Below are 576,716 nucleotides of genomic sequence, written 5' to 3' on the forward strand. Positions count from 1 at the left end.
GTCTCATATTGGGAAGTTGTTTCAGCTGTAAAGTTAATATTCAAAATTGAATTATTGTTTTGTGGTCACTTATAACTAACCATAATGCATTTTATTACAGGCCTCCTGGGAAACCTGGACACCAAGACCATAATGAGAGCAGCATTTTGTAACCCAGTGGGAGAGGTTGTACATGTGGGTCCGCCAACTATCACCCAGTGGTGTAAAAAGAAAACACACGCTTCCTACGAACAGTAGAGATTGGTGTACTGTGGTTTTGGATCTGAAAGAGGTAAATTTATTAAGTGTTTGGACAATTACTTACCTGTAGAGTATTATTCATATGTAAGTCCACAAGGACAGATGTGTTATGAATTAGCCCAATTAAATACCTTGTTGGGGTGATGCATGCAGTCAAATTGTATTTCACATTTAGTTTCTAAAAACTAGTGTTTTAATTTTGTATTAGGGTGGCTTTCCATTTCTTCCTGTGTTTAATGCAAACAATAATTCACGATATGAAATTTTGGATTAACAGCCTAAGACTGGAGGCCACTGAATAAGTTTGTTACAGGCAGGTATTATGCAACCTGTCTTCAGTATGTTAGTGGTTTGGTGGGAGAGGTCATGTGCAGGAAGAGATTCTCACCAACATGTTAATGTGGAGAGGGCGTGAAAATGGAAAGTAGACCATCTGCTTCTTTGGCTTTTGTAAAGTTGTGAACCACATGGTATATACTGATAGGCATTAGTTGTTAGGCAAATAAAAGCAATCATTTCTTTACAGGATGTTCACCTCAGTTGACACATTTTTTAGCTTTTAGGAAGGAAGTTTAGTGGTATCTAGATGCTTATGATTGCTGCAGTTAGACAAAGGTATCTAAGTTACATCACAACATTCGAAATTCTTAAGGAATTGCAGAGATGGAAGAGAATGTCAAAACTCAACAGCCAGAGGTAATGGGGATAGATGGCAATTTGAAAGAACCCCATTTGTACACTAGAATGCCACAAAGCTTATTGAAACAAAGTCAATTATAACAGACTGTAACTCATTTCATTGCCTGAAAAGCTTTACAGATGAAATGAAGCAGAGAAGAAATACTGTAATTTTCATTGTTCAGATGTTTAAAGGTTATAACTGCATGGATGCAGGAGCCAATTTCAGGCAAAGGGGAAATTATAGCAGACTTGCATGAACTGCATTGCACTTAACTGCTAGTCCTGAGGGCTCCTGTATATTCCGGGAAATGCCATGCAGGTACCTATCAAGCTGGCTCTGATTTCAATCCATAGTAGCTGCACTGTCCATAATGTCTGAGTCATTCACTCCTGACTCATGGTGAGTCATTACAAATGGAAAAGGCATCGAAATAGCCTTAGTTTAGCCATAGAAAAGCTGGAGAGCGGACCTGTATTTTAGGTTGGTAACCATCTTGGCTGTAACTATTTCCTGAAGACCAGAATCAATATTTACAGCCTTATTCATAGTAAGACCATGCACCTTCATACCTTATTCACTAGCTACTGTAACATCACAAGCCAGTCATCAGGAAGCTTTTTGCAAAATGGAATTATGCACATATTATGAGGGCTCAAAACAAAATTCCCTTTACATAATGAGGTAAAATTTCCTTTTCCTATTCCATAACTCATAGCATCAGTACTTTTGCTGCAGTGCACCACCGCCAATTAACCCTTCTTCTCCTAGCAGAATGTTAAGACATATAGTTTTCACATTTGTCCTCAATTCTGGATCTCCCATTCTAATCAGGAAGTCTCCCTGTTCTCATTTTATTATATGACTGATGTTGATGTCATTTCTCACTCTCTAGACAACATTTGAACTAAACAACATTAATCAGGACATCTTGAAGGGAATCTGATATTCTTTTAGAAAGGTATAGAAAAGAGACCATTAAAAAAAAAAAAAGAAAAGAAAAAAAGACTCCAAAAAGTTTCTGAAGCTGTCGAATAGACAAAAAACAGTGACTGGACACTGCTCTTAGAGCTCTTCTGAAAAAGATCCAAGATCCTTCTGTCCCTTCAGTGGCAACTAAATGCTTTATTGACAGTCTGTATCTAGAAATCATGATCTATGAAAGACAGTAGGAGCTCAGTTTTCTTACCAGCACAAATAATTTTTTCTCTCTTTTTTGTTTGTTTATTTGGTCATAGCTTTCCATAAAGTTTTGTTAGGTATACCTTTGGATTTTGGAATAATTTATGGCAATAATCCTCTTACTTTCCAGCTACAGAGTTCTAGACTGCAGCACTTTGCTTTTGTCTCCTTGCAATCTATAGCCAAGTTAGATATTTAGGATTGAACTATGACAAGACACACTGTACTTTTTACTTTGCTCTTTTGACCACCTGAGATATTTAAAAATCTTCAAAACAAATCCAGTGATGCCCATTCGTGGTGTTTTACAGCAGTTAACTAAGAAAAATTTGCTACATAACTTCATTTTCCCTCTGTTTTGGAAACAACAGACAGTCTGCTGCTCTAATCATCTGGACTTCAGAAGAGTTGAACTAGCGGACAGTTGTTTCCAGTACTTGTTCTTCTGCATTCCAAGGTGAAATTCTTCTCTGAGAAATATCTGAAACTTTGCTGATGCAAATCATGATCTTCTCCTTCCTGTGATTTTAATCATTCTATCTATAAAAGTGATATTTTCAGTACAAATATAAAATGATAAAAATGTTAGCTTAATTTCAGTGTAAGTGTTTCTCAGGAAACTTAGTTCTACATCAGAACTAGTAAGGAAAAATGACTACATGAATTTGCAGCTACATCACAGTTAAATGTTTATCTTTGCTATGTTTTTAAGAGCTTTCTTGTATATGAGGATCTAGAACACTCATTACCATTCCATGCAGATACAGAGGTGGCTCTTCACTCACATACATTTGATATACTGATTCAAAGGCTGCATGACAAACTCCCATACAAAAAATTACAGTAAAATCTGAAGAGAGGGTGTAGGACAGTTTTTGGCTCAGGGTAGCTTTTTCTAGGTCCAGTCAACCCTATGCATCTAAGCTTAACATATTGCATTGCAGTAAAAAGGTCTAGAGTAGCTTAATTCCATAGTTACGTAAAGATTTTATTTATTTATTTATTGTGGTGAAGATAATTCTGCACGTTTGCACTGAGAGAGGAAATGCTGTTATCTGTTATATTTACCATCATCTTTGTACCAAAAATAGTAGAACAGAAAGCCTTGAAGAACCTCTTGGTGTATTTCTGGAGCAGTGAATTCAAGAAGATTAGATCCTTTCTGTAAAGATCTCCTGTGCTTAAGTGGAAACAGATTTTCCTTTTGAGAAGACTCAGTTTTAGTTTATTTTTTCCCTGCTTGACTTTTATTTGAACCATGCAGGTTTTGTCTACTTATGAAGATTCCTTGGTAATTTGAAAACGAGTGACATAACAGATTGCTAGAACTTGAAAGCTCGCTGATGACGAAGGGAAAGAGAATTTGGTCTTCTAAAGCTTGCAGCATGCATGCTAACAGTACGCTAAGAAGATATGTGCTAATGATGTGATTTCCATGACAGTGGGCATGACAGTGTGGTTATATTAGATAGTGAATTAACAAGCAGAGCTACAAACTGAAAAACTATGCCTCTTGGTTTAGCGATGACAAATAGGTAAACAGACAGACCAGACAAACAAGCTTGTTAAGGCCTTTCCATTCTCTTTAATCAAATCAGAAAATTTTCCTGAAGAATTGTACACCTCAGGCAATACATCATTATTTGGGGAACAATAAAGCATAGGTGGATTCATATTCATGAGCTCCTAGTTAGACCTAGCACACAGTAGGTTTTGCTGGCATTATTTAAAACAAGAGGTGTCATCTACCTTCAACTGGAATTTAGGAAAGATGGTACTGTCAGGAGGGAATGTGAAAAATTTGTTTAGCACATAAGAGGAGTGGGTATAAGGAACGGGCCTATCCTTGAAAAAGGTTCACCTTTTCAGTGCCTTTAAGGGACAGGTTTGGAAGAATATTTAGGTCCAATTGAATATTTTTCATCAGAGAACTTGTAAATGTCTGTCAAAGGTAGGCAAAACTCATAACTCCATTTTGCAATTGGAGAAAAGTTATGCTGTTGAGGAAAATAAAAGCAGCCCTCCTGACCCCATTCCTGAGGATGTATGACCAAGGTTGCTTCATTTCCATTCATAAGATGAACGCTTCTTCATGGTATTAGCTTTCTTATTAATTTTTTCTTACTTTAATTGTTAGGGGAAAAAAAGAGGAAGTTGACATTTAACTAGTCATTATATAATTTCAGTGTTAATATTCAGCTGCTGGGGAATGGATGGGAACATTAATACCTCCTAATGTTACTAATTTCAGCAGTAAATAGAAAGAATATACATATTAAGCATTAACTTAGTATCCAAAAGAGCTGGAAACTTTTTTTCCTTGAAAGTTTAGATTCAGTGTTACATGTAAACATCTGGGGACTGAGAAAGGCATCAGTTGTAGCCATGATACATGACGTGATACACTTGCAAATACTGTCTTCAGAAAGGTAGCAAGAATTTCAGGAAATGCAATTGAGCGTTTTTTTTTTTTTTTTTTTTCCCCAACCTGGAGAAATGTTAGTTCTCTGTGAAGGAAGAAGCACCTCCCTGAAACTGCCCCTGAGCACGTCCCAACAGTTAGGGCTGGGTTGGGAGCCCCAGTGCCGGGTCACTGGTTTGTGCTGACCTGCGTCACTGGGATCTCGCTCCTCCTAAAGCAGCGGCAGGAGACACCGTTTTCTGTGCCTACTCACTGACTACGCTCCTCTCAGTGAATGAAGAGAGCCTAAATTATTCACACTGTCATTTCAGCTGCCTGACAGCAGGGAAATACAATTTTCCCCCACTCTTTAAAGAAACTTCACAGGAGCAGAAGGCTGCAGTGTGTTTATTCGCTTCACTCGAGGTGCTGTGAGCGCACCCCTGCCCCTTCCTCTCCCCACCGCCCAGCTCCGTCCCCCAGCCGCTGCCCTGCCAGCCGGGCCCCCTGCCTCGGCACCGCGGCCTGCGGACGCCTCCCGGCAGCCGGTACGTGTCGGTGCGCACGTACCGGGGGCCGAGCACCCGGCCGCAGCCTCCCGAAGCAGAGAGCCGCGCCGCGGAGCGCAGCCCTTCCCCTCACGGAGCCCCAAGCCCCCGGCCGAGGCGCACCGGCGCCCTCCCAGCAGCGGGCCGCAGCCGGCCAGCGAGGAGGCGGCTCCCGCCCCGCGGCCCGGGCCGGGCCCCGCCGCCCGCCGTCCCCTCAGCACCGCGGCGGGGCCCGAGGCCGCACGGGGGCGGCTGCGGCGGGGCTCTGCGCCGCTCAACCAACCCCGGCGCCGCCGCCTCGGGCGTGCCCACCTCCCTCCCCGTGATTGACCCCGCCGGCAGCCAATCCCCCCGCGGGAATCTCCGTCGCCGCCCAATCGCCGCTGCGGGAGGCTGGAAGTGGGCGGGCCCTGGCGGACAGCGGGCTCGGTGGAGCGGCGGCCGAGGAAGGGCGGCGGTAGGCGGCGGCGCCGCGGGGATGGCGGCGGCGAGGGGGTTAACGCGGGGGGGGGCCGCGAGCCGCCCCGCAGCCCCCTGAGCGCCCCCCGCTCGGCGCTGAGCCCTCAGCCCTCCCCGCGGGCGGGCGGGCCGGCTCCGTCCCGGCCCCGCAGTCGCCATAGAGACCGCGCCGCACGCCATGGGGCGGAGGCTGGCCCGGGGGCCGCTGTAGCGCTGCCGTCCCCCCACCCCCGGCGCCTCGCAGCCCTTCCCCGGGGCTGCCGGGCTCCTCAGGGACCCGCCGCCGCCGCCACCACCGCCTGCCTCGGCGCCGTTCCAGGTGAGGCTGCGGGCGGGTTGCGGCGCTTCCCCCCCCCCCTTTCTCCCCCCGTCTCCCCTCAGCGCCGAGCCCCGGCACGCGCCTAACGGCCGCGTGTGGGCAGGGCCGTCCGCCCGTCCGTCCGTCCGTCTGTCAGGCCGCTGGTAGCATCGCTAGGCGAGGCCGGCTGCGCCCGGCTAGGCCGCGGAGGTCCTCGGCCCGGGGGGAAGCGGCCGGGCTGCGCTTCCAGGCCGTGTGCCCGCGGCCCGGGGGCGCCCAGCTCCCCGCACGGGGACACGCCGCGTCCCGGAGGGCTGCGGGGAGCGCTGGGGCTGCCCCCGCGTCCTTGTGCTCCTGCGGGAGGAACGGCGGCGGGAGGACAAAGGTTGGTGAGAGGTTGGTAAACCCCCAGGGAGCCGCGGCGGGGCTGGTGCGGGCAGGGGGAGCTGCGGGTGTAGGGATCGCCAATGTGCTGCCCCGCTGGGGGCACAGCAAACCCCCGGCCCTCCGCATCCCAGCAGGGTTCGTAATTCCCATCACAGGGGCCGTAGGAACCGGGTTATGAAATAGCTTGTCGTAGCTTTCTTCGGCTGCGTGTGCAGAACCAGTTGAATCTGAGATGAATTATTCACAACTAGTAAGATGTATCGATGGGAGGGCTGAGCGCCCTAAAATAAGGCGTGCTCTTGTTTGTCGTGAAATCTTGTTAGCCTTAAAGCGACCGATTGGTTTCCACACTGTGGTTCTGGAAAAAACAGCTAGAATTTTTATTTTTTCTGCATAGTTAATGCCCTGCGTCTCTTCAACACATGCTATACTTGTATAGATTGTTAGCTACTTTTTAGCTGCTGTTTCTGAGAAAACCAAAGGTTGGAGCTTACTTTGCTACTCATTTCATTCTGGATTTTTTGAGGGTGGCTCTTACGATATGAACTCTTGGAACAAGTGTGCCTAACGCTGTCATTCTGTGTTAATTTGCACTGAATGCTCCCTCACTGATGATTCCTTTGTTTTACAATGTGAATTACACATAAAAAAGTATTAAAACTTTCTTAACTTTATGAACAAGAGGTATGTTTATATCTTCTTACAAGCCATGCAAATACAAATGTAAGAAAGTCTGACTACAGCATGCATATATTAATTGGGGGAAAGTTACTTTGAAAACAATACATCAAGGCATTACAGTTTTAAAAAAAGCAAAGATGTAATCAGTTATCTCTGACAAATACTTTGTTCTTCTCTGGTATATTTCTGAAGTATCATTGTGCTGTTGAAATCCAGCATCTTTTTACACTAGTCATTTTGGAAATGTCAGGGGCTAGAATGAGAAGAGCAAATTGAGAGGATGAGGTATCAAGATGTTTGTTAGGTTTAGTATAGTCGTGGTATTATTTCTGCATGTTGCAGTTTGTCTTGCCTCTAACATGACAAATTTTAGCAAGGTTTTTCCACTGTGAGTGATTAAATCAAGAAAGCTTTCTGAGTGTGATAAAAGAGAGAGGTGGGTGAAGCTTTCACTGTTTGAAACTGATTTCTAAATGACCAGCTTCTACCAGTTCTTTATGTGTATATATGGTTAAACACTTGCTTGGCACGTGAATTTATGCTCTATGGTATATTGATACGCTACCGTGCTTTCTGTTTTAGCTAAGACTTGTTTATCTAGTGGGAATGAAGTGATACTCAACAACAGGAGATGTATAGTTAACTGTATTTTTCTGTGTTTTGTGTTGTGTCTTTCTCCTGCTGTGTTAAACCACCACACAAAGCCTTTGTGTTTGGCTAGAGGGGAGGAGAGCAGCTGCCTCTTCAACGTAAGATACCAGGATCCTCAGAGGTCTCACAGGGATGCGTCTGACATGGACCAGCCGCTGTCCTTCCTCCCCCTGCCTAACTCTTAAAGCACTCTCTTCCCGTGGAGGAGAAACCTGAGCTTTGCTTGATTGATCTCATGGATCAATGTATTGCACCGTGCATCTAGAAGGTCTGTCTGACAGGCTAATTGCTCAAGTAGAGATGTGCAAGAATTAAAATGAGCCAAATTGACTAAATGCAAGCTGTACCCTAAGGAATCCAAGAGCTACACATCAGGGTTTGTTTAAAAATTACTTAGCATCAACTTGATTTCTTGTCAGCGATGAAAGAAACTTGTTCAAATGCTTAAACTTTTATTTGTTTTTCTTCAATAGGCTTGTGTTTAGGCTACTTAAATGAGAATTAATACATTTAACTCGAAGAAGAGGAAATTATTTCAGTCAGTAGAGTACAAGTAAATGGGGCACTTTAATTTTCTGCTTTTCATACAGTAACAGAGCGCTTTAATGCTTGTCCTGTATTCCATGTCAGATAGTGCTGGAATAAAAGTTAACTTCCCTGCCTTTGTTGGGAAACACTAAATACTAGAATATAGTGTGGCTGGTAGTAACCATATCTTGTATGTTCCTTCAAAATTACTTTTTTGAAAATATCATCCAATCTTTTATTTAACCTTTTTAACTTTATTATATTTATTGAAATTTTAGAATTATAGTCTTTTTTCTTTCTTTCTTTTTTTTTTTCTCCTTCAGTGCTCGCTGCTAAGTAGTGTACTCTGGTGGGAATCAGGTATTTTTTTTTAAGCTGATTATGGAATTGAGATGCCTTTCTTGGCAGTTTCAATTTATAGTCTGTTTTTGTTGTTGTTGGTGGTGGTGTTTTTTTTTTTCTCCTCTCTATTAGCTTATACATCACTGATTTTTGAAACCTAAGTAGCGGAAAATTCAAACAATAAAATTTGACCTTGTGACCCTTCACCTCTTGATCTAGTTTAATATCTTTTCTCCACTTTTGAGAAGTCCTGTAAGTTATAACTTCAATAACTTACTCTTCAAACTTGTTTTTCAATTAATGGAGAAAAATCTTTGAAAACCTTAAGGAGTTTTTGGGGAGAAAGGAAGGATTGAATTTGAGAGGAGGGCGGACAAGGAGGGCAGACTGGGGGAGATTTAAGGTGTCATTAGCATTTCTAACAAAACCATATGTTGTTAAGACTTCAAAAATGTGTTCATCTTTATGTTCAGGTGTGTCTTTCTGTGCTTCTTGTACTGCATGGTTGATTCCATGGTTCTGTGATGGAAAACATCGCTCAAATGCTATTTCATGCTGTTGCTTTGTCTCTGAAGAGATTAATCAATTATCAAGAATTAGATTATTTGCACTGATGAGGAATTCATCCGGTAATTCTTCCTTTCAGAGAAATGTGTGTACGTGCATTTCTTGCTTAGCCTTGAGGCTGGTTACAGAGGAAGCTTTGGAAGTGCTGGAAGAGGCGAAGGCTGGATGCTTCCTCATGGGTGAAGTTCCCCAGCTCACTGATGGTCTTGGTGACAGCAGTCAGATTTTCCAATACAAAGCTGTCTCATGTATAAAGAAAGGGTAAAATATGCTGAACTCCCTTTGAGAGCTGGTAAAAGATGTGAAATACTTTTAATATGAGGCTACTTTCTTATTTCTGGATATCGTGAAGGGATTCATTAATTAGTGCAGAGAAGTTACTCTATGGAGCTGAAATGGGGTGAAACCAGTGGTCGAGGTGGATGTCCTCCCGATCTGTGTTAATGGAGATAACGTTAACACATTTTTGAAGCCCTTGTCTTGCAACTGGCATCACGCCATCACTGTGGCCTGTGTTAATGGGCTTGTTTCAGTGGACTGGTCCGCAGTTGGAATTGGTTTTGCCTCATGGATTTTGCCTGTTCCCAGTGCTTGGTAACTGTCTCCAGTCAGCAGCCACTTACTGATTGTGAAAGAGGGCTTTCTTTCAGCTCTCTGTCACTTCCCAAATATTTTTCAGATAAGGTTTGTTGCTTTTGTCATGCGGTCTCTCAGTATATTAATTTTTTGTGACATTTCTAGCGACAGTTATTTGATACAGTGTTCTTCAGAAATGTAGTAAGAATTGGATTGCTTTGTTTGGTGTACAGCAGGGTGTGTTTTGTTGCAACTGTTAAGTTTACTGCTACAGTAATGCTTCAAATATCGCTCTTGGCTAGCAGTGCTGCTTCTGAGCAAATTAAGCACGTCTGTTTAGCTTCAGTGTTGATTATTTAAAAAAGGGGTGGAAGGAATCTATAAATAGAGCTTGCTGCTTTTCAGCATCAAACTGGTGACTTTTTAGAACATTGGCATTGTTATTTTATTTTAAACACAGTATGTCCACTTATCTACTATCTTGAAATAGTTTATTTTCCTGTCTTTCCATTTGTCAGCATTCTGCATTAAATAGATCCAGAATGTGTGTTATCAAGTGATTGAAGATGTATTAAAAGAGGAATGCCTGTGCTACTTACTGAGTTTCATTGAATGCTCACCATTCGTATGTGACACTTTGACTTTCTGTTTCTGGTGGTCTAGAAAATCAAGGTATAATTCCCAAAGAAGAGTCGGCCTAGGACAAACTGATGTGTGGTACTCTGGGAGCTGAAGGAGTAGAATTGATATTGGATCAGGATTCTTTTTCTGTATAAATTTGATCTGCTGTGATGTAAGGCTCTAGGGATCGTTGTGATGATCATGATGATTTGGGTGAAGTGATACTTCTACAGTTTCGTGTAAGACAGTATGTCCATTGGGAAAGCTGTTGAACAGTTCATCTGGATGGAGAAAAGTGAAGAAAGAATCCCAAGATGGATCAGTGCGAAGAAAGTATTTATTGGTCTTGTGGGAGGTATGTGCTAACTAACCCAGTCATGTTTTGTCTTCACTAGGCAAGAACTTAGAAATTGATGCTGAAATTGAGGAGTAAATTTAAGCCTCCCACAGTAAAGCAGATATATACAGGAAAGAATCTCCATCATTGGCTGGTGTTTGTCATTTATTTATAGGCATGCAAACAAATAAACTTAGTTTTTGTGTGTTAGCTACTGCGGATGAAATTGCACGTTACTGCTGGACCAATCTAACAGCTGGCTGCTGTTTAAAAGTGGAAGATGATGTCCTCTGCTTTGCCTTTTCTAGTGCCTGTTGATCTCTGAGCTGTGTTGATTTAACTTAGAGACTTGACAGTGAATGATTTCAAGAAGGGGGTTGTTTATATTGCTATTTTCCTGAGATAGGCTTATAATTCTTACTGGGTCATGCTGTTACATGCAACCTCACTCTGAATGTCTAGCTGAGAGAAGTAGTCACAAGCAGATTCTCTCTGTTACAATAGCTTGGTTACTTGGTTGGTGTATCTTTCTGCCTTTTGTCAACTTGGGAAGAAGGCAAGAGAAGGAGGAATGTTTTACCTAATAGACTGCATTCAGGTCATGCTCTGCTCTCTTCCCTGTTGATTAGGAGAAGGAAATTTGGGCTGGATGCCATGTTCCGTCTGGACACTTGCCCTTGTTGTTCATATTGTTCTTATGTATTTCATTAGTTTTGAGCCTGGGATGCCTTGGCCATTTGGCCGTACTTCTGTAAGCACGCTATGCTCCAACCACTGGACTCACCTTTGAGTCAATTTTCTCTTGACCTCCCTCTGCAGGACAGTTCCATCAGGGAGCAGCTGTACATTGGCTGGCTGTTTGAGCTGGTAGGTAATACACCAATTCTGTTGTGAAGAACTGCATCGGCGTGTTGTAACAGCTTCCTGAAACATTTGTTTTTCCTAAAGTGAAGGTTTGGACAGAATTGATTTATGGTCTGCATCAGGACCAAGGCCTTCCACGCAAGTAGCCCTGTGGTAGATACTGCTCATATTCGATGCTGACAAATTGTAATAGGCTCTCATGTTCCTTGCTCTGAAAGAGGTAAGAGCTGGGATCAGAGGAAGCTATATTGTTCTTGGCCTTAAGAGTAGTAATAACTAGATTCTTATTTATTACCTGTATTATTACTTTTCTAGTTTCTAGTATCAATAATAAAAAGATGTACACAGATTTCATCCATGTTATTGTATGTTTCCTGTTTCTCAGTAGAAATCTCATATCCTTCCTTGCTATGTGATTTCATCTCCACCATGTTCTCTTCCAGAGTAGAAACTGATTTTTGTTTAAGTAGTAATTTCGTAATGAAGAAATAAATATCCCACCACAGTTTAGAGTAAATTTAATGCCTGTTAGTTTAAAATATAACAACAATAAAAAAGCTTCTAGCTTGTATGGATATGATGGTATTTTTTATGAGTAAATTCAAGAGCCTATAGAATGCTTTTATCATTTTAGTGTTATTACACTTTTGTTGTCAGGTGTTACTGTTTTCATATCTACAAAATTAAACCCGCACTCAATCAATCTGAAATAAAACTTCTAATTTTAGAGATTTTAGTTGTATAGATTAAGTGTTTAGACATTCAAAATATACAAATATGGCAGAAAATATGTCAGTAATACAACTGGAATTATTTTTCAAGTCCAAGCTTTAATTCTGAAAGATTTGGTGTCAATTGTCTTTTTTACATACAGACAATATTTATGAAAACATGCAATACTAGTATGTAATACTTTTCATTATTTAGCTGGGGATGAAATGAAAAGCTGTAATTTTTGGGGGGAAATTGCTGTTGTGTTCATAGGGATAGTTTTGCATTTGTTTGTCAGCTAGCTAAGCTAAAATCTGAGCTTGTACTGTAGCTTTTCTAATGTGTAAGAAATTGATACAACTTCTCAGTCTCTTGATCCACATGCGTATAATATGTAAACCGTAAACTTATTTTTGTGCCATATTCTGTGATACTTTTTTTTTTTTTAACTTGATTCCTGGACTTGTTAAAATATACTTTTCTGGACTTATGGCAGTCTTAGCATGCTAAAAATACATAAGATAATACATTTCCATAATGAAATATATTTCTGTAGTTTATTTTCCAAGATTAAAGACTTATTGCATGTCTCAGTCTGGCTGCTTTAAGACCAAGTGCTGTTGTAGTTATTGAGGCTAACTTCGTGCACAGCACCAACTTCTCTGTGACTTCTCTGAATCATGTTTGTTATCAGTAGTTGAATAGGAGCATATAATTTAGAAATTCATTCAGTTCCTTCTTTTCATCTTTTAAGAATTCTTTTTAAGAATTTCTGAAATTCATTGAAATCATTCATGGAGTGTTCTAGTAGTAGAATGTTCTTATTGACTAAAGTTAAAGACGACAGAGGTTTTTTTTTTTTTATCTTTGTAAGCGATCTAAATGTTCAGCTGTTGACTGTTATGATTTGTATGTTAGAATGTAGATTTCTTGTAATTACTTAAGCTAAAGAAATTTATCTTTGATAACTTAAAGGAATTGTGCTTCATGTTTTTGAAACTCAACGCATATTCTCCAATATTTTAATTTTTTTTTTTTTTGCATATTTTCTTGAAATGTGAAAACCAGAACTGGAAATAATACTTCAGCAGCAATCCTAACACTAGCAGAGAGGTTTTATGATCTCCCTTAATATTTATTTGCCTACTCATCCACAATTATCATAGCCTTAACAGTGAGTAGAAGTGTTTTATTAAGAATGACTGATGATCTGTATGTCATGTTAGATGGTGTTTCCATGTACAGCAGGGAGCAAAGAATGCAATGCCCTCCCTTATTGGAGTCGGACCCTGTGTCATTTGATTGCAGGACTTCGAACAACTGATGTAGTTTGTTCTGTACCACTTCCTAATCTAAGGATCAACAATACACCTTGTAAACTATTTTTCTTAAGCTGTTAATCAAAAATTGTGTGAATAAAGTGAAGAACCAATTCCTGTGGGACAAATTAGAAATGTATTAGTTTTGAGACCTATTATTTAATGTGTGATCTATCTATCTATATTTTTTTTCTGCCATTTTATTTTCATAAAACCAGGCTGCTGTGTGCTGCTTAGATGTCTTAGAGCAGAATAAGAGCCACAGCCTTGTCACCTTTACAGGCCAAGGATGTGGGGCTGGGGCTAGTCTGCTTGCTGCCGTGCCGGGCCGTGCGGAGCTGGCCAAGGTGCTGAGCCTCTGCCGCCAGCCCCTTGCCCGGCACCGGGAGGAGGCTCCCCTTCCCGTTCCTCTTCCTGTTCCCGCTCCCTTCGTGCCTGTGCTGGATGCAAACCCTCCTGCCGAAGATGTTTTCCCAGAGTCAGCGCCTCCGGCTTTGTCACAGCCCCTCTCGCATCATGTTCAGTGCCAGAAGTGTTCTCCTTGTGGCCCAAATTATGCCAAACGTATTTATTACCAACCTCGAGCAAGAGATACAAACCTTTCCAATGCGATTCTGTTAGTCCCACTGTAATGTGAAACTTGAGCAGTCACAGCACGTCAGAATGAACTTTCAGATGGTGTATAAAGGGCAAAAACATTAATCTGCCTGGAACTTAGCACTTGTCACAGAGCAGCTGTCTTGTGACCTCTCGGCCCTGGTCCTCAACAGCATCCTACAAAACAGACTCCAAAGATCAACCTGGAAAATAGCACTACTGTCTATAAACAGCTTTCAGGTTATTACAGATGTTTGGTTTATGTTCTTGTCCATTTCCCACAGTGTTCTCTCTTCTTCCCCACACCACTCTTTTCTTTCTCAATGCACTTCAAACATGATTAGTGATGGCGCCATTTTCAATAAATACTAAGTACATGGAATACTTCCCCCCCATTTTAGTAATTTACAGATATTCACTCCCCCCTCAATGGTTATCCATTTAGTAACCATTAGGACACATTCATTTGCATCTATATGTAGTTACAGTGCCAAATTTACTACCATTTTAGGTAGGCAGGTATGGTTAAAAACATGAAGGCTCATTGATACAGTTATGAAGCACTGCATTTCCATATAAGTTGTTTGCATGTAATACAATATGTATATGTAGTACACATAAGATGGATGTAATATATATAATATAAAATGATGTATGTATATGGATGTAATTCATACATATTCAGTGCTCTGCATTACAGAGTATGTTAGCGTAACAGTATTATAAAGAACACTACATGTCTGATTCCCTGCATTAATTTTTGCATTAATGCGATATGTATCAGAGACTTGATGCGGAGCAGAAACTACTAAGCTTGCTAGGCTTATTTATCAGCAGTTATGAGAAAGTAGCTACGTGAACTGGGATAGAAGCAAGACAAAGGAATACCACTAAACTAGATTTTTTGAACATCTGGCATCTTCTTCCTTCTCCCCTCTTCCCATCTGATTTATTTTCCTCAGGTCTTTTCTGGTGAGAGACTTGGATGCCTTTATGAGAATTCCATGGCTCCATGGTTCTTAGGCAAGAGCCTCATTTTCTTGGGGTGCAATTCCATGCAGTGTGACTAAACGAACTAACTGAACTGAAGGAAAGAAAAAATGCTTTTTACACTTCAGTACTGCATCCCTCAACACTGAAATAAAACTTCTAAAAATGCATCTGAGACTTGAATCTCTTCTTGTGTTTTTCCCATGTTGTGGTTTAGCCCAGCTGGCAGCCAAACACCACACAGCCGTTCGCTCACCCTCCCCCCTCCCTCTCCGGGATGGGGGAGAGAAACGGGAAAGTGAAGCCTGTGAGTTGAGATAAGGACAGTTTATTAAGACAGGGAAAATAATAACAATAATAATAATAATAATAATAATAATAGTAATAATGTGTACAAAGTGATGCACAATGCAATTGCTCACCACCCGTTGACCGATGCCCAGCCTATCCCCGAGCAGCCAGCCCCCCACCCCGGCTAGCCACCCCTATATATTGTTCAGCATGACGTCAGATGGTATGGAATACCCCTTTGGCCAGTTTGGGTCAGCTGTCCTGGGTCTGTCCCCTCCCAGCTCCTGCTGCACCCCCAGCCTGCTCGCTAGCAGGACAGAGCGAGAAGCTGAAAAGTCCTTGGCTTGGTGTAAGCATTGCTCTACAACAATTAAAACATCAGCATGTTATCAGCGCTCTTCTCATCCTAATCCAAAACATAGCACCCTGCCAGCTACTAGGAGGAAAATTAACTCTGTCCTACCTGAAACCAGGACATCCCATCACTAGCTGTCTCAGCTCAACAAACTTTCCCAGGGCAAGTTGTCCGTCGGTCAGACCTGACAGCTGATAATGACTGACAAATGGATTAAAGAAATGTACTTCTGCCCTGTTTCCTACCTACCCCCCTGCATGTTAGTCTTGTAGGGTTTTTAATATTTAATAAAGCAGTAAAAGCCTGTTCCTCTTAGGGGAAGAAATTCTATGTCAGCAAAACACCTGACTACTTCTCTAGAAAAGGATGTTAAAATCTCTCCATCATTCTGATTTGTAGGCAGGTGGTGCCCAACCAAAAGTAGGTGTATATGTCCCGAGTGTAATTAGGGGAAAAAGAGCTTAATCTAGTGTTAAGAACTGAATAATAAAAAAAAAGCCTTATGATAGTGCATTTATTCAGGATTTGCCTCTCTACTATGTTTCCTATGAGAAAGGTAGCAAAGTTAAGATTAAAATGTAGCTAAAATTCAGAGTTTCCATATGACATTATGTTAAGGAATATCCAACTGTGAAACTATTAGAAGAGTGAATCATATCAAATTACAACAGAATTACAGGAATTCTTGTTCCCCTTTTCATCAGTTTCATATTGTAAGGGCATTGTATGTCTTCCCAGTTGTTTTATGGCAGTTGTTTGTGGCTGTTCATGAGGTTTTTTTTTGTTTGTTTGTTTGTTTTTCCCGAAACGCATGATTGAAAGTTTCTTGAAGCAACCTAAAGTAAATACTGAAGTCAGGGTCAGGGACTTTTTATACTCTTGCTTCTCTTGATGCTCTGGTCTTCAGCAGCCTAAATTTTTTTAGTCATGTCACCTGTGTAAAAATCATTGTCATTTATGTAGGTGCTACCTGAGGTAACAACTGATTATGGAATAAAAGTTTTTATTTGAACTCAGAACATAGCATTGCTGTACCTGGCCTTCAGTGAGTTCAGATTCATTCCATGAATTTTCATTGCTAAAAATCTGACCCATGATGTCTGTACCAGCTGCATTAAGAGAAAGATAAATTTAAGTTAGGAGATGTGTCTTAATGTGTTATTTCTGTGCGTCCGACCTATAGAATTATTTGAATGTAATGATTAGAGGCATTTCCTAGTTGTATCTGAAGCCAGATACTGGAAGGAAAAAACATCCCTTGTCTATTCAATATCTTTGATCAATCAGCTACGGTCTGCTTTTATCATACTGAACTTCGTGTGTAACAGAGTTACATGATAACATGGTAGGCAAAGATGATTGTTGTCTTAGGGTTGGCATAGATTCACTTGGCCTGAATTCTTTGGCATCTGTGGGATAAAATAATGGGAAAATTGTAAGTAATGAATGAACTCATGGCTAAGACACATTTGCTGTTTTCAGCAGACTGATGTGTGGAAGCCATCCATGATCCTCACATTTGTGGAGCAGTCCATGATCACCACTGTTGAATCACACCATTCTTTAAAACTCTACTGGCTCAGTTCTGTGCATGTGTAATTTTCTCTACTGCCTGAGGAGTGTTTAGTCCTACTGAGGAGAATCATTGGCTGTGTGAGATGTAGGCAAGGCATTACAAAAATAAACATTGAAGGCTGATTGTGATGTGATTATGATTTAAAAGATGATGATGCCTATATGTTTTTGGCATGCTTTTGGTTTAAAATTAAATCAAATTGCAGATTCCACAAGTTTTTGTTGTTGTTAAGATGGTTCTAAGTAATCAAATTAATATTTTGGCATAATCTCTCCCTGTTTAGGATTTTTTTTTATTAGAGTGGAGGAGAAATGAATGCACTGTGTAAAGCAAGGCTTTTAGCTAGAAGAGAGAGGAAAAAATAAATTGTTGAAAGTGGCAATGTCCAGCTAATCTAACACCAGCTGTGCTTTATGTGTACACATAGATACTTTGAACTAGTACTGCTACCTTGAAAGCAATTCTACTCAAAGGGAAGTGGGGAAGATGACAAGCAGAATAGTGAGGTTAGACTCGAGGAGTATAATTCTATGGACCTATAGTAGTATCTGTATGTTTTGTGAAGCAAATCTCCAGTTTTAGGAATGTTTTAGCAAATTACTTGTCTGCTGCCAAAATTTGCAATCAGAATCTCTCTGTCATGTGGTGTAATTTTCAACTACGTACATAGGAAAAAATAGTACTTCCTAAACTGATCTTGTTTTTTTATTTATCTAAAGAGCTGTTGTAATTCAAGTGGCTGTAGTCAGCTGTGATATCATTTGAGTAAGATTACATGATGTTAAGTGGTTTTGATAGCACTGTACATTTTAACATTTGAGTCTTTTACTGTAATAGCGTATTCTGTGAATAGCTTAACTTTATAGCAGTAGGTATAATTTTAAACCTTACTACAAAGGATTTTAGCAAAAGCAGTATTATAAGAGAATATTTAATACTTATTTAAGAATATAAATATGGTCATAACCACATCAAGTAAGGAGATGAATGAATGAATGTAACCAAAAGCGAGATGCATTTAATAGCCTGTGAATGGTTTGATCACTGGTGTATTTGAAATTGCTTCAAACCCCACACTGATCTTGGACTGCTACAAACTATGCTTTCTTTAATCTCTCTTTTTTTTAATATAAGTTAACATTTAGTAAAAGATACATAGAAACTAATTTTTTAAGAGTTATTATTCTATATTTTCTGAATATATATATCGTAGTAGATTTTGATACTTCATCTGGAGAGAGCATTATTAATAGTAATGTTTGACAGAATCGCAAACTTGCTCTGTGTATGGGTACCAAATTTAAAAGGAAATATTCCACTTCAATTGTAATTAAAAAAACATGAGCAAATACGGAGAATTGTTGAAATTTACAGGGCTGTAGTATAGGTGAAAGTTATTAAATCAACATAATTTCATTGCTGTCTGCAGCATGGCTTGATGCACCTTGATTAGAGGTAGAATTTATGCTTATAATATTAGTGATTAGTATTAGTTTTTAATGTGCATGTGAAAATCTGAATTTGAATGAGAAGCCTGGTAATGGAGGGAGTGGGAAATGTGTCGGTTGATGGGAAGAGTACTATAAATAGATATGTTGAGACTATTATAAACTAAACCCAGCCCAAAAAGGGAGAGACAGAACTTGGAAAATAGAAGGTGAAATGATGGAACAAATTGTACTTGAAGATCTTGAATGTTTCTTGAATACAAGAGTTTATATACATTTTTTTTCCCCAAAATAACTGCCTTACAGGAGTCCCAGAAAAAAAAAAAAGTTTACCTGAGTTGAAATTTGTGTCATTGTTCCCACAATGGGTAGTTAGTCAACAGGTTTAGAGTCAGAGATTCTTTTAAGCAATTGACAAAAGGTTATGGACAAGAATTTAATTCAAATCATAACTTGCCAATTCAGATCATATGAACTTATGGTGTTACAAGGAGCAGAATTTCTCTTTCCGCTCTCCATCTTCCCAGACATGTGTAGATGGCCATTCTGGAGCAGACTAACGGTCTGTATTCACCAGTGGTCTTAAGTGGATGCCTAAGAGAAAAATATGAGAACAGAGTGCATGCATCCTCCTTTTACAAGCTCAATTTTCTATTCAGGGACTTCTGAGCTGGATATGGTTAATAAATATTTTCAGCAACCCATGAAAATTTTCTTTTCCATGGAGTTGTCTGATGTCCCTTTGAACCATTGTAAACCTTTATCGTTCACAGCATCTGTTGGCAAGAACTTGCCACGTTAGCTACTACTTCATGAAGAACTCCTTGCTTGTGTTCTGATCCTGGCTTCTGCTTACCTCTTCTGTTTTTTTTTTAATTTTCTTTATTGAATAAGATCACGGATAGATGGTTCCTAGCCAATGTCTCCATGCCCCTGATGATTTTGTAGACCTTTGTTGCATACCCCTCTATTTCCTATCATCTCATTTGAAAAAAATGTCATTCATTGCTTCATGTGGAAATTATCGTGTATCTCTGATTTTCTTGTTCCATTTTCTGAACTTTTTTATTTTAAGTTTTTAGATAGGAAGGACTTGAATTGCATACTGTACTCAAAGTATCGGTGAACCATAGATATATAAAACACAACGATTATCTTCATATTGTCTGTTTTGTCTGAATTGCTGACATTTCATTGTTTTTTGACTGCTATTTAGCATTATGTTGCAATCTCTTGTAACTGTACATCATAATAACTAAGATCTTATTTTTGATTGCAAATAATCCCTAATATATTTTAATGAGAAGTTAGGATTATTTTTCTGATGTACATGATTTTAGATTTATCTACACAGAACCTCACCTACCATTTCATTCCTCAGTTATTCAGTGCCATAAGGTCACTCAACAGTTCCTCACAGTTGTCCCTCATCTTTTTTTTTCCTTTCCTTTTTTTTTGTTGAACAAAAAAAACCCAACAAACTAAAAAGCCACTAAGTCAGATATTATTGCCAGCCAATTTTTGTTACCTTAGCTGACACCCTGTTTTCCAGGTTATGTATGAAAATACTGAACTGCACAGATCACAGCTTGCTCCTTGCAGAACTTCCTAGTGACCTCTTTCCATCACCTGAACCAACTGCTTAGTCCTGCTTCCTGCCTTTTAACCAACTATTTTGTGTGTGTGAGGACTTGTCCTTTCTTGCCATGTCTGTTTAGTTTCTTTAAAAGGATTTTGTCAAGTACTTTTTAGGAAGCCAAACAGACATTATTTAGATCATTCTTGCACACATGACTGTTACTGGAAGCTGCACACTGGGCACAGCGCGATGAACATAGGCTGGTGGTCTGCCAGCTGGGCAGAGCTTGAGTATTGCTTGAAGGCCATCGGTGCAGACAGTGGTTTGCTATTCACGTCACCTTGCTGATCAACTCACCAATGTACCTCTGCTGATTTTTATATTTTCAGAAAAGTTATTCCCATTTATATTTAGAGTTTACCATGAACTTTACTTGATTGGATTAAATATTCAGAAGTTAATAGCTATTAGTTGTATCTATCCCCTTTCTTGCCCAATCTTTAGCAGCAGCTTTTTTTCCTCTGTAAATTGCTATGTATCTACTGCCCTGCTGGCAGTAAGCTTTACCCTCTTGGGTAAGCTTTGGAAAAAGTTCTTCCAACCAGTGTGGTGTTTGCCTTCCTGCCTTCTGTAGTTGTGCTTTGTTTGCCTGTGTTTGGTGTTTTTTTCCTTACTGAGAAAGTTGATTTATCAAATAAAAGAAACTGATTGTACAAGTGGAAAGGGCAATTCTTTGGATCATTTTAAAAGATCATTTTATGTTATTCCTTAGTATATAAATTTTGTGATAGCGATGGTAATGTATTAATATTCTAAGTGTATTCTAAGAAGATAACTGACTATTCCAACGTTTCAAAACACTGTAAGTAAGAATTGTTATTTTGCAGATAAATCCAAACCATAAATAGGTTGATATTATATTACTATGTCACTATTTAAAATCATTGTTTGATTTCAAGCTGTCTTTGTATCAGTGTTCAAAACCACATGCGATATCACTTCACTCTTCTTCAATTTTACAAGGATTTTAAAAACAATTATTGTAATGCTGTATAATTTAGGTAATTGCAGAACTACCTTTCTATTTGTGTGTTTAAAAATTGTTTTACATCATGTAAGCGATCAGAGAAACAGTTTTTTTGAAGAAGGCTTTTATGACAGGTAAAATAAATTCTTGTCATAGAAAAAATACTATTCTAGTTCCATTTAGGTTTGTTGAAACTGTCAGTTATAGTGGATCGAAGACACAGAAATATGTATTTTTTAACAAATGACATTTATTTTTAATGGATTTTGGGGTAATTAATAAGGTTTCACGTCTTTTTTTTTTATTTGGAACTCACTCTTAACTTGTGAGGAAACTGAGAATAATATAATTGTAATGAAATTAACTTCTTCAAAAGTTTGTTTCCATTTCTTCAGTTTTAAAGGCTCTGCACCTGAGTCTGTAGTTCAACAACTGGTTTGAGTTGAAAGCACCACAAAAATAGTCCAGCCCTTCCCTCTCCCCACAGCTAACTTCCACTTTTTCCCTTGTTCTGACATAAGTCTTTGTGCAATTGTGTGACAAATCAAAGTAGGAAATTAACTCACTCAACTGAAAAATACCATGGCAAAACCACCATGGTTTGAATAGAGTTTTTGTTTTATGATACATCCTAGTTCTCCCTGACCAAAAATTTCCTATTTTCTGTAGGTATTAAATTACATCCTGCATTTCTCATAGGAGCAATAACCCTATAGTCTTTCCTTGTCACACACTTACCTCAATGTTTCCTTTTCATTATTGGAAGATCTCAAGTACCTTTCCTCTCAGTTGGTCTAATCAAGCAACATAATAAAGTTTATTTCAGTGCAATTGCTTTCATGTTAAACTTAATTTTGAAGTTTCTGCATTTATTTGGGCTTGAAAAGGGGTTTGTGTGCCTAGAACTTGTATATTTTTCCTGACTGTTTAGTAAAAGATAATATAAATATAGTCATTCCATAAACTTTGCCTTACTTTACTTTTTTGTAATTTTCTTGTGCTGGATTATTTTGAAACTGGAAATAGTGTGGTAGCTTGAAATATGTGTTTTTAAAATAAGGCTGTTATCTTGAAACTAAGTGTTATATATTTAACTTTGTCTTCAAACTGAGGAAAATATTGCCACTTTTGTAATAACAACATAGCTGAATGTGCAGAAGTTGCCAGAAGGGAATCTAGACTCTTTGGCAATAGATGACAAGACAGTTGGGAGCTTTTCACACCTGGAATCTGCAAGTGGTGATGAGAATTTTGGCACCCAAGAGCTTGAGATAGGAAAACATAAAATGGCATTGGTTATGTATAGTTTTTTTTTTTTTTTCTCTCTTCACAACCAGTACAGTTGGAAATTTAGGTCAAGGTCTTAAATTTAGCTTTCTCATTGACATGCTGGATAATGATTTTCAGTGATGTTCAAGAACCCCGCTTCTAATGAATGTATGCAGAAAATATTCTGTTTCTAAGTGTAAGACAGCTTTCTAGTTTGGGCATTCAAATAGATGCACTTAAGGCATTTTTGGGCTTAGAATTTACAAATTGAAAATGATTTTTAGCCTGTCTATGGAAGTAGACTTTACCGGAAATTCTATGGAGTTAGGACCTTTGAAAATTTCCTGCCTTGGTTTTCTGTTTATGCTGACTTTCCTTTCCTCCTTTAAATTCTTCTTCTGCTCAAAAGTAGAAAGCACAGAAATGGAAAGCAACTTTGGAGTGTTCCAGTTATTTAAATGAATGAAGGCAGCCAGATAGAAATAATAACACAGAGAGTTCCTCATAGCAAAGTATTGATATTATTCCTCAGGGGAGGCCACAGGACTTATATTTTTCCTTTTTGTGGAACAGAAGTAATCTTCTGTCCTTGTTTTGTCCTGAAATTTACAGTACCTGCCTTCAACCAAAATTGTCTGTGCTATTTTCTCAACCTTGGGTCTAGATTTAAACATTTATAAAGACTGGTAAACAGAGATTGGCTTCAGTTTAGGGTGATCTCTAAAGAAATTCTTATATACACAGGTACACATGTACATGCATCCAAATTACACAACATGATTGTCTTTGTGTGCTGGACTACAGTCAGCCCTTAGAAATGTGACTTTTTTAATCTGTAAATCTTGCACTGTTATCTGATAGTATATAATCTTTTAATATACTTGTTTGGGTTAAATTGCAGAAGTCTTTTGGGGAAGTGATATGTAGTTAAAAGCAGTTTAAGTGAGTACAAGAGTTCTGAATAATTAATGTTGTGTGTACAGTATTATATTTTGGACATAAGGACCAATTGTCCTTTAACTGTTTGTATTACACTGTGATCAGTTCCCAGGCAAAGGAAGGCTTATGTTATGGAAAAAAGTCTGTACTCATTTTGTTGTCCTAGTCATTCCATGAACTGTCACCTGGAAATAAATTTGCTTAAGGGCTAATTGTCTTTAATTGTGATAATTCTGTTATCCTCTCTGTTTCCTCTCTTGACATAAATTGGTCTGATAGGAAAACTGATGAATATATAATTTCATGAAATATGTTGCAATTAAAATGTTTTTTACTTGTTTAGGAGAGTAATAAAGAAAAATTCCTTGCGCAGAAAATGACCTTACTGCCACCTATAGAGCTGCACTGCTGAAGGATTCATCCCTTGAATGAGTAAGGGAAAGCTTGCACCTTAACTGTACGGTATTGACTATTCATTTGCTTCAGTGGGGTACAGAGCACGCTGCAACCTTCTTAAATTCTTTACCAGCATTATAAACTCTTCAGCTACTATGCTGAAAGCAACAGCTGGCTGTATTTCTGTAATATAAATGGGACTGAGTTTTTATGAACTTTTTATTCATCTGTGGAGTTGTGAATGGATCTAAACAATCTGAATTCAAGTCCTCCAGAATTCAGAGAAGTTTCAGTTTTGGTTTTGTTCTGAGTACCCCCTCTGTGAAATGTGTATATATGTCTGTCCAAAAAGTCCTTTTATCATAGAATCAGAGAACAGTAGAGTTGGCAGGGACCTTTAAAGGTTGCCCTCTGCAAAAATGTCATTTTATTCCATATGAATTTGAAGAAGGTAACCTAAACTGCACATACCAGAGCATGTTTTCTGTCAGTAGATAAGGAGTATTAAGATACTTATCCACTACTGTACATTAATAAGTCTTCACAATTTTTCAGTTTCACGGTGTTAAGGTCATTAGAGTACACATTAGAACAATGAAAAACAATCTATAACACACTGTGAATAAAAGCTTTAAGCACTGCATGACAGTAAACGTGCAGTTGTATAAGCATCTGATACAGTTGTGATTTAGCAGAAGCACAAATCAGCTTTAAACATAGGTTAGGGAAATAAGACTGTGAGCAGAAATAAATGGAAAATTCATCATTTGTCCTTATTAAGCATTGGTATGACTGAGTGTAATTCAGTGTTGGTGTCTCACTCAGGGTTGCAGCCCATACTGCAAGAAGAATGTGGAGCAAGGAGAGGTGTTTCAAAGGAGGACCACATAAAAGACCCATGGGATAGGAAGGAAGGCTTAATTTAGAGGAGGTTAAAATTATTTGATCCCTGTGTTTAGATGCTTAAATGAGGTAAAATTACCAGGAATGGAATTCAGTTTCAAAAAGTGTGACAATTCCTGTAGTAAGAAACTAAAATTAGACAGATTAAACCTTGAAACAAAACAAGTCCTGCTTGCTGTGAAGGAAAGGACTTGCTGGGACGTGTTATCAGGGAAGGCAGGGGACTCCTCATCATTTCAAGTCTCATGCATCAAGTACATCTGTGTATTCACTGAGGGGATCAAGGGTGGCCTGAAGAGGTAGAAGTTCAGGCTAATTTCAAGCTTCCTGGCCTTGAATTCTGAATACCTGAATACTCAGGCTCCTTTATCTGGGGTCTTGAAGAACCAGGTTGTCCAAATTAACCTCAACATGTTCATAAAATTTGTGTTTCTTAAGTAAAACAGTGCTTGCTATTCTACGTGCACTGTAATAGGGCTAGCTCCTTAAGCTTCAGGAGGTGTTTAGCACCTTGCCTTCAGGGCTCAGGAGAGAACTTTTGCTTCCTGTGTGTGGTTGTTTAATGCGTCATGGGATTTTGGTGTTTTGAATATCAGAGAATGATGATGTAAAATAGATTTTCTTGCTTTGTAATAATATTGGATGTCAAGAGATTTAACAAGGAATTAATGTACTGGAATAGGATTGAGGAATTGTGCATAGATGAAGATTTTGTGATCCTGGCCATGCAGATATTATCTACAGCAACAGTACTTTTACCATATTTCTTAAAATATGGTATGGTTCTGTGGGTGTACGTATTGTAACATTGCATTCTGGGCCAGTTACTGATGCTCCCTTAGCGTGCTCAAGACTCCATGAATCGATAGCTTTCAAAAATGTTTGTCAAAGCTGTGACTATAAATTGTCATTTGAAATGTATCCAAAAAAAATAAATAAATAAAAATCTGATCAGATACCAGATCAAGGCTGATAGCAATACTGATACAAAACTCTAAAACCATTGTTGTCATATCTTTGCTTTAGCAAAGCATTTACTTTTTCTGCAGGTGATGTTATTTCACTTGTTTGAAAGCTTTAGCAAAATTCATTGTTTCCAGTTTTAGATTTTGCTGCAGTGAAATGAATACTTTCTCCATTACTTTTTATAAACAAACACCAGGAAATAAAAAAAGAGTCAAAAAAAGATAAGAGAGTAAAAGTAGTACTTAGTGAAGACCACCCCATAATTGGAAGGTGTTGGAAGGATAAACAAAGGTTTGGGCAAATAGAAAAATCATTGAACGTGCTGTAAACGTGTAATTTTAGAAGTGTTTAATAGACCTTTGTCCCTTTGTTAGTGCTGTTTCATTTTCTCTTTGGCCTACTTAATTCTTGACTGTGTTATGATAACTCTGTTACAAAGGTCAGTAATTATGGTCAGTGGTTTGTAACGCTGAGAGTGTTAACATAAATCACCATGGCTTTCTTTCGAATTTTGACCTTGTCTACAGGGGAGAATTTACCAGCACCAGTACAATTGAAATTGGTTTAGTTCAAGTTGATTAAATTCCAGGGTGGACACTCTTACTCAGAATACACAATCTTAATTTGGTTTCCCTTCATTCATTTAAATTAAACCAATTCAGGCTGTGTATTCATAATGAACATGCTTTCGCAGGTATTTAATCCACTCTAAGTAATTAGGTATAAATTCAAATCTTCAACTAATTCAGATTAATTTTTCTCCAGAGGTTTCTGCTTTGTTTGGAGTTGGTTTGAATGTCAGAATTTACAATTAAAGCAAGAAAGGCTTAAATTAAATAGAAAAAATTAATATGGAAGAATATGAATATGAAAAAAAAATGAACCAAAACACAATCACTGTCACATTAAACCTCTGTCTTTAAAACTAAGGTTTATTAAATAGTGATTTTATTTTTATTTTATTTTATTTTATTTTATTTTATTTTTTGTTGTTGGTTGGTTGGTTTTTGGTTTTGTTTTAAGTATAATTTAACCACAGTAGTAAATTTGGCATTTCTATGTATAAAAATGTATCCTGTTAATTTAAACCAGAATGGTTGTATTGATGTTGTATACCATTGGTGTGCTGAATCAGGGGTAAGAGAATTTTCCACTTTTAGTTAATACTGTTTTGGCAGTGATTGAAATCACTGACGCAAATACACTTTTGAAGAGTCTTACATTGAATAAGAGAGCTTGTATCATTATATCCGTGTAACAAGCACAATTCTAGAAAAGCTCATAGCAAATGAAATAAGCTTTTTGACTGGTTGGAGTGGGTGCTGATGAGAGTCATTATGTATGGACTAAGCTCCAAAACAAAAACTTTTATACTGCTATATAAAATTTGTTTAGAGATTATCACCAAAATTGAAGAATTAAAGTGAATTACTCAACACAATTTTTTTTTCCTTCACCTTTTAGCTATTTGTACCCTGGCATATACTAGTGAAATTGCACTTTTAGACATATTTAATCATAAATAATACTAGCTATGTGAACTACATTGTAAAACATGAAGTAGTTGGTAGGCATTACAATAAATTAAATATAAATTAGAATTTCAATATAAGTATTTATTTCTGTAATTTTGATGTTAATATTTTTTCAAGCTTGTTATTATGTATTACTATTATTTAATCAATTATCTAGTAAGGTATTAATTATTTCATGGTTAGAAAGTTATTATTAAAATTGAAAAATGTAATTATGGTTTACAACAATTTGAAGCTGCCAGCATATTCTTATTCACAATATAAATTTGAAAATGTTTATATTCGCTGGTATTATTTTGAGGGTGAGCTTGGTAGTTTGAGTGTGAGCAGGTTAAAACAATTAAGGAACAATATACTTGGATTGCTTTCTGTACTGGAAGTTGGCTATAATTCTGACGTAAGTCACCATAGGATACAAAAAAGCTAGTTAACATGCTAGGTGAGAAGCACAACAATTTCTGTATTTTATGTCATTCTGTTAATCACTGATATCCTGTGTTCTGCTCTGTTTCTGCAGGCAGTGGTTAAATGGAAGCCACTCCTGGGATCTGGATGGTTTTTGCTGACCCAGACTTCGCATAGCAGTTCCCGCGCATCAGGAGGTTGCAATGAGTGGAGGAGGGGAGCAGCCTGACATCCTCAGTGTGGGAATCTTGGTCAAAGAAAGATGGAAGGTGGTGAGTATGCCTTTCTGCAATTCTTTTTCTCCTTTAAAAATATTCCTGTTAGGATATTGAATCCAATCACCTAGTGATTATCTCAGTCCATTTTGGAAATCGATCAGGCATCTTCTTGAAACTAGTCAGATTGTGAGACTTGTTACTTCTTATAGAATGCTCTTTCAGGACCTTGCTGCTCTTCCAAGTAGAAATGAATTTTGTTTGTTATATTGCAGCAAAGATTTATTCATGGCTGATTTATATCCATTTGATTGTGTGCCCATATTGGCTTTACTGTAAATAGCTCTGTTCCATTTTGGTGTTCATATCCTTTATTTACATCTGGAGAGTCGTAATATCTGTTCTAAACTATTTTTGCTGGGAAATCAAGCAGAGTTCTCATAGTTCCTTCTCCAGTCTCCTGAGCATTTTAGAATTTTGATGCATGTAGATTTTTTTTGAGATTGAAAACAAAACAAAGCAAAGAAAATAATGAAAAACCTAGCTTCATAATAGAATGTTTTTGGTACCTCAGGTCTCTGTGTGTTTAGTAGGCTGTGAATAGACACTGAATCACTATTTTTTGCATCGTCTTTGCTTTGTTATACTCCTATATTTCAATATTTTGTTTAAAATTGTGAAGCTGAACATAGAAGGCACAAATCCATCATTCATTTCAAGTTCATTTAAACAAAATATTTTCAACTATCTTGCGTTCTGTACTTCATTTAAAAATGCAGGAAGCTGATACTAGTTTTGTAGTTTTGTGTAAACAGAATCCAAACCACGTCTTTGGAGTTATAAGTATTTGTAATACACTCTCTCTTATTGTATCCCAATATTAGAGTGAAGTAAAAACTGAAACGATAGTCTCTAGGCAGATCAAATAGTTTAAGATAGGATTAAAAATAGAAAAGAGTATACTAATATGTCACCATCCACAAAACTACTCAGTTGTCTGATTATACGAAACAGTAGAGCTGTTTTCTTCAGGTTTATCTTCTTTCCTAGCTCATCTCATGTAATTATAAATTTTAACTTGTATGTTTTTCAAATCAAATATTACAGGTAGATGAATGCCAAACATTGTCTGTGAGTAACTCTTTAGTTTCTTAATTTCTGTAGTAAACAGTTAGGATTTCTTAATGGCATCTAAGGTGATACACTTTCTGAAATCAGGAATTCATAGGACAGGCTGCCAGGGGGAAAAAAAGGAGCATGGAAATATCAGAAATTCCATAGTGCTTAACATATATACTTAAACATAGTTAATATATTAATATTCTTCTGCTAGATTATGAAGTACTGATGGTTTTTGTTAGTGTTCTTGAAGCAGTAGAATACTTAACAAAAATTCCTTGTGTAGAAAGGTGAGGTGGTATAAGCCAATGGACTTCAAGTTTTAGTTGCAATGAGTACTGACCCCTGTGAGTTCTGTCTTTGTGATTCTTGTGGAGCTCTCTATTATCCTGCTTTATTTTTTTTTTCTCCCATTGAAGGGCACCAGCTCAGTAGTTTGATTATATGAGATTATTTTGTGGCAATCAGTTAAACAAAATATGTGCTCATTCTGGAAATTGTATATATATTTGCAATTGAAGTGTAATTTTCAGAATTTTTGCTGTTCAGGGCCTTGGTCTTTGTAATCATAAAAACATACCTGGAGTTTGTGGACATGAACATTTTAAAAAACTATGCTCAATTAAATTTAATTTTGATGTAGACATTCTTTATGGTAATTCTAGTTTGAAAAGTAGACACAGAAAAGATGTTCTATAAGTGGTTTTTTTCCTCTGTGTCACTCTCTCTTACCAGCTTCTGTGTCTATTAGTATTTGTTTTTTCCCTATGTCAATGTCTTTTCTAGTCCTTCTTTGCTTTTCAACCTAGAGAAACTTGAATGTAATGATAATTGTTTTTAGATGGGTTTAAAATCATCATTCAGTATGCAGTATAATGAAAAACACAAAGGAAAAAAATGTTGGAAATTATTTAGAGTTGAAGCATACAAAGAGAGGAGTGGAAAAGAGGATGGAGAGAATGAGTTTGGAGTGAGAGATGCTGAATGCAAAGATGAAAAGCATTGAACTCATGTACAGAGTGGAAGACCGTGGTGCAGGTGTAAAAGAGAGCAACATCATCCTTGTCAAGGTAGAAGACATTGAGCGGGTATGAGAGGAGACCAATATGAGTGAATAGGAAGATGCTGTTTGAACTCAAAAGCAAAATGGAAGTGACCAGAAGGTGGAAAAGGGGATGAGCTGTTTGAGAGGGAAATGGAGGCAATGCCTTTGTGTGTTGGGATGAGTATTTAGGAAAGCCAAAGCTCAGCATACAGTTGAAACTGGTGAGGGATATGAAAAGCAACAAGAAAAGCTTCTATTGGGACATTTGCAGCAAAAAGACAAAGGAGAGTGTGAGGTCATTGCTGAATGTCATGCATGACATAATGACTAAGGTGGAAAATTCTTTTTCTGCCATCAGAGGTTCATTTGTGCCTGGAATTATTCACTGCCATCATTCTTGGATGTATGTTAATGATTCTGGTGTATTTCATCTGAGGATAGAAATTGATCTGTTTATCAATGTGGTGGCTTGTTCATTTGTTATTTTAGTCCACAAGCACAAAACAAAACAAAACAAACTTTCAGAGGCAGTATTGCTCAGTCCGGCCATTTCTCAAAGCTGGTAAATTGAAGTTATATGATAAACTGTATTAAGTCTGTACAGTGAGTGGCAAGGATGGCTGTGTCATGTCTTTCCTTTTGCTCCTTCCCTTTTCTCACCGTGCTGTCCCCACTGTGCTTATACTAGTGCTTATGCTGAAAACCACAGTCAGATCAAGATCTATGTTTAGCTGTTTGAACCCAGACACTAGCTCAGGGCTCAGGAAGATATTGGTGTTACCAGACCAAGAGGTGGAACATTACCAGACCAAGAGGTGCAGGCCAAATGGCTTGTCAAGCGGACAAATTAGTCACAATACTACATCTTTGATAGATATATGTGCATACAGGCATACAAATACATATATATTGAATCCCATTAAAACCTGCTAGATTTTCCAATGTTTAGATGACTTCTCTTCCCTTTCTGTAAGGACTAATGGTCTGCATATGTTAAATACATCTGAATGTAACCATGTTGTACCGAGTATTTCATGGGACTTGAAAATACTCTATTTCTCATGGTTTGTTGTCATTTTAGCGTTAACACTAAATTCTTACCTGAATACTACCTAAAACAAGCCATGTCCAAAGATACTAACTTCTTATTCAGGGTTTGTGATATTCTGTACCTGAACTTGTTAGTTTTTTTAAATGTGCTGGTTAAGGAGTAGTAGCCTTAAGCCTGTGGTTGTGTTTTCATTACCCTGCTTCAGAGAACGTATACAGGCTGTCTGAGGGGAGATTGAATTTGTCAGCCGCTAGTGTGCTTTTTAGAAGGAAGTGATCATCTGAATTTTCAATCAACAGATGTTGCAATAGAAGCTGATAATTAGGTGAGTTAGTTAAGTTTTAACTTGATGTGGCGTCTATCCAATGCACCGTTTTAAAGTTGGCAATGTGAGGCCAGAGGAAGTGAAAAAACTATTTTGAACCCTATTTTCCTCATCTTAAGAATATTGGAATAAGACTTGCTTGCAATGGTAAAAGGTCTTCAGATCAGAAAATGCATGATGAAATACTGAGTATTGTTGCAATCTTACAGAATAAAAATTTCATGTGATATGACTTGGGTTTAAAAATGCAAGGAAAAAAAGTGAGTATACCTTATTTGATCTGTTTCCTTCTTCTTAGAGGTCTAGACTATTTTTAAAAATGTGTTTTGCTTCTCAGTCAGATGGCTGATTGTCTAGATTAGGAGACATTAGATTCATTTTCAGAATCTGAAGACAGGTCAGCATATTGCTGATCTCTATATCCTCAGAATGTTTCGACAACATCTAATATGGTGTAGGCTTTTTAAAGTGACATTTAGAAAATCATGTCAGTCATTTCAAGGTAAAATATAGTTAAAAATAAAAAAGAAAATAAAGTACTGTATGTTCCTTAGGTTATGTTCATTTTGTCTCTGTTTCTCTTTTATCAATGGTAGGTACAGGAGAGATCACCATATGAAAACATTATGAAATAACATTGACATTTTTGATGCTGAAAGAGACAGGTCATTGTCCCCTGTGAATATTTAAAGCAGAGTGAAAACACAACTATTAATATTTCCTCTGAGTATAGTGTAAACTAGTTAATATGCCAGGAGCATTCTTTTTACCTCCTCCTAAAACAGATGCATGTTGCAGTGGTGCCTGTTTCTTTGGAATGTCTGTTAATAAGAATAGTGTTAGTGAACCATAAGTAGATGAGTAACATTTAATATACATATTCAAAGGTAATCTTAGCCTTTTTTTTTTTCCATTTATGATTTAGCTTTTGTGTGAGTCACTGCACAGAATAGAAATCTCTGGCTTTTTGCACTAAGTACAAGAAGTTGCATACCTTTTTATTGTGTATTTCTGAGAAAAAAAGAAAAAGATGGCATATTTTTAAATGCACTGTGCGTTTGTATTTGAAGGTCTCTGGGTAGCATATGGCTATTTGAGGAAAGTATATATTCAGCATGCTGACTCTGGTCAGAATCATGCTGGGAATTGTACTCTTATAGTGTATTAAATGAAGGAATTTTAGCGCAGATGGACATCAGGTATATTAACTTGTTTTCCTTCCAAATTGTCTGTGGTTAACCATACCTTTTTAGAGTTTTCAGTAGCTCTTTTACTTACTCAAGGATACAATTATATTCGTTTAAAATCTGTTAGTAACACAACAGTGTTTTCAGTTTGAAAGACAGGGCAAAGAAGTATTGATGTTTTGTTCCCTTTTTTCTCCCAATTTTTTAATCTGTTTTTGTTTGTGTTTGTTTTTTTCAATGTAGTTAAGGAAAATAGGAGGTGGAGGATTCGGAGAAATTTACGATGCGCTGGACTTGCTTACTCGGGAAAATGTTGCGTTGAAGGTCGAGTCAGCTCAACAGCCAAAGCAAGTACTGAAAATGGAAGTAGCTGTGTTGAAGAAATTGCAAGGTAAGACTATACCCTGGATATGGAGGAGGTAGCATGTCAGTTTATACTTAAAAAAAAAATCACAATAATCTCTATTTAGTCATAGTTCAAGTTAATATTCCCCATATTTTCCAAATTTTTGATAAACGGTTGTTAAGAATGGAATAGATGCTCATTCAGCTTCTGAAAGTTTTGCTACAATGAACTTTTACTTTGAAACAGTATGACATGAAAATAAAAGGAACAATAAATAATTAAATCGCTTGCAAAACCTGTGCTCAACTGTAGTTTATTCTGGATCTATATACTCTCCTTAAGTTTTTTGCTCTAGACTTATTTGTTGGTAATACAAAGAAAGGAGACCATCTTAAAAAGAGAAAACAAAACAAAACTATCTAGCATTGAATATTTGAGTGTCCTTAACATACCAACAAGGATAAGAATATTTGTATTTCTTCTTTCTTGGCAATACTTGCAAAGGCTACTTTAAGGTTGAAATGGGAAGCATAATAAAACCAAAACAAACCCCACAATTTAAAAATCTTTTGTAGAAGAAATAATTATTAGTATGTAAAATCCTGAAATACTTTCAGGGTTCAGTTCGTTGACCATTCAGGATGATGGCTTTGAATAGTCACACTTGATGCACCTTTTAATACTTTAATGTCTGAAGCTATTAATACAGAGAAATATGCAGTGGCATCTCTTCACTGCTGTATGTATTATATATACGATATACAAGATTCAAAATAAAGTTTCAAAGGTGACTTTTTTCTTTAAACAATTTATGTTGAATCTGGAAGATTTGACTGATATATCAGTCCCTATCAGCAGCCAGATTTTTTTGCAACTCCGAGTTCGAATAAAACAAAATCTGCATTACATATGGTGCTGCCTAATCAGCTATAGAGGTTACATTGCAACAGAAATTGACAGCCTCTATAGATTTAAGAGGGCAAGCATGTCACATGTGATAGTGTTAACTGTTCCTACGTTCATGTCTTTTTAAAGACTTTCACAACAGCATCTAATATTATTTACATAGTTGAGCAAGAAGCTTCAGGGGGTTCTGTATTAGTTTTCTTTGAATTGTAGCTTTTCCAGTTCAGAGACACCAATCCTAAATTTAGAAACCATTGGCCAGGGTTGCTGAAATAAATTAGTTTAGAAATTGTGAGTTTTGAAGAAAAAAATACTTTGTAACTCCTAGGTTTTTAAATGCTCAGAATTAATTTTTCTACTTTTTTTCTGTATACATAGGTCTCATTCCATTATTAGTATAGATGAAACAGGAGAGAAATAATATCTGAAATAAAATTGTGGAATTTGCTTACTTTATGATGCCAATGTATTTGTAAAAATGTAGCCCGTATCCAACTGCGTAGCTGAAGTTCTATTTACTTATTTATGGCATTCATGTTGTTCAATTTGTATTTAAAATGTTGCATATAACCTTCTACTTTGAATTCAAGTGTAGTGAAGTGTGATTTCAAAGGTTGCAAAGTTTATTTTTCCTTAAAAACTTACAATTTTTTAACCTTTTGGCTGTGACAAGCATTTGTCAATATTGCTACAAGGCTTTACAGAAGCTATAATTTTCATATCGTTCTTCCTTTGGGAGTATAACTCTGAAGTTTTCCTGTGGAAAAGTCTCTAGTTCTGCTGAATCCTGGGAAATGCTGTCTACATGAAAAGAACGGAATAATGAGGCAAATAATCCAAATAATGTAAAATCCAAATAAAGAACTCTCACTTTTTGTTATTTATTTCCTCAATGTTATTTTTTTCAGAAAAAATAATAAATGGAAGTTTTCATATAACTTAAAACCTGATTTCTTTACAAGTTCTTTGGAAGGCGTTCTTTTGACAACCTTCCTTATGAGAAAACAATCTAGAGTATTCCTTAATTCTTCTCTCTAATCATTCTCTTACACATCTTAAAAATACCAAAAAAAAAAAAAAGGGGGTGGGGTTGAGAAGAAAAACCAACAAACAAAAAGAAAAAAACCTGTGCTTTTATGACAGTAATGCTAGCAGTGACTGTTAGTCAGTCATTGCTGTGCAAGTGTAACTGTTCTGCCTTTAGATAGGGAACATTGTGGATGATCAGGAAAGTGGCTTCAGTAACGAATGTGTAAACGGTAAACTTCGTGGGTGTATTAAGATCTATAGTTTGCACAGATAAGTAACTTAATTTTTGCATGTGTATATTTTTATACATGCTTGAAGGATTTTAATCAAATAGGATGTTGGATTATGGTAGAGAAAACTGGTTCACATAAAATCTTGGTTCCTAGAAGCCATTTCTATTAATTTATCTACCTTTGCACGTTTTTAGAGTGTAAGAGCTAAAAATTTATTGCAGAAGGAAGAAAAATGGACAAAGTGAGGAGTAGAAAAAAACTTTGTTCTTGCTTCTTGAAGAATATTTTTTATTAAATGCTTCATTTATTGCACAGATTTTTTTTTCTTACTTTTGATATACATATATATATTTTCTGGAGACTCACAGGTTCAGAGGAAGTGAAAATGTAGACAATTTTCTTAGGATATTTTTGTAACTACCTTCTAATAGTGCATGTCCTCTGATACCAATTTTTATCTTGTTCTATCCTTTTTTTGGTGTGTATGTATGTAACTATGTATGTATATATAGTTATTATTCTGTTCTCAAAGGGCTCATGTTCTCTTACTTTCAAGCTGTTCTAGTTATCTTGGACATAAATCAGAGGAATGAATGTAATTGTCATAAAAATCTTTTTTTTGCAAACATCGGGCAGGTTTGATCTGTGAATAGTATGTAATGAAAGATATGGTGTTTACCTCACTGCTGGCATGAACTGACAGTATTGTTCAGAATTCTCTTGATGTGTGGAGCTGACTTATTTAAATATATATATTTATTATCATATATAACTTCTGGGGAATTTGTGAAAAAACAGGCTTTTAGGGAGGAAATAAGCAGGTGTAATGTGTCCCAATAAAGCAAAACAGACCTTTCAGTCTTTCCTAGAACTATGCACATTCTCATGGTTATGATCATACTTCAGAGTGTTTCTGAATTAGAATCTTATTTCACATAAACTGTGAAACTGAAGTGAGCATAACTTTTGGCAGAATTGCAGGGATGTACTATTTTTTATTATTTTTGCTTCGAGAAATTTTGAAAATTTAAACAGTGTGGTCATTCATTGCAGGGTTGAAATGAGTCATAACTTTATAGGTATGCAGTGCAGTGAATAAAGAAAAACTTCAAAGAAGCTCTTTTAAGACCCTGATCTATGCTTAAATATGTGAGTAGCTGTATGACTTATCTGTTAATTATGAGGGAGGAGTGTGTTCACTGATATGACCATTTATTATAGTTCAGTCATTGATCGCATCCTTGATTTATTTATTTATTTTTTCTTGCCAGTGATGCTGTCTCCTAATTTTTGTTATCAGAATACCATTTAACTCTTTAAACACTGTTTTTAAGAGAAATCTTCTGCAACAGATGGTTATTTTATTTAATCATGTTGTTTGGCCATCTGTTCACAGAGTCAGATCAGAGAAGACAGATTTGTCAAATCTCACTCAGCGAGAGTGAGACTCCCTCAGTTGGTTTCTGTCTCACACAACCTCAACGACTTTTATCTCACTCATTTACAGCTCTGCAGCATAATTTAATGATGGGTTGCTTCTGGTGTGGGCCACAGAGCTATCTGTAGTGATACAGTGCAGCTCGAGGAATGGTCTTTAGTCCTCATGCTCTCCCTAGGAACCTTTTTAAGGGCACGGCCATTCACTGCAGCCTACTACTGTCTTTTTCTCCCCATGCTCTACAATCACAGGCTCACAGTTGTGTTACACACTGAGAGAAAAGGACCTCAAGGTATCTACAAAGTTGTAATAGGTATGTGTAGCCATACTAAAGTGGAAGAGAATTAGGTTATTTGAATAATGTGTACATTTTCTACTTTTGTCCTTTGCCATTTCATCAGTTCTTTATGAAAGTTAGTTTCCAAAGAATTTACTATACAACTGGAGTTGTTGCTTCAGTTAAAATGGGGTTTCCTTGAACAAACCAAGTTCTGGATGCTTACTGAATTTCTTAGATAAAAATCTGACCGCAAAAAAGTGGACTAATATGTGTTTCTCTGAGCATGTTCCTTCAGCATACCCACAGTGACTGTAAAATGAGTCATAAATATTTGAGATGAAACTTCATTAACTGGGAGCTGCAGCAATGAATATACAAAATTTCATCTTGAGAATTTTGCTGCAAATCCTTCATAAAATAATATTGCTCATCTACTTAAATTGGACTAGATGATCTTGGAGGTCTCTTCCAACCTAGACGATTCTGTGATTCTGTGATTACTTATAGCTTAGCACTTACATATTTGCAGAAATTGTAGAGGTTTCTTTTAAAAGAATGTTTTAAAATTATTGCAATTAATCCTTTTTTTTTTTTTTTTAAGAAGATAACCTTTTTAAATTGTGTGGCAGAGAGTTTCCTAAGGAGACAATAAACAGGCAACCATTCTTCTGTCAAGTGAAGTGAGAATATTTAGAAGCTATATGACTAAGTTCTAGGGTTTTGATGGAGATTTTCTTGTTGCTTGCTAGATATTTAAAGGAATAAAACCACAGATTGTCATTGTTGTTGCTGAATTTGTTTCTGTTTATTCCCTCAGGAAAAGATCATGTCTGTAGATTCATTGGATGTGGAAGGAATGACCGATTTAACTATGTGGTCATGCAGTTGCAGGTCAGTGCAACTTATTTTCATATGCTTGCTATAATTCTCTCAGAAAGGAGAAAGTTTGTATCCTTAGAAAGGCCTGACTATTGAAAGAAAGGTGTTTACTGAGATAATACACATTTCTTTGAAGGCTTCACTGGAAAATAATGTAAAACATAGCATGTTAGTCTGTTCATTTTGTTTACCTTTTTGCATGAAATTTAGAACAAACAAAAAACAAAACAAGGGGGGGGGGCAGGATAAAATCATAGAATCATAGAATATCTTGAGTTGGAAGGGACCCATACGGATGATTGAGTTCAACTCTTGGCTCAACATGGGACCACTGCAAAATCAGACCCTATGTCTGAGGGCATTGTTCAAATGCTTCTTGAACTCCAACAGGCTTGGTGCTGTGGCCGCTGCCCTGGGGAGCCTGTTCCAGTGCCCAACCACCTCCCAGTAAAGAACCTTTTTCTAGCACCCAGCCTGACCCTCCCATGTCCCAGCTCCATGCTGTTCCCTTGGGACCTGTTGCTGTCCCCAGTGAGCAGGGCTCAGCACCTGCCCCTCTGCTCCCCTTGTGAGGAAGCTGCAGGCCGCCATGAGGCCTCCCCTCTGCTCTGTGCTGAACAAACCAAGTGACTTCAGCTGCTCCTCATACATCTTGCCCTGTAGACCCTTTGCCATCTTTGTAGCCCTCCTTTGGATGCTCTTTAATGGTTTTATGTCCTTCTTATATTGTGGTGCCCAAAACTGCACACAGTGCTTGAGGTGAGGCTGCACCGGCACAGAGCAGAGTGGGACAATCCCTTCCCTCAACCAGCTAGCCATGCCATGCTTGCTGCACCCCAGGATACAGTTGGCCCTTTTGTCTGCCAGGGCACACTGGCGACTCATATTCAACTTGCCATTGACCATAAACCCCAGATCCCTTTCTGCAGGGCCTCTCATCCCCCAGACGGTGCATATTGCCAGGGTTGCCCCTTCGCAGGTGTAGAATCTGACACTTGCTCTTGTTAAACTTAATATTGTTGGTGATTGCCCAGATCTCTGTAGAATCACTGTATAATGGGTGATTAGAATCTAAGATTATGGTATTATTGTCCTTTATCGTCTTGGTGAATACAAATGCCGGATAAAGAAGGGGGCTCTAGTGAACATGCTGCTGAAGAAAGAAGTGAGCTCCATTTCATATTGTTTGTCATCTGTTAATTAGATAGACCAACAGTTCTGTGGTGTCATGGGAGCGTATTTCCTGAATTGTATGTATATATTTCATCTGTTTGGTTAAGTCATCTCAGTATAATTAAATAAATTACATACTTTTCCATAAAGAAGTGAGCGTAAAGAAGTCTTTATCTTCTCTCTGATCTTTCTTCAAGTGTGCCACAGATACGACATTATCTAGTGGAGAAATGCATTCGTTGTTAGTTTGGTCCATGTTATTTAGGCATAGAAAGATACTAAGTGCATGTTTTCAAAAATAGATTTTAAATTTAATGTTGGAGATCCTTAGGGACATGTGTTCATTAGTTGAGATGTGTTATCCCTGAATATGAAAGCAAGTAATAAGAGTATTTCAACCATTAACAGCTGAAGAAAGGATAGGAAAACTATGCTCTGTGGATGTTGGTATTAGTCTTTTTTGTTTTTGTTTCTTTCTTCTGAAAATATCCTTTTAATTTGACCAGGGTCGGAATTTGGCAGACCTGCGTCGGAGCCAGTCTCGAGGAACATTCACGATTAGTACTACTCTGCGGCTTGGGAAGCAGATTTTGGAATCTATTGAAAGTATTCACTCTGTGGGATTCCTGCACAGGGACATAAAGCCGGTAAGTCTGCTCATTACAACAAAACAGGCAAGTAATATGTGGGCATTAGATGGCAGCAGAAACAAGGATGGGTTATATACCAGATGATAAAATGAAAAAATGAGGAAGGATAGAAAACTGAATGTTTATTGATCAGGGCAGAATTTTCCTATTAATGCATTGAAATGCAACCATAATAACCTTGGTCTTTGTCACAATTGTCTTCAGTACTTAACCCTTCTTGCAATTTCATTAAGTTGGAAGCTGACATTTCCAACTCTTGTCTGTAGCATCATGCAAGCACAAGTGTTTGCATGTTGATCACACATATTTCAATTCATAGGTTCAATTGGTTTTTATCCTCAACCTTTGACATGAAGCAACTGCTCTAAATAAATCTAAGTACACACTTTGGTAGTTTTTAGGGGGAAAAACCAAAGCAGTTGAATTTACTCTTGCAGCTTTGTATTTCTACTGAAAGAGATTTTATATGCTTGAAACTTTGCTTCAAAATTTTTATCTTGCAGATTATTAAAACACTAGAGTTTTAGGAAATAGTGTATTATGTTTTTTGCATATTTCTAATGAGAAGCTGGAAACAGGCATTTTACCTTTCTGGGGTATTGCAGTGATGAATTTTCCAGTGTGGACCTTATCTACTGTAACCTTTGGAATCAGTCAAGCTGAAGCATAGACTATATTATATGTTAAAAGAAAAAACAAAAAAGCAACCCTCCCTCCTAAGAAATAACTGTTACATTGTTCAAAGGAATTCCTGAATGTTCCTTTTGTCTTCTTACGGCTCTTTCTGTGTAGCTTTTGGCTTAATTTCTGATGTATATTAGTAGTAACTAGTACTGTTGAAATGGAATCTATGCATTCTTCTTCAACAAGGTATTCTAGGCAGTCACTGATCTTCCTTGATGTATATTCCTCCCTACAATTTTTTACTGTAACCTGCTGGTCTTTATTGTTGATCCTTTTCTCGGTACATATTTATCATCTAGAATAGTCACATTTTTGAACACTAAATTTTAACCAGCTTGTGCTCATTATGTGTAGTGAGACACATGTCATTAAGTATTGTTTAGCACTTCTAGTTTGTCTCTGACTTCCCTTCACCTTCCTTGTACCTTCTCTGAACTGTTGCTGCTTCTGCTTACACAGCTCTTTAAGTTAATGTTCAGAGAAGTTTTTCTAAAAAACTGTATTAAAGGATATTTTATAAGTTGTTTTCAAACTTCTCTTAATATGTCCCCTACTAAATATGTCTGTGATTGTTTATCTAAATAAAAATAAGGTGTTTTGAAAAGAGCTCCCTTGTCCAAAGCCATATTTTTATTTCAATTTTTAAGTTCTGAATGATAATTCCAAAACCCAGATAATGTTTCCCGCTTGGTTTGTTGTCTTTCCTTAAGTAAGGAGATGCTTTGTAGCTAGTTAGCAGTTAAGAACCTGACAAAATGTGTATGGGAAAGTGGTATATCTGTCATTTATACACAGCAAGGAAATTATGGTCCACTGTGTAGCAATGCAATATGAAATAAAAGATTCCTGTAGAAGTGCATATTGCCTATTTGAGATTTTTTGAATTCTCTGAAGATGGTAAGGAATAAGGATACATATAATTTTTTTCTAAACTGACTAGTTTAGAAAAGCAGCCTTTTTCTTTTTGTCTTTCACAGAAGTGGTAGATTAAGTTTTGAGTATTTGCTGTTACCTTGTGATATTTTCCAGTGTATTGTGAAAAGTGAAATAACTTTCTTGTAAGAGCATAACTGAACTACTCCCATAGGTTTTTTTTTTAGTTGTTGTTTCTCTGGACCACATGTAAGTTTGTGGCCTCTTTCAGATATTATTCTTTTCAGACTTATCTGATGCATTGTTTCCCTAGGCTCTGATTTTCCCAAAGATGAGTGAAATCTTGTCTGAGTTATAGAGAACTTTGAGTACCACTGATTCCCTTAGCAGAAAAACAAAAGTGTTTTTTTCTGGAGTTAATTCTGTTAAGCTTCCAGCTTGCTCAGATGTGTAGTTTCAATTGCATTTCACAGAATCATTTTTTGCTTTCTCTTTTTTATATTTTGTGATCCATTTTGAGGAGATTTGGTTGGGGGGAGAAAATTGAGCTGATTCAACCAACACATTTAAAAATCATAGACTGGCAGTTTAAAAAAAATTATAGGGTTAATGTGGTATGTTAATGCACAGATGCAAATAAGAAAACTTATTGTGTGTTTTCAGAATAAATTACCCCCATAAGTCTTCATTGACTTTCCACCTCATACTGTGTTCCTTAAGTACTGTTTTTCCTCCACTCATGTAGGAAAAGAAAGTTTGCACCCCTTATTCTGTATTCTGTGTTTATGTTATTAGTGCATTTGTGTAGATGATCGTGTTAACTCCTAGGTCAGTAGTTTTTGGAAACACCAGAATCTAAAAATGTGAGCAGGTGAGACGTCAGGAAAATTCTTGCTAGAAATGAGTGGATTCTAAATCACAAAAGTTAGATGACAGTCTATTTGGACTATGTAGGCAGCAGTTCAGATATGGTAAGTTCGGTGTCTGATTTTCATAATGTTTTCTTCAAATTTATTGAGAGTTTAGTAGAACTGAAAATATGGAAGGAAAGATAGAGAAGCAGAACATGGGTTTTCTATGATTGTGTAACTGCATTAGTATGTACACAGATTGAAGCATATATCTATAAATATATAATACATCTGTATCTGTATTTGTTTTTCTTCCTAGTCTAACTTCGCTATGGGACGTTTTCCTAGCACCTGTAGGAAGTGTTATATGCTGGATTTTGGCTTGGCACGGCAATTTACCAACTCATGTGGGGATGTCAGACCAGTAAGATTTTTTCACAACTGTCAATGTGATTAATTGAATGCAGTAACACAGTTTTTTTTTTTTTTTTTTTTTTTTTTTCTGGAGAGGTATATAAGTCACATTGAACTAGTGATTGATCTAAACTTGACCAGCATCATACCAGATCAGAAAAGCCAGCTGATTTATTGATTAGATTAAAAGATTGGTAATTGGAAATGAATCTGGTTTCTGATTTCTGGCTTGAGGCACAGGTCTACTGTATGATTTTTTATGGATAATAGGTCTTTTAATTTGGAAAACTGAGTGAGAAATAGGTTTTCATTAAATATCAGAGTACTCTATTAGAGCTGATTTTCACTTGGTATTTTATACTGCAGAAAAAAATCTCTGCAGGAGAAAAAAATGAAACTGTAAACTTCATATAATCTTCTGGAAGAGAAAGCTTTAATAATTAAAACAGTGATAGGACACTGTAATTATATAACAGGACATAGCTTAGTGTAGTTGCTGTATGCCAATGTGATGCAGTCTGAAGAAAATAGTAGAGAACAACGTATCAGTGAGGACATTGCAATTCTAAGTACAGTAGAGCCTCCCTAATTCACTGGTGGGGAGTCCCTTTTTTAACTTCAAGTCAGTACCATGGTACATGGTGATGTCTAAAGAAATGTATTATCTTTATCAAACAAATTTAATTTACATTTTTATGGTAATAATGAATAGTGTATATTGAATGATTCATTGACTAATGAGCAGTTGATATTGTATAGCATATTTAGTAATGTGACGTGATTTGAGGTGTTGAAGCCATCTGTACAGGTTTTTCAATTAGATTTTTCCTAAGAAGTTGGGAAAGTGGCAAATTTTTCTGTGCAAATTATGAGGTGTGTGAATTAGTAAGGTAAATTAGCGAGGTTCTGCTATACTCTATTCCTTCAGCCATAATGCTGGACAATGCAATGAAAGCAAAGAGCAGGGGAGACCAACAGAGTGGCTGCTGCTGTTGGAAAGGTGAGCTAAACATTTTAAGTAGTTTAAAATTTTTATTATTTATCAATGCTTTTGTGTTCTGTATGTTTGGCTGCTTATAATGTTTTTCTAACAGACCTGTAATTTTGAAAAGAAAACAAATCCCAAGATTCTGTAATTTCAATATATATATATACGCACCCATATCCACACATTCCCAATGGTAGTATTTTCAGAAAGCATAGGTGATAACAACAGAGAATTTAATATTTCTGCTATTTTTTCTTTTATAACAACTCAGCTCTTGCCTTTTGTTTTTCATTGCAGTGCCCTACAATGTAATGAAAGTAATTCTTCAGTTTAATCGGTTTAGAATTTTCTGACAGTGTAATCCATATTAATAGAGTGGCAGTGAGAAGAAAAAAAGATACGAGTTTTATTTGTACTTAATAGTCAGATATGACTCTTCTATAGATAGTTAGCAGGGACAACAGTATGGTTGCTAATAAAATTTGTTAATATTTTCATGAAATGTCCTATGTGCTTCTCCTTTATACTATCATTCTTCTTTATTAGATTTCTTTAGCAGATAGTACAAATAACCTGGAATATGTTAAAAATAGTACTCCATTGGTTAAGGACTTGTTCCTTAGTTAAGGTTGATTATTAGATTTCTATGATAAGCCTAACTTTTAATGTAATAAACTTATGCAGAAAGAATTCAGTCCAATTAAAATTTTAGAGATCATCCCTGAATCCTTGAACTTCCATGACAAGTGTTCTAAAAGAACACTTGTTCTGCTAAGAAGATAAGCTTTGGAAACTCTGGTATCAGGTTTTAGTCCATTTTGCAGCTCTATATTTCACCCAACATTAAGGAATTCCTTGTGGCCATGTCTGTTTGTTCAGATCAGAAACATTTGTTGCGCAGTAAGACAAAATAGACAAACACAGTTTAAATCAGGAAAGTTTGACGGCATTTCCCTCCAGAAATCACTGGCCAGCACTGCACTGGCTAACATGTCAACCCTTCAGTTGTTCTACATTTTCAGTGCTTGCTGTATTTTTCATTACATTGGGGCGTCATATGTAGACTGTTTACAGAATTGAGGAATGAGCAATTTTCAGTCCATTTCACTATTTTATTCTCCAGTGGGATTTGCAATAGCATGATTTTCATCTTTGGATTAGATTACCTAAAATGACCTTCATTTGGTTTCCAGCAGCAGATGACAGTATGACTGATTTTTTGAAGGGAAAAATACAACTTGAAGGAGATTTATTGTGCTGTTTATCCACCAAGAATATTATGGAATCTAAGGATTTACTCCTTTAGTTCTTAACATCTTCTTTATTCTCACATTTTTTTATCCATCCAACCCCCTTTTTCTAGAATAGTGCAGAACAGTCACAAAGCTTAAGCTTTTGAAGTCAATAGACAGTGGTTTCCATATGAACTACTGCTACATAGTGTGCTGATTTCACATATCTGAAGGACAAATGCTTTACATAAGGTATCTGTTTCCCTTCTTAGTTATCAGTTAGGTTTTCCAGAGACCTACCAAAGATATTTTGCTTGGGTCATTCATTCCATCTATCCTAAGGTTTCAGTGCAAAGGATGACATGGCATTAAAATCAGAGGTGTTCCACTAGTTTCTAAAATTAGGAATAAATTGCTATAAACATGGAATGCCCACATGCAGTGTCTAAAAAGTAAAGTCTCTAGTATAGTCTGTTCTAAACAGTTAAAAATGTATATAAACAAGTTGCACATACACCATTTTTCTCTACAACTATGCAATTGTTTTCAGTGGCTTGAGTCCTGGCTCTTTGCCCATGTTATTTTTATTTGCCTGGATTGTATTTTGATTACATATACTTTTGAGATATGTGTGTAGCTGGGATTAGGATGAAGAATATGGAAATTCAGGAAGTAATCTATGTGTGTATAGGCTTCTGAAACAAAATTTTTCATGGTGGGAACAGTACTAGGATGCAGGTATTTTGGGTAGATGCAGGATGAAATGCTATAATGTAGGTTAATAAAGCAGTGCTGGGCTGATGGGAGGAGCCTTGTCTGGTTACTGAAAAGATCAGAAGTGAAAAAAATGGCGGGGGGGCAGAACAAGAGCTGCTGGAGGTGACGTAGCCTATCAAGGAAGGAGTAAAAAGGGGTGTAGGGGAATAAATTGCTAGAGAAAGAGAGGAAACCAAAAATTGAATCAATAGTATACATAAGAATTGATTACTGCAGAACAGGGTAATTACAATTTAATTGTGGGAAGGCTCTTTCTAATCATCAGGCAAATATATTTAACAGGATGCAAATTTAGTATGCTTATGAGAATTCATAGTCTACTGTTTATTGCTTTTGAGGGTGTTGTCAGGGCTGGTATTTTTCGCCACCACTTTGTTTCCTGTTTTCTTAATGATAGCTAAAATAAGTAGTAATTTTAAGCATCTGGTTTTTCTTGTGACAATGAGTACATGATTCTTTCTGAATATAAACTGAACTTCATACAGCCTTCAGTTTACATTTCTCTATTTACATGGTGATAATGGAAAGTGAAGGTGTCAGCTGTGGTGCAGAAATAGAAAACCTTGAGAGAAAAAATCTGAAGGACATTTGCCTTCTTAACATCTTTGAGCAACAGCAAGTGTTCTTTGAGGTACTATTAAAATTAATATGAAGAAAACAAAATGAAAGAAAAAAGAAATAACTAATCTTTGCTCTTAGACAGATTAACCTTTCTCCTATTGAGCACTTAAAAATGAATTTATGAGTTCATAATTCTTTTAAGATCTATAAATTCAACAATCATGTATTATCACAGACCTGATTTTTGTGTTCTTTTATTTATGCAAACCATAACTTACAAATAACTCCAAATAAACTGCATTCATTTTACAAAGAAGAGGGTGTAACAGGCATGCAAGCAGACTTGACAAATCTAGGGAAAAACAATTTGAAAAATATCCACGAGAAAGAGGTGTTTAGGATAAAACCTTTTCATCTCAAGCATCTGTGTTTTGTCTTCTCAGTATACATCTTACTGCCTGGCAGCATAAAGAATTATTTGAATTAACAGACAGTTCCTTGAGTCTGGTGATTTGAACTCAGCAAAGGTGAAAACTCCTTTTTGCCCAGTTCAGTACATAGTTGGGAGTGTGGGCTTCCTCTGGCTGCATCCAAACTAGCAGGTTAAAAGATATTCTGAGGTGACTCTGTTTTGCCCATGGAGGTCTTATATTTTCAATAAATAGGCTTTTTAGGCCAAAGAAAGAGTTACTCTATGACTGCTTTCTCCCTTTCCTCACCTTCCTCCTATCCTCCAGTAAACAGAATTCTCATCCTTGTAGGCTTATTTAGCAAGACCTTAATATCAAGTGTATAAACGTTCCTGTATTTATTAGAAAAATAATATATATTTAAAAATACATTATTTTAGCATACATTAAAGAGGTTTGCAGTATTTTACATCTAACTTGCTAGATTTTTATCAGGAAGTCTGAAATCTTAAACCTTACCAAGGTGGCAGTTGTGATTTTTAACAATTAGGAAATGTAGCTCTTTTTCTGATAGGCTTTGCATTAAAGGACTCACAAGACTCTTACTTTAAACACTAACGGAAGTATTAAAGTCCAAGGGGAATGAGTATCCACCAAAATTCTCTGAGGTGTTACTCATGTTCTTTACTGGTACTGTGAAGAGCTGTATAACCTGCCAGAAACAAAATTCTGACTCTTGCCAAAGCAGAAGATACAGAATTAGCTGTACAATCTGACCCACAGAAAAAGGCAATGAAGGCAGCTGTGAATGCAAATGCTTGGATCTTTTTATTCTCTGGGGAAACACTTACAAATCTGTTCACTTCAAATTATGAGCATGTTAATCTATTCAGGTGTTTATGTACAAAACCAGTTAAATGCTGATTGCCTTTCTTTAGCACTCTGAGGTTCTGAGGATTTTCCAGTGAGTGTTTATCTTCAAATTTCACTTTTGGACAATGACAGATGGTGTCCTGGAAATCGCTTCAAGAAGCTGATTTCTTAAAAAAAAAAAAAAAAAAGAAGAAGAAACAAAAGAAGAAAGAAAAGAAAAAGAACCAAACCAAACAAAAAAAAAAACTACTAAACAAACAAAAAAACCCTCCACGGAGTGCATACAGAAACGTGTTGGTAAACATCAAAGCCATCTATTAAATCCATTTTGAAAGCTTTCAAAGGCTATTGTAATTCAGTTAAATACAGAGATAGAAGGATAGAATAGGAATTGCTTTTATATGTTATCCTCTAATTTTGTGGGTGTTTGTTTTGTTTTATTTTCTACTTTATGAAGATTTGGGAATTGTTATGCATTTGAATTGCATGGTGTTTCTTGTAATATAATGGGTGATTTTGACTGCTGAGGAGGACTGTAGAGTACTTGCCTCTTATTCTACCTCATCTCCTTGTCTTGGCAGAAGACGACAAAGTTGTGGATTGTTTATTTCTGTGATTAGAAGATAACATATTTCTCATAGTACTGAAAGAGCAGATGCTATATGGGCAAGAAAATGGGGTAATTTTAAGAACTAAAGGAGGAATGGTAAAGTTATACTGTTGTAAGAAAAAAAGATTTCTGCATGTCTTTTTTGCTCCCTGAAGATAGTTTGGACCCACAGATTTGTATGAGCAAGGATAGATTGCTCATACATGCTTTTCAATATACTTTTCATATACTTTTCATGTAATGCTGTTATAGCATGATCTGCAAACAGTGTTATTTCTAAAAAAAAAAAAAAAAAAAAAAAAGAAGTTGTGCATGCCCCATCCCTGGAAGTGTTAACGGCCAGGTTGGATGGGGCATTGAGCAACCAGATCAAGTGGGAGGTGTCCCTGCCTATGGCAGGGTGTTGGAACCAAGTGATCTGTAAGGTCCCTTCCAACCCAATCTATTCTATGATTATATGAAAAAAAGTGTTGGAAGTGGTCCACAGACAATATCAGCTAAAACCGGTGATGTTTTCTTTATTTGCCCCAATGACACTGATGATTTAGAGTTTGTGTAAGTACTCCTGGGTAATAGCTTGACTGCATGCATAAATAAGAGACTACACACCTGAAGTTGTTCAAGAATAGTTATTGAAATTTGTATTAGAATGAAAATTCAGATTAAATTGAGAAACACACCTGCACGCACACACACACACACCATTAGATTTAAAGAATACGCAGTCAACTCATGAGAATTGTAAAATTTATCAGATTTCAGTTTTATTTAAAGAGCAAGAAAATACATCATATCTTCAGCAGTCCTTGATACATTATTTACATAGATTAAAGCAAAACTCAAGAACGACTGGGACATGTTTTAAGTACTAAATGGCAGTAGATTGTAAGGAAAATACATTAACTAATTCGAAAAAGTTCCAGGGAGCTTTTTCAGTTGATAGTACTCCATATTAAGCGTATAATAAATGGCTAAAATATGTTAACTGGTCTAAAGGACCATTCTTCGCAAACCTGACTGAAACTGTTGAAAGCCAGATGCTTCAGGGTAATGGTCCGTGTTATTTTGTTAAATGTACTGTTCAGTGGTTGTTTCATCCTATCAATAAGCATTTTGTTGCTGGCATTTACCTGATGCTATCTTTTTCCACTAATGTTGTCTCTCAGTCTCTAACAGTCCATTCATTATACAGCGATGTGACCAGTCGAAGATCGCATGTTTCATATTTATTTTTCCTCTTAAAATCTTCATATCTTCCTCAGCTCTACTGCCCATCTTTAACACGTGTTGTCACTTTAATTTGCAATAAACTTTTGAGTTTTTCTCCATTTCATTGTAACTTCAGGTTGTTAGCAAATCATATTATTTCCTCACTGAAACTTACATAGACTTCTCTAAATTTCATCTGCATGCCTTCTCCCTTCTGATAAAATTTTGGTTATTTCCTTATCATTTAGTGCAACTTCTTCTATTTTAGCCTCCTCTTTTCCCTGCCATTCTGCTGTGAGCAGGGGTTACTGGAGTCACGTCTCACTAATAATTGCACTGATGTATGGTAAGGCTGTTGTTATCCAGGCTGCAAGTGACAAAGGTGACAATTATGTGTTTCTGCAGTTGTAGGTGCTATGGTATTACACATGATATGTTACAAGGAGGAATTTGAACGTTAAGATAATCCTATTTTATCCTTCCAATTTTACTCTTTTCCTAGCTTGTTCATGAAAAGCACAAAAACTTGAATAGCTCTGTGTGTATTGTTGAGCTTAGCATGGAGGCAGCCTGTGGAATTGAGCATGAGCTACGTAGCCCTTCAGGCATGGCTCTCTGGGGTTTTCCAGTGCTCCCACAGAGCTGATTTGCTTAGGCTCAGCAAAGGTTCTGTTCATTACTGTTCATGTACCTGACTAATAATACCATTACCCACTCCTCCTTACTGTCATAGAAATATTCAACTTGTGGGAAGAATGATGGAAGAAACAAACTTTGTTAATAAGATCCTATCTGTATAATAGTCCTCTGAGGCTTTTATACATGGATATACTTCAGAGTAGTTCCTTCATAAGTTTTCCATCTGATTGAATAAGCCATTATCTCAAAACATTTTTTTTTGAGCAGAGAGGTGATAAAAGGTTATTTTTCCTCCTCAGCATTTGCATGAAAGCTGTCTACGATGAGCTGGACTCATCAGCGTTAATGGTTACAATGCTACTAATGTTACGTTGCTACTAAGGTTACAATGCTACTAAGTTACAAATCTACTGTGCATGTTAAAATTTGGCTTGAAAAATTCCCAGAATTAAATGTTCATAACTGGGCAATCCTAAAAACAGAACTCTCATTAGGTAGTTCTCCATTGTTTGTATAACAAAGATGGAAATTAATGTGAAGAAGGCAATGAAAACAGCAAAGCAATGTCAGGCATGAAAATGGTTGCATTGCTTACAGTGGTTTCTCCCTACCCAGCTCTTTAAACCTGTCTGACAAATACTTCTGTGGGTTCCTTTTATTCGTGACAGATTTCCCCTTATTCCTTCTCATGTCTGTGAATTAGGTTTCATGAAATAGAGGAGTGGAGTGTGTGAGGTATCAGGAAGTGTAAGGCAAAAACAGGAGGTGAGGGGGGTGAAAAAAGGGTGACTGGGAATGAATACTATTTTCCTGCTTCATTCCCTCTCTATTACAGAAGTGAAGATAGCAGCTGCTGAAACAAAGAACAAGAAATATTTGGTAATAATCTCAGAGGTGTCATGTAAATGCCTCAGTGAACTTTAAAACTGGAAGTAGTTTGATTGTACTCGTGTGATGCTTTGAGTGGGCTAACTAACCTGGGAAGACCACTGTGCTCTAACAGGACTGAAAGTTGTATGTGTCTCTATAGCATTGTGCTGAGTCAGCTGCTTCTTGAAACAGTTTCTAGAAATAGTTCTAATCTATATGAAGGGAGGAAGAAGACATGGTAGGGAGGTGGGATGTAATGCAACAAAGCTAAATTACATTCAGTTTTTCATTGTTGCATGTTTATAGAGGAGTTTGACATCATGGAATGAATTAGATGGCAAGTTGCAGTTTTAGCTCGAGCCATAGGATAGGTATCTTAACCCATGTAGTTTGAAATCAGCCTCCTTACAGCCACCTCTATTCACTGCCCTACAGCACTTCTTGGGAAGATTCAGAGCTGAGGCTCTAAAACATTAGAAATACATAATAGCTTTGTACGGAACTCTGATAGTCAGCAGACCTTTTTGCAAAGGGAGTCCTAGTGTGCAGTTTGAATAGCACAATACAATTATTTCATCATTTAATTCCTTGGTCTGTGTCTCCTGGATACCAAGGATGTGTGTTTTCAGTGTATTTGGAAACAATGGTAGCTTAAATTCAAAGGATATCTTGTTTATTGATATAGGCAATATGCACATACTAAGTCAGTCATATGCATCTTGTACCTTCACTTTATTCACTTTCTACTGAATAACTATTTGAGCTGTTTTTCAGGTAGCTGTTTTCTTTTCTTTAAAGCTGTTGCTGAAATATTTTCTAACTTCTTCAATTTTTATATATCTAACCAAAATCCGTCTAGAAAATATGATGTTCTGGGACAGCAATTGCTTTATTTTATTAAACATCAGAATGTCGTAACCTTCTGGTTTGTTTTACAATTTCTTATCTGCTATCTTTGCAGTATTAGGATGCTTGAATTAGAACTAGACATCTGCCTTCTCATTAAGGCCATGACTGGAGATTTAGATGAGCAGCCATGAGAAAACAATGCTACAATTATTTATTTAAAAATAAACATTTACTTTGAATAGTCTTTCCTAGGATTTTAAATATACATTATACCTTTTGAGACAGGGTCAAAACCCACTACCGTTATTAAACTCCAATAACATAAAACTAATTTTCTTTGTAAAATGTATTTTAAAAAAGATTTTTACCTTGTAATTTATGTGGAGAATATATTTAGGAAGTTGGATGGGTAAACCATTTTGGAAAAAACATATAGCAGAAAAGTATAGAGCAAAGAAGAGGTAACAAAATAGAGGAAAATTTAAAATCTGTAGTGTATAAATCTTGATTTCTTGGAATATTGTTGTGTCGATTGTGTGTCTCTACAGCAATTAGCAAAAATCTGTTCAGCACAAATAAAAATAAAAGAGCAATAGAGATTTACGTGATGTATTTCAGCTGCCAAATAGAATGCGGTAAGCTCCTGAAAATAGAGTTAACATTTTGTTACTGTAGAATGAAGAAAATGTTAAAAGAACAAATAATTAAAAGTACAATTTTGGATTTTCTTCACTAAATCTGCATCAGTCAGACTACATTATACAGATTTTTGGAAGTAGATGAGATTTGCAAGATTTGCTTCTAAATTTTGATCTAATCATTTAATAGTTGAGAACTACTTAAAAATTAACTACTTTAAAGAAAAGCTTTGTTTCAGTAAAATGGAGATGTGAGAGTCCAAGATGAATTATTACAGCTTTATATCTTCTTTATAGCTCAGTTCAGTTTATAATTCAGTTCTGTAGCAAAGGAATTATTACATAAAACCAGAGCCACTGAAAGCAAAGCGTTCTATTATTCTATGAAAGATGTGAACATACAGCTTCTTTTTTAATATCCTATACATACTCCTTAATTCTTTTACTCCTCATGTCATCTAAGCCAATAAAGACCTAGAGTCTAATTCATATATATTTTTTCTTATAGCTCAGGAGAAATGGATGAAGATTTAGATTTGTATGTCAAAATGTCCTACATGGAATTATTTTCTAATAGTCATTTGCTGGAGAGACTAAGCCAAGAGACTTCTTTTTTTTGTTTCTATAAGGAGGAATCTGCATAAGTTTTAAGAATCGTGACCTTAGTCATTTGAGGCTTCATGTCTGAATTAGTGATAACTTGACAGGGAAGACAAGGGATTTAGTTTGGAGAGTTTTGCACAGACATTGCTTTTTGTATAGAAGACATTAAATCAACTATTAGATTGTTAAGTTTCAAAAGTTTTTGAAGTAATGCATCAGATAAAGCTGTATTGTACCAACCAGTGTAACACTATTTATTGTGTTTGTCTGCCATAACCTCCTTCAAGGACATACAGGAAGATTATTTAAGGCACAATCTTATATTATATATATATGCATTTCTAGCATCCACTGAACATGATCCTTGCAAGTTTGATTGTATTACTGACAAAGAAGAAATGAAGGAAATCAGTGTTAGCCAGCCAGCTGGTGTTGTGTGTGATAGTACAATGTGAAAAAGGCAGGCAGTGAGTTAATGTAAAAAAAAGTGAAAAAAAAAAAAAAAAAAAGAGTACTGTGAATCAAATTAAAGAGTGACACAAATAGATTGAATATATGAATTTCATGCAGTGTGATATTATTTTGTAACATCTCTATGGAATATTCTTGCGGTAATTAAATAAAATGAGAACCATAAGAAAACCAGGTATAGGTATTTCCATGAGAGGAAGACTTTGTGATTTGGTGTTTGGATTTTTTGGGGGGTGAAAAATAAAAAGAACACACAATCTATTAATATCCTGCCCAAAGGAAAAGTTTGATGAATAGTTGAGATATGAAAAAGATTTAATTCTCATAATACAATGCTCTGTAATTTTTGGTGTATATATATATTTTTTTCTTTCTTTCCTGTAATGTGCGGAACACTGATAACATATCCAAGCAATCAAAACAATTTAAATTAGAAATTCAGATGTGTTGTATATCGTATATCTGTTCTTTATTCTGACATAGCAGTTCCTTTATTTCTATAGGATGGATAGGTGCTCAGGGCAGTGGGCTACAATTTTCCCACTAAGATTTTATTTGGTATTATATTTGTAAAAAATCCAAGTTATTCTATAAATGGTGACATTTACTACCTTCCTATGGTTTTGTATTCTACTTCCCTTATGCCCTCCAAATTTTAGTATTTTCAGTTCCATACTACACCCAACCTTTCTGACCAGGATCACAATAGTTCATCCTTGCAGTTTCAGGGCTAGGCATGTGCTAATGTTCCCCCTAAAATGTGTGCTGATTCACCAGCTGATTGTTGTCTGTTGAGGTGGATGTGAGCCATTTCTGTTGAATTTTAACTGTCTGTGTCTGTATCACAATACTTATTTAAGTTCTGTCTCTAATTACCAATTTTCATTAAACTTGAAGGAACTGAAAGTTTTTGAGAGCTGTCATATTTGCTTGAAATTAAAAGCTATTATAGTGGAAAGACAGATGGTTTCTAAAATTTGGTCAGTAAAATTTGTTTCACAGTGAAAGGAAAAGCAAACCAAAATGAAAACGTAATTTCTAGTTTCTAATTCTTTCTGAGCTATGGATTAACTTCTTTGCTGAGTTAAGAAAAAATATTTTGAATAGTTTAAAAAGAAAACAAGGAATGTCTTTTTTTTTTTGTTTTAATATAAATATCAGTTTCTCATCCTTATTTTAGCAGTCTTGAAATAACTATACTACTGGATTCATGAAACTTTGTAATGTGTGGTATTATCATTGTAAATACTAAATATAATAAGTACAAAGCAATGGAAAATTAATGTCTGAGTTCTCCAGTCTGCTAAGAACACGGGACTTCTGATAATGCAGAAAGACCATAACATTTTTGCTTGTGGGGATTAAGTAAAACAATATTTCTGCTGTCTGGGGAAATCCTCTGCCAGTGCATTAGCTGGCTAAAGTAACTAGTCTTTCTCTTAGAATAATCTCTGCTCCAGCTCCTGTTATAAGAGGAAGAAGAGAGATCAGACAAGGCAAAGCAAACACGCACATGGCAGATATGTTCTGTGGGATTTTTTACTGGAGTAAATTCAGGTTTGTGACACATACTGTAGGTTGTTACCACCTCCAGCCCACCAAACTTCTTGTCTGATCGTGAATCAGCTTTGAAAGCATTGCTGTTTTCAGCCAGTGCATCACATTGCCTAAGCAAACACTCCAGATTGAAAACTAAGCAGCTTGAAAACTGAGCAACTCAGGAGCTGGTTCGTGCATCAAATATCTCTCTCTTGGAGGCAGTGATGCCCTTTATAGCACAGTCAGTTGGTGCTAAATTTTGATTTGTCACCATGTCTGTTAGAATCCACAATAACGTAATTTAATTGTACTGTTAGATGTTAGCTCAGCTTATTACCCAGCTTCTGCTGGAACTGGGTAGAGTAGGATCAGACAGCTACAACCAGTTTTTGGAAATCACAGCTTCTGTTTATGTAGAACTGAGTCCAAGTAGTGTATTCTACTGACAGTAGGAGATGGTTCAATAATGACTTCTCAATGCAAGTATTCTGGTATTAGTGACTTAACGTGCTTTTTATAAAGAGCTGAAAGTGTGGCTTTGAAGAGCTGTATATACAGTGATAACTAATTGTGATGTACAATATATTGTAAAGGCAAATTTCAATTGACTGATCTTTCCTTACTGAGATGATCCCTGAATGTTTCATTTACTTTAAATGTGTGCTAATGCATACTAGACGTTAAATGAAATTGCAAATCCTATAGCCACAAAAAGGGGGATTGGGAATGCAAATTGTTGAAGCCATTTGGTGTAAAGAAAGGTAAATCCTGGAATTATATTCCCATTGGGTGAAAAAAAAAAAAAAAAAAAGATTAGCAGATTGACTTTTTTAAGGGAGAAGAAGGGAGGATTCTGTTTTTAACAAAGGGAAATAAAGCAGCTGCTTCTCAACCCACCCCCCTATTAGCTTTAGAATTCAGTTTTAGAGGCAGCATTGAGAAGGTGATATTCGCTGCTTGAGCTGGTTTCTCAATCTAAAAACCTAAAGATGCTTAAGAAGTATCAGTCATTGCCTGACTGGTGGGAATAACCTTGGTGTGTGTCAGATATAATATATGAAAGTCATTATTATTTTATTTTTTCATATTTATTATCTAGTTTCTATGACTGTAGTTAAAAGCTAACTTTTTGCTCTATGTAATCTTTTCAACATTACCCAGAGCAAAAAGCCCAGAGCATTTCTCTGAAGTTACTGAACTGAGATAAAGAAGTGTGATTTTCTTCTTCCACAGACCCTCCATAGACCCAGCAGTTGTGGACAGGTTTGTAAGGTTAGTGTTTCCCATGAATCCGCAAACCATTATGCTTAGAGGCAATAACTCACTTTTCTGGGAATTCCTAATTTCCTGCATGTAGTTTATCTAAGATATTGTCATATGTTCCCAGGGTGTGGCAACCTTCAAAGAAAACTGATGTTACATTAAAAAGTACCTTTACATGTAGCAAAATTATTCTTAGTCAGTGGAACTGCTTTGTAGGCATGTATTTTCAAAATAATTTCTTTTAAGTCGCAGTTGAAGAATTTAGTGATAGTATTCAAATCTCAGAGAGCTCTGACTTCCAAATCACTGCTTGAGCAGTTCACCAGAAACCCTTTTTTATATGAACTGATCCAAACAGATATGCTTTTATAGAAGATTTGCGAAGTATCCCACTGTTGCTTTTGAGATATTTAGTGTCAAATACATTACCAGTACAAAAGAACTGTATCCTTCTTAGAAATTATATCCCTTATTCTAATAAAGATCTAACTCATATGATCCATATACCCATTACCACTAATTTAGTTCCTGGGATTTGGGGTAAAATTTTGTAGGGATTCTTTTTCTTCAGAAAGTGTGACTCCAGAATCTAAAGACTCTTCCCTAATTTCCCAGTTGTCCATATGCCAATTTGAGATTTGCTTGCTTCAAAAGCTTTCTTACTCTATTTGAAGGAAAAAAAAACCCACACATGATAACAATAGTTGTCATAAATAAATAGAAATGAATGGAAGCTAAATAAAGCTGTTAAATTATGGGAGAACTGAAGAATAAAATTTGTTACTAGGTGTACTGAATCTTCTGAGAGCTGTTAATGGATCCCTGCAATTGAGGCAGCACCTGGATGTGATGGTTGCTCCTCCTATCTATCACTGATAAGAAAACAAAACAAAACCAAACTACACTAAATTTCAAGTAAAAAAAAACAACACACAAATGACAAGAAAGAGTTAATTGTTTCATTTGTCATAGAAAGTACGTAATGTGATCCATTTAAATCAAGGGAATTCATGGGTGTATTGAAATGTAGAATTCACCATATCTTTACCACAAATGCCTTCTGTATCTATATGTTCCAAAAATGCCCTAGATTTTGTTGGTTGTCTAAATAGGTCACCTTCAATGACCAATAAAATTGGACTTACTAAGCTTTTTTTTTTTTTTTTTTTCCTCAGCAAGTAAATGTACTTTGCTCTAAGAAAGCTCATTTGCTGTGGTAGCAGGTTTCTTAGATAAGGGATCTAGAAGACGAGATTATAAACAATGTTTCTGCAAGACTAACTTGTCTTCAGTTGATGGCACATGAGCTCAGATAGGAAAAAAAAGAGATGTCTAAAAAAAATTAACATGATCAGTAATAGCAGAGAGACAGGTTATTTGAAAAACTCAGTGAATCATTCAGGGAGTTTCAGTATTACTGCCTGTAATGTTTTTCTACATGAAATGTAAGGTGCATGAAGAGCTCTGCAACAGTTTCAGAAGTTTTGCAAATGCTCAGAAGTCTGTAAACACTGTACTGAATTAGGCAAACATGACTTGGGCTAGTAGAACCATCATTCATGTTAGTCACACAATATAATTAATTTATTGTTGTTGCATGCCCTTGTAATACCACTATTCTGTAGTAGTCAGCTGCATTACTAAAAGGTATTTAATTGTTTCTTAAAATGTAGCACAGTTACATATGCTCTTATATCGGATTTATACTACTACACTCTAAGGCAGTATCTCTTCAGACTGAAAAAGGATTTAGATATCCTCAAAGAAGTAAAGAAACCAGAATTCATTTCATGATAAACTAATATGTAGAAAGAGTATTCATGCATTTTTTTTCCTGCCAGGTGATTCTGAGATAATTGAAAACATTGGAACTCTCTCTTCCTAGGGCATATAATTTCGTAGGCATATCTAAGAATGGCAGTGACTTTAACATTCAAAAGCAGTTGAGTTAATACACAATGAAATCCTTCCTGTGGACTTTTATCTCCAAGATAGTGATGGAATAGGTCAGAGTATCAATTTCTGTAAACTGAATGGAGTCATTTAGATTCCATATGCCATTCCTTATTCTCTTTTATTTCCTTATCAAGCAACTGTTTTTTTTTTTTTTTCTTGCGGTTGTCAAGTAGAAATTAAAGTTGTCACTGTAAGAATATAGGTTTTAGTTCCATCCTACTATTCATATTTTTCATTATTCTTAGAATAATAGAAATACTTAGCTTGGTAATGGTGAATATAGTCCTTTCTTTTTAACATTCACATCAGAGGTTGAAGACAGTATGTGTGTGGTTTCATCTTCTGAAATTTTATCCTCTTGGGATTTACAGCATTTGTATTTATAGGTGTTTTAAAGTTATACTCTTGGTGCCCTTCTAAAAAAATGCTGTTCCTCAAGCTCTTTGTAAATGTACCTGTGTTCTGATTGGGTTGGCAGTGATGCTGTATTATTCACATTCGGATGACTTCTGATCTTCAAAACTATTCAGAAGGAGATTTTTTTTTTCTAAAAGGACTTTATTTTATCCTGAAATTTGGCAGAATCACAAAACATTTTGAGCTATTCTGTTTATTATTATGCTGTGCCATGAAGTTTCTGTGACTGCAGTGTTATGCTTTGTTTCTGGGTAATGTTCAGGGTGGAATGTGATGTACTCACAGGATTTAAGATAGTAACTCAATTGTCTGTCTTGCCTGGACACAAAATGTGTTCCAAGCAGCATTTAAACTTAATGAGAATGTGTGAAATCTGTGATAAATCTATATACAGAGCATTGTCTGAGAACCTGTTCATATTAAAAATGTACTAGAAAATACTCTCCACCTTACTGACACTGATTCAGCTCTCCTTGTACTTTTTTTTTTTTTTTTGTAAAAAACATTGATAATATGGGCTGTTGAATCCTTTTAAAACACCTTGCTGCATAATCTCGTTGGATTTAATTGATAGGGTTACTGACAGTAATGGCAGTTCCTGGCATACTTAAATGATAGCCGTCAGTGTTGCTTGTCTTGGTGGAAAAGACATTATACCTATATTGTGGGGAAAGACCGAAGGCTTTTTTTTTTAATAGGGTAATTATTTTGTATCGTGATTATCTTCATGTGTGTATCAAACCAGATTTTTCAATGTATTGTGCATTTCAATGTATTTCAATGTAATGTGCTTTTTTTTTAATATCTGAAGAATTATTATGGGTCTGGGTTGGGCAGACAGATCGCTGATACCCTCTTTAGGTATACGTCAGAGGTGACAAACATAATTTAAGTTTCTTGCATCCAGTGTTAGAGGAGACAAAAAAATTATCATTCATTGGGAAGAAAAGAGCGCAAAAGAAAGCAAACAGCAGTTCTGGCAAGTCTCTCTAGTATATATAGAATGACTGGTCAAGGAGGGCAGAATGGATTGGTTATCTGTCTTAGAAAAAGTAATAACACTTCTTTTTGAATTTTTTTAAATATACGTTATTATTATTAGTCATATAGTTCTTTTTGTAACATTTTACTTGAAGAAGGGAAGGCTGGGAAAATATATTCTGTGCTTATAAAACAGCAATTGACTTACATGCATACAATACCTAGAGTGTGAGGTAAGAAAAGCTGGTATTTGGAAACTAGAAAAGAAAGAAGTATTTTTAACTGGTGCCAGTAGTGCAACCCTTGCCATTTATTGTCCAGCCTCAGCTTTCCATGCTGTGGCTGAGAGACGTGCCTGTGGCTTTACTTGCTCTTGGAATTTTTCAAAAAGTGATTGGTTTGCAGATTCAGAAAATAATTTGTGAAAATGTTGCCAGTACATTTTGATAAATATCTGGTTGTCTGCTCGTACCATGTCATATAGGTGCATTTGAGCAAACTGGAAGTAATTGTTATGTTTAAGATCCTGTCAGAATTTTAAACCTCAGACTTCTACTAGTTAAAACCAAGAAATATTTCATTATTGGAGAAAAAAGAGGAATAGTTCTGGCATACAGGTTTTTTTTTTGTTTGTTTATTTTTTGAAGGATGAGGTAAACAGGACCTGATGCTTCTGGAGAATGAAAACTGACATAAATAGATGGTTTAAGAAACTACAACATATGTTGCTTTCTGATGCCTACGTAGATTTCCATTGATAACTTGTAGAAACACAATAAAGTGAAATAAAACCAAGTCTTAAAATGGTATTTGTTGTGGCTCTATAGCCACTCTGTAGATGCCTAGTTAAATAATCAGAGGGTTTATTTCTGACAAAATCTTTTTTTTTTTTTTTTTTTATTCTTTGACAGCCACGAGCTGTCGCTGGTTTTCGAGGAACAGTACGATATGCATCAATCAATGCTCATAGAAACAGAGTGAGTATCTGAATCTGTATCGTGTCTGAAATTTATCTTATAGCAGAAAGCAAAAAATACATTTGCTATCGATTTTGGGTTTTGTATTCTTATATGTCTTTCGTAGAAATTTATACATCTAAATTTTGGGACAGGGTAATATAATTTACAGTAGTTGAGAGTAAAAATGTTCTTGTTGTAGAAATAAGAGTGATTTTAAGAGTTACCTTTGTTCAGTAGCATTGCAAGTTAATAAATTAAAAGGTGTAATTACTGAGTTTTGTAAAATACATCATCTCTGCTACATCTTCTTAATATCAAACAGCTCTTCCAGTATAGAGATTGGCAAGGTTATTTTAACACACTTCAACTTTTGTTTTGTTTCTCTGTATCTTTTATGGAAATTTATTTGTCTTTCATACTTGAAATAGGTGCCTGATTTAATTATAAGAATTTGTTTTACAGTGTTGATTATATTAATTTTCATATATAGTAATGTAAGTATCCACAGCAGTGAAGCATCTATCTTCACTTTTGTCTTATAGATATTTGTAAGCTACATTAGAATAATATTTTTTTTTCACAGGAAATGGGCCGGCATGATGACCTCTGGTCCCTGTTTTACATGTTGGTGGAGTTTGTGGTTGGGCAACTGCCTTGGCGAAAAATAAAAGATAAGGTAAACGTGGAAGTAAAACCAAAGAGCACAAGGAATATTTACTTCTGAACTGCAAGCAAATGCTATGATAAAGATTCCACTAAGAATCACTGGTTCATTAATTTTAACATTACATTTTCTGGTGTTTTCTTTTTTTCTATTTTTTTCTATTACTTATCATTCCTAATGTCAAGGTATAAAATGCAGTTAAGTTTTATGAACTGTTTTTGTGGAAAAGTATATTGTTCTTCTGGTTTGAAAATGTTTTAAAAGGCAAAAGTAAGTGTATATATGTACCATTTACTTTGTAGGTCTGTTTTCACTTGAGTGTTTTTTGAGTTCAGCTATGGGACACTGAACATTTCTTATCTATTTTAATTATTTGTGAAATGGACATTTCTTATTTGCTGGTGAACAAAAGTTAATCAGTCAATGTGCAGTAGTGCTTTTAGGCACGTATCATAGGTGAGGTATACAAAGAAAACAGTATCTAATTAGCCTATTATTATTACTTCTTTCAGCTTCTTTTGAAATTACACTAAAACAAGGTTACTTGTGGTTTATGCATTAATAGATGACAATGTAGTGTGTAGGTTGCTTCTCTTTTTTCGGTTTTGATGTACTCATCTTACACAAAGCAAGATTTCCTAATCTTTCACAATGTACTGTGATGACCAAATATACACCAAAAAGTGACTGGACTTCAGATATTTTAATCTTTAAAGCATGCTCTTTAGAAGGGTTGGAGTGTCTAATGATAGTCTTTGGTATCAGACAGCATTCAAACACAGAAGGAAAGTAAATGGCTTTTCATATTCAATTTGAAGTTCATATATTATTTTTGCTTATGTACTGACAGCAATGATAGAATCTCTTATCTTGCTATGTGATGAAGAACTGCCTTCCTCAGTACTGTTCAGTGCAATATACGTACCCATCTTTCTGGTCAGTATTGTGTTGAATGGCTGTAGGATGCAACGTGAATATGCTGTAGCACAGAATGAAGGTGCTAATATTTGTTGTGTTATTTGCTCCTAGGAGCAAGTGGGCTCCATTAAAGAGAGGTATGAGCACAGACTTATGTTGAAACATCTTCCTCAAGAATTCAACGTCTTTCTGGACCACATTTCTAATTTAGATTACTTTACAAAACCTGATTACCAGGTAAATATTTTTTACGATTTTGTATCTCAGATTTTAAATAGCAGAATTGTATGCTGTTTTGTCTTCGATTTCCTTTGATTTCTTTGTGTAGTCTTGATAGTGATTATGGATTGTTCCACCACAACGTTATTTTAATGACCGTCTAGTACCATGGAAATTTTACAGTTCAAAGATGTCATTTTTTTCCCCTTTTGGGAACAGTAAGGTTTCTAAAAATTATTTTCAGTTGTTTTTCAGGCAGTAATCTGTTAGGATTGGGTGCTATGCTGGTATTATTCTAGGCTCCACTAAGTGCTCCTTCAGTTACGTTGATGAGATTGTTTTCTCAGTGATAGTCAGGCAGTTTTCCAAAATCTTGAGCTCAGCACCTGCAATATATACAGCTGGAGCACAACATGCAACCATGCTGGTTTTTCTTCATGCTGAAGTATTGCCTACAGAGATCACTAGAAAACTAAATAGTGATTTTTATTTTTGAAGAGAGTATTGCCTGCTGAAATGGACAGCCTCAGTTCAGTGATAAAGTGGTGGGTGCTGAGAGGACACGCTGTAGACTATGTGCTTTTATTCACCGAGGGTTGACTCATGTTTTAACAAAAAATAAACCTCAAAATGTTACTCTGATCTATGTAAGTATGTAAAAAGCAGCATTTGTGTTTGCGTCATAGCAGAAATTATAGGAAAGATTTAAAGAAGAATGATCTCAAAAATTACTTCAGAGAGAGTGCTGAAGGTGTAAAGGATGAGTAAGGGAGAATGGGACAGAGAGAATTATGGCTTTGTGCAGTTCAATAGGGTTTTAGAACTAAGATAGATAGCGTTTTGAGGGTTCTTGAAAGTAAGGATAAAATGGATACAATCATTTTGTGCAAGAAAAATGATCTAAACTTCCTATCATTTAAAGTTGCTAAAAGATATGTGTTTTTAAAGAAAGCCAGAGAAGACAAATTTGCAGCAGCATTCATTGGAAGAAAGAATGAAAACCAGTTTCAGCTTTTAGAAAAAAAAAAAAAAAGTAAAAAAAAAAGTATGAATTTTTGAAATGTTATGAAGTAAGACATGATGTGATAAAGACAGTCTTCCCACCAATTAATGGAACAAGACAAAGTTTTTCCAGAGCAAGAGGAATATAGATGCAATTTCTTTCTTTCTCGTGGACACAAGTTGGTCTAGATGATTTTTCATAGCATAAAATCTGAGTGTAAAGCTTCCTGTCTGAAATTCCTGTGGGACAGATGTCAGCATTAGATAACGTAAATTATACATGATTCTAAATGACATAAATATATAAATTAATGAATCAGTATCGTTCCATATACTCCTGATTCATTTCCTTGTTTTTAATGGTGTTACCGAATATATTCTTTCATTCTTCTCTCTTGTAGAGTCATTGGATGCTACTCTACAGCAACTTAGTCATGTTTGTGTGTGTGTGTTTCTGTCTTTTTTGTCTGTTTTCTGCTGGAAACACAGGGTTTATTTGTTTGCATGTTTGTTTGAAAAAACAACCAACAACACAAGTTAGCATATCTTGTCTTTGAAATATTGGAAAATGAGAAATGATAAACATAAATTACTGTGTCCTTTTCTTAGAAAATTGTTGTCAGTTGAAATCATGAAGAATAGGTATGCTAAATTATTACTGGAAGGTATTTCTAAATTACTTGTTCTCAGTGACAAAAATGAAGCTTATTAACTTTTTCCTTCATTTTTAGCTTCTCATGTCTGTGTTTGACAACAGCATGAAAACATTTGGGGTTATTGAAAGTGACCCTTTTGACTGGGAGAAGAGTGGAACTGATGGCTCTCTGACAACAACAACAACTTCAACCACACCTCAGTTACACACTCGTCTTACTCCAGCTGCAATTGGGTATGTATGCAAATTGTCTGTGGTCACTTAAAAAGCAGTCACAGAGCACCACAGGAAAATTATCTCAGTAATTTATTTATTTGTTTTTTATTTATTTTTTTTTTCTGTTGGATGCTGAATAAATAGAGGATTGGGCACATTTGAAGAATCTCCATTTTTCGGGTTCCTGTTTATACTATCCTGAAATATCAGCACTGTGGTTTGAAATTTAAAGCATAAAAAATGGTAGCTCAGGAAATTGTATGTAAATTTGATAGTCAATTCTTTGCTAAATCATATTTTCTAAAATTAAATGATGCATACAAAGTTTAACTGTGCGGGAACCCGTTGTCTTCTGCAAGCCTTGAATGGGCTATTACCTGCAATTTCCTTGTAACTTTGAAAAATGAGTGGATCGTTACAGGAAATTTTGAAATAGATTTTCCAAATGTATGTTTTTCATGTAACATTTAATGTGGTCTTTGAGACCTGTGATTAAGTAAGTTGGACGAGATATAATGCTTAATAAAACCCAAACTTATCTCGGGGGATTGGAGAACGTAACAGTTGTTTATGGATGAGGAGGAAGAGTTTGTGCCTGTTTTAGGCATTGAGTAGATCAATGTTTTATCTAAGACTCACAGAGCTCATGGTGAGGGAATTTTGACAGCATGGTGAGGCTGAGAAATGCCAGAATTTTGTGTAGAATGTATTGAATCCACAGTATTTCAAGGTGATTTTTTATATATTTTAAAGGGGTTTAAAATAAATGTCAGCTAAGACATTAATATGTTGTTATACAGGTATATGGTGTGCCCTGTTGAACATGCTGAAGTTGACGGGAATTTTGTGTATGATTCAGTCCCATTCAGTTTTGGTTACCATCAAGGAAATTGGCCTCCTGACCATTTACTTTTCAAGAATAACATTGCCTCATTTTCAGATACTGAGCTAACCCTCAGCCCTATTTAATCTGAAGTCACTGGGACTGTGTTGTTTTGTTTTTTTTATGAAGAGTTTTGTGTTCTTTTTGTGTTTTTACTTTCCGAATATGAAAAACTTTTACTTATTCCAAACATGTTCTTATGTGTCTTCTTCTCAGTGTTTGAATGATTACATGAAAAGAACTAAAAAGCTTTGCAAATAGTGCATTTGTAAATATTCTATAAGCAACAATATTCAAAGAGGCTAAAATTAATAGCTATGTAATAGTTGAAGAAAGTCAATTTTTCTCATTTAGATGCCAAGATCGTATAAGAGGAAAAACAGAATCCTGGAAAAACAAACAAACAAACAACAACAACAAAAAACACACTAAAACCAACCCACAATAGAATTCTATAGATTCAGTCTCTAATTTACTGTTTTAGGAGTCCATGTTTTAGATTTTCCTTCATAAGCTAATAGTGGTCCGGGCAGCTTAGAACGGTATTAAAGAAAGTAGGGCACTTTCTGCTTCAGCTGTGTGATTCCATCAGCAGTGAAGAAGCACAATCTCTGAGAGTAGATCTTGGAAACTAATTAAGGGAATGTAAACCTCAAATATTACTGTAAACCAGCAGCCTTCTAGCATAGACATTCATTTCTTAAATGCTTTATTAACTAAAAAGCTTTTGAGTTTATGTTTAAAATCTTCTTAAAAATCATTAATTTCTATTAATGACTTTTGATGAACAAGAATAATTTTAATCGTTTGAGTTGCATCATCTTCAAATGCATACCTGTTGCTTGTAAAATCAGCTCAGATTTCTCTTCTTCCCTGCAATATTAAGCCATTAATGAGATAATGTCCCCTTAATCCTACACAGATTAAAATGCTATAATTTTAGAAATAGATACCTTTTATGATGTGTGACACCAGAAACAATATTTTAGGCATTCATTGGATAATTTATTTATTTTTATTATCTTAGCCTTGAGATTTGGAATTTTTTAATATGAATAATCTGAAGTTAATACTGGTGGAATGGAAATGATTATCATTGAGTCTGAAATGAGACAAAAATTGTATCAATAGCCTTCTAGTAAAAAGATGAATTTTTCATATTTTTATATTCTATTAAACAAAGTTATTCTAGTTAAATAAACAAACACATGGATTTGCACTAGATGTGCAATCTCTTTATTTTTTTTGTAAATGTGCACTTATAAAAAGTTATTTGAATAGAATCATTAGAACCCACAGAGTATTGACTGGGCTGTGGCTAAAATTGTACTAGTTTGAGAGGGAATATATTACTTTCATACATATGAAGTATGTGTGTGTGTAAGATATTTTCAGACTTTACTACTATCTTTATTTTTATTTGAACAGTCATGAGTTTGTCAAACTGTGTTTAAACTTTCAATCCAATCCAAAGGTAGCCATCCTCTTAATAAAAAGAGAAACTGGAGGAAACAAGTAGAAAGATCAGATTATAGTAAATAGCATTTGCTAACACTTGTTTTTCCTCAGGACTAGTCGTTGAAGCCAGGTAGTATAGTTTCTGAAATGATAACACTAATTAATCACATTTTATATGCTATCATCCATTCATTGTATTTCTGTACAGTATAATAAGTAAGACATCACAACTCTGTAAAAACAGCCCAGGATATTTATCAATCAAAGAGCCTTTTTGATTTCAGGAGTACAACCTATATGAAGGTCTTTATAGTCCATTCCTATTCCAGAAAATATCAAGAGGAGAAAATTATTTCCAGTTACTATAATTTGTTATATACTGATACTAAGTGATTGATTAATTTCATTCTAAAAAATACAAACATTTCCAACTGAACAGTGTTTATTGAGAGTTTTCATCCAACAATGGAAGAAAACAGTATTTATCCAGTGCTTCATAATAGTTAGATATGATCTCTAACAAATTTACTCCAGAAATTGCTTTGAAAACATTCAGGAAGTAGTCTTTAAGTTATTGTTGTTATTTGTTGTTTTTTTTCTTTTGTTCTGTGCCTAAATTAAAGAAACAGAAATTGTGAAACCTCAGAATTAGCTTTTTTATATTGAATAAATTACAAGATTCAGTTTTCTACGGAAGCATGCTTTTGCTTGTAATTTATTTTTTACCTTCTATTTTAATAGGATAGAAAATCATTTAAACGAGCACATTAGAATTTCAAAATTTTCACCTTTTCAACGTTTTTTTTCTTACTACTTCTGTAGAATTGCCAATGCCACTCCTATCCCAGGAGACTTGCTGCGGGAAAACACAGATGAAGTGTTCCCTGATGAACAGCTTAGTGATGGAGAGAATGGTATTCCGGTTGGTGCCTCACCAGAGAAAATACCAGGGTCCCCTGGCCATCAACGTCCTCAGGAAAAAGATGTTTGGGAAGAAATGGATGCAAACAGAAACAAAATAAAACTGGGGATTTGTAAGGTATTTACAAATCTGTATTGTGAAGATCTTCTTCAGACAGTTTCCTGTCCTCATGATGCACATAAGATGTAATTAATAATGCAGTTATGCTAGTATGAATTAAATCTAAGAAAACTTGTCTAAGAAAACAAGATTTGTGGCAGATTTATGGTCATTATATTCATGTTCTTTAGACATGATCTCAATTTTTGCTCTCTGAGTGAAATCAAAGCAGATTTTTTGCATTTTGCATGTGTAAAAATTAGATACAGAATATACAAAAAACAGTTTAATGTTATTCTTCAATTGACAAATTAAGATTAAGTGTTATTAGTAGTATCCATTTAATTCATATGGTGTTTTTGTCTCCATAAGATATGATACCTTCCTACTGATCCAAAGAGATTCATGGCCTAATCTTTTGGAGAGAATGTTGCTTAAGTTTGAAAAGTGATCCTTTGAGAAGTGGTTCCTGTCTCTCTTGTTCACAATCACAGCATTTCATATTTGCAGACACAATCACTACACTTCACATTCAGAGAATGTAGTCCTTTTTCTTGATGATAAAAATATTTTGAATAGCTAAAGAGGGATGTGTTACTGAAACGTTCTTTAGATAGCTGTCTAGTTTTAAGGCTGTTATTTCCTGTTTGCTAGAAAAAATGTACTGTTTGAGAGAATAAGACACTGGTGCCAATTTTCAAAAGTGATTAACGTGTTTACTTTTTATTTTATTTTATTTCTACCAAAGAGGGAGAAAGCAGATTGCTCTGGTTTAAACAAATACAATTTTTATTAGTTGCACCTGCTGAAACTAAAGATGATCATGATTTCCTAGCTCTGGATCGTGCTAGTTACTATACAATATAGAACGTAGTTGGAAAAAAAGTAATTCTAAGTCACAAAAATATCTAGTAGATTTAGTGTATAACAGTGTTATATGCTCCAGAGGATCACAAAGCCAGCTTGGAAACTAACTTTTCTGTAGTAAGAGCTCTTGGCTCCAATGCAGACTGATGATGCTACTAAGTGACTGGTTTCAGACTACTATTGAGGAAAATTTTTGAGATGGGCATGAAAAAATCAGTGTATGTTTAAGCACAGTACTGAATTTTTGAGACTCCTGTTCTCAGACCTACACAGAGCTACTATATTGCTAGTAGTATGTTACTAGGCACTTTTTATCTTTTGTAGGTATGTCCTGAAGGACATACCTAAACTACCTTAAACATGACATAGACTTCAGGAACTTTCCAAATACGAATTGGCTTATCAGTGGATAAAAACCTGGATGGTATTCACCATACAATACCGTGTCTTCCTCTGTTTTGCCATTCCTAGTGAGTTACATTTTTACTTTACTTTCTGCACAGGCTGCCACAGAGGAAGAAAACAGCCATGGACCAGTGAATGGAATGCTTAATGCGCCAAGTCTCGGTTCTCCAATTCGTGTCCGCTCAGAGACTACCCAGCTAGACAGAGATGTCCCATTAGTTCGAAAGTTACGTTCAATTCACAGCTTTGAACTGGAGAAGCGTCTGATGTTGGAGTCAAAGCCAGACACTGATAAATTTCTTGAGACCTGGTAAAGAAATTATTTCTATTTTATTTTTATGCTTGGATCTTTTCAGAATATGCAGTTAAGATAGTATCATCTTTCCACTATTACTGTATCTATTAACAGTACTGTGTGAAAACCAAAACCGAAGTTGCCGAGCTGTGCTTATGCAAGCTACAGCAAACAGTATTCAGTATGTTCGTAGTATTGCTCAATTAATGGATTTTGCCACTAGGCTTCTGCTTTATTTAAGAAAAAAAAAATAGTGCTAGTCTACAGCTAAAGTCAGATTTATACTCTGGATATTTTTTTTATTTCAGGCCCTAATGGTGTAATGCTGGTGTTTTTTACATTTTTCTTTATTGGGATAGTCTTGACAGACAGTACAACTCATCCTAAATAAGAATGATGACATCAGGTACTCAATAGAGCTAACATGCAACTACTTTATATGAGATGAGAAGGACAGCTTACAAGAAAATTTTATATAAATCTAGTTTTCCTCTACTGAAGATAATCAAATGTAGCTTACATCATTCTTAACTAACTCAGATATTAATTTATTTTCTTAAGTTTGGAGAAGATGCAGAAAGGCTTGAATGCTGCGGCAGAGACTGCGGTTGCTGCTGTTCCTCCTCTTTCTCAGAAAACACCCAACCCTGCTCCTGTGACTGCACGCATGGACCATGTTTGGCACTATGATGAAGAATATCTTCCAGATGCTTCAAAGCCTGTGTCAGCTAGTTCTCCAGAACAGGCTGATGGTGTTGTTAGCAGTGGATTTGTAGCTGTCAACTTAAGCTCCTGCAGGCAGGAGGTTGATTCTAAAGAGTGGGTGATAATAGATAAGGAACGGGACTTACAGGATTTCAGGACAAATGAAGCTTTAGGGCACAAAACAACTGGAAGTCCCTCAGATGAAGAGCCAGAGGTACTACAAGTTCTAGAGGATTCTCCTCCTGAAGAGCAGCCCAGACAGGGTGGTTGGGCAGGAAACAGTGTCCATGCCAAGAACCAAACCTCAGGGGTGGAGTTTGTTCTAGCCATGGAGTGTCATCCTGCCGCTTCCGAACAGCTTACAGATAAATTGGAACTTCTGACCGGAGCTGCTGGACAGCTTCTTGCAGCCACCCCTACAAGTCCTATGGAAGCTCAAGCAGAAGGAGCGCTCACTCCGGTAAGAGAAACAGTCACTGTTTTATTAAATCTCTCTTTATTCAAAATTATATATGAGAAGATAGTAACATTTTATGAAAGTTACAGCCAACTCAGTAGAAAAAGAAAATTCTCACCGGCTACTCGCTGATTGTGAGGTATGGAATATCTGCTATGGTGAAAATAAGCTAGTCAATGTAATTAACTATAGCTGTACAATAAAACTTCAAATGCACTTATGTTCTCATGGAAAATGCAAGATAGTATGTTTCACCCAAGATTATATTTTGATATTATACATTGTGAATTTACTAGCTTACCGATTCATTTTGTGTTTTTCAAACTACAGAACGGTGTTGAACAGCAAGATTTTTGAGACTTATTTCAAAATATCAGTTGCACAAGTTTTTGATGTGTTAGAAACTTGTGAAGATGAAAATTTAATTTAAATTGTTCATTTGTTTTCAAAGGTTCAATTTCTACATTTTAATATTAGTTTTAGTAAAACAGACCAGGAGCAACATTTAATCCTGTACAAAATACATACTATCAGATGCTTGTCATTAAAAGCTAGCTTGCAGTTTTGTATATAAATGTAGTATCCCACTGTATACAAACTTGGCTCACTTTGGGGAAATGGCTACCTTACTTAAAACCGAAAGTAGAGGTGACGGAAATATCACGTACTACAGTGCGATTAATGTGCAATAAGGTTATCTGGAAAGGTAGAAAATTCTGTGCAGAAAGAAAATACAAATTCTTTGGCTGATTTAGAAATTGGAAACAGATTGTGTCTATCCAGTGTGTCTATTCTGACCGTGACTGCAGTTTGTGGTAGTCTTTCATCTACTTCATTAGCCCTTGAATTAAAGCCAAACAAAGCCCAGCAGGATATTTTGGGTGTCTTTCGTTGATGGTATTCCACTTCACAGAAAAGCTGGTTAAATATTCCTTGAGGTTGTTACTGGAACCTAGCTGTTCTTACAGGTGAGCGTCCTAGTCACTTTACAGGGAGACATTCACATATATGTGGCTTCACGTAGTAGTTCTCTCTATTCCAGAATCCTGGTGACCTTTTCTGGAGTCCTTTTTCTTCTTCCTCAAAGTGTTTACCCACCCAAAACTGTTCTTTGAATGTGATCCTTGATCATGGACTCTGAGATGACTGAAAGATTGTCTGCCAGAAGTTTTGTTTCCAGCAGAGCTTTGCCTAAACAATCAGATTCTTGTAGTTGTCAAATATTTATAGGTAAGTTGCAAATGATAGCTGAACTCTCTAAAATATCATCTGCTCAAGAAGTGAGACAAAGTGAAAGATCATGCTCTCCTCAAAGATCTCTACTTAATGTACATCTGTTTAGAGGTAGCATGAAAGGCCATTAAAACCAGACAGAATAGACTTCCCTAATCTTCAAAATATTTGTCATGTGAGGTTTGAAAGTCGCTATGAATTTTTTTTAAACAGTTTTGTTGTTGAACTAGTCTTATCTTTATTATATATTAGAAATCCATCTGACATCCCCTACAGAAGTAAATTAAAGTGTATTAAAGAAGGTACTTCATGCTAAATTTCATGTTGATGCTGTATTTCTTCTGCAACAGCATCAATTTTTTTTTCTTTACTACATACAAAAATGTCCACCATTAATCTCTTGGGGCTCAGAGAGGCTGTGCTCTGCCTGCTGGTTGGTTTTATTAGCACTCCTGATGTACAACAACTGCTGCCAAAGCCATAATATTTAGAGAAGAGAGTCTCCTGTGAATAGATACAAAGATAACTTTGACAGATACCACCAACCCTCAATAAAGCCTGATAGGCCCAGAAAAATTTATACTTCTAATACTGTATAATTTGGTTCTTCAGATGCTTCTTAACCACAGAACAGTTAGATCAGACTGGGGAGCAGAGTTTAAGTTACTCGATACCAGTGTGAAATGCCTAAGATGATATAATTCCTGTAATAAAGTTGCTTGGAAAGACTTTGCATAAATTGAATAGTGAAGTTAATCATAGAATCATCCAGGTTGGAAAACACCTCTAAGATCATTTAGCCTTTAGCCTAGTACTGACTAGTCCACCAGTAAACCATGCTACTAAGTTCTCCGTCTGCACGTTTCTTGGAGACCTCCAGGGGTGGTGACTCAACCACTTCCCTGGGCAGCCTATTGCAGTGCTGCACAATCCTTTCAGTAAAGAAATTTCTCCTAACATCCAACCTAAACCTCCCCTGGTGCAACTTAATGTCATAAGTGTTTACAAAACTGTAACAACCTTAACTACAATCAAATGGTTTTGTTCTTTAGTAGTATTATCTAGGTAGTACCTTCCTGACAAACAATACAAATAATGAGCAAAGGGTTGCATTTCACTTTTCTGCTGATTTTAATTATATTGCATCTGTTACTAAGAGCAAGCCTGGATCCAAGAGTGTAAGTTTGGGACCATACATCAAATGACATAAGTGTTGCTAAAAGGGTTTAAAAGTAGATATTGAAATTACAGTAGTACAGAATAGTAGCTTTATTTAATTTCTGAACAGTTTACTCATTTCCAATGGCTTGCAACTGTAGGACATGTCAGCATTCATAGTTATCATGCTTATGAATATACCTCCCATATGCGTTTCTAGTCACCTGCTACATTATCACTTAGTAGAAAGTAAAAATGAATTATTATGAAGTAGAAAGTAAAATGAATTATGTTCTTTGAGCTTATTGGGAGAACCTGAGAATTCTGATAGGTTTGTTAAATATGTAAACAATTAATTTAATGTTACAAAACATGAATGAATAAAATAATTTTCCTGTTGTAAATACTTTTTAACTTTTATTCTTCCTTTTATGGGAACAAGGCCTTATTGCTCACTAAGTAGTAGCAAGGATGTTTCTGTATGAGAAATTGAAGGTTCATATACTCACCCCTAATCTTATTTTGTCCTGAAGGAAAGATATTACTGGTCTTCAGTTCTTCCATTTGTAGATAAATATTCTTCTTGAAATCATGTGTGTATGTGGATTTCCTGTAATTGATGATAACATTTCTTACCTGTTTCAAACAGCATCAGCACCCCTAAGAATGTAAGGTTGTAGTAGTTCAGGAAGGTTGTAGTAGTTCAGGAAGGAAACCTGAACTCAAAAAAAAAGAGGAAAACGTGTTTTCCTCTTCCAAAAAGTTATTGGATTGGTGATGAGTAAGTTTTAAGCTTAAAAATTTACAGCAAATTGTGCTATCTTCTATGAAAAAAGCTGCCTGTAAGAGAACTAATTTTCATGTTATCGGTCACGGTTTTCCAGTTGTAATAACAGATTCTGTGTACTACAACCAGATTACCCAGCACATACCAGTTTGATCTGGCTCAGCCATGGGCTCCTGATCACATTTCTGTTGAATTACTCAGAGCATGTTAGCATGTATATGCTGACTGTATGCTTTCATGTTGGCTTTATGTAGACTTCGGCTGCAGAAGGACAGACAGTACTTGATTTGCTGTAACATCTTCTGGAGTGAAGTTAGTTTGACAAAAGAATTTGAACTGATCTAGACTGTTCAGGAATTTATATTGGGGCAGCACTTTGCATCATAGTGCTCTCTTTTTTTGCTTTCTTGATCTGGTTCTAAGAGCCTAGTGCTGGACTTGCTCTGTTGTTGAACTATGGCCTCATTAATGTAGTGTGTTTGGATTGAATTGTGATGACCTCTATATTGTGCATGCACAAAACTGTTTGCAGCATATGATATTTGTCAAGCAGATATTTTAACAAAGAAATAATAACAGTGTTAAAGTAATCCAATATATACCAACTAATGCCATTTTCAACTTCAGTTTAAATTCAACATCTGTTTGCTCTGCTCATGCTTGGTTGGCAACCTAATATAAAATATATATGCATGGTAATAGAAGTTGTTTGACTGTGGATCTACTTATTTTTTACTACTTAGTAATATTTCTGAAATTAGCATTTTATAGATTGAGGTGCTACTGTGTTGTATCAATGAAACTGCTCCTAAACTTCCATTTATTTCATAGTTCTTAGCTGTATAATTTTCATGTACCTTCTAACCTCAGTTGCTGCTTATGAGATGCTGGAAATTCTTTTTTTTTCTCTTTTCTAAATGCTTGAGTGATGGATGTAGTTCAAGATGAAGCAATTGTTGATGGATGCTCCAGGCCGGTGTCAGTATGTCCTGCAAGTTCTGTCCCACGTTTGGGAAATTTCATCAGAACTGTTTAGTGCTAATCTTACTGATTAATCCTGTAAGCTATGGTTCTTAATATACACTGCTATAGCTGTAGCTGTACAGTCCCATTTGTAAAGCATGCAATGGGTGCATATGCTAAAATTGTAGTCGTCACAGAAAACAACACTGCTGTATGGATGTGCTAAGCATTTGCAAGGACCAGCCAACAATCAGCCAGCTTCTGTACACAGTGTCCTTGGAACAGACCGTGTGAGTTTATTAACTGTGCCCTAGATTCTGACTGACTGACAGGAGCCAGCAAGAGAAAGGATGATTGCTTCTGACGTTGGGTTTTTCAAAGTTGGTGGGAAATCTGACATTTAGACTTAAGATACCTCTTAATTCATCAGCTCCAACCTGGGAGAGAGTTTTCAATGGGATCATCTAAGAAAATGCATGTATGCAGGACATAAACAAGAATTATTTAAAATACTGATTTTTGAACCTTATTTTTTCCCCACCATGTTGTTCTCACAGCTCAACTCATCTCACATGCTGCATTTCTCCACTCCAAGAATTTCAAGTCCCATCCTCCGCACCATGAGCCCTATAGCCTATCTATCCATCCACTCGGACCCTCTGAAAGAGGCTGGTTTACCAAGGAGTCAATCAGCTGAGAGCCACTCCTCTTCCTCACGCTCAACTGGTCGTAGGCAGCTTCCTGTCATTCCCTGTGGCAACAAGTTTCCCCCTGTCATTCGCATCTCAAAAGCACAACTTCAGCAGGTGAATAAGCCTCGTCTTCATAAAAGTGACTGCATTGTAGCAGTCATCTGCAAAGTTTAATTTTTTTAGTTGCTCTGCATACTTCGGTACTATGCATAGGCTAGTCATACTGCTGTACACAACATCTTACAAAATATTTTGAAAGATAAGGTCAAGTTAGGGAATCTCATTAAGGAATAGAGTCAGGGATACTTTTACAAGAATATATATCGTCCCATTTAGAGGAGGTAAAATTAGAGAGAAGAATATTTAAAGAGATGTTGTTTGGGTTATCATGATCTGGAGCACCGAACATTTCTGGATGTTCTGGAAGATAGATTCAGATTTTCTCCTGGAAAAGTTAGGATTAATAAATCCAGAAAACAAAGTTTTCTTTCTTTCAGAACTAAAAATAATTTTTAAGGTGTTCCTATAATCAGTACTAGTTAGATTTTTGAATTGGGAACACACATTAAAATTTGGAGTACTGTAAATGTTTTTAATGTGAGAAAATAGGATTTAGAGCTAGTCAAATGGCTACTTTGGCATCAAGAATTCATTGTTTACAGTATACAAAGCAAAGGTGGGAATTAACGGGGGTAATGGCTGATGGAAATGTCACTAGAGAAAGTAAAGTTTTCATAGTTTTGTATTCCCAGTTTATTTACACTATGAGAAAGATAAAGGCTTAGAATCAAATTGAAGTAAACCATAATTTCTATATTAGCCATAAAAATTTGCTAAGCAGTATCAGCTCACGTTGACTGGTAAAGCAGTATGATATAGCATCGATGCATAAGACCGTAACATATCATCATCATTTTACCATTAATATTTAATTTGGATTATATTTTATGTTGTCTTTTATTTCCAACCTATTTTTCAGTGTAACTATTTATACGTGAAAGACATATTTTTCTTCTATGAAGCATGCACAGGAGTATCGATTTTTAAAAAGTTATCCATCAACATTAGATTCTTTCAAACTTCAGTATGATCAGTGATAAGTGATAACAAGGTAAACAAAGTAGTGTATTTATGCCAGCATTTGGTCTTCCTACCCCAAAAGCAGTATTTTTTCCCCAACAACTCTAGGCTGCTTTCTATCTAAATACAAAATTGTAGTAGTTCTGCCCTCAATTTATGGAAATGGACAAACAGTAGCTCACAGAGGTTCATTATTGTGAACCTGATGGGATGCCAGAATACCACATTCTTCATGATGACTGAAATATTGACTAGGGAAAAGGACTTTGTAGAAATTAACTCATTAGAAATTAAGCTTCAGCATTTTCAGTATTTGTATTCCGGGATGCAAAATGACTTTTTTTTTTTTTTTTTGCCTGTATATCTATGATTTAATTTTTTTGATCCAAATGTATTGCAGGTGTCATTAGCAAGCTCCTCACAACACTCAAAGTAGGTTTTCATACAGAGTTTTCTCTGGCTTCCTTAGTACTCAACAGATGAATACAGCTGCAATATTAATGGGGGCTGCGAAGTGATATACTCTTTTGTCATGTGAAAAAGAATAGGTATTGTACCAGGTGCTGCTACTGAGCAGAGTGGAAAAGGGAAAGGGAGAAGATTATATACAACATTCAGAGCCTTCTCTTTCTTTTTACCCGGTAAGTCCCTGACTGCTGTGTTCCTTTTCAAGCTGTGATTTTTGACAGTCCGGACTCTACTGAGAATGTAACTTCCAGTGTTTCATTTGCTGTGGAAACTACAAGCACATGAATCTTTAGTTTATTCCAACAATGAAGGCCTTGCGTGCTTTTTGGCTCACTGAAGAACTGACATACTTTTACAAGTCCTTCTATTTTCTACGTCACAGTAATGTTAGGTACTTAGCAAGTATGAAAGATAAATATGCATGTTAATGACATGAAACACTTCTCCAATTAAATACTAAAAATAATTTGAATACTATTATGTATTATACTGTATAAATATTTGGTATTGAATATATTTTCCTGTATTTCCTACTGTTTTCCATTTTGTTCAACATTGATAATTAATGAATTACAGAGGTCAGGGATCTTTACTGTTGAATTTAGCTTCATGTGCTAAAAAGTAAATGATGATAACATTTGTTCCTGAAATCAGGCAAGGGAGTTTTCTTTCCTGATTGTTAATGAGTGAGGCTTCAGGAGCTGTAGCCCAGCCTTCTTTAGTTTGGCATCAGATAGGAGAGATCGTGAAATTTCTGTATATTCTTCATTCACTAGTGCACTGAAGGTTATAGGATGTAGGTCTACTTTAATTTCTTCTGTAAAGATAACTCCTCTCTTGCCATACATATATGATGTAAGAGAATTGGAGTGGTTTGTTTCACCTCTCCTTAGTTATTCAACTTGCAGCATTAGAGACAACAAAAGACAGAATGAATTCTTTGACAGTACTTGACTCTGAAAAGTGGGGTCACAGTGCTATTAGCATCCTTTTCTTAAATAGAGTGGTCAAATTGTAGAACAAATCCTCCTGAAACATGACATTTTTCTTTCCTTCTGTGAATTTTTCAGCCAGGTAACTTCTCTGAACTTTGCTCATCAGAGGAATGCATAGAGTGTTGAGTGAGATCCATGGAAAAGGTGATGTGAGTGCAGTAACAACAGGCCAGAGCTGTGTAGGAAAAGATTGCTTAGGTAGATGTTGTGCTAAATGTATAACTGTTTCTTGAGAAACAATCAGAATTAGTGACCTTGGATTTCAGTCTCTTAGTTTCTCAGATCTAGTTCTTTAGTAAGATATAAAAACCTTTTCTAGCTGTGGCAGCCATCTAGAATAAATCTAAATTGGCTGTCTGTTTCAGATTCAGCCCTGAAATAAGGGGATTCCAGATTTGTAAGTCTTTTTGACATGTCTTCATTTTTTTAAATACTTGATGAGACATGTACAAAAGAGATTAATTTTATTTTAATGATTTTGTAGTTGTTCCTTCTCAGGTAAAGCAATTAGAATTGGTTAGCACTTTCACAAATACTTTCTCTTAGGTCTTATTTTTTCCCAATAATCTACCTTACTGCAACAGTTTAAAAACTATTTTATTGGCATATAGTTATATTATTAGTTACAAAATGCTCTGAAATCTTTCCACACAAGATGCTGTGGAAATACAAGCCATCATGTACATATTCATATCGAAGATGAGAAGTAATATGCTGATCTGACTTGGAAAAATTACCTTAATTTTTAAGCATCTCATTAGAATTCAGGGGCCTATGGAAGAATAAGGTAAGACTAGTTGACATATTCAAGGGGTATTTAGAAAAGCAATATATATACCCCTTGTAATAGTCGTTCTTTTTTGGATATTGTAGGTTTTTCAGCCAGGAGTGCATATAAATGTAAAATTTTGCTGTTTTTCATGAACTAATTTTGGCAGGTATCACTAGTCTGCAATAGCAAGAGATGAATGTTTACATTGATTTCCACATTTAATAATTGCTTTGCTACCCACAAAAAAAAAAAAAAAAAATGCAAAATGCTCCTCTGTTGTTAGCCTGTTCTTTAAAATTATTTTTAGTTTATCAGTGGTGTTAATTTGTAGCTGTCATGTGCATTAGGATTGAATTAGAACTCAACTAGCTAAAGCATTGGTTTAGCATTCTACCTGTCTAGAAATGTCAGTAATGGATATATTTGTCTAATGTATATATATTACATTATCAAATAGTTTTGTTCTAGAATGAAAAGGGGGAAAGGCTTTTCTCTGCTCAATGAGTGATTTTTAATGCTGCCATCATGGAAGTTGAGTGTGGCAAAGAGGGTTTTGGTTTCAGGAACTACAGAGATGTCATGCCCTACCCTATCCTGATGGAAACTGTATTGAGTTGGCATGAAGTTTAAGTTGGCATTGAGTTGGCTGTATTGAGTTGGCATGAAGTTTAATAAGCAGTCAGTAGGAACCTGTTAAACTTTTTCAAATAGTGTGTTGCCTGTGGAGAACAGATCAATTTTTATTGACAAGATCCTCTTGGTCATTTCCCTTCTGCAAGTTTCTCTATCAGCAGCAGCAACAGCAAAGTTAAAGTGAAGGTCAGGGCAATAAATTAGCATTAGTAAAAGCATTCACATGCACTGTTAGAATTCTGCATTGAAGGATGGGCCAAAAATAAAATGAGAGGAAAAAACAGAAAGAAAATAAAACACTATAAAGGTTGCTTTTTTAAAGATTTGTGTTTTGTGGAATCTGCAGTACTTTTAAGATTCTCAAAATTCTTAACCACATGGTTCATCTATTCTTGTCTGTCCTTGACATGATCAATTTTTATTATATTTTTAAAAATTGCAATCTTATCCCAAACATATGTTGTTTAGTAAATTTTTTCGAACATCAAAATTTCATTAGCATAGGACAAGTGAAGAAGTTTCAGGAAAGCTAGATGATCTGCGATTTCACAGGGTGAGCTGATCAACTCTTATGTCAAAAATTGGCTGTTATCATTAAAACGAGGTCCAAATAGAATTACAGGGGAAAAAAACAATCTTTACTTGAAGATTGTGAATTTACCAGTATCCTAGCATTTCTCCTGATTAGGTAGATTTTTCATAGGGAAGAAAGAAAGAGAACTTTTTAGAAAAGGAAAATATGCAAACACAAAAACTAGAACAGGTGGTAAGAAGAAGTCTCTAATATTTCTAAGCTACAATTATATAATTTTTGAAAAGTGATTCATTTTCAAATTATTATTACAATTTCTAGATTTTGGTGATTCTACAATATTGCTCTACATAAACCACAGGTAGATGTGTTTACTTATTAGCTAGCTACTAAGCTGTAACTGCTCTGACTGCTTCTAGCAACAGTTTTTAATCTATGTTTTTTAACCATGAGAAAATAACCATGATAAAGTAGGAATTTGGTTTCTGTAAAGACAGAAATAAAAGCATGAGATAGAAATGTGAAATAGGCTTCAGTTACCAGGTTTTTACTCTGAACTCTGCATTAAGGCAAACTGATGCTTTGTTAGGAGAAGACTGTCTCTGTGGAACTCAAAAGTATTATGATACTGGCTCATTTTCAATTGCAATGTATGTCAGGAGTATTGTATGAGTGCTAGGAAGTAATTATCTGTAATTGCAGCTGCTTCCCAGTTCTCCAACAATTCCAACAGTTCTATACAACATAAGTAAATTTCAAGAATATTGTTCAATTGCTTTATATGTTGTATAGAAGAAGCTTCAAATTAAATGAGTATTTGTTTTAGTCAAATTATTAATAAACTAATTAGCAACTTATTTCAATGACAATCATTCTCTGAAAGCAATTAAAGTTACTGCTTTTAGAGTAGTTAATCTTTGCCCTGTTGGATGTTGGATATGGGTTTATGTTAGAATAAGATAAAATCTTCCTTCACCTGGCAAGTGGTGTAGGAATAACTGAAAAAGGGAAGATAATTAAAAAATACTGGAATAAAGCAATGATTAATAGATACACTTAAATAACGAGAGTCTGTACACACAAATATGCATGTTCTTTATCCTCAAAAGATATCTTTCAGCTTAGAGGGTATGAAAATACAGCTGTCTTGTACCTTCCTAACTCTGCATCTTTGTTTCCTCCTCTTCCTATTTCTTGCATCTCCCAGCATCAATGTAAGATTGATGCACAAATTATTGTTACAGAATAGTAGAAAGAATATATGTGAAAAGCTGTGGAAAGCAGCATGCTCCTCCTTTCGGATGGATATAACCAAGCCTTCATATGCTATTTTCTCCAGCTAAGGATTAGGGCTGTGTGTGATTTTTTTTAACAAGAGTGCATAGTATCCTGGGGACTGCCAGTTTCTACAAATGCCTGCAATGCTTGTGGTACTGTATGTATGTCAGAAGGGATTCATTATCAAGACTTACAGTCATCTCTGGTCTTACACTCCATAACTCCATGAATTACAGACATATACTTCTCCTGTTTATCCACATATTAGCTTATTTGTAGAAACAGCCAATGTAGTTTAGTAAATCTATAATTAATTTTGTTTATCTTTTCTGCTTGACTTTAATCTGGGAAGGAAATGTAAGGGATACAAAGGGTTAGACTGTAAAAGGTCAGAAGGAATGATAATAGTAGGGAGGGAGGATTTTGAGAGGAGGGCTGTTGAGAACAGTAAGCTGGGTAAGATATCTACAGAGTTTGAAGTGTAGCAGTGGTTTGTTCATGTGAGAGTAACAGTAGGTGTAAATTACAGGACAGTGTGCTAACATTCCCTTTACCCTTTGATACAAATTGCAGTTCAGCTTTTGTTCCAGATGTATATAGTTGTGCAAGGAAAATTAAGTGACTTAAGGAAAGAAAGAATCATGAAGAGGAAGCTGGTGAACTTGAAAGCCTAAGGGAGGTTGGTTGGTATTGATGAAGCTGTGGACTCATACTAACATTTGTCATATTGCTGCTAGGCTGTAGAGCTAACAGTGGATGAAAAGGAGAAGAAAGGAGAAGAAAAAATATACATGAGGTTTGTTCTCACAGATACATGAACTTTTCTAAGGTAGGAAAGAAGTTCTAAAGAATAAAATGATTAGGCTTAAGTGTCTTCAGAATGGTGAGTAATATGATTAAGGCATACTAATGTGAGAAGTTACAAACAATGGTGGGATTAGCATATCAACAGGTATGTACACCATGTTTTTAAGAGGCCTGGAGTCCTGATGGCACTTGACGTGCTCGTAGAAGTATCAGGCAGCATGAGCAGAGGGAAGAAACTATATCTGTGAGGTCACATGTTCACCTGCTTGTGTTTTACAGTAATCTGTATTCACACCTTTAGATCTTTCAGACTTAACAGCTTTGACAACCAAAACCAATATTTCATTCCTCTGCAATTTGCTGTATGTATTCATAGAGAATTTCATCCAAGCATATCACGTGCTATTGCAGCCTGTCAGAGGTTTAAGGAGAGGAAAGTTTGTCAGATGTCGTAAAAGATGTCTAGGAGATATTTATGTTATTGTTGTTTTGTTCTTTTTTCTTCTTAACATTCCACTCACCATACTGTAAAGCTACTTGAAGAAAATGCAGTCTCATTTATTGCCTCAGAAATCAGAAAAAAATTAAGAAATTACTTAGGAAAGACTAAAGGATTCAGGACTGTGGTGGTGGTAATTTCTTTTAAATATTTCAGAGTGAAAGGAGAACTTTGAAGTCATTGTTCCATATATTGTCTCAGTCCTTTTCAGTAATCTGCTGTATCATACCTTCTTTTGAAGTGCTGGAGTTGTGATAACCAGGTACATAATGTTATAAACTGGTTACCAGAGTACACTGTGGGTCAGCATTTTAAATCTATTCTCTGCAATTTTCTTCTTAGATGAGGTGTCCATGTCACATTATAATCTTTGTTCATCAGCTTCAGTATTGTGCAACATTGACGTAGTTAGCCACAGAAATCTTACAGTGTAAGATTTTAGTTCGTGGCACAAGAAAGGAAAGTGTGACAATTATTTATGATGATGTTGGGGTTTTAGTTTTTCATATTAGGTTATGTAGTGTTTGTTTTGTAACTAGATATGTATTGGACAATCTTGAGATTTCTGTCTCCCTGATTTAGACTAAATAATAACCATTTAAACTAGTATAAAATAACCATTTAAACTTGCAAAAGCAAGTGTCAGGATCAGTCCTCTTCAGACTCCTTGATTATGCCTTCTGTTTTGCAAGGTTTCACAAGGAAAATGAGTATTTATGGGATAATTAGGGTTACAAAACTGTATGATTTTTTTAAGCTGTTTTAAGGGATTTTATTTACTATTCTTTAAAGTGTCAGGAATAGTTGAGGCATGAAGCAAGTCTTTCATAATTAAAAGTTAGGATAGAATCTCCTTATCCTGCCACAGCTGCCAAAAAACAAAGGAACTGCTGCTGTGGTGTATATCTCATCCTCCTGGCCCCATCTCAGTGAACAGGCATCCACCCTCACAGAAATGAATCTCCATCCCTTCCAGGGATATTCCTATGAGCCTACAATATAAAAACACTAGCATTTGGTACATACATAACAATGTGTATCCCTTCATACTTTCAGCCAGTGAGATGTCAAATAAGATATCAGACACTGTTGATAAGCAGTGCCTTTTTAAATCCTGCTTGTTTCTTTTTGGTCTTGCTCTTTTATTTCTCTCTTGAAGCTGCACCTGAAGTTGTAACAACACTTGCATGAGAGGCAGTTCTGCACAAGTTAAATTTCTTGCACATATAGATGAAATGTCAAGCCTAATAGAGATATAATTTAATCTTTGTGCTTTGAGAATAATAATAAGAGGATTATTGACCATTTGAGAAAACTTCTGTTTGTTAGTGAACACAAATCAAGAAAGTGATATATGCATTCAATAAGCCATTTCTGAAAATCTGAGCTACTCAGCAGTACAGTCTTTGATGATACTTAGTCACCCCATATGCTTTACTTTCCTTCTCTTGTTCAATGTTTTTCTTCCTTCCACAAATAGCTCCTGCTTGCTCTATTGTGGATTCTTCAACAAGTTTACTTGTTTATTTCTTGGGTGTGAGGGTTAAATCTGGATTGGTCAAGAGAGACTGAAGGACTAGGAAGTTCTTTCTCCATTCATGGCAAAGGAAATGAAGTCTGTTGAAAACTGTAAACAGATTTCACATCATAGCTGGTTTCACTTCAAAAGGAATTGACATGTAAGAGACATGTCACTAGGAAAAGAGTTTCCATGTAAATATATTTATGCAAAAGATATTTTAAATGCAATTGCAGCCCTTCTGGAAAAGTATCAAGAAAAGAAATATCTTCTGAAAAGGAAGTAACTAAGGATATTTTACCTCTGAAAATTGAGAGAAGACACCAGAATCTATTCTATTCTAAGGAAAGCCATCCTTCTTTAGAGATGTGTGGTGTTTTTTTTTTTTTTTCATTCCGAAGGGATTTGAATTGGCAACCAGAGTAGCTGATCAAGTAAAAAGTTTCATTCCTCTGTTCTTTCTGTGGCTAACCTGGTGTGCATGGACTCTCTCATAAGAAAGCTTCTGCAGTAGGAAAGACTTCACTAACTCAAAAGGGAAGTAGTGTTTCTTTCAGAGGAAAGAGATGGACTTGGAATAAGATTAGATGAGGGTAACTGTTTTGCTGAAACTAAGTAACTTCAGTTTGTCAAGGTATTTTAATTCAGCAAGCATCGGCTCAAACTTAAAAATAAACTATTGAGAAGACAAAAATTAGTCTCTTGCTGCAGGTTTCTCTCTCTCTGTCTCTCTCTCTCCCTATTTCAATAAATTTAAATTTGGGGAAAATGCTAGAGACAGCTTAGGTCTACTTTGGAAAACAAGAGTTGAGTTATCTTATTCCTGCCTTTTTTTTTTCTTTTTGTGCTGTGAATATTCCACTTTCTGTAGCTTAACAACTCATCCTAATTATAAAAATACAAAAATCCTTTTTCTCCAACTTAAAAAAAAAAAAGCAAAGCACCATGTTTTTTAGGTTAAGGTCCACAAACTGCATTAGCTAAATTAAAGTAGGTTAAGAATACATTTTACAGCATAGAAATAATTTACAACCTAAAATAATTGTCTTCTCTTTAATTCAGCTTTATGCTGAACTGCGATGTATGTTTCATGTTCTATTCTAGTGAACTGTTTGCAAATCAGTTGAACATTTATGTTTCATGGAGGTAAATGTGCACAGTCATAATGATGGAAATGTTGTTATACAAGACTTTGAAGAAAATGGAAAAAAGAAAAGAAAAATCAGCAAGAATTTCAAAGAAGCTATTATATTCATATTCAGAAGTATATAATATTCCTTCATTGTTACTTGCCATTTCTTATTTTGGAGAATTCCACGTTTGTGAAGTTTGAGTACATGCTATAAATTGTTACAGGTCCTGACAGATGGGCTCAGCTTCTACCATCCAGAAGTACCAATATACTAAGTCTTTCAAAAACCTGTTGAGCTCAGCAGCCTGTCTAGATAATTTCTGCAACAAGTTCAAGTGAAATCTGTCTTCTGTACTACAGCAGAATCCTGCCAACATTGGAAATAGGTTATCACTAGTTGTCTCTTCTACCATCACTGAATCAAGAAAGTTATGTTCAAACCCAGTCTCCAGTCTTTTCCACTTCCTTCTGAATTCTAAAAATGCAAACTGTGTCAGATTCATGGGGCTAAAAATAAAAAAAGGAGCTGAACTCTATATTCGTATGGAGGAAGATGTAAGGGTAGCCCCTTGCTTTTGTTACAGGTTATACATTTTACCAAATGACTCAATCTGAAATATATAAACCAAAATGTAGGGCTCACCTTGTCATTGAGCATGCATTCCTCCCTTGGCCATAGAGGTAAAGCTCCTACCACTTGTGTGGGTTCTTGCCCTCTGACCTCATGACTTGCATTTCTTACTGTGCAGTGGCCTGACTTCATGGGAAAGTAAAGAAGCAGTCTCCTTCCGGTTCTGCCCATGCTTGATGGGAAGTGGGGGAAGAGGGCTGGTGTCTCTCAGAGTGGGGAGAGACACAAATACAGGTTTCTCATGTTAGGTTAGATATGCTCTGACAATTAAGCTACGTACTAGAGGCAGCAGTCACGGTAACCAACTGTTTTTTCACAGTGACTCTGACTCAATACTATATATAGGATTTAGGGGTGCCTTAAGCATATCTACTGGATTAGACCCATCAGGGGATTTAGGTGTGTGAATATTTAGTTTGTGAATCTCCTAATGACCTTAGGTAAGAAGTCCCGGCCTGCTTGCTTAATTAAAAATAATAAAAAAGGACAAAAGTTTCTATACGGAAAGAAGGTGCTAAAATTTGAGCACTCAGAAGTGTTTTCTGAATAAAAAGTAGGTATTGTGGGTACTGATATATTTAATTTGGCAGATAAGGTTTTTTATTAGTTGTTTTGTTAACAAAGTATCTACATTCTGCCTAAATTGAAATTCAACTCAGTTTCTGAATATGGACCTCACTGTTTTCTTTGTCTTCTGTACTTGTCTAAAACATATTGTTGTGTACTTGTTAAAGATTTTATATTTATATACAACTTATTCTAAAAGTATTCAAACTCATGTAAAATGGTAAAAAGCTTACCTCTTAGGCTCTATCTCTTTTCCAGGAGTTTCCTTGCTAACTGCAACATTATCCACTGAGATTATGTTTGTGTTACACATTTCTGTCCTGGAATGATAGAATATTTTATTTTCCTAATTAGCCAGATGTAATTCATGAAGTTTAGCTACTATTTGAACATCATGATTCCTAGGAATTATTATATAATGTATCTTGTAGACATGGAATAAAAAATGCAATATAAAGAATGTTATCTATAATATTCCTGAACTTTTCACCCTTTCCTTCTCTAATTTTCCAATGCAGGTAACAATACCCAGGCCCTCGGTGGCATCCACACAGTCTGCTTCAGAGAGTTTTCAGTATGGCCACCAGCTAGGGAAAAGAGAGCATGATGTGCAATCTATGGAACACACAGTGGAACTCCCGTCTCCAAAGGAAGGCTTGCCAGGTTTGGTTGTGACAGATGATGTACTTCCAGGTAGTACCAGCACACCAGATTTGGTACTTCATATCAGCCAAGAAGAGCTTGAAAGGGAAGGACATGTCAAAGAATATGTCAGTGTCCCGGACAGTGGCCAAAAGGACCTACCTGAACAACATAGCAGGAGACAGGAAGAGAAAGAACTTGAAAATCTTCCTGTAGAGACTGAGGAAGAACAGCTTCCAGTAGTTTCTGAGGATGTCATTGAAATGCAAAGCAAAGAACAGAATTCTTTGCCGGGAAATTCAAAATCTGCAGAGGAAGAACTTCTTACTAATACTGAAGCTGCTGAAGAATCAAAGCCAAGGCCTGTCTGCTTGGTGCCAAATCACGATGAAGTTCTGAAGTCAATAACACCTGAAACACCAGATTTTTCACCCTCAAGACTTATCAACTCACACAGTAATAGACAGGCAAGCAAAATAGCACCAGTTCAGGAAAATGGTTTTCGTTCTAATAAGGAAGAAGTCCATATCCAAGACTTGCAATGCCACCAAGTGGCCCTTACTACTTTTTTGCACCAGGAGGACAAGAAGGAGAAAAATACTCCCAGAAATGGAGAGTTATTCCACTGCATTTCAGCGAATGAGAATTCTCATCGATCTAAGAAGGACTTGGTTAAATCTCCTTTTGTATTCAGGCAGAGCCGAATCCCAGTTTTAGCACAAGAGATAGACTCAACGTCAGATTCCTCTTCTCCTGTTTCAGCAAAGGAAAAGCTTCTGCTAAAAAAGGCCCATCAGACAGACTTGGTCAGACTACTTGTGGAAAAGAGACAGCTCAAATCTTTCCTTGGTGACCTCTCAAGTGCCTCTGATAAGTCACTGGAGGAAAAAATGGTTGCTACTCCAGTACCATTTTCTGAGGATGATGTATTATCCTCATTTTCTAAATTGACACTGGACTCTCATTTCAGCAAGCAGACGGAAGATAGTTCTTTGTCTCCAAGTAGCCCTCAGTCCAGAAAAAGCAAGATACCCAGACCAGTGTCCTGGACTACCACTGATCAAGTCACCAGTTCAAGCTCAGCTCAGTTCTTTCCTCGGCCACCACCAGGAAAACCGCCTACTAGGCCTGGGGTAGAAGCTAGGTAATACAGAGAAAATAGAAGTTGGTTTTCAGGTTGAAAATGGATTTGAGCTAGACTGCAGTTACTGTACAGCTGTAATTGTGTAGATGTTCCATCCTTTGTTAACTCTCTTTTTTAATGCTGGTCTTGAATTTTCTGAGAAATCTTACATTGTTGGAAAATGAATGAGGAGAGGCTGCTGCAGAAGAATGAGTCTGCTTCACCTGTAATTCTTATATATCAAAAGATGTGTAGTCAAAACTGTGAAACCTGTCAATCCATAACTAAATCTTTTTTTCCAAGTGGGATCACTTTTTCAGAACTGTTGATTATTCACAAACCTGTAGAAATCAGTAGGATTTATCATATGCAGTCCCTTTGAAAATTAACTGTTCTTATTGCAGAAGCTTTAGGTATTCTGGTTACAGATTCCAGTCATCAATATTCAGTCAGTTAGCTATGCTCTGGTCATGGCTAAGAAAAAACAGTCAATTAATGGAGGGCAGAGTGAGCTCTAGAAACCTTCCTTTGCCAGTTCTGTGTATAGACAACCATTATCTAGTTTCTTCAGTGTCTAGATTACCAAGATAAAAGAAGTTATGATGTAATCAGTAGTGCAAAATCCTCTGAGGAAAGTTGTAGTGTGCCTTGTCATCCGTTATTTGTGTATAGGAGTGTACTGATGATGTACAGGAATGGATGTACTCCATCAAAACAGGTGGTAAGTACTGCACTTCAGTGCACTTCAGCACCACCAGGAAATTTCAGTTTTCTTGTAAACACTTAGACTGTTTATGTGAGTGAGTTTATGTGAATGTAATTATTGTGTTTTGAACAACACGAAGGCCAAAACCTAGATCCAAACACCTCTATCTTACAGGAAAGTTCAGATCCAGATATCTGTTCTGAAGTGTAAGCTTAACCTTAGTTTCCAGTGATACTGTGTTTCTATATGAATTTCGGTGAATAGATTGGAAAAAAAATAATTTTTCTTCATTTCTTCTTAAGGTTACGCAGATACAGAGTCCTAGGGAGTAGCAGCTCGGACTCAGATCTTATCTCTCGTCTGGCTCAAATCCTACAGAATGGATCTCAAAGACCAAGGAGTTCTACCCAGTGTAAGAGTCCAGGATCTCCACATAGTCCAAAAACACCACCCAAAAGCCCTGTCATCCCCCGCCGCAGTCCCAGTGCCTCCCCAAGGAGCTCTTCCTTACCCCGTACTGCCAGTTCTTCTCCATCACGGGCTGGGAGAACCCATCATGATCAGAGGAGTTCCTCCCCACATCTTGGGAGGAGTAAATCACCTCCTAGCCATTCAGGCTCCTCATCTTCTAGGAGATCCTGCCAACAAGAGCACTGCTACAGCAAACCAAGCAAGAATGGTCTGAAAGGATCTGGTAGTTCCTTCCACCATTCTCCAAACACTAAGACTCCCACAGGAAAAAGCAAATCAGCCACTAAGCTTAGCAGATAGGAACTGGGCCTTGACAGGTATAAAGCCGCCTCCTAAGTCTGATGCATGTTATGTCTGTGTACTGTGTATTTAAAAAAATAATCAAAAAAAAATATAAAAAAACAGTGTTGAATCTGCGCTTTTTAAAGAACGTAAGCATCATAAACTATTCATGAGAAAGCATACTGTGTAAATGAGTGGCCAGGCATTGCCTAGGAGCAGGCAGCAAGCAGGTCTAGGAAAGGGGAGGTAGATGCCAGAAAAAGAATGACTCGGTAGTCAAAGAGGTGCAATGTATTTAAAGTCAAAAATATCTCCAAGGTGAGTGTTTTTAAAAGGGTATTTATTTCTATGTTTTCAGTTTACCTAGCTTAGAAGATTAGGCCTAATCATTTAGGGCCTGTCTCAAGAAGTATGTAAGAAAAAGTGAAACCCATTATTCCCAAAATCATGTCACCACTTGGGAGATAAGTACTTCTCAAGCATGCCTCTGTTGATTTAAAAAAGCACACTGTTCAGAGGACAATGGTATTTCTACCTTATGAGTCTCTTCAATTTTGAGTTGCACACACCTGAGTCACTCAGTACTCATTTTGTTCCCTGTCTACCATACCACAGATTTGCTTACCTAAAGAAGTATCATGTAACTTGCCCCTTCTTGATTTTGATGACATTTTAAAAATGAATATTAACGGTTGCCAAGATGTTTTTGTAGTGGTATTCTGTAGAAATTTGTTTAGTACTAATTAGGATCCAAGAAGAATTCTTGGTTCCATTTTGTATACTTCTTCAGGAGACATAGGGGGTTCTTGAAACCTCATTATGTGGAATAGAAAACCATTCTCGTCTAGGAGATGAGAGAAAGGAGATGTCTGCAGTTCACCTAATGTCACAGATTTACAATAAATTGCAATGCATGATAGAAAAGTTAGAAAACAGGAGTACCTGTTTTTCCCTAACTGAACTGTAAAAAGAATCCTTTTTACTATTGGCTTTTTATTTATTTTATTTTATTTTTTTATTTTTTTTTTCCCATTGGTGATTTCCCATCACTGAAATCACTGATCTTACATTGAGGAAACAATTACCAACCAAGATTTTTTTTCGTGCTCGTTCTTTTTGTAAAAACATGGAAGGTGAACACCTTGGTAGCTTCTAGCTGACAGAAATACACTTAACACCCCTAACAAAGCCTTTGTAAGAGTATTAATCAGCAGAGCAAAATATACAGAAAGCAATCATATTTTTGATGTTGGGTTCTTGTCATTCTTTTGCACAAATGGTTCTTTGATAACCAAGCTTTGCTGTCTGCCAGTGAAGTCCATTGTGTCTAATTCCTCCTACTTTTTTTTAGTAGTTACTTAATAATCTCTTGTGGTCTACTGGATCTCTGTAAAAAACATAACGGTTCAGCACCTTTTGCTATATTCAGAAGAGAATAGTGGGTTAGAACAGTAACACACAAGAATGCAAGCTTAAAGAAGGTGCAGCCAGCTCTCCCTGGTTATACCTGTTGTGGGGATGCTGGATGTGCAGGAGACTTGTCAGTTGCTGATCTGCTTGCTGTAGTCATATGCCTCTCCAGCCAGCATCTGTGCTTTTTTATTTAACCTCTGCCAAAGTAATACCTTTGGATTAGAAGGGAATATTTTGTCTCTGAGTTAACACATTCTAATGCTGCATTAAAGCTGCCCTGGAGCTGCACTGAATTTTACTTGCTCTGTCTGACTATGTTGTTTTTTTTTTTCTTACTATGAATATGTGTATTGTTCATCATATGTAATGTAGCACAGTGTGGAACCTTAATTTCATTCAGGTTTCAAGCACTACAGATGAATGCAATAGGTAGGGTATACCTGCTTTTTCTGAAGAAACTGTACCATTGGAAAGTCTTACTCCTTTGTATTATATTGTATAATAGGCATTATAACAATAATTGCATGTCCTCATGGTAAATTATATAAATATTTATATATACATATATGTATATGCTTATATAAACTCACTCTCATTTTTCATTTGTAATTTATGGACCACAAATAATACAGTTCCCTTTCTGTTAGTTCCTGAATACTCCTGGCGTTGCATCTCCTATATCCCCCCTAAAAATTCTGGAATGCACAAAATCTAATAGCCTTTATACCTTGGTACAAGATTGAAGGACTGCTGATTTCTCAACCAGCCAATATTTTGTCTTGCAGCTTTCTTTCTTGCTTTAGAATTGTGAGTACATTTGCATATGAACAAGAACAGAGACTCAAAGGTATTTTTTTTATTACAAATAGGGCTTATTGATTACTTGTTTTTATTTCATAATGTGAGTTCTTAATTGTTATGAATGCTCATGATATAGGAGCAGTAACAGTCAATGAATGCCTAGTAGATGAATGTGACGGTAACAACTTCCATCTTTCCTTCCTGTTTTCCTCGTATGTTTCATTACGGTATACCAAAAGAAAAAAAAAAAGAGTATAAGAGCATATAGTCCCATTTGTACTATTTCTGCCTTGGGCACTGCTGGAATTATTTGTTAAGGTGGTGTGGCACCTTATAATTATTTTTCCTCCTCTCTCCCTTTTTTTCCCACTTTTTTAGGGTCTTTTGAGCTCATTCCTACATTAATATGGTCAGTTTTAGTAGATACCTACTTTATGCACCCTCCCTTGAAATGCTGAAGTTGAGGTGTTTGTATTTTCTCTGCAGTGTAGCAGGATCCAGAAACAGGTAATTGTTTTACAGGTGAGAAAGAATATAGCACCTAAGGTTTTTTGTGCTCTCTCCAAAAATACAGACTTATCCATTGTTGCACTTTACTATATATGGCAGGGGGGTTGGACGAGTTAGTCTTTAAAGGTCCCTTCCAACCCAAAACATTCTGTATAAAATAAATCAATGTGGTAGAAAATCACCTGTACTTGAACTACTTGCCAATTTAAAAATAGTAAGCTATGCCAAAATAGAGAAAGAGATGTCAATCATGATTGATGACCCAGGCTTCTTTCAGTGCAATAAGAGGTAAAAGGCCTGTGTATCACTGATTGCATTTTCCTGTGTATTCAACAGGAATTAGTGAGAAAATCATGAAAATACAAATGGGGGAGTGGTTGTAAATAATATGTCTTGAACTACTCACTCTTCTGGAGTTTTTTATTGCTTGATACCTTCCCTCCAAAACTTACAGAACTGCATACTGTAGACTAATGTAGCAATCAGTTATGTAGTTAGATAATGGCCAGCTGATCAACTAATATATAGATTTTACCTTAATATTTCTAGAGGGCCTGTATGATCATCGACAGCTCTGTAAGCTCCAATATTTGCATATGCAATTGACTGCATAAAACTGGCAAACATATATGTGTGTGGCCCTTGTGCAGAGGGGGAATGAATTGTTTATGGAGGGTATCTGCCCCAAATTTTCAGGGACGGGAAGGTTTTTCTTCATCATTTAGAACAGCTGTAGATGTTCTGCATAGCATTCAGCAGCTTATACTGTGATCTTTTAGCTGGGAAGCAATGTAATTCAAGGAGCTGTTGCTTTGTGCTCTTCAAGCCTCCATTTCTTTGGAGTGCAGTGCAATGGAGCCATGGCATGTTGTGGATGCAGATGCTGCATGTGTATTTCCTCTTTATGGTGTTTCCTGTGCTGCTTCCTCCAGCACTTTGAAGCATTTGTAGAGACATTGAGGCATGAGGCCTTTAAACTGAAATAGAACTTGGAAAGATTTCACACAGACTTTTGTGCTGCAACTTTTGCATGATATAATGAATTTGAGTGACAACCTCAAAAATCTATGTTACTATCAATAAAACTCATTATTAATTGCAAATGCCAATTACTATTTAAGTAAAACCCTGTTAAAAGTAATAGGTGTCATACAGTAGAACAACACTGGCAAGTTGTATGATGGTAGGCACCTATCTAGTACTTAAGCAGGATCAGTAAGCATAAAAAACATCAGTGCTCAAAGGCAGGAGCAATATGAGGTTTTAACTGCTAATATACACAATTATTCAGGAAGTGCAGACCCCTGGGGAGTGACATGGGACATTCATTACAGCCACCAGCCACATCCTATCTTGGGAAATCAGGACATATCCTTGCTTTGAAGTCTGCATGTTTGAGATCAAGATTTCTATCATATCCCGCTAAACAGTCTGGATGTGGAAGAGAGGATCTGGTCCTATATATTTAAAGTAGCTTGAGAGTTTTCATCTGAAAAGCCTTGTAAGAGCTCTACCACTTACAATTTGTGATTATTATGGCATTAACCATAGCTGGCAAAACACACAATTTTGATTTTATATATATATAAATATACATTTGTACATGTGTGTATATACACACTTATATAGATACTGTATATTATATAGAAACAGACATATATGTATATATATATACACACATACTTATGTGTGCATATATACATATAGGTAGCAACGGTCTCAGCTATTGCATCCTGTTTACTGAAGTTCATTTGCCAGAGTGAGCTGAGGCCTGTGGTGCTTTGAATTCGTCTGATCTCTTCTTTATTTACCATAGTTTTGCTATGCCCTAATTCTGATTCTGTGTCTCTTCTATTTTACAAGGCCTGATTGTACAGTCCTACTTTGGCAAAACTCCTTTAAGTCTTTCTTATCGCAGTAATATTTATGCAATGGTTGACTACAGTGCTCCTAAAAAACAGATTGTTTTTCCTCTTTGATGAGAATGTAGACAATGCCAGACATACAGTACAGACTTTCCTGTACACAGAATTTTTCCATAATGAAATAGACATTTGTGTAGAACACTAAGAGGTATACGTTCTGATAAGAAGGTGGTTATTTCAATGTTTTAAAAAGTTCTAATTGCAGATTAGGGATTCTTGCCTCCAATTTTTATATATATGTTAAATCAGAGAGAACTTGAATATTTTAGAAAGGAATAGCAAAATAGAAGAGAGCTCAAACTCATTAATTAGCTCAATAATTAACTCATAATATACTGGTCTTGGGTTTTTCATGCAGGGATGATCCCGTGAGGTGATCAGAGCCGTGCCTCTCTGTTCACTTCCAGTGAGGGAGGGGGTTTTCAGGTGTCTAGGTTAACACCATGATGCCATGCAGCACGTTCTCCATATGCTTTCTAATATAGAGAGTGGTTAGAGAACTGTCAGCTATAGAAAAAAATAATCTTGACAATTATCCTTTAGATGCTCATTCCTATTTCTGAAAGGTGGAATAGCAAAGAGTATTTTTATTCTACTTTTTTAGCTAACCAAGTAGGCAGTGAACTGAAGGTTTTTGTTTGCTGTTTTGCTTTTGGCTTAGCTGTCTTGCCGACAATTTGCAGTAAACAGTAACTTTGGTAAAAGGAAGCAAGGCTTGTTGTTTCGGCTACATGCGGTATGTAGGCGTGAGTCATACTGTTCTTAGCTAACACATGCAATCACATAAACACATGCACCTCACACAAGAATACCTCAGGTGTCCATTCGAAGCCGGTCTTCCTTTCCCCTACATATAACATTTGTAAAAGAGAAATTATATAACAGTCAGCCTAGACTGTGTAATAACTACCTGGAATTATGTTAAGATATTGTAAAATGGAGAAAAGTTTATTTAATCACAGTAACAACAAACCTCATTTGCCTGTGGCTTAAATAATTGGTTTAATATAATAATAATTGGTTTAAATAATAATAATAACCTCTGAGGCTTTTTGTTTTATTTTGTTTTTAAGGAAGAATTGAATAGGAATGTATTGTTTTAAAGTCTAATGTATTAACTTGGCAATTGTTCTAGCCATTCAGGTTTGAGTACGTAGGCTGATTTTACTCTCTGTTGTTGGTAACACATCCTCTCTTAACAGTAGCAGTGACAAACCCTCTAGTACTTTACATTGTTGTGGGATAATAGATACTGCTTTTTCCCAATTTCTAGCTTTCTGCAATGTTTGGCATTTATGCAGGCTGTCTACAGGAGTTACACATTTTCCTTTTGAAAGGCTTCTTCAGCATTATATTCAGAAGCAACCATATGACTGATGCAACAAATTTAGCACAGAGCAAATTATGACCTGCAGAGCTCAGCAGGGAACTAGAACTTGGTCTGCAGGGTACCCAGAGCTTCTGGGGACTGACCGGTCTTCTCCAGCCTTTTATAGCTGAGAGAGAGAAAATGTCTTTTGGAGAACAGGATTGTAATCACAGTGCTCTGAAACAAGCCCTGTGAATCCTGTTGTTCCTTCTTTACCACAGGAGAGGCCCAGCTGACCGCTTAATCTGCATGCCAAAAGTTTTGGTGAGAGTCTCTCTGGTTTTGCTTCAGGCATGTCAAGATTCTCATTAGTGTAGTGCAAAAGTAAACGCACAAAATTTTACATAACAATAATGAATGTGGATTTGAAGTTTCTGCTCTAGGCTTTGAGCAATGCCTTCAAATGTTAGCATATGTGATTTATGTATTTTGCTTCTGTTTCTCCTCTGTCCACACGAATAGCTTGGATCCTTGGGAATTCTTGCTGTTCTTGTGCACATGAAACTTTCAGTAAAGTCAGTATAAGGTCTTGTGATTTTTTTAGCTTTTCTTTTTCCCTGCATAGGGACTTAGTGAATAAATTCACTCTATAAATATTACATTTGCAGTTACTGTATTTTAAATTGGAAAATGCGTATTTTTAATTATCACTATGGCATTACAAGCCTTTTGATACCCCTTATCAGTAAGAATTACTGCTCAGAGTCATCTTTGGCCAAGAATCTGTGGTTTCTTCTAAAAACAATACCGCGGGTGGGCTGCTAATAGAGGTCTTGATCATCCTCAACTGCCTGTGAGAATTCAGCTGGAATTAATTTGTTACAGATGTTTTTTTTCCTTTTTAGATGACTTGATCTTTGACCCAACTCTTATGTAAGGGAGCTGTAATAGCAGCAGACCAGCTTGCTCCAAAAGGTACAGTATAATTAGCTTGGTCTGCCTGGCTCCAGATTCTTTTATACCCCCATCTGCTGTGTGGCAGGCAAGGTCATAAATGTTTAACACAAGGTGCGGTGGGTTTTGTTTTTGGTGTATTTCACATCTTTTCCTTCTGTCTGACTGGAGATCTGGATTGATTGCCCAGCAGCCTTCTCTGCATCCTCTTTGCTTTCTTTGGCTAGAAAGCAGAATTTGAAATTCTTCCTGAACTTCTAACTGTCTTTCTATAGAATCAACCCAGAGACAAGCTGCAGTGTGTGTGTGAACGATGTTAATTTTCAAATGCTTTCCTATGAATATCCAAACCAGTAAATTAAGGAAATCACCAACGATGCCTTCAGACAAGTACTGACTTCTTGAAGCTGTGAGCCAGTGTCCACTAATCTAAAATCTCTGGGCAATACCAAAGAATGAAATTGGTATGTTAACTAAAAATACAATGTTGTCACTCCATAATGAATTACGCACTCAATAACACAATCTGCAGCACAATTAAATCAAGTAGAAAGTGGTTCCGAGGTTCTTTGTTCCTATTGAGGAAGACAAGTGTTGAGTCCTTCAAATTCTCTTGCTCAATAATTGCAGTTCCCTTTCCCCTTCTTGGGAATCTTCTAAGCCATTCTTTTTCTTTTAAGTTTGCTCAGGCACCCAAGAACATAAAGAGTTGATGCCCTTGTAATGGTCATTTGTACATAAAGGTGTAATTATTTATTTTCTCATTTGTACCATATCAAGGCTTTGTACAATGTTTTAAGTTTTGTTTTCAAATTATTTTGTATTTTATTTTTATAAACTGGTTCTAAATAAAATATTCATTCAGCATGCAAAACTTCAACCCTTGAGTGTGTTTGTATGGTGATTTTACTACTTATAAAGTTGAATTTACTTATTTTTTTACTGCTGCACTGTAAACCCTGTACTTTAAACAGAGAAAAAGCTTTGATTTTGATTTTTTTTTCTGGTACAAGAAAGCAAAAAGCAAATGTCTGTTGGTACTACCACATCAAAAGTCAGACACTCATATTGCAAATCAGAATGATTGGATCAATGGGAGTTTTACTGATTTGGCTGGCTGGTGTGCTGTATAACAGTAAGACTAGAAAAAACTCAACCTTCCTCTTCAAAACCCTCCCTTTCTATTTGCTCTTGTTCTTATCCACACTCTGTATCGAATGATTGCCATGGTCAACTCAGATCAATTTTAATAACAATATGGTGGATTTCAGCCTTGTTATTCTGAAAGGCCAGCTACATTTTTTTAACAGACAAAACTGCAATTTCTTACTTAGTCTGAGGCCATGTTAAGCAATTACTTTGGAGGTGACTGGTGTCTGGACATAGTCACTCTGAGCTTTTACAGCCTCTTGTAAAATTACATCCTCTGTGCAATAGTGCAATACACTTTAGCTGCAGATAGCAGAGAAATTAATGAACTAAAATTGTTGCTGAATCTGAGCATTTATTCCATGTGGAGATGCAGTGTTAACCAGTTGCTCTAATTCCCTCCAAGATCCTTTCATTTCTCTTTCTAGTAATACTAGATAAAAGTAGTGTCATCATAATTTATATGTGGTTTATGTGCATGCATGTCTTAGTCCTTGTATGCTGTGGAAAATACTGCTTACTCTGCACAGCAGAACGAGGTTGTTAGTGAAGTCCAGAAGAACTGGAAGAAATTCCTTGGATCTCTTTCTTGGCATTATCACTGTTACGCCATGTACATGAAGCAAATTAAAGGCCAGCTCTGCCCTTGTTCTGTTAAGAGCAGCCAGAAATGTAATGGCATGCTTCTGGAGGGTGTGTGCTTTTGGCACTCTCAGCAAAACCATAATTTGATCACAGAAAAAAGCACATAAAGAAATAGAAAACCGGATGTATTAATTTGAAGGTGAAAATAACAAATTTACACGCTCTGTGCTAGAGACAGGTGAGACAGGAAGCTCACTGAGCTTTCATTATTTAAAATGAGCTTTCATAATTTAATATTTCATTATTTAATCTAAATAATCTTTCATTATTAAGAACACTATGTGAATGGTGATCATACCAGAAATGGAAGATTGGTCTTGACCTGGCTCCAGTATACCTTAGCAGTACAATTGACAGACTGTGGGAAAGATCCAAGACTGGAACAAAAACACTGCAGGAGATCGGTGTTGAGGTTTGGTTGTTGTTTGACTGTTGAAGTGTCTTTCAGCATTACCTGGCTTGCCATCTTCTCATTAACACAGGAGATCCAGTCCACTCACTCTGCTCTTGAGATCTCTGATCTTGAGATCATACTGCACTTCTCTGCCCTTGGACTGTAGCTTCCTCTCATTTAGACTTAAACATGAGAAAGCTGTGTAGTACACACAGGCTAGCTGTCCCTAGAAAGGCTGTAGTAAATGAAATGCAGGAATTAACAAATTGAGAAAGAATTGAAACACCAAAAGAATGTTGGACAGGAAAGAACTGGCTATTGCAACCCAGACAAGCTCAAACCACTGCCCAGAAATACCAGGTAAGCTTCAGATCACATCTTGCTAATCCAACCTGGAATGTCACATTATTAAGTGGCTGCTTTGTTCATGAGAACAAAACACACATGAAGGGTACGTGTTTCAGTTACAGAAAACACTGCTCCAGTGAACCCATCTGTACTAAAGGGAGAGAAATAAAACGGTTTCCAACAGGTTAACATGGAAAGCTTGTAACAATGCAGACTCAAAAATCACATTTGAAAGAATTCATTCTTTCCTGTTTTCAGAGCCAGCAATTTATGAATAAGTCATACCTGTCACCTACACCCTCACCTTTTGTTAGGGACACCTGAAAATGAGAACCTCCTCTTCTTCAAGGCATAGCCCCTGCATTAGTCACAAGTACTTCGTTGATCAGCGAAGTATTCTTGTCATTTTATAGCTGTAATTGAAACAGTACCTGGCTGAGCTTTGGGATTTGACATCCTCTTCCCTCATTTCTTTTTTAGATAGTTCTTTTGAGCCACCTTAAGAATTTTGTTTCCATTCTTCGCTCAGAAATGCCTCAGAAGAAACCTGTTAAAATTCAGCTGTCTTAAGCGTGATCAGACTCATGTACAGACTTGAGGTGAGATACCTTAATTTGAGGTAACTATTCTAAGTGTGTAACTGGGGGTGGGAGCATTCCTTGTATTATTCCTTCATGCTTGCAGCTAGTTACCTCCCAGGTTTATCACATTTTAAAGTAAATGGCCTGATACCCTAATAAATAAAGGAAGTGACCCTCTAGTTTTCTATGGTATAGTGCTCTGTCAAAGCTGACCACAAAAATGACATATCTTACCTAATGTTTTTGTGTTCTTACGCTTCTGGGAGAGTAGTAGTTGGGTTGCCATTCTGTCCATACATCACTTGTTTGCTATGTTCTTGTGGCAGGAACACTTGCACTAAGTCACTGGAAAACTAGAGACAGGTGGTCATTAGCATAGGCCAAATTTATCCATAGAACATAAATATTGGTGATAAATGCTTAAGAGGAGGACCTGAATGACTTTTCAGATGATAAAAGTGCAGGTGAGAGGGTTTCTGTTTTAAGTCCAGTAAGTACACTGCACATACAAACATAGCACCACTGGTAATTTCGAATTTTGCAAAGCAGAACCACTAATATACAAGATTTAAACACACAAGCCTTAAACACATTTTAAGAATAGCATCAGTGACAATAGTTTCCTCCTATTTAAGTATGAAAAGATGCTTCTTCGTCACATTAGGAAAAAATAATTCCTTTGTGCTTGTTTCAGGGTTGGCACCTAACAGGTTACTGTTTGCTCAGATTTTTCCTTTTCTTTCTTTTTCCTTGGATGCATAGTTAAGAGAATGGCAGTTTTTCCTAATCTCTTGGATAGGTAAAGATGAAAGCATCTCTTCATAAACTATGCAAGAGCATTTGTTCTATCTGAAGTCAGCCCCTGCTTCCTATAATTTGTTTAACAGCAAGTCTAAATTCCATTTCATGTAAAACAATATGGAAACTTTTTTTTGCTCAGTATTTCAATGGATGTGGTACTGATTCCAGAAAGCTTGCAAGATCTGGTGAAGACACAGCCTGCTTCTAAGCCATACCAGGAAAAGTTATTCTGTATCAAAAACAGGCATCACTCATCCATTATCGTTTTTGCTGTATTTCTCTATTTTAATCATGTGACAAGAAATAGCCTACTCTGCTAGTGAAGTAAGGCAAAACGCCTCTGAGAAGGTGCATTTGACAAGCTGGGTATGAACAATAGCCAGGTGGAGCAAAGCTGTGTGAATTCTGGGAAGTACATTCATGAATCAACAGCCCAATCCTAAACTATTCCTAGAGGAAGCAGGTATGCCTTCCTGATGCCTCGCACAGCTCAGACTTAACAAAACAAAAACACAAACAAAACAAAACCAACCAAACAGAAAAACATAACCAAGCAAACAGCCTCAACATTCTAATTGTTAGAAAAAGCAACTACTTTAAAACATTAGCTACTTTTGCCATTTGTTTAATAAAAAAACTAAGCAACTGTTGTAAGACAGCTCCTGCTGGTCAGTAACCTTAATGTTACTTTTTCACCCCACTCTCACGCCTTTTATTTTCCCAAAAGGTCACATTAAACAAAGGATAATTCAGACAAGAGTCTTAGTCAAAATAAATCTGTGTTTTTGTTTGTTTTTAAGAGAGTAAGAGGATAATGAGTACAGAAGAAAAACATTAGCCAACTGCAACAGAGTTAACAAACAGGTGATTGGTAATTAGTGTTTAATGCCACCTATAGTGAAATGTTTCCCACTGGGAAAAACGTGGGAGGCAAGTCCATTTTGCTCCTTCAAAGTCACAGGCTGGAGCAGAACATACAACAGCACCTAACACCACAGTCACTGTACATATATTCAAGTTTTTACACGTCTGCAAAGCAGAAGTAGTAGCAGCCATTTGGATGTTCTTTCTTAATGGTTCTCAGGGGGGGCCTAGGAAACTCCGAAGGACCTGGTTCTTGTGACATGGAACTGGAACTGCAGCTGCTGCTTCTGCTGCTGCTTCCCGCCACTTGCGCTCTGCCTCTGTCCTCAGTGGGGGAGACCTGGGGAGAACCCGGGCTCAGGTACCCAGCTGCGGTCTGAGTAGAGGTGGTGGCATACGTTGTCGGGCCAGTGTTGTTTTTCACATACACGTTTTTGATAGCAACAAGTGTCTGCGCCATGATGCTGAGGCTGTTGCTCAGATCTTGCATGCCTTGCTGCAGCAGCCGAAGATTGTGGTTGACACTGTCAAAGCCAGACTGGATCACCTGCATCTGGGTCTGCTGAATCTGCACTAGGTCCGCTTCAGTTATTTCATTTTGGTCTGCCTGGGGCCTGCCTTTTGCTTTGGCTTTTACTTTCCCAGAGGAACCACCACCCGATGTCCCCAGAAAAGGTAGTTGTTCTTGGCTAGGCGGAACCACTGCCATGTCCTCAGAGCTTTCTTCTGGCTCTACCACTTTCACTACTATTTCTTCTTTTAGGTTCATCTTCTCAAGACCAGGTTGATGAGATGGGCCAGGATCATCGTTAAATCCTAGAGGAGCTGGGGGGAGAGGAAAAGCAGAGGAGAGTCAGTGAGGAACCTCACGGTGAGATATGTTCTTATCCACTAAGCACAAACATTAGCCCTTGAACCGAGACTCCACAGCAGTGACTTGCACTGCATTACCTTTGACGTCTCTAGAATACACACTACCTCTATAGGTGGGGGAGAAAAGCGTAAAGATGCATTCCCCTGTTAACTGTATCTTTGTATCCTACAGTTCCCCTCACTGTCCCCACCATGGGGGGCCAAGTTCAAGGTTCCAAAAGACAAATTTCCACTGCAAGCTCACTTCATGCTCTATTGTGTGCCTGGTAACCCGTAACAGCGTGGACTAGGCACTGCTTGCAAGAAATCCCTCAGTTTGAAGGTGATTGTTTCAGTGCACTAAGGCCATGTCTCTTGTAGACATAAGAACTTATGTATTTGCAGGGCCTTGGACAGCCTAGCACTGTGGGCTGGCGTTTTATCTTTGCGTTTGCAAGGACAGAGCCTACAAGCGTGGACGCAAGCATCTGGGTCTAGCACCTCACGGCCACGGGGTCTACTCTCATGTGCTGCTTTGATGCGACTTGGACGGTGCGCAGCGTGCAGTCCGCCAGCCCCACGCACACACCGTGCGCTTTCAAGGGGCAAAGGCAGCGCCCCGCGGGGGCCCCGCACTCACCAATCTCCCCCACGGCAGCGCCGGGCAGCTCCAGCGTGTCGATGCCGCCCACGATGGGCACGGCCTCGGCGGGCAGCAGGGAGCCGTAGGCGCGGTGGTGGTGGTGGAGGCGGTGGAGGTGGTGGTGGTGGTGGTGGTGGCGGCCGGGCGGCGCGGCGGCGGCGGGCGGCATCTCCTCGGGGGCCAGCAGGAGGCCGAGGCCGAGCGCGGCGGCGGGGCCCGGCGGCCCGCAGCCCTGCGACAGGCGGCACAGCTTGCTGCGGTCGCGGCGCTTCAGGTCCCGCCAGCGCTTCTTCAGGTCCTCCACGTCGCGGGGGCAGGCGGCCACCGGGTTCACCTTGTGCCGGATCAACTCCCAGACCTTCCGCTTCTGGCCCGGCGACGCGCGGCCCGGCCCGGCGGCGAACAGCAGCTGCTCGTGCTTCAGCACCTGCTCGATCAGCACCTCCGTCTCCGCCTCGTTGAAATTGGCCTTGCGCCGCTTCGGCGAGTCCTCGGCCATCATCACCGGCCGCCGCCGCCGCCGCCCAGGGGGGCCGGGGCGGCCCGCAGGGGGCCCCCGCCCGGCGCCGGCGGGCGGGCGCGGAGCCGCGGGGGGCGCCGCTGCCCCTTCCCCCGCCCCGGCCCGCGGCTGCCGCCGCCGCCGCTAGGCCGGGCCCCGCGCCCTGCCGGGGAAGGGAGCACCGCGCATGAGAGGAAAGGACGCGGGCGGCCGGCGCAGGCGACCCGTGACCCGCGTGCTGACATGGGGAGGGGGCCCGGCCCCGGGCCCGGCCCGCTCCGCCCCCGCCCGCGGTCCCCGCCGCCGGCCCGCCCCTGCTGTTGCTCCTGCCCGCTACCGCCCGGCACGGCACGGCACGGCACGGCCCCGCCGCGCCTTGTGCGCCTGCTCGGCGGCGGCAGCGGCCGGGAATGGCGGCGGTTTTGGAGCTGCTGCTGCGCGAGGAGGTGGCGGTCGGCGCCGTGCTGCGCTGGCTCCGCCAGGGGCCCGGGCACCGCCCCGCTGAGGTAACCGGGGCCGGGGCCTGGGCGGAAAGTTTGCCCGCGGCGGGCCGAGGAGACCGTTAGGAGCCGCCGGGCCCGGGGCCTGCAGCTCCGGCCGAGGGCTCGGTGTGGGGCCCGGAGCGAGCTCCTGGCTCGGTGCTCGACCCGGCAGGGCCCGGAGAAGGGTCCGGTAGGACGGCGGGTGGGCTCCTGCTGGGCCCCGGCACACCGAGCTGTGCCGCGGACATGTGGGGGTTCGCGTGGTTCGTACCCACAGACGGGCTCTGGGCGCTGGTGTTTCGGTGATAACGTAGGGAAAGAGGACCTGTAGTTAAAGCACTTGACCAGAGCCCCTCGGAACGCACTGAGGTAAAATCAGAACCTGCTGCTGTCACCCCAAACTTGTGTGGGAAGAAGCACCGTGGGTCGTCCTGCGCTCCTTAAAGGGTGACTTGCAGAAGTGGCCCTGGTGGCTTGGGTAGCAGAGCACAGGGCTGCGGGGGCTCTGCTGACTGACTGAAAAGTTTGGCCTTGGTGGGGAATTGCTGCCTGCCTGTCACGGATGGGAGCAGCCCGGCTGCTCAGGCTGAGGGAGCAAGCGGCAGGCTTGCAGCTGGCAGCTGTTGACAGGTTGCCCTTGTCCCGCAGTGGAGGATCCGCACCTCTGTTAGTTTGCACAGAGAAAGATGAGTGGAAGCAGGTTGTGCTCAGAACAGGTTGAGAAACTGTCTGACCTTGTGCACAGACTGTAACCTTACCTGTCAGCCTCTACACTAAGCCCAGGTGGGCACCTGAGGAAATGACAGAACATGTCTTGCTCTAGCTTTCGTGGCAGTTTCTCTCTGGAGCTGGTGAGAAGCTGGGTCTTCGGCCACCTGATGGGGTTTGTATTCTGACCTGTTTTTCACAGAGCATGAGAGTGTCCCACTGACTGGGGCTGCCTGTCTGTTACTGGGTTGTGCCAGTCTCGTACTTCTCTAGGAAGCTGCACAGGTTCCATGCTTTCAAATCAGAACTTCACTGTTGGTGTCGAGGATGGCAGGAGACAAATCACGGCCCTGCTTTCACTGCCTCCTTTCATAGAAACAGTTCCTTCCAAAATAGTGTTTGTTCTCTTTTTGTATAGTGGAGATGTGAATGTGCCTGCAATTATTTTAATATTAGTAAGGAGTAAGTTGCTGTCTCCGAGAGCTTCTTCTGCTATTATTGCAAATGTTGCTGAATGAATGCCATTGAGAGGAAACAGAAAAGTATTAAGAATAAAATAAATATTACCCAGCATACAAAGCTTTGAACTGTGCATGTCATATGAGGTCTTTTTGACTAGTTTTACTCTGGTAAGATCACCATCTGTTTTGATTTTACATTTGTTGATTCTGTGGTGATTTTTTTGGTTTTGTTTAGGTTTCTTAAGTATGAACTTCATGTACCGTGAGGTTGCGTGGTCTCTGTTACAGCTCTGTGGGATCTCAAACAAGGAAATTATTTAACTGAAATGGAAGAGCAGTTTCGGTCTTGTATTTGGCACTGAAAGTGCTTAAATGTTTGTTATTACAGCACCCCTCTGTGGGAGCAGGGGGTATTTGTAGATGAGTAGGTAACGGATAAGTTGCAGATTTTATTTTTTTATGTTAGAATTATCTGTCTTACTTTGAAACATTGGACTTAAAGGTGCCAGTTGCTCCATATTCTTGCTGGCTGTAGCTTCGGTATTACGGGTGTCTCCAGGAGACAGTTCTGCTGATTCCCAGTTGGAGACCAAAGTGAATGACACCATCTGAAAACTCCTGCCAAAATGGCTTGTGTGGAGGGTGGGTTACAGATCTATGACTGGTGCTATGATCACTTGAATTTTAGTGGCCTGCTTTGACAAATCATGTTGGTTTTTATGGTGTATCGCAATCCCACAGTAACTACTAGATGAGTGAAAAGAAGGAATCAGGTAGCATCTTTATGTTAATGCTTTGTCCTCTTTCCTCGCAGGAGAACCACATCCATGACAAGCTGGTGTCTCTCAGTTTGCTTCAGAAAGACTTTGTGCCTTTTCTGCTGAACTTTTTAAGGGAGCAGACCAGCCAGATCCTGACTAATGGACCCTCTACTCCAGCTAAAACTCCCAATTCCAAGGCCCATGGGAGCCAAAGGACAGGATCAGAAAGGAGAGCAGGCCATGCGACTAGCAGCCGAGTGCAGCTGTTTTCCCAAAGGACTTCGGTGACCTCTTGCACCACAGATACCAGCTTTTCCCCCGCTGCTGCATCCAGTGGCTCTTCTTCCTTTTCAGGGTCAAACCTGTCAAGCCCTTGCAGCGACTTCCCTAGCATGGCCTCCAGTAGCAGCCCGAGCTTTGGGTACAGCCCTGTGCTTAACCACAGCGAGAGGCGCTCATCTCAGAAGGCCAGCCTGGGGAGCTTCCTGACAGCTACGCCTGAAGCCCTGCCAGCGAGGCGAGGCAGAAGGAAAGGCGGCAGCGCAGTCAGCGCTTCTGGCCGGCAGGTGCCTCGGGATCTGGGGCGTTCCCTTGCTGAAGAGGAAGATGGAAAGAATGACACTCCCTCGTGGAGTGGAGGGAGAAGAAAGCGGAGTGAAGTGCCTCTTGTTTCTGCTAGATCCCCACCCAGCCAGCTAAATCTTAACAACCTGGAGGAGTTTCCACCTATGGGTGCAGCCTCTGGCTGGACAAAGTAAGAGGGAGTCTACCTCACTGCCTCATTCGGGTTGTGCTGCAGGTTACTGTTCCTTGACTAGCTCATCCTGTTGTGCATGTCCAAATACAAAAGATGCTGTAATAAACAGTACCTGGGGGCTGGCTTCTTGTTCTCCTTGGCCAGGAGAGTCTTGTAGCAGTTGCCATATAGGGGAATATGGTCAGCTTTCCTCTCTGAACTCAACCTGGTTGCCTCTTCAGCCTTATGATGTGCCTGCAGCTTGCCATTTCACAGGCCAGCTGATATGAGAGTGACCACATCTTTCTCCTTGTGTGTTCTAACAAGTCAGCATTATCTTTGCTCTTCACATTTCTTTTTTAACACAATAGCAATTGCTAATGAAGAGCAGTCCTAGAAGGTTCTTCAGCTTTATTGATGCTGGGGAGAAAAGCTTTTTGATTGATGTTCTGTGAATTCTGGTAATGAACGTTAGTGTGCAGCTTCATTTGTGTAATGAAGTTATGGACAAAATAGCTGGCCAATGCCCATGTTCTCTTTGGTCTTCAGCAAACCCTGGCCTCCCTGGTGACTTTGTCTTTTCTTTTGGGTAGCTGTTTGTCTGGTGGTTGCCTCAATACTTTGAGATTTTACTCTTTAAAATCTTCATTACCAAATGTAATAGTTTCATATCAGCCTGTTTGCTCTGTAAACCAAGCAGTGGCCTCTGAAAGTGGGACTTTCTAGTTGGACAAGTAAAATTTCAGCTAAAAATCAGTAAGTCCATGGGTCTGTATGGGAGCTGTGTTTGTGGAGAACATCCTCAGGCTGGCTGTTTAGGGTGCAGCTGCCTGTATAATGCTCTAGATAATGCTTTGGCCAAGGGAGATAAGGTGTATTCCGAGAGTGGACAGTAAGTCTGTTTTCCTCGGTTGCACTACACCCAGCTGGGGAAAAAGGTCATGCAGTGTGTAGAAGCCAGCACTAGAGCAATTTTGAGAACCCTATAGCAATTAATGTGTAGCAACCAGCATTTCCTTGAGAAATGTAATGCTTTATGTTCCGTGTCTAATTTCCTCTTTCTCTTACTGTATTACAGAGCCTCTTCCTGAAGGACCAGTCTAGGTAGCTTGTACAGGAGGAATGGGTTTACCTAAACTTAAAGGGTAGCTCAGGAGCCTGGACAGGAGCCCGCACTGCTACTGATAGACAGCAGCAGCTTGTTTGTTTTTTCTTTATGGTTTTGTTAGAAACTGCTGGTGAATTTATTTTTTTGCTAAAATAATGCATACCCTGTCCTCTCAAACTAGAAATGTTTGGAGGAGTGCTGTGGCACTCTGTGTTACCTGCCCTGTGCCAGCAGCGGGCTGTTTTTCACCATCTGTAGCTCTGGGGCTGCTGGCAGTGACTAGAATCAAGTCAGCAACCATAGGTGAAGTTTAGAAATTCACTATCCTGACTTGATATCTGGTTTATTTCAGCATTAGGTTCTTCTGGAAGAGTTTAATGCCTATCAGTCTTGCGACCTAGTTTCTTCTGTTGTTTTGGTGATTTCAACAAAATCCCTTCTCAACTTTTTCAGCAAAAGTAAGCCGTCAAGGAGAATCAACCCCACTCCTGTAAGTGCCGAGCGCCCCCTTTCAAAGCCAAAGACGTGCTTCACTTCTACACCTGTCAGCCAGTCTCCAGCTGCTCGGTTTTCATCTGGGTCAAACCTTGAGGCCTTTAGTACTGTCCAGGAAGGAAACCTTACTTCTGTGATAAGCAGCAGCCTTCAAGAGGAGAGGGAGATGCTGAAGAAAGAACGGTACGGTCTGAGCATGATGGTGATGGGCTTGTATTGATTCTTAATTCTCTTGTCTTAAGATGGTACCAATGTGAGAGTGGAAATGAAGAATATCCAAAGAATATCTAAACCAGATATTGGTAACCTCAAACTATACTTTGCCTAAACATAACTGTGACTCTGGTATTAGACTACATATTAATGCAGTTAGCTCATGCTTGTTGTTTTGAAGGTGTGCTGACTCTGGAACAATGACCCTTATTTTATCTTCAGGAGTCTTTACAGCTTTCTTATGACTGCCTCTTCATGGGTTTGCACGTGTCATTATCTCCTGTGCAGCGTTCCTTAAGTTGCACAAGTGAACCAAGTGGGTTCAAGCTACAGTAACTGGGCTGTGTTTGAAGACTGCAGCTGTGGTGACAGGCACAGTTTAGTTTGAAGAAAATGAGTTAATGATGCAAACGTGAGGAAAGTGTTAATGATTTTGCAAGTTAGTTAGACAAACACTAGCTTGCAGTCAGAGAATATGGGACATGGGTAGCATGACGTTGTTTTTGAAGTTGCTACTGCAGCTATCTATTTAAAATAGTGTGTGCTGGGAGGTGAGGTGAATTCTAGCTTCAGGTTTTGTGCCTGATGTTCAATTACTGCGTGACTTTTGTTCTATGTAAAATAATCACCCTTAGACTGTGAGGATTCATGTATTGGGGGGAAAAACAAACAAAAACAAAGCGCAGTGGTATAGAAACTATTTTTTGTAATTGCTGACACGACTGTTAATATTCTTTGTAGCTTTTGTTCTTGGGGAAAGTATTGGGTACACATGGATGGAATTCTTTCCCTAGTAAGCCTTGCAGTTCACTCTAGCGGGACCAGAATTGGCTGAAACTGACCCACCAGATTCTCATGAATTACCATTTGTATGGGGCTTGTAACAGAACTACTCAAGTTCAAACCTGCCTCTGTGCACTTCTTCAGTGAAGCACGTATTCCAGTCTGAATTCTACCTGAAAGGTTCCAGTAATCTGTACAAACTAAAGCAGGTGAAATAGCAGTATGTGAGCTGGGTTTGGCCTGTGAGGTGATCTCTGACCCATCGTGCTTCCACTGAAATGGTGAGTGCTTGGAGCTGGGAGCTGCTGTTGTGTCCTCCGTAGCAGTGGGGAAGTGAGGTACAAAACTGACACAGCTTCCAGCCAACTGGGTCACACTGAGCAATGGCAAAGGATGAAATTCATGGTGAGGTAGATGATGACACTGAAGCAGAAGTGAAACAGTGTAACTGCATTGTTGGAGTCTTAGTGTGGTGGGTTTAAGAAGTGCTTAATATGAAATAATTTTCTTCAATCTGTCAATCGGGTGCTTATGTTCATTGCAAGACATACGTTACTAAATAACCTTTCTACTTCCATTTTGGGACTGACTTGTTCTTTATTGCAGCAGTTCACAGTTAGGCCAGCAGAAAAGTTCTTTGCTACAGCGAAAAATGTTTCTGTCTTCCTGACAGCCTTTAAAGTGACTCTTAAATTTTACTTTTAAGACAATTTGGGTGTAAGTGGGTGTGATGTTGCCAGCGTGGATGTTCCATAGGGATCTTTAATGGTCATTTGCTATTGCTATTAATGGCCTTTTTTCCTGCTTCTCATGTGTCTTACATATGCCACTCTGCTCCTGCATTTTGGATGACCTCTGAGGCATTTTTTTTTTTTAACAATGCCTATATTTAACTGAGTAATTGTTCCTGATTTAGAATCCCACAATTGAAGTGGTTTGTTCCTTCTGTTGTTTAACTTGTCAGTATGGGATTTCACGAGTTGTTGCATTGCCTTTCCATGTAGTGGTATTACATCTTCTCAGATAATCATTAATTTGTAAATATAGCTGAAAGTATGGATGTGAACCTTATTTTCATAGATTTTACAGTGTCTAGCTGTCAGAAATTGTACATGTAATATTTTTCTTTTTTTAGGATAGGTTCAATGTCCTTAGCAAATACCAGTTGAGGTGAGAAGAAGCAATAGCAAAGGTTAGTTAGATAATTTTGCCAAAGTGACATGGTGTGTCAGCAGAGTAGGAATTTGTGGTTCTTTTGATTGTTAGCCCTAGGATCCTGTCTCATTAAGAAAAATATGTGTTAAATTACTGTCATGCTATAAGCAGCCTTAGGCAGTATAAATGATGAGTTCAGTTATTGCAGGATTTCTTTCATGCTCTACTGCCAGGGAAAGGCCTCTTCTGATCACAGGGCTGCTGTGTATCATCTTCAGTCACGTGGCATGTTGCTGCTCTTGAATTTCAGATGCAAGTTGCTGCACCAGGCGTCTTCTCCTGCAGGGATATCTCTTGATCCTGGTACTCCTACTAAGCCTAGTTACACTCGCAGTGCAAGCCTTCCTGCTGAGAGCCATCTGGTGACCTGTGCGGATCCTGCTAAGGTTTCTTGCAAGAAGCAGTTGGAGTGTCTGGCACGGCTCTACTCATCATGCATAGCAGGTGAGGACTAAGATGTGAGACTGACCTTTCTGTGCACTTTGAACTTGCATGTGTGTTGCAAAGGGGAGATAGATGAGAAGTGAAAGTTGTGGGATAGTTACAGTGTACAAATAACATCTGGAAAAATAAACTAAATCGACACAGTTATTAAAACAGATGGATTCTAGGTAAAAGTTTAGGGAAGGAGATGAACCTGATGTAGTGCTCTGACCTGCAGGAGGCTAAAGTTGTATGATCCTATCTGATGAGGTAAATTTGAACAACCAGACCATTCCCTAACATGTCCTTCCTGTAATTCCCATGTTGATATATACTCTGGTTGTGTGTGGGGAGGGAGTTATTTACTGACTATGCCATAGAACAGTTTTCTATCTTTTTACCTTTATTTATTAAATCAGGTTAATACTGAATATTCATCTTTACTATCTAATTTCTTCTCTTCCAGAAAACCTGGTACCAAATATTTTTCTGGAGCTTTTTTTTGTTCTGCAGCTGTTAACATCTAAAGGCACTTCTACTGCAGAAGAAGAAGAGGAGACTGACCTTGAAGTTAATGAAAGAAGTAAAGGTAAGCAATAGAACTGAGTGGAAAGAATGTCCTTCATGGAATGATAATGTGGTATAGATAAGTTGACCTTAGCTTGGACAATTAGTCATAAATCCCATAAATAACACTGTGGGACTCATCTGAGATGCTGACAAAAAACATTCATGCATGGGCAGTGCTTCTGCAGCATGATAGAGCAGAGTTACTAGATAATGTTTGAATCTACTTTTCTGCTGTTGTGTGTGAATACCCATAGCTACTTGCTAAAAGAAACTTTCAGAGAGAAGGGTGGATATGGAAGGGTCTCTCTTCCATTTGTCCTTGCAACTCAAAAGTGCTGCTGACTTGAGAAGGCTGAGCAGGAATCTTTTCTTTCCCATACAGCATTAAACAATTTAGCTGCCGTTAGTATAGGAAAGATGGGGATTTGTCTATTGAGGTGCCAGGAAATATGAACTTCTGGAAACTGGATACTGGTCTGGAAGACTGTTTAGCTCTCTGGATATGGAGTTAGAATCATAGAATCATAGAATCATTAAGATTGAAAAAGACCTTCAAGATCATCTGGTCCAACCATCACCCTATTACCAATGTCACCCACTAAACCATGTCCCTAAGCGCCAGGTCCAACACATTCCTCAGGAGCTAATTGTTGATCATTTAGTTTATAAATGGCGACAGGTGCTGTTGTCTCACACTTATTTCTTCTCATTAGATGCATCGGGGAGACAGCATTTCCGAAGTGTGCACAATTGTGTTTACTTTGCTGTTCAAGTCTTGGATTATCAATATGAGTGAGTTGAGGCTTTTTTTCTCTGCTCATGTCTGCAGATGTGTGTGAGATGAAGCAAGTGTGCTTGGATTTTAGAGCTTTACTACTTCCAGGCATGGAGTTACTAATTTTCCCTAAAAATACACAACTCAGCCTGAATTTGGATGTGTCTTTGAATTTCCCTTATGCTGGTCTGTCTGCTGAACTTCAGTGTGATTGTGCAAGAATGGGAAAGTCATGAGATGAAAGCAATGAAAAAGTGTCCCTACAGATGCCAATGGGATTTGATCCTGAGTGCCTGGGGCTTAGAACTCTTTACCTGGTAGCTTTGTAAAAGATAATCAGACATAAAGAAATGATTATGCTTATGGTGTTGTTTATGTCTGTATGTCTGTGGGTTTTATGGATGTTGTCTTGGCAGAATTATTTCCCATTTAGAAAAGGGGACACTGAAGTTCTTGGCTGAAAATGAACGGATTGCATCTTTTTCTCCTACCTTGCATGAGAGGCTCAGGCAGGCTTATGAAAGCAGCACAGCCAAGGTGAGTATTGGCAGACCTCAACTGATGCTATCTCATACCTTCGTGGTAGTGTTCTTTTATTTATGTTGGCCTTAATGCTTATGCTCGTTCCTGCTACTGTGAGTATCTTGTCATGTCTTCTTTGGGAAGTGTCTGAAAGTGTACTTTTTTTTTTGGCTATGGGTGAGTGAATTGCAAGTTGTAGTGACTGCTAGCTGTGAATCGCTGCTGGCCGGCCATACATTGTTCTCCAGGTGCTGACTCAGCCAATGACTTTGACAGGGTCAAGTTTTGCTTTTGAGATTCATGTCTGCTAAACATGGATCCCAGAACAATGGCCAACTAGATGCAATGTCAGAATGTAGTTTGGGAGAGGTGGACTTTTTTAATAGCTACAGACTCCTTTTCAGAAAACAAAGTTTCAGAGGAAACAGTGTGGCCTGGGAAAACTGGTTTCCTGATATAATCACCTGAGTTAGGGAACTGAAAGCGGATGCTTGGAATACCCGCCTTAGTTTATTTTGTATTTAGTTTCGTCCGTCTTTTAAAAATGGGAATTGTTCTTGGCAAAGAAAATACAGTGTACTTTCTGAGAGTAGGGCCCATCAATAGCTGCGCAGTTCAGTTAAAGCTGTAGGTAAAGGTCTTCTGTTACCTGAAGGCATGTACTTTTTGAATAGGAGAAAGAATACAGAAATTGCCAGCTACTGTTCTGCATTCTCGTAAGCTCTATATCGAAGACACACTTTGGCTGTTTGCAAATCATTGTTTCCACATGGAAATGCTAGCTGCAGTCTAGTCTGCTGAGATTTCTTAGAGAGATGAGGTGTTTCCATTCATAATGAGTGATTCTGCCTCTGCAGTGTAATACCGGTTTTGTAGCCATTCGTGTTTACTAGCACTTAGCAAATGGAAGCAGTTAGGAAATGGCTACAGCCTGAACAGCTCAACTAGTGATACCTGTTTTCCTCATCACCTCTCTTCACTGCTTTCTCTAGGTGTCAAGTTGTTGGATAAATCAGAGACTTATGCTTTTATATTTTCAACAGGTCTCTCTTCTGCTGCCATGCTCTGTACAATCTGTTTCTTTCCAGCCAGAAACTGACAATCGCTCTAACTTTCCCAGTGACAGAGCATTTCACATATTTAAGAAACAAAGGTAAGTTTCTTTTGCTGTTGCCATATGGCTCTCAGGGTATAATCTTTCCATGATTGTAACAAAGGATATTAGGAATGTCTTGTGTATGCTATATACTCTAGAAAAAAATTGAGATTTTTACTCTTAATAAAAAAAAAAAGTGTTCATATTGACAGCAGGGGCTAAATGTTTAATGTCTTTAGAGAAGAACAGCCTAATTCTTCATGATTTATTGGCTTCTAGTAAATGCCAGTACAGTGCGTCACCCTTCTGGATTGCTCCTGCATATAGATCTGGTATGCTTTGTATTCTTCCTGACACCTCCCTCTGTGCTTGCAGCAACAGGGCGAGGGGAGAATGGCAAGTTGTCTTGGTCCTTGTTTTCTCCTCGTAGGTATTATTTCGTGTGGCTTATTCTTTCCCGCTTCTCAGTCTTCAGTATGTCTGGTAATGGGTGTTTTGGTCATTCCATCTGAGCTTGGGCATAACAAGCTTAAACACTTGCTGTCAAAGACATGGAGAATGGAAACTTGCTGAAGTACTGCTAACACTAATGAGTTTTGCAAAGGTATCTGAATGTGTAGAAGCTTGAGTTACTTAATCTGAGGTAGAGTTTCACTGGGAAACTTAAGAGCAATTGAATATTCAATTGTTTTTACTTCAAACTTGAAGAGGAATTCATACCCTTAAACATCTTGATTCACAGGGATATCTTTTACGAACTGCTGCGTGAATGGGAGGATAACCATGAAAAAACTGGCTGGGACTTTGAAAGAGTTCTGGGCAACAAGATAAGGTAGGAGTCTTGTGCAACTCCAGCTAGAACTGAAACTTCTGCTGCTTTAGTATAGGTGAATTACTGGTGCAGCGTACCAGAGTCAGCATCCTAATTTTTATGTTCTTTCTAATGGTCTTCTACGCTGACTTGTAGGGGGCTGTGCTTCTTGGGAGATACTGTCTGTGTAAAGTCACTTCTATATTTAACATTTTCAACTGTCATCGTAAAGAAACAAGGCAAAAGTGGCAGTAGCATAATTTGATTAGTCTTGGTCTAACTCTTACCCTGTTCCCAGTCACAGAAAGTGCCATTTTCACAACCTGTGCTGTGATCTGGACATTGCTATTGGATGCATTCCTCTGTGTGGTTTGTGTTTCCAATGCCCCACTCCTTTGAAGCACAGGGAAATGTGTTACATGTTCAGAAGCTCTTACCTCTTCCAACTATTTTAGGAGCTTCTGGTGTTTTAGCTCTGAAAACGAGACAAGTTTGGCTCTTCATATGGAAGGCAGACTTTTACGCTTATTGTTTTATCAAAATAGAATATATATATATAAAGAAATTTATGTTTTTGAAAGCAGTTGCCTTGTAGGTTTCTGTGTTAGTCTTAACCATGAGCCTACTCAAGGTACACATATGAAGGGGGCTTTTCACGTCTGGGGCAAAACAAGGCTGAGATTTAAACTGAGAATTTTTTTGTCCTCTTTGGGCGTCAGAAGTACTGCTATTGCTGTTTTCTTACTTGCATCCACGTGGGCTCTCAACACAGTGTTCTGCACAGGGGAGAATGGGAGATGAATGAGTTAATTGTCTTCCTAAATAACAGTGTTATTGCAGGAAAGGAAGAGAGTCTTTTTATCTCTAAAACTGTGCTCTGCAGGTGCTAAGGGAGAATCCAGGGAGAATTTTTGTTTCTATGATCAGCAGATCAGGCTCAGTGCTTGTGAAACTTGGTTATAAAGATGTTGCTTTTTGCAGTGGCCTTTGGAAAGCTCTGGAGATTGCTTTCTTAAAAGCAGTTATTTTGTGCTTTTGGTGTAATTTGAGGCTAAACCACTTTTTAATACTTCAGAGATCTAGTCAGCATTTTGTGATGTTTTCCTTCACAGGGCCATGATGGCTCACCTGTCTGCAACCTGCAACCACAGCCATTTTGCCAGGCTCTTTCAGAAACAGCTCATCCAGGTAAGTTAGTTGGTTTTGTTTTTGTTTTCTCGAATATACGCATCAAAAGTGATTTGATGCTTCCTCAGCCTGAGAAAACAAACTGTCTTGCAAGTTTGAGGTTTTCCTATTGAAACTTTTTTTTGGGAGAGACAAGTCTTTAGGAAGAGAATTTCCTGTCTTTTCTGGAAATACAAATCAGTGATAAATTATAGACAACCCCCTTATCCCTATCATATATAAGGCACACTGAGCACATCGTGAGCTGTAAGAATTCATTCTTCATGGTTATTTACTGTGAGCTTCTAATTTTAGAACAGTTAATTTTTAGAAGTGTTAACAATATATTTCGACATGTATAAAATGCAGAGGTTCCCAGTTCCATTCCTTAGCAACATGAGTATACTACCTGCAAAGAGTCTCAGGTTGTTCTGTGTAACAGCCCAACAGACTCTTTTTGATATAGTATTGCTGTTGTAGTTTACAGGAGTTTTTCCGACCAGTTTCAAGCATCATCTGACTTCACTGTAGCTGAAGGAATGAAGAAAGAAAGGATGCTTCTGATTGAAGTATAAATTTTCACTGTATTCTCTCTATAAGTGGCTGGCTTATTGGTAGGTTTCTTTTGGATAGCAAAATAGACATGAAAAAAAAACTTAAATGTTAGCCCACATGCATTTCCAGGAAGATGCAAGCTGTTGGAATGTTGAAAATTCCTCTCGTGTCCAGTCTGAATTTGCATCAGTGTCTGTAGTTCATGAAGACCGTACAAGTGATAGGCGTTCTCTCCACACATCCAGATGTTGGCTGCTAGATGTGCCTGAGTTAGTTGCATATCATCCATCTCTCAGAATCTCTAGGCTGTTTGTGGCCAAGGTGGGTAGCATGTTTTGTCATGAGGAGAAGAGACCTTTTTTATGTGGGCTGGCTGAAAAGGCCGTGCTTGGATTCCTCCTAAAACAAAGTCTCATGAGGAAGGGAGAACGTGTGGGGTAATGAAATGACATGATGCTTTGTTACAAATTGTTCATCTTCCTGCTCTTTCTGTCTCCTGAAGATGTGTAAAGGTCCTGTTGGTGGTGGCGCAAGCTGGGGAGACACCCCAGACCAGGATGTCCTTAACATGCTGGGTCCTGATAATCTGAGCCGTCTGAAGAGGTTGCAGGAAAGATTTGTAGTTCCCCAGAGCATCAGAGGACCTTGCCCACCCCCTTCATTCCCAGGGTGCCAGCAGTTCTTCAGGGACTTCATCCTCAGCGCAGGAAGGTTGGCTGCCCATGGTTACCGTTTCCTTGACAAAGCATGGGTGTGTGGGGGGCAAAACCAGCATGTCGCTCTTGTAGCGGGGGGTTAAGAGCCTGGGACATAGCAGTTACCCAGGCAGAGCATATCCGGAATGATTTAAAACTGCATAATACCACACTTAGTGTCCTTGGCCAGTAAACATGTTAATAGGTTCTGTCCGGGGCATAGAGTGCTACATCAGGCTAGATGGTAATAACCTTCCTTCTATAAAGCACAGTATCTTGTCACAGGCCACCAGCATTTCCCAGTGCCAAGGAGTACAGTGCTTTATAACAAGGGCACTGGACTGTCCAAACATTCCTTGTGCAGTAGTGCATGAAGCCAAGGAGTTAGAGGATGAAGCCAGTTTCATGTTTTTTTTCTGAATGAGTTTTTCCACAGTCCACAGCATGGATGCATTGTGATAGAGGGGAGGTTTGGATCTAAGTTATCTGAGTTGAGTTACTTTACAGCTTCCTGTTTGGACAGATCCATATCTTTAATATTTTGCTGTGACTTGCTAAATAGCATCTGTTCCAAGGAACACGAGTGGAAAAGGCGGTCAGCCACTACTAGTTTTGTCATTGTTTTCTTGCCAGTCAGTCAGTTACTTTGGTTGTCATCTGATGCTTGATAAACTCAAGACACCAGCTTGAAATTTTGTGGTGTGTTAGTTGAGGTTTTACTGCTGTTTTCAGCCCAATCTGACTCATCATCTTTTGCTGAAGTTATCAGTTCAATCAGCACCTGGTGGATAGCCTGTGCCTGAAGATACTTGAACTAGATGGCCTTACTCTGGTAGAGCATGAGCACAGTGATGGGGAAGCAGATATGGATGAACAGGTAAGCTTTTTTTTTTTTAACAGACATATCTGGCAGTTTCCCTGAACTGATATTGTACCCAAACAATTGTTTTGGTTGTGAGTAATTTGGAGCTTCTACCACTGTATTTATAGGACAAGAGCTTCTTCATTTGATTTTATCATGGCTCTGCGACACGTAGGGATGTCTGAGCCCCTTTCCATTTACTTGTGTGCTTCAGGATGCCTCATAGAACTGTGTCTGAAGAGATAATGCACCCTAGTTTGAAAAGTGATCTCCTGTGAGGGAGCCTTATTTTAGGTTGTTAGTACCCGTGCTAGATCTGTTTCATCAATGCAGTAACTGAGTTTAATTGTTGCATTCAATTGCAATAGATCCTTGTTACTATTCCACGCAGAAAGACTTTAGTTAGAACTAACTTGTAGTGATGCCTGTTCAGATGTTCCTTTATTCACCTGTACCTATCACAGGTGTCATAGTTTGTAGACTGTTAGCAAAGTAGCAGCGAAAGCTTCACGAAAACTCGCAGAGCAGTAATAGTATAAAAGAGGCATCACGAGGTCAGTTCTCTTTGTCCCCAAAGTTGTTAATATGAAGATGTGACTGAGCAGCTTCTTGTTCTAGAAAGCTCTTGTATTAATTTCTTACAGTAAGTGAAGCAGTGGAGGCAGAACCAATTTAAAATATGCCTGACAAATACGCATTTTGAAACCTTTATTAAAAGCACTGATGAAGCTATGTGGCCACCCTTTTTCCATGAAGGGATTGGAAGTTTAGTGTAGGTAATGGCTTTGCCAGTTTAGGATGACATTGCTTCAGCTTACTTTTTTCATTTCAGGATGAAAAGAAGCGTTTTACTGTGGTCTTACTAAGCCTGAGGCTCCTTGCCAAGTTCCTGGGGTTTCTTGTTTTCTTGCCATATCGCACTGTGGAACAGCCAACTAGAGACCTGCAAGACTCTGCAGTAGCATTAAGGAACCAAGTAAGAAACCAAACATTTAAAAAAAAGTCTAATGTGGACTATTGCTTGACAGTCAGGTTTCCTCACCCAAGGAGTCATGCCTGTTCAGAGCAAGCCAGTGATTCCTGGGAAGATGTTACACTGTTCTGTGCCCCTATCATATATTCTGAAGTTGGGAACAGAGGACAGAGGAGTTTGTATGATGTAGAAAAGAGGGAGCAATGCACTGATAGTGAGGTACTCAGTCTTCTGTTATTTCTGCTAATCTGGGACTGTCATAGCAGAACTCTGACCTAGCTAAGACTTGTCTTTGTAGTGTGAAATCCAGCTACCAGGAATGTTTTTGTTAGTTTCATGCCCACCTCCTGCCAGTGTGATGTACTGAATGCAAGGAGGCAGGGGTTAAACCTTGACTCCGCTTGCACATAGTCATGCTTATAGCCTTACAGCCTTCTCTTTGGAAGTCCCAGTAGGACCTCTGGTTGCCGTCATAGTGTGTTTTCTACCTCTGCTGGTGTGTAGAGAAATGTTTTCATTAGCCAGAAAGTCAGCTCCTATTTGTAGAGAAGATGAAATCCTAGAAGGAAAAGTCATGATATAGAAAAAGATTTTTCTGTAATTATCAAAAGGTAACTTCAAGCTGCTGTTTTAACTTGTCTTGTTCATTAAGACCCTGCCTGTACTGGATGTACTGAAGCTTCTGAGACGATCTATTCGGGATCACCGTTCTATCCTCACTGTTCCTTGGATTGTGGAGTTTCTTTCCCTTGCAGATCATATTGCTCCTTTCCTTGATTACTATAGGAAGGTATTTTGTCTCTTGCTGCAGGTATACAGGTAAGAGCCTGGGAAAGTATATCAGTTCAAGAACTCTTGTGTAAATGTTTTCTTGCTTAGTTCGGAAGTACCTAGTGTTTGAGAGTGCACGTTGGCCCTAGTTTGAGATTCTTAAGAAAATACCTTTTTTGGTGCAAATCATGAGCATTTTTTATCTTACATGAAGCTGCAAAAGGAGCACATTCTACACTTAGAGAATAATATTTGATTTAAATATGTTTTTTCATCAAGTAAACATTCTTTAAATCCCCATTCACCCACTCTACATCTGCAGTTGCAAATTTTAAACGTTGAATTTAAGCCTTAAGCCCACAGTGTCTCCCATGCCTAAATAATGCTCCACTTTTTTTGCTTATATACATGAGGAAAATTTGAAGCACATTCTAGAGAGTTACTTAGCAATGGCTTTGCCGGCATTAAAGTAGCATGTTATTCAGATGGGTACATGCAAAAGGGTAGAACTTGCTCTCCACTCTGTTGGTAGACGAGTAGGGAATGTGAACATGGTTACAAATAGTATTATCAGAAACTGAGTGGTTTGGGATTTTTTTTTGTTAATGAAAATTGTGCTAATGAAATCTAATAGTGTCTCTGCTTTTTCTGCATGGCAGGTTAATGGTCCTTTCTGAAGATAAGGAGATGAGTTTCCTGAACAAGCTGCTGATCCTTGCAGTTCTGGGATGGCTTTTTCAGGTAGAGTCTCCTGTGTGCACACAGCTCTTCCTTGAAGAAAAAGCAGAGTACAGAACTCAATAGAAGATAGTATTGAAATGAGTTAAAACACTTGAAAATACTAGGTTGTGGTGTTTTTGTTTTGTTTTGTTTATATTAGTTTGGGGTTCAAACCATCCTCTGTGTTCTAATGGAGAATTACTTTGCTGTAGTCAAATTGTGTGAAGTAACATTTTTTCCCAGTAGGAATTCTAATTGCTGCTGAAACACATTGTGTCCTTAAACCTGCATCGTTGTAAGCAAACTGACAGTAAATTCCTGTTAGAACTTGGAAGCTCTTGTCACAAAGGTAGAGCGTTAGCTGGCATCCTTGAATGAAAGGGGAAATTTTTGTCTGATAAAGAGATGGTATGCGATGAACTTTTAAAATCCTTTTGTTCCTTCCGTTGGAAGTAAGGTAATTTGTTAGCAGGAACTTGCTGGAATGGTGAAAGATACCATATGGGAACAGTTAGAAAGGTGGCATGTGATCAAACAAAATCTTTAATTTTATGGGGAAAAATCTCTTTATGTATCTCTCTATGATCTTTAGTATTTTTGTGGATGGAAGATTTTACTGTCTATCAGAAATGGTTCAAGTTATTGACTGCTGTTTGGGTTGTACCTACTGGAGTTTCTGTTTCAGGTTCCATCGGTCCCTGAAGAGTTGTTTTTTGCCACTGATGTCAGGCAGGAGGGAGTGATGGTGGATACTGTGACGTCTGCTCAGGCTTTGGTGAGTTAGTGCAGCAGCAGGCCCTCTGAATCCGTGGATGAGAGCAGGCTTACAATGGCCTCAGGAGTTTAAGATAATATCAAGAACTCAGCTTCAGTGCAACTGCATTGAGCAGCAAATATACAGGCCAATGGATACGATGCTCCAATTTATCCAAGTGGCTAGATTGCATTGCATTCTGGATTGTAAACTACGTGTGTTAAGAGCTCAGTGGCTTTTGTCAGGCAAAGGTCAACTGCAGCAAGAGCTTGCAGAGTAGGTGGCAAGTTTTGCGGGAGGATCAGATACTGTTTTCCTGCTCATTGATTATCCCAGTACAAGGTGAGCTGATAAAACTGCAGCTCTTCCCAAAGATGAGTTACAGTAATGATGAACACAACAGAAGTAATAAGATGGGTCTATAAAGGCAAGATGGCGATCTTTGCTGTCACCTGCTTACCAGTTGCATGATAAAGGGTAAATAAACTGAAAATAGTTTGAGCGATCAGAGAAGTAGCTGAGTTTGTGGCATGTGTGGTGTTTTAGGTCACTCCCAGATATGCAAGAGAATAGCTGGTATTCTGTGAAAAGTCAGCAGTATATTTGCGAAGACGTATGTGTATCTTTGTTCTCATTAGAAAATTCTGTTTAGCATTGTCTCTTCAGTGGCAGAGATGAGATGCAGAGCTGATTATTTTGCTGATGAGCACAGTATATACTGCCCATATGGATGGGGTTGAAAGTTGTTTCTCCTTCCATGCCTCTGGCTGCACTGTGTAATATTGGGATAACACTACTCCATAGTGCGGTGTTCTAGCAAGTCTGAGAGAAGATACCTGTGGAGTTGTAATGCTTAGCAGATGTTCCTTATTTATTCTCCTCCATGGGTAGGTTTCTCCTTTACAAATAGCAGCTGTGTCAACAGTCCTGGTTATATTCTCTAATCATCAAGGTTCAGTTGGGCTTTGACAGTGGTCAGAAGCAAGGATTGAGCTACACTAACTGAATGTAGAGCAGTTGATTGTGCATTACCGGGCTGGTCTGAACACTTGGACTGCCAAGTGTAGAATTTTACTGTGAATTTGGAATCCAGTTATTTCTGTTCTGAAACCTGCATGTGACCATGTGTATAGGATTTCCTTCCTGCTGTGTTGCTTCAGCTTTTCCTTCATTTTCTCACCAGGACTCTGTGCCCTTGGTGGATCAGCAGTTACTTTATACCTGCTGTCCCTACCTTGGTGAGTATTTTATTGATGTGTGTCCTAGCATTCTCTAGAACTGTGAGTCCTTGGATTGTCTTTCTTAGCCCTCCTCACAGCTTCAGGTCTCAGCTGTGTGTAAGTGAACCTTGATTAAAGAGCTCACAGCTGAGAATAGTTATCTGGTGAAGCTGGGGGAGGGAGGCTGCATAGTCAGGATAGCTCACCTACAGACATAGAATACAGAGGAAAAGGGGAGCTCATTCTTCACTGACTGGAAGGAAACACAATAAGGGGTAAATGTACAAATTTTCCATCCTAGGTATAGTGTAGTCTGTGTTGTGAGGAATGTCTTGATCCTTGAGCACATTTCTGCTGCCGAGGCAGAGGGGAAGAATCCTTTTTGTCTGATGCTTTGTCAGGTTGTTGTCCGAGGTATCTTCTTCCTGAGATCTGATTGTTGTTGGTGAAATCTTTATGTGTAGAGAACAGAGTGCCAGATGTTGGAGTGCTGTTCTGTTTCTTGGGACTTAGCTGCTAGGAAAACCGTATGTTAACCGAGATGTTCTTCCATCATCAAAGCTTTTAGGGGTTGTACTCATCTTCAGGCTTTTCCCCTGTTGTTTTCTTCTGATCCTGTTGAGATTTTGTGTGATTCTGCTTGTCTTATTGCCCTTGTATTTTTTTTTTATGGTTTCTGCTCCCTGTGTTAAAAAGGGATCCATAGCGATGGGTGCTCTGTGATCCTTCTGAACAAGCCCCAACATGCCAGGGAGCTTTTTGGAAGCCTGTTTTATCTTTGGAGCCTTGCCATGCTAGTTAGATGGGTGGGATGCCTGTTTGCTCTTTTGAAACTTCAGCTTTCACAGAAGCTGAGAGAATATGCTCTGGAAGCAGGATTGACAATGTGGAATTCTCTGAGTTTTTGATTTGTTCCGTTGCTTATGGGGATGGTGCATGTTTTTCTGTGCAGGTGAGCTGCGGAAACTACTTGCCTCTTTTGTGGCTGGTAGCGGAGCAAAAAATGGTGGCTTTATAAGGAAAATCACTCCAACAGCTGCAGAGTCTTTGGCACCCAAGACTTCTGTCACACAACGGAAACTGCAGGTAATGAAATTAGGGAGTCACAAGTGGAACCAGGGTGGGAGGAATTGCCTGCATGGGATACACAGCGGTATCCTGGTGTTTGCGAAAGAAAAGTATGGGCCTGGACAGCAGGTAAGTTGTGTTTGATAGTCAAGTATTCTTACTTCTCATTATTCTGGTTAAATCATGTGGCTGGATTACCATGTGAGTGTTGAGATCCAGAGAAATTCAGTCAGCATTCTTGCAATCAGAACAATTAGCCTCTCTCTCTCTTTTTTACATAAAATGTTAGTACGTTTCTCGTAGGCTGCTTTTAGTTAGATTTTAGCCATGCTTTCCACAGAAGATAAGAACTGCATAGGAGCTGCCAGAACTCTCCCATTCTTCTCTTTACTAGTCATTTGTTTTCGTAGTTTCATAAACACTGATGATGAGCTTCAGGTTAGAAAAAAAATAGGGAAAATGTATCCTATAGAGGTGCTGAATGTTACAGTAGCAGAATATTCTAGTATATGCAATTTGTCTGCCTTTTAGCTCAATTACATACTCTGTCCACTCTTGTGAAGAGAAGAGGAGGATCTGAGTGGAGCGTTCTAATCAATTGTGGCACTTTTCTCTTGAACAGGTGGAGTTGGAGCAGGCCTTCTTCCACAACCAGCCTCCCTCCCTGCGGAGAACAGTTGAATTTGTGGCAGAGAGGGTGGGATCCAACTGTGTTAAGCACATCAAGTAAGTACTGGTTATCTGTTCTGTGACTTAAGAACATATCCCTCTCTTCCCACTTCACCTTCTCTTCTCCAGGCTAAATGAAACCAGCTACCCAGTCTCTCCTTGTAGCCAGTGAGTTCTATCATCCCAGCTTAGTGCTGGTATCAGGTGCAGCTTCACAGTGGTGAGGGGAGCAGTAACTTTCCTTGACCTGCAGGCTGCACTGTTGGTAATGTCAGACCAGCATTAGGCTGCCCTTCTTGGGACTCTGCTGACTTGTTCAGCCTGTCTGCGTGGAACCCAGATCCTTTTCTGCAGAGCTGCTCCCTGGCCGATACACCCCAGCCTGTATGCCCATTACAGGCATACAGAGTCACCACCGTTGTCAGCCCATTTCTTCAGCTTGTGAGGGTCCTTCAGAAAGGTAGTCCTGGTCTCCAGCATGCCGTTCATTAACTTGCTGAGGATTGGCTCTGTCCCATGTCCAACTTGTCGAAGACATTAAATAGTATCAGCCTGTGAGGAACACTGGTTGTAGTGGGCTGCTGTTGACATCTTTGAATTTCTGACCACTAACCACTGAGTGTAAAAATACTGGTGCCACAGAAGTGACCTGTAACTATCTGTTTCTATTAATATTTAAAAGCTTTTGACTCTTGAGTCTTAGTACTATTCTGAGATCTCTGTTTGCTGTTTTTTTTTCCATGTCAGAAAGAGCAAGGAAATGGTGTAGTAGTGAATGCAGTGATTCTTTTTTTTTTTTTTTCTAGCTGAGTGGCTAGTTGCATCTCTCTCTGAGAAAGACAGACACCCTCCTGAAATGGGGCAAACAGCTGGTTTCAGTTAGTGTGCATTTTTTCTTGTATCAATTTCAGTGTGTCTGAATTTCTTTATTCTTTATTTTTACAGGGCAACACTGGTAGCAGAGTTGGTTCAAAGGGCTGAAGTCATGTTGCAGGATAAAGTGAAGGAGGAGGATGCTAATCACGACAAGCTGCTTGAAGAGGTGTGCGCTCATCTGTATGAGGAAGGGGCCCAGGCACTCATCAAAGGCAGAGAGTAAGGAGGAAAAGTTATTTAAACTTGCGCCTTCCTTTCTCTTCTTATTGTGGAATCTATAAGCCTCATTCGGCTTGGCCTGTCTTGCTCAGGTTCTGGTAATTATAAACCCTGACTTCTGCTCTTCTTAGGGTGACTGTCTGCTGTGCCTCCAGCCAGTTAATGGCGTATTTGTAGGAAGGAATAAAGGTGCTCTGTGTCCCTCTGCATCCAGCTCCAAACGGGCATCCACTGCAGTTATTGTATTTCCCTTCTTTGGAAACTGAACGTTGCAGCCTTGGGGCTTGTAACTGATTTTTCCTTATCTGGTTCTTTTGGTTTGACATACTTCACTGCAGTCTTCCAACTAGTTTTGACTGTAAGAGAGCATGTGAAAATTCCTACAGTAATGAACTTCTGACTATTGTCCAAGAACTTTGACTAATACTGAGGCACGTATTCTTTCTTTTCTTGCAGATTTTGCAAAAAAAAAGGTCCTGAGGCGGTAAGGGTGTTATTGCCAGAAGAAACATCTGCAGCAGTATGTATTTTCACTAAAACTCGCTAAAGACCTTGGCTGTGCATCTGGATTGTTACTGTTTTTCTGTTGCTGCTTCACTTGCTTCGCTTATCGCTTAATAGCTTAGGACAATGGAATCTGTCGATGCCCTGATGTAGAGGCTGACATCTAAGGAGAGTCACCTCTGCCAGGCTGTCTTGGATGTTCTCGTTAAAGCGATGCTCTAACCAATAGCTAATTGTTGAGACTAGAGTGGTAGGTAAATTACGTTCATCTTGCAAGGATAATGCTTTTGGTTTAGAATCAACTTCACAAAGAGTTGAGGGTATTTGTATGGGGCTGATGGGGTTTGGGAAGTCAAAATGGGTTTGTCCTAGTGCTCAGAGTAGCAGTTCCCCCAGAGATGGTGGTGCTCTGGTTAAATGTTGCATGCCCATATTAAGCCCTTTCCCTCTAGACTTCTGATTCCTCACTGATTATTAATGTTGTGACTGGCAGTATATCACTTGTTATCCTCCCTGCAAAGGTTTTAAATAGTGCGGAAGACATTGCAGTGGAACTAGCTACTGAGAAGGCCTGTGGCTGGCTTTCTGCCAACATTGCAGGTGAGTTTCCTTACCTGGAACTGGGCTTCTAACCTGTATATTGTACTCTTTCTGAGATCAAGGAGTAGAAGTTTATTCTAGCGTCATGAAGTACTCAAGGGTAAAGGAAAAGAAAAGGACTCTCACTTTTTTTTTTTTTTTTAGTGGGAAGCATGCAGTTGCTCTGTCCCTCCTTCTTTAGGAATAAGAGGAGTGATTTCCAGCTCCAAGAATCTTCTTCAGGTTTTTTCCAAGCTTGGCCCTTGTGATTTTTAGTTATGGAGACTGTTAGGATGGTGAGAATGAATGCTGTGGAAAGCTTCTGAAAATATCCCATCTGAAGTTGTCATAGCACTTCAGATATAGGATACAGTCAGCTTCTGTCAAGCCATGTTATGGTCCCCATGTACAGAGAACTTCTGAAAACTTCTTCAGAGCAAACACTTCTCTGACTGGGTATGTTTTCAGCAGGCTGCAGGTGACTGTATTCCTTTTAGTCTGTAGTAGTGCTCTGGCAACTCTTCAGAACCTCTCAAAACGCATTGTTTCAGGAGGTGATGCCAAGAATTTGGGAAGGAATATCCAGCACCATTTTCAGCAGCAGGAGTTCAGTGTTTTGGATGCTGCTCAAAATTTATTTTGGTACAAAACATATGTCTTTTGTGGGCACAGTGGTTCAACTGGTATGGTCATGCTGATTCGGCATTCTGCTTTGGCATTGCTTCCTGGTTTAGCTATTCTGATCATTAAAGCTACTGAAACATTTCTGATGGGAAATGAAATGGGTTGCCACTGGTACCTGGTGGTAATGGGTAGCCCCCCACCTGTGGCTCTGGCCGTTAATATGATGGGAGCGCAGAGTCAGGAGGGTTTGAAAGCATGAACTGGCCATTCCTCATTCACGGTGGCTCTCAGAATAGAAGGCTGGTAAGGGTAGCATTTGAAAACAGTTGTCTGCCTCCCTGGAGAGAAGAACTGAGGCAGACGGGATTTGTTCCCTTTTTTCCTTTGCAGCACTAATAAAAAGAGAAGTGAAGGCAACCTTCAACAGAATGCTGAAAGTCCCAGGGCTTCCCTTGCCCAGTGAGGATGCTCTGGAGTTGAGAAGGGACTGCCCACCAGGCTGTCAGCACCGTGCCCCATTTCCCTCCCAGATCATCAACGAGATTAAGGTACATAATGTTCGCTTCCTGGCTTGCTGTCTTTCCCTAGCTTCCTTTTAATTTTTCACCTCTGTCATAGGTCCAAAGATCCGTTCATGGAAGTGCAGACTTGGTAAGTGAATCCCTGTTGTCTCTTTCATCAAGGATGTGCTCTGTGTTGCTGTGGGCCCACGGGATGAAGGTGAAGTGATTGACCACGACCTGCTGGAGTGCCTGCTGGGAAGACTGAGTCAGACGCTTCGGTGCAGAAAGGTAGAAGTAAAAAAAAAGCAACAACAAAGTTGGACTGCTTCAAGCCATCTTCATACTTGTAAAATCTGTAGTTTGCTTTGTCTCACAGTTGAGTTCAGTTGAATGTTTTTTGTCTCAGCTCAAATGTGACAAAGTTGCATTGCATTTTTTAGACTCTAGATACACTTGGCACTTAAATCTAGCCTTTGTGGAGCCCTTTGTCATGCAGGATCTCTTCTTGTCTTTCAGACTTTCTCCTGATTACACCTGATTATATTGCTGTAGATTGTCTGCTCCTCTCTTTTATCCCTCGTGAAGCCCTGTTTTGTCCAGTTTGCAGGATGGGACAAAGATAAAACTTTTTCTGTGTTTTCTAGTTCATGTGTCCGACATCAGAACAGCAGCTGGCAAAGTGTACAGTTGAGTTGGCTTCTTTGCTGGGTGAGTCAGTCATGATAAGCTGTTTAAGACTAAAATGTGGTATGAAAGTTCTCTTAAATCCTTGGGATCAGATATTTCACTGTTTAGAGCTTGTGGATGTTTAGTTCTCTTTGTGCCTTTTAAGTCTAATTTTTCCCTCTTTGAGGCTTTTTTCTGTCAATTTGGAATGGTCACTCTTATTCTGTGAAGGACACTAACTGTCTTTCATATCTGGTGTTCTTGTTCACATCTTCATTATTTTTCCTTTATTGATATCTTCGTTTAAATGTCATACGTGTCTCAGTACCTCTGCCTCTGAAAAGTTGCAGCAGACTTTTTTCCCTGAATATAAATTATGCAATTATATTTCTTTGTCTCTTTTTAGAGAATGGGAGTAACTTGTTTTCTGTGTATTGTGACTTCTGTGAGCGCTTTCATTTTTTTTCTCTTGGTCTAATGTGTTAAATACAAGGCTTTCTCAGTGTGAGCTAGTGGTCTGCATGCAGATGCTTTCTCTGTGAGCACCCTTCTAATTTATTTTTTTTTTAAGAAGCTTCTTAAGGAGATTTTCTGTGGTTCACCCTGCAGTCCATGCCTGAATATTGTGAAATGTCATTCTGGGGGACAGCAGTGTAAATCTGCCCCTTTTTATTAAATTGTACCAAGGAAACATAATATCTTTCCTCTCTGTGTGTTTAGCTGCAGTTAAATGCTGTACAACTTCACTTTCACTTGCATAGAGATATGCAGCTCAAAGCTATGAACAATCATTTAATCTATTTGTAGATTCAGATGGTGTTTTACTGTGTTACTCTTCTTTCTCCGGAGTAACACCTACGTCCTCTTTTATTAAATGTTAGTCATTATTTCAATTTCTATTCAGTCAGTCTTCTGTCAGGACTTCAGGTTGCATGCCAACCAAGTGGCATTCTTTATCTTGGAGCAGTATAAGTATATTCCTGTAACGCTATACGAAGTATTATTATAAAACTCACGTTTTTGCCTGTTCCTAAACTCTAGTCCCCTTAAGTTCAGAGGTTTACACTTACTAAGTGTTTTTACTTCGGTGATTTAGTTATGAGCTATACAAAATGTGCTTTGGACCAGGCAGACGAATGTAAAAAGACAATTTTGCAGTATGGAAGTTCACCTTTCTTCCTTTTCTTAGTGTCAGATCGTGTTCCTCTGAGTCTTGGGATCAAGGCCCCAGAGAAGAGCTCTGAGAGGTTGCGAGTAAAGAGCAATCCCGCATACGGCCTTCTGAAACTGCTGCTTTCCGTCTGGAAGGAGGACTTCGGGATGCCTGTTCCTGTGCAGCTGATGTTCAGCAGGAAGAACATCGGTTACCTTTCGGAAGTCAAGCAGCGGGAGGTAGGGCTTGTTCAGCTCTGAGGGGCTGCCAGTTATCTGCTCCAGTCCCATACATTCATGTTAAGGGTTCCCTCGCCTGCCACGTTAACTGATGGCTTGTGTGAGTAAGGCCTGCAGCATTGGGTCTGCTGTCTAGCTGGCATTGTTTGAGTGGGGGTAGAGGGATACACACTTGTCAGTGTTTTGTGTTTCTCTTGGGGGCTGTTAGGGAGGCATAGATTAATTAAGGAACAACTGGCAAAATGGCCAGCTGGGCCTGGGAGATCATAGGACTGAACACACGATTTTGTAATTGATTGCCTTTGTATTTTCAGCTTTTGTTTTTGCACACATATGGGTGCTACTTACAAGATCCCCAACTACCAAGTTGAAAAGTGCCATATTTAGTTGCAGGCTAAAACCATAAATAAATAAGAGTTTTTCAAGCTGTTCCTGAGCACGCATGAATGAAATACTTGGTGGGTTTTGGACCTGAGGACTAGAAATTTTGAGATTTTTATGGTGGAGTACAGTCTATGAACTCGAGTAATTCTGTTCACTCATTTTGTATGTCACTCACTGTTTTTTGCTCCCGCTCCTTTCCTCTGTGTTCTGATCCAGGAAAGCAGGACACGAACTGTATAGGGATAGGGAAGCAATCACAAAATCCATTTCTTTTTGAGATGTTGATTTTTTTTTTTTTTTTTTCTTTTCTGCAGTGGGACTTGTTCCTTTTCATGCTTCATGGTCTTGTAGAACATGATCTTATGAGAACCAGTGAAATAGAGAGTTGTTTGCGTAGCCTTGGAGAGCTCCCTTGGCCCTCAGTAAGTAACCAGATGCGTGTGAATACCAAGTGAAATCATAGAATGGCCTGGGTTGTAAGGGACCTCAAAGATCATCTAGTTCCAACCCCCCTGCCATGGGCAGGGATGCAAAATAAGTAAAATAAGAAATAAAAAGTAAAGGTACAGAACAGTAAATCTCTTTCATGTAGATGAGGCCCATAACCCACCTGATTAATGCAGCAACAGGGCTGCGTGTCAACATCCTTGTTACTGTTACTAGTGCCTTGGTTGAAGTCTGTCCTGGTGTGAATGTCAGGATGTCCAGTGCAGTGGAAACACTTCCAAGAAAATTATAAAACAACTTGGAGACCAGCTGGCTCAGTTACCAGCTCTTGTTCCGGCTTGGATGTGTTTGCTGTGCTCTGACTGAGAATGACGTGTTGGGAACGGGCACAGCTGACCAGGGTTACCTTCAGACCTCTTTGCCTCCCACCGCCAGAAAGGGAGAGGAGTACTCTAGAAAAAGCCAAAATGCAGGAAACAACCCAAGCGCCTTGCTATGAAGTGGCTTGTATTTCGTGGGTGGTGAGTACTTGTATATTGGAGGTGTTTATCCATTTAAAGTGTGATGTGGTCTTTTTCTGAGAAGGGTGAGGGTCTGGGGGAAGAACTGAACTTGCTGGCCTACGGGCATTCATCGTACAGTCAGTGTTGTAGCCTCAGATTTTGCTCTAGACAACCATCAACATGTTTAACCTTGTAACCTTTTCTACTAAAAATAAGAAGCCTCTTTGACACTTGCCAATAAAGGTTCTCTGGTTTGTATCCATTTGTTTCAGGATTTCCTAAAAGAACTGGAAATGCTGTCCCGAGTATTTACATCAGAACATCATATAGAAGAGCCCAGGACTAACCCTCGTGAACTGACAAGACAATCACTAGGTACCGTGACAGCACAAAGTTAGCGGAGAAGGACTCTCTGAGGATTAAAAAAAGTACTAATGAAGATGCAAATAGATTTTTTTAGTGTTTCTGAATGCATTGTGAGGCCCTTGCTTGGGAGAATACTGCGTAGGAGAGATCTGTGCAAAAACTGCACTGGTCTTTCTGCTCACAGACACTTTGCAATGGTGACTATGCTGAAGGATTCACATCAAGTGGATCGCCGAGTCAGAAATCCCTTAAGCACCTTGATCATGGCTCAGAGCAGCCCTTTTTTAGACTCACCAACACTTTTGTATTTGTACTGTGGCCAAACCCAGGGCTCATTTCAAGTGGACAAGTTACTCTGTGACCAGAGCATGCCTGGTAGCTGGTTCTTCTCTTCGTGTCTTTTAATAGACTGTACTGTCAGGGGAGGGAAAAAGTAAACCCGTACGACATGGAGATGAGCCTATATTTATTTTTCACTGTAAGCTCAATTTCAGAGGTTTGATTTTAATTTTTTTAAGACTCATTTTAAAAGTAAAACCATATTAAATATATACACCAGAACATTGATGATACTATTCTTAAAGGATGTAGATGCTTAGGTTTTTTTCCATCTTTTGATGGAAATGGAACTTGTAATTTCCTGGGTTTTTTAATAGAAATAAGGGAGGAAATATCTGATTATATTTTTTACTGAAGGCAGATAGCAGTATTTTTAAGACTTTTTTAAAGTATGTGAACATAAATGAGGTGTAGCTGCTATTCACTGTTGCTTATAATCCTTGCCTTGAGTTTGAGTTTTATCAGACAGGAAATGCTTCAGCAAGAAAACTACAGCCTGGAAGACCAGACAAAAAATGTAGTGAAAAAGCAGCGTGACATCCTCTGGAGAGCTGGTTTGAGAGGCCTCCTTTCTGTGAAGGTCAGAGGGCACTTCCTGCCCTTTGCCAAGGGTGTGACTTCCGTGCACCCTCCAAGTATCTCTAAACTGGAGTTTGGGGTAGGGACTGCTGGTGGTTAGCAGAATATTAGTTACTCAGTAGATGTCTCTTGAGGATTTTGTTTTCTTCCTGTAACAGAATACTTTTTCCTCTAGCATGTCTAGGTGTGTGATGTTAATGCTGGTTTGTCAGAAGGAAATACTGTGTTTTGGACAAAGTGAAGTCCAGTGCTCTTTCTCTTGCTACTTTACTGCTTTCGTGTATAAAATGGGAAAAAGCATCTGAGTCAATTGAGGAAAAACACAACCAGGACTAATTAGGTAGAACTGTTACTTCTGTTAAACTGTGACATGGAGAGAGAAACCACAGAGGAAGGTCAGTCTGAACTGTACTGAGATTTTCTTGATTTGGTGACTAAGCATTGTATTGAAAGCTACAGCATGTGCCATCTCTGTGCCTTTTTTTAGGGATTTTTTTTTTAAATGACCTGAATGAAGCAGAGGTTTCCTAAAAGTAGGCATGCTGTGCATATGGTAAGGGCATGGTAATACAAATGGAAGTAGCAAATATACCATATCATTCCATACCTGCTCCCTGAGGCTATTATGTGACGTTTTGCTGCAGCCCTCACTTGAAGTTGTTGTTTGTCATAATAAACATGATTAAATGTCCTGTTTTGTGTCCAAGCTGGTGATATACAACCTCTTTGTACTGGGGTAAGGTACAGAAAGGTACGTTGCCACGAAGCATCGTGCAGAAAACATACAGTAACTTCTGTCCTGCGTGCTATCGCTTTGCTTATACTGGAATATAATACTTTGTTACATGGAGGGAGAAGGTTGAATCAATAATGATAAAAATGTGCTCTCGTCTCTGGAACTGACTTTATTTAGGTATTATATATAAAACTCTTTGCATAGATACCCTAGCCAGTACTGGTTTCATGACCGCGACATACCTGAATTATCCTTCTCTAACACTACGTGCCTGGAAATTGTCCTTTGAAAGGTGGCCAAGCCTGAGGACCAGTTTACTACTACCCGAGTGCACAGTTGTGCCCTGTTGGGCAGAATTCAGTTCTTCAGTGGGAAGCAGCAGGTAAGAAATATCTCTTTCTATTTTCTTGCAGCTTCGTGCAGTTAATACAGTTCCTGGGCATTCTGTGGTTACTATGTAAAGGCAGACACATGACTTTATAGCCAGCCTTAGAAACAATTGCATAGCACTGGAGGGACAGTAGGGACGAGTTCATGGCAGACTAGGTAAGAGTGTGCAGCCTTCCTTGGATCGGTCTTTCCTACTGCAGACTATTCGGCATTATCTTTTGAGAGATAAATGGAACTGTATTAACTCCCTTATGGATGTTCAGGTCGCAGGAGCTTTGTAACCAGCCTCAGTAAGACGCTTCAGTCAGTACCTTGTTTCAAAACAAAACAAAAAACCCTTTGCTTGGACTAGGCCTGGAGTCACAGAAACCAATTTAAGCAGTGATTAGCTGCTTGGCTTATGTGCCACAAATTTGTAGTTGGAGAAGTAGGATCCCTACAACATATATCACAAGCTAGCCTTTATGTTTTTTCCTTCATCCAGTGTAAATGTCCACTTTGGACAGCACCTCTTCCTGTGTAAGTACAGTTCCATAGGCAGGTATCTTAACTGGAGCAAAATACCACATGGTGCATGTTTTTTCTTGTGTAGAAAATACCATTTATTGTGGATATGAAAATAGCAATCTTGATTAAGAGCAGAGATGCAACAGTAGGTGGTACAATACACTTGGTCTGATCATCTACTGCTCAGCAGTAATTTACAGGAAGATGGGTTTTTCCCACTGTAGATTAACAGATTAGGTATCTGCTAGGTTTTTATTTCTTCCTTCCAAACAAACCAATGCCGTACATTAACAGGTACCATAAAATGTTATATTTGCAAATGAAAACATTCATATAAATAGGCTTTTTTAGTATCAATTGAAGATTGTAATAAAAAAAAGTTACATTAATACCGATAAAAATAAAAATTAGCTTTGATAGCATATAAAAACGTTTCAAAACAAGCATATATAAATAACTTAATTTGTAAACATAGAAAAAACAATCTTATGTATATATAAAAATAAACATCTGATGCACTGTACAATAAGACATTATCCTTCATAGGCACTGGTATCGTTGACCAACAGGAGTCCCCCTTGATGTTTTTCCTACAAAACTGCTTTAACACTAGTGCCGTGTCCAAAATAAAAGAAAAGAAGCGAAGCACTGAGCAAATCTCCTGTAGAGTGTATGAAGACCTCCCTCACCTCTGCCTGAAATCTGTTGGAAGCAGCACAGGGAACAAAGCCAATGCCCTGTGCTGCAGTTTCCACTCACTTTTTCTAGGGCTTTTATATATTGCCTTATGCAATCTTATTTTTTTTTATTTTTGCTTCCCACAAAAAGGTATGATAGGTTGCAAATGTGAAAAGCTGTCTTTTTGTGCAGCTGTTGGGGCCATGGAAGATGCATAAGGCTTGAAGCGAACCATGCCATGACTCACTTTGGCAGGTTTTTAAGAAAAGGCTGAGCCTCTTCAAAAGGGAATGGTAATATAGCAGTGGTAACTTTTAACCAGGACCACCTAAAGATGAAAGCAAAGCAAATTTATAAGTGAAACCTATTATCCTACCTGGTGTAGTCTGGGGAAGGGTGGGGGAAAGAGCCTTGTGCTGGTATGCCTCAAAACTGCTATTTTTTTTAAATATCAATTTAAAACAGCTACTATCTTCTCTTTTAGAACTTAATCTATTCATGACAGGAAGTAACATAGAAGCTGAGAGCCAAAATTACACCTGTGCAAAGATATAGTTAAAAGTAGATCTCAGCTTGTGACACAAAGGTGAGAAGCGCAACTAGCTTCATTGTCTGCTGGGAAAATAAGTCTCTTACTGAAAGTAAGTGTATTAAAGTAGCAGAGGCCAACTCTGGTAAGGTGGATGCTTGAATACACATTTCTCACTTAACAAATTTCAAGTGCAACAGCTTCTTGAACAATGTGGGCTTTTTTTCAGCTAAAGAAAGAATATTATAGCAGCTTTTATTGCTTAGATATCTAAATGCGTCTTTACTGTTGTGCTGAAGAACTAAATGAAGTTATTTAGATATTTGATTGTGGTTTTGTTTCATTTTTGGCATGTGTGACCAAGCATGTAAAGCCTAACAACAGGATTGTTGGACAAAGCTCAACAGAAATGAGGTAATGGAATGGGGAGACTCTGTATTCGCTGCTGTGAAGACAGCTGTTCATGTTGTAAACGGAAGCGTGATGGTAAGAATATGGTCTGCGCTAGATTTTCAATTCTTAATGCTTTTGGGTATGCTTAAGTATAGAAAGGCAGGTGGAAAAAGCCATTATGGAAAAGTGCTGGAGCTACTCTCATTTGTGGGATTGAAATTCTAGTAACAAGCTGATTACTCAGTACTATTCCCTATTAATGACAAAGTCTTATTGTTTACAACTGTCAGTTTGGTTTCTCTGTTTCAAAGCACCTAAATCTACAGTGCAGGAGAACTGTGTCCTGAGGTGTGGTGGTTTCGACTATTGCTGCATAGTGTAGTGGCAATCTGAAACACCTTACGCTGCCTACTGGAAGTAGTCAGCCAACTAGCTGAGAAAAATCTAACCAGGTTGTAGGGTGACTACTGGATATCGTGCTGCTTTTGACCTCCCTTCAAGGGGAAGTAAATCATTTAGCCTGGCAAGTGGTCTATATAATTACTGTTTGAGGAATTCTGCATTTGATACTTATCTCAGTATTAGGAAGTAGCCTTGCACTTCTGCTTAAGAACTTATAAAAGCTCTCAAGCCACGTGTGTACTGTTTGCAGTTTTTAGCGCGTTTCATTGTTTCCATTACTTTTTTCTCACCACTGCTTAAACTTTTTTGAAGAGAGAATGTTGATCTTTATAACAACTCCTCAAAAACTAAAACAAAGTAATACACTTCTGTATGTAAAATCCTGGATATTGTAAACAGAATTCTCTTCCTCTGCTGTGGGTAGAGGCAGCACACCTTCCTAACTGCTCCAAAGGGATTTCTTCCACATCTGTCTCCAGAAAGACAGGTTCCCCATTAAAAACTTGCTGGGTTTCTTCTAAGTAGCATTTGCTAAAATGATCCTTTTTTTTTTTTTTTTCAAACTGTACCTTTGTATAGTCCAAAGTTACCAACAAGACTCCTCAAGTAAGGTTTGACTGTGCCTGTCTTATAAGCCAGTATTTTACATTACCCTTACGGATGCTTGCGTCTCTTGATGATCTTTCACATGCTCTTAAATACTCTGGTTTCTTCTAAATGCTAACTAGCAAGAAAGTGTGCTAGTCGAGCAATGACCAGAGGCTGGCGCTTTGCAATGGAACTCAGGAGCCTTGCTGGGATAGCTGGAGCACCAAGATCCACCTGCAGAAAGTAGAAGAAAGGCATGTGGTTGTGGGCGTGTTGTACCCATTTTTGTACAAAACATTTATCCTGCCTGGAATAGCTCTGATGCTGCAATTTGCAAGGTGGTTTATATCTTTTTTTTTCTTCCCAATACCCTATAGACATTCAAAGCTTGGCATATTTGATATTGCTTTCCCACCCACACTGGTTTTGAGTTTGAGCTTAGATTAAGTATTGCTAGTTTGAAACAGTGTTGCTGAAAATGCATATACGTGTATTAATTAAAGAGCAATATAAAATTATATAACATTGTAAAATGCATATACATTACATATATGCCTTACAAAGGCATACACTAATAATTTAAAGCTAATATTTTAAAAATTGTATCCTAAAAACCTATAAATAGAATTAGTTCTTTAAAATTATCTCTAAGTTGAGCCCTTTAAAGTTAATAGTACAGCATGGTGTTCTGTTCTGCATGTTTCTAGGTGCTTGGAACTGCTGTCTCAAATGCAGCCTACTTCTCAGCTGACCATAATAAACGTATGGCAGTCTCTTCTAATTCTTAACTGGAATCCCTGTCTTGACTTCTCTTTTATACCTGTTAGGTGCACAGATTTAAAGACTTTTGTTGAAGAAAGTTAACAATAAGCATTGTCATGCATTTTGAAAATAACATAACCGAGGTGGACTTGTATGTCTATAACAAGACGAAAATGCAGACAGGACTCTCCAGTCTCTATCACTGGATGGATCAGTTACTGGCTCACAATATGAGAATGTAACATGCTAAAATTGCAAATAAGCACTTATAGAAGAGCCTTGGTGTCCAAGGATGCAGGTTGAGGTGCTGTAAAAACATGGGATGATGTGCTTAAAAGCACTGTCCTAAAACTGCTATCTAACACGATGTATGGTAATTCAGGGCATGAGGTGGACGTGAATTCTATGGTCACTTAATACAATTCTTATGCTATGCTCCAGGAAGTGTATATATACATATATATATGTATATATATACTCAATATATATCTTATATATATATTAATATATTTCTATTATATATAGCATAATCATATATATAATGTATTTTATATTATATAATGTATTTTATATATATTATAATGTGTGTGTGTGTATATATATATATATATATATATAAATAAAAATATCTTAGGTTACTTCCTACCTCTGAAGTGTAACAGCTTTTTACATCCAGAGTTGGACATACCGCAAAATCTTACCTGTGCCATATAAATAACTCTGGTGATCTCTCTTCCATTCACTACATCGGGTTCCAGTATCCAGGCGCTTGGCAGAATTTCCCCTCTCACCACGTCTTTACAAGGGTGAGGCATTGAAGCATCGTAGACAGACTGAATAGCCAAGACAGACAAGTTCTCCTGCATGTGAGAAAGTGTAAAGAAGACAACTTGAGTTTTTTTATGCATACGGTAATGTTTTGTTTACTGTGACACATATTTCTCATATTACTTATTAAATAAGCTCTTGTTTTTTGCTAGAATCCTGTTTGTTTGTGATCAGAATAAGCTGTAACAATTATGTTACTGCCTAATAGGGCTTAGTTCATGATTGTCACTTGCAAGTGGATTTTATACATAATTCACTTGTGTCATATCAGCATAGCTTTTCTTCCTCCGCTGCCATTTCTGGAATTATCAGCACTAACTTCTCTTCCTTCTGTCCTTGAACCATGAGTTTAGAAGAGTTACTCAGAGAAAACATGCATTTTACCTCTTTGGCTTCTACAGTGATGCAACAGAAGTCCCGGGGTTGCTTTAGGTAACACAGTGAGGTATCGGTCACTAAATATACTATGGAAAAAGCATCCAAGAAAGAAAGAAAGGAGGAATTAGGCTTGGACAACTTTAACTTGTCGCAACTTCCCCCAACCCCTAAACTGTACAAATGCATTTTAACTCTTTGTTGCAGCTGCTGTAGTTAATATGCTATAAACAACGTGTCATTAACATACTACTTTTTCAAGCCACTTAAGATTTATTCTGCTGTTCTTCTGACTTTCAAACCACTGCCTCTATGTGTACTGCTGCAGCATCTGTATAATACAAGCTGTACTTGGAACAAGTCTTGCAAAAAGGAAGTTCCCTTATTAAATAATGAAATTTGAGATAAGATGCCTCTAACTTTCTTCCTGGCTGACAGTCTGAGCTGAGAAAGTACCTAATGATAGTGCTGGTCAGTTGTTTGTGTTGGTACTCACCCAGCTGGATGTGGCTGGTTACCTTCTTGTGTATTCGAGCTGTGTTGATGGTTCTGTCATACAGATGCCTTTTGCCAGGATCTCTCACTAGTCCCCACACAGACGGGAGAGGTCTTTCTATCACTCCTGCTCCTAAGAATCCATGCTTTGTTGCCGAAGGGAAGACTTTGTAGTAAACCAGCACCTCTTTTTCTGTACACTGGTATCTGTCAAACACAAATGAAGAGTCTCGGCACAAAAAAGGGTAAATTGCATTAAAAATCTCCCATTATAAAGACCTGCCATAAACTTACTTCCAACCACCTGCTGCTTGGCACGTGTAGAGATTCCTCAGGTTCTGAGAACATGCTGCCATCACCTTAGAAAATAATGACAAATGTACAGGTAAGATAAAGTTGTATAAATTATACATTGTCTTCTACTCAAGCTACTCATTTGGTTTTACAATAAATACGTAGCTTTATAGTGCTAGTAATCCTTTGGGAGTGTTAACAGCCAGCCTTACTTCCATCTCATATTCTCTGCTGAAGGAGGATTTATATGAACCTAAACCAATACAATAGCCGAGGCTATTGTGAGAAAACGGAGAGTGGGGTAGCACACACCTCCAAATCAAGTGATTCTGTCTGATCTGAAACATGAAGTTTGTATGCTTTCCTTCTGGCTACACAGTCATACGTAGTCACACAGGTATATATAAAACCTGCACTGTACAAATCCTTGGGAACTAGAAGAGTTCAGTTCAGCACTTTCACCAGATTCACTCAAACATTTCAGCTAAGGTGCAACAGTCTCTTCTGAAATGGTCTTCCACTGGGGTAGCCGGCCTCACCTTCCCCCACATTTAAAACCGATCAGTGTCCCCCTCTGTACCTAATAAGTAGCTGCTGGGAGTGTAAAATAATAACGCTTTCAGTACAACTTCCAGTAGGAGATACAGGAAAAAGCAAAAAGTACTTATTTACTCACCTCAGTGGTAGCATTGGCCAAGATATGTTTGGCTAAATCTTGGTATCCTTTTGTTGAAGAGGAGCTGACTGAAATAGTTAATCCATGGGTGAACCTACAGCTGATGCTACTAGAAGGAAGGGGTGGCTGAATTCTGCTGGCTTCTGCAGGAGACAAAAAAAGTCATAAGTGGAAAATGTAAAGAGGAAAACAATCACTAAATCGGTGCAGAAGGTGTAATATTAAGCAGTTTACAGGGATTTAAACCCTCTATTACAGCAACTGATCCACACAATCCTGATGAACGACTGATAACATTATTATTGGTCTAGACAATCTGGGTGTTGGTAATTACACTGCGGTTATATTTTACATCACTCAACTTTAAAAGTTATTAACCACATACACGCTAACAATCTAAAGAAGAATAGACAACATGAATTTTGTGGATAAAAATAACAACTTGCATGTATGGTCCTATATTCTTTGCAGCCTTAGCCCCATGCTTTTTTGGTTTGCTCAAGAAATTCTCCTCCCACCCTCTCAAAAGCCTATACAATTATGTTACAACAACAAAAGAACCAAATCTCCATTGACTTTTCCAAACTCTAGCTACTGGGGGACAGTATTTTTCTGAATTCAGGTAATAGAAAGACAGCCTCAAAATACTAGAATCAAATTAGATTTGGATTTACATAAATAACAAGTATCATTTGGTTTTGGGATACAACTCAAACATAAGCAAATGTATGATTTACTTACCCAACGTTGAATCCTTCTGTAGTTGCTCTAACATATAAAGTTGACTGTTTCTAACAGCTGAACGACCTCGTGCATCTCTTGAAAGCAATGCATTTCCAGAAGAAACCTGGTTTAGGAAACAGCAGAAATGGGGGCTTTTGGTTTGAACCAGGAAAAATAAAATGTTACACAGCAAGTGGAATATTCCTAACAAACCTGCTTTACAAGATTGGAATTTTCTCTTTATCATAGGATAACTCCTTTGCCTTTCACTAGGTTAAGAAAGGGTAGCTCGACTCTGGAAGTTTAGCAAACCAAGTGTGACAAGCTAGCATAGGAGCCTACTCTAAAAAGTACTTTACAAGTTCATGTTTACACACACAAACTCTCAAATCAATCTGTGCATCTTTCTTCATTGAGGGAGGCACAGTGAAAATACCAGATTCTGGTTTACCACAAGCAAATGCTCTTTCTTTCTAAAACGTGACAGATAGTGGCATTGATGTCAACAGTACACACTGGCTCTTACATTTAAACAAACAAAAAAAAAAACGGAAAAATAAAAGAGTCACTGTACTCTGGCAATTACGTGGTAATACCCTACCCCATGTAACCTGTCTGTGCACTACTGACACAAACTTGCCCTGCTTGATAGCTGCGACAGAATATGACCCATCAGAAAAAAAGGTTTCTATCCTTGTTCTCTCTCTCTGTTACCGTGGAAGCATTAGGAGACATCAGTTTCACAAGGCAGTTCTTTCTCACCTGTCCATCCCAGCTGCTGAGTTTACTGGCAGCATACGCAGCAGTATTGCTACTGTTGTAACCAGACGTTGGGCCAGAGGAGAGGCTGAGGCTGGATTCTGTACATAAAGTGCTTGTACTTGCGAGAGTCTTCAGCCTTGCTTCTTCCTGTAATAGACGTCACAGTGTCACAAATCAAACTACACGAACTTACCTTGCACAACACCTAGTCAAATCAGTAACAGCACTAAAAAATGAAAGAGGAATAAGCTGGAGTCCGATTTCTTTCAAGGAGTATTGACAGGACAAAGGCTGTTGCTTTTTGCTTAACACAGAAGGTATTAAACAAGCAGGCTCATTTGAACCAGTAAGATCATATGAGCTACAGAGCAAACCACCCTGTAAAACCCACCAGTCTAGGAAAATCTGGATAATTCTACCATTGTTCTTCAGCTACAAGATTCCAAGCTATCAAACCAATTCTACGATGTTTAAGGAGAAAAGAATATTTTAGAAAGATCTTTTTTTTTCAGTCTCGTTACTTTTTGCCTGGCATAACATGCTGGTCAAATGTAGCTGATAAATACTGAAGGTTTTATTGCAACCAATGCAACCAGTCAATGCCAGCCCAAGAGATGAAGAACAAATTACTTAATAAGAAAATACTGAGAACTGCAAGAACATTTATACTTTCAAGGGTGGTTTTAAGTTTTGTTTTTTCAACTCAGTTGAAGTACTTTGATGTTTCATACAACAGATATGGAAGCAGATAAGATCTGGTCGTAAGTAAATAGCAAGATCCAGTCATCTACTGGTGGTGCCTGAATTCTAGGTACCTTAAAGGGTGGACAGCAATGAAATGAGTGTTCACCACATACGCACATTTGTAGAGGAATTTGGAGAGGAAGTCTGCAGCTATGACTAATGCTGCATTTTCAGGCAGTGACGAAGATTAAGGCATGAAAGTACAGTCAGTAACTGGACAGAAGAGGTACCTCCCAACAAGGTATTGTCCTTGAATAATGATGAAAAATTCACACACACAGACTGTGCAAGATGGGTAACAAAATGCAGAAATAAAAGTACCAGTTAAACATGCATACACAGAACAGTCTAAAAAGAGAAGAAAAACAAAAAAACAAAAAAAACACCACCAACAATTATGTCCTTTCTGTTTAAGTACATGCTGAAATAAACTCAGTTTACCTTTTCAAAGTTTTCCAAAGACTGGGCATGTGCCCAGAAGGATGACTCTGTAAGCTTGATCCAATGAGAAAACAAAAGTTTCTTGCAGAAAAATTGTGCTCAAGAAACAACAACTCCAGAAAGATGTACTTCAGAAGGATGAACAGTACATCAATTCAGTATTACTAAGATTTTTTTTAAGCACAAATTTCCATTTAATTATTTGGCTTTTCTATGCGTTATGTCAAACAGGAGAATTACTGAACCACAGAAGTTTCTTTAAAAAACATGCATCGATGTGTACAACGTGAAAAAATTTCCTCTGTAATGCTCACCTTCTGTAACTGAGAAAATATTTGCTCCCTTATACGTCTTTTTTCTTGCTCAGCTCTCTCCCGAAGTTTGTCCCTAGCTCGTGCAATCTCAGTTTTGGTTTCCTCTCGTGCCCTCTGATAGTCTCTGAGCATCAGTTCAATCTCTGAAGGGTGCTGAATGCTTCTTCTTTTTGGTTCTTGAACTCTGTAAGGATAGGTAAGTGGGAGAAAACACACATAATATAACAATATAACAGTGTACAATGAGCCAAGACTGAATCCCTGGCTTTCCTATATATTATATGCATTAATCAGGTTCTTGTTATAAACTGAAATAAACTTGATGGAAGATTTCAATAATGGCACGTGTTTCTCCTGAGAGACAACTGAGTATCCTGAGACAACTGCCACAGGAGTCTCATCAGTGCACACACACTGCGAGCACTGTTAATGTTTATCAAGTCAAAAGGGAGGTTTCTAATGCCCTACCTTGTATTTTCCACCACATCTCTTCTCAGCTGCTGCAGATATTCTCGGCGTCTGCTAGGGAGCTCTAGATCCCTGTGACTAGCATCCAGTGTTTGCAACAGACTGAAATGCTTTTGAGGACTCAGACTTCGGCTTCTGTGGTATCTTTGCATCCTTTTTTCTCTTTCCTTCCTCAGGGTTTCAATAGTCCTCATGTGTCTGTCAGAGAAACACAATTAGAGCAACAAAGTGCACCCTGCAAAGTTACAATTTCTGTTCGGTTGTTTTTTTAAAGCCTTAAATACTAGGTAGCTTTGTAATGTAAGAATTATAGGAATCTAATAACGTACACTCCCCCTGCAAGTACCCCCTTCAGTCACATGCTAAGAGACGCAGAAGTTCTAAAACTCCACTGCTTTTATAACAGTAGGAAATGCATACAAAGGTCTTGGTTAGGGCTTGTAATGTCTGAAAAGGAAATGTGAGGAAGAAGAATAGCGTAGCTCCTCCTGTTTTTTTTAGTTACGATTTCAAAACAATTCTATAATCCAATCACAATTTAGGAACTTATTTTTTTCATAATTCATTTTGTGTATTTATGGGTATTTAAATGTTAGTTTTGGATATTCACACAGCAACATTTATTTACAGAAGCATGAGATGCGTAAACACGATGCTTTGATTACTTTTACACTGCAATAAGTCAATGAAATACACTTGCACGGTCACCAGGTATGCATGATCACTCTTAGAGCTACAGGTAATTTTAAGAGTGGGGTGACGTTAGATTTGATTTACACTGAATCTTATACTTGTCCCTGTTTCCTTTAAGTAACCTCTAAATTTTCTTTTAAATGCATTATTTAACTCTATATAAAATAATTGCAATACTGTATCTCTTCACATACAGTTCACTCAGTGCAACCAAATGATTAAGTGCCCTTTACTGCGTGTTATTTATGCTGCATGAGGTTGTACGTGAAGTGAATTCAAAATACTTAATACAACTCTAATTAATTTACCTTTCATAAAGTTGTTGCTTTACTGGAATGGCCATCAGGTCATCTGCAGTTCCACTCTGCAGAACCCTCAGCAGCGCATCCGTTTCCCCAATGCCGTAATTCAGCTTTGCTTCGGTCAGTTCCACACTAAGGGGATGCTGATGCAGATCCAGGTGTATGCCAGACATAATCTGAGCACGTTCTCTCTGAAGCCTCTCAATCTCTCTGCTTCTGCTGTCACAAAGCTGGGATTTCCCTTCTATTTCCATTGCTTGTTTGCTTCCAGGTTTAGTTTCTGCCTGACTTTGTAAGTCAGTTGCACTGCCACTCAGGCTGAGTAACGAAGGAGGAGGACTGCCCTTCACACCACACCAGTTGCTGAATTTATTGTGTATGGGTAAGTCACGAAGACTGTAGCTCCGAGGCCTATAAGGCTTTACAAAAGTATTTTTGTTCGCAGGAATTTTGGTGTCACATTCAGTTTCAGTGACAGAACTTGTGTTGTCATCTTGTAAGGAAGTTTGCACATCACTCACATCAGAGAGGAGAGGGCAGCTGCTTTCATTTTTCCAGAAGTCACGAAATTGTAGAGAAGATGCTTCTACCAGAGGTTCTGAGGACTCGTTAATGCTTGCCTTACTTAAACACGTGGCACTACTTTTTTGATGAAAAAGTAAGTCAGATTTTGGAGGTGAGTAGTTGTGAATCAATGCAGAATCAGAATTACCAACATAATTTTCATGTCTAATTCCATCTAAAGAACCTCTTCCTCCCCCTGTGACGTACGTGCAATGAAGTGAACGCGCCGGTGGATTGCAGCCTCTAACATCACCTGTTAAAACCTCTGTATGGCCAGAGACCTCTAACATACTACTGGAGTGATATAGTCGTTTTGCACAAATTGTAGTGTGTGCGCCAACAGTGTATCTACGTTGGTGTTCCACATCTTCTGAACCATCCTTTCCTAAAAACTTTTTGGGTGCTTTCTTATCTGAGAAACCTCCAGATGTGTTTCTTATGCCCTTGCTGTCTCTAAAAGTGCTTGATTCACTATCTGTTTCAGTCTGTGAAAAATTGTCCACGTGAGGTTCCATGCCAGACTGCGGACCCGACCTTTTCTTTCTCTGACTGTGAAGGGGACTTAAAGTGTCACCGGAATATCCAAAAGGTTCCTTAATAGAGCAGGTAGGCTTACTGAAAGCATTCTGGCTTTTGGGGCTAGCACTAAGAGTAAGAATAGGAGAGGAGGCCCTATCCACTAACAGCGTATTTTTGTAACGAAGTTTTCTTTCTACTGGAAGCTCTGGTTCATTGACACTTCTTTTATCCTGAGTATAAGATGCTGGAGATTGAAAGGTGCTATTAGTAGGGCTGCTAACAACAGTGCATGAAGAATCATCTTTCCCTGAACTCAGTGAAGATGATGTGACAGAAGAAACTCTGGTACTAGCAAAAGCAGCATTCTGCTGTGTGTTTAATGATGTTTTTTGAAAATCTAAGGTCGGAGTAGAGGCTCTGGGTAAAAAAGGCAGACGCATAAAGGAATCTTCTAAAATGCTGTCAAGACTGTCATGGAAGTCAGGATTGTCCAGATTTCTCATCTCTGTTTGTTCTTGTGCTCTTTCTTCAAGAGCAAGAGTTTCCTCCTTCCTTTTGGGAACCTTACCTACATCTGCACCTACTCCTTCCAAATCACAGTTTACTGCTCGAGCTGCCCTCAGTTCATTTTCCATTTTTACCTGCACTTGTTTTTCTTCGTGTTTGCTTTTGTTCCTCATTTCTTCCAAAATCTCAGTTTGAGTGCCTATATCTGCTGTAGTTTGAGTGCAGCTATCCGATCTAGCAGCTTTTGCACCTTCTTCAGTTTTTCTTTGGCTTATTTTGGCATTTTGTTCATTATCTATAATATTTTGTTGGGAGAGGTTTCCCAACAGCTCAGAAGTGTTCTGGATAAGCTGTGACAGGTGCATGGACAGGTTCTGCATACTTGTCCAAGAAGAATGTTGCTGAAGTAAATCTCTGTTTGTTTCCTGCTTTCTGGCAGAAACGTCTGTGTAGCTTCTCTGGTGTCTTCTCTGCCTTTTATACCTTGCTGTAGCCACTGTTTGTGTTCCCTGCTCACATGTAATTCCTGGTGATTTTTTGGAAGACCTTTCTGACTCAGAAGGATATAATAGCACAATTTCATCAACCTGCATTGCAGAGTTACCAGGATGCGCAGAAGGGTTCTCAAATTCAGCAGTGTTATTTTCTGGATTAGTTTTCAGTGTTTCAATGGATACATTGCTATACTGCTTGGTACTGTCACTTGAGTAAGCAGATTCAAAGCCTTGTCTGACATCCCATCCTTGAAGACCTTCAATGCTGCTTAAAGTGCTCGACAAAACTTTCGCAGTAGCATATGAACTGAGATGAGAATGAAAAGGCGAATTCTGAGAATTCAATCCATTGTCCACACTGGAACATCTAGTAACTTTACGACTGTCCAGATTTAAAGGCATTTGATTGCAAGACACATCACTTGCACTTCCAAAAACATACTGCTTCCAACCAATCTTGCACAATTCATCTTGTTGCCACAGATGAATATATGGGTTGATATCACTTGAATTAAAATGCATTGCATCTTTATCGTCGTGTGAAAACTTATCTGTTCCCGGCTGGTATCCAGCTTCTTCAACTCTCCCTTCACTACACTGAGCTACAGAACTGCTCTTTGAATGGGTATTTTCTTCTGCACCCACAGAGCTGTAAGCTGTGTGCAGTAAAGATGGAGAATGAATAGTACTGTCTTTTAAAGACTGGCTGCTTTGGGTTCTTGCTGCATAATGTACATTTTTTAGATCACAGTTTGCAAGCTTCTTAGTCTGTGTCGTTCTTTGCTGAAATCTGGGCTTAGATTTAACCTGCAGAAAGTTCTTTGATTCCTGCTTTGAAAATCTTTCAATTCCGTGAAGATCATCTTCAGTTGGTGATGGAGGCTCTACACTCATATTTAAATCTTGTAACGATTTAGATGCAGAATATAACAAATGATCTACCTTAGATGAAGCTTCAGAAGTATAATCTAGATCAGAGAACACAGCAATAGCTGGGGCTGATAGTCTATGACTTTGTAGATAAGGTCTCTGTTCACTTTGTTTACAGCTGTTTGTATTCTGGGTAGTAGACCATGACCTTTTGCTCCTGAATTGTACCAATTTGGATTCTTGCGTAGGCAAATCATAGTCTTCTGTTAAAAATTTTAAGGGGTTCATTTCATTATTCATTAAAGAAAACTTGAGTCTTTCTGATTTCAGAGTCTCATTCTTCATTGTATCATCTCCTGTTGTTGAACAACTGTCTGCATCAGCATCAATACTTGAATCTGCATTATTTTTGCAAAGTGAAATCCGTTTTCTACCATCTGTATTTGTTTGACCTGAATTAGCACCACCTGTAGGCACGTAATGACAATTGCCTTGCAGATCTCCAGGACTTTTTTCAAAACCTAAAACAGTGTGATACAGTTGTCTGGGATCACTGCTTCTGCTCTTTGCTGGACCAAATGAATCGCACATGTGTTCAGGATCCACGTTAACATCTCCTGGAAAATATGTATCTGTTACATCTTGTGGGTCTATTAATTCACTTGTAGAATTTGAAGATACCCTAGTTTGCTTTTCAGCTTCCCTATTTACTGATTTTCTTTGCTTTTTCTTTACTACAGATTGTTCAGCCTCAGTACTTGAATGCAGTTGTTCCTCATTTCTGTTAAGTATTTTTCTCATTTGTCCCTCTTTAACCAGAATTGGCCTTCCAGTATCCCAAAGAGGTAATGATGATAATGACAGAGAATCAGCATCATCCGAAACTTTCTTCGTGTGTTCCGTGCAAGCTTTCTGTGCTAGAACTTTACCCCAGTGTTGCTGATCAACTTTGTTATCATTGTCAAATTGTTGACAATTACTTCCATATATAGGTTCCACATCTACAGTGGAACTTTCATACAAAGTAGAGTCTGTGTCTGATACTGGATAATGCCTGTTTTCTTTTGCAAGAGAAAGTAAAATACTTCCTGAAGCATGTACTGGCTCATCAAATACCACAGACTTATCAGACTGAGTGTCTTGCATTTGTAAAACAGCAAATGGAGGATGTTTTAATATACTGGTATGTGAAATACCACACGTGCCAGTTACACCATGGTCTGTATCTGCAGCTGAAGAAGATTCTGAAAATGCTGTTAAGGACGGGTAATTAACTTTTGCACATGTTTGGGGAAAATCTTCTTTCACAGACTGCACATCTGCAGAACCTGAGGATACTTGGTCGGTCAAAATGGTGTCCTGAAGTGAGTCCTCAAGATGACTAAATATTAGAGATTTTGAGTCATCAAGTAAACAAGTATTGAAAGCACTGAAATTTTTAGAGCTTTGAAACAGTTTATCTGTTGGAGCATCTTCTGCAAAGCAGGTTGGAAGACACTTTGATTCTTTACTGCCAACCTTCCCTAGGCTTTGAAAAGCAAGCATGCCTGATTCTGGTACAGTCATACTAGAAGTGTTACTGTAGTGCTCTAAGTACTCGTGCATTTTGTTTTCTTTAGTATCATTGCAATTCTGGAAAGAACCTTGAATTATTGTCCCATTTTGATCTGTTCCCACGGCTTCCTCAGGGAGTTTTTTATTCCGAGCATCTGTGGCCTCTGTTACTGCAGAATTATTATTCCTTTCATCTCCTTTTTGAGAAACATCAGGAAAAGTTACAGATATGCTTAAATCAGTTGATTCTCTTTCAAAGTATTTTGTTTCTTCAGACAGAACAGCATCATTTTTACATTTGTCTCCATTGCTGTCAAACAAAAAATCTGCAAAAGATACTGGGCTATGCATGAGACCAGGGTTGCTCTTGTAATTTAGAAGCTCTTTATTAGAATGTGGATTTTCCCACAGAAGCTTGTTCAGACTTTCTGAAAGGGTAGACATGTTCTCAGAAATGGGGCTCTCTGGACAGTCTACACAGCACTCTTCTGAAGTCCTGTGTCCCTCATTTTCTCTTGGCTCATGCTGATATCCAGATATACCAGGAAACCCCGCATTATCATTTTTACTGCTTGTTATACTACAACTTGTGTTTAAGCATTTCTCCTTGTCATCACATTGTGATAGACTCCCTGAGTGAAGTTCTGTCTCAGTCATATTAATATTGTGAAACATTTTTTGAGAAGAGATTTCCAGTGTAGAATGCTTTGCTTTTTCCCCTGCATCTTCCATCGCTTCTTTCTCTGAAGAAGAAAGCAGGTTTGAATTATCCAAATGCAGTGAATCAGGCATGATGGTATCCTTTTCCTCTTGATATTGTTCTTCTATGGAATTAAAGCAGTCTTTTGATATTTTGTTAACCATTAAATCCACACTGGGTTCTTCATGGGAGTTGCTAATATCCTGAATTATATCTTCAGACGAATCTATTTTTTCCAAGGAAAATGGATTTTCTTCTGCTCCTTGCTTAAGTGCAACAGTTTCAGATTCATCACCGCCCACACAATAGGGCACAGAAGGGCTGTTCTCACTGACGGGTTGCCCAGGTGCAGAATTGAGTGTATTGTTAAATACAAAGGGTTCTTCCTCCTGTCTGTCCAGTGTGGTCCTGTTTTGCAGGAAAGCTTCATTTCTACTTTGAATCTTATCAGAAATAGATGTGTCAGCTCCCACTTTGTTGACTGTTTTACCTGGAGTACTGACACAGACTTCATTCTCCACTAGTGTTTCATAGTAAGGAAGAACCGCTCCAGTTCCAGCACAGCTATTAGACTGTTTTGTATGCCCTTCTGATGCAGTGGGAACATCTGGAACAACATGGGAATTATCACTTACTCCAAGATAGAAAAGTTGATTTACAGACTGACACAGAGAGTCTTTATCTGAATCTTCATGGATGTTTTCGGTAGACTTCAGTGTTGCTGGTGGATTTTGCTGCTTGCTGGTTTCTTCATTGCTTCCAGAAAAGCTGGTAGACACCCACTGGCTTTCTCTTAAGATTTCATCTAGTCTACTGTCATTATGGCAACTGTCTTTATTTTCAGGGAATAGTTCACTGAGGTTTTGTAAAATGATCAGTTCTACCTCCTCTGTGTTTTCCAAAAACATCTGCCTTTCTCTGTCTGTTTTGTCCATTTGATTTAGATTCATCAAATGCACTTTCTCATCAACAACTCTGGAGCCTATGGAATCCAATCCACAAATTTCATGTTTTCTAATGATACTTTCATTCAATTTTTCTGAAGTACCATGCTCAGGATATTGTAAAGAGCAACTCATATACGTGTGGCTGTCCTCTTTAACGTGGAGACGTTTAGATTCTTGCCCAATTGTATATTTGTCAATATTAATACTATCATCAACTGAACATTCATATACATAGATATCTTTCATCACTGTGTTTCTTGTATCTGTAGCAGAGTCCACTGAGCCATGATCTTCACTCATTTCAATAGGATCACAGTATTGTGAATCATCTACTGACAGCATGTTCTGTTCTAGTCCTGAACCTGTAAGGTATCTTTCAGGGATCTCATACTGATTTAAAATTTCTTCATCATCTCTATCACAATTCACCTGATGCAGAGCTGGAAACTCTTCAGGAAATAAAACATTTTTGTCTGTACATATGTCTTCTTGCTTCATAATAATCAGTCCCTCAGTGTTTGTCATGATAATTTGTTCTTCGCTCTCAGTCACTTCACATCCACTAACCTTGTTTTCCTGGTCAAAGTTTTCATGGGGTAAGCAATTTGGTATAAAATGTTCAGTTAAATTGCTAGACTCTACTTGCTTTTCGTTTTCATTTTTTTCTAAAATATTTCCTTGCCTACCTGTGATTAGTACTGTTGCAGCTACGTCCTCCATATCAAACACATTTTCTATTGTTCTGTTTCTCTGTAAAAGCCCTTCACAGTCATCAAGGAAGCCTAACGTATCCTGTGTAACATCTGTTGTGTGGGAACACACAGCTGAAGGAGTGTTTTGGGGAGAAACAGAAAGCTCCGGTGAATAAACAGCAATTTCTATTTTCTCACTTTCCTTTTTTGGGCAAAAGCTGTTTGTTTTAAGACAGCTATCAGAACACATGAGTGCTTTTGATTCCTGAGTGTGTTCCACATCAGTGCTACCTACCTGTGATTCATCTTTCTCTGCCTCTTCATGTGTGAGGCACAGGTTTGTATAAACCTCACATTGAACTTCAGAAGCTACAATATCAATAGGTTTATTTGGATTTTGAGATAGATTGATGCTTGTAAAATTCTCTGCACTCCTATCGGCAGTTACACTTTGGGCTTTGGGTACTGGGTATTCAGGTAAACTTTCTACCTGTCCAGATTTAATTTCCAACATGTTTTTTTCTAAGTTGACTGCACTATTCATCAACTTTGTCTCTTCTTCATCAGTGTTGGCTTTTGTATTCTGATAAGGAACCATAGCTTCTTCTGGATCAGTTTCTGGGTTTCTTAAAAACTTGTATTCTTTATTTATATACAGACTCTCCTCTTGAGAAACAGTAGCCAACTTATTTGTGTTGTATTCAAATACTCTTCCCAATTCTGAGTTTACATGATCTTCAACAAGTAAAATGTCCTCCAGGCAATCACTTTCAAAACAGGCTTCTTTCTCTTCTCTTGATTCAAGTAAAGATTTATTCTTTGTTTTTGTTTCCAATGGAATGGTTGCATCAAATTCCACAGAAATGTCAGTCAGCTTATACATACTGTTCTTCTCCCCTGTTGATTTTGAAGAACATGTGGTACAAAGGCAGTTGGAATCTATGTCAGAACAACTTTTTGTGGTACTGACTTCCATAGTATGATTAGATGTAGCATCATAATCTCCTTTCACTATTGTGACATGCTCCAATAATTTATCACAATTTTCAGTCTCAGAAGCACTTTGAAAAAGATTAACTTTTGGTGAAGCTTGGTAAAATACACTTGAATTGGATTCTGGGAGCAAATTATTTATACTCTCACAAACAGCAGCAGGGAAGGACTCAGTGTCCTTCCCGTTTACATTCACCGTGAGATAACTTGCTTCATTTACCATTAGGTTTTTGTATTTGGGTACAAACTCCTTCTGAACTACAGCCTGAGAATTGCTTTCACTGCTTTCTGCTTTTATATTGTCAGCGCACAATGTAGGGTTTTCTGAAATATGTTGGGATAAGCAGCCTACAGGACCATCTGCTACCACACATTCAGGGGAGTAATTTTTTGGAACAGGTTTGCTTTTGAATTCGTAATGATTCGATGAAGACAACTCTGGATCCTTTGGTTCGTAGTCTTCATCATCCCTTAATGAAGGTGCTTCTGACACAATCTCTGCCAAGCTATCTGTGCTTGTTTCCATACAGATTTTCTCTTTTTGAGACAACTCTACTGGTGTTGCAGATTGGTCATAACTTGCACTGTAAGCAAGAACTAAAGGGTTACACTTATATGTTACCTTCTTTGAGGAAAAATCTGTGTCTACGGTTATTTCTTCTGCAGATATTTGTTCATAATCTGTATCTTGCATTGTTTCCAAATTACCCTCCCCAGACCTGAGGAGACCTAGTGTAACAGCTGATTCTGCTCCTTGTCTAGCCAATACCTGAAGCTCATAAATGCTTCCTAGAGAGCAGTTCTGATTTGTTAAGTTACTGAGAAAGAAACCTTCATCACAACATGTTGGTATTTCCCTTCTCGGAAAAAGCTGCACATGGTTTCCAAACTGAACTTGTTTTACTGCAGAACTTTGTGTTGAGGCCATGTTATAAGCAAGTCCTGTGTAAGATTCAGCAGCAGGTGAATTGACAGATGCACTTCCAGTGTTCAAATCTGTTATCTTTGATTCTGTCAAGTTATTGTAGTCATCATCTAGGTCATCTTTTTCAATATTTCTGAAGAAATCATCTTCTAAATCTGAATCTACATACCCATTCCTCTGCTCCAAAACATGCACAGGCAACACAGAAATAAAAGGTGCTTTTTCCAGATTGTGATCTTTTGGCAGCTCTGGATGAACTGTAGGGAGAGAATCCTCTTCTTTTCCAGGTACCAGTGACAAGCAGTCTGCAGTGGAGGTGCTTTCCAAACAGCCGAATGTTTGTGTGCATTCAGTGGTAGACCTGTAAGTAGATAATTCATTCAGTTGTTCTTGTTCAGGATGATTTGACATTGAATGTTCATAATAATCAGGTTTTGCTGAAATGCAAACAAACGAAGAGCTTGGTGCTACTGAACTAACAAATGAGGATGTTATGTCTTGAGATTCCAAGGGAGAATTTTCATTAGCATTTGTCCATTCTTCAGTAATCCTTTTTAATGATCCATTCTCAGAAACTCTGCTTGTAGCTGTTGTTGTTTCAGGTAAAGGTATTTCTGATGTGTCAGAGGAGAAAGCTGAGTTTATTTCCTTTATACTATGCGATAAATGAGTAATGCTGCGTATCTGCTTAGAGCCAGAAACAAAAGAAAATTCAGCAGCTGACTGTTTTAGGTCATCTTTCTTCAGCCAACCCTCTGGTTTGCTCAAAGAGTAGAGACGAGCATTTTGAAATTCCAGATTTTCATGGGAAGAAGGTACTGTTATTCTGGGGCTGCCGATTTCAACCTTTGAGTCACAGGAAGACTGAGCAGCCACAGGAAGACCATAATACAGTCTTCTATCGAGTGACCTTTCCTGTTGTACAAAAGAGACCGTTGCCTCGTTCAGAAACTGCTTGCATGCATTACTGGAAGCAGGCTGTGATTTAGTGTCCAAATAGAAGGAACTACTCAGCTTCAGGTCGTAATTTGTTCCTTCTGTATCTCTATCGCAGATCTTGGACTCACAGTCTTCCTCAGTCCGTATAGTTGGTAATGTTGGAGTTTGTAACTTCCAAAAAATCTCTGCTGGCACTTCATCAGATGAATCAGATTTGGATTCTTCTACTGGGTCTTCTGCTGGTACTTCTTCTCCATCACCCAAGCTGTCCAGAGAAAAGCTTCTTTCGGCCCTTCCCAGTCTCCTATGTGATGCGTAGGATGTCACCAAAGATGAAAGATGGTGTTCAGTTCTGCTTTTGTAAAGCCTAGCTGGCTGATGGGGGGCCTTTAACTTGTGAAACTGGCTTTTATTTCGCATTTTGACTTTATTTTCCTTTTCTACCAGAGAGTCTTGTGACATTTGACTGTCATCGCTCTCAGAATCTTCTGGGTTGGCAAAACATTTATTTCTGCTGAAATCTTCTTGTTTCAGTTTCTCTGCAAAAGCTTTTGCATAAGCACAGGAGAGTGAATCTACAGAATAGGAACTGTCAGTATCAGAAATCTCATTTTCATCATCTTCTTGCCAGTTCCCCAGCATATCTGTGGCTGTTTTGGACACTCCAGCACTTAACAGCTCAGCACTGTGCCATTTTTTTTCAGCGTAAGAGAGTGGTGCCTGTGTGTTCATCTTAGTGAGATTTCCAACTGATGTTGCTACCATCAGAAACTCCTGCTGTTCCACTGATGATTTCTCATGAAAGGCTGAGGTTGGCTCTCTCTTCAGATTCTTGGCTGTTTGGTTTAGATGTGCTGATGGCAGGTTTCCATACACTACTTCTTTCTTCATTTCTTTAGCAAAATTTTCTGGAGAAGAACTATGGTGCTTCCCATTGATATCCATTCTAGTCTTTTTATTGAATACCTGAGCTCTGTTTTGTTCTAGATAGCTATTTGCAGGCTGACTCAAATCTCCTGGCACCTTTGCTTTTGTCATTCTTGTCCCTGTAATGAAGGTTTGAGGCTCATCTTTCTCCTTAAAATGATCAGGAGAAGAGCCCTTAGAAGTCTGTTTTTGACATCCAGCTTGCCCTGTGCTATCATCCAGCTTTTCAATTTTTTGATAATTTTTATTGTTATGAGGCATGATAGCTGAATCATTAGAGTCCCTTTCTGCTCTTTTTTTACTTCTAAATGAGGATCCTTTTTGTTTTTCAGTTAGCTGCTTCTGTACTAAAAAGGAGATACCTTTTTCATCATTAAGGTCATCATCCCTGGAAACATCTTTAACTTTTCTGAAAGGATATCCTACAGATGACAACTTCTCAGATGCATTGCCTTCACAGCATTGATCGGTATTTGGTGAGGTAGATAACTGTGAGATAGTCTCCCCCTTCAACAAACAGCTGTGGGAATAAATAAGAAATATAGCCCAATACTTGCTTGAATAACATACTTTACATTTCGACATCAGTAACGCCTTGCATTTTAAGAGTAATGGCACATGAAGCAAGAACCTCAATGCCTTTCAAAATCAGTTTCTAGCAGAGAATTAAAAAAATTCATATTCTGTCAGTGACCATACAGTCCAGTTCCCTAGATATCCTGAAATAATTTCTACAACGGAAATGAATAGCTTGATGCTATGTTGTATAGCTTGGTATTTAGTCTCTGTAGTCTAAAGTAGCTGAAAATGTTAGTTAAAAATAAAGGATAGCTCTTAAGTCATAGTAATTCACTTAGCAGAGTTAAGCTAATTCCTGCCTTTGGGACCATACTGTGATAGTGACACCATCACCCCAATTTTTAGCATTGTGTAGAGATGTTTATTTAGCTTGAGAAAGGCTAGCCAACTTCAAAGTCCAAGCCAGAATCACCCTAATGATAAAAATGCTCAGAAGAAATACTTTGACTCTAATTACAATAAAATAATGGAGAAATTATTATTTAACAGCAATTTGAACAAGGTAAGAACTAAAAATTAAGACAGTTTTGGAAAGCATTTACAATGAAGTAAAAAATGCAGAAAGGCTTGAGAGAGGAAAGAAACAAAACACTGAGATAGACCGTGTCAGAGAGCTAAGCTAGGAATGCACTGTACAAATCTAAGGAAAAAGAACAAACAGCTCCAGTGTGGCATACGGTATAGTATATTCAGTGATATCACAAGTTTTAGGATTGTATCAATAAATTGAAAGGCATTCTGGATTACAGGTGGCCAGTGAAAATACCTTAATTTAAATTATTTTTGAGAGTGCAGAGGAATTGGTAGATGTTAACTTACCTGGGTACCTGGGGCAGATGGAAGTTACAGAATGAATGCTGCCTGTGTTGCAAGGAACTTGAACCCAATGACCTCCTCCTCTTTTGTAATGGGTGATCCCGAGAGGCCTGTACTGCAATATTTTGTTTTAGGACTCGGGGTTGTTTCACACACACTTCACTGAGCCAGCAGCTAGCTTCCAGCTGCTCTAGATTTTGTTTGGCTTCCAATAATTTCTGCTTCTTGACTATCCTTTCCAGCTGGAATTTGACCTTTTTCCGTCTGATGTTTCTTTCTGCCTTTTTTAAGGAGTACCTTCGCAAGAGCTCCAGCTGCACCAGTCTCTTCTTGTTCTGCTGTAGCAGGGAAGGGCAGATTTCCTGCCCAATGCTACTCTGCACCTCAGCCTCTGCATACAGTGCAGATTCTGTTTGCACTGCAAACTCCCTCTGTTGTTGCTGAAGGGCAGCTAGTCGGTTATTCTCATTTATAAGCCACTGCTGGTCTGTAAACAAAACAATGATTGAAAGAAAGTAAAAATCATAGGAGAAACATTATTCATTAAGTTAATTGGCCCTGAGAGCCCATTTCAGAACAGAATTCCTATGTACGTAGAGCAAAGCCTTGACAAGACATTTAGAGAAAAATGTATCATTACTATACAGAAAACCCATTGGGATAAGCGCTCAGGTAGCAACTAATACTGCAAGATATGAACAGGGGGGTTGGCTGACACAGCTAAGAAACTGGTGAATAAGACTTTGTAAGCAAAAAGTTTAACACTTTCCAAAAGGATACAGACTTAGATAGTCAATTTGTCAAAGATTACACTCAATTATCTCGATTTTTTTCTTAAAATACAGAGGAAATATTTCAGTGCCCGAGTTCCTTCCTGCACAATTTTCAGACATGAGGTAGGTATTTGCAGAGTGAACTATGACTTGATCAGCTTTTATAATGTGAAATACACTACTACTTTTGCCTTAACTACTCTGAAGTCACATCTTAAAGTTCAAATGCTTTACGTAGGGAATGAACATATGTGCACTGGGAGAGGAGTTAACACAGGAACAACTACGGCTGCTTCAGAAGCACTTGCAAAAATGCCTGATCAGAGCCCATACATCTTGCACATGAGCACTTTAGCATGCAATGTACTTGAAATGAATGAAAAATTCCTGCGGCAAGGACACGGGTGAAGGCAACGCAATCTTTAGTTATAAGATGAACACACCCAAAAAAGACATATCACCAGTCAATGCATGTTTTTCATAAAATCACCAGTCTACTCCATAAAGAGAGTTAGATTCTCTCTTTTTACGGATGTGCCCCATATTTCATAAATGCTAAACATGCTTCTCTCACAAACCAAGTGATTATCCTCATTTGATAACAGTATTTTACATCTGTTTAAATTCTTCATCTTTTCTAAACATTCAGAGAACCTGATCTTTGCAGTCAAAGGGGAAGCAGTAGAGGACACAGAACACCATGTTGATTTGTTTTTAACTCTTGAAGCAAGACCACTTTACTCCATGCAGGGGAAGTGCTTAGTGGTTTTTCAGTGTTTAGGCATGTTCTCTTTAAGAGTTTGTTCATTTTTAGGCTAGTATGAAAATATACATAATCAGCTGCACAGAGTTAACCAAAAAAATAAAATGCTTAGCTGAAAAAGCAACATACAAATCACAGGTAAAATTCCTTCATAAGTAGACCGTTTCTCAAAGGACAGAAGCTTTTCAAAGCACTTCCATCTTCCTAGCAGCAACACCTTTTTTGGATGGGTTTATCTTCAGTCTGCAGCCCCTTACTGAAGAACTACTTTTAGTTACTCATTCATGGGGTTAGGAAATCAGAGGTATTTAACTTTGATATGGTGAATGAGGGCTATCTGTAGCTCTTTGTAAGACAGGTGAGTGGCAAGAGGGGAATTTCAGGCTGTGGAAGTTTCCCTAATTTAAAAAATGTAGCCATCATTAGGCATAAGCATTGTAAGCATTACTTGCTTGGTGACTACAGATCTTGTTAAACATAATTCATTAGTGATCCCCACCTCTGTGATTCTCCTGTTCAGTTTATGTTGGCAGCTATGCACACAGTACATGCATAGGAGTATAGATACTCTACAGCTAAGTGCAGTTCCTTTATGGCTAAAAGGAAAGCATTTTAATCATAGTTTTAGTTATCTTTTTCTTAACAGCATCTTTAACTTTTACATAAAAAACAGTTTTCCCAACTCTTGATTTCCAGATCTGTCCTCTGCACTGTGTTTCTACCAAGGAGAATATTTGGCAGATGAGAGTGTCCCTGTAATAGAGCTGCAAGCCCTAAGATGCTAATTAATGTCTACTCACAAACTTGCCTCTGTCAGGAGCTGAGAAAAAGATAATGCAGAAAAGGCAAGAGAACTTTGGTGGGCTGCCAAGTGAAGAATTGTATTTGGCTGGCAAAAACTGCCTGTCTGGCTAAGCTTTGCATGAACACAGATAAACAGTGAAACTAGATTGGAGCACAGAACAAGTCTAGATTCAAGAAATTAAGATATTTTGGAGAAACTCTGCACTGTCTACATACCCTAAGTCTATCTACTTCCTATCTCCACAATTTTCCTTTTAGTCTCTTATTTATGGTTGGTGTAATTGAAAGATGGCAGACTGCATAAGTTTGGCTCTGAGAAACCTCAAAAAATTCAAAAATTATTCCTCTTCCAGGAACCAATAGCAGGCCTTGCCAAATGGAAATGGTGCCTTTGTTGTTCCTTATCAAGAAGCTTGGATCAAATCATTCATTAGAAGGTAACTAGAAGAACACAATAGCAACCCTATTTCAAAATGGTGTCAAAAAAAAAAAAGTGGTCAAAAGCTTCTCAAGGTTTAAAATGTTGCCAAATCAGTCTACAAAATCTTTAAGAGGCAGTCACCAAGAAAAACCTTGCTGAATATATCTGCATGCAAAGCAGCATCTCTAGGGGATGGGAGCCACTGATGCTAGCAAACACCTCTCCAAATACGCTTTTCATGGCATGGTTAGCGTAGAGCTGAAGTTTGTGCCAGACCAGTATCACCAGTATTTTATCCAGTTACTTTCAGTTCAGGACTACAATAGTATCTCTGCTGAATCTGGCCTATAGGATGTATATGCAATATAACACTGATCACTGTAGAGTTCCTGTTGAAGTTAATCACTATCTCAACAAAAACTAGAACTTCATCACTTCATTACACTTCCATCTGGAAAATGCAAGCAGACAAAACACCATAAAGCTTTAACCTGAAATTAATTATAATGTGTTTCAAAATCATCTGCTTAGAACTAAGCATGAAGTGAACTTCAATGTCCCACCTACTTCTCAGATGTGCACTGCTTAAAACTCACAAGGCAACCACAGTTTGAAGCATGGTCCTATGCCATGGGCCTTCACTAAAAGCACATGAATAAGGTCTGCACTGTGCTACTGGTGAGATCATTGACAAATGCATAGACAGAGCACCTTAACCAACATGTGTTGCAGTTCCAAGCATCAGCTCTCTCAGAACTGCTGGTTGGTTCCTATGTCATGCTGTTGTTAGAGCAGTTTCCCTTGAAAACTTACAGTATGAACTACCACGGCCATCTCAATTTCAATCTCTCGGAACAATGCAATGGATGAAGCACAGATAAATCAAAAGAAAAATGTAAAATACAGTAGAAAACTCAGTCTATGAGTCTCACATGGGAGAGTTGCACTACAGATACAGTCAGAGCAAAACTGCAGGGAAGCAGGATGGGGAGCAGCTGGGGAGACAAGAGGCTCAGGGCCACAGCAGGAGCAGCGTGTTGGTGCTGTCTCCCAGCAGTGACCTGCAAAGATAATTAGTGCTGCTGGTGCACTGCAAAGGAGCCCTGTTAGTCCTGTTAATCAAAGCTTGATAATTGTTCTCAAGGGAAAGGCAACTATAGGAGAAAACTAGTAATAAGCTGTAAAAATAAACTTCCACCCATAACACAAAGCATAACTAAGACAAAAAAACATAAAGAGGATGAAAGAATTCAGTAATGGAAGGGAAGTGAGAGAGGGCAGGAGGCGGGTACCTACTTTCTTGGATCTGCTGGTTGATGAGTGCTTGGTCATTTTCTAGTTCCCGCTCTGCTTTGATCTGTCCTCTGAGGATCTGCTGCTTTAAATCCTCAACATAGAGTTGCTGCCGTTGAATTTGTTTTCTGTGGAAAGCTTCCTGGTCTCTCAGTTTCTGCTGGTACTCTTCATGCACAGCATCTATCTCTCTGCTGTTAGAAATGCTGACAATGAATTTAAACCAGAAAAAAAAAACAAAAAACAAAAAAACATTTGTAACGAAACGAGTCATCTTACTAAAGACAGACAGACAACATTCAGGGGATTGTTTTGTTCAGTAAGGGTGCATTACACAAAAAACTCATGATGGTAAAGTAGCTGAGTACATGCATGTCACAGCAGGCCACAGTCCTGTAAGTATCAGAAATGCCAGCATTCCTGAAAGTTGACATGGTGAAGCAGAAAATTCCATCACCAGAAAGAAGGCAAAAAGAATTTAAAAAATATTGTCACTTGTCATTTTGTTGAAGATCTTCCACAAAGGAAATTGGAGGGAGAAGGGGGTGCTAATGTTTTATAAATTTATAACCCAGTATTATAGGATGTTTTTCATCTGAGTACTTCAAAGAGTTTTAAAGAAATGTAAAACATTTTATCGCTTCTTACAGATCAAAAATCTTCAACCTCGAAAGGGTTACAGGAATTACTGAGATTACAGTGAAAGTCTCTGAAAGTATCAAGGAAAGAACTCGATCATCCAATTCTCTCTTGGATGCAGCTTTTACATTAGGTTGCTACTTCTATACATGGAGCATGACTGTGATCAGGAAAGTGACTAACCTGTGAAAAACTCTACAGTCCCTCCAAGAGGCTTGTTTCCTGACTGTTTGCCAAAAATTTATATACACACACACTATCTAAATAATATCTATTCTTAGTACGAACCACAACAGTATTCAAGATCTAGTAACCCTATGGAAGAAAGGAATATACATTCTACCTGTCTGTACATCATCATCAGAAATTCTTAACATTAAAGATTTATTATGTACAAAGTAGATATATGATCTTTACCTGACATTTTGTTTCTAAACACCACATTATATACGCATCAGAAAATTAAATATTTAAGTCTTGAAAAATATGTGATTATATTTTACTAATGTATTAAATGATGTATTAAAATAAATTTATTACGCTTTTTAAAAAAAAGCAAAGATGTCAAAACTCTAAAGAGTCCTTGAAGGTCAAAAGAAAAGAAAAATATAGTATCAAAGGGAATGCTTTGGAAATGTCACGTTGTTTACAAAATCATTGCAAATACAAGGTCAGATGCGCATTTGCCCTTTGCTACATTTGAATTTATTTGAAATCTCTATCTAGGACCATAAGCATTTGTTTGAAACAGCCATTTCTACCGTAACAACTTTGACTGTATGCTAGATCAGCCAACAAAACAGATGAAACAATTAAGCAGCCAAAACCTACATGTCTTCTGGAACGCCTTTAGATGTAACATCCATTTTCACTTTCTTAAGAAGCAGCAGGAAATCCTGACTACACAAAGCCTTAAAATTCCCGATAATTTAAAATATTACTGACTCTTTTCCACTCACCTGAGGAAAACAGAATTTGTTTTTTAATGTTTATGTATACATAATGCTGGTGAGAATAACTGAAGAGGAGCATCTTCTATTCATATCTGTTATTGCATGGTGCAGTCAAAGTACAAACTTTGTCACTGCCATCTGCTAAATGGCTTGTGTGTATTTGAGACCTACAGAAACAAATCACAAGAATAGGCAGCTCCAAGATTCATTTGTCCTTGGCTTGACTGCTAAGAAGCCAACAGTCTGTGATTTGTATTTGTTTCTCTTGGATGAACAGTAATCGATGCCCAGGAAACAGGACTGGGACCCCTAGTTTCTTATTCACCTGAAGTAGGTTTGAATTGACATTTTACTGATGCACTGTAAGGCTCCTGTGGCTGTTTCATACCCAAGCTGTTCGGTTGTTTCTATTGACACCAACCACTGGGGAACAAACTTAGAGGTTAAAGGTGGTCTAGTTAACTAAAGAATCATCCCTTTTTGAATATAAAATGAAATCTGAAGAGTTTAATTTAGAAAAAGCTCCCATGTTTTTAATAAAAACCCTGAGGGAGGTTTTCCACAAATGAGGATGCAAGGTTATGTTCTATATTTTCCAATAAATATGCAGTAGCTAAACTACTAAATCAGTAGCTTAACTACTGATCTGAGACAGAAGACCCCTCTGATTCTGGAGCAGTTACATCACCTCTGTGCTTTCATGCACTTAGGTTGCAAGGTCTTCATGGCAAGGACTGCCTTTGAATACTTATGCACTACTTAACCTAAGAGAGCCTTGATGTCAGTTCTTGCCGATACATTAAAAGTAATAAACCTTAATAGCAATTGTACATGTTAAGTCTATGCACAATGCTGATGATGGGGTAGACTTCAGCCTCTTTTGCTGACATATAAAAGCTCTGATTCCTACGGTGGTAGGACAGCTGAAAAATCTGAATCTACATTTGTTACTGAACATTTGCATGACCTTGGGAAATCACTTAGTCTGAGACACATGTGAAAGAAGCAAAATACATTCATCCAAGAGAAGTGAGGAGAATCCATTAACCTTATCAAATATTAGAAAGCCGAGTATTAGAAGAGCTGATTTCTATTCATTTAACATTATCAGCAGCATTCTGTATGAGATTGAGGAAACAGAGTAAGTCGTTGCCAATAAGGCTGAAAAGCGGAGTTTGGTAACGAAACAGTAGACAAAGAATTCTTGTTCTGCATCTGTTTACTAAAACTACATAAAATTTCCTTTACAAAAACATCTTCTGTTCTTAACCTGAGTTTTTGCTTGCAGTCATCATATCATAATTCAAACTGCTTACAAATTGAAAAGCAGAACTTCTAAGTACGTGAAAGCTCAATGCTGCATTTCAATCATAAGACCTCAAAATGCTCGTGGGGGCAGTTAGGTAACACCTATTTACAGGTGGGAGAGAGTAACAAGCTCTTCCCATACTTTCCAACAATGTGGAAAACATCCCACAGCCATTATAATGAATCAGGGAATAAGCATTGCAAACAATGGACACAGAAGTGTGGTGTTTGCTGTTCTCAGCAGCACTAGTGTATTCCCTCATGTATGGGGTAATAGCTTTTTGCTGATCTGACGTGAAACTGTAAGATCCTTTCCAACAGGCATGTGTGTTTGCACATAGAGCAGACGCTGGCCAAACTAATGTTATTGCTGACAGCTCCATACTATGACTACACCCCATACAAGCCAAGAGTACAGAGGCATGGCCATACTTCACTTTAAATCTTGGAAAAGAAACACATCACAGCAACCATTACCATATTATTACTGCCATGTTTTGGTGAGGTAGCTGGATGGAACGATTCTCTCTCTAAGGTTGAAGTTTCTGTAATAAAAGGTAGGTGGATTGTCCCACTGCTGCTGAAGGTATATATACAAATTGCAGTTCTGCTGCTATTTCAGTGCCTCTTTGCCTCATCTCCTAATTTTTAATAGTACAAAACAACAGCCAGGCAGGGTGGTAGGGACAACTCTGAATACCTGAATACAGAGACTGAACATCCAACAGCTTTTTACAAAGTCGCTTCTTAAGATGGTTTTCTCAAGTGGAAGAAAAAGATAATGAAAATTGATGCACAGCCGCTTACATAATACAGGCATTATGGTACAAGATGGAATTTTTTCCCTCCGGTTGTGAGCTTACTGACTGGTTTGGGGTACAGATCTGTCTCTCACAGAAACTGCTGAAACCAAGAACATAAATTGAGAATGCTCCCTTTCTACCTTTGAACATGCTATGTCATGTCAACACATCCTTGCTACTTTGTAGAAATACCACCACAAATTAAACTCAAAAAGGAGGTGACAATGGCCCCCAAAAGAAAATAACATTCACACACACTTAGTGGCTAAATCACCTAGTAGGCAATGTAAAGAACAGTTTTTATAGCACATATTTGAATGATTAAACTAAAAACAAATATCAATTCAATTAACATAAGAATACAGCCACTCTGAAATAGGTGGACAAAATCACTCATTTCTTTCATCTAGAATGCCTTAAATAAGATGTACTATTAAATTAATATTTGAAATACAGAAATCCTATGATACAGGAATCAAGCACAGATCAATTTCTGCTATTGCGTATGTTCCTTCCTTCCCATAAAAGCAAACTGCGTTCAGTACAGTTATAGCAGGAAATAACATAACCTCGGGACAAATGTAAGACGAGCAGCTTCGTTTCTGTAGACATTGAGACATACATAAAATCTTGGTTTCACAGGACCGGTATACTCTGGCATACAGCATATGAAAAAAGCAACCCTGCATAAAATTTCATAAAAGCATGCAGATTTCTAGGTGTACCAAATGCAGCAAGAAGTGTCAACAGTTACCCCTCCTCCAAGTAAACCTTTTGAAATAGCAATTAAAATTACAACAGCAAGATAACAACCTGAAAATAAATATAACAAATTACTGAGAAAAAAATATTATACCAATATTGCTGGATTGTTTTTCCATCTCATTTTTCTCTCCACAAAGTTTGCATGACGCATGCTAAATGAACCATCTGTAAATCCACATTTTTTCCAGCCTGTTTTGTCGTCAGCTCTCCGGGATCCTATTGTGCAATTCTCCTCCCCTCTTCCCCAAACACTTCTACTGCTGATGCAGAGGCTGGCGGCTCCTACAGCATAATGCAGTTTTCAGTAACTATGGCAGCAATAGCTCTGTGGTGAGGCAGAATGCTTTCTGCAACAAAATCTTCAGGCTCAGACAGAGAAACTCAAGCAAAAAAAATAAAAAGCAAGGAACACTTCCTAAGAGCTGTGATTTGTCATTTTTCCCTAAAGAAAACATCAGTCAAGTTAGCATCCCAGTCCTTCTGTCTGCCTAGTATTGAAGTCCATTTTTCTTTTACTAATGATTTTTTTTTTTCCAGGGGAAGAAGAGTTAATAAAGCAGAGGGGAAAAGAAAAAAAAAAAAAAAAGATGTTGGCAAGACCTTTTGCATATTTGCAAATCCCAGCATTGTGAGCAATCACAAGTCAGGGTTACAAGCCTATCCACTGATATATATTCCCCCGCCTTGCTCCATCCTCCCCCTTTCCACATGCGTCTGATCCGGGGCCCTTCCCGCAGGGTCTCAGAGCATCACAGCACGCAGCTGCACGGGACCAGCAGAGGAGACTGAGTACATCTGCTTCTGCCTAGCACTGAGGCTCAAACCTCTCCCTTCTCTTCCCTAAAGCAAAGGGAAAAATGATGCAGGAGCTATGAAGCAATGCCACTCGCACAATTCAAAGCAAAATTTGGGGGGTGAGGGGCAGAAGTGGAAACCAGAAATCAGTAAAAACATTCAGCAGAGTCAGAAACCTTTGGACGTAAGGGACCTTCAGAAATACGTACACAGAAGAATCCCATTCAGGGCAGTCACCATCAGGCAAAATATCATTCAGATTTTTGATTAGCTCGTTTGCTTATGGGTTTTATTTGTTTGGTTTTTAGCTTTTCCACAAAAACAAAAATCAAAACTTCCTTTTTTCTTTGCTTAAACCCCAAAACAAAACAACAGTAAGGCAATGACTTGGTTAAGGCAGTCCTTTAAATACACTTCTAAAACAGACCTCTCTTTGGCAAGGAGTCACAGGCACAAGACACAGACGCACACTCCGGTAAAGGTCACTGCTGCATTGCTAAATTCCAGTTCAGCTGTAACTACAATCTATCACAGGCTACCCCTTACGATTTCAGTTATATATAGAATTAGTTAATGCCCCTGCTAAATCACCCTTTTGCTCTAAGTTCTGGAGCTGCTGTAATTGACATAGTGACATACTAATATGACAGTGTAATTGTTTAGTGAAATATTTGGGGGATCTTTCAAGGGTTGCAAAAGCCTTCTTTAACTTGTATTTGTACAGCACTTTGAAATTCTCAAGTGATAGCTGTTAGTAAGAACACAAAGTATTATTTTTACAAATACTAGTTGGACTAGCTGCACTGTACCACGTTAGCTGTTGTGTTCTCCAGTATCAGATGCCTTATCTATGGATACTTTTTCCTTTTTAATCCTGTAGAATTTCCTACATTCTTAAAAGACGTTTTGTTTTGGGTCTTGGTATTTTCAGGGAGAAACCTTAAACATGTTCCAAGCAGCTACAATTCATTCTGTGTGCTGCTCTATCCCTGGACTCTAATGGAACTACTCCTGTTGTATGTTTTTTTTAAAATCAGACTAGCAAGAGAACAGAAACAGAGTTTACAGTTATATGCAGTACGGTATTAAGGCAACAACAGGAGCAAGAACCTCATTATCTACTTATGTGTGGTGATGCTGTCATATGATTGTTGCCAGTCTCAAGCCTTCCATGTGTTTGCTGGCCTCCAATAAGCATCAGAAACGTGAAATGCTGGGCTCTTTTGTGTAGGGAATATGAGCAAGTAGCCAAGTAACAAGTACATTGACCTCTACCTCTTTTCAAATAAAGTTTCATGCTTACAGTTTTAATAATTGGGTTCAATGGTAAAAATGTGTTCCCTCTCTCATTTCTGAAAATATTTTAATATAAAATTAGAGCTTGAACAGGCAATTCAACCTAATGAAAGCAGATGAGAAAAATAATGTAATCATACTGACAGCACAAGAAATGAGATTATAACTAATGATTATGATAATGTATATGTCGATATGTTCTGAAATAAAAATTCCAGAAGAAAGCAAAATACCGTCAGTTCCTGATTAAAGAGTATTCAAATGCATGGAAGCCCAACAATTTCGGAATGATTTTTGTGTGCAGTTGCCATGCCTCTTTGCATAAATTGACCACATTCTGCACTAGGAATTTCTTGTTTGGACCCTTACATAAAGCTATTTTCTTCTCAACAGTAGAGAAACCAATTTGTCTAAGGAATTTGTGATATACTAATGGGTAAACACAATACTTACCACTGACATCAGATTTATAGTAAATCCCACTGCAGTTGTGATTTCAAAATACACATTACACGTGCAACAAACGTGCAAACTATTTGCACAAGATAGAGTATGAAAAAAGAACATGGTTGCAGAGACTTGCTTGTAATTCAGCTGCAAGTACAGATTCTTGTTTCAACATGATAAAGTCAAATTAAATTTTGGAGCCTAGTTTGCTTCTTCTGGAGGAAGCCAGTGTAGCACAGAAGAAAGGCAAAGCTAGAAGGGTGAAAAAAATCAGCATGATTTAGACACATCGCTTTAAATAGTTTTCTTACCTTATTTCAGGAGAACATTTGTTTTCTTTACAGTTTGTACATTTTTGACTGTAAAAATAAAAATAGGAAATTACAAAGAGATTCAAACAGAAGGCAAAAGAACTTCATTGAAGACTATTAAACACAGAGATGATGTTATATTTTTCAGTGGAGGAATGCTCTGAGATACAGGCTGCTAGCAGCTGGTAAAGCATATATGAAATACTAAATGTGCGGGTGCGTGCATGTGTGTGAAATACTAGGTGGAATTTTATTTATTTTTACTGTTTCAGCAAATAAGCACTCCTTGTAGTCCATTCAGTGCTATATTAGTGTTCAAAGTACCTCAGACACACCTTTTAGTACTTGATATTGACTCTTCTTTGCAAAACCTAGACATTTTAGGTGACCTCATTTGATTCTCATATTACAGATTTTAGGCTAGATGTCTTGCTCATAACTAGCTCCATAAGCAGAACTACCTGTCTGGACAGAAAGACAGGCTTACTGGTTATTGTAAGAGAAGAACGAGTAGATCAATTCTGTTTACATTTGCTAAAAAATTAGTCAAGGGAAAAAAAAGACCAATAGATTATATCAACTGAAAGACAACTATTTTTTAGACATTGTCTATAGCTTATTTCTCTAACAGATAGACATTTGTCAAAGTGATGTGAATGCAATACCATTATGCTTCTCATTTTCATTGAAGTAATCATTTGAAACACTCTGGCTAAGTCTGAGCATAGTGTTACATTACCTAATATTTTTAAGTCCTGACCAAATGATTAAAAAACTGATCAATACAATCTGAAATGTTCTTCAGTCCCATCAAGTTAAAAAAGGCAAAATCTAGTGCAATGCTATGCTAAACTGTTCACAACACTTTCGGATTTCTGCATGTTTTTCTAGGACCAAAGTTCTATAATAAATGCTCCACTTCTGATGTCTAAATTCATGTAATGAGCAATGTGGTATCTAATTCTGACAGTCATTAGAAAATGACTTAAATTCTTCATCATTTTTTCCAAAGAAAATAATAGCATTGATGTGTGTAAAATGTAAGTCAGTAAACAAATAAACTTCAAATACCATTTTCTAGAAAGGTACCACTGCAGCAAATCAAAAAACAAATGCAGAGATCAGGCACGTTAAAGAGAGCACATAGAAACACACTACCCAAGGTGGAAAGCAAGCCACTTGAACACTAGGGTGAAGAGATGTTCAAAAACAGGGAAAACATTTTATGCTTATAAAAATAACATGAGATTCTTCCCCCAGAAAGAGCAAGAAGATTCCCAGTATGTAACCACACCAAAACAGTCTAGCAAGAAGCAGAACTATCAACAGATATGAATGAGAAGATGGCTGTTTCTTGCCTTTGACAGGTCAATTGAATGTGCCAGGCTGAGAGGAATTAAAAGAGAAAAAGAACCCAATTACATTTAGTTCTCCTATATTCTGTTAATGTTACAAGCTGAAACACAGGAGGTATCTTAACTCATTTCCCTGATATACATTAATCACTGTCTTCTTTACACCAACCCTCACCTTTTTCAGGAAGCCTCTCTCATTAAAAGCATACATTAAACATTGCGGATATGAGCAGCTCTTCAACACTTTGGAAGCAGTCTATGCCTTATTTACTGCTCAGTTTTAAAAAACAAAAGAGAATCACAACGGCCCTCTGAGATGAAGGGCTCAATATGGATCTGAGCTGCAGGGAATTTACGAGCAAAAAGATCTTCTGATTTTCACAGCAGTTAGCAGGGAAACTGAATTGATAATTATGTTGGCTAAATCCTGATTCATAACTAGAGAAGTCCATTCTGTGCACTGAAGTAATAATATTGCAAAAGTTATAGATTAGCTTGTAAATCAAAACAGCTATAACGCAGATGTGGAAGTGTACTGAATTAAGGCTGCCTGACAGTCTTGACCAAGGCATTTTCTTGATTGAGCATCAATAAATAATTTTGAAGTTTATTGCTGGAATATCATAATATTTCAAAATTAATCAGTTGGCTAATGCCTTTTCCTGGACACTTTTATTTGATTTTGAACAGTTGGAAACGTGATGGGACTCATTTTAAATACAAATCAGTTTTGTCTAATTAAAGTCCTGTCCTCAGGCATTGTCCCACAAGAGAAAAACTTTTGTTCTTTTTCTTTTTCTTTTTTTTTTTTAAACTTACTTTTCAAGGGAAGAAAGGATATAATGAGGAGAATGGGTGCAACCTCCATCCAAGTTGAGCCAGTCCAAAGCTCTACAGCTCAGAATGGGTGGGATATCATTAATCTACAAAACACACAACACAAGAACAGGAAGAAAAAAATATCACAGCAGCCTAGGAACTTTCAACTTAGCAATAACACTGTTGCTGCTTACTGCTGTATGCAATGCTGTATAATATCCAGGATATGCATAATAATCTCTCTCACGTGAACTTACAATCACACGGTTCTGCTTAGTCTTTAGTAATTTGCAAAACTATTACTTTGTTACTGAGTACACTTCTTTTTGTAGCTCTGTTTTAATGTACTGCATGTTATATTAATCAAGAAATAAAGGATGAAAGCAAATGGAAAGTAAGCCCGTATTTCAACTACAAAGGTGAGTACAAAAGGACAGTTGAGCAGAAAGTACTAAATGTTACCATGTGAAAATCTGTTTTAAAAGGAAGTTTCTTGCCAATATCAGTTGTTAAAATGGTTATATCCTAAATCAGAAAGCATACATTCCTTAAGGTAGCTTTTTGAGCTATGTAGGACAGTCTTTTTAAGAACTATGTTTTATTTTTATTTTTTGAAACATTATTAAAATAGCTGACCAAATAACATCCTGCAGTAGTTAGTTCCTGTGATCAACGTATCAAGAAATATTTCATCTATTTCTGATGTATGTAACAATTAAAAGCTTTCAGGGCTAACAACACTCAAGCAGTTAATCCTGTAAATTTTCCATTTCTGATAGTAAACATCATTTAGGATGGTGAAATGACAGTATATAGAGGATAATTAAGAAAATTATCAAATGTGGAAAGACTCTTAATTGGTCTTTTCATTGCAGCCGTCTGCCCTTCTGTTTCAATCCCACTTTTCGTCATGACTAGAAATAGGAAACACTGAATTATTCAGGGGATCTGCATCACTGTTTGCTAAGCACATCTGAAAGAAGCAATAGTATCCTCCCACAAAAGGTTTAGTGTCATTACAGACCATTAGATGGAGGAAATGAAACAAGCAAATATGATGACATTAAGAAATATTATCTACCCCAGGCTGGCTTTTAAGATGGAAAATAACAGGGAAAATCAATAAAGAATTAGGACAGAGAAATACAAATCCTCAGAACTTACTGATCTTCTTTGCCTTAAGACAGCAGCTTCTGCTGGGTGATTGAATCTAAACTTATGAGACTTGCCAAGGACAACCAGGGCCCCTGTAAACAAAAATTAATTAGAAATCTACAGAGACACAATGCATGAAGCAGTTAGTGCCCTAAATGTATAGGTTTCTAAACTGCTGTGTACAAACTACTGTGTATTCAAACCACTATAGAATAGCCTGTTAAAGAAAAAAAAAAAAAAAAAAGATATTCTGACCAACCGCTTTCTGACAGTCACAGAGCAGAGGACTATTTTTAAAATTTGCCACTATGGAACATCACAGCTATCATTCTGTAATGACAGCATCCAAACAAACTAATCTTGGGGACCTCTGCAAATCCACATAACAGTAAATTCCCTGTTCATACTAAAGACCAGCATGACTTTGTACAAAAAACCTAATGAATACATTGCTGGAAACTTGTTTTGATACTAGCTCTTTAAGAATCCAGATCAATCCAAGATTTCAGTAACTAGCTTTTTTTTTTTTATTTTTTTAAACAACCAAAAAATATGGGAGCCTGATTTCAGCTGAGCTTATTCACCATATCCTATGACTCAATGGCTAGTTCTGGAGGTCATTTCAACCATATAACATAATTGCCCTAAAACCAGCCAGAGATCTGCTGGCTTGGAGCCAATCTCCACTACTTTCCACAGCACTACCTCTGACTACAGATCTTCACTTTTCAGAATGATACAGACTACTGCTGCCAAAAGGCATCTTAATATGCCTTCACCTTTGTCTTCATTTTTGCTTTCTGTGGGTAGGTTCATTTGCTTGTACCAGCCTGGAAGCTACAGCTATAGGTCAAACCTTGTGGTGCTAGGCAGCTGTAGGAAACTGAAAGATGCATTTCTCAGAGTTGAATAAGCTTGGTAAATTGTTATCTCTAAACGCCAGAAATAGGTTGATTACAATGCATCACTCACAGAAAAAGCAAGCCTTACCTTGTGATAGACGACATGATCCAGTGACTTCGCATCCGTTCACAGTGCAGTGTGCCCCCTGAACTGGTCGTAAGGTTACAATCCCACAGATGTTGTCTATCACACAATGGTCTTTTTCAATCCAACGCCCCTGCAAAACTACAATGTATAGTTCTTTTTATTTCATCTGTTGAAGGAGTTGGGTTCACACTGTTTTCCTCAGAATGCAGTACCACGCAGTTTTACCCTATGACTGCATACTTCATACCTCAAAGGACTATTTCACTTGCAGAACGAGAGCTGCAAATTGTTGTCTTTGTTAGCCCAGTACCAAATAACAGAAAAAAACTTGACTGAAACTGGAATTCTCTTTCAAAGTATTTCCAGTTCTGGAAAACTATAAGCTACTTTCTGACTTGTAAGCTGAAGCACAAATTCTTCTATTGTGCTGAATTTCCTTACTGCTATTATGGCATTCATCATTTATATTTTGGTAATCCATTGGAAGAAAATAATCAAACAGCCAAACTTAGTAGAATTAACCAATGCAGAGACTCCAGATTTTCCAATTTCTGTAGAAAGTTTCACACTCTAGTATCATTTGTAGCTCTTCAGATTCTGTTTAAATTAAGGCTAAAAATGAAATGAAATAATAAATATTCTGAATTGTTTAGATTTTATATGTAAAATAATCTGTGCCCAAGGAGAGTTAAAAACATTTTGAATGTACCCTGATGACCTGTGCCATTAGTTTATGACAGAACATACCAGGATTTGGATGTTGGACACCGACATTTCTAAACTCTAACACAGCATTTCACGAGCATAAATAAAATTCTACAGAGACTTCCATCCCATTCATTGATTTTTTTTTTACTTCAGACAGCAACTAAAAAATAACAAAGATTTTAGCCAACTTATGTAATTATTCTTCTCTCCTTACCTTCTTCTATAAAGACAGATGACAAAAAGAAACATTACCCAGCTATTACACAAACAAATGTAAACCACTTGCTTTGAACTGACCATATCATAAAATAATCTGTAATATCATTCTCTTACCAATGTCTTGATCTTGGTCTGAATCACTCCTTCCAATTTTGGTTGTTCCTTCCTAAAACAAGAAAACAACTAATATAAAAGTCAGTTACTGAAGACGAATTCTATATAGGGATTAAAAAAGCATATATATATATATAAAAATAAATAAATAAATAAAAGAATATATCCTTAATTCTATATGCGGATTAGATGTACAGAAACTTAGCAAATACTTGAAATATATCACTTCTGAATGTTTGGACTGTTTAGAGCAAACTGTAGAAACTACTTTGTAATACTTCATCCTACCGATCCCCATAGGAATGCAATTATTTCTTATCCTGCAGCTACGTCAGCTTCTGTTACTAATCCAGTAGATGGGGTAACCCTCAGAGGACGGTTTCTGGAATGTGCTCGTGACAAATATTTTGAATGTGAACACATGTCCTGATGCTTTGAGCTTTTACACTGAGATTTGTTGTTTGCAGAAATGAGATAATTCTTTTTAAAAATAAGTACTCATGCATGAAGAAAGAAGTCACAAAATGACTACTCAGTTAATTATTTTTTTTCATAATAAAAATCAAGATATAAAAGTAACTGAATTCCTATTTAACAAGGCAACCATGTCAGAGAATGTGAATTCTTCAAAGTAACTACCTAAAGGTGAACTTTTTTCCAACACATAAATGACATTTATAAAAAGTCTTCCTGGTGATTATGGCATATGGACATGTTCCTAAACTTGATCATTAAATAACTTCACAGAAAAGGACCACCCAGGAACAAAAATCTTAAGAACAAGCAGATCAAAACCACATTATCGGCCAGTGATGGGAGGGAGACAGTATTCTTAAGGTACAGTGCAAATATCAATAGAACAGTGTCATTTAATCAATTCTATGAGAACATACTACCAGTAAAGACAATGAATTTACCACTTGTCTATTATGTTACATTACTGGTTCTATCTTTCTCCTCAGGAAAACACAGCAAGACCATTTCCCAGGCCTGAAGAGATACTATACTCGATTGTTATAAACTGATTATTGTATGCACTCTGAAACAATTTTAGTGGCAACTCTGCAAGTAATATTACAATTAATTATGGTCATTAAGCTACTTGATTTTTATATTCTTATGAGAATAAACTGAATATGCTTTCTGCTCCAAGCATATTGTAGCCTAGATTTAAAAATAAGTAAGAAGTAATCATTGAAGCCTCAAGACTGGGAAAAGGGAGGATGATGCAGTTATAGGTAATTATGGGTAAATCATACTCATTTCTTGCATTTGAGGGGAAGGGAAGAATTACCTTTCAGCTCCTCACAGAGCTTGGGTCTCTAAACAGTGGGGAACTGAGCCAACTAACAGAGCCTTCTGCTGCAAACCCTGCTGAGACCTCCTCCCTTGCTGGAGAAGCTGAAGGCTGCATTGTGCCCAATGCCCCTGCTTTGGGGTAATTATCAAGATACATGTCAGCTTAACAGTCAGCGGACTGAACCACAAAATAGACACCTGCCTTGGCCACAACTTACAGAAAGCTTATGAACCATTTGGCTTTTGACTCACCTCACAAAACCAAGTGAGCTAGCACCACATATTTTACACAAAGAGAAGTAAATTAACTCCCAGAACACTTCTTCATCAATTATCTTATTGACTAAGGAAGGAGACAGTTATTATAACACCCTATAAAACTTTTTTCCAATATGCTGAAATAACCTTTTGGTAATTCAGAAAAGTATAATTATGGTTGCTCATGAAATTCACAATTCTTAAATGCATCCCAATTAGTGGAATGAATCTGGATGAGATTAGGTACAAATGAAAATTGCAGCTGAGAGCAAGGGTGAAGATAGCATGCAAGCAAACTAACTCGTTAAAGACAAAAACAAAGCAGAACTAGCCATACACAAGACCCATTTCAAGTTATTTTTTCAAATGCTATTATCTGAGCTAATAATTTAAATACTCATACTCTTTCCTAATTAATATCGAATATTCTACGTAAAAAATTGAAAGACAGACGTCAGAACAAATGACTGCATAACTTCACCTTAACATACTGAGGTACATCTTCATATCTGCAAGTAATTTTATGTTGTTTCTCTCTTCTGGCAGTGTTTCCTGACTAAGGGTGGAATTCCCAAAGCACATTAGAGAAGCATAAAGAGGGAGATTACTTCCCCCCTTCAGTTTTTGGAGTACTCTAATTTACAGAAAAGTTTGTGGAAAAAAGAGGAAATCATCTAAAACGATACCAACAAATCCTTATTATTAAGGTCAGCTGGCGACAGGAAAAATACTTATTTTTGTTAATGAAAGCCGGAAAAAAGAAATAGAAGCTAAGAAAGAAAGGTTCATTAAGCACCAGCACAGCATTGATTAATGGAATTAACATCATGGAATAACAAGAGAATAAAAGAGTAACACAATGTCTGCTTTACATGATCTGAAGGCTGCTTCTCTCTAGAAGTACAAAGTAAAGTGCTGTAATACATTAAAGTCCTAATATGTAAGGAACTGCTAGTGTTTTACCTTCTTGCTGATGCGACGAAGGTAATAGACACCAGAGTCTAAAAGATGCAAAGCACAAAGAAAAGAAAAGGCAGCATCTAGGAGCAAAGAAAGGAGACAAAGATGTTAGTCTGACAGAGACACTGGCTAATGACTTCGGAAGGTGACTCTTCAAACTAGGCTTATCCATTAAAATTAGTATCTTTAAATTACTTTAGGTGTTGTTAAAATTACTATGTGAAAATATTTACTGTTTCCACACTGACACATAATGGAAAAACATTTAAATTGTAGCCGTTACTTTAAACTAATATTTCATGTTAATGTAGGTAATGTAGGATGGAGTAGTAAATTTTAAGCATGTTGATCAGTGCAAGATGTTATTATTTGGTTCCTAATTATTACCTGGTACAATTTCTTTGTGCTGACGTAAGATAAATTAGTAAGGTTTCTCTTTCAACATAATAAATAATAGTGTGATTTCTGTTTCAAATATCTGTTGCTGCTTTTTACGAGGAAAAAAAATACAACATCCCAAAACTGTATCAAGTGGCATAGAACCTAGATTTGGATTAAGATATTTTACTAGTAGACAGATCCACAACAAGATCCATTTCACAAGACAACTTCATTTAATACATTGTTTGCTAATGAGTGCATCTCTGAATAGGTGCCCATCCATCATTCTTTTTATGTTAAAACAGCATCAATATTTTGGTAACTTCCATTCATTTAAACAACATCAAAAAAAAAAATTAAGCCCAGCTTAGCCCTGACTAAAAAAATCCCCTGAAACTAGCTGACCTGGCCCTCACATCTTAAGCCACAACCCAGAGTAATACACATGTGATGCTATGAAAATTTCTTAGTGATAACAATTCCTTAAATGAGCAGCTACACAGCAAAGCATTTTCTATGAAGCCAGGACTTCCACCTGACCCTGGAAAATATCCACTCAAATAGGATTACAAGTAAGTAGCATTCATGCTACACACCTGGAATCTACTTGGTGCACCTGATAAAGTGAAAATAGCAAAAAACAGAAGTCACTGCCAAATTGGTCTAGTCACAGGTTACCTTTGTACTTGATCTACAAATATACAAATATTCCAGTCTCAAGTATACAAGTACCTACTAAAATCTAGACCAATAAATCTGGTACACTTTAAGCACCATCCTTTACCTTTACACAGATCCATACCAGTCCTCATACTTTATGAACAATCTACTAGTTCTGAATTAGGGTATTTCACTTTGCTTACCACACATTATCAAATAGTTTGCACAGGCATTCATAGGAGGTGAACTTATTATTCCACATGTGAATTCTTGTCTGCCTCCTCCATTTTCATCTGTCCTTTTCTGATACTGTTCTCTTTTCACCTATGTATTTGTTCTTTTTGTGAATTGTGGCCTTTGTTTTTGTTAGCTGTTGTTGTAAAGTCACCTTAACCATAATTCCATTTTTTTTCCGCCAAATAAAACATGTTTTTAAATTTAAAGGAAAAACAAGACAAGTGACATTATCTCACCCTGAGATGATACAGCACCACTCCTGTGCTGAGGATATCATCATCCATGGCCATTAGATGAGGTAAACTGGAATCTATTGTTACTCCAGCTTTTTCTTTGTTGATGTCCACACTGTATTCTTCCATGATGGCCTTCCTGTCCATCCACTTACTTGTCCAGTCTTTGGTCAGTTGCTCAATCTTAAATGAGAACAGGAGGAAAAACTCCTTCATTTAATAAGTAGTTGAATTTTTCTCATACATAAATTTCTTTGGAAAAAAAATCAGCACAGTTTTCCAGTTACTGTATGTAAATTTTTTTCACCAGTTGCAGTGCAGGTGTAATTCTAATTTTAGAACATTTCTGTGGCAACAAAAATAAGTTAAACCTGTGCTGCTACCTAGTGAAGCAGGCTAACACACTGAATACTCATTCCCAAAATATCTGAAAGATGTATGATGACGCTAACTACTTATTTTTCCTGTCCTGAGAAGCTTAAGCAAATCTTAAAACCAAGATCTCCAAAACCTCTCCACATCACTGATGACTAAATCTTCACAGTAATTTGGTGACTGTGCAATAATTTCCTTTAAATAAATTGGAGGAGTTTAAACTTGGAAGACAAAGGAGTCATATCATGAAATTACTGTGATATATTTAGACAGTTTTCAAACAAGAAATAAGATTGTGCAGACTTAGTAATATGCAATGGACAGCATCCCATTAGGGACACAAGAGACTCACCACGAATTCCTAGAGAGCGTGCAGCATGCATTAAAGATGGCAAATTCCTACATATTCAGAGCAAACATGAAAGGATTAGAGCAAACATTTTCACTGTTATTTCAGAACTGTGGCAATGCTATCCCTCCCAGTCCTGTGGAATGTAAGAGGGTTACAGCAGCATGTAGATCATACACACCTTCATCTCATTCTGAAGAACCAGCTCGGTCAGATTTCCATCCCTGTCATCGCTCCAAGAAGGACTGGAATTCCTCTGTACAAACAACAGTCACAGAGATCTGTGTTGGTTTCCTTATTAACAACTGGCAAGCATGTTGTTTCAATCTCCAAGATTTCAAGGTGAATTCAGGAGAAGGGAAGACAAAAAACATAGACATGCAATGCTGCCTACTCCTCTCTACTATTGCATGCAAGTTTTGGGGGAAAACTAGTGAAAGTGCATTAACAGAGAGATTTCTGTGTAAATAAATCCTGGATTGTGGTTCCAGTGTCTTTCAGCACAACATGCTCCCTGTGGCATGGAAAGCCAAGATGATGATGTTATTCCAAAGGCAACGACATAAAGAGTGCCAGCTGTATTGTGCAGACTCAGAAACACTCGTAACCTCTTTTGGAGGATCAGAGTGTGCAGGCAGGCTGAAACCTCCAAACTACTGTTGAGGTCTACTAGTTCACATTTTTGGGGGAAAGAGGATTGCAACAAACTGGCAGGGAAATTACATCAGTGATTAACGTTTGGCTGTCTTGGTGCTTGTGTATCCCTACAAACAAATATTTCTATTTCAAGGTATTGGTATCAATGCATAACAAAGCCAGCCAACTCTATGAAAGACAGCAAGGAAATCCTTTCTAATCATCACACAAGTGCTTATACTTCAGGATTATCAACATAATGCCAGAAAAAGAAGAAACATCCAAAATGCAGTTAGCCTTATAATTATCAGGAAATGATGCAGACATTTAATTTAATTTAAAATAACAAACTATTTAATTTTCCTCCAGATACAATAAATACAGAAAGATAAACAGATTAGATGAAACTAAGTTACTGTAGCCACCTAAATTGCCATTAAAGCTCGTGCTGGGAAGTGTTCCTACATACCAGTTCAAAGCTTATCAGCATAGTTTTCAATCTGTCAATTTCTTCTCGCAGTTCTCTAATCAGTCTTACATTTGCATCCTGAAACATTGAGACACAGATATTGGAAAAACCATTGTTAAAATAATTCTAGCTAAAGAAGGCAATGCAGAGCTGTTCCAAGAGCCCAGAAGAGATGAGAACAAGCAAACTCACAACAATACTCCCTCTTCTACTCTGCTACAGACTCTGCGATGTACTGCTCAGAGGTCAGCATTTCCCATCTTTGATAGGTTTTCTTTTCCAGTAAACTTTGTTCCAAATCTTTTTTGAACACAGATTTGCCTTAATATTTATTCCCATCAATAATAGCTAGAGACATCAGTATTTTTATGCATGTATTTTCAAAACTGCCCCAACACATCAGAAAACATTGCTGTTTCTGTCATGCATAGGAGAAAATCAACCTACAGGAGACTAAGTCAGAACATCTCCAACCACAGTATAAAAAACCTTAAAACTGATTCGCAAAGTAGTTCCTTCCTGCTTGTGTGGAGGCGTTTCCCTCACTTTCAGAGTAAGTATCGCTGCATAGGCAGTTGATGGAAATGAGCTTTCTGCAGACAGTTCAGGATAATTGTCTCTATGCTGCCAGTGACAATTTGACTTGGTTCAGTTTGTTGTGAGGGGAAGAAGGCAGCTACCTGAAGGAATGGAGTTAAGGGGCTAGTACAGATTGTGTGAAAGCAGTGGGGAAACAAGCTGGGAGGCTGAGAGACTCTACGAAACAAGAGGCTGATCCAGGAGGAACGTATTTACTCGCATGTGGCCTGTCAGAGTTGAGATTACTGCTGTGAAAAGCAGACTATTACTGCTACTAGTGCTGACTAAAAACTAGTTATAAGGCACTCTTTAAACAGAGAATGGAAACAGAGTCTAACTCAGGAAGCTGAATAAATAGAACTTCTGCACAGAAGTCATGTCTTTGAAATTCATGGTATACAGAAAAAATACAGGATAATGCTTTTAGAAAACACAGCCCTAAAGAATTTTAGTGTAGTAAATGTACAAGGTTGGTTGAGTCACACAGGGGCAGAGACAGCATTCTGTTCTCCAAGGCAGCATCAGACTCTTCCTTTAACACCCTGCCACCTTTTAACTTGTGCAGCCTGTGTAGGACTCCTGCACAATCAAAGAGATGCATTTACCATACAGTCAGAGTTCACCCCTGGATATTCTGTGCAAAGAATGAAGCTATGGTTCTGTGGCAAAACTCCTTCCCATGTATTTAAAAGCTTCATCATGTTGTGTACTGCAAAGAAGACAAATTGAGACTACATAGGCTACCTTAAGCCTGGCAAAATTTTTGAACTCTTGACTCTGCAACCTTAACATTGTTCCTTTAACATGCCTGAAGGAAGGGCTGTAACGTTACACATTTGTATTAATACATTAAATAGTTGTGAACAATGTAAGGGACATAGGGTGAACATGCATGTCACAACTATTCACAGGGAAGAAAGATGGAAAATGATGGGATAGATATGAAGAATGTAAAAAAGGTGTGAAATTCTAAATTATATAAGCTGCAAGGAATCAAATCATTTCTGTAATACCCAGTCTCCCATTTAGCTCCAGCTAACATGAGAGAGAGGTATGAATTTTATTCAGAGAATAGGTATATTGAATAAAGCTTAAATAATACACACAACAAAGCTTAAATAATACACACAACAAAACTGAACAAGAATGAAAAGCGGAACTCAAGGCCTCACCTCATTCACTCTGGGCTTGTTAATAATATTTTTGGCATTTGAAGCATATCTCAAGGTACTCATGGTCTCGTTGTAGCTGGAGCTGGCAGGAGAAATAGCTACAGATAGAAAGCAAACAATGATTTTATTTAAAAGAAGCAATCAGTTTAAGCAAACACTTCAAAAATTTGGATGTTTTTCAGTTTGACTTCTTTATAAAACAAAACCCAAATATCCTTAGGGATTCATCAAGCTCACAGAAAATGACTTTTCAAATTTGTATTTATAAGTGAGTAAATCACGTTAAATCAAAACTATGACATTGGAAAGAGTCCAATGCTTAACTTCATGAACGATCAGCACACCTTTTCATTTCCTGATGTATCCTGTGAAATATTTATGAAAATCTTTACAAGGTCAGACTCTAAGTGATATAGCTGACTTTGCACCTCAAAAGAGATGTATTTCAGGGGAGTAATGTAGTGCAAAATGATAACAGTGAAAAGAAATCAAACTCACTGGCAATCATAATGGTCTTGGAGTTGCCCCCAAGACTGTCCTTCAAAAGCCAGGTGAGGATGGAGTCACGGTACGGGATGTAAGCCGGCCGTCTGGTCCCACTGACACTGCCTGTGGAAGGGCTGTCCAAATGACTGCTCTCCCCTTCGCTTGTTAGGGTGTTTATGCTCTGACAGCTGCTGAACATCTGTGAATTTTGTGCTGAAGGAGAAATGCAACAGAGCTCAGGAAATGAGTTATCTTTTTCTGTCATGACTATTTAATTTTCTTAAATGTCATTACAGTTTATGAAGCCACACAGCTGTTCTGTTCAGCTTTTGATTGTAAATGTAAAGATTAAGATGTAGCACATCGTGGTTGAGTCCTACGCTTTTATCACTACCCTTGAATATAAAGAACTACTGTGCGCTTACCTAAAGTGGAGATGACAATTCCAAGTGTAACCAATGACTTATTAATATTGGCACCTTCTGTAATTCGATCTTTACAGTAGCTGGGATCAGCTCTTTCACTGAAGCACACAAGCATGGGAAAGACAATGCAAACCAAATAAAAATGTTTAAGTATTAACACACAATCAACGTGAAAGCATCATGCATTTTCCTTACACACAAGAAAACAGAAATAGCAAAGTGTACAATTAAAAAAACACATTTTGAACACTTCACATGAAATATTGCTCTCTGGTTCTGAAGTCCAAACAACCATCAGAAAAGGCCACTGGAACAAAATGCTGATTAAGACCCACCAGAACATAAATTCAAGCCTGAACTGGGCTACCAAAGTTTAGCAGGGGTTCCAACTAAAAGACAACATACGTTACACAACCCTTATGGGCTCAGTGCAAAAATCTATACATCCCCTTATTACTACTTTCTCTGCTCAGATGTGCATGGGGATTTACATTCTTGAGAAGGAAAAATGTCATGTTTTCCAACTGCTCTACAACTCTTCAGCACAATTTCTATCCTAATGTTCTCTGTCACATCCAGCATAACCACATGTATGGTATCATAGAAGCACATCATAGAATGGGGCTTAGGTTGGAAGGGACCTTAAAGATCACCTAGTTCCCACGCCCCTGCCATGGGCAGGGACACCTCCCACCGGATCAGGTTGCTCAACACCCCATCCAACCCGGCCTTGAACACTTCCAAGGATGGGGCATCCACAACTTCTCTGGGCAACCTGTTCAAGTGCTTCACTATCCTCTCAGTAAAGAATTTCCTCCTTACACCTCATCTAAATCTCCCCCTCTTCCAATTTAAAACCATTCCCCCCGGTTCCTCATTGAAAAGTATAACTAAGATCAGAGACTTAGGAGCTTCTGAAACACAAACAACCTAAGTAGAAAGATAAGAATATTATCCCATGCTAGGCAGCCATAAAAAATATATTCATTTTTTCTCTTTTCAAGCTCAGGTCTGGTAATTCCACTAATAGCTACTAGGAAAAAACAAAACAAAACAAAACAAAAAAACTTAAAAAGAATACAGGGTTAAGTGGAATTACATTAAATGTTTGAAACAGCACAGTATTGGACCTTAGGACACAGGAATTTATTTCCCCAATGAAATCCAGTACCCAATTAAGAAGAATGGATGACAGAGACAATATTAGCTCAATATTCCTTGTTACCATATACAAAAGATGGACTTACTGTTGTGTTATTGAAGTTTTAAAATATTAAATTTCATATTTTAAGGCAGTACTACAGCCTCTTCAGATAAAGTTATCTTTTTGCCATTTGGTGTATTATTATTACCTGCCTGCAAGGTCCACTAAGTTGATCTTGCTTGCAATTTCAGAGGGGAGATTGTTCTCTAATATAGCCTGAAGAAAAAACATAAATAAGGAAGATTATTCCTCCTAATTCATTAATGACAATAAAATAGGTGCCCTCTTTTGTTTGAAATTGATTTGCACTTCTGACTCTCTCACTGCCTTTCTTTGTGACCTTGACTCACTGGCCATGTTCAAACCATTAGCTCAACATCTTTCTCAGCTGACAGAGAAACTACCCTCTTACACGGATTTCCTCTTGAAAAACAAAAAACAAAAAACTTTACCACCTAGCAACTGTGAAAGCCTTTCTCGTAGATCTTGCACAGTTATTTTCCACTAATGTATTCCAAAGGTCTCTTGTGAAACTACTGAAAAATATCCCCAAATGTTCTGTGATTACAGGATGTTAGAAGTGTGAGATAGAAAAGGTCTATTGGATCACTGAAAGACTTCCCTGCCAGAGAAGGATATAATTCCTCCAGAGAAAGGGTGCATTGTCTCTGAGAGGACTGGATGCCAAATGCTGAAGAGATGAGCACATCTGAAATGCTGGATAGATACAAAACTTTGGCATTAAACTAATGCTGCATATACTTCAGTTAAGGATCCTAAATGAGTGCGACAAAACAACCTCAAACATATCCACAGACCATTTTCACAGCATCCTAACAAGGCATAATGCATTTCAAAGGGCTGGGTAAAGCTTTAAACATTTCTTTTTACAGCAAGTCTTAGGCATCACTGCTAGTTACAAGCTTGCATAAAGAAACAAGAATACTTCCGTAAACACTTAACACATCAGGCAGTGTAGGAAGGGTAATACATCTGCAGTGTGATCCAAAGGAAATCAGTAACAGTTTCCACTGAGATTATTACAAACAGCACAAAACAGTGACAGCTAAACAATGCTCAATACATTGAACAATGCTTTTTTAGAGTGAAAAGGAAGTTGGATTATTTTTAAGCTAACCTGAGTATAGTGGATGGTGAAGATAGCATGGGATCTGCTGCTGGCATTGTGGATATGTGTAGCTGCTGTGATTCTAGAAAGAAGAGCATACCATTCAATTACATAAGGCTTATTTCCCTGTATTCAGACAAAGCACAAATAAACAGAGCAGAGTTGATGCAGATGAAGGAATGTGAAGATTTGATAATATGGTATGCTGCATTCTTGGATCTGATCACACGGAGTGACACAGGACCTGATGGATAGAAACCAACAATGAAGTTAAAGGTGGTTTAGCCCTCCAGCACCACTCTGAAGAAATATCCCAAAGTGTCTTGCAGTACAGGCGTAAGGGGTTGCACTAGGGTAGAACACAGCAAAGAAGTACAGACAGCCATAGCCTCACACAGCTCACCCCAGACATCACTGAATGTGCTGGCCCAATACTTTTTTCTCCATATTGTTCTCATTTTTATTTCTTAACCCTTCAAAGGAACCAAAAAGCTTCCTACACTACTTTTGAGTATTTCCTCTGTCACAGGGCTGTTGCAGCAGTTTTATACCATTGGAAGAGCCCAGTGAGATTAGCAAGCCTACAAGTACCAAATGAATATTGTGATTCACTTGCGTAGCACTTGCTTGCCTTTCCCATATGGACAGGTTAGACCTCAGGCTCTAGCCCTCTGACCCATGCATTCTGGCTAGCAGGTACCAGATGCAGGAGGAGGAGCATCAGTGGCACTCTTCCACTCTGTAATAAACTTCTGGAAATTCTACTTTCCTTGAAGTTCTTGTTTTCTTGTCCTTCTTGTCCTTGTTTGGACAAACCCAAAGAAAGGTTTTGCCTAGAGCTGAAGCCAGGTCACAGATCCTTTCCTTTGTCACTCTTGGAGTTTCTCTTGAATACAAAATTACTCATTATTGATTATCAGTTATATGTGCAGCCTCCAGCATCAGTTTTGTTCATCTTACCATTGACAAGAGCAGGTACTTTTAGTAGCGGAAAAAATGACTATGGGACCATGTCTTTGTTTTGAGCCCAGTTATAAGAGTACTGCAAAAATAAACTGCAGTAGAGCGCAGCAGCTGTGTGCCTACCACAGGAGGCCAACAGCAGAACTCTGTTTGTTACCTGTTGCTCCCTGCTTTCTACAACTTCACAGACATGTGACCAGGCACTGCCAAAAGCTACAAGCAGTCTAATGCATCATAACTATAAATGAGCCTAAACTGAGGAAGCAGAAGAAGGTGAACTAATTTCCAAAGTCTTGGAGGAGGAAGACGAACAATTAGGTAAAGGGCAGAAAACAGCAAACAGTCCTACAAGGGGCAGAGAATACATGGGAACAGCACGGAAGTCTATAAAGCAAAAGCGAAAGGCACCACCCATATGCAAGGGTGTGATCTTTCCTCCAGGCCATCATGCCCCACCAGCTCCTCTCCTGCCGACAGCCATGTGAGACAACCGCGATCTGTTCCCCACCCTTCTCCCCCTGTAACAGCTTGCTGATTTACATGTGGCTGCATATGCCAGACTGCAGATGTTTAAAATTAACTTGCTTGCATTTATAATGTGCTAATAAATACTCAGCAGAATATTTCATTTGAAAATTCAGCATCAAAGAAACCTACACACAAAATATTGAAATTCTGATTTTGTTTTCTCTGTATCTTCTGTTTCCTCAGCAATGAGACCACTGTAGGACAACACTAGTAGACAGACTGGAATTTTGTAGTTATTTCAAAAAACTCCCTTCTTATCACAGAGGTACATCTATTGATCGCTAAAAGCAGAAGCAGCAAAACTTAATCCTGCTGTATATTCTATGTTTTTATGATAATACAGCTTAGTTTTTATTTACTTCACAGCACCACTGATATTCTAACATCTCAACACTTTTTATGATAAGAAGTAATTTGAATCTTGGAACTGTGATTTGGTTTTGGGGGTTCATTTCAAATGATACCCTTTTCTATCACTGTAATGGCAATTGTATTGATGTCCAAAGCTGCCTGTAAAAAAAAAAGTAAAACAAACAAACAAAAATCTTGACTAATGAGAGCCAAAATTGTCAATTTCACTGGTATGCCAATTCCCACACTTCTGCCCTGGCAGATGTTTGTGATTTGGAGTAAGAACAACAACAAAACTATAAAATTCTAACAGATAATTATAAAACAAATACACTATCTTTTCAGCTGTTATACATCATTAAGTTACACTAACAAATGAGTTGAAAGCTATGCAGTCTAAAGCATCATGAGGAAGTGGAGAAGAAATAAAGCCTGTTTACAACAAAACATTTTCCTGGCATGCATTTTTTATTCCAGACAGATGGCAGAATATTGTGGGTAAGTCAGCACGGGTTCAGTTTCGAAGAAATGTGAGAAATGTGTTAAACAACAACTTCATGAGTCCTTGTAACTGTTATTGTGGATAATATGAGGATATGTAGCATCACACATCGTATCTTACATTGTATCATAGACAAAGCATTGGCAACACTGGATGTAAAAAAAAGGTCAATGAAATCAAAATATGGTGAAAGAAGTGTTAAATAAAGATGGTTTGTTTTAGAAAATACCTTTTAGCTATTCCCTCTTCAAGAAGTTCTACAACTTGCTTGTAGTCTGTAACTAAATGTTGAGATAATCCTGCCAAAGATTATAAAAGAGTTAAATGCATATTTTTCTCAGGAAGTTTCAATCAGTTCATCTTATTAATCATTGGGAAATAATACTAACAATTCATCCAAACATCAGGAGCGTAACAATATTCTACTGAGACATCAGCCTGTTCTACAAGTAGTTGCTCAACTACAGTTACGATTTAAAAAAATAAAATATAGCAGTACACTTTTCAGATGCAATGACATCTGTATAAAAATGCCTTGTACCTTCAAAGTACAGACCTTTTCCAACCTTTCTGTAGAACAATGGTATTAAAAAACCTGTATAACTGCAGCTCCATAAGAAATTTTCAGCTACGTCATTGCTACTAATTGGGTTCACACCCTGTAAAGAAGCTTTTGGTCACTGCCTCTGAATAATGGTTCTGCTCACATGACTAACAGAATTGGGAACCATCTACTGTGAATATTTACCATTTATTTAACTATGTTTGAGTCTGCAACACTGAGGAGTCTTCACACTGTTCTTTCCAGAGGGTACTCAAATGTGAAACATGTGGCCTTTTTACATCTTCTGCTTTCAGTACATTCTGTATTTGATTTTATTTTTAGGGGTAAAAAAAAAAAAAAAAAAACCACAGAGAAAACAAATGAAAGAAATACTGCATTGCAGAGCCCACTGAATCAGACTGGTCGTTGTGACTAACACGGCCCCAGTGGAGGGCAGCACACTGCTATGCTGTAGTGGCATTTCCAGCACCTTACAATACGCAAATTCTAGCGGACACACAAAATTAATTTCAACAGGCTTGTATTTCACATAAATCTGGTTTAATGTGCCTCATTTGCATTTTATGGTGATGATTATCATTTGTACTGCAGTGGCTCCTAAAAAAACCCTGAAGCTGTTAAGAAGGTCTTCATGCAGTCCAGGGATACTTTTTTTCCTCACAACTGCACTGATTCAGGTTTTGTTTTATTGCAGACCACAGAAGTGTGAATGAAGGCAGAATACTGAAAAAAAAGTTATTTATTTGGATCAAATAACTTATATACTGCTAGAACTCGAGCCAAGATGAATATGAAATTCAACAAGACCAAAATGGGTATTTCTGACATTGTCAGAGAGTCTATCCTTAGATGTTAACAGCTTACATAGCTTTAAATGAAAGCAAAATCTAAGCCAAAGATAGTTGTTAAAGAATTAGAATAAATTCCTGACATGAAGAAAAAAAAATGAATAACCCACACTTCAAAAAAGCCCCTCACATACTTGCACACACTCAAAGTATAGGATAATTTTCAAATAAAAGCTTTTCTTCTGCTCTCCAGTGTTGCTTTCCAATACAATAATTCCAGAAGTCATCACATTTTCCATTTGAGAAAGAGGCCTTATTTTTCCATTAGTTCTGGGATCTTCAAAACTCAGAATATGGAAACCATCATATATTGTTTTCCCCTACCATTTTTCAGGGTTTTACTTAACTGAATAAAAATAATTTATATAATGAAAGCATGGAAGAAATTGTTGCCTATCCACATTTCCATAAGTAATGGAATTCTGAATCTAACACAGAGTTCTGAACATTTTGTTTTTCAATAAGGTAAATTAAATTTGTAAATGTTGCTTGAGAAGTAACAATGAAGTGGTTTTTTTTGGGTGGTAGAGAAAGAAAGGTCATCTTCAAGTCCAACAGAAAGATCAAAACCTCTTGTTCATATAGAAATCTGTCTCAGAGTAAGACGGAATCTCCCCCAGAAATCCGCCTCACAAACAAAATAGATTGCATCATTTCCTGATTTAAGAGAGGCTGATTCCTTAACAGTGCAACCATCTGTGAGGGAGAAGTTTGAAACGATTCCAATCTGAAGCACTGGAACACTTTTAGCATTTTAAAGGCTACAATCTCACAGCCCTTACGTGGAAAAATGATGGGCTGGAAACTATTCAAAATAGTTTCAGAGCTGGGACTTCCTGACTGGGCTTGCAAGTGGAAAATACATTGCCCGCGACAATGCGAATATCAGAGCAACTAAGCATCCTTAAAATGGTTAAATTCTGATTTTCCTCTGCCTGTTCTTCATCCAAGTGCAAACTGTACTCTGGGTATCATTGACACCAACCACACGACTGACACACTATCAGTATACTGGAGAGCACCTCATCAAAGTCTGCAAACCTTACAATTGCTGATAGCTTGCAAGAAGTATGATGCAAATACAGATGCTAGTCCTTAACAAATTGGATATTATTTAAGTTAACCTTTTTCCATTATCCTTTTCTCTCATACTACAAATTACCAAATCTAATAAAAAGGAAAGTGGTACTGGATATTTTAGTACTCTAACATAGAACTGTTTTACCCAGAATTTTTAGTTTTGTCTAAGTAGTAAGTCCTTACTCAAAAAGGGTAAAACAAAATAAAAAAAAAATTAGAACTGGAATAGAAACGACAAACTTGGCCTGGAAGGTTCCAGATGAAGACAAAATAGTGACAAAAGGCAAGCCAGCCCATTGGCAGAAGCTATAACTTCATTTACTTTTGAAACAAGCAAACTCCATTATATGTAGCCAAGGAATCACTGGAGATACAGTCCTGAGAAAACGGATGGAAATTGCCAAGGAAGGAAGCAGTTTAAAGACCTTTTCTTGTGTGGTGAATGAGCAGCTGCGAAAAGAAAATAATTAGTATCTGTACTCCACCAACAATAATGTTCTCTGATAACAAGCAGGTAGAAAGAGAATCTTGGAAAGGCCTCAATAAAGGCCAAATGTCTATGGATCTGCTTTTCAAAGAATGATAAGTTTGCCATACTAATGAGACCATCAATTCATCTATTTTGCAACTCTCCTTGAACAGGATGCTGATGTGCTGGGAAAGCACAGCTGAAATGACCAGAATGCCAGATAGTCTCTTGGTCCTATACACAAGCAAGTTAAACACTTCCCAAATGCTCATTTCAAATTTTGAGAGAAATAGTAACAACCGTCAACTGTTAGATGTACTGTTACTGATACTGCAGGTGGCCATTTAATCCCTGACTCAAACAAGTACTGTTGTCATATCTCAGCTTAAATCTCTGAGGTAGGGATAACAATATGACATGTAATGATGTGATAAAGAAAAAGAGGAGACAAATGAACCAGGAGGGAAAAAAAAAAGAGAATTTACAAAATGAACAGAAACAAGAACTCTATATTTAAAATACAGAATAGATCAGTATTTGATCTGATGTGACAGAACCAATAAAATTCTGTGAGATATGCATTTTGCATATTAAATGTATACCTCCCAGGTGTTACTACCCACTTGGTGGCCAGCCAAGCACTTGCAGAGACTCTGATACCAGTGGCAAGTTTAGAATTCTGCACACTGGAGAGACAAGGCAGGTGGAAAACGAAATGTGTACATTTAGTTTCTAAACAAACTTGCCAATTTCTGAAACTTGCAATAGTTCAGAAAAGGTTCTTCCTTCTGATCTTGGCTGTAAAGTTACTCTGTATGATTTTGCACTGGTGTACTGATTTTGAGATACAGGACTTTTTTCAGACATTGGTCAGATAAACTGCAATGTAGCAGGCAAATTTTACATCAGTGCTAATTTACAAAGCAACAGTGGCCAGATTCCAATTCAAAGCTATGCAAGACCCTGAAGCGAAAGTACCAATCAAAAGTGGAAATGAACTGGACGTACAAAAATTATGGGAGAAGATAAGAACTAAAAATAAGACAGACATCTGAAATGGAAAAATAAATGATTTTTGTTTTCATCCAGTCTCTTCTGTCACCTGATTTGAAAGCTATGATTCACTAGAAAACACAAAGACACCTGAGGGACTGTAGTTGCAAGTGAGAGTTAAAAAGTATGTGATGTTGTTTGAATAACAGACTTACATAACTCATCCTGTGCCTTATGAGTTTTAAGAACGGAAATTAAGCATATTGTGTTCTCATTTGGGTAATATAGATTTTAATTGCTTCTCATGGTGCAGTCTACAACATCAAGCAGCTACTTTTTTATTATTATTATTTTACAAATATACTGCTGCCAAGCACTGAAACAGGTATTAAAGGGACTTTAGGCTGGTCTGTACAACCCATTTAGAGCTGATGTTGGTGGACCTCTTGCTCAAGTTAGATGTGAAACAACAAAAGCAAAACACTGTGGCTCATACATGACCTACACCTGGAAAGATAAACAGAACAGCGCAGGATATACAGTCCATGGGATAACAGAGGCAAAGCTTTCAGAATATTATACTTGTTCATATTAGCAAGAAAAATATTTGATGAAAGTAACTGTGAAAGAGTGGAAGCAATTAAGATCAGGACAGGAACATATGCAATACTTAAAGACTTGATACACATTTACATATATTTCTGATGCCAGTAGTGAAACAACTCTCACCTTGTACATATGGTCCTGTTTCAGGGTGTTCTCTGACTCTGAGTGTGTAAGGTTTCTTGTGGTCTGACTGTTTTAGCAAATCTCGGACACGCTCATTATATATTTCTAGAAAACTGAAAAGCAAAAAAATGTAATGTTAAGTGCACATAACTGGGAAAAAACACACACAAAAAAAAACAAACAGAAAGAATATACTTAGAGAGTGTAACTACCTAAATCTTGCATTGACATTCACGACAAAGTTAATTAATTCATTATCTCTGTTACTGCTCCTTCTTACACAGTGCATGTTGAAAGAACTAAGAGTAGCAAACTTCCAAGAAGCAAGAGGCATCAAGCAATTTAAAAAATCACAAGATCTGCTTTTTTAACACTAGTAAGCTTAAATTCTCAAGTTTCCAAATGTAGTGCTTAATTAAGCCAGTGGAAACCATGAATAAGAATGGAATGGAGAACTATGGCTCAAATTTAGGAGTTAAACAGGAAGTAAATTCAGCTGTCTACAGAAAAGTGAACAGACAGATCTATACTGAGATAGAAAACTGAAACCAACACTTTCTCATCATTCCTCCGTGTTCTCCCCCTTGTCCCGAAATGATTATTATCTGAGAAAACAGAAACAAAATAAACTAGTCTTTGCTTTGTTTGACTATAGGAATTTATTTTTGAAAGCATCCATAGGATTCCCAAAATGATGACAAACTTACCTGACCTTTACTCTGCAAGACGCTGTCTGATCTGAGTAATCATCTTTCCTTGAAAAGAGGCCCTGCACAAACCAGTTGATGTACATTTTAAATCCATCAAGAAAATCTAACAGCTTAAGCAATTGCAAGTGAAACAAAAAATAAGTACCTCACATATACGAGGTGTCAGCCCAATGGATGCCTTCAAATAACAACACAAAAAAATAAAATTAAACAATATACTTGCTATCATTGTTGCAAAATTAATTTTTAAATAAAACCCAAATAATAAGAAAAGGATGGAAAGGCACAGCACTGAGGTTATGACTGTATGGTAGATTACAACACAAACCACTCTGTATTGCAGTTCAGTACAGCATGGCGGTGCCCTACTACTCCAGCTGAAGCACCTAGCACAGGACTAGTGTGCTGTGAAATATCACCTGTCTTAGCTTCAATGAAAATGCTTCTCGTAGCAAAAGTCATTTTAGAGCAACTTACACAGCATCAATAAGAAATTTAGAGGCTTGCTGGGTTAAATCCAAGCACTGTTTGATGTAAAGACACTGGGCAGGCCTTTGTCAGGGGTGTTTCAATGTAGGTAAAGCCAGGACAATACAGACTAGTTTGATCGGTTACTGGTATTTTATTTTTCCTTATTCTACTTACTTTATTTTGTGCTATGGCATCACAGAACTTTCTGTTCTAGAGTTATAAATCTGGTCTGTCAGAGAAAAGATACGAGCTGCTAAAAACACTCAAACTACCCAATTTAAAATTTGCCTCAACGGGCTACATAGCACTGAAGTAGTACTATGCTTTTGTGTAACAAACTGTCTGACATGATTGCTCACACTTTGGCGACTGCAGCACCCTGAGAGAGAATCTCACGCTTAGGTGGAATCTCCTTGCTGAAGAGCATGAAAGGCTTTTAAAGGGTATGCTTGAAGAGGGTTGCAGGTACAGAGAAATTCTGGATTCCTCAAGTAAATATACTACCACAGACAAAAGTTCAGTTTAGACACTTGATTCTTCCTAGTTATGAACACTGTTTCACAGTGAATACACATTACTAAAGATTAAATCAAAGCAGGATTTCATTAGAGAAAGAAATCACTTTATAAGCCAGAAATATCTAAGAAACATGACAACCTGGCAATTTTCTTAGAAAGAAATAATGATAATTTCAAGAGTTGGCTATTCTGAATTGCTAAAATATTTCCAAAATAATTTAATACAAATGGCCTAGTTTATCTCTCATTAACTTTTATTTTAACATTTCAAGAAGTTAAGCTTGATTTAAAACAAAACAGAGAATCAGGTCATGATCTGACAAAATCCAATTGGTGATGTCTATGGATTAAAAATAAATAAATAAACCCAAACTCTTGTCAAAAGCACAAACCATGCCAGAACAGTCTTTTTGTATCTCTGGAGCTTGAACAAATTTTATTTGTATTTCACTTTATAAACTGAATTAGCATAGGGGAAGTAAATAGCTGCCCACTCAAAAAAACATTAAATAGAATTTCTCCTTTTAACAGGCAACTCACACTTAACCAACAACCAATAATATTTATGGATAGAGATCAAATTGCCTTGCGTTGCAGCCAAACACAGGAATTTCTCAACTGACTCCCATCAAACTGAGTATCAAGGGTAAAGGGCACTCTAAGAGGTTCCTGGTAGCCAAGTAACTTAACATGCAACGGTTTCTAAAAACACCATTCAATTCATTTCAAAGCTGGAAGCAAAGCAAATATTAGTTTTCACAGGCCAAAGTATAGCTTCTGCAACAGATAAATGTCTCAAGTAGATAATGAAGCTTGTTATAAAAGTATTCCTTTGAATTGTATCCAGATTTATTTGTGAACATAATTTAATTTCAGCATGGCTAAAATTGCCAAAAAAATCCATGAGAAGAAATACTTCTAAGTATGTCTTCTAAGTCAGCAATAAGTTTCACACACGGTAAAATAAAGAAATAAGAAATATTTCAACACCACCACGTTCACTATTTTTTTTAGCCGATGCTATGTTATTTACCTAAGGCTAAAGGCTTGTCTCTTATTTTATATATAAAAAACACCAAGAAAAAACATACACGAGCATTCTGCTAAACCAGCACCATAATCCCAGTTTAAGAATAAAACGTTTCTACATCCCACCCTCAACTCTAAGTGTAAAACAAATGGTGTAACTCACAGGTGTTCCCATCATTGTGTAAGTTTTTCCTGAACCTGTTTGTCCATATGCAAAAAGGCAGATGTTGTATCCTCTAAATGCACCTGACAACACAGAAGTGCCAAGGTCCTGGAACACCTGGAAAGACCAATAGAGACAGAACAGTCCATGAGTAACATACCTCCCTAGAAACAGTCTGCATTACTTGTAGAGCTTTCAGCTTTAATAACACCATGTGAACAATGAGCTTCATAGCATTTGTATTTCTAATTTATCAGGCACAATGTTAAGTGTCCAGCATTCGCCCATCAGATCGTCCAGACACTGGTATGCCAAACACAAACTGAGCACTGTTTAACTGTGATTTCCTGCCTGCCTTCTCTTATTTTATGCTTAAAATAAAAGACGTATAAATTCTTGAGGATCCTCTTTCCCCAACCACCCGTATTTTTACAGTCCTCACTATAAATCTAGCAGAAAAGCATCTCTTTGAAGCAATGACATCAACAGGAGCATTAGACAAGAGAATTACAGGTCAAAACCAAAGCCTAACCCATAGTCTGCAAGCTATACTTCACCCAGGCAATGCTCCTTTCTGACCCATTTGGTCAGTAAGCAATGCCACCAAATGTTAAAATGCATTTCTGTTCATGGCACACACACAGTGATGTGCCTTCTGCTGCTCCTAACACAGAGCCAGGTATGGCTACCACCGTCAGTGGCTTCCAAACCTCACATTGGTCTCGCTGCGGCTGCAGAAGTTGGGCCATGACAGCTAGACTACTCACATTGCAAGGCCGGGATAATAGTTCATTCTGCTTCCCCTTTCCTTTTCGGAGGACACAGCTGCCCCAAATTGTGGCCATGTTCTCAGAACATCAAAGCCTTGCCACAGACCAACTGAAAAGACACCTGGCAAAGTTTTCTAGGAAGTGCACATTGGATCAAAAGGTTCAAGTAGGCAGGCCGCCAAGCCCTTAACACAGCATTAGCCTTTCAAAAGAAATGTTGCAACTATTAATGATTTTGCCATTCACACAGGAAACTAACTAAGGTATATAGAATGATGCATAGGATTTCCGTTACCAGGTCATTTGGTTCTCCACCAGACAGATAAATGTATTAATTTGATATACAATTCAATAGAAAAATGAACTTCATAGTTATTACCACTCCATCTAAACTGCCCAGAAGAGATTAAAATCCCCCTCCTGAGACTTTTATTTTCAGATTGTACTTCAACTCAAACTGAGACAAGAAGCTAATTTTCATCTGAAGAATCAATAATATCCCCATTTAGAAGAACTTGACTACCCTGCCTATATGTGTAAAGGTATGTAGAATGTGGGAACATCTGCTTCATTCAGGTTATCAGATCAAGGACCTTCTCAATTCAAAGAGAGCCATAAGTAACACTGAAAGTCATAAACAAAACACACAGACACAAACAGACTTGGCAAGGGCCAACAGAGGCAGAGTCTCCAGGCCGTCTCTGATGGGCCACGAAGAAACTGACGTGTAGCTTTGGAGAGGGCCAAGCCGGACTTGCTAAGCAACAAGCCAGGGGAAATAAGAGGAACAGAAAGATTTGGGATACTTGAGGTGTGGCTGCAGGGCTATGCAAAGCTTATTAAGGTACATTTAAGGGAAGGGGACTGGGGAAGAGGAAGGAGCGCAGAAGTGGCTGGTCTCACAGAAGCAGCAGATCAGTACGCTTGTCTGACTGAGCCCCATACCTGACCACCACAGCCAATGTTATTTTCTTATTAAATAATTTCTTGATGTTCCCATGTAACCACACACTCTACCCCACGCATGTGCTGTAAGGACCAGATGCCAGCAGCTGGTGAGACTGGAGCAAGTTTGGGGCTGGTGATGGAGCCAGAAGGTGAGCAGGCATTGCACCAGCAGCGCCAGCAAGTGGAGGGAGTGGGAGTAAGTGACAGCAACTGGAGTGGGACTGCGTGCCGTAGGGTCTATGTACCAGCTACTAAGGGAACTGGAGCAGGCTGACTGTCTCAGTATCAGCAGCTAAAGAGGGGACCACGGGTCAGAGGGCCTGGGTTCCAGGTGCCAGCTACTGGGGTGAAGCAAGTGAGGGTCTCAGCATCAGAGCTGAGGGCCCGGGTGCCAGCTGCTGGCCAAGAGGGTAATGGGAAAAGAGGGGTTTGGAGGGCTGACATTTTCTCTTGACACAGTACATGTTGATGTGCACTTGTGCAATTTGCTGGTGAACTTCGAACGGGATGTGCCAGTGAACAGGAGATCCACAGCCCAGCCAGGAATATTAAATGGATGGAGGGCCCAGGGTGGTAGCTGAGGGACTCAGCACAAGGGGGCTTGTGAGCACAGGCACATTTGCTAGTGAGCAGCAAGCTGGGCTACCAGGCAAGCAAAAGACCTGCCCAGCAGTTAATAGTGCTCAGGCTCCAGGCAAGAGTATTAGATAGGCCCATGCTGGTATCTGAGGGACCTGCAGACAGGCATGTGCACATTCCTAGACCTGGAGAGTTATGGGGCATGCATTTTCACCAGCCAACTTGAACCCCAACCAGCTGGATAGGAAAAAGGGGACCTGACTGCCTATGCTTATGTTTTGTATGTGGTGCTAGCGTTGTACGTGGGTGCTGCTGAAGGCAGAGGCTTCTACGGCAGCCCACATGCGTGGCTCCATCAGCGTCCTGTATCCTCTGTCCCTGCCAGCAGCTGTACTGTTAGGATGCAGACCAAGACTCATGCCTGGTTGAACCCACAAAGGGGAATGCAGCTGCCCCATCCATCAGTGTGGGATGGAGACACCTCCAGGGCTTGAGGCACACAGGGCTGGCCTCCAAGGGGTGGGCAAGAGGAAGACCCAGCTCCAGGAGTCCACAGGAGGCAGTGAGTGACCTTACATATCCTTCCTTAGCTGTATTGTTTATTATTAGGAACAACTAATTATAGTCTTGAATAATAAAATGAAAGCACAAAGTCCAGAGTATACACAAAGAAGTCCTAGTTTGGTTGCAATACAGCTAGCTAGTAATTCCTTATGAGGAACAATATACCATAAAAAGGTCAACTTTTAAAGGCAGAAAAACTAAAGTATGTAATAGCAAAATACATCAGTGGTGCATAATTGAAGGAGGAGTGAAAAAAATAACTGACATAGTGTGATGGTTAAAAGTTATGGTGAAATTAAGAATATTATCACACTACTTTCACAGATATTCCTATATAGAGGGACATGGAAACAAAATATTTGCCATCACATTGGTTTAGAACTTGTATAAAGAACACAGCAACGCACAAAAAGACAGAGAAGGGGCTTAAATGAATAGTACAGAAGAAGCACATGAACATGTCAATTTTAAGGTGCCACTATGAAAGTGCACAGTTTAAGAGAAAAGAGGAGAAGAGGAAAGTTTAGCACCAGGAACTTTAATAGCCTGAGCGTTAGCATCAGAGGGGGCTTAAAATGGGCTAGGCAAGAACTGAAAGCTGTACCTTCAAAGCACCAGGCAAAAGAAAGGTGAAAAAAAACAAAAGAACAATTACAATGTGGGTTCTGAACCTTGTAGGTAAGTAGGAAAAGTTGTATTTGATGTGGTAAGGGGAGAGGAAAGTTTCTTCTTTCCAGCAGCAGAATGGAATTACCACTAAAAATCCTCCCAGAGCTTTTACTAAAGCAGTTATTCTGTTATGCTCTTCAGATCTAAATGTTTCCTGATTCCACAACTAAAACTGAGAGAAAAATGTTCCTTATAAATCATGTACGTATTGGAAAGTATAAAATAAGATCACAGGCAGCACTTTGTCCATGAGGCTTGCCTTCTGAGTTGTGGGAAAATACAAAAGCAGGGATTAAGCTGGGGGTTGAGTTTTCTCAGAGGTTGCTTGGAGCAGTGCTTCAACATCTGTTTTTACTTACAGCCCTTCTTCTATATGGAAGCTCCACTTAAAAATAGTAATTGCGATATTTATTCAATCTGTGCAATTAGCTCTGTTGCTTTTTATTTTACTTGATTGGTGGGATTCAGCAGAACTAAATGCAGTGGGATTTCTTACATGAGTAAGAGCTGTGGAACTTGACCCTGTATTTGTTTCAGAGTTCTCTTTCACAACAGTTCTGAATCTTCCATTGCTCCTAATTCACTCTTTTTCGCAAGTTATAACTTGATTGAATTTGGCCACATGTGGACAGTATGCGGTGTGTCCCTATACTGTCCCGGCATAGTTTCTGCTTCTAAACTGACTGTTGATTTGTTCCAGGGACCCTGCAATAGTTGTGACAGCCTGCTAACTAAACAGGCAATCATGTCTAACACCTGGAGCTGAACAGCATGCAACACTTGACCATAATCATGCCATTGTTTTAGAGTACAGTGATAAACATTGAGCAAGGTACATCTTAAACAGCGATTCTGACATTTCTTTTCAGTAATACCACTGCAATCCCCCTGTTCTCAGTGAGGTTGTACTGAAGAAAGTGATGCTGTAAATATGGTGCTGACCTTTATAACAGATTAATGTGTTTTTCTTCAATAAAGTTATTTGGAAAAGCATCTGAGCATTAATGACTGCACTGCAAATCACTGTAACTGATTCTTGGCATGAATCATCCATCAACACAGGCTGTAAGTTCCTTGACATTGTACAGCCTACAGATCAGTCTCATGAGTTCAGAAATCTGCTTAAGTAATCGCTGACAGTAAATCTATACACCAAGGACAAGACAGGCACTCAGAACTCAAATGAGCATGCAGGCCAATAAAGACTCACCAGTTACAGATACCAGTTGCTCATCATGCGAAATGATCGTAACAGAGTCCTTGAGCCACCGCAACTGTTTCCCCAAGGCCTCCAGTGAACCTTGAACTTTCCTTCAGTAGAAGCACTATTAGGGTACCTTCCCTACCCAGCTAGCACGCAAAACTTCTGGGAACCTAATATCCAAGATCTCCACCCCTCTTTCAAATCTGGTTCAACCTAGCCAGTTTGTTCAAAAATTACTGGGAAATGTGGGCCAGAAACAGACAACCACTGCAAAATTGTATTTCTTCAGGAAATCAGGATAAGAGATTGCAATTGCTACATACTCAGTAGAGACTAAGATTTCAGTAGTTGGACTTGATGATCCTTCCCTTCCAACTTGAGATATTCTATCATTCAACAGCTAATTCTCTTGTATATTCTTCCTGCTCTGGACATGCTCCAGCTCATGAGCTGAGAAGGACTTTCACTGAGCTTCCAAACTGGACTGCTGTGAGCCAGAACATGCCTAAGACAAAACACTTAAATTCAGAGCAGAAGAAAGAGGAAGCTCCTCTTGAGTGAGCAGCTCAATGACTTTCAGTGGCTGGGAATGTGAACACAGGAAGAAGGGAAGAATCTGAGCTAAGTTCAAAACAGCAAGAGCCAGATCTGAAGACTGAGAGAAGGCTGGGGAACAACTAGGCAAAATTACAACTACTAAGAACCAGTAACAGTGAAGGGAAAGAAAGAAAAGAAATTAGGACTGATAAGAAAAAGGGTGATGGAGCCAAACTGGGTAGAGTTAAGGGATGAAAGGTGGGAGTCATGTCCATTGGGAGCAAGAAATTAGTGGGAAAGATAAAAGAAAGGTTGAGTTTGGAAGTCAAAACACAGGAAACCATTACATTGGGTCAAAATGGAGAACGAAGAACCTCAGTGAGAGAAGTGTAAAAGGCAGACATTTTGTAGATCTGGAGTCCAAAGGGCAGGACTTGGCAACAAACAGGATGGGATTGGAGTCAAGCAATATAAAGGAAAGGAATAAGAAAATATAGGGAGTATTATCTTGGAAGTAACAGGAACAAGGCGAGTGTGTGCTCCCTTCCCTTCAGAGTATCAATATCTCACAAAATCAGGAATTTTGCATGTCTCATGGTATACACAGAAGTGGCCTATAAGCAGCTTGTGTACTCCATTTTGGTTTAGAAACCTGTATTTCATATGGTAGAACCTCTTAAAACTGAAATAAATGTAGCCCTGAAAAGTATCTTAATACTACAAAAATTTCCTCATTAAGAAATACCTTTCTTTCTGAAGGTTCGTAACAGATCTTTAGGGAATTGATCTATTTATAACACAAAATCTTTACAAGCTGGCAAACCTTTGGGATAGCAGCACTAGCTACGCCGCATAAAGTTAGAAACTTGGAAGAACCTCATTTTATTTGTAGCTTTGTCGTTGAAACTTTTGCATGGCATTGTGTAACTCATTTAACATTTTTATGGTCCAATATTCCTACAGGTAAAGTGTAAGTAAAAATAGTGGGATGTTCTTATTAGTGTCCAGCAATCTCCTTGGGATCTTGGCCTAAATTGCTGTGGAAGTTCTAACTGTGCCAATTATGGTGCTCTGTATCTCTCCAGCTACACTGCACTCTTTGAAAGAAGAGCACTGAACTCCAAAGTCCCAGTTACGCTACGCTCTGTTACGTTTACTCTCCATTAAATATACAGGGCTATTCAGATGCTTCAATTCAAACGTGTTTCAAAAGAGCCCTTCTTGAACTGGACCTTGAGAGAAGATATATTACTACAAACAAAACTGGGTAATTCCAAAGACAATGCCATAACCCTACAATGATAATGAATTAGAATTTCAAAATGTATTTACTGAAATCCTACTAAAAGCTGAATTGGACTATTTTGTATTTGTTCTGATAAGCTACCCTCCCCAATTTTGTGAGGAGAAATTACAATTACTTTAGTTGAAAGTCTCAATTTAGTCAGAAAAGCCTCTTAGTTTTAGTGTACCGCAGATAAATGGAGAAGCAAAGCATAGCAATGAATTTATGACTTGTTTAAAGAAATAACCAAAATTACAGCTTTTTCTGTGCTAATATCAGAGGCATTAGTCCAAATATCTGTCAGCATCAATAGCTGCACATTATACAAAATGTGCTATGATTAATCACTTCGAGACACATGTACTAGCGTATTTCAGAATATAATGAATGAAATCACAGGGTTTGTTGATCATAAGGAAAAGAAGAAAATGAAAGATTCTTCTTGGATTCTCCCAAGTCTTGCTTTTGAAATTAAACTTCAAGACAATAAGAACGTGTTCTTGTCAAAGAACATGAGTTGGATTTAGCTTCCTGCAGAGAGTAAGCCATTTAGCCGAAAAGACTGTGTCTTCCGTATGTGACTGCTCTACGTGAGTGGCACTGTTTAGTTTGTTCCATGCAAGAATGTTTCTTTCAGTAAAGCCTTAACTGTCTTTGCTATGCCTTGTTTCTGTACTCGCCCAGCTGTATCTGGTACATATCCCATGGTGATTTGTGAAACAAATTTATTACCTTCCAGCTCTGCTAACAGTGAATAAAACAACGTCTTTCTGAAGAAATCATGAGAGGGCACTAAGACAACTGTTATTGTTTAAGGTATGCTCACTCTGAAACAGCCAGGTTCCAGTTCAAATACAGTAAATCCTGATTCATACAAGTCCTCAGTATAGGACTTCCATTACAGATGGGAGAAAGGGGAAGTTTTGGTCTAAAACTTAGCTAAAATGCCTTATACTTGCAGCTCAGGCATACCAAAATGCTGTCCAAATTGTTGCAATATGAACATATTTGGGGTTGAACCTGTTTATATAACAGATAAGAATCATTTACTTCAAGCATGAAAACAGATCACTGAAACAGTTCAAAACGTACTTCAATACTCCATTAGAAGTCACAAGAAAACATTCAAAGAGTTGAAGGAGAGTACTTACAGAGCAGGGAAGTTAGGCCACTCACTGTGAAATCTTACATTAGCAGCTGTACTGTGTTAGAAGCACACACAAAGGTTGTAGCAGGAGTCCTGCCTCTAAGAAACCACGGAGGATCATATAAAACCAGGACTAGTTATCTACTAAGGTACAACACTTACTGATTCTTAAGCAGCAACTAAAGTTTTAAAGCTTATTTCTAACTCAGATAAAGAATCACGGAACTTAAGTTCTCAAAAATTACACTATTAGTTATAGCTCATCCATACTAGAAAAAAAGCATTTAAACCTTTTTTTTTTTTTAAACAAGTTAAGGTTTACAGGTTTATGTCAGTGAGGCTACTTTTCTTTTCATTCAGTTAAAAATATAACTATATTCGGTTTCGTCTCACCTGTTTTCTTGATAATTTTTGGAGCCATTTATTTAGACCCTTTAAACACAAATAACTCTTTCATTCCTCTTTGGTTACAATACCAGGCTGAAATATAAATAACACTTGTGCATATGAGGTATGTAATTGCTACTCCGGTGAAGATCAAAGCTTTGGAGAGTCCAAGCGCACACTGCATCAGCTGATGCAGGAATTTACAAGATCCTAGCCCCGAAGTGCAGAAGGACCTTGCAATCATCAATGCCTTCAAGTACTACACCATCTCTCCAAAGCAGAGAAACTGTTTTCAAAAGGCATAGCCAGTGCACTGGAATACCGGTGATTTGATCAACATCTTTCTCCTCTTGTCTCCCTCCCTCCCTCAGTTGCATCATCTCTCTTCAGATTAGTTATTGCAACAAGCCTTCCGTGCAAGGCCTTCTCAACTATCTCTTTTGCTGGCTTCAAAGTCAAAATTTATTTAAGAAAGATGAAAAGTTACTATAAAGAGCTTTTAAGGCACTGAAATATACCCTATTTAGCAGCCTGAGTATATCATATTTTATCATAAGACTCACACGTGTACATACAAATATGCGTACCAGACACATGACGGTATTTTCTTCTGGAATGAAAATACATAATTTTTGCGCTAGTGCCAAGAAGAAAAACTGTTGCATGGAGTACATCCAACCAGACACCATAAGTGGCAGACATTTATTATCAACAGTGATGGCTTGGGACTTTGTTATGTTACAACCTTTCTATGTATCACATACAAATCAAGATAGAAGCATGCTGGCTGTCAGATTTCTTTTGATCCTGACAAACAGCTGGCAATCATTGAACTCTCCTTTAATGCATACGATTCAATGCTAGTGAATAGTTAGCACAAGGCCCAGTTATATCAGTATCCTTGACTTTTCATTGAATTAATTATATGCAACTAGGACAGTTGTTGATAGCAAATACGTATTTGACATTGTAACTACAATCTCTTTATTGTGTGATAACGTCCCTTTTACAGTAATAAATACTTCAATTTTAAAGATAATGGGGGCATTCTAACAGGAATGAAGTTTTGGCAATATGAACTTCAAGAGTATGAAGCTGCCCTTTCTTAACCCAATCAGGATCTGAATTGCAGAAGGAAACAAAAAAAGAGTTGTTTTAAACTACAGTAAATTGTCTGTTATGCTTTGGGGTTGAATAATTTGGGAAAGTGAAATATATGCCAAGTCTCCAAGTGACATGGAAAAAAAATCCAGTAAACCTCCAGGGACAGCATGCAATGCTACGCTTGCAAATTTAAGGAAACATCACTGATAAATTACTTTTGTTTGTTTTTAACCTTAAATAACTTCTGGTAAGCAGTGTTTGCATTTGGCTTAGACTACAATGGACAGGCCAGGACCAACTCTGACTGGAGCAGAGGTGGAGGGAGGAACAAGCTACACCTTTTAGGAATAAAAAGCTCATAAAATGGTTTATCATGTCTTACTGGTACAGTAAGTACTTCCTGATCTGCAAGTGTCCGAAATGGTCAATATTTAATATCATCATCAGGAATCTAAACTAATCTTGGAAACTTCAGAAACTCCAGGGGAGTGTGGTCAAGGAAAAAGAGACATGAATAAAAATTTTTGGTAATTTAAAAAGAAAAAAAAGGTTTTGAATAAATAAAATCACCACTTATTAAAGTCAGAGTCCACAAACATCAATATCAACAAACAACTCACTAAAAGAATACTGCTTGTACTATAAAACATTAGCCTAAACTTAGAATACTAACATTAAATTCCCATTGGTTCATAACCAGTGCCAAAACCACAAGAAAATTATCTTCTTGCACAGCACAATTTAAAAATAGCCTTTAAAAATACCACTGATTTAATGAAAGAGGAAGAGACTGAACTTAAATAGGACCATTATGGCCAACAGCTGCTTTTCGCTATAGAACAATTGACTTTATAAATGCTGAAAAAACTCATCTGCTCAATTTCCATTTAAGACTTGCCATGCACACAAGCAAAGATGCCTCCCCAGTAGACAGAAAACTTCAGGACTTCATCAAAACAATTACAGCAGATGCAGGTACAAAATGGACTTATTAAAAAGAGTACTGTTATTTACACATAAAATTGCTTTCAACAAGTAGGTCAGGACAGTTTTTAAGCAAGTTTCTGAATAGTAAAACACAGGACGCTCAGTTCTGTGGTATCTATTTGCTACCATCTTCACTATGAACTGCAGATATACAGTGCCTCATATTTGGCATGTTTTCCTTACAGAAACTGGCCCACCTACAACTTGTATTGTCTGTGCTATTGTCTGTGCCATTGTCTGTACCAATTCTGTTTTATTAAATTGCTGCTACATCTGATGTGCAGCACCCAAGACCTGCATTTAAGGTGAAAAAAAATCATGAAATAAAATTCATAACTGAATGTTTCCTGCAAAAATAATGAGCGCCTCTGTTCCGAAATCTCCACAAAATTCCAAAGATTAATTTCAATAAGAAAAGGCAGAAAGAGGATTCAAGGAAGAAATATCTGAAAATAAATCTAGGGTTTTGCTCCAATAATGCAAGGCTTCTTCTGCATGTGTTTTCTCTTAAAGAATATTGAATAAATGTCAGCTGATTGGCTTTCTGCACACAGGAAACACAAGCGAAGGGAAGTGCATTATGCTGATCAACTGCACAGAAACCTCTACTGTGACATTAGGATTACTTCAGCGACATTATCCCATTCAAATCAAAGAGGAGGAAAAAAAAAAAGCCATTTGTCAGTTCGTTTGGGAAAATTTCTTCCCTCTTGTTAAGAGGCCACAGCTTCACAGCCAGGATTACTTTTCCTTCCCTCTGTCCAGCCTTTTCAGTCTCTTTTCCCAGTCGAACAGGAAATAGCGGAGTGAAAGAGCAGGCTTCCCTCCAACTCAAGCAGTTTGGCCTGTGGCAGGGGCATTTGCACAAGTACTCAGGTCTTGGCTCTGCCAACAGGCTTCCTGCCTGTCCTTAAATCCCTTTGTGCTTTAATTCCCCCTGCGGAATACAACACTGATTTCTTTGTCCATCTTATCAGCTGTAACTTTTTCCAGTGCAAAAGCAGTTTATTGTGTACGTGGTAAAGTACTTACACACACACACACACTATATTTAACAGCATGGAAGTTCAGGCTCAGTAAAGATATTTACATGTAACTGTAAAATGCTAGAAAAAGTCATAGACACTGTGATAAATATATATTGTTCCTCTGGATGGAGGGTGGGAGAACGAGAAACTATTTCCTTTTTTGTCATTGAATTACACCATCATGAAAATAGACCTTACCTGTTCATCAAAAACCTCTCTCATTGTGAGAAAAAAAAAAATGCTTACTACAACAATCTAATTTATAAATGTTCTGACAAGAATTTGAAATTTTTAGAACTGCCAAAGTGCTTCAACACCACGGGCACAACTCCATCGTCTTTTTCAAAAGTTGCTGGTGTTTTATTGTAAACATCAACCTGAAAGATCAGATACCCATCACAAAAATACCACCTGGTATTTTCATCTCCCTTTACAAAACCACACACTCATCTCAGATCCCTCTTTTCCTGCCCAGCACGGATTCCTACGTTATCACTGGAATTATAAAACAGCAGCCACAATCTGAATGCAACAGTGATGCAGTCCAAAAAACACAGCCTGTGATACTGTACCATTATCTGACTCAGTCCAGATACAGTTGTGATAAACCTTTCCACACAGAAAACAACTTACATAACTTTAGACTTTATTAATGGATACTTTAAGATTTATACATTATATCTTGTGTTAACACCTGGGTTTTATTCTGCTATTTCTTCTGCCTACTGAATGAGCATAGGAGCATCCTATCCATTAGCAACCAAGTGAAACCCCTTTGATCTAGTTTACTGAAATGCAAGGCAGATGTTAGGCTTGGTAATTCTGTCCAGGAGAGCAGCAAACACTTGCTAGGAAGACTCACCACAAACATCTGCCATTTTTCTGCCACAGCTAATGGTTATCACTATTTAAGGGCACAGAGCATCACTATTTAAGGGAAATTGCAGGAAAGAAACAGTCCCCTAGGATAACCCATCCTTTTCCTGATCTAAATCTGCAGATCACTTGGCAGAGGTCCAGCTTCAGACTTGAACCTTCTTCCTATACAGAGGCTCTTTAAAACAGAATTCCTACAGGTGCTCTGTTTTTCCAAGAGCCCTGTTCCATTTATTTAATATGGCCCCTAAAGGTGCAGTTACTTAGGCACATACAAGTTCTCATATGCATCAAAAGGAGAAGTCAGAAGAGTTGAACAATTCTGGATCTCCATCCTAGACTTCAGGAAGGCACCCCAGCTACAACCCTGCTACAGAGAACACCTTGTTTGCTGTGAGGCTGGAGAGCAAGCAAGTCTTCCTGTGATACGGGAACCTCTGCCATGGTACTACTGCAATAAAAGGTAACTGGGGGGTGGTGTCAAACTGATGGTGTGTTAAAAGAAAAATTAAACACCAAAAGGTGAGACATGCTCAAAAAACAGGATTTTTTAATTAAGCCTACCTCGTGCAAAAGACTGGCTGCTCTGTAGTACCACTCCATACTCTAGTTCCTTAAACCTTCTGTAATTTTTAGAGGAGGAAGGAGAAAATTACAAATAAATAGCTACACACAACTTGCAACCCTGTGTCTACAAGCAGCTTGGCACGCAGCTGCTTTTGTCGCACTGTGCCAGCAATGTGGGATTCGGAGGTTTGAGAGCTGTTCTATCCCCACAAGCACTTTTTGCTGAGTTGATGGCAGATTTCACCTCTGCTCTGTGCATCTTCACCAGAGCGCAGTGAAGGAAGAGGTTTCCTGAGTGGACTCATGCAGAAAACGTGAGAATGAAATCACAGGGGAAACTACAAACTTCAGCTTTTTTTTTTTTTTTTTTTAAAGGTCTAGCAAAAACTCATGTCACAGGGGAAAAAGCAGCATGAGCTCCCCACAGTCACACTGTTTTACTCCACCGAGAGCAGGAAATGCTTTAGATATCCTAGTTTGCTGGCCCAGTAGTGACTTCATGTCCTTTACTGTCTTAAAAGCAGAAAAATCACGGGATTTTTAATCACAACACTTAGTGTTGTGATACCATTAGGAAAAAAAGAACACTTTTACTGATATCATCTTAACATGAACAAAATAAGTTCTGAGAAAGCTGTTACAACTCAGTATTAAAAGAAAAACCTCTCTGTTTTGCAATGGAAAGAGTAAGGAATAAATAACGGATAATAATGAAGTTATAAATATCCTGCTTATTCTCCCACCACTGCTAGCTCTTGGCTAGGCTTCCAGGTCATTAGCGGATGTCTGATTTCATGTGAAAGAAAAGTAAAGAACAACAACAAAAAAATTAGTAAGTTTTATTGTTTAAGGCAGCAGGGACATGTATTGATTCTCATCTGTCTCTGAAAATAACTGCCCATTAATTTTGTTTGTAAGAAAACAGAGGATGGTGATGGAAAAAAAGGTTGTTCCTTGATTTTATTACAAGGAGAGGGAAATAAAAGCAGTGATCCAAATTTTTCAGTAATTCAGTAAGAGCTAAGAATCATCTGTAATACTCAAACAGCAGGACTTTATCAAAATAACTATTTTGTTTTTTCTCCCTTCAGCTGGAAATGGGTATTCTCTTTTCACATATCAGATAATTCAAGTTAATGTTTTTGCTATTAGATCATCAGCTCTTAAAATTACTGCACTGGAGAACAACTCTTACGACTAGAATACACTTTCTTAGAAATAAGCTCATTTCTGCACCCTCATATAGCATCATAACCGCTAGAATAATTGCTAAGTCTGGGTGATCCTCGCAAGTGTTCATGGAGCTCACCTGTGCTTGGCCTCAACTGCACCTCAAATGTCAGTTATGACTGTTGGGGAAGGTGATACAGTCACTGTTTCAATAAAGCGTCTTGAATTTTGTCTACATAAATACTATAAACTAAAAAAAAGCAAAATCTTGAAAAAAATGAAAACCCAGAAGTATCGATTTTCAAAAGTTACATTGAAAATTCACTCAAAGTATTCCATGAAGACTTGAAAAAGCACAAAAAGTGAAGCTCTAAAAAATTACTTGAATGCAGTTTCGTTTTAAAATTATTTTCCACTCTTCAAGTTCAGAACACGAAAAATTTAATGAAGAGCAACTATTACAAAATTCTCCACTTTTATACTCAACTGTATTATTACCAGCACGTATATAAAAAACAGGCTTGAGATTTCTTGCAATAATTGTGCTTTCCTTTAAATTCACAGGCAAAGGCACTTCCACTTGTCAAGGTTAGGATTAGAGAACCTATATTTTGCATGCCATCAGCAGCAATTAAGCAAAGAAGAGTGGCTTACCATGGTGTTTTAGTCTAGTACACTGGTTGTCTCATCAAATTCACTGAGTGAAAAATAAATTCTCTCTCTCAACCTTTTACAGATGAATTAAAGAACCAATTTTTAATCTGATTCTACAGTACACTTTACATCTAGAGATGTATTGTGTTTATACTTTGGGATATAAAACAAGATGTAGCAGTATTTGCTTTTTATGATTTGATTATATGAAGCAGAAACGTTGCCATTTTAGCCAGAAGTTTCTACATTTCAAATAAATTATGGCTTCAAAACTGGAGGGATGAGAAGGTTCGGAAGATAGTTATTTCTAACACACAGCAGTCACTTTTAACTTTTGCTTTTCACAAAAGGAAAAAAAGAGTTGTAGATTACTTAATTCCTAGTTTTAGGCATTAGACTTGGGAATAAATCTGTTTTAATCATTAGAGTGATTTTTTTTCCTGTTACTTGTTTCCTGAAAGTAAAGGATTTCCAATATATGAGATGGTAGACAAAACTACATGCTTTCGGTTAGGCAATCTCGGCTAGTTTTTAGAATATGCGCAGGGCATATTGCCAAAATAACAGGTTGAAGAATAGAAAACCCATCATCCTTGCTCGCACACATGTAGGTTTCAGCCCAGACTTCAGAGAAGGACCAACTATCTTCATGAAACGTAGTTCATGATGGAGGAATCTACTACCACTGTTCTCACAGGTCCTGAGACATGAAATATCGATGCTTCCACTGAGTTAAGCCATTTACAGCAATGAGACATTTTATATCATGTTCCGAAACTACCTGAACACTCAGGGGACTAAATGTACAACTGACTTCTACAAAAGAATGTGATGGAAAAGCATACGTACCTGCATGAACTCAGAAATCACTTAGATGTCTACTGAGACAATTCAGAACCAGCAGACAAATCCTCATGCAATTTCTTAATTTGGTTTAGCTCTTCCAAGATTATTGCAGCATTAATTTTTTTTAAATCACATTAAAAAAAAGACTGTCTACAATACTTGCCACAACTATTTTCAAGAAGTGTTTTGAAGCCGTACAACATACTTGCTAAATTAGTATGGTTTTTTTTAGTTTCCGGGACAATCCAAACAACAGGAGGTAATTTAAGGTCACACACGAGTTCAGAAAGAGAGCTCTTGGCATTTTATTCTTAGCAATACATGAACAACAAAGTTTGCCAGGACTAGGGGTTGGGTAAATTGTCAGTTCCACCCTTCTGCCAGGTCAGCTGCCCCTGTTCATTTCCAGCTTACAAATACTGAGGAGCAGTATATGAACAGCCAAAAGGTGCAATGAACAATCGTATCTCACCTAATTAGAAATATTACGTTAAAAAGATTGCAAGGACTGCCAGTTTCTTCCGTATTTGTTCCTCCAGTGACAGATGTTGCTTAGGCTGCACATTACTACTGCTTCATACAGTCCTTCTCTTCCCCCCTCACTTCATATCACACTAACCTCAAAACTGGGCATGACGTACCATGAAAACTGCCAATGCTTCATACTACGCATTGTTAAATAGACAGAAAACAAAAAGGAAGCTGCTTTGCAGCACCTGGAAAACACCTTTAAAAGTAGATGGTAAAATACCTACGAAATCAATCATTTGAATACTTCCATAAAGCCATACTACCACATACATTTTCAAATAGAGAGCCATGCAAGTCTGCTAAAGATTAGAGAACAAACAGGCAACACAACCAGGGAATTCTTAAGTCCCAATCAAAGTCACATATTTCTGTGTCACTGCAAGCTCAGTAATAAACTACATCTTTGATATTACCAAGATGAACAAAGACCCTTTGGCAAAACGTCAAAAAACCTTTCTTCATAATATTATTACAAGCCATTTCCTGTGAAGATAATACTTGAGCTTCCCTGTAAGACATGATATTTTCCAGGAAGGAAGGAAAAAAGTGCCCCAAAACTATTCAGAAGAGCACATTTGATTGTCTAAGGAAAACAGCATAATTTCATCCATGACTAATGACCTACATTAAACTTTTTTCTTTTTTTTTTTTTTTTAAATGAGACAGAAGACAGAAATTTCATCAGCTTTTAAAGTTCTCCTAAATTAAGGATACATTACATTTTATTTCTTTACAAATTAAAACCTCTTGCAAAGCAGCACATTAAAACAGGTATGAAGTGGACAAAGAATTAGGCAAAAGCATGACTTAAAAAGGACTGAACAGCAAAACATTCATATATTTACATGAGGTTTAAGTAACTATACACCCTTCTATATTTGGTTTCTAACATGTTGGTACAATACCTTTTACAATGAGGTATATATTTTGTCACTTGTAGTTTGCTAATTACATAATTTCTGCTCCCAGATAAATTTATTCTACTGAGCATATGCTAAATCAGTATGTTCTAAATAAATATTCCTTAACTTTTTTTTTTTTTTTTTTAAATATAACTGCCTTAGTATGATAAACTGATACAGAAAAAGACGGGTTCAGACAACCTGAGAGTGTACTGGAATAAAAACAATCTAAGTGCCTATATTTCTACTTAAGCTGTTTCTCTTTCAGGTAGAGAAGAGTTGCAGCATTCATCTAACCAGAAATAACATTTCCTAATAACTGAACTTCTGTTTTAGAAAATTATCAAATATATTAACTGTGAGCTAAAGCTTATGGGTGATTTTCAGACAACTGTTCTAGTTAAGATGACAATCTCTTTCCAAGGAAATTCATCTCAGGCTTCTCTCTTTCCAGTATATATGACTTACAGCAGATGCATAGTGCTTCTTGCATCCAACACCTGTATACTGTGCTCTCCTCAAGAAACATCTCAAGCAAGTTCTCTTGCTTTAAACAGTGGCTTTGATCAAGGCTACACAAACAGGGGAAAGCAGTACAGTGCTATGTATAACTCAGAGCATTGCACTCTTAAGACTTCATTATTATTAATCCTTTGACTGTTTTTAAGAAATCAAAGGCTGACTAGAAAAGGTTTTTTAAAAGCATATATTCCTCTATGCGCATCAGCGTTTCTTCCATGTTTCCTTTATCAAATAATTTCTCTCCCTGGCTCCTTTTCCGCATTTTTAAAAAGTACACAGAAGATAATTTCTTTCTCAGAAAGAGAAAGACATCACATAGATACGATGAAGACCATGTCCTGGGATGTGATTTGGATCTACCATGTGTCAGGTGCCCGAATCAGTGAATAAATGTACAAAATTATAGCACACTGTGGAAGGTGAAAGAAACAGCTTCAGCAGCATGCTGTATAGAACCAGCTCTACTGTCAACTCCTTTTTTTTGAAACAAAAGCTGCAGGGACTCTCAAAGGATGGCCTACAGACTCAACAAAGGGATTTCTGCAGAGTCTAATGGTGAGAGGGGCTTCAGTATCTTTCCTCAAGTGTACCACAGCACCAGGACAACATCACAGCGCACATCCTGCTAGACGTCTTGTGGACAGCACATTTGAAAAAAAGGTTTTTGGTAAAGCATTAAACAAAGACACTACACAATGTATAAATTCCCAGTCCCATATTTAACTCTGCACACTTAATCCCTCTGCTGGGAGCAGAATTCTTCACCTCCCATCAGAGTTTCACATCACAGCTGCTTACATGCTGCTGGCTCTCTTCTACCCCACAGACAAGCAGTCAGTTATGGTGCCAACATAAAGGCCACAAACTGCCTCTCAGGAACAGTCGCAGGCCCTGCCAGTTCCTGAGCTGCACATGGAAACTGTTAGGGAAAGTACTGGCTATCCCAGCCCAAACGGGAGCAGGAACTACTCTAACAACTCAGCAGTAAAGGTGACCAAGCTGCAGTGCTCAGGGAACGTTCCCTGGCATTACGTAACACCGCTCAGTTTACTTACATAGATGCGGCCTCAATTTGCTATGAGGAAAAAACCATCAACTCCAAGTTAATAAAATGAGGAGTAAAAGACGACCTCCTGATCTCCTTTGCTCTCTATTTCAGCCCAATGTGCCAATGACATTCAATTGTGGAAAGCCACTTACATTGCCAATAGATGGAACAGAAAAAGATTACATTCCATATACTGTAATGAGCAATAAATTTATGCAAATTACATGCAATAGGATTTAAGACAATGGAAGCCTTGTGCTGTACCAAGAAAAGTCAAGCATACAGAATTTATGTAAAGGAAAACAATGTGAGGAGCTGGAAGCAAATTTCTACAACCCTCTGAAATCTGTGCTTTCAGACTAGAAATATCTTCAAAGCATTGACAGTTCTTTCAAATTTCTGCTGAATTGGAGTTTAAGTTAAAAATATCAAAAGCTACGTAAGCACAGGGAGCACTTAAGCACAGGAGTTCTACAATATGAGAAAAAAATCTCGCTGAACAAAATGAAATTCATATCAGTTATTCCTCTGGATGCTTAACACGATTCTACCTTTATCTATCCATCTCTATTTCAAAGCAGCTATGAAAGTAGCTTGGTTCTCAAATGAGTTTCAGAACCAAAAGGAGGAACACACACACACAAAGATAAAAGCAATTAGGTCCTACTTTCTGTTTAGCTACTGAAAAGGCCAGTGAATTCAGAAACTCACGCATTTTAAAGTGGAACTTGTGTTCCATTAGGAAAGAGGTTATAAAATTTAGCAATTAAGAAAAATTATTAGTCACTCATGAACTTCTCTGGCCATTAATTTCACTCATTAATAAACAGGAATGCATCTAAGAACATCAGAGTAAGATAGACAGGCAAGAAAAAGGGCCTCAGAACAGCATCACTTTGGACTGCATGAGGCCATCACACAGGACATGCATGATTTAGGGTAACCCCAGTTACCTGCTGTCACCCCTGGCAATAACACTGCCTTGTACACAAGAAGGTCCTGGAGATGCTGCGTGTCCCTGGAGAGGGGGGTACACAAGTTCAAAGCATACGTGAGGCAAGTTGAAGTCCATTAGAAGACCTCATTCTTCCCCAGTGAGGTTAACAAAGTATTACCCATGACGCTTTCAACATTTTGGTTCTAGCCAAAAGTAGCGTATCTATTGTTAACTCTATCAGCAGTTACTGAAATCCATTTGCTGCTACCACAGCAGAACACACTAAACATAAGCTAACACAAGATAAGACATGTCTCCTTTCATTCTGTTCTTCAAAGAACATGCTTCTTTCTTTGATGCTGCTCTGCTGAAGTCTGATTTAAGCACATTAAGGAAACTTCTGCTAAAGTTAATATCTGGGCAAAACTTGTAAAAACACAGTCTTGGAAAAGATAAGCTATCAAAACAAAGCAGTCTTGTGCCAGTTATTTCAGCTCTTCTTTTTAGTCATTCTCAACAAAACGTAATCCTACAGAGGCTGATTCTACACTTGAAATACAAATACATCTTCCCTGAAAGTATGCCTACTTCAAATTGAATAAATATGCCCCTAAAATTTTCTCTCTCTACTTCTCTGACACTAACTCAAGAAGGCTTTCCTTACCCTCTGACATCAATACATTGGCCTCTGCCTATGAAATCGTCATAAAACCAAAAGTACTTACATGTAAAGAAAATGAGGTAGGACAAATTAATCAATTCTCAACTGGATCGTCACAGTTCCTGAGAGTCATTTCGTCATTTTCCAGACCTGATGTTTTACTATGTAGGTCTGTCACATAGGATGAGACACATACTTTTTAGAGACGGACTCTTCTCTCCATAAGAAAATCCACCAACAGCATTGGAAGGCACACAGTATTGATGATGCAACCCAGGAATATACTCTCAAAAACATATGTGTAAATCAGTAGAGTTATGTCTGAAAATCCAAGATGGAAGACACTCAGAATAACATCAAAGCAGAAGCTGAGCCATATATTAAACTTACTAGCTGTAATTTCAAATCAAGACAATCCTCACAGGCGCAAAAAAGAAATCCAGGAAAACTTTCATTGCCATTCAGCACTTTGGAAATATGACTTATCAAGTACGTATTGATTCAGATATTCCATTCTGCAACTACTTCCCTTGACAGTGATATAGTCTGGTAAGACATACTTCAAAATATATTTGCCAGCCCAAGATACAGAACGTTATGATCTGTGCTTCGGCTGAGAACGTCCTGACTTTAAAACACTGAAGTTGTGATGTTAGATAGTGAGAACATATCCATAATAGCATGTAAATCTAGGGAGAAGGGAACCTAAACTAACATTCAGAATTCAGATTTTACTGTTCTAAGGCTACAGTAAATGTTTCTACACTGAATTCATTTTATTCATCTTCACTCTTTCTTATGCAATTTAGGAGTGCTGCCAACAGAATCTTACTTCGCAGAAAAAGCACAAGTGAACAGAAATGTTAATTTTGCTTTTCACAACTGAGCTCTCAAGGGCAGACTTTCTGTTGTTTAAAACCAAAACATATTTGAGAGTCAACATGCAGGTGCTCAGATCCAGCCAAAAGGATGATTCATTCAGTTTGTCTTCAAGGCCACACACACTTCTCTCTGAGGATTATCTCAATTAACAGGAAAGTATAAAAGTTCGCTACTAGCATAGATAAATAAAGAAAGCACAAATAAAAAGTCTTGTTTTTTTAATAATGGAACAGTTGATATTCATACCCAACATTTAATAAACAGTCACACAGGGCACACACACATCATTTAGGTATTTCAGTCTTTAGCTATTTATTTATGCAAGTCCTATCTCATTGCTGCAACATGTCAGAAACATGGCACGTTTTCAGAAATAAACAAAATGGCTGTGTTGATCTTGATCACAGCTGCTGCAATAAATGCATCTCACTATTCAATGCTAGCTTAATCCTACCCAATAAAATCTTTCATAAGCCAGCCGCCTGCTAAAGAAAAAAAAAAAAACATGAAAAAACCCCACCAAACCTGTCTCAGTCTCCTACTATAAGTCTATCAGTAGCATATCCTTCAGTCCAGTGCTTACAGAACTTGCAGACCAACGAGATCTCGGATACTTTGTTGAAGCTCAGGCTAATTTTTCAGTAATTTCAGTTCCCAAAATACCAAACTACTTGTGAAGTTATTCATACAACATTATTAAAAGATTGGAAAAAAACATTGTACATTGAAAGCTAGTCTTGGATCAATCTTTGTAAGTGTCACAGTTGTGACCTCCAATTGTGTGTGCAATTGTGCTATGGAAACACTTGCAGATGAACAAGAGATTTTGTTCACAGAGAGATGAGAATACCGAATGGTATTCATTTTAGATTAAGAGAGGCAAAGATCCTGTTCTCTCGTAAACAAGGAAGAAGAAATGTAGTGTACTTAGGGGAATTTAAATTGTGAATGTTCCTCTCCAAGTAAGAAAGAACAATCAGCAGCTGCATATAGCTTATCTATATAACAAATTTAAAATATATTTATAAATATAAAAAAATCCATCAGTAGAATTTTTTTTTTTTTTTTTTTTTTAAAAGATATCATTCTAAATAGCTACATGCTGGCAAGTGAATTGAGGAAGCCTGAAGGTCACCAGTGCCAAGTTCTTGCTTTCACTTGCAAGACATACACGGTTACAGAAGAATCATAGGTGAAGAACATGCGGGCTCACTGTAAGATGCATGGCAACTGGAAATCCAAAGCATTTGCTATTCTCTTTATCTTCTAAGTTGCTGAATGCAGTTAGAGATCCTTTTAATGTTATCTAGTGAATTATGCTGCCTGCCTATTGTAAAGAAAGTGCTCTGTGTATGTAGGTAGCAACATTTGGTGCCTAACAGGGAAACTAAGCGAGTGCACAAGTACCAGCAGATACAAAAAACGGCTAAATTCAGAAAATGTCTTATTTCGCTCTTTGAAGCAGGCTTTTTTTTTTCCTCAACTTTTTACCGATACACTGCTTAATCCTTCTTTATGTATTTTGGCTTCATATTTGAATTGGACCTGCATTAGAGTTGTATATGAATACATATAACTACATAATTATTTCTTTCAAATAATTCAGTGCCTTATTTATTTACAACCAAATGGGTTATATATTTGGGAGGCAAAAAATTAATATTACTCGTGGCAAATTGAAAATATAATTGATTTTTTATGTCCTCCAATAAAGCCTGCTTTGACATTTAGAGTTATTCACTATAATTCCCATACAAGTTTTCTGCAGAGCAAAGTAATCTTGGTATAGCCAGAAAGAACGACTTTATCTGGTTGTGAACTGAACACAGCAGCTGTGTTGCTAGCAAAAGACACATAATATGCGCCCATGGTGGTTTCCCTTCGTTCCTCACAATCCTTTATATACTGATGCAATTATTACACAAAAAGCCTTTTTCTTATAGTATGATCTCCTTTTCTCTTCTGTCTCACTCTGGGTTGGAGAAAAAAAATGTTGTGATGGAATGCTGCCTTTGAAATATTTCATGAGAAAATGCCACTTACACCCACAGCCTCTGCTGCCACCTCCTCTCCGCCTTCCTTCTATTACAAGGAAGAACAGTATTTGAGGGGAGGACGAAGAGAAAGAAAGAACTGAGGATTTTAAGAAATTTAAGTTAGCACTTAATCCTAAAAAATATAATAAAGCGCATAAGCCAAGTAAAGGATTTTCAATTTGTCTTGACTTGACAAGACAATTAACAACTTGAATCTCACAGGGAACTCGTGGAGGCATAAAAGTGTCACAAACTTCCATGAAAGAAAGGAAAGGCTCCTCAATTAAAGTTCTTCAGAAGTGCGCTTTGATTGTATTAAAACAAAAAAAAACAAAAAACAAAAAAACAACCACACACACCAAAAAACAAGAAGTAAATACAGTGACTTTGTCTCATGAATGGTTGTAAATTATGTTGCAATGTTTCAGTTCCAAACAGTACTGTTGTACAACCTCCTATACTCTTTCAACTAACAGGCAAAATCCTAACATTAAATTTAATATCACACTGAAGATCTCACGTATTAAAACAAGCATATCAGTTTCACATTTTGTTTGCTTTTCAGTTACACTCTGACAGGGGAATAAGAAAATCATCTGCCCCTCTGCTCCTTTCCCCAACTATTTTTCTTAGCTAGAGCTAGTATTAAAAAAAACAAACAAAAAAAAAACAGCACCAAACCAAATACAATAGGAAGTCAAATGTGATGAAAAGCAATTATGATACTTTAAAAACAAATTAGAAATGGAAAAAGCTGTTTTCACAGGTCATCTGTGTTCAGTCATGGGAGCCTCCTTCAGCAACCGCCATTTTTGGGCTCAAAGCACAGAAAAAAATTGTTCCTAATGAAAAATTATAAACAATGACAGAAGTAATTATACAATCAAGCCAAATGGTGTGTTTGAAAGGAAGGGAGTTCTCCCTAGCATAATATACATTTGCACTGGACATACAGAGAGATTATATATGACTTGTTACATAGAGTTTAGAAATAAAACAGTCTTCAATTTAACACGTTATTTCGCTTTTAAACAATCTGGTAAAACCCTCAGTGGTTCAACTGCACAGTGTACACACACAAAAAAAGAATCAGTCTTTCTTTCAGTTCACAATTACATTAGTAATTCAGTTATATTAGTAAGCCAGTGCTAATAAGGAGCAGTTTCTGATATTTGTAGTAGGACCTGTTTGTATACCCCTACTGCTTTCTCACTGTAAACTCTGTAAGATCACACTTTTCTACATGCAACATATCACAGTGCAACCTCCATACATAGGGAAATCAATATTAAATAATGAAAACAAGATTTGGTTGTGTAGATAGGCAGACATCTCTCATCAATATAATCTTTCAGGGAAAAATATCTAAGACTGTATCAGCACTCAGTTGTTTACAACAACCTCTGAGCTCTCGCATTGCTTTCCATCTTCTTGTTTGGCCATGAAATTTTTGGTTGAGTGTTTTTATGATTCCAGCATGAGTCACAGAATTACTGAAAATGATAATACTCAGAAAGACACTGAAGGAGTATTCATACCTGCATAATCCTACTATGCTACGTCAAATCAAAACAAAATCCTCACCTGTTCAGGCCCAGAAGCGTGAAATACCCTGACTGATGTGAGTATCATGTGTTTCTTCCTTCAGGAAGCCTGAGGTAAAGAGTCTAAGGTCTAAATTATGATCTCCCTCATAAACAATCTTCATTTAACCGGTGCACTAAGGCACAAAACCTAAGCTTAATATCTTCAAAAGTTGTTTCGGAGACCTGGATGCTAGTGAAATCGGTGTTTAAACCTTTCTGGGTTTCACCATCACTACCATTCATAGCCCATTAGTCATGGGATGTATTCCTCTTATCAAAAGGAACAGATTACTACACACCAGTTATCTATGGCAACTGCTGTGTGTAAATACCTGCTCTTACATCCTGTGGGTCAGTCTGCCCACCACAGTTACTGCGGATACACAATAACCGGATGGGTAGGATGGCTGGAGGGAAGCTGAGGACTAAAGTTTTAATAAGCAGCTAGAAGAATACTTAATACTTGCATGAGCTTCTATAGTTATGCAGAACATGGTCAAGATTCTGTTTCACTTTTTTGTCCATGGGGTTTAAATGAGCATTTATTTAAGTTTTGCAGAGGTTTTAAACAAGTTCCTTTGCTTGGTAGAGCTAAACCAGACTTGAGGAAAGGTTTATTAAGAGCTATTTTAGGTATTACAAAGGAAATTCAAGAGATTGAAACAGCCTGTTCTATGCCAGATAAGAGCACTGCTACAATTTAAATAAATTTACATTTAGATGTTTGTTTGTGGGACAACCGTAAAAGTTTCAAAGCACCTACAAATTAATTATGATACTCATCTATCAGAATGAATCAGCATCTTTGAATCTGCTTATTAGGCTAGAAACTATAACCCTAAGCAAATACCATTACAATATCATTATCAAACAACATTACTGCCTTACAAGTTTGCAGCCATTTTTATTGCAAAATGGAAGCATGTCATGAATCTCTACTGAGGGTAATCCCCTAATTACACAATTGCCAGAGTAATGGATTTCCAACATTGTCTTTGAAAAACAATCATAAGCTACACACAGCTTCCTGAAGACATTTGTGGAGGAAGTAGGAGGGAGGACAAAGCAGGAGTTACTCTTACTTAAGTGTCCCCCTTTACTCAGGCGGGTTTTGTACAGTATCAAGTTCACCTTCCAAAAAACGGTTAGTACAAGAAAGCAGGGAGACATGGTGAAACTATACTTCACTGGATACAAATGGTAAAGTTTAGGTGCAGGCATTCAGCATTCTCCCATTGTGAAACCAAACTAGTTCTGCAGCGTTAGGGCAAAGAGAGAAAGGAACAGAAAAGTAACAGGAAAAGGAACATGGACAGAAATATTGCAGTTGCTTGAGCCTCTTTTACTCCCCTCCTCAAAAAAAAAAATCTTCACAGTGATTTGTATTTGACAGTGACTGACAGGTTTGGAATAACCATTCCACTGTTTATAACCATGGAAAACGTAAGTAACAGAAGTTGCAGAGGTAAGATCAGAAAAACCACGCATAAGCTTTTGCTCTTAGATGCTTATGGTCTTTCAGAGTTATCTTTTGTTTCTTATTAGCCCATCAGATGTTCCATTCCTGTCCTCTATTCACGCTTATTTGTTACCTGTACTTTCTCTGCTCACACACAATCTTTTGACACGCAGTTTCTCACTGCCATGTAGCCCTAGTGCCTTACTCACCCCTATGTACGTTGAAGGATTTAGCATATCCGCTTCCTTTCCTTCTTACTTTAGTGACTGGTTGATTTAGCCAGCGACTCTTTCCTGAGGATATTTTTGTTCCTCTATTTTGTTTATGTACCAACAGACCCACTTAGAATAAACTTGTCTTTAAAAAGAGAAGGTAGACTCCCCTTTGTAAAGAATTGCACTGTGAAAGGAGATGAAACTGGTTGATACTAGTTGATAGTCGGCTGAATATGAGCCAGCAGTGTGCTCAGGTGGCCAAGAAGGCCAACAGCATCCTGGCTTGCATAAGAAGCAGTGTGGCCAGCAGGTCTAAGGAGGTGATTGTCCCCCTGTACTCAGCTCTGGTGAGGCCGCACCTTGAGTACTGTGTTCAGTTTTGGGCCCCTCGCTACAAGAAGGACATGGACGTGCTCGAGCGAGTCCAGAGAAGGGCAATGAGGCTGGTGAGGGGTCTGGAGAACAAGTCTTATGAGGAGTGGCTGAGGGAGCTGGGCTTGTTTAGCCTGGAGAAGAGGAGGCTCAGGGGAGACCTCATCGCTCTCTATAGGTACCTTAAAGGAGGCTGTAGAGAGGTGGGGGTTGGTCTATTCTCCCACATGCCTGGTGACAGGACGAGGGGGAATGGGCTAAAGTTGCACCAGGGGAGGTTTAGGTTGGATATTAGGAAGAACTTCTTTACCGAAAGGGTTGTTAGGCATTGGAATGGGCTGCCCAGGGAGGTGGTTGAGTCGCCATCCCTGGAGGTCTTTAAAAGACGTTTAGATGTAGCCCTTAGCGATATGGCTTAGTGGAGGACTTGTTAGTGTTAGGGCAGAGGTTGGACTAGATGATCTTGGAGGTCTCTTCCAACCTAGACGATTCTGTGATTCTGTGAAAACCTCAGCTCTACATCAATGGGGAAGTATTCACCTGCCCACTGAGAAAGCAAGCAACAGGCCCAAGGACCTCCAGCTGGCCATATGAAAAGCAGAGGGCCCTTTGCAAACTGTAGCATTCAGTTAACTTGTAAAGTGAACATACTGCTTGCACAGCTCAACTATTTCACAAATCTTAACTTTTATAATGAATTCATGTATCTTCTAAAGGAAGACTAAGAATGCAGACCACTGCTATTATCCGTTTAAATTAAGCTTATAAATTACTGAGTCATCATTAGAAACACTATAGATTCATATTTCACCATAGTTAGGAGAGAAATTGGGATAACAAAACTGACATATCTAGTTCCTCACAAACATTTTGAATGAGAGAATAACTGATTTGCAAAGACTATCCTGAAGTCATCTTCTGAAACCAACCACTATCCAATAGATTATTTCTGCTAAGAAGCCTACTTCCCAGACATCAGCAGTGATAGGCTTTTCTTTCACTAGTCAAAAATCAGTTTTGTTTTTAAATTAGCCAACTGTCCTCTTTTCAGAGATATGAAAAGGTTTATGATCTTTATGTAATGCCAACCAGGAAAACTTGTGTCTCCCTGAAGTGAGAATTAGTTTTTCAATTCAGCCCAAAAGAAACGCATAGGCAGTAACACTTAAAAATAACTTCTACTGTTTGAGATGGCTCCAGCTTGTTGAAGAGAAAAGGACTTCCCATTATACTGCTACTAAAAAAAAAAAAAAAAAGAAAGACGCATATAGTCTGTTACATAGACATTAATAATTTGGTTCAGTTCCTCTTCATCTTACTATATTACAAGGTGTGTTCTCCCCAGTCTAAAGTGAAAAATATCTCTTCCCCTCCCCCCTTTTGAAGTAAAAATAGGGCTAGAAGAAATATTAATATGAACATATTAGGAGAAACAAACAAGGCGTGCAACATGTATTCACATTTTGGCAAATAGAAGTGGAATACAGGTAGGTGGCAGAAAAAGCACTTGGTAAAAAAACAAACTGAACAATAAAATTGAACTTTACATCTAAACTTTTGAAAGTACTTACACGTCTACTTAAGTACTTAACAGAGTACTTAACTCTGTCACAAGTGCCTGCGAAGTACACAATCAAAATATATAGGGAATAAAATGCAGTGTGTGTAGTCATCTCTAGAATTCAAGGGACCAGAACCTAAACAATGTTAACATCCACATTAAACTCTAAGACATATTCAGAGAAACAGATCTGTATCTTTAAAATCTTATTTTCACCTAAGCACTACAATTTGCAGCCCTCCCGCTACAGTTGTTATGGATTGTGACAATAAAACAAAAAGAGCTGCCAAGACTTCATTTTTATACGTCAGTCCAGAGGACAAAGAAAAAGGGCAGTTTACTGAAAGACAGCATTCCACAAAAGCGAACCTGAAGGCAGATACTTCAATCTGCCTTGCCTCCTCAAACAATACACCTACCATGTATGATAACAGTTGGCATGACATCTTCAAGGAAAAAGTAATCCAAGGTCAGCTCATGAAAGAAAGCTTTTACTGGAGGAAAAACGTTACTGAGCCTCCCATGGCTGCCAATAGCATCATTGCTGTAAGGAGGCTTAGAAACTTTCATCAGTACTTCAGTGTTGAGTTCAAAATGTGGAATTAGTACAATAAACTTCATTCATACAGTGTACGGGGCAGATAAAAGCAGACAAGCACAGTAAAATTGCAGTATGCCAGCAGCCCTCTTCTAAATGAGATTATAGTAATGCTTTACTGGTTTTACAATCACCAAGACAGGTAAAAAGCCCAAAGAATTCACTCATGACTCCAGGTCTCACTCAAAGCACCAGTCCCTCTTAAAGCATTTCTTAACCCATGAAACAGGTCTATCTGAGGCTCAGCACCTCGATTACATGCAGCAGAACAGATGTCCTTTTGCCAGAAGGCACATTCAGCAGCTATGCTATGAGTAAGGAAACTATGGCCTATTTACTTAATTTTCTATGGCCAGTGAATTCACATTTCCCTTTTAGCATTTTTATTGGATAAAACTATATTTTATGTTAATGCAAGACTCCCAAAGTATTTGAAATACCTACTCAGATCCAGCAAGGAAGTTGTGCTGTTTATATTGTATTTGACATACTTTTTCAGTTGCACATATATTTTACAACAACTATTACACTTTCTAGCCAATATTTATATTTTCCATTTGGCAGCTCCAATTGCTTTTCATACTGAGTAGAGACAAAGCTGACTTGGCAGACTGCATTTATCAAAATTTCATTTGCTAAACCTTGTCAGCTATAAAGCCGACTGTATTCTCAACAGTTCTAAAAAAACATACTTCTAGTTGTATGAAAGAAGCTTATGAAGACCACAACACCCAAATAAGCAAGTCAGAAAACAAAGCGGTTGGGGAGAAAAATCAACCAACATCAAGAAAAAAAACAAACAACAAAAAACACACACAAAAAAAACAGTTGACCACAAAGATGTTATTTGCAATCCCTACAGTGGAAGTTTATCTAGTGCTCTGTACTTCTTTAGAGAGAAGAGTTCTTTTTTTTTTTTTTTAAAACACTTCCTGAATTCCCAAAATCTCTTCCATGTTGCTGTGCCAAGCAGGAAGTCTCGCACAATCAAGAATCTGACGCATCATTATGATAATTGCCAAATTTGATAGTTATTCAAAGATGGACTCCTAGAAGTAAAACCATCCTGTGCTCAACGCCACCAAAAAAAAGAATTTCACAGGACTAGTTCAGTCTTAAGTGATACTTTCTGTGAAAAGCTTGTTTTTCTAAGAAAAACAACACAGTTAGACATGTTTGAATGTTGGGAACAACTGCCCTGACAATAAAGTGAAATAAGATATGATTCTGAAGACAAAAAAAGTGCAGTAAAAGCCTATTTTAATACTGACATACATAATTATATGCACTCATAGAGATATCTTCGGATAGCTTTGCAATGCTTGTTATTTAAAGTAGATTTAATAATTATTTTTAAATAAAAAACAAAATCTTATCATATTTTAATACTGAGTTCTTCAAACTTCTTCTTAATCAAAGATTGGAACTTGAAACTACAAGGAGTCCTAATTAGTTAAGAGATTTCTGGTAATTTAGCAAGAAAAAATGCTCAAAATAAACCGTAAATAAAATTTAGTACTGTTTTTTAAAGATGTGATTACTTCACTGTAGAATCAACTTTGAAACTTTTGGTTTAATTTTAGTACTTTCTTCTTTAAGAAGATTCCTTTCAGGCCCCCTGCAAAATTCTCCTTCCTAAGCTTCAGTCCTCAGATCTTCGCAACTAATGAACACTACCAAAGCTGACAGACCTAATGAAAACTTACATTAGTTGACAAACAAGGGTATTGTAACCAATATAAGAAAAAGACACGGGCAGATAAGAAAATGAAGTTTCATCTAACCTCTCAATCACTTACTTTAAATGTGAAAATAAAGGACAGAACAGGGTGGGAAGACACATGAAGAACAGCATCACTTACCATTTCCTGAGATGCATATTTTGGGTCTTCAGGATCAACTGACCAATAGCAGTAATCAAAACTGAAGGCCACAGTCTTTTCTCTTGAGTCCCAAGTGCCATCAAGCCTACTGTCAGCCTGGCAACAGAAGGAAAAAAGACAGACTTCACTTTGAAGTTGACCAAAAAGTAGCATTTTAAAAAGTAATAGGAAATTTATCTAGGATCTGTGTTGCGGAAAAGGAACAGAAAAACAGTTAATCCTCTTCATTTTCGTTTGATTCACTGACTGAGGCAGGGATGCCCATGGAAGACCTGCTGAAGGGTTCATTTACTACAGATAAGGTTCTTCAGCCTATATTAGTAGGAAGGCTCCACAACTCTTTCCATAATTCTCAGTGAAACTGAACAATGACAAGAGAACTGCATCGCAGAAGTAAGGCACAAAGTGAAAAGAAAAAAAACTTTTTCACTCTGTATTTAAAAACACAGGCCTATTCCTATTTCCCCTTTGCTTTGTTGTGTCGGAAAGCTAATACATCTTTTGGTGTAACTGCACACTGCAGTGGCTAACCTCTGCAGGTTAACAGTAATGAGAGTGAAGCCTTTCTAAGCAGAGCAGTCAGAAATAGTGACTGAAATATTGAAAATTAATCTACAGGCCCCTCTGACAGTTTTGCATGTGTTTTTTTTTTTTTAAACCAAGAAAAAGCAAAATAAAAGAGAAGTAATTTAAAGTTATCTTCGAATTAAAGGAATTTCATCAAGTGGCATTTTATTTCAAACACCACTTGATTCTGAAGTTGTTACATTGATACAAGTACACCCAAAATTTCCTTTACCCAGACCTAACAAGTTTATTAACCTATTATCATCTACAGCAACAATGTTTCCACCATATTGTAATTCAGATTCTTTTTATGCAGTTACCTTTTATTTCCTTAGATTTTCTGTAGAAATATACAAAGATAGCTTGCAGCACTGCCTTCATATGGCAGCATGTAAAAAAAAGGCAAACAAAACCAAAACAGCCCAAGACAAAAAAAAAAACACCCCTTCACCTCAGGAGAATACCCTCCTGCCTGACAGAAGCAGACCTGCCTGTACCTTGTGAACCCTGGGATCTTCACCGACTTGCAGGGTTTTCTTTCGTTTTGAACTAAAACCACCATGTACCCCAAATACAACATCAATATTAGTATATAAATATTAGTTTATGCACTAGGGTAAACTAACTTGGCTTCATTAAGAGCTGTCTAAATTTAGTTTACACAGAAAACAAACTCACTCCCTTTATGAAACATCACAAGAGAAATGTTCACAATCTGGCTCTTGCATCTCCAAGCAACCCTATCTGGCCTGTGGAGCCTGCTTTATCTTCCTAGCACCCCAAGGCAGCCCACAGCTCCTCTTTAAAAAATAAAATTATAACCCACTAGGTCTCACAGGGCCCAGCTGGGCCCAATTACCCAGCTGCAGGACTGAGGCCTCCACCTGCCTGCAGAGGCCCTCCCAGCTGAGGCCTGCAGCGTTGCCATGGCAACCTAGGCCTTCCCAAAGAAAATAAGGGACAGCTTACAGCTGGAGAGCAAGTGTCTCTTGGAGAGCCTTATTGCACGTACAAGGAATTAGGGAAAGGTATTTCATGAAGTAGTGTATCTCAGACTCCGCAAATACAGACTTGCAAAAAGCAATCTTTCACACCTGACCAGTAGGGAGGAAATGATTACTTTTAGCTCTGTTTTCAGAGAAAGTGTTGTCCTACCAACAGCAATTCAGTCAGCCCAAGTGCCATAATTCTGACAGTGAAGTAGCAAACTCTCAAAGCACCAGTACCTCAACACCAGTCCCAATAAACAAATGAAGTATATAGATCAGCAACACTTCACATCCATAAGACCTTCTATACCACTAATGCTTTTCCTTCTTCCGTCTTTAAAAAACACGAACACCCACTGTGAATACCACAAAATCCCCATGGAAAAAAAGTAGAGTCCAAAACCATTTGTTCTATTTTTGCCCAAGTTTCTATCAAAACCTTACGTATTTCTCAAGTCAGCCATCTAGAATAACTGGGTTGCTTGCAGATATAAAGAAATGCAAAATGCATCCATCTTTTAGAATTCCTACTATCACCTCAGTAATTTCATCTATTCGCCTTTCAAGCAGACAGAAGTTTGACAACACAAAATTGCTTGGTTCCCATTCCCATTAATTCAGTGAAGGAGCATGGCAGCTTTAAGTATAAGTAATAGTATCTTTAAGTACAGGAGTCTAAAACATAGGGTTGATTCCCATGCATGTAAACTCCAATGCTCTCAGTGGAGGACAGCTACATTAAATTTATTCTTATAGCTCTTGGTCTTTTACCAAGCCATGAAGCATAGCAGAACATTTTGCTCTATTTCATGCAAGTCAGTTACACTCTGAGTGTAAATATGAGAGGAGGAGAGAAACATGGAAAGAAGTCACCCAGATGTTAGTTACAGTAAGATAACTGCAAAATCCTAAACAATTTACTAACAGCTTTGAATAATGGCATGCAGCCAGAGCACAAAAGCTTTAATAAAAACAAAATACAAATAACAGTTAGATGCTACATTCCCTGTCTACAAACAAAAAAAAGTAAAAACAACTTTCGATGCAAATTTAAACTGTGCCAGTTTAAATGTCTCCCTTAGTATTTCTTTTAAAGTGATCCAACAGTCAAACACAGAAAAGCATCACATCAGAATCATTACATTGAGAAACAGAAGAAAACAGAAAGCATACCTTTATATTTCTTACTGTTGCTACTTTGTCATCAACTTCTACAATCACTCTTCCTCCTTCTGCACTCTCTCTGGAAACAAAACACATTCAAAAATTCATTTAAAATATGAAGACACAGAAAGATGCATTTCAAATTCATAAACCCCAGATACGTGCATTTACTTGAAAGAACCTCAAACCAGATATAAAACAAACAGTGCATAAGACAGTATAACAGGAAGTAGCATTCGTGGATTTGTAGACAGGTATCACAACAGCAAGAGGGGAAAAAACACAGCACTGTGGTCAAACAGTTTCAAAGTGCTTGTCCTCAAAAATAGAATAAAACAGAATTGTATTTCAAATTAAGAGTTGTTATTCTAAATTATATTTATAAGGAAAAACAATGTATATTTAAAGGAAATGTAATTTCACTTTTTAAAAACTGCACTGGCATTGTTACTATGAAGTAGAGCACAGCCCTTGTAGACTGGCAACGTTTTGTAGAGTATGGATCCACATCACAGACCCACAAGCCAGAAGTTTTCATCAAGCAACACTAATTTTTACCACATAATCCAAATTGTTTGCTGTAGTCCTCAAACAAGTTATCTTTAGCAAAACAGAACTGTCCTGAAACGTAAACACACAGGATTGTTCCGCAAGTGCAAAGGACTGTGTACTCATGTATATATACTTGCATAAAATTCCCACTGAACACAGCTATGAGTAGAACCTACCACATACAACTTCTGCTTCCAAAGATGAGTTGTACTAATAAGAAAAAAAAGAAAAAGGATGTGAAAAGAATGAAAAAATAGCATGCGTACAAATCAAAAAACTTTATCAGCCAACACCATGATAGATACTTCAAGTTAAGTGTCCTCCTATTTACAGGAGCATTGAGTCTTGTCCCCCTCAACAATTAGCATGGATTGTTTTTATACATATTAAGAGAGAAATGAGAAAGAAGAGGTCATCAGTCTGCTTATCTGACAGCAGAAAATAAATACACACTTCGATGCTAAGAACAGGGGAAAGATGTTTTACCTGTTGTATCCCTTCTATAGTGCAATTCCTTTGCACTCTGATATTGAAACAGCTCTGACAAACCTTGTAAGCTGCAACTTTATCAGAACGTGTTTTGATGAAGCCTAATGCCCTGGCAGAGCTGGAATAAAACTCAATTAGAAATAAAATCAATTTCACCCCCAGTGCAGTTTTATCATGCTTTGTTTAAAATTAAGCTGAAGGGACAGACAGCGTCAGTGGTGATAAGCTGTATCACTTGGTAAACAGCTGGTTTGGTATCATCTGGTCAGTTAGAAGCCAAATAAATTGAGAGTTACAAAATTCAAACCTGATTGACCACCATTCATTTGTGGCCCCAAATCTCTCTTTTAACAGATTTTCTTATATTTGTATGAATAGTACATACTGTCTGACCAACTGCAAGCTCCTTTCATTGACAGCTAACTTTCAGACAGTACATAGCACACTACAGCCTGCCTTTGGAGTCTCAGTGTTTAACCCCATTCAAAACAACATTCAAAATGAACCCTTAGGACACTGCTTTTACTTTTTCTATCAACTCTTCCACAGAGATGATCGCTGTAGAATTTGAGAGCTTTATAAGCATGAAGAAGATTTATATACATTTCTGAGCATACACTGTACCCATTTTACAGCTAGAAAATTGTTTTACCTTAGTGTCTCTGTGCCTCGCTTTACTAATTTTGAGTGTTGAGACACACAAAACTTTGTAGCTTTTGTAATATGAACTTTTGCAAGGCACTTGACACAGAAAATACACACACGGTTCAAGCACAGCTCCCTTAGGTTTCAGTCAAGCTGCAAGCATTGAGTACTTCAACAACCACCAGAACCCCTTTTTAGATCTCAGGAGAAAGAGAAATGCTCCTGGGATTTGCCTTGCATACAGCTGGGTACCCAGCAGCAGCACTAGATGGTTCCCTAAAGAACAAATGAAGAATAACAAGTGCTTAAGGATGGAGGTTTGGGTTTCTAAGGTAGAAATCTGCAGATGCATTTAATCTGTATGCATGCAATTTCCTAGGTATTTTGAAAAGCAAGTGTTTTCCAGAACAAGTAAGTTTGGGGATTTCCATACCCATATATAAACCTCTGCCAGCTGAGCCAATGGACAAAACTTACTGTTATCCTCTACAGCAGAGCAGATCTAAGAGGAAATGGGACATTCTGGCTGAGAATTCCACCACAATTTAAGAACAACACACAAAAGACAGAACTGGAGGGATCCTATAGGAGGGAGCTTCTTTCAGTTACATATACCTCCTTCTCCACTGCCCCAGCATAATCTTGGCTTTATCCTGCTTCCTAATCCCATGTCCACTCTATTTTTCAGTCCTACTGTTACTCCTCCAGCCTTACCACCTCAGTTAAAGTTCAGGAAGTTCCTATGATCCTTCTCCTGCTATCTACACACATAATCTCTTCCATGTTATCTGCTCTCTCTTCTCTCTGGCCTAGTTCACGCATCCACATTCAATTTTAATATCCTCACCTGCTCTGCAGGTCTCAGTTCCCTTCTCTACTGCATTGTAGCTGCTTTGGGGCTATTTCTCTGCTCCAAAGTCACATTGTCCTGTTCTCCTTGTCAGTTTCTTCCCGTCTCTGCCACAAATTTACTCCTATGCTCCACAAATGAAGCAGTTTCTTCCTGAACACCATCTGGGGTCAGAAAACATTGATGAGAAATAAATGGGACAGAAGATCTTGCTATCAGTTCCCATACATGGGCTTCAATTGTGAGTTGGACAACACCAAGCTCCATTTATTAAGGCAGTGGTCAATGGTTGAGTTTTACAGCGACCATGCAAGCACTGTTAAGCAAAAACAGATCCCTTCAAAGTTTTATCCACTGTGTTCTTGCAAGTCTTCACCAAGCTTGTTAAGAGTTTTAGTTATTTAGAAATATGGACAGAAATGGGGGGATTCAGATGGAGAACTCAGAAAATACACACCTGAGTCCCAGTTTTAAATAATTATAAAATTCAAATAAAAGGTCACCCTAAAGTGCTTTTAAATATTTTAAAACCTAGTTTTCCCTCATCTTCTGTAGCAGCGGAACTGCCCTGAATGAAATTTAAGAATATGTAGCCTGAAGCAGGTGTTCGTGCAGAAATAATTTCAGTACCTTCCAATAGCTTTAAATGCCAGGGTATTCTCATTATATATATAAGGCAACCTCAACAACAAGCAGTGCTCCCAGCCCCACCAACAGCAATTACACAAAACTCACTGCCTGCAGCCCACATCTGCTATACAAACCCTATGAACAAGTGACTTTACACAACAGGTTCTAATGACTAATGTAGTCCCAAACCAAAGTAATTACTGAAGACTCAAGCTAAAGAAGAAATTCCAAATGCAAGACTTTCAAGGTATGAAAATTATTCACATATAAATTAATACGCTCACATTTATAAGCTTACAAAAACAATACAATACAAACAACAGAAAATAAAATTACCACATCACCTTACACTTCAGGGTTATGACAATATCTCTTTACAGACAAAAAAAACTTTATGTAGCAATAAAGTAGCTTCGTTGAAGTTTCACATGACAAGAAAGCCTTCAGCAAACATAAACAGAATAATGTCTCCCCTTGCTCTGGGCACAGGTTCACAGCCTACTTTATCTGTCTCAGCTGCAGGCTGTTGTTGCAAAGGGCAATTTGTCTTCTCTCCAAAGCTCCACATGTGTTCTCACTTCATTTCTTGTGTCTGATCTATGAATCACACCCCTATGCAATGACTCAAATCAGCTGTGATCAGAAAACAAACACAGCAAAATAAATAAACAGTGTGCCCCAGGCCAGCAAGCTATTTCAGAAGACTGGACACAGTGGTAACACATTTGGTAAAGACAAAGCAAGAGAAAGGGCATGACCATGCAGTGGTGGAAGTGGAGACTCCCTTCTGCAGCAATTTACAGCTTGAGAGCACTGAGCATACAACAAACCTGGACCTGTAGCTGTCCCCAGTTCTACAAGCTTTTCGTTCAACCTCTGTGTAAAGATATGTTTATTCATACCTCATTTAGGTACAAACCTGGGCTTCCCTTCCCAAACTTCTTTGGTTAATATGTGAAGTCCAACAGGTAAAGCACACTTTCAGCTGTTGTAGGTGTTCTGACCTTAACTCCAGATACTACAAAAAACGTATTTGTCCATACAACCTTACATATGTGTACCACAGTGTGCATTTGACCAATAAAACAATCTTTCATCCTTAAGAATGGATGCTCTGCTCCACAGGTATGAAAGATGTATTACTTGTACCGATAAAATCAACCCCAAAGTACACTTCTCTTGTAATATGTTTGACTCCCACTGCTCAGAAGTCACAGCAATCTTAACATTCAGCTTCCCTATCCTCCCTTCTCTCTCTTTTTGAAAAATTGATGCCATGTGTGGGAAATGCTTCTCCTTCTAGATTACTTTACTTAGTACAGACAACTTGTTATCACGCAGCGTGGCAGAAAGACCATTTCAAGGTATGTGAGCCCAGTCAAGTCCTGGATCTTTCCAGAAACTAAGTTTTAGCAAAACGCAAATCCAATGATAGAACAGTGACAGAACTACAAAATGCAGCAGCAGGGCTGTAACAGGGAGCTACAACAGAGACCCAATGGAAGCAAATTACTGTGGCAATCCAGCCAAAAAACACGGGAAGCTCAATGGAAAATCTCCTCTAACAGTTGCTGGTCCAATGACAAATCATTGTTGCAGCCCACATGTAAAGCTAATGCAATCCCAGAGGGACAGCAGACACTCTGCAAGACCTGGAAGAACGAGCCAGCAGAAAAGAATCAAGGATCAAGACGCCTGAGAGGAACGTTGCCACATCTTGCTGGATCTCACTGAAACTAGGTCAGATGCAGTGTGCAAGTAGGTATACAGAGCTGGAGGAAGCAGTGGGTGGGAAGAAGGGCAGTTGCTCAGGCTTTATAAAATTTGCCTCCATCCTCGCACATAACAGTCCTTAAACAAACGATTAACATCTAAGGAATAACAGCTCCTTAAAGAACAAAGGAACTGACTTTTGAAAAGTTGCCTGTTTAAAAACATGTTCATACAGTAAACCAAAAATATTGGAATCATTCGCAGTAATCATGCCATACAACAAAACAGCTTCTACAAATACTGACCACCTACTACTCAACGTAATTAAAAATACTCAAGCCAAAATATACCACTCAAATACGAGAAACCCTTGATAATTCGAGAAAGAATAGAGTATGTGTTTACTCATAAAAATTTTGAAAATAATCATGCAAAGTAATTGCTGCATGCATTTTATGCCTTTCCTGCCAATTCCCATCACCCAAGTTAACTCGAAAACCAATCTCAGCCTATACTGAGACAGAGGTGGTAGTGCCAGCTGGAAAGCAGTACAGCAGTACAGCAACCATCAGTCCGCCCCCTCTGGCAGAGATTATTGCTGGCATGGGCAATCCCATTGGCTCTGTTTTTTTGGAACAATTCACTTAAATACTGTTTTCTAGACTTTTATTGAAATAGCAGCCTTGCACAGCCCTCTGTGACAGAGAGCGTTTTCACACACTGCTTACAAACACAACCAAAAGCACTCCCCTAGCGTGCTTGGCACGATGCAGGCCAGCAGTCACCGCTGCTATCTCTGGGACTGTCGCTTCTCAGTGCGTGATCCATTGCCCCGGAAGTCTCTAAGTATGGTACAGCATTTACCAAACTACCTCCACCTCTACCTGGGACATTTTGTGTTGTCCAGTGCCACCCCCTGCAATCACCACACCAGGAGCTGCAGTATAATCCCGTGGCAAATCTAACCCAAGCTTTTTCTTGGTTATAAAGTCTGAAGGTCTGTATGGAAAGACTTCAGGGGGTTTTCAGGTTTATCCTTCCATTACTAGTATATTGTACAGTGCCTCTGCCTCCTCTTTATTGGTGGCCTTGGCAAAGGTATTGTTGAGAAACTGCTGACTTTGCACCTCCTGAGTGACTGACCTTTGCCATGGAAACTAAGAAACAAACAATAGGACATATTTTCTAAATTATGCTAGTCTTCAGAGAGAAAAGACACCTTCGACAAAACAGATTGAGGACATGCCTGCTTGGAGGATGCAATGAGAAGAGTACTAAGAGTCTCTGCTGCTCCATCAGAAGTTGTAGAGAAGAATGTCAAAGCCTTCAGCCATTGGAGCTTCTGCACTCTCCTGACAAGCTGAGGTACCTGCAACCACAACTTTCCCAAACACAGCATCCCTCCACGACACCAACATAACCTGTATCCTTAGCCCTGCTGCTGAAATATGGGAAAGTCACAAGCTGTGAACAGTCTGAACACATTCCCTTTGGCTAATGCAGGATTTGTTTTTATTTTTGAAGTATCAGCATACAAGATAATTTACCTAAAACTTGTTGCCAGTGTTTTTCATTATGTAGAGCTGCCCAATACCACTTTGGATATTTCTTTTTAAGTCCTAATTGTTTTACTGGGTCTTGCAAAAGAGGAGTGCACACCCAGTCAGCAATCTTCCTACCAAATTCAGAACAGATGTTCATAAATAATTTAAAAATCCATATTGAAGCCAAGTACACAAAGTTCACTAAGACAGCCCACTGCTGTAACAGACATGTTGCTCAAGTTCTTTCAAGGCTACTCCCGGCTGTATAAAGCTTCCACTGGCTCTGGCAACAGCTGACACAATCTGATGGTCAAAAAAAAAAAAAAAAAAATCACCTTTCCTAGTGACCACCGCCATCCTAGTGTGGTTACCTCCTGTTCTTCTTTGCAAATATTATACAGCAACAAAAATAAGAATATTTGATGCAGAGATAAACACAAGACATTAGCAGTGCTCTGTAGGGATACAGGCCTGCTCAAACAGTTAACATATTCTTGATCACACTCAGGCTTTTGCAGGATAGCTTTTATGCTATCTTGATGAGCTCAGAAAGGAAGCACAGGGTGGCCTCCTCTGGTGTCCCTGTCTGCACCATCTTTGAAGCCTTCTACTGCTAGAGCAAGAGTGTCAGGCATCTTCCTTGAGCAATCCAAGTCAGAAATGCTCCTAATGATCCACCAGTGCTTTGAAGAGCCTTGTATGAAAGAAAGCAGCATTATTCCAGAGGCACTGAAGGGAGTAGGGAAGAGAAGAAGAAAAATTCCTCTCTTCTGTCATACCATCAGTATTTAAGAAGCATGAAATAAGGGCAATTTAAACAACGTTGCAAACCAGTTCCATCCAAAGGAGATATTCCTCCACCCTTGATTTCCCAGCCGTTTACTGAGTAACAGGACAGTACAATTAAAGAACTTATACAACAAAGAAATTCTGTGCAAATGCCATGTGATTTCCATGCAAATCAGAATTTGGATACACTGGTCAGTCTTCATTCCACCGGGACAGAACCCCCATCTGTGATCACAGTTAAATAAATGAGTTTCACTGAATGCTGCAATGCACTCTCATCCCTCTTGCTTAGTTCTCTCTCCCACTGCACCACAATCAGCTCCTACAGTGAACCCTCACCTTCTAAAAAACAAAGGTATAAAACTGTCTTTATTTCAAAATCTGTATCTGAAAACTACTGGAAAGCTGGCAGGAAAAGTTTAAGAGAGTAGGAAAAAAGAGTAAAGAAAAGGAAATTGGGGAAGCCCTACCCAAAGTTTGCATAAATTCCCTGTGCACAGTGCTAGTATCTCACCATGTACTGCACACAGGTCCCACAAGACCAGCTTCCAGCCTCTGCACCATGCCCCTGGGGAGGTGTACAGCTATCTCCAGGCATACAGTCACATCATCACAGATAAACACAATTTTTCTCAGACAGAATACGTGGTCTTAGAGAACAAAACTGTCCAGCACAGAGATGGTTTTACAGGTTATTTAATTACAATTTTCCCCATTTTTGCCCTACATTTTGTCCTACTTTTCTCATTAAAAAAATCTGATCCCTGCTCCAAAACATTCTGATGTTTGTAAAATATTTCTAGGACTCGGGAGGAAGTGTTTTATGAAAACAAAAAGCGTCAGTTAGAAGGGTTTCAAAAGGCTGCAGCAGCGTTGTTGTTGCAGCTGCATTTGCACAGGCAACACGTGAGAGAAGAGAAGACCGTCAGCCTCTTACTTTAGAGAGCACACTGCCAGAAGTTAGTGCCTTGTGCTCCTCCCAGCTTACATCAGTACAGGCACAGCATTGTCACACATCATTACAGAAGCATCATCTTCCATGGAATGGGTTTTGTTGGCCTTGAAGCATTCGGTCACTCAGGACATGCAGAGTTCTACCCTTTTAAGGAGCTAGGAAGTCTGCCCTTTAAAAACAAGATAGAAAACTTTTTCTATGCGACTGCAAGAAGAATACATCTGGGAGAGGTTGCTGGTGCAGTACCCTTATAAAAACCACAGATATGGCTTATGAAAACCACCTGACAGTGCCAAGTGTAGACACTAAGAGAAGAGAGCAGCCACCTCAAGGAGGGTTTACATTAAACTTTAAATAACAGAATGGGCAAAGGAAAATAACTAATTAGAGAGAGAGGAAAAGATGTCTAGATAACCTTAACAATAGACTAGGCTACGAAACAGGATACACAAACATTAAAATACATTTCTTTGGGAGAGGGACCTACTTTATAAATACAAAATTTGAACCTCAACTTTTCTTTCAAAAATCCCAGCTCTTATGTGGAAAAAAAGCTTGAAATCATGAACAATGCATAACCAATGGAGTTTGTGCAGATTTTCAGATGCAACTCTTAGAGGCCTGAAACAGTTCTTTTTCACCATCGGGTACCAGGCCCAAACCCCACAGCTTTTGAGAGAGTTCAACTACAACCACCTGAAAAGAGGAATTGTTAGGTACCAGGACACAGAGGAACAATACTCATTTAACCATCATAGAAGATAAAAATAGCCTGCCATTTGTCCGGGTATGAGAGGATTAATCACCAAAGTAGCAAAGAAAATATAAATTATAATAGCTGATTGAGAAGGGTAAGGAGATACAGTCAGAGTAGAAGACAGACATTTCACTACACTGTGTTCAATGGCCTGCCTTACTCTAAATTTTGTTATAGCATGAGAAGTATCTAGCAGTACTAAACAAGCTAAAAGGTGTTTTTTACTCTTGCCTGTTACCTGGTGTTTCCTATATTTATACCTTTTCTTTTCACTGAGACACTCCAGTCCCTTCGAAATCTAGAACAGTTTTGCCATTTTCTTGAAAGGATGCAGTATTTTGCCTTACATTTCAAAATTACATCCATATGAAAAATATGTTGAATAATAAAACTAAATTATAATCCATCCATTTTCCAGAGAAATTATAACTATTTTTTTGTGCTAATGTAAAATATACCTATTTCTAGGCAAGTTATTTCCATGCACATCCATAAAGCAGATAATAGAGATAATGGCAATGTTCCATTAACAGAGAGCTCATTTATCCAACATACACTTGGGTCTCAGAGTAAAGTTTAAGTCAACTAGAGAAAAGCATCAAAGAGAAGAAAAAAATGCTCACATCAACCTTTATAAGGAAAGCAAATGCTCTCTTCTTACTAATTCTGATTTTTCAAGTTAAACACAAACAAAATCTTCTTAAACACTATTTAAAAAGTAGAGAAAAACTAGCTGAAGCAGAAGTTGAAATTGTAAACAAAAATAAACTATAAATATTAATGATGTCAGCACCTTGTGTCATTACACTACTTCAGATGTATTTGATGCAAATGTGTATCACAACATACTGAATAAACTTGGGTAATGCCCTTTTTTTAAAAAAATATAATTTGTAAAGTTTTTGAAATAATAACCTAAACTTACCTGGCTATGTTTTTCTCAGTATACATTCTTCTTAACAATGGTCTTTTTAAGGAGTTTTAAGATGGAGATACAAGAACCAGACCATGGTTGCTTCAAAACATGCTTGAAAAGGACAACAGCAAGCAAGCAACCAGTGAAGAATATATGTTGTAAAGGGAACATGCCTGTATAAACAGGACAATCACATTCATTTTGATGGGGTAGGAGGGAGACCAACAATAGCCTTCAATCTGTTATTGCTTCAGTTTTATTTTGACACAACATTTAACATCTGTTATGCATAAGATGAAAGTTTTTTTACCAAAGTTGCTATAAGTTACCACTCTTGTCAAGAGCAGGCAAGATTGCTGTATCTAAGTTCTTAAAGTTATGCAGAAACTTATAAAACACCTAATATCACAATCTATAAAACTGCCACAAGTCCTTCTTACAAAACAGTATTTCCTCCTACTTAACACAATGTGCTTAGAAATAACAAATGAGGTGGACCACAGCACAGACTAGTTAAAGAAGCTGATCCTACAGCAGATTAATAAAGACATACTCAGCATCATTTCAGAATGATCTTTAAAGCAATTCTGTTTTTCCATAGTTTTCCTTTCTAATAGAAATTATTTTTAAATATTAATGTGATATCGCACCGATCAGCATAGCTCTTCTCTCACCTGTTCACCACAGCTAAACTCAACATACTGCCAGGTTAGCCTGACACACTAAGCTCTTTTCTGGAAATCTTCACACAGAAACTTATCCTACTACCCCAGGCAAATACCTCCCAGCCTTGGGCTTGCTCACAGCCATCACCTGTGGTCTTAAGACTTCAAACTTAACTCCTCCTTCCCTATCCCACCCTCAAGCCTCATTACCTGCTGCACCACAGGACAGCCATTAGAGGACTGTACCACAGAGAGCAGCAGCAGCAAGGAAAACTGCTGAGGCTCAGGCTGTGATAGTAAGCACCTGCACAGCTGGAAGCTGGGTTCAGCTCTGCCACCTGGGACTACCCAGACATTTCTTGGAAGCTCTTATTTGTCAGTGTGTAGGACAGGCTCCAGAGCTCATGAGGGGACTGGGAAATAAATAGCTGGCCAGGAGGCCTTCAAGTCAGAACCTGGAAACAATGCAAAGCAGAAAAAAAAATGAAGGACAGCTTTCTGGTTAATTCATCTGCTTAGTGACTCTTTTAGGTGACATGTCTATGAGGTTCGTGGAGGATGGGAGTTCATTTGTGAAGTTAATAAAGATCCCAGAAAGACCCTTTCCAATAAGAACTCCTTGCCAGTCTCTCCTTTTCCAGGCACCACAGGCAACTGAAAAGAGATTTTCAACAGCAGAAAATACCTTCTGTTTTGCTGTGTCCTGCACAAGGATCTCCCAAACTTCAGGGCCCAATGAAGTATGTTAAACTCTCAGAAAGTGTCACAGGGAAGCTTGCATGCCCTACTGTCAAACATTTAACTATCACCGCTATCATTTTACAATTCCATTAAATAAACTTGCTGTGACAGATTTTACCCAGGCCACAATCCGTGAAGGAATGCAATGTCTTCTAGTCACTGGTGCATGCTAAGAAGAGAATCCTATAGTAAGGCATGAGGCTTTTCACTGTGGTATACAGCGCTGTTTTTTTAAAAAAAAATCTTTTTTTTCCGATCTTAAAGACTGTGTATATAGCAGTTCCCAAAGTCCACTGTGTAAAGGGAATGCATCCTGCATATGGATCATGGAGGAAAAGGCTTGAGGCAGCTGTGCTCCATCCCAGTCATAAAATCATAGAATGGTTTGGGTTGGAAGGGACCTTTGAGATCATCTAATTCCAACCCCTGTGCCATGGGCAGGGACACCTCCCACTGGATCAGGTTGCTCAAAGCCCCATCCAACCTGGCCTTGAACACTTCCAGGGATTGGGCATCCACAGCTTCTCTGGGCAACCCGCTCCAATGCCTCACTACCCTCATAGCAAAGAATTTCTTCCTCATATCTAATCTAGACCTACCCTCTTTTAGTTTAAAGCCATTCCCCCTTGGCCTATTGCTACACTCCCTGACAAAGTGTCCCTACCCAGCTTTTCTGTAGGCCCCCTTTAGGTACTGAAAGGTCTCCCTGGAGCCTTCTCTTCTCCAGGCTAAACAACCCCAAATCCCTCAGCCTCTCTTCATAGGAGAGGTTCTCCAGCCCTCTGATTATCTTTGTGGCCCTCCTCTGGACTCTTTCTAATACATCCATGTCCCTCATGTGCTGGTGCTGACTATGCAGTCCTGGACACGCCACCCGTGTGCAGACACGGCCTCCCCTTCCTCCTCTCATGCACCACGTAGCTGACGACCACAAAAAGAGCAATCGGCTGCCACAACTAGGTACTGCAACTGGGGCAGGCTACCACGGAGACATGTTTTTAAAGCTAGCAGCACATAAAAACTAGCATTGTTTTCTACTGGCCTACCTAAATAGTCAACAGGCATGCCTAACACTGCGGATGTTCAAAAAGGGGCAAATGCAGTTATGGAGAACAAGTATTCATGTGAACACAATGTAATTTTTTTTGGACTTAAAATTGTAAATGTGTAATAAAGATTTTTGGAAGCAATGCCACTCCAGGGAACATACTCAAGGGATTTTTCTCCCCGGACAATGCTTTGATGCCAAAAAATAGCTTAGTCTGTTACAGAATGACTGATGGCATTATGAAGAACATTAGCCACAAGCTATTTAAAGTTCAGTCAAAGGAAAAATTTCTGCACTCTGTACAACTGTATGTGCTTTTTAACCATGGGGGATTATTTGTGCATAGGAGCTGAAGAGCTGGCACAGAGTGTCAAAGAATACATTGTGATGGGTGCTGTACAGGCACAAAACAAAAAGACCACTCTTTGCCTTCCTTATGCTAAACAGCAAGTAGCAGATGTGATTAAAATAGTTTATAATAAATAGATACTTTTTACAGAAAGTAGGATTTTGTTATGTCCCATATTAAGATATTTTAACTTCCAAATATTCTGTAAACTTCAAGATGCAAAAACAAAGTTCGCCTGCCCATGTAAATTAAATGAAGCAATAAGTACGTAAAGTTTGCATAGTCTAGACCAACTAACGCTCTGGTGCTAGCGTTTGCTCATAGTTTCTCCATTTTCGGGACTCTTAAAAATCAAAGTTTAATCACTGGAACTGCAATTGCACACATTACTGTACTTCAGTTTAAGTCGAATTTTTTTTGCAGGTAGCTTTTCCTTTTGAAGCACCTAGGAGATCCTAGGAGCTCTGGCAACATGGGCACCTGTTAATGGCCATCATGGCGTGCGTGTATAGAGACGGTGAGAGGTGTAAGTGACCACAACATGGAGGTGGTTTAAGAAACTGAAATAGAAAGAGTAGGCCTCTATTCTCACTGAAAGCTTTAGGCTTTGCAATCTCTATCAAGGTTATGTTAAGTGTTCACATATGCGGTATTTGCCTTGAAGTCATTATGTTCAGGCAATTTTGGTCAAGACCATAAAGCAAGTTCAGAGCATTCAAAGACAACATTTGATCACTTCTCCTTCCCCCTTATGAAAAATTAAAAGCCACCATGAATACTTTTGCTGACCTCAGCTGTGGCAACACAATGCAGGGAATAAACAGCAATTGCCTTTGGGGCCAAATACCACAAGACTGGTCTCTGCCTCCCCATCCCATCAGTTATGTTGCCACAGATTGAGCAGGTGGAATTATTTAACAGTCTCTGTCCATTTTATCCCCTGGGTTTCCATTCTCCCCTTTGTACAAACATTTCCATTTCAGTGCCAGATTCATTTCACCCTTGTGTACCAGGCTGTGTTTCTGTTCCCACCCACCGTCCCAAACTGCACCCTCTATCAAACTGCTGGCCCACGCTGACTATGCCAAAGGTTTTTCTGTTTGTCACATCCTACCTGTCAGAGTTATAGGCATTATTTAATGCTATAATCACGTATGCACTGTTAAATACTGCCCATCGGGGAAGAAACAATAAGCCAAAAGCGATGGAAAGCCAAATGCTATTGTGAGAGAAACAAATATAATTGGCTGCACAATGAAATACATGGTCAAGTCAAACTTGGAAGTACTTGCAATCTCCAGTGTAACTCTGCAAGGCTGAAACAAAAGAGTCCTATGGTCTGAACAACTTGATCTCATTACCAAATTGGCATTTTAATGTTAATACTTTGCATTTGTGTACTGCTTTGTGTAGTGATTTGTGTACTGCTTTTTATTTCTAGAGAGTATAATGGCAATTTATTTAACCAGTCAGCGCTAGGAATGACTAACAGTATGGAAGTAAATTAGATAGAGAATATCTCCAACATTAAAGCAACACTAAGCAATGAAAGGCTAAACTTTGCTTAATTCCATGCTGCAACTCTTCCTAAAATATGTCACTATCTATCAAAATCTGTTCTATCCACAGCTGTGTTATAGATCAGAATTATATTACCCGAACATCTGTTTTTTTAATGTCATTATGGCTAGAATATTTTTAGATCACTTGGTTTTGAGCCAAAGGTAAAATTTACTGAAAACCTGTAAATTACTTTCCACCTTTCCCTTTTCTATTATTTTAGACTAGCAGTTTTTTTGTTGTTGTTGTTTTGTTTGTATGGTTTTTGGTTGGTTGGTTGGTTGGTTTTTGCTCGGTTGGTTGTTTTTTAGTTTGTTTGGGATTTGTTTTTACATTATTTTACTTTATTCAGCATTCTCTGCTATCTTCCTACAAAAAGTCCACAGACAAATCATAACCTAAAAGTGCAAAGTGTGCTGCTGTATTGCTGGCTAAGCGACTTGGTAAGTGTGCTGGCTGGGCACCTCTTCCAGAATCATTTTCCCCACTCCGTGAAAGGGTTATTTATCACACAAGGCAGTGAAGTCAAAAGGCAACGTGGGACTCACACTAACCAGAAGGCAGCCTCCAATCTCTGCGACAGCACTCTGAGCAGTTGTGCCCGGAGTGCTACAGCATTCCTCTGACAGGGGGCGCAAATTACTAGCCACTAAAATCTGCTTTTCCTTCCTTTTCCTCCCCGAACTTCCAAAGCCTGCAGGGTTTCAACCACACGTTAGATCCAGAGCCCACCAACGCGCTATGCTGCGGCACCTTCTTGTTTGGGGGAGTTGTCCTCGAGCCATATTGCCTGCCTGCCGCCCTTCCTATTGGAGACGAGCAGCCGGGGAGGGAGCGGAGCAGCGCCGAGCGCCAGTGGGAATGTCCGGCTCTGGAAAATCCAGCAACAACGGAGGGGGAAGAGAAGCCTCCCTCACGCTGGATGACAACTGTCCCATCTGGGGGAGCCCGGGAGAAGGGAAGTCTCGGCGTTCCTAAGCAAGCCTCCCGAGCCACTGGGCGCGCCGGAGGGACGACCCCAGCCCCGCTCCCCCTTCCCCGTCCCGAGCACGGCGCTGCCCGGCCCGGCCCCGCCTCGCACCCCAGCTTGTCACGGAGCCTCCCCGCGGCGCCCCCACGCACCTTTTGCTCAGCGGCCGGACCCGCACGGCCACCTTGACGTTGGCCATGGCTCGCCTCACGCCCAGCCGCCCGCGCCCCGGCCCCGCATCGCGCCCCCGGCTCCGCGCCCCGGGGCGGAGCCGCCCGGCCCCGCCTCGCCTCGCCCCCGGGGCGGGCCCGGCCCGGCCCGGCCCGAGCACAGGCCTGGGCCCGCTGCCCTCACACCGCCGTCACGGGATTTGGCGAGCGTAGTGGCAATAGCTAGCCCTCCTGCAGATTTGAAACCTCCAAAGATGAATTGAAAGCAATTTTAGTCTATTGCATTGACAAAGGTTTTGCACTTAATATTAAACCCACCAAAACTTGACCAATTTGCGTTTAGAATATTGTCTCTGTCAAATACCAACATGACTGAGGAGAGGTGAGAGCAAGTAGCATTTGTCAGCCACAAACAGGATACCAGTCCTATTACGGGATTTCTGACTGGCAAAACAAAACAAAAGTTGTTACTTTTATTGCACTTGCTTCTGGTTTGGGTATTTCTAAATACTAGAAATTGGTCTGTATCTGAATACTCAACTACAGTACTTTCACAGCAGATTGCTTTATAACGTGAACCTATCTATGCTTACATTCCCTTTTAATTACACCATTTATATATACTTTAAGTATAGACATCCCCTTTAGGTGACTTGACTTAAGCTCCAGAAACATGGAATCTAAATGAAAGATACCACAATACAGAAACCTTCCAGAGTGAAGGTATACAATGAATCCTTCAGACTTGCTTTTCCCAATTCATGACCCACCACAGCGATGTTAAAATAAATACTGCAAGCTGTGAACCACCGTCTGATTCAATACATTTAGCCCTTCAGTCATACTAAAGAAGGAATCAGTATGTCAATGACAAATTGCATTCACTAAACCCTACCATTTCCACAGAGAACTCTCCAATACTGGAGTAAAACAAGAAAACTGGAGTAAAACAAGAAAATATGCTTCGCTCTTTGGATATGGCAAAAGTACAAATTCATCTTCATTTCAAGGAATAATAATGAATAACCTAACTAGAAATGTTCTCATCCTCTCTCTCTGAGCCTTAGATTATATCTTTAGTTTACCTGACTGACCTAAAGCATCACTGTAAGACAATTTGAGAGAGAGATTAAACCAGCAATAGAGACAACGGACCATAATTCCAGAAGTCTGGATTCTGTTTCTTCCAGTCTCACAGAAAGTAAAAATCACCGCTTCTCTGCAATTGCATAAAAAGACCATCATTTTCAAAGTATGAAATGAACCATGGGGGACCTCGGGCTCAAATCCCACAATGGGATCCTATTAAAGCTTACAGGACTCAAACTCCAGTTTATATGCTCAGATCCTCCTATCTCTTGACATTCTGCTTGACTTAATCCAAGTAATTTGTCTTTTTAACATTTCTTGGCAGCAGCAGAGAGGAAAATCTGCACAGGAACATCAGCTGCATTTGTATACTATATTAGAGAATTGTTAAGCTATACTCTTTGACATCATACCCTTTAGAATAATGTAGTCTACAAAGATTAATAACAGGATTCTTGGAAATTTTCAAATATTTAATACTGAGTAGACCAATTACAAGTAACTCTGAACAGAAGATGCTCAACATAGAACTATTTCTTCCTTAATTTTACTTTGTTTTGATGCACCTCTCTCAAGCTACAGTGAAATTTGTGTGGTATTGAGCCACCTAGTGGTTACTTTCAAAAAAATAAAGGGCTCACTTTTAAAAATAGAAATCAAGTTGGAGCTAAGAAGAATTAAGATAACTGAGGATGCAGTAACAGAAGGGAATATCTCTGCATGTTTGTTCCACTTCAGGATAAAACTGGGTGTTCACAAAAGACAACTGTCCTGGTTTATAGATGTCCTGGCAGTGACATTTTACTAACACATCTTTTCAAGACATAAAAGCTACTGAGACTGTGAATTGGAACAGCCACAGTAGCTAAGTTGTCAGTCATACTCATGGAAAAAGTTATATTCTAAGGAAGTCACTGAATACAGGGCAAGCAATAGAAGAGGAGAGACTGAAGAATGTATTTATCACTATCATAGAAACATAGGTTACAAATTTGTAGAACTGCTAAACATCACCAAGTCCATTCCCTGCTTTCCCAATCAACCGTGTCATAGCTGTAATAAATTGTAACCTAAAACTAATTTAATTCCTTGTTTGAACTATTAGATTCCTGTCTATGCTTCCATAGCACTTTGAACCACTCTTTGGTTTCTAAATGTGGGATTCCATAACAAAATGAAAACCATGAAACTTGGTTCTTAAAGTCTAGTGCTTTTATTGAAGTTTTATAGGTACATACAAAATACAGTGTATTATCAAAGTACTTACAAAAAATGAATGACACATTATAGCAAACACATGAGAAATATCAAAACAAAATTGCATTGAAGATACAGGCTCCGAGGGAATCCTGCCCAACTATTTCAAAAAATAACTCCCTAACAGTCTTTTCAGTAGTCTGCCTTCCTATGAGCTGCTGCTCAAAGTTGGAGAATGGATAATCATTGAACAATAATGTCAGAACACTAATAGAACTACTTACAAAGTCCCTGTTGTATTAAGGCAGAACTACGTTGTAGTTTTCACAGGCTTAAATTGCAGTTCTTCGAATAGCCATCCCATATGAGGAAAAAAAATGTGCTAGGTTAAAGATAAGCCAAAGTCCAATTCAGCAGTATTGCAGATGCCATCAGAATACGCTCCTTTTTGCAGTTCCCTCCATTTCAATATTTGCTCTGTCAGCTCCTCCAAGTCTGTCACCAGCACCTCTGTTTTTGTCAAAGCAATGTCCTGAAGAAGAGAATTAGACTTCATCTCTATAACCTGTCAAGCTAGCAAGAAAAAAATAATCTAAGCAACCCAACAGCATTGAGGAGCTTTTTTTTTTTTTTTTTTGCTACTCACCATGTTCTTCATGAGAGTTGGTATCTGAGGGATACTTTTCGCACTTTGCAAATGACTTTCAAGCTTCTCAACGAAAGACACAGCCTCAGTCAACAACTCTACTACGTACCTGTAGCCAAGAATGAGCTCAAAAGTTGTGCAAACAATGCAGGATCTAATACTTTCAAGCATTCCTTTCTTTCCCACTATGGGTTTCCTTAGTCCTCTTCTCCATTTTTATATGAGTTCCTAGTCATCTAATTTCTGTGCAATTACAATTCTTTTATGGCTCTCAACAACAAGGCAGGAGTTACTGAAGTGCATACTTCTGTAACTGGACTAGATTTTTAGACCATGAGGAGAAACACTATTTTTTAAACATTTACTAAGTATCTCTGGGAATCATCCACACACTTATTCTGAACAAGTCATAGTGAGAAGAAGACACCAAAAGCTGCAGTAGTGATTCCTACCTATGGAGAAGGTAAAGGAATCAAGAATTTAACACATCCATTTAGAAAGATACATAATCAATTGTGTAGTCTTCAGAAGGCAAGACCAATCAACTACGCAAATACTCATTAAAAAATTACATTCACAGAAAAGTGAATGAAAGCATCTGATTTTTTCTAAAATATAATTAGCTCAAATTAATTTGAACTCACTCAAACAAAGAACCATTACTTTTTATATGCTTACTTGTGATATTCAGCCTTAATAGGAAGGTTCTCTTGACATATAGGCTTCAACAGCCTCTTCCTAAGTTTCTTCTTCTCTTTCAGTACTGCTTCCAAGTGTCTGTTCATATCTTGCAATATCTGGCATTTTTTATCTATAAAATAAAATTGAAAAGTTGAAGCTATTGTCCTGCTAGAACAAGAACAAAGTTTCTTCTTTAGAAAGGAAGAAAAAAATCTGCTCTATCACTCAGGATAGTGTACACTCAAGATAGATATCATTAGTCAGAATGACTTGTGTTGGACTCTATAGGACTTAACATCAACACGCACCTCAAATAAAGTCATACATATTTTTTAGAGATACAGCTTTGTTAATTGCCTTACATCATCTATAGTTCTAAGTAAACTGTCTTGAAGAGATGAAACACACTTCTTAAAACTATGCCATAGGATTGAAATATTACAGTGTACTTTACTAGCATAATGCAGTATTAGCAAACTAGAATCTTTAAGTATCCGTCAAGTCATAGGGGGAAAAGCAAGAAATACCAAGAAAATGAATCCATATGCTCCCCCCCAAAATAAAATAAAACTAAGTAATTCTAGGGTCCACAGATGAAGTAGAAACGCATCAGGTTACTGGATAAGCAGTAAAGTATCACACAGGCCAAAGGAAGCAACACAGATGACTGATGATCTCAAAACTCCTGACGTTCCATTGAACTTGGGGAGCTGAGGGCAGACACAGACACACACAGATTCTACTGCACATCCTTCTGATTAAGTTCATATATTACTCAAACATTCTTTTGGGGAAGGTTAATAATATACTTGCCACCTCTAACAAGCTATGCAGTGGGAACAGCTGCAGTAACTTCTAGAAGTGTGATGTACTTAGATGAAAAAAATCTGCTGATGCAGTCAGTTAAAATTAAAACTGTTGTGGTTTTTTCCTTTTTTTTTCCCCTATGGTACATAGAAAATTTACCTAAGTAAAAAGGGTGAACAATGTCTGCTGTCTCCCTCTCCAACTGCAGGATCTCAGTTTCCAGTTTTTTCTACAACAAGAATAAAAATTGAAATGAAAATGAATTTTTAATGTACTTATCCAAATATTGCTGGCCCTCTTGGGGCAGGGAAAAGGTGAGGGAAGGAGAGGTAAGAAGGGGGACAGTGCACTTCTGACAGAGTAGCCACATGCATAAGAGCATACTACCAATTTCCCTCAAGGTGTGTTTTTTTTTGTTGGTTAATAGGAAGAGACAGTTAAAAAACCAAAACCACACATACAAACAAAATATTTTGGTGATTTATTGGGAACTTGTACTGCAAGAGACAGATTCTGCAATTCATTCTTAAAACACAGATACTCACATGTCCTACAAAGCAGTTTCATAGCCTATATCCTGCTAAAGAACCTCTCAAAGCTTAAGTCTCCTCCTTTTGGCAAACACTGTTTTGTGATATTAATTGTTTTAAGCTGAGGGGGAACCTCTCAGGTTAACCTCTTAGCTTTAATTCTTTCCAATGATAAATGAGCATAAGAACAGCATGCTTACTCCTATGGCTGAAAGCTGTGATCATTTTGGCTAGACAAGAGAAGATTGAAGGAAAGTACAGAACAGAATGACAGTTTTTCAGGACACAGAACCGTTGCTTTGCCTTCCTTAAGAGGAGACAAAAATTAACCTCTTTCACTGACAGCATATTAAACATTTGTCCAAAAAAGAATTTTGTAAGTATAAGCTTTCAACAAAGACAGGGAAATATCCACCTCACTAGGAGCTGTAAGCTACTCCTTCCTTCTGCTGCAGGGTGATGCCTACTTACTCATTCTCCAAAAAATTAGACCAGTGAATTTGTTACACTTTTGCAGTAACGTTTTGTAGCTGCTGGAGCTTACACCACATTGTATAATAAATACATCTCACATATTAGTGAGCAAATGCTAAGAAAACATCAACATAAAATGCAAATCAACCATCCATTTCAGACAGTAGGAAATGACTGAGGTAACCAACAAAATGGTCCAGATGCCTAAAAAGAAACACATTTTTTGAAATATAAGTGAACTATAAACTCTTATTTGTTCTTTAGTTTCTTCGGAAAGCTTCAGGTAACACTTCAGTCAAAGATGCAAACTACTACATCCTTCCAATTACACTGAAAACTTATTTAATCTTGTTATTCTTTGCTTTATGACAACTCAGTCCACTGGGAAAAAACTGCCAACTGTTTAATAGCTAAACTGTTAAAAACAAAACAGAAGAATAAGCCCGCCCCCCCCACCACCAAAAAAAAAAAAAAAGCAAAACACAAACATGAAACAATGGCATATTTCAGTTTGCTGCCTCATTGGGTGAAATGTATTATCTTTAAGTATGAAGTGTTAAGAGTACATTGACAGAAGTAAAGGCTGTACCTCATTGATTTCTGCCCGAATGTTTGCAATTTTTTCCCTCTCAGCGAATTTTGCAAAGCATGTGGTATTTTGACAGACTGAATCCAATGTCTCCTGTGAAAGGAAGGCAACAAGAAGGTCAGTCAGCAGCAAGAAGGCATCAGGCAAACTCTCAAGACTGGCACAGCAGCGCGGTTCAGCACTTCCTGCGTATCTGTTATTCCAAGCCACACAACCAGACCCATAAAAGGTAAAACACAAGCTTGTAAACCCCAACAGCTGCTTTTAGGCTCTTCATGGACAAAACCGCCGCAGCAGAACGCCCCCCTTTATGCGGACAGAAGCGAGGGATTTGCTCCCGACAGCCGGGCCCCGCACCTGCCTCACGAAGCCCTCGGCCAAGCACTGTGCCAGCACGGCCGCCGCCGCCGTGGGCCCCTCGGACTCCCACGGGCTGGGGCCGGCCGCGGCGGCTCTCCGCGCCCTGGCGGCCCCCGCTGCCCCCCGCTCCCGCAGCCTCAGCGCGCTGCGCGCCCGCCCGGCCGCTCCGCGAGGCCTGGGGCCGGCGGCTCCTCCGCGGGGCCCGGGGCTGGCGGCCGCCGTTGCCGCGGAAACCAAGCGGCGACGTTCCGCCATGGCGGCCGCGCCGGAAGGGCGGCCGGATGCAGGAGCAGGAGGCTTGGAGCGGCGGGCAGTCGCCATGCCGGGCGTGACGGCCCTGCTGACACCGTTCCGGTTCCGGGGAGACGAAGAGGAAGGGCGGCCGGTGCCCGGTTCTTGAAGGACCAGGGGAGGCGCGGCGGGGGCGGCTCCCTCCCTCTCTGCCTCCGCCGGGGTCGGTAGGTGCCGGTGCGGGGGCTCCCCGAGCCGCTCAGCGGCGGCGGGGCTTGGGGAGCTGGGGTCGGGGCGAGCGTCGCCGGGGAGCCCCGGGGAGCAGCTGGGGGAGCGGGGACTGCTGGCTCTGCCCCTGCTAATCCTCCGGTCTGAAGCTCCTTAAGCTCTGCTGGCGTGACAGGAGAGGGATGGCAGTAACTGCACGGAGAAGGAAGAGAAAGGAGTCGGGTCTCTGAGTGTTTCCAGGAAACTGAACGAAACTGTAGGATTAAAAGCAGCTCTGTCCTGGTAGATGCCACTGAAATCATGGAGAGTCTCCATAAACAACAGCCTTATATAACTGGGCCCCAAAAGAACAGAGACGTGGGAACTATAAAGTTTTCCCCATAGTTTTAACCATATTTATTGCGTTATTTCAATATGCAGACTGCAATAAAGAATGCGTCTTAAGCTGGGTAAATATTCTAAGATCCAAAATTTTAGAGAGATGAAAATGCAGCAGCAAAATGGTTCAGTGTATTGAGAAGCTTTTAGTGTTAAGACAGTATGTGTAAAATGACTTTTTACATTTGCTTTATAATAGATTTCTATTGCAGTCCTCCAGCACAGAACAACAGAAAAACTGGCTGAAACTATCGCTCAGACAAGCTCTGTACGCTTGACAAAGAAGTGTGAGGATGGGAAATAGCGCATTAAAAGCCCACCTGGAAACAGCACAGAAAACTGGTGTGTTTCAGCTAACAGGAAAGGGACTTACAGAGGTAATACAACTGTAATAGAATCCTGGCGGTTTGTTTGTATGATTGGCACTTCTGGAGGCGAATTCCCCCCTCATTGTTGTCATAATGCACTGCATACACGTGTTTCTCATAAATAGTGATAAATCTTATTTTAAGATTTTTTTCTTTCTTTTTGGCAGAGAAGAATTTTGCTTGCATTGTCTCCTGATTGAGGCTTTGTCTCTCAGGACACTTGCATGCTTCTGATCATATGCTTTAGAACGAATGCTTGTTAAAGAAGTATTAGTTATAATGTTGTGCTTTAAAAAAAGAAAGACTAGAAACTTGGTAGAAAATGTAAATTTTATAACCGTATTATTTTCTAGAAAGATACTCTACAATTTGTCATACTTAGATATTTGCATTGTATTTAACTGTAGTCATTAATAGTCTGTACTTCCTTCTCCTTTTTTAATTTAAATTCTTTGTATTAAAAGTACCCTTCCTGGATGTTAGACTGTCTCCTTTATATCGTTTTCCCTTTCCTGAGAAGAAAAAATATTTAAAAAAAAATACAGAGGAGAAATCTGTCGACTTAGTTGCACACTACAATGACTGGACATTGTGATACATATTACAGCATGTAATATAGATATGTATTTCAGTTAAAATTTTAGACCTACATAACTTGAACATTTGAAGTTGTATCAAGTATTTAGATGATGTATCGTTTTTATTTCCCCTAGTTTCCTGAAGATCTGCAGAAGCTAACGAGCAACTTGAGGACAATAGATTTGTCAAACAACAAAATAGAGCTCTTGCCACCACTCATTGGAAAGTTTTCCTTTTTGAAGAGCCTTGTTCTAAACAACAACAAACTGAGTATGCCTGCTAATTATTATCTCCACAGATTTTTAAAGTAATATCTGACTTCTCTGATCAAAAACTAAATGTAATGATTTAACTCTCACAGGATGTAAATGGGAAGTTTAGTCACCTAAACTGAAATCTTTGGAATTCATGTACAGGAAAAAAAAACAAACCATAAATTCTTCAAAACTAGTTGCCAGCTTAGTTGTATTATCGGTTTAACAATGACATGTAAGTACTTAAAACCATATGGTTTGTGTGCTGTGACTTGTCTGATCTGAAAGTTTAAGTGTCAGATGGTTTAGTACTTGCATAGAGAACAGGTTATTAACATGATTCTTAGAAAATGTTGGCCATTGAATGGTTGTTGCTGCTTCTCTTGGACAAACTTCAATGGAAGTTCAAAAATATTCAGGCAACTTTATGCTATGAGAGATGCTGTCTTTTGGATGAGAAATACATTTCTTACCTCTTTATGGAAAAACTAGGATGAGGTGAAGAAGCTAACTGTTTTTATGTGTTCATTGTGTATTAATTGCCTTTTTGAAAAACAAATGTCATTTACAAATCTCTTTGTTTCCATAGTGCAGCTTAGGAGTGCTACAGGTGTGTGTAGACAGAATGAGGGATGGATGAACCCTAGGAGAGCTTACCTAGTGAGACTTATCTGATATGGTATGGATTGTTTGAGAACTTTTGAGTGAGTTAAGTAATACCTTTAGAGGGCTGCAGCACACCTGAGGCTGTGAATTGTATGGTGTATCAAATGTCATAGAATACATTGGCAAAGTGGTTAGTAAAGGGTGTAGCTGATGGTGTAAAATCCTCTCAGAGTAGTGTTTTCAGCTAGTAGTTTGAAGGTCTACCTTGTTTGCAGATTATTGTTGAGATATTTATGGAAGACGTTTAGAAATTGTGTTGTCAGTGGGCTTCTGTTTCTGTGTAGGGGATGTGTGCCTTCTGTGTAGGGATCTGTGCCTTCACTGGAAAATGTGGAGGAATCCTGTGGGAAATAATTGTTTTCCATGCAGAAGCTTATTTGACATAAATGGGTATGGAATTTTACTGTTCTTTGTTTAGGTCATTCCCTTTGTTCTGTGATTTATTTCTAGCTGCTCTGCCTGAGGAGCTGTGTAAACTGAAAAAACTGGAAACACTGCATTTGAATGGCAATCACTTGAGGCAGCTACCAGCTGCGTTTGGACAACTTTCAGCTCTCAAAACCCTGAGTCTTTCTGGAAACCAGCTTCGGACTGTGCCAACGCAACTCTGTGGTCTTCGTCACTTGGATGTGGTAGATCTTTCCAAAAACCAGATCCAAAATGTACCTGACACTGTGGGAGAATTGCAGGCTATCGAACTCAATTTGAATCAGAACCAGGTCCGGTAACTGAGATAGCATGTGGATTTGGGACAGAGCTGTTTCTATTATGTTCTCTGGTCATACTAAGTCTAAGCTGACATGATCAAAACTTTATAGCTGAAAGACATACAACTTTCACACTATAGAAATGGGAGATCATAACTAGAATTTATAGTCTAAAACATCCAACTGCCTGATTTGACTAACAAATACTGACTTTAATCATACAGAAAGTATTTGAACAGTTATTGAGTAGGAATCTGATAAACTGCCATGTAGATTGCCTGTCATCACAGAAAAATAGAAGGTTAGTTGGACTTTTTGACCATTATTATTGCTTCTTACACACTGTTAAGTAGTTACTGTTAATATAATTTAGATTTACAGTATAATTGTTCCATATTAGTCTGAAACACAGGTCACTTTAAGTAGTCATGGATAACTAACATTTTAATCCCATTTCACTTTTTTTAAATTTATTTCTACCAGATTTCCCAGATCTCAGTGCAGATCTCCCACTGTCCACGCCTCAAAGTCTTGCGTTTAGAGGAAAACTGCTTAGAACTCAGCATGCTTCCTCAAAGCATCCTCAGCGATTCCCAGATCTCACTGCTTGCAGTTGAAGGAAACCTCTTTGAAATCAAGAAACTCAGAGAACTGGAGGGTTATGACAAGGTTTGTAAGATATTTTTTTTTAAAAAGAAACTTCTGGTGAACTCCTTACCCAGTACCTCCTCAGAATTCTAAGACAGCTGTTATGTTGGTGAATGAAAGCATAAACAGTCTATTGGTATTGTCACTTGTATTGAATTCTTAACATCTGAAAAAGAATTTCAAGAATTTGTCAAATATTACCTTTCTTATAGGATTCATGATCTCTGTTCTTTCATCAGCATCTTTTGAAGGGTAGCTAATGATGAGAGGTATGCTGAAGCAAGTCTTTACTTTGATGAGATGGAAAAGCAGGATTAAAAAAGGAGGCTGAGGCTTTCTGTCATACTGCAGTCTTAAGGGTTTAACATCAGTTTATCCTTAACACTTCAGATTTGACTTCTGTACCATATGGACCATTCTAGAGTATGAATCAATTACAGCGAATGGCAGAAAGCTGTTGTTTTTGTTTTGTTTTTTTTTATTTATAACGCTAACATTGGCATCTATGAAATAAAGTATGCTTTAGATTCAGAGTGCTTTTGAGTCTGAAGCAGAAATTTAGCTGCTTTCATTAGTAATGAACCTTGTATTAATTTCTGACTTAGATTTTTTTTTTTTCCTTTGTAGTACATGGAACGGTTTACAGCTACAAAGAAGAAGTTTGCGTGATCATTGTTCTGATCCTCTGTGTCCCTGATAAGAAGAGTTAGTGACTGAGGCACCCGCTTCACAGACCTGAAGCAAGACTGGTGAAGGAAATGATCAGAGTACTCCCCTGTAGCAGTTGTACAGTCTGTTAAGGCCATATTGAATAAACTGGAACTAGAGAACACGGGTACTGAACGGGTAAACCTGTCTAGGGGCCAGTTTTGATTTTGAACCACTATAGCTTTTAACACAATACATGTTCTCTTTTGCCAGGGCTCATTCTTTAATAGAGAAAGGGAAAGAGCATTTCAAATTTGCCAGTTCCCCTTCATCAGGAAGCTGTGTGTTAAGCTATAAGAGTCATTTCTCCTGGAAATATTTTTCCATGCTAGTACATGGAAGTTTTGCTATCAAAGGAGATCTGAGAAGTTGTATATTTTGCAGTAAGCACTCTTCTACAGAGAAGAACTTCCACAAATAACGTTTTAGTTCTTAACCTCTACAAGTTTTTCTAATGAAGCACAAACAGTTATGGCTAAATTTTTATCAGCTGCTTCCAGTGAACAAATCATGGTTTGAGCATCCTTCGTAGACTTTTTTCCCATAAGCAGGAATTGCACTACAGTCCTATTCTGCTTGAGCTGCGTCAAATAAAGATGAGGTTCACCTTCAATGTATTCAGTAAAATGTATATTGCTGGAAAATAGAAAATCCTTGCACTGACTGTTTGTAAAAGTCTTAGCTGTCACCCTACTGCTGCTGCTGCCTTACTATCGCTGCTGCCTTACTATCAAAAGCATCTAGAAAGACCTCAAAACGTATGCAGTTATTTAACTTATACTGAAGATGAAAATGTACTTGTTTATTTTAGTAAATTGTTTTCAAAAATTAATTTCAAGCTTATTTGGTGTAGCTGCTGCTGTTGTCACTTTAACCAATAGTACAAAGGTATCATTAAAAAACATCACTATAGATACACGGTTCCATCAGCTGTTGGTAACAGTTGTACTTCAACTGCTTTGAGACTGCAGAGAAGTATGTCAACACTGTGGTAATAATTCAGTTAAGATGTACTGCATCCTCAAAACAGTGAAGTAGGAAGAACTGTACTAAGTGCTTTTCTTGGCAAAATAAACATGGATGCATCTATTCCTAATGAGACTGTCTTACAGTCTCAGTGAATGTATTAACTAACGTTCTACACCTAACCTTTCCCTTTCCTACACAAGGCAAGAAAGGCATTTATACAGTCAACTTCTTAAAGGTGCAAGTATAATCATTAAGTGTACTCACTGTGGTTGTTACCTGCAAACAGAAAGAAAACATTAAGAAAAATGAAGTGACCTTTGTGTCAATCTCTATAACCATAATTATGATAAAGTGTTTATTTTATAAGATGCTCAGAAAAGTCTTACACAGTAATACTTATTATTAAATAACATTTTATGGGACATCAGTTCAGTACTCAAAGGATGGCTGTAATCCATTCTTGAATAGCCTGTGGGTATGCAAAGATTGCAAGGGTAGGTTTGTAGAATCCCATAATTTGCAAGGACACATTTTATTTCGTACATTACTTTATTACAGATCAGTACAAATAGCCACTAGTAAAGCAAGTATGTATTTACGATTAAGTACTTTATGCACACCTGTACGTTATTTAAAGAGTTACAATATGGTGTAGCATTTGCCAAACTGCTTCCAGGACTGGGGGTAGCTAATAATAGACAAAGTTTCATTTTCTGAGATGACCTGCATTGTGGAGTCCAGAATCAGCCAGATGTTCCCAGCAAGGGTCCAGTCTGTCCCAGAGATCTCAAGCAGAGAAATTCTCCCAGGAGAGCTCTCAGGGAAGCCCCAATTTGTATAGACAATGAGTTACTTTTGGATTGTTAGAGACATAACCATCTGCTCTTGCTAGCTTTTATTTTCCTACCTGGAACCACCATGTCTATTTCCCCGTCAAACCAACTTTTGCTTCCCCAAACTTTATAAAAAAAAAAGTTTCCTAGATGAATTTCTACTGTTTCCAGGGGGACAGTTGTTGCGGTTTGTTTTTATGTTTCTCAAGGACATCTGAGGATGTCTCAGGCTCTCAGCTACCCAGCTGCATTTCAAAGATGCTCTGGGTTCCCAGGCTGGCAAATACCTTATTTCAGTGTTGTTGTCATTGTAAATAGTTTGACAATAAGCAGGTTGACAACAGCAAGGAACCAGTTTTACTTAAGAAATTCCCATTCCAGGTGCTATTCTATAGGAAAAAATAGTAGCTTCCAGTCAGAAGTAGGTGACAGCAGGATGATGTTTACTAGGCTACTTTGTTTTGCAAGACATAACCAGGGGAATGTTTCAAGAACACTCTGTGTATGTCAGCATAACTGCATGGCCTTATAGTCAGAAGGCAGAAATCTGTTCAGCTCCATACAAACACACTTCACAGGTTACAACATGTAAAAATCTGGCAGTGAATAGGTAAAAGCCCCAGACTTGTTTCAAGTTCAGCTCCTTCTACTTGATACCTAAAATCCCCTTATGAAATATTAGCTTTCTTCCTACAGATTTGCAATGCTTGAGACATCCATAGAGCAAAGCCCCTCATGTGGCAGGTTTCCCATTGTATGAGAAAGGAGCAACTCACCCAGTCAGACAAGCATGAAAGAGTAGGCCATCCACTTTGCAGTATTATGCTGTGGTCTTTTTGCTGGGACAGTCTGTGCTCAGACATGCTACTTTTCTCAAGTTTAACATTTACTTAGCAAGATTCCTTTGACTAGTCAAAAGATATGTAAGAATAGATGGTGTAGTTAAGTATGGGAATATCAGCAACAGAACAGTTGGAAGAAAAAGATGCAGTTAGCATTGCTATAGAGAACAAAGCTTACTGTTTTTAAAAATATTGAAGTTAGATACTAAGTCAACATTTCTGTTGTTTACGTAAACATCAGTGCATATGGAAACCTTTCAGTTATACATTGTTAGGCTCCTTTGCTCCCTCGGAGTTACAACAGCTACAAAAATATTTGTAAAGCAAAGGGGAGAAAACACCATGCCAAATATTGATTGCTGGTTAATTAGTCCTGAATTATCCAAATTTCTATCGGAAACAGAAGGGTATTAGTTTCAGGGGAAAAAAAGCTGGCTGACACCCTCACATTTTAGGTCACAGCAATAAATACGTTCAAGTCATTTAACATAACATCATTCTGTACACTTAACCTATTAGTAATTGTGCATTACAGTGGGTGTGGGGAGAAGTGACAAACTGCTAATTTTCTTTTCATGCATAACTATACTTGCATCTTAGCTTAGGAATTACTGAGGTAGAAAAAAACATTTAACAATCCATGCATGTATTTTATTTGTTTGATTTCACTTGCTCTCCAGTTTTTCATGGTATTCAGATACACTTCATATATTTATTCAATTAACATTTAGATAGTGCACTGCTGTTTCAAGTGCAGCAAAGGATTAGCATCTGCAAGTCACTGCATTGTGTTAACCACAAACTGTTTCACAATAGAGCCTTCAGAGGAAGAAGTTTTGCAAGTTACTGCACAAGCAACATGTGCTGTAGCTCATGCTGTATGTAGATGTAACCCTCTTAACAGGTTTAACTCATCTTTCATCTAGTACGCTACCTTGAATTTCATTGTTTACCATGAGCTATCATGGTCTAAGTGTCTGTGGGACATACAGTACATGCTCAGTAATTATATGCTCAGGTGGTCTCAAATAGTTTTTCCCTAAATTTTGGTAGAAATATACTAGGGCAGCTCCACCACAGTACGCAGAGCGCTTCTTCCAAGCCACTCCCAAATACCACTGTTCTTTCAACTAAAAACTGGTGCAAGTCTGTGTTCCCCCCCAACCCCTAAGAGCATTCTAGGAATCTAATGCTCCAGTACAGAGAAAATACAATCCTAAATTGCTCTTTAGGTAAAATTGCATTAGTAGAAGGTTAAATCACCAGATCTCATGTGACTAGATAGATGCCTTGCAAGTATTACCAATACTCGACAGGAAAGCTTTATTTTGCCTAGTCCCTTTAAAATCCTCAAATGTAGTCCCATGTCTTACCAGTCTTTCAAAGAGATGGACACATTTGATAGTTTGAAGTCAGGTGATGTTGATTATGCAGGGATGAAAACTTAGAGTGTTTAAGAAAAGGAAAGATCAGAATATTCCTCTCTTCCCAGCCACATCCCTTCCCGTGTTAACATCAGGAGTTCCGTGAAATAAAAATAGAAGGGAAACTTCCTGGTTGCATAGTAGCAACTAGTTCTGCCAAGTTTTTCAAGGACAGGAAATTAAACAAAAACACTTCTAAGACAAAATAGTTCTAAACCACATTTAGTTATAGAAGTATGTATTTTGTTGTGCACAATATAGTTTAACAATCAAAAGCAGAAACTGTAAACCTTCATTCTTAATAGAAACCAGAAATACAAAGATGCAGAAGTGTTGATTACATTCCACAGACATGGGAAGTAAGCATCTATTCTACAGATGACAGTAAAATGATCCAAGAAGCAGACTGTTTTGTTCATGAAGGCACCAGCTCCCTGACAGGTTTGGCTCTTGCTGCATCGAAAAGATTATATTTAGCTAATACTTAAGCTTAGAGTCTTGGAAATTATTTCCTTCTGTGATATGCATTGCAACATGAAGATTTTGCATACCAATCACAGCATTCTCTCAGTCAATATGAGAATTTGTGGCTAGAGCACAGGGAAGTCAAGAACATGGACTTGCAATAGCAAGGGAGAAGAACATTCCAAGGTGTTTCAAGATGCTAAAGAGTGGATTTGCACTGTTCTAAGCAGAACACACAACTGCTTTAGTATTCTGTTCCAGGAGACAATCATAGCTAAATAATGCATGCTTTGCTTTCATAATCAGCAGCAAATATTCCTTCAATTAACCCAAAGTTTATAAGAAGGAAGAGAAAACATGCAAATTCCCTATGCCTTCCCAAGCAAGAGGCTGTTGGAAGAACATTGCATAGTAAATTTCTAAGTACTTCTTTGCTACTTGTGTTTTTAAGCATGTAGCCTTCATTACCAATAGGGGTAGATAATTAACTTTCCGAATTCATTAGCTTTCCAATAATTACTGGATGCCAGACAGAAGCCAAGACATGGTACTAAAATATCCAGTCCCTGTAAAAAAAAACTCTGTCCTACGTAAGACAGTCTACTACTGGCCTATTATATGCAGCATCTTCATCCTTTGGTCAGTTTTTTTTTTTTTTTTTTTTTTACACAAGTTGTGCTGGGAGCAAACTGACAATATACTCGTAACACTGATTGTACTTCTGAAAACAAAAACATTTAACATTGTTCATCTTACATTTCAGCAGATTAGTGTCATCTCTTTAGCCCTAGGATTTATTATTAATAGCTACAAAGATAACCTGTGGACTGTCAAAAAAAAAAAACATCAAGAAAACCCTGGGAATAAGTCTGGTTGTATCATAGTAAAACAGAAGTGTTTTTCCTCATTAGAGGAAAGCTTTACCTCACCTGGTCTTCTATTCTGCAACACATGAGGAACATTTTAGTTGTAATCAACTTGGAGTATTTGCAACTGCCAGATCCAAAGTCTGTAATAATAAACTAGTCAGGAATTAATTTAGAACTAGTTTATTTACAACTAGCAAACAGTTCTTACATACTTCAAGCTTCCTCCAGACTTATGACAAAGAAGTTCTATAATAAACTTATCTTCGTTTTCAGTAGATTTAAGAAGCTCCCCCAAAGTCACTTATGAGAACAAACTCTGCATGATCTCAGTCACTTTTGCACTGGAGAAAGACAAACTGAACTCCAGTAACAACTGGCCAAAATAGAATCCAATATGGGATGTGAGAAAGCTGCATGCTTTTCTACTCATTTTCTTATAGTTCCTTCCAGTTCAGATGCCTCACTCAAACACTTAAAACCTAACTTTTAGATGATGGACACAGTTTTCCATCAAAGAAACACTTCAGGGATATTTTTATTGTATTCTACTCGCATGCACAGAGAGTTTAAGATCAGTTATATAAACACACAATAATACTAGAAAAATGCAGCATGATTTCCTAGTCATGGCCTCCAAATGTCAATTTACAGTGAAGAAATGGAAAACTATACACCCCTCCAGTTAGCTTTACATTAAAGTTTGTATGTTTAGGAAGTGTTTTTAAAGCCCTCAACCCAGAAGCAGTAATCAGTGGGCCTCTTGAATGTTGTAGTCCACATGCTCAATCCCAAACCAGTCATGTGGTCTGAAGTGTAAAGCCATGGTTAACCTGCTTAGAGATACAAGTCACACAATACTCACCAAGTCCCTGTTTTAGTGAAGACACTTAACTTATGAGGTATTTCAAACAGTGCAAAGTGCCCTCCTCAACTTTCCACAACTGTGAATTCATGTTACCCTGCTTATTCAACTTGAATAAAGAACTGTATTTTGGATGCAAGAAAAAAGACTGGGGGGAATAAAACATGAAAAAGTTCTCAAAGCCATGACACTTTTAGCCCTGAGCAGTTTAAGAAAGTGAAGGTAAATGAGTAGGAGGAAGTTAAGTTGACTGCTTTCTTGGAGTCAAGACCATGTTTACATGAAGCAATACAAAAAATAAAAGAAAAGGAATCCCTACAGAAAGGGTACTGCTTCATTTTTCCCAGCCCCTCTCATTTCAGAATAGAGGAAGTTTCACAGATCCAAGAATATGGTGGCTTGCAGCTGGAAAGACAGTGTCACTGAACAATGACAGAAGGTTTTAATTTTCAATGAGTTTCTTCGCTCTGATGTTGGCTTGCTCAATGCGATCCCTGTTTGTATCTGCCTGAAAAAGACAAATTCATAGGTCATTTGCAAACTGCATACAAAACACCCTAAAGATTTAAACTGACAGGAACTTTTGAATTGCAGAATATTATCACAGTAGACAGAACAGAAGCCATTTTTGTAAGATAGAAGTAAATTTCTTTTATTTTTAAATCTTAGGCTGTCAATTTTATCAGAAACAAAATTAGGAGAAAAAAATTAGTCTTTAGCTAACCCTCAAAATATAGAGTAGCCTGCTTCAGCAAGTCAGGGAGAATTTACAGAACAAAGAATTAAGGATCACCTCTCTCCAAGTGCTTGGACATCATAAGAACCCCTACAGAGAGGCTTCAATATTATGGACTAATAGTAATAATGAAAATTCAAAGTGACCTCTAGGTATAATGTTAGAATTGTTTTGCTAAGTGGAAATCCCTGGTTTCCACCCACACATCTATAGTGTCATGGTATCATAACAGCATGGCGTTTGTAAGTAAAGCCCTTTATTTTGTTATTGCCTTACTGCTGCCAGAGCATCACAAAAGTCAGCCACCGTATATAGGCTGAACAAGTATCAAGATACAGTTTTACTGAATGGTATGATAAGGGGCTTTGAAATACCCTATCCAGTCTGCTGTAGAGAATGAGCAGCAGGGATAATAAGCACAAAGCTAGCCTTTCCTCTCGCCATGAAGAGTGGAACTCCTGAGAATCTCTACCTATGGCAAGGATTAGCCATTTCATAAACTTATACTGAAATTAAGTAGCATGATAACATCAGCAGTTCAAGCCCTTCCATCACGTTCTTTCCTTCCTGCCCTTCACATTGATGGCTGGGGCGCGGCAGAAATATATTACAAAAATTTGTCAAAAAAAAAAAAAAAGCCACCCACATTTTGGAAATACATGGATTTAACTAGCAGATACTCTTCCAAGGAAAAGGCAGTAATGTGTTTACTAGGGGTATATTCAGACTACGATTGTAAAACAACACTGCAGGCTACCTGGAGTCACCCAATCAAGCCTATACTTTCCACATAGATTGGACTTTTTAAAAAAAATCCATATCAAATCTCCTGGAATTAAGCTAAGTACTGCTCCTTGTTTCTTTATATGGTATTGTCCTTTGGAGATTTACCTTCAACATCTTGATTCAGTTTCCACATTGTTCACTGCATTTGAAAATGGTTATTTGCAGAAAAGAATTAAAGTATGCTGAGACCATAGCTAGATAGCAAAGAGACTAGCATAGATTGCTAGTCTCAAAGCCAGGAGCTGCAGTTGGCATTTTTATTGCTCTTTCGTAATGCAATTCTAATTTTAGATTATATTCAAGAGTTAGTAAGATTTAATGAGCAAGATTTATTCAGACCACTAAAATGAAAGCATCAAGAAAAAATAGATGCTTGAAACTACCAGAACAGAAACACTAATGCTAAAAATAGTCATTCCTATTTGCAGTTAATTTGACCGACAATTTTCAGTCCACTTTGTAAGTGCTAAGGGTTTCACATTTTAAATTCTGATGAACTTTAGTTCTAGTGTCTTTTTAAAATGTTTGAGTTACTTCACTTGGAAGTTACCTCAGATATGCAGTTTCAGAGAACAGTGAAAGACAATTAAGACACGTCCAATAAGATCATGTTGATTGACATTAATATAACACCTACTACTAATTACTAGTCAAAATTGAGATGCTGACATAGGCACAAGCAGCATCTATGTCACACTAGCCAGTCTTGTTCTGAACATTTGAGAGCTGTTAATCCTATTGGGCTTTTCAGTGATATCTGACTTCCCATCTTGTCTTTTCAGTGATATCTGACTTCCCATCTTGTCTTTTCAGTGATATCTGACTTCCCATCTTGTCTTTATTTTATAAGTTTACAGCAACGTGTCTACTTCTGCTTTTTCAAAATCCATAACGTACACCATTCATTAAAGCTTCTATTTCCCTTCTTAACCAAGAAGGCTGTAAAAGAGCTTCTGTTCATTTAAAGATATGCAGATTTCTGTAATATGACCAACTTCCTCATTGGTTGCTCACTGGAAGAAACCCCCCAAATCAGATTCATATATGATTAATCTATTTGAGGAAGCTCATCTTGGAAAAAAAAAAATGGGGAGGAGTGGTGGCACAAAGATTTTTCTGGCTGGGACTAGCTAACTTCATGTGCAGATGAAAGCAGACCATGTCCCCGTGCATCCACAAAAGCTGTTATTTCTTATGGACACGCCTGGAGAGATTTTGCCCTAACTCAAAGAAATACCTATGGCAGTAGTTTGGGTTTTGGTATTTATTTTTAAAAAGAATTCCTTACAAGTTTTGCTATTGTTTAAAAAAAAAAAAAAAAACACAACCAACTATTCCCTACCATGCACAAGAAGATTGCCTGAAAGCAAAGATCTCAGTTAGACTTACAAAAAAGTCTACGCTTCTGATCCGATGTAATTTAGTTGCTTTCAGAATAAGCAGTGACCAGAGCTGTATTTAAGATTTCTGACACTATAAAGTACTTGAGTTTTCAGCTACATACCCAAACACCAAGTTCTCTCTCTCATTCAAGTCATGACAACCAGAGGATGCTATGATCTTAATTGCATATTTTACTGCAAATACAGGTCAATTAGACAGTGAGCCTTATCACGTCTTAGTAACAATCCTTACGTTGAAGGCAGAGAACACAGTTGACACTTACCTTTACGTTTATCCGGTCTATTTGTTTGTTCTGGGCATCAATCTCATTGCCCATATCCAAAGCCATATTTTTCAAATTCCCAAGAATGTTTCCTACTTGAGTAAGATTTTCATCCATTTCATCTTCTCTGGCATCATTTGTTATCCTGTTCAAATATTGAAGAGTGTTTCCATGAATCAAGAACTCGCTTTACTATACCCTAAAATTATTCTACTCTAATAGAATTTTTTTGTTGCAAAGTCACCTGACAGCCAATGTAGTCAAGCCAAGGTATTCTCTCATTTAAAACAGATACATTCCAAGCAGGCAACCCACCAAAAAGAGGATTCTAGGCTACCCACTACTAAAAAATAGCCTTAGAATTTAAAAGCAGCTACTAGAGAAATTTTAAGAAATTGCCTCAAATGTACTTGTATGGCAGTAAGAGTACTTGACATTTTTAACAGTATTATCAGAAACAAAACACTAGATAGAACTCTACTGTTCTCACTATAGAGCAAGGAAGTACAAGGTGAAACATTACACTATTGAGAATGTGCTACTTGGAGAGGAGATGGCAAAGACTAATAGATCCTCCAAGTAACAGTAAAGAGCTTGTTATTTAGCATCTTCACTTAAATTCTATCTGAAAGAAGCTGACAACTGGTAGATTACAATTCCTGCATTTAGGATAGATAACTATGAAGAAACAAACCGTGTAATATATCCACCGCTTGGTCCTCCAGAAGTCTGAGGTTGCTGTTGATTTATACTTCTTGGTTGCATGGATATCACATGATCTGCTGAGTTCTCCATTCCATCTCCCCATGTTGCTCGGTATGCTTTGCTAGACTCAAAGTTCTTCGTCCTACTCCGTAAAAACCAGATATCTGAACTGCTCCATCAGAAAAAAATGGCATCCTGATTGAAGTCCTGAATTAATCTAGGATTGTCAGAAACATTTGTCTTGTGCCCTAAAGATACTAGATTTTGGATATAAAAAGCCTTGTCTAGATATTACAATTTCTTATATCATGATAGTACAAATATAACCAAGTTACTCTACGGACAGTTGGCTAATCTTGTCTCAAGTGTTAGTACAAGCACAGTATTTCCCTTGAAGTAGGGAACAGAAGAGAGGAACCTTACAACAGCATCAGGAAAGCTTACATTGTCATAAGGTTGCATTTAAAACAAGAGTTAATCTAATGTGATGCTTAGGTACTTTTGAGGGAAGAAAAACAGATGAATGGAAAAAAAATCCCACTAATACAAGAAGCTACACTATGCAAGATCACCATTCATCTCTACTGTTTTGTTCAACAGTTTCTATAGCCAAGCCCTTCTTTCTGATGTTAACCAAAATGAACCTGGGAAACATTAGAAAATAACAATCATGTTTAAACAATAACAGCTCCTTCACTCTGCAAATTACCATTACACTTAACACCAAACAATACAGGAGAAAAAAAACAAGCAAGCCCACAGAACACTAACATGAAGCAATCTCAAGAATCACACATCTACGAAAACATATCTACAGAAGCAAGAGAGAAAGGAAATTAACAGAGAAGTAAGTTATCTACATTGAAGTAATTTCTTGTGACATCTAAAGAACATATTTTGAGAAGAATATTCTGTTTGTTGTCACTTCCAAGTTTGGATAACCCAGACCCCACTGCCACTTTTCTGCTTTGGTGGAAGCATGTGAAAGTAAAACATACTATGTATATGTATATATATAGTGTCTCCAGTACATCTAACCTCACAATTAGAATTAATAGATTTCAATATTTGTAGTGCCTTCAACATCAGTAGCCCAGATGTTTCATATTTGAAAAGGTGTGAAATCAGCTATAATGAAAAAATATCCTCTTCTAATTCCTTGGACATTTATGTAAACACAATAGGAAATTACTTCTCATAGGAGCTGACCTGTGAAATACAGCCTAGCATGAATACCTCAAGGGGAAGGAAAGGAGTCGTCTCTCAGTTCATAATGGAAATGTCGCACCCAGGAGAATCCTACAGCAACCTGAACTAGTTAATTCTAACAGCTTGTGCCTACATAGCCTTAAATACCTCCTTAGGTTTTCTACAACAAGATTGAGCATTACATTTTTGTCTCATTCATGCTAAAGTTGCAGCAGCTGGAGGTATTTGCACACTTGGCTTTTGAATTAACAAATTATTCAGTGCCAGAGGCAACAGTGAGGAATTTATTGAAAAAGCAGCCTGAAAAGTTTCACATCTGAATTAGACCACTAGAAACAGAAGTTGTTACTTAAACTAAACACAACTACTAAGAACAAATCTCATCACCTGATCTTTTAAGAGTTGTTTAAGCTACTATGCATTCACATTTCTTGTGTTTTGTTTCTGTAAGAGTAAAGCAATCTATATAGCCTAGCAAAACACCAAGGGTTCAAGCAGTTGGTCAAGCTTCCCACAGCCAATGCAATCTATAATAGTTGACATTGTTACAACACATCACAATCACAAGGAGACATGCGTGCAGACATCATGCACATGCAAGCACACATCCAGGAGAAGCATCACCTTAGACAGCTGGTTAAACGTATACGCTGTGCTAGTAAGACTGACCTTGTCCTAAAATCCACTTTCACCAGTTAAGCGAATACAGCTTCTTATCCTAGTCTTCATTTTAAGAAAGCAAGCATCAGTGTTAGGAGAGAATGGAGAAGAAGTCATAGTAAAGACCAGCAAACAGGTAAATTGATATTAGTGCACAGATTATATTAGAGTACTGCTGATATTTTGTGGTTTTGCAAAGCTTTTGTGAATGAAGTGACTAAGTGTAGTGGAAGTGAGAAAAAGCAGTATTTCATCTGTTAAACGTTATGATTTACCTTTAGTAAAAGGAAAAACTTTGGAGATAGCCAGCTGGCAAAGAACTCTGACATTAACAGAAAGTTTCACATACTAGAAAGTATATGAACAGCATTCATTTTCTTCCTCATTGCCCTCTACTTACCTATTAAGTTTTCCTGCATATTACTTCCCATTTTGGTACACAATGTTTTTCTGTTTTTATTCATGTATTTGGGGTGCCAGAAGAGTTTACAGATCCTGAGTTTGCTCAGTGGCAATAAGCTGTGTAATTAAATTCAGTGGGATAAAATAGCCAACTACAGAAAACAATGACTGTGTGTGTCAGAGTGCTCAGTCCAACAATTTGATAAAACTAATATACACTGCACGCCTATCTAATAACTAATGCACGCCTATCTAGAGGTCAAAACAGAACTATCTGCTTTTTCAAGATACTAAAGGTAAGATTTTCAGTCTTAGAAGCCACATTCATATCTATCCCAAACGATCCCCTAAGTATTATTTTGTTGGATAAGCAGGTTCAGCTACTCCAAAGGATTTTTACTCAAGTTTCTACTACCTCTCAGTTGAGTAAGTTGTGTCTTTTTTCCTCATGCTAAAGGGCTAAAAGCAAACACACAGATATTAATTACCATGAAACACACATGCAAGAGTTTGTATAGTCACTAGTGAAATATTAAAGCTTTAACACCAACATCTGTTCTACTCTCTTCCTCCTTAAAAGTATGAACTTCTTTTAAATGCATGGAGAACCAATACTACCCTCCTCCAAAACAAATCTTTTTGCATGATATTGAATTATAACATTGAATGGTCCACCATTACCAGCCTTTATATAAGTTAGCAGAGAAGTACTTTCGAGAATAAATGACTGGGGAGATCACATTTCTAAGGGACACAGGCATTTACATACAACTATTTGTAGTCCAGTTTGGTCTCCTTTGTATGTACATTGGTACTATTCTACTGAATAGACACTTCAGAATCATAGAATCATTTTGCTTTATGGAGATTAGGGTTCAAATGTGCAAGATGTTGCACAGTAGGTCCATTTACATTGAAAGTTGCACAATATATGGTCAGATGTAAGTAAGCTTTAGCTAGTCTCATATGATTTTAGAAGTGTGCACCTCCACAAACCAAAACAAAGTTCCCAGAGATTCATCATTTTCACTTTTATAAAAGACCATCTCCCAGTGCAATAGCTATTGGGAATATCCAAGAACTTTAGACCAGTGTAACAATTTAACCAACCTGTTACAAGGACAGACACAGAGCCCACAACATTTGTTGAGTTCTGTCAGTGTCTTCTCAGCTTCTCTCATGTCCTTATTTATCTGGTCCATGCCTTCTTCTATGCGATTTAGCTGTTCTAGAAGAAGAACAAGTAACCTGAATAAACACACATTTGGAGGTGGGGGTGAACTTACACTCCTTTACAGCAGGAACTTACAAGATACAGTTCCATCCTGATATAAAGACAAGTGTCTTTTTTGCTTTCCTGCTTTCTGGAATTTATTTTGCAGAAAGAGATTAAGTAATTAAGTTTTGTTTACTATATCAAAACCATTTTCCCCTGTCCTCAGAACAGCCCTTCTGCTGCTGCTTTTAGAATAAATGCAGTCAGTCCTGCTGTTGTGGAAAGGAAAGGCTTCAGTAGCACAACCTGCATCACATTGTAACTAATAGTTTCTCAACTACTTTAAACTCTTGTAAATGCTACAAATGCATGGGAATAGCCAATTAATAGATCTCATTTTCAGAATCACAATCATCTATATTGGAAAAGACCTTCAAGATCATCAAGTCCAACCATCAACCTGGCCTATCAAGTCTCATCACTAAACCATGTCCCTTAATGCCACGTCCACACATTTCTTAAATTCCTCCAGAGCTTGGGACTCCACATATCAATACTTCAACAACCACTACATGAAAAAATTCTTCCTAATATCCAATCTAAACCTCTCCTGGCACAACTTAAGACCATTTCCCCACATCCTATGGCATGTCACCTACCTTCACACACAGGTTTTTAAAACGCCTTTAGTTTCCACAACTCTTGAATGATAATCCTTTTTCTAAAAAGTGTAGGATAAATCATTAATGTTTGGGAGGAAGAAGGAAGAACTCACCTCCTTGTTCATCCAGCATTGTAATAGTCTTGATGCCAACATCGTGAGACTGTAGAAAGAAGTTTGTGTATATAAAAACAGACTTCAATATACCAGTGCAAAATCTGAAGGTCTCTAGAGTAAATTTTATAATTCAAGTTCATGCTAGGAGTAACTTCTGTAGTAAAGTACACTAAGCTTCAAATTGGATCTTACGTTAGCCTGGTAATATCACCACCTGTTATGCTATCTCAATTTCTTTTATATTACAAAAAGAATATAAAATGTATTGTAATACTTAGATTGAACTACGAGAGAGCTATCATATTTAATTATTTTTAACATTACAACTGATGAACAGATGGTAAGAAGGTATACGCAGAACTACTTTTGTATAGAAGCAGGAACAGCCCTGTCCTCTACTACACTACCACACTCTACTAAGCCATACCCTCCTCCTCAAAGCAGGACATTCTCACACTATTCACAGACAATGTGAGCTCGAAGAAAAATGCAAAGTCCTATGAGAACCAAGTGACAAAACTGCCAAAGCCATGACTGACTGACACAGAACTGTATGCAATTGATCTGTAGCGTTTGGAGATTAGGCTATTTTGCTTATGAGCAAAGCAGTCAAAAAGGACACTGATCCTTTCTGTGACCTTAATTACGTAATCTGAAAACACCAGGTTTAAGTCATTCTAACTCAATGACATGTTTTTCTAAAAAAGTTTGAGAAAGACAAGAAGTGATGAAGAGCACTTTATGATAGTTAAAATGTTGCTTCTCATACTTCAAATGTATAAAGCCCTAGCGGAAAAAAGCTTCCTTACCTCAATGGCCAAGCCAAGAATCCTCCTTGTGCTTTCCAAAGACTAGGAAGAGAAGAATTTTGAGTGTTAATAGCATATATCAGTCTCTGAAAGTGTTCTTTACTAGTTCATTGTAGTAAGGCAACTATTTTACACAAGTTCATCAACCTGCTGATATGTAATACTACATTTGTGTTGCAGCTATGTATCACCATCCTAGAGGTTAATTAGCCACTGCGGAAACACTTGTTTTTTCTAGTACTTAACAGTAATTTTCTCATCCCATACAAAAGTCAAATAAAGTATATTTTTATTTAACTAAAATTCATTAGAAAGGAATTAGATGCATGAAGTGTCAACATGGCTAAGAATCAAGCATAAGCACCTAATCTGCCTTGTCTCAGTAATCAGAACTGTGTGGGGAGTACTCGCCAAGTAGGTGGCTTTACAACTGAAAAGTTTATTCCTGAAACCAAGAATAAATTTAGTTTTGGCTCTAGTATTTACTAAGTAAAGAGAGGTTTGGAACATTTGGCTATACTCTTGCAAAATCATCACCCTAGATTATTTTAAAAAGATACTGTATTCTTGGCAGGTAACTATTCTAAACCCAGATAGCTTCCTAAAGTATTTACCTCATCAGTGACCTGGTTGGCCCTTAGATGAATTTCTTCAGCCGATAGTTCAGCCATGATGAGGAACTATCACTTGCAAGTAATCAAGTTAAAAGAGAATCTTCTCCCTGGAGTAAGAGATAACAGACAGTATGAACACTTCAAATAATTCTATTGGTTAAGTCTAAACAGCCTTTTATCAGTATTTTGCACTGCAACAAGACAATTCCAAGAATGAAGACATACACATCTCATTTGGCATAACACAATGTGTTCAGAAGGCACTAAAACATTTGTTCAGCTGATATGATATAACCAAAGAGCTATGAGAAATGCAGGAACAATCAGTACATGTAATTGTTTCCTTTCCAAGACTTGACTTCATAAGCATTTTTGGAAAACTATCTATTGTTAGCTTAAGACAAAAATCAGGACATGGACAAGTCTTAAAATAAAAAGCCTTTCCATGTTGGAAAAACAGTTGTTTACCCAGTAATCTGGAAAAAAATAGTTTTCTGAAGTACTTAAATTCCTAGCATGAACCTTAAGTGCTCTTCACCTTCTATGTGAAGGATTTTGACAAGACAGTCCGAAGAGGAAGCACTAACACGGACCAAGCACCACCTAAAGGGATTCCAGGAGCACTTTACAAATAATTCTTATGATATGGTGAATCCCTCAGATGTGAGAGCAGCAGGAAGTTATAAGTGGCATCTCTGCAACTCTTGCAAATGTTTGAGTTCACTTTCCTTGTAATAAGATGAGACCAAGATTTTTCTTTAGATATAACTCAAGTCCTAATACACTATGATTTAACTTTTACTGTAAATAGGAGATATATTTTTGCCTGAAGAGACAGCAGGAAAAAGCAAGTCAGTTGATAGATTGTGTATTGCTATCAGAGAAGTGTTTTTCAAAGCTAAGACTGTGCATTTTTGTTGGAGGAATGCTAATAAAGCCAGTACTCCTAGCAATAGGAAGAACAGAAGTCCCAAGCTACATAAGACTTTAATAATCTGAAGTTAAGGAAATTCTTTAAGAGTTGTTTTTTCAATCTTTGCTCTTTCACATCAGCAGCTTCCAATTAAATTCAGGTTATCCAGATACCCACTCCAAAATGTCCTGCTTGTATGGCAAAACCATGTTCTATTTCTCCTTACAAAAACCATATTTTAGAAGGCATAGCATTAGTAACTGCTCCTAGAAGGAGAAATTCATCCAGATTCACCTAGCTGTCAGCTAGGGAACACATGTTCACAGCTCCTTATAGGAAGCACATATCTGATACAATCCCATATAACTGAAGTACTTCAGGATTTGGAGTATATCAGCAGATCTGTCTTTAGCATATGACATACCTCTTCAGCCTAAGACTGAGGTTTTTCTAAGTAGCTGTCAACATTTTTTTCTTTTTCAATCAAGAAAAAAGCTCTCATAAGGCTTAATAGTTCAGTTCACATTAGTCCAGTCGTCTGACCATACAATCAGGAACTTATTAAGTTAGTACTAAGTTAGAAGAGTTAACATTACATTCACTTAATATTCAGAAGCAGGATGAAATTTCAGTTATATAGTTGGCATTGAATAAGTATTTCTTTACTATCCTGATTGCTGTCACTGTGTGGCACCTGAAGCAGGGAAGGCCTGGGCAAACCTACAACAGTCAAATGCTTCTGCAGCTTGGAGCCATGAAACTCATGTTTTGTCCTAGAGAGCCACAGGGATATCATGCCCCTGCCCTGCAAGTGCAACAGCTTCCCAACAATCCCATTGTAACTGCTGAACAGGGCTGGACACACAGCTGTATTCCCAGAGCAATCTAGAGATTTCCTTCTCAGCAGCCCTGGTGTCCTGCTTCTCTTTGCAGCTGTGGGGTCAGGCTACCCAGCGTAAGCGCAACTGCTGGACCCAGGCTGTTACAGCCACCACTACACAATACAGTAACAGTTTCTGTGCTTCTGAAGCAGGGTATGACACTAAATAAAACTCTCAGCCATGTGTTAAATAAACATTTGTTTATAAAATAAGACTTAACTGGGTAATAAGGCTCTCGCCTCTTTGAATAGATAGTAGCAAATACATTGTTCTACTACCCTCATGTCATGACAGTGCCTAAAGTCTGAAGGAAGAGTGTAAACCTTATCTGGCCAGATAAGGAGTTCTGTACTTGGTTCAGTACTGTCAGAATGTCATCCTGTGCACTAGAGCCACAAGTTCATGAGGACAATAAAAACAGAACTGCAGTGAGACTGAGAAAGGAGAAGGAGACAACAGCCAACACTTCCAATTCTCAAGCTAGTAGTTCTTGATGGTATAATCTGGAAGGTAACATATTACTGTGAGGCAATAATTAACTTCAGGACTGAAGTTCACCTATGCAATCCCAAATTCACCCTGGGCTTGCAGAATTATTAATGTCTTATGAAAGACAAGGCAATGCTGAAATATGGAAGTAATTACCTGAAGAGCTACTTCATGTACTATTAGCTATCAAACCATACCTCCCCAACTTCATCCTGCTTACATCACCTTACTAAAGAACTAGCAATCCATATTTCGCACAAATAAGTTTGGAGTAATATTAAACCCAGAAAGTGTCAGAGGTTGCATCTGAGACCAGACAGCTTGAAAACGTAAGCACTTGTTGCTGAAACTACCAGTTTTATCAGCTCACAGATGATCTTGGCTTTCCTCTAGCTTTCTCACAGCTCTCTAGACAACTCTATTGCCAGAAAGCAAGAAGTTCTGTGGAAATCCACAGCATTTCCGTCCTGCTTTCCCTCAGACCAATGGTTGTTGTTCTTGCAACTGTTTGTGAGTTGACCTAACACCGAAGAAATCCAGCTGCATGACACAGAAGAGAAAAGCCCCTCCACAAAGCAGACACCCATAATATGGAGCAAAACTTTCTTAACCCAGTCACTTCCAGGATGCCTCGAAGCTGACTTATGCCTGTGCTTTTCTTCTGATGCTCATATTAGGATACCTGTAGTGTTTTGCCTCTTGTGGGACAAAACAACAAAATCTGGAGAGATAGTTCACATGCTCAATTACACTTGCTAGGATAATGGACCTCTGTCAGAGGAAGCCAAACCAAACCACTCGGACTCTTTGAGACAGGTGTTCTGACAAGCTTTTTCACAGGTAAGAGGGTTCCAGTCATTTCTGATCAGTTCTTGAGATCTTATGCCACTGAAAACAGCGGCAGCACCTTCTGTTTCTCTGGACTCCACAAAAACCTTACCCGCCTTCACTTTTCAGCCACTGCCATTAGAGCTATGTACAAGATGCATTTCCTTCTTAAGATAGGCCTTGGATAACATGCTTTTTGAATTGGTTTTATTATAATGCCTGTTCAAAGTTGAATATCCAAAATTGATGGACTCCAAAACAGGCTGTAACTTGATTCTCCTATTTGAGCTGGTCAGCCATGCTTTTGCAGACCGCAGTAGCTCTGCGGAGGAAGGCAGTGCCAGACAGAGATATTCCCTAGGACTTATCACACAGCGGTTTGTAACACCCAAACAAGCACGTGGGAGTAACTGAGAAGAAATCAAGCATTTCCAAAAAAGCCTGTTTCCAACAACGGAGAAATACACTCTGTAGCTAGGTGTCTAATTGGAGTAGTTGGAACATAGCAGATGCCTAGCTGGTAGGGATGCTGCAAGATTTCCCTAAAGAATATAGCACCTAAGATGAGGCAATTTTTACTGGCAGAGTAGCTCAGCTATCCCAACAGAACACAAGATACACACATAAAGGGTACACAGGCCCCAGTCTTTCTGCCTAGAAAACACTCAATGCGACTGAAATATTCATGGCATATATTTTTTATCATAATATAAGTTTTGCTAAATGCAAGCATTTATTTTTAGTATCAACAATGTCCATTTTCTTTGCTTTTTTATAAAAGAAGCATTCTGCTGTTTTAGTTTAGTACCCCAGTTTAGAGAGAAACAAGTTTTAAACCAGAACCTAGGCATGCCTCACAAGGATCTATAATTTGCAGTGTGCCTAAATACAAAGCAGAACTTCTTTAAAGAAGGACATGGAGTCAGCCATATTTGCTTTTTGTTATCAGCTCCTTGCAGTATTTACTCAGCTACCAGACTACAAGGATTATGGTTAAACACATTCCAGTGCAACTCCCCTCATAGCCCACCCCTACAAATGAAAACCTGGCACCTACAGTGTAGAGCTGAGGCTGCTATCAAAAGCATATTTTCCTGAAGTAATGGGCCTCATGAAACTTTTCTACCAAGTTAGAAGACAATACATTATTCAGCTTAACTATCACTGCCCTATAAAAACGGAGGCTCATTGAGAAACACAGGCAGCAAGCAGACACGAAGCCTGCAATCATAAGGATCTGCCTTCTCCAACATGCTTTAATTAGGAGACTTGGGGGCAGGAGGAAGTTCTTTAAATTTCCAGCTCTGACCACAAGCAGTAGATAAGACATTATCTCTTCACAAGTTGATGCAAATTGTGCGAAGATATTCTACAAGCTTACTGCCATCATCCAGAGCAAAACATTCTAATTCTGATATTAGTTGAGCATGGACAAGAGTTAAATTACTTCTATCACTTGGACAAGAGGAACAAGGAGATAAGGGAAAGGAATGCATGTCTACACAGACTTTTTTCCCTCCTACTTGCTATGCATTCAAGTTAGCGGCTCCAAAACCCCAGGAAAAGCCTTGAACTGACACTCTTATACAAAACGTTTATGTTAGAGAAGGCCGAGGAAGAGATCAAAGGCAATTTTACAGAACAGTTTAAAACCCCAATTAAGCTATTCCCTGCAGAGGAACAAGTGATATAAGAGGTGCTTTGGGGCTTGTATTAGCATGGTGTCAGACCCATTCAAAGCATGATTGGCTTAGATGTCTTCACTTGGTACATGCACATAAGGCACCTGAAGCGTTTTAGTAGTTTCTTCATCTAACTGGAGTTATACCAACACTCTGTTTCCAGCATAAGCAAGGCACACGTATAAAAGAAAACAAGTTGCAACCTTGCTCTCGATGTATTTTGAATAGTCTTTTCAGGCTTTCATTTATAAATAAGCACAAGAAAAATATTTGTAAACGCTTTCAAGGTAATAAAAGCTATAGCAGTTAATTTACACAGCTTGAATAAGCTTTTCTCCAGCACAGGCTGCAAAGCAAATCTAATACTTACTAACTCTAAGAAAAAACAGAAAGTTTACTTCCTTGTTTCATAATAGTCATGGTATATTGAAGTTGTGCTATCCAAAGCACTCAAAACCTTTAAGTACTTTCTGATTTACAGATCTTTATGAATTTATACTGACTGCAAGCCACCAGAATGCCTACAAAAGTGCTTCTTGAGCCACAATTACACCATCTGCATCTGGAAAGAACATCAAGATACCTACTGTAAACAGAAGTTGTTTTAAATCAGCATTCAGTATAGGAATATTTTTAAAACATCATTACAGCTGGAGACTGTATGCATTTCTTCCATCCCTCTGACCTAATACACTTCAAAACATTTTAATTTTGAAAGGGAGGGACCGTCAGAAGTGACAACTTTTCCTAAACCAGATGGATCTAACTTGCATTAGACCTAAAATTGTTTTGATCACCTGTACTTTCACAAACCCATTCTGAATGGTCACAAAATTCAGCCCTGCATCTCTGGCAGACATGGAGCAGTTCTGTGTCTCCAACAGACCAAAGACCTTTCAGAAGTGTCAGACATCCATTGCCTTTGCCAAATATCATGGATTAATTCCTCATTGTCTACTGGTCCTCTTTATTTGAGCCTAGCCTGCTCTAATCAACACCACAAGGTTTTCTCCCACACTGCTAATTTGAAACTAGAAATTAAGTTTCCCTTCCGAGCACAAGAGGACGATGATTTTAGAGGAGCTATTCCCAAGCCACGAATAAAAACTACTTAAGTCCTATAAAGTGTTCCAGCAAGGCTCCATGCTTAAATCCTCAAGTTGTTTTTCTCCTTGGTATGTAGTGCAGGTTTTTTGCAGTCTGGTATTGCACATAGTAGAGTTAAGTGGAAAATTTTCGTATATATTATGTCCACATTATTCATTTTTAGCAATGTTGTGGTATGAAAGAATCCTATCCCTCCCATTCCTGAATTCCTATTATTTGGTTACCTCTTCATTTCAGGTAAATTACAAATGAATTCTTGTACTTTATCCTTTTAATACAATGCACTATTGAACACACTAAAATATGCTTTCCACTGATTTTCTGTCTTTACGTATACAAGTACAAAGGAAGAAATATTGAACATCTCCCAACTGATATATCTAAAACATGACTGAGAGATGCAGCCTCCACCTTCTTGAGGATAACCTCATCAGAAAGGTATGAGCCAGGAGATGTCATAACCCTGCTGCTCCAGCAGCTGACGGAGAGCCAGCATCTCCCGAGCTGTAATTTCAGCCATCAGCTCTGATACCGCCTCCGGTGACCAGGGATGCTCTGTCGGCTCCTTCACCGAGAAAGTGAGCTGTTGCCTACCCCGTGAGACGATAAATTAAAGAAATGGTATTTTTAGGAAAAACGACCATTATTTATGAAGTTTCTAGGCCTTGTTGTAAAGATTAAAAACTAGAGAGGTTACAGAGTAGGTAGAATTTTTATCGAGGATTTGTTCTACTGTTGTGCTTTCAGAAATTTCATATCGCCAGCATAGAAGGAGATTTTTTTTTTTTAAAGACACTTCCTTAGACAAACTAAAGGGTTATCCTATGTCTTAGGCTACTGTGCCCACCCAACAGGGAGCGGTGCACAGTCTCGGCAGCAGGACGGAGCCCCCTGTCCCCTCAGGCCCCCAAGCCCAACGAACAACGCGGCTGCAGCGCTGGGGCCGGGGCTGAGGCAGGAACCGTCCCCGCACGCTTCCTGCTCTCCCTATCGTCTTCCTCAGCGCGGCGCCGACAGCCCGGGCACCGGGCGCTGCTAACGCCGCCGCCCCGCGCTCCGCTCCCCGCCACCGCCCGCGGCTGTGCCCAGAAAAGCGACCGCGCTGCCCCAAAACGCGCCCGGGAGAGAGACAGAGCTGGGGACACGCACCTACCGCCGAGCCGAGCCTGAGCCGAGCCTCGCCCCGCCACGCCGACCCTTTAAGAGCCCATGTCCCGCGGAAGCGGGAGGCAGCACCGCCCATCGGCCGCGTAATGGAGGTCGCCCTTCCGCCCGGGCACTGCGCCACCACCACGACTACATTTCCCAGCAGGCACCGCGGGAGATAGAGGAAGGCTTCCCAGCTTGCAGCGCGGCTGCCTCCTCACCGCCCCACTGGCTGCGCTGAGCGCTCGCCCCGCCTCCCCGTGCGCCGCGGGTCTCGGGGGGTCGCCGCGGCGCTGGTGCTGCAGGGCGGCGGCGGCGGGGCCCGGGCGGGTGGGGGCGCTCAGTGCCGGCGGGGATGGGACGGGCGGGCGGGCCGCTGCCCCGCCGGGGGGCGCCGCGGGTGAGTACCGGCACCGGGCACGGCTCCGGGCCTGCCGGGGGAGGTTGCAGGGTGGCGGGGGGTCGGGGCTGCAGGACGTGCAAGTGGCAGCCCGAGGGGAGGCGGCGGTCAGCGGCCGGTGGCCCCGCGGCTGGGCGCGGTCAGCCCCCGGTAGCGGGCTCGGGATGCGGCGGAGCAGAGGAGCGTTAGCAGGCGGCGCTGCGCGTGCGGGCTTAAGCGGAGAGCCGTTCCCAGCGGTGCTCTTGGGTCTGGGCTTTTAAAAGTTTACACGCGCGGCAACCACAGCCTCGCAGTGTTTGTGCTGCGTTTCTGGGGTTGTTCTGTAAGGGCTCGGTTTGTTATTTCTATGGGAGAGTAGGGTTTGTTTTCGTATCGGTGTAAACTTGGTGCTCCGCTGCAGTGGTGTTCCCTTCTCCTTACCTCTCCCTGCGGTACAGCTCTGCCGAGGCTTGTGGGACAGGCAGATGCTGAGGAGTGACCCGCAAGGAGAGGGCTGGGGTGTGACGGGCTTTATTTGCAGCGGGCGCTCCCGGGGCCGCTTGTCTTAGGTCTCCGCTGCCTGTTTCTGGCTGTCTCTCATTGGCTGCCTAGTTCAAACAAGCCTCAGTTACTTCATTAAGCTGATTGACTGCTTTGCTGAACTGATAAATCCTAATTTCGTTAATGGGTTTGCTGAGCTTTGAAAGTACCTCCCCGTTAGGACTGCAGTGTTTGGGGGTGAATATTGCAGAACACTAGGGCCAGTGAAGTTTGGTTTGTAACTTCTTTACCTTAGGAAATTAACTCCATTCCTGACCTGAGAAGAGACTGTGTCTCCTGTTAAAGACAGCTGTATTTTTTCCGTCCTTACTTGGCTTCAACGGAACTGGCAGTAAAAGACAACTGTGTTTGCATCACCATGTATGTTCCATCACAGACTGATTTTTGTATGTAAAGTTTTGTAAATAGATGCTATATATTCTAGCGCTCTAAATTCAAGCAAATAGTTGGTTTTAGCCAAACCGTGTTAGTCTATCACTTGAGTCACTGTGACCAAATTTTAGGTAACTTTTAGCACCTGTGACCGAAAACGTCATGTGTTTGAAGAGAGATTAGCCAAACGCATCATAACCTATGCAGGGCTCTGATATTTATTCAGTACAAAGAATAAAATTATGACAACGACTGTCATATAAATACATACTCAAACTATGTACAAGGATACTAAGATTCCTAGATAATTTCATCTAGATAAAATGAAGACATTTTTCCATTGATTTTCTGCTTTATCTTTTAAAGACAAAGATCATAAAATATCTGGAGACAAATCTAGCTTGATAAAATTCTTCTTAATATCTGACATTTGTCTTCTGTGAACTTTGCCACCAGATGGTGACATAAGATTTGAGATGTTTCCTGACTTGAGCTGATTATACAAAAATGAGAAAATATAATGCTTTACAAAAATGCTTTTGTTTTATTTAAAATAAAAAAAAGGAAAAAAGTATTGTGTGTTGGGTAAGGGATTTTTTTTTTTCATCTAGACCTAGGCTATTCTACATTTTGATCCCAAATTGATGGAGCCCTGAATATTCATCACTGGAACGAAATGACTGTCTTTCAGAGGTGTGAAAATTTGGACAGAAGCTTGTATTTCTATTGCTGAATCATTGATGACTGCCAGCCTAATGTTTGGGATCCTTAGCTTGAATTTACTTGTCACTAAAGTTCCATATATTGACAAATGACCTGACTACCTTGGTTTGAGTGTCTCAAATCACTCCACAGGGGTTTTTAATGCTGTTGTGACTGTATAAAGAGCCCAGTGAGCGACTAAATACTCTCTAGTGCACAGACCTTTGTTAGGAAGTATGAGTACGTGGTGCGTACACCTTTGTTAGGGAGTCTTGAGTCATTTTGCTAAAGCCAGCTACCTGCTTCTGTGGAACTGCAATAGATAGGACGTGTAAAGCAGTCTGTTTTGATTTGTTTTCTGAGTACCTGTTCTTAACTTCCAGTCTGTGAAAGAGATGTAGTTTGCTCACCTGTGAAGGGTACCATAAGCTCAAATACCTAGGAAAGGGGAAGAAAAACAGAACAACAACAATACAAACCTAATAAAACAGCCAAATGTTGCAGAAATACCAACCACTTGATTTTGTACTTAGTTCTGTCTTTCTTATATGGGTCTGTTAATTGAAGACCTCTTACAAAGCAATGCAAGATTATCAGAATAAGCTGACAGGAATTCTTTTGGAAGTCACAGATATATATATATATATAACTGAAGTAGGCTATTTGTCCCAGGTCTTGTGCATCGTTGTGTTGCTTCCTATTAAAACTTTGTCTCAATTGGTGTTTGAGGCTATTATGGTAGTAAAAGGCCCCTCTCCAAAGGGCAATGATAGGTGTCTCAGTTGGAGTAGTGTGTCCAGTTTTCCTTAATAGTGTTGTAGGCAATTTGGGAAGAGGAACAGGAATTTTAGTATACTCAGAAAATGAGGTATTTGAGGAAAACACCTGAAGAAACAAAGTTTATACAAGTCTGGAAAAGAACTGGAAATATAGGAGAAAACAGCAGTTGTCCAGGTGTGTGGTTTTTAAGTCTCTGAAATGACAGTGTACAACAGTGGTTCTGAACAGCTTTCCATTCAGATTAGGGCAGTGTATATTCCTGAATCTTCCAGTGTGATAAGTAAGATAGCAGTAAGGTATTTACTTTCACTGGGAGGTATTACTGTCTCAGTTTACAGCAAGGAAAGCTTAGTTTGGATATTGGGAGATTATTAGCATTGCTTATATATAGGAAATTAGAAAGCCAGTTTGATTGTGATTTAAGGCGTATATATTCTTCTGGTCTGTAGCCCATTTTTAGCTTTGCTTGTAGTAAAAGTAGTCGTTAAGGAAAAGTCTGTGTTCATGCCAGGTGTTCCTGCGTACGTGCTGGTCTGTTGTATAAGGTACTTCTCTATAGTCTCCTTATCTCCAGTATACCTTCCCTGTATATTGTAAAAAAAAAAAAAAAAAAAAAAAAAAAAACAGCAGTATTCATGGGATCACATACGAGCACTTCCTGCAGATGTCTTTGAGGGTAGTGTAGTTAACTTCATTGCTTTTAACAGGAACTTAGAGAACTTTGATCCATGGAACAACTCTTATCTCCTGGCTCAGTGTCAAAATAGTTGATCGCTTGGCAACTCAGTTACAGCCTTTGCTGTTCAGCAGTGCTGCTTCGTTGCTGAGGGGTCTCCCATGCCCTCCGGCTGCCCTCAGGGACCCTCAGTCATGAGGATGAAGTTAAATCACAGTGAAGCAGAGAGGAATTAAAGTTTTGCATCTTGTACAAGCATTGTAACTACTGTGCTGCAATGCAGCTATTTCCTTTGCCGTGTTCAAAAAAAATATGACCACAAACCAGTTTGTGTAATGCATGACTCTGTTCATGTGCTAGGGGAAAATAATGCTGTTAGTCATGGCTTAACTATAGTAAGTCCGTAAGTTTTTGGCTGTTGATCAGGCCGGGTTGCAGAGATCAGCATCTCTGCAGGAATGCTAAAATACCTCCCACGTATGCCCAGAAGTAACTGGGCAATTTCCCCAGTTACCTGAAGTAACATTCAGGTAACTGGGGAAAGAGTCTAGCAAGCAGATGCATAGTGAATTCAGGTGCCTCAAGGGCAGTGATTCTGGGAAGGAAAGGTAGTTTATGAATGTTGGTGCTTTATTCCATATAACTTCTGCTTGAGGGGATGAAATTTGACTATAGGCCCTCTTCATTATGGTGATTTACCTGGTTTTGTACAGCAGTCTGTACAAGGGCTTTTGCAGCAGCATGTAGGACAGGGAAATGATTTGATAGTCACAAAAATTTTTCTTTAGGAAAACCTCTCTTTTGCTAGGCTTTAATAAATCATTATTTGGTTATGTTTTTGATTCGCTGTGTAGCGTTAGTTGGTTGCAATAGGTGGTTGCATACCACTTTCAGATGTCTGTGGTGTTCTCCAGGTTTTCTTGAGAAGACCAGGCTTCTCAGCAGATGGGCAAAAGAAGTTTTGCTGCTAACCAAACTACCCATGCTCTAGCCTAGCAGCGGTTACTTCAGTGCTTTCTAGGGCCTAAAGGCCCTATCTGTTCCTCATTGTTCTAGACCGGAGGCTTCCTTCCAGGTGGACCTGGTGTCCACCTCTTCCTCCCATCAACCAACAAAAGGTTTTCTGAATGCGCTTTGCAGTGAGTTGCTTCTTTCTCTTCACACCTCTCCTGCCCGGCCTGTGGCAGCAGTGGTACTCTCGTGCAGCTCAGCCCAGCCATTTGTGCAACCGGTTGCCTCAGGAGAGAGCTCCCTGATGCAAAAGGATGATGACATCCCCGTGAGGGGCTGAGGAGTGTGCTGCTGAAGGGCATCATGCCATGATGAACTTCCAAGCTCCCGTTTTTGTCAGGTGTAAGTCACCGCTGCTGCCTGTAGGGAAACCCAGCGTGTAGGCTGGCTCTTTGTCGGCCCGGCGCTGCCCATCTCTGAGGCCTGCTGAGGATTCCTAGGCAGCCGGAATGCCGGGCTGCCCGCCCCGCTCTGGGGCGCTTGTGGCTTTATATAGTCGGTGTTCAGCCACTGATCTGCAGCGGATTTAGCCTTGACATGCATTTTTAACGTATGCTATCCGGTGAGGTTGAATAACTGGAGGCAAATGGATGTTGTAGCAGGAAGTAGTCTAATGCCTTATTTTCTTTGTAGGTTATTTTTACTTGTGAGAAGCATTCTCCAAAAGCTCTAACAGACTTTCTTAAGTTAATTAACGTGTGTGCTGTTTCCAGGCTCTGGGCAGGTGCAGGGTGTGGGCAAATTGCATTTACATCACAGAGTTGTAAAATACATCCATCCCTTTGCTTTAAAACAAGCAAAAATCCCCTACTGATTGGTAACGTTCCTTCAAAATAGGAAGTTGTCATGACATCTCATTTGTTTTGAAGGCTTGACGTTCTGCTGTTGAGGTTTGCTGCTTCTCCGTGGTGGTGGTTCTTGTTGGCAAAATCTTATCTTTGCTTACTCTTGGACTGTGCTTGGTTTTGCATTGGCTCCTTTTCCACTTAATGCCCCCTTAAGAAGTAGTTCTCTGTGCTGTGTGGTAAGTTGGTGACTTGAAAAGCACAAACTGGAAAACTTGATAAAGGCCTGAAGGTTGTTCAGTATTTAAGTATAGGATTTTTATTTTCTTTAAAAGGGATTTAATTAGACGTACATTTGCGCAGGGAAAGCTCTGTTTCTGAAATTTCTCAGCTTGAAAAGTTGGATGATGGACCAGGCCAGCGTACGATGAGGGAAATGCCATTACTGAGTACATGGCTCAGAAAATGTCTGGTTCTTGTTACTGTTACGTAGTGAATGAGGGAATACCTTGAGTTTATACTGCTTTTTTGGAGTATTTTGTGAAAATGTTTACAGTGAAATTAAAGTACTTCACTGAAGTCAGCCTTGGCTTTTATAGCAGGATTGGTGAGAAAGCGAAGCATGAAGGGAAGTGGTTTATCTCTGTGTGGGCACTAAGTCAAGAGGTGATCTGGAAATAGAACGTGGATTTGTCCTCTCCCAGTCATCGCATATGCATTTTATAGTATCTACAAAATCTCTGCTTCTGAGCCCTTGCTTCTAAGGGCCTCTCTCTGTGGAGGTGAAAGCTTTGCTTTTCATAGTGACATCCAATAGCATTTGAATTCCATTAGTATTTTTAGTACTGTCATAACTAATGCTCAGTTGATTGGGCAGTTAGCCTAAAACTCTTCCTGTAATCGTGTATAGTTACTATATGTTTTAATTAGTCAAAACAGGTGTAATGTTAGTTCTGCTTGTGAAAGCATTTCAATGTGATGTGCTAACTGGTGTCTGCAGGTCGCCATGCTCTACTGGCCTGTTTAGCCTGGTTTGAGTCCCATGCTGCTGTCTTACCCTTGTGCAGAATAAATTCTGTAGGTACTTGAAGTAGTCTTGAGCAAGATCCTAAACGCATATAGGGTATTATTCCACTAAATGACAAAGTAGTGCAAGTGAAGAGTATTGGGGAAGTAGAGCGTGTTTTCATGCAAAATTGGTGCAAGCATTTGCATCCTTTGCTTTTCAGGAGTGGCTTCAAGTTAATCATGTTCAAACAGCTCTCCTGGATTGAGTATGTATCCAAACCTGTCGTGTGTACAGTAATAAATAATTCTCTTAGATCTGTTGCAGCTGCACGGATCTGTATGTAAACAGTACATCAATGATGTGCTCTTATACTTGCATAGGTTTTCCAGGAGGTTATTATCTCTGAGGCTGATATCTCACTTTCTAATCTCCACTCAAACTGAGACAGCAGCTAAAGAAGTTAGCTTCAAAGCTATATGAGTATGTTTACAAACAAGTCATATTTTCTATGGTCTGGAAATAGGATGTGGATAAATGCAAAAGATTTTGTCCTGAAATTTTGTATTTCTGTGCTCTGACCTTCTCTGAAGCCAGGTGCTTTTGCATGCACTTTCTGGTGTCCTGTGAGTTTATATGTATGCCCTGTGTGACCTGGAGTGGTGCAGAGTTCTGAGTGATCTTGTGCCTTTGTGGATGCTTTGTCAAAATACATAGCTGTTACTAATGATTCAAGTATATCAGGCACCCATGCGATAAAGCTGGAGAATGCGTATTTAAACACCATCAAGTATTTCAAGAATGGCACCCCAAGAATGCTGGATAGGTAACACAAGATGATTGAATCTGTTATTTTGTTTTAAATATGTTTGTTTTGGTATGGTAATGGGATTTTTTTAGGGAGGAAACTGCTTTCTTATCACTGAAAATTAAAGGACTCTTGCAGCTCTCAGTTGAGGTCCCTTTATGCTGGACATCTGCTGGTGCATACAGGAGTTGTAAGTGGACATGCAAATCCAGAGAAAAGGAGTTATTTGTCCAAGAACCACATTTTGAATTAGAGTGGGTGTGGTTTTGCTTATTCTGTTGCTTACAGTTGGGCAGCAGCACTGAAGGTCAGAGCTGCTTTAATTCTGTGCACTCTGGATTTGGTGTAAATAAAGTTCCTGCTCACAGCTTCTGGTCAGTGCCAGCTTCTGAGGGTTCAGTGTCTCAGAAACAAAAGGTTGATGAATAATTGGGATTCGTTTTGTAGGCTGCATAAGCTGTGCAGATGAAGGCTTCTGAAGGCTTTTGCAGGTTAAGTTTGGTGCTATTTGCCAAATTAGCTCTGAAGTTGACTAATGTAAAATAGCAAAGCTTGGGATGAATTGCCTTTTTGAGTGGAGATACAAAAATGAATAATAGTATTGGCAGTAGAAAGATACATTTCTTTCTGCTACAAGGTGAGGAAGTGCCTCAGACAAGTCAATCAAAAGTGACTGTAGGACTTGATCATTCCCCATTTTAATGTCTCTTGAGAGAAAGAAAAGGGCAATGACTATGTCCTGTTACTTATGCAGATGCAGCCACCTTCATATTTTAACCTAGACATATGGGTACCTCTAATTTAATTGCTCTCCTTATGAACTAAACAAAATTATTAAAAATAATAGTTTAACCTGCTGATAACTTCACTTGCATATATGCACGTTTTCTGTGGATCAGTGTTAAAATGTTTATTAAAAACTTTGCACCAGAATATAATAGTTTTGTACCTTTGGGAACAAATAATGAAAATATATAGCCTTTACTAATGTTTCAAATAAATGATGTGTCCATGTGATAAAGCTAGAGAATATATTTAAAACACTTTTGGGTATTTCAATATACACACGTGTAATTCTTACGGAGATCAAGAAGAAAAATACTGAATTTAAATCACTTAAGGTTTTATTTTACAGTGAATAAATTGACTGATAAAACATGAAGACTGGCAGTCTTGGTTGTCATGAATAGCCTTCATTTCATTTTCTTAGGTCCTTATAGATCTTCATGGATTTTCTTACTTGAGTTGTCGTGTGTACTGTAATAAAAAACGTGCGTTCATCCTGCTTGGTTTCTTCAATTCCTTACCTCCCTCTCACCATGCTAGCTGGGAAGTTTTTTGTTAATCTGATTTGAGTATCTGTGAGCAATCCAACAGGTCTTTGCTTGCTTGTAGTATGAGTGTCATGTGTTGGAGGACAAGGGGAAAAAAAGTGAAAGCAAGGGAAATCTACCTTTTTTTTTTTTTAAGAGCAATTTAGAGGAATACTCAAAACTGTCTCATCTTTCCTGAAGAATGTTGAGTATGTGTGAGAGGTGTGTATTCTCTTAAAAGATCTCTGCACAGATGTTTTCATGAATAGTAGTGCTTACTGAAACCAATTAAAGAAAAATCCAAGTCTGAATGTTGGTTCTTCTTAAATTATTTGCAGGTATAGGATAAGACCTTTCCAGAATAATAAGCATGGTTCGAGAACGAAAATGCATATTATGTCACATTGTGTACAGCTCAAAAAAGGTAAATAATAATTTACATCTAACATCAGTAGATACTATTACTAAATGTATGTAAGTAGTACTTCCATTTTAAAATTATGGGAACTCTTAAGGTTTTTTTCCTGTATCAGGAATGTATTGATCTAGTTCTATCACAAATCAAGTAGTACATTTATATGTGCTTTAGAGCATCTTTTTGAAATGAGCTGTGCAGGATCCTTGATTTTGAATGCAAAAAACATTGAGGGCTTTGAGTTTTTTTTTTTTTTACTATTGTTGTATCAAGCTAATAAAGTGAATCACTCAAAAACCTATTCAGCTATAAGCTGTGCTGTGTTAAGAATACCATGTAATACACTTTTTTCCTTTTGGACTTTTATCTTGGTTCCATATGGATGCGAATGTGGAATTATACAGCATAACGTTTTCATTAATGTTGCCATTTAGTATATGTCTTCTGTTTACTGGATATCATGCAAAGCCTGCACTAAAGCTCAGTGTTGTTTTTTTTTGATTTTCATATATTACTTAGCCACCTGGCACATGAATATTTTGCAAGTGCCAATGTATTAATTCACACGACTCTTGAGGGCTGAAGATGTTGCTTTCCCTTTGCAGATGGGAATTTAAGGACTGAGGAGGATAATGATTAGTACCTGTTCTTTGAAGATTTCTAAACGTTTTGGCTCAAGCACCAAGAGAAAGTGAAATCTTCCAAACTGTTTTATTTCCCTGAATTATGAACTTTCTCTTCCAGCAGCTTTCCTTCATTCCCAATTAATTACACTACCACTGTAGTTTGTAGATCAAGGTTGCTGTAAACAACAAACTGACTTAGGTTCATTTCACTTTCTGAAGTGCAGCTAGCAGAGTAAAATAGTATTTGATGATGAAATTGCATCTGTGTCAATACAAATACAGAGAGACTACTGAGATTGCACAGGAAAACCGTGTTTTAATTGCTGTGCTGCTGGGGAGGGGGTATCAATGAGACTTTTAACAAAAATGATTGACAGTACTTTGTCAAAAATCAGTGTAATAATTTTTGCTACATACGCTCCTTTCTCCTGGAATTTTGCACACTTTTTGAATTCTAATGACTCCAGTGTGTCCTTCTGCTGAGAAGGTAACACTATATGACTTCTAAGAGTGTGACTACTTGCACTTTCATGGTAATAGAAACAGGAAAAGCAACTGCTACAGCCCTACAGGAGCAGGGTATGCCTTCCTGCAAGGCAGGAGAGTTTTCACAAGTGAGCTTTTCAAATGCAGTACACCATTTTGTTCTGCTATGACCATTTCTACTTTTCTTTCTCCTGGTTGAAGGAAATGGAAGAACACATGAGAAGCATGCTTCACCACAGAGAACTTGAAAACCTGAAGGGAAGGTATGAGAACAATCTTGAATCCGTCCTCGTGGTGCAGTTTGTTTTATACTCTGGAAGAACTCGTGCGATTTCCCATACAAGCTGAATTGCATAGTTTATTTTATGTATCACTCATTTGCATGCTTTATGATAAAGCTGGCAATTACCATACTCTCTGAATGTCTAAAACTTGGGAGGCTTGCTAACTGAAACAAATGATATGAGAAAATGCTCTCCTGCATTTCTTGGACTGTAATGAAATAATAAACAAAACAAAACCCAACTGACCAAACAGAAATGTGTTTTTTAGTTCTTGGCTGTTTCATCTTTGGCTTCTTGGAAGCACTAGAATTTTGCCTTTAGCAGAATTATGAACACTGGTATTTTCCTTTTTAAATCATCTTTAAAAGTTTAAAATGATGCAGAAATAATTGTTGATCTTCTAAACCTCTGTAAGAAGTCTGACATCTTGGATGTAAAGGCTTTATCTGTGCGTGTGAAAGCCTCTTTCTCTGCCACTCTGGTCCAGTTGTTTAATTAATGGAGCTAGCCAGGGTGGATGGTGGCTTCCATGGATTTAGTTATAGCCATTGGAAAGCAGGCGGAGGGCTTTCAGGAGTATTAAAATATCATCCTGATAATATGGAATCAGGGTGCAATCAGAGTGCACTTGAAAGTGCATTCAGTTACTTTTCAGCTTTTGAGGTAGCCAGAGATCAGATGGTCTGCGCTTAAATATTTGATTTACAGACAATAGTCATAGGCAATAGTCATAACTTATGGTCATCATGCACCACAGATATCATATGAAAAGAGCACATCTATTTTCAACACCTTTTAAAGGAACAAGAAGTGATTTTCTTTCAACTCTTAGGTGTTGGAAATCCATTATATTAGGACATCTGTCTTAAATCCAAGGAAGGTAAATTGTAGACTGCATCTGTTCACGTTAGTTCTCGGTTCACTAGCTTTTATTCTCTTTTTTTTTTTTTTTTTCCTGCAAAATGGGAGCAGCTGCTGTTGCTCCAGGCCACTTTTTTAAAGAATTAACTGTTGAACAAAAGCAGACTGAAACTAAGACTGGTTCATGTTATGTTAGATGCTAATGTCAACATAGTTAAATTTTGTCAGTTTGAATTCTAGTAAAACTCCTAAACTGCTTTATTTTATAATGCTTTAAGACTAGCAAAAGTTAGATATCTATTTGTCTTCGGTAATATTTTGTGTGCAAAGCATATGTGTAGCTGCAAAAAAAGAGTCCACATTTGGAGTGCGGGATTGCGTTACATACATAGTGCAGCTGAATACATGTGCTTGAGCAAGCTGTATAATATTTTACGCTACTCTTCCGTGTAATTCCTAATTATTGCTGTAGTTCGTCTAAATTAACAACCTGCTGTGTTTCTACTTTAAGTCCTCCAGAGAATCTGTAGAATAGGAATATGCACACTTAAATCTGCTAGCATTTACAATAGTTGCAAAGAAATGAAAAAAAAAAAAAAAAAATACCTGCATTGCAGGACAGTCAAGGCATTGCAAGGCATCCTACTTCTAACGTACTTTTAGTCTGCAGCAAGTTTCTGTCATCTCTGATGCACAAAGACGGCAGCTAGGATTGGAGCTCTGCAGTTTCAACTACTCTGTAAATTTTATGCTGTATAGGTAAAAATACATTGTTTACCTCAAGCTGCATATTCACTGTTAGTAAACTGTTAACCAGTTTCTACTTCCACCTAGTATTTGATTAACTTGTCTGAGGTTCCATGACAGGTTAGTAAAGTGGGAAAAGACCTTCTGCCTTCAGAATCTCTACTATCAGTCTGTCTTTAGACAGAGCCTGTGATCTATCAAAATATTAAAACAGATGGTAAAGAAAATTAAGTAATCTTTTCCTCTTGAACTTAAAGTTGTTTCAGTGAGATTCAGAAAAGTTGCCCAGATTTCCAATTTATAAAGTTGTTGTTTTGTCACACTGAGGAAATGTATGAAACATCATCTTGGCAGCTATTTCATTTTTTCAAATAAAACTTGCTTTGGATTAAAGCGGGAGGGCATAAAAACAACAACTTGCTTGCTTTCCACTGCCGTTTTTTCCCTACAGTTGCCACCCATTGCTTAACCCTTTGTCTTTTCTTCAGAGTTCAGCTGCTTATTTAGAAATAAATAATAATAATAAATAGAAAACCTAGATCATCCTGCTTTCATTTCTGCTATGGCCCCACACAACAGGGTCTTGGGAGCTAGGAACATTCTGAAATGTGCCTGGGATCAGGCACATCATACTCATCAGTATCTGTACTGTTGAGAGTGAAAAGAATTTGTTCTCTTTCTGAACAGCTGGGAAGTGGTTGCTCAGAAACGAGAATATCCTCAGCACTAAAAGCTTAAGTAGGGCTTCTGGTCAGCTAACTTGTAGAGTATTTCTAATCTAGACTTTTTTCAGACAATGATTCTGACATTAGGGTAGCTACAGGGACAGAAAGTGATGGGATTACAGCTTAAAATTTCACATACCTTGGTATCTTATTTCTGGTTTTGTGAATCAGTATTTTTCTAGTTTATGACAAATTTATGAAGGTGACACTAATTTTTAGAAGTCACGTATGTCCACAGTAGCTTGCAAGTTATTGATGATTCTTGGCTTCCTATTTCCTTCAGACTGAAATAAAATTAAACTTGTTTCATCAGAATTACATTTTCATAATAGAAATTTAATGTTAAGGTAACTGTCTACATCCCTTCTTTTACAGGAATGCATAGAAGAAATTTGTTCTCAAAAAGGATTTATGGACTTGATTTTTTACCGTGCAATAACAGCCTTGCTCTCTTCTCCTGTGCCTCTCTCCTTCCCATTTCAGTTTGATAGAAGTTTTTTAGGAGCTTTACAGCCTTGTAAAGCAAGATGCCTGTGTTTTACGTTTTCTACTTGGAATGCAACAGCCTCATAAGGGTGGTTACATTGTGTGACAGAAGATAATACCATCCAAGTGTATTATATCAGCATCTTACTACCTTCAAATTTAGCATCCAGCTAGAAGTCACTTTTTTTTAGATTTCCTGTAGGGAAGAGGTAAAGGAGGTGCATATATTGGTTCTTGCTTTTGTCCTTCTAAAGTTAACTTGGTAATCTCAAGGGCTAGAATAAATTTTCTGGAACTTTTCCTCTTCTTGAGGTCTTACTCCCTATGATATGTAATGGAAACTGGATGTCAAATACAAAGCTTTAGTAAGCTTCTTTAAAAAAAAAAATGAAATAATGCTCTTGTATGAAGGACATCGAGTCTGCCATCTGAAGTACGCATGCAGAAAAATAAAGCTCTGGGATGTTGTCATACTGAGAATACTTTTTTCTTGTTTATTTCTATCTGCTTCTGGTCTTCTTTTTGAACAGCTGTGACTGTGTGGTGTATCAGAGGAGATGAAGCTCTGACCTTTAAGGTTGGGAAATGCGTAGACAAGACCAGTGTGTGTGTGGTGGGAATGCACCCAATTACAGCTGATATTAGTGGGAATGGGGGAAGGAAAAAAGTGAAAGAAATCATATTTCCCATTAGTGTAACCATCCAAGCTCTCAGACAATTCTTCTTTAGTTGAAGTAGGTGTGCATGGAGGGAAAGAAGTGTGGATATGGGTTGTGGTTTTTTGTTTGTTTTGATTATAGAGTTGTAATACTTACCCCCCTTGAGTCTCTTCTTTCCAGACTATGGAGTGGTCCAAAAGCACAGCTTAGTAACAAGTCACGCCAGTTAGAAGTGAGAGAAACAAGTTCTTTGTCTTTAAGCCAGTTATAAACTTACTGGCTTTGTCCAAATACAGTGGAAACATTGCATGTATTTAGTCTGTAAGTGAGAATGATAGAAATTTTATGAAAGAATTGATACGTGGGCCTTCAGAAGGAATTGGAGTGTTCTCAAAAAACTGTTTAGTATCCCTGAGGTATGTTTCTTGTTGAAGTGTCCTTCTGACTTACGTGGGACATTATGGAAAGAGAGCACCTTTTTCAGCAAGAAACCAGCTTACAATCTGCAATTTGTCTTGTGTGCTGACCGAAGTTAAAAACAAAACTTACTAGCAATGCATAGCTGGGTCATTTATGATTGCAAAGAGCATTCTTCCAATGCATTAGTAAAATTCACTAATTGTATATGGTTATCTTCATTGGGTTAATGAGACAGCCTGAATTATGATATACAGAATCTAGGCTTTGACTGTTCTTGGTGAGTGTTAAGTGTACAAAATGAAGTACACCTCTCCAAACACAGGGTAAATCTGTAAGCTGCTGACTTTGTAATTGAAATTTATCCAAATGTTTCATCTGGAATCAGGCAGCAACATGCAAAAAATTAATTGTAAAAGTATAATTTTTATGAATTTTTATTTAAATTTAAATTAATTTTTAAATTAAAAACAACCTCCCCTCTGATTATGCGTGAATGACTTAATTGGTTAAATATCTCAACTATGATAGGAGGAAAAACAACTGTAGCAAAAATAAAACATTGCTTTTAGTATTTAACTGCAGATACTCCGTTAAGCACTCCAGTAAGGATAGTGGCCTAATATTTTGAGTGAAGCTTTTTATCGTCTTATTTTTATTTTTTTCTAAAAACTATGGATTTATGATTGACTTTTTCATTTGTGGATCCTGGTTTCTTGACTCCAGTCAGGAAGTTTGTGTTGGTACTATAAAGCTACTGCTACAAGACTTCAGTCTCAAGTGTGCCATTGAGATATGTAGATCTGCCTTTATGAATTAAATGACAGAGTTGTAGAAAGCATTGTAGAGGCAGGCAGTGAGTCCTGACTTGGTTTCACTGGGTTGTCTGCAGTGCATTATGCTTTTTTCTGACTTTTTTTAAACTGGTGAACATACTTCCCTTGTTTAGGTGTATTATTAAAAAACTATTTCCTTAACTGGATTATCAATTGGATTTGTCAGAACAAATAAGGTATTTTTAGAAATACGAATTTCTTTATTAAAAAAAAAAAGTTGTAACCTTAGTTCAGTATTCGCTGAAATATGAGTGAAACCATTTGTCTGACACAGCTGTCAACTTCCTCCAGCTGAAATAATTACTGTATTTTTTAAGATATGTCCTCTAAAGTGGAAAGCAGACCTCATGCACATTTGAACCAAATAAAGTACAGTGAACTGAAGACACCCTCCCATCACTTGCTGTGCTCTGGAGTCTTTGGATTCCAGGCAGCAGTCTCAGCTGTCCCAGTTTAGGTTGTGCTCTATTAGGATTGGCTGTATCCACGTACTGCCTCCTCCTTTTTCTAAATTTCACTGGGGGAAGGCTCAAGGCAAAGATTAAATGTAGAAGCTGTCACCAGGCTTCCCCAGTGCAGCTGGCACCATGGATGGGCTTCAGAGCAGCTCCTGCTAGCTCTGTAAGCCTTCCATTCTGCCTCCTCGCTCACTCTGTTTCCTCTGAAAAGATTTTGAGTACAACAATTCAAGAAGAATTCCTCCTACCAGTTAACACAGCTTTATTACCAAGTCTTCTACCTCTTGATTGTTGGAAAAAAATCTATTAAAACTTACCATCAAAAAATAGACCTTGAATGAAAAAGCCAAAGAATTCCAGTAACTTAAATATACTGAGCAAAACCTAGTTGCCTTGAACGCAAACTTTTGGCTAAAGACAGGCACATTCAGAGGAAACAAAGTAAGACCAGAGATAATCTACCATGCCTGTTGGCAGAATTGAAAGTCCACCCTCTGCCTCTCTTCCTAGGGACAGCAACCATGAGTGCCAGGTGTGCAGGGTGACAGTGGTGGGCTTGTCAGCATATGCCAAGCACATCTCCAGCCAGCTGCACAAAGACAATGTTGATGCCCATGATAAAGCGGAAGAGAAAGAGGAGGCAGAAGAAGAATACCTTGACAAAGAACTCATTCAACTAATCAAGCAAAGGAAGGAACGGAACCGGTGAGTTTTCATTTTTTCTTTTAAGTGTAGCATTATAGGAGTGCATTTGGTATAGTTGTGATATGCTCCTAAGGACTAGATGCTCATGAAATGTAAACTGCATGCAGCCAGTATACTTGTTATGAGAGCAGTCCAGGAGAACTGTGTGGAGATTATAATTTCAGTGTGTAAACATGATTCTCCTAAATGTTCTATTGATCCACTGTTTGTAGGAAGTACAACTATTCTCCATTATAGATTAAAAACAAAACAAAAAAAAAACAGTTATGCTGTGCTCAAGTCCCTAATGTGGAATCTTGTGCTTTGAGAGGTCTAATGCTGTTATTTTAATATTTGATACGCATTTTAACTGAAGGATTCAATAAATGTGACAATGCTGGTATTGTCATCTGGGCGGTAGGAGCATGGTTCTGTAGGAACCTGGCCTTTTCAAAACTGTTGCTGAACATGCTTCATTATAAACCTTTAACTTGTCTTTTTTTTAAGTGAATTGGATTGTTAGTGTCACATTGAAATCCCATAATCCTTGAATGAAATTTCTTTCGCGTTTTACCTTCCTGCTTACTATCAGCTAAAGATAATTCTAGTAGCTGGCTGTGTAACAGAAGGCTGCAGAGAGTAGCAAGTACTACTTTTTGTCTTGCATGTGACTCTCCAAGTGTGCATTGCTAGCAATATGTTCCAACTGGGAATATATTGTTTCAATAGATTTACAGCATGACAATGGTATTAAAGAGCCACGTGATTTTTGAAAGAAGATCTTGCTTGCTTATGGCTGGAAATTTCAATTAGTGTCTCAGAATGCACAAAGCTAAGGAGATTGTTTAGTTTTGAAGCCATTCTGCCATACTAGGGTATCGTGGCTGCTGCATGGTGGTCATGTTTTCATATCGGTTGGTGTAGGTAGTAACAACATCATTTTTCTTAGTTCCATGGTAAAAAGAGTAATGCTTGTCAGTACAGTGGTATTCTGAGGCAACTAAAATCTTATAAAATCTCTGTTGGATGCAGGTTTGGAAAAAAAAAGTACATGGCTAAATTTACTAATACAGCAAAATTGTTTCCATGAGATCATAATCTAGTTGAGCCAGCTCCTAGAACCAAAGGTATCACTGATGCATCATTTCTTTGAATTATTGTCTTAAATTTCGCTTTATCTCATGCAGTAGCCCATTTTTCATTAGACAGTAATTCTTTGTGCGTCTTTTAGCAAAACTGGAATATGTCGAAATCCTAGAAGTTAGTACAATGTAAATTTTCAGTTTACTGATACCGGTAAATCGGTTCCCATTAGCAGACAGAGTGGTGTGAAAGCTTTCTGACTTGCTTAACAAGGGACTTAGAGCGCTGTTTCTGTAATCAGCTTTTGAAACGCTTTTATTAAAAATTCTTCGTTTTATAGAATAAATGCTTAGAATATTTAGATTACTGATCCTGGGAATAGCTGTCAGCATTAAGGTAGCATTTATCTTTAAATGTACATGTGATAATTTACCACGTGTTCATGACAGACTGCCAAGTGTAAGTAATATCCAAAGAGCAGTAGATAGTGCTTCTGGGAGGCTCTTACAGATTTGTCATTGCATGCTGTGGACTGTTTGTCTGTTAGTTAAAACAAGACAAAATATTTTTTGTATCAGAGGCACAACTTCTGTGGATGCTCCAAATCCATGTTTTTATTTAAGCTTAATAAACTGACACATGATCTCAATTGTTTTCTCTGATAAGTAGAATAACTGCTTTTCTCAGCCTAGCTTTCCTCCTAATTTTGTATCAATTCACACTAGTTATGCTATCTAGTACCAACAGAGTAGTCTTCAAGAAAAGGAAATCTGACTAATTTTTTTCTTCTTTCTATCAAGATTACTCAAATTGCAAAGATTATACAATAGAAGGAAGCTTTCTTTTTGTTTGTTCTCTTAGTCCAATACCTAGTAAATAGAAAGGAATGTTATCTTCTGACTTAAACAGAAATAATGAAGAACTAGTCTATTGAACTGTCCCTGCATCAAATCCTGTAAAATTCTTGTAAGAGCAATTTTGAAATATCAGGTTTAAGTAAAGGTACAACACTAGTCTTAATAGTCAAACACTACAGAACCCTGAACAGTAAAGCAGCTAAATAAGTGGTCTCCGTTTCTTCTTATATAAAACATTCTCTTCCTACTGCAAGTTAAATGGATGGGGCTTTTGTAGCATTGGATTTTAGTTGGGATAGCATCAGAATTTATCTATTTACTTATAGCATCAGTTTTTGTCTGAAATGTTTTGTAGGCAAGCTGAAGCATGCTGTGCAAACCAAGAATTAGAATGTGATGATAGGAGATCACAGAGAAGGCGAGAAGAAAGAGCTGCATACAAAGAAAGAGAAGCTTATGATCAGTCTTCGTGGCATCATCATAATGCATCACAAAGAGACTGGAAATGGGAAAAGGATGATTATATTAGTCCTAGACAAGGAAAATTTTCACACTCTCAGAGGAACCTTAGTATAAACAGGCATCCAGGTGGCCCAAGGGGACGCTCTGGGTGGCACCAAAATGTTTCAGGAAGCCCTTCAAATCGGCATAACTATGGGAATTCTGGAAGTGTTTGGCATCCAAGTGGGCGAGGAGGAGCAACATTAAATTGGCATCACAGTGGCAGGGGGAGAAATTCTACTTGGCACTCAGAAGGAACGGGTAATTTTTCTAGCTGGAATTCCAAGAGTTATGGAGGAAACTGGAAGTCCAATCCTCATGGTGCAAATAGCTGGAAATTTGGAAGCTCTGGAGATGCATATTCATTAGAGCCAATTAAATATAATAAGGAAAGATATACGTGGCAGTGGCAGGAGAAGGACATTATCGATGTTCTACCATACAGAGATCGAAGTAATAGGACTGACTCACTTGATTTTACTAGTGATAAACTTCCAAGTGAGGGGGCATTGGATTTTGGTACTTCCAAGCAACCAGAAAACAAAATTTCAAGAAACAATGGAAAAAGTGGGAGTCCTTCCAGAGATAGAATACATCGCTGGACCCCCTACCCATCCCAGAAAGCTGCAGAGCAGCAACCATGGTCTGAAGAGAATGTTTCTAAAACTCCAGATAAAATGGATTCTGTGTTTATACCGTTTACTGAAACATCAAGTAAGGGAAAAACTTGTGAAGCCAGCGTGAGCCTCCCAAAACTTAAAAAATGGGAAGCATCTTCCCATTCTAATGTAACGCCAGATTGCCTTGATTCTTGCAAGGTAGTGAAGGACTGTGCCAGTGATGAAAAACCTGACAAAGATGATGGCAGAAGTAGTAGGATGCCATTGCTGAAATCTCCTCTTCTGAATATCACAGACATGAAGTTGTCTTCCCAAAAGCAAGACACAAAAAATCTCTTAAAAAATGTCAGGCTGCTGTTATCCTCAACTACTAGTGAAGAGCAGAACCATTTGAATGCACTGAACTTGGAAACTAACAACTCCCCCTGTTACTCATCAAAGCTGCATGATGCATGTGCTGTTAACTTACGAGGCAACAAAGACATGCTTAGCAGTGATCTTGGAGAGCCTATTAATAACTTGAGTGAAGCAGAACAAAAATCCAAAAATGTTCAATCCAACCACTCATTGCAAAATGCTCCCGTAAGCTCTTGTAAGAATACAAGTGATCAGAATATGGAAGAAACTGAGAAAATATCACCAAATAACAAGTTCAGACTAGATTCACTAGAAGATGTGAGTGATGATGAATTAATAGGAAGTGAGAAATCAGAAACAAGAGCTGAAAAGCTGAGTCTTTCTGTTAGTTCTTGTTTACCCTGTGACACTGCAGAAGGTAAACCTGCTGCCTCTGAAAAGGAAGTTGATGAAAAGCCATCTGCTGTAAGTGTTGCTTCTGCTGATCTAAAAGATTCTGCATTGCAGATGGAATCCACAGTTTCTCCATCAAGCAATCAGGACCACTTGCATGTAGGTTTGAAAACCTCCTCCCAGGAAGGAGAAGGCGATGAAGAGCGTGTCAAGTCACGTGCTCACTTTGAAATGGAAGGTTTTGAAAATCCTTCAGATCACGATCTGCAGAAAGGAGGAAGCCAATCAGTAGGCCTCCTCCTTCCTGATTTAAGCAAACTTGGCCTCCCTGCCTCTCTGCAAAGAGATCTAACACGACATATTAGTCTGAAGAGCAAAGTGGGAGTACATCTTCCAGAGCCCAATCTGAATAACGCACGGCGCATTCGGAATGTGAGTGGCCATCGGAGAAGTGAGACGGAGAAGGAGTCAGGGCTTAAACCCACCCTCAGGCAAATTCTTAGTGCTTCCCGGCGAAATGTCAACTGGGATCAAGTCATCCAGCAGGTAACCAAGAAGAAACAGGAACTTGGCAAAGGTTTACCAAGGTTGGTAACTTTCAAGTCTAACCATGTGTGTGTTTGTTTAGGGGAGAGGGTTGTTTTACCCCCAGGTCTTAAGAGAATGCCAGAATGAAGCATTCTAATACAGCTGTCTTTTGCATGTGCAAATACTTCGCGTTTTTGTGATTGCCGCTGTGAAGTCTATTCACAAATGAGTAACAGTAGTTTGCTGCTCAGAAAAGGTTCTGATCAGTTAATAATCAGTGCTTAATGTCTGACTATGGACAGTAGAAACACATTTGCATTTCATGTTCTAGTAAGCGGAAGAATGTAAAAACAGGATGAACAGATCTTCTGGATGCTATTCACATTTTTAGAGTCCCTAAAAGCTAATGAAGGTTTTTTTTTTCTGACTTGGAGATCATGCTGTCAGTTCTTAGCAACAAAATCTGATTTTGTGATACACAAAAGCAATTCCATTGCCACGTGAGATAGTGGTGCAGAATACCAGTGTAATGAGTTGCTAGATCTCGTAAGACAATAATGTGCAACTGGGGGAGGGGGAGTCTTTTTTCAGCTTGTTTCTTGCATGTGTAATTATCTTTCTTTTTTTCTCGTTAAAGGTTTGGTATAGAAATGGTGCCTCTTGTTCAAAATGATCAAGGGGGTCTAGAACTCAGTGAAGAATCTGATCTGTCTACTTTGGAAGGATTCCAGTGGGAAGGGATTTCCTTAGCAGTGCCTGGGTCAGCCAGAAAACGTAGCTTTTCTGAAAGCAGTGTCATTGCAGACAGAAACCCTTCTGCTTATAGCTTCTTCAGTGAACAAGCCAAAACAAAAGAAAGCAAGGAAAGGCAAATAATTGCAGCCAGCCACTCGCATCGCATAACGTCTGCGTATGAGGCAAGAGCTGACATTGAGGTTGACTTGAAGCGGGAGACCTCTTCTCTTCCTTTGTCACCATTTATGTCTGAAAGAACCGAGACTACTGGAAGGAGACACAGCCTACAGGCCACCTGTGAGGTCACAGGCCTCACAAAACAACAGCAGGAGATCCTTGATAAGAGAACACCTCTTCTTGAAAAGCAAAATGTACTGGAAATCTCAGAAGAAAATACTCTGACTTCAAATGATGTACTTCTTGCAGTGTCTAATAATATAGATGCAGCTACCGACAGTAGTTGCACATCTGGTACTGAGCAGAATGACAGCCAAGGAATTGGAAAGAAGCGAAGAGCAACAGGAGTAAGTGTACAATTTTTGTGCAACTTTGGTGTGCTAAAATATGTTATTTCCATGACAGTGGTTTTGACCACCTTGGAATGATCTCTGTAAGGAGGGCTTTTTCTTCATTTGATTGTCTTGTACATTGATAAGCTCAAACTAATTGGCTTATTTGACTTAGTTTTTAAGAATCTTTTTCATTTCAGTCTTCTTTTTAGCGCAGGACTTCTGCTTAATCTTTTTAATTTGTAGGAACAGCAAATGCTCTCTAATTTTGATTTGGTAATTGGTACACTATGCTAGTAAACAAGATTTGTTAAAATAGTTCAAAATTATGTACTTCAAATGAGGTAAAAAATATTCAAGATGATAGCCCATTTGTCTCTAAGCCACAACTTTCTCCATCTGAATTTGTTTCATTGTCTGCAGTCAAAATAATCAGACTGGTTTTGTTATATGCAGAAAGTAAGAATTTTAATTCCACAGTGATTTCATTCTTTACACTATCAACTAAATCTGTGAAGTACAAAATCAGAACCACGTGTGGTATTGAACATCTGATCATGTAGAAGGTTGCCTGCTTATTTAATATTTCATCCTAGTTGAGATGAAAACATGGCACCCACTTTGTTGCCCTCCCTACTTCTAAGAGGAGAGGGAAGGACAAATTATATGAGAATGTGCAAAGTTGTATATTTTCTTCCCTGTGAGTACAAGTGATGCTTCTTAAGAATGTGATTGTTTGATTTCTTGATTTAGGCAAAACTGCCATTGCAACTTTTTTAATAAAGGTGTGTGGTGTTTTTGTTTGTTTTGTAGGAAGGATCCTCTCCTGAAATCCCCAGTCTAGAAAGAAATAATAAAAGACGAAAAATCAAAGGTAAAAAAGGTGAGTGACTGTCATGCATATATTTGTCTAGGATAGAGGTTACAAATACCGAATAGTATTCTGACTTGGCTAAAATGGCAGTTCCTTAATGTTACTTTGGTGCTTCTTGGCTCTTACTGAAGGTTATAGGGTGTACTCCTGTTAGGGCTGCGAGACCTGTAAGATTAGAGCCAGAGCAACCAGGTACAATGGAGTCCCTTCTCTCTCTATCCTGCTGTGGGAGTCCTGACTTCCAGAGGGCTACTGAAATTTAAAACAGTGGAAGAATCCACTGGTACATTCCTCTCTGAATAATGTTCTAATTTTTCCATTTTACAGTACAAAATGCAGAGGAACAGGGGTTGACATTTCTGGATTCTTCCCAATTTCTACGATTGCCTAACAAGCCTTTTGTATCTCTTATTACCTGTTTGTAGCTTGCTCAAAATTATACTTGTTTAGAGGCATTCAGGATGAGCCCTGACTTAATGAAGTTGTCCTTAGTGTTGCCTTCTACTGTCATCATAACACATTCTTCTCTGAAGAGTCCCATATTAATGTCAGAGGTTGTTTCTAAGAGAAGACTTTGTGCTTCCTTCCTGCTTGCAGTTCATGTTCACAGTTGCACAGATAGGACCTGTGTTTTCCCCCGCTCAGGGGAAAGAGTCTTGCTGCCTCTCCTGACAGAAGTTCTGAAGGGAAAAGAGCACCCATCACTCCATTCTAGTTCAGTAGTTCAGCTTTCCTGTTCTCCTTCTGGATGTTCTTACCAGAAAACTTGTACAGGAGCCACTGAGTCACCTGGGCTGTGTTCAATTTTGACTATTCGTTCACTGGATGTAATTGAAATGAATATGGAATGCCTCATTCCTTCCTTCCTTCTCCTCAGCAAAGAAAGCAGCTCTAATCTTGGCATTAGACAGGTTTTTTTCAAAGAAATCTAACATGTCCGTATCATCACATAGCAGAACTAATCATCTGTCTTTTAGGAAGAATATTTTCTTTGGGAGCTAAATCATTACATCGTCGTCTGGGAGCTTTAGGACCAGAAGCTTAGTTTTCATAGCTAAGCTACAAACACAGCTTTCAAATGTTCCATTTCTCTTTTTTTTTTTTTTTTTTAAGTTTCTATTGAGTTGTTCAGAATGCAGGGCAGTTAATATGGATCTTGTAGGAACTAGTCTTTCCCTACATGAAAAGGTGTTTTTTATCAGCCTGTATCTTCAGTGACTACTGTCTGTTACAGAGACTACTACTCTAATAATGCATTTGACATAGAGGAAAGTAATGCAAAAGAGAGACTTTTCTAGAACCGTATTACTGTATAAATCTACTAAAAGAAACTGTAACCTGAATTAAGCTGAGCAGTGCACAAACTGAAACTTAATTGGCTTGAAGCATCTCTGTAGAGAAATCTTTGAAAAAGGAGGATCTTTTATTGAGTACAGAGCTTGGAGACTCTGTCTTGAGACTGCAAACGCAAATCTCACTGCCCAAATGCTATCTTGGATAGTACATGGTTTTAGCATTTGTTTCCTTTTGTCTTCATGTGTCTTTTCATGGCCTCTGAATTAACTGAATAACTTAATTCATGTTTAGTTTAAGTTAGTCTTCGCCTTTTTGATTACATTAATGAAAATTGTGTACTTGTACTTTATATGTATATATACTTCAACAAAAAATCTTTGTGGAAGAGGGCAACTTCTTTTGTTCAACAAATTAAGTCAATGCTGGCAAAACTACAAATAAAAAAAAAAGTTACTAGGGTCAAAGCTGAGATCCCATAAAGAGAAATTCTTGACTTGACTCTTCTTCCATGTAATACATGAATGTTCTTGTGTGTACTCTTCTTCCGCCTCTTCTGCGACTATTAATGCTTGACTTAATCTATGTTTTCACATTCAGAGGTGATAGTATTTATTCAGCGATCACGTGTAATTTATTTTAATGTATTGCCATATACAATTATTGCTAAATTATGTGTTGGGTTGTTGTGTTTTTTTTTTGTTTGTTTGTTTTCAGAACGTTCTCAGGTAGACCAGTTGTTGGCTATTTCGCTGAGGGAAGAAGAATTGAGCAAGTCCCTGAATAGTGTGGACAGCAGTCTCTTGCAGGCTAGGGCTGCCCTGCAGGCTGCATATGTTGAGGTTCAACGGTTCCTTGTATTAAAGCAACAGGTAACAGTAGGCTTTTGAGATTGTCTGACCTAGAAGTTAGCAGCCTGAGAAACTGCCTTAAGTAGAGTTGATTTAAATCACTACTTTTTTTGCAGATAACAATGGAAATGAGCACACTGAGAAGCCAGAGAATCCGGATCTTGCAAGGGCTACAAGGTAGGACATACTAACAAACTACAGCAGTGGAATGCTAACTTGCATGTTCTTTGAACTTGGTGTCTAGTAAAAATTGCATTTAACTCAAGCTGACTTATTTAAAATGTGGAACAAAATAGAGGGCTTTCCATATTGAAGTCATTATTGTTCAGGTATGATCTGTTGTCTCTGATAATGTTGTCTAGTGGCTGTCTTGCAATTTTTTCTCTTCCTTGTCTGTTTGCCAGAAAAAATGAGCTCTTGGAACTGCTGACTTTTATTGCAAGAATCTGTAAGTTATGTATGTGTTTTTGTTCTTTTTTTTTTCCTCTCCTCTTTTGCCATTAGAAACATATGAACCTTCTGAATTGCCAGAGCAACTTTCCAGCAGTGTCTCAAGTGAGAGAAGAAATAGCAAATCTCAGGTGGCAGCTGATTTGATTCCTGCGGGCTCCTTCTTGCCCCTTTTGGACACTTTGTCTCCTGTACCTCCACTGGGAGCTTCTGTTCATGTCAACACACCAACGCCATTCCAGTCATCTTCTAGCCTCACATTGACTACTCCTGCAGACTCCTCAGTACAAGTTAAACGAGAACCTGTGTCTCCAAAAGGCTCGGAAGAAAATATGAATTGTGTACTCCAGAACTCTCTATGTGCTTCACGAACAGAAGTTGTGGAGCAGAAGGAAGGTATGGTGGCTTTTATTTGCTTTAAAAAACAGTGATAAGAAAATATGGGAAATGCTTTTTTTTTTTTCCCAGAAGAATACAAGCTGGGTGTCAAACCTCTGCAGCCTGTTATGCAGGAATGAACTCCCATTGGCTTGTGTAGTCCTTTTGCAACTTAATATTCTTAGAAGGTGGGACCATCCTTAAAACACATCCAAATGGACTCCACGTTTTTTAATTGTTAAATACATGCAAATTGTAGATTTATACATTTACAGTCTAATAGCTTTATTTTAAAAATAAAACATGAATTTTCATGTTATATCCTCTCAGAATAATTTAGTTAACGAAAAAGACTTAAAAAAAAAAGACTTAAAACCTCCCCCATAATTTTTCTCTTCTACTCTGCATCATTGTAAAAAATATCGGTAGCTGAAAATCTGCCTACAAAGGAAAAATGTGTGCTTGAAAGCCTTTTAAAAAATTATGACCAACTGCATTAAGAGTATTCTGTGTTCTTGTTAGGCCCTGCTGGTTAAGTACAAAGAGTATATTTCCTCCCTCAATGCCAGCATTCTGAGGGACTACTAACTGCTTCCCGACGGGGGAATTGAGTAATTCACTTTTCTTGCACTGAATTAGTTTCCTTACTCACTTTTTTTAACACCTACAGTACTCTGAGTGCTCAGAATCAATAATTTGGGGATTAGGAATTTCAGATTAAGTTGCCAATTGCTATTATTTTCTTGTTTGTTTTTAAGTGACCAAGTGCCTTCCTTGCCCTTTCTTGTGGGAAATGAGTAATGAGTGATGTTAGAGATGTATTCAGATTATAAGGGTTTGTGTGCCTTCGCCCTGGTATAATTCAACACGGTAACTGTTTAGACCTCATCTGAGTATTCATTTCTTCTGTATAGATGGGTCAAGCACAAGCTATGTCATTGAGCAGCTGAAGAGTATTAGGCACGCATTGGTTAATACCAGTCTTCTACAGTAATGGTGACTGCTGGTAAGGGAGAACACAGTAAAGGGTGATAGCATTTTAACCCAACAATGGAGGATTCACCAACGGCTCTTTCTCAGAAATTCAAAAGCGTTTAGTCAGCTAGTGACTTGAATGATTTGCCCCGTTCCTTTGATTCTGTGTATACAGGTAAACATTTTATTCCCAAGCTACATTTTTTTAAAGGCTGGATAGCTAATTGAAATAGCAGATTTGCATGTGTACATATCCTTCGAACACAATGGAGTATGTTTTTTACATGCACATTTAAGTATAAACAGAAAATAGCAGGGAAAGCAAACTTTGAATAAATATTTATTGCTGTGGAGATCGAATGTAACACTAGTCTCTTTTCTTCAGAAGAGATCAGCCAGAAAACTTTGGTGCATCCAGTTATCTCTGCAACCATATCCCTGTCAGAGCTGACAGCTTGTTTCCAACACACTAATCAAAACGTTCACAAGCCTGCTGGGGACAGGGGAAAAGCTGGACTTTCTGAAAATCCTTCTCATTCGCTGTCTGATTTCAGCAAGAGAGAAGCAAGTGATAAAGCGACTGAAAGCTTTTTACTGGATCAGTGTAGCACCTCGCTTCCAGAGCATTCAGTCCTTCTAGAAATGCCAGTGGATAAAACCCCCAAACTGTCAGCAGATGTGTCTGAACAACAGACAGCAAACACTCTAGTCCCCGCAGAAAAAGGGAACAGGAGGAGAAGAAAGTTAAGGAAAAAGAAAACTTTGAGGGCAGCTCATGTGCCAGAGAACAGTGACACAGAACAGGATGTAAATGACTCTAAGCCCATCCGGAAAGTCAAGAGTGGAAAGGTTTCTAAAGGAGAAAAAGTCACTACATCCACTCCCCCAAAGCAAGAGAATGGAGCTACTACTCAAGCAGCAAGAAACAAAGATGAGAACGATAGTGATGCTTCTCTGGAACTAGTGGAAATTGCAACGCCACAATGCGAGGTGGTTGACATTGGTTCATCAGAATCAGGAGATGAGAAACCAGACAGCCCATCAAAGAGGGAGTCACGCAGCAATGTGGACCAAGCAGTCCTAGAGGCATCTTGCTCAGGTTATGATGAAGTGAGCTCTACCAGTGAGATTGGCACAAATTATAGGGATGATGTGAAAAAAAGGTGAGATTAGTGCTCAAAAGCATTAAACAATATATATATGTATTTTTCCTATTCAGAAAGTTTTACAACATCAGTAAATTTTAATTTAATTCAGAAATGAAACGAGAGAAAATGTGTCCCTCTGTATGTCATAAATTAAATTTGCTTCTTTGATCCACCAAACAAATGTGTATTGTTCTCTACCAATTTCTCTGATAATTGGAACATGGCCTTACTGCATGGAAACTATGTTTTTGAGCTTACCTGTTTTAGGCTTTTTTCTGCATAGTGCAGAGTCCTGTGTTCTGGAGTATTACTTATACCATTGTCTTGTCTGAAAATGAGCAAAGTCTAATCTTTCCACTCTTAATTCCTGTGTTACAGTGTAGCCGAGACGCAGACTTCAATATCATCACTAAGAGGATCAAAGAACTCATCTGGTATATCTTTTAAGCTTTTCATCTTGTACTTTTTGTATGATATATTGCAAGAATTCCAGTTATGACTAGATCAAACTGCTTCTAGAGGAATTTAGCCCTGAAGGCAAAAACCTGCACTAAAAAAAATGAAGTGTACAGTGATGGATGCTCACTTACCCTGTCCCTTGTTGAATGCTTTGTGCCTTGAGTCCTCACCACCCCATTCCACACAAACACTTCTACACGGTCTCAATAGAGCTGTCAGACAAAAACTGATACAATCCTGTAGCTATTTGAAAGATCTTTCTGGACTTTATATCATACAAAGATCTTTCTGGTATTTTATATTACGTTCTGCCATTTACAGGCTCCAGCTGAGAACTGCAGTGAAATCTGACTATAAAGATGCTGAGCCCCCATAATAGTTCGGCTGTTTGGTAACACAAAAAACAGTAGAGTATTTGCTTGAGTTCGTTCAAGTAATCCAAGTACATGTGTCTCTATCCTACAGAAGTGTCGTCAGAGCCAGGTGAGGATGAAGAACCGACAGAGGGGAACTTTGAAGGACACCTGGCTGCAGTGAATGCTATTCAGATTTTTGGGAATTTATTGTACACCTGCTCAGCAGACAAAACTGTTTGTGCTTACAATCTGGTTGTAAGTAAGGTTGTGACATTGGTTTAAGAGTAATTCCAGTCACAAGGTTGCAACTCTGTTTTTGTAAAGCCTTATTATGTAATTAAGGAAGTAGTTGCTCTTTTGAGTACTTAAATTTTTTACTCTCTTCAAACTTCTCTTCCTCTCCCCTTCCACTATTTCACCCTATGAGAGGGGTAAGAGGAGATTGTTGCATATCGTAATGTTTTTGTTAGCTCTCCCACCCTTCTCTGTCAGTCACAGATCACAGAATGGTTGAGGTTGGAAGGGACCTCTGGAGATCATCTAGTCCAAACCCCCCTGCTCAAGTAGTTTTCCCTAGAGCACATTACCCAGGATTGTGTTGAGATGGCTTCTGAATACCTCCAGGGAAGGAGACTCCACAACCTCTCAGGGCAGCCTGTCCTGAGAGATATTACAGACCTTTAGTTTGACAGACCTCATGCTTTGCTTTCTAGAGCAGGAAGTGTGTGGCTATCTTTGAAGGACATACTTCAAAAGTGAACTGCCTCCTGGTCACTCAGACAAATGGGAAGAATGCTGCACTCTACACTGGTTCAAGTGATCACACTATCAACTGTTACAATATCAAGGTACTCAAAGTCTGTGGTGATCAACATGTACTGCTTTTTTATGTAATGTTTCTTTGCAAATATAAATGAAACGAGCCTTTTAAACCCATGTGAGCTGGGCATGAACTTCACTTTATACCTCGTTAGAGTGGAGCAGAGTAAAAAACCAACCAACCAAAAAAAAAAACCTAACCATTTAGTGGTTTTTACTGGTGTAATCTTTTGATCCTTTGTCTAGTTCATTATTGCAGTTTTCACCAGAATAACATGATGGGATCTCAAATATCGGGAACACTAATATGCAGGACAGTTGTCTGACTGTGAATATTGAATTTGTCTTAACTGTGTTTCTAACTTAATTGCTTATGTAAGATGCAGCTCTCTGTAGATCAGCTATTGAGAGAACAGGTGGAAGAGCATTCTGGGGCTTTTTGAGGCTGGATTTCAAAGGAGAAATGATAGGAAGGCTTGTCCAACATGTAGATGCAAGGACTAGAATCATAGAAACATTAAATATCTGCTTCAGGGAGCAAACTGCCAGAGGTTTTGACTCTTAAGCTGATGATTCATAGTAGTTTCCTGTAGAGAAGTTCATGGGCATTTCTTGAACTCAAGCATGTAACAGGGTGTTTTTCATATATGGCCTAAACTTGTATATATGGCCTAGTCTAAACTTGTATATACATTTGAGGTTGTCATTAGAAGAAAGCTTGTAGGGCTATAACTGGTTGCTGAAGTAACATCAAGTCTCAAAGATGGGAGTGAGCTGCTTAAAAATCAGAATCAAACTGCCAGGTGACAGCAGACACTGAGATGTTTTTCTCCTGCTTTGCTAGTTCAAAAAATGTGGCTGGTGGGTGAAAATCATTATTCAGTCCAGGCTGGTTTTCCCTGACTTGTTTAGAAAACTTTCAATGATTCTTTTCTGTTTCCAGACCAAAGAATGCATGGAACAGTTTAAATTGGAAGATCGAGTCCTCTGTTTACACAGCAGATGGCGAATCCTTTATGCAGGCCTTGCTAATGGCAATGTAGTTACCTTCAGCATAAAGGTTAGTTTGTTCAAATATTGGCACTTAAAAGCCTTTTGTGATGCTGTTTCTCTTCACTTTGTGTTTCTTCGATTTCTTTCACTTGAGTAGTAAGTGTATTTGTAAGTAAAGTATTTTGGTATAAGTGGTCACTTTTGGCCCCACATTTTGGCCCTTGATTTTGTTAGTGTGCAAAGTTGTCCCATCTCCCCTTCCTTCCAGTTGCCTTTCTCCTAACTGCTACGGTGTTGTCATATTTTTCCTGGTGATATTAAGGTTCCACCTCGTCTACCAGTTGTGTGTCATGAGAGTTTGCTGATAGAGATGATTATTTGTGAATCCTCTTGTGAATCCTTTCTTGCCTGTGAAAGTAGTGTGAGAGACTTTAATGTGTTGCTGGTTTTGCCTGCTCCATTTGCAGTTCCAGGGACTTGTTCACGTGGGTTTCTAGCAAAGAAACCTAAGTGAATTATTATTCTGATTATTCTTTTTATGGATCCTTGACTAATTCCTCAAATTTATCCTTTCTTTACTTTTTAGGCCCATGTTTTATGGATCTACCAAGCTTTCTTTACTTGAGTATTAATGTCCTAGTGGAATATCTTAAATTGTCTTCAGATAGCCCTTATGTTAAATCTGTTGTGAGGGAAAAATCTTTCTTACTATAAAATCATTTGCTGATTAAGTACTGTGAAATATCATAGAGGCTTTGATTTCATTAATGAACTTTGAGAACAGATACATGTGTGTGCCTGCATGCATTTTTCTCTCTAAATACTATTTTCTGCTTGTTCTAGTTCTGAAGGAGGACTTACTGGACTTTTGCTCAATAATTAAGGTTGTTGTTTTTTAAATACAGAAAATCAAAGCCCAATATAAGGAGTTATTTCATTGATTTGTAAACGTAGTTGTTAAGATATAACTCTTACTGCTGTTGATATGCTGTGTTACTGATCTGAAATGAGATACTGTACCGGGTACCACACAGAAAGGACTCAGCAATCTAGGGTCAGTGTTATAGCAGTTTTAATTCTTAAATACTATTTTTTCCTCCCCTAACAGAACAACAAGCAAGTTGACACCTTTGAATGCCACGGCCCTAGAGCAGTGAGCTGCCTAGCCACAGCTCAGGAAGGAGCACGCAAGTTGTTGGTAGTGGGCTCTTACGACTGCACCATCAGTGTGCGAGATGCACGGAATGGGCTGCTTCTCAGAACTCTGGAAGGGCACAGCAAGACTATACTCTGCATGAAGGCAAGTGTCTCCAAAAACACATTTTTGACAAAGAATGCATAAAACTGTGTGTTCTTCTTTTACTTCATCTAATAGTTAGCAGATCATGGTAGGGAATAGATTATTTCTATATCTTAAATAATGAAAATTGAGAAATTTGGTAGGAAAATTCTGTCTTGCTGCCATATCTCGTGTTCCCAGCATAAATGCTGATATTTATGTGTAGGAAGCATGCTTATTTCATGTTGTTAGATGATTCAGGGAAACGTCTTAATGTGAGTTCCCCGAAATGGGAGAATGAAGGGAAAGTTGGGGGAAAGGTGAAGCTAGCTTTCACGTACCTTGATTGTACAAACCTCTCTGGAAATTGGGGAAGGAAAATGTAACCCTAGAAAAATATTCTTCATTTTTAATAGAAGAATCATTACTCATTCTAGTCTAAATACAGTCTTTAAATAAAGTGTGGTTATTTACAGGCTAGGCTTGAAACTTTTGACCTGCTGAGCATGGATGTATTTTAGGACACTGGTAAAAGGACTTCATTAGTGGTATAGCTTTCTGTCCTCACAGCATCACATATATCACATTTCAGATAATGTGACTTGTTTATAATTGTTTTAATTATATTGTTCTAAATGACATAAGCATGCCCACTTAATGATTTTTTTATTGTTTAGCCTGATTGATGTAACATGAAGTGTCTGACATTACAAATTGGAATATACGCTTGTCTGGCTGCTTTGCTCTGACCACAGTCATCTACAGATGGGAGATGACTGTTTTGTAAATTGTGTTTATCTTCAAAATGGTGCAGTGGCACAGCCTTCTTTGCCCTGTGAGCTCTTTGCCCTAGTCCAGCTTGTGTCAGCATCCTGTAGTCCCTTCGTGATCCATGGTGGATCTATTAAGCTTCCTTTCTATACTAGTACTTGTCAGGAGCACTGTCTTGAGTTACCAAAGTGCACCACAGATGCAATATTTCCAGGAAGCATTGGGCTTTTTTGTGCGTGTGGGGAGCTGTATTTTGCATTCAGTTCACTTGGTCTCTGATCTTCTGCTTAGCTGTCCTTGAGAATAGTCCATGGGTAGGATGACATAGCCTGGTGGGCTGCAAGTTAAGTGTCTAATGCCAATTGTGAAGTTACCATTAGGCTAGCTTAGAACATTTTCTAGCTGTTACATAAAGAACTATGTGTGCATTTTTTTTTTGTACTCAATTGATTTTTTTAGGCCTGCCAGATACAGGAAATATTATGGTGCAGCTTTAAAGTGAGCAGCACCTGAATCCTTTGCTTGCCCATTTTCATGCCTGCTACAGAAATAAAAACTGTTCTTTTTATTTTTTGAAAGGTTGTGAATGATCTAGTATTCAGTGGTTCCAGTGATCAGTCTGTCCATGCCCACAACATTCATGTAAGTCCCATATATGAAGTTGGAATGATTTCTGCTGTTAAGACAGTGAAAAACGATCTATAAAGTCTACTGACTGTGCTATAAAGTCAGTATTTTCAAAAATTTTGAATGACGGTGGAGAAAATACCTTTCGGAAAAGGTAGTCATATGATTTTGTTAACGTGACGAAGCACTATAGTAATTAGGGGGGGGAAGTAGAGGGTAAAATACCTTGGGAAACATCCATTAAACTTGCTGATTCTTCTAATATGATATACAGCACCCTTTTATCTGGGGATCTTGGTTTTGCAAATATTACTACAAAGGTGCTGATAATGTGGAAAGGGTTTTCATAGCTGCAATGAGTGAGACTAAAACTTACCACAGCTTTACTTAGTTTCCCCCAAAAACTGTTTATTTCTCTGTATTTAGCTAAATTTGCTCAATGATTTTTGTGGCTACATAAATACTTCTAGTACTAATAGCAGAGTGCCAGTTGCAGGATAGGTGGGAACATGTAGCTAATGATGGAAAGAGGGGAAGAAGTCTCTTCATAGTGGCATGCATTTCTATTGGACTGGAATGGCTTTTTGTTAACTTAAGCAAAGAAAAGGATAAATCGTATTTGATCATAATTTAGAAGTGCTTTCACAGGAAGTCTAATAAAGGGTGTTTCTGTTCTATGAGTGGTGAGCATTGAAGCTAGCTACCATATCTATGTAAAACTAAAACTGTTCTGTTTAATTTTGAAATATATATTGTCTCTGCATTTTCTTGGTACAGACTGGAGAACTGATACGGATCTATAAAGGCCATAACCACGCAGTAACGGTTGTGAACATTCTAGGGAAAGTGATGGTGACAGCATGTCTAGATAAATTTGTTCGTGTTTATGAACTACAGGTAAGAGAATAGATGGTTATTAATGAAATTTATCTAATGTGTTAATTAATGGTTTCAGGGTCAAATGTGGAGGTCATCTTTGTGCTTACAGTTCTCCAGCCCATTGATTTTTTTCCTGTCACTCAGAATTAATTTGGTTTTACCAGCCAAAATACATGGTTTTAAAAGAGCTAAACCTAAACCATTTTTTCAGAACTTGGGTTATCCAAGGATTATGACAGCTCAGAAAAGTGGGCAGTTGTTGGTTTTGTTAGTGTGAAGGACCGTGTGCCTGGTTGGACAGAAAGGGTTACAGAAGTAATGCAAGTAAAATAGTGAGCTTTCGTAGAGGCTACAAAGCTTGGAATCCACCAGGGGGGCATTGGTTGCTACCCAGGAAACTTTTTTTAGGAAGCATCATTATTTGCATGTCTGTGAAAAATACCTATTAACTGTCATGCCATTAAATGTCTGTTTCTGTTTCTTTCAAGTCACATGACCGCTTGCAAGTCTATGGAGGCCACACAGACATGATCATGTGCATGACCATCCATAAGAGCATGGTAACTTCCTTCTTTTCACTGGGTTGTTATATCCACGAGCATATAGACAGTTTTATTTTTTTCAGATAATGAAATCAACTTGCTCTGTAACTACGACAGAAGTATTTAGAAGTGTCAGCTAAAAAGCTGCTACAGCAGCTTTGTATTTATGTAATAGTATTGTCAGGGGGAAAATTACCTTCTAGCTTACTGTCGTTTTAAAACAGTAGTTCTGTTTACAGTGATGATTACAATGAAGAATCTAGAAATAGTAAAGTGTTTCCTCTTTTCAAGCATCAGTTCTGTTTGTCTTCTATGAAAGACAGTGAAACAGATGCTAGAGAAAAACTTCTCATGCTCAAATCTAGTAACCCTTGAAAGAACCTAGGCAAAGTCAGTCAACTGACTTACATGCACAGATTTTGTCATGTGTCTGCACTGCAAGATAGGATTCTGAAGTACTTCTGGATAAATACTTCGATAAAATAGTGATTAAGAGCACTACTTGCCTGATGTGTAGGAATTTGCCAACTTTCTTCTGGATTGTAAAACGAAAGGGTATAATAGTTATCTGTAATAACAGAAATTATCTATGAATTGGAATACCTATAGCCCTAGCTTCACTTCTCATGTGAGTCAGATGAAGAGCTAAGTGCATCCAGGCTATGTGCTTACAGTCTGAGGCTTGAACTCTCCAACAGTAGTAGTCTGTTTGGGGCACTCTGAAATCAGAGAAGTGTTCAGATGAGCAGCTTTTGAAGAGTGAAGGACAATAATTTTCTGTAATAGTCTAAGAAGTAAGGTGTAGTCTGTTACCCACAGCAGATTGGCGGTTATATTCCAGTGATGAGTTTCCATAGGCAGAAAGACTTGAAATAAACAACAAATTAAATCTTCATCTCGTAGATTTTTCTGTATTATGTGAAGACTTGGTTTTATTAATTAATCTTTATTGTACTACAAGAATCTTCTTTCTGAGATTCTGATGTTCTTGCTCACCTTTCCACGCCATCCCGTTTTTTATATTAATTTAACCAGTTAAGCCCTGGAAGTATATTTAATGTGACATTTACACCTAAGATTCTTTGCTTTTCTCCACTTCAGTGGCTAGTAACATTGTATTTTTGTTTTCTGAACTCTTACACAAATGACACTGTCAATGATAGAAGTTATGGAAACATTTCTTATTCATTAGTAGGTGTTCTTTATAAACTATGAATGCAAATCTCAAAAGAATTAACTTAGACACAGTTTTAAAATTTGGAAACCTTGCATGTTGATACTTTGTTGTTGTTCTCCTAACATACGCTATACTGAAGCCTCCTTCAAAATTTGACTTCATTTTTTCTATTATTCCCAACTTGCTTCAAAAATATTTCTTTTACAGATCTACACTGGATGCTATGATGGCAGTGTCAGAGCTGTGAGGCTTAATCTCATGCAGAATTATCGTTGCTGGGTAATGAGCAAAATGTTTTTAGGCTTACTTTGTTACAATTTTAGACTAATTTTCTGGAGGTGGTCACTAGTCAATCTTGGATAAATTGAGTTCTAATTTATTATAACTCAGTCTTTTACAAATACCTATATATATATATATATATATATATATATACTGCCAGTTGCATTCCTCATGACCTTTGTATGTGTGTGCTTTGGGGCAAGTCAATGGTAGGGTCTTAAATTATTTTTCTTTTGCGCAGTCTTTAGATAGTGACATGTAATTTCTTAAAACATTAAAAAAAAAACCTCCAGCTAAGTGACCCAGAAAAACTATTTTACTTTACTAAGTAAGTTCAATTAAATTTCCAATGGCTTTGTCTAAGATAAATTTAAATTCTGTAAAGGCTAAGTTCCTTTCTTCCTCCTTCCATTCTTACTGATGGCATAGGTTTGGCTAGAGGCAGTAAGAATCTGTGTAAAACATAAATTAAAAGAAGAGACCACTGAGAATAAAAATGGAATAAGAAGCCTAAAAGTTATAGGAGGCATGTGTGTGAGCAGTCTTGACAGAATATTGCTGAGCTGCAAGAATAAAAGCATTAACTGAAGTTCTTTTGCCCTAAGTTATTCTGGCATGTTTTTTTCTACCAGTGGCATGGATGTTCACTGATCTTTGGCGTTGTTGACCATCTGAAACAACACTTGCTAACTGACCATACCAACCCAAATTTTCAGACCCTAAAATGTCGTTGGAAGAACTGTGATGCTTTCTTTACTTCCAGGAAAGGTTCCAAGCAGGTGTGTGGTTGAAATAACATTGTTATATATAGAAAGATAAAAATCCTAACTACCAAGTAAGTGCTGTCGCCACAAGTGTGGGACTTCAATTTCTCTTAAAGACGGTTAAATTGTTCTATTTGGAATGGGCCTAACTGAATATAGTTGCGTCATACAAGGCTAACAGAGTTCAGCTTGTGATAGATGAGGAGTGCAGCTGCCTATAACATGGATATGGTAAATTTAAAACATTTTGTTCTTAAAATCTTAAATGTAACTGGTAAAATTCTCAAAATACCAAAAGAAATTTTGGTAACTATACTCAAGATGTTCAGTTTTTGTGGGATAAGTTTTATCGTTTAAGATGAACAAGCATCAGTTTGAAGTATTTTTTTTATTCTTTTAATTTCTATTCGCACACACACCCTTCATTTTTGTGGATGCTGATGCTGTTTATTCTTTACATGAGATTGGTTTTGTTAGTAGTCTTTATGTAAATATAATGCGTGAATTTCTGAATTAGCACAGATAAAAAAAAATTGAAGGAGGCATAAGAAATGGATGCCAGCTGGATTAAGTGATATTGAAGGAATTGGGAGGGCTGTTATATTTACACTGATCAATAAAACCCACATTTTACTCCTTGGTAATATAAACTGCCTCCTTATTGAATGCTTTTGAAAATACACAATGGAAGGAGGTTTCTTTTAGAAATTAAAAGCAGAAGTAGAGTCCTTAATTAGCGTTTAAGCACTTGCTTTGGATGTGATGTATTTACTTAATATGCTCTTCTAAGTCAGCAAGTAAGCTGTTGTGTTATTTGCCTTGAATCATATGGTACCTGAGATTCCTTATATGTTTTTAATAGCTCTGTATCGATTTTTAGAAACCGTAAGCCAAAAATTCATTTTATCCAGAATGTCACTTTCACTGAGGTTTCTAAAATCTTTTGCAGTTTGGTGTTATTATTTTTTTACCTGACTTCTCTGTTTCTTTTCTAGGATGCTGTAGGACACATAGAAAGACATGCTGAAGATGACAGCAGGATTGACTCATGAAGCTTTTCACCTCCCACATTGGGAAGTAATTTTATGTCAGAATTATTCCAAATAACATCAGTTTCTTACTCCAGTCTTTCCTCTTTCTTTTCACGTTAGGAATGCAAAAAGGGAGTGGGGCTGAAAAGCGTTTCTACAGAGACTGCAGGTTGTGTTGCACTCTGTAGAAATAAGGTTGGTCTATGAAGACTTGGCCCAAATGTAAGATTCTTGCAAGTTTTTAATTCACTGACAAATAAGAATGTTCCCCCCTCTTGTCTGCCTTGTTTTTTGAAGAAGCATATTCTTGAGAGTTTTAGGGAAGTCCAGAGGGGTGTTTAGAACCTAGATTACAATGGATGCTGGTGTTTGCACACTCAGCTTGAAGCCTGATAAGTGTCTAACTGACATATGACTGTTTTTATGTTGTATCCAGTTTTTTAGCTGATTTTAATAAAAATCTGCAAGCCAGAATGTCACAAATTCTGACAGTGTAACCTAAGTGTCCACTGTACATATTGGCTTTCTTCAGAAAAAGGAACAGTATTTTATGGAGAACTGGAATCAGTTTTTTTAATGTTAACTGTAATTTATTTTTTAATCATTGTCTAAAAATTGCTGTAATTGACACAATATATACAGTGACAGACTGCCCTAAATATTACACTTCCTGAGGTATTTTGGTGGTGGAGGGTTTTTTTTTGTTTTGTTTTTGTAAAGCAGTCCTTTGAAAGGTTTGCCAGTGGCAGCAAAGCATTTTCACTCACATGCTTTGTGATCTTAGTCTTGTATAGGTCCTAATGTTCGGGAAAGGAGGAACCAGTATCAGCTTTTGTTTCTCAGTTAAATACCAGTATAACCACTACAACCTTGATACAACACCAGAGTTGGATTCTTTATTTTATTTGGAATTCCTGTATCTGCATTGCGTAGCAAACAAATAGAAATTCAAAGGCACTATGTGTCCAAATCATCTATTTCCATGGTATTTTGTTTCTGTTGTGAACTGGCTTGATTTGCTTGGGCTATGCTTGGTTCACAAAAAGTCAACTGGAAAGAATGGAGCAGGATTTTAAAGGATTTTAAAGTCTAAAATTCTTCAAGCAGAAGCTGGGGATACAAAATGCATATTGCGTGTAAAAATCTTGTTTCCAGAAATGTACGTAATTTATGCAGGGAAGCCAGTGCAGAGAGAAACGTTTCTACTTGTCCAGGTTCCTCTGCAGTTGTCTCTTGGGGTTGCAAACTTGCTCTCATTGGCCTGTGAAGTTCAGTGAAATGAAATTCTTACATTGTGATGCTCTCTTAAACAATAAGACTAATCTGGCAAGGACATTTTTGTTCGCTTTTGACTAATTTACAGCTCAGGATAAAAAAAACAGAGGTTTCATTAAACTATAACAGAAGGTAAAGAAATTCCAGTGTCAAAACCAACCTGCTTAAAAACAAATTGAGCGCTTTTCAAACAAATAGCATGACTGATTTCACTGGGTATCTCATTTGCCACTAATTTGAAACTTCATATGCCAGCCATAGACCAAATAAATTTTATACCTTAATTCTTTGACTATAAAAAAAGTCTTTTTAGGCTGAGACTGTGATTGAGAGAAGCCCATGGATGCTCAGCTCTGCCATCAAATGAAGGAATTTCAGGGCCTTCTCTGAAGCACACAATTTTATTTTGTCTTAGCACATGAGCATCATTTCTCTGTATTTGCTTGACACATTGATGTTTTTTCCTTGAGAGACAGGAATAAAATAGGAACAAGTTACAGTAGCATCCTACTTCAAACACATAGGAATCCTTGAGGTTCCAGTGCTCTTGTTTTTGAGTGTTTTTTGTTGTTGTATTTTTTATTGTTATTATTTTAATTAAACTGTTTGTAGACAGAGAAATAAAAACAATATGTGACTTAGACCCCAGGCAGTTTTGAGAGTTTTATGTGTTTTTTTGGGGGTGGATTTTTTTATTCTTTTTTTTTATTCTTCTGTGGATGAAACAACTCGAGAGAATCAAGTTCAGGGAAATCTCTGAGCAGTGTAAATGTTTTCTGATTGGTCTGGAGTCTTCAGGAGTGTTTTCTCTCTTTTTTCTGTTCATGGCCTAGAAGCAGAGGGCTGCATAAGACTTAAACCATTTCCAAAATTATTGATATTCAAGAGTTTTTGAACCACAGTGAGGGAGCATGTAAATGTGTGGGGAGAAAAACAATGTGAACTTTTCAATCTGTTCTTCATAGACTGTTATTGGAGTGATGGTGTGGAGCTGTGTGTTCTGAGGACAAGCATGTGGAGTAGTTGTATCGTTGTAAAAATGGTGTGTGAGTAGATTTTCATAATTTGTGATTCTTCTCATTCTGCCAGCTGATGACTGTTTTCAGGAACCTGCAAAGATCCTTCTCACTAGGTGTCGCAACAAATGCAGTTATTACACTTTATTTGCATTCCTGATTAGTTAATGGGTTTATCTTTTCTAGTTGGTGTAAAAGCAGACTTCCTTTTCTTGTAGACCATATTTCCTTCCTGGTCCTTGAAAACAGTCCTTCCAAAAGCCTGGACTTCTGAAATCCGGCTTTAACAGTGGTGTCTTTTTCTACTTCTTAGGTTGTTTCAGGTGCATTATTAGAATTTTAAAATGGATGGGAGCCAGGAAAATAGCAGAGATGCACGAGTATTTATAAAAATTTTGCTTCATAAGTTTAAACACACACACGTATAATATTGCTCAAGGGTTCAGAGGAAAATACTGTGCTGCTTTGTCCTGAGGATATCTGAAAAGGATTTGCTATAAAGTTGTCATGTGGATGTGAAGTTCCACAGACTTCTTTGAACTTCTTTAGGAAATGCAGCTTTCATTAATGGCCGTTCATTTCCTCTACACATTGAGGAGAGAGATGGTAAACTGATGTATTAGATTGGTAGCCGTTAATGAGATCCTCTCCAGTCTTGCAACTTAGGGTGCTGACTTCTGATATACCTATGGTCAAAAAGTGAAATAACTTTGGGAAGGGGACTATGTGAAAATTTGACTGGGGATACTATTTGCCTGAAAAGCAGCACTGCACATCTGAAGCCTCTGCTCAGAACTGTTTTAGTTTAAAGTTTGTTTTTTATGCAACTAAAAAGTTGTGGGTGGAAGAGTGAGTAGAGTGAGGATTTATTTTATGGTTAGCTGTGTCTTATAAGTCAAATGTTAAACAATGAGCTCTGGACTTGCCACGTGGCTGTCTGAATATGGCAGTCCCTTTCAGGTACAAGCCACCATTTTCTTTTTAGCAGTACTGACATTGTGCTTAGTCAGCTGTGAGCCTCCTTGGTGGATGGCAAGTGCTCAAAGCTATTGTACTCTTTTGTAATAGAAAGAATGGGATAGACATTACTGAGCACAGTTAGATATCATTCTCTTAAAAAGTGAGGAACTGGCTGCAGCATACGCATGTTAAGGCCTACTCAGGCTCAAAAAGGAGATTGTGAATAGCATAAAGTGACCACTTAAAAGTTCAAATGTGCCACAAAGTTTAACCTTACCCAACAACTTCATCATAAGACAATGCTAAGACTGGTCTGTATTCCTTGCTCCTTTTCTCTTCAAATCACAGGAAAAATAACAGCTAACTGACAGTGCAACACTGTATGGCCTAATAGTGCTGCTGCTTTGTGTGGAAGGGGCCAGAGAGAAAACCGTTGCATCTGTTGGAACAAAAATGCATTCAATACCCCAGCTTCTGTTTGCCATGTGTAACTTGTATGGATTGCAGTTCCACTATGCGATGTCTTTGAAGTAGTGCAGTTCTTGACTGTTCAGTTCGAAAGTGTGCATTATGCTGAATCAAGGTAAAACAATAACTGAAAGCTCACAATAAGCTGTAGGTTTCCAGAAACAAATGTGGTGCTGAGAAGGTATTTTCCCCTTTTCTTAATGAAAACACAGGTACAGATGAATCTTGATTTTCAGGCTCATATGGTACTCTCATTCAAACATAATCTAAGTTGTCCAGAATTGCAGAATATTTGAGGAAGGATAAGGAAGCAGTCTCAGCTGCTGTTTGTAAAATATTTAATACTATAAGTAAGAGCAAACTGTGTAGGTATATATTCTGTTATATGCACCTGCCAGCTTCTCAAACTTCATTGTGCTGCAAGTGTTAAACACAACAAGTGTTTTGGAAGAAAGAAAACAGGATAAAACAACATGATTGAATATTTAATAACTTAAGCTGTGTAGAACATTTGCACAGGTTGACCTTGCTTTTCCTCTTTCATTTTGTTACAAAGCTGTGAGTGTAATAACGAAACTTTACACAGCAAAAAATGAAAAGAAAATAAAAATAAAAGTTCTTTATATTGTTATGGTTTGTCAGCGTGATTCTTCTTTGTTTTGAACATCATGATTCTTCCCTAGGGTTTGGTAGAACATGACATTCCCTTTGAGGGTCAGAAAAAATCGGACTGGCCACCTTGGAGCTGTATATTCCAGTGGCCAGGCTCCAGCACTGACAGGACTGTTGCAAATTTCCACTCCCAGTGCACAGGAATCTAAGACTTCATAGTTCTGCGGGAAAAATGGAAACTGTCCACTCAGCTGGGGCCTCTGAGATGACACACTGGCTCCCTTGCTTTGTGGCTTGTTGCAAAGAGAACTTCTTTAGAGCTGTTGGTTGTTCACTCAGCAGGACTTTAAGGACAAGGTCTGAGTTGCAAATCAAAAATCCTGTGTTATTATTATTAATTTTTTTGACTAATAGATTTTGTTGTTTTTTTTTCCTCTGAAGACCCCAACCAACAACATCTCTGCCATATTTTTCTGTGGAAAATAATAGTTTATTGGAGATACTGTGTGGCTGGAACCTAGGGCTCCTAGTCTTCCAGTCATCTTAGAGTCTTAATTTGGGTTAAAACAAAAGTTGAATTTAAAGGAGAATAATCCTTCCTTACATGAACTATAGCATTTTCTTACTCTTTTAGAGTATGTTACAGTGCAAGACAACATTAAGAACTTTATAGTCAAAAGGTTTTCTGTTTCTTAGTGATCAGTCAGTTAAATGTGATACTTACCAGAGTAGGTATGCTAGGATTTGATTTTGCAATTTTACTTTACAATAGTAGCTTGTTTTGCATTGTTACTTTTCACTAGAGAACTAAGACTATTCATCTTTTGTTGCCTTAATTAGGCAGCTATTCTAATGTTTTCTTAGATTGCATTTTTTAAGCCTCACATGAAGAAGGGAAAAAAACAAACAAAAAAAACCCCTGAGCTTTTAATTTGACTAGCTACTTTTCATTTATGTTAACATTGAATTAGAAAATAGAACACACTATTTAAAACACAGACTTCACCAAAAGTTTTGTGCATACATGCATGAGGCAAGGGCTTCCTCTCAGTAGAAGGTTCTCCTGACCAAGTCTGGTCTCTTCGCATCCTTTTCTTGTGCATGTTTTTCTATCCTATTTTGTATTGATTAGTGATTGATCAGTTCTGAAAGCTTGTCAATCTCACCTGCTTTTTTTAATGCATTCAGATCGTGAACTGACTGGTGTTTAAGATCTTAAACTGATTTCACATTTGCAATAAAAGTACAGAAGCTGCTCTATATTCACGAGAATGATGGAAGAGTGCTCAGTATTCATCCCTCTTTGTTCCTTCAAAAAAATAAACCCTAAAGCAAAGGTCAAAGCTCAGTTGATGTATTTTCAGTTCAGTTAAACTTTACTCACACATGCTAACCATGTGGTGTGGTCACACCAATGTGAAGTGTCTGATTCTGCTAAAACTCACCTCTTACAATAAAGAAATACTGAATAATGTCAGGAAGTACTTCTATACCTTAAGTGTGTTGTTAATTGTTATTTTAGTGGATAACCTATACTAAAAACCCACTGCTTATTTGTTCTCTGCATTAGTCAGGTGTTATTTTAATTTACTGAGCCCCTAAAATTTACCTCTAGGTTGTAGTTAGTAATTTTTTAATCTTCCTCCTAATCATTGGCTCCCTAGTTTGCATGTAAACTGCAAAAGCGATCGTGATCAAATGAGACGAGGTGGAACAGCTTTTAGAGGATCCTCACATCACTGATGGGACGGCAGCACAGAGGAGGGATTTAGGAAGGAAAACTTAGGCTAGCCTTGACATACACACTAATACAACAACCCCTAAATTATTTGCCTTAAGAAGATCATACAATAATAAAAGGCAATATTGTGTTCCTCAGTGTAAAAGTAGTAGATGTGATCCTTTTACAAAGCTACAGAACTATGTAGCTTTTACTTGATTACCAGTTCAAGGGAAAGGATTCTGTCTGAGGTGGGATCTAGCTGCTTTTGAGATTAAAACAGAATCCAGAAACTGTTAGTCAACAACATAGAACCCCGAGGACAAAAAAAAGTGTGCATGTATGGTTTTACATCTACATATATATATATATATACACATATGTATAGGAGATTTTCTTTCCTGAGTGGCTTTCTTGAAAGGGGAACATCACTTTCTCAATTTTACAGAGAATGCAGTTACGATGAAAAAGTAAAACTATCCAGTGCATTAACAGATTGCATGGGGATACTGAAAATGTTTGAGACAAATTGCTTTGTTCTGCCACTTTTACTGAGGCATTAGACCAAGACATACCTAGATGGTGCAGTCTGTTGTGCCTGACTTCCACGTTTCTAGCACAGCAGAGAACCAACCTGCATGGCTACAATGACATACATTATTAGGATGCGTAATATTAATGCAGTTAGCACAATCTCATGTGAAATACTTCACATTATGAAAACGCTAAAATGAGAGTACCAAAATCAGAACAAAGAGTTAATGACTAATTCCGAGGTGGTAGTAAACATCTCTGACGTTCGCAGTTCAGATACAGTCCCAGTTCTGCCTGACTCGCATTGACTTGAGGGAAGACTTGGATTCCAATTGTCAGCATAAGCAGAGTAATGGTTCATGCTCCATGTCTTTACCAGGCAGAAACATCTTAACACAGTCATTAATAAATTAATCCTTGCTGCCCAAAGTAAAATGTCACAGAGATACTACAAAAGTAGTTACAGACTATGAGAACTTGTCTACTGGAGTACAGCTGTCTCTTTTCCAAGGGATTCTTTCATGTGCCATTTATCTCGGTGAGTGAAGCACATATATATTGTGAAATGCTCATTTGCACTTGAGGATGAATGGAGCTCATTACTTAAAGAGAAGTCTTGAGCGTGTTCTTGATGAAGGTGGCAGAGGGCTCTGGTGTTAGGCGTACATGGTGAGCTGCAGCCACTGGAAGGAGAGTTAGAAGTAAAGGAATTAAAGATCAGGCAGGACTTAGTGGGGAGGTGGGGGCAAAGAAGGGGAGATGAAGCAGGGAGGGCAATTCTCCCTCTGTCTGCCCTTTTCATGACTTGAAATGTGCTGCACATCAATGAGCAAGGAACAGCTTTAGATGTACTAATTTGCCCATGGTTCACTGCTTCTTCAAGGCTGTGATCCTCTTACTTATGCTCTTCCCACACTAACTTGTATGTACAAATAGTGTCCACACTCTTCTGTATTGCATCTCTGTGCCCCTCCCTCCTCTAGTCCTCAAATTTGCTGTGCTTCTGGACAGCAGGATTTCTGTTATTATCAGGGCTGATTGCTGAATGGGAATTACAGCTGAAGTCTGTACATTCTGTGGGAAGGGGAGAGGGAAAGCAAAGGAGCAGCTGCCTAACTATGGGCCGTGTTCCTGGAGCAGCTGAACTTTGTATAGTAAAGACTGGGATCTAAGACACCTTGCAGCTCCTCGCTGTGTGCAGGCACATCCTGTGCTGAGGGACTGACAGCATTTGAGGCTTGAGTCCCTTCTCAGACACCCTGATCAGTGCAGCCCCTTGGGCAAGGCGATGTACAACTTGAACACGTGAGCCAATGCTGGGAATAAATTTAAGATCATGCCACTACTATTGAAGTGCCATAACCTCTGTAGCTGGAAGGCAGCTACTTGCTAACATTTAGTATGAAGCATAGTGGCAGTGGAGAATTTTGTCTAAGGCCTTTTTCTCCTATTCCTCCTTTTCTTGCAAAAAGTAATTTTTTTGCGTGTGTGTGTTCTCCTTAGCAGAAAACATGATTTTTTGTTAAAACTTTCTAAGTCTTCTGTATAAGATTTAAAAAAGGTAAGGAACTATGTTGACCCCCGTTATCAGCTAATGCCTTTAAAATAAAGTGTGTTTAATTTAAACTGCCTCATAAAAATCACTCAAAGTTGCTTTGAAACACTTTAAAATGATATGAAAAGTCTACAGCTGTGCCCTACAGCACCAGCTGGAGTCTTACACAGCAGCTGTTGCTGGCAGATCATGTATACAGACTTTTTCTGGGTAAAATCAACAGCAAAAATTTGAGGAGGCTTTGTGGACTCTTACTGACTTGGATGACAATTTCAGTCCAACTTGCATAGCCTCCCTTGAGGATGTGTACAGTGAATAATACAACTAAAATTTAGTATAGTGATGTGTTAGAAATACTGGCATAAAGCAGTTTACCTCCAGCACATTGAGCTTAATGATTCCATCTCCATCTTTATCAAAGGCGTGGAATGCCCCTAAAACAGTGGAAGAAAAATATACAGAATAGATTAAATTACTGTGCAGACAAAGTGTAAAGAAGATCCCACATAGCAAACCAAATCGTATTACTGCTGTGTTATGCAAACTTGTGCAGATATTTACTTACTTGGTCAGCAAGTGTTTCTGCTATGCTTTTCCTTAGCTTGTACAAGGAGAAATGTAATGGCTTATTATCTTTTGTGTGCAGGATGACTGTCATATCTTTGATTCCCTAAGCATATATCTTAAATTATTAAAACTATTTGTAGGCAATAGTGGTTTAAATAAAGTTTGCTTTGAGTATGACTGCATTTTGAGGATGGGGGAGGGAACAATGCAGTAAAATGGGGGCAGCCACTCACTGAACATAGCATCCAGTCGCACGAAGCAGCAGATGAAGCTGTCAAAATCTATGTTCATGTTCTTGTCGGCGTAGCGCATTGTAATGATGTCGTAGAGCTGGTTGTTCAGCCGAAATCCTGCAGAAGAGCAGAAATGGGGCACAGCTGGGCCACAGCTGAGGGGAAGCGCCAGTGCCAGTCAGTCCCAGAGGAAAGGTTTGGCCATAAGTGCTTCCCAGGGCCAGGCTGGGCTCAAGCTAGAGGATATTAAGTAAAGCTACAAGGGGCTACCCTGTGTTGAGCTGCCTTCTTAAAACAGAAGTAACATTTTGACATTACTGTTTGGGAGTTCTGGTAGCATATACGTTAGCTCATGCTGTAAATAGAAGTGTACGCTGAGGAGTTCACAACTTCAGTTAGTCTGGTGAGAGTGAAGCAACAAAAACTGAGAAACAGAAATGTATGAGGAAGTTGCTATGAAAACACAATTACACAATGGTCAAAAAATAGGATAAGGTTCTAACTCCTCATCTTGGTGTTATTGAATTGTGGCACTGACTGCTGCAATATGCAGCCTAGCTTCCTAAAGCATATTTAATGATTTGAGTACTGATGGTTGATGGCTAAATACAAGGTCATGTGCAGTCTGTATGCTGAAAGGCTGAGACCAAGAAATTTTATAGTGAAATGTGTTCTTAGTTCTGAAGTCAAGTCAGGAGGTATTTAAATATATATATATACTTATTTTATTTATATTTTTATCTAAGTATAAATTTACTTATTTATATTTATTATGTGTATATATATGTATATATAAAACACTGATAACTTTCCTGGTGAAAATAGTAACTGGAAAATAAAAATGACCCATATTTCTACTGTAGCAAGAGGCCAAATCCAGATGTAGTTTTGTCCTTAACAAAGAACTGAATCACTGATGTTTTATAAAGTACATACAGCCATCAATTTTTATTCCTTGATGAACTGGTAACTGATGTATCAAGATACCAGTGAAGAAGTGTCACTGAAATCATCCCATTTATGTTTATAATAAAACTCCAGATTTTTCTGAGTGAAGAAGTCATCTCACTCCTTTAGAGAAAAAGCTGTTGCTAAAGATATTTGCTGGGGAAGCCTGCTGTCCAGAGAAGCAAAAAATGTTGGAAGTCTCTGCAGGGTGAGTTTCATTAGCAGCAACTTCTACAAAAATACTTTTTTTTTTTTTTTTTTTTTGTGCTGCACATGCATGAGAGGAGACTGAGTCCAGGTGGCTTAGTTGCAAAGAAACATGAACTGAAACCAAGAAATGTCCATCCAAATGCCTCTAAGACAAGCTTGGACATTGACCTGCTCTGTCTCGGTTTTCTGTACAATTGGGATGAAAATTTTCCACTGTTCTTTGATTGTTACTTACACAAAAATAAAGAATCCACAGCTTATGTGAGAGCAAGTGGGAAGGTTAGGTGGGTGAGTGAATGATTACAGGTGCATCTGTCAACAGCTGGGTGCAGCTGGACTCCCTGTTGCATCTCCTGTGTGCTGCTAGGGCAGTTGGACAAACATTGTGCTGTGTAATCAAACATTGCACTCAATAAAAGGGTAAAACTGGGCAAATGTGAATGCTAGCTTGGTACTTCTTTGGATTTGACGATTTGTGAGACTGAGATAATCATGTATTATTCACTGAAACATTCAAAATCTGTTTAGTTGGTGAGACATACAAGACTTGCAGTTTGGATACTTGAGAAACTCTGTTGGGGAAAAAAAGGATTTTTAAATTTCTCTAGGGTCCTCTTTAAACGCTGCACTGTGTTCCTGATTTCAGCCTGTGATACAACAAGCAAAATAAAGTTTCTTTGATTGTTGAGCATTGGACACTGGGGGAAGTACCTGCATCCTTGACTGCATTGCGCATCTCATAGCTGTTAATAGTTCCCGAATGATCTGTGTCATAACGCTTGAAAATTTTCTGGAAAAAAAATAAAAATAAATACACAGCAGAAATAAAAAGCTTGTTCTTTTGTTGAACATACCAATTGATGTGGGTGGTATCCTCAGGCACTTGAAGGTTTTGCCATTTGCCTCATTTTTGCAGCTGCTGCTGCTAAGCAGTCCTCTAATTACCAACATATAAATTAGATCTGTGCTGTGAGAAACAAAATGCTGTCCTCTAGAGACCCTCCTTTCTTGGCTTGAGTTTATGCTGTTAATCCTCTCTCTTGATTGTCCTAATTAAGTTATTTGCAATGTCTGATTCTAGTTCCTATCTTCCTCCTCCACCTTGTGTCTCTCTGCTATTCTCATGGGGTGAAATCTTTACAGGAAAGCTGGAACCTCAGAAATTTTCTTAGGCTGAGAGTAAGATGAAGAAAGACATTAATTTTCTCCTTAAAAGCTAATTTGCAATTTTTTGAATATTATATTTTTCATTGTTGTTGTGGTGTATGTAGAGGGATCTGGTTTTCCTACACAAGCTTTTACACTGCAGAAGCTCTGAAGAACATCGCTGTGAATACCAGCAATACCTGCCAGCTTTTAATCTTGTCCCAGAGATGTCGAAACTCATCAAAGTTTATCTTCCCTGAGCCGTCTGTCTGCGATGCAAGCATTCAGGTAACAACAACAAAAAACAACAACAGTATTTTAAAGGGAAAATGAAATAAGTCTGCAGCTCCTGGTGAGAGGGGATGAATGTGAAAACCTAGTTCAGAATTTCCTCAGTACTGAGAGCTGGTCGGAGAGTGCAGCAAAGTATTTATGAACACTTTAATTACCATGAATTGCGTGTTGTTTCAGGATTGTGAGACACTATCTCCTTGAGTAGAAGCAAACCTCTAAAACAGGAAAGAGGCTTGCTCCTGGAGCTGTTATAAAGTACATAAGAGCGGGATGTTTTATAGGGCTCTTTCAAGTGCTTATACTGGTGAAGTTTCCTCAGTATTTTTTATGATATCTGAGCTTCATCCTAGAGCGAAGCCTTTCTGCCTCGCTTGAACAAATTGAGGAGCAGGCAAAATGTTGAATTTGCCAAAATGTGTTTAGCCTCCAACTATTATGGCTCTAGGTTGTATTTATAATTTTGGTCCGGTTTGGTTTGAATGTGCTTAAGTTCTCTCAAAACCCTACGTTATGTCAAATAGGAAAACTGAGTGATATGTTGGAGATAACCCTATGTGGCATCTTTTTGTATGCTTTATTGTACTTACTCTGAGACGCTTTCAATATGCTTTGCATACTAAGTATACAGTGCAATATGTAATACATTTAAAAACTTAAAGGTAAGAGAGAAATACACTAAGCTTGTTGGCAAGAACAGCAGTTATGTTGAGATGGGTTAAAGGAAAGTTGTTATACTGAACTACTTATGCTGTAATTCTGTATTTTGGTCTATTTTTGTTACTCTAGTGTTAAGAAGACTGCAATTAAGATGTGCCACACTGGGAATGCTGTGTTATCTGAACCTGGACTATGATGTACTGTTCTGCTTTCCAGTTTACTAAGTTGCATTTGATTCAAAAACAATCTGTTGCGTGTGGTGGGGGAAAGTAAAACTCAGATGGACTAGTGTGGTATCAAGCAATCCTTTGTCACCGGCAAAGGATACATCCATTAAAGCAATCATGCTGCGGCAGGATTCCAGTTCAAATCCTTCTGTCTTTAGGTCCTTATCTGAAATAAATAATCCCAGATAAAAACAAATCATGCAAGTCAGCAAGTGCTTCTAATCCTTTTAGGTGGGACTCTACTCCAAGTAGAAACCAAATCTGCTTGCTTCATTTAGCAAGAAACGAGTGAGAAAGGAATCTGAAAAGGCCCCAAGTAACATTACTGTTTATGAATGACAGATGAAGTTTGATAATCGGGGAGAAAGGTCCACCTCTCCACTAGAAATCGTTTTTAATGCCATTTGCAGACTTTTAGAAATGCTATATTATCATGCGTGGTGCTTCCAATTAACTTCTGTTCATTAATGCATTATCGGTACTTGATCGGTCATAGATAGTATCTCTATTAAAATGTTGCTAGGTAAAGTCTCAGAAGTGAATAGAAGTGAAACTAGGAAATTTGTGAATTTGCAACCATAAGGAATTTTGGGAGTGCAACTCAGAGGAGGAGGGATACATAATATCACAGATTTCTTTGTCTGGGGTTACTGAAAAACATGTTAAAACTCACGTTTTTTTACGACATTATTTAGAACATTCCTGAGCTCTTCAGCATTGATTTCCATGTCCTGGTAGGAAATGGGGGGAGAAAACCATTAATTACAACATTCCTTATTACAAAAATCATTCTATGGATGGATATGCTAAAAGTATGAAGTCTCAGGTCACTTTTAAGTGTGGTGTGTGCCTCAAAATAGAGAGCATTCCAGGTTTGTATAAGCAGCAGTCCAAATCTTTGCAGCTACATCTTCAGTACAAAGCAGGTCTGAAGTTACTGTGCAGTGTTTATTAAACTGCAAGTGGAAGAACAACCAGTAATTTAAAGTCACTGTGAGCCAAGCAGCAAAATGTGAAAGTCTCTGTAACCCCTCTTGATTTATGTAGCTTTTTGATCTGTGTCTACTTTCGACTTCCTTAGCTAAGTGTATACTGGACAGCACTGTATTTATAACTTCACATGCTATGCAAAATTGCTGGAGAAATCCCGAATAGCCTCATGCAGTAGTTATAGAAATAAAAACCTGAATTTAAATAAGGCTCCCGTGTACACAATTAGAAGAATAAGTTAGATGTACATATGAGGATAGCTGTATGCTTAATTCAATTTTGATTTACTTTTGCTTAGCTTTAGATCTCAAAAGAAATTGAGATAAATTTTAAAGTGTCTTGAATCTGTGAAGTTGTTCTAGTTTCTGTTGTGGCTATGCTGCTCTGCAGGCAGAGGTAGAAATTGGTAGCATACTCACATCTCCTGCAATCTGTTGGAAAATATTCCTAAACTGTTTTTCCTCTTCATTCTCTTCACGAGCTTTTGCTGAAGGACGCTGACAAGATAAAAGCAAAGAAAACATTCAACCTTAGCCCAGCAGGAAAATGAAGGTATCTAAGAGCTGGATGTCTCACTCCCCCCTCACACAAACAAGCCTCTAAGTGATGCTGGAACTGTTCAGAGGAACAGGTCTCCCTTCTGGTCCTTTCCCCTTTTTGTTAAATGTACTCTCTGGCAAGACTGCTGCATTGTTAGCTTCATCTCATTGCTCTCATTTCTCTTGAAATAAGCCTAAATGTTTACTTTCACTGATGGATGTTTATTTTCTAATTTTTGTTTCGAAACATTGCAAAGCAGAAATTTGGAGCAGAAGAGGAAAACATGTTCCATGGCTGCCATGTAGCCTATGAATGGTCCAGAGGGACTCAGGGGCTTGAGAGCACTTTATAATGTGGAGGACCCTTTCTAGAGACGCATCACGTGCAATAATTTCACACTCATTGTTTTCCTTTTTCTCAGACACATGCAAAGTCCAGGCCTGCACTCAGAGATGTACACTCTCTAGTGTACTGGAAAAGGAACTATCTATATGCTTTTCCCTGCAATATTACCTTGTGTGTAGCAAAATTAAGTTCTTGGCTTAGTCCTTATTTTCCTGTGTCTGAACACAAAGGCAAGTTAAGATTGGTTCCCACTTTGCAAACAGACATGCAAGCAATGCCTCCAAAAACCACGAGCTTGGGTGCAGGATCTGATGTTGCATCTCGGGCCTCTCACCCATTTTCGGCAAGCAGACATTCTGACTTCACTGTCCTGATTTTCTCCTCTCTGGTCATGAGAGGAAAGAGTGCAGGAGCACCTGGGGTTACTCAGCCTATTGTCCTCTGGGTAACAAGGACTGGTATAGGGCTATGTAACTTGTAATGGGAAGAAGTTTTGATCACTTCCAGGAGCTCCTGAAGCCCCTCTGGTGCTATTTGCATGTGTGCCCTATATAAAGTGGGTACTGGTTTGGGGGGCTGAGCAGCAGTGGATTGAACTATGCTGCTTGCAGGGAAGAGGTCTCTCACAGTCAGGATCCCTGTATAAGAGAACAACCAGGGGCTGTTTTCAATATTATGTTATTACAGTGTTAGTGTAAGCACTAAATAACTGAAGGGATAGCCTCTGCTCATGCTCATTAGATCCACCTAAAACAGATGTAAGTTATGTTGAGATTTGAGGAAATGCTGTTGGGTATCTAAAGACGCTTCTTTGCTCAATTCCTGTGTTTCCCACAGCCACTCTTTCATGCTAGCCAGACCAAGCTCCCCAGCCTTGCCAGTTGCTGCAGAAACCTTTTTCTCATCTACGTGGGTTTTGTCACCATCTTTGCCAGCGTCTTCATCTGTTGTCAGCTCCTTATTGCTGTTTGCTCTGTCAGAAACAAAGATGATAGGCTAGAAGAAGGAAGACAGTAAAAGAGAAGTGGAAATTACACAAGAAACAGTAGTAGGGAAAGTATTTGGGGACACCCATTTTGTGGTAAAGTACATGCAGACAGATCTGGGAAAGAAAAAAGAAAAGAGGAATTTCTGAAGTTACTGTTCTTCTCATGCCAAAAACAAATCTACAGAAGTCTTTGTGCAATTTTTGGCTTCTTTGCTTTCCTGTTCAGAAATGCGCTAACACTTTAAATGTTGTTTTAAAAAAATGTATAGATATTGTCTCACTGATTCTCAATTCATCTGAATTTTCCCTTCTCTATGAAGGACAGTAGCACTGAAAGAAGAACAGAATCCACATCCAGCATGAAGAATGTGTATTTGTGTAGGAGCTTGTTAATTATGTGAAGCATATGTTATTTCTCTTTTAATTCTTGAGGCATTCAACCCTAAGGAGCCACATGCAATTGTTCTGTTTTACTGTATTTAAAGCAAAGCAAGCTGCTACCGGATGTGAACGTGTTATCCTAGAGTATTAATTGCAATCAACCTCTCTTGAGATTAACATGTCTGGTTAGATTTTCAAGGTCCTTGTAGGAAACATAATTTTATATGGTGATCTGATTTATGTTGATTTGTGGACAATTTTGGGGTATATATGAAAGAAGAATCCAAATTGGAGTCAACCACATTCATCTTCAAAATGTTTCCCTTGTGGGTCTTTTTGTACCCTTCCTCTGGCTGATAATATTCCTTGGAACCTCAGAGTATGGTTTTCGGTTGCTAAATATACTGCATAGACTTGAAAGGAGAATCCTGAACTCTGCTGAACAGAAACTTAGGAAAGAGGAGTAGATGCACTGGGCAATGGAAAGTGAATGTGAGGGCATGTGTCTGGAGAAGGGGTGCATTTCACCAGAAAGAGGTGCCTGTGGAGGGGCAGGCGGGAGGATCATTTGAGCAACTCAGAGGTTCAAGCTTTTAAAACTGAACAAGTTTTGTTATGGCTTTGCCCCCTCCTTGAGTGAGAGAGGTACCTGATGCTATAGCTGTATTTCATCAGATTTTAGTGTAGGAAGACAAAATCTTTGCTCCCTGAAAATTTCCTCTTACTCAGTGCTAACTAGATAATTAGCTGACTAACTAGATCTGTTTCTAGATGCAGAGAATTCACTAATGATATGGAGGAACTCTGCTGCATGCATTGCACATGCTTTTTGCCTTGTTGCCATTCAGCAAATTGCACAAGTACTCACCTTGCCTTTTTTCTTCTTCTGTTTGAACAAAAACACAATAATTTTTTTTAAACAGAATTACAGATTTTAGCCACATTATTCAGAGATAGAAAAAAGAAAGTATAACTGTAGAAATGGGAAAATAAGTGTGAGAAAGGGAAAGAGAAAAGAAGCTGCTCTTTTCTATCTAGTTCCTATATTCACACAGGTTTCAAAAGGAAGGGAAAATACACCCGTAAAGAAATTGCATACTGAAGGAGAGAAATTAAGGAAAACAGATCAAAATGGTGGCCCGTCTTGTCTGGGGCTCTGTATACTTGAATGAAATCTCTGCTGTATCTTTATCTCTGACTATTCCTTTTCTTTTTCCCAATCAGTCAGTGGAAATTGGACTTCTGTGCCCACAAATCAATGTGAAGTGGCAATTAAATTCCACCAGATATGGACAGCTATTCTGTTATCATGACAGCAAACAGAAGAGAAACACTTCTGAGCAAGGTTTGATGAAGCTCAGTTCTGCGCAAGGACATTTCTCCCCTCCCCCCCACCCCAGCTCCCCAAATCTAAATGTACTGTATGCTCTAATTTATTCCCGTACAGATGTGTCAAACCCCAGGCCAAAGAGTTAGTTTCTCATGGATTATAGTTTGAATCACAGTATCATTAGGATCCCTTTCCAGAAAGCTTGTTCTTCAAAATAAGACATTATTTTCTTTATTAGATGAGATGCTAATTTCACAACGAAACAAACAAAAAATCCCAGAGCTAGGCCTCCCCCAGTACCTGAATACTCTCAAATGATGGAGGCAAAGGCAAGGTTTAGTATGCTACACCTTCATGCCAGGGGCAGATTTCAAATCTGGCAAAAAGATTTTGGTCTGTCTGAATCAGAAAGTAGCATATAATGTCAAGTGTTATTAGGAGTATCTTGATGAGAAAATGTGAGAATTTATGTTAAAGGAGCTGTCATGTAGTTGTAAATGGTTTCCTGCTATAGGTTTCCTTAAATGTGATGCTCCTTCCCTCCCTCCCCTCTATTCACACAAAAGAGGCACAGGACAGTACTTACTGATGGACGGTCTGCCTCAATCATGTTTTCAACCTCCCTTGAAGAAAGCAGAAAGTAAATAAATCAGGCAAGTGGCTGTTCAAAACAGTGTTTGTTTATCTGGTTAGTAAGCAGCCACTTGAACTTTCCAAACAGCAGTGGTATAGGTTGGTTTCCGAGCATTACAGCAGCAGACTCTGGATGTAACTTCCCCAGTTTGAGCTGAGCATCCCAAGTACTGCTGCCAGGAGCACTGCTGCCTGGTTTATTCCTCTTAGAGCCTTCACAACACTGAATGTCAACAGCTGGGAGTAAAACAGAGGCTTTATGGCCTAAGTGAAGTGATACTGGCTGCAGTTTGAGCTCTGGAAAACTAGTTGAAGAGCAGGATGTAAAAGGAATAACTACATATTCCTGTATTCTGTTCATGACACAGAGCAGTAAATAACAAACTTGTTTGTTTTCATTATAAAAATGGTGGAGGGTATGTTTACAAAGGATATCCTGCAAGTAGCAAGCTTACCCACAGACAATTCTAAACAGGTTCTTGTTAAACTGTAAGGTAAACTTGTGGAAGTAAGTTCACAGCTTGGAGTTTCTAATGGGGTTAAGAAAATGAAGAGTAGGGTGTTGCAGACTGGGAAAATAACAGACTAGTGAGCTCACCTCTACCTTTAGAGACAGATAAGTAGATCTGCGACTTACTCTGAAAGACTTCTTTTCTCTGAGAAAACCCTCAGGATGAATTCTCCCTCCTGGTGGGGTTCGTATGTTGATGGTATGACAACGTACTCGCTGGGAGGCAGCCGGAAGCGCTCAGAGATTTCTCGCATGTTTATGTAGGTCTTACTTCTAGCTTTGGAGGCATTGTAGAGGAAAAAATCCTTTTGCAAGTGGTGCTTAGTGCCATGCATCTGCAGAACAAAGGAATTAGCATGTCGTCTTACCCATTTACCAGGTGGCTCCTCATGCAAGTAGCACATGGTCAGGACAGAAAACACAAATTCAGCAGCAGAAGCTTTTTTTTTTTTTTTTTTTTGCTAAAGATAGTTCATGAAAGGTATTCATTCAAATATGAAGTCAAGAATTGTGGGCTAAAAACACATACTAGTTGTCTTCTGCAGAAATAACTACCTTTAAAATAAGTCTGCAAACGCACCATTTACATTGTCAACTTTACATTTTTCAGGTAACACAGCCTTCACGTGAGCTTATTTGCAGAACTTGTGGTGCCAATGATTCAGCTACTGGCAGGATCAGGACAACTCCATCTGTGCACTTACAATGCATTTTCTTCAATGGCTGAAAATACCATTTGTTTTCCAAACAAGTTCTGAGACTGTAGAGCAAACTCTAGGGCAGCTGGCATTATTTGCAGGAGGAAACAGAAACGGTTTAAGGGTCTTCTGCATTGGGTGTAATGTCTAAGTGCTAGCTGATGCTGCTTCGTGCAGTTCAGGTTCACCAACCAACTCTGAAAGCTGTGGCTAGGCCTCACATAGAATAGAAAAGAAGGACTGAGTAAAAGGTGCAGGTGTAAAGAGGGTGTGAGTGAGAAGGAATTCAAAATGACTTACAAAATATTACTAAACACTCAAAGCAGAAAGCTTAGTGGTTTCACTTCTGTAACATCCTTGAAAAAAAAAAAACTTGACCAGACATTTTCCTACTGGCTTACAGACAGGCAGAACAGTAACTCTAGCTGTGAGAACACCCCAAGAAGTCAGCCAGTTCCTATTCAGCTCATACCTCTTTGGGCACCTAAGGGAGAAACAAAGAGAAGAAACAGAGGTATTAGGTGAGCCCACTTGCTTATAGATCATATAGAAGGGTTTTCACATAGATTTCTGGGGATGCAGCCAGTAATGAAAATGCTCCAAGTTATATAAATATTCTAATCAATTTATTTTCCTTTCCAGATTTCTTAGGATCTATATGAGATCCATTAAGACTTGAAGTAAATATGCCTGTGCAAGGGACCGAGCAAATTGACTTCTTCCTGAAGTCACTAGGGGGACAGGTGTTGATCACTACCTTTGTCTTGGATATGTTTCCCTTTTTACACGATTCTACCATTGGAATGTTTAGTTTCAGCATGGATGAATGGGAGATTGAAGGATATATGGGAAAAAAATGTTAAAATCTGGCTTTAAGTCACTATAAAAGCCTTTAAAAGTGTGTTACTTATAGATAGGGTAAACCCTGAGGTTACTGTGGGCTAAATGATTATAAAGCCTTGAATTTCCTTATTCTTTTCCATTCATTTCCTTGCAAAGTAAAAATTGCAATTCATGTTGTCAGGACGAACAATTCAGTGACTCTTGGTAAATGCATACTGCCAAAATTGGGGACCTGATGCTAAGAACCAAGTCTAGAGCTGGTACCTCATAGATGGCAAAGCCAATGGTGTACAGGTTGGCTCCCAGCTTGCGTTCTTTCCTCCTGTTTTTCTGCATCAGTGCAACAAGGAAGCTGCAGATAACCTCTTCATCCTCAGGATCGTCATCTTCCTCCAGGAGCTTCAAACGATACTGGGGATTGGTCCAAAATGTATCTGTGAAATGCCACCAACAACCCCAAGCAAACATGTAAAGCTTCAGTTTTCTAACAATACTTATGACCAAAGAGAACTTCTCCATTCCCTGTCTGTGGTTCCTGAGGGAAAGGATAAAATTGGGTTTTTATTTGTAAGTATTTATTTATTTTCATGTGTTTCAGTTTTACGTAGTTATAAGGAAGATTTAAAATGAACAATTAGCAACTGACAAACATACAAAGAACTGAAAGCTGGCATAATTTATCCGTGGATTTCCCAAGTGAAATCAAGCTGATAGAGTGAAATTGATATCTCTTACCTGAGGCACTGCGAAGTATTTGAACAATGATTTATCTTTGCCAGACCTGCCTGTTTGGGTTTATGAGGTACTGTAACAAACATGATAACAGAAGATTTCCACATGGAAAATCACTTGGCTCATCTATTGAGGAATCAAAGATTTCCTATGGCTGAGCACTGATGTAGCCTGTGGGATGTAATATAGTCCCTGTCAAAGTGGTGATATCTATTAAGACTCATTGCTCACCTGGATAATTGCGGCAGCCTCCAGCTGAGCAGCCTCTCACCCAGCGCCCTTCGTTGACTGACACAGTCCAGGTCTGGAGTTTATCAGCTTCCAGAGTATCAGGTGTGAGGTTACAGATCTCAAGTTTTGTGAAATGCCTCATGAAATCTTCGAAAGATATCCTGGAGGAATGGAGGGGAAGATGAATCTGAATGAATGTACGTGGTGGGTGGTTAACTGAAAGATATACTGCTCCTGGAGAGGTGGTGGAGAGTGACCCACATTACTGTCCCCATTAGGGCAAGTTTGACATGGGAGCTCTGTGATTTCCTAACGCGTTTGACCTGTTGGTCAATTAACACAGGTACAGCTCCAAAATGGGGGACACCAAAATGAGAGGATGGTGCATAGGAAGAAGGATAGAGAGTTTGTCAAGTGTGGGATAACTAGAGGGACTGTGCTGGTAGGACTCAATAAACCCTGGTGGGAGATGGAGATTGCAGAGCAGGGGTTATTTGGAAATATGAGGGGAAACAGATTACTGTAATTGTTTTAACACACTTAAGTAGTGCAGTATGATTCATTTTTGCTGTAGTTGCACATCTAGAGAAACACACTTTTTTTGACTGATATTCTCACCAGAACTCCCCATCCTCCGCGATCTTGTGTTGCAAACGGATTTTCTCTGCTTCATTAATGAAGTTCCACTCTTCCGATCTTCAAAGGAGTAAACAAGCTACATTACACTTTTGCAATACACAATTTTTTCTAAAAATTTCTGCTCTTTACTGTAAGTCTCTGTTGAAATTCAAGTGTTGTCATTCTAAATTGACAAAAAAAATTCCTTTGAGAGATCTGCAACCATTTGTTCTCAATGCTATCCTCTCCACATGCTCAAACGGAGAAGGAATTGCTCTGCTCCTTTCCACCTTCACTTCAGACTTCCTACTAGCAGCTCTCAGAAATCTTTTATTTTATTTAGCATAAAGACAGAAGTGCTTGCAAACTATCATTGCCAGAGTAGCTACTGAAATTCCTTTTTGCAAAACATGATGAGAAGCTTCATCCAAACATGCTCATGTGCTGACATCTTGCTTCACCCAGTTTTTCCATAACTTGAAAGATTCTTCTACTTTAAATTCTTGTTTTGAATGTGAACATTGCTGACCTTGCTAGACAGTAAAAACAGACTAAATGTATCATTAGACTGGCTTTCCATTGGTTAAATCCCCTTCTCTCAACATCTTTTCTAGGTATGCTTTGCTTTCTACAGCTTTATCTAAGCAGTGAAATATGATGTTCTTCAAAATGCCAGAAAAGACCATTTAAATACCTCATTGTTAAATGCTAGGACCATGCACAAGCTGTCTAAGGGCAAATGAAGCTGCATTATTTATTTATTTTTTTTAAATCAAATGAAGCTGCTGGATACTTCTTACTCACTTATCACTCCAAGGTCCATTCCATTCCACCTGTCCCCAGGGGTTTCTCAACCTTACCAGGCGTATTTTTTCCCCTTTAAATGTTGTCTAATTGAAAGAGAAGGCAACAAAAATCAGCTGAATTATTTTGTGAGAAATAGGCTCAAAAAGGAAATGCTCTGTCTGACACATCCCTGATACCAGCTCCCCAAGTGATGGTGATTTTCAAGGCCATCACCCAGCCTGACCTGACTTGAGTGAGTGCAGGAAGACTGTAAGACCAGGAGGTGGCCAGCTGTGGCCACCTTTGCCCATGCAGACCACGGAGGAACACCCATTTACAAAGAAAGCCAAAACTTGGGTTTGTTTCTCCACAAAGCTGCTCTTTTATTTAATTATTAGATTTCTTTCCGTCATAATTCATCTCCCCCTCCTCTCTTTTTTTGCCCCCCAATCCACAACTTTGCCAGTGTGCATGATGCTAGGCCATTCTAGACCACAGGTCCCCACAGTAGGAAGAAAGGGACTGTACATACCTCTTCCACAGCCGTGACAGAGTAGGCATGACCTTTGACCAGCCCACAAGACATCCGGGTTTCATACTGCATTGGCACTATGGTCTGTTAGATACAGGATAAAAATTTGTGAAAGGCACGTGAAGCTCAGCCAGCTGCTCTGAGGCAGGAGGGAGGATGATGCTGTTTGGGTGATAAGGTCTTTTTTTTTTTTTTGTCTTGTTCCCTTTTGCCCATTTATCAAGGTGACCAAGCTTAGTGTCCACAGAATTAACATTATTGATTAAAAAGGAGTGAAGAATTAATTTAAAGAGCAAAAAGTTAATAATATTCATTGTAGAAGACATTTTGTGACTTACCTTTTCCCCTTTGTGTAGTTTGCCTTTTTTTTTTTCACTCAGAACATGCTAGTATATAGCATACCTAATCAAAATGATTAAATTTTCTATTAGTAGGACTGTTCAGCCTGGAATAGTATGTTCTTGTATGGCTGAGTAAGGTTATTGCAGATTAAACTGGAACTTAGAGCAGCTCAACATGTATTAGGACACTTTCATCTTAACACACTGCTGCGATGTTATCACAACAATGTTAAAAAAAAACAAAACTTTCATACTGTTTTTACTAAATTACACTATTAAATATATATATATATATATATCTCCTGTGGAGATTTATATTTTATTGCATAATCTCTGTGACTGTAATTTTTTCAGCTGGCACACAGGAAGGGTGTAGCTTTCTTCAGCAGATATAAATACATTTGATGTCTTGGTAATCAACTGTTACTGTAAGTGATGCATTTTTATTTATAAGTCTGAAAATACTACTTACGTGGGAGATAAAGAATTGAGAGCAGGGTGGCAGGTTTAGATAGTTCAGTATCCTTGCAGGAGAAATCACTAAGAATAGTGGGAAAGGAAGGCTACACTAAGTGCACCTGGACCACATGTGAAATTTCCCTTCATTCATTCCCTCACAGAGAAGTGACTGTGAGGCCCTGCCAATAACTCTTCCATTTGTTTTTTGATGCATCTGAGGACATGAGAAAGTCAGGGCTGGAAATGGAGAATTAGTAAGGTCACACAGTTACATTCTCAAGTTGCGCAGGGAGGAATCTCATCCAAATACTTCCTGGCTGTCACAGTTATTTTCCATTATTTCCTTTCTGCTCTTGTTTCTTTTATCTTGCTCTAGATTCTATACTCTTCCCGTCTATTACCTCCTATCTATTTCCATTTTTCTTAATTTCTTCTCATGTTGTCACTTTCATTACTTAGCAGAACCCCTTTCACTCTTTTCTATTTAAGAATATTATTTTCTGTTGCTGGAACCCTGATCCACTTCTCTGGAGTGCTTCTGAGGTCTGCATTGTCTGCCTCTTTCCATCAAGAGCCATGATATTTTCTAGTGATGGCTCAGGAGTGTAACAACCAGCAGCAAAACAGTTGCTGGCACAGCAACTATAAAAAGAGTTTTGTAACGTTCCATCACTAGACAGTCACCGAGGGGGAAATTCCCCTCAGAACATGGGTGATTTGGACAGTCATGCGTGCAAAAGAAAAGACAACCAAGCTGGGCTTTCCCAAAGAATTACATCATTTCAGTCTTTCAGGAAGACTAAATATGGATGACTAAAGCGGAAAAAATGGCTACTTCTGCTGCAAATGCAGAAGAGTTTACATAATCAAAAGTTTTAGAAATGTAATACGCTTTTTTGGTGTTTTTTTTCTCCGTAAAGTGAGAGAAGTAATTTCTGTCCCCCCACAGCTCCCTAAAAGGCAAGGTATGACAACTGTCTGGTAGAGAGAAGGGGACAGTGATGTGTTCATTTACAGATTTGGAAGCTTTTAAGTTTTAAGTTAAGATATGGGGTTTTTCTCTAGTGTTTTTAACAGCCCTCCTTTTATTTTTCTAGATACACAGCAACTTGAGCATACCAGTTTTTTTCATAGCACACACCAAATTAGACATATTTTTTCCTTTTCCTTGTTGTGCTTTTAAAATTAGGATCATAAAGGCAGTAATCTAATAGGAGCTCTCCACCTATCTCTGAGTGTTCACTCACTCCAAGTCCACCCCAAGAGCAGACTCCCCTCCATTTGTGGGCAGTGTTCCATAGTCCTTTGTTTCAAAGTAAGTTCACCAAGACCTTTTGTGCCTGGAGTGAGAGCTATACAGAGCTTGCTATTAATTTCTTTCTCAAAAAAACCCACGCACTCTGGGAACTTGTTCCATCCTAATATTTTAATTCTCTCACTCTTTACATCCTCCATAAGTGAGGGACTTGCTAAAATGCATTAATCATTTCCTGTTACTAAACTTAATAACAAGTGTGGAACTTAGACGTATTTTATGTGACTCTGCTTTCATTTCTACTGTACAAGTAAGCTCTGGAAATTAGAAGCCTGTACCAAAAGTCAGCAGCCCTTTGCCTCAGTATCAGCAAAGCCCTCTAGATAGGCATATCAGTGATGGATACACTTGGAAGGACTGAAGTCCTTAAACATGTATGTCACATAGCATTCAAAAGAACAGATCTTTACTGTTGGGATAATTCAGTGAAGTGAAATAAGGATTTAAAATTGTAAGTGAAATGTTTCTCTAACTGTTCTGTAAATAAAAGTGCTGTGAAATTACTACTAGAAATGTACAAACCCAGGCTGGCCTTTCATCTGTCCCCTGGTAGTCCACAGTGGGGTGAGACATCTGTGCATTTTCTAGATTCTTCACCATTCGAGCAATCAGTTCGCCAATGTCACTTCGAGGAGCTGATCCATAGGAAAAGCCTAAGTTATCCTGAGACACAGAATAGGAGAAAAGTTCATTGTGGAAAGAGGAGGCATGGAGAGCAAAGAGAAATAATACAAGAAAGAGGAGTGTTTTTTGTTTGTTCATTTTTTTTTTTAAAAAAAAAACTAGATAGCTTTTCTTCTCGTATCTCTTCTAGATGGTCCATACTCATCTACAGAGGTTGGTATCACTGGTTGTTCTCCTGCTTTTATTGCTATGTCACACTAGTTATTGAAACTAGTGGTTTTTTACTTTCACTTCTAAGTTAACCACAGTGAATATAGACGATCTAAGGCTATGTTGGGAATCAAGGGATTAGCTTCCTAAGCATTTGGACACTTTGAGCATCTTTGACATGAAGATTTGCATCTCAGTCAAGTTGCAGCACCCCCCTACTAACCTCTTTTTACTTGAGGTGAAGGCACTGAGAGGGGGGTGCTGGTTTTGTTGACTGGACCCCTTCTCCTGACCTCCCTCTTCTGCTTCTGTTCACTTCCCTTTTGGTGCTTGCCATTCTCTAATGATAAGTGTTTAGTGCAGGCTGCCCTATCTCCTACAAATGGATGTTTGCTTATGTGGACTAAACCAAGCTGTTCCAAAAGTTGGTATATATTTGATTACAAATGGAGATTTTTGCCATATCTTAAGGCTTATCTGTAAAGTTTATATGGACTCACATCAATGGAGCTGGCCATGAGGGATCCTCTGGCAATGGCATGTTTCATGATTTTATAGATATCTTTAGGAGCATCCTTTATCTCATAGAACTCTGTCACTCCTCCAGTGAAGTCCTCCATGGCCTCTGTGGTGTTGCCTCCTTTCAAAGCTTCGTAGGACCCGTGGAGTCTTGGAATGAGAAAAGAATAGCAAGAGTTTCTTTTACATAGATAAAGATATGTACATATATATACTATATATTTTTTCCTCTTATATGTAATATATTTATCTACTGTGTGTATGGATAAATATATATACATATACTAAATGAATCTGTTTGCTAACCCTTAAATTTATAGTTTTAAGAAATGCCACCTGCAAATAAACAAAAAAGATGTTGAAAATAAAATGTAGGCTTCTGAATGAATACCCTGAAAATATGCTTTACCCCATCCCTAATTCTGATCCACTAGACTCTATGCAAAAAAGCAGTGGTATATACAGAGCTTCTCTATGTGTATGTGACAAGTCCTATACATGAGTTTAACCACCTCCCCAACCACAGGGAGTGTGGCATGGTGCAGCAGGTGGTTCTTACTTTGCATAAGCCTTTTCCAGGAGAGCGCTCCAGAACTCGTTGCGCTGGGAGGACTTGGTGAAGACCAGCTGGTTGTTGTATGTGGGTAGGCAGTCATCGATGACAACATCCACCCAGTCTCCATAGCGCCAAAACTGAATGAAGGCAAACAGAAAAACCTCTGGGTTCATTCCGTGCAGAGAGGGGGAAAGCTGGCTGAAAAGCTGCTCTGGTTTATGCTGAATCTCAAGTCCTTCAGGTTTACCCGGTGCTCCTGCAGCCACCTGGATTTTGGACAAGCATGGGAAAGGCCTGCGGCTGGGGTGAACCTGTACTGCCAGGTTCTGCAGTACAGGACCAAAAAGCAATGACATGGGGAGGGAGGCAGCCATAATGAAGTACCTAGGGCAATGCATCCATCTTAAGGGAGTCTCTTAAGAGAACCATGGGGAATACGCAGAGCAGCCATTCTTTTCTGGAAAAAAAAAAAATCAGTTCTTCAAGAACTTGTTTTTGACAGAGACCAGCTGCTTGTGGGTCTAAAAATAGTTGCTCTTGCCAACCAGTGTCTTTGTGTTGGCTGTAGTACTGCATCAGAGCAGCGAGGCAGGACCGAGCACCTGTTGCTTTCCCTTACACACAGACCATGCTGATCTGCACATGCTTCGTTGGTGGGTTAATGCTCCCTAATTGCCCTTCTGTGACTGCCCTGCTGGAAGAGTTTAGGGTGAGGGAATTTGATCCTTATTCCTTCTCTGCTCTTGCTCACACTTCCACAGAGTGGAGAAAGGAAAGGGAACAGGGTGCTAAGAACTGAGCTTTGAATATAATTACATCTGCTTACTGCTAGATGAAGGGACTCACCTGAAAGTGAAAGATGCCAGCATAGTTTTGTATAAAGGACTGGTCATGAGGTATAACTCTGCAGAGCAGTTTTTTATTCAGTGTCAGACAAGCAATGGCAGCCAGGAACCAGCAGTCACCTGTAAACAAGAGGAAGCAGCAGACAAAATTAAGGGACAGAGCAGCTAGAATCAGAGGGAAAAGCTGAGATACTGCAAAGTGATACATTAATTCTTAGTACAGCATGCCATGGCCTTTCAGTAAAGGGCTGTTCTCAATGTGTTTTGCAGTACTTGACCACTTATTTATTTATGCTGTGGAAGTGCTTGTTGGCACTATTGGCTACATACACCTGTTAAATAGAATGGAAAGATTAATACATAATAGGAAGACAGTCATGGGAGATGTTATAAAACCGTGAAAGACATGGAAAAGCTGAGAGGGGAATGACTTTCCAAAGCAGCGCAGGTAAGCGCCATGTGGATGACAGTCGCAGAGGTGTCACTTGTACCTAAGTAGTGGCTTTATATATCAAAGTATTTTTGAGCTTCTGAGCTTAAGTTCTTCAGTATAGGGGTTGTCCTTGACTACAAGACACACTTAGCTGAAGACCTCCAGAAGCTCCTGTTTGAAAATAACAAGACTAAATATCTGAAACAATACAATGGTAGCTGATGAGATTTTAATCCAAGTCAGGTAACTCCTTATCTCTTATCTTGACTTATTTTGTTCATCCTCTATGCTTGAGAGAAAGACCAAGTTTTGCCAGGTGGTACTTTGTAACACAGTCATGATATTAGTTGATGAAAAGCAGAGTTGTTTGCTCAAAGTTCTTCCCTAGACTGGTAGTAGGCAGATATCACCATTTTGCTATAGAGAAAGAGTACATGTGTAGTATTATACTGAGAGAATTTAAAATGTCACCTTGGAAGCAAAAGTAAATTAAGTGAGAGTTAAACTCTGATGCAGACTAAAAAGTGCAGGGAAGAAGTAACAATTTCATACCTAATTCTCCTTGGCAGATATCTGTTCTGTTAGCTCCACCAATAATAAATCGTGGATTCTCACAGATTTCCTGTAAAATATAAGCAGATTTTTGAGAAGAAAAAGCATGCATTGGGATGCCTGTTTTCCACAGAAATAAAGGCTGTTTTAGGATAATGGTTTTTCTGTAAGACAGTTCGTGGGTATGAAAATCTCTTTCAGAGTTTCATCTGTAGAGCTTCACTAATGAAATATTTTAGAATCTGAATATTCCAGGTTTCAGGCAGCAGAGGGAAGAACTATGTAGGAAGTACCAGCAAATGGAGGTGGGACTATTGCAGTGTTTGCACAGAACCTTTTCCATATTCACTACATCGTTGGTTCCCAAATGGGATGAAAACCCCCACAGGGTTTGGAAAGGCAAGGAAAGAAGTAGGTATAATCTGTCCTACAGGGGGAAATAAAAACAATCTATCTCTAATGTCTCTGCTTTATCCCATCCCTCACACTCAAATGCTTGGTTTTGGGAAGAAAAGGAAGATACCTAACTTTTGGACCATCTCTTGTGAGGGTAAGAAAAGAATGATATTGCAATCTGAGGACTAGTTTTCTGAGCAGCTGCAAATGGGGAAGAAGACATAGTCCAAGAACCCATTTTGCTGGAAGATCACAGGGTTGGAGTGGGAAGGAGAATGAGAATACAACTGATAATTGCTTGTGTGAGTGGAAAAATTGACTGTACAGGTGGCTGATGCTACCTCTGTGTACTGAAGCATTTTCCCACGTCATCAGGGTAGCCCTGGATTTTCCCAGACTCATGTTTCAGGTCTAATAGTTTCACTTGGCTTTGACCCACTTTTTGCTCCATTGCAGTGTTCAGCAGGGTTGCTTTGATGTAACTATTTGGATTAGTCATAGAGCCAGATAGAGACCATCTCTTCCGGCTCCCTGCAGCAATTGCCTTACTCTCCCTGTGGAAGGGAATGAAGGGATTGTCCTGTTATTTCAAGCCTCAGTCAGCTGTTCTGAGGTCCAGTTCTGTCAAGGCAGCTGTTTGAGATAACTTCATGCTGTTCTCCACCCACTAGCTTCCTCACATTGTCATGGTGCTGTCTTGAAAACTAGCTGTGAGATATCAGGCTTTGGGATTTTTTTCCCTCCACCATTGCTGCGTTTACATCCTGACCCTGCTACTACTAAAATAACCAGCTCTGGAATTCAGCATGCTGTATTTTAGATTAAAGTAGTTAGATGATGCTTAATTGTTTTCAAATATTAAATGTACATTGATTAATTGCTACTCAGTGCAATTTATTACATCTTGAGCTCATTTGCTTTGGAGGATGATCTGTAAAGGAATACAACAGAGGGAATCATACATTTGCCATATGGACTGATTTTAGGCATGACCAAAATGCTTTTCTTGCATTTTTTTCACGGTGGCTAGATGCATTTAGTACACTGTAGATATGCTTTCAATATTGTATTACTCTGCTTCATCTCCGCCTGTGCTAGTTGTGCTGAGTACAGACAAGGTTGCAGGGAAAGGTTTCAACATCTTCCAAGGCTGATGAGAAACAGTCAGCAGAGCAAGACAACCTGGTGTTTAAGATGCAGTTAATTCATGTGATCTTCCAGTCTTCCTGGCTGAGCAACAGGTTGCTCCTCATCTCCGAGGTCAAGTTACCACAGAGAATTCCAATAGAATGCACCTCACTGATGCCATAATTCATCTAGAAAGAGTCTCCTCTGATCAGTGTGACTCAGACTGCCTTGGGTACTGTCCAATGGACCTTTTATATTTGTTGTGTTGATTCAGTTTGTATTGTAGTTTCATTACAAAGAGCCGGAGTGAGTGTTGCAGCAACAGAGACAGAACTCAAGGAAAAACCATCCATAGTGCATGCTGTTTTCTGGACAGAGTACTTATATGCTAGTTGGAAGAGAGCAATGGAAAACACAGAGGCAGCATGCAACTGAAAATGGCATCTGACTTCTGTTATATCTTCCTTAGCTTTTCTTCTCTGTCAGGAAAAGTCCTGCAGTCAGGTTATACTGTTGCAGTAAAAGGCATTTATTCCTTTAAAAAATGCTTGTAATAGACTACGGTTTTCTAAGTAAATTCCCTAAACCCATCCCATCAAGCAGAGGAAGAATCTTCTTGGCCAGAGTTCGTAGGCTGCTGCTTTTCCCTTGGCCCCTTATGGTCCAGACCTTGTTTGCCATGACATGGCTGCACTTCAGGCCTCAAGGCAGAGCCCACCCTTGTCAGACACCAAACTGGTTGTAGAGTTCCAGAGTTGGATTCCCCTCATCTGAAAGTCCTGCCTTGGTGGTAATAAACACTGTCGTTGTTTTGTGGTAGCAGTGTCCTCATCTCCCAGAGCTAATGTGAAATTTCCAGAGGAAAGCAGGACATCTACCTAGGAGCTGTTAGCGATCTCATTTTATGACAGGAAACCTATGCTTCCCTGTGACCTAGTTCAATGTAACATTAAACAAACTCTTCCAGATCCCCTTGTCACCACTACCAGCTGATAAACCATACTGTACACCTCAGCAGCCTGGTCAGATAAGGCATTGAAGCCTCCTCTGGTTGCTCTGGGCTGGAGAGCCGATTCCCTCCGTGCACAGGGCCTGCAGCGCAGCAGGACAAGGCTGCCACAGCTGTTGCTTGGCTTTTGCCCGAGCTGTGCTTGCGAGGTCCTCTCTTCATGTTCAGGTGGTGGCATGGCCATCACAGTATAGAATTACGGAGGCCTCTTTGCCACCCCCGCAGCAGGCTTCATAGCTGCCCTGTGTGGCAGACGTCCTTTTGACAGTCACACTCCTTGTGACCTCCGTGCCCAATCGCTCTGGGAGGCGGTGGCAGAGGAGCTGGCCCCTGGGGAGCCCCAACTGTGAAGGGAAGAGCCAGCAGGGTCAGATGCAGGATAGCAGGGGGGTAGCTCCAGGGGGATCTTATCCCTGCTGTGGGGTCCTGCCCAAATCCCAGAAGCAGCAGCAGGCATTCTTTGTGTTAGTACGTAATGATGAGAACAGCATGCTCAGCCATGCCGTTCAGCTGAGGAACATCACTGCTACCAGTGCTTGGTTACGGTGTTTGTGAATGGCAGATACGCGCCCTTTAGACTGACTGTGATTCCTTGAAAAATACTTGGAAATTCTGGAGAAACTTTCATTCAACAATCCCATGTGGATTCGTGTCATGGAAAATAATGCTCATTTACTACCAGCATCACTCTTTCATGGATATTAACATTCTCCTACGTTAATCTTTTTGGTTGGGAGAGAAGTTGTATATAAATTGGTTGCATGGCATGGCTAAGGTGACAGAGGAAGCCAGAGGCAGTGAGGAACAGATCACTTCTTTCCCAGCTCTCTGTTTCAAACAAGATCTTATATCACATGGACCACATGTTAATTTGCTATTTCTGGGAGTAAGTGACATATGCAATACACTATAGGGAAAGGATTTAGAGTGAAGCTAGTATTAGGATATTCTCTCGGGACTTTCTAAATGGTCTGGTATTTTGTTTTCTTTTAGAATATGTTCTCAAATTCAATGTGAACTTCAAACCAATTTCAAATTACCACTTTATAAGACTACAGTTTATAAACTAGCCACTTTCTTTGCCAAAAAATGCCATTACAATTTGACAAGAACAAAAGTTATCCATATCTTTATGGTATTATAAAACATGTAATGTTTTGAGTCTACGATGTTCTTTAATATGCCTGTCATGTCTATTCCTGTGTGGAATATTATCAGACATGCCCTGCTGCCAGTGATACATTCTTCAGTTTCGAAGTCCAATAAAGCAAAGTCTTGTGTCAATCTGAGATCTGCATATATAGGTCACTTGCATCAGGTCTCAAGAGAAATTTCATTTTGCACTCATGGTATGGGTCCATTGTAAAAGAAGCAAGCATCACATGCAGCTCTTCCCTCTTTGGGGACCTGCTGGGTCCCAGCATTGTCCTGAATTACAGGGTGGCTTTAAAAGAAACACATTTGCAATGGAAGGCACAGGCATCTCAACCACCAAGGTCCAGTGGGCCCCAGGCAGGGTAGCCACCCACGTCAGGGTCAGGACCGAGTGGTTCTGTGACCCATAGCATGCTAGCACTCAGCAGGCCATGACCCCCTTCTTTCTGGAGTCCCTGCATCTGCTCCAACCTGTGACTGGTGGCACGGATACATCATTTGCCTGACTCTTGTGTTGCAAAAACAAAGATAGCTTTGGTTTTGGTAATTAGATTGTATTTTGAGTTTTACGCAGTCTCAGATGTGTTGTAGCTATGTGAATAGTAAGTATGGATGAGAAAACTTCATTGTTAATAACTGGCCTAAAGAAATACCTTTGGGATAGAGGTCCTGAAGTCTGAACCCTTCTAAAAAAACAGGCTTGATCTGCACATGCTCATTTATATTAGTCAAAGGTGATGGTGCATTGCGTTTTTGATATTTTGATATTTTCATATTCACACTTGTAGACTGTTTGCCCTAGGGTGCTGGTACCCATCCACTATACTGCCATACTGCATTCCTCCCTGTAGAAATATGGGAAATCCCACCCTTTTAAGATGACTGATCACTGCTGCATTTAGCTCATTCACACCCATTTCCAGGAGCTGATGCAGCTGCGGTGATGGTGATGAAGGCATGAAGCTGCACCCTGCCACGTGACAGTGCAGATGCCCCTCATGCTGCTGTGAGGGCAGCATACAGCCTGCCTCTCCTTGTGTAACAGCCACCCACTAGAGCGCCTGGTCTTTTGCTATTTACTTATGTTCCTGTAGTCGGTATTATCTCTCTCTGCTAACTCTGTCCCTGAAGCACAGATTTCAGTGTTGGAGAGGTGTGGCTTCTGGAAAGCTCCTCAGAACCACATTCTTGTCAGGCAGGGGACAAGGGGACATCCCAGGGCTGGCTTGCTAGAAAACAGCAGATGCCCAGCAGGAATGACAGAGAAAGAGGAAAACTAGCCCTGCAGTAGGACAGGGGCATCAGTTATAAATTGAAGAATTATTCTTCCATGTGTGGTAAAGAAGGCAGCTGGCTCAGGAATGGCCACAAGACACTAAAAGGAAGGAGGGTTTGTAAGCAGGAGTCTGTCCTCATAGTGATTGCAACACCCATACTCTTGGCAAGCAGATAAAAAGCTAACCAACCTTTCCAAGTCTATTAAGCAATGTGGAGAACTAACAACTGAATAAAAGCATGTTTTGGAGTATTGTCTGTCCTTTTATTTTCACAGATTAGGAAAACAGAATGCGAAAGACAAGTTGTAAGTGAAATGAAGTACTGTTGAAACACTAAGCCTCAGCAAACCCAGGACTATGCTGCAGAACAACAATTTTTTTGTCAGATGAGAAAATTCCTATCAGGTCATGTAAGAATAAAATTAAGTTCCATACTTCTACATACTTCCTTCTATTTTTTGTTTTTATTGTATTTTGGCCATAAATACAGAAGTGTGTATACTTGCTGAGCTTCTAGAGCCTAGCTAGTTATCTTCCAGGAGAGCTCTAAGCAAACACACTTCCATCTTATTCTCCCCCCAACTCCTTCTGCAAGAAGAATGCATGTTTGTGGTGAACAATTTACAGAAAACAAAAAATTATCAGCAAATGTGTTACTTACACGTGGTCTTTTCCATTCAAACTTGATGGGGATTTTCTGGCTGTAGAAGAGGGAACTCTCATTAGGTGGGAAATCAGGATCCTCATAGAGAATGTTTTTCTCCAGGCACTTCTTGTGAAGCTCTTCATAGGTCTTTTCCTTTACTTTGATAATGGGCTGGTTGCGACTTATAATGGCAGAATAAATCCCCCCTGTGCCCCCACCTGTACCTTCAGCTGTAGTGGTAACAGTAGTGCTGGGAACTGACCCAGCAGCTGTCTGCTGAGCCACTGCTGCATTTATGGCGGACGGCATGGGAATCAGCCTTCAAGCAAGTGCTGAAAGAAAGCAAGATCTTGAAAACTAGAAGGAAATTTGTGAAAAGAGGAAGTTGTTCTTCCCCCTTTTTTCTTTCTGTTGAAAATCTCCTAGTCAAAGTTGTAAGCGATGAAATTCCTTGTGATTGAGCACATCGTGCATCTTCTCGAAGGGCTGCAGTATTTTGCTGTAAGAAGCTGGAATTTGTTCCTTGATGTGGCACAAGGTAATTTGTAGGCTGACTCCTGTGCTGGAGTTGTACTATCTACAGCATTTGTGTGTGCGCTGGCCCTGTGTGTAGAAACACTGAGAAGAGGCGAGCTTTAACCCGTGAAATCTAAAAATATCTACAGGCAAAGAGTGAGAGAGAGGGAAAGTGATAGGGAGGGGGTTAGCGTGGTGGTGTCAGTCTGCTGCACAGCTTGTGCTGAGGCCAGGAGCTGTGTGCAGCCTGACTCCTGGTGCATGCAGCTCCTCTTTTCCTTTGCTAGAGAGAAAAAACAGTGAAACTCCCACTGGTTTGGGAACATACTCATGAGGTCTCCCTAGCCAATAAACTAGTCCTGACACTCCTTAAGGAACTGTTGTACTTGACTTGTTGTTTCTGCCCTTTGCTACAGAAAAAAACCAAACATATTTTATAGAGATGATTATCTGAAGACACAGTCCCAATAGCAAAAACAGTAATTTTATTTGATGCTACTGAGGTCATTTCAACACCTGCCAGCTGGGAGTTGGATCCTCCAGGTAACATCAGAGAGAGCAGCTTGCGAGCGCTAAGATTCACTTGGTGATACCTACTTCTTATGTGAGAAGGACCTTTTCATACAGGGGCACTAAAATCTGTAAGGGGGCCAGTATGGAAATTGGGCCATTCTGTGTATGTTAGGATATACCAGTCTTAGAGATGTCTGACTTGGCACATTTATTTGTAACACAAGAGTGGGTTAAGGGATAAATTCAGTGTCTTTATGAAAGAAAATTAAGTTGCTCTTCCTTAACCCCATTGTTCTTCTCTATAAAAAGTTTTTAAATAGTTGACATTTTCTGTATGTCAAGAAAAGCCCCCTAAACCTTGATTTTTATTTTTGATTGTGAAGTCTTAAATCACATAGTGACATCAATGTTATTTTTGCCTAGTGAAACTAGTATCTGGAGTCTGGCTGATGTACGCATCGCTGACCTTTTGCTCTAATACTGTGGTATTATGCCAAAGCACTGTTTTTTTTTTGTTTCTCAGCTGTTTGCTCAATTTGCTAATTTCAAATTGAGTACAACAGACCATTTCTATAGCTCGTTGTTCCCTTTTTAAAAACTCCATGAGGGCAACCTTTTGAAGAAGGTAATATAGTTAAGCTGTACTAACCTGTACGAGTTACAAGTTATTAATCCTCATGCTTCTAATGATGACATTTTTCTTTTATCACGAATTACAAGCTTCCTGCACCAACAGGGCAGTCAGAAAGGACAGATTTGACTGTGTGCGGAAATAGGAATGCAATTGCTTCACGATAGGTTGTCCAGCTGCAGAATTGATGACTTCCTCATTACATTCAGATGCAAGGGTTGCAGGTCTTATGTTTGACATGTCTCTGCCAAGCTGTCCTGCATAGCCATGTGTCACTCAATCTAGGATTTTTCAAGAGCAATGCAAGTAGTAAAATGCAAGGGCCTCTCACTGCACAACTTCAGAAAAAATGCTCATTTTCGAACACATGCATATGTTCTTTCTTTCACCTTCTCCTGTTTTGCCCAATACAAACATTTATCTGTTATGTCTCATACACAGAGCTCTGTTTTGGAAAGAAAGACAGTAGTAGCAAAAGGTGTGACACCTGACAGACTCTTTGTAGACTGCTGAGAAGGATCAAGTGAAGGATTAGCAGTGGCTTATATATATTTGTTCTTGGAGTGGGGAAATGGCAGGATGGCATGTCTCACTTTTAACCCAATGTTGCTCTTTATGGATGTTCAGGAGTATTTTCTACTTATATCTGTTCAAAAAACAGCTTCTTTTCTATTTTTTTTACACTAGACAGATGATTTGGTCTTTTCTGTGATGAACAGGAGTTGCTAGTGAAAGAAAAAAAGTGTCTTTACAGAAACACCATTTGCCATAGAAAAGAATGGATACACTGCTACAAACTGCAAAAAATCCCTTTGTCCATTAGGAATCAAAACACCCTTTGCAATAGTATTTCTTGTGAGTAGAAGTACCCCAACCCACAACACCTGCTCAGATAAAGCAAAATTGATCTACATGGATGATAATCTTTCTATTTATTTTTATGAAGCTCTATCTGCTGTTGTTTTCAGTATCTGAATTCAATTACTTTCTGTAGAGATATATTACAAACTTATTTCTTGATTTATGGCAAAATGTGTGGAAAAGCATGAGTTGCTACAAACATGAATGTAAACAACATTTTTTGATTTTTTTCCCCTAAATTTATTATATAAAGACAACTGCAAAAAGGTTTTGAGCAAATAATTCCTATTGAAATCCACAGAAGTTAGGCACTTCATAACACTGAAAATTTGACCTATGAGTACTTTCTGTGGTGCAGATATATTGAGAGTGACAGCATAATTGTTAGCCATTCACTTTAATCAGACACACTTCAAATAATACTTAAATGATTCTCAACAGTAGAAACAAATTTGGAAGGAATAAGCATACAACTCACTTCATTGTTACTTCATTTTACTTTCAAATTTCAGAAAAATCAGTTAAAACATTTCACTAAAATGCTCCAGACAATAATTACCCCCTGTCAGAAGCATTGCTATGCTTAAATAAAAGAAGCAATTATCAATTAAAGCTGAGAAACTGATAGAAAAATAGGATTTGTCTCTCTTCTCACAGATGTATAAGATCTATATGCTACTGTTCCACCTGGATTTACTTATCTGCATTAAGCACAGTGGTATTTAGGCTGCTAGTTCCCAGCTCCTGGACTGGGGGTTCATGGTGTCTGCTAGAAGGGGTGGAAAACAGCTCTACAGAATGTGGGGAAGGAACTTAAGGGGCTGGCGGGAAACCAACCGCACGTGGTACTCAAGAGTGTAGTAGTTACACGTAGTCTCTGGTGCTCTGGTATTCCCAGAAATCTGCCCTGCAGAGGACAAACAGCAGCAGGTGGGAAATGACTCGCCAAGCACAGAGAGGGCTTAGGATGACGAGTAGGAAACAACATACAAATGGACTATTATGTCCCTTTTAGTGGGCAAAAATAGGGACTGTCCTTCTCTCTTTCCTAAGAGTTAATTCACTAATGTTTTTAGAAAATATTAGAAAATATTAGAAAATATTCATATTAAAAGATATCAAGTAATATCTGCCTTCTTATATCCACAAAACCCAACCGATGGCACGTTTAGGTTTGACTCAAAGCAGAACTGGTTTTAAAATAATATACTTTACAGGTGTAGCAAATGGAAAGGGCAAACAACTTGAACTGTAGAGCAGTGGGTAGCCTGTGAAGAGAGAGACCTCATATGGAAATGGCTGTGGAAATAGGCAGGACGTAGGACTCTCATGATGTCTTCTAGTTTTGAAAGGAAAGAAAACAGCAGGACACACCAGTTCTGTATGCAGAGATGGTTGGAAAAAGAGGCAGGGGAGCATTAGGGTCAATTTTAAAAGAATAGGGGAATAAGTATGAAATCGGATGGCTAAATGCAGAATTTATCCCATTAACTTTAAACATTTTCTGCTATAAAGGAAATTTTAAGCACTTCAAATTTCCTTTGTGTGAATAAGCTTTTTCATTGTCACCTGCAAAGCTCAAATCTCAGACAGATACTAAAAGCTGACCAAGAAATTACTAAACTATGTGTAACAGAAGCCAGATCTTAGCAAGCGCTTGAAGATGTGGAGGAACAGAGCTCCACGTAAGGACTGTTGCTTCACCAGGCTAACTTTAACCAATGACATTCAATTATTCGAAACAGGTCAATTATTTCCTAACAAAATACCTTCTCCTTTTCTTTGTACGTTTGTTTTTGTTTAAGTAGCACTGGCAGAAAGAGAGGAGCAATACTGTGGAAGATGTTTCCATGGGAGTCTAGCAGCTACCCCAACCTGCTACCACTGCTATAGACATGTGCCTTTTCAGAAGAAGTTTCACCAGCTATTAGAAAGACTTCTGCACTCCCACATCACTGTCTTTTACTATCATGAAACTGACTGGCACTACTTATTCAAACTTTACTTTCAATGACTGTGAACTGTTCAGCTAGCCTGTTGTTTACTTTCCTGTACAGACTGCCTAATTTTGCACTGTCATAAAGACTTAAAAGAGGAAATATCTGTAATGACCCTGGGTGTCTCCTTCTGGGTTTGTTTTCACGAGGCACCTTGCAGACAGAACTCTGATGATAACCTCTGTATCAGGTGTACCTAATGACGTTCTTTGTCAAACTGGCACAGTTTATCTCTTCTCAAGTACTCTAATGTGTGAAAGGTGGGACTGTTAAATACATTAAACCCCATGCGAATAAGCCACAATCTCACACCATCAATTCATGATTTTTTTTGGTACAAGTGAAAGCTGAACTTAATCTTAAAGCCTAACTGAAGCTAGTCTGGAACAGATAGTATTTACCTTTTTCCCCACAGATACAATCATAGTGCTGTTACCTTTGCTGAACAGAAGAGCTATCCAAGTTCAAATTGGTGTTTTAAAAGAAAAAAATGTTAGTTTGGGGTTGACTGGGTAGGAAATAGGTTCCTTGATTTGACTGGATTCAGGTGAATGCTCTAAGTCCTCCAAACTGATTTCCCTTTAAGCTTTCAATGAATTCTCTGAAGAATTGTCTTTCACTTGATACAAATCTTCCAGTCAGTATCAATGCTCAGGGCTAAATTTTCCAGCATCAGCACAGAGGTCTTCGTATCGTATGTGAAAACCACTTCTTTTTCTTTCCCATCTGAACAGGACAAGAGAGTTTACTGTATGACTTAGGTAAACACTTTTGAAACAACTATGCATGACTCCTTCCAGTTTTCAATTCAGACTCCCTGCCACTGGTGGAAAGAACTGAATACAAAACAAATAGTAGTCAAATCACTGACTTATGGTACATCAGTTTTCCTAGAACTATTCAAAGATTTTTCTGCAAAAGTTAAGCCTTGTTTGAGCATAGTTGTTACTTCAAGCACTCTAAAAGCCCTTAAGTTTGACAGGCAGAGGCAGGAAATCCATACCCACATGATTCACAAGGTGAAGGGATGTGGTTGGAAAGCAGCCAGAAGCAAAAAGCCCTTTCTGTAAATGCTTCTGTCTATACATGTAGACACAACTTCTAGAGTTCCCCAAAAAGTCAGGTTGTCCAGGGGCTTTTGAATGAGCAAAGTAAATTTTTTTTTGTCTGCAAATTTCCTGGTTTTGACTATTATGTAGGTTTACAGATCTTACCTGTACCTGGACCGAACAGTTTTTCAATCAAAATGCTATTTCTGGTTGTATTCTGTGTAGGACAGCTATCAGAACTTGGTAATTCTGAAGCACATCTACTGATATATTCACTGCCTTACAAAGCAAGTGTTCTTCAGGTTTGCACGTAATATTAGTGGTGATTAGCTGCTGGCTACTTTCACTATATTCTGTCCTTGCTACCCAAGGAGCAGTACATAAACAAAGATGTTCCCTGTGCTATAGCAGTTTCTTTGTAGAGCTGTCAGTTTGTCACCTCTAATGAATGGCAGCAGTACAACAGTATTTCGAATAATTGTAGTAAAATGAAAGTCAATGCATTACCCTTGGAGCAGACTGTTACAAAAGTGGGTTGTTGTCCAAGTCCCAGAAATATCACCCGTTCAACTACACATGTGGTGTGGTATTGTCCACTTTCATCCATGCAGCTGAAAAAAAGAAAATTATTTCATATAGTTTCTGTCCATCAGTAGAAGTTCAGTATCACACTGAAAAAATACTATGTTAGTCTCACCCTGAAAGTTCCCTAAACAGGTTTCCATTCCTCTACTTACATTTCTCCTGAAAAAAAAAAATTCTCCCATTATCAGCTAATTTTTGACTGCATGGCAGATTTCACAAAGTTAGAAGGGGAGAAAAGAAGTTTGAGAAGATGTTTTGTGTCAAAAAAACGTGGCTTTGACAACCAGAAACATTCTGGATTTCTGTAAAATGGTAGTAGAAACCCCTACATATAAACGTAATCTTGATTTTAACATTTTGCAAGTAAAATGTTTCAGTCTTAAGCACAATTAAATTTCATTTTGCAACTAATTTAATTTCATGTATTTATTTTTATTAGAAAGCTCTAAAAAAGCCCTCATATCCAAATTAAACTAAAATTTTCCTTTTGGGGGCAAACAATGTCATATCATTCATTTAAATGCCTTTATTTGGCAACTCCTAGATTTTCTAGTAGTTTAGCAACAATCTTTCATTTCTATTCTGAATTTTGAAGATTTTCAGATTTCATTTACGAGATAAGGGAATTTGAAGCATGCTTTTGGCTACATTATTTAACCTAGTCTACAGTTTTGCTCCGTGTTAAATTTTGTAGTTTGAGGACCACCTACTGCATATTTCTGAAGCCTGAGGGAATAATGATATGCCTTTATTATTTATACACTTCACAATACTATTTATGCATGAGCAGCAGATTTCAGTAGTAGAAGTGTGATAGTGGCATATTTAGGATCTGTTTACTTACAAGTATTTAGTGATATTTTTGGAACTTCACTAAGCAATAGATAATACTAATATTTCCTTATTTGCAAGGCAGTCATAATGAACTAGAAAAGGCATTTCGAGTGACAGTATGTTGAGTGGCTTTTGTCTTCATCAATTGCTGTTACCTGGAAGACAGAACGTTCTTGTGGAAAGTGAATTTCCGGTACAGGAACTGCTTCTTGTGGAGGTACTGAAATGAATGCCCATCATCTAGGTAGAGCTCACCTATTGCACGGGCCTGTGAAACACACCAGATAGAGTCCAGATTAACAGCAGCTTCTAGGGGTAGACAATGAAACATTAAAAAAAAAAGAGTCTCACTACATGTTATTAACGTGGGTGTCAGATGGCACTTCATTCATTAGAAAGGACAGTTGTGGGAAGTTCTGTCTATATGTCCAAGAAATTTGTAGTTTGCCAATTCTCTGTTTCTTCTTCTAAGGGAATTGCAGAGGCCTGAGAAAGATCACAAAAATGTTTTGCCTGTGCTACACTCTGATACTTTTACTCTGAGGAAACAGTGGTAGGGAGGTGGGAGCGCCCTGACAATAAAGAACAGTAGAGGAGGGCCATTGGAAATCCAGATGCAGATACCACTACGCTCATTGAACAGAGAACAAGCACATAAAAAAGCATAAATGGCAGTAAAAGACAACTTTGTAAAGGGAATGTCACCTCAAAGTACCTCTGTGTCCAGGGCCACATGGAGTTCATAAGAAATATCTATCATCCATTCAGTGGATTTTCCAGCTGCAGTCTTAAGAGGTATCACGGTGCCTCCTCGCTGGAATACAGGAATCTGCCAAAAACAAGGCCAGGGTAGAAAGGTTCACAAACTCTTAATTGTATAATTTGAACTGGGAACAGGGAAAACTTAAGTTCTTTCTTATCAAACCTCAGAAATAAACTTTTACTGCAAGCACATAAAGAAAACTATTTAATTAACGTACTTTGTCCAGTGTTACTGGGATCTTCAGAGTGCCTGGATTTTCCATTTGTATAAATGTTCTGAAATTGTACCAAATCTAAGAAAAATGGAAAAAGAATGAGCACACCATATATGGCAAGATATAGAAATGCTGAGTTCCAGAATGAACATATTTATATTGAAGTAAAAAATAACAACAAAGTTGCTAATAACAAGTCACAAGAAAGAGCTACACCTGAAACTTCCCACGCACCGCTCTTGCCAGCAGGTTTCACTACTTTAGGTATGGCAGGTACTGAATTCCCACAGAGATCTTGATAAAAATATTTTTCTTAGCATGTTTGGAGAGCCTCATCTGTTTTTCTCCTTAAATTTAGGAAAGAATTGTTAGTATCCTCAGGTGCACTAGTGGAGTCACAAAGCTTTGCATGGTCTTTAGCACTCTCCTTTACTTCTGTCTTTCCTCTTATTTGCCTCTAGAGCTGAAACTCAGATTTTCCCTTTGAAACTATTTTTCTGAAATTCCTTCCCTTCCTCCACTTCTCAGCTGCTGCAGCCAAATGGTCTGTGTAGGAGTGGATCACAGTGCCATCCTGTGGATTAATAACTCAGTTTCAGAGAGGTACTGATCTCTGTACATGTCAGTGTTTGCTATGCACATCCCAGGCTACTGAAGCTTGTATCTCCTTGTTATACTTTTTCCTTCTTTCTGCTTTCCTCTGGTTTCCTTATGACCTTCCTTCAAACAGCCCTTTTCTTCCATGTGAAAAGAGAAGATTAACCCTATGTGAAATACATGAGAAAAGAAAAGGAATCGATAATTTAGTGAAGTTGTTTTTTGGTGTTTCATGAGAAGCAGTGAGCCTCAAGGGGAGATATAAATTATAGGAGACCTGAGATCTGTGCATAGAAGAACTTGGAAGAGCACAGAAGTAAATTTACTGTGAGGTGCGTGAGGTATCAAGATGTAAGGAAGGCTCAGAGTGACACAGAATGGCTAACACTCAGCACAGTGGCAGTGTGCAGCAATTATGAGTTGGGGAGCTGGGAGGTTGCCATATAAAACACTTCTGTGGGCTGAGCAGCTTTGTATGATCCTCACCTCCTCCGACCCTGGAAGTAGAACACTCACTGCCTTGGCCTCTTTGTCCGTGACTGGATGCACCAACAGAGCATTTCCTGGAGAAAAAGATAAACGTGGCAATGAGTGACCGCTGCGGTCCTCAAAGTTGCATCTCATCACAGCAGCAGCACTGTGCTCTGGTGTTGCCTTGGGCTTGTCAATCTCCCAAAGCTATTTTAAGGGCTTGCTTGAGCCATGGCAGGTGCTTATGTTCACTTTGTACTGGGAAAAAAGGCACGTGTGAGGAGCTCATGGTTGATCAGTTTCATTCTGTTACGGTACTATAATGCAGCTGGGCTGTATTGCTCACCCACCCATACCTGCTTACCTAGCATGTACTCATTTTCCACACCAAAAGTTTCTAATTTCCCTGGAAACTCTACCCAGAGAGGCCTGCAGAAAGACAGACAGTGGAATTCAGTTAGTTTATCTTCTCCCACCAGCTTGTTCAAGACTTTCTGGCATTTTTAGGTTCCATTTTCTCCCTCTCCTTAAAGCTATCAAGAACCAAAGATAGAGTAATCTCCTCTTCTGTGCCCTAAAGTACCACTTCTGAGTCACTGATGAGATTTCCCAGTACAACACAGGCTATGGCACTCCTATATGCCTACTGTTTAGCCCCCTAAACCCTGGCTTCCTTATGCACTACAGATGCCTTCCCTCTAGCAAAGGAGAGACGGATGAGCTTTTCTATCAAAGTTGACCAGCAATGCTGAAACCTGATGAGCTAGTCCCTGAGGGACAGTCCTTCCTGTTCTCAGCAGCTCACCACTGCTTCTACAGTATGTCTCCTGTCACAGACTGGATAACCTCGACCAGAAGTTCAACTTCTGTTCTCAAAAAAGGGAAGTGCAATAGGTGCACAATAGGTGTCATACATTTAGAGTTTGAAAGAGTATAAGAAAAACAGCACATTCAAATCACAGTCTGCAGCAATTCTCTGGGTTTCCTTACAAAGAAAGCCTGGCTCACCCACTCACTTATAGACCTTCACTTGTTCACTGTAGCCTTGTTGGTCATATGCTTGCTAATGAGACACACCTTCCACCGCGTCTGTGAGAAAAATACCATGCTTCCTCTTTTGTTCTGTACCTATTGCAGTAAATTCAACATATTCAAGGCTTTATTTAACATTGTGGGCAGTACATGTCAACGCCAGCTTCATTTCAAGACAGACGGAAACCCACTGTCTGTCAGTGCATACAACAGGGGCATCTACACCTATAAATGTGCAGCCATGCTCACTCAATGTCTATAATGCAAATCATATTCTAAACTCAACCCACTCAATCCTCTCAAAAAGGCTTTTTTTTTTTTTTTAAATAGGAGATGTATTTTATTTTCATAGCAATGAGTAAAGGTAAATGTGCTGCAAAAAGACAGTTCTAAGAGCAACCTCAAAGATACAGCAATACCAGGGAGATAGATGACAATTCCTCTCTTCCTCAAAGGACTGTTGCATTCAGTTCCACTGAAACGTTTTCTTAGGTTAAGAAGAGCAGGACAAAAACTCATTTTCTAATTTAATTTGTGTTCTAGATTACTAGATTCTCTACTAAAAGAATAATGATATAAAAAATAGTACAGTGATAAATGAGCAAGTTATCAATATGAAATAAGCTTTTATAACAGTAACAATTCAGCAATAATGAGTATTTTCATGAGAGGCAAAACAGCCTTCATGTCTTTAGGTCAGCAACTTCAGAGTCCATTAAGCATGGTTTTAAGCGTGGGTGAGAATCCTATATAATGTTCTTCATTATGAGAATTTTGGAGTGCATGGTCCTTTAAAAACATATTTAAAGACTGTAAGTGAGCTAGTGAGTTCTAGGTGTCATTTGGTTAAAAAGAAAAAAATTCCTCTGGTAACATTATGAAAGCTTGCAGAAAGGAATAAAACAGAATGTAGACATTTTTGTGCTTTTCTTTTCTTTTTTTACTATTTAAATAAGTAATCACAACTGTAAGAGACAGTAATTCAGTAATTTAAGTCCCTTGTCTAAGTGACTTCCTGAGGATAATCACTAAACCTCCTTACTTAAGTGCTTACCTCATAACTGGTTCAGCCTCTGTGTATGCCCGATAAAACAGTGTGTATAAGTATGGCAGGAGGACGTAGCGCTCTCTAATGGCTTCCCTGATGATCTGGGTGTTCTTCTCCCCAAAGAGCCACGGTTCTCGTCGTTTGCTCTCCATGTTAGAGTGACCTCTGAAGAAGGGCTGGTAGGCTCCAGCCTGATACCATCGAACAAGCAATTCTGGTTCAGGGTCTCCAATGAACCCTCCCACATCAGCTAGATATTGCACAGACAAATAAAAATACACATTTTTGGAAATTATTCTGAAAAACTTGAAGTTCTCCTCTAACAAACATTCCAAGGATACAAATTCATGAATTTCACAGTGTACTTGCAGTTCTGCTGTTGAGTAGCTGCTTGCCCAATCAAGAGTGGAAAATGGAGGTAACAAGTTATCCTTTAATAAAAATATCAAGAGACATTTCGGAGGCTGAGTGCCTTCCCCTGTGGCAGAGGACTGCCACAGTGATGCTACAGACCATCACCTGGAGACTGCTGTTCCAGGACACAAACGCTACAGAAGACTAAGAGAAGTGATGGTGAGAGACGGGTTTTTAGCATCTGAAATCAGACTCATCTGTGAATCCAACTGGAAATGCTGTTGAGCTTTTCACTATCTGTGTTGAAGTCTGGTGGCACTAGCAGATTTTGTATAGTGAGCAACTCCAACTAAACAGCTTACCTCCACAGAACGAAATCCCTGCCAGGCTGATGGTCAAAAGCATTGGAATGGAGATTTTCAAGTAACCCCACTCGGCTGTGTTGTCTCCAGTCCACACTGCCCCTGAAAAATACTCAGTCTCAGGATTACACAGGAAAGTTGGGTGTATGATTCAACTTATGCTTGCAGTTAAGGAAAGAAAACAGGGATGGTCATGAACACTGGTGAACTGCTGTTCATTGTAACTTCTTTTTTTTTCTTTATATGCATGCTCCTGAAATATCCAAAAACCATAGTGTTTTGTCCCAGGATAAAGATTGTTATTCTGACTTTAACTTGTACATGCTTTGCCAGCCCTTCCTGATTTTTTTAATCACTTGCACTTGTAGGATCTCACTATTTCAGTATTTCTAAGATAGTTGCTGTCCTCTCTAAACTTAACTACTACATACCAAGCTCAAGAAAACAAACCAGAAGGAAAGCTAGTCCTTGCTTACCATACTTCTGTGATCCAGCAAAGAACGATCGTGTGAGAACAAATGGTCTTTCTTTTCCTGAAGACCGTTTGATGAGTCCTTCTGCAGTTGCCATTTGCTGAAAATCGTGAATATAAAAGTCAGGAGGATAAGCTTTCCAATTAAAATATTTGCAATGCTGCCTTTTTAGCCCTTCCTAGTCAGGAAAATTAAGAAATGTGTGCCCACAAATAGCTATTGTTAAACCAACACTTTCCTACTACAATATACTTGAACAACAAAAAAATATTAATTTTGTGTAGTCACAGCCAATGTCATTACATTGTTACATTAGAAATGTATGGATATTGTCATACTATCTTGTGACCAATCACAGAGACATTTATTTCAAATACAGCAATACCTATCACGGCAGAATTTCATTCTGTAACCTGATGGAGGTTAGAGAATACCTACTACTGTTTAAATACAATCCTTATCACATTAGGCATACCTTATGAGGACAGATAATTCCTGGTCTGTCTCCGGATACTCTACCTGATAGAATCCGTACAGGTTGTGTAATTCCCGATGCTCCCAGTTGTTGTAGTGCACAGCATCTTTTTGCATTGTTAGCTCTGCCCCTTTGAAAACTGATGGCTCATTCATGTCGTTCCACACAAAGAGGATATTAGTGGACCCCTATGGTACAGGGTTGCAGTTAGGACATAAGACAGACATTGCTGAGACTTAAATCTCTAGTGGGTGTCAGACTAGTCTGGGATTTGAGTAGGAGCAGCAGCAAAGCAAGGTATGGTTATTATGTTCCTGTGGTCACTGGAAAGATGCCAGTCATTCCCCCCTTCTCTCTTGGTGGCCTTTAGGTTCAGGGCGGCAGCCTAAAAGCTCAGTTGATTTTTGCACTTCTCACAAAATTCAGCAGAGTTGCAAAGTTACCTGCTGTTCCCACCCTCTGGTAAGGGAAAAGAGTCAGGGAAGGCCAAAAGAGAAGCATTAAACAGTCATGAAGAAAAATAAAACAGAGGTCAGAAAAGAAAAACTGTAGAGGAAAAGCACTGGGGAAATGTCAAGCAAGGTCTGTTAGGGGAGTGATTTCAACATTACTGAAAAGCAGTAATGTTGAAGCACCCATCAGTGGAGGGTGGGAGAAGCTGGAGGTGTCTGGCAGTGTCCACCCAGGCACCTTCAGCACTGGGCAGAAGTGCTGAAAGGAATGTGAAGGAGCTGTGACCATGAGCTATGAGAGTACTCCCATCTCACTCCTTACGTGTTGTCATGGTAGTAAAAACAGGTAATGCAGCAGTGGTGATAGATGATGGATTGCTAAAAAGCTTGCACTCTCCATCCTGCTGCTACAATTAAGTAAGCAGTTTCAGTGGCAGAGTACAGGTTCCAGCTTTCTCAGTGTAGATAGGTCCATGGAGAAAATCCTTCTATGGTATTTCAGTTTCTCACGATATTTTCATGTACATTATGATCATACAACTAGAAAACCCACCAACTTGCTTGGCCAGCTTTTTATCTTCTCTCTTTTCCCCATTTTTGGGCTTTCTGGAACACGTAGATCAGAACAAATCAATACACACCTTGTATGTTTTGAAGGCAAATTGATCTGTGTACCATTTTCGCACTTCAGGATTGGTGAAATCTAGATAACAAGAGGAACCTGTGGATGTGGGAGATCCCAGTTATTTAGCTGCTCTTAAAAGTATGTGTTTTCTTTGCACCTAAATACAGCAGCCTACAGCTAGAATGCTTTCCATAATTAGGCAGCAATAATGTGGTTGATATTGTTTCTAAGACAAAAGCCCCAAAACAAATTCCAGGCCAACATGGAACTCGGTACACCTCTTGTCCCCTATATACAGATCAACACATGTGGACTCTGGAAGTCTGAAGCTCAGCACCATTTCAGGATGAATGCCAGCTGTTTGAAAAATGTTTGGATGTTAACAGGAAGCCAGGGAGAAACAGCACCCTTGGTGTTCTGAACTTGAAACAGGAAAGTGCCACTGTGACGCTGAATAACAACGTCCTGAGATGTATGAGTGAGAGACCTATTGTTGCAGTTCTACGTTCATACATATGCACAGGGAGAATAAAATGGTAACAGTTAAAATGGTAACAGTTAAAAACTGCCATGCTACTAGAAGTTGTAATATATCCTTGATTTTTTCCATATTCATTGATGTTCCACCATGTTTGTGGGCTGTCTGCAAAGAACAAGGACAACCTCCTTTGCCCTCTACCAACTCATTGTGAGAAAACCTCATGAAAAACAGCATGTCAAATCACTGTATTATGATTGAATCAGTTTTCAGTTCCATGGTTCATTTAATTTTCACCCAGCCTACAACAGCTGTGTTCAGTGCAACAGACCAGGCTGGATTTCTTTTAACCAGCACAAGTTTGAGAAGAGGGATGGCTGTTCTGATCAAAAAATTTAACTTTTCTAGCTCTAGGTCATGGGACTATCTGCAGAGCCAACAGACACAACAATGTTGTACAACCAAGGCAATTAGAACATGAATGTACAAAAGCCAAACTAATCAAAAGTATTTGAAATTATGAATATCTAAAAAAATAGAAGCATTGTGAGAAATTAATTCTACCTTAATGGCTCCCAATTCTGCAAATTTTTTAAAATTAACTGCTTGAAATGCAGATGGAACATTTTTTTTTTTTTTACCTGGCCAACAGATGCCCTCAAAATCTTGTCCATTTCTGTCTTTCACAAAATATCCCTTGTCTTTTCCCTGTGAATACAGGGCATACATGGGATCCGCTTTAATGTGGGGGTCTACAATGACAACAAGCTGCCAGGATAAGAAAATAAAGTGCATCATTAGCATCAACTCCAGTTAGTGAAACAGTAAAATTTAACTTTCGATACAAGGCAGATAAAGAGTTCATTTCAGGTAAAGAAGGCAGCTAAGTCACTCATTTTAGAAAGCAGTTAACTGTGTTTGTATATCCTACACATATACTACATACGCTATACTATACCAACATATATACTACACATGTGTAATAGCTAATTTACAAGGAGGGCATGAATTCATACTTAGACCCCTGAAATGTTTCAGTTGAAAGCTAATACCCCACTCCCTGAAAACACAATGTTTAATTCATGGCTATATTCTGTGAATGGGAAAATATACTTATCTGCCTTAAGACATTTAAATATATCTTAGTTTGTATGACATATACCAACAACAGAAATTCTTCTTGTTTTTAACATCCAAGTATTGCATTTTGCAGGTACCTTCTTCTGCCATTAACTGCCTTGCCCTAAAGCTGAGAAGGTACTATAGTTCCAACTAAGAGACTATAAAACTTGAATGCTATTTCAACAGTTCCCCTGTTGGCAAAGATCAACCATTAAGCAATTCACAATTTTCAGATTTTAAATGTGTACATTAGAAAGAAAAACGGAAGCAAGGATAGCTGAAGCAAGGTTAGCATATTGGTGAAAGCTCACGTTACGTAGAAAGATTTTCTCCTTTTTTGATCAGGGGCAGCACTGGGCTGCTCCTGTAAGATAGAGCTTCAAAGCGGTCAAACAGCCTGATGCTTAGGGTACTGAACTAACTACGAAACAATGTAACAGCATGAAGAGGTGGATTAAAAAACCTTGCACATGAGAATCATCACCAGACTGCAACACAATCTAATTTACTTCGCTGCAGTTACACTGTTTCCGGTATCTCTAGTACCTTGGTTAAGGCTGATTGGGTAACTTCACACTACAAATTAGTATTTTATTCCTTTCTGATATATTATTTACCTTGCGTTTTTTCTTCCTGAGAAGTTCCTGCATCCTCTTGGGGTTCTGGAATTTATTCTTGTCCCACGTAAAATACCTCTTGCCATCTGTGTGTTCTATGTCCAGCCATATCACATCATATGGAATGTCATGTTCATCAAAACCCGCATCTACTGCCTTGACATCTTGCTCATCTTCATAATTCCAGCGGCACTGATGGTAGCCCAGAGAAAAAAGGGGAGGTAGGGCTTGAGTGCCTAGGAAGAGTATATGCATGAAGCTAACAGTGTTAATGCTTTTCAGAATTTCTTCTGAAGACTTAACAGAGAAGATAACTTGAGAGCCGTAATTAACGTGTAACTGTCTGGAGCTGGGGAATGCTGGCCTACATTGAGTCTAGAGCATGTTCTTCACACCCAAGTGATGGGGATTGGGATTGTTCCCAAGTGATTGGGAACAACTGGCCTACTGCACACAATGGGCTAGGTAAATATTAACCCTCTCTTGAGTTCAGCATGTTCCTCAGGGAATCTCCCAGGTATATTTGCCACACCGGCTGACTCCAATTATTTAAGTTAGTACCTGTCAGTTGCGCAAATTGTTTGAAGATATCAAATGCAGTGGGTCCCAACAGCAGGAAAACATCAATGATCCCACTTTCTGACATCCAGCGCACATCAGTTAGAGGCACCGCCCTCTGCTTAGCAGTATCTGCAGCAGATCCGGACTGTATGTGCTTTAAAGGAAACCAAAGCAGAGCTGAATTCTTCTCTATCAAACTTTTGTTCATTAAAGGATCAAAGATGGAGACTAATAAAATTCTACCACTAACACATATCTGGCAGGTATTAGAAATACACAATTTATTATATATTCTTAACAAATCCTTTACTTTGCATACTGGTTATGTGAAATAAAGAGTAACAGTTAAAGATCAGATAAAATGATGAGGTGCTAAGTAATTACAACTTTTCTGTGATTAACTTCTAATCTCACTGTGCATTTGCTTTAAAATCATTCATGAGTAATAAAGAAAATGACCAATTTTAATCATGTAATCAAGTGTTGGAATAAAGCAAGATTTTTTCACTATTTCAGTTTGAATATAATTCACATATTTGTGCTCAAGAGTTGATGTGATCAGTCTCCAGTGATGTTACCGTCTTGCTTTTGGCCCTGCCTTGTAGTGTTTTCTTTTGATATTAAACTCCGAGGAAAGTAGGCAACTCTCACCTCAGCTACTGCCTTTGTATTAATATCCACCAGTGTTTCTGAAGAGTTCAGCCAGAAAATCCCTGAAGTTCTGTTAGGCTTGTGTGCTAAGAGAAGGGGCACTGAACCATAAATACCTATTTTATCATGTATCTTGTGGCCGAAGATGTCCAAATTATAAAGTCGGTAGGCATCACCATCGCTAGGACAAAGAAAAAGATGTGTTTGATAGATGTAAGCATCCTGAACCAGGCCAATTTTAGCTCTGCTGTTGTTCCACTGAACTCAGTGAACACTCTGTATTATGGTCTTTTGTTTACCCTCCAGGCTGAAATGTGGTCCTTCTATAATACTGCTTCTTTGCTTTGGTCCTACCTATCTCAATCAGGCAACGTTTTGGCTATCAGTGAGAATACTGCTCATTTATTCCAAGTCCTAAACTACGAATTCTGAAGTCTCCTGTCCCCCATGGATTTGCTCTTTTAAAAATTCTGCTTAGATGTGACTAATTGTGAAATTCTGAATAAAGACAGCATGGAAATTTGAGAGAGAACAAAAGGGGTCATTCATTAAATTGCAGTATGTAAAGCAGAACAACTCACTCCGCATGGACAGTCTATGATTCAGTTTGCTATATCATTAAAATAAAATATATGTGATATAATACGCATATTTCAAGCTGCTGTTTTATTAAATTATTGACACAGTATTACAGCTCTCCTCTGGAATAATGCAATCTGCCAGCTTTACCTTGTGTTTTTGAGAAGAAGTGATTCTGCGTGTTGTGGTATTCCATAAATATGGTCAAATCCATGTAAAGAGAAATCCACACCTACAGAACTTGGACCTGAGGTAATAACATTAAAAGAGAAGAACACACAGTTCCAGTCTCAGGCTTAGCTGAAAGCAACAAAGTAGCACAACCTAATTGTAAAAAAAAATAATAAAAAATCAAGTTTTAACAATTAGCTATTTCAAACTTGTTTTCAACTTCTTTCATCATTACTTATATACTGCAGAGGTAACATTTTCAACAGATTTTATTGTATTTCTTCCAGTTTTGATCTGCTTAAGAAGATAAAATGAAAAAAAAAAACACAAAAAAAGCACATAATAGTTCCTTTACTATGTAGTAAAACTGCTTAAAATTATCTCCTGTTTCTATCCCAGCAACTACAAGCCAATCTTTGAAGCACAGTGGTACAGCAGAGTGAACATCAGAGTCAGAATTGCTTGTTTTCTACACTCTTCTCTTCAGCCTCAGCCAAAGGAGCAGCATCCACAAGGGCCTCTGCTAAGTGCTGTCATCTTATCACACGAGTGAATCCAGAGCAAATTCTGGCAGGTGATCAGAGATCCTCTAGATTGACAAGCAGTGGCTTCGGTATCAGAATCTTACCCCAGGGACTTTACTCCCCCAATACAGAGAAGCAGCAAAATCATGATGCTGGCCTAATATGTCAGACACAGCATGAATAACGAGGGCAAAAGCTTCCTGCCTCTGCGTGTCTCAATGGTGAAGAGCAGAAACCTCTGTCACCACAAGGAAGCTCTTTTAGACTTCCCTCTGCATACTGCAGCCGCTGGGCAGTGCCAGTTGCCCTAGAAGGCTGCATGATAGAAGTAACAGACAAAGCTAACAGAATTAGTTAATGCAGAATGCAACTGGACAGACAGGAAAGGGTCATGAGTTCTGGTAATTCATAATTTAAACTGTATTTGAGCCTCTGACTTCCAGATATCTATCCCCTTCTTAGTGTCCCTTAAGACTGCTCAGTACTTTCCTTTGTAGTCCCCCACTTCAGAAGTTTCTCTGCAACAATTATTGCTTAGATAGCATGATTTCTGATATGTCATCAGAATAAACATGTGAAATCAACATTTTGTGCTAATATATAAAAAGCAGAAAACAACAACAAAAAGAAATAGTGTATTACATAGTAGTCAGCCAATGCAGATAGTGTTACACTCTTTTAGAAATGGCAGTTAGCTGATGAAACGGGTCACATTTAATGTGCTTCCTGCTGAACAGAAATCTAATGACTATTTCCAGTGCTTCTGTCAGATTTGTTACCTGCTGACACCTTACAGGCAAGTTAAAAGGAGTGAGTGAGACATTGATAAACATTAAGTAGCTAAACAGAAATACGAATGAATAAAGGTAAATACAAAGCAGTAAAGGCATTTTCAGAACTAGACTGAGACTTACCATGAGCTTTGATATCCAAGAAACTGCCAAATTTCTCTTGCCAGAGACCTAGATCCTCCTGTTTCTGCTATATAAACAGAAATAGCTAAGCCTGTAAGTGCAACTACTCACACCATGTACTAAGAAAACTGTCTTTATTCACATGAGATTCATGCATTATTACTTCTTTTTTTTTGGTCAAATATGGCCAATATAAATAAATCCAAAATGCAATTCAGATTCTGCTGCAAGAACACTCCCTGGCAGAATCCAGAGTTCAGATGCAAGTATGCTGAAAGCAGCATAGCTCCTCCAATTTTTAACAGGATAGTACAGTAAGCCATCTGCTCTACAGGAGGCTAAAATTATGCCATGGGCATAACTCAGCCTCCTGAGAAAATTGGCATGTGCCTATATGCACTGCCAGGACCTGGTCTTTTTCCAGAGTGAATCTTACAGCAGTACTAAGCATGGATGTATGTATAGGCATATCTTTGGACTGTTACAAAAGAGGTCTCTTTCTTTTGAAACTCTCTTTGCAAGGAAAAGGGAATTTGAAAACAAGCAAATATCACCAGGAAACTCCCTGTTACATATGTAGTCCAAATTCAATGAGAGATCAAGAACAAAAGAAAAAAAAAATCTAAATACAATGGCCATGGAAGACATCTTAAGCCAGATCTACATGCTGATGCCTCCTACAGCTGTGGTAAAACACATACTGCTATCTGAAATATCAGATCCTCTTTGAATTTCACTGGAAAAATGATTAGATTAAGAAAAAATTATATTTGATACATCTCATAAAGGAATAGCTGATGTGGGACTTTCAGTCACTATCATCTCTCATGTGAATGAATGGCCCACAAAGCCCAAAGTGCACTGTAACACATTCCAATAGGGAAGAAAAAGAACCATATTCTGGTGTCATGAAAAAGATGAAGTCACTGCAATCTGCTGTATGTTATGTGCTGCATGTTAGTTTGGCTGTTTGTAGGAATAGTACCAGAAGAAATCACAAATGTGATTCTATTTAATCAATTCTCTTTTCTACAAAATATTAACGATGTAATTGGAGTAAGCATAGGCTACCTTAGAAGAATCACTTGCTGTCTCCTCGTTTTCTGATGTAGACTTTCTAGTGAAAACAAATATATAAAAAATAATCAGTTTTTTATTAACATATGGAGGGATTTAAAACAGAAAATCCATATAGCATTATGCATTGCCATACATATTGTATAAGTGCTTTAGAATCATAGACTCATCTAGATTGGAAAAGATTTTCAAAATCATCGAGTCCAACCATCTACCTAACCTATCACTAAACCATGTCCCTTAGTGCAATGTCCACACAACTCAAAAATATCTCCAGGGATGGGGACTCCGCCACTTCCCTGGGCAGCCTCTTCCAATGCTTGACCACCTTCTCTATGAAGAAATTCTTCCAACTATCCAGTCTAAGCCTCCCCTGGAACAACTTGAGATTGTTTCCTTGTGTCCTAAGGTGCCAGACTACTCTGAAAACTGATGTAATGGTAGAGAGCTCTGATTGGCAAATCATTTTAATATTTGATGTCCTAAAATAGCCTTCACTCTACATTTGAATTAAATTCATCCTTTCAGATTCCACATCTATTTCTATCTGTGCCACCATTTTACCCACCCAGAAGATCCTCATGTCTTTGTTCTCTATTAAGGGCTCTCTGTTAATTAATTTTTTTTCAAATAATTCTTTCTATGAGAAACGTGCTTGCTATGCCTGTTTCCTAGCCATGACATGGTCTGCTTTGTAATTTCTCATTCTTCCAGCACTTTGCAGTGGGACTGATCTGCAAGCTCATATATGGCATATTGTAACTTACTTGAAGAGCTTATATGGTGAACAAAACTTACCTGAAGAGTCATAAAATGAGGCAAAACTAAGAACCTTATCATATTACCATCGTTCATTTCCCAAAAGACAAGGGGAACAAGACACTTTAGTTTATTAAAGAATTGGTCAATAACTTAGGTTAGCATGAGCATATGGCTGCTGTAAGGGATTCAAAGAGGCTGCAGCTAATTGATTTAGACATTCTTTTTTAAAACTTCACTAGCATACTTACTGGCATGAAGTAATAGAGAAGACAGAGTTCAACACGTGGGAGTTTCTATCACAGAAATTGCTATTCCAATATAATTGTTTATTTTCAGCTACAGCTCAATTACCAAATGGTGGGATAGACAGGTACTGTACCTATCACTAGGAGGTGGTTGTAGGTGCTCAAAATATAACAAGCCATTGGAATTCATGCTCAGAACAGTCTCACCCTTGGAGTGTAGCTCAACCTGGAAGGGGTTTGCTGTGACTTGAAGCATGTAGTCCTTATTAACACTAGTCAGCACCAAAATACCTGCCTCCTTCTGGGATATAGAGAGTCTGTCAAATGAAAAGCAACAACAGTTTTATAGGAATCAGCAGCATGTGAAATCCACTGTAACTAAATAACAATCTGAAACAAAAGATAGGCTAAGACTGTCTGCGTACGTTACAAAACCTCAAGGCTTGTGCTGAGTTGATGAACCCCAGAAATACATGCTGTGTTCAGGCTTCACTGCACAGTGCAACAGATGGCTGCAGAACTACCATGAAAACTACCCAGAGTTTGCACTCCTTTCACATTAGCATGTAATGCCTTTAGTAAAAATGATGCAGTGTAACAAGTAGACTATTTTCCAGTTTCGTCAAACAGCCTCAAGTTTCTAATATATGACACAACTTTCTCCCATGTAGTTAACGTGAATATTTGAAAGCAAATTAACCATGTGCATTTTTATTTTCTCTTCCTGTAACAACTTTATAATGTGGAGAGTCAACTGTAGTGTAGTGCAAATGAGGGAGAAGGCAAAACAACCTTGCAAATGAAGCTGTAAAGTTACTAACTAGGGTGCTAAATCATTGTCCCCTCACTTACCTCTGTGTGGTAGGTTCCTTTATAAGAACATCAGGAACTTCATATCTTGCTCTGAGAGGAGCTGCCTCATTAATTTTAAGCCTAAATATATTGCCTTCTATTTCATAAATTTCTACTTCTAGAAGAACCTGGGAGCAAACACAGATAAAACTGGTAATGATAAAAAACATCAACTTACTTTTCAACTTAACATCATCAGACACTTACTGTCTGGAAAAAAAACACACCTGCCTGCTTTCTGATTTAATGTTCTTTAGTACTACAAAATAACAACCACCATCCACCTCATTTACGCTAGCTAACTCCCACTTTTCTTCTTTGAAGAGCAACTCTTTTTAAGTGGACCCTTTATCTTCAAGTTTCTCATGCCTAGCATATTTGCAGCTCTCCCCACAAGCAGCAAAGAAAACAGGGATAGTATACACTAACCTTGAAGTTTGGGTAATTTTACTAGTGGTGTGTAAAAGTAAGAGCAGGGTACTACTGAGATCAGGGCTTTTTGCAAAACCATCAGTGCTCTGTGTTCACTGGTATTCACAGTGGTACTTAGACTGATGACCCATGTCAGAAAGACACCTGAAGAAAAACGGGTGATACTGCTCTACTCATAAAGATGTGTAACTAGCTATTTTACACTTCAGGGAACTGTAAACTCACTTTGTTCTAGGTCACACAAAACGACTCATTTTTATTCTGTGGAGAATCTCTGTGCAAGAAATCAGATGTTTTTTTATGTTTTTTCCCCCTTCTGTTTTTTTCACTTTCTGAATCTTTTCTCCCATGAGACACAAAAATTGGATGAAGAATTTTGGCCTGCTATCTTTTCCTTTTACCTGGGAGCTAATCAGCACCACTCTCTTCAAAGACATGAAAGAATGAAAGAGCCATATGACTAGATGGGGGGTAGGCAAGACAGAAAAATTAATTTGGAGTTCCAGATTCTGCTTCTTAGGATACACTTCACATTATGCCATCTTTGAATAACCCCCCAGTCTACAGAACTGCAGGGTCTTCAGTCTTTCACCTACCTTAAGATCTAGGTGGAAAAAAAAAGAAAAAGAAAAAAAAAAGCCTCCTTTTTTATGCTGACTGCAAAGGTCAGGATCAACACAGAAGGCAGAAAATACATTCATGCACATTATCTGCGTAATGGGATGCTTAGAGCACGGAATGGGGAGAGCTGCAATTCCAAACTTGCATATCTGAGGACGGCTTAAGTTGCCTTTTCCCTGAGTGCTAGCTGGTATTCTGTTAAATGAGAGAAATGGAAGATACTCCTCTTCCTGGCTCTCTTCTTACATATGAATAATTTGATAGGTGAGAAAGACTTTTTTTCCTAAAAAGCTGCCATTCATCAAACACGGGAATACAAAGGTATGCTTAGGAGGTGCTGAAACATATGTCTTCTTATTCCATTTCAGAAAAATAATGTATTATTTTGGAATAGTGGAGAAAACCTGAATTAAAAACATTTTTTCACATAAAAAAGAGTTCTATTCGGATTTTTAATAAAGTCAGTACAGATTTTTTTTTAAAGTTCCTTAAAATGTCCCTTTTTCTTGAACAGTCTCAAGTTGTTAAATAAATACTGACTAGTAAGGACATCTTTAGGCCGATACTTTGCATCATAAGTACCTACCACTGGAGTACCTCAAAACCTTCTGCAAGTATTATCAGACCTGGTGATAATATTCACTGCTCTTTCTTATACTAGGTAAGATCTCACCTTATTCTCCTCATGAATAATTTGGAATTTGACATTCTCATCACTTAATGTGACTGAATCCAGCATTGCTCGATACAAGGATTTTCCAGGACGTAGAAGTTTCTGACGCCTGACAAGACAGAGAATTGTTTTTAGTCTCCCTACTTGTTGTGGCTTATATCACACATAGGGACATAACATTAAGTTGGAAATGTTTACTAATAATTTGTCTTGAATTTTTTCAAACAATTATTATCAGTGCTTCAAGTAAAGGGGAAAAAGAGGGAATAAAGTTCTAAGCAAACATATGTGTATATGAATGAAATGGAAAATAGAGGGGCTTGGTCAAACAACACCATCCCAAAAATCTTTTTTTATTTTTAAATAACAGGGTAAATTCAAGTGACCAACTAAAATCGAAGTTGCACAGTTACATTCCACTCCTTTCCAGAACCCCATAAATTTCAGCTGAATAATCCATTTTTTATTTTCTGTCATATACACCACTGCTTGGTTTCCAACCCTCCAGCGAACAGCTTGTACATCCTGTAGTGATGAAGCAATACATGTTTGTAATTTGTAACCTCCTGGATATACACTGAGGAAATTGCTTTTCAGGGGATACTCCTGAACCTAATGACCTAAAATGGCTCTCCTTTTTGCAAGACCCAACGCCTGAGCCGCAAAAATGAAAGCAGGAACTGAACAAGGAGAGTGGCCAAAGTCTGGATGGGCTGCTACAGAGTTTTGACTGCAGTTTTTGGTCCTGATGATGTTTTTAGGACAGAGACCCTGAAATAAAGGCTCTGTCAACTGTTTGGAGAATTCTCCTTGCTGAGCCCAGGTTTTATAAACTGCTTGAAGATGGGTGTCGTTGAGGCTACCTCGAAGGAATGCTTCTTTATCAATAAACTGACTTGGTTTCCTTGCAAACAGACATTATGCAGATGTGAGCAATCACACAAAGGATTTATTCTAAAAGTAGAGCAAAAACATGATCTGACGCTTGCCAGTGTGCAGTAACTTCTGAAATCAGATGTCTTAAGTTAACATGGTGACAGGCTAGAGAGGGCTGATGTGAAAAGATGTCTTGCTCCCATTGGCAAAATGTTATCTGGGGCTTCAGAACATAATTTCCTGCAGAACAGAATTGGGTATTTGAAACAATAACCCAGTATGTCAGAGGCTAATTGGTGTAACACTGGACAGTTGTTTGCTTTACCCAGGCAACATTAGACAGAATACAATGGAGGTGAGATTCCACCTTTTAAAATATGCTGACCAGTTAGTGGGATGCTCACTTTGAAAGGAACATCCTGAAAGTAGCACAGTTGTTGTGACTAAAAATCAAAGTGAAACTACTTCCTCTAACTTTTAATAGTTTACAAAACCAAAAACCCTACACTACAATTCTTCTCTTTACCTGTAAAAAGCAATCTGGTTGCATTCCTTAAAGTTGCTTTTGTCCACAGCTTCATCTTGAACACTAGAAAGAGCAGAAAACATTTACATGTGTTCAGCAACCACCTGTTGACAGATCAGATGATGGGTGTCTCCCTCTAGAGTGGTGACGATTAAGGAGAGTGGAGACAACCATGACATAAAACTTGTTGGACTCTGAACTACTGTGTTTGGATATAGGAAGAATTTGTATGCATTTAGTTCAAAGTTAAACCACTTCCTTTTAAACTGATAATTTTGACAGCCAGGTGGATCTGTGACTAACAGCTGAATTTCTGCATAAGGGAATTCTTGGGGCTTTGCCTTTTGAAGCAAGTTCTCTCTCTGCAGTCCTTAAACATTATGTTCCAGTATTAAAAATTGACAGACAGGACTGGCAGAAACATAGGAATCCTGTGTCCCTCTTCTGCCTGCAGTGGGACTAATGAAGAGGAGGCTTATGTAGGCTCTACCAACAGCTCTGCGTTATCTCGGGACTTGAGAGAACTTCTAGATCTACTAGAGAAGTGCAAATTTTTGGCTTGCCTGAAAACAGTGGACTGCCAATAGTGCCTGTCATCAAAATGTTTCCCCTAACATACCGAGTTCAGCCACGCATGAAAGAGAATAAGGTTTTATTTAGTCCCGGTAAACGAAGAGCTGACGCTCACAGAACACTAATTACACACACACACCATATACAAACGCAGAGGGCAGCCGTGGGTGACAGTGACAGTTCACCGAGTAGTTACAGCCCCAGCGGACCTCCCAGCAGCCCCCCACCCGTTCCGGCCACGTCCCCGGCCCCCTCCCGTCAGCTGAAGGCCCCGCGCAGCCGGGGGCGGCTCGGCCACGGCCACTGCAGGCCTGTCCCCACCGGCGACTGGCTCTGGGCCCTCCGTTGTGTGCTACCGGCCCGGCACAACCGGGAGCGAGCAGCGGGCTGGCCCAGGAGCCGTTAGCGGGCAGCGTTACCTGGCTTCCCCCGGCGCGGCCGCCTCCATCGCGGCTGCTGCAGCCGGAGGGGCGGCAGCGGAGGCCGGGCTTTCCCGGGGAAGCCCCGTGCCCTCCGAAGCGGAGGGGAACGGAGTGGAGGCCGGGCAGCGGCTGCTCCGCCCCCCGCGCCGCTCCCTCTCGCCCACGACGGCGGCGTGGCCCCGCGGGGAGCGGAAGAGGCGCGGCCACGGCTTTCGTGTGGCGCGATGGCGGCGGAGGCGCCGCGGTACGGGGAGCGGCGGCGGTCTGAGGCCGCTGTGCTGCGGCTGCTGGCGCTGCTGCTGCTGGCGGGTGCGGCCGGCGCCGGGCAGCTCTCCAAATGGCGGGTGCCGGTGCCCATGGTGAGTGCGCAGAGGGCGGCCGGGGCGCGGCCTGGCCTGCCTGTAGCCTTGCGGCTCCGGCCCGGAGCTCCGGGGCTGGTGCTGGGCCCTTTGCCTGCCTTCGGCCGCAGGGAGAGAGGAGGCCGCGGCGGGAGGCCGAGGGGGAGTCCCCGCCGCCGGGCTGTGCCGGGGCCTGGCCCCGGGACACCGGGGCCCCGCGCCCCCGAGGGGCTGCGCTGAGGGGGCTGCGGCCGTCGGGGAGGCTTCTAGCGCCTCTCTGCTGCTGCCGTGTCTGTTGAAAAGTGCGGGGAGAAGCTCTTTTATCTCGTGTTTAACTCGTGTTTATCGCGCTGTGGGAGGGAGTATTGCGTGTTTTCTGTGAGACTCTTGAGCTTCGGGAAGGAGCTGAGAGGACTGTGATGAACGCTCCGGTTGTTTCTTAAGGAGGAAAGTTTGCTTGCTTGGATAAAGTCTAGACCTTATCAGCAAGGAAATGCAAATCGTTTTAATAAGTGGTGGTAAACTAATTCGGTTTTGCAGAACCAAAAAAAAAAAAAAAGCTTGTCAAGCTCTCTTTAAAAGTAGACTGAAGGGGTGATGAAGCACGACCGGAAAATCCAGTAAAGCTGGCTACTAATTGGTATTCACTTTCATTTTTGCATTAAGTTAAAACTCTGAGGGAAAATGACATTTAAATTGGGTGACATTAAGCCCACTAATGTCTTTTTCTCCTTTTGCCTTTCCAGGGGAAGAAGTTTTTTAATTTTGGGAAGATTCTCTTCAGCAACACCACCATTTTCCTGAGATGTAAGTGCTCCCAGGGGATTATCTTGCTCATTTTGCTGTTAGACACAGTCCTTACTTTGCATGTTGGACTTAAAAGACTGTGAAGTGTTTAATGACACTTGTTGCAGTGACAGCTCACCTCCTAGCATTGGATCAAAGCCACAGGTCTGATACGGTTGGGTTCAATAACAGCCTTGGAGCTTCCCAGCTGTGGTATCTCTTGGCTGCAGCGGAAGCAGATTGTTGTGTTTGGTCTGTGTGTGGAAAGGGTGAGATGGGCAATGGGAGTACCATTACATTTCAGGTTGAGGGTAATGAGGCGTGGGATGTGCCGAGCCCTGCAGGAAGGCGTGCTACATTGTCCCTGTGGGAAGGCTTGGCCCTGACTGGGTGACTGAAGCCAGTGCTTTTGAGGCCCTGTTCCTTTTTTTAGGTGGGCATCGCTGGTAGTTGTAAAGTGACCTTGGACATTACGACAGGTCTTCTGAGAGCTGTTCTCTCTTCCTGATCACAGTGTGTGTGAGTGAGCTACAGAGAAAATATCTTTGCAGCCCTCATGTTTTTTCGTTCTTTTGCTCTTTTCTGATGTGACCAGGGCTATGGGCTCTGTAGGTCAGTGCCCAAAGGAGTCTCTGTAAAATAGCCTATGATCTGTAAACTTGAAGATAGCACTGAGATGGCAACTAGATGACATTGGTGACTTGTGTAAGTGACTGATTTAGAAAGGCTAGAATCTTTACCATGTGCTGTGAGCACTTTTAAGAGGTTGTTTGCGCTGGTTGTTACCATTGATGAGAGGGACAAGCTCTTGCTCTCCTGATGCGAATTGGGTGGTTATACAGATACAGTGTCTGTGAATGGCTTGCTGCGTTTGTGTTAAATGAGGAAATAAGCCACTCTAAAAATATTTAGTGGGATCTGTGCTTTTGTCACTTTAATACATAGTTGCTGCAGTGATTAATTTTCTCAGTTATAAAGAAGGCAAGGTGGTAGGAGTAACTGATACTTCTTGATAAAATTGTGTATTTCCATGTTCTGTTCTGTTTGCTATGCTTACTATATGGATTTTCAGGTTTAATTTTGGATGCCTGCCCATCTTGGGACTGTTTCAAAGGGAGCTTGTTAAAGCGTCTCCATTAATCGCATAGGAATCTGAAATAGGAGGCTAGTGTTAAGGTGGTTAATTTTGAAGGAATAGGGTTTTCCCACTTTCCAAGTGTAGCTCAAATGCTGAGTTTCACAGCTTGCATCAAGACAGCTGCAAATCTGATGCTTGGGGAAAAAGGAAGCGGTTTTGAAAGGGCATCTGGAAGTTTGGTTGGTTTTTTTTTCAGCATACTCATACTAATCCTGCATGTGAGACTTGAGTCCCTGCAGTAGTGTGTGATAAGTCTAATCATGAAGAGTACAGCTGAAATAACAGAGAAGGAAGGAATTAAGGCATAGAGAAACTAGGTTGTTTGTTACAAGAGAGGTTTGTGGCAGATCTGGCAGTAAGAATTACATCTTCAGGCTCTTGACGTAGACTTCAACTACACTCTGCTTGTCAGCCTTTGAACAGGGATTTAGCTTTAAAATTACCTGGAAAGATCCCTATTTTACATACCAGTGTGATTAAAATAATGTACATGAATTTAGAATAGCAACTGTATTTCCTCCTGCTCTTTTTCTTTCCCCTTCTTGATTTTTATGGTGTATATTGTGTGTTGGTATCTAATGCTCTTTTTTTGCTTTTGACTGGGAAAACTGCCACTGTGAAGTATTATCAGTAATGAATTTATTTTTATCTGATAGTTTTGTTAAGTGCTGTTCCTGAAGATATCTGGTTTCCTGTCTAGGATCGTGGTGGAAATCCCGCTCTCATCTATAAATGAGGACTGCATTTGAGTTGAATATTGCTGGCTTTGCTTGAAGGCAAAGGAACTTCAATTTCCTTGTTGCTGAATTCAGTAAATGCCATGGGTGCTTTCTCTGTGTTTCTTAGAGTGCTTTCTTCTCAACATTTCTGTGGTGATTGCCTAGATTGGTGCGTTATTCTGTTTGTGGCCTGATTTGCCTTTAGTTGTTGTTGCTGCTTGCTGAATATAGAGCTTCAATAATCCTATCTATTTTTAATAGGTAAAAATGTGATTAAAAGTATTTTTTAAAATAACACTGTTTCTTTATTGCACTGTTCTGGGTTATTCCTCACTTGATCAATTTTATCAGAACAGCCTTTGTCACCAAAGAATTTGCTATCAACCCACGTTATTATAGTGTTTATGTTGCCTCTTAGTTTCATTGTTTTGCCATATGCAGTATCTAGGGCTATGTGGAAAACGTATGTCTTATTTGCATGCATACCGGAAGGTGTCATAAGGAAACTGTTAGATTTTTCAGTGATTGCATTCTTTTTTTTTTTTTTTTTTTTTTTTTTTTTAAATCTTTGATGTTGGGGATCCAGTTGTTTGTAGCTCTATACGTAGGGCTACAGTTCCTTAGGTTTGAAGTCATATGGCTTAAAGTCAGTTCCTGCTCTTTGGCAGGGTCTTCCAACTAGTTGGATATTTTTTCTCTTCTTTGGTCAATAGGGAAATGTTCATTAAAAGTCCTCCACATGTAACAAACTTGTGGGGGTGTAGACTGAGATAAACCTTCGCTGTGAAGTTCTGGGAACTTATTAGCACTAGAAACATACTGTCAACTCATTGATTTTTGTTTTGCCATCTGTTGACTGGTGAAACTGAAATATAATCATTAAATGGCTCTTCCAAGACCGAATAATCACTGCTCATTTTGTTTACGTGTGAAGTTTACCTTCTCAACATCAAATTTTCTTCATCAGACTTTAATTTTGGTATGAGATCTGAAACAAATATCATGACAAAATCTTTCATAAGTAGGTGAAATCTTGTGTTTCATCTTCCGTGCCTATTCGTCTAATATCAAAATGGCAAAAGTTGCGTTATTGTGGTTTTAAGGTAGCATTGCAGCTTTGACAGTGAGCTAATTCATGGATGGATTGTTTGTCTTTTGGGAGTGGGGGGTGGATGTTGACTTGCAAAACTTTACCTTTCCTTCTACTGTCTTGGTGGTGTTATCAGTTTGTTTAAGTATTATTCAAATATTGGTGTATTTCAGTTCTGTGCAAATCACCTTTAGTATTAACTGGTTCTTAGCTTTAGACACCTGCTATGTCCCCCAAATATATTGGAAAGGGAAATAATGTTGTATATTGTGATCACTGGGAGTCCCTGTCGTCTTGTTTGGTGTTTGCAGTTGCTGGGATATCCCTGGTTGTCTCAAGAAAAAAATAATTCCAAATGATCTTCAGCTCTTTAATGGAGTTAATGTGATGTTGCGGTCAAATTCTGTTTTCCATATGCTTTTTTTTTTCCACTGAACACTAGTGGATTATTTGAGGATAATGTTTTTCTATTGTTTTACTTCTTGCATTTAAACTTAATTACAGTAGTTTGGCACAGAATGGAAGGAGAAGAATGATATGGAAAGGTGGTCTTACATGTTCCTATCTTTTTAGTTGAAGGGGATGAGAAGGCTTGTGATCCCTCCCAAGTTTACAACGTTACTTGGTACTTAAGATACTCTGATTGCTACAATGAAGTCTTCAACTTTGGGGTAAGAATTGTGTGGAAAAACATGGGCTATGATTTTTAGCAGTTCTGGGGGTGAGAGGATTGGATATTTCTCACTTGCATCATCTTTGTTCGGTGGGTCTAAAAGAGATGCTCTTCCACTGAAAGGTAAGAAATTTCTGTATCAGTGGGAAGGTGATGGAGAAGAACTGATCTACAGCTGTCTGGAATTACTGACGTTTTTTGGGTTTTGAGTAAGGTAGAAGCATTTGTCAGAATTATTCTAAAACCATAATTTGAAATAAGTACATCAACTCTAAACTGAAGTGGGTGAGTTTATCTGTTAGATGAGAACATTAATTACAGCAAATACGAAAAAAATAAGATGCTTTAGTCTTAATTCTGTACTTTCCTGCATGCATATTATAAGTATTTTTGACTTAAACAAAATCTTCCAATGTGTATAATGCCTCTCAAATGTGGTAGAACACAACTATACTGTTTGTAATACATTTTTCTTGTTTACTTAAAATATTAACTGTGACAGTTGTTAACTACTAGCCGGTCACAGTACTGAGACCTTTAGTAGAATGACTTGGAGTTTGTTCATATAGACTTGAGTTTATACTGGCTGCTGCACCTCCCATGCAGGAGTACTGAGATTTATTTTTTTTCAGTTGGGTATTAATATTTAAATCGTGTGTGTGTGTGTATATATATATATATATATATATATATATATGAATAATATATACACAAATAATATATATGTGAATATAATACATAAAAACAAAAAAAAGGAGGAAGAATAGTCATGCGTGGGCATGATGGCTTTTATCCTAATAAATTCTGCTCAAGAGTATATGCAGGGGGAAGATTTGGCACTTCCCAGGTCTTGCAGCTGCCTACTCATATGAAACGTTTGATATAATGGATGCCAATGTAAATTCTATTCTGTGTTTGGCAGGAAGAACAGGCAGAGTACTATTTTGGGACTACATCTGAAGAACATCCGGGTTGGTCAGGATACTATGCCACAGCTTCTCTACTCTTTCCAAATTGCTCTGAGCTCTTCAGGCCCCAGGTATCTTATTCCCAGAAATCTTATTCCACTCTGGTCTCTTGTACAATAATACAGAGAAGATGATAGTTCCTGTTAAGTGCATTAGTAGCTTATGTGAGGATTTCGTAAGGTTGGGAGGTACTTCTTGCCTGTTTCTCTTTTGTCAGAGAAAAAGCCCTGCACTTTAAAGCCCAGTGCTTCTTTCCATTTGTGGTTCTGTGTTCTACATTGCTATTTCACTTAACACTAAGAATTGCCTTACAGAAGTCTGCTGCTAGAAGAGAAGTGTGTGTCTCTGGCTACAGAGTGAATCTCCTACTGAGGTTAGGTCATTAAAGGACTGGGACTATTGCTCAGATAATGATCATTTATAATAATAGAAATAAGTGTGTTGTAAAATAGGCTACTTAACACTGATAATAGGTTAAAAATGAAAAATACGTAGTGCAAAAAGTAGTTGAAATAAATCAAATGGAAGAAACAAAGTAAGTGTGACATAACATAGTGAAGTAACATGCAAACATAGCCTCCATGGAAGCTGTATATCACAGGGGGAAGCCGTGCAGTCATACTAATGACAGTGTCAATGTAATGCTCTGTCTTTTATGGTCTACTTAAGGATTCAAGGTAAAGTGGACGGAATTGTCCCTTTATTGAACTACTCCTGCTTTAGGTAAAGGGGTGTGGATAATGAGTACTGGGAGTTGTCTAAGTATTGAGTCTAGCATTTTTCTTAAAGAAAAATGTGTGCCTAAACGTGACTTGAAAAGGGTTTTAATGATGTCTCTTGCAAGCCTCTAACTCATTTTATATGTGAAGATGGCTTGAAAGATGTTTTTTTTTTTTTAAATCTGTATGCTGCTTGCTTTTTGTGTTTAGTAATACGAGAAATGTCAGTTCTGTTTTTCTGTGGTTTTATAGAAAAGCTCTTGAGGGCTTATCTGTGTAATGTGAACTGAGGCATCTTCTTAATTAAATGTTCAAGTTGATGAAACTGGGGTTTTTTAGGTGATTTTCCTCCAATTCCTTTTTGAAGTCTGCTGAAATTTTGACACAAGTTATTCTTCCCAGGTGTTCATTTCTGAAGTTTGACATGAACATCTCCTTTTGGTTGTTCAGCTTTATTTCTTGTGGTATAGCAATTTCATTAGATTTCAAGTCAGGAGATTTCGGTCATTAAATCTCAAGTTCAGGAGAGTTGGCAGAATCTGGATCCCTAATAAGCACCCACTTGTCTAGGGACTTTTTTTTTTCTATAGAATGAGGCAGAAATCTTCAGATTTTGTTTCTGTCTGTATAGATTTCATCTAGTGATGGAGATGGTCAACAGATTCTTATTTGGAAAATGAAATTAATTTCACTGCTGTCATGTCTGTGAGTCTAGTTCTAAAAATAGAGACCTGTTGTCTGAGGGGGGGGGGGGAAAGCAACTCTCAAATGACGATATTTGTCTAAGTAGTCAGGATTCCTTCCACAAATGGATAGTTCCTTGATTTAAAGAAATGAAGATTCTCCAATACTGCTCTTCTGATAATCGTTCCTTAAACTCAAGTTTACTGCTCTGATAAAGTAGTGCCATATTAAACTATAATGCCTAGAAATAATGTACTTTTTTTTTTGATCTACCAGATTTTCTATAAAGAATTTGTTCATCCAGAGCCTCTCTCACCTGAGAAACAAGAGGTATTTTTTTTTTCTTTCTAATGAATGAGTGTAGGAGTGAAAGAGAATTTTGACCTACTGATTTATCCATTTTCTGTTTTTTCTCTAAGGGCGTAAAAGATAAGAAGGAGAGTGCAGCAAATCACACAATGGTGGCAGATAAAACTGTATGTATATTGAATTTAAATGTAATTTAGAATCCAGTAGTCTTTTTATTTTTATATTTCTTATTCTTAAAAAAAACTACTAGTGTTTACAGGGATAGTGAAGTTGTGTGTGTTTGGTGTGGTGTGGTTTTTTTTTTGTTTATTTGGATGTGTGTGTGAAATAACGCAAATCATTCAAACTAATGGTATAAATCAAAAAATAAAATTCTTACTGAAAAAAGGTAATTTCAAGTATGCAAAATATATTAGCTTGAAGATAAGTAATCAGTGATATGATTTAAGTGATCACTAATGGTCCCTAGTATTTAGGGGTTACGTTTGTTTTCATCTTGGCCTAGTCAATCTTTTAAAATATTGTACCTAGCAAGTTGAATGATTTCTTTTGAGGTTTCAAGTCTGTTAGCATTTATGTTATGTATTCTGTTCGAGCCTTAGCCAGGAACAATTATCAACTTCACACTGCATTTCCTGGATGCCAACAAAGAAAATGTGCTTAACTCCATTTGTACTAACAGGGCCATTTACCTTAAAGCTAAAATGTAGACTTGTGTGACTGTAGTAATAAGGAATCAATGCAGCAAGAGATGTTTAAAGGCAAAAGTAGTGTACAAAAATATGTTTTCATCAAAGCTTAACTTTTTAACTAAGCATTTTAACTTCAGTCAATATTAGCATAAACTTTTTTGATGCATAAAATGCTGTTTGCTTTAGGTCTTGTAGGCAGGAAGATTTGTAGTAGAAATGCATGGTTTTAATACTGACATTCTCTTGGAGAGGCCATTATGAAAAGTCTTGTGCTAATTCTACAAAGGTCGTGTAAACAATGTATGTCTAGGTAGTCTTAGTTTTAACCTTAACTTCTGATATTATTGCAGTTTTTGAGGTGGGTGGATCTTCCTCAATTGTGGAACTAATGGTTTTGGGTACTGGAGCTCAAAAGAAATCCCTGAATTTGTATTCGTTTTACGGTGCAAATATTTAGTCTGGGCAAGCTTTCTCATTCTTAGTTTACTAGTAGGATTTGAATCTTACAGGTATGAGAGCTGTTGCAGATGCAGTAGTAGTTTCCACAGGAAATGACTAATATGGAATTTTTTTTACTTCTCTTCAACTACCTCTTTTATCTTACACTAGAAAATTTAGTCTTCAGCAGAAAACCAAGTTGTATGTAGTTGTCCTGTTTCCAAACGCTTATTTTCATGAAGCAAGTAATTATCTCTGACAGTCCTAATATTCCTAGACTGAAAACAAGGACTCGGACACTTTGCTGAATTATTTGACCCTGTTACAGTACCTTTGAAATGACTCTTGCAATAAGGCAGTATTCAATTGGTAAATAAGCCCCGATCACCTCTTGCCTTTTCGTGATTCTTTTGGATTAAAATCTAGACTATCTTTTAAAATATTGTGTCAGACTGACTTTTACAGTATTATGTCTCACAAGTACATTCAGAAATTGCATATAAATTATTTATTAAGAAGTTTTAGGCCTGGGAAGAGTTGAATTTAATATTTTTACATGGAAAATATCACTCACTTATGGAGAGCATGCTTTTGTCATCTTCGTTTGTTCCTTTTTTGCTGTGCTATCTACATATAGACATTTTATTTTCAGGCAATGAATGCAGTTATTAAAACTTGGCGAGATGGGCCATATATATTTATTGTACAAATTGGAGTTATATCTACAAAAGATTCTACTACTAAAGTTAAAAGAACAGAGAAAACGACACCTTCCTCAAATGTCAAAGAGAAGCTCTTCACAAGTAAGATAGCTATTTATACAGTAAGTTAAAAATAGATATTGCAGTTTTCGACGTATACCATTCTGCCTGTATTCTAAGGTACTTCTTAGCATATACTATTCAGTTCTTTTTTATAAGACACTATCTTTTACTTTACGTAGCCGTAAATAGTACCTACCACAACTCTTCTCATCTTAAGAAAATTGCTAGTGTTTTGAAGATTCTAAAGCTGTTAGTCTGTCAGTGTAATGATGGAAGTGGGGAAGAATCCTGAGTAGTTCAATTTTGAGGTTTGGTATTTAAAAGATGTCCAGACCAACACAGTGACTTACATTAAAGAGCTTAAATAGTTTAGAATATATAATTTCAAAGTGACAACAATGATCTTTATTATAGTATATTTAACTGTATTGGTAACATATCCAAGTTCTAGAGAAGTTTTAAAATTTGTATGGAAAGTTGGAACTTGTGTGTTTTATAACTTCACTGTTATGCAGAAATCTCCAGCACAAAGTACTTTCACTTTAAGTGCTACCATAAGTTACTTGGTAATGGTGCATATTAAATGGCTTTAATATAATCTAATTAACTGAGTGTGTTATGAATCTTGCACTTTAATCAAAGAAAGTTAACTTAAATTTAAAAGCTTGCTCCATGTGAAGATTTGGAATTTCTTTACGCTTGAGTAAAAATCATTTCAGTACTTTATCCTGGCTTCCTGTTTTTGCTTCTTGTTTGAATTGGTTATTGTATTGTCTTTTGACAGTGACAGTAGAACTGAAGGGGCCATATGAGTATCTATCACTTGCAGACTATCCTCTGATGATTGTAAGTAAAACAGCTTTTCTTTGACCTATAAAGCTGTCAGTGGATGTAAATCTCAAATACTCTCCTTCCATACTTCAGGATACAAAGCCTGTAGCTTAGAAGAACGAATTTTAGCAGAGGGTTTTTTGTATTGCGTATAGGATAGAGAAAACAGATGCAAATTGCAGGTATTTGACTTGATGCCTATCAATTTGTCGTTCCAGAATGTAGCAGTACCATTAACTCTAAACTGAGCAGTCTTACTGATGTTTGTTTTTCTCCTTAGCTCATATCTTAGAAAAGTTGCTCTTTTATGTCTTTGCTTACAGCTACCCTTTCCTTTGTCATTGCTTTATTCTTCTGTAGCCTCATCTCTCTCCTCCATGAGCTGTCTTCCATGCCATGAGAAAGTCCTCAATACTGCCTGACAATGAAAGCATAATTGAACTACAAAGAGCTAATTCCCCTTCAGAGGGATTGTTGACTTGATCATTAATTGCTTCTTTTGAGGAGGCTAAGAAAATGAAAGAACTTATCTAGTGTAGACAGACTTTAGCTGGGGATCAGTAACAAGTAAGAACTGTAGGCTGACTGTATTGGCAAGAGTAGCCTTCAAAGAGGAGAGCTTCATTGCATTTTTGAACTAGATGTTTTACTTGCTGCAGAAATGAAAGCTTCGGCAGTTCTATTGCCAAATAATTCACTGGTATGAATATTCCTATGTGTCAAGTCTAGAAAAAGGTTTCTGTCTACATATTTCTGTAACAGAATGTCTGAATGTGAACTGACATGTCTAGATCCCTAACATGTGAACTGCATGGATCACTCTGGCATGAAAACGCATTAAGGATTAGTAAGCTGTTCTCCGAAGAGAGATGTTTTCAGTTTGTGAAGGTTTCAGAGGATCTTGCAGCCAACTTTAGTGCTTGCTTGATTTAAAACAACCAACCAACAAAACAAACAAACAAAAAAAGACTACCCTCTACAAGAGGAGAGTCCTTGATTATCACTGTCCTATACTTCGGCTAAGTAGTTCCTGCTATTCCTTTCATATCTTTCTCTCCTTCTTATCCCTCTTCTTTATCAAGTTTATTGCGCTTTCTGATAACTTAACTTGCCCTGGTATGCTGCTGTAATTTACAAAACTCAGCACTGAGTAGTGTTGTCAAGCTGATTGTTCAGCACAGGAGATATACTATGAAAGGTCATCTGAAGCAGATAATGCTAGACGGGAAAAATGACAAGATGATAACGTTCAAATGGATTTGGGGCTTTCTTTTTTCAATTCCAGATTTTTGACTGACCAAGGAAAGCTTGGTCAAAAACTGAGTTGGCTAAAAATTAGCTTTTGAGAGCTGTCAAATTATTTGCACAGAGGAGTTACAGCCATCAGTTGTTTATCTCTGATCTGTGGAATGGTGTGTAAAGGGGACTTGTAAGTTCATTTGCAGAGTATTGTAAGTGTACAAGGAAGTTAGTAATATAAAGAATAATGTATGAGAAGGGGCAGGGTTTTTGGTACTTGATCTCTTGACAAAACTCTTATCTGAGGTTTTTTTTTTTTTAAGCGAGTAGCATGTGATACCATCTTTAAACATTGCCTGTGAATAGATTGGCAGATGGCTGTTCAAGAGAAACTGTTCAGAAATTCAGTTTCTCTGAATCTTTGTTGTCAGTAAGAAACTAGATTGTCACTGTAATAGAATCTAGAGAAGACAAATGAAGCAATGTGTTTCAAACCTTTAAAAGGTGATATTCTTAGGGAGAAAGTAGAGTTATCTTACATCTGTATTTCTCTTTTTTGGTCTAAGGGTCCTATTTTTTCTTCTCTTTGTGTAATAGTTTTTCATGGTGATGTGTATTGTGTACGTATTCTTCGGGGTTTTATGGCTTGCGTGGTCAGCGTGTTACTGGCGGGATCTCCTGAGGATCCAGTTCTGGATTGGTGCGGTTATCTTCCTGGGCATGCTTGAGAAAGCAGTCTTCTATGCAGAGTTCCAGAATATCCGCTACACGGGGGAATCTGGTAGGTAAAAGTTGCAGCTTGCAATCTCATTGATGAGCATAGCACTAAAGCCTTATACTAACATATACTGAATTGAGGTGACAAATGCATTGCAAGTATGTGATTACTTGAGGATTGCTTCAAAACAAAGAACAGGGAACAGAGTTCCTTCACTCTTTTTTAATATACGATGCTTTTTATGATCTCTTGATAACGTGTGCGCTTCTAAAATTAAAATTCTGTGACTGCTCTGACTTCTGAATGTAGTATCTCAGGAATATAGAATGCTAGATTCTTGAAAGTATTCACTGTAATGCTTGAGGTTTAAAACAGGATTTTCTAAGTGTAATTCATTGTAATTCATTTTTTATAATTGGTGTTAGCCTTGGAGAGAAACTTTGAAATTCCTTGTTCATCATGACAGTATTGCAGATAAACTTTGATTTTTCATCCAACAGCCTGATACTTCATCTTAAGCAAATCAGTCTCAAAAAAAAAAAAAAAAATGAAAAAGAAAAAACCCTTGAGATACTATTTTTGAGTTTTTAGCATGGATGCATGCAAATGAAGTTAAGTAAAACTTCATTATGACTTTGTGGGTGTGACTAATAAACAGTGCAGAGGGTTTTCATGGTGTACTTGCTTGAAAGATCATCCAGACTGATCTTGTGGATAAACATTTTATGGATCACTTGGTCTTCTCTTTCTTTGGACTTGATTTTTCACTAGTGTGCTGTTTTTTTTTTGTGTGTGTTGTTTGTTCCTTTTTAACAATAAGAGACCTGTGTTTTCTGAAAGCTTGCTCTGGATGTGGGAAATAAAAGGACTTTAAATTTAAATTTTAACAGCCTACTTCCTGAAAATTATCATGTGTGCTCTCATGCTACAATCATATGCAGTATTCAATAAAACTTAAGTTATATTTTTAATAACCTAGCTTCATTCTCTTTGGTTTTGGTAGTACAAGGAGCACTAATACTGGCAGAACTGCTTTCCGCTGTGAAACGGTCACTGGCTCGAACTCTGGTCATTATAGTCAGCCTGGGATATGGAATAGTCAAGTGAGTATTGCTGTTAGAGGTGTGGAGTGTGGTTGTATTGTATTCAAGTCTTTTCAATGCTGTTCTTTAATGACTTAGGGTAGTATTCATCTCCCTGTACTTAGCTAGTTAGAAGTTAGGTGCTTTAGATAAGTGCTGTAAAGCTCTAGATGTCCTGACCAACATAGACATACAGTTTGATGTAGTAATTGCTCTTCCTTGCCTCCTCTTGCCTTTATCACTGTTGAGTAGGTTTGTCTCACTACTGAGATATTTCACTGACTGGAGTGGGAGCTTTTTATGCCCCTTTTGGGGAAGGAAGAGCTTCTAGAAATAGGGGAGGTCATGAATTGGTAATAAGGATCTGCTGTAGGAGAGTTCTGCTGACAAGATAAGCTGTTCATCTGTCTGCCCTCGTCTTGTATCAAGTGGTAAAATAACATCTCATGTGGCATTGGGAACTTCCAGCAAGTGGAGGTATGTTGGGGGAACTGGGGAAGAAGATATGGCCTGGGGCTTCTTGAAATGGTAATAAAAAGCCAAATAGGTTAACTGTTACCAATCTCTTCCTTAGCCATGGCATAAGGTTATAGCACCGTAATAAAAATATTTGAGTTATCTAGTATTGCCTTATGTGCTTCTTGCCTTACACTAGACTCAAGCTGATATGACTTTGCTCTTCTTCCACACTTAATATAAACTTCTTTGTTTTCCTACAGGCCTCGCCTTGGAGTTACTCTTCATAAAGTAGTTATGGCTGGAGCCCTTTATCTGTTATTTTCTGGCATGGAAGGTGTTCTTAGAGTCACAGGGGTCAGTAATTACTGCTTTATTTTTTTCGTATGCTACACATGCTACTGTCTTACATACCAATGAAGAGTCCCGGGCTATGCTGAAAGAAGGGAACAGAGAGTGAAGTGGTTAAACTCAGACTGTAGATGAGGATTAGTGGGATTACCAGTTTTAAGATTATCTTTTCTATGCATCAGCATATAATTTTGTGAATTTTGAAATTATTTTCAGAACTTTGTGATTAGCCAGGTTTCATTCAGTTTAGATAGGGATCTTGGGGTATAGAGTTAGATCCAGACCTAAATGTACAGCTTAATTCACTCGGCCATGAGTTTTTTTTTTATATCAAAACAAACAAAAACACACAACCCAAAACAAACCACAGAACAAAAACTCCAACAACCAAACAAAAAAACTTTCGTTTTTGAGGCTGGACCTGGGGAAGTGCATGTGAGTGGTGCTGATACATGTTTGAATCTGTAAGTGCATCTCAGGGTGTGAATTTCTGTTGTTTGTTTTTTTGATATCTTGGGACAAGGTATTTAACATGGCATATATTTGGTACTTTTTCAGTTTTTCTATGACACTGTGGCTCTGATAGCAAACTTGGCCCTGTCCTTGATTGATGCCTGTATTGTTTTGTGGATATCCTTTCATAAACTCCAGAATGTTAAAAACTTACAGAATTATTTATGTCTAACACTTTAAAAGCAGTGAAAAGTGGTTTGATTTTGTCATTTGGAACTTCATTAGTTTTTGATGGATACAAAAAGGCAATTTCTGCCACTTTCAGTAAAACCCATGGATACTGGTGGAGCATGTAGTTCTTCTATGGATGGTGTAGAAGAGTTCATTACTACATTTCTAACAAGCTGATTGCTGATTTTCTGTAACGGAAGTGGCCAGACTGTATCACAGCAATCATCTCTTTTTAACAGTGCTAAATTAACTTAATCTGGAAACTACTTCTTGCCTTGTTGGAGAATTTGGAACTGACTGTGCTATAGTCTGCTTTTGTTCTTTTTAAACCCCTCTGTGCATTGGGTTGAACACTTGTTTCAAACCCTTTATTTCTGTAGTGAAACTTGGAAGCATTGTGGTGCGCTATTTGTGGTTTCTTATAAAATAGTCTGACACTCCTCCTCGTTTCTTCTCTGCCTTGTTTCCTTTTCGGTTTGTTCTTACTGGCTCTTTCTTTGTCTCCAGGCCCAGAATGATCTTGCCTCCTTGGCTTTTATTCCGCTGGCTTTCCTAGATACTGCCCTGTGCTGGTGGATATCCTTCACTATTTTACTTGGTGTGGTGTGTTTTCTTTCAAATTTATTTTTCGGGGAGTTGTTTTGGCTGAACTTTGTTTTTTTCTTTTTTAAATGAGCTTCAAGCATGTGTTCCTTCTAGTAAAGTTAATAGGAACTCCGTAACTGAGTGTTCAGGTAAGCCTTTGCTTCAGCCAGTGCAAAGGAAACCAAGAGCTGTTCTAACACATCTACTGGCTACCTAAACATAAGCTAGTTAAGTCAATTATCAGTCTCTGTGTATTAAAGAATCAAATTAATTTGTTCTAATGTGACACTTTAACAGTACAACAGTAATAACCTTAGGAGAAGACTGCTTGTTTTTGACAAAAGGCTTCTTAGCAACACCAAACCTGAAATTCTTGTAACTTTCAGGTAAATTTTCAGCATAAATCTTGAAGTAGTTAGGTGACAACATGGGGTGGAGTTAACTCTTCATTGTCTTGATTTATTGCATCCAAGCACCCATAATATTGTAATTTGAGCAACTGCTATAAAAATGCTGACTTCAAAGCAACGCATAGCAAAACCTCCTCATAAAGTGTTTTTAGCTAAAGTCAATTGCAGAACTATTTAAAACACAAATAGCTTGCTGCCCAGTTATGACAGCCCCATGTTTCTCTTACCACTGTGCCTTCCCCTAAGAACTTGTTTTGTTGCCTTTTTTTTTTTCGTTTATCAAAAGTACATCTGATGCCTCTTGTGGAGGAATGGACTGTAGTCCAAAGTAGCTGTTTGGATAGCACATTGGTGTGACAAAAGTTTTAGGTTTAAATAACTAAATTGCACGAAAGGGATAGATCCATCTGTTTGGCATCACTGCCACGGGATGACCTCTTCTACTGTGAGTGTGGTCTATATTTTAGAGGGCTGTGTTAATGGGTGGGGGGGGCTGTTGTTCCTAAGACCAATGTTCTCCTAAGTCTGTGGGCAGCTTTTCCCCTCAGAGGCTTTCCTTGACTTTGCATACATATTCATCAGCTTGACTCAAACAATGAAACTGCTAAAACTTCGAAGGAATGTTGTGAAACTCTCTTTGTATCGGCACTTCACCAACACACTCATCCTGGCAGTAGCAGGTAAGCAGAAAATTACAAGAATCATGTAAGAGCGCTTGCTCTTTCCTTACATAGCTTGATTTGCTCACTAAAGCAGATTTTTCAGTTAAGTGACTTTTCTGTAAATGCAATGAAAATGTTAGAAATAACACTTGAGCCATTTCTAATTGTGGGTCTCTGTCAAGTGTTACATTGATACTTCAGAGGTAGTTGATTATTAGTCAGGAAATTGATTAGATTGGTACTTCTGTGGAGCTCTTGTAATGGAGTGCTTTTGTTCCTCTTAATAATCTTTTGCACCTGGCAGTTTTATCCTGTGTTGTTAACATCCCAGTGGTAGTTTGTACCAAAATCACAGTATCACTGTGTAATATGGAACTTTAAGGTGTCTCCTGGCTATGCTTTACTGAGATCATTTTTGGTGGTTCTTCCTCCTTAGATGAAGACCAGGGTGACTCTTGGAAAAACTGTATTCTTCATATCGTAACATAATGTCCTGCCTGTTTTCTGACAGACTAATAGAGATTCAGAGTCTCTTGACAGGAGTGATAAACTGAACTCCAAGAATAAATCTCAGTGCTGCTTTGCTTCTCTCATCTATTTGGTAGTGCCATCTATATGATTGGCAGAAAGCTTCTAACCGCTGTATTTATCTTTTTTTTTTTTTTAACTTTAAACAAAAAAGCAGAATCATTCATTTCATTGAAAGCTCTGATTAAATTCCTTGCAGCATTTGGTTCTTAGTCATCGTAGAATTCTCCAGTGGAGGGAAGTCTTGCCTTTTAAAACGGTGGTGAGAGCTTAGTTTGTGCACTGAGACTCTTATGTGTCAAGATCTGAATGCCTAGACATTCAGGTATATCAAATGTTCAGTTATTTCAAAATAGCTTTTGTTTGTCAACCAATAATGAAACCATGGTTTGAAAAGTAGATGAAAGGAATAGAAGAACAGTAAATAGGGGTGAGGAGTTTGGTTAAAATACTTCCTGTTTGACTTATGCCTTCTGTCTCTGGTTTGTCAAACCAGTAAAAAATACTCTGGGCTGTGCCTAAACATCTTTATATGGTCAGTGCAATAAGGCAATCTCATGTTTTCCAAAACTAATGAATTAGTTTCCAAGAATTTCACTATTGAAGTCTTCACCCTTTGTTTGGGAAACACAATGCTGTTAATAGTATACAAACACTAACGTATTTTGTAGTAGTACTAAGTAGCTTGTTTGTTTTTAATCTTGCAGCATCCATTGTATTTATCATCTGGACCACCATGAAGTTCAGGCTGGTGGACTGTCAGTCGGTGAGCTTATACTGAATACTTTCTGTGGTTGGTGCCTCTTGATAAGTTTAAATTTGGCAGTGTAAGAGGTGAGATTGGGGATTCTGGAACAGATTTTTGTGTGGATTATGTCTAGAGTAGTATACCGTATGGTAAAATATGGTTAAAGGAAGCAAGCCTCTTTGTCAGATGTCTATAATTCATCCTTGGAAAGAGCTTAGGATGTGGAGTCTCTTTTCAAGTTTTTCTGTTTGTGTTGCCATTTTCCTTGACAGGACTGGCAGGAGCTTTGGGTGGATGATGCCATCTGGCGCTTATTGTTTTCAATGATCCTTTTTGTCATCATGATTCTGTGGAGACCATCTGCTAACAACCAAAGGTTCAGATTTTCTAAACTGTTTGAAAAAATGTATTTTTTGCTGGAATCCTTGTTTATCCAAAGAAGTCCTCAGGGATGACTTTAGTTGCAGTACATTGGTGCATAGGATACCAAGCAGTATATGTAGGGCCTGAGAAAAGTAGGTGGAAGAAGTCTCATAGATAAAATTCAATCTGTACTTGGTGGTGACCTTAGTTGAAAAGAAGTTGCTTGAACTCGTATGTAGCTGAGCATAAGTCTTCAAAACAATATGCTACACAGAATAGTTAAGTGATGTGAATGTCAGGGTAATGACTCTCTTAGGTGGTGAAATGTGTTCTTCTAAGATAGCTTTCCTTCCCTCCTAAAGGTTTGCTTTCTCACCGCTGTCTGAAGAAGAGGATGATGATGAGCAGAAAGAGCCAATGTTGAAGGAAAGCTTTGGTAAGAGCAAGATTTCTTTCCACGTTTTGTGTTGGAGACACCTGGGGAGGTGTTCTTTATTTCAGCAGAAAGTTCATTACTGCTGTAAACGTGGAGTACATGCTTGCCTGTTGCAATTTATTTATGCAGTTGCAGAGGAATATTGGCTTTGTTCAACGTTTACATTACGTGTTTAATCCTGGGGTTTTCAGATGGCACTGAAGATGCTGCTGTTACGGTTGTTTTACTATATCTACTTCAAAAAAAAAAAACCATATGTTTGGATCCAGTTAGGATGACAAAGGTCTCATACTTTTGCTAGACAGTGGGCTCATGCAGTTCCTCTTCTTAAAATTTAGTTTAAAGAACCATATATATATATATATATATATATATATATATATATATATATATTTACATATATATATACATATATATATATATATTACATTTTCTCTGAATTCTGCACAAATGTCCAGTGTAAACATACAGATGGGCCTTGAAACAGTCCTGCTTTATAACACAAGGGGGCACCTTTCTGTCCATTCATCTCCTCCTACTATAATAACCTTCTCTGCCTCCCATCTCCCTACTACATCTGTTGTCCTTGAAACAAAACCATTTTTTAAAAAGGGTAGGGTGATGTATACTCACTGCTGCTGTCTGTCCTGAAATTAGTTCTGCTGGGATATATCAGTGCTGTTTGATTTACTTAGGAGCTGAGAAAGTGTGTTATCTCCTAAATGTGTTTGCCAAATCAGCTGTATTAAATCAGCTGTATTGGCTGTTGGCCAGGCTGGGAGATGTGTGTTGCTTCTCAGCTCTTAAACAAGGCTGGTCAGCAGTCAGGAGCTAAAATAAATTTGGGGAGTTGCATATATCACGGAATGGCTGAGGTTGGAAAGTACCTCTGGAGATAGTCACCTGGAGCAGCTTGCCCAGGACCATCTATGTCCAGATGGCTGTTGAAGTATTTCCAAGGAGGAAGATGACACAGCCTCTCTGAGCAGCCGTGTCTTTGAGCTTTATGCTTTTTATGTCTAGTCTAGAGAGAAAGAGTATAAATTGATATTTTCTAGGTAAAATTGCAAAATTCAGGACAAGTAAGTATTCCACCTCTCAAAGTATCACAAGCCTTTCAAATGAGGAAAAAGTATTGTCTTAATGAGTAACTTGTTTTTCTTAATCTTTGGATTAGATGAGCACTCAACACTTTCACTTACAGTCTCTGAGCAATCAGAGTTTAGTTACCACAGTCTTTTTTTTTCCTCCTTTTGTCTACAGAAGGAATGAAAATGAGAAGTACAAAGCAAGAACCAAATGGGAATGTGAAAGCAAACAAAGCTGTAAGTATGTCCTTACCACCCAGAGGAACATAACCCTTTTGGCTGCCCCCAGTAGTAGCTCACAACATGCAAAGTTTTCAGGCTATAAATGAGTTTCCTGGTTTGCTCTAGAGTGGGAGTGAGTCTAAGTATCATGTGTGTTTACTTGCTTTTCAGAAGTTCTGTAAAGGCTTTTCATGTAACTTCCTATTAATGCCAATGTAGACTTTAGAATGCAGTCTGTTCTTCAGGAATGCTTGCACAATGCAATATACATAAAACTTTGAAATACTGTAGTCTGATAATGAATAATATGTTTTAACAAGTTTGTCAGGCTTACAGGGAGGCTGAACCATATTTTAAATAAACTGCCTTCTAATTTTGAGATTTTTTGACCAGTTATTCAAATGGGGTGGTGTGTGTATTATTGTAAATGATGTTATGAGGGCCTGCTTTGCCTAGTAGCTATTAGAGTATTACAGAATCGATAATCTAAATTGTTAGCAAGTTAGTTTTTTTCCTATTGGAATACTTGTTCTGTAATTCAGAAATCAATTTGAAGGTTTTTTGTCAAGTAGGCTGAGAAGAAAAAGGCTTGTATCTGACAGCATTTCGGGAAAACTGACTTCTGTTTTCCATTTAATTTCTGCACTTGTAGCAGGAGGATGACCTGAAATGGGTAGAAGAGAATGTTCCTTCTTCGGTGACTGATGTGTGAGTATTTTTGTAGACACAATAAAAGTGGGTTCCTCAGACATAGGGCATTCTAATATATTTGTGTTCTTATAACTTGCATGCTGCGCTTATATGAACAGATACTGAGTTCAGCCTGGATTTGGCCTTGTGACTTTTAGCATGCTTCCACCTGGCTTTATGCAGTCTCTCAGACTTACGGTTCCTGCCACTTGAACACATGCTGACTTAAGGAACACCCTCTCTGACTGTGGAGCCACAGACTGATTTGTTTGCGCTTCACTAAAGATAAGGAAAATAAATCTAGAAAACAAAGGACAAACGAACCCCCTCTTTCTGTTCAGTGCTCTAAAAATTTATTCAAGTATCTTGCTGGATGTAAACCACGGAATTTCATTTAGCTCTGTACTTTATTTGGTATGTCTAAGTCATTCTTATGCTTCTGGCAAAATAATCAGCTGTATATGCAGTCCATATCTGTTCTGCTTTTAATACTATTTTTTTATATCCTAAAAAGGTCAGTGTCTGTCTAAATTCTTCATAGCAAAACAGAAGTTGACAGATGCTTCATGTTCACAAATCTGAACACTGAATTTTGGCCAAGACTCTAGATTCAAGTAGAATTCTTCTGCTTGAAGTCAAAGAGAAGAAATCAAGCTTCAAATGGAGGAAAGTGCAGTTTCTGAATTAAAAGTGTTTTCCCTGGTCTAGCACTTTTTTTTTTTTTAAGAATGGTAGGATTTCTTAAGGACAAGACTGGTATAAGCTAGGAAGGCTCACTTTCTGTTGTTGAAAGTGTGTTGATCAGGGTTGTGGAGAGATGAGATCCCAGTACATAAGTGGGAGGTCATTGTAGCTGAAAAGGCTATGGTACCAGTGTAGCTTGTGTGGTTTGTAGGATTCTTCCAACAACAGGGTCCCATATTGTAAATGTCTTCAGTGTGGTGTAAGATTTTTTCCTTTTGTAGTTGGTGCTCCTTGGTATGCTCCTTTTGTAGTTGGAGCCAGACTGGTGAGATACTGTGTGTGCAACTTATTTCATGGCAACATTGAAATTGTTCAGAAGGTAATGAGAAGTTTAGAAGCTGTGATGAAATAATGTTTAAGCTGTGGAGGTCATTGATAAGATACTGCTTGGGCTCTTCCTCTTTTTGTATGTCTTTCTCTAATTTCTGTGTGTTTAATTGAAAGGTCTATCTTCGTTATTGCTCTCCTTTGCCCTAAAAAGCTTAAGATAGAAGATAAGGCTGAGAACAGTTGTCAACATATGCTCTCAGTAGGTGCTTTAGCCATCTTAACAATTTTTGTTTCCCTTGCAGTGCGCTTCCAGCTCTTCTGGATTCAGATGAGGTCAGTAAACAAATCTTCAGTACAAAACAGTCTTCTGACATACCAAAGGAGTCATGAGTCAGCCGTGAAGGACTTGGCTTATTAGAACTGGCATCTGATCTTGCCAGTGCAGCAGTAAAATACAAGGGGAGGGATAGTGGGCATAACTGTGTTACAACTTGTAAGAATACAAATAAGTCGTAAAGATTTGCTGCTTGCAGTACTCATGATTTCAGGGATCATTGTACCTATGTTGAAGAACACAGTTCAGGAGAAAGAAACCATTGTTTTCTGGATTACAAGCCCTTCCTGTTGAAGACTGTACCTATGTAATTTTTTTTTCATACTGGGATAGTTCTGGTTTTCCCACTCTTAGTTTCTCCTCCTTTCTTTGTTATGTTGAATTCTTATGGAGACATATGATGCTGTGGAAAAGCAAGTGAGCTGTATAGCTTGGAGAAAATTTTTGATTAACATTGTGGGTAATGAATACCGTTGGAACTTCTTGTTGCAAAGATATTCTTGGCATCAAGATACTGTTAAATACTGTAACAGTTTCAGTCAATTTAAAGAGCAGTATAATACATGTAGAAGAAATGAAATGTTTGAAAGGGGAGTCTGTATTCTGCGTTTGGGGAGCAGAAGCAAAGAGCACAAGCCATCAGCTAGTTAGGAAGAGTTATTTCCACAGTAGTGGAAATTGTGATGTGGACGTGTGAATAATACATGCATGAATGATGTGACCTATACCCTATAATCCTATGGATGAAGAGCTTGTGGGTGGAAGAGTATAACTTTTCATTCTAAAAGAAGAGGTATATCTGCTGTAAGTTGGACTCCTGTGGTAAAGTGCACATGAGCATTCATTTGTTGTGAATGTGTATAGCATACCTCCTGATTTCTGAGTAATGTATTTCTATTGGTGGAAATGACAGAATTGGGATTTTTTATTTTGCAGGAAAGAATGATTACACACTTTGAAAGGTCCAAAATGGAATGAAGGATAAGGCTTTTGTTGTTGGAAGTGGAGACGCCTCTTTTAAAGTTGCTTGGTGGAGCAAGTGCATCCTGCTGATTTGTTTCTTGATCACAGCCTTGTTGGAAGTTCGATGCTTTATTGTCACGAGGACGTCTTGCTGTGGAAGAAGTTCACAAGGACATTGATAAACCATTTGGAAATTTTGAAATTACAAAGTTGCTGCAAGTCTGGATTTTTAAGCAATTTAAATGTGTACTATTCCAGCACCTTCTGTAACTTTTCAAATATTTAATCTGTGAAACTAAAATTCCTAATGTCTGCTTGAGGAGTTTATATGTCAGTGTTAAAGTTGACACTTGCAGGTAAATTGCCTTTACCTTTTTTGGTGGAGGGTGGGAACAGATGGAAATAAGCACTGAAGAAACAAAAGAGCTATTTGCTGGTAGGTAAGGGCTTAGGCTGTTCTATGTTGCATGTCCAACGTGAATGAAAGGTTTTAGAGAGAAGCTCCTGTTAACTAAAAAAATTACGATGTCAGAAAAGAGATATTTGGAAAAGTTACAGGGATAGGAGTTTTTAACAAAATCAAGTGCAATTTTATTCATAACACTGTGTAAGAGATTTTCTATTTTAAAATGCCATTGACCTATAGGTAACAGTTGTGTAGAGCTAACACTTGCTGTTGTGGCACATCTCATTGCCGGCAATGTGGTGGATGCCTGGAAAAAATATTTGCCCCTACCTTCCATGTGTTGCATGGTTTAATTAAAAAAAAAAAAAAAAAACCATAACAAAGAAAAACCAAATGCACTCCTGCAATGCTCCACAAGTGCTTGACTATTCATGTTAAGCAGATACTAACTAGACTTCAGCAAAACTCTTCCTCCCTGCACATGTAACATCTCACACCACCCAGTCAGCACTCTTTTATGAGAAGATGGCGTTGCTTTCCAGCGTGTGCAAGCACTGCTGCACCACTTAGCTTACTTGGAAGAGGCTTTGATGGGACTACACAGTGCTGGGATACTTTACTTTCTCATGTCCATTTAGAATTGCCTCTATTGGAAATGTTTTGATGATGGGCCTTCCTGTCCCAGTTGGTCCCTTTGGCCAAGAGGTACTCTGATAAGATCATTGTATTTAAGTTAATGCTGTAGAGTTTTGTTCTATACAATTGCTTTTTTCTCCTTTTCAAATGAAAAAGAGCTTTTGGACAGTTTTCTGTTTTTATTTTGTGTTTGGCTGCGGAGGCTTCGCTTGCAAAAACTTCTGCTTGGAATCCCAATGTAGACTGTATGACAAAAGCTCTAATATGGGTTCGTAATCTTTACATCTGACAATTACCAAGTACATGTCAGCAGAGCTAGACTTTTAGGGAGCTGCTAGGCTACCTACTGTGGGTACTGCTGGAAGGGCTTAGGGAGTCAGCTTTCCTTGTTCTTCACTCACAGCTATGTCAGCAGAAGTGAATGTGTGCCTGTACTTGATTCCACTGTAAAGAGGGGTGGCTTAGCTCTAGTTCATCTTCATCAGCAACTTATGCTGGAATATGGCACTTTACAGTAGAGTAGTTGAAGCGCAAGTTCATAGTGTCTTCTGTCAGCTGTGTTGTGGAGGCAGCAAACCCTCAGCAGATGGGTAGAGAAAAAAACGAGCCTATAGCAGCTGCCTCTGCAAGGTTTGTTGGAGTACTTACCCCAGCATCTACCTGTGGCCGAAAGGGGATGGATCTTTAATGAGAAAACACATCGACTTCTAATTCGCTATACATAATTGATAAAGATGAAACCAGATGGCCTCCATGCCCTTGGGGGAGAAGAAATTTTGTGAAATAAAGCAACATGGAACTATTTAATGTTTTTTTCCTCTTAGTCCTGTTGTTTTGGGCTGTTTATTTTTGAGACAATTAAGGCAAAATGTTCTCTATTGGAAGCACAAAAGAAGTTTGTATATACTATTTAATAAAACCTAGGCAAAGAGTAGAAAGGCTTACATCGTTTCCTTCAAGTTTCTTACTCTTGAGAGAACAAGTAGTATTAAGCTGTTCACAAAACTCCCTCACTTTTTCTTAACTCTTTATGGCATTACATTTATAATGCAGTTTTTTCTAATAGCTCTTTTTTTCCCCATTAAGCTTGTTTACTGAAAAGCAAACCTAGGGTAAATCATATGTTTCTGAACAAAACAAAGATTTAAATGGTTTCCCTGATTCTAGTCCAAGTTTAATAATTTAAAGATCATAATAAATACAGTAGCGGTGTGATACTTTGAGCCTACAGCTATGTTCGGTTATTTATATACATTCTTTGAAAGCAGATATTGTAACTTTAAAGCAAGCTGTACATACTACTCTGAAGACCCGATGAACAATGAGCAGGAAGGAGAAAATGTGTTTTAGGTCTGATATCTGCATATGTTTTTAATGATTAGAACAGTATATAGAAACAGCATGTGCAGTCAGTATCCAAATTTCTTAAAGATCTTCAACAAGCTGTTCTCAATTGTGAATGCACACTGCCAGCAATTGAAATGCAGGGACATTTTTTTTTAATCTTTGTTCTACGTGTGGATTTTGTTTGTGAGGACTAGCTGTGGTATTACTGATACAACTGTTGTAGCATGTACATGCCACATGGAATACTAAAAGTAGTAGTAGTGAGGAAAATGATGATGTTGACCAGCTTTTTATTATGGTGATGTTTCTGCTAGAAACTGTAAAGGAGAGACCAAGCAGTAAGAGATCCCATGATGTGGCACAGAAATGCAACAGGATTGACAGGCACACAGTGAGTCAAGATCATAAGACCCAGGGTAGGACAGAGTATGTTTGCGTTATATAACAGGCATGGGGGTGTGTGTTTGGAATTTTTTTTAATCATTCTGATCACTATGTCATTTTATGTTATATATTAATGGAAACGTATGCTGCTCTTTTAAGACTGAAACGGCCAATACCTCATGCACAATTTGTGCTCTGGTAGAAATGGATTACAGCTATTCCCATGCAAAGGAATTTATTACCTGGTGATACTGAATCTTACATTTCCTTTCACTAAATGGTGCTATGCTCCTCTCCCTTTTGGAGGAGTCTTAGGTAGGGAGACCAGGCACGTGTCTGAGCCGTACTTCCTTTTGGAGGTATCAGTTCTATTATCAGTGAAGAAGATGCGACTTAGCATGGTTTCACGCTTTAGGCTTCATCCCTGAGCCGGGAAGCTGGATGTAACAGTACCTCACTTGCTCTTCTATTCTTGTACTTACATCTCCCACCACAAATCATCTTTAGTCCCTGTTTTCTCAAACAGCAGTCTGTCAGCGAAGATGCTTGGAGAACTCAGTACTTTTTTGTTCGGTGTTGATAGTTTAGCTTCTCAGTCAGTGGTCATGAGTGTTGTACTAGAACAAATGCAGCTCTGCCTCTTCTGGAAGCGACGAGGCAAAGATTTCCTTGTGAAGGGTTTGTTGGCTAAATTAATTCAGCTGGAATGGCATTTCAGTCTTTTAACAGGAATAAAACATCATTTTGCACATGCCATCGTGTTAGAGAGGAAAAATTTAGGACCTCCAGAAAGAGTTACTCACAGGAGGTACTTTGCTGTTCTCATCTGGTTTCTTCAGGCTATGCAGGTCAATTTTTGTCTTTACAGCCTCCCCCGCTTTAAGGTTATTACGAGAAGACCAAACAACCCCCATACCCTCAAGCCCCATTTCGCTTTGGCCCCAACTGCGCACCGCTGGTGCGGCTCCCCTCAGCGGCTGCGCGTGCGGCTGCCATGGCGGGGCCGGGCCGGGGCGGGCCGCGGCGGGCGGGAGGAGCCCCGGCACGGAAGCGGCGGCGGCGGAGGCTGCCGGGAAGGGCGGGGAGCTGCGAGCCGCCGGCCGTGGCGGCGGCGGACCTACCTCCGGGGACGCCTCGGAGAAGGGGGAACCCCGCACGGCCCCCACCAGCTCCCGGTCGGCGGGCGCTGCGGCAGCCGGGCCCAGCCGAGCCGTCGCCGCCGCCGCCGCCATGCACGACGCGTTCGAGCATGTGCCGATCCTGGAGAAGCTGCCGCTGCAGATCGACTGCCTGGCGGCCTGGGGTGAGCCTCCCCCGGCTTCCCGGGCCAAAACAAAACCCCACCAGCCCTCCTTCCTTGGAGCGGCGGCGGTGGGGCGTCTGCCGTCGGCAGGCTCGGGTTGCGGGAAGCGCGGCTGCTTCGGCTCTGAAGAAAAGCCGTAGTCTATATTTCGCCTGATTTTTATCTCGTAAAGGCGTTGAAAGCTTGATTTTAGAGGCCGTTTGTGTGCGTTAGTGTTCTGTAAATGTAGGGATTGTGGTGTGGGGCCTGTCGGGTGAGGTGTTTGTTAGTCAGGTGATGGCACCGACCGGTCTGCGCGCAGTGCTGAGGCTTCTCCAAGCGCTTGAGCAGTTTCCAGCAGATGTGCCACGGTGGGACAAAACTGGAAATAAAAACCCCCACACGTTGTGGAATCGTCACCCTTTCATCTGTCTGAGGAACACTGTAACGTTAATAAAGCTGCCATGTTGGAGCATGAGTTGTTTGGAGTTGTGTAGTAGAGGAGACGTGGAGATCATTTATTTTTTGCGTTGAGGTTTTAAACTTTATCTCTTTGAAAGCACTTATTTTGCCAAAGTAGAAAGGAACCAAAACCCACGGGCCCGTGACAGCATGGTTGCATAAAAAGGTTTAATTTTGGCTTTAAAACCCTTCCCTCAACTAATGGAAGGGAGGGCTTGCAGGAAACAAAACTTAATTAAAATACAAGTATCTTTGGTAGTGAGGAGATACTAGCTGTAGAAAGAAATATTTGTATGTACTTTTTTCCTATATGATCTTAAGCAAGGAGGAAAATTTTCAGTCAGATTTTGAGACCTGGTAAAGATATTATGCTTTTTGCATGCTGTAAATGCTGTAAATTCCAAGTCTGAAACTGCCAGAGTTTGTATCTAAATGGGTTCGGTTCTCTTCTGTAAATCTTAACATGACTGTTGGTTGTCCAAGCAATTCAAATGCATTTTAAGCAAAGCCACTACAGTTGTTTCAGGCATAGCTGATTATTTCAGAAAGTTGTTATAAAAAACTTAATTCTTAAAAAAAAAAAAAAAAAAAAAAAAGACAGAAATCTTTGTTTGTCTTCCTGACAATTTTTCTCCGTTATGTAGCAGTGTTCCACTCTGGGACTATGTCTGAAGAATAGATTATTTCCTCTCTTGATTGTACAAAAGATGCAATTGCTTTTATCTTCACAGTCATATGAATAAGCAGGATGTGATGTCTTGTCTGCAGCCTCTGTTTTACTGTTTGATTTTTGTCCATCATCTCCTGAGAATGTAAGCTGCTATCTATCTATCACTAGCACCAGCAAGATGGTGGGAGACTTGTGTGCAGTCACCACATGAAGTCCTCTTTGGCTTTTGAACCATGTTTCCAGGTGCTTTGATAAACACTGCTTAGCCAAGAAAGTCTTTGCTGGTACTGATTAGACTCTTTTCTTTCTACTCTTTTTAGAAGAGTGGCTCCTTGTTGGTACCAAACAAGGGCATCTTCTTCTTTACAGGATCAAGAAAGACATGGGTAAGTTGATTTTAAGTATGTCACGAAAAGTTTATTATTTTAATTTTATTTCATGCACTTCAGATGTTGCTGTAATGTTACCACAAATACGTTCAATTGCTGATTTTTCCTACCTAGAGTTTCAAGAATATTTGCATGGGATCTTTGATAGAAGTGTACATACCATTTATAAGGTGTTTGGGAAGGATAGCTGGTACTATTATCCTGTTGCCTGTGTTAAAGAATGCTTTGTATAACGTCTCTGGACCTTCTCTTTGCAGGAAGTTAGTGTAGTTTCTGTGAATACAGTACTCATTGTGCATAAACATGCAGAGAAGCGGACAGTGTGCTAGTAGTCAGAAGTCTAATGCTTGTTATCTGTTAATAAAAGACTGGATTAGTAAACGAATGAAAGAGCAGCTTTATTCAGTGGGCCCATCAGCATCATGGGATGGGGGAGAAGGAGCCCTCCTAACTATTTCTGTTGTATATTTACTCTTCTTTCTCTCTCTTAGACAGTTATAAGTGTTCATAGTCTATTCTGGAGATGCAACAAAAAGCACTGTTCTATCTGAAATTTAATTAAAATTGATTTTCACTGGATGGATTTGTATTTTGCAATATCTGCTATTATTTAGAAACTCGTGTTATTGAACACAGTAATGTAGTCTAGTGTGGGACAGCAGAGGAAGAAAACAAACATCTCCTTCGAAGTTCGTCAGCTCTTGGAAAGATATTCATTTGTAGCTACTTGGATTCTTGAGACTGAGTTCAGATTGTTTTTTCGGAAACTTGTAGGCCATCTATTCCGATCAGAACGTGCTAGTCTTGAGTTGCTAGTGTCTTATCTCACGTGGTAAATTTCTCCCCCTTTTTTGCATCAGTGCCAGGAGAGGTTTTATCATCAGAAAGTGTCTGTAAGTCTTTATCCATAAAACTCCTTTTAAACCCTTGTGGTGTAATGTTTATTCCTTGTCTACTTTGCAGTGATGTGTTCCCTAGCATTTTAAGTTTCTGATACTTGATTGGTGTGGATACATTCTTTTATGGGTATCTTTGTATCTATGGGTTTCCAAAAAAAAATAATAAAATTTTGTAACCTAAAATCCCAGCAAGGCAAAAACATAACTGTTGATGAGGTTCTCAGGCAAGCACAGGTAGCATAATTTAAATTTTCACCTGATTGTGTAGAAGACCTTCTGATGCATTTAGCTGTTAAGTTAAAGATAGCCCAGATATTTAGAAGAGATATTCTTCACGTGGCCAAGTTTACTTTCATAATTCTTTGTGATCTATTCAGTGTAAGATTTTATTCAGTTGTAAATTTAAGGGCAACTTCAGTTTACATACTATCTTAAATCTTTTTGGTAGGTTGCAATAGATTTGAAGTGACACTAGAGAAATCCAACAAGAACTTCTCAAAAAAGATTCAGCAGGTAGGAAATAACATTTTCTTGGAAAAGTTTTCCAGTGTTTTCAGCCAAGAAATAAAATCTCAAATGTATGACTTGAATCTGTGTGAAGCTTAAAAAAAAAATCCTGAAAATGTAGATTCTTCTAGGGGCAGCACAGCCTGGTGTTTTTGCCCACTGTCTTCCCATAATAGCAATATGCTTGGTTTGTTTGTTAGGACAGAAATATTAGGATGTAGGGGTTTATTTCTCGCTTTTATGGAAATGCTGTTGTTTACAGTAAATCTTCATCTACTCTGACTGAGAATATTTATAAAATTTATGTTAATATACCAACAGACTGCAATACTTAATTTGACTCTTGAATGAAATGTGGCAATGTGAATATAATTCCTGTTACTGGAATTTAGAACTGAAGTATCTGATTATCTACTGCCAGTCTTACCTCTATTTGATTTTTTTTTTTTTTTGGAAGAACTTGGCTCATTGATTACGTTGATACTCAGGAGAGGATTTATATCAAAAAAGATTATGCAGCCTCTTGCAGCAATGCTTGTGCACGTGTTCGGAGGTACACCTGTACTAGTAATGTACTATGTACTACAACGTTTTCTATTAGCTTAGGTTGGAAGCTCTATGTGCTACTTGAAAAATTGTAAGTGAAAGGGGCTGCAGTAATCTAGGAGGAAGGTTGTGCATAGATAGCTGCTTTGCTGTTTTAATTATTTTGAGAGTACACAAGATGTATTTTCTTAATCTATAATCAGGCTTTGTTCAGAGGTTTAGTGTATGAATGGAACCACTAATGAGAATTTTTTCTTTCAGATTCATGTTGTTTCTCAGTTTAAAATTCTGGTCAGTCTGTTAGGTAAGTAAAGAAAAGGTTGTAATATTTAGTGAGCTCTTGTTGTTGCAACATATGGCCAAACAATTGCACTCCTTCTGCACGTGCATAGTACTCCAGTTGTTGGAAAGTCATTGTCTCGTATTCAGGCTTTTTCACCTTGCAGAGGAAGCATTATGCAGCTTAGAATGAGAAGCAGCTTTGCTTGTTGCAAGCCAACTTGGAGAACAAAGTATTAACAACAACTTTTGTGATTAAAAATGAAAAAAAATATACACTACATTGTGTGCGTGTGTATATATATATAAAATTGTATATATTGGCATATATGTACACGTAGATATGATAGGTGCTAAAACTTGTGTTGTCCAAACTTGTGTCTGTATGAAAATTACCTGAGATGTATTGCACCAAATTCAGTTTATTATATAGTGATCTTTTACTCTCCTTTGGAAGATCTAAATTTGCTTGTCTTTGGCTTCTGTTTATCCTTATGATCTTCCTATGTCTTTTTTTGCTTATGTTGCTACTCCCTTCTTTATGGTCTCCAAGTCCCGGCTGTTCCGACTCCAGCATGCGTAGATTTCTGCTGCCTGCGTCCTCGTGCGTACAAAAACTTGACCACAGCATCCTCCATTTGCAACTGCTCACTTCCTACTAATTTCAGGAGCCAGTTCAAAATGGTCTTTGTTCATACAATCTCCCATCATGAACTTGCTCTAGTCTGGTCTGTTTGCTGTCTCCCACTCTCGCTTCCTCTGCTTGCTTAGCACCTGTTCTCAGTTCCTTCGTGTAATTTTAGCAGAGTTGGTGTTAGTCTTCTCTTCTGCATGTCTTTCTGGCTTGTCTTTCTGTGCCTCAGCACTTTTCAGTTTTTGGGAAAACGTTGCTTTTCCTTTCTTGGAGCTCTTAATTTCTTTCACAAGTTCTTCTTTTTATGTAAACATAAACTGTGATAATTTGTTTGAATAAGCAATGAGCTCAATGTGTGTTAAATATTGAAAAATAATTGGAATTTTGTTTAAAACAGAAAATAACATTTATGTCCACGACCTGTTGACATTTCAACAAATCACTACAGTTTCCAAGGCAAAAGGTGCATCTCTCTTCACTTGTGATCTTCAGGTAAGAGGATGAACACAGTGGCACGGATGTCCTTACCGCTTTGTAATAAGGGTACCTTTTTATGTTGCTGTATAGATTTCGTTCATTAATTTTGTGTAACTTACAAGCTCCTTGGTGCTTCTTAAAATAAATATGTAACAGATGTTGAAGCTTTCCTTAAGGCAATGAATGGAGGCCCCATAATCTTCCTCCTGTGTTCTGTTATGTATCTTCCTATGTCTGTTGTGCTTGTAGCCTTGAACCTCCTAATAGAAAACTTGAAGGCATTTTTATCCTGTGGTAAGTTTGAAGGTGCCCTTTTTTTGAAGGGTCCTCTTGAATATAAAAACCATTCCCATCCCTTAAATTGTTGTTGAACTAGGTCACAGTGGTTCCCTACAGCAAGGATCTCCATCACTATATTTATTGCATTTTTGTTGGTTAAGCTGCATTGGCCCAAGGACTCCCAGGGCAGTTATGGTAGATTCAGGCCATAAAATGGTTTGATGAGGTACAGCTATTCTCTGTTAATGTGTTACTGTTAATTGAGTGACTTATTTTTATCTAACTGACTTTCTCAGCCTACTTGTATTATTGAGAAATCTTGTTTATAATCAGAAGATGTGGGTTAGTGCTCTTCATCAGTACTTTTATCTCTTTGCACCATGGGAAGCTTAGTATTAAGTATTTTCTAGTAAGTACTTAGAGCTTCCTAGGTGTTAAAACTAGTGATGTCTTTTGAAGCACATTTAAATCTGGTCATTCCGAAGTGCCTTACTGTTTGTGTGTGTAGGCACTTAACTTTGCTAGTGTTTCTTGTCAGGAAACTTCCGTCAGGGTGGAATATAAAAGATAGCTATTAATGTTTTTATCAGTGTAACACATTCTTTGCATTGTTCCATTTCCTCCCCTTTGCTATACTGCACAGAGTTCAAGCTGTTTATCCTGGTCTTCAGGGCTGGGCTGATAGCTCTCGACGTATCTTCTGTTTGCATGTGCCTGTCTTCCATGCTCTTTTTATTTTTTTATTCTTGTATTTCCTTGGTGTCACAGTTCCTGCCATCTAACCAAAGTTCATTCTCAGATACCCTGCTTGCCTTCTCTATGTGTTTCCAAGTTTAGGGAATCCCTTTCTGGTGTGGATGAACAAAGCCACTTGTCAGCTGACAGCCTTGCTGCCACTGAGGATTCATTGGGGTTTATGTTATCTTCTTTGCCTTCTAGTATTAAAGAGTTTAGGTCTCTATTTTCACAGCATTCAGATACAGGGGAAGAGGTGCTGAGAATGTGTGTGGCAGTGAGGAAGAAGCTACAACTTTATTTTTGGAAGGACAGAGAGTTCCATGAACTACAGGTGAGTTGGACTGTTTCTATAGTCTAGCATGCTTCAGCAGGGACTCTACTACTTTTTGTGGAATCCCCATTAGAGGCACTACTGACTTCTAGAGCATTGAGTCCTGTTGGTTTTGCAGCGATTTAACAAAACAGCAGCGTATAGAAGTACAAATACAGGATTTAAGTCACGGTTGATGGCATTAATGCAGTTTCATGAAGTAAGTCAAAGGCTGTGTTCTATAGTGTGCTTGTAAGTTAGTGAAATGCATTAGCAAGCAGCCTTTATAAATATATACCTGTCAATACCACTATGGAAGTGGGTCCTAAGTCAGAAGGTAGTTGCTGACGACAAGCACAGAGAACTGCACTTCTGAATACCACAGTGATAATTCTTTAAATATTTCTACTGCTTATTCAGCTATGCTGCTTTTCTAGCATTTACAGAGCTGACTTGCAGCATGCTTTTTTTCAGTGTGAATTTGGCCTGTTAGTTGAATACTGTTATTCCTTGACCAGCAGAAGTCTGGTGTACATGTGCTGGGGAACACGATGTCAACAACAGTACTGTCTGTTACACTCTGTCACTTGATTTTCTCTTGTAACTACCATTTTGACTTGTTTTCCCCAGGGGGACTTCAGTGTACCTGATGTACCCAAGTCTATGGCCTGGTGTGAAAACTCTATCTGCGTAGGTTTCAAGAGGGACTATTATCTGATACGGGTAAGAATGGGTTTTAGAATATGATATTTAAGGAGATTTGAATAGCAGTAGGCACTATGTAGGGTGCTCCTACGCTCAAGAATTTAGCTGGTAGACTATATGAAAAATAGTGTTTGGTGTTCCTGTTTTATGTGATTTTGGAAAGGTAAATCTAAATATGTCCTCTTTAAAATGAGGTTTTGTCAGGAAGTGATATTTATCACTGTTGGATGTAGTGTTTGAAGCTCTTGCAGAAAAAAGACATCAGAAAAGATGTTTTGGTTGGGCAGCAGTCTTTGTAAGCATTTTATCTAGTGTTTTAAGAAAGGACTTAACTCTAAAATGACTGAAAGACAAATAATTTCTTGTCTGGGACAAAGAGCAACTTACCTTTTTTTTTTGATTCTCTTGCTGAACTGTGGCAGCTTCTGTTTGAAAGTCTCTAAATTTACTGTTGTTAATTTAGTGTTATAGTCTCCACTTATGCTTCATATGATAGCTATAGTCGATTCACTTTTTTGCCTTCAAAATTGGCTTCTGCTTATATTACAGGAAAATGAGATGAGGATGAGGTGTACCATATGTACAGTGGCAACTCTGTTTTTTAGTTGATGGGAAAACGGTGCGGTAATTTTACAGTCATTTAAAGCTGATACTGCTATTGGAAGTGGTGCATTTCTGTATCCCTCTTGTAGATTTTGATTCCTGCTGTTTTAGTGGTACAAATGTTTGTGCAGCTGCTCAAGGAACCAGAGTAGAGAATTGCTGTCCAAGTGTCCACTTCGGGTTGGATCTGGTACTTGTCCAGCCCATCACTGAATAGCTTCATTTCACCAAATATGCATTAAAAATACTCGTGCTTTTATGGAATTGTTTTCTGCTGGCTAGCTGGTGATTTTTATAAGAGTGCTTGACTTGTAATGCAAGGGAAGCAACAGGAACATGTAGCTGGAGTTGAGGGAGTAAGATTCTCCATTTTGGCAGCAGTGAGTTGTTAGATCAACTCATGAAACATCTCTGATTTTTTGTTTGTTTCTTTTAGTTTTGTGTGTGTGTGTGGCGGTGTGGTTGAGTTCAGTTCCCTGGACAGTGTGTGGCCACAAGAATGAGAAGCTAGGGCAGGGAAAAAGGCTGGGGAGTTTGCTTTACTTTTAGTTTGTTTCTTATGTGGCAGTGTTTACTCATGCTAGAAATCAAACAATGTTAAAGTTTTGGCCCAAATTAAATCTTGCAGTTACTCCAAGAGGTGTTTGGACCTCTTAGTGATGTTTAGTGTTGCTAGACATTTTATCTGCCTTTATAATCTCTGTGCTCAGCTACTGCCATAGTAATAGGGATATGTCACCTCAGACACAAGAGCAGTAATTCTTTATTTCTAAATGATGTACAAGCAAGAGAAGTGTTGATATGCAGAAAATACTGTTGCTAGCATTTAAAATCGCAATTGTCCTGTTAGTGTTTAATCTGGGTTCTGAATCTTTCTACTAGGTATGGATTTTTTTTACTTTCAGATACTTGCTTTTCTGCATGTTTGAAATAGTTATTTTTAACAACGTATTTTCTGTTTTCTTTATTATCCTAGGTGGATGGAAAAGGATCCATCAAAGAACTGTTTCCAACAGGGAAGCAGTTGGAACCACTGGTTGCCCCTGTAGCAGATGGAAAAGTTGCAGTTGGCCAAGATGATCTAACTGTTGTGCTCAATGAAGAAGGGATCTGTACCCAGAAATGTGCCTTGAATTGGACAGATATTCCTATAGCCATGGGTGAGAATTAACAGTAAATTTTTTTATTTGTCTCTTTACGGCTTTGGAAGCGATAAAATTGTTGCATTCCTGGTGTTTAGAAACTGGCTGGGTTTGGAGTGTGACAGCTTGTTTCTAAAGTATTTCAAATTGTACTTTCCAGCTGTGGAGAGTTCCATTTCTTTATTTTTGTTTCTTCCCCTTCTTTGCTTCTAGTCTGCTTGCCTGATTCCTTCTTGAAATCAGGCATTATTGCCTATTCCTGTACGGGGACAAGATTTGAAATGGAAGGCAATGTGTTAAAGCATTATGGTTTTTGTGGGTACCTGAGTGCCACAGAAATTCTGTATCTTGAAAGATGAACAAAAAGCCTTGTTAGCAACTTGCTGTCAGCCTTGGGCATTGACTTCTGTTGTTAATAAGTAAAAAAGGCATGCATTTCAAGAAGAGGAAAAAAAAAAAAGGAAGCCTTGCTTTGTTTCAAGAGAGAACAATTAACTTATATTTTCACCTGTTTTGCAAATAGAGCACCAGCCTCCCTACATCATTGCTGTTCTGCCAAGGTATGTGGAGATCCGCACATTTGAACCCCGACTGCTGGTACAGAGTATTGAGCTACAGAGACCACGCTTCATCACCTCTGGAGGGTACTAAGTAGAGCATGATTGCTTTTGTTGAGCTGTCTGTATGTATGGTAGCATGCTGAAAAACTGGGTTAGGAGCTCTTCTGACTCCCCTGGCTTGAGTAGCAGCATTGAAGCAGTCTGTTGTTGTTTATGAACAGAAAGATGGGTGCTGTACTTTAAGGAGCTTATGGTAGAGTTGGGCATCTTTGTGAATATCTGATTACCGGAGATATTTCTGCTCCGTTCTGCTCTGCAATATTGCTTAAGTTGCCTTTGTATCTGATTGATACGTGCATGTATTAACCAGGATTGTTTGTATGAGTGTTGCTCCTTTCTCAGTGCTGGAACTTGGTAACTGACCTTTTGACTTCTTTGCAGGACAAATATTATATACGTGGCAAGTAATCACTTTGTTTGGCGACTCATCCCAGTGTCCATAGCCACACAGATCCAGCAACTTCTTCAGGATAAACAATTTGAGTTGGCTTTGCAGTTGGCAGTAAGTACTCAAAATTCTTTGGGTTTGAAGTGAAATGACTGGGAATTATTGTAATAGTTATCTGTGTTACTCCTGAAACAGTAAATTCTTAGAGATGCCGAAGCGGTATGTTTAATTACATTGCTCTTACGGTTGTAGGTTTTTCTGGTTTCCAAAAAACTTCCCTAGAGCTACACTAAAATGAATTAATTGCGTTTTGTATTGCTAACTGGAAAAAAAATTGAAAAGGTAAATGAATGGTGACAGACTTGCTATGATATAGCAAGTATTTAGATAACCAGAAATAGCTTTCAAACCTTTCAGGTTATCTCAGAGACACAATAAATGTAGCACATGAGAATCAGTATCAGAGGTGTTCACTTTGGAAGGTTATCCTTCTCTGAATACGGCAGGCTTCTAGATTTCATAATCTCTCCAAAAGATAATACTTCTGTTATTTATCTAGAGCTTTTCTTATCGTTTGTGATGCTCCAAAGTTTTTAATGTTTATCAATCTGTGTGTAGGAAATGAAAGATGATTCAGATAGTGAGAAGCGACAACAAATACACCACATCAAGAACCTCTTTGCCTTCAACCTCTTCTGTCAGAAGCGCTTTGATGAATCCATGCAAGTTTTCGCCAAACTTGGTACAGGTAAATGCTTGGGTTGGCCTTAAGATTACTTTGGTTAGGAGAGATGAAATGAAGCTCGAAGATCATTGTGTGTTTCGGTTCTGTTTTAAAATAGTGTCGTCTTGTGCAAACCAGTCTCGTTTTGAATGGAAAGTAGCCTATGCAGCTGTTTTGCCTCTTATACTGGATATAGTATTTGACTTAAAGTAACTGAAGTTAATTAACGTAAAACATGAATTTGCCCTTTGTGCAGGGTGTAGTTGTTTGGTAACCTTTTCTGCAATGTATATGGTATGTACAGACCCTTAAAGCTTAGGGTTTCAACAGCTGTCAAAAGTTGTCTTGTATTTTGGAAAGGAAAATGAGGAACTTCTGTAGATCTGCTACACCTTGTTCTCTGACCATGACGAGGACCCTCAGCCCTGTTTCCTGTTTAATGGACTAAGCTACCAAAGCCAGGAAACTTTTCTGTTATTTTGGAAGTCAAAATAGTCTCTGCTATTCCTCTGGTTTGTACTGATTGGAAGACCACCTGAAGATTGGACTGTACCATAGAATAGTGCTTAAGACTGATATTCTTTGTTGACAGCACATCCCTTGTGCATTTAAATCTAGAACTTTTACGTTCCTTGGTGATGTTTAACATCATACTTAGTTTTGAAAACTACAGTGGAAGAGAAGGACTTAGAACTTGAAATACTTGGAGCATAAATTAGAGGACAGTAATTCTGAATTTGTTTAAACTCCATGAAAATGGATGCTCATTAGTGCAGACAGTGCTATTCAGTTCATGTTTCGAAAGCCCAGTAAATCTTTTCTTAAAACATTGCTTTTTCCTAGAAATCCTGTCCTACTGTCAGAGTTGTTAGTGCTGGGATTCTGCTAGAAGAGCAGTAAAAGGATTATAATGGATTGTCTTCAGTGTGTGCCAAGAGCACAGGTTGAAACTTGTTCTGCTTGGACTTTAAAACAGTCTTTCTCTTGCTGCTTTTGCCTTTTTAGCTTATTTTTTATAATAAGCAAGTTGTATTACCTGAAACCTTGTGGACTGCAAGTTGACAACAAACAACTCTGTTGGAAAGCTAACTGTACTCAAAGGCCAAGTTATGTTTAAGAGTTGGCAAAAATAGTATGTTATGAATGATTACTAATACTAGTTATTTTTTGCTTAGATCCCACTCATGTGATGGGTCTGTATCCTGACCTCCTGCCCACAGATTACAGGAAACAGCTACAGTATCCCAACCCCCTGCCAGGGCTCTCTGGGGCAGAGTTGGAGAAGGCACATTTAGCTCTGATAGACTACCTAACTCAAGTGAGTGCTCCTATATCTGTTCTTAGAGCAGGGTTATTCAGGTGTAGTGTATTTGCTTGGGTAGCTTTGTGCAGGAAGCAGTTTGCCTACTCCAGCTCTGTCAGGCTAGCCTTAATAGGCTATCTTCATGGCTGGAAATTCTATGGCAGCAGGCCCTGAAAAAGTGGGGAAATTGGAAGATGTGAGACATTACACAGATATGTGAGAGACGTGACTTTTGTGAGGTCTAGGTAAAACTTACTCATGGACTAGATCCAAATGTGAGTCTAGTATTTTATTTTCAGTAGCCTTTCAAAAAGGACTTGCGCTCTTCATCTTTTTTCTTTCTTTATGACTATTTTATGGAGGGCACTCTGTCCAGGAGATGGGTCAAAATCATGAATTAAAAAGTGGAACAGGAGGTAGTGGGTACAATAGCTTCCTGTCATTTTCTTGCAACTGGACTCTGAACTGTTCTGTTGCCATTCTTACGAGACAAAGTAAGCTTGTATTTTAAGGAGCATATTTTTTGCATATAGTGATTCAAATTGTAGATTGTCCTCCAAATGTTTTAAATGCCTACTGATTTCTCTAAAATGTCTCTGTTCAGGTTAACTGTTTCCTTCTGATGATTTTCTCGAGACTTCAGACATCTTACAAAAGTATAAATTTGCAAAACAAATGTACACACCTAAATGGTGTGGGAAACGTGTTGAATAGTTAGAAATAATAAAAATTCTTTAGGAACCGATTGATAAAATAAGTTATTAAATTGATATAATTTATTTTTACTTGGTGGGATATGTTTGTTGGGGTGGAATGGAGAAATTCATTGCCTTTCCATGTTAAAATTTCATTTTACGTCCTCCAGAAAAGAAGTCAACTGGTAAAGAAGCTAAATGATTCTGACCATCAATCCAGTACTTCGCCCCTTATGGAAGGAACACCAACAATCAAATCCAAAAAGAAGCTGCTACAAATCATTGATACCACACTATTGAAGTGTTACCTCCATGTGAGTTTTTGACTGGCTTAAAGGTCATCCCTATAAAATGCATTGGTATTTTAGAAGGAAAATTTGAGGAGGAGGAGAAGGAGGTACTTTCAAAATTCTCCCACAACCATCTCGCTTTGGTCTAAAAATGGTCTGGGAGTCTTTGGTCTTAGCTAGTTTCCTCATTGGTCAGGAGGCAGTTTTGTGAAACAAAGCAGCTGCGTCTGTTTTGGGTGGCTGCCTCTGTCAAAAGAACATCGCCTTGTCAACGTGTTTTGAGAAATGCTTATTGTGTTGTCTTTACTGTTAAATGCAGAAGGGTGTGATCTTTGTGAACAATGTTTTCCGAAGTAGACTTGTACTCTAGGAAGGGAATAGCTCCGATGTATTGGTTTTTCTGCTATTCTAACAAATTACGGAATAGAAATTTTTAAGGAAGATGAGGCTTGACGTAAGAAGTTAAGCTGTCACTTCTTGTGCTATTTCTCTGTTTCAATTCACTTTGTGTACTATGAGCTTAGGAGGAGCACGTTAGAAGTATATTTGAATGCTCCCTTTTTGCTTGCAGACAAATGTAGCACTTGTGGCACCATTGCTACGTCTGGAGAACAATCACTGCCATATTGAGGAGAGTGAGCATGTACTAAAGAAGGCACACAAATACAGTGAGCTGATAATACTGTATGAGAAGAAAGGTCTGCATGAGAAAGGTAGGTATGATGTTGGGTTGGGGAGAGGAGAGAAGGGATAGGAGCATGTACTCCTAGTCCTGAGTCTTTATTGCCAGCCCACTGAAGATAATTTTCCTGAAGAGAACTTGTTTCTGGGTCTGTCTTGTGGTGAAATCTGTCTTACTGAATCTGATGAAATCCATTACCTGTCTGACCTGCATTTTTACAACAAAGCTTTTTTGTTCTCAGGTAGCCTAATGTGAAACATATATTTTTTTTTTTGGTTCAATTTGGAATGATACTCATGGTTGCAAAGGAATTAATCTCTTTGTTTTTCTGAAAGCATTACAGGTACTGGTGGATCAGTCAAAGAAAGCCAACTCACCTTTGAAGGGTCATGAGAGGACAGTGCAATATCTGCAGCATTTGGGTAAATGACGGAGAGCATTGTTTCTGTGAAGATGTTAACTGTTCATGGGCTTTGGTTATTTTACTGTTCAGCAACTTGATAGGTACTATCAAGCTAACGGACACCCCTGTCATCTAGTCTGTTTTCTTACATAATGCAAACTTTAAAGATTAATTTCAGGTGTGTCCTGTTTAAACTTAAGTATCTTAATGGAAAACATTCCTTATTTCTGATTTAAAAAAAAAAAATACAAAAATTCATTGGTGGAGAATATGCCACAGTATTTTGTCTTTTATTCCAGTGTTGATTTGCTGTTACTGACTAAGTCTGACTTCTGGATTAGGTTTTTCAGCTGCTGTTTTTGTTTTTCTTAGATGAAGAATCCTTTATGAAGTTTTTGTTTTCTGTACATAGAGAAATCTGGGTTATGACCTAACAGTTTGAGTTGCTGTTTACAGCGTCATAGTAACAATTTGCTTGGTTGACTATTTATTGTGAACTTCCAAGGCCGTTTTTGGTTTTGCTGATGATGAGAATAGTCCTCTCCCATCCAATGATACTACTTATTTCTAATGTATCACAGTACTAGTAAAGCAGACACAACCATCCAGAGTGGTTTATGAGGGATTTATTTCCTAGTCTTAAATTATTGGCGAAATTTGATATATATATATATTCTTATTATTATTACTTTCAAGAGCTCTTGCTGGCTCTCATTAGCAACATGTTTTTTCAAAGGTAAACATTATTTACCTTGACATTGAGACCTTTCCTATTTATGCCATGTCTCTTACATTACACTTCTTTTTCACTGGTGTAATTTGCTAACGCCACTCATCTCTTAGAGAATGAGGTGCATATGTGACATTCAGATTATAGCCTTACAAAACAAACTTCTATTTTTTTTTAAAGGATTGTCATTTGGATAAATTCATCTTGATGGACCTATGTCAGCTGTTCATTTACTACTTATTATGAAAATATTTGACCCTTTGCTATAAAGACATTAGACTGAAAGTCTGGAAACTGAAGGAAATTACACAAATTAAAAGTGTAGTGTTTTTCTCCCCTAATAAAAACAAATGGCTGATGTTCTTAAGGGAAAATGTTTGGGAAGAGATTCAGACAACAGAGCTAGGTTTTGGTCTGACTTGTATAAATTCTGTGGTGCTTAGAATTTGACAGTGTCATTACTTGTTCCTGTTTGAAATCATGTTTGCGAAGTAATGAAATTGCCTTTAACCTGGAATGTGATTTCCTTGATTATAGAGGAGAAAACAAAAAAGGGTTTTTCTGTAAATGAAGATTTGCTAGCTCTGAAAGCATCTGCTTGTGTTGTGAGTAGGTAGATCTTCAGGAATTTAACACTGAGCACTGCTAATTCTTGTGTTCCAGGCACAGAGAACTTGCACTTAGTATTTTCTTACTCTGTCTGGGTGCTAAGAGATTTTCCTGAAGATGGACTGAAGGTAAGTTTGTCTTAAACAGGTACCTTGTCATTGAGATTCTTAGTACAGCGTATGATTTAAGAATCCATGTGTTAACATTAAATCCAGCTTAGTGTATAAATGGTATTGTCTGTGCTCAGTAGTGTGGTAAGCTTATCAGTAGATAGAGCAGGACAGCTTTTCAGTTTTTCTTCTGTTTCTTCCATTCTTTGAATACCTTACCTTGTAATAAGCGGCTAAGAACCCTTACATTTGATACAACATTTAATGTTTTTTAAGTATCACACTTTTTGTAAAAGAGCCTAAATTAATATTTAAATGTCAAACGTTAATTTGCCTTTCTAACTTTTCTTTGACCTCCTGTATTTAGGAGGTGCTGGGTGCTGTAAAAGATAAGTGTTAGCTAAGGCAGAAGTGGGGTTGTTTGTTAACCCTTTCAGATGTGACACAGCTTCTAGGTGCCTAAATAAGCTGCTCAGTTTTTTTTTTTTTTTTGGAATACTTCTGCTTACTCTTTGGGCCTATGTGGTGATATGCTGGGCTTCAGTGTCTCAGAGAAAATACACTGTAACGTTTAAGAAAAAAATATATATTCTGTGAATAAATTTTTATTTTACAGATATTTACAGAAGACCTCCCTGAAGTGGAAGCTTTGCCACGAGATAAAGTGCTCAGTTTCTTGATAGAAAACTTTAAAAGTTTGGCTATTCCTTATCTGGTAAGAACTCAGTTTTAGTGCATTACGTTCAGTATGCATTACAGGTAAGTCTTTAGTTCTCAAGGTGTTGGAGCATGATGCTGTCTTGGAGAATTCTAGCTTTGCCATAAGTTGTACAGAGAAAAATAATTAAGAGCAAGCAGAATATGACTTAAAATATGAAATCTTAAAGTTGAGCTTGGTAAAGGCAAGCTTGGAATTGTTGCTTGCTTTTAATAAATTACTTTCCAGAGGAAGTATCTTTAACCGAACCTAAACATGTATTTACAGGAACACATCATTCATGTCTGGGAAGAAATTGGTGCAGACTTTCACAACTGTCTGATCCAGTTGTACTGTGAGAAAGTGCAGGGCTTAATGAAAGAATATCTCAACTCTTTACCTGCAGGTATGTTTAGCCTTTTCTGGTGGGAAGACCAGGGGATGGGACGGTGCAGGGAAGCCTTCACAGTGTATTGCTCTAAGCCTGCACTATTAATATCCAGGGGAAGATATGCTAAATGCTATGAAGGAACTGGAACAACGGAAGTTGTGGGTTTATAAGGGAGTCTGGTTTCTTGCCTCCCTAGAAATCTTAAGGAACCTAGTTACACTTTGTTCATGATTAGGTGAAATGTCAGCTACTGCTTGCTTTATTCTGCATGTTAAGGGCAGGGGGAGGGCACTGAATAATCATGTATTGTCTAATCAGCCACTGGTTAACATGTTTTAGGGAGCTGAATTAGTTTCTCAGGTGTACTTGATTCTTATTCCATATAATAGGTTCATCAGAATGTAGGTCCTCATAATTTTGTTTCTATCTTCTTTTGTGTACTAGTGTGGTGAAATAGTTGTAATACATTAGCTGATATGTCTTTATTTCATACAGATAAAACTCCAGTGCCTGCTGGGGAGGAAGGAGGAGACTTGGGGGATTACCGGAAAAAACTTCTTCTTTTTTTGGAGAAGTCTAGCTGTTATGAACCTAGTCGACTAATTAGTGACTTTCCCTTTGATGGTGAGTTCAGTTTCCATAGACTAACTATATCATTTTTCTTGTATTTTACAGCAAAACTTCCTCAGTTATTATAGAATTATGGTAACTGGAAACAGAAGATGGCTAGGTCTGTTGTAAACCACTAGTGTGTATGTTTGCTGTGGTTTTGCTGGCAGAATTGGGTTTCTGGTCTCTGCAGGTTTCCTTTAAGTGATGGCCTAAGACCTTGTGGCATCTCCTATCACTTACATATTTAGCCTGAATTTTAGGTGACCTTGAGTAGCTCAACAGATCTGAAGTTTATTGTATCCTACGATTACTTAAGCATTCATAAAATGTTACTGTTTCTAGTGTATAGTATACTTAGTCTCAGTGTAACTTGAGTCTATGCTTAGACTACACTTTATGCTTCCTTCTGTTAATCTGGTCAGTAATGGAAGTAATGGACCTTTTGCTGTCATTTTTCTGTGTAGCTATTGACTAGACTTTCATGATATCTCACTAGGTCTTCTAGAAGAACGTGCTCTGCTCTTGGGTCGTATGGGGAAGCACGAGCAAGCTCTGTTTATTTATGTTCATATTTTGAAGGACACCAACATGGCTGAAGAGTAAGGATTTCCTTTTTTTTTTTTTTTTAAGGGTTAGTTTGCTCACTGTGCTGCAAATAGGTTGTATAGCGAAATGTTGCTGTATGTGGAGTGAGTGTTGTAAGCCTTCAGGATCTTCTGTGTTTCAACGTTTTCCTGAGTTTCATGCTCTTCAGGTATCTGTTGATTACAAATAATGACATCATCCCCTTGAGGATTACCTTTCTGTCACTGTACTTTTAGTCTAGAGCAATATGACTGTCATTAATCAGTTGTTTGTTTCCACCTTGTCAGATGCATCTTTCCACTGGTCTTTAGTTTGTGAACTTGTGTATGTCGCTTTGCTTCCCTTCTCTTGTGATTGAGATTGACTATCCCAGATGCAAAGTTAAGTACCTTCAGTTTGACACAGCCCTCCAGTAAAGGTGCATCTTTTTGCTGGATCCATTGTGTCAGGGAACTGTCTAAGTGAATCTAAAGTATTTAACTGAAAATAAAACTAACCAGCACTGACAGATGTGTTTGAAAAGCAGGGGCTGTTCAGCATAGCTTCTTTTGAAGTTAGTTTCATGAAATGGCTGTTACAGGACATTCAGCTGTGGTATGTAGTGGTACGCTAATGGACACCTTTTCCTTGTGATTCAGATGCAATCACATTGTCCCCCCTCCTATTTTTTTCAGTGTCATTAAATTTAGTTTCTGTATGAAAGCTTTGTAAGTTCATTGGAAGTGTGAAACTTGCACAAAACTGCTGTTTTCTCAGCATTGTCACGTAAGGCAAACAGTGTTGCATGACCTGATCCAATTGATCAGAATTGGATGTATGGTCATCTCATGTGGATGGCCTCAGCAATCAAGCATTTAAATGTTAATTTCTCTGGAATGATCCTCTGGGTTCCAAAACTGTCCCTACATTTTATGTAATTCTTCTCTATTCTAGCTACTGCCATAAACATTATGACAGAAACAAAGATGGTAACAAAGATGTAAGTAGCTTTATCTTTACAGTATTCCCTTTTCTGTGAGGATGTGTTAGGCTGTTCATGCCATGTTAGGGAGTTTAAAGTTTTTGCTCTGTATAGACTTCGGAGTTTTTTTAGGTGGACAGGAAACTATGTATAAGCTTTTGGAAGTTACGATTTACTAGCTTTCACTGACTTTTATTTTCTGTTGTGAATGTTACCATATCATTTGAATTGAGCATATATTCTGTAGAAAATTTCTTTTGGAATTCAGAGGAAAACCTACTGTGTTCCTATTCCAGTTACATTTACACACAAGTTAAAAATCAATGACGTGGCTTTCTAAAGATATGTGTGTTATGAAAGATAAATGAGGGAGGTGTGTTTAAAAAATACTACTTTTACAGAAAAACTTGAGCATAGAATGTAAGTCTTAAAAGGCTTTGAACATTTTTGGTACTTTTTTTTTGTAGTTTTAAGATAAAAGCTGTTTAAATGACCATTTTAGAGTTTTGAATGGAGTAGGTACAACTTCACAAGTACTGTCTCTGGGTTCTACTAGTATAGTCAGTTGTGGATGAGTGCAATGGTTTCACAAGCTTCCCTTTTGTGTGAAACAGGTCTATCTATCTCTTCTCCGGATGTATCTCTCCCCGCCTAGTGTTCATTGCTTAGGGCCAATCAAGATGGAAGTGCTGGAGCCTCAAGCCAATCTGCAGGCTGCTCTGCAGGTGTTGGAGCTGCATCACAGCAAACTGGATACCACCAAGGTAACAAGGACTCAGTGTCTGTACTGTTGTTAGAAGATACTGGAGTAGGCATGTGAACAGACTAACACTGTCAAAGCTAAGTGTGTCAAGTTCTATTTTGTCCTCTATTCCTTTAAAATTTTTCCTAACTAAGGTTATTTTGCTTTAGGCAATAAACCTTCTACCAGCAAATACACAGATTAGTGAGATTCGAATCTTCCTAGAGAAAGTCCTTGAAGAAAATGCGCAAAAGAAGAGATTCAATCAAGTACTGAAGAATCTTCTCCATGCTGAATTTCTGAGGGTAAGTACCCACCGTCCCTCATTTATTGGAATGGTGTTTCAAAACTGATGTTCAATATTTAAACTAACTGTTCCTTATATGGGGTGTGAGTCCTCTAGATGGTGCTGTAGCTCTACAGAACTGCTTCTTGTGTACAGTACAACTTGCTAATAAAGATATAGCCACTGAAAATCAAATGTTATGACAGTTTTCAGTTTCACCAGGCTAGAAAGGAACTGCAGCATGGCATTGCTTTTTGATAAAGTTTTTTTTTTATCATCCTATAGGTCCAGGAGGAGCGAATTTTGCATCAGCAAGTGAAGTGCATAATTACAGAGGAGAAGGTGTGCACTGTATGTAAAAAGAAGATAGGCAACAGGTAAGAGAGCATGTACCTTAGAGTTTGGGAAACAGAATTGAATACAAATCTGTATACTTAAAGTAAGAATGTTGCAAAACTCAATGTGTATTATATAGAGAGAGAACAGCAGTATGAGGGAGAAATTTGATGAATGTTCAAATTTAAAAAATATATCACTTGATGGCTGGGAAAACATCAAAGTTCAGTCAGTGAAGTTTATTGCAAGAGTTTTAATCCTGCTTTCAATAAAGCAGAATAAAATGCCTTGAGAAATTTTTAAGACATCTTACTTTGCAATTCTAGAAGGCAAAAAGTCACTTGTCATACTGAATTTGGAATGTTCTGTAAGAACACTGCCTACTACCTGCTTTTTAGCTAGAATTGAGGATGATGTAAATAATCTCAAATGAAGATGTATGTGGAATCGCTCTTTATATGGCTTTGTGGTTCCCTAGCTGATTTACTTCTTGTAGTCTAATAATAATGTTAGGATATGTAAAAGTAGAACTAATTCACTTAATACCTGTATGCTGATAACTATTCTTCTGCTATACCCTATTCTGTAATTATGGGTTGGTATAGAAGATAAATTTTATTTGCATTTTTTTCTTTTTTCAGTTTGAAACTCCATTGGAATGCCACACGATCAGTTTATTCATTCTTGTTGATTTGAACCATTCTGATATATCAGTAGCATTCACAATGATAGGGAATGATCCTTTTTCCAAAACATATTAATGAATGTAGGTCTGAATATACTTACTGTTGTGCATATTCAAGTTTGTCACTAGTGTGTAGCTTGTAGTATCAGAATTAAAATTTGCATATGCCGTATTGGTTTGTCTAGAATTTTTCTAATGCTGTAAATTTCAGTAAGGCTTTGAAGGGCGTGTTTGGGAAAACTGTTCATATTTACATAGATTTTTGTGTTCTGTTTCTTTACAGTGCATTTGCCCGATACCCTAATGCAATAGTTGTGCATTATTTCTGCTCCAAAGAAGTCAACACATTGGACACCTGACCTTGTCATGGTCAATAATACCAACACTCATGAAATTCAGAAGTGACGGCTTAAGAAGTTGATACTTCTGAGATTTTTGAGGCTTGTTTCTAGGTTCTCTTACACTGGGTAGAAGTAATTTGTATCTATGGACTGACTGTACCTATCTGGCTGTATTGATTTACTAGAAATTGACTTTAACCATGTCATTATAGTGCTGGCAACTACATTGGACCTCTCAGATGAAGAATAGAAACTGATCAGCAGTGAGCTTTGTAATGCACTCCAACCTTGTGAGTTATCAGACACTTGTAGGGTGTTCACAAGTCAAGCTTTACTATAAAGCTTACCTCCTTACAGTAACAACATTGTGATTTGGTCTTGTATGTAAATAGTTCTTCAAAAAAATAAAATTCCTTTGAAGTCTTTGCAGCTGTATCAGCATTGCATGGAGATCACCAGGTGTTCAGCATAGAGAAGGCTTCTGTGCCTATTTCTCAACCTAGACAGTAATTTTATTTTTCATCCCAGTAATGGGAATACTTAAATGCTGGCCAAAGGAATGTTTTTATTGATATTCAGTGTTATCACCTGACCTTCTGACAAACAGAATTTCCACAACGGGTTGTCAGGCAAATAGTAGATACCACTGGTGAGCTGCTTTTTTTTTTTTTTTTAAACAAACAAACAAACACAAACTTTAGTTTGAGAGCTGTAAATTTAATTAACTTTTGTGCTGTTTGCACTGCACTGCATGGTCACTTGTAGCATCTCTGGAAGTTCAGAGACTGTTCTGAGTTCACATCTGCACTCATACCAAAAAGCAAAGAACACCCTGTAAAACAACTTTTCAAGGGATTGAACTACAGATATTGCTTGAGCTTCTAGACTACGCTTGCGATTTGTGTATATAAAGTTCTTCAGTCCCTGGTTCACTTGCCAGCACTGAAGTAAAATCTAGACTATTTCAACATCTCTCTGTTTTAAATGCATTAGAACAACTGTGTTCTGCACAGGCTGGTACTGTTCTTAAGTTACACTTGGGCCAGAAGTCTTAACTACAAAAACTGGATTGTACCGTACTCCTTGTAGGCTGTAATATTTTTGTCTAACTTCTTTTTCCGAAATCTTTAATCTCTAGCAAGTTGGTACTAGGGATATTAAAATGTTTCGTGCAGAAATAATCTGAGCATCATTACTGAAAAGGCAGCAGTAGCAAGTAACCCAACTGAGTTGATCTTTGACTCTAAACATTCTGGTCTAGCAATACTTATAAATATGTAATGATTAAATAATATGGCGCATGACATAACTGTCAGATACCACCTCTTAATGATCAAGTAATAAAGCCTGTCTGCCTAAGGTGTAACTCGATCTCAGCTAACTTCATAGGTTTAGTTAAGCCATTGTTACATGGGTGTGTTTTTAGGAACAAATCTGCTGTAGGCTGGCAAGAGTCCTAATTGACTTTCATTTATCACTGTTAATAATTTCCCTTGATAACTGTTCTTCTGTTTTTCCATGTGTTTATATTTATTGTTTATATGCTGTGCATTCCTTTGGATTTCTTGGTCCAGTGTTTTGCTACTTCTGTATTTGGATATCTTGGGCAGTATTGCTACTGATGTCTTTCTGTAGAAGCTGAGAAGAGGGGATGGGTGGTGTTGGTGTTTTTAACCTTGTATTTCTTCTATTTGAAGAAGAGAGCCTAAAAATACTTATATTCAATTTGCACATTCTGTATAGATCTTTATATACTAGTTCAGGTACAGAGGGAGGATGTTTTGGGAGAGTTGTGTTTACAGATCATTGAGAATGACAGAAGGGTATTTATCAAGGCCCTGTATTCTTTGTATACAGATATAACAATATTGCTCTGATTTTTACCCATCTTAGGTTTAGTGCTGTTAGTATGATTTTTATTTACGTTAGTTATCTGCTACCAGGAGAGCTGTATTCACATATGAGGAACTTCGTTGTGCTCTTACTTTCACGGTTAAGGTTGTGCCTCTGTTCACCTCTCTTGCATACCTTTTACAGGGATGTGGTTTGTGCCGTAATATTTTTGTTGGTTCTTGCAATGTGGTTTGGATTTACTTAACCATACAGCAGGTTTGTCTAAAGCAATAGATTGTAATAAATGTTGTGAACCAGTGTGTTTCAGTCATTGTGAGGTTAAGTTTTCTGGGCTGCTCTAGATTGTTTTTTGTATGTTAGTCCTCGCTTTCTCCTGGAAGTCAGGCTCAATGGAGGGGCTCCCAGTATCACTCCTGCTTTAATAATGTGTAATCCAAATGAGGCCATGTCATATGACAGCTGTTACCACTTCACAACTTTGGTTTTTAGATCTACAAGTTTATAAATTGCTTGTGAATGTTCTCAAAATCCTACTAAAAACACTTCTGTATTCTTTGAATAATGTTTTTGAAAGTCTTATACCATTAAATACATACTTATTAGAGAATACTAAAATTATTGACATGTTTTTTTGAGTGGTGTTATGCTGTTTCAGGGGGAAGGTGATTGAACTCCGTGTGACCAAATCAGGAAATGTTTAGGTTCACAGATTTGCAGTTGCTTGAATCATAGACGAGCCTAGTGTTGGAAATGGAATACAGATGTTCAGTTTTACCATCGTATAGGAAGGAGATACGGTCTCTGAGGAAGAGTCGTCGTCTTCATGACAGTTGAAGGCATTGGTATGCTGTTACTTCCGTAGAAAACCACCCCATGGAGAACAAAAAAAAAATAAATAAAATAAATTGATACTGTCCTTTGGAATCTTCATCTTTTCTGACTTTGCAGCTCTCCTTTCAGTGCTGTTAATGGGAGCAAAAAGGGGTTGCTTGCCTTACTTATGCACATTTTATGCACTATATAATCTGGTTAGCAATGGTGTTAATTGTTCATACTTGCTGACAGAAAATTAACTGAATGAAATGTAGATAGACATCTACCTTTACCACTGTGGGGATACTAATCCTAGCAGAAATAAAATTACCAGATGTGAGGCCATCTTTCTCTTCTCATGTTTTGAAGCCATTTTCTTTGCTTGTTTTCTTAGTTGGATAGGAAATGACAGAAGTGAGCAACTCTACTTTTGATATTAAGTTGGCTGTCAACAGTATCTCCAGATAGATAAAGCTGTACGCAAACATTGTGCATGATATGTGACTATGAAACTGTTCTTATGTATCTGTTTTAAAGAGCTTTCAGTTTTTCTTGAGAGAGAAATTCTATAAACATGCAATCTTTGTACTGAGATCTCATTGGAAGAGTGCAGAGAACTTCAGGAAAAGGCAGGTAAGACTGATTTAAGTAAAATTGGGCACTCGCAAGATAAAATGGATGTTTTTAATACTGCTTGTAATAAACTGTTAGAATGTGTGATTTTTCTGTGTTAGCTTACTGTATGAGGCAGCCTCAATTTTCCTGTAATTTACATTCATGAGCTATATTAGTTAAATCATGCTTATGGTTCTGTAATTTTTCTATTATAAATATAACTGAATAGGGTCCTCCTTCACTTTTAAGTGCAATGGAATGGAGAAATGCAAAGAAATTGCTTTTTCAGCTGTGTTTACCATACCATTTAATGCAACATGGGAGTTTAAAGCAACTGCTGGCTGTTTTGCAATGGTACTGTATTCATTTTCAGCCTGTGCGCTGACTGTAAGTCTGTGAATTCACTGACTAGTACTGACTTGTTTGTGCTACAAATACCAGCACTGATGCTTTATTAATTTTCATAAATTCTAAGCTAGTGAATGACACTAATGACAGGAAATGATTAATTAATGGGACCTTACTGAGAATGTGTCACGTTATCACATTTGTCTGTGCTGGTGACATGCTACATTACTGGCTTTCATATGTTTGCTACCACTTTCTAACTGTTGAAACAGTGCAATTTTTTGTTTGGTTTTTCAGTTTGTAGTCTTTAGTAAAAACCTGCAGGTGAGACAGCTGTCAGCAGCTGTTAACAAACATCACTTCGAGCAAACAATTGCCTTTGCTACTATGATATTTCTTAAAGCACATAGAACCATGGCCTTATCTATTGTACAACTTTTCAAGAACCTTTGGTGGAAGAATGAAGACAATGCTACATGGAAAGGGGGAGTATAAATGATGGATTTGTGCAAACAACTCACATAGTGCAAGGTTAGATATGGTGCTGTAATTTTTTTTTGTTCTGCGAGTCCTAATGCAGGACAAGCCATAGTGTCTCAGTTCAGGCCTCCCAGAAACTTCTGTGAACAGCTGCAGGCGACAAGAAATACAGCTTTTCCTCTGGCTTGCAAGATGTGAATTCATTTCTATTTTAAAATGTTCTTTTATGGTGTGCTGGAATCTGGAAAGGTTTTGAAACAGTCAAAGTACTAAATCAGGTCAAAGAAAATCTGGACTGGCAGTTGTGAGGTTGTGGCTTAATCATAGCAGTACTTCCTCCTACTCAGAGCTTCCCTGTCCAGTGCTGCTTTGCTGCCATCTTGCACCAGGATTTGAAAAACCTGCCAGTGAGGCTTTGAACTGGGTTGTTTGGCAAGCACAGGCCACTCCTCTGCTTCTCGCAGTTGGAACGAAACCTGCTCATGTGCAAAACTTCAGACCAAGCCTGTAGTAAGCAGCTCTTCACAGTCAGGAATCTAGGGACTCTTCTGTGTTTTTTGCCAGGTTTTCTCCTGAGATAACAGGCCATTTTTTTTCCATGTTCTGTGAGGTGCTGCGGGGCCCGGTTCCACACAGAGTGCTGCCTTTTCTGGCAGCTGTGCTTTTCCAAAGAAAGGAGAGAAGAGAGACTGGATTTTATCACTGGCGGGTAAGACCAATTGTGTTGTCTTTGAGACAGCATTCCTTAGCTGATCTGTTTGGTAATGACTTCCTGTTAGTGCACATATGTAAAAACCAGTCCTGCACTTCTGCAGAGATTAACCAAAAAGTTTGTCACTGGATGAAAATTCTGGATAATGAAAATGCTGATGTAGATTCTTTTTTTTTTTTTAAAACTAAATTTGGGTTCTGTGTGAAACAATGCAGAGCAGGTCTCTGTTTCCTTGGGTTCTGGGGAACACAATTCAGCTGATACTTTTTTGGGGGAAACTCCAGCATATCAGGCTTCTCAGTAGTAGAGACAGAATGGTGCTTACATGTTTTCTTGTAAAATATCCTTGACTGCCATTCCCTTCCTTTTTGCTGTCCATCTTATCCCATAGGGCTTTATAGTTTGTCTGCTTTAGAGTATGAGTTACACCACCCATTCATAATGCAGTACAGGCACATTTGATAAGTGGTTACAATGTGTTTGTCCTTCAGCTGCTTTATAATCAGTCCATTGTACAAGGTGGTATGCCCAATAACCTCAATTTTGATTTGTACTTAGCTGTTTGAGGAGGAGCCTTTGTCTGGAAGATCTGATCTGTTACCTGATTACCTGCCTCCCTTACCATAAATCTAGAAGTTAAAATTGAGGTGACCATTAAATATCAGAGGATGGCTTGCTGCCACTTTGGTCTACTGTTTGCTTTGTGATACAAATGATTGTTGCTGACTTGTGTTGTTTTTTTAATGTTGTTCACTACTTAGCAAGTCAGGGTAGGAGAGGCTAATATTAGCCTGCTGTGATTTTCATTAATCAGTAAATCAAAGGATGTGATGCTTTCACTCCAGTGCTCCTTACATAAATCAATACATTAAAAAAATAGACACTACTTAAACAAGCAAGGTTGTGTTGACTGGTAGGGAGAAATTTTGTATTGACTTTTTAATAGCAAGTGGTCAAGGGAAGGGAAGCATATCAGTCTTTGGCTTTGTTGGTGAATTCAGTATGATCTAATCTATTCTAATAAATTTTCCAAAGTTAGCCTGTTTCCCAATTCTGAAAGCAACGTAAGCTTAGAGTGAGCCCAGTGTTTGCCATTGCTGTTGTGATACTGAGCTGTTTGCAGTACTTGTTATCACCTGACTGGTTATAAAACTTGTCTTCCAGAAGACTGCAGTTCAGGGTCTAAGTCTCCTTACCTAACTGTGGGTGAACACTTCAGGACAAAGAGGGAAAATGCAAAGAGTACCTGGGAAAGATAGGAATTTGATTTTGGGTTTAATAGCAAACTTGGCAAGATACCGTGGCTGAAATTAGGAGGAGGGGACTTGTAGGCAGCATTTTTACTTGGGAGCAAGAACAAAATGGGGGGGGGGGGGGACGACATTCTCCCTTGATAAAGTTGATTTTTCTTATTGAGCTACCCCTTTGCCTGGTAGCAGCAAACACAAACTATGGTTTAGCAGCTGCATTTTTATTTACTATTGTGAACATTTCTCTAATTAAACTGTCATGCTTATGGTGAGTCCTCTGCGTCCACTGTGAGATGTGGGGAGGATTCCAGTACTTACATCCCACTGTATAAAGGCAGGTATTCTGGGATATATGAGTGAAGACTACTGGATCCTGTACCTGGGATAACCTGTCTTACAGTCCCTCGCTGCTGCATCACCACCTTCAGTTTAGATGAAAGGTACAGGCAGTTGTTAGCAGGGCTGAGGGTGTGAGAATTGAGTCTTGTACTCTCATTTAAGGATTTCATGTTTTTTGTTTCAGACGGATTCTCCTGAGCTCTGAAAAAGGGGTGGTTCTGAAGAATCATTAAACTGCAAATTAGAAATTTGTTGCTTGCATCTATCATCATGTACATTGGTACATTGTCATGTATGCTGGTGTAGACAGAACCATAGTTATTTGTCATAAATTTCCCACACACATTTCTTGCCTGCCTCTTCCGAGATTTGTTCAGATAGAGCACATCTAATACTCAGGCTTCATTACTCTGTAAGCTCATCTTGTAGTATGCTACAACCTTGGCTAAAATATAATTACAAGAGGCAGAAGGTGAGGTTCTGGCATATTGATAACACAGCCTTGGGAGCACAGGAAGATCTCTCTTGCACTATATGCCCTTAAATTATGATACAGGCATGGGAAATGTATCCTCAGCTATGTAATGACTGGCTTCAAATCAGTGGGTGCTGGAGACCTTTGGAAGGAACTTCTGAACATGTGACTGTGTTGACAGATGGTGTGCAGTAAAAGAGCAATGTGCTTATCTTTATGGTATTCTGTGCTTCCTCTGCCATTAGTGGCTGAATTCAAGGTGATAGCTACATTAGTGAAGATGGCTTTGACAGCAGTGAGAGTATGGTCATGTAGCTTCACTTTTCAACAACCTGAAGAGTTGCAGCACCTTCAGGAGGTTGATGAGAATAAACTATGCAATCTTGAATTTCTTTCTGTAGTCCATTCCACAGCTTGAGGAGGTAGAAAGAAGGGCAGGCTTTGCCTGAGAAACTATGCTGTGACTGAAAAAAAAATACAGGTGATTAGGAAATTTTTAAAAACAAAGAAAAAGCATCTGAAGAGCAGAGCTCAGGATGAAATCAGAAGTGAAGGCATGTCTTGCTACCAGAAACAAATGGGGGAAGGAACATCTTGAACGTGTTGATGCTGCAAATAAAAATTCTTTAGTAATAGCATAATTGGAGTTTATTTGCTCAAATTTTATTTGGCAGTTGAGTATGAGGTATCTTAGGCTATGCATGTAACTTTTAGCTTTGGTGCTCACGGTGGATGGCACTCAGTACAAAGATGTTCAGTGTACTAGTTATGTCCTGGTTTTTAGTCTGTTATTCAAACCCTGTTTTTTAAAAGCTACCAAATATCAAAAGCTACCTATTAAGGTGATAAGAAATGAGGAAAACTCCACAAGTATGTGACTGCACAGTACAATTCCATGTATTAGATAGGGAGTATTCAAGAACAGTTTGACAGTCAAGGGTTCATTGTTTATTCTTATTTTTTTGAGATCCTAATTAGTGATACGAAGGGCCAGCATTTTGATATAACATTTGGCACTCTACAGCACTTTGTTGCAAGCAAAGATCCTGTTGAATTCAGTTGTCAATGAATGCCTAGCATATCTGAAATTAAACTGTGGTCTCAAGTCCACCATGTAGAAAATGATGAATATACAGCTAATGACCAGTTGTGGAAAGCATTTTGAAGTGGGATTTAATAGAAAGGTTTGTAGCTGGCCATTATTTTGTCCTGGTTTGTCTTATAACTAAGGAATAGGAGGCAGAATTCAATTCTGTTCAGAAGCCTTACACAATTGCCTTTGTCCAGTCTGCACCAAATCCTTTGAAACTATTTTCTGTTGTCGTCCCCTGCCACTCACCCTTGTCTCCTTCATGATTGTCTAGGATTTAGGTTTATATTCTCCCTCATACCTGGGCAGTTAGGTACTACCTTCCAAAAATAGCCTTGCAGAAGTTTTCAAGAACAAGAATTGCTTTTTGATCTATACTGGTAAAGTAGCATGCACTTTTTAGAGTACTGATATGAATAACAGTCCAGAATGAACAGGAATTTCAGGTTTTTCTTTTGTTGCTTAAATTGCCATGAAGTATGTTTCTATAAGAAAGTGTATTTTTTTTTCCCTCATTGTAAACAGTATGTAATTTCTACATCTTCAGACATTAGGCTAATTAATTCAACTATTAAGGTTCTTGCCACATCTGCTATTACTCAACCATGCATATGCCCTTAGCAAGTGCTCTGAAGAAACTAGCAAGTCATAATTGAAATTATTTGAGGAGCTTCAGTTTCTTTTTTTTCCCTTCATCAGGAGTGAGCTAATGAAGCAATTAAAAAATGATCTATAATTACAGGAAACCCTAAATCAGGGACTTACTTTCTGAAGTCTGTGAGGAGTTACCCTAAGAATCATTCATTGCCGTGCTGAAACGGAATTGAGTTTACTTCTAGCCTCCTTTAGACTTCCTCCAGGAAACTAAAAATACCGTTTATATTCCCAAACGGAGTCATTAATAGTTTATTTTGGTCTGGCTGGTCTGGTCCTTCTCTCTGGATTGATACTAGTGTGGTTACAGAACAGGTATTGCAGTTGAGTTGCATGCTGAGCCTTGTTCCTGTTTTTTCAGTGGGAGAAGCACCCTTACTACAACCTAACTGTAAAAGTCCTCCGAGCCAGAAACATCAAGGGTACAGATCTGTGTAAGTATTTAGTAAACGTATTATGAAAACAGATACTTTATTCAGAGGTCATCTGTAACAATACAACCTGTGTTATGTGAACTTCTTACCTACATGTAGTGTATTGCTTTTATGTTTGTACAATGGTCTTGTAAGGCATTATGTATATATACATTTTGAAGGTGTCATGTGTAGCCAAGCTACAGATTAACCCTACTACTTTGCAGAACAAGATAAGGCGAGTCCTAGTACCATTTTACTTCCTTGCTCCTTTTCTTGATGACCTACTGTGGCCTGTTTGATAGTCCTCTGTCTGAATTCAGCACTCAGGTTATGGGAGGGTTCACCCTTGCAGTTGCTGAACAGTCTTCCTGTACCTGGAAGTATAAATTTTCACTTAAATTCTAGCTTCCAGGTGTTTTTCTCAGTTAGTTACAGTATCATTTTCTTTCATATTTCTGCTTATTTTGTTTACATTGTTGAAATTTTTTAAGGGGTAGGTGATTGACTGATTCCAAGACAAGTTTTTTTTTTTGTTTTTTAACCTATTTCTGTTTTTGATAGCAGGGTGTATATTCCCTTTCTCTTACGCATCTGTGTTGAGTGAAGCTCTCACGGCTGTTTCGGGGTATTTGGATCTTTGAAGGAATTGAGTCCTGAATAATTTTTAGAGTTAATACAGTAAGGTGGTCTGCTTGACTTAAGTTTATTTGTGACATCCACCATCAGACCACTGTAATGTTAAATGATTGTACAGGGAATGGGAAAACTGCTGAAACGTTGAGGGCTTGAACATGTGTATTGTGACAAGAGAGTTATGGCCTTTCTGTTCAACTCTAGTTCCACACTTGCATTATTAAAGAGGCCTTAACTGGAAGAAGGAAGGACACTTAAGACAGAATCAGTTATTTTCAGGGAATGGAAATAGAGAAGATTGATCTCCTGTCCAAACAAGATGGGTTTATAGCAGTGGAGGATATTGTCTACTTTGACTTCAGTAAGGCTTTTGACACTGCACTGCGTCCTGTAAGATCCTCATAGAAAAGCTGATGACGTACAGGCTGGATGAGCATTGAAGTGGATACAAAACTGGCTGAATGGCACAACTCAGAGGACGGTGATCAGTGATTCTTACACCAGTAGGTAGTGGTGTACTGCAGGGTGTACATACTGTGTCCACTACTTTTCAGCATCTTCATTAATGATCTGGATGATGGGGCAATGTTCCCTCAGCAAGTTTGCTGATGACAGAAAACTGGGAGGAGTGGCTGATGATGCCAGGGGGTCACGCTACTGTTCAAAGACCTTGACAGACTGGAAAAGTGGGCTGATAGGAACCTCATGCAAATCAGCAAGCTGAAGTGACAAATCCTGCACCTGCAGAGGATCAGCCCCAGTCACCTGTATGTACTGGGGGCAGATTGGCTGGAAAGCAGCTTGGCAGTAAAGCACATGTAGGGTCCTGGTGGGTACCAAGCTGAACAGGAGTCAGTAGTGTACCCTTGCTGCTCAGAAGGCTCTTGGTATCCTGGGCTGCATTAAGAGGAGTGGTGCCAACAGGTCAAGGGACATGATCCTTTCACTGTATTCATCACTGGTGGGGCCACTCCTGGAGTGCTGTGTCCAGTGCTGGTCTGTCTGCTGTGAGAGAGATGGAACTACTGAATAAAGTCTAGTGAAGGGCCACTAAGACTAGTAATGTATTGGAGCATCTCTCCTGTGAGCGAAGGCTGAGAGAGCTGGGACTACTTAACCTAGAGAAGAGAAGGTTTGCAAATTTTGTTGTGTACAAATATCTGAAAGTAGAGTGTTAAGAAAATGGAGCAAGGCTCTTTTCAGTGGTGCTCAGTGACAAGACGAGGCAATGAGCACAAACAAGCACAATGTTCCATCTGAACATAACAAGAATTTTATTTATTTTTACTGAAGGTGAGTGAAGACTGGCACAGGTTGCCTGGAGAGTCTTTGAAGTCACCATCCTTGGGGATATTAAAAACTTGACTGGAGTCTGTCCTAGGCAACCTTCTCTAGATGACCCTGCTTGAGCAGGGGGATAGATAAGATGACCTCAAGAGGTTCTTTCCAACTTCAACATTCTGTAATTCTGTGAAAGGATGTATTATGTGAGAGAGGCTAGACCAACAGTGTGGTCTGGCAGCAGCTGTGTGTAGCTCAGAAAATGAAATAGCAGTAAAGGAGTCTAGTTAGTTAGTTCCTTTTCTATTACAGCTGCATTGTTCCCCGATACAGTACCACTACTCAATTCTTGGTGTTGAAAGCAAAACCTTAATGAATTTATATTTCATGGGGTAAGTTCAGGGCAAATTAATGGAAGGAAGTTCACAATAGTTCATGTTGAATTAACAGGACTGTGACAGCAAGGAAATGATCTTACCTTGGCCTTGGTATCAGCAGTCCTGTTCTGAAATATCTTCCTCATTTTGAATAGTAGCCCTTTTCATGAAGGGTTTTATGGTTTGGATGAACCAGAAAGAAGAAACATTGACACCTAATGTTCAATTTGCTGCTGTTTCAAGATGTGTACTTCATTAAATACATTTGCTCTACAGATTTGCTCTTAATTTTGCACATTATTTTTTATGATGCAATGCAATTTAGTAAGTGAGGAGCTCATGGGAAAGAATGTGTTTGGTTAAAGTAGTTGTGATATGTTTCTGCACTCTCTGCTTTAGTGTCAAAAGCAGACTGCTATGTGGAACTGAAATTGCCCACTGCATCTCCTATGGTCTACCGAACTCAGGTTGTTGACAACTCTGATAACCCAGAGTGGAATGAAACCTTCCAGTATCGAATCCATAGTGCTGTCAAGGTAAGGAACGCCCTTTGTGGAGCTGGTTGGACTGTCTGCATTTGTGTGTTGGCTTGCTTTTGACACTTCATTCAAAACCAAGGGACCTTTATCCTCAAAAGCACTGGCATGTGTAAGGTGGTGGTCTTCTTCAGTGGTACCAAAAGCTGTAACACGTCTAGTGATAACCACAGCTCTTTGTAACTGCACCATTTTTTGCAAATTACAGCTAGAATTTACTGTAAATGTCCTTGTGATGCAACTCAAGAAAGGGAAGTTAGGCACTATCAGATAAATGAAATTTTTGATAATGCACGTTACTGTTTGATGGTTGCTTCTACTTCCACGTTGTAGCTGTTGCTTTCTTCTTGCTCTGCTTGTCTTACACTGCATATCGTCTAGGATTCCAAGCATCTAAGGGAAGGTAATGGGAACTAAATTACAAATCACTCTCGCTTAGCCAGGTGTCTTATCTGTCCCTTCAGCCATGTCTAGCCATTAGTTCCAATGATCAAAAAAAGCTAAATTCAAACTCTTAATAGAAACAGTATGTTAGGTCCTCTTAGCAGGACCTAATGAAACATTAAACATTTTTTTTAGGCTATCAGCATTCATTCTCAAAGTAATCTCATGGCAGAGGGAAGGAAAAAGTATTTTTAAAAGATTATTTTTAGCATTGAACCATTGCTTTGAATAACATCCTAGGCTTTGGAATAAGGTTTATTAACAAGAAATTATCCCTCTCACCTGGAGTGCCTTACTGTAGTGGTTGGTGATGAAGGTAGAATGCTAATGGACTTAGAGAAATTGTAAGAAAATTGCAAACTAAACTTTTGAGTGTGTGCGCTTTTTCTTCCCCTGCAGGCTCATGAAGCCGCAGTCTGGTTGCTGCTGTGAGGCTAAACCAGCTAAGTTCAGCCTTGTTTCGCTGAAAACTATTTTTTTCAAGGCTGTTTTTTGTTGTTGCCATATGTAGTTTGTTGCTTCTGTTTCGGTTAGTTTCTGCTGAACTTAACTGTTCTGAGACAGTGCTGAGCAAGAAGTGATAGGTCCCTGCAATATCCTGGACTGAGTCATGCTGAAAGAGTGGATATCGCTGTTCGTTCTTCAGGCAAATCTGTGGCAACCTGGTGGAGAGAACCCCCCACACGTTCTGCTGTGACCTCTCTCTAGCTGGGAAGCTGAGAAAAAGCTTTAGCTAAACACTGTCAAATAGAAGCTTTGTGCTTAACTATGTGTAAGTCCTGCTGAATATAGTGAATTCCCTTCAGGGATGGGAAAGGGCAGAGGTACTGATTAATGCAAAAAATGACTGTTGTTTACAGCTATTGAGGTTCATGAAAGTGCTTCTGTCTCCACTTGAGCCTGTTTGTTTGATTTTAGAACATTCTGGAATTGACACTCTATGACAAGGATGTCCTAGTCAGTGATGAGCTCACTTCCATCGTCTTCGATGTAGGAGGCATGAAGCCAGGTCAGCCCCTGCTGCGCACTTTCAAGTTGAACCCCGAGGTTAGTCCACAGCTCCTTCCCCAGAGCTCTGAATAGCTGCAGCTCATGTTACAGAAATCAAGCAGTACATGCTTGTTCCATGCATCTGACTGTTGTAGAGGCCACAAGGGAAAAATGTAGCAACAGATAGCAGTGTATATGGGCTTACTGTTAACTGAGATGTTTCTAAAATAACAAGTGATTTTTTTTTTTTGTGTGTTCCACAGTCTTTGGGATGTCCAGCTAAAAACTTTGGGGTGACTCCTGTCTTTCAGAAGATGTTGAAATCTTTTGGAAGGGATTTTTTTTTTTTTTTTTAACAGGCAAGAGAGGTGTAAACTGGGCTTAAAATGAAAGGCATTTGTGGTCAGCTGTTTTGTGGATTGCAGACTATCTTATTTATTTGATCATCATCAGTTTGCAATGAAGAAATTTACTGCTGCAAAGGCTACCTCTGTATTTAATAAGTCAAAAGCTTAAGAACAGCTTATTTTTTGCTGAGCTATGTTCAGTTACATTTAACTTATGCTTCATGAGAGTGACATTGGTGCCTATGAGCTGCTGTCAGTCCCTATGCACCGATTTATGGCCTTGCAACAAGACAGCTTATTTTACATAACTAAAGTCATGTCACCAATCTGATCTCTTTTGTAATTGCCTCAAACACAATAGGCCTGGAGTACAGGTGAGCTAATGATGTGTTTTCTTGAGAAATCTGGCTTCAGTGCTGATGGTATGGTCAGAAGCAGATGAACTGGTATGCAGTTAGCAGGGAGGTTTTGGTCAGTGTCACAGGCCCTCTAAATGATTTGTGATCACAGAAGGAGGCTTAGTAACACCCTTGTTCCCACAACATTATCCTATCTGCTGAATGCTTAAAAAGTAGTCTTGATCAGTAACTAGGGAACTGGAAGCTGTAACTTCAGTGAAAGAGAATCACCGAAGTTGACTTCTACTTAGTTATTTTAAAAGCTGCACTGGGTCAATCATTTATTGTATGCTATGACAGGGGGAAAGATGGCTGGGTCGAAGTCTATACATGACAAAATAAAGGCAGCAATGAGCTAGGAGTGTAGTCTGTTGACATAATAAATGGGAAGAAACACCAAGTCTCCTGTAGAAGCTGTTTTCAGAGGCAGCACTGCAGTGGTGCTTGAGCTGGAAGAGTGTTTTTGAAAAGCAGGATAATGGATTGGAGAGCCAAGCCTCACTTGTGTGCACTTGTCTCATTAAACATAGGTATGTCTGGTCACGTAGAAAATGCCTGGGAGGACAGGAATGTTTAAAGAACAGCAACAAAAAAGGCTGCATTTTAAGCATTCTAAAACTTGGCTTGAGTTTTTGTAAAAGCAACAGAAGTAGTTACTATCATTTTTAACAGAAGAAAAACTTAATCTCATGGAAAAGATTGTCATAATCATACTCACATTCAAGGGTCACCTGTGTCCAACTTTTATTTTTAAAGGATAATGAAGAGCTGGATGTAGAGTTCTGCTTGGAGAAATGGTGAGTTTTACCTGAAGAGCTAAATGAACTTGTGCTCTAGAGAGATGTATTGCTTTTTTTCTGAGCAGTGACAGTCTTGTCCATGAGAAGGCTAATGCGTTATGCTTTTCTGTGGTGCATAAGTTGGTCACCAATGGCTGATTGCAAGTGTCCTTAAATTGCCAACCACCAAAATTTGGGGGTACCAAAGAGGAAATAAAAGTTTGATTTTTATGGGAATGGCAACACTGCAAAGGAAGTTACTTCAACATATTTTGCATAAGCTAAATTAGTTAAGAGTGGAAAGCTTTACACACTTAAAGTATACAGGTTATCTGTATGACAGTCTATCTAATCTCAGCTTTTCTTTAGGTTATCAAAATAATGACATTTATAGTGGAAGAGGAATTTTTCATTCAGTCATTTTTTTTCTGTTATTCTGCCAAGGGAAATAGTGTCAGTCTAGTTTGCATAATATGTTGCAATGAGGACCTTACTCTCCTGCCTCTTATCCAGAGAGTTAGTTTGTAAAGTAGGATGACACAAAAATTAAAACTAAAACTCATTTGCATTAAACCTCTTCGTTTCACAGCTCAGATACCCCTACAGAGGTATTGACCAATGGAGTGCTTGTGGTGAGTACACTGAACTCAGTTATGGGTATTGGGATTTACTCCTGAACATAGGTGTTTAATAGTTAGAGGTCAAGAATTGTTTAAGATTCAACTCCTGGATCCAAATAACTCATATTCTCTCCAGCATTTGCCTCTGCTTTTGAACTTGCTGTTTTAAAAAATTTCCTCAGGTTTTTGAAACTTGATACCAACTCCGGGGAAGGGTGATTTTTTTTCCAGTATACCTGTTTAAAATATGTAAACAAAAAACTCTTAGGAAGGCTGGTGAGTCTTGAGGACCGTCCTGAGTTTTCTAGCCTAGATGCTGATTGGGTGTAGTCTTCCTCCTTATCTTAACATCTATTATTTCTAGGATTTTCTCATTGCCATTATTAAGTAGATCATAATTCTGGAGGTATTTGTCTATTCTCTTCAGGTGATACGTTAAAAATCTTTTTTTTTTTTTTCCAAAGGAAAGGGGCTGAAATGCCAATTTTTAATAGGGGAAAGAAGGGAGGGAAGGAATTCTCTCATTGTTGAAATGCAGATTAAAACTCTGCATTTCAACAATGAGAGAACTCCTTCCCTCCATTTTTCAGGAAAAAATTGATGGCTTGTAATAGCTCAGTTCTGCAGACTGTTTCACAGTATAGAGCCCCTTGTGTTCATATTTCCCTCAGCAAATCAGTCATGTTCAAGCAGTAGATATGTTTACTATCTATGAGAGCAATTATGGCTAACTAAATTTTGTATCCCCTGTCCTAGAAGGGAAGGTTAAGATGGATTGGTGTGAGACACTGTTTCATGAGGACATGGATAATCCAAGACAAAATGTCATGGTAGAATTTATGAAGCATTTTCTAGGATCTGAACAGATTCTGTATAGGTACTCACATGTCCACTAAAAAAAAAAAAGATAAACATACACAGAAGAAAGAAAGAGGAGGAAAAAAAGTAAACTTGATAATATGAGGTACAGGTTGAAAAAAAATCTGGAATAGAAGTGGGTTTTATTCTGAAACTAGAGCATATAATCCGTTCTTGCTAAAACAATACTTACTCTTTATGGATTATATTGATCATTCAAATAATGGTTTTTTTGTGGTTTTCTTGAAAGATTGTAGCTGTAAGCCCGATCCCTACTATACTAGGTGGATTAAGCTTCAACAAAAAAATGAATTCAAACTTCATAACCAGAACTGTTTTCTTCTTTTCGTAGGTTCATCCTTGTTTGTCTCTGCAAGGCACCGTCAACAAAGAAGAAAAAACGAAGGAGAAACAGCAAGGTACATCTGCCTGCAGAGTCTAAGGAAGACCTACTTCTCAGCATGTTTATTCCCTGGGAGAGAGGGGAGACTCCTTATTGTCTACCAAGTGTATTCTTATTTGTTGACTACAAAATAGACTGTTAGTTAATTTAGTATTAAAAATAAAAGCAAAATAATATTGGGTCACTTCCATTGGATGCCCCATGAGAGAGACTTGGGAGTCTTGTGTTTTCATATTCTCAGCTACATTTGACAAAAGTATTTGATTTTCAGCAAATGGATTCTGCAGTCTAAACTTCTTATTCTAATATACAGGTAGCTGCGAGGTCAAGCTATCTGTTCCAGGGGCGTATCAGAAGCAGCTGCGTATTCCTTGGAGACCAGATAATGAGAAGGATTATGGAACCTCCTTTGTTTTTCACATGGACAAAGAAATGCATCCAGAACTGCAAGTGGAGTTGGAGCAAACCATATCTGTCCTACAGGTAAGTAGCTGTCCTGGCTGCTACAAAGGTTATAAACACTTTTGAATAAATCCACCCTGAAAACAGTGTCTGGCCTATAAAAAGCCTTTAAACATAAACTGAACGGCCTTAATTTGATCATAAGAAGGGAGCCAATGTCTTCAGATGTCCAGGGATATCAGTTTTGGATATATTGTTCAGGTATGCATGGATCTCAAAAGCTTGCACTGAAAGCAAGTTTCGTGTTGGTACTTGTGGTGCTGAAAGGGTCATCCATTATTAAGGTTAATTATCACTTCCAGATATACCTTTCAGATATAAAAATCAGAGTTAAGTCTCTAATGTTGTACCAGGTCAAATCAGAATTTTCTAGGCTAGAATTCTGTCTTCAACTGATGTATTTCCTGGTTCTGCATTAGGAATCGATGGGCAGGCTTAGGTTGATCTTTATCATCACTTCTTATGGATTCATTTTTCTCTATTTCAAATCCTGCTTTGAAGACTATACAAGTTCCCTTGTGGGTTTTCTGACACGTATCACTACAACTATTTAGGGGAAAATACTATGTTTGGAGATAAAGGTTTTTGTGTGTGGCAGACAGCTATATTAGAAAAATATAATAATAATAATAAAACAAAAACAGCTGTTTCAGTGACAGAAATAATCCCAGCAAAGATCTGTCAAGCAGAGAGCAGGATAGGAGTCCAAGGTCTCAGAAAGCCTTAGACTGCTTTGGAAAAGGGTTAGTTGTAATGATTTCCAGGATTGTTTGCTATTTTATTTTACTATGTTCTTGTTTTTTTTTATGACAGTCATATCATTAACGTTTTTTCTGAAGCACTCAACATTTTATTTTTTATTAGGATGGGATGAACCCTGATATTGAAAAGCATACTACAGTTCTGGGACAGGGGACTGTACCAGTTAATTCCCTTCCTGTTGGACAAAAAGTTGATAGAGTTGTTTCTCTGGGAGAGGTAATGTCAACTATTGCACCTATTTTAACATACTTTGAATACCCCTCACCGGTTTTAGGCATTTGGAAAGTTAAACTGCACGTGATTCTTAGGAGTGCTGTTTTCTTGTAGATCTAGAACGAAATAGCGAGATTACTCAGTGCAGCTTTTCTAAAAATGTTTTCATGGCTGGCAAAGGTGAGAAGCAAAAATATTTGAGGAGGAGAGAAGCAAGAATCTTGCAGAAGAAATAAATGTTTTGTCTGCTCTCTGAGTACATGTTTAGTCACTGTAAATAAATTATTTCAGACTACTAAAAATGTTTGGAATAGATTGAAGAAAAAGGTGTTCCACAGAGGTAGTTTTGTGAATGAGTGCTGTTCTAGTTAGTATCTGGTGACCATGTTGACGTAATAATCTGTAGTTAGTAGTGCCACCTATGCAGTTGCTACCAATTGCAAGATTTGTTCTGTTTTCACAGGGACAAAGTTTGGATATGAGTTTGAAAGCTGAAGAGAGGTGAGTGGGAATCTCAAAGACCTCTAAAATGAGGGAAGGTCTTAACTCTCACAGGGAGCTGAGTGATTATCCCTGCTGCTCTGGGAAACTCTGCTGTCTCAATCAATCTCTTGGGACAGATTCAACAGAAAACCTTGATGATTTGTCTTTTCACATATATGACTATTCTCTTTGAAGACACTATCTCTTGGATTGGTGTCAATCCTGCTGAAATATGAACAACATTTTCTGTTTTCCTAACACTTAAACATATGAAGTGTGGGAAGCTGATGGTGCAAATATTAAGTAGTTGTGATAGATGCAGATAGTTCCCAGAATATGCACGGTGCTGTACTGACAAATAGGGAAGGAAAGCTCGATGTATGAAGAGCTTGAATGGGGGAATGGTGCAAAAAATGAGTGCTAAGGAAATAATAACACACAAAATTGAGAAGTTGTCTTATGAGTTGGCAGGTTAATTGGGTATATAGTCATTAACTGAAGATCCCGCTCCCCTTTCAAAAACTCGTATAGCAAGTTTATTGTTTTCCTGTTATACCCTCCTGACACTTAAGTCCAGAATCTTCTGTTTTAAAATCACTCTCCCCTCATTTTCCATCCATGTCAATGCAGTGTTCTCAATTTTTCCTCTTAAAATTTTCTTTCAACCACTGAGAATCTTTTCTTCCTGTCTGTGAAATTCCTGAAGCTTAACCTGAATGACTGCCTGACACAAATTTTGTATTTAGACATAGAGAGAAAAACTACAGGGAGATGTTTCATTTTTAATTCCAAATGATCTTACTACAAAATAGCTAGTAAATAGACATACACTCCACACAGCAGTCTGAGTGGTAGCAATCTAACAGTTTGATCCAGTGATTCATGTCAGCACCTAGAATGTGTTTACAGAAAATGCTTTTCCCAGGAAATTACAAATCCTGCAGAACTTACTGTTTTTTGTGTATGCTTTGATTTCTATTTCAGCACTTGGGATCTAGATATACGTCTGGGTTTTGACCTCTGTAAAGAGGAGAGAGAATTTGTGGACAAAAGGAAGAAAATAGTTTCTGAGGCGTTGAAGAAGACTCTTAATTTAAAGGAATCCCCTCGGAAAGATGAGGTATTGAGCACACACAGAAATTCATCAATCCTTTGTGCTTGGTTGATAATTAGTTAGGTATTGTAAGATTCTTTGCCTATAACCAACAGAATATGGTTCACATTTAACATGAGAGATCCCTGCAGCATGTCATTTCTGAAGTCTTACATCTTGTATTTCTAAAATTCTGAGGGATGTGTGTGATTTGGAACACGACAATTTGAAATTTCAGAACATATGTACTTTCTTTAACTGAGCTCCTATATATTGGACTTCGAGCTCTGAATTGTGATGATGGGAGAGACAATTTTAGAATGGTTTAGTTGAAGCTCAGCATAGAGAACCAGCTTCTAAATTGCTGATTTGGAGACAGTTATTTCTAGATATCCTGATACATTCCCTGTGATCTTCAGGTGCTGTTAGGAGAATCACTGCTCCCTTTTTTTTCCCCTTATTCTAATGTGTATGTTGCATGGCATGCAAGTAAATGTCTGTTAATATACATAACAGTTTCAGTAAGTAACTGTCACTAAGATAACTGCTGTTTTTGTAGTAAGCCATGTATTTCAACTACAAAACAGGGAAAAGAGTGCTGATGGAAATAAAACCTAAAATTAATTGAAGTGTAAATGGAACGGTTGTTTCATTTCCTATCTAAGAATGAGACTTGAACAGGATTGCTTCTGTGTGACTGTTGATTTACTGGCAATTCAAAAGTCTATGATTGTCACTCCTGAGTTTGCTGGCTGCAGGTTCCAGTTGTAGCAGTACTGGGGTCTGGAGGTGGGATGAGAGCACTGACTTCATTCTACGGCAGCCTAGCTGGGCTTCAGCGGCTGGGCCTTCTGGATGCTGCACTGTATCTGAGTGGGATTTCTGGCTCTACTTGGTAAGTTGTGTGCAGTGTTGACTCCAGAAACTTATAGCTGAGTATGTCAGTATTGATGCAAAAAATAAGGCCAGAACTGTATTTTTGTCATCTGTAGACAGACAATGAAGTTAAATATTTCATCAGATCTCACCTGAGAGTTCTGATGGGGATCCTAAAGAGTCAAAGATTCATTATCACTTGTAAACCATACAGCTATTGGCTAAATTTATAAATCTGCTGCTTTAGCAAGCATGGCAACTAGTAGTAGAACTTATTACATGAATAAAGCTGCTGTGTATTCCCTCAGAACCCTGACTTCAAAAACTTTCCCCATGGGCTTACTGTTGCCAAGAAGATAACCAAGGTGGTGCAACACTGGAAACATGTTTATGCAGAGCACTAAGTCACTACCTTCTGAAATGGCATATGCAGCTGAGTGGGGGAATAGCACTGGATTTGGTAGTCTGGAGCAATGTGCTGAAGTGTCAGACATGGCTAGAATGTTTCAGTAGCTCAGTTTTTGGAGTGTGTGTTGAAATCCATCCTTCCTATAAGTACACATTGTTTTCGTGAAATAATTTAACTGAGTTTTGAGTCTTGACAATATAACCCACCCTTCCATAGCTTTGTGCATAAACTTCTATTTGTATAGCATTCTTAACTAACCTTTTGATTCAAAGTCAGACTTTCAAATAAATATAGTCATCTTTGAACCAAGCGTCCAAACTAATGTCTCATTTTAACCAGACCTGTGTTCTGATGAAGGCGATGGCCTTTATTACTGTGCAATAGTGCACCCTTGCTGTCTGCTAGTCTCTCAGAGTCATTATGGCCTGAAGTTAACTCATATTTATAAGTTAGCATGTGAGCTAATATCTTTCACGGACATTATAAAAATCATATAAGTTAGGAATCAGGGTGAAGCTGTCATACAGGTCTCAGGGTTCTCTGCATGTTTTAGAGCACAGAGATCCATTATTACTGGCTCTTTACAATGTCTTATTTTTAGCTAGACTTCTCAAGCCATGAAGTAAATATTACTCACAGAAATAATAATATCTATCTATAATTCATTGTTAACATAAAGGCCGCTTTTACTGATGACGTTAATGTAATCATTTTCAGGTGTTTATCGACATTGTATCAAGACCCTCACTGGTCACAGAAAGATCTTCAAGATGCAATCAGCAGAGCTCAGGGTACTGTGTCCAGCAGCAAAGGAGGGGCATTTTCCCCAGAACGACTGAAATACTATTTCCAGGAGTTGAATTCAATGGAAAGTAGTGGACGGAAAGTTTCCTTCACAGATTTGTGGGGCCTTATTGTAGAGTATTTCCTACAACAGAAGGTAAAAGAGTTCATGTTTCTGTTCCAGTTGGGACCTCAGCACACCCATATGTTGAATGTCAAGAAATTAATTAGTCTCTGCCTTCATAGGCTGTTTGGGAATAGGCAGTGTTGTGGAATAAACATAGAGGGTTTTTGTTTCTTTCTGCCTCAGATATCCCAGCACTCCTCTTTACTAAAGAATTTTGAAATTTTATATATTAGTGCTATAGAAAAACTGAGTGTTTATTTGGAATAACTTGTTAAATAAATAGCTTTTGTATTGGGCAGGTTAAGCCCAAAAAATGTTGATATTGGTTTTGCAAAACTGTATTACTGTGCAATATTTGTTACGCTAATTGAAATCAGAGGGGTAAGTAGCTTGTTAATAACACCTGATATTCTAAGTATGCAACTGCAGAAATATCCCGACAAAACTTAACTATATGCATGGACTGAGGGAGGAAAGGGACTTTGAATTAGTAATATTGTTAGTCAGATGGTAAGAAACAGCTTCAAATTATTGAAGTATGGGGACAGAATTTATCTTAGTATGTTTCTCCTTCTTTGTTTATAACCAGGAAGATCCATCAAAGCTGTCTGATCAGCAAGAAGCAGTGAAATGGGCCCAGAACCCTTATCCTATCTATGCAGCTGTCAATGTGAGACCCAATATTAGTAGTGGTGACTTTGCAGGTATGAACATGGCAGGTTTCTTTTGGTTTGCTATAGTCTAAATTCCTTTCACCTACACATTTCCAATTGTCTTTTGTTGAAGCTCACTACTTAGGTAATGAACAGCTGACAACAGATAACTGGGCTTAAGAGGCAATAGGGTAATGAATAACAGTGTGTTGTGATCCCAATTACAAATGTTTTCATTATGGCTATGAAGGAAGAGCATTAGCTCAGCTGGCCACTCTGCATGTTTTACAAGAAAATGTCTGAAATATTCAGGAGCTGAGAGGGAAGATTGTTGTAATATGTAAGTCTTTGTCTGCATTGGAGAACCGAAGTACTTGGTAATCAAGAGACCTACTTCAAATAGCTGGGATTTTTCTTTTATAATCTGATATCTGATTTATGGAAGATTCAGGTAAAATGATGGATTGGAAAACTTGCAGCATATGTCATGAAAATAGTGGTATTTAACAGCCTGGGTTCTTGTTGGTTGTACAGTTGCAGAACAAAAAGGCCAGTCCTATTCCATGTCACTTACAATTTTAAATACGAGGCAACAAGCAATCACAGAGTGAGACAGGAACACAAACTGTTGTGTCCATCTGCATACCACTATTATTTTTTTCCTTTTTGTTGCTCTTCTTTTGTTCAGGAAGAGTGTGTGTGGGTGTATGTAAGGAAGATGAATTTTATAGCAGAACGTGAAGGACAATGAATTTAATTTGCAAATATTTGTGGGAAGCTTTCAAGCATGAAGGGACATTTCAATAAGTAGACAATGAATTCTAACACAGTGTGTCAACTGAAATGTGAAGTCAGTACTGTAATATTTGCTGATAGTAAACAGCATGAGGAAAATCTGGGAAAATTGAAGTAGCTTCCCTTTGACATGATGAAAAAAGTTTAAAGTAGAGGTGAAATGGGCAGGATGTTTCTGCAGTAACAGTCAAATTGGAGCAAAAAAAGTTTTTTTTTTCTCCAAAAAGCCAGGAAGAAAAGAGATTGGATTGAGTCAGTGAAAGCCTGTACAGCAGTTGATAGTAGTGTATGTAAGATGGAGGCTCCATGAGAAGAATGGCAGGGAAGTCCACAGTAATAGTGAAAGAAGTGGAAGAGATTTAGTGAAAAGACCTGTCCCACTTGTGTAAACAGAAATCAAATGAGTATTTTTTACCTACGCTTACTTTGAGGTGAGTAAATCCTCACTAATTGGCTGTCTTGTTCTTAGAATGGTGTGAGTTTACTCCCTATGAAGTTGGGTTTCGCAAATATGGAGCTTTTGTCCGAACAGAGGACTTCGACAGTGAATTCTTCATGGGAAGGCTCATCCGGAAACGTCCAGAGCCTAGAATTTGTTTTCTACAAGGTATGAGCATACAGTAATAAACAGAAGGGGGAGATGGAAAGCCACATTGCTTTTAGGACTTATCAACTTAAACCTATGCTTTTTTGTCCCTTTCTAAAGAGTTTGAAGAGGGTAAAAATGTCAAATCTTTCTCCAAAGGTTTAGGTGCAGTTTTATAGTATTATAGTCTGATACTCGTTAGTCTGCAGACTCTTTTTAAATACTAGCTCCTAGTGTTGTTACAAAAGCCCAGTGAATGTGTCTATATTAATTCAGAAAATGAGGGTTTATATTTTTGATATTACTGTTCACAAAAAATTTAACGTTCAGCCCAGCTGTGTAGCATCACATTGCTTTTAGATATAGTCATACTTGTAGGAGCTGATGTTGTCTGTTATAGCATGCTGCTTCATTCCATTAGCATCTTTTCTTCCTTATTTCTGAAGGGTTGTTTTTTTAATAGTGTTATTTGCTTGCCAGAAAATCATTTACCTTCTGTCAGCTTTATCTTCTGTGTTAGTAAAAAGTCTCTTAAGATCCCTCAGATATAATACTTTTCAGAACCTGAACAGAGAAAGAAGTATTTGGAGTGTCAGTTTAATGTTCAGTGTTTAACTGAGAGCAGACAGGTTGCTGAACAGGATGTGTATTTTAACTAGAGAACCTTTCCCTCAATTAAAATGAAATTCTTGTAGGAATAAATTACTGTACATCAAACTTACTGTACAATTACTGTAGATCAAAATCCAGGGAAGGTCAGGGAACACTAATGCTTCCTCAAAATTAAAGTGAATTATCCTGTGCTTCAAAATATTTTGCTTGGGATAGTGTTGTTCTTTTCCAAGGTTTATTGGTACTTACTGCCTTGTTTATTGGTACTTGCAAGTGCTGTGGTTGTGGTATTAGACATTTGTCTCTCTACCTTCCTAAAACTAGTGCTTTGGTGTGCCTGAGTAACAAATTCAGCCATGATGTACCCCTCATGAGTTTAGTGCATCAAGGAGGTGAGGCAAAATTGGGTTAGGTGCTAGAGATGATGCTGTTAGTGAGTGTGGTTCTCTAGGTCTCAGTTTTAGGTGGTTTCTTCAATTTGCCTTAGTTGTTTATATCTGCTTATATCTTATGTTATTTATGTTTATTTTATATCGTATGTTTAAATCTTAATTGTTTATATCATATGATCATAGAGAGTCCTAATGGCCTTTGCACTTAAGAGCTGCATCCTATTTGAAGCATTATCCTTGAAGGTGTATGCAGGCAGTGACAATCTACATACAAAGATGCTGTTTTATTAGAAACAGAGTCAGGAATGTGAAGACTTGTAAATTGTTTATATCATATTTTTGTCAGAGTAAAAGAACTAAAGCTAATGTACTGGAAGTATTTTCTTTCCATGATTTGGAACACAATGGTAGTTATTTAAAGCTGGAATTCTTTAGTTGGGTCAGAAGATCTTTAGGCCCTGCAAGAGCTCTTAAAGGTTTCTTAATAATAGAATCGTAGAACAGCTTGGGTTGGAAGGGACCTTAAAGATCATCTAGTTCCAACTCCTCTGCAACTGTGCTTGCTGCGCAGCCGCTGCTTCAGACAAGTATTTCCATGTAGCTGAAATATAGAACTTCTTTCCCAATCACTATTGCTTGGAGTCTGCTCTGGATACCTTGCTAATCTTCTGTCTCAGTAGGTTTGTCTGCAAAGCTAGGCACTAAGTCTTTTCTAATTCCTTATATTTCTCTACCCAGTCCACTCTCGATCATACCTGCCAAAAACTACTGCTTTAGGTCTTCCCATTCTCTTTCCATCTTTCTTTTTCTCATAGAAGAGCTTCCCTCTCATAGAAGTTTCTTCATTAGATTATTGCATTAGAATTTGTCATGATTCACTCAAAGGTTTAAACTCAAACAACAAATATTAGAATAGTAGGAGTCGAGTGGCAATCTTCTCCATGATGGTGAGTCATAGGCCTTTTGGTTATACCAGAAAAAGCCTTTCAAGTATTAAATTATTCCTTACTTCTACTGCAGGAATGTGGGGTAGTGCCTTTGCTGCAAGCTTGGATGATATCTGCTTGAAAGTAGTTGGAACAGGATTGAGCTTTCTAGAGCCTTTCAAAGATGTTATCAAAGTTATAGGTAAGAACATTTAAAAATTTAAACAATGTAGTGTGTGTAGTTTTCAAAGCTAGCATAAGGGGTGGGTTTGGACAGATTGCTCTTGTGCTGTATGTATGCTCTATTGCATACATATCACTATTGCATACGTAGTGAATAGAGTATAATTTTCTTTCTTTTTTTTTTTTTTTATCTGACCTTGACTATAATTTTGGCTAGTTCTGGGAGCTATCTTAAACACCTCTTTCAGTTCAGGGGTCCTTATCACAAGAAGAGAAGGGCAGAAACCTAACAGCTATGCAGGAGGTGAAGAATAAGTTTTCAGTTCCCTTCTTGGCCTAATTTTTTTTAAATGTTGGATAATCTGGCTGAATGTCTGTATTCTCCATTTGTATGGTGCCTCTCTAGTAGTGAAAAGGTAGTGTATTAAAAGCTGAGAGTTGCTTAGGTGCATGTTTATAACCTCACAGGGAATAGAGGCAGAAGAGATTTTTTTCCTCTCTGCAGACCTATTTTTCACACTGTTGCTGCTGTAACTATAAATACTGTTCTTGTCTTAGAAGAGGTTGTCACTTGCTACCAGGGATTTCTTTGTGTGCATTTGAAATGAAAAGGGACAATGATTTGAATAATCCCTTTTGAATAGGGCAGGTAAATATCCAACCATGGAAATGGCAGCTTATTTAAATTTCATTACAATATTTTTTAATTAGAGGACAAAATCAGTGTTCAGACAACCGATTAAACGTTGTAGAAAAAAGTCTGATTGAAATGATGAAGCTGGATGAGCATTGTCTGTTTGTTCTGCACCCTTTTGTGGTTTCTGTAGATGACTGTCGAAGATCTCATTTCCGAGATCCAACACGACTGAAGACTCGCTTGGTTATACCTGGGGGCCCCTTGTTGCAAATTTTCCAGGATTTCTTCAAGTCCCGGGTCACGTGTGGAGAGACTTTCAACTTCATGCAGGGATTGTATCTTCATAAAGATTATGTTAAAGTCAAGAAATTTGTGGTTTGGAAAGGTGAATGAACCTGTATGTATCTGGGATATAGGATAGTGTGTTCATGTTCTGTAATGGGCCATGTCCAGACTGATTTTGTTCCATTGAAGTGAGGGAATTTACCTCTTCTTATGCCATAGCAAAAAGTTGATCCGCTATTTGTCTTCACTCATATGAGGCAAGCTCCGTATTGGATGTTATAGGCCATTCTCAGTTCAATATGTGTGTTGGAATGTCTTTTTTCATATAACCCCAGCATAAACTTTGTTTGTTGCTTGTACCCAGAGGTGTGTAATGAAGCATTATAGTTACTTGGAATGTCTTCCAGGCACTCATCTGGATGCGTTTCCTAACCAGCTGACCCCCATGGAAGAGAGCTTGTATTTAGTGGATGGAGGCTTTTCTATCAACTCTCCCTTTCCATTGGTACTTCAGCCAGAGAGAGATGTGGATGTTATTTTGTCGTTCAATTTTTCCTGGGAAGCTCCGTTTGAGGTGCGAGACATAGCTGAGCATTATTACATGAGGATAAGAGCACAGAATGATATCTACGATGGCAGCAGATCAGATGAGGAGATAGGAAGTGATAACTAATAAGATTTGATTCAAAAGCCTAAGTATGTCATATTACCTAAAATAAGAATATTTGCTTAGCTTGTAAGATCTTTGTTACATAATTATATACTTCTAATGTAAAAGAGGCTATTGGTGACTTTCTTCATGCAAGCAAGTTATGCCCTGTATATACTAGTGTTTATTTTTAAGTGCAGAAAAGTCAAGGTATAGATATAGAGTAATAAAACATAAAAAGGGTTTTAGATGCAAACTGTTGATGTTTAGTAGCAGTTCCTAGTTCTACTCTTCTTTCTTCTGTATCACCAGCCAGAGAAATTGCTTCATCCAATCTGGAAGATGAATTTTTGTTTGTTTGGATTTTTTTTTTCTGATAGAATCTCCCTTCTTTTAAGGATTGTAGTCAGGCAATCTTAGAGGTATGGCTGGTATTCTATCAAAATGACTTTTGTTCTTTGACAACAGGTTTTAGAGTTGGCTCAAAAATACTGTGAGGAGCGGGAGATTCCTTTTCCAAAAATCAAATTGAGTGATGAAGATGAAAAGAAGCCAAAAGAGTGCTACATGTTTGTGGATAACAATAATCCAAAGGCTCCCATTGTGCTCCATTTCCCATTAGTGAATGACACCTTCCGGAAATACAAAGCTCCGGGTAAGGGTTCAATGTTCCTACTTTCACTCTCCTTAGTATTTACCTATAAATTATTAAACTGTTACATTCATTTAAGGCAGGATCAATTTCCACCAGTTTTTTGGAAGGGAGAGTCAGAGAAGAGGCTGGCAAGTAAAAAACAAAACAAAAAACAGGAGCAAAAAGCAAACAATAAAACCACCTAAAGGGCATAAAGAATCAAAATGGGTAATGCTTTTGCTTCTTTCTGATCAGTCTGTCCTGATGTCTAATATTGTTATTCTAATTGCGCTAAATACAGGAAAGCACTATAAATCAGATTAAATAATAAGTTGGTTTATTGGATATGAATGAGCCAATAAGTAGCAAAGTGTTGTGGACCAGTCTGTACACCAGATCATATAACAGTGCTAAGTGTCCTGTGTCTTTGTAGCGTAAAGGTCAAATGATTAAGGAAAACAATCCCTGTTTCAGTTAATGTGATTAATATAGACCATAAGGTCTATCACCGTTTGTCAAGCAAGAGTGCTGGGATGAAGCATAGAGCTATACTTTTAGGTAGAGACAAACAAAATTCCATGCCGTATTTCTCCCTTACTGGGAGAGAGCAGCATCCTGAGAAAAACTTTGGAATACGGAGAGAAGAATATGCAGGACTGACCAGACAAGGGAAACGTAAATTACCCTGCTAATGCTTTCTGTATTAATACTACGACAATTGCCAGGCTCTCACTGCATTACCTCACAAAGATGAGGAGACTGAAATTGGTGGGCCTGACTAGGGTTCAAGACTGTTCTTTCTGTAGTACGAAGAAGCAAAAGTGTTTTTAGCAAATGACTTTAATATTGAGCTTTCAATATTAGTGTTTAGATTTCAGTGTTAGGGTGCTAAAAACCACTAGTTGCCATATTTTAAACAATTATACTAGCCTCTTGAGGTTAGTTGAACTCAGGGTATTAGTATCTTTTAGTATCTAGTTAATAGCACTTCCAGGAAGAATTGAGCTTTATATTACCTATTGGAAGCATGGCTGTTATGGACATGTTAAACAATTTATCATAATGAAAATGTGTTTTAATCCTGTGTTTTGGAGTCTAGTGGAAGTAGAAGAGGTAATAATGCTTTGTCTTCAGTTTCCAAGCACTTTGTGTCCTGAAGGAGCTGAAATGCCTGAGGAAGAGCTCTGGGGAAAGATTTGAGGTTCAACAGAGTTACCTGTGATAGCCTCCTTGCAGAATCCAACTAAAATGAGTCTGCCACTGCTGAGACGTTTTAAGAAATATATATATTTTCTTCCTGCAGGCATTAAACGCAAGTCAGAAGATGAGAAATCCTTTGGTGATTTTGTCATTGAGACAAAAGATTCTCCTTACCGTACACTAAATTTCACCCTTGAGCCATATGATTTCCACAGATTAGTGGAAGTGAATCGCTACAATGTTCTGAACAACAAGGACACTCTCTTCAAAACCCTGAACTTGGCTCTGCAAAGGAGAAAGCGGAAGAATGTAATCAATATATCCAATACATGAGTAGCTTCCATAAGTGAGGATAAAGGCAGGCTGCAGTGTACCAAAACCATGTGGTTCAAGCCTGAAAGCTGAAAACTGATAGCTGGAAACTGTCTTCTTGGGAAGGGAGCAACACATGTGACATTGAAAATCCATTCAAGATATCAGATGGTCGTAGAAAAACCCAAGAGATAGTAACATCAGTGTTGTACTGTTATGTTAAATAGAAAAAAGAGGGTTGTGTGTGAATGTGGAAAAGGAGGAAATTATTTAGCCCGGTATCTCATCTAACGGCAGCTGATGACTAGAGAGAAGTATGCAAAGAGTGCAAGCATCTGGAGATAATCTCACAAACTCCAATGATTTGTGGATAAAGAATCTCTTGTCCAAGATGTTGGTAGTTATGAAGAAACACTGATTTCTTCCATGTCTTTATCTGTCTTGCTTTTTGAACCTCCATGAGGTTTTACCATTTACCTCATCTGGCATAGAATTCAATGGATTGTAACCATGCACTGAGAGAGAAAATGTCCTTTTGCTTTCAACTTGCTACTGGCTGTTGTCCATATATTTATAAGACTGAACAGTTAATAGCAGTTAACCATTTTTGCTATTCATGGCTTTTAAGATATCTGGTATTTCCTTCTTACCTGTCTCAAGAATTAGTAATGGCCTTCAGTGTCCCAAAAGTTCAATGCAGAGTAACTTAGCTTGGTAAACATGTTTTTTTGAGGAAATAGTAGTTCTTTTTTTTTATGTATTTAAGAATTGAAGACACATCATGTGATTGTGCTGCTTCTTCCTGTAGTTTGATCATCACAAGCTGATGAAATTTAAAAATAAATAAATCTACAAGTTTAATCTTTGTCTTTCTGCGTAAGAGGAAAGAAGACTCCTTGGAGGAATCTGAAATAGATTTTTTATTTTAAACCTTGGGCTTGCAATTCAGACAGACCTTTGTTCAAGGAATTAATTTGTGTGTTTGCATGTTATCGGAACATTGATGTTCAAGGTAGGAAGACCTTATAAATGTTAATAAATAACGTCAGATGCTGCTGTGCTGTGATTTGGAATTTACCTCACTTTGCAGAAAGCTCGGAGAAAAGGACTGAATTTTGCGGTTGGAACATACCTAATACAAAAGCCTCTCAAAGAAGTATTGTTTACTTTTGTGGCTTTTATATTGAACTGGATGTACTGATTCTGTATTTGAAAATTGGAGAGAGGAACATTTTCTGAAATGATGTATAGTTGTATGAACAGATAAGGTTCTTGATTTCTTTTTTGAAATGTGTTCCTCTTCTAATAAATCTTAATTCTGTTAAAGTTTTTCACAGGGTTTTCTTATTAACGCTCAATATTATTATTCTAATAGTCCTTATTCTAATAAGAGGGAAGCAAAATGTCAACACTGTACTGTACAGCTTCACTTACTACTTCATTTATAACTGTGGTGGGAATGTAACTTAGCAACTTCATTTCAGGCTGGTGCCGCACAGCAGTAGAAAGTCATCTCTTCATTATAAAGCTTCTCTTTGAGGAAATGTGTTTTTTGTTTTGTTTTGTTTTAAAAAAAGGGGGGTTGTTTTTTATATACATTCCAGACAATGACTTTGGGTGTTTAAACTTGCTTGATATCTGGAAGGACATAAAGGATATGTCCTTAGTACTTCTTTAAGCTGAAATATGAGAAACAGCAATTTAATGTTACCCTTTTTTATTTATCATTGGTGCCAAAAAGCTACCTGCTTTGTAGGAATCTGACATCTTCCATACATGTTGAGTGATGCTTTGTTTATTTTCCTTCCCATGCAGGATTTTCAAGTGTTCTTGACTCAGCTGCCTTCCACCCTGCTGCCATTGCCTTTGAATTTATAGCTAGACGGGAGTTTCCTGTGTTCCTCCTGAGTTGTTTTTTCTTCTGATGTGAATCTGAAGTCAACTGCATGGTTTGATTACTTGTTTCTTGCTTTTGAGGTTCTCTCCTAATAGGAGATGACTCCACGGTGTGGGTATTTGGATAGCAGTGTATAGATGTGAAAAGGGAATGTTTTGCAAAACTTGGTCCACTCAAATTTGCTGGACACATACAGGGGAGTCTTTTAAGGCACAATTTCTTGGCAATTTTGTCTATAGTAGCAGTGCTTTTCTGTTTGAACAAGATCTGGGCCCTTAGTAGTTCAATTTAGTTTGTTAAACAGGCATGTAAGTAGCCACCTCTTTTGAAACTCCATGTTATGGTAGAAGACTTATCCACAGACTAGTCTGTGCACACAGCCCTTCATATGTTCTTCAGTCTTGTTAAAAGTGCCTCTTGTCCTGTAGAAGTAATGAGTCTTCTGTTCTGGCATTTAAATTCAAGCCCATTACTAAGGAGAGATCAGCCTTGCATCCCAAGTCAGAGGAACATTCAGGAGAAACAGGAAGCAGGTAAGGTTTTTCTTGCTCAGTCCTACTGTTAGAGCTCTCTTACAAAGGAGTGTTTAAGGGGAAAGGAGCCATAGGCTCCTGTTTTGTCTGAAGAACTCCTAAGTGTCTAAGTGTTTGTTCTTACTGTTCATTTGCAAGAGCATGTACACATGCAGGCTGCATGTTAGTCCAGAAACAAGATGTGCACAAAACTAGCCTGCAGGCTATTTTGTCTTTCTCATATACTAGTTTTAGTCCAAGGAGACTTCATTGTGTTGAGACAGGGTGCACTTAGCTGATCATATACACCTCCTGATAGATAACCCAAACTAGCCATGCTGTTTTTTCCCCCACGTATCAAACACTTGTTTATTTGCCAAAATTAACTGCTTGAACGTTTATCATATTGGTCTTCAGAAGGGAATTTCTCACCATGTATAGTGTTTTGGTTGCTGACCTATGACTGCAAGGCATGAACAACTTCAGAACACAGAGTTTTACTTGCTAAATTTCTCCCTCTTGCCTGGATGTAGAATATGAGTGGTGTCCTTGATCTAATCTCTGCTCTGCTGTAATTGCACTTTTTGATTTTTGACAGACAAAACTTATTATGAGGTTCTAGAAATTGTTTTGTGGTCCTACTTTGTAGTCATTTAGAGAAAGGGAAGTTCCTGTAACACCATGTAATTATTTTGTCATAGTCTACACCTGGTGGATTTCATAACCCATGCATCCCTTTCAGTCATCTGTTGGTATAAAGCAGTGTCCACTGAAACACTTGTTACGAATTTAGTCTTTCCTGAAAAGCATATCAAAGTAAAATGTCTGTACTTCACAATTAAATGAATTTTATATGAACATAGATGCACAGTAGAAGATTGCTGGGTAATGGAGGGGAAAAAAACACAAATATTTTATCAGCTCAGTGTTGTTGGTGAAGGGAACTTGGATGACTTAAGCAACCTTATCTTTAGATTAATCCTGTGAAATAATTTAAAAAATTTCATATTACACTGTATGGAAAATGCAGAGGACTGGAATTGCTCTTACCAGCTGTTAACCCAAGAGTGCTACCTGGGCTCTCATTTTGATTTTTCTTTTCCTTCATCTTCTCTGTCTCATGCTGTCCAAAAGAACTCATAAAATTTGAGATGCAAAAACTGTATTTTGTATGTAGCATTTAGTAGGGCCATATACAACAGATGCTGGTTCTGCAGCAATACTAATATTGAATAGTATTAAAATAATTGATTTACTTTAATTCATATGGTAAGACTGTTGTAGAGGTTGGTGTAGCTGGTTTTTGCTTAAAGACAAAAGGTTTCTGTGAGCAGGACAAAGTCAGTTGTGGGACCGCAAGGCAAGTAGAGATGAGATTTTCACTGTCATACGGTTTTCAAAAGGGGTACCAGCTGTGCTACGGGAATTGTCTGAAGACATTAAAGGAAGTGGAGAATCTGGGTCCTAAGTAACTATTTAATTTTATTTATTTTTTATTTTTTACAGCACTGTTTTATTTACAGCAGGAAAACATGAGCTATTCTGGTTCTTCATAAACATTCAGAGTGAATGGTCTGTGTACAACTGATAAGCTTTTAAATGAACACAGAGCAACACACCAAAGTAGTTTAATGTACTTGCAAGAAGCAACAGCTTGCAAAACATGGCAGGAAGTTAGTACTTAAAGTAGGGTGGAGTAGTGAACTACAGCTTATTCTGCAGGAAACCATATGTTAGGATTTGCAGAAAAAGAAGGCTTGGCAGCCATTTCTAGGGTAATGAGTTTCCAAAGGGTGGGGAAAGAACAAAAGGAATGATCCAATTTGAAACGCCCTACATTAGTATATATAGAGCATGGGATTTCTTTGGATAGTCCTTAAATGTCCTAATAAATGTTTACCCAGCTTGGCTTTGTGGGCTCTGTTATGACAGTATCCAATCACAAAATACAATCAGAAATGTATTTTTTCTCTTAATACTACTGCTTGCTAGTGAGATACTCTTATCCATGTTTTACAAATGAGGAAAGGTCCCGAAGAGCACAGCTACACTACACTCCCTGCAGCCCCATGCCCCAGCAAATTGCGTGCCAGGTGGCATGGCAGGTCCCATGGCTCTGTGATTGTGTCAGGGTAACACTGCATGGGGCTAGTTAGCTGTGAGCATGCAGAACTGAAGGCACAGAGAAAAAGTGACTTCTGAAACAACTGCAGAGGGGATATGGAGTTCTAAGTCAAGAATGGTTAGGCAGCTGATACACAAGGGGAGGTATCTGTGCAAGTGCTTCAAGATACCTTCTCGCCTTGTCCTTGGTCTACATCATGAGTTAAGTGTCAGCACTGAGCTGCTGCTGCAGCTGCCTGGCTGGGGCTGTCAAAGAAACCTCAGCCCCACACTGCTGGCTGTTCTACACTCCTCTTGGGGTGTTTTCTTTATTGCGTCCTGAGAGTGAAATTTCATCCTCAGAGTGATTGGATTATACGGTCTGTGCTTCTGCGTTGACACGCAGGTATATACATGCTCTTTCACGATAATCAATTTTTTTTTAAATGCATTAAAGAGAGAGTGCTCTTTTACATGACATTGCAACGTCCCTCCACTGCTCTTCTACACAGCAGCACTGGTTACATTTATAATCTTACCATGTTATAACACAAGACCTTGAAGTACAGGAAAAGTAACTTCATTAAACTGTTGCTATAGTAGGCTGCTGTATTTACTGGATGTGCCATTAAATGATATTACTACTATGCTATTTCCTGCAACTGTCTCAGCAAACCTCTCTGAGATGAGCCATCTCTGACAGAAGGATCTTTAAACTTCAGGGCCAAATATATCAATTAGAATCAGGGTTAGCAATACAGGAAAGAGCAGGGAAAGCTTCTGTTGCTTAAGTGTAGACTTTGTAGATTTGTACAAGCACCCCTTCTTGAGACAGCAGTAGCTGCAGATTTACAGTGAAAGACAAAGAAAAACATGGGCATTCATTTAAAATCTCATTGCCAGAGAACAACAGTTGGAGATAAGTGTATTTTTCTGAAAGCTAAATTTCTTGGTAGTGTATGCCGTCTTCCCTGCTGTAGGTTCTTGTGTGTGTAGTCATGCCTGTGGTTTTGACTGTTGTACATTTACCCACGATTGCAGTTAAGCTCAGCAGTGATGTTGGTGTGTGCTGTTTTTTTTTGTTTGTTTTGTTTTCTTGGTGAACTGGTTATTGGGTTGCTGACCATGGCATTCAAGTTAGCTCAGCTCTACTAAGAGTTATGTAGTGTCCTACAAATCAGAAATCATGTTGAGAATTCTACAGAGACTGATTCATACCCACGTGGTTGCCTCGTATGGTTTCATCCACAGGTTTTCATGTAAATACCAGGCTGAGTTTACCTTGAGGGTAAGCACATAAAGCTGCAAAGCTTGACTAACTAGGTGTGATAACTCGGAGGAGAATGAAAGCTCTTCAGAAAATGATGGATTAATATTCAGATCCCTCTCTCTCTACCTCTCTCTCTCTCTTTAAAGTCCTGCAATATCATTAGTAAGTAATGAAATTTTTACATGCAGCCTTCAGCTTCATAACAAACAAAAAATATCATTACATAACCCCAATGGATTAGAGTGATATAGATTGGATAGATTCTGCACCTTAGCAATATATTTCTTTCTATCTCCAGTGTTTTTATGTGATCCCATTGTAAAGGGGCTGACTGTATGTAAACCTAAACTCCAATGCAACAGTTGTATTACTGTGACATTATGTCACTGTCAGGGTTAGTAAATGAATTTTGAATGTAAGGTGTGGAAATCTTTCTCCTTTAGCATTCCACCATTTGGACACAAGCTGATGCTATATAGCAATGGAGATCCTCTCCTGTTAAGATTATTTCCCAACTCGCCAGGTAATTTTGTTGCTGCCAGGAAATTAGGGAAATTGAAAAGAGATTTGGAAATGGGAAGCTTGGCTGGAGAATAGCTTCACAGTAGCTGAGGCAGTATTTTACAAGTGCTTCTTGAATGCTTTGTCTGCAGAAGTTAGCCTGTGTTTTGTAATGAGGAGTTCTATAAAATGACAACTAGACAGCTGTGTTCGTTACTCTATTGTGAAGCACAGCAAGTTTAAGCATGCTTTATCTGTGAATTTCACCTTGGTCTTTACTGTGGATCCATTAGTGAAATCTGCATAGAGAAGTATGTGATACTTTAAGGAAAATATCACACCATAGGTTCATTTAAAATGTGGCAGTATTAGTATTAAAGCAACATGTCAGGAAGAAATAGCAATTAAAAAAAATCAAGAAAAAGTATTCTGGTTGAACTGTTGCCGGATTAAGGTAAGATCATCCCTGATTAACTTCTCAGTCTGCCTCAAAGACAGGTTTTCTAAATACAAATTACTCACTGAAAATTTCTTTGAGATAATTTTTCCTCCAGTAATTTTTTATCCTGATAGAATGCACACTTTCAGTCTCTAATCATGAATTCTTATTTTTTTACTTCATTATATTTGAGATCCCCTTCATAGCCAACTCTTCTACCTTCCAAAAGCTCTTTTACATGGTGAGGCAGTTTTTTAGCTCATTCTGAGACATTTCTTTCTTTAGAAACAGGTAACAGTGGTGGCAATCATGGTAATTTGTGTGGGACTAGAACAATGATATCATTTTGTGGACAGCTTTTAGGGCTCAAGAAGTTAAACTAACTGAACTGTATTGCTTGTACCAGTAACCCTTCTGTTTCCACATGATAAGCTGTTAAGATTGAAATAAAACCATGGGAAATGTAATTATTTGCGTTAAGGCAACCACATTTCTAGGATGCTATGAAATTATCAGCAGCATTTATGTCACTATTGACAGTTAGAGTAACACTACAGATGTACTGGCATTACATGCAGAAATCCCTGCCCTGTCGAATCCACAGTACCCTTCAGGAGCTCGAAGTCAGGTCTACATTAGAGAAACAAAGGAATATGTAACTTGGAAAATTACAGGGTATAGTGTTGAGGAACAGCTTACTTGATATTAATGTTGGTAATAAAACAGTCGGAGATGAGTACATTTACTAGGAAAAGCACTAGGGGAAGATGATACCAGGATGTTGGTGATGCTGCTCATCCTGAAGGAGAACAGGGAACTTCTGCTCAGACTTTTTTTTTTTATCAAGATGAGTCTGAAGAATTGACACATGCTCAAGTGTCAGAAGAAAATTAAAACTTTGATGGATTAAAACTGCAAACACATTTCTAGTGCTGTAAGTGATGAGGCAAAAACACATGGAAGTGCATCAAAGGGTGATGACGGCAAAAAAGGGGGGACAAGGAGAGTGCTAATTTGCAGATATGCTCTTGTTTATGAATGGAACAAAATTTCATATGACAGAATAGGAAATGAAGTCACAGATTCCAAGATGTGAGATAAAAACATGAATGAAATTCTTAGCAACTTGTAAGAGTTGCTGTGGGGAAAGGCTGCAGAAAAGTACCAGATACCCAGCTTTCTGCAGGCCTTGGTAACGAGGTGAATGATGGAGATTTTCACAGTGACAAAAACGAAAGGAAGGTTTGAGGTGGGTAATTTGAGCATGCTAAAACTCAGCTGAGAGCTGGTCAGCTGCCAAGAGCCATATCATATCAGAGAAACCCTTTGGAAAACAAACTGTTTTCTTAGTTACAAAGAATTTCAGTTGTGAGCAGTCTGCTTGAAGGGAATTGTTTTCTGTTCTTTTTCTCTTTGGTCTCCTTTTTCCTGAGACTTACTCATTCCACAGCTCTTGTCACTGAAGTGGTCCTCATGTTGTCATCCTTCCTTCATGACTTTCAGCCACTTTTCAGACCAAGAACCAGTGGAAATAAGGTAAATTATACGGGATACTTAAAATGTAAATAGAGAGAAGGCATGGAAGATATTTGGCTATATGACATTTACCTTTCAGAAGTAATTACTTCACTAACATTGAGTGTCTTTAGTACTATGTCAGGATGCCACCTGGTCCCAGAAAGGTCTGGGTCATACCTGGAAATACATGAGCATTTGATATGTTACTGCAAGGAGTTGTGCCAGAGAGCTAAACAGGACTGCACCTGTATCCTTTAATCATCTTTTGCCAATTGTTCTTGAAAATATTTTTCGTGTTGGTGTGCACTACAGGAACACTTGAGAATTTTAATGTTACCAGCGGAAACTATTTGAAGCCAAGTGTTTTGCAATGTGAATGAGGAAAATGAAAAGAAATGGCAATGTAAGCAAACACTTCCAATGATCGTTATCTAATGTATTCTTATTAGCACATGGATGTATGTCTACTCATATGTATGTTCAGGTTCTCATAGATACAACTCCACGTTAGAACTCTTGTGGAATACATCTTGCTGTATTTTACTACATTAGCTATTGGTGAATTGGCAGCTAATTCAGGTTTCTCTCTTTTTGCTGAATCTATCTGTATATAAACTGAATCTATTTGTATATAAACTTTATCCAAATACTGGAAAGATAATTCATAATCCATGCTATTTTACTCTTTATAAGGTTTTTAATACATATCTGTGACAAGTCTCTTCTTCAGTAGGAAATTCAACCTATATGTTCAGGGTCTACATCTTAAGAATTAATTACTAACTGCATGTTTGAAAATACCTGCAAATACCCATAAGCAATGTAGGAAGTCAAAAGTAGTTCTGGATCCTCCTCTGCTCAGAGTGGCACAAAAGTATATATGCTTAGCGTACTTTCTGATGTCAATAACTGTACATTTATTTGCCTTTAACCTTTATATTTGATTTTTGCCCCTTGCTTTATACAATTAACCTTGAGTCAGAGGTCAATGGAAAATCCCCAAGCTGTGTTGTGCTAATATTATGTGGCCTTATTATGTGGCCCCTGTTTCACTTACGAATATGAATAGGATTAGGCTGAAAAAAATTCATAAGAAATGGTAATTCTTTTTACTGATTCTTTTGTAAAGCATCAAGTCTTATGTGATCATGTTCTGTGTGCATGCATATTCTCCTGGAACATTTTTTAACCCGTGACTGATCCTAACTGAATTGGTCTTATTTATTAACGACAAATTCTTGTTAGTCCTGTGGAAATAGCTGAATAGAGGATTGAGATTTTTATTAGTGATTCCCTCCCTCACAACAACCCCCCTAGGAAAACATTGGAGTATGCTTTCACAGTCTTCTGAAATACTGGTGAATCCTCTGTTAAGGTACCTTAACCAATTAGCTACAAGATTAGCTACCAATTAGCTACAGTAGGAAAATATTATTTGTCATTATTATTATTATTTATTTGTTATTATTTTCTGACCGATGATCATGAAACTACTTGGTTGATGATATAGCTAATTCAGTGGGATTTCTGAGGCCTTTTGTTTCTGTTCCTGGTGTTGTGCGCTTTCTCTCCCTACAATCAGCCCTTAGGTGGCACTCTTTCATAGGAGATTACAGCAGCTGTAACTACACCTATCTCTCAACACCATCCCCGAGATGCTGCGTTTTGTTTGGAGGTCGGACAATTCTGCTCGTCCAGAGCATGTGATGCAACCATTTTTTTTTTTTTTTGTGTTCTCATTCAGTTCTGTAAAGCTTAAATTGTTTAGGGATATAAGAGAGGATGTTTGCATAACTGATTATTATTATTATTAGTGGTAGTAGTAGTAGTAGTAGTAGTATGGAGGGCTCTTTCACACTGACTTCATTAGGCAAATTCTGGATGAACTGAAGCTGAAGTATGATAATCCCTTAACAAATGAAGAAGATGGGAACTTTTGAAATCAGGTCTGCTCTTTAGTCTAATGCACCACTCTATAAATTACATAGAAAGTGCAAAACGTCATGATCTGTTATGATCCCGTAGGGAATTATGAATATACTAAAAACAAATAATTGCTTAGTGGAATCACGGGAAGAACTCTAGCATTTTGGAAACTCTTTATGGTTTTTGCTCCCCCCACCTCCCCCTCCCCCCACCCCCCAAGGAAGAGTTGCAGGACTACTTTAGTTTACATAAATTTTCCTTAAGTCCTTCTTTTGTGGCACCTATTCCACTGTGGTAAAAGCTAAATTGCTGTAACAAATCAAAGCCTCTCTTTTTCTCTAAGGAACCCTGTTAGGATGGGATAAAGGTCTATGATGGAGAATCTTTTTATTCCTTTGCACAATGAAGGTAGGTACAGACCAATTCTGAGTATTGTGCTGGTGACTGACTGGCAACTCTACTGTCAGAAGACAAACTATACCTCGTTGATGCTGTATGTTTCATCAGTACCTGTCATCCACTGCTCCTGAGAAAGAGGAAGGAAAGAAGAGTGAGTATCATCTTGTCCTTTTGCTTATTCCATAAGCACAGTTTTTGAGGTTATTCTTCTCAGAAAATGGATGCATAGTGGAGAGAGATTTTGAGCCACTGTCTAACTGTCACAAGCAGAGGTGCTGCCAAAACTGATGCCAGCTATGTACCACTTCGAAGTCTAAAACTTTGCCAATAGGACAGTTTTTCTTCCTTTTGTAGGAGTGGAGCAGAGTTCTGTATGAGCAGAAGAGGGTGGAAGAAATGATACCTCTCACTAGCTGCTGCTCTCTGTATAATTAGATGAATGTGACTTACTCTAAGGATGGTTCAGACAAAATACTTAAAAGTAACTGCACTATCCACAATAACAGATCAAATTCTCTAGGCCTTTTGGATGGATTTGCCTGGAAGAGATGTAATAAACTGAAGTCAGTACTCAGAAAACTTGAGTCTTTCCTGTCTGATGTATTTACTTCAGTCTGACACTAAAACAGAAGGATTTGTGTGTGTGTGTAATATATAATTTCACTCCAGAAGTGAATAAAAACTTATCCAATTGAAAACTGCATTTTGCTATACGTTATATAAAAAAATCTAGTGTTGGATATCAGGCCTGAATTTTATGGATGATTATTTCTCCAGTACAGCTGTCTTTTCATTAGACATTTTGTGTGGGCCTTATCTGGATTTACTCTAATTGTTATCACCTGGAGAAGTTAGGTGTTCAGTGCTCAAGAGCATCTCAAGTCAAATGGGTAACCAAACTAAGTGTGTCAAGTAAAGATGGTCTTCGTTATTGAGGTTTGTCTTTGGTTTAGAGTGAAGAAGGCCTGGATGGTATTTAATGCTGAGAACAATTACCGCTCATCTTTCATTCTGTTGATATTCATTCTGTTGATAGAGTATGACACAACTTGTAGGGACTACCATGTTAACATTGGCAAACAGCTGTTTCCTGAAAACAGGTCAAGTTCCTGTCTTCCCAGTTTAAGCAAATGTCTGTGTTTATGTACTGTGTCTGGCAGTAGTGAAGCTAGCACCATACAGGCTGTTATGAAGAAAAGCTGTGTTTTGAATATGTGACTAAAACAGTGTTGATAATACAGCAGTGTTTTGGCTATTGCTGAACAGTGCTTGCATGTTTTGGTGTGTGTTTTTCTTTTTTTTTTTTCTTTTTTTTTCTGTCATTCTACCCATTCCCACTGACCAGGCTAGGGGAATACAAGAATTTGTGAGGGATCACAGCCTGTACTGCTAGCCCAAACTGGCCAGAGGAGTATTCCATACTATACAGGGTCATGGTGAGTGATAAAAACTCAGGTAGAGGAAGAAGGATGTGAGGTTGTCTACCAAGGTAGCTGTTGCTCTGAGACTGACGGGGCATCAGTCTGCTTATAGGAATTAGTGAGTGATTGCTTTTGCATCATTTGTTTCTTTTCCTCTTTCCTTCACTTACTAAACTTATTTTATTTCAAGCTCTGAATTTGCTTACATTTGCTCTTCATATTCTCTCATCTGTCCCACTAGATGGGGGAGAAAGGGTGACTAGGTGGCTGTGTAGGTGCTTAGCTGCTGGCTGGGGTCAACCCACCACAGTTTATTACAATTATGTCAATGTGTCACTTCACTGTATAATTTGTTAGTCAGACAAGAGCAACAAACCCATAGATCCTAGACTAGGCTTTGCTGTAAGCTTTTTTTTTTTTCTGGGATTTACCTATAGCAGCCTAAATCTTTTAAGCCCTAATTCTTTCTGCTTGAGAAGTTATGACACTTGCTTTATATGCATGGTGGAGTTCAAGTGTTAGGCCTGCCTGAATATGGCTGCTAGACTCATAGTCTTGCTAGCGGGGTCAGATGACAGAAGATCTCAACTGGTCTTAAATCAAATCCATGCATAAATAAGTGTTCGAATAAAATAATTGACAAGGTCATTGCTAGGTGTTTTTTTTAATACTTCGTGGTTGCTACATGTCTACTAGCTGCCCGTGCACAGATTTTTTCCAAAATTAAAAACAAAAAACAAACCACCACCATCAACAAAAAAAAAAACACAACAGGTGTGTGGGGGGGTGCAGGTAGGGTGAGGAAAGCAAGCTTCTAGCTATAGGTAACTAACTATTGTGTCAGAGCGGTGTCAGGATGATTTGCATAGTCACTAAAGAGAGTTGAACGTTTCAGCTTTTCTCTGCACTACCAGAGAACGTTTTAACCTGTTTATTTCCTTTAACTAGTAATGGTGATTTAGCTGCAATTAGAAATTCATACTCAATACATACTGTAATCAAGTAATAAAAGTGAGTGTCAAAAAAGAACATGCACTGAAGATGTCCTGGGACCTTTTTTTCTCGTCTTAGTGTGATTAATCCCATGGCCCTGAGGCTGTTAATTCACATGCCCAACTGCACACTTGACTGGTTGTGTAGATTCCACTTTAGAGCCCTTAGCGTGGGTCCACCCTGTCTTCTATGCATTAGAGATAAACAGATGCTATTTTCTGATCTCAGCTGTGTGTCTGAGCTGAAGATCCTGGGTGCTGTGAGTTAGCATTCCCTGAGGGGTCAATGTGGTGACTCTAGGAGTGTTTTTTGAGGAAGGTGCTCCCGAGCAACTCAGTCCTCAGGAGCTGTCTCCTCAGCAACAATACAAGGCAACTTGTGCATCTTATTAGCATTGCCACTTGTGACAGCTCACTTCTAATTGTACTGAAGTACTTATGAAATAATCTGAGGAAAATGAACCAACAAATTTGCAAATAAGGCCCAAATCAGCAATGTATGTCTTTTTTTCTACTGAATCGTGTTAGAACAAAACCTTAATTCTAAAAGGATATTAACACAATTGTGCAATTTAAGTGCAACAGACAATGTTAAGTCTAACAAGTTACTTGTTAGATTGTTACACAGCAAAGATGTTTCTTGTGGTATTGTCTGTAATTATCAAAGCAAGAAATGCTGTTTGATGTCTCTTGTTCCTCATCTTTCCCAAACACAAACATACAATTTTCAGAGCATCTGTTTAAAGACTTAATGTCTTGTTGATTTCAATCACCGTCACTTGGGATTTTGTCATAATTGAGTTCAACAGGGGATTATGACTGATTCAGTTTGGGGCTGTTCTGTTTGGGTCAGGTAAAGGAAGTCTGATTTTTAGAGTAATCGCCCAGCCGATTTTGCTTCAGAGTTTATAAAGAGCAACACAATCAGTATGTTCAGAAATAAAGTTGTACCCTGTGGGACTTTGTATGTGCTTTGGTGAGACAGATCTCAGACGAAGAGGTCTCTCTAGCTTGTAATCAACGGCACCTTCCTGTCAGAAGGTAGCAGTCTTCCAAGGCTTGTTTTTCCCCTGTGCCTCATACTAGATGTAGAAACTCTGTGAAAATTTGGAAATACCACTGATTATCAGTCTCAGACTTCTGTATGAGGAAGGTAATTCTGAGCCCGTGTCAAAATTCATCTGGGATCTTGGTGGCAACTGGGAGTTGCCAGCTCTCACAGCTGCCTCCCTAGAGGCTGTTGATCCTCTGCTGACCCTACTGCAAATAGTCTGCTCCTTTGCCACCCCAGGCACTTGTGCTGTAAGTATGTGACCCAGTTTAGGTACATGTGCAACTTCAGTCCTCATATTGCCATGCAACTAGTACTGCTGAAGACTTCTGTTGTTATAATGGTATTGGTGAAATACTATCTTGTCTTTCCTCATGTGCCTTCTGACTCACCTGCACTACTATTCATGATACACAGTGCTCCTCAAGAAATCTTGTACCATTGCTGGGCTACATCTGCCCATCGTTGCTTGAATAGTTGATATTGTTTAATTTAATTTATCAAGTCCACACAAGGCATAAATACGGAGATTGCAGAAAGGATAGGAGATATTAATTGTATGGGTAACTTTTGATCTTGAACAACTAGAGAGAACCCACTGTCATCAAAATGAGCCATAAAATGACTTCAGAGTCTGAGCTAAGTGATGCATTGGCTGTTGTGTTCAACCTCTTGTAACGGCACTAGCTGAATCTTTTCCTTTAAATCAATGAGTGTTACTTCAAAAGCATTATTATATAACCAAAATGAAATAGCTCTCTGTTGTAAAAAGATTGTGCCACACAAAAAAAAAAAAGTCCAGGAACCAAACAAAAACTGTGGGTGAGAACTCATCACACTTCTTTGCATAAATGATAGCACACCCTAAGGCAGAAAATTTTTTGTTCAATGCCTGAGCCTATGAAAGAGAAGACTAATCGTTATTGTTTGAGTCTTTGTCCTAAGGCAGCTCTCCTTTACAGGACGGCTAGAATAAGACACTTTCATTAGAAATGGTTGCAAGTTAGATTTTTTTTTTTAATTTTTGTAAGTCCTGCTGCTTCAAAAAGTACTTTTCTGTCTGATTTAGGAAACTTGGGAATGTCAAAAAACAAAAGCAAACAAACTTTTATTTCAATTGCAGTTTGTTATTATTCAATAATAGTAATTTAGTGATTTTAAAAATGCTTAATGCAATAGGTGGCTTCTGTCATATTTTAGTGATAGTGCTAGGTACTCTTGTTACTATGAATTAAGTGCTGTAACAAAATAATGTCAAACTATTCTAGTATGAAAAGGAAATCAGATGACAATTTAAACATGAATGTTTAAATATTTTGAAAAAATGCCACGTAGTTATGTGTTTCTAACATAATTTAATTGAAAGCATTATGTTCACTAAAAAATACATTTCAATAACAAAAGTTCCTTCTGGTTCTGCTCACCCAATAACATCCCTTATGTTACAGAAGTAAGAGAGGAGAAAGGCTCTAAACTGTTTTCTTTATTTGCCACCGCACATGAGAAATGAGAATTCATTTTGTAGCTGTGATTGGTAGAGATCTTGGCAAAACCCTTGCAGTTACATGCCTGGCCAAGGTAGAGATGGAATGCTGCTGTTTGGAAGTTCAGATTGGTTCACTTGATGCTGCTAAAACACAGATACGGATTTTAGGATTAGAGAACATTTCAGTAGATGACAGTAGATGCAATATTCTCTTTGGTCTTCTCTAGTCTGTGAGGTTTGCAACTAGCCCAGCGTACCCTTCTGTGTACGGTTATTCAAACCTTAGAGCAATGAAGAGCTATTTTATTTTGGGACTATACAAAGATGAAATGTTTGACCTGTGTCTTCCTTTCCCCTAAATCACTGCAGCGGTGAAAGAAATCTTTGTGGCAAAGAACTAGCGCATGATTTGTACTTTTGAAATCAGTGGGAGGTGGAGCTATGAGTCAATCTATACAGCTCTTCTTCCCTGCCTCAGCTGGCTGGAGAATAGTGTGTTCCAGGAACCACCTGCCAGCTGTGAGGCATACAGACTGGACCATTATAGCTTTGCATTTTATGAAGTAGAGCTACTAATGGGTTCATCAGCCTATTCACCTTTGGTAAGAGAAAATCAGCAGTGGGGTGGGAGGTTCTGTTTGGCTATTTTAGTTGAGATTGATGAAAAGCAAGTGTTTGGTTTATTTTGGTCCTTAAATGTCAAATAAGTTTGTAGTTGGCAGATTTACTAGAGTAACTAAATAGATATCACTGGTCAGATGGAGATGTCATCTTGAGGAGGAGAAAAGACAAACCCCTGTGCTATTGCCCTGGTGAATTTTCGTAGAAACTGAAAACCAGGAGTTGTTGACTGGTGGGTTTCATCACTGGCCTCTCTTGTTTCCTCATCCCCAGGATCAATTCATCCAAGTAAATCCACACAGGAAAATTGGAATCAAGAAGAGGAATCATGGAAGACCGTGCAGTGCTGAAGATGAGGTACTGTACAGAGGACAACCTCTGGGCTGCAGGGTATGAACAATGGCTGTAATACATGGAGTCTTCCATCAGCAGCTGCTGTCTTTCCTTGAGCTTGACTGTTATTATGAGAGGTGTTATTTTTTTTAACAGTTAGTTAAGAGAATAGTTATTTCTTCTGTGACTGTGCTCTCTAGAGTGGAAAATGTTTACTATGACTTGGGGGTTGGGAAGGTGAAGATGATGAACTCGTGGTTTAGATGCTGGGCAAGGAACCGGGAGAGCTAGATTTTAGTCTTGACTTCACTGTGACACCACAATGTGACGTTAATCATACTTCATAACACCCAAGGCTTTCTTCAGATAATTTTTCTTTTGCTCTTTGGAGATGGATTGACAGATGGAATGTATTATTCATTGTCTGCTGCTGAAAATAATTCTGATCCCTAACTTTTATGAATTTGAAATAATAAAAGGTGTTAGAAGGTACTTGAATGAGGTGCATTCTGGGTATGTAACAAATTATTCCCTTTTCTGAGTTATGGCTGGTTTAAATGACAGCTATAAAATAATTATGGGAAAAAACATTTTTGAGGGGGAGGTGGGGATTTTCCTGCATCTGCTTCTTTGCTGTACTCAATGTAAAATTATGAAACTAGCTGCTTGTTAGATCTGGGAGAGCAATGACCTCGCTACCAGCTAGTACTACAGAATAATAATTGCATTTGTTTGTGTATTTATTTCTTTTAGTCCTTCAGCTGTCTCATGAATAAGCTTTCTCTAAACTTCTTGTTACATACACTACTAAAACTGAGGATTAAAAATTAATCCTCTGTATCTAGGATGAAAATTTGAGTTTTCAGAATTTCTGATCACTAACTCCTACCATTTTCTTCACATCCACTTTAGAAACATGGCTGCCAAAAATTCTGCTGAGGTTGATGGGTTTCTTCCAAACCTGCTAGTTTTGGTCGAATCATACTTTGTGAGACAAAACTATTGGGCTGAGAATTTTCCAGTGGGCTGTAAGTAGCATCTAGGAAGTTGACTTCCTTTTTTAGGTGGTTAATCTGTTCCTGTTGAGAGACTGGTATATCAAAATGAGAGGTATACAAGGAGGTCCTAAGGAAGCAATTTCTCAGAAGTCATGATGCTTTGAAGATTTAATTACTCCTTTCATTTTAATGGAGCTACTGCTTCTGTATGCAGCATTTTATTTCTGATGTTCTTCAGGATTGTCTTGTTTTTCCTGTAACCAAGTATAGTGTTGTATGTAGCTGTGATGGGGAGTGGGAGGGAGAGGACTAAAAATGGATAGGGCTGTGCAGCCTTCAAGCCGTTGCCCTGTAGAGCCCTGTGCTATTGGATGTCAATATGTTGTTATACGCCAATGCACTGACACATTAGAGCTACTTTATAGGGAGCTGGACCTTCATGTGAAATGGAAGAATGCTTACCCAAGCCTCTGATTTCAGCCTCCTTCCTCCTGATGTAACTGGAAGAGCTCTGGAGTCCCATACTGGGCTGTTCATTTCTAGAACCATTCTCTATCTCTTCTATTTGTTTATGTGTTTTTAAGGGTGGTGTATTTTGCTATAATAATTGTAGTGTTAGGTATCATGCAGCCAGATTGGCTGGTAGCAGTGATATTTTGACTGGGGCATTATAAAAAGGAGTGTATCTGTACTGTTCTGCAATAATGTTATGTGGCACATGGGCTGGAGTCCCTGCCTGAGGAAGGAGGGCATCCCATGGTACCCGGGCAAACACATTGGAAAATGCTGTGTTGTAATCTGTTGTGCTTAGTCAGCCTGAAAGCAGAGAAGCAAACCCTATAGTTTGGAAGTAGCTGGATTATATAGGAGCGATTATGTAATGTCGTCTTTGTGAAAACTATCTTGTGATATTTCTTACTACTCTGCATTAAAATTAAACTTTAAAACCTGAACCTTTAAAAAACAAAGCTGAAACAAACAAAAGAAGCAAACAAGAAAGAAAAAAAAACCACATAAGGTGAGTAAACAAAGCTGGAATCTATTTTTGTATGGTGTCTAATCACAAGAAAGAATTTATGCTCAGAAATTTTTGCAAATACTTAAAAAGACATTTATTCACTGCATTAATATATGAGAATGGCCTATAATTACTTATTTTCTAGGCGTCTTCTTTGCTGTGCTATAGGAGATGTTGAGTTCATTACGTCTGAGTTCTTTGCTAATAATTAGTGTTTTTCTCATTGTTTCGCAGCCAGAAATACCTCACTTGTGTTGGCTTACTGTAAAAATTATATGTATGCGAAATCTCCGCAAAGCAGACCTGTGTAAGTATCACTGGTGGCATGTGTATATGTTATCATGGGAGTCACAACTGGTGATCTTAATGCTCTTGTACACCTGCCTGGATTACCACAGTGTCTGTTTTTTTGACTTATGAAGTTATATCTGTTTTCATCATCATTTACACTCAAAATTATCTAGAAAACAGAAAATAACAAATTCTATGTCAGGAAAGAAGTAATCCTTCCCTTCACTGGCTGCTCTCTGATATTTTCCATTCTCTGACTCTTCAATGACCCTTTGTCCACAAGTTGCTCATTTTTCTTCAGAAAGTGGGACTTGGAAATACAGGAAAGATCAGTAGCTGTACTTGGTAGTGCTGTGTTCGTCTCTTCATTGCTATTTGGATGTGGATGTCTTGTCCATTATAATTAGAAACAAGTCAAAAAGATCCCAGAAAATTATTCTTCATTTTTTGAAGAGTGAAGTTTCAGGGTATGAAGTCATATTTGTATTTGATTGGAACTTGGCAAGTATTAGAAAACTGTATTTCCAAAAAAAAAATAAAATCAGGAGAGCCAGTACGCTTTGTATTGCTAAAATTGATTTTTGTTTGTTACCAAATAGTATTAGTAGTTTAGAATAGGCTTTTGTTTGAAATTGACATAAATTTATACACAGTTAAATTGCTATAAACACAGAATGTTTTCCTTTGGGTCTAACGAAGTATTTAGGACTACTCAGAGGATATTTTTCTTCACCTGACTGAGTAAAAGATGATAAAAAATAGTACTACTGTAGTAATTATGAATCTTTTTTTTTTAAACACAGTGAGCCAAACTGATTGTTATGTGAAGCTGTGGCTGCCCACAGCTTCACACCAGGAAGCCCGGACAAGAACTGTATCCAACTGCAGAAACCCTGTCTGGAACGAAACTTTCCACTTCATGATACAAAGTGAGGTGAAGGTAAGATCCACACCTGTGTTCATGAGCTGAGACTTTCTAAAGGGGGCATCTTTACTTGCTGTGTGTCTCTGGCACCAGCTGCACACTGCAGGCGTATACTGACGGGGTCATACTGATGTCAGAGACTTGAGATACCAAGTCCCCGAGCGCTAATGCTCTCTGGCAGCATTAGTGCTTCCATTTTTCCTCCATGTGAATCCTATTTAGCACTCTTCCCAACATGAAGTCTGTCATGGCTGCTGCCCTACCTCTTATCTCCCACAGCCTCACCCAGCACAATCCTCAGTTACACATTACCAAAGTAACTCGTGACTTTTATTCGTACAGTATCCACTCCTCCCTTTCATGTGCAACCCAACCTGTCCCTTTTCCATGCCCCCAAAAGCATAGAAAGTAGACATAGAAAATTGTTTTTTTCCTGAGTGGTTGCTGTGGAGAATAGTTAGGTATTTTTGGAAGTGAGCTGCTAGAAAGCTCACTGTAGACATCCTGAGGTATGAGCAGTACTAGGATTTAAGTATTGAACTTAAGGTATTTCTATGGACTTGGAAGAATGTTTTTAGTGGATGTCACAGAGAACATGAGAGATTTGCAACACATAGGAATGGCTATGTGTTTCCTAGCAGTAAGTAAGCATACAAACCTTGATATGGATTCTCTGCTGCCCTGACTGGCCTTTGTTATCTTTCAGGGATTGGACCCCAAGAATTGAATAGGAGGTCTTTTAAACTTTTTAAAGAATTAGTGATATTTTCTTATGAGCAATCCTGAAGGCATTTTCACTCTGTGTTGCTGTGAGCTTGTAATACCCGCTTCACACACACGCACAGTGAAGCTGTTGTGAATTATAAGAGGTAACATACCTTAATACGGTTTAAAAAATATTTTTAATACCAACTATTCCATCACTAAACTGGCATGTTTTCAGAAGCCTAATAGGCTGCAAGAAATCAAACCTTACATCTGACATACAGATTTATAATAGAATCATGCCCTTCCAGTGCTTCAAAGAAGTGTAAGCTTAGAAGTGGTTTAGATCGTTTGGAATGAAGTTGAGAGCTTTTTTCTTTCTGTCCCAGAGCAGTGGTGTTTTTTTTGTTTTTTGTTTTTTTTGTAAAGTTAATGTTTATAAGGTTAACAGAAATAGATTATCAGGCAGAGTGTGAGTAGCAAGATCTAGACATGGAGTCAGTGGCTTATGGCTTAATAGTGCGATGTCTCTTCAGGCTGCTGTGAGTAGCCTGAGCCCAGAGGAAATACAAGGAAAATCACTGCAATTTAAATCTTGGTAAAAGAGTTTAAGCTGATGTGCTTTACCTTCCATTTGTAAAGGGCCGAGTTTGCCCTCTGTTGTTACTTTCAGCTGATATGCTGACATTTTTCAAGATAGAAATTTTGACTCCAAAATGGTGTCGATGAGCAATATGTGTAGTCTCTACTCTTTCCAGTGCATGCTGCCATCATGCGCATCACTTTCGCTACCTTTATTTTGAGCTCTTGTTCTTTGGCAAATCTGATGATTTACCTCTCTAGGGTTGCTCCCTGAGTTTGCAGTCTGAGCTGCAGGGGCTGCGTAGCTGAATGAAGCCTTGTTGCAGCCAGCCGGGCTCTGCACCATTGTGGGAGCATTTCATGCCTTCCCTCCAGGATCTCTAGTCCCCGAGTAGGGCATTTATGTCCTTCTCTGCCTCTCTCCTCAGAACATCCTGGAGCTGACAGTCTGTGATGAAGATACTTTGACACCAGATGACCAGCTTTTGACTGTTCACTTTGATGTAGCTAAAATCCAACCTGGAAAAAAGGTTCACCTGAATTTTGTCTTGAATCCAGAGGTGAGAAATGAAAAGATGAATGAAATTAGGTGGACAGACAAAATAATCTTGGTCAAAATTTTCTCCTAACATAGTGCCTATATTAAACATTGCAGTTATTTAATACAATGTTTAATGTTAGCACATGAAAACTATGTTAAAAGGTCCTTATTAAAGTACAAAGTTAAATGTTCAAGGTTTAGGAGAAGTCAGAAACAGTCACCTACAACAGTTACACTAATTGTAATTGTGATTACAACTAGATGCAAAATGGCTTTCCTGTTCTGATTTTTTTTTTGAGATCTGAAAAATGTTACTGTTCTGCATTAGAAAAGATGGCCATTATAGAAGGTCTTTTTTTTTAGGGGTGTCAACAGGGAAAAATGAGGAATCTGATAGCTAGAGATCTCGTTGTTGCAGTGTTGTAGGAGATTGGCAGAGCTGGGATGGGAACAAAGTTCCCACTTGCCCCGCTTCCTGGGAAGCTGCCTCTTTGGCCAGTAGCTTGTTGGGAGAACCTCCTCTCAGCTTCTTCAGAAACTCTATCCTGTCCTTTCAGGCATCATGCTTGATAAATGTCTGTGTATTCTAATAAAAATATTTTTCCCCTCCTTCTGGTAAAAAACAACATTTTAATGAAAAACTCTCAGGAAGTTTATTTACAATCTTCTGTTACATGATTATACATTTCTTTTCAGGCAGCTGAGCCTATTTTCAGCAGAGAATGGATAAGGCTTGATGAGTCAGAACCTCCTCAGTGTTTTATTCTTTTCTTGTAGGTCAGTGTGTGGCCTGCGAGTTTTCTGTGCTGCATGAATTTCAAAGAAAATTGGTTATATTAAACAGAGGATTAAGAGTTTGTTATGCAGTGTTGGGTGGGTGAAGTAGCTGAGAGGACAGGTAGAGAAATCACACCCATCTGTTGAGAGGGTAAAATACGTACTCAGATTATTTTCTGCAAAACAAAACACCTTTTCTGCTTGAAGGCTGTGTCGTAACCTAACTTCAGAGCTTTTTCACATTTCTGACAAGGGCTTGAGTTCACAGCTCCTAGGAATTGTGCATGCGCTATTTAATTCTAAACCACTGTGCCAGGCTGTCTGGAAAAGGCTCTTGCCTGTTATTTATTATATTATCATCGCTTTGGAAGATGTTTATTAACTACTCTTCTAGAAAGCCAGTCCCTACTAAGAATTTCAATATATCCACTTCAGCATGCTAAGGCCTTCCTTACATAAGCCTGATGTGACTGAGATCATTTGGATGTGTGATTCAAGCTGTGAGTTTGCTCTGAAGTGTGTGTGGATCTGGCTTAACTCATTGGCTCAGCAAAACGGAAGCTGGGGAGATAGGGCACGGTGAGCTGTGTCTTGGGAATGTGTTGGTCAAGCTGTCCTTATTCAGACCATAACTCCTACCTGAGTGCCCATGAGACATCACAGATTGCGGTCTGAACGTGGATTTTTAGAGCACTTAGGGTTAATTTTTTAAAAATGAGTTTAGTAATGAAACATGCTGGGCAACCATAATAATAGTACTGCCACCTCTGCCCGTAATGATTCTTCATCTACCAAGCTATCTTAAAAAGGAGGGCTGAGGAGAGCGGATGGGTTATGTCAGAACAAAAGGACTGCTTCCTGCTGTGCTTCTTGCTCACTGTGTGGTCTAACAAGTCTTTCCATTGCTTTGCTCCAGGTTTCTCACCCACAAAAATGTGAATAGGAATTGATAGAAATATAACTTGTGTGTATGTATGTGTTTGTATGTATGTATGTATATATACAGCAGAATAAGAAGGATGGGAACGTAAGACAGGCACAATTGGATATATATTATAAGCCAAGTTCTTCTGAACATTTTTTCTGCTGTACTTTGGATGAGGTTGGAACAGACCGTCAGCTTGTATAGCACAGACTGGTCACAGTGGTCACAGTCTGACACTTGATGAAGTCTATCTTGTATCTGTGTAAGATGACTGCTTCCTAAAATCCATCTTTCAGCCTTCTGTTACGAACTGTTGGAAGTGACCTAATTCTCATGAAATGGACACTTTGTGCGAAATGAGTAAGCAGAAAACCTCTTCTGAGTTATGTGCCATAGTTCCAGCTCTAAATCACCTGAAATTTCTCAGTTACTGATGTGAAGTAGTAACTACAAAAATACTTTTTGCCTTTACCGTAGTGGTGGTTTTCTGTTGGCAGCTATATTATCAGACTTGGAATGGTTTTCACAGTCTCTTCACAAAGTTAAAATATGCTGTGCAGCCAGACTGAAAGGATGTTTGGCAGTAAATGTTAGCTCTTCTGAATATGAATTAATTTTTTTTTACCACATTGAGCTTGTCAGAAAGATTTGTATCTTCCACTAATTGGTGTTTTCCTCCCTGTGGATGATGCAGAAGATATCTCTGATGCATTTTTTTTTTTTTTGCATGGTATTTCCTGGGTTGGCTGTGTCCCATACACAGGAATGACTGATCGAGCAAATGGCCGCAGTCAAGGAATACAGTTATTCAGTCCCTCCCATCTGTTCGTGTGTTAATTTTTCTTCTCTTACTGTTCCCTGCTCTCATACACTTTACTCTTTTTTCAACTTGATTTGGCCCTTGTGAACTCTTGCCCTTGTCTCCCTTCACATCTTCAGTCTTCCCATTCTCTCTTCTTCCCTTAACTGTAATGGTTTTCATTTTCCAAGTCAGTATCTTCCTATACTTCTGTTTTCAAGTTTAATCACCATACTCTGCAAATTCTTCTGCTTTAACCCAGGTACTCTCACCACCTGGGTCCATTTATTCTAAGTATTTTCTTCTACATCATTCACCTGTTGTCCCTCACTTTCTCTGCATTTCATATCTTCCACTAATACTTTCCCACTAATAAACGAACAACATGTTCCATGATACTTGCCTGGGGAGACAGCTAGTTTGCAAATGCTAGGGTGGTGGAGAGATGTGAAACAAAAGGGTGTCCGAAGAAGGCTCCATCCACGTGCACTATGACACCAAGGCTGTGAGAATAGCAAAACCCTGAAGGAGAGGTTTATACAAAATCGCTAGTGCTCTATCAAAAGAAAAAAAACCTTATTTATTCATTTTCCTTAAAAGAAAACTAAATCTTATTTTCAGAATCAGGAAGAACTAGAAGTGGAATTTCTATTGGATAACATGTGAGTAACGTCTAAATGTTACAGAATTTGCTCTTAGAAGACTTGATATTTTAGAGTGATAATGCAGAATTAGGGAAGCGGCTCCATGTACATATGCTCAGACATCTCGACTTGTCCTCTTCCCAATGGTTCCCTCTCTATCCTGAATCTGGTGAAATCTCTCCTTGGGTGACAGTCACAGTTACCATTGATAGCTGAGGGGAAGTTTTCATTTTTTAACTCAGCTTTGGGAGAGATGATGCTGATTGGGGAAGTAAGAAAGAGGGGAAGTCCTAAGAGCTGTGGGACTGTGACCTGGCACAGCTGATGGCACTTGGCGTCTAGAAAAACTGTGCTCAGTCATTAAAACATTAAGCAAACTGTTTGCATTTGAAGGATTATCCCACATATACCCACCATTAAATAAGCCTTTTCCTTTTCTCTTTTCAGTCCAGGTGTATCTGAAAAGATAATTACTAATGGTGTCCTAGTGGTAAGCATTTTTTTTATGCTTAAGTTCTTATTGTAGACCAGAACTGAAGGATGCAGTTGGAAGAACTATGCCTCTAGGCATAGACTTTATTGTTTTTCAGGTAAGACACAGGTGTGATTGTAAAGCTTTGAACGTCATCATCCTTGTAGTGAATTCTGTGTTGGGAGAGGCATGGATCACTCAACCAGTGAGGGGCTCACTTGATGAAATGACTGTAAACATAACAAGGAAACTAGAGAAGCAAGTGAATCCAGTGTCACTGCAAAGCTTATCACTTGATGTCAATCTTGGATCTGAAGGCTCTTTTCACACCATGCCCAAAGTGCTATAAGATGTTTTTGTGCTGCTACTTGCTCCTGTGCAGCACTCTTGGGAAGTTTCAGCTTCAACCCACAGGTCTTAAAGTACAGGCCCATCCGTTCAGCTGTTCTGCAGAGCTTGTAGGTATCCTTTAGCTCATCCTTCTGTAGAAAAGAATTAAAACCCTTCTAGATGGGATGAAAAATTCTTTATAGTAACAGGTAGGGACTTAATGATATTTAAATGTAATAAGATATATCCTTAGCAGTCCCAGTTACATTGACCACAGAATTGCTTCCATGATTCATACAAACTGAGAATCAACCTCTGTGACTTCTGAAGTTCACAGGACACCATGGCCAAACCTGCTCTCTCCTTCACAGGCCCCCTAGATCCTCAGTGAGGATTCTGAACTGTTTCTGTGACCGATGATATTATTGTTTCTCTCCTCCAGTCTCGAGAAGTTTCCTGTGTGGAAGTACAAGTGGATGACAAAAAAATCAAGAGTCCTAACACAAGTGAGGTTATTGATTTAAATGGTTTTTCACTGCTTTTTTTGCTATGGAAGATGCAGCTGAATCTGGAGCGTAATTGATTCATTTCAGCCTCCTCTGTTTGTATCTGAGCTGCTTGGGGATTGAGTGTTTCCTGAATTACCCGCTTAGTAGGAAGAGCCGTCTGTAGATGTCATGATTATGTAGCTTAAGGGAAACTGTGGAGGTGGCTGAGGAAAAGCTCAGAGACATTTCTGCAATGTGATGGAACAGAAACATCGCTGATGGGGACAGAAGACAAAGAGGGGAGACAAAACCATCAAGAGTGAAAAGACTACGGTGGAAGCTCAGGGGGGTGCAAACACAACCAGTGGCATCCACTGGCCTGACACAACCTCTCTGTTGCATGGCAAGGGAGAAGCTGCAATGCTGCCTGGCCATTTGGTGCTTATTCAGTCTGGTCCTTGTTCACACTGAGTAGGACAAACGTTATGGGCCAAATTAGTGTTGACTGCAATAAGGCTGAAACTTTACTTGGTTCTCTTTCATTTGCTGTTTTTCAGGGCCAGATGCAGTTAAGATTTCTCTTTCCTCTGCTTTTTGTTCTTAGGGAGAGATTTCACCTTCACAATGAAAGGATCCTATGAAGAAACCCAAGATGTTTCCACGGGTCCTTCCTGCAGCAAGAGAGACAGTCATACACCCACCTTCCATTATGTCAAGCACAGTCAACCCCAACTGGATATGGTGTTGCCAAAGGGGCGTTTTTACTGTGGTGTATGTTTTTGTTTATTGACAATGATTACAGCTAAAGTAACTTTTGAGAGAAGCATGATGAATTTGCTTTTTTCTTTTTTTCCTGGTAGATTTGTACCTATGGGTTGTAAATTATTTTCCCTTTATAACACTTTTTTCCCATTTTAATTCAGCATGGCTCAAATAGGAAGGAAATGGATGTAAATAGTCCCCTTACTATGCCTCTGAATTCTCTGGACTTGGGAGAGAAAGTGACAATAGTGCGAGTGAGTAAACTTTGACAGTGTTTGCAATTATTTCAGCAAAGGGTAAGCTATATCTATGTGATACCTAGTCCATTATTAATTTTGTTGCTAAAAAGAAGTAATAGCTGAGAATATGCTCAGCTTTGCATACACTTGAATGTACAACTGGTATTCAAGGAAAAAGTAACATCGCTTCAAATGTATTTCAAAAGCAGAATGTAATGATGTTTGTGTGTTGAAGGCCTGAGAAATGGATCAAAGATTTATCACTAGACTATATATCTGAATAACTGCTAAGACTGTAAACACGTGTCTTTGCAACCTTTCAATACTGTTTCAAATTTATGGTGTTTTCATTCTTGATTCACAGGGTGAATCTTATGAGGTGTCTGTGAAGGAAGAAGATAGGTAAATCTTACTTCTTTTGAATGATTACTTTGGCCATCTCCCATCGTTTCATATTATGTTCTTTAGCTTAAAGGAAGGTACAGCTTAAAATAGCTCATCATTTTGAAAACAGGAAAAAAATCGAATTGATTAATGTAGGTTAAGATATGGGGAAGGGTTAATAAATCCATGGTTTTGAATTGGTTGGTATAGCATAGAATATATCATGGAATAGATGGTGTGTAATCACGGGATGTGATGAGTCACAATGTTTTTCCTAATGTTCATACTTCCTAATGTTGATGCTTAAGAATACCTCAGTTTTGTAACCTTTATAATACATATATGTACATGTAACACATTTCTGACATGTTTCTAACATCATTTACCAATCCTCTGCAGGTTGTTTTTCAGTGAAACAAGTGGGCAGTGAGTAAATTCATTTATAGACTGTCTTGCAGTGATTTTCTGAAGTGCAACATTACCCCCTACTGATTAGTTCATTACATTGCAAGCAGACACATAAATCGGAAGTTTTGCTGAATATTAATTATAACTCACAAAAAGGACAAAATAACCTCTTAGGGGAAAAGTATTTACAATCCAGTATTTACAGTCCAAATTATCAGCAGGGATGAGATAAACACCTTATTAGGGTCAGGTTAGCGTTTAATTTTTCCTTATGTGTGTTAAGTTTCAGTAATGGCTAGGCCCACCCTGCTCTTCAGGAAACATGTAGGAAAATAACACAAAGAGGTATCCAGATTTGGGGGCTTTGTGTGAAACAGATGGAATTCAGTTATGTTTCTTGATCTTCATCAGCAGGGAACTTGATTCATTTCATTTACTCATGTTTGCATGAATTCTCCGTAGTAAGGCAAAAATACAGGGCCTGTGATATCCTGCGCTCATTTGTATATATGGGTCTTCATGTGCATAAAAATAGCTTTTATTTGAACTGGTTTATTATTGATGCTGATTTTTTGCTTGATGTCTTGAGAAATAGCTTTAGAAATGTCTTAGAGGTAACGTGTCTTGTTTGTTTTGGTCTTGTGCCCTAGCTGCAAGAATTTAGGTTTACGCTTGGGGTTTGATCTATGTGCAGAGGAAAAGGATTTCATCTGCAAAAGGAAGAAAATAGTTGCTGCTGCTCTGAAAAACATTCTTGAGCTAGACGAAGACCTGCAGGAGGATGAGGTGTGTGGGACAGTATCCCGGGGACTTCAAGTATTCTGTCCCCACTTTGAATGCAGTAGATGTGTATGTACTTGCACGCCTATGCATTATAACTCCTCTGCATCTTTTTTTTTTTTTTTTTTTTTAAGTCAGACTAAAGTGTATAAAACAGATTCTCATTTGCACTGAGACTATATCCAAGAATTTTTGGCACAGAAGGTGAAAGGATGTCAGGATGTCAGTTGTAGCTCCTTTATTCTTTGCCATCCTCAGCCTTCCCTTAGGTGGAGGTTAGAGCAGCCTGCCTGCAGGACACATGAATGGTATCTGCTCAGTATCCACAAGGGGCTGCAGTGAGAAGCACAGTTGATGCTTTGGCATATACTCAGAACTAGTGAGCTCAATCATAAGCTTAGATAGGCTTCCTTACAGCTCCTGACTTACCAAAGTATCACTGATCAGGATGATGCTTTCAGCATATGCGAAGTACCACCAAAATTTACACAATTCAGACATACACCTAAACACTGCCATGAATAAGCTGAATTGAGTCTAAACCTAATTAATCAGGATATTGCTGTTACCTTTTCTGCATATGCATCACTTCTCTGTTTCATCTGTTAATGAATGACTGTGCCTTTGTATGCTGAGCAGGTGCCAGTGGTGGCAGTCGTGACTACAGCAGGGGGAGTGCGGTCCATGACATCGATGTTTGGCAGTCTTCTGGCTCTCCAGGAATTGGGTGTTTTGGACTGTGCCTCGTATGTCAGTGGTTTGTCTGCCACAACATGGTAAGGAGAGTTGGGCTTGTATTTGATGTTGGTGTTAGCAGAGCATTAACCTGGTGAAGAATATTGCTTAGTGTCTGGAACAGGGAATGGGGTGTAATGCACATATTTTTTTAATGAAAATTCTGTATGACGAAGTGTATCTGTTAGACGCTTATCCATTTTTCATTTCCCAGATTTATGTGGCAGAAAAGATTCCTATATTAAGATGGGGTGGTAGAGATGTTTCAGTGTTTCCCTTCATATGAAAACTTGTTGTTCATGGCTAACAGCAAGGGACTCAATGGGACCTGGTAGCCCAAAAAGCTGGCATTTTCTTAGTACTGTAAGAATTTGCTTCCTGTAGGAGGACTTCTGACTGCTAGTGCAGATTAAACGGATCTTAATCAAGAGTCAGAGAAGATGCTGTAGATGTGCAAGAAAAGCCGTGAAGCAGGAGTTCTGGGGACTTGAATCTCTGCAAGGACTCAGACCTGACCCAAGCGGGCTTGAGAGCAATGAGGAAGTGAGAGTAGGGGATGACTGTTTTCCTGTTCTTTGTGTGTCTCTTGGGTTGCCTAGATTGTGTGTAACACATCACAGAAATCCTTTTGTTATGTATTTATGTAGTTCAACTTCTATGCAGCTCTGAAAGGGAGAAATTAAAAGAAAAACCCTGAGGAATGCAGAGTGTGGTACATATGAAGTTGAATGCCTTGCACGGCAAGCAGGTGTCTAGGACTTTAAAACATTTTGTGTCTGGAAGGCTACTGTAAAGATTGATATGAGACAGAACTGGCAGGGGAACAGTCAGGATGAGAAAGGGTGACTGAAATCTCCCCAAACTCTGGGAACTGAAAAGACTGGCTCACTGGCACACTGATGTATGCCAGGAGTCCTTGTTGAACAGCGTGCTTCAGAGAAGGATGGTCTTGTGTTTGACCAAGACAATGGTTGCTGATAAAGTGCTTAACATTTCACACAGCTTCTGGAACAGCTTAGGGAACTGGCCTCAGACAGAAGCTGCAGCATGAACCTGGACAGTTGAAGGATAGTTCTAGAAAAAGCTTGTGCTAATTCTTGGGTGATCTTTTATTATTCTTTTGATTCTGAGAAGAAACAAGCTAAGATGATTTTGAATACTTCCCTGAAAGAAAAAAATTAAAAAAGATTAGTGTATAGTCTAAATTTTGCTTGAGCTTTTGAAGGCAAAAGTTGGAGGGTAAGAACCTCATGTAACCTGAAACAAAATGTATGTGTGTAGTATAAGCCTGTGAATTTTCACGTTCAATGTTGAACCTTTATTTTTACCATGAAAAGGACCATGGCGAAGTTGTATGAAGATGCAAATTGGTCACAGAAAGATCTGAGAGGGCCAATTGGGGATATCCGGAAGCATGTGATCAAGAGCAAGCTGCACTGTTTCTCCCTGGATCATCTGAAATACTATGAAAAGGAGCTTTGTGAAAGAAAGCAAGAGGGGCACAAGCTGTCTTTCACAGATTTATGGGGACTCTTCATTGACTCCATGATACATGATGAGGTATTATCTATCCATCCCTTTTTCCAGAGGGCTTCTAACTTTTCATGTCTAAAATGCTAGAATCAGTTATACCCTGATATGAAAGGCTCTCAAAACTCCGGAGGGCACTTTCTTTGGCTTTTTAGAAGAAAAATAACATGGTAAGCCTAAAATGTTAGCATCTGGGAGAAATGTCTGAGCATGTAAAAAGGCAGGGTTTTTGTGAAATTGATTTTCCTCTTTTAATTTCAGATCAAATGACCATTCTAGTAACATACAGAGGAAGGGGTAGCAAAGTAGCAAAGTTCAAAAATAGCAATATATAGTCATACCAAAAAACAATAGAATGGTATTCAGATGTCCCTTGGTTGGCTTTGCTCTGAAGCACCTCCAAGGTAGTTAAATAGCTTTATCTTTCCTTAAATCAAGTCACATGCTAGTGACCAAAGAAATACTTTTGCCACATTTCCCCTCCATCCCATTCCAAAACAAAACCCCAGAAGTGTTAGTGATAACACTTTGGCAAGGTTTTAGAGTGTCCCAGACAGAAGAAAATGATCACATTCATGTGGTCAAACAACGGAAGTATGTAGAGCAAAATCTGCTGAGATTTAGTTGTTTCATCGACAGTCCATGCTTAGATACCATATTAAGTCCATGCAGCATGTCCATCTTTTTCATTGATGTCTGTTCTTCATGTACAGGAAAACACCTGTAAACTCTCTGATCAGCAGCTGGCAGTGAATCAGGGACAGAATCCACTGCCCATATACCTGTCCCTCAATGTCAAGGATAACTTTACCACTCTGGATTTTAAAGGTAATGATTGTTATACACATTTGTATAGATCTGAGGAGCTTCTTTTTAAGTTTGAGTGAATGCCAAAAGCTTTTACTGCAAGTCCAAGCTAATAAATCTTTTAAATAATTCCTTCCCTTTTCCTGTTTTCATGTCTGGGTTCTGACTTGGATGAAAAACATACATCCTGATAATATGGTAGGGAGATCACAGTGCAAAGACACTACTGCCCTGCAAGGTGTGGAGAGGCCTTTTTCTGGCAGCCTTGAGAGAAACCACTGATCTTCTCTCCTCCCCACCTACTCCGCACGGGCCCTTTTAGCTGGTGGTTTACTGTGAAGGCAGCAGTAGTCCTTGAGAGTTGTGAAGAGCAGGGAGGAGAAGGGAAGTGTGGGTGGGAGCAGGAGCTTCCTAGCAGCCAGAGAGATCTAAGAATATGTGCCAACAGCATGGTGCGAACCGCTGGCTATTTCCATGGCGTTTTCTGGCTGAAATGAACTGGAACTGTACCCAGTCATCTGCTTCCAGACACAATTTGCAGTCCCATTGTGTCCAGCTAAGATTTGGGTGGGTTCTGGTCAGTATAGCTGAGCTTTTTTGAGCTTCAACTATCAGTTGAAGTGACTGCAGTGACTATCAGGCTAAGAATGAATGGTAGCTGGTGCTGTTACTGACTTGAAAGAACTAAAAATGCCACATCTTGTGGAGGTCCTTAGCAATCCATGGACTTCCAGCCCCCCTTTTTTTTTCTTCCTTGTACAGAAATGGATCTGAACCCTAATCTGAATGGGTTTTCAATGTGTTAGTGGAGGAGGTGAATTAAGCTTGTGTGTTCAGCAATCTAACAGACAACACATTGAGGGACACCTGTTTGTTTCAAAATATGTTTGCTTAAACTGTCAGTCACCAATGCTGAAGCTACAGGCCTTATTCTTCTAGCATTTGATTCTCTGATGAGCTGGTTCTTTTGCCTTTGTTCACATAAATAACTCCTACTTGATGCCTTATTTGCAGAGTGGGTGGAGTTCACGCCTTATGAGGTGGGTTTCCTGAAATATGGGGCCTTTGTTCGTTCAGAGGATTTTGGTAGTGAATTCTTCATGGGCTACCTGATAAAGAAGATCCCAGAATCCCGGATCTGCTTCTTGGAAGGTGATTTACTATCTCAGGAAAACATCAACTTTACAAACACTTAGTTGGCTACAGAGAATAGGCATTTAATAACTACTGGTCTGCAACTAGCAACACTAATACCAGATCACGTATGTCATGCAATTTAAACTTGAAATGAATGAGCCAAAAGTGTCAAAAGAAGAAGCAAACTTCTAAGATGATTGCAATGAATTTGCTGGATTTTTTAGGTTGGAGCAAACTGGAACATGTTAGAGCAAAACAGAAATGAGCTTTTGAAGTATTTAAAATTATAGTCTGACTCTTATGAGCAACTCGAGTTTTTAAAATGTTCTAATCATAATCCAAACATTATATGGAATGGCATGGCGTTTGGTATTCATACTGGAAATCATAGTATTTCATAAGTAAGACAGTGCTCTTTTAAACAACCACAGGGACTGCATCCAAGTAGGTCTCCGCAGCTGTGCTCTAAAAATTCAAAAGTAATACTGAATATGACTTTTTTTTAAACTTTCAAGGCACATGGAGTAATATATTTTCCCAGAGTTTTATGGATGCTGTCTATCTCTCTGGTCATTCAGAAGACTTCTGGCACAGATGGACCCGAGACACTGAGCATGAAATAGGTTAGTTATTTGGATTATTTTTTGCTTACATCTGCATCATCTTCCCACCTCTCTGAAATGTGAAGCATGATATTTTGGAGGGTTTAGACTTTGTGCCGTATTTTATAGGGGTCACCAAGTCTTTGGGAGAGAAGAAAAAGCGGGAAAGAAACAGTTGTGCTGGAAAAGAGGAAAAAACATTGGTCTGCTCACTGTGCAGCATCCCTGGGGAGTTCTGTTAGTCATGAGAAGGTTACCATGAGTCCTCTGGGAAAGGAGAGGCTAGGCAGGGAGCAGCAAGGTGATGCTGTGACACTGAAACCCACCTCTGCCCAGAACAGTGTACACGATGGTGCATGCACCCCATCAGACAAGGCTATAGCTGTGGCTGTCTAGCCTCTTCACTAAAGTCGACACAGGTGGTATGTTCTGCTTTGTGGGTACACTCTCCACACTAATTTCTCCATGTTCCAGCAGGCAGTCCCCTCAGGCTTGAGCTCACCTTTTTCTGTGTGCTTGATAAGTTCTGGCAATCTGCTGGACATGGAATTATTATTATTTTTTAAATTTTATGTTTATTTATTTTCTCCAAGTTGCATGTTGCTGCAATAACCCTGTTCTGTTTGTTCACTGTTGATGATTTTGAGCTTGCTCTGCTTAGGGGATTCATTGAGCTCAGCTAGTTAATTAGTAGTTCTTTTCATTGTTATTTGCTAAGGTACTCAGACAACTTCTTGATGTGAAACAATCATAAATTCAGACTCATTCTTCATTATTAATAGTATCATAGATGCTAATGCAGACATAGATCCTCTATTGTTCTTTCTGCAGAGGAACACCCATTTCTTCCCAAGAGGCCTCATGAGCAAACAACTTCCTTATCCGTTCCCAAAGGTTGCCTTTCCAATACTCTTCGACAAATGATGACAGGACGGCCAGTGGTTTCAAACTATCATAATTTCATTAAGGGCTTGCAGCTGCATAACAAGTATTTAGAGAATGAAAACTTTTGCATGTGGAAAGGTAAGAGCACCTGTTTTTAGATGCATCTTTGAAGGTGACCTGAGCGCCGATAGCTGTTGGGACAAATAGTTGATAAGGTTTACCATAAAGGCAGATTCTGAATAATACTGTTATAACCAGTTAATTGCACAGACTGGGAAGCTCTCTGTAGAATTAGTTTGCTGAGCCACAGGTGATTTACTTCTGATCTCATTTCTGTCTTGGAGAAGCAACAGCAGGCTTGTTTCAGCTCTGTTCTACCTAGGAAAAGCCATGAAAGAATCATGTATAACTTCCACTGAACAGTCTAATGTATTATTTTGGATCACTGAGTCTCAAAACTGCTCACTTTCGCTGATCTCAAGTCTGAGCTGTGGACTCTGAAATGATGTCAAATACTAATATAAGCGTAATCTATCTTTGCTTTCTTTGTTACGCTGTTTTGGAAAGAAATTGACTTGCTCTTTCTGTAATTAATTGTTAATATAAGTTTTTGACTTTCAGACACAGTGCTTGATTCTTCTCCCAACCAACTGAATGAAATGGGTGACTACCTCAAGCTGGTGGATACAGCTTTCTTCATCAATACCAGCTGCCCACCCATTTTGAGGCCAGAGAGGAAAGTGGATGTCATTTTGCATTTAAATTACAGCGGAGGATCACAGATTCTGGTGATGTTTTGAAATGGTGGTTCTTTATCTGTATGACTCCAGCTAAATTTATCAGAAATATCAATATATTATTTATTTTTCAGAAAATGTTCAGGTTTTGATTAATTTAAATTATCGTATCAGTGATGCTAGTCAACACTATGACAAAGATGACACAATCATTTTTGGGCCTGTTTTCAGTAGCTTTTTGGGGCACACAGAGAGAGAAACAGATTATCTATTCTGTGTATTGGTCCAGCTTTGTCATTGTGCTGCTAAGTGCCTCAATACTTAGTTAACTAACTTTTAAAACGTAATTGGTTAATACTTAATTTTGCTATTTTTTGAATGAAAATTTGGAGTTTCTTCTTTCTTTGACTTGGTGTTTGCCTAAGTTTGTCAGGCTTATGTTTTGCTGTTTGAAGAAACATTGTGGGGTTTATGATGGAAGTTAATGTAATTTATTTGTAGGAAGGCATGAAAACGTTGATTGCTAAATGCACTGAATGCAAACACTCAAGAACCTGTGATCTGTGAGACACCATGTGTAATCAAAATTTCCTTATCTAAATCAGCTACTGCACCCACTAAATAAAAAAAAAAGTCCTTAATTTCATATAAATTTCAGAGAACAGTAATCTTACTTTAAACATGTACTTTGTTAGCAAATCAACCAAATTTATATCACCCAAATGTATTAAACTCAAGAATATGCTTACTTCAGTGTGTAATTGCCCTTATTTGTAAACAGACAATCTGTGATTTATAAGACAAAAATTTCAGTTATGGGCTTTTCTAGCTTTACTTCAACCTCTGTGTGTTGCACTTCTCCTCTGTCGATCCAGCCACTGGACCTATTCTCAGAATACTGTTTGGAGCAAGGGATCCCCTTCCCCTCCACAGAGCTGAGCCAGGAGGACAGAGAACACCTGAAGGAGTGCTACATGTTTAAGGACAGCTTAGAGGCACCAATCTTGGTCTATTTTCCACTTGTGTGTGATACCTTCCAAAAATACAAGGCACCAAGTAAGTTAACAACATTAATTTTTTTCATTTTTTTCTTTTTTTGAGGTTGTTCCATCCAAATTATCCATTATTATTCATTGCTTTCTAAAGCAAGACTGGAAAGATTCTTGGTTGGCTAAGTCACCATAATCATGGAGTTGTTGTGAAAGACATAATGTTGGTCAGCTAATCAGGGATCGAACAGAAGGGTTTCAAAATTAGAAGCATGAAGAGCTGTAGCTTGAGGCAAAACTCACTGTCTGTCATCTGGGACTGTTTGCCTTCTTTTGATAGCTCAAGACAGGAGGCAGCTTATAAGTTATATCCACTTACCACAGGATCACAGAATGGTTTTTGTTGGAAGGAACTTTAAAGATCACCTAGTTCTAACTTCCTGCCATGGGCAGGGACGCCTCCTGCCAGACCAGGTTGCTCAAAGCCCCATCCAACCTGGCCTTGAATGCTTCCAGGGATGGGGCATCCACACCACCCTCATAGTAAAGAATTTCCTCCTTATATATATATATAAACCTACCTTCCTTCAGTTTAAAGCCATTCCCCCTTGCCCTATCACTACACTCATGACAAAGAGTCCCTTCCCAACTTTTCTCTAGGCACCCTTTTGGCATTGGAAGGCTGCAGTGAGGTCTCTGTGGAGCCTTTTCTTCTCCAGCCTGAACAACCCCAACTCCCTCAGCATGTCTTCAAAGGAGAGGTGCTCCAGCCCTCTGATTGTCCTTGTGGCTCTCTGGACTCATTCTAATACTCCCATGCCTTTCTTGTGCTGGGGGACCCAGAGCTGAACGCAGTGCTCCAGGTGGGGTCTCATGAGAACAGAGCAGAGGGGGGAGAATCACCTCTCTCAGCCAGCTGGCCATATTTGTTTTAATGCAACCCAAGGTGTGGTTGGCTTTCTGGGCTGCAAGTGCACCTTGCTGGCTCATGTTGAGCTTCTCGTCAACCAACAGTAGTTACCACTATCACTTAACAGTCTTTTGTAAAAGAGATGATAATGGTTTACATTGTTAATGTGATTAGAATCCTCTTATTACTTAGTTTACATGGGGGAAAAATGAGAATAGAAAGTGTGGAAAGCATAATGGAGCAAAGGTTTTGCCAGGGTAATGACCTGGTGTGATATTTGTCATTTTTGAAAAGCTGTCCGATTATATTCTTTAATTCCACAATAGAATAAATAGTGATTTATTTGTTTCACTAGAAAAATTACTTGTCAAATTCAGTTTCATTTTGCTGGTTCTTTTGGATGCGTCAACTCTAGCTTCGTTTCCAATTTAGTATGGGCCAGGAAACCTTCCTCAAAAAAAAACCAACCAACCAACCAACCAAAAAAAAAAACAAACACAATTAATGTACTGCCTTGTTGGAAAGACCTCATGTAGTTCATCTTTTGTCCTGTTCACATCTGTTTAGAATACTGTAAATCTCAGCAACCTGAGAGGGAGAATTCCCCATCCAGGGGCATTCTGGAGTAATTTTCTACCAGTTGGTAGTTAAGGAGCTGTCATCTGCACGTACCCAATGGAAAAGTTAAAAAGATAAAATTCCAAATATGCAAAAATGAAATATTCCCATGGAAAACTGTAATTTTGAGAGGAAAGGGTTTTGCATGATGAAGCTGTTCTGCCAATCAATTCTGGATCAGCTGCAATTGTGTCCAATCAATAAAGTGCTGGATTGTGTTAGTAGAGCAGAAGCAGTATCTGTGTGGCAGTTAAATCTTGAACCATTTTTCTGAGAGAATTTAGTTTACTGGGGCTGTCAGTGTGTGTTTTAAAGCATTGCATGGAAGGAGTTTTCCATCACAGTAGCCTTGCTGTGTTGAACTTTGTTATGTGTTTCCTTCAGATGTGGAGCGCAGTCCTGAGGAGATGGAACAGGGAAGAGTAGATGTGTCCAACTCTATTGCTCCCTATGGCACTGGTCTGCTTACATATACTGAAGAGAATTTCAACAAGCTGTTGAACCTTTGCCACTACAACATCCTGAATAATAAATATTTAATTCTTCAAGCTTTGCAAGCTGCAGTGGAACGAAAGAAGCAATTTAAAAACTGCTCACAACCTCAGTCATCTAAACAGTCTTAAAAGTATATTTTGACAAATCTCATTAGAAAGAGAGATACAGACATTTTGTTAGTGGACTAGTGAATATCCAGGGAATGTGAATCTATACAGAATGAACGTGCATGTTAGCTTGTTTAAAAAAAAAAAAAAAAAAAGGAAAATCATTCATCTTATTTAGTACTGTGTGTCAGGACTAATGCTGGTTCTGATGTTAAAGTTGTAGGCAAATCATGATTAGTTTTTGAAACTTTCTCCACTGTTCTAGTGAATGGGAAGGCACTAATCAAGTTTAAGGGCTCCATGTAGATATACAGCCATAAAATGATGAGGTTTCAACCTCACAGAGGTATATTCCAAATTTAGTTGCAACTCTTGGCGGTATGTTATCTTTGATCCAGAGACCAAAGCAAAGATCAAGCAAAGCTTTCCTTTGCTCTTAGACATCTGCTTGTGACAGAAGTAAACCAGATACCAAAATATGCTTGCATCTGGAAAAGGAGGACTGATAACTGAAGAATGGAACTGCATGTGATGTCCTCTATTTTCTCAGTAGCCATCTTTCAGGCAGAAGTCTAACCTTCAGTGAATTTACCTGTCTGGCTGTCATTGTGTTGAGTCTAAATTTTTGATGGACTATGACAGTGATCAACATATGACAGCCTAATTTTTCTGCCAACTGTATGACAAAAATCATCTGACTGCATCCATTTTTTGCTGAACTTTTGTCTGGACTATTTATTGCCTGCTAAGTGGATTTTGAAGCTGAAGATGACAGTTAAGGTTTTGACTTTTACACTTACTGGGTTTGGAAAAACAGTTCAACAGCCTAGCCTTTGGACGTAATCATATCTTCATTTATTAATCTTCTCTAAGCTCACATATGTCCATGATGCCAACAAAGCTTGTAATACCAATTTCCTTGGCTTCTGCATTATTGTGATGGTCAAGGTGTAACTGCTGCTACATTTTTATTCCCACCAACATCCAAAATGCATGGGGGAGTGTTCATGAGATTTTTGTACGTATTTTAGATAAAGGTCTGTTTAAGATGATGTATTTATTGGTCATTCTAAGATCTTACTTTCTCTTGTGCATAGCAATATAAATACTGTGTAATAGCTACCGTTCAAATACTAAATAACCACGCATAATCTTATTAAAAATGAGTCTTACAGATGCAATCATTGAAGTACGTAATTTTATTAAGTTCTACACACTCAGTTCATCTAGTGGCTTTATCTGGGAAAAAGTTCTTCTTGCTTCTGATACCAAGAAACCAAATACTGACGGGACAAAAGCGAGCATGAACTTTGCTAATAACCTTTGAGGAAGGATAAAGAGAAACCGCTGCTTCAACAGAACAGTGGAAGATGAAAAGGGGAAGGAAATTCTCCTCAAGAGCCCAGATGAGGGTTGATAACGAGAGTTTTACAAGTACAAATTACCAGTACTTGCAAATATTGATGTATTTATTCAGTAATAGGGAGTGCAGTGCTTTGCCAATACTCTATTCCGTATCTATTTTTTTTCAGTTATTTTTTCTGTTCACCTTTGCAGTCTTTCGTTGCTCTGATATGAGTATTAAAAAAAGTGCATTCATATGCCAGTAGCATGGTATGCTGGCACTGTCCTGGGAGAATGGCGTCTTGTGTCTGCAACTTGTGCAGTGGTCGGGAGGTAGTCATCTCTTTTATCCAGTCTTAGAGATCTTTTTTTTATTATTTTATTATGTAGGAAATAACATCATACTTTGTTACTCCTAAGCAAGTCCTATGCAACAGTTCAAATTCATTAGCTGTTACCTCCTGTCAAGCTTTGCAATATGAATCAAACCAAACGTCTCCCTTCATAAGAGCAAGCTATTGTTGGCAGCAACCTCTTTGACTCCTTTTCAATGTTCTAGGATGGTTGTGTCCAAGAACTCTTTTCTATTTCTCAGTTTATGATAAATCTTTCTTTTTCAGCCCCATAATCTTAACCAGAAAGCCAGTTTTTTGTCTTTGCTGGACCTTGGCTAGGGTAATTTCAACATCTGTTTCACCATTAAGATGGCAATAATTTTCTGTGAGCAATTGCGTTCATAAGTTTAATTTTAAACAATAATGTTATGGGATATAAGAAACTTCATTTATCTTTAAAGTATTGTAAACATTTTTTCAATAATCCTTTTCACAGTTCCAGGAAGGTGTAACAGGGGCAGTACAATTTGTGCTGGCGTATTCCACTGACTGGTGCTGGTTGCAACACTTGGCATTAGGCCTTGAGCTTTACTCACCTAAGGTGTGGTGGTGATGCGTTGGTGTGAGTATTTGGCAATAGATCCAGAAAATTAGGATGGCTTAGAATGAGCTGCGGAAAGGGGGAGTCCATTTTAAGAAATCTGGGCCTGCTAAGAAAGCCATTGAAAATATTAGACTGTCAAAATTGCTTATCTTAGCAGCTTGATATTTTGACTTGAGGGAAACTGAGGCAAATGCTGTTGTTTGTGTTGGGACCAGGCTCCAAAGACTGAACATCACACATGAGGTTAGCATGTTCCCTGGTATTACCAAATTCAGTGGACTTACCTTAGTGGTTTACGAGTTTTCTCCACGATGGGCTCATTTGACTTGTGTGGGGAAGCAAAAGCCTCTTTTTCTGTCCTGTTAAAACTGGTTTGTATTGCAGTTGGTATTGCAGCTATACCTCAGAGTCCCGCCTGTGATGTTATGCTGAAAGGTAGTGTAAAAGTACAGGGGAAGAGATGTTTGTTCAAATGGCTTGCTAACTGTAAATCAAAAATAACAAAGGAGAGAACAAGTTCAGTTACTAGTGTGGGTATTTATTTATTTTTTAATAGGAGCTGAGGCCCAGTTGTGTATCAGCTGGATTTTTGAAGTGATTCAGCATTGGCAAAATTGTTTTGATCTGCATCCAGATAGGTGAACAACAACTTATTTTTTGAAAACACTCATTTGTGACCTGTCACACAAGTTCTGCTAAATGTGATGGCACTCTCCTGGAAGCAATTAGCTGTGAATATTTATAGTCTCTGTTAGGACTCAAATATATCTCAGGCTGACTGTAGATGTAATGAATGCCTTAATTAGCTGATGACGTGAGGTGACTTTGTGATATTCTGAGAATTGGTTCAGGTTCAGATGGGCTGTAGATCTCTCTGTAAAGGTCCTGGGCTATGTGTCTTGCCACACTTATGCTGAAGGAGCTACTGGCTAATCAGCTGATGCCTCATACACGTTGTCTGACAAGGTTAGGGAAAACCTTGTTTGAAGGGTTTCTGAAGTGTTGAATGAAGGTAGGAAGGCCAGGTAACCTCAGATTGTCCTGGAGACAGAGGAGAGAGATTCAGATCTACAGAGCATAAGGAGAGTTAGAGACGATGGTCGTGAGCTGCTGCTTTTTGAGACGGCGCTTGGGTTTGAAGTTCTTTTGCAAAGAGCTGAAGCCAGGATTACATATATTGGGAATGGCTGAGCCAATACTTTACTGATGATTTTTGTATAGCAAAACCACCCAGTTATTTCCTGTGAGTGAGTAGGAGGAGTGAGATCTTTATCTCTGCAACACATATCAAGGGCATGCGGAATCATTTTAAATCAAGTTTCTCAATAGTGTTTTAAAGGCAGAAGTCCTCCTTCATATGTATCAGTCAGGTGATGTAATTTCTCTTCTCAGTGACTGATTTTGCGCCTTGAATTCTGAGCAATTTGAATTCAGATTTAGACCGAAGTTCTCTCCTGCTTGCAAATGAGTGATAAATGATTTTTTTAGACTTTTTCTAAGTTGTGCCCCTGGTCACTTTAGACCATTTGAAACACTTTAGCAATTTGTTTCAACAGGTTCCTTTGGTTAAAGTAAGATAGATATCAGTACTGAAAGATCTTTGACTTTGGAAAAAGTAAAACTTAAAAAGATTTTAGTTCAAAATAACTATGTTAGAAATTTTTATAAATGTGCTTTAAAGAAAAAATGAAATAGTTTCAGTTGAACAAATTAATTTTTGTTACTGATATTTCTAAATTGATTTGTTTGTCTCAAAGATAATATCCTTTGCAAAATTCTGTATTCATTCAGCATCTCTCCAAAGTCATGTTTTCACAGATTTAGTGCAGCTCTCCTCTTGCTTCTGTAAAGGTACAACTCTGACTCTAGGTGTTTCAACTCAGACTTTAGTGTATGATGCTGAAAATCATAGTGACACCTGATTTTTATTTAGCTAACAGACAACCTCCATATCTCTCTTTTATCATTCAACATCTCTGCAGATCTGTATGCAATGCACCATACAGGTCTTATGATTCCCACCTGACAGAAAAAGAAACAGGAGGCACTGATGGAATGGTTTCTGTAGCCCTTGCTTCAAGGCTATTGTAGAGTTTTGAAGGATAGGTGTGTATAAATATGAAAATATAACGCTGATGCATTAATATGAAAGCTATTTTTTTACACTGTGCAATTGCTTGAAGTTAGAAGATCAAAGAGCATCTATCCAAAGCTGAATTTTTCAGAGACTGAAATCTGAGGCCCTGGGGAAGGAGGTGGCACTGTTTATCCATGGTAAATCTTCTCATGTGCAGAGATTATTGAGCTTAGCTCCATTGTGCAATTGGAATTTGACTTTGGACTGCTTTCTGTCGTGTTTGCTTGGCAGGATGAGGTCTGTGTAGATTTTGCAGCCTACAGATATGTGTTTTTAAAAAAAGACTGAAAGGCTGAAGCCAGAGAAGATCCCAATCTGTAGACCTGACACTGTATTTATTTATTTGTGAATTTGCATTATTTGTGAGTTCTGAATATTTCTTTTCTAATGTGACATCTAGCTGTCATTTTGTAACACCTTTAGCATGTTTTAAGATATTTAACTACCTTTCTTGTTTCATTTAAACACCAGTTTAGGTGTTTAAATACTATTTAAGGTGATTAAATGATGACCAGCTCCCATTGTCATCACAGAGGTGGTACAATTGTACTTCTCTCTTGCAGCAATATGAAATCCCCCATTAGTCATACATTTCTGTAGTCCTGGATTATCAGAAGGTGACAAACTAGTATATGAGGTAATCATAGGATGCTATATGCAGCTGTTACTGCTACCCACAACTGATTGCACTTATGTTATTCAAGTAACTGTATATCTGCTGGGGAAGCTGGTGCTTGCAATAAGGCATTCTGACTAATTTTGACTGCCTCAGATCAACAGGATGTTTTTATTTGCTCCACTTTGTCTAAATTAACACAAATACAAAAGTGTGTGCATGTAGATGTACACTACAAAGCAGATGAAGAGCAGAGGAAAGTTATAACTTCCTTTTTACTTTCCTTATTATTGCTCGGAGCTTTAAAGACTGCTTTGTGTTTTCTTGTCAGTAATACGGTCTCCATAGTCTTTAAAAAACAAAATAAGAGTGCAAGTAGCATCTATACGAAGAACACTATTGGTTTTATATTATTCACTCTGGAAATGTGATGGTCAAAAAACTCTGTACTGTTCCAATATATGGCTTATTAGACTTTGAGTAATTTCACACATTGACTGCATGCTTGATGTTTGTCTTTGAAAGTCTCCTTGAATTGTGGAAGAATTCAAGAAAAATGCAAAACAAAAAAAAACCAACAAGATACTTAAACTTTGAAGTAGAAATCTTTTTTGAAATCATAATCCTAGGGACACATTTGTAGTTCCCTAACACAACACTGGAACAAACAACAAAATCACAATTTGTTTGGGTGCAGATTGCATAGGCCTTGCAGACACCAGTGATGACCTTTCCCTGAGGACAAATGATCAGCAGTTAAAGCTTTCTCACTGATGACAAGAACTTAATGTTGTTACTGGTGTTATGAGCATTCAGTGTTTAGTTCTTTCATTAACTTAGTGCATGAATGAAAATACTGTTGATCATAATTCTTGGCTTTCAAAGAGCTTTTGAAGTTCTTATCTTCCAAAGTCTTTGTGTGTGTCTGGGAAAAGCAGTGGTTAAGGGAAGGCAACATCAGCAACAAGACTTGGTGGTGGTGGTGACCAGGAGAGTTATTTAGGGGCGTGTTTTGGGCATGGGAATAATGATGCTATTTTGAGAAAGAGAATATTAAGCTGTTCAGGAGGGAAGGCACAGGGACTCTGGAAAAAATTATTTGAATTGTGAAGTGGTGGTATCCTGTTTGTGGATCTTAAGTGAAGTGAGTAAGAGAAAGCAATGCTGAGGCAGTCTTGTATTGGCTGTGAAATAGCTGGGATGGTATAAGTGACCTGCTCTGTTTCATGGCTAAGAAATGGACCAAGTAATCAATTCTATTTGCATGAGGAGAGGGTAGGGCTCCTCTGAATGTCTTTCTCCGGGATAGTATCTGCTGGGACACCTTGGGGAAATTGACCTGAATAACCTATCCCCTTTTCATTTAATAAAGAATGTTTTACAGACATTTTTAATGCAAGTAGATTCCTACTTTTTTTTTTTTAATATTGGATTTTCTGCAGGAAAATAGTCTTCTTTCTAAAGCTGGACAGACTAGTTTTGCAAGAGCAGAAATAGATGATTCTCAACTGTGACTGCTCTGCCTTAATTTGTTCATAAGCATTTAATACAAATAGAAAGTAATAAAGACAGAAGTTAAGGGAGATTAAGGGAGAAGTTTGGTGTAGAGATACTAACACCCATTGGAACTATCTTTTGGTCTTTCATTCAAAGAGCCTTTCAAGTGCTGCAGGTTCAGACTATGAGCCATTTTACTCTGATTCCATTTCTGTTGAGAAGGCTGTGCAATGTGAGACTATGGAGCAAGTGGCAGGTTATTAGATGGTGTAGATGGAAACTATCAGGTAGTAGCACTGTGTGTTTTGGATAAGGCCTTCTGAACATTCGTCACATGAGAAAAGAGGATTTTACTCTAGCAACTTTCCTTGGACAATGTCCTCTCTTCCTCTGCAGCATTCCTTTGATACTGGCCTCCATGGCACAGGCGAGTACATTAGGGTAGCATCCACTGTAGTTCGTGAGGTTACTTTCTTTACCCACACGAAGTGAATTAGCTACCAATATGAATGAGACTGATTTAAAAATAAGTTTAAGATACTGAACTTTTCCTCACCACATGCTCTGTGCCCTACTTGGGTCCTGTGATGCAAGAGTGTGTACTTGCCTCCTCCTGTCATCAGGCACAGAGGAAAGAAAGAGTATAGCAGAGCTAGAATCTCCTCTTGCACACTCTGAAATCTACCAGTCTGTGCACACATGCTAATTTAGGGTTATTGTAATACGCTGCTCTTACAGGCAATGAGTCAATTCACACCACAGTAAAAAGGCAGCAGGGAGGGTCTTTTGCTCAGATGTTTCCCCTGTGGTGTCTGTTGGACCTCCTGTGAGAGTGAACACATACAAGAACCCTTTAAAGCAATCTCTGAGGACCAGCGAACTGCTGGGATCTCCAGGCCCATGTGGAAGAGCACAGCCCTCTCCTGCCTGACCTGTCCGCTCCCCTGTTCCACCCACTGCTTATAGCTCCTCCCTTCCCTCTCATTGCATTTAAGCTCTAACTGCAAGCTTCTTTGGGCAGGGATTCTGTTTTGTTTCTTCCTAGGGGTACACTAAATTTCTAGAAAAAGGACACCGAGCACTCGGTGAGGTTGCAGAGACTAGCACAGAGAAGCCCAAATATATTCAGTAAAGCATGTGTCCTGCCAATAAATTTGCTGTGGCACTGAAATGAGTTAATCTACCTTGCCAAACTGCATGCTGCTCTAGGAGGACTGCTACAGGTACTTGAGTTCAGGGTTTGGAAAGTAGCTGTTGAGACCTCTCCCTAGTACCCTACAGTACTATGGTAGCTGTGATTTGGTTAGTAACAAGCACTTCACTTGAGGGTTAGTATTGTATAAATGCAAAACTTCATTAACAGTAGTATTTCCTAGAAAGCAATCCCTGGGCAGAAAGTAGTTTCAGCGTCCCCCAAAAACATGACAGTGGGTAGAAATCTCTCTGCATTCTGCTGACTCAGCAGAAGTGCTCTAATAGGCTGCAGGAAGCAGGGAGGGGACTGCCTAATGACTGCAAGTAATTAAGGGGTGGGGCGGGAGAGCCTGGTCATAAAATCCCTATTCCTCCACCCCTAATCTGCATGAGGAGTTCCTGCCAGCCTGTCCTGCTTGGTATCTTTTGTCAGTGGACTTTCATGCAACTGGGGCTGCAATGGGATCAAATTTAAGTTCAAATGAGGTAAGAATAAAGGCCCATAGCAATCATGAAGTGGATAAAATTGTCTGATTTTTCCAGTTCAATTGGTCACAGCAGAGAACAAGCTGTTTCAGGTATATGGGCAAGCTAGGGAAAGCAAGTTTGCTCTTCCTTGGATCTCATGGTTGCAAGGAGTGTTTTTTTACTTTAGCCTTATACAAAACCTTGTGGCGTGTATATTTTCAAGATAAGTTTTTGGGCTAGCCGCGTTACTTACTGTGCTTGCTTAAAAGAAAAGCTTCAGGTCAAGGAAACAACAAGCTGGCATAGAGTTGTTGTCGTGGGTTTGGTAATCAGTAAAGCACCTAATGACCGTCATTAATACGCGTAGCCCTAAGTATGTTTTTGAATGGGAGATGTTTTTAAATGTCAGTCTAAAATAGAAGTTGAACATGTAGTTTTCTTAACTTTGCCTTGCGTTGTTTTTCCTAGACTTTTACGGGCACCTCAGCGACAGCGGAGAGAACGGTAGGTAGTTATTAGCTGGCCCTTCATTAAATGCTGTCCAGTGCTGAATGTAAAGCACTAGAAAAAATGTTGGGAATTCAATGGCTCGGGGGAAAACTGTACTGGCATATTTACTGAACGTGGAAAGGCTGAGCTGCAACTTCAGCTCTGTAGGTGAAATATTGCCTTGCTTTTCAGATGCTTATGATACTGTTGTGCTATATCTGGGCAGGTTTGTACTTCACATGTTTTCATTCTTGAATTCCTGCCCTCTTTTGTGTATTGATTTCCTGGGATGAAATGCCCACTTGCCTTGTGCGTTATTCCTTCGTAAGAAGGCAGTGTTTGAGTGGGTCTTTCAATTGCTCTTAGTGCTCTTAGTAGTTTTTCTTTGCATTGTAATGACCTGTTGTAGAACTTAACCTTCACTGTGCGATACAGTGATGGAAAACACAGCCTCGGAACATGTAAAACTGCAATAAATGTGTCATGTTTTGTATCTCTGGTCTCATTAGCCTGGTAGTGGGAGGTGAGAGGGAAGAGTAACAGGGTGTTTTTTAGAGATTGAACTGAGGATGAGTACTTTGTGCAGGCAAATAAAAACTTCCTGGGCAGTTAGCAGATGTTCATGTTAAGACATATTAGCATAGAGGAAAATATGTCAGATAAGATGTTAAGAGTCAGCAAATGGGGGCAGTGGCATCAGAACAGGATTGTCTTCAGAAACTTGCTGTGGGCTTGATGCTCTTGCCCTGCTTCAGTGATGTGGTGGTTTACCAGATGGGTTTGTTTTGAGCTTTGGTTGCATGTGATTCTAGTGGAAGTTTGTGGTGTTACGGAGGCTCTCTCAAATGATAATTTTGGTCTTTGTCTCATGAATGTTTGCTGTTATCCATGGTATCTGATGCCTGATCTTGCCTGAGAGCCACTTGATGCCTTCTATGTTCAGTCAAAGAGAAATGCTATGGCAAAACAAGACTTTGCGGAGTTTATTCAAGACGTAGCTTCTAAAATGATGTTTAGGCTTCTGTGTATAGAATCCCAGTCCCTCTATACTAGTATCCTATAAATTGTTATTTTTAGTCCTGTAAACTCAGCCTGTGTTTACAGGATCTTTTTTCTTTTTTAATTTTTTTCCCTAGTGCTTTTAATTTTGTTTATAAGTCTCTAGGTGTGAGACCTGTATAGTTCACTTTTGTCTTTAAAGTATTTAGCATGACTAAACCAAACTGAATATAGTAAATATGATATAGAGTACGACCCTGAGTCTTTCAAGAAGGAAATTGACATCTTTCAGAAGTCTCTTTTAGAAAGAGCCTGACTCTTCAGGGCTCCCAGAGACAGAAATCAGTAAGGGTCTGACACTTCCCCCTCCCCCCCCCCCTTTTTTTTTACCTGGTAGGTAGTAGTTTGTAAATACGTAAACATAGTTGGCAAATATATAAACATAGAATATCTAAGTTGTTTTATGTCACTTCATAGCTCAGTAAGGAAAACAGCTTTTGTTACTAGTCAATTTCAGGGCAAACCATGAAATGTCTGTGATTAAAACTTAAATGGCCATTTAAATTAAAAGGATAATATAAAACATTTGGTGGAAAAATGTAGGTAGTGACCCTAAATTGAGAAGCAAAACAAACAAGTAAACAGTAATTTGAGTAACCAAAAAGTTTTTTTTTTTTTTTTGTATCATATCAAAATAACGTAGGCTAACATGTTATTGACAAAAAAAACATGTTGAACTGTGGAAATGTTTAACTCAGTTTCTCTTCTGAGTTTTGGATTTGTTCTAGTGTGGGATTTGAGCTGTGGCATCACAAACAGGAAGAGAAGGAAAACCACATGAAAATGGCAGTCTGAAGCCACAGAATTTTTACGTAGCGTTTGGAAAAAGCCAGGCCTTGATTCGATGCTGCTCCATTTCTTCTTATTCTGGGATAACCCCAGTGAGCTCCATTGATTTTTAACAAGACCCAGCAATAGGATATTTTAAATTGGGCGGACTAAATACAAAACACACAGTACAAGGAAAGTGTTTCTTATGTATCTGACCTTGCCTGAGGTGGTAGACATGGTAACATAATGAAATGATTCTATGAAATCCTGCCCACCCTTGAGGCTCCAAAACTCTTTGAAGTTAAAAGGTGCCACAGACCTGACAGAGGTCAGAACCAGTCTTTCTGACAGGGCTGAGTGTTTTCTTTGTTGGTCTTTCCAAGTTTTTAGTTAGTAATGAGATTTCAATTTCTTTTTTGAAGAGAAAGCTAAGGGAAGAGTACTCTGCTCCAAATATATCTGACACACTGTTTTACTTTGATAATTGCCTTTTCACTTGATTTAACTTGGGAATGTCGTATGTGTTACACTCTAGCCTCCCCAAGGAAAAAAAATCTGTAAAAGACATTGGTCTTTTACACTTCTGTAGAAATGTAGAAGGAATTTTACTCAAATATAATGCTTTTAGAGCCTGGTTAGGTTACTCGTATTCATATAGATGAGCACTCATGGTTGTGAACAGTTCCATTGACTTCCCCAGGAACAGATATGTAAGGGTTGCACAAACATGCCACAGGACTTAATTGAACTTTTATCTGACGTAGGATAGTGTGACCAAGTCCTGCTCTTGTAATCTCATATATTTAAGTAGCTTCAACAGTGATTATTAAAATGCCTGGCTTGTGTTTCCGGCTGATGAGGTAACAGTCAGGTCTCAGACTAAATAAATAGAGAAGCCGAAAGGTGAGGTATGTGTAATAGCTGACCTTGGAGGCTTCTGGACTCAGAATTCACTCAGCCTATGATATATGGTCATCATCAGACTAAAGGGAAAGATTCAGGATTTGGACTCAATGATCCTTGTGGGTCCCTTCCAACTCGAATATTTAATGATTTGGAAGTCATTGCCTGAGAACAGATGATCCAGTTTAAGATATGCTCCTCAATATTTTTTTTCTGTGTGACTTCGAGGAAGTTGCTGGGATCTAAATGTAACAAAGCATTCAGACACCTAAATTTAGGAGCTATAAGGTTTGACTTCTAAATTTCTACAGCCCAGGGTGAGGCATTGAGGACTGATTTAATGTATTTGGAGAGTTAGGTGCACTGGAATGGGAATTATAATAGCTGAGCAGGGAACCACGTAAGTAGGTATGCCCAGCTAATGGGGAAAGCTGAGCACAGGAGCATCAATCTTAAATCCTATCTCAGTACGTTACTTAGGACTGCAGTGAGATACCACAATCTACCCTACCTGACAAGCAACATATAGCCCTTGGGTCTGCCGAAATATCGCATAGCTGACACTTTAGGTGCTTCTAAACTGCACCATGAAACTGTGCCCTGCAGTAGGGTCTGGACAGGCTGATGTCTCATCAACTAGAACGAATGTGCCTGTGTCAGTGACTGCTCTGACCCTTCTGCCAGTGGCTCACTGGCCTTCAGCTCTGTCTCTTCAGGCCCCTTGTGGACCTTCAGGGAACTGGGAGAGGGATACACTAGGGGTTAGCCAGGTTGTTTCTCGGAGGCAGTTTTCCATCTCAACTGCATTTTAGAGAGGCTGAGGGCTTCATTGGTGAGGACAAGGATCTGCTTCATCATGTTGTGTTAGGGTCTAATGTCATGTCATAGTTCCATTTGGTTAATTTTGTCCAAGTGTTGTGAAACTCTACAGGATAAGACTAGTGCTGCAGCTGGAAAGACATGCTCTGTCAAAGTGTGTAGTGTGTATGAAAGAGATGGTTAGTTAACATCAGCAAAATCATTTTTACTTTTGCCTCTTGTGAATAATATCAGCATTTCAGATGAGAAGTAATAAAATCATGGTTGTGTCAGGACACTATATTTACATTATTAGGGCATAGTATGAATAGTCTATGAATACAGGCATGAGAGTATTTATGAGGAGAGTTATAATTTTCTTACCAGTTGGTATATATGGAGAGATTATACACATTTCTGGGGCACAAAACATCCATTTCTGGTCTAATATAGAACCAGTATACTCAAAGCTAAACACCAATTTAAAGAAAATGTTAAGAGAAATGATTGTATATATATGTATGTGTGTGTGTGTGTGTGTGTATATATATATATATACACACACACACACAGGTTTTAAAAGTAAAGATGGTACAAATGAAACAGAGGAGATGTTAATATGGAAGGGGAGAGAAACATGTTAAGTAGTTATCCCCAAAGTGAAGTGGGGAGAAAGTTTAATTATAGCCTGAGGAATAAGACATATTAATATTGTACACAGAATTACAGAATGGTTTGGGCTGAAAGGGACCTTAAAGATCATCTAGTTCCAGCCCCCCCCCTCGCCATGGTCAGGGACACCTTCCACTAGAGCAGGTTGCTCAAAGCCTCAGTCATCCTGGTCTTAAACACTTTCAGTGATGGGGCGTCCACAGCTTCTCTGGGCAACCTGTGCTAGTGTCTCTCTGTACTCACCACCCTCTGAACTCACTACTCTCTGAGTAAAGGATTTCTTCCTAACATCTAATGTAAATTGTAAATCTGCCCTCTTTTAGTTTAAAACCATTACTCCTTGTCCTATCACTACACTCCCTGACAAAGAGTCCCTCCCCAGCTTTCCTGTAGGTCCCCGTTAGGTACTGGAAGGCTGCAATGAGGTCTCTGCAGAGCGTTCTCTTTTCCAGGCTGAATAACCCAGCTCTCTCAGCCTGTCTTCGCAGGAGAGATGCTCCAGCTCTCTGATTGTCATTGTTGCTTCTTTTGATGCGGCCTAGGATGTGATTGGCTTTCTGGGCTGCAAGTGCACATTGCTGGCTCATGTTTCATCAACCAACACGCCCATGTCCTTCTCTTCAGGGCTGCTCTCAATGCACTCTCTGTCCAGCCTGTATTTGTGCTTAGGGTTGCCCTGGCTCAGATGCAGGGCTTTGCACTTGGCCTTGTTGAATCTCATGAGGTTCACACAGGCCTGCCTCTCAAGCCTGTCAAGGTCTCTCTGGATGGTATCCCTTCCCTCAAGCGTGTCAACCACAACACAAAAAGTTATGAGGTATTATGAAATTAATATTTGTTAGCCTAAGGTGTCTGATAACCAGTAGAGTTATGAGTTACTTCCCAGGATCATCTCTGGAAAGAGTTTTGTATCTTTCTGATGGGAATTAGGGCTGAAGAACAGAGCCTTTGTGAGAAATGTCTCCTGACTGTCAGCTACATTTCTGGTCTTTTAGACTGTATGGAAGCTTGTGCTGCTCACTTAGGTCCACCTGCACAGCTACTGACAGTTACTCTTGTCTCACAGGCAGTCTACTATATTGCAGGCCATGCATGTGTAGGACCTGAGGACACTGAGAAGTACGCTTTAGGGGTGTTCACTGTGATAGTTAAGGAGTGATGTTAGAACTTATCCTTATCAAACTAAACTCAGCAGCTGTTCTCAACTCATATGGGTCTGAAATCTGCTGGTGCTTAAACAGACCTGAAAAGGGTTCTGAGCCAAAAATTCATCTAGTTTTTCCAACTACTCCGGTACTTCTAACTTCAGGGTTACAGCATGCGTTATTCTGACTATAGATTATGATCCTCATCTCAATGTTGTCTTTTTTTTTTTTAATTGTTGTGCAGAGACCAGTATCTCCTTTCAACTTGCTGACTGTAAAAATACTAAGAGTGAGGAACGTACGGAAGGCAGACTTGCGTGAGTACTTCTGCAATTGTCAAATATTTCTTACAGTTTCTTAAAGTAAAGTAAATATTTGGTCATCATTGTGGTCCTTAAATTGTGTGGGAATACTGACATATGTTGCTGTAAGCTTTCAAGAGTTAGGTTTACTGTGATACTGCAGCATTGCTTTCTGCTCCTAAGTGCAAAGAGGCTAACTTGAGCAAGGTGATGCATTTGATTTCATGCCTTCATACCAAGTTATATATATAGTTATTTCCTATCCTTGTGGCATCAGGATTATCAGAGAGCTGTTCTTTAAATTATGGAAGTTCTTTTACTTTTGGGTGAGAAAGCTGAGTATTTCCAACAGAATTCCTGTTCAGAAGGAAGGAGAGGACTGATGATGCAAATGTAAAATCATATGTAGCAGGAAAGTCTATGAAAACAATGGAAGTATAATCATATGGATGTTCTGCAGATTCTGTTTAAAAAAAAAAAGAGATGATAAAATTCAGTCTGAGAATGTGTTTAATTAGAGGGCTGAACAATTTAAAAGTAAGTAAATGAAAATAGAGTGCTACTGTGAAAGTTTTAAAGGAGTTAGAGTGAGGTTTGTGAAAGGAAGCAAGAAAAAGATGTCTAGAATAAAGACTGCAAGAGAAAAATGTCATAGTGTGATCACAGAACAAAAGTCAATAGAGTAACTACCCCAAGACAAAAAAAAATGTATTCAGCAGAGAAGTCTATGGAGTCTGATAATATCCCATTGTGGAAGTCCTGTAACGATTCCTCTTCTCTGTGTCAGCATACTTTAGTGGGCATCAGCTTGTTGACCAGAGTGTGGCAGCAAACTTAAAAAGAAAATCCTATGTGGGAGAATGGGACTTGGAGTAGGTGGAGAGAACAGTGCTTACTGTCTAGACATTGCACTTAACTCTGTGGAGGGACTGGTTCAATTCTGAATTTTTAAAACATTCCAATTCACTGACGAGTTTGCTTCATTTCCATTGATGTGGGTTGCTTTCCAGAGTGCACTGGGACTTGTTCAGGTGCCTCTCAAAATGCACTTATGCCACTGAGGGTCACTTTCATGGTGAAGCTTCATGTAAAAGAGGTTGGAAAGACATGAAGGAAAAAGACAAAGATGAAGAAAGTAGAAAAAGTCCCAAATCTAAAGACCACAACAATAAACTGGAAAGAAGTAAATGAAAGAGGAATAGTCCACAATATTTTCTCCAAAATCTTGCTGAGCGTAGCTAAAAATTAATTGTCTTCTGGTACATTCAAAATGTCATGCAGTGTGTCATAGTTTCTTAGGAAACCAACTGTAAATTTCAGGTAATGTACTATATATATATTTTGAGACGTTAAGTGGTGTGATGGGTCAATAATAGGGGGAAAAGTTGTCAGAAGTTAGATTTGGTGGTTGCTGATAGGGTTAATATTGTTGGAAGTTGTGCAACAATTGTTTCTGAATGAATGATTACTATCAGAGAACAAATCTGTTTCGCTCACTTGTGGTATTCTTTGTTACCTAATCCTGCACTTTCCACAGTGTAATACTAGTGAACTTATTTATCAGGTACCTTATATTTTCCAGCTATAAAAACTTCGCTACAATTTACTGAATTCTCTATTTACTGCTTATATTTTGATGCTTGTTAATCTAGAAATTAGGGATTATCAAACTTTTTTTTGGTAATTTTTGCCATGTAATTTGAAAATAGGATTTGATTCAGTAGACACAGTTGTAGAGCTTTATAAGATGTAAAGTTCTGGGTTTCTTAGAGATTAAAGATATATTTTAAATTTTTCAAAGATATGCACTTAGTTGTAAGCTTATAGTTGTATGCATTGCCTTTTTATTTAACAACTACAACAAAAAAACACAGATGTTCAAATGTCTAAGTGGTGATTTGCATCAACCAAGTATGTGATCCGACCAGGCAGTCACTGCAATTGCATCTGCAACCCTGCATGCACAATTGTGTGTGCATTTGTCTACTCCAGCAGGTTACCTGCTTATGCTTCAGTTCATTGTGGTTGTCCTTCTCAGGAACAAATTACTCACAATTGCTCCTTACCACCGTGAATAGTATGGTCTTTCTTCATGAAGGCTACTAGTTTGTCTGTCACAACATAATGCCTTATTTCTTTGTGTTCAGGTCCCAACAATGGATACATGTAGTGTCCTTATTCCCTTAAAATGCACCAAATTCAGATCTTGGGTTTGGCTTTCCACAGGTTTGTTTGAAGTGTATTTGGCAGAGAGATTTGAAAACTCTGAAGCAAGAGTATTTTTTCAGCCGAAAACTTGTTTTCTGAGCAAATTCAGATTATTGTGGGGAGAAGTAAGTTTTGTGTCTTTTTGTCTATAGTGGGAAGGATATGGCAGATGGGCTTTGCCTGTTCTGAGGCACCAAAAAAAAATGTTTGAGAATGCAACATTTCAGTTAGCTTTCATCAAAGCCTCAGAATTTTCAAGTGTAGGAGAATACCCCTTTTCTACCTCTTTATAATGGTAACAGTTGGCTTTTTGTTACAATGTTGGGCTAATATTTTTCTTCTGCTTTAGCTTTACTGATTTTCTGATTAAACCTTGGTGTTTCCCATTTCAGTGTTTGTTTTTTTTTTTCATATTTTCTCATTATTCAAGTATTTGTGCTTAATTTACTGAAGTGAATCTTTCTGCTTGGTTTTTGAGTCTTCCATCACTATTTATTTTACTAGTGAAAAATAAGCATGCTTTAAAAATATTTATCCCTACTAGTGTTGCAGTGTAAGACAATTTTAATAGATTTAGATATAGGCCTGGAAATTAGACTGTTTTGGATCGGATGCTGATGCATTATGGGATCCTGGGCAAGTTATTCAAGTTTCCTCAAGGCACTTGCTTAATCCTTACATTGCCACTGTGAAGTAATTAATCATTGCATGTCAAGCTCTTTGAAAATAGAAGCTGTAGTATTAATCACCAAGAACTATTTAAATTTTCATCTGCCCACACTTGTGCCTCTGATGAAGGTCTTAGGTTTTGCTTTTCTGATCACAACTGGCTAAGGGCACCACCTGGAAATGCTGTCCTTCCCACGATTGTTACCAAGGTTTTCCTGACTGCAGTAGTATGGGTTAATTGCGTGATAAGGGCACAGCTTGAGAAAAATACATCTGCTAGAATAACCTAATTCTGTAGCTGTTACTAAAAGATAAAGAGGAAATATATGAAGAAAATTGTACTTAATATAATGTAATAATACTGCTACAGGTTTGGGGTATGATGCAGGCATTGACTATGGGTTGAATTATTTGACCTCTTCTGACTCACAAGGTTCCTGTGAGAATCAGATGACTGGTTAAACATTGCTAACATGAAATTTGGAGAATATGAATTGCGTTACAGGTATGAGACCAAGGCCGCTGGAGTCTGTAACAAGCTTCTGTAAATCACTCTGTGGTGATTCTCCCTCCAGATGTAGGGGGTCAGAATATGGAAGGAGCTAACATCTGTGGTGGTGTTTCCTTTCCCAGATAGGAACGATGGCAAGATTTTCCAGTCAACAGATAGAGTAGTAGAAAGAAGTAGGATAAAGAGTAACATAGCAGTGGTGCTGAGAGAAGACTTCATGAGAAAGACAAAGCTTCTAAAAATTCTCAGATATATTAATATGAAATGGTCACATTCTGGTTTGTGACAATGTCCTGGTTTCAGGTAGGACAGAGTTAATTTTCCTCCTAGTAGCTGGCAGGGTGCTATGTTTTGGATTAGGATGAGAAGAGCGCTGATAACATGCTGATGTTTTAATTGTTGTAGAGCAATGCTTACACCAAGCCAAGGACTTTTCAGCTTCTCGCTCTGTCCTGCTAGCGAGCAGGCTGGGGGTGCAGCAGGAGCTGGGAGGGGACAGACCCAGGACAGCTGACCCAAACTGGTCAAAGGGGTATTCCATACCATCTGACGTCATGCTGAACAATATATAGGGGTGGCTAGCCGGGGTGGGGGGGCCGGCTGCTCGGGGATAGGCTGGGCATCGGTCAACGGGTGGTGAGCAATTGCATTGTGCATCACTTTGTACACATTATTACTATTATTATTATTATTATTATTATTATTGTTATTATTTTCCCTGTCTTAATAAACTGTCCTTATCTCAACTCACAGGCTTCACTTTCCCATTTCTCTCCCCCATCCCGGAGAGGGAGGGGGGAGGGTGAGCGAACGGCTGTGTGGTGTTTGGCTGCCAGCCGGGCTAAACCACAACAGACAAGGAAATCAAATTTTTCAGTTTTAATGGGGGGAACACTTTTTGGCTAAAATAAATACATAAATAAAATTTGTCTTCATTTAAACAAGCATTTGGGGAGGACATGCTAGAAGACAAGTCTATTTCCACCCCAGATCAAAGACTGAGGTGTGTTGCCTGAGCTATACAGGAGCCATCTGATGTGAGTGCATATGGGAGAGGGCATACGCTCTTAACTATTCTTGTGTTTTGGCAACATTAGCCTACTCTCTGCCCCAGTCATTTGGACAATCATGAATATTGAGTTATACGCAGCATGGATAGATGTACTACACGTGGAGTACATGTACGTGTACTACTGTACTACACGTGGAGTACAGTGCTATTTCAAATAAAAAGTAATGTTTAAGAGAAAAATAAGTTTAACTAGAAGTGAAAAGATGGGAATGAGCATGACAAATGTGTGAGGATATTTATTTTCCAGTGAGTGCCTCATTGTATTATTTATTCCTTACTCTATGTAATTTAGGAAAAAAATCCCCTACTGTGTTATCTCAGACTTACTAGTGTTAAAGTTACACATTGCAGTAATTCTTTTTCTAGGCGCATTGTCACTCTGCTCATCTTTTTGTTATGCAGTCACCCTTTCAGATTGCTATGTGACGCTGTGGTTGCCTACTGCTTCAACTGAGAAGGTTCGGACCAGAACCATCAGGAACAGCAAAAACCCAGTCTGGAACGAAGCTTTCTGCTATAAGATTGACCGACGAGTCAAGGTAATGAAAATAAATGTTTTTCAAATGCTTTTCACTATTCATTATCTGCAGATAATAAATAGATAATGCAAAACTACAGCAACTACAGTTACTTACATCCTCCTTGGTATTATTCTGTTCCAGCTATTTGTTACGTAAACATCCACTCTTCAGAAACAGTAAGAAGCTATTAAATTTCCTCTTCTGAAATTGGAGAGGAAAAAGAAATCCTAGTCTTGAGATTTTCCTGCCTTATGGAGCTCTTTGAAAGATGATGTAGAAAGGTTATAAAATTCTTAAACTCTTTTTACAGAATGTACTGGAGCTAAAGGTTTGTGATGAAGATACAATCACCAGGGATGATGAACTCTGCACAGTTCTCTTTGACATAGATAAACTCACCGTAGGACGTACTGTTCGAGTGAAGTTTCAGCTGAATCCACTGGTGAGCAATGGAATCAGTGAGAACAAAAGCAAATTCTGTCATTCCACCTAAGCATATCCTCATACAGTGTTTCATTATTAAAAAAAAAAACTACTTGAACTGTGTTTTCCTGCTATTATAAGGAAGAATTAAAATCCCTGTAGCAATGCTCCATGCTAGTTGTTTTGCATAAGAACAAATCTATATGATCAAATTCTAAGCAGCTAGAAGTAATTGTCCTGGTGCCTTCATCCAGAATATATCAGGCACAGTGTGTTGGTTCTTGGTACAAGTTCTGAATTCTCATCCAATTTGAACTGTCATAATAATAACACAGCTGATTCTTTTTGTGGGAATCTAGATCTGATAAATTGGTGTTTTAGCAGAATAATCAGATTATACATCTACATGCTCATATGAGCTTTAGATGCCAAAATACTATTTTTAGCAAATGCATTTTCAGTATCTTAAACGTCTTTATTTGGCAACACAATTTCTTCTGCAAAGTATTCTTATGTTCAGGGAATTTTCCCAAGTGCTATTATAAATATACATTTTACAAATGATATGCAACTGGTGTGAGGGAAGCTATGAAGAAAAGTAATATACCTTTCCTCTTCCTTTTCTCACTTTTCAGGCACGTGAGGAACTGGAGGTGGAGTTCACATTGCAGAACACGTGAGTAAAGTCCTAAATTCTATATAAACTGTTGTATTCAGTGTAAAAAGTCGGGAAAGCTGGTTCATCTGTGACAGTCCTTCTCAAACCTACATTCTCTGAACACAGTATCTAGATATTTTCATTTGAGTCTAGTAAATTGGGATTACAGAATACAGATTTTTAGATTTTAAATATCTGAAAAAGCAATTTTTGCCCAGTTTGGCTATTGCCTCTGGGGTGACTAATACCTCCTGGGCACCTACTTTCTCCAGTCCTCTTTTCCTCATTGGATTACTGCATGAAGAAGAACAAGGAGATCTACATTATTCAAGAATCTTTGACCCTTAGAAGAAGGAATGCCAAGCCTTAATATCTTATATTATCTCTTTTGGGGGGAAGTTGCTTTTCAAATCCACAGAGTTTAAAAAAAAAAAAAAAAAAAAAAAAAAGAAATGCTCTCCTGTAACTTGATATATTTAGCTCATCTGGCTACACACAGGGAGATGTGGTAGACTTTATTATCAGTTCCAGCAAGGAGAGGAACTAAATATTCTGCATAAAGAAAAGAGCAAGGTCACTGTGGGAGGCTGAGGACTGAGGAACCAGGAAAACTGGAGGAGCAGCACCAGCTTCACTTGCTCGGCTTGAAAGCTGTCAGTGGAGCTCAGGTGTTTAACTGTTTCGGGAACATGTTTGCTTCAGCGAATTCATACTGTGGGGAAATTTGTGAGCTTGTCACACCACCAGAAGAGGGAGTCTGAGGCAGGATTGTGTCTATCTCCATAATATGCTTTATGACTGAGGGCAGTTATTTGAAAGGATTTCTGTTATCAGTTTGATCCATGCTACTGGACTGAAAGTGTTGTTAAAACAACCTTAGAGGTGGGAGGTATTGCTGAGACCTTGACCAGGTATTTGGGTCACCCTGGGAGGCTTGTCATGGTAATATCTTGGTGAAGAATTTGAGTAGTGTGTTTATTCCTGCTAGAAATTAGGAATTGCTGGAGAAAGAGCAGTATTTCAGTGTTATGAATGCATAAGTCTCTCTTCACAAGGAAAAGAGCCATCAGAGATAAAAAAAAAAAAAAAAAAAGTCCTAAATTCTCCTATTACAGCTCATGGAAACTCACCAGTGTGGGTTGTTTGTTGTTTACTGTGTACCTAAACTGTCAGAAGGCCCTGCACCAGCAAGCCAAATGGTGCCTATCGCAACTTGGTGTCATGAAATCAATAATGGCAATGGGGAAGGAGCTGCACTAGATATCCCACACAGTCTATCCAAGGTCTTTCTAGTTAGAGGATGGCTTGTGAAGTTGATACATAGAATCATACTCTTGTTAATCCTGTTTTTTTTGAAGAGGGACCGCTGGGCAGGTTTTTGGCTTGGGTGTTGTGCAGGGGTGGGTTTGTATATGGGGCAGAGGCTGGAATTCTTGAAGCATGTGAGTGCTGGCTGTGTGTGAAACTATTATTTTGGACCTTGCAGCCAGTTGCATTTTCCTGGAGACATGTTTTATAGATACAGTCAGAGATGAACCAGTTTCTGCAGTTTCTATCTGAGTGAGAATTCTGCTGGTTGGAAGTAGAGAATTCTACTGGTTGGAAGATGATGTTTGGGCCTTTGCAAGTAAGAAGGACCCTTGGCAGTCCCAAGGAAGAGTTTTTTAAAAACAGATCAAAATCATGAATCATTTGCTACAACAAGAACACTTCTGATCCACTTCTTTATTCATGGAGTGTGGTACCTCAGTGACTAATGTACTAATTTTAACCTGGAGAGGGATTTTTTTTCCCCCTCAGTGTAGAAAAATGTGATGTCAGGAATAATCCTTTAAAATAAACCTTTAAGGAAAGGTTTGGTGGACTAAAATTAGAGAACATGGGCTGTATTACCTTTGTTAAACTATGGAGCCCTGAAAAAGTCTGAAATACTGAAATAGCTGAGATGGGTCATCAGAAAGCTATGGACCAAATTGACCTCGCCTGTATTGAACAAGCTCAGCAGGTTTTGGCAAGAGAACAGAGCCCAGTGGCCAAATTAAGATCCTTGGTGGTCCAGAGAGATAAAATGAGCCCTTGGAAAAATGATATTAACTTTGAAACAAAAGCTGACTATTTCTCCCATTGAGAAGGACACCCAGATTGAGAGTTGACACCAGGAAAAGGAACAGCATCCAGGAACAATTATGGACATACTCTGTGGAGAGACTAAAGTATGTTAGTGTCACTGTTTTCCTGCTGAGATGCTGTAGTACAGTCAGAGATAACAAAAGAGACTTCCTTGCTGAAAGGAAACTGAAGAGGCTGGGTTCCCCAAATCAAGGTTTAACTATTGAAACTTGAGGGTAAACTGGTGGCTGCTGAGCCCAAGCAATGGAGGGGACCCAGTGAAGCTTTGGAAAAAAGTACTGAGGAAAAGATCTCTTCAGAAAGAGATCACCAGCTATTTAGTGATCTGGGAACCAAATAAAAGACTGTGCAAGTGCCTCTTCCCATAATTTTTGCAGACACTTTAAACAGCTAAGCTATCCCAAAAGCATTGCTGGTCTGGAGAAGTGCTGACAGAGATGAGAGATAATTTTCAGAGGGGGACAGCCAACTACAGCGATGATAGGAAGTATAGCTTACCATGCAGCACAGTTTCTACAAATCTGATATTGTGATGAGAACAATGACAATATGCTTTTCTTTTTTTTTTTTTTTTAAATATGGCAGTTTATCTTGGAAATGATTACCATCAGAACATTGTCTGACACTATTTATTTGAAGTAGTTCCTTCCACATCTACATTCCAGACTACAGGTTACCAGTTGCAAAAATTACTGTATTAGGCCATTCTTCCTTTCCAGCACTTCAGATGAATAATATCATACATGAGGTGTAACCCCAGGCCAAGAAAGTTTCCTGGATTGCACCTACAAGAATGGCTTTGTCACTTGCCTATTTTAGTTTGCCTATTGACCTCACTGCAAAAATTGTGTTTTGGGTTACTTTTACGAAACATCATTTTAAAAATTCCCTCATGATACATCATTGATCTTTCTGAAATTGGTTCTGGCGTTCATTCCAGTTATCTTTGGCTTAAAATGTAAGAAAACTTCTTCTTTGGTAACTTGGTTTCCACAACTGCGTCATAAATACCTTCTCTAGTTTTGCCTGACTCTTGCGTCACTGCCTGCAGTACCTGCAAATGCACCCCTCTTTGCTGCCACTACCTGTGGCAGGCACTGAGCCAGACGTTTGATCCTAACGACACAGAGAGGAAGGCATGCTCCTTCCTCCAAGTGCCTTTTCACCAGCAACTGAGCCAAGGGATTGCAAACACCTGTTTTATGGGCCCATAGCACGAGCCCAGCTGGCGTGAGAGCTGCTGCTCTTGAGCAGCAGTGACAGAAAAGGTAAGGTCGTTGTACACAGGTTGCAGATTTGCATCTCTTAGTGCTTTTTGTGTTACTTTGTGGTGATTATCAATGGTAACGTGGGCTTTCTCCTTTGTGTTTCAATTGATAGGGTCCAGCAACAACATGAGCCTTTACGAATTGCTACGGGGACAGGGTCCCGCTGGACTAGGTGGCTTCGCTCCCTCAACATCCCCCTCCCCTCTGACTTTTACTGAAGACTTAGGCCTGGTATTAAGTGGCCACAAAGAGACTTCTGATGAACTAAAAGGTACTTCAAATTTCCAAGGAGAGGTCTGAGGGGGCCTGGGTATTTCCAGGTCCGCTGATTTTCTTTTTGGCCTCTTTCTATCTTTCAGAAATCCTGAGTTGAGGAGTTGCATCTCTAACAGTTCTTAGAAGAATGAAGGACTACTCTTATACAACCTTTCCCATCAGCTCTTCCCTTCTCTTTTATTTTTTCCAAATGTGAAAGTGTTTAAAACAAAGCCCACTTAACACAAATAAATGTAAATAGATGTACAAAAAGCTGTATAAAACTTGAATGTTAATTATTGCAATATGGCAAACACATGATTTTTAGAAAATAAAAACCTTTTTTTCTTTCTGTAGTTCTGCTGTGTTGCTTTGAGAAATTTCCTCCCTCTGCGTGTGGGGAGCAGCAGCTCATGCCAGCAGTTTGGTTTGGGCACTGCTGAGAAAACTCTGAGTGGGCTGAGTCTCAATCCACCAAGGGCTAAGTGTGCTGTTCATATTTGTATTTGTGGCAGGAAGTCACAAGTCCTCAAGGAGCACTTAAAGCAGAAGTTTTAAGTCAAGAAATACAACCACCAAAGAATCTTTGAGGCTAATAAAATTTTCTTTATTGAAATCATACCGTCCTCCATCTTTCAGGTCATCAGAAAAGTAGACAATAGTGTGTGGAAACCACTAAAAGAATGGGAAGCTGTATCCATGAAAGAACTAAAATACTGTACGTAGGTATCCAAAAATCCAGATTCTCAGGTGAAACAGTATGGTTTTCTATTTTAAATTGGAGCTGTAATATGGGAATCCATGTGGCTGTAACTTCCTGACAATGTTGACTGTTTCATTATGAACCAGGTATGATTGAAGGAGGAAAAGACGATGTGATCTGGAGCAGGTGTTGCAGATGCTTAGGATGGGAAATGATCCCATGGGTAACAAAGTCCACCATAGTCTTAGGTATCTGTTCAACAGAAGTTCAGTGGGGGAGGCATCCATATACCTGTTCTTGGCTTCCCCTGCTGCAGGCAACAGTGTGCTCTCAGTTTGCTTAATAGAACTGAGACCTGCATTATAAAGGCCACAAATCACAAGTTGTGATGGAGCAGAGAGCAGAAGTGTTAGTATGTGTAATGAGGGCTGTGTGATAGACTGTGTGTTAGGGAAATTAACAGATAGTAAGTGTCCTGTGCTTTGAATAGCAGAAGCCTTGAAACTCAAGGTCTAAAGGCTGAAAGCATAATGTGGAGTAAACAACAGCTGACAGCAGCTGGGCTTTACAGCTGTGTCCACACAACTGACCCCCCCCCCACCCCCCCCCAGGACATCTCGTCTGTTAGTGCTTAAAGCCTGTGCTATCCTTGCTCTTCTTAGGAGTCTTCCAAGCTGTTCTGTGCAACAGTACATGTTCTTCCACCCTCTTTGAAGGGTGGAAGAAGCTTTTGGACTTCCTAATTATCCGTCTAACTTTACACTTCGCTGATACCAGTAACTGAAATAACACTACACTGTACTGGATGCTTATCTCCATTTAGGGACATCTTTTCCTATCTTTCCACCTTCGTTTTACCAGGGTATGCAGGCTGAAATCTTAATATCTGTCAAGCTCTTTCTCTGCTTTCCTTGAATTACTTAATGAAGTATTTTAGGATAGTGACACTATCTGACATGTAATATTAAAACTGTTTGACTACAAATTAAGTAACTACAGAAGTTTGGGTCTGAGAGCAATCTTGAGTAGTAACTAAGTCCATTTCCCTACAAACAGGTAGAAACACCTGCGTGAATTCTATGCCTGATGTTCTTTGAACTTAAAATATACTTTCAGTATGAGACGATCCTACAGAATTCTTAAGTAATGTTTTCCAGTGCTTAACTGTTGTTTCTTTCCACTGTATGGTTTTTCTTGAGTGGTGTTTGCTGCATTTAGCTATTTTTTGTCATGTGTTTGTGCTGGTATCTAATAGTTTATGAAAAATAATCTAATTTGTTAATAAAGTCATGAATCTGATTGTAAAGGAAGCTTATTGCATAGTTTCTGCTGAGATTAAATACACATCTTAACTATGTAACTGTGAGACTACAGGATGTGTAATCTGTAGTTTGTAAAGTCTGAATAAATGACTCATGCTGTCTGCGTCAGATTGAGGAGCTGATGCTAAAGCCTTATAATTTTCTGTGTTTGCGTATTCCCTTAGGACTAATATAAGTTATATGAGATATGGCAATTTAATAAGATATTAAATTATAAGATATCTTTAATGAGGAACTGCCTGTGTGGTGTGTGCTTTGTTTTATTTTTTGAGGGAAAAATATTTATAAAAATTGGTTTCTGCAGTATATGAACCTACTTCTGCCCTTAAATGGGTAAGTGGAAACACATCTTCTCAAATAGTGATATGTTAAAATTTCATGTCCATATTGCAAATCTTTTTATAGAAGTGAGTAAAATGTCTCCCACCTTAATGTCCCTGTGGAAAACTGAACAAATAGTTTTTCAAGGATAAAAACTTGGGTCAAACTGTATAATGCTTGAAACAGTCAGGACAGATGCAACAGCCTCCAGTTCTCCTCAATCTTTATGTTCTGCATCAGTATTCATTACATGTTTTTCTAAAGCAAAGATGAAAAACCACAGCAGTAAAAGCCCAGCTTCGTATTCTATTGTGAGAGAGGGATGGGATGGTCTGCTAAAATTTTGCTTGTTAACAGCTTTGAAGAATTTGTGAATGAGAATGAACATTAAATGTCAAAGCTGATGTGGGGTGGGGTGGGTGAGTGAAATGAGCTATGTATTAACAGATAGAATCAAATGTTTATCCGATTTGTTCCATGGATAACATTGCATTCTCCATTTTATTTTTCAGTCTGGACTATCCTGATGGCATCATTACTAATGGAGTACTAGTGGTAATGTTTATTTCTTACTATCTTCCCTATGACCGCATAATACTTTTAACTTTGGAAACTGAGCTATGTCCCAAAGCCAGTACTGTCAGCCAGGTTGTCCTACTGAGAATAAAGGTCTGTAGTTGGCACTAATGAGTAATTTTGTACCCATTGTTTATACATTATGCCCAGAACTAACAAGGGTTAATGAAGAAAGTGATAAAACACTCATAAAAAGAGATTGGTATCTCAATACACCTGTTATTTTGAATAGGTCTCATCTTTATCACTTCATTGGCTCTCCAGGTTCAAGCAGCTCATGAATTGTTTCTCTTTACTTTCCAACCTAGAAAAAATACCATGTCAGTATTATCCTTATGTCATCTGAGCAGATAATAATAGATGATAATTATGTTGCCCATTGATCAGCTAGAGGGGTTGGTGAAGGACAGTATGAATAACTTGCAAAGATATTTACACATCTCTTAATCATCGTTTATCCTCTCTTATTGCAGGCACGCGAGGTTTCCTGTTTGGAGGTTAGAGTGGATACAGGCAAGCTGAAGCAGCAATCCACAAGTGAGGTTATTGCTTCATTAACCTATTGTTTTTGTGTTGTGATTCAGTTGTCATAACAGATGTTGAAAAACTAATAATCTGTTGTACATGTTACACTAGCTGTGTCACACAACACTTAGCTTTGCCATGCTCAGCCTTGCAGAAAGATTGTATCTGTTAAACTCAAGTTATTCAAGTATTTGGTTCCCTGGCAGATCTTAAATTGATGCAAAACTAATGCCATATATACCAGATATTTTTTTTTTTTGGGGGGGGGGGGGGGGGGTGGTGGTGGGTTGGAGTGCATTCTCTTTAGTTATTGTCAGTTCAAAATTAAAACTGTTAACTAAGTTGAATCCTTAAAAAATTTTCTTATAATCAACTTAATATAGAGAAGGCTTATCCTATATGTTTAATTTGGGGTTGAGTATGCAAACCACTACCAAAACAGGATTTTGTCTGTAAAATATAGCCCTTATAAATATAGCAAAACTCCTCAATAGTCTTTAAGTTCATTCAGTTAAAACAAACAGCTCATGTAATGGTGCTCATGGGGCAGATCTCAAGAAATCAGTTATTTCTACTTAATTCATGAATGGAAAATTGACCTTTATGAAGAAAATGGGAGCAATGGCTGAGTTGTATGGTAAGAAGATTCAGTCTGAAATGTAGCATGAGGAGGAAAAGCTAGTCACTTAAAATTACACAATGATCTTACAAGGGAACAGCATACAATCTCTCTGTGAATGTCGAGACTTCTCTGTGAAGAAACAGCTTTTGCGTTGGCAGGCAGTTTCAGTTTTGGTGACACAATTATCGTGGAGGAGTAATGGCAGAGGGCATGTGTCAAGTATTTCTGCATGATTTTGAGTCTGAAATGCCTGCCTAGGAAATATGACATACAATAAAATATACAAGATGAACCAGAACAGACTGATATTAAATAAATGATTTTTTAATTGTGTGAATTATCCAAAGCTTCTTTAAACTGACACACCTTTAAATCTAAGTTTTGGTTTTATGTATTTATGGAAAGCGTAATGACACACTACAGGACTTCAAAAGTGTGTGATTTCTGTGTATTAATGATTTATACAGATCTACCAAGTGTTTTACATTATTTTTTGATCTCTTTTGGCCACCCATAGTCTACTTAATGATTGTGGTGTGAGAAAGGTCAGACAAAAAGCATACATGTTAAAGGCAGATTTTATTTATCAGTTATGCATGTTTGCTTGGAATAGTTAAAAAATAGTTAAAATTCTCTTTGTTCCCTGCCTTTTTGTTTAGATCAGGAGCTTATGTTTACAGTGAAAGGATCCCATGAAGGAAGCCAGAAGATTTCACTGGGCGCTGACCCCGTTCTTCAGAACATCGTATTTCACTGTGTCATAAATGACCAGACAAGACTGGATATCACATTACCAGAAGAGGTATATGCCCCTTCTGTACGTTAACATTAACCATAGTGAAATTAGCAGAAGAACTGAATGTAAACAGTGAAGCCAACTAGCCCTCTTAAGAGAAGTACTAGAGATGATAAACCTTTCACATGCATCCCCACTGTTTTTCACATTGTTTCAGCTGGCAGATAAAAATGAAACACAGAAATATGGGGTCCTTTCTTTCCCTCTGAATTCACTCCCTTTGCAGAAGGAAATAATGGTAGAAGAGGTGAGTTCTGTGAACCTTTTGAAATAAATAGTTTCAAATTGTGTTTAATTATATCCTGCTAGAGATAAGGTTACTAACTGAGCAAAATCACTGAGTAAAATTGCATGGATATTTATTCAAAATGTTTTTTTAAAAAAATAAGACTGTCCTATTTGCTTTTAAAGTAAGCAGATGGTAGCAATCGCTGTAATAATAGTTAAATCTTTGCAAAGCCACATACCAAAATTAGAATTAGGTGGTTTCAAGGAACAAAAGTGATGGTCATATGCACATGCATTCCAAAATTTCTTTATGGTTATTGGGGTAATTCTACAATAGCTATTAAGCTTATATTCTGGAAGGATTTTTAATTCAGATGTTGCCTAAATATTGATGTTGAGTGGTTTGTGTGTATATACATATATATATAATTTTTTTTTTTCAGTGAGATAACTTTTCTGGTTCTTGTGCTCGTTCTAAGTGTGCATGCTGTGAATTAGCATAACATGCAAGTTCACTGTCCCAAGGAAGCTTATTAGATAATACTGAATTTGGTTCCAGAACAATATGAATCCTAGTCATATGAACTATCTTTTGAGAAGCTCCTTTCTTACTGAATGAGCCTTGCGTGAGCTTGAAGGAAAGAAATATTTTAAAGTTTGGTGGTAATTAACTTTATTTTCTTGATTTCTAGGATCAGTCCTTTGAGGTGTGCTTGACAGCAAGAAAATGGTAAGATAGCCTCTTCTTGTCCTAGTGTGCAGGATTACTGTAAACAAGTTATTTTGTTCTCTAGTCAGTGGAGAGAGGAAAACACCATGTGAGTGCTTTCTCCTGTACTCAGGTGGTGCCTGAGGTAAGTGCAAATCCATTGTAGTTTCAGGATCATGCAAGTCAATGTGAGTTTGAGTCTTTTTTTTTTTTTCAGAGTAAGTTATCTCATTTTATGACTACCATTCTTAGACATGAATAAAATTACACTTTTTGCATATTATTTTTGTTACCACTTTATGCAAATCTGTCTATTGGCATAATGAGTGAAATAAACTCTATCCCTCTTTGACTTTGCAAGCTCACCAAAACAAACAAACAAAAAAATCAAACTCCCAAACAATCAAACTGAAGGGCAGCCTGGCTTCTGTCCCTTCTGCTTCTGAGCAAAATATGAACTTGGACCTGACCAGCTGCACCTCTGCACCTCACAGGAACAGAATGGCAGCGGTGATGGGTAAAATTGAAAAGAATGAGGCTTTATGGTACAGCTGAAGACTCTGTATGGTTAACTCAACCACTAACAACCTCACTATTGTGTGACATATGCAGGGGAAGCAACTCAGATATTCAGAGCATGGGAGGAGTTTGTGTAGATAAAATTTAGAGCATAGGACAGAGATCTACCTTATCAATCTCAGCCCATACTGAAATGTCAATTTTACATATTATAGAGAGAGCAACTGAACAAAAGAAAGCACTAGTGTTTTTACATCTACACTAAAAAAGTTGCTTGCTTTTAGGTCAATCAAATCACCTTATTCTGTTCTCAAAATTAAGCTATCATGTACAAATTTTTCTGGAGAACAGAAGATACTAACATTAACCCTCGAAACATTTGTGTTTGTGGAATACTGGTGAAAGTAATGTTCAAAATAATATTTTGCAACCACTAGAGGGGGATGTGATACACAAGATTTGGGTAATGCTGAGCGCCCTTTTCAGTAATAAGCATATTTGCCCCTTCGAAAGGCACAAAAAATTTAATTGCCATTTGTTTGGTTTTGTACTTTTTTTCTGCAAAACCTTTGGCTTGTACTTCACATTTTTCAGGGGAGAAAATTCAGTGTGGCTGCCTTTGCAGAAAAAAATGACGGATATTCTTATGTATTTGCAGGATGAAGCTTGTAAATGCTTACCTAGAAATCTATTCAGCACACAGGTGAAAGGCATTACAAATCAGTGTAGCTGCGAGTGAGCATATCGATAAGCACAGGTGAAGCGACCACCACAAACCAACAAAGGCAGAACAGTGTGCAGAAAGTATGCTCACCACGAGGGTCATGTGCACTGCCTAGGATTACTCATCTATTTATCCAACATAAGCAAGGACAGGCAATGCTGCAAAGCTTCCAGTTCTAGCTGGACCTCATGGGACGGTCTGAGCAGCGGGGTGATGGTGTGGGACGTGTTCTGTGATTTCAAGCTCCATCAAACTCCTCATTGAGACCTTCACTTTCAGATAATGTTAGTGAGCAGTCAGAACCTGAGAACAGGTGATGTTGGCATCAGTTGAGTTTTCCAGGATGTTGTGGTGATAGAATGGAATAGATACAGGAAAAAACACACCTCTTTTGTCAGTCTTTCTCTAGCTTGTGTGTCTTGCCTTTTGTGCCCTAATTCACAAGAAATCTAAGGTGCCTTGGACACTCCTTTTATCTTCACTACTTCTTGCTGCCAATAGAAATGCTTCTTTACATATTGATCAAGAAATAGAAGAAGATTTAGAAATAGCTTGTTTGTGGAGTTTACTGACTAACTGCCCTTACAGGTCCTGAAATTGGCTATAACTGACATGTGCATTGATTTGTCCTGTTGTCTGTTCCAGCTCAGGAGACCTGGATGTGCGCTTGGGGTTTAGCCTGTGCATGGAGGAACAGGACTTTCTGAGGAAAAGGAAGAAATATGTCGCTGCTGCTCTGAAAAAAATTCTTAATTTGGAGGAAGATCTTAAAGAGCATGAGGCAAGCCATATGGTCCCTGGTAGTGATTCTTTTTCAGGGATTGAGGCCTGGATCACAAACTGAAACACGAAATAGTAAAATAGCTTAATTAATCCTGCTGTTCTAGGGCAGGCCCAGCCACCTAGAATAAGAGATTCACAAGAGAAGCCAGTGTCCTCGTTTGTGTGGAGAAGGCATGATGTGCCTTTACAGACACAGTTTAACCCATTCCTGTTTATTCCTGGTATTGCTCATGTGTCTCAGGAAGAAAAGTTATGGTGAGCAGATACAGAACAGCTGGGGGGTGCTGTTTGGGGAGTAGCTTGCTCTAGCTCAGTAGGAGAGGCAAGGCGATATTCATGGCATTCATAAGAGGATTCTGAGATGAGGAAGCTAAATTTTCACACAGAAACCACAATTAAAAATACTTCGGTTCATTTCTGCAGCAGAAAAGATGCATTGTTGGGAAAAATGACTATCGGGATAAATCTGTCAAGCTGGAAAAAGAGAGTGAATCTTGTAGCATAGTTGAGCTGTACAGATGAAATTGTTGATTATAAGTTGTTTAGCTTTATCACTGTAGGTCCTGCTCCTGCTTCCATATTTCAGTATAAGCTTTGTAACTGCTTAAGCCTAGTTGGACTGTAGAAAATCAAAAAAGTACGAACACACCAACTGCAAGAATCTTTGTTAGCTGACAGTTAAAACAAAAGGGAACACTTTTACGTAGTTGTCTGAGAGATTCCTGAGACATGGAAAAACGGTTGAGATGGTAAGGCCAAAATGGTAAAACGAAAGTTTGTTTTTGAAAAAAGTCTAGTTACTCTGGCACTGCTATTCATGTATTTAATCTCACAATTTTGAAAATATCCCAACTCCCTTGTTTACCGACTTAAAAAAAAAAATGTATATTTTCAGTTCAAAGGTATCATTAGAACTTTAATTTGTGCTGAAAAAGTTGGTTTTACCTTTTCCTAAAATATATATTTAAATTTTTTTCTTATTTGAATGAAGATGATCAGATTTTTCCTCATTATTATTGTATAATTTCCTATATTTTAAGTTCTTATTAAGTTCAGGGTAGGAAGAACAGCTATTTTTGTTTCTTTTAGTTTTATAAGATGGAAGAAATAATTTCTTCAAGTTCTATTCATTGTCTTTAGAACAGTTGATCACTTGATGAAATTAGAAGTTAGTACTTGAAAGGTAAAAATAGACATTTCCCTTACAGCACGTAAGCATCCACACAACTCAAGATGTTAACGGAAGCAAATGGTGTACTAGATTAGGAAAAGATTAAGAGAAGAATAGTCTCTTCAATTGCACTTGGAATTTAGGAAGGAAAAAAAAAAAAAAGCTCTGTCAATGATTGTGCCTCAGGACATAAAGTAATTTCTGGCCTGAGGTCAGGAAGGCTTCAGCTATTGTGTGGTTTGGCTGATTACAGGGTGCTGTACATTCTTCTGAGACACTGATCATTGTTAGAGGCAGAATCATGAATCCCTAATCTGCACTGCCATGGTAAATCCTGTATTTTTTTTTTATGCCGGCTTCTAATAATACACCTTGAGAAGAATTCCAGGGTGATGAGGTTGATTTCCAATTACATATTAAGTAAACAACTTCCCCCAACCCAATCTGAGTGGGTAAGACGTGAGCCTTACCTCTCCAATCAATCAGATGGTGACGATGGAAACCTTTTGCATCACACCCTTTTTACACAAAGTAATGCCATTGCTTGCTATCAGTGCCTATAACCTATTATGTGATTTCTCCAGTAAGAGGCTCATCTCTAGTATGTGCATGGCTTTTTCTATCATTTTCCCTTGCTGTGTTGAACAGGTGCCAGTGGTGGCCATCACGACTACTGGGGGAGGGACGAGATCACTGACAGCAATGTATGGCAGCCTACTGGGTCTCCAGAAACTCAATCTGTTAGACTGTATTTCCTACATCGGTGGTTTATCGGGTACCACATGGTAAGAATGACCCAAACAAGATATATGTTTGTTCTCTGTGCTTGATATTATTGATTATTTGTACAGCGCCATCAGTTTATGATGCATTTAGTAAAGCAAAAGATTTCAATTTTCTCATTTCCACCTAGAACCGAGAAACAAAACATACCCAATAAGTGATCATCACATTCATCGGCTGCTTTGTCACCACATTGACACAGTCTATGCCTGATACAGCATTTACATGAAATATTACCTTTTCATATTTTACCAATTATACCTTAGACTGAATGCAGTGAATTTGTCTTTATACGGGAAATTGAAGAAAGATGGGAAGAAGAATTTATGCCTGCCATTTGCTGGTTAATCTCACTTCCATTTTGGATTTAGAGTGCATCTTCCTCTGGTAAAGGACGTTTTTGGGTCTAGTGGAATTAATGTTGTTGAAGATGATCCAGAAAATGACTCTGAGTTACCAGCCTCAGACAGACTGCAATTACTGTTGCTCATTATGAAGTGCTCTCTTTTCCCAGTGGGTATACAGCAGACAATGTCACATTTAAAACACCTTTAAAGTATTTAATCATGTGGGTTCTAGCTAGATCCACTCCTCTACACTTGTCTGAAAGTGGAGACAGTTTTTTCGGTGAATTTTGTCAGTCCTTTATACACGTCCAAAACTTAATGGCAGGATTGTCTAAGTATTCTTTCAGCTTCTCTGATGCATGTGGAGATCTGAGTGTACCTGTCTGTGCTTTCGAGGAGACAGATAAGACTGGTGATACCAGGACATGCCACAGACCCGAGAACTGGCCAGTCCTCTCACAGACAGGAGTCAGCAGCAGATACCTGGGAAAAAGTATTAGACTAGAGCAAACTTGTAGTGACTGTTCCCTAGAGTGTTTCCCACCTTACAAGAAAAGGATTTTCTGCGGACTTGTGGAGTCAGTGTATTTAATAGCCGTGGGCAGTTTTTTAGTTCCTTGAATTTCTCAGATTATTCTTGAGCCCGCAAAGTCATACCATCAAAGCAAGGAAAGCTTGGGAGAGGTTTTGAAATCCCCTCATTTTGAGGGCGAACAAGTGTGTTTAGTTTTCAGCTGTGAACTCGCATATGAATTGAAACTGGCAAATAGCTTGCAAAAATGTTGTCCGAAGCCAAACTACACAGTTCTCTTTCATTGTTCCCTTCCAATGTTTATTCAGGACAATGGCAAATTTGTATGAAGATGCTAATTGGTCACAAAAATATCTGGAAGAGGCGATCAAGGAAGCTCGCAAGCAAGTAACCAAAAACAAGATCTGCTGTTTTAGTCTGGACTGTCTGAAGTACTATTATAATGACCTGATGGAGAGGACTAAGGAGGGACATAACACATCTTTCATAGACCTGTGGGGGCTTGTCATTGAATCCATGCTACATGATAAGGTATTATTCTTTTTTTTTTCCCAGAAGCCTGATGAACATCTATAACTGTAAAGGAGAAAAAATAAATCCTGGGATGCTGTTAAGTACTACTAATGCAAATAATTAGTGTTTGATTAAATGCTGTATATTGAGGTTCATTATTAAAACACTACTCTTATTTTAAAGTGAGGTTGACCTTGAAGGAGCTGTGGCATTTCAAAAGTGTTCTCTCTTCTTGAGAAAGAAAGAAAAATCCATATGAAAAATGTATTTGGAAATGTACCCTAATCACTTTGAACATTATACTACGAAACATGACTAGAAGAGGTGCTTATAAATTAGAAATAATTTACTTCACTCACATAATTGAACATATGCTTTTACAAAGTGCTTTAGTTACAGGCTTTATATAGGGGGATTATTCAAATAGTAGGAAAGGCCATTCTTTAAATATGTTATCAAGGCTTAAGAAAGATTGACAGAAATATCATTACTTTTAAAATAGCATAACTTAATAGTTTACTCCTGGTTTATGTTTATACAAGGAAGTTTTACATTGTCATGTGCAATACAATGTATTCTTGCATATGAATATACTTGAGAATGATATTAAAATCTGATAAAATCTGTTACCTGAAATCCAGCCAAGGAAAGTACCTTACCTTTCACTTAGCCACGTATTTATTTCTGGGAACTGTTTTTTTCCTTGCTGATCTACACTCAACTTCTCTGCGTATCTCAAAATCTGAGAACCCATATAGGGGCTGCTACTTGCGGGATACTTGCCAAGTTTGGAATATTCCAAGGCAGATAGACTTGTGAACAGTCCAGTGAGATGAAATCAGGAGGGAGAGTCTGGATAAAGGTCATAGTTCACACTATATAATTTCAAGTACAAGTTGTTTGTCACCTCATTCCATTAACCAGTTTTAATTAAAACCAGAAAGACGAACATAGACTCTCCGATCAGCGGCAGGCAGTGGATAATGGTCAGAACCCGTTGCCCATCTATGTGGCCATCAACCTCAAGTCCAACTATAGTGCTCAGGCATTCAGAGGTAATGATTATAATCTAGTTTTCTAATACTTTTATAATTTAAGTAATCTGAACTAAGACTAACTGGATGTAATCAGCTTCAATAACACAATAGTCCTTTTGTTCTAATCACAGAAAGATCGTTTCTCAATGTTGCTAGGAACAAAAACATATTTATACCATAGGAGATGCTAAACTCACAAGTTATCCTGGTCACAGGAACTTTTTAATTAAACTGACTTGTGATGTTTACACCTAGTCCTATTTGGAATAGTTAGAGAACTTTGAATTTTTGGGTCTGGTGGCACAAAAATCACTGTTTCCTCTGCTATTGATTTTCACAATATTTATTTAATATGAACAGCTGAGTACATGATGCCAGATGAATGTTAGGCTTTCTGTCACTGTTGCCCTGAAGGAACCATGTTATACCTGAGCAATATGTGCTTTTGGGCAATATTAACTGCAGCGAATGCTTACAGTTTCATTCATACCAAGGTTTTTGTCTGCTGGAGACTGCTGTGTCAAAAGACTTCACAGCCTAGGACTACCCTCCTTGGTGTGAAAGGATCATGTGTTCTCTCAGCATACTGTGAGCAATATAGGTACAGCACTAGCTGGTGAACAGCATGTTATGAGCTAGACAGTGTCTTTTTAATTTGTACATAGTCACTATTCTGTTTAGAAGTAGTTAACACTTTATCACCTTTTCACAATCTGGCTGTTGTCTCCATTAGAGTGGTTGGAGTTCACTCCTTATGAAGTCAGTCTCCTGAAATACGGAGCGTCTATTCCTGCAGAACATTTTGGAAGCGAGTTCTTTATGGGAAGGCTAGTGAAGAGGCTTCCAGAAACTCGGATCTGCTACATGCAAGGTGACTATTGCATAGAGGGAGAAGTGGCCTACTCAAAAGAGAGCTGGTGCTAGTGAGCACATGGTTTGTGGAGGACAGCCCTGTGAAGACACCAGCAAACAGGTTGAGCAGGTGTGAGGTTGCATTAGTGAGGATGTACTTAGCAAGTGTGCCCACGAAGATATCCATCCAGACAAAAAGGAAGTATCCAAGGGGAATGACTGAAGGTATGTATCAATTAAAATTCTTCCAAAACTACTCCATCGATCAGTTTATATTCTCTCTTTCACATTACAGGCATGTGGAGTAGTATATTTTCCATAGATGTGATGTATGTCTGGAATTTGGCTGCTGATTCAGAGGACTTCTGGTGTAGGTGGACCAGAGACAGAGTAAAAGATATTGGTGAGATATTTATTTATTTATTTATTTTTACCACCAGAGTGACTGGCCCCCTAAGTTAGCTAATGTTTACAGCTGAGTGACAGCCACATGTTTTCTGGAGGTTTCCTGTTCAAAGGCCAGTGCTGTTGACCTGTGTTTTAGCACTTGGATCTTCTCTGCACCTCACACTGCAACAGAGGTGTGTATCATTTGAGGAAGCCTAGAGTGTGAGGTGAGTTTATTGCTTTGATATGGCTGTCTGCAGGTAGCTGTCATTTAATTCAGAGTGTAATTCTGAGTTTGATTTGGGCTCAGAGTTATAAGTTTCAGGGCTGATAACTACATTTGGTTTACCTTCAGGTTTGGGATGGTGACAACTGTGTTTATTAGTTATTCAGTTTTTAAAAATATTGATTGTTTCAGGAAAGTGTCCTAAACTCAGAACTACTACTTTCTTGCAGAGGAAGAACCCTTTCTGTCCATGAATCCTTATGAGATTGACACATGTCTACTCGATCCCTCATCCACCCTCTCCTCTGCTCTGCGAGATGTCTTAACGGGACGCCCAACAATTGCACAGTATCCCAATTTTATCAGAGGCTTCCAGATGCACAGCAAGTACCTGGAGAGCGATGGATTCTCTACTTGGAAAGGCACAGTAACATAGCACATTCTTCAGTAACATTTTGGGCAGGTTTAGGCTTGGGAATTCATTTAGGATTTATGATGTGGAGACAGGGAGAAACATGACTGACTTCTGAAACTCCACTTCTCCCTTCCTTAGATGGAAGAAATAGGGAATCAGATTTGAAATGCATTTCATTTTTTTGTTTGTTTGTTTTGGGGGTAAATTTGAACTTGGTTGTCTGGGGATTGTGTTCTAGTGGACAATGCAAGCTCAACCTGAGGAGGCAGGAGTGACCTATCCTTTAGGGCCAAAGCTGCATGAGGTGTCCAGGAAGGAAGGAACTGTATTGCATCATTTATTCCTGTAAATCAGTGCTGCTTGTGAGTCATCAAAGGCAGGGAAAAGTGGGGGTTCCATTCTTCCATCTTTAACTTTCTACGAGGAGCAGTCAATCTTGTTTTTCACTTATTGACAAGAAATATTTGGGTTTCAGACACCGTGATAGACTCCTTCCCAAATAAACTGATGGAAACAGCAGATGATGAGCTCTCCCTGGTTGATACTGGATTTTTCATCAATACCAGCTACCCACCACTTTTGAGATCAAAAAGGGAGGTGGATGTCATCCTGCATTTAAATTACAGTGGAGGGTCCCAGACGCTGGTAAGAAAAGTCATGGAATCTGAGATCCTTTTCCTTCATCGTCTTTTTTTTTTTTTTTTCTAATATCAGTCTTAGGGAAATGGACTGGCTGAAACTGGACTTGATTAATAATGAGAAGTAATATAATTACTGTTGTGTACTTAGAGAGATTAATATGAAAATAAACATAGGCCTACAGTTAATATAGCTGTTAAAACAAATTGTGTTTTTTTTTTTTATGAGATCATAAGGTATGTTGATAGTTGTTAATAGGAAGTCATTAGCAAACAATCACAAACCATGCAGAGGACAGAAAGACTGGGAAAGTTGTAAAAAATGAAGTCAAGGTGATGTAGAATATCTGGACTGATTGGTCCCTTCTCCGTTCTTGCAGTTTCTTTGCCTTTCCCTTCTGAACCCATTTATAGAACATGTTTAATTGGAACTGTAAAATCAGTCCTCTGGCTTTTGGCTGTATTTGCAAGTTTGTATGAAGTGACTGTTTTCTTGTTTTGCCTGAAGCAATGAAGGAAATAAGATAAACTGTAATGTATGCTGTGGTTACAGCCGTTTCTCTCTGAAAATTAATGTCTTCATTAATTCTTTAATTCATTAATTAAAACTTCCCAGAGGAAAATCCAAGCCTTGGAATATTAATGTTAGCTGCTGAAGTTGTTTTTTATTGTTTGTTTGTTTTTATTTTGTTTAAAAGCCCCCAAAAAACTCTAGATCTCTTCTGATTTTTGATTCTTCTTATTTATTTTATTCATTTATCCAGCCTCTGGACCAGATTGCAAAATACATATCGGGGCAAGGAATTCCGTTTCCCAAAATTGAGATAAGCGAGGAAGACAGGGAAAACTTGAAGGAATGCTATGTGTTTGAAGATTCTGACAGTGCACAAGCTCCAACAGTGCTCTTTTTTCCCCTAGTAAATGACACCTTCAAGAATTACAAAGCTCCTGGTGAGTCATCTGTGGCTATCAATTTTAATAAAAAGTCAATTGCCTGGTGTGTCCTCTCCATTTCATATCTAATGTCTCACTGTCAATTCTGACCTTCTTTCTAGTGTTGATATTGGCAGTCTCATCACTGACAAAAATAAATACTGTCTCAATATATCTGAACTGTAGGAATTACAGAAGCTCTCGTAATACATCTGAGATGAAAACCGGCGTTTATTCCACAGGATTTTGTAAATATAGCACGAGGGTGAAACTCCCAAAATATGTACAGCATAGGCAGCAGGTTCTCTACTCTATTGACGTGCACTTGTTATGCACCACTCTCTGCAAAAAGAAGCACAACCTTCTGGAAGTTTTGGGGGATAATTCATTCATCACTTCAGAACTGAGTGGACTGAGATCTCTTTTTTTGTTGTTGTTTTTTTAATATGAGCTATGATATCTCTCTGAAGGGCCATCATTTCTCCTGATCTTCCAGTGAGTGTTATTTCGCCCAGTATAAGATGATTTGTTTTTCTCTTGCTTCCTCTTTCCTAGTTTGAGCAGCCAAGACTTTGTTGTCTAATGAGTGGTCTACAAATGCTTCTGCTGATAATATGTGCTGTTTCCATTCCCAGACATTTGGGTGTACATCGGGTTTGGACAAACACTGAAAAACATGATACTATTGGACCACTTTTACATCCCTCTGACAAATCATCTCTTTCCCTCCAAATCTCCATTTTCTACCTATAATTACTTAAATGAATGATAGGAATCGCATGCTGCAATAAAACCTGATTGGTGCATCTTGTGGTTTTTCCCTCAGGTGTGGAAAGGAGTCCTGAAGAGATGTCTGAAGGCAAAGTTGATGTCTCCACTATTCTCTCTCCATTTACAACAAGGGAGGTGTGTTTCAGTGAAGAGAATTTTGACAAACTGGTGAAGCTGACTGATTACAATGTCCTGAATAATGAGAAGTTGATTATTCGGGCCTTGCGCATGGCAGTGGCACGGAGGAAGCAGAGAAACTATTAGCCATCATCTGCTAGTTTTAACTTTCCATGTGATATTTCTGGGGTTGTGTGTTATCTCGTGAGATTAAAATGTTTGATGCTTGACACTTTAATCTGCAGTAGAAAATGTCATCCTGAGGACTTGCTGGACTTCAAATCCTCCTATTTAATTGACTGTTCAGATGAACATTGTAATTTACAGTGGTTTAATCAAAAACAAATTTCAAAGCAGCAGATTTACATTTAGTTTTGTTACCTTGTTACTTTACCAATGGAGATACATTCCATATAATTTAATATCATATTTTCTGAGATAGTGAAATATTGTAGCACATTAAAAATGTGAATCAAACCAGTATTCATATGTGTTTTTCTGTTCAGCAGAACAGCAATCCCTTGAACTGGAATTTCTCTCATCGATAGCTAATCCATTGTGTTTGTCATTGCTTATCTTAATTATTGACACCCTGAAAGTAATCTCTGATGTGATTGTCTACTATAAATTTTTTAAATCAGCTGGCTTTCTTCACCTGTCTTTGAAAATAAGCTTTTTTCAAGTTACAATCAGTGTTAAAATCTACAGATTTTTCACCATCCATTAAAAAAAATTAATCAAAACCCACCCTGAATCAGGTCATCTTTGTTTCATATGGTCAAAAGTATTCTTTGAGCTGCTATTCACAGAACCACCTATATATCAGCCTTAGTAGTAGTCATGTTTCCCAATTTTTCCTCCTTTCATTTGCTCTTGGAGTTGTTGTTGGCTTTTGTGTCTCACTCATCTTCACCTGCCTTGACTGTTCTTGTTAACAGTCTTCCTTCCAGTGTTTTGTTTCAGAGGATGGGAAGTGGCTGCTAGCTTCTTGCACAGAATATGGCAATGAAAGAAGACCTTTTGAACAACCTTCCAGGCATAGTTTTGCAGCTGTTCAATGCTTTCCTGCAAATGGTCTTTTGCAGAGTTATCCTGAAAGAGTGATTCCTCATTGTCAAAAATCCTAGAGGTTTTCTGGGGGAAGATAGTTGCCTGAGGCTCTTTTCTCACAGTTCTGCAATGGCTAGATGACAAATTCAGTCTTTCACAATAGCAGCCCTGCACTGTGCAGCTGTGATACACAAAGAGACTGTTCACAGCAGCTCAGGTGATGCTTGGGGTTGTCTGGCTTTTGATAATAAAAGGGTCTTATTATTGCTATGAATACAAGACCAACTCTCCAGGATAGGACAGGTGTTGAGATCAGGGGAGAGTCTTGATTATGCTCTGAAGTGACAAATTTGTTTATATGGAACCAAGTTCTAGGAAATGGGAGAAAAAATACTTCTGTGCTATGGGAAAAACAGCTGAAGGAGCATCTGGAGCAATTTGGGTGGTGAAAGAAAGGGACTGGGCCATGTTTTTGACCTATGAAAGTGTTCATTGTGTTCATGCTACTGCAGCACTTCGAAGGACACGGTGTAACTGCGTGCAGTACTGCATGTGTAGCTTGACATTATTAGCCCTGCATGGTGTGAAGCAACTGTAATTGTGGTTCAGCTCCAGAACACTAGAATCAGCTCAAGGGATCTGGGTTTTTCCCAGGGTTATCTTTGGTTTGACTGTCATGGATACTAGGCCTTTTTGGTGGAAATGAAACTGAGCAGGATGGAAGCTGTTTCTGTCTGTTTTATAGGGAAAACTTGTTCAACAACAGGACAGAAAAAAAGACAGACAGGTGCATGAGACAGCCTGAGCCACATTAACCCTACTTTTCATAAGAACTAATTAGTCCATCTTCTAACCATGACTAATTACTGCACTGACGTAGCTATGCTCCTTCCCATGTCAGCCTTGGGGTATCCCTGCATTGTGTCCTGCTGGCTGATACAAAAGCTGGCTTTTTCTTCTTTAAGGGAGTTCCTCCAGTCCTCAGATCACTCCACAGTGCTTTATGTTCCCAATAGTTCAGTATCATCTGTTTGAAACAGGGTGTCAAAAATATTTTTTATTTATAAAACCTGCAATAGGCTTAAAACTGAGCTGTTTGCAATCTCTTTAGGAATATTTCCTTTGACTACTGCTTTTTGTGATCTGTTAGTTATCCATCCTTCATCTGTTTAATGTTTGGATGGTGTTTGTTGCACCCAGTTCTTAAGGTAGGGTACCTTTAAATGTCAAACCTTTTACGAAATTCAAGTTATAGCATGTCTGTGAAGTTAGATTTATCAATCAATTCTCATTCCATTGCAAAGTGAAGTGAAATTATTGTGTTCCATTTTTTAATTAAATTCCATAATCTCAATGGTAATGTGTTTGTTCGTTTTTGTCTTCCATCTCATTATGTCTTGTGTATTCACTTTGTGCACTCCTTCACTCAGGGACCGCCTAATGTGATGCCAACAGTGCCCTGCACAGAGAGGTCTCATAAATGCAGGGACAGAACGAATATGCTAGAATATGAAGAATAATTAACATTAATTTCAAGTGACACCCTTACAAATGTATTCTTTTTGAGATCATTGGCTTCAGCACTTTAATATCGGTGCACAAAATTAAAACTTTTGAGAAAGTGGGTGAACTGTTAAAGTTTTGCCTTTACTATGGAAGCTCTTACAGTGTCAACAGCTGATTTAGAAAGTTTCATGCATGATTTTTCACTGCAGTAACTGCTTGTCTGAATGAGACCTTCTTGCCTGAGAGCACCATAGAAGGTGAGATAGGAATGAAAAATTGTCTTTCAGATCTGTCTTTAAGCAAATACCCATCTTCTCCCTATAGGCAATAAAAAAACTACAACCATTTTGTCTGCACAATGATTTGTTTGGATATCTTTGGCCAAAAAAGCCCTTGACTCCTGCTCTTGGGCAGACAGATGGACTGTGCCTGATGCCAGCTGACTCTGCACAAGAGGCTGCAGTCTGACAGCCCTCCATGATGCAAAAGCTTTGTGGCCTCCTAAAGAAGGGATGGGGATGCTCACAAGAGTACCAAATATTTGTTCAGTGCCCAGAACTCTGAAGGGAAGATCCCTGTTGGGTCTTGATGCCCCTCTGACCACAGCTGCCAAGGCTGTCCTGCACTGCCAGAGTTGGGGTGTCCGTGTGTCAGCTGCAGGCACTCACCTGCCAGCAGCGAGGCGGAGGAGGAACTGGGGAATTGCTCAAGTGGCTGGGGTGAGGCGGGCTCTGAGTCAGGCACCCACACACCTGTCTGTCTGCTCCAGGCAGCTTAAAGCGCGAGAAGCTGCCTCGTGGTCACTCCTCTGCACCCATCTGCTGCCGCGTTTCGCACCTGGCTTGAACGCGGAGAAGACCACGATGGGGGTGTTTTACAGCACGAGCCAGGTAAGAAAAGGGAAGAGGAGGCTCTGGGATGAGCTGTGTAGGCAGCCTTGGCAGTAGCGGGGATCTTCTGTGGGAAAGTGTTGTTGTTCCTTTGTCTTCAGCTCTGAGATGCCTTCTTCAGCACCAGAGCTGAGAGCAGTGGGTGACTTCTGCCTGGGTTTTGTGCCCAATTTGTGTTTTCCCTTGAGGAATGCAAAGGCTCTAATGCTGCTGTAATTTTACTATATTTTGTAAATCTCCAATTAAAAAAAAAAAAAAAGACATCTTTTTATATCTTGCTGTTGTCTTTCAATTCCCTCCAATGGGATTAGGCAAAACAACCCACCAAGGAAAACCAAAGAGGCATTACTAATATCAATGAGTGCATAGGGAAAGACAGAAAGTTGATATTATGTAAGGAATGAAATATGAGCTCTCTTAGAAATTCTGGGAACTTGGGGGCATGAGGGAATGAATGGTAACACAGAACGCTTTCATTGTTGTACAGCTATCTACATATTTGTTGCAGTGATATTCCCTGCTTTATGGGTAGTGTGCATGAGCTCTCTCTTACATATTTGTTACATTGCTACAGAGACTTTATTCTTTGTTCCTATTTTTGTTGTTTGGTGGTGGTTCAGAGCATTAAAAATGCAGTTTTTTTTCTCCTTTTATTCCTTTAAAAAAGAAGAAAACACAAACAATTATCTAGGGGGTAAACTACCTCACCTTCAGCCTCCATACTTTTGATTAAGTACAATGTTTGTCCACTCCTTGCTTTAGATGAGGGAGGATGACAAAATCAAACCAGTTCCCTGGCAGGTTTGTTAAATATCTTTGATAACCACCGATGTTTAGGTGGTTTCACAGGATTTCCAATGACACTTTTCTGTGACCTTTGCATAAGGAAAAATGGATAAACTGAATTATTCTGACATAAATAATTACAGAATAGTTGTTTTCACTGCCCCCTTTTGAGAAATTTGGGTTAGGTCCCTGGAAGATATTTTTTATTCTTCATTGTCTGAGAGCCAGTGCTGCCCTATGTCAAACATAACAATGGAGCTATATGACTATAAACCAGCTGACACACAGTGTCGTTACATCACGATATCATTACTAATTCCTGCCTTGCTAGATTGTCAACTATTTATTGTGAAATATAGTAGATATATATGACATCCTCTGAATTTGCACAGACCAAGATGTGTATCAGCTGTATTAATAACACAGCAAGGTTCACTATCACTTATTTTTCTGTGGTTGCATTTTAAGAGTCAGTCAGCCACCACAAGTTGAGGGTTTCCACACGTTTCCTCAGAATGGAAAATGGAGGGCATTGGAGGTTTGGTCTGTGGCTGAGTGTGCATTTGAGGTCTTTGGCCACACCTGGCTGTAAATCTGGGAAGACAGAGAAGATGATGCACAAGGAAGAACCTCCATCTGGAAACATTTTAGATAGTGTTCAATTAAATGTTTCAATACCGACCATCTATGACTATGCTTCTGTTCTTTCTCTCTGCATGCTAATCCCATGCTTTTTGAATGCTGTTCTACAGACAGAACCCTCTCCATGCAACTTGCTCACTGTAAAAATCATACGGATGAAAAATGCCAGGAAAGCAGACTTGTGTGAGTATCTTTACTATACCCCTGGATTGTCCATGTGCTTATAAAACCACCTGGAAAATAACCAAGTGTCACAAACATCACAGAGTATTTATAAAAGGAGAGGGAAAGACAGAGAAGAGGTTTGACTATGGTATGGTGAAGGTGAAAAACTTTAGTTAGAGAATTTTATATATTCTTAGATCTTTGCCAGTGTAATGCTGAGGTCCAGCCACCAGCTGTAGTTCAGAAGATCTTTTTGCACAGAATGCAGATTCAAATGCAAAACAAAGAACAGTTATTTAGTCATAAGGAATGATGCAATGAGAAGTTTAGATGGTGGTCACTTCTATGATTCCTTCTTACAGTAATGTCCAATTTGTCCATAGCACAGATCATTTGATGTGAGCTTAGGAATGGATATTTGACATCTCTCGTAGATTCATTTTTCACAGAAAGACTAGTTAAATATTGGAACAGGCTGCTCAGGGAAGTGGTAGAGTCACCATCCCTGGAGGTATTTAAGAGAGATGTGGATTTGGTGCCTAGGGACATGGTTTAGTGGTGGACTTGGTGGTGTTAGGTGATCATTGGACTAGATTATTTTCTGTGTCTTTTCCAACCTAAATAATTCTATGATTCTATGACTGTCCCATTTGATTCAGCTATAGGAGATGTGTGTTTCAAAACTTGGTTGACTGCTTGCACTATTAGCCGTTTTTATTCTTAGTAATGTTTACAAAGTGCCTGGAAGTCAACATGTATGTAGAACTTTATTAATGCTCCATAAATACCTGAACAGCAAAGCAGAAGAGAAAAAGGTGTGAGTGACATTCACCTCCAGTCTGAGGAGATGGCTGATTGTCTTGTGTTTATTCATTTACACAGATAGGAAGGTCTCAATCCAGAATGTTTCTGTAGGAACCACACGAAGTTAAATTTGTTCAGTTAAAATGATGCAGTACAAGAGATTTGTTTGGGCCCTTCTATAGTGATTTGCCTTGAGTTCTGCTATTGTTCCTCTAGAGCCCAAAGGTATACGAACAGAAATTTCTCACTCTCATTTTTATTGACAAGAATTAAGGTACTTTCTTTTTGCTGAATGTATGGGGAAGAAGAGTCTGTATGAATTATTTGTATTGTATAGAAAGGAGAGCTGAAGTTCAATTAGAGGCTGGACAGAAATCTCTTGCTACAGCTAAAATCTTCTTAAAGGTACTGAAGTGCACTCTGAGCTGAAAGAAGGAAGTGTTGAAAAATACTGTCCTTAAATATCTCCCCAGATATTCATGTTCTATTAAGCTCTCCACATGAGAATGAGCTTACCAAAATTCCTCTATGTCTTATTCTCATCTATATCAACGTATATTATTTTTGGCTTCAAACTATTTTTGTTCTGAAGAGAGTTGCCTAGGTCTTGCTGCTTTCCTTCCCAACAGTAGAAATATTTAGGGCCTGGACCAGGTACTGAGATGCTTGAGCATTTCTGCTTCCCAGACAAGAGGCATGTTCCCAGCCGGTACCGCTGCCTAAAGGAGTGGTTTGAAGGCAGTGGTGCATTCAGAGCATGGCCTGGGGTCTGGAGCTGCACAGGCTCCCCAGGCTAAGGCTGTTTTGCCTTACACTATGAAGCCTGTACTGGATGTTGCTTGCAAAAAAAAGAGCAACAAACATTTCATCACCAACCTAGCCAAGCTATTATCTGTTTGAAACGGTCGTGTAAGTCAAACCATGGATGGCACAAACAAAACAAATATCGTACTTGTAAAGGTGAATTCTTTGTTTGTTGGGTACTTCCACTGGGTAAGGAAAGAAAATCCCTAAAAGAACTGTCCAAGATGTAGAAGAGAAATTAGGAATGATATTTTGATATAGAAGAAATACCTTCCCTGTGAAGCAGGGCAGCCAGTCTTTTGGTATCCAAACTGGCATACTAGGAGATTTGCAGGTAGGAAGCACAGCCTGTGAGCATGTCAGTTTGTGAGTCCGAATGGACTGAAGCCTCCATCCAGTGGAAGACAAAGAAACAGGAGTGATATGTCTGCTTTTTGGTTGCCTTGACTAGGATTTCTTGTTATCTCTCCTGGAGCTGAGGACTCAACTAGTAATGTCGCCTCCTTAAATTCAGCTTTGTACCCAGGACTACAAACTTTGGAGGATTACAAACTTTGTAGCAGTCATGACACTGCCTTGCATACACTTAATTTCTGAATCTATTTTTGACTGACTGCTGTTTATTTCCAGTATCATTCATTCTTTGTCGAGTGTGAAATTTGTCAATAACATTTTTCTGGAAGATCTGCTTTTAAGGCTTTCAGCATATAGTTTGATATACAGACAGACTTGTTTAAGTCACATATTTCACTTAGGTGCCCTTGATTATATAAAATAAACATGATTCGAATTTTTAAATAAATTAATGTCTGGTTAAAGTTACTGGCAATGTAAAAGCTAGTGCAAATTTCATGTTGGTAACTATCTGACTTTCTCTGAGAAGAAGCAAACTAGGAGACTTAAAATGAAAAATGCACTACTCACAGAATTCAGCTTTTTTTGTATGTGTAATGCTGTGGAATACTTTAATTTTTTTTTCTCAGTCATCTTTACAATTCCCTAAACATTAGCTTGGCACAGCCTTAGGGAACCCAGAAGCATGTGGGCATCCATCACCAGCTATGCTGACTTCTTTGCAATACCGTTTTCCTAACACTGATTTTTTTTTATTATTTTTTTTTCATTCATCCTTTTCAAGCTCTTTTATATAATTTTCCTTTTCCTGGAAACCTTTCTGGATAGAATCAGGTGGAAAGTGTCACCTACTTCCAAGCCATCTTAAACATTTTCTGTGTTTTAAATCAGCTCTTTCTGCTTCTCTCCAGTTATGCCCATCCTTTTTTTTTTGGAAGTGAATCCCATTTCTTGCACGATTTCTGTAGTCTTTGTATCACTGTGTTTAATACTCACCTAGTGCTTAGAATTCCTCCCAACCTGGTACCACATGTTAGTTTCATTGTTGTTCTATCTGCTTTATCTTCTAGATAATAAATGGAAATGGGAAAACCAATCCACCATAATAGTCTCAAAACTTCACTAATATCTACTACAAAACAGATATTACAACATCCTTAATGGAAGTTCAGTGCATAAGATAATATTTTGATCTAAGACTATTTGAATTGCTTCATTCTAATATTTAACCCTTAATTTATTTAATACATCCTTGTACTATTCCATCTTTTTCCCACTGATTCATCAATGTGTAAATTATATGTCAACACTAATTCCATTTGTGTATTGATGCATCAGTGACATCATTGATATCACCTGTGACTTTAGTGGCTTGTTTATGATCTCCACATTCCCCCTTCCCACTGAGCACACCCACATCCCCATCAGGCTCATTGGGGTTATTAGTATTCCTGGACCAGCTACGCTTGCCAGTTCCCAGATTTGGGTGTGGACCTCATTTGCATCCTGACTCCTTAATGGTGTGAGACTTGTATGTACACCAATCCAATCCACCCTTAAAAACAGTACTTTTTCTGTAAAGAATTTCAAATTTCATCCTCAGCCTTTTCCAGTCCTTGGGCAGCCATCATAGCTTGATAACAAACAGAAGAAAGTGTTTTTTTTTTTTTTTTTTTTTCTTTTTTTTCTGCAGCTGTTTCACCTACGGAACTCCTCACAGCAGGAGACTATGTATGGCAAAAATTTGGGTGGGTTCAAGGCAGACTGGACAAACTCATAGAAGAAAAAAAGTGCAATGAAATTTGGCTTAGGAAGTCTCTGAATTTAAAACTGTGAGGGCTAAGAGTATTATGTGATGTTTGCCCTCTAATAAACTTACTCAGACACTCACGAAATATAGGTCATGGGCTCCTCTGACACTGATGTCTAACCCTAATAAGACCAAAGATCTTTCCTAAAAAAGGGCAAAAGGGCTGAAGAACAAGATTTCTGGAGAGAAAAAAAAATAATTAAGTGGAATCAACAAATCAAACTAAAACAAAACAAAATGCCTCAGAGTATTAAGGTTTACAAAAAAAAAGTAAAAAAGCAAAACTGGATGGAAATGTTGAGATGAGCATTTTCAAGCCGTCATTTCCTGCTTCCTGAAAACATCTTAGAGCCCTCAGTGGACGCTGAGGGGCACTGGGCTAAATGGACTGGCATAGAGTTAAAAAATATTCTTCAGCATTTTTTAAGTGCAATAATGATGTTTTCTGAAGTTCGGGGGGTGGGGAGAGGGCTTTTTTTTAGGCTTGATAATTTTGCAAGGTTCCATTTTGGATCTTTTTTTAATGTAAGGCTTGATATTTTGGATATAATAATTTATAAAATTATGAAGTATGGTTTATATTTTATTTAAAAACATATTCAAAAAGATTTTATGGCATTGCAGTTGCAGTTCTGACATGTATGAAATCAATTCATGGAAAGATCCTTGAGATCCTGAAATGAAACATAGCCAGTGAAATACATTATTGTTTGAGGAACTATAGTCTAATGTGATATTTACTAGAGGAACCCGCAGACTTCCTCCGGTGTTTGGTTCTTGCACTGTTGTTGATATAGTTTCATTGTTATTTATTACTTACTTCACCATGATATTTAAGCAGTTGCAATTATGTACCAACAGCCTATTGTTCTAGATGCTGCTTGAAATCTCATTATAAAATAAAAAGATGTGGACTGATAAAGCCCAACAAGGGCCAAGAAAACAGAAAAATTGTTGTTTGGCACAATCTCAGCAAAGGACAGCTTTATAGAGATGTAAATGAAAATGATAGTTTTATGGATACCCGTAGCGTGTGCCACCCTAAATGAAAGGCAGGGTGGGAGAGTGTGTGAAAGCTTTTTATTGAAGTTTAGCTAGCAGGTGATGGAGATTAATGTTGAATGTTGCCAGGAGGCAGGAAGCGTTCTCCCAGGCCTGAATGAATACCGTAAGTCTGTTAAGGGCCTTGGAAATGAAGGTGTTTATTTCCACAGAAGTAACCCGTGTCTTAAAAAAATCCTAATTAATTAATTAATTAATGATCTAAAATGTCTGAATTTTTACTCTAGTAGGTAGCAATGCCACTCTACCCATCCTTAGCCAGGTCTCTCTTCTCCCCGGTGCTGGATGAAGAATAAAAATGCTTTCCTCAGCTGGTAGTGATAGTTTGTATTTCATGAGATGGATGGGTCCAAGTGAAGAACATCCATGATCACGGAGATGATCTGGATAAGCAGTTCAATGTTTGAGACCACATTAAAAAAAAAAAAAAGAGGGAAAAAAAAATTAAAAATTTTGGTTAAAATTTTGGTTTAACCTTGTTTGAATTTGAGCTGTTTATGAGAGGAGTGAGACTTCAGTTTGAGCCAGAACAGCTGGTGCCCTGCTGTTGTCTAGGGGTACAGCATTGGTACTGGGGCCATCGTGTTGTTTAGCATTGGTCATGTCACTGTAATGCTTTCTAATGGTAAAGCACAATTAAAATCCAGTCCTGCTGCTATCCTGGAAGCTAATTAGAAACTTAGTGTAATAACTGCATGAAGAGACTGGGCTTTCATAAGCACCTGCTGCCACACCTGCTTTTGGCAGGATATTGCCCCATGGTGATACCACAGCTGCCATCTCACGCATGTTTTGACAGCTGCTCACATGTCATGGTCGAGGGGAGGGACACAGGTTGCTGCTGGGAAGTTCTGATGGGTACATCATGTGTGAGCATCATTGCTGCTGTTCATCTCCTGTAGTCTGTTGGCTTTTAGGCTTCCGTACCATAATGATAATTTGTTTGCACATGCCTGGTAATGGGAGCCTTGTATATATACACAAAGAGTCCCTTTATATAACGTGATGTGATGTTTTGCTGTGTGAATGATGGGCTTGGGCAGAGTGGAGTGCCAGTTCTCACACCAGTTCATACTTGCAACCAATCAGGCAGAATAGCAGGGTCATTCACAAACTTCAGTGGGTCCTTCTGATCCTCCTCCTAGAGGGGACAAGATCCGACAGTAATGTGTGGATCTCAATCTGGAGTTACCAAGCATCAAAAAATGTTTTCATACAGCCTTTTCCTCTATAGACATGGAAGTTTGGAAGCTATTAGGACTGTTAGAAACTTGGATGATCTCTATGTATTTTGATATTCTTATAATTTATATATTTTTGCATATTCCACAACTACCTTCATCAGTCAAAGTTACTCAAAGATGACAAGTCTCATAGGGGATCAGTTTAAAAAAAAAAAGTTGGCTTTGTTAATTCTTCAGTTACACATAGAGTGCACTAAGGGGCCAAGTCATTTACTCTGTGTTTCCCAAAAGTCAGACCTACTGATGAAACTAAGTGGGACAAGGCTAAGTGTAGTCATATGAAGGTGTGTTTGCTATGCAATGGCAGGAATGCTCAAGTAGGTGGCATTAAAAATCGAGGAAATGCAATGCTGATGATGGGATTTGCATTTATGGGCAATATTCCATCATGTTATCTTTGGTACTTATATAAGTTTTGCTCGTAACAAAAAAAAATGTGTTCTGTATGGTGGTCATCCTGGACTCTGGAGTGTGAATCCAAAGGATTGCTCATCTCATGATTCACATTTGCATTTAATTGCTTAATGACTATGACAAAAAGCATTCACAGGCAAATTATTCCGACTTCAGAATGAAAGTGCTCATTGATGATCTAAGCACTGCAGGCAGCTGCGGAACACTGTTTCATTCTGAAGCCTTGGTCCTAAATATTCCTCACTTATGAAGGAGCTCATGTGGAAAGCCAAACTTCACAGTTAGCCTCTTTATCAGGGAAAGGAAAATGAAAACCCTAAAGTTTGCGCCAGTTAGCAACTAGGCACATTCAAATTCACAGGTGAACTTTATGACTTGAACACACCCTTAATTGAAACAACAAAGCAAAAGCAATGCCATCTTGTGCAAAGCAGCAATGTCATCTCAGTATGTGCTGGGAAGCACAGACAAGCTTCTTCATCTGTACATCATATTGCAAATGTCATTACTACTCTGAGGCACAAAGGTGGAGGTGAAAATAGTGAGATTAAGCAATATTTTAATAGAGCTTTACTGGCTAAAACTCTCCTTCAGGACAGCTGCTTCTCAAAACAAATGCTACACCTTCAAACTGTTCAATATTTCCAATTCCTTTCTTCCATGTGCTCATTTTAATCCACTTAGCAAAGGATTAAATGCAGTTTATATCCTCTGGAGGAATATATACATCTTTTCTTGAGAAGCTCTGCTGTTGAACTCTCACAGTGTGTGCGTTCCCTTTAATCTTCCAAAGGGATGAAGGCAGCCAGAGATAAGGTGCCTCAGCAGAGACCTGTCCTCTGACAGCAATGGTCCTTCACAAGAGCCTTCAGTGCAAATAGCTTCCACTGCCAATGTGTTGGCAGCCAGACGTGCTAATGGAAGGAAAGGATGCTCTGAAAAGTAGACAGGACAGAACTTACAGCCAGAGCTACCCCAGAAACATTAAGGCATGTTCCGTTATTTTCACTGTTATTTTTCCCACAACGAAAAGAGGTAGCTCTCAAGAAGAGAAAACTGCTAGGATTTCACAAAGAGTGGAGTCAGCTTGGCCATACAGCACTGACTTGATGGCACCTTATCTAGAATTCCAGCTCACATTCTGCATATTGTCCTGTGTACAGAGCTTAAAAATTCATACAGTGCCACAGCTTACAGGGTACCAAATGTGGCCCACTGGTCCATTGCTTTCACACTTCCCTTCTCTTCTGCAGTAACCCAGTCTGACTGCTACGTGAGCCTGAGCCTGCCAACAGCCTCGGTGCAGCATTTCCGCACCAAAACGATTCCAAACACCAAGAACCCAACGTGGAACGAGACCTTCCACTTCACGATTCAGAGCCAGGTTAAGGTAGGAACCGCAGCTATCCCCAACAGTCGGCATTTGCCTTCTATCCACCTCCTGATGATCAGGCTGAAGGCCCAGATGCCCTCTTCCTTGCCTAAAAGTCATTTCTCTTACCAGACATGAAATGGTACCATAGCTTCCCAAACTGTGGGTCTTCCTGAGTTTCTTTATGAAGTATTCACACTAACTGCAGTTATTTAGCTTTTGACATGTGCATAAGACTGTGTATTACTGCATAGTCAATGGAGCCTGTGGAGAACAACTATAAAACTTCTATTTTATTGTTTCCTTTGCATTCCTTCTTGAACTTCTTACCCAAATTCCTCCAGCTCAACTGAAGTAACTGTAGCGTCTTATATTTTTTAAATCTCATACAATCTATTTTTTCTGTTCCCAGAACATACTGGAGCTGAAAGTTTGTGATGAGGACAACATGACACAAGATGACCATCTCCTCACTGTTTTCTTTGACGTCTCCAAAATCCAGCTCGGAGAAAACATTCAGCTAAGTTTCCAGCTGAATCCACAGGTAGGAATAAAATTCGAAGACAAAGCTAAGGGGACATGGTCAGGTGAGAATGTGGTTTTCTCAGCTTTCATCTCACCTGCCCAGTATAGAGGCCTTTCCTACTGTCTATTTAGTCATCTGAACATGCCCGTCTGTTTCAGGGGTTGGTGCCCAGTTTTGCCCCAGTAATTACAGTAAATTTTGGGTGCTGCTTTTACAGATAGAGTTGGCCAACATTATCAGGCTTGTTTGGTTGCTCTACTTGATGTCAAAATGTTGAGAGTTTTAGGCTTTCCTTTGCAGTTGGAGCTCATGGTTTTGAGCTGTGGCTCATGTCTGACTGATATAAAAAATAGCGATCTTGACTTCATAACCAAAGTTCATTCTCCAGAACACTCTGGGCTTTGCATGCCCAACTGTGCTGCCATGTTAATGTGCCACCAGGCCCATTCGCTCAGGTTGTGGGTGAGGCTTGGGAGAGGGGCAGGGTGATTTGGATGCACCAGAGAAATTCAGTCTTGCTGATGCTGAGAATTAGTGGGGAGCACTGAGAGCTTATGAGTGGGAAAGGGGAATTGCAGGTGGCCTAGAACTTCAACTAGAAGCCTGCTGATATAATGGCTATGACATCAGAAGTATGCGATATGAAGTATAACAGATAAAACACAAAGAAAATGAAATCTGTGGTGTGTGCAGTAACTAAAGGTGGACACTGGCTTGGAGCCAGTTCCCTGAGGAGCACAGATTCCTGTAGGGTATTTTTCAGCACAGAGGAATCCACATGCAGTGACATAATTCATTTTCTTTCCCAGGGAAAAGAGGAGCTGGAGGTTGAATTCACAATGGAGAGCAGGTGAGTCAATCAACAGAAATGCAAGCAAACAAATGTTTCTGATATACAAAACATCTGTTTATGCTTGCAGCCCCTCCTAACACTGTCATAGTCTGAATAAACTAGAGGGAATTTTGGGTGTTTAGGAAATGCTTGTGTACGGCATTTAGCAGAGAAGGGGTGAATCCATACCAGGCACCCAGACACACTGAAGAGCTAGCACAGGCACTGACGTGGTCATGGAGATGTCTCCTGGTTGCTACTGCTTGCCAGGCTGCAGGGGGCATTCTTTGCAGGAGGATGTTTTAAGTTTTACACCTTCTTGGAATGTCTGCCCCGGATGTTTGCTTTGTCATAAGAATGTGGGAAAAATACTTGGAATTTGAGTTGTGGGAATAGATTTACAAATATATTTTTACTGTGTTTCTATGCTGACTGTACAGTTAATGGAGAGAATGGGAAAGAAAATCAGTCCTAGTGCTGCTGTTGCAAGTTGGATGAATTCACCAGCTTTTCAGTACTGATCGCCCAGGCTTGAACCTGAGCAATATAGGGCAATAGTCTAATTCTGCCATTCCTATACTTTTGTGTCAGAAAATGATCCTGTCTGATGCAGCAAGGAGCTCCTCCGTTCAGCAGCTCTCCATAAATAGAGTACCCAGGCTTAATGTTCAGCCTCAGAGAGGCAAATTGGACTGAGTGTCCAGCTAGAATTTCATATGCTGTTTACTCATGTTGCCTGTCCAAAGACAGGCTTCTAAAGATAATGAAAGAAAAAAGAACTGGGAGAATGCTAATTGTGAACTGATTGTTTTCTATTTTGTCTTTTAGTCCGGATCCTCCTGAAAACATTATTACTAATGGCGTCTTAGTGGTAATTTTTATTTCCTAACCCTTTCCCTGCTGTATGGCCATGCTTATTGCAGAACCAGGATTAAAGGTGCTGGGCAGTTGCTCCATAGAGTGGCATGGAGGCATTGGACATGGGGTAGGCAAATGCTGGTGCCAGCAATTTGCACTGGTGACTCAGGCTGGGAGAGGCTGGAGCTGCCTCCAGTGCTCGCCTCTGCCCAAACTGAGCAGGGCTGGGGTGGATGATCATCCCCCCCTGCATGGGGACAACCAAGCTGAGCATCCTCCTTGGGGTGCCCACCCTGCACCCCTTCCCCTGGGCCCTTTTTCCTGATGCCAAATGCCACTTCCCTTGACCTGGTGGGGGGTGACAGCCTGGCACCAGCCTGGGCATGTGCATAGGGGTTTGGCTGAGGCCAAGCTTGACCAGCAGCAAATGCCTTTTCTCTTTCTCTGGTCGTTTCTTCCAGTCCCGTGAAGTTTCCTGTCTGGATGTGCAGGTGAATGGCGGCAAGATGAGGAAGGATAGCACAGGTGAGCCTTTGCTGACTTACGGAGCAAATCTGTAGGCTGCTTTATAGCAAAAGTGCTCAGCATTTTACTCTTGAACACCTTGGTTTAAAATGGTTGAAGATGCAAAGCAAAATCTCAGCAATGTCAGTGGCCTCTGGAGGGGGCTGTAATTGGTCAAAACCGCAGAGATAATTGCAGAGTGCAGCCTGATGAGCTTGTTGTCTGGTTTCCCTGCAAAAGACTTTCCCCCATAATAATATCTTGTCAGATGCTTATAACTTTCCAAATCATTTGTGCAGGGCATTGAATTTTTCTGAGTCCTCAACTGGAGCAAAATCCTTGTTTTTGGATTCAAAGAAAAAGAAAATAGGCAGGATGAGGACTGAGCCTCTCTTTCTCAATTTCACTTTTAAAAATTTCTTTAGATGTAAAAATATAAAACGTGCCACTAGGTGAAACATGAGACACACACAATATATTAGCAAAAGTACCTGTTGCACATTTTAAAGAGGTACATCAGTACTGTGTTAAGCCTATGCTTGTGGACCTGTGTATTTCCTAAGCAATTTTTAAAACATTGTGCTCTGGCATCTCCTGATGGCTCCAACCTCACACGCTATGGTGCAAACCAAAAAGGGATACTTTCACACTGCAAACCACATTTTTTAGAAGGACTTAAATTTGAAACACCTTTTTATCCCCCAACATAAATTACTTGCAATCTGTAGTGAACAACCATGAATCCTGCTGAATTCGGTGAGGACTGGTGGAGTTCAGATCCCCACAAGATGGGATTTTCTTATAGCTAAGAAGTGTGGGCAGACACACAGTGTTTTTGAGTATTATTAGCTTTAAGATAGCAAGGCCTGTTCGTGAGGATGTGACAATGTTTTTTCTGTCATCCCTTCAGAGAGGAAATTTGCACTAACAGTGGATGGCTCATACGAAGGGACCCAGACCCACACGCTGAGCTCCTGCCTGTGCCCGACTGCACCGGCCAGGTTCCACTACATCAAATACAACCAGTCAGCGCTGGCCGTGGCGCTGCCGCGGCGGAGGCGGCTCAGCAGGGTACGTGGTCGCCCCTAACGGGCAGATGGCTCTTTGCTGTGTGCTTCTTTGGGGACCTCTGAGGTCTGTGTTTGCAGGGAATTGGTAAGTGAACACACATATGTGAGGCTGGGGAGACTGCTTTTTACTTCTTTTTGTCTTTTTGTGTAACTCTCCTCATTATGTTTTTATGTTTTTTTTTGTTTGTTTTGTTGTTTGTTTTTTTTTCCAGTCTGTATCAAGCCAAAATGAAAGAGATATGAATGAGTCTGTGACTGTAGCTCTGAACTTGCTTCCTATACAAGAGAAAATAACAGTAACACAGGTGAGAAGTGAGTTCTTAATAAAACTCCATCCCAATACATACTCATTTTGCTGGGTGATATGGGTTTTACACTCCAGTGACTTGGATCCAGTCAGGCACAACACATGCTGCAGCTGTAAGCTGTGAATAACTGTCAGTGACAGTATAGCTATGCAATATTTTTTATTATTATGATTATTTTGGCTTTTGTGCTGCATGTGGTTCCAGGCATGCTGTTCAACCCTGTCCTTAGCTGAAACTAATTTCTTAAGGGCATATCTAATATGTTTATCAACACTGTATGTGAGCTAACAGTATATGTGACATTTAATACTGATAATTTGCAAAGGGGAAGTCTGAAGCAGAAGGTAAAACAGAGAACATCCACATGCCTGTGGTTCAGGTGCTCAGCTTTTAATGAGCTTCCTCGAAAACAAAGGGCAAACTAAGTGTTCATTTGTGAAAAACTGACGGGCTATGTTTCAATCCAGCTCAGATTGCACTGGGGCCTGTTATATACCTCATAACCCAGACCATTTCTTGGCCACATACAGCAGCAAAAAGAGTAAAACTCAGCCTGTAGATGGTGTGGTGGAGGAATACACAGGATTAATGACCTAAGCATGCTTACATTATTTCATTTGCTATTTTCAGGACAAGACGATCGACTTGTATGTAAAGGCAAATGAATGGTAAGTGAGTCTCCAGCAATACCTTATACTGTAACTGGGAGACATTTGCAAGTACACAAAGCTCATTTGAAATCAGCAGGGGGCCATGCATACTCAGACCTTGGTAAGCAGAGGTGTGTTCCACTTCTGGTCTCAGGCTTTTGATTGCCAGGTTCTCCTTATTCAGTGATGGATAACTAAATCATGGTCCCTTTTCCTCCAAGTTTCCGAGCTGGTAGTGCACTTCAGCAAGTAGGTCTCAGTTTGTGTGCACTATTATGCCACAGATGGAAAGAGTAGTTCTGCACAGAAATCATATTTCTGTATAATACCAACAAAATAAAGACAATGCGTGGTAGCTGTTTCCCTAGTTAACCGTGGTGGCTGTTGACAGAAGTTATCTAGTTACAGGCACATATGGTAGGCACTGCTGAAACGTGAAAAATCAATTATATGAGCAAACAAAACCAGAAACGTGCTGTAGGTACCTCATTCCAATACCAGAGCAGTATGTCATGTTCTGCCCTGCATTCCCATTTGCATTCTTGGTAGCAGCTACAGCAATTAGCAGAGGCCTGTCTGTGGTGTTGCTCTTTCTCATTTATTCCATTATGCGGTCCATGAACCGATTTGTAAACACACACACAAGCACAACTGGAGTTGACCACAGCAAGTAATAATAAATAATGTTGGTGCCCTGGTCTCAGGACCCAGGGTCTGTGTTTCAGGCCAAGAAACCTAGATGCTCGCTTGGGGTTTGACCTGTGCACAGATGAACAGAATTTCCTGCAAAACCGGAGGAGGGTGGTTGCTGCTGCACTGAAGGATGTTCTTCATCTGGAGGAAGACCTGCAAGACCACGAGGTAGCTGGGAAACGCACTGCTGCGGGATTTTTCACTCTTCTTTCCTTCGGGCCTGGAGATGGCAACAGGAGAGTTATCTCCCCTCTGTCCAGATGAAGCATGAGGACGTATGTCAGCAGCTCCTTCTCCTGGGCCCTGTTTGCACCCAGGGTGATCTGAGCTGGATTGCTCAGCAATCTGGATGAGCAAATTCTCTATTTCCATTTGGCTTTCAAGTGATCATTTAAAGGAACTTCAAACCATGATTCTGGTCCATCTTTCTTAAAAGTCCTTTGTGAAGTGCACAGATCTTTTAATATATTCCACAGGGATGGCCAGAAACTCACATTGCTTATAGCTTATAGACCAATATTACTTTATCTCTAATCCATGTGTTTTATTTTACTAGCATCTGGATATTGCATTTTCATGTCTGCCTTCTTTTGATGTGAATGTCCCTTGATGTCACTTTTCCACCCGTGCTTCCTGCCCTTTTCTTTGTGTTGAACAGGTGCCGATAGTGGCTGTGACAACGGCAGGGTGTGGGATAAGAGCACTCACTGCCATGTATGGCAGCATTTTGGGTCTTCAAAAGTTGCGTGTTCTGGATTGCATTTCATACATCAGTGGCTCATCTGGCACAACATGGTGAGGAATCATTTTGATACTATTGTTGGGATATTATGTGAAGCAAATCTCATGCTTTGCCTAGGTTTTTAGATCTCAGCAAGGGTAAAAGGGGTCATGAGTTACTGCTTCCATATTAGGCCTATGAATGCCAGGGCATTCATAATAGGCCTTGAAAGGCCTGAAAGGCCTGTTATGCGCCACATTTTTCACAGAATCATCATAGAATCACAGCATATCCCAAGTTAGAAGGGACCCACAAGGATCATCGAGTCCAACTACTGGCTCCACACAGAACCACCCCAAAATGAGACCATGTGTCTGAGGGTGTTGTACAAACACTTCTTGAACTCCAGCAGGCTCAGTGCTGTGACTACTGCCTTGGGGAGCCTGTGCCAGTATCCAACCACCCTCTTGGTGAAGAACATTTTCCTAACACCAAGCCTGACCCTCCTCTGTCCCAGCTCCTTGCCATTCCCTCAGGTCCAGTTGCTGTCCCCAAAAAGCAGAGATCAGCGCCTGACTCTCCACTCCCCCTCAGTGATATTTGGTGTCTTTGAAGTAATTTATCCCTAATTGAAATATGAGACTTTACTGGTAGTGCAAAAATCCTTAATCCAATGCAAAATGATCCTGTATGCTTAATTACTGTTGGACAGAAACAACATAGACAGCTGGTGCAGCTGCTTGTGTTGGCTTCCAGATCAAGAGGTTATGATTTATTGCCTTTAGATTTGCATTTTTGTTCAAAGTAAGCTCAAAGTAGGTGAGTGACCTATAGCTAAAACAATAAGAGGTGCCCAAAGCTCTGCAAAGTATATCCTCTCAATTTTAAAACCATCATCTTCATTTCTTTCCCCTCCCCATCATGTTTTCTGCCTACAGGACCATGACCAAACTGTATGAAGATGCAGATTGGTCACGTAAGGATCTCGGAGAAGTAATTATTGAAGCTCGGAAGCAAGCAACCAAGTGCAAGATGGGTGCTTTTTGCTTGAGAAGTCTGAGGAATTATTACAGAGAGCTGAGCCAAAGGACCCAAGCAGGACATAAGACATCTTTTATTGATCTGTGGGGGCTCATGATTGAATCCATGTTAAATGATGGGGTAATGTCTATTCACCTTTCTTCTCATAAAGTTGGTGACATGATCCTTATGATTATTACAAGAAAATAAAATCCTAGGAAGAAGTGCCTGGCTAATAACACTATACTTGGTAGGCAGGCAGAGCATCTATTTACATTAATAACTTGGAGATGCAGTGTATGTCTACAGTGAAGCCTAAAGTGTGACTAAATGTAACAGAAATGCTTAGACTAGCTCTAAAGTAACTGGCATACTAGTTAACATTTGTAGCTGTCCAAGATTTTTTCAAGATTCTTAGGTGTTTTTTATAGCCCTATGTTTAATGTCTCTGCTGCTGCAGTGTTTGCAGTGTTTACACAAGTCATACATTGAATGTACTGCAGATGTACCCCCCTATGTATTTCCTGAATTAGTGCTATGAAAGAGTATTGATCCAGAGCTCCTGAGAGATCTTTGCTGAGGAACTGTCATTTTGCAGTGTCTTTCAGCTGCTTTTGATTTGGTCTCGCAGGACCGCTCCTTCCTAATTCTGTTGTAATGACAAAAGCAAAAGTTTCCATGTAAACTTGCAGTCTGATGTTAACTGGAGAAAAAGCTATTTTATTTTAAAACCCCATAAAGAATGGTTTATATTTTGTTCAAGTGAAACAGGAAAAAAAAAGTACTGCCACTTCATATCAGATTTCACAGCGTATTTCTGGCCTCAGTGCTTCCTAGCAAAATGTGTTAATATTTCATTTGGCTGAAGTACACTCAAAATATCAATTTCATGTAAAACATAAGCCGTTAGTATTGGACAGCTCAGGGATTTTTCCTCTAGGGATATTAAACTTCAGTATGAGTTTCAAGAAAATTCTTGATTAGAACCATCATTAACATGCTGCCTTGAAGAACTCATGTTAAATAGATGAAGTATATGATAATAGCAGAATTAGCCAGATCTGCCATGTTTGTTTGTTTTTTTCACTTACATTTGACAATATAAAGCTAGGAGAGCATGTGAAGTACTTCATTACTGATGTCATATACTGAATATAGAACATGTCTCTTTCTCTTAGTGAGAGTTATTCCTGCTCCCATGATTTTCTTGTCCTCTGTTTATTGGGCATATGGAAGTAAACCTAGGAGGAAATTCAGATAAATAATATCCCATATTCACTGATGTCTTTATGGAACTGATTATCAGCAAACTTTTTTTTTTTTTTCTTTTTAATCCAGAAATGCTACCACAGACTTTCTGATCAACGTCGGGCAGTGAATCAGGGTCAGAACCCACTGCCCATCTACCTTGCCCTCAATGTCAAGGACAAAGTTGCTACCAAAGATTTTAGAGGTAATGTTTCAATTCTGGGAAAAGAGCTATGTTTTAACATAGGTATAGATCCTGTAAACAATGACAGATCATTTCGAATTCTTGCTCCAAGCCAGAAGTCCTCTTGAGAGATGTAAACAATAGCTGGGAAGCCATAGGATCGACAGCAACAGTTTAATATTTTGTAAAATCCCGTCACATTAAGTGTGCATATTTAGACGTTAACTTCAGATTGCTAACATGACATAGATCCATGACACTACCTCAGAAACTTCGAATTCTTAAAGAAAGTGACTCACAGAAGCTCTAAGTTCACTTAATGTATATTTTTCATGGTTGGCTAAAGGCTATAAATGCAGTAGAAACCAGACTGAATTCTAGTCCACCTTCCATGAGAAAGCTTCCTGCTTGCTAGATGAAAAGAAGCTTAAATTTTCCCTTAGCCATCACTTTATTCTTTCAAAACCTTGTGGAAAGTGCAGTAGTGGGTTCAATTGCCTACTAGACCTGAGAGGCATCAGTCAGCAGGGTTTGCCTTGGGCATGAGCTAAACCAGCCCACCTCCAAGAGCTGACACTTGAAAGGTTCACTCAGTGTCTTTTGACGTTGCCATTTTTAGCAGCATTTTGTCCCCTTGGTTGCTGGAGCTAACATTATTGGCATGTGTGTTGGCAGAGTGGGTGGAGTTCACGCCGTACGAGGTGGGCTTCCTGAAGTATGGTGCCTTCATTCGTGCAGAGGATTTTGGCAGCGAGTTCTTCATGGGTCGCCTGATGAAGAAGCTCCCTGAGTCCCGGATCTGCTTCATGCAAGGTGACTCACCAGCCTGGGGGATTGACAAGAATTTAATACGAACACTAATGATTCTTGAAATTAATCCATAGCAAACCGTTGTTCTGCATGTGGTAGCAGAGGTACTGGGTCATGTCAGAAGTGGTTCAGTATCTCAGTCAGTTACATTCAGCATGTCTCCTGAAACTCACTCATCTGCCCAGCTAGCTTTGTCATTGGGACTATGAAAATGAAACTTAAAAAAACAAGTTATGTACCTTTGCAAGTGTGTTTGAAACATCACCATTGACCTTAAAGTGAAAAACCTTTTAAAAGTTGAAAGTCTACGAAACTTCGCGGAAGCTGAGGGAAATAATAAGAAATAAATAGGACATGAGGAAGGAGAATCAGTGAAGGAGCTGGTTGAAAATATTTCACTATAGAAGGAAAAAGGAAATGAAAATAAGAAAATAGCAATGCAATATTTGTCAAAACTTATGTTGTTCTAGGTAAAACAAGGTGGGAGGAAAAGAACTTTAAAATTTCTTGTGAAATGAGTTTGCATTCTGAGTCAAGTCTGTCAGTCTATCACTGAAATAGATGTCTAGGCTTATGTAAAAGTTGCAAAGAAATGAATAAAACAAGAAGTTAGAAAAGTGCCGTGAAAGGAGCAGAAGGCAGTGTTTTTTGTTGTTTGTTTGTTTTAATCAATTCCTTGTGTTTACCTCACTACTACTCATTATCCATCTCTGACTTCCTAGGAATGTGGAGTAGTATCTTCTCCAAAAATCTCTTGGATGCCTGGCATGCAGCTGACAATTCAGAGGACTTCTGGCACAGATGGACCCAAGACAAAGTGACTGAAATAGGTAAATCTCCAGTGCCTTTTGACTTATGGCCTCCCTCCTCCAGGTCCCTGTGATATGGGACGAAATAACATACCTCTGATACAGTAACTGCACTCACATTTCCCATGTTTTGCGTTCTTCTGTCAGCCTGGTGCTCTCAGTCTTGGGTTAGGGAAAGTACTGGGAAAATTAAGTGCTTTGATGTTACCGAATAGCTAGTGCTTTGCTTAATCTGAGACTGGCATTAGTGAGATTTGTATTAGAAGGTAAGGCACTATCAGACAGACCTTGATGGAAAGAAGATAGGGATGGCTATATAACATGATCCCTAAAGTGCTGAGTTAAAATACTTTTGGGAAGAATTGCTTTGATCAAAGCCTCATGGCATCTCTATTTGTTGAGCAGCTTGAGAGTTTTTTTTTTTTTTCTCCAGTTTCTGTTTCCCCTGCATCGTGTATCCCTCCCTCAAAATCTGACTGAACTGCAAGATTTAGCAGAGGTCCGAGGAGATCAGTGGAGTAGAGCTTTATTATGCCAGCTGAGAAGGACAGCTCTAGACTGAAACACCATTCCTTGAAAATACCCATGAGCAACTTCATTGTTAAAATTCAAGTGAAATCAGTGGTTTCATGTTGAATGGACTCATGTGGCATTTCTGTGGGCTATGTTTATTTTGGGAAAAAACAAAACAAAACAACTATATTTGGGTTTATATAAATAATTTACAAGTTTGAGTTGAAGTCAGATGTGCAAACCAAACTGAACAAACTGTTTTAATTCAAAACATTTAATTTAAAAATGTTCAAGTTTTCTTTTCAAAATAAGCCTAGAATTTCAAATTTAGCCCAATCTAAAACCAGTAACCTCTTCAAATACATAAATGAAATGATTTTACTTGCTTTTTGTTTGCTTGGAAAACTGATTTGTTTTAATATCTACCAAAATCCTCTTGTTTTATGAAAAAAATGCTACTTCAATCAAATATGACCAATCACGGTTTAGAAAAGTGAGTTTATATTTTATCAAACGTTTGTCTGGAACTCACTGCAGACCATAAGGCAAAATAACTCTCTACAACTTCCTTGTGAGTTGAAGTGGAGAGGGAGGTGCCAGTCTTTTCTCCCTGGTAACTGATGTCAGGATACATGGGAATGGGATGAGCTGCACTAGGGGACGTTCAGACTAGATATAAGGAAAAAATTATTTACCGTGAGGGTGGTCAAACACTGGAACAGGATTCCTAGAGAGATGGTTGATGTCCTGTGCCTGTCAGTGTTCAAGGAGAATTTGGACAATGACCTCAATAATATGTCCTAACTTTTGGTTAGCCCTGAAGAGGTCAGACTTGATGATCTTTGAAGGTCTCTTCCTACTGAACTATTCTATTCTATTAATTCACTGCTAAAATGGAAATGTTTAAATTAATGGCGTAACACATTCAGCACTGAATTCTTTAACTCCACTTCAGATGTAACGTTCATGTGCTGTATGGTTAAACACACACAAATACTATGGGCTTGAAGAGTGACTGGATACGTAGTTGTAAAGACACCTGTGTCAAATTCACTATCCTAGTTGCATATAGGAGGAAAAATATATTCCTGTGCATTCAGAAGAGCATCCAGAAATGATCTATAGAGTCAATAATTTTCATATTCCATGAAGCTGAGCTGCTGTGAGTCCATTGTCAGCAGAGAAATGAACTAATCCGGGATGTTATCATTTGATTCTTACAAGTTGCAAATGTTGTGGCAGTACCGTTCAGATTAATTCTCACTTTTTATTTCAAATGTATATGTAGCCCTGGATCAAAAAACTTGTACTGCTTTTTGCTGATGCTCAGCAACTTTCAGGTCCAGCCTTTAAAAACGTGACCACAAAGAGCTCTAAATGTGTTGTTACTACTGTTGGGGAAGTCATTGATCCTTTCTCTTCTTTGCATCCGGTTCACATCTTAATTGTGACTATAATTTGTGTGTCATTTATGCCATGTATCTCTAGAGGAACAACCAGACTTGCCTGAGAAGCCCTACGAGATGGCTACCTGCATGTTCACTCCTACCAGTGGCCTCTCCACAACTCTCCGGGATATCCTCACGGACCGCCCTGCTGTCTCCAAGTACCACAACTTCCTGAGGGGCTTCCAGATGCACAATGAGTACATCCAGCACGAGCAGTTTGCAAAATGGAAAGGTGTAGACAGCACTTCTGCTCATGTGCCATAGTGGTCATCTGAGCAGGCACAGGGGTTGGAATTCAGTGTGGGATGTTTGCACATCCTGCAGAAAACAGAATGGATTTTGTGGTCAATTGTTATCCTTTGCTGAAAGAAAAGAGAGGGAAAATGAAGTAACTCCTTATATCCCTCACTTCCAATAACATGACTGTTCAGTTTTGGGGTGATTTGGTACTGACAGTCCTTCCTGAGATGAAAATCATTGGGGTGGGACTTCGCATATGGAAAACCTGCCATGGGTTTGGTGAAGCTTATGGGCTTGGAAAGACTGACAAAATGTGAGTGGAGAGGCTGAAGGAAGCTTTGCATGGCATCCAAAAGCAAAGGGAAATTCCTGCATGGGAGGAAAGCTCACTTTTCTTTTGTTTTCTAACTTGACAGGTGTCTTTCTGCTGTTTGTAAATAACTCCAAATCTGTCACTCTTTAGACACCTCGCTAGACACCTCTCCTAATGACCTGAGAGGCAACTCAGAGCACCTGGAGCTGGTGGATGCAGCTTTCTTCTTTGAAACCAGCTGTCCACCCCTTATGAGACCAGAGAGGAAAGTAGATGTCATCATACACTTAAATTACACGGGTGGATCACAGACCTTGGTGAGAAGTCTCAAAAATGACTTTGTTTAATAATGGCTTTTCCTTTGCTTTCTTCAGCTTTCAGATAGGTGTCTGTAGAATGTTATTAGTAGAACCTAGTAAAATTGTGTTTCCAAACCTTAGAAGAAGAACGGAAATTCCCAGAGGGAAGAACAAATCCATTTTTTTCCTCAAATCACTTTTGAAAGAACAGTAAATGGAATACTCAGAGATCTCTACTTCACCAATAAAGTGCAGAGTGGCACAATGAAATTATTATGGTTGATCTGCAACGTCCATTACAATTTAATGAAAGATTTTATAGCACAAATATAGCTGGAAAAGATTTTTCTGTGATTCATATGTATAATTTATTCTGCATTTTCCTTAAATGTATAAATTTTTATTTCTCTTTTAATTTTTTTTAAATGTGATTTTCAGCTGTCCAAGAACAACTTAGAGAGTCAAGAATTTCTTCTTCTTCTTTTTTTTTTTTTTTTAATGAATGCATTTTTTCTCGTAATGCAGTGAGCTTGAAGTAAAACATAAAGTGCATTTACTATGTTTGAAGAAATCTGATTTTAAAATGGTTATATAGATTTCAGAAGTGGTATTTACCACTTAAGAAAACAAATTTAGACTTCCAAATGAATACTTGTAATTGTAAACCTCCTCCTGAAAGGCACCATAGAAAATGTGAAGTTCACTGGTTAAGATTTTGTCATTATTTTACAAGTGGATGATACTCTCATGCTGCTCTTACACTGTGATGCCACATGAAAATTTTTTGTCTCTGTACCATAGCAGAAAAAAAACACGTGTAGTAACTCATACTGCATTTCCTTCTGGTAGTCAGAACTCTTCTGAAAATAATTAATTCACATAAAAAAGGTGGTGCTTCAGTGTTTTGTCACATAATTTAACAAAGTTTGGTCATCACAAATGAGCTTTGTGATAAATGCTTTTAGTGTTATATTTTGAAGTCTAATACTCTTAAAATATGTTAGCTTGAAATTTCATATTATTTCTAAAATTCAAAGTTTAAAATGGGGAAGTTGGTCTCAAAACCCTGCTAAAATCTATTGAAGTCAGTTCACAAATTATAACTGCTATATAAACGGGTAACTTGACTGTAAATCCTTACTGTCTTGGACTGAAAATTTAGTTTTGTTTAGATGCAAATTTTTCTTAGTTCTCCTTTAATTAATGATGCTCTGTAACAATCTTTCAAATTACCTGTTCTGTTCCTAAATCATATTTCCATTTTAAAGATGTGCCTTGGTACTGATCTAAAATCTTCTTTAGCAACTTAATATCAAGTGTTTTCCTGCACGTTTATTTTCAAAAAGCTCCTTAGGCAACGGAAGAACTAGGGACTGCAGGTGCTCACATTATCTCTAACCTTCCAGTGCTATCAGGCTATTTTGTACAGCTTAACATGAAGCAGCAGCCTGATCTTGTGTATCTTTTCCATTTCTTACACTGCTGCTGTTGGGCACTGACCAGCCTCTAGAGCAGGCTTGCAGTTACTTCTCGGAGCAGGGAATTCCATTTCCCAACATTGGGCTGAAGGATGATGAGAAGAACCTGAAGGAGTGTTACATGTTTGATGGTGCAGACACTCCGGGAGCTCCTCTCCTGCTTTATTTCCCACTAGTGAATGACACCTTCCAAAGATACGTAGCACCTGGTAAGTTAGCACTACCCAGCTGTTTTATTGACCCAATTAACTTCTTCACTCCATGAGAGTTTCTTCTTTAACCCAATGCAAAAATCCTTTGCTTGCTTGCTTGTTCCTACTAGTGAATACATTGCAAAAGGGGATGACACAAATTATTTGCAAAATCAGTGAAATCTTGGGCATAATTTTAGTTTGAATCTTGGTGCAGTTCAGTGAAAGAAGAAATGTGTTTCTCAAGTAGAGGAATGGGATCTAATTTCACCTTGTGATGTCTAAAATTTTACTTTAGGGTGTAGAACAAAGCCTAGTTTTCAGATATGTATTTTTATGACATTCAGATCTAGGGAGAATTAGCTTTAAAGTATAGACCTGTGGAGGGCCACTGTGCTTTCTTTTTACACTGTTTAACACGTTGATTGTATATTCTGGGAAATCAAAGCAATAGTATGTAAACTAAGACTTGATAAATGCAGTTACAGTGTTCTTTTGGACCACTGTTTGAGACATTGCCTTTGTTTTTATTATGATTTCCAAGGCTACTAACATTCTGCCTCCTCCTGCCCTGTACATCTCCTTATTCCTTTTACCATTAGCATGTATTCTTCTCAAGAACCCTAATGGTATGACTTGATGACCTGTGAACTCTCAAAAAATGTCATGCCATGAGTTGGCCAGTAGACGGTGCTGATTGCAATGGAATGGTTAGTGATGTTTTTTTTTTTTTTTTTCTCTTTTTCGAAAAGGGTTTTGTTTAGAAGTACATTTTTCAGAGATCAGAGCGCTGCAATTGTCTTCATAGCAACCACATATATGATCTCTCTAAATTATTCTTGACATAGTCTATCAGAGGACTATAATTCCCTGGGACTATACAAACACCTTCCTCTTTTCCCCTGACAGGCATGGCTCGTAGTGCTGTGGAAATGGAACAGGGCAAGATTGATCTCTCCAGTTTCTGCTCTCCGTACTCAACGAGAGAGGTCTCGCTGAAAGCAGAAGATTTCAACAAACTTCAGAGGCTGACTAATTACAACATAATGAACAATGAGAACATGATTCTTCAGGCCTTGCGCATGGCTGTGGCACGGAAGAAACAAGCTCTGAGCCAGCCAGTATCGCAGGCACAGGCCTCTGGTTGAACAGCATTTTCCTCTCTTACTAAATATTTATCATGACAGCACAGAATTATATATCAAATGCAGTAGCTACTTCACTCTTCTTGGCGGGCGCCATCTCTTTCTAAGTAGCCTTCTCAAAAAAGAAAATTTGAAGTACTGACTTCAGAGCCACATGGTTTGGTTTACTGATATAGTTGCTTTTTTTTGGTCAGGAGTTTTGATATCAGACAGGCTGGTCTGTTGTTAACACCATCTCATTGTGATGCACAGAATGCAAATTCAGCTGTGTGTGATAGGGGAATAGTTTTAACTTTCTCTCTGCAGTATCTTAATGGTTTGGTTGTTAGTATTTTTTCATCTGCAAAATATTCTGGCATTTCATTGTGACTATTGGTAACAAATCTATGAAGCCCTCTTCAGACACAGAAGGTGGTGATTTTAACATATAAAAATATTTTATTTGGTTTTAATAACTTGAATTAAATGGTGTTCTACCTCATAAAAAAATTGTTGCCCTGTTATTTTTTTGTTATGAATTGTCATGAAATATCACATGAAGGATACTTAAATTTTCAGACTTGTGATGGGTGATAAATATATATAGACGGTGACTTTTAGGTCTTCAGTGTCTCTTCTTAACAATTAAATCAAACTTATGAGTTTGTTTTGAAGGGCTACTGCCATTTTCTCCGACAATCAACTGTGTTCTGTCTCGGGTCACATGCGTATACTGCAGTTACCTCCCTGAAAAGCGATTTTGCTTCAGCATCATCTGGAACTTGTTCAATGTAGTGAGCTGAAATATTACCAAAACAAGTAGCATGTGAGGGGGATTGCAAGGTGTATGATAATTGCATCCACACAGTCACACTATTGAAATGGAATAAGATAACAATATTCTGTTCACTGCATCACAGTTGTTAAACAGCCATAAAATGTAAAATACATCTGCAAGTACAAATTAAGATACAATTGTCACCGAGTAACCTAGTTATTTGACAAGTGTATTGAAGTACAGTGGCTGAGGGGGAAAAGCTGATTTAAGCACACACAAAAATGTAACAGCTCTCAAACAACCAGCGTGATTACCAAAGAACAGATGAAGAGGTGTCCAAAGCATTTCCTGGGAAGGCACTAAATGATGTGTGTACACACATGATGAAGGCAACCTGATGAGCAATCCATAAACAAAAAGCAGCACTCCTCTTCAAGCTGTCCAGGAGACCAGTTTGTAACAGGAACAGGAAATGGTTGTGTGTCATTCCAAAGAAGTGAGAGCTTGTCTGCTGAGGCATGGATGTTGATCAACCATCACTGCACATGCGTGTTTACATATAACAGAATGAATATCTTATATTTCTTCCACTTCAGCTAACGAGAAATTTCATAAGTAAATCCTCTCCCCCTTTGGGCAGTTGTTTAGATATTATGAAAAAAAATATTAACTGTTTTGCTTAAAAAAAAAAAAAAAAAAAGCTCAGCTGCTCAGAGAAGGGAATCTACTGAAACACACAACAGTCAAGAAAAGACCACTATAGAGGGAAGTGTAGTTTGTTTTTGATATGAATTTTTCCTCAGAGGCAAATTACTGGGGTAAGATAATTGGTTTTTAGTCTTTTCTAGAATTGGAGCTGGTTATTTTGGTCCTAGACCCACAAAAGGGTTGCGAAACATAGACAGTAACTGGCAGCTGGCCAGCCAGGATGAGAGTCAGGAGAGTCTCTTACCTCTTTGTGTAGCCTGGCCTAAAAGAAATAGGCAAGAGCTATAGAAGGGTCTTTTCTCTACATGCATTTACCAGCAAGGCATGTAGATATTTTCACCCTTATCTTAAATCCTGTTTGATGTTCTGTCTGAAAAGCCACTTATAAGCTCAAAATAAGGAACCCAAACTGTCAAAATGGGCATCATGTTTGAATCTTTAATGCCTACCAGGGAGGGTCTCATCATGTTTGTGAGAGTTGTTCTGTTACTGCAAAGATCTGAGTGTTGTATCAGCTTTGTCAAGTCTGTGGGCTCCTGGGGTACCCTGGTTCAATTTCATTTTTCAGCTGTTGCCTTTTTTTTTTGTTAGAAGTTTACCCTGTTAGATACTCTGCTTGATTTTACCTCAGGAAATTTTGATGGTAAATGGTGAGCACCTGCTCCTTCCTGGTTTTACCAGCCTCAAGCTAGTTAGAAAATACACATTCCTTAAAAAAGGGACCTAAGGGTCCCTCCTACAGCCTGCTACACCTTCTGCATGTCTATTAATGGAATTTGAGATGTACCCTAAAATATAAGAAAACGTGAACCAAAACAGAAACAGTAGTTTCTTGGACATTGTCATTGTGTTTTCCGTTACTGGATTTTTCCTGTTCTGTAGGCTCACGCTAGATGTGTCCCAGGTGCCTGTCCTGGGCCTTACCACTAGGCCCTCTTCTAGCAGAGGCACTTGCTAGCCAGTGTCTAGGATGGGATCCCTCAAGCTCCATCTATGCTCTCCAGTGCTTACTGTGGGGGGCACTTCCACTGAGTTTAAGAGATCCTCTGGAGGAGGGGATAGAGGCCTGGAGACTGGCCCAGAGTTTTTCTTTCCTTGCACTATTCAAGTCAGACTTTCCCAGGGGAAGGCTCAGGAGACAACAGCTCAGCCACTGCAGAAGCTAACAAAACAATCCAGGCTTACCCACTTCCTGATCAAGTTTCTCAGCTTTGGACAAACAGCCAAGGCTGCTTGTTGATTCAGCACGTTTTCATGCATTTACTTGGTTTACCTGATTATTGAGCTTGGTAATGCTTATTTCATACTGTACAGAGTAGGATGATTTGATTTTGGGAATGATTGTTGCAGACAGGCCAATAGAAGAAATTAGTATTTAAGGAATGTTATTACAATGCTGAAGATCTCTTACCAGACAGAATGCTTTTGGTGGAATGTTGTACAGGATTGAGGTTTTTATTGTGCATTTTCCTGATGTGTGTAGAAGGGGAACACAGGTGATGGGCACTACCACCATTTTGTGAGAATACAGCATCAGCTCCAGCAGACCTCAAATGGTGATTTCATACCAGATATCTGGGCATGTCAGTAGCGGGCTACATGGAAGGGCTATGCACTTGCATATCTGCTGTTGCAGTTTTCTGCCAGAAAAAAAGAAAAAAAAAAAAGTTGTCATTTTTATATCAATTTAATTACGCTGCATTGTGTTGAAAACAACTAGACATTAGCATTTAAGATGAATGAATGTATGCCCAGATTTGGAGGAAAATGTGTTCTTTTTGTCTTGGTTTACATTTTTTTTTTTTTTGCTTGTTTGGGAGTCCTGAAAGAAGGAAAACATATAATCAAGCTGAACAAGTACACACATGAAAGTGAGGAAAAATCTACTGGCATGTAACTCTACCCTAGGAACGTAAATAAAATTTGGTTGAAATGCAGAATCTTTAAAAGTTTTGTCCACAATGCCTTTGACTGTTGATTGAATTACTGTTGAGCTGCTGTTTTCCTTCAGCCTACACATATCTACTGCTATCTTCTCTGATTTGTGCATTGTTAGACTGCCAGGTCATAGGTATCCATGCAAGTGCTGTACACTATCACTCCTTAATCTTGATTTGCTAATAGCTCTAAGCATCTTGGTGTGTACAGCCTTCCTCCAACACACACCTGTGGTGTTTAGCCATCAAATAAACTCAGCAAATTCCCTCCCCTTCTCTCTTCCTACTTTCCCTTTCAGGCAATAAAGAAGGTGGGGCACAGATAAGCCACTTGGTGCTCAACAGGTGCCTCCTTAAAGTTTGCAGAGGTACTTCATGAGTCACTGCCAGCTGTTGCCTCTAACACTAACGTGACACCTGTATCTGACTTGTATGCAGCTGGGAGCACAATGGGATCCTACTGGAGTGCTTGTGAGGTAAGAAATTCAGACCAAAATTCATTAGAAGCTGAAGATGACCTGGGGTGGGTTTGTGACTGGGATTCTAGTGTCTAGAATAGGACTCAGGAGCTGTTAGTCTAACTTTCTGCATGTATTTACTTATGTCAGGCAGACTGACGGCTTTGCTGGTACTAACATCCTTGCGGAGGCATTTTTGGTGGTGGAGAGAAGTTCAGCTGCATTGGATGACCCATGCAGAGGCTGGGAAGAAGTCTGAGGTTTCTCACAGAAGTTTGCTGAGGACCTGGGCTGAAACTGTGGTTTGATGCAAGTGTGTTGGGATCTTTCTCAGTGCAGCATTTGCCAGCTATGACTATTGTGGTTTGCTGTGCCTATGTAGCTGTGCTAGCAACCACCTGGTAGTGGTTTACATAGGAGAGACACAGACTAACAACAGTAGTTAATCATGGACACAAAGATAGAACTAGTTTGACATTTGTGCATGGCTGACACCCAAGAAAATCTTGGTCTGTGAATTTATTTTTTTTCTCCTCTCTTTTGGTGGAACATAGGCAGGGGAAGCCCCAAAACTGTCTATTGGGCTCCAGAAAGTCTCATGCTCTGTCCTCTCCTCAGCTCTGAAATTAACTTGCTCTCTGACTATGAATGAGTTATTTAATCATTCTGTTCCCATCTTCACTAGCTGTAAAATGGAAATTACAGAGCATTTCTGCATAACAGGGATATATGTTAGCAAAAGAGTTCATTGAAACCAGTGAAGGGCTCAGAGACCTCCAGTGTGGGACCTCCATGGCTTAACAAATAAACAGTGAAAATGTAAACAAACTGGCTAAAGAAACCCTACAAATCTATAGGTTTATCATTTCAAAATGAGGGGAGAGTAATGAACAGAATCTTGCAATGGTCTTCACATGGGAGATATGTGTTCAAAGCATGGAATGGAGCCCCTCATCCTCTCTGCTCTTCCCCCCGGACCTTAACCACTAAAACAGCCTCATGAGAAAGAATGAAGTTAAAGACCTCTTAGTGATAGAGGGCAGGAGAACTAGTCTTCCAATTTTGTCGCATGGTGTTGAAAATTGCAACAAACATTTATGGGAAGACATGATTTATGAAGCATAAACAATCTAATTTTGTGCGAGTAATTGTTTTGTCATGTTCCTGCAGAGTGAAGAATGTCCGTGCAGCTCCCTCTCTGTAAAAATCATAAGGATGAGAAATCTGAGAAAGGCAGATCTCTGTGAGTATCACAGTTTTTCTTTGCACTTCCCAGTAGTTCAATTCTGAAAGCAGTGAGGATAACTGAACACTGTAACATGTATCTGTGTACAAAGCGTCACCATGGTTTCAGATATTGTTCCATATTTGAATATGTGCTATTCTTAGAACACACTCTTTTATAAACAATACCTTTCAGTTTATAGAAGTGTTACTCTTAATGGAAATACCAAAAGTCAGCTGTGGTATTCTGTGAAGTGTCTTAACTGCTAACAAGTAAATGTCAGTTACAGTTTCTGATGTGCTGTGATGCAGGCTGTGCCTCTGCTTCTGGATGAAAATGCCAGCACTGATGATGAGTGGTTGCTACAGGCTGTGGGGTAATATGTGGAGTTCTGCTATTACCTGTCCGTCTTTTGCAGGCAGTAGAAGTACATTCAGGCACATCTATATTTCTATATCTGATTTTTAAAAAAGAGAAAAAAAAAGGCATTATATAGCTTATTGTCAAACAACTTTTTCTGGGAATGGTTTACTGAAATGTATTTGAAATACCAGACTTGCAAGGCAAAAACAATATGACTGAAATGTTTCTGGGGGCTTGGTGTAGTGGGTGAGAGTGGAAAAGAGAAAATCTCAGTGGTTACTCAAGTAGGACAAACCAAACTGATGGGACAACTCAAATATCTGTCTCAGAGAGAAAACAAGGCAGGAATGCAGTGGGAAGGAAGTGAATGCGTACCTTTACGTAGTAAGTAAACCCAAGTGAACTCAGCAAGAATAATTGCCTCCATGGAGACCACATGGCTTTCTGAAAAATATTGGACTGGCCTCAAAGGTTTTGCTAACCATTTTAAAAGGCTAGTGTATGTTGTTAAAGGTCAATAAATGATAAATTATTCACTGTTAAAAAGCAAATAGAAACCGAGTAATATATATATATTTTTTCTCTACATTATAGATCCAAAAGACTAACACTAGCATCTCTAAATAAAATTACAAATAATTTCAGGCTTAGGATTAGTCTTTGCTCAGTTATTATTTTGGAAAATACTTTTTGTGGGAATGCATTTCTCATGTAATTCACAAATTTACTCACGTATTTGTAAGTATTTGAAACATTTCAAACAAAACATATTTTAGGAAAAGCAGAGAACAGTGGCTATATTTCCCATTCACTGTTATTTGTTTTATTTACTATTTTTGTATAATTTAAAGTTGTTAAGAGAGAGGGAGTTGCTGACAGAGTTGAAAGAGGGAACAGAAATAGGTTTTGCAACTTGAACTATCTGTGCTTTGATGGAGTCAGTCGGATTAGGCCCAACTGTAGCTTTTGGAAGACCGTGTGTCGAAGACAAGTATGCTTTGCTTTTCTTGCTCTGTGGCACTGTGCAGCTAAAGGAGAGCCAGTGTCCTCCCTCGTGCAGAGGAGCTGCTATCCACAACATCTTTGCCTCCTTAGATCTTGCACAAGTTGTATAATAGAGTATTTGTTTTTATATTACAGGATATCCATGTCAATTAGCTATGATCATGATCTCCTAGCTTTTTCCTTCTGTGTCAAACAAAAGGTCGTATTTGTATGTGGTGTGAGCATAATAACAAGAATTAGGCTACTAATGTGTGTTGAAATCTGATATGAGTAAGGCTTACTCATGAATCAGAAGAATTTGCTCCAACATATGTAGGATATCAGGCAACTACAATCTAAGTAGTACACATAATTCCCAAGACAATGGTGTCCCGATTTCTGGGCATATTTGAGTTTAGCTAAAGTTTTTCTATAAAAAGTTGTGATAATGGTGATACCAGACCAGTCCAAAGGTTCATCTGGTTCTGTAGTCCTCAGAAGTGGCCTACAGCAGATGCTTCTGGACAGGAGAAACACTAAGGCATGCTTTTCACCACACCACTCTCCCACAGATCTCCTGAGAGATCTGTGTCTCACAAGGTCTGGCTCCTGATTCAGTAGTATTCTTTGGGGTGGTCTGTATGCTTATATCGCAATTAAATAGTTATGGACATTATTATTTTTTTTAAATCTTATTTGCCTTGCTTGGGCAGCAGAAATGCCTTCTAGAGAAATTCTGATATTTTCTGGCTGGCCTGAAAAGGCCTTTTCTACATATTATTTAGGGTTCGTTCTCACACAAAGACAACTGCACCCTTGCATTTATTCCAGAACTGGCAGACAATTTAGCATTAACAGCTGCACAGCTGCAGCTGTCTCTTGTTTTTAAACCGTGAAAGCTTTGTGGCTGTCACAAATGTACCCACTGCTCCAGCAGAATCTGGATTCACTGTCTGGGTGGTGCTATTTCTCTGCAGCTGTACAGGATAGTGTGTGGATAAATGTTGCCCAAAGTGAACATCCGTCATCCAAACAGGGTGGCTTGAGGCACAGGCAAAACAGGGAGCTGTGACACATTCCTAGGGGCAGGTATATGGCCATGGCTGTTTTCTCCTGGCAGAGAAGAGCCAGCCTTGCTGCTGCTGTTGGGAGAAGAGTTAGCTGTGAACTGTAGCCAGCAGGAACCACCAGGTACAGGAGTCACAGGCCGAGGCCCATGGCCTCTCCACATTCCTGTGTTCCCATCGAAGTGCACAAGGGACAGGAATGGCTGCACTGGATCAGACCAAAGGTCTCTCCTGCTGAAGTCTGAGAGCAGCCAAAGGCAGGTGCCTGGGGAGGAGGATGAGGGTAAGGTGAAACAGTATAGTGTTCTCTCATCCTCCAAGCACTTCAGATGTGGTGATATCCCAGGCCAAACGGCATGTCTATGAACGCAGCCACTCTTCTAGTCTCTTCTTGAGCCAATGTAATCTTTATGTACCAACAACAATCTTTGTCCAGACTCTGGTTTCCTTGTCACAAAAACCTTTGCTGCTATTTAAATGCTCATCTTTGCAGGGGCAAAATCAGTTTGGCTTTTGCTACTGAAAGGCCTTGAATTTGTTCTTCCATCCAGTGGCTTCCTGTGACCATCCCTTGTTTTTTTCTGTCAGTTGGTGTGGTGGAGCTTGGCTTTCAGAAGCTACCACCATGTGTGGGAAGAGATCAGTTGTTGCAAAAGTCTTGTTTGTCAAGGGCTGATCCACCAGCCAAGATCTCTAAAAGAGAGAGCTGAGACTTCATCCTCATGTCCCCACATTGATTTCTTCACAGCCCCCTTTGAAGCCACCTCTGTGCAGCACCCTGCATTTCCACCATGTAAGAATTTCTTTCTGGAAAGACTTCTCTGCAAGTCAAGTACAACTGCATTTCAACCTAACAAGAATTAGACCCATACTGTGAAAATTCCCCATTGTCGATCTTGTTTTCAGTGAGGCTATTTGCTAGACCATCTTGCCCTACTTTGCATTTAGCGAAGTCCAAGATTCCAGAAAGTGTTTCCTGAAATGCCCAAATGATACATTTTTTTTATTTTTTATTTTTAAAGTGACAGCCTAATTCTAAATTAGTGTTTTCATTAGGTAAATTATGAAACTTGTTTTTATATCTTGCTATAGTGCTAAATCTGTGTCTTGTTGCTGTGTCATTTCAGTAACAAACTCATAATACTGCACTGATCATTGATTTTAAAAGTTGAAAGGCAGTATTACTATTTTTTTCTCCATATCATCTAAATCCTGGGTAAACCACCACAGTGAGACTTTAGTTGCTGTGTTATCCAAAAGAAACTTTGATAGGAAAAGGAATGACTGAAGACATGCTAAACAAGCAGCATACGCTGCTTCTTACCCTTTCCACTGCCTGTAGTATGAGTGTGAGGGGCCAGCAGCAGCTGTAGTGTGAGGCAGGCAGGCAGATAGTGTGAGCCAGCCAGCACTAATGCCTTAGGGTGAAATCAGTCTTCTGTTAAAATGAACGTGGTCACTGACTTTTGTTGTGGTTGAGGGAAATCCTCAAACATGGTCCTATGATTAAGAACATTGCTGCCCCTGGAAGACATCTCATATAGGTTCCTCATGCTACTAGCCCCTCAGGAGGTCTGTGTTTGTATTGAGAGAAATCCTAAAAGCAGCCTAAGAGAAATGCTTGACAATAGGTCAATGCTTGTACCTGAACAAAGACAGAGAAATAGTTATGTAGATAACTACAAAGTTGCAACAAGGCCTGTAAACAGTGATTTCCTAATTGGTTAAGAAACTGAAATAAAAACACACAAAAGAAGCAATTGCTGATCACCAGAAACTCCTCCCTGTGATGTCATACCCGAAGCAAGGCTTTTCTTACTGTAATTGAAAGCTGTTCAGATCAGGATCAAGGTCTAATTGCATAACTACTAATTGCACCTGGCAAAATGGAGCTTTGGTCCTGACCAATGTTTCTCATAGAAAAGTAACAGCCACAGTTAATAATATGAATAACAAATGGATGGGTGATCTTAATGAATATTGTCTGAATCAACTTTACAGTTGCAGTTGTTAACAACCTCTGTTCCCTTCTATTAAATCTTACCATTTTTTTCTTTCACTCATCATCCAACTCTGCTCCCACTCTTCTTCAGTTCACAGCTACTATCTAACTATGTGCAAAAACCAGTTTCCCTGTGATCACACATTTTTTATTTTCTAGTCCAGAAGACTATTTCTAGGCCTTTCCCTTTCCTGTTTCTCAGACCCTTAGTGAATTGTTGGTAGAAACACCAAGATGGAGTGTACTGTATACAATGTATTATATGTTGCATTGTATACAATTGAATTGTACTGTATAGATGGTAAGAAGCATGGAAATGAAAAGCCTTTGCTGGGACTTCATAGCAGTGTAAGCTGCTACTAAAAGAGACAATGCTACGTACAGTCAAGGAGGTCACTAAAATTTGTTTAAGGAATCCTGATCAGGACACCTCCTTGCAGGTGGAAATGCCTACTGCTAGGTATCAATGGGTTGTATGTAAGCACACATGCGTCTTCCTGTAGCCATGCTGACTTCTGTGTACCTTCTGTGTGCAAGAATAGAAAGCTGTTTTGGTGGTTAAAGGTATTATATACAACGTTCCCTCATGACTTGCTGTAGACTTGTGGTGTAACCTTGGAAAAGGTGTTTTTACTCAGAGCCTTAGTTCCTCATCTCTAAAGTAGGACTGCAGAATGGGTATTAGGCACCTTGCTGGGGCATTAGGAGGATAAACTGTTTAGTGTCTGAAGGACTGGTGAAAGGAGTCAACTTTGATAAAAGTGTCAGGCTCATCCCTGTCTCAAAGGTGAAAGCTGGGAGCAGCTACCATGCTCTAATACTGTACCAGCACAAGTGGTACTGCAGCTGTTGTCTTTCACTGAACAGGGATGATCTTATAAAAGTTTTTGGTGGTACTACATGCTCTTAGTAGACTTCACTATCCTCTTGTTCAGAGGAAATACCTATCTAATGAGTGGTTGAAATGGGCTTTTAAATGTTTTATAATTTTTAAAATCTCAAAACCTGTTTTAAAACAGGTTGGAAGAGGGCGGAGGCAATGGAAATGAACAAGGGAGAAGCTCGGGTGGAGAAGAGAAGCTGGAATGAGTAGGTGATGATGGCAGCAATGTAGAACCAAACCATGTGTTTTGAGAAGACACAGGTCTATACAGAGCTTCATGGCCCTTCATTCTTTCTCTGCCACTTGGATTGCAGAGCTATAGGCTGTGGCACACTGCTCAGAACATGACTTTGTTTCAAACATGACAAGCTCATGTTCGAGCTTGGAAAATTCCAGCAAACCTGGATGGACGTCTGTGCAAGAGCTGAGATATGTTTCATGAAGTGCTGTGCTAATAAATAACACAGCACAAGACTAGCATTCAGTTTCTTTCAAATATATGCAGGCAACTTCAGGGGTTATCAACAGATAATAGCAATGCCATATGTGCTCTGATTTCTGAATAGGCATTCTGTATTTACAAATTTCTTTGGGCTGAGTTGCGTAATGCCTTCTCAGTCCTTATGAAGCTAAGCTGAGCAGTGCCTTTTGCCATGCTTATCGTCTCCCATGTCTTCTTAAAAGTTATTGTACCTTGGCATTTTTGACCATCTTTGATAATGATCATATTTTTACTCTGTATCCTGCTTACTATTGCACAGTAGTGTATTGCATTTAAGACCAAAGTATACTTTGACAATGAACAGTGACCACAAATAGAATATCAGCAGATCTGTTATAGTACTATTAGTTGTTATGTGGCACATTCCAAGAAGTTCATAAAGAACGTGAAGATTGATACACATATTTACTCATTGCAGGACTTGCTTCAAGATATTTGAGATAGTCCTTTGATGAGCAGAAGAAGGTACAACTTCCTGCCTTCAGTATTTTAATGTGAAAAATACTTTTTTTTTTCATTGAATACCAACAGATTTTCTTACGTACTATTAAAGATCCCGCAGAATCTGATCTAATTCAGTCCTGGTTGCTCCGGTTTCATCAAGACAACAGTATCTTCAGATCATCCAGTTGTGCATTAAGCAATGTGACTGATACTGTAATCAGTGATTCACTCCTTCCCGTACATGCTGAGCAGATAGCAGCTTTGTTTTATGCATGCGTGCTCTTAGCGCTCCTTCACAAGCATGAGATGAAGCATGCTGCTGAGGTGAGCCTTTTGCTAGAAGAACAATGTGATAGGGCTTGTGGGATGTCAGAGTCCCTGTGGAGGCTTATCCTGAAGCAGTGCCAGGGAAAACCTTGCCCTTGAGGACTTTTATCAGTGATGTTCTCCAGAGAGGAGCTTCAGCCAACCTTTTTGCTGAATTGAGGCCATTGATTACCTTACAGATAACGGCCAAGAATCTTGAGGTAATTTGCTATTATGTGGGAGGCCAATGTAAAGAAGAGTGTTTTTTTATATGGCAGTGCTAGTCTGCATCACTGAAAAGGCACGTGAGGGTTTCCACATGAGGCTATGGCTTCCCTCCCAGGTAATTTGTCTTGCTGTATCCTCAGCAAGAGGCAATGAAGTAGTGCTGCAATAGTAGCCAGTGAAGTTTAAAAGAAAGATTCGCTCACAAATGTTGGAGGTGGTGCTTATATCCTATTCTGCTATTAAATTGACAATCTTTTTGAATGTCCGCCTGGCAAAGGTATATTCATTTTCTATTTATCCAGGCCTAATCTTTACAACATTTCTCTCCAAAGTTCCCTTTCTGTCCAAGAAGAAAATGTAGACAGAAAAGTTTTGGGGTGAAAATGTTTTTTGTAAGTCATATATATTCTTAATGTTTTCATTCATTCTTATTCACAGAAAAGTTGCTGTAAACTCCTAGATCAGTTGGGAGAACTGGAGGATTCCAGCCAGAAGTGTGAACTCATTTAGTTTAACTGTGAAAAGGGGATTAGTTGTAGTCCTATGATAAATGACAGTCTGGATCTGTGTGTTTATCAGTGGTTTACTTTGGTGTAAAAGAAGCTGACAGTGACGTCTTTGTAGAAAAGATATATGTAATGTGAAGACTTGATTGCCAAAAGCAAAGCACATGGTACACATACAAGCATAGTATATACATCAGGATGAACCATTGCTTTGATATAAACTTTTAATCCAGACCTAATGAGGAAATAAACTAAAAACAAGCTGTAATTTCTGTCTATGTTATGCCCTGTATGTTCAAAATTTGAATCATAAAATTGTCACTGACATTTGCAGTAGTTTTGCAAATAATGAGGCCTTCCATCATCCAGATATTATCTGGGAATTTTTCACTTGGGCTCGTGTACAGTATAAGGATTTCTCTATCACTTCCTTCCCGGACAGTCAAGTCTGGGATGGAGACTGGTTAGTTGGTTTCCATGCAATATAATTGATATATATAATAATCATGCCATGATTATTCTGTTTATTGCCTTCCAGCATAAACATGGGCATCACGTGGCAGCAAGTCCTGATTCCATATGATACGTTTGTAGGTTCACCGAGACTGGTCCTCTTCTCTTGAAGCAGGATCAAATTTACTTTATCTGTCACTGATAAATTATCTGAGTAGGAGTACTGTCTGAAATGAATCATAGAAAATTTATGAAAAGGCTCTCAATAGAGCTCACTAGAGCGCTTTTAGAGCTGGAACAGTTTTCCTACTATGTCTTTTGTTTATTTCCACCTTGCCATGCAGAGACACTGATCATTGTCCTCTTTTTTACGCTCATTTGGACATTCCATAACTGATTGTTACCCTCTTCTTTGTCATTCTTTGTTGCTGAATTAGCAAACTCAATTCCTTCAGCTCTTTCTCATATGCTAGGCTGATTAAGACAGTCCTCTTCAATCTGGATGTTTCATTTCAACAGCTGGTCACAGTTAAGTCTTTAAAGATGGAGGTAGCAAGTGAGTGGAAGAGAGCTAGAATCTGGAAGACACTGGGCATCCACTTGTTCTTGTCCATGGCTGGGAGTGCATGCAGACATTTCAGTCTCCTGCACTTACATCTAGCATTATGTATTTGGGATCTGGTCCTATAGTTATATAAATCTACATTGTGTTTGTAAGTTATCTGATAAGTCCAACAGCAGTATAGTTTTGTGGCATAATTTGTTATTTTTCATGCAGTGGTCTAGTTGTAATTGCTTGTTTTCATATTCAAATGTCTTTATCTGCATTCTTGTCTTGGGCTATGTTGAGACTGAGGCCTTACTGGTTGCTAACTGAGCTGGTGTTAGTGTAGATCATCAAGCTGTGGGAGTTTGTTTTGCTCTTATTAATGGTGAACAGTCTTGTTAAAGACTGGAGTAACTTTTGCTACAGGTCTGCTGTGTTCAGAGAGGATGACAGATTGAAGAAAGTTCCCAACACAGCTCTATCTAGATGCAGGTCAAGAGTGTAGCACTGGCTTCTTTGATAAAGAAACTATCTAAAGCCCATCTTCTCAAACAAACTTCTTATCTTAGTATGTATGACAAAGAGATTTCCCAGACCACAAGTGAACAAATTCTCAGAAACACACATACCTTCTCCTCTCGCACTGCCCGAGGATGTACCTATGCAAAGTTAATATTCTCTTTGTCACTTTTAAAAAATCAATGGAAGAATTGTAGAAAATACTGTGGGGAAGACAGCTAAAAAATGCTTTTATGACCTCCTTAACCAATAAATTGTTATCTAAAGGTATATTACATGTATTCAGCATTTTAAAATTATAGTAATGAGTTTAAATTATCCTAATATTACTTATAAGTATTAGAGAGGTCTGTATTTGTAATGGTGAAGTCTTTTCTTCTCCACTGTGGACAGTAAGGTGAAAACTATCAAATGCATGCTGAAAATCTGGAAGATGTTTCATGCTCAGGTTGTATGAGAAGACTTGAAAGATAAATCATATGTAACATGATTGCAGAAATTGTTTTAAGCAATACCTATTCATTGCCACATGAGTAATATGACAAGTTTAAAGAAAGTGTGGAATGGGAACCAAAGACTGACAGAGAAAGAAAAACATAATTACTGATAAGGTGCTCTTTTCTTGTGGGTCATCTGGTAATAATAATAGCAGTTATTTTTTGTGTGTGATGCTTTTAATCATGGGATGTCAAAGCAAGTGACAAAAGAGGAAATGATCGTTATCACTGTTGTATTGATGGGAAAATGCAGATAGAGAAGATTAATTTAAATGGAAGCAATTGCCAGCAATGACCTAGCAGCCTGGAACAGAGCTGGGATTGGAGCCAACATGTCATGAGACCTTTTCTAGCAGGTTACCTGCTTGGTCACGCTGCCTCTCAGCATGTATCCCATAGTCCCAAACTGTCTCATATTACACCAAATCTGACCTGCTACTGTGATTACAAAATGAGTTCTAAAGGTTGGAGACATTAGAGACAACTGTGGTTGCCCAGCAGACAAAAGAAATGTCTGTTGTGTAAACATGAGTACAGAACAATGTACAGAACCTAGGATAGCAGATTTGCTCCAAATTGGAGGGCTGGTAAGAGTGAACAACAGTGCAGAGGGAGTGAGTCCTGCCATGCTCTTCTCTTCAGGGTCTCAACAAACTGGGGACATATCAGTAATGGGTTTTGTTAAATAGAAATAGCGTTTTTTTTCTTTTTTTTTCCTCACCAGTTCCTTTTACTGGGATAATTGGATATTAGGACGTATAGATATATTAGAATATTAGCTTCTCTGAATCTCCATTAATGACCAGAGCTTCAACCTGCTTGACAGAACAAGTAGTAGTGAAGGTTGTTGAGTAAGAATGTTTAGGAAAAGTAATAAAAACAATATCTCCTTTTTGCAGCTTACCATCTATGCAGTGCTATAAGCTTATGTTCTAAGATTTTTATCGTAATATGTTAGTTACAATATATCTTTTTTTAATACAGTTAGTCAAACTGACTGCTATGTAAGCCTGTCCTTGCCTACTGCTTCCTCTGAGACTGTCCGGACCAAAACCATCAAGAACTGCAAAGATCCAATCTGGAATGAAACATTTTGCTTCAGGATCCAGAGCCAAGTAAAAGTAAGATGCAGAGTGCATTTGTTTTTCTATTTGGGCAGAGATCTCATTTTGTGATCCATATGTAGGGTACCATAAAAATAGCTATGTGCGAGGGACTGGAGGGATGGTGGGTAAGAGAATGTGCAGTAGCATGCAGCAGCAAAATTAAATTTTATTTTTGTGTTGTGTAGAAGATAGATGAGATATTTCACAACTATTCATATAATGTTCTACTGCTTTTCACTTTTTCTCTTTTATTATTTTTCCTTTTTTTTGAAAAGTAAAGGTGAGAATTTCAGAGTAGACTGAAGAGCATAAGACAGACACATATGAACTAAGTAATGAAAGCAAGCCTGAGTGCTTTTTTTTTTTTTTTTTTTTACTATTTCTTTGGAATTACCTCAACTTTAAAAAAAAAAAAAAAAAAAAAAGGCAAACAACAAAATTTTCAAGTTTGCAGAAGACCAGCCAAGTTTTGCTTAAGATAGGCTGTAAGCCAACCTTTCTTCATGCCTAGGGCTATCAAACCTTGTTTTAAGACTTGCACCCTTCAGTTCCTGGTGCTGCTGACAGAGCAGGTGAACTGCAGTTCCACCAGGTGCCGAATCAGCAGGCCATTCCCCCACCTGTCTTATCATCAATGCCAACAGGACACAGCTGCACCACAGGGTCTTCAGTCAACAATACCTCTTTCCTTTGTCCGCAGAAGTTGCCTATGCATGAGCCTCAGGCTTAGTTCTGCCGGGTGAGGTGGTGTTTTATACACTTTTTCAGCTTCAACACGTCTGCTGGTCTGTGGCCTAAGTCCAGTGTTTTCCTTGCAGACCTAAAAAAGTCCAGCTTCTTTCAAAATACCACCGAGGCACAACTTCACTAAGCTCTTCAGGTTTAGCAGGAAGGCAGAAGGCAAGGCATGAACATTTTAGCATGAGAACAAACACCCACTGCTCTGTACCTCTTGCACCAGAACGCTAGCACTTTGCAATGGCTTGTGTCTGACAAGTATTTCAAAATTGCGATACGAGATGTAATAGCCAAAGAAACATGTCAGAGCCAGTGGCCGCAGGAAGCTGCTTGAACCAGTCCTGCAAGGACTTACGTTTACTCTGCAGTAAATTTGTGGCAGGACATATGGCAGTAGCCCCAGCAATTTTTGGTGAGCGGCAGCAGCAGTATGGTAGTGGCTGCTGTCACTTTAGTGTGGGCTGCACAAACATGTTCTGGGAATTCTGGACAACAACACACGCTGGCATGTCTGCCACTGCAACCTCACAGCTGTCTGAGTTCAAAAGACCAAGTTAAGGCTCTCATGGTTTTCTCTGCATACACTGGAATTACTCTGCTCCTTGCCTCCTGAGCAGAGCCAGAGTCTGGTGCTCTGCTTATTTTCTTCTCACTTGTCATGTGTATAGTTCAGGAATTCATCTTGCCAAATTGTGGGAGCTAGAGCTCAGTGAAATCACACAATATACTGTCACCATGGAATATAAAAACATTTTGATGTTCAGCTGTTTCCTGTCAGGAACTGGTGTGTTTATTGGAAGGGATCTGTTCTGGTGAACTTCTGACAGATCACCACCGCCTGTGAGGACGGGCTTCCCCAGGCTGCTGCAGGGGGCAGGCAGCCTCTCCACCACCAAGCTGGCAGCCTCCAGTCCCTCTGAGGGTCAACTTGGGATGGTGTGTCTCTGCCAGCGCTTTCACAAGGCACCTGGTGCCTTCATGTCCTCTGTCAGGAGCAGGGAACCACCCAGAGGCCCTTCTGCCTTCAACACTAGAAAACGTCCACCATTTTAGCCAAATAAAGACAGTCTGCTGCAATAATAGATGTATCTATTACTGTAATATATATTTCTGTGATATATATATTTCTCATCCTCTTAAATTATATTCTTCAGCCTGTGAACCTAATTGCTGTGGCTGCTTTTCTCTGCTTCTTGTCAGTCTGTTTTTCTTAGCAAGGTGGTGGAAAGAAATTCAGAGCTCCACGGATGACCCTCTCTGCACTGAGGATAATTTTTTCTGTTTGAACCACAGTGTAATGCATTTACACTTGTGCCCTTAAAGGAGAGCAGCCTTTCTGTCTTCTGACATCGAACTGCAAACTGAAATTTGATAACACTTGCCATCTCTCACTTACCAGCTTCTTCCAGAAAGGTTAGATGTCGATATTTCCCAGAATACTTGGAACTGGATCATCTTTCTTTAAGACCATTAGTATATTCAGTTGGCTTTTGAGTTTATGTGATTTATTCTCAACTTTTAAGGCAACAAAGCTCATGTGATCACACTTCTTGTGCATGTGTTTGTGTGTGAGATTGTGGGCCTATCAATGTGATAAGCATCAAACCCGTTGGCAAATTTCACTTGAATCTGACAGATAAGGAGCAACCTCTGAGATAAGAGGTCCTTGTAATTTTCATGAAAATGAGCTGCCCCAGTTATTGGGGCCTGAATTATGTCCCCACTGGGAAAACAGCTGCTCATGTTACTTTGCTCACCACTGTGGGAGGCACCTCTGAGCCAGCCGGCGTGCAGCTGCAAGAAGCCCCTGGTGGAGCTGTGTCCCCTCCGGCCGGGCCAGACCATGGGTGGCAGAGGAGGGAGAGGAGAAGCTCCATGCCATGACAGGAAGGATCAGGAGATTGAGAGGTGCAGGATGAAATCCAGTGGAAATAGGCCTTTGTTCTGCTGCTTCTGTGCATGTTTTTTGCCAATTTAACAAAAACATATCCATTTCTGC

General features: G+C 38.8%; 17 protein-coding genes across 35 annotated transcripts in view; 11 read left to right on the forward strand and 6 right to left on the reverse strand.

The window, feature by feature from the left end:
* The first annotated feature begins 5,478 nt into the window (after window positions 1-5,478).
* Window positions 5,479-96,862, forward strand: TTBK2 (tau tubulin kinase 2). 9 transcript variants are annotated; one of them, XR_004777615.2, is made up of 19 exons: window positions 5,708-5,828; window positions 23,806-23,894; window positions 27,780-27,939; window positions 32,853-33,000; window positions 37,659-37,732; window positions 39,400-39,540; window positions 42,271-42,375; window positions 60,163-60,228; window positions 60,794-60,886; window positions 61,904-62,029; window positions 63,745-63,902; window positions 67,048-67,264; window positions 68,617-68,828; window positions 69,375-69,978; window positions 74,674-74,922; window positions 86,240-87,507; window positions 88,495-91,205; window positions 95,809-95,878; window positions 96,133-96,862. XR_004777615.2 is itself a non-coding variant. In XM_035539747.1 (17 exons), exons 3-17 carry the CDS (start codon window positions 27,871-27,873, stop codon window positions 88,961-88,963), a joined length of 3,999 nt encoding a protein of 1,332 aa, XP_035395640.1. In that variant the 5' UTR covers window positions 5,479-5,828; window positions 23,806-23,894; window positions 27,780-27,870; the 3' UTR covers window positions 88,964-91,242. The 9 variants fall into 9 exon arrangements, 8 of the variants coding, with proteins under 8 accessions (XP_035395640.1, XP_035395644.1, XP_050567043.1 ...); XM_035539747.1 differs by lacking the exons at window positions 95,809-95,878; window positions 96,133-96,862 and having other exon boundaries at window positions 5,479-5,828; window positions 88,495-91,242; XM_035539749.1 differs by lacking the exons at window positions 5,708-5,828; window positions 95,809-95,878; window positions 96,133-96,862 and adding an exon at window positions 6,058-6,192 and having other exon boundaries at window positions 88,495-91,242.
* Window positions 96,863-100,537: 3,675 nt separating this feature from the next.
* On the reverse strand, window positions 100,538-102,679 carry LOC118244503 (myb-related transcription factor, partner of profilin-like). Its single transcript, XM_035539540.2, has 2 exons — window positions 102,132-102,679; window positions 100,538-101,464 (listed from the first exon to the last, which is right to left on the reverse strand). The coding sequence occupies exons 1-2, from the start codon at window positions 102,634-102,636 to the stop codon at window positions 100,797-100,799; spliced, it is 1,173 nt and encodes a 390-aa protein (XP_035395433.1). The 5' UTR covers window positions 102,637-102,679; the 3' UTR covers window positions 100,538-100,796.
* Window positions 102,680-102,856: 177 nt separating this feature from the next.
* CDAN1 (codanin 1) lies at window positions 102,857-132,345 on the forward strand. Of its 2 annotated transcripts, XM_050710854.1 has the most exons (29): window positions 103,007-103,139; window positions 105,099-105,799; window positions 107,343-107,567; window positions 109,846-110,039; window positions 110,485-110,607; window positions 111,302-111,380; window positions 111,780-111,900; window positions 112,929-113,038; window positions 113,724-113,813; window positions 114,905-114,980; window positions 116,017-116,225; window positions 116,972-117,086; window positions 117,904-118,047; window positions 118,697-118,863; window positions 119,475-119,556; window positions 120,221-120,310; window positions 121,473-121,527; window positions 122,462-122,595; window positions 123,200-123,303; window positions 124,192-124,341; window positions 124,798-124,861; window positions 125,367-125,445; window positions 125,590-125,667; window positions 126,439-126,596; window positions 126,732-126,839; window positions 127,196-127,259; window positions 128,407-128,609; window positions 129,308-129,415; window positions 130,216-132,345. In XM_050710854.1, the coding sequence occupies exons 1-29, from the start codon at window positions 103,044-103,046 to the stop codon at window positions 130,339-130,341; spliced, it is 4,053 nt and encodes a 1,350-aa protein (XP_050566811.1). In that variant the 5' UTR covers window positions 103,007-103,043; the 3' UTR covers window positions 130,342-132,345. The 2 variants fall into 2 exon arrangements, with proteins under 2 accessions (XP_035395211.1, XP_050566811.1); XM_035539318.2 differs by lacking the exon at window positions 125,590-125,667 and having other exon boundaries at window positions 102,857-103,139; window positions 130,216-132,197.
* Window positions 132,346-132,789: 444 nt separating this feature from the next.
* Window positions 132,790-241,524, reverse strand: STARD9 (StAR related lipid transfer domain containing 9). 2 transcript variants are annotated; one of them, XM_050710853.1, is made up of 34 exons: window positions 241,416-241,524; window positions 226,100-226,169; window positions 223,350-223,466; window positions 192,856-192,972; window positions 190,820-190,852; window positions 190,672-190,733; window positions 189,965-190,077; window positions 185,510-185,579; window positions 182,946-183,018; window positions 181,956-182,023; window positions 180,604-180,701; window positions 180,191-180,391; window positions 179,693-179,790; window positions 177,942-178,019; window positions 177,018-177,092; window positions 176,116-176,295; window positions 172,085-172,136; window positions 171,044-171,181; window positions 170,063-170,145; window positions 168,899-169,002; window positions 166,725-166,772; window positions 159,411-159,601; window positions 155,357-155,840; window positions 143,334-154,478; window positions 142,333-142,530; window positions 141,865-142,048; window positions 140,366-140,512; window positions 139,622-139,727; window positions 138,881-139,023; window positions 138,205-138,269; window positions 137,912-138,117; window positions 137,425-137,504; window positions 136,914-137,072; window positions 132,790-135,684 (listed from the first exon to the last, which is right to left on the reverse strand). In XM_050710853.1, exons 1-34 carry the CDS (start codon window positions 241,460-241,462, stop codon window positions 135,583-135,585), a joined length of 15,135 nt encoding a protein of 5,044 aa, XP_050566810.1. In that variant the 5' UTR covers window positions 241,463-241,524; the 3' UTR covers window positions 132,790-135,582. The 2 variants fall into 2 exon arrangements, with proteins under 2 accessions (XP_050566810.1, XP_050566808.1); XM_050710851.1 differs by having other exon boundaries at window positions 159,411-159,613; window positions 241,416-241,515.
* Window positions 241,525-243,716: 2,192 nt separating this feature from the next.
* Window positions 243,717-248,127, reverse strand: HAUS2 (HAUS augmin like complex subunit 2). Of its 2 annotated transcripts, none has more exons than XM_035540137.2 (6): window positions 247,804-248,127; window positions 247,447-247,539; window positions 246,013-246,082; window positions 245,044-245,176; window positions 244,366-244,474; window positions 243,717-244,251 (listed from the first exon to the last, which is right to left on the reverse strand). In XM_035540137.2, exons 1-6 carry the CDS (start codon window positions 248,125-248,127, stop codon window positions 244,102-244,104), a joined length of 879 nt encoding a protein of 292 aa, XP_035396030.1. In that variant the 3' UTR covers window positions 243,717-244,101. The 2 variants fall into 2 exon arrangements, with proteins under 2 accessions (XP_035396030.1, XP_035396031.1); XM_035540138.2 differs by having other exon boundaries at window positions 244,108-244,292.
* A 3-nt stretch (window positions 248,128-248,130) lies between these two features.
* On the forward strand, window positions 248,131-252,703 carry LRRC57 (leucine rich repeat containing 57). 2 transcript variants are annotated; one of them, XM_035540139.2, is made up of 6 exons: window positions 248,131-248,264; window positions 248,856-249,020; window positions 249,725-249,860; window positions 250,961-251,229; window positions 251,701-251,886; window positions 252,493-252,703. In XM_035540139.2, the coding sequence occupies exons 2-6, from the start codon at window positions 248,937-248,939 to the stop codon at window positions 252,532-252,534; spliced, it is 717 nt and encodes a 238-aa protein (XP_035396032.1). In that variant the 5' UTR covers window positions 248,131-248,264; window positions 248,856-248,936; the 3' UTR covers window positions 252,535-252,703. The 2 variants fall into 2 exon arrangements, with proteins under 2 accessions (XP_035396032.1, XP_035396033.1); XM_035540140.2 differs by having other exon boundaries at window positions 248,168-248,264; window positions 248,843-249,020.
* A 4,144-nt stretch (window positions 252,704-256,847) lies between these two features.
* Window positions 256,848-275,694, reverse strand: SNAP23 (synaptosome associated protein 23). 4 transcript variants are annotated; one of them, XM_035540143.1, is made up of 8 exons: window positions 275,468-275,694; window positions 268,419-268,525; window positions 267,805-267,846; window positions 266,993-267,041; window positions 266,112-266,229; window positions 262,720-262,872; window positions 262,026-262,170; window positions 256,848-259,345 (listed from the first exon to the last, which is right to left on the reverse strand). In XM_035540143.1, the coding sequence occupies exons 2-8, from the start codon at window positions 268,473-268,475 to the stop codon at window positions 259,280-259,282; spliced, it is 630 nt and encodes a 209-aa protein (XP_035396036.1). In that variant the 5' UTR covers window positions 268,476-268,525; window positions 275,468-275,694; the 3' UTR covers window positions 256,848-259,279. The 4 variants fall into 4 exon arrangements, with proteins under 4 accessions (XP_035396036.1, XP_035396037.1, XP_035396034.1 ...); XM_035540144.2 differs by having other exon boundaries at window positions 275,472-275,590; XM_035540141.2 differs by having other exon boundaries at window positions 262,720-262,899; window positions 275,468-275,588.
* A 31-nt stretch (window positions 275,695-275,725) lies between these two features.
* ZNF106 (zinc finger protein 106) lies at window positions 275,726-317,422 on the forward strand. 2 transcript variants are annotated; one of them, XM_050711033.1, is made up of 22 exons: window positions 275,726-275,864; window positions 284,196-284,281; window positions 285,586-285,647; window positions 291,368-291,562; window positions 293,837-295,939; window positions 296,518-297,139; window positions 297,938-298,007; window positions 300,009-300,163; window positions 300,259-300,319; window positions 300,647-300,988; window positions 302,331-303,108; window positions 303,472-303,527; window positions 304,018-304,163; window positions 304,622-304,756; window positions 305,671-305,787; window positions 306,829-307,020; window positions 308,350-308,412; window positions 309,175-309,294; window positions 309,765-309,836; window positions 311,203-311,274; window positions 311,910-312,056; window positions 313,037-317,422. In XM_050711033.1, exons 2-22 carry the CDS (start codon window positions 284,228-284,230, stop codon window positions 313,091-313,093), a joined length of 5,619 nt encoding a protein of 1,872 aa, XP_050566990.1. In that variant the 5' UTR covers window positions 275,726-275,864; window positions 284,196-284,227; the 3' UTR covers window positions 313,094-317,422. The 2 variants fall into 2 exon arrangements, with proteins under 2 accessions (XP_050566990.1, XP_050566991.1); XM_050711034.1 differs by lacking the exon at window positions 275,726-275,864 and having other exon boundaries at window positions 284,192-284,281; window positions 302,334-303,108.
* Window positions 317,423-320,313: 2,891 nt separating this feature from the next.
* On the reverse strand, window positions 320,314-347,426 carry CAPN3 (calpain 3). The gene is made up of 24 exons (XM_035539644.1): window positions 347,133-347,426; window positions 341,507-341,576; window positions 340,523-340,641; window positions 339,680-339,813; window positions 339,102-339,270; window positions 338,290-338,430; window positions 335,653-335,736; window positions 335,139-335,224; window positions 334,335-334,412; window positions 333,717-333,877; window positions 333,018-333,187; window positions 332,383-332,394; window positions 331,339-331,547; window positions 330,655-330,691; window positions 329,607-329,624; window positions 328,264-328,365; window positions 326,904-326,981; window positions 326,168-326,225; window positions 325,596-325,660; window positions 324,517-324,585; window positions 323,882-323,960; window positions 322,013-322,129; window positions 321,588-321,646; window positions 320,314-320,340 (listed from the first exon to the last, which is right to left on the reverse strand). The coding sequence occupies exons 1-24, from the start codon at window positions 347,424-347,426 to the stop codon at window positions 320,314-320,316; spliced, it is 2,436 nt and encodes an 811-aa protein (XP_035395537.1).
* Window positions 347,427-350,093: 2,667 nt separating this feature from the next.
* GANC (glucosidase alpha, neutral C) lies at window positions 350,094-373,809 on the reverse strand. Of its 2 annotated transcripts, XM_035539033.2 has the most exons (24): window positions 373,643-373,709; window positions 372,651-372,713; window positions 371,249-371,357; window positions 369,523-369,650; window positions 368,805-368,987; window positions 367,658-367,703; window positions 366,587-366,653; window positions 365,128-365,224; window positions 364,399-364,579; window positions 363,748-363,901; window positions 363,187-363,422; window positions 362,089-362,215; window positions 360,986-361,065; window positions 359,937-360,080; window positions 359,421-359,517; window positions 358,945-359,046; window positions 358,235-358,478; window positions 356,513-356,577; window positions 356,164-356,240; window positions 355,084-355,158; window positions 354,819-354,932; window positions 354,259-354,371; window positions 353,192-353,295; window positions 350,094-352,361 (listed from the first exon to the last, which is right to left on the reverse strand). In XM_035539033.2, the coding sequence occupies exons 1-24, from the start codon at window positions 373,669-373,671 to the stop codon at window positions 352,252-352,254; spliced, it is 2,745 nt and encodes a 914-aa protein (XP_035394926.1). In that variant the 5' UTR covers window positions 373,672-373,709; the 3' UTR covers window positions 350,094-352,251. The 2 variants fall into 2 exon arrangements, with proteins under 2 accessions (XP_035394926.1, XP_035394927.1); XM_035539034.2 differs by lacking the exons at window positions 350,094-352,361; window positions 353,192-353,295 and having other exon boundaries at window positions 354,329-354,371; window positions 354,809-354,932; window positions 373,643-373,809.
* A 7-nt stretch (window positions 373,810-373,816) lies between these two features.
* Window positions 373,817-397,577, forward strand: TMEM87A (transmembrane protein 87A). Of its 2 annotated transcripts, none has more exons than XM_035539035.2 (20): window positions 373,817-374,004; window positions 374,730-374,790; window positions 378,290-378,387; window positions 379,312-379,428; window positions 381,037-381,090; window positions 381,180-381,236; window positions 382,852-383,002; window positions 383,748-383,809; window positions 385,631-385,814; window positions 386,755-386,854; window positions 387,553-387,646; window positions 388,199-388,270; window positions 389,891-389,999; window positions 391,217-391,275; window positions 391,530-391,633; window positions 391,983-392,056; window positions 393,320-393,381; window positions 394,019-394,074; window positions 395,373-395,403; window positions 396,341-397,577. In XM_035539035.2, exons 1-20 carry the CDS (start codon window positions 373,870-373,872, stop codon window positions 396,380-396,382), a joined length of 1,722 nt encoding a protein of 573 aa, XP_035394928.1. In that variant the 5' UTR covers window positions 373,817-373,869; the 3' UTR covers window positions 396,383-397,577. The 2 variants fall into 2 exon arrangements, with proteins under 2 accessions (XP_035394928.1, XP_035394929.1); XM_035539036.2 differs by lacking the exon at window positions 388,199-388,270 and adding an exon at window positions 388,832-388,900.
* Window positions 397,578-400,184: 2,607 nt separating this feature from the next.
* Window positions 400,185-421,677, forward strand: VPS39 (VPS39 subunit of HOPS complex). The gene is made up of 25 exons (XM_035539037.2): window positions 400,185-400,443; window positions 401,875-401,940; window positions 403,291-403,355; window positions 404,157-404,199; window positions 405,206-405,300; window positions 406,535-406,633; window positions 407,243-407,335; window positions 408,897-409,080; window positions 409,586-409,706; window positions 410,064-410,184; window positions 410,689-410,818; window positions 411,970-412,112; window positions 412,963-413,106; window positions 413,654-413,795; window positions 414,100-414,186; window positions 415,561-415,634; window positions 416,233-416,331; window positions 416,602-416,719; window positions 417,200-417,328; window positions 417,813-417,915; window positions 418,835-418,880; window positions 419,477-419,626; window positions 419,775-419,909; window positions 420,176-420,267; window positions 421,195-421,677. Exons 1-25 carry the CDS (start codon window positions 400,371-400,373, stop codon window positions 421,268-421,270), a joined length of 2,628 nt encoding a protein of 875 aa, XP_035394930.1. The 5' UTR covers window positions 400,185-400,370; the 3' UTR covers window positions 421,271-421,677.
* A 4,283-nt stretch (window positions 421,678-425,960) lies between these two features.
* Window positions 425,961-452,263, forward strand: PLA2G4F (phospholipase A2 group IVF). The gene is made up of 20 exons (XM_050710704.1): window positions 425,961-426,071; window positions 430,244-430,316; window positions 432,989-433,125; window positions 434,488-434,616; window positions 436,061-436,101; window positions 436,673-436,715; window positions 437,914-437,980; window positions 438,278-438,447; window positions 439,291-439,404; window positions 439,865-439,902; window positions 440,869-441,004; window positions 441,736-441,872; window positions 442,971-443,202; window positions 443,762-443,876; window positions 445,090-445,227; window positions 447,231-447,338; window positions 448,147-448,341; window positions 448,649-448,815; window positions 449,359-449,545; window positions 450,828-452,263. Exons 1-20 carry the CDS (start codon window positions 425,961-425,963, stop codon window positions 451,055-451,057), a joined length of 2,568 nt encoding a protein of 855 aa, XP_050566661.1. The 3' UTR covers window positions 451,058-452,263.
* Window positions 452,264-467,126: 14,863 nt separating this feature from the next.
* LOC118244781 (cytosolic phospholipase A2 epsilon-like) lies at window positions 467,127-489,435 on the forward strand. The gene is made up of 21 exons (XM_035539969.1): window positions 467,127-467,153; window positions 467,446-467,529; window positions 469,756-469,828; window positions 470,616-470,752; window positions 472,453-472,584; window positions 475,688-475,728; window positions 476,158-476,200; window positions 476,955-477,018; window positions 477,605-477,771; window positions 477,924-478,016; window positions 478,366-478,403; window positions 479,444-479,579; window positions 480,210-480,349; window positions 481,646-481,868; window positions 482,552-482,666; window positions 483,660-483,797; window positions 484,298-484,405; window positions 485,216-485,407; window positions 485,891-486,057; window positions 486,882-487,062; window positions 488,908-489,435. The coding sequence occupies exons 1-21, from the start codon at window positions 467,127-467,129 to the stop codon at window positions 489,144-489,146; spliced, it is 2,538 nt and encodes an 845-aa protein (XP_035395862.1). The 3' UTR covers window positions 489,147-489,435.
* Window positions 489,436-501,129: 11,694 nt separating this feature from the next.
* LOC118244782 (cytosolic phospholipase A2 epsilon-like) lies at window positions 501,130-532,118 on the forward strand. The gene is made up of 20 exons (XM_050710847.1): window positions 501,130-501,303; window positions 503,402-503,474; window positions 508,322-508,458; window positions 508,751-508,882; window positions 509,499-509,539; window positions 516,033-516,075; window positions 516,570-516,633; window positions 517,903-518,045; window positions 518,197-518,286; window positions 518,960-518,997; window positions 520,865-521,000; window positions 522,822-522,958; window positions 524,144-524,366; window positions 525,289-525,403; window positions 526,119-526,256; window positions 526,533-526,640; window positions 527,081-527,272; window positions 527,741-527,910; window positions 528,668-528,854; window positions 529,663-532,118. Exons 1-20 carry the CDS (start codon window positions 501,130-501,132, stop codon window positions 529,869-529,871), a joined length of 2,550 nt encoding a protein of 849 aa, XP_050566804.1. The 3' UTR covers window positions 529,872-532,118.
* A 410-nt stretch (window positions 532,119-532,528) lies between these two features.
* Window positions 532,529-559,793, forward strand: LOC118244481 (cytosolic phospholipase A2 epsilon-like). The gene is made up of 21 exons (XM_035539501.2): window positions 532,529-532,537; window positions 533,050-533,170; window positions 534,709-534,781; window positions 542,509-542,645; window positions 543,040-543,171; window positions 543,963-544,003; window positions 544,814-544,856; window positions 545,305-545,368; window positions 546,258-546,418; window positions 546,630-546,722; window positions 547,356-547,393; window positions 548,080-548,236; window positions 548,727-548,863; window positions 549,728-549,950; window positions 551,148-551,262; window positions 551,917-552,054; window positions 552,774-552,881; window positions 554,862-555,053; window positions 555,525-555,691; window positions 557,177-557,360; window positions 558,252-559,793. The coding sequence occupies exons 2-21, from the start codon at window positions 533,144-533,146 to the stop codon at window positions 558,488-558,490; spliced, it is 2,469 nt and encodes an 822-aa protein (XP_035395394.1). The 5' UTR covers window positions 532,529-532,537; window positions 533,050-533,143; the 3' UTR covers window positions 558,491-559,793.
* A 2,545-nt stretch (window positions 559,794-562,338) lies between these two features.
* Window positions 562,339-576,716, forward strand: part of LOC118244543 (cytosolic phospholipase A2 epsilon-like) — a 29,682-nt gene continuing 15,304 nt past the window's right edge. Inside the window, exons 1-3 of the mRNA XM_035539614.1 lie at window positions 562,339-562,365; window positions 563,518-563,590; window positions 573,858-573,994. Of these exons, the coding sequence (XP_035395507.1) occupies window positions 562,339-562,365; window positions 563,518-563,590; window positions 573,858-573,994 (237 nt within the window). The remainder of the gene's footprint in view (window positions 562,366-563,517; window positions 563,591-573,857; window positions 573,995-576,716) is intronic.

The sequence above is a fragment of the Cygnus atratus genome, chromosome 5, assembly GCF_013377495.2.
Source record: "Cygnus atratus isolate AKBS03 ecotype Queensland, Australia chromosome 5, CAtr_DNAZoo_HiC_assembly, whole genome shotgun sequence".
Classification (NCBI taxonomy): Eukaryota; Metazoa; Chordata; class Aves; order Anseriformes; family Anatidae; genus Cygnus; species Cygnus atratus.

Coding starts and splice junctions, on each gene's coding strand:
- TTBK2 (XM_035539747.1), top strand. CDS start 27,871: ATGAGTGGAGGAGGGGAGCAGCCTGACATCCTCAGTGTGGGAATCTTG. Junction 33,001..37,658: donor TGTGTTGAAGAAATTGCAAG/GTAAGACTATAC, acceptor TTATTCCCTCAG/GAAAAGATCATGTCTGTAGA. Junction 60,229..60,793: donor TCAATGCTCATAGAAACAGA/GTGAGTATCTGA, acceptor TTTTTTTCACAG/GAAATGGGCCGGCATGATGA.
- LOC118244503 (XM_035539540.2), bottom strand. CDS start 102,636: ATGATGGCCGAGGACTCGCCGAAGCGGCGCAAGGCCAATTTCAACGAG. Junction 101,465..102,131: donor CGCTGCCGTGGGGGAGATTG/GTGAGTGCGGGG, acceptor CTCTCCCCCCAG/CTCCTCTAGGATTTAACGAT.
- CDAN1 (XM_050710854.1), top strand. CDS start 103,044: ATGGCGGCGGTTTTGGAGCTGCTGCTGCGCGAGGAGGTGGCGGTCGGC. Junction 111,381..111,779: donor GTCTTGGATTATCAATATGA/GTGAGTTGAGGC, acceptor TTGTCTTGGCAG/AATTATTTCCCATTTAGAAA. Junction 119,557..120,220: donor TTCTGGGATGGCTTTTTCAG/GTAGAGTCTCCT, acceptor TTTCTGTTTCAG/GTTCCATCGGTCCCTGAAGA.
- STARD9 (XM_050710851.1), bottom strand. CDS start 241,462: ATGGCCAACGTCAAGGTGGCCGTGCGGGTCCGGCCGCTGAGCAAAAG. Junction 171,182..172,084: donor AGACCAAGATCAAGACATTG/GTAAGAGAATGA, acceptor TATACATTGTAG/TTTTGCAGGGGCGTTGGATT. Junction 155,841..159,410: donor CAACCAGCAGATCCAAGAAA/GTAGGTACCCGC, acceptor TTTTGTTTACAG/ACCAGCAGTGGCTTATAAAT.
- HAUS2 (XM_035540137.2), bottom strand. CDS start 248,127: ATGGCGACTGCCCGCCGCTCCAAGCCTCCTGCTCCTGCATCCGGCCGC. Junction 246,083..247,446: donor TTCGGGCAGAAATCAATGAG/GTACAGCCTTTA, acceptor TTCTTGTTGTAG/AAAAAACTGGAAACTGAGAT. Junction 244,252..244,365: donor CAACTCTCATGAAGAACATG/GTGAGTAGCAAA, acceptor TCTCTTCTTCAG/GACATTGCTTTGACAAAAAC.
- LRRC57 (XM_035540139.2), top strand. CDS start 248,937: ATGGGAAATAGCGCATTAAAAGCCCACCTGGAAACAGCACAGAAAACT. Junction 249,021..249,724: donor CAGGAAAGGGACTTACAGAG/GTAATACAACTG, acceptor TATTTCCCCTAG/TTTCCTGAAGATCTGCAGAA. Junction 249,861..250,960: donor TCTAAACAACAACAAACTGA/GTATGCCTGCTA, acceptor ATTTATTTCTAG/CTGCTCTGCCTGAGGAGCTG.
- SNAP23 (XM_035540141.2), bottom strand. CDS start 268,475: ATGGCTGAACTATCGGCTGAAGAAATTCATCTAAGGGCCAACCAGGTC. Junction 267,847..268,418: donor CCAACCAGGTCACTGATGAG/GTAAATACTTTA, acceptor TTCTCTTCCTAG/TCTTTGGAAAGCACAAGGAG. Junction 267,042..267,804: donor TTCTTGGCTTGGCCATTGAG/GTAAGGAAGCTT, acceptor TTCTTTCTACAG/TCTCACGATGTTGGCATCAA.
- ZNF106 (XM_050711033.1), top strand. CDS start 284,228: ATGGTTCGAGAACGAAAATGCATATTATGTCACATTGTGTACAGCTCA. Junction 295,940..296,517: donor CTTGGCAAAGGTTTACCAAG/GTTGGTAACTTT, acceptor TTCTCGTTAAAG/GTTTGGTATAGAAATGGTGC. Junction 309,837..311,202: donor TGACCATCCATAAGAGCATG/GTAACTTCCTTC, acceptor TTTCTTTTACAG/ATCTACACTGGATGCTATGA.
- CAPN3 (XM_035539644.1), bottom strand. CDS start 347,426: ATGCCGTCCGCCATAAATGCAGCAGTGGCTCAGCAGACAGCTGCTGGG. Junction 339,814..340,522: donor CTGGCATCTTTCACTTTCAG/GTGAGTCCCTTC, acceptor GCCTTCATTCAG/TTTTGGCGCTATGGAGACTG. Junction 324,586..325,595: donor GCATGATTGCTTTAATGGAT/GTATCCTTTGCC, acceptor CTTGCATCGCAG/ACAGACGGCTCAGGGAAGAT.
- GANC (XM_035539033.2), bottom strand. CDS start 373,671: ATGGAGGCGGCCGCGCCGGGGGAAGCCAG. Junction 368,988..369,522: donor AAGGAACCTACCACACAGAG/GTAAGTGAGGGG, acceptor TTCATTTGACAG/ACTCTCTATATCCCAGAAGG. Junction 366,654..367,657: donor CAGCAAGTGATTCTTCTAAG/GTAGCCTATGCT, acceptor CTGTTTATATAG/CAGAAACAGGAGGATCTAGG.
- TMEM87A (XM_035539035.2), top strand. CDS start 373,870: ATGGCGGCGGAGGCGCCGCGGTACGGGGAGCGGCGGCGGTCTGAGGCC. Junction 385,815..386,754: donor CCGCTACACGGGGGAATCTG/GTAGGTAAAAGT, acceptor TGGTTTTGGTAG/TACAAGGAGCACTAATACTG. Junction 393,382..394,018: donor ATGTGAAAGCAAACAAAGCT/GTAAGTATGTCC, acceptor CTGCACTTGTAG/CAGGAGGATGACCTGAAATG.
- VPS39 (XM_035539037.2), top strand. CDS start 400,371: ATGCACGACGCGTTCGAGCATGTGCCGATCCTGGAGAAGCTGCCGCTG. Junction 404,200..405,205: donor AATTCTGGTCAGTCTGTTAG/GTAAGTAAAGAA, acceptor TGTTTAAAACAG/AAAATAACATTTATGTCCAC. Junction 416,720..417,199: donor TCTCAACTCTTTACCTGCAG/GTATGTTTAGCC, acceptor TATTTCATACAG/ATAAAACTCCAGTGCCTGCT.
- PLA2G4F (XM_050710704.1), top strand. CDS start 425,961: ATGTTCTGTGAGGTGCTGCGGGGCCCGGTTCCACACAGAGTGCTGCCT. Junction 434,617..436,060: donor CTTTCAAGTTGAACCCCGAG/GTTAGTCCACAG, acceptor TTATTTTTAAAG/GATAATGAAGAGCTGGATGT. Junction 441,873..442,970: donor GGGATTTCTGGCTCTACTTG/GTAAGTTGTGTG, acceptor CGTTAATGTAAT/CATTTTCAGGTGTTTATCGA.
- LOC118244781 (XM_035539969.1), top strand. CDS start 467,127: ATGGGTTCATCAGCCTATTCACCTTTG. Junction 478,404..479,443: donor TCTGTGAAGGAAGAAGATAG/GTAAATCTTACT, acceptor CTTGTGCCCTAG/CTGCAAGAATTTAGGTTTAC. Junction 483,798..484,297: donor CCGGATCTGCTTCTTGGAAG/GTGATTTACTAT, acceptor TAAACTTTCAAG/GCACATGGAGTAATATATTT.
- LOC118244782 (XM_050710847.1), top strand. CDS start 501,130: ATGAAACTGTGCCCTGCAGTAGGGTCTGGACAGGCTGATGTCTCATCA. Junction 508,883..509,498: donor AGTTTCAGCTGAATCCACTG/GTGAGCAATGGA, acceptor CTCACTTTTCAG/GCACGTGAGGAACTGGAGGT. Junction 526,641..527,080: donor AGACAGAGTAAAAGATATTG/GTGAGATATTTA, acceptor ACTTTCTTGCAG/AGGAAGAACCCTTTCTGTCC.
- LOC118244481 (XM_035539501.2), top strand. CDS start 533,144: ATGGGGGTGTTTTACAGCACGAGCCAG. Junction 546,723..547,355: donor AGAAAATAACAGTAACACAG/GTGAGAAGTGAG, acceptor TGCTATTTTCAG/GACAAGACGATCGACTTGTA. Junction 555,692..557,176: donor CGGGTGGATCACAGACCTTG/GTGAGAAGTCTC, acceptor GGCACTGACCAG/CCTCTAGAGCAGGCTTGCAG.